This window comes from Epinephelus fuscoguttatus, linkage group LG16, assembly GCF_011397635.1.
Source record: "Epinephelus fuscoguttatus linkage group LG16, E.fuscoguttatus.final_Chr_v1".
Classification (NCBI taxonomy): Eukaryota; Metazoa; Chordata; class Actinopteri; order Perciformes; family Serranidae; genus Epinephelus; species Epinephelus fuscoguttatus.
This window is the reverse complement of record NC_064767.1, coordinates 21,569,447-22,095,888: the sequence shown is the minus strand read 5'-3', so window position 1 is coordinate 22,095,888 and position 526,442 is coordinate 21,569,447. Positions and strand designations below refer to the sequence as shown.

At 41.6% G+C, this 526,442-nt stretch overlaps 12 protein-coding genes across 23 annotated transcripts; 8 read left to right on the top strand and 4 right to left on the bottom strand.

Annotated features, from left to right (window-relative positions):
* The first annotated feature begins 120,762 nt into the window (after window positions 1-120,762).
* Window positions 120,763-256,983, top strand: LOC125904078 (Kv channel-interacting protein 2). 5 transcript variants are annotated; one of them, XM_049601331.1, is made up of 9 exons: window positions 120,763-121,050; window positions 248,772-248,870; window positions 251,003-251,127; window positions 251,327-251,396; window positions 251,819-251,889; window positions 252,109-252,216; window positions 254,414-254,518; window positions 254,685-254,747; window positions 255,083-256,983. In XM_049601331.1, exons 1-9 carry the CDS (start codon window positions 120,978-120,980, stop codon window positions 255,128-255,130), a joined length of 762 nt encoding a protein of 253 aa, XP_049457288.1. In that variant the 5' UTR covers window positions 120,763-120,977; the 3' UTR covers window positions 255,131-256,983. The 5 variants fall into 5 exon arrangements, with proteins under 5 accessions (XP_049457288.1, XP_049457292.1, XP_049457291.1 ...); XM_049601335.1 differs by lacking the exon at window positions 248,772-248,870; XM_049601334.1 differs by lacking the exons at window positions 120,763-121,050; window positions 248,772-248,870 and adding an exon at window positions 184,045-184,386.
* Window positions 256,984-257,212: 229 nt separating this feature from the next.
* LOC125904077 (cytochrome c oxidase assembly protein COX15 homolog) lies at window positions 257,213-262,246 on the bottom strand. Its single transcript, XM_049601330.1, has 9 exons — window positions 262,046-262,246; window positions 260,597-260,784; window positions 260,376-260,498; window positions 260,048-260,234; window positions 259,709-259,876; window positions 259,501-259,582; window positions 258,428-258,582; window positions 258,163-258,276; window positions 257,213-258,079 (listed from the first exon to the last, which is right to left on the bottom strand). Exons 1-9 carry the CDS (start codon window positions 262,118-262,120, stop codon window positions 257,948-257,950), a joined length of 1,224 nt encoding a protein of 407 aa, XP_049457287.1. The 5' UTR covers window positions 262,121-262,246; the 3' UTR covers window positions 257,213-257,947.
* Window positions 262,247-262,465: 219 nt separating this feature from the next.
* cutc (cutC copper transporter homolog (E. coli)) lies at window positions 262,466-266,018 on the top strand. Its single transcript, XM_049599661.1, has 9 exons — window positions 262,466-262,644; window positions 262,750-262,828; window positions 263,037-263,096; window positions 263,204-263,413; window positions 264,222-264,257; window positions 264,826-264,959; window positions 265,063-265,090; window positions 265,174-265,279; window positions 265,402-266,018. The coding sequence occupies exons 2-9, from the start codon at window positions 262,759-262,761 to the stop codon at window positions 265,511-265,513; spliced, it is 756 nt and encodes a 251-aa protein (XP_049455618.1). The 5' UTR covers window positions 262,466-262,644; window positions 262,750-262,758; the 3' UTR covers window positions 265,514-266,018.
* Window positions 266,019-268,299: 2,281 nt separating this feature from the next.
* abcc2 (ATP-binding cassette, sub-family C (CFTR/MRP), member 2) lies at window positions 268,300-313,835 on the top strand. The gene is made up of 32 exons (XM_049599659.1): window positions 268,300-268,861; window positions 273,788-273,964; window positions 281,505-281,651; window positions 281,740-281,880; window positions 282,037-282,159; window positions 282,312-282,367; window positions 282,453-282,708; window positions 283,766-283,953; window positions 284,774-284,951; window positions 285,436-285,690; window positions 290,504-290,569; window positions 290,889-291,026; window positions 291,105-291,251; window positions 291,329-291,413; window positions 291,520-291,586; window positions 291,688-291,814; window positions 294,304-294,480; window positions 294,746-294,913; window positions 295,727-295,910; window positions 296,072-296,207; window positions 296,477-296,579; window positions 297,180-297,399; window positions 303,886-304,040; window positions 304,581-304,736; window positions 306,136-306,335; window positions 306,451-306,577; window positions 306,669-306,770; window positions 306,965-307,108; window positions 308,031-308,189; window positions 308,274-308,440; window positions 311,107-311,301; window positions 313,281-313,835. Exons 1-32 carry the CDS (start codon window positions 268,817-268,819, stop codon window positions 313,408-313,410), a joined length of 4,719 nt encoding a protein of 1,572 aa, XP_049455616.1. The 5' UTR covers window positions 268,300-268,816; the 3' UTR covers window positions 313,411-313,835.
* Window positions 313,836-315,744: 1,909 nt separating this feature from the next.
* Window positions 315,745-322,128, top strand: LOC125903052 (pyrokinin-1 receptor-like). The gene is made up of 7 exons (XM_049599660.1): window positions 315,745-315,923; window positions 317,014-317,185; window positions 317,483-317,579; window positions 318,292-318,497; window positions 318,942-319,163; window positions 319,239-319,416; window positions 320,505-322,128. Exons 1-7 carry the CDS (start codon window positions 315,763-315,765, stop codon window positions 320,918-320,920), a joined length of 1,452 nt encoding a protein of 483 aa, XP_049455617.1. The 5' UTR covers window positions 315,745-315,762; the 3' UTR covers window positions 320,921-322,128.
* Window positions 322,129-323,820: 1,692 nt separating this feature from the next.
* Window positions 323,821-333,178, top strand: LOC125903473 (rho GTPase-activating protein 19-like). The gene is made up of 11 exons (XM_049600426.1): window positions 323,821-323,901; window positions 324,253-324,506; window positions 325,358-325,438; window positions 326,005-326,214; window positions 326,330-326,556; window positions 326,696-326,782; window positions 328,406-328,471; window positions 328,888-329,109; window positions 329,199-329,294; window positions 329,792-329,896; window positions 331,777-333,178. The coding sequence occupies exons 1-10, from the start codon at window positions 323,855-323,857 to the stop codon at window positions 329,891-329,893; spliced, it is 1,392 nt and encodes a 463-aa protein (XP_049456383.1). The 5' UTR covers window positions 323,821-323,854; the 3' UTR covers window positions 329,894-329,896; window positions 331,777-333,178.
* Window positions 333,179-337,456: 4,278 nt separating this feature from the next.
* On the top strand, window positions 337,457-448,460 carry slit1a (slit homolog 1a (Drosophila)). 4 transcript variants are annotated; one of them, XM_049601405.1, is made up of 37 exons: window positions 337,457-338,115; window positions 350,815-350,886; window positions 353,230-353,301; window positions 354,832-354,903; window positions 397,270-397,341; window positions 398,885-398,956; window positions 400,143-400,214; window positions 401,029-401,192; window positions 406,654-406,801; window positions 412,370-412,441; window positions 416,902-416,973; window positions 417,075-417,146; window positions 417,387-417,530; window positions 418,955-419,118; window positions 420,131-420,154; window positions 424,607-424,751; window positions 424,845-424,919; window positions 425,015-425,158; window positions 425,684-425,827; window positions 425,921-426,087; window positions 426,834-426,969; window positions 429,577-429,645; window positions 429,725-429,796; window positions 429,909-429,980; window positions 434,222-434,293; window positions 435,456-435,619; window positions 436,129-436,253; window positions 436,368-436,465; window positions 436,555-436,694; window positions 437,138-437,231; window positions 438,361-438,498; window positions 438,589-438,817; window positions 439,124-439,254; window positions 439,369-439,562; window positions 440,475-440,763; window positions 440,958-441,169; window positions 445,085-448,460. In XM_049601405.1, exons 1-37 carry the CDS (start codon window positions 337,907-337,909, stop codon window positions 445,321-445,323), a joined length of 4,650 nt encoding a protein of 1,549 aa, XP_049457362.1. In that variant the 5' UTR covers window positions 337,457-337,906; the 3' UTR covers window positions 445,324-448,460. The 4 variants fall into 4 exon arrangements, with proteins under 4 accessions (XP_049457362.1, XP_049457363.1, XP_049457364.1 ...); XM_049601407.1 differs by having other exon boundaries at window positions 337,458-338,115; window positions 439,369-439,523; XM_049601406.1 differs by lacking the exon at window positions 420,131-420,154.
* Window positions 448,461-452,103: 3,643 nt separating this feature from the next.
* wu:fc17b08 (ligand-dependent corepressor) lies at window positions 452,104-483,870 on the bottom strand. Of its 2 annotated transcripts, none has more exons than XM_049601402.1 (7): window positions 483,749-483,870; window positions 471,244-471,309; window positions 469,682-469,761; window positions 469,288-469,420; window positions 468,656-468,976; window positions 468,432-468,528; window positions 452,104-459,248 (listed from the first exon to the last, which is right to left on the bottom strand). In XM_049601402.1, exons 1-7 carry the CDS (start codon window positions 483,843-483,845, stop codon window positions 454,049-454,051), a joined length of 5,994 nt encoding a protein of 1,997 aa, XP_049457359.1. In that variant the 5' UTR covers window positions 483,846-483,870; the 3' UTR covers window positions 452,104-454,048. The 2 variants fall into 2 exon arrangements, with proteins under 2 accessions (XP_049457359.1, XP_049457360.1); XM_049601403.1 differs by lacking the exon at window positions 452,104-459,248 and adding an exon at window positions 459,439-466,401.
* Window positions 483,871-483,953: 83 nt separating this feature from the next.
* morn4 (MORN repeat containing 4) lies at window positions 483,954-492,329 on the top strand. Of its 2 annotated transcripts, none has more exons than XM_049601106.1 (5): window positions 483,954-484,014; window positions 489,234-489,307; window positions 490,933-491,047; window positions 491,343-491,452; window positions 491,540-492,329. In XM_049601106.1, exons 2-5 carry the CDS (start codon window positions 489,241-489,243, stop codon window positions 491,686-491,688), a joined length of 441 nt encoding a protein of 146 aa, XP_049457063.1. In that variant the 5' UTR covers window positions 483,954-484,014; window positions 489,234-489,240; the 3' UTR covers window positions 491,689-492,329. The 2 variants fall into 2 exon arrangements, with proteins under 2 accessions (XP_049457063.1, XP_049457062.1); XM_049601105.1 differs by lacking the exon at window positions 483,954-484,014 and adding an exon at window positions 488,058-488,185.
* Window positions 492,330-498,273: 5,944 nt separating this feature from the next.
* On the bottom strand, window positions 498,274-502,725 carry ankrd2 (ankyrin repeat domain 2 (stretch responsive muscle)). The gene is made up of 8 exons (XM_049600541.1): window positions 502,635-502,725; window positions 500,910-501,056; window positions 500,700-500,807; window positions 500,520-500,618; window positions 500,282-500,380; window positions 500,048-500,146; window positions 499,858-499,956; window positions 498,274-498,393 (listed from the first exon to the last, which is right to left on the bottom strand). The coding sequence occupies exons 1-8, from the start codon at window positions 502,668-502,670 to the stop codon at window positions 498,277-498,279; spliced, it is 804 nt and encodes a 267-aa protein (XP_049456498.1). The 5' UTR covers window positions 502,671-502,725; the 3' UTR covers window positions 498,274-498,276.
* A 3,000-nt stretch (window positions 502,726-505,725) lies between these two features.
* Window positions 505,726-509,727, top strand: st3gal7 (ST3 beta-galactoside alpha-2,3-sialyltransferase 7). Its single transcript, XM_049600733.1, has 8 exons — window positions 505,726-505,874; window positions 506,098-506,263; window positions 506,348-506,474; window positions 506,558-506,895; window positions 507,593-507,779; window positions 507,938-508,078; window positions 508,399-508,548; window positions 509,396-509,727. Exons 2-8 carry the CDS (start codon window positions 506,115-506,117, stop codon window positions 509,480-509,482), a joined length of 1,179 nt encoding a protein of 392 aa, XP_049456690.1. The 5' UTR covers window positions 505,726-505,874; window positions 506,098-506,114; the 3' UTR covers window positions 509,483-509,727.
* A 148-nt stretch (window positions 509,728-509,875) lies between these two features.
* Window positions 509,876-524,688, bottom strand: hps1 (HPS1 biogenesis of lysosomal organelles complex 3 subunit 1). Of its 3 annotated transcripts, none has more exons than XM_049600730.1 (18): window positions 524,300-524,688; window positions 519,073-519,263; window positions 518,842-518,976; window positions 518,285-518,427; window positions 517,578-517,686; window positions 516,050-516,210; window positions 515,827-515,929; window positions 515,641-515,725; window positions 515,495-515,550; window positions 515,216-515,383; window positions 514,833-515,012; window positions 513,136-513,212; window positions 512,902-513,039; window positions 512,628-512,692; window positions 512,313-512,458; window positions 510,812-510,925; window positions 510,640-510,722; window positions 509,876-510,561 (listed from the first exon to the last, which is right to left on the bottom strand). In XM_049600730.1, the coding sequence occupies exons 2-18, from the start codon at window positions 519,187-519,189 to the stop codon at window positions 510,396-510,398; spliced, it is 2,046 nt and encodes a 681-aa protein (XP_049456687.1). In that variant the 5' UTR covers window positions 519,190-519,263; window positions 524,300-524,688; the 3' UTR covers window positions 509,876-510,395. The 3 variants fall into 3 exon arrangements, with proteins under 3 accessions (XP_049456687.1, XP_049456688.1, XP_049456689.1); XM_049600731.1 differs by having other exon boundaries at window positions 524,385-524,688; XM_049600732.1 differs by having other exon boundaries at window positions 509,876-510,558; window positions 524,300-524,687.
* Window positions 524,689-526,442: the final 1,754 nt, after the last annotated feature.

Genomic DNA, 526,442 nt, shown 5'->3' with positions numbered 1-526,442 from the left:
CCTGTACAAAAAAGCAGTGTGAAGGTGAGGAGTGTTCACTCTGCAGCAAAATCTGGGGACCAAAATGTCTTCAGCAATACACTTCACACTGACTGGCAAAAATGAAATAAAATAAAATAAAGTAAGAGACTGCTCGATTTGAAGCAACCTCAGCTGACGTAGGGGCCTCCGACTGCTGATTTGAATCTCTGACTTTCTGGGGACAGCCCTAGAGAATGGTTAGCGTACCATCTGGCACCTTACGGTCGTAAGTTAAGTATCACTGGGCTGTAGCCTTCTCATCTCTCCTAGCCCAACACCTTATCCTCCTCAAATGGAAAGCCGCAGCACCCCCATCTCACACACAGAGGGTTAGGGATGTCATGTCTCAACTCAAGCTGGAGACGTTAAACTATACTACATGGCTCTACTCAACGCGCTTCTCAACCTATAGGGTAGCTCTTCGTTATTCTATAGTCATAAATGTAACATCTTTATCACCTTTTCTTCAGATTCACGTGTTCTTTATCTGCGTTTCCATTATTGGCTGAAAGTAGGAGGTCATTGCTTGAAAGGCGAGGAAAAGTGTGAAATTTGGTTTTGCATGCTAGTTCTTTTAAACTTTATCCGACCTAACTAGCTGAACAATAACGTGGATGTATTTCCTTGAGGTTGCTGTTTCAAAGATGGTGCTTTTAGCTCTCATATATTTCTATCTGAGCTGTCTGTATTATTGCTGCAGAAAGCACTTTAAATGAGGCAGGTCAGACATTCATATTGGTGTGTGTGTTCATGTATTTATGTCCTATTATGTCCCAGTGCCATACCTGATAAAGTATATGGATGCAGCATGTTATTCAAACAGTATATTCAAGCCCAGCCGCCTCCAGACAGGCTTGCCTTGGACAGAAAACACCCTCTATTAGAGAGTGTGTTTAGTCTGCCGTGCCTGTAGACAGGAAGATAAAGCGTTTGTCTGGAGACTAGAGGGGGTTGGAGGCAGGGGAGATTTCCTTTTTGAGTTATATGGTGAAGAAAAGAAAACCAATGGCTGCAAAGTGTTGCTGCTCGGGGTAAAGAAGATGGGTAGGCTGTCAGCTTTGCATCCCCTCAGGATGGAATTATTTTAATTTGAGTGCAATTTAGAAGAAAGAAACGTCTGGGTGTGTGTGTGTATGCGCGAGAAAAGAAAGATAGTTCTCAGTCTGTTTGGGGTTTGAGTGAGATGCCACTTTGCTGTATGAAAGTTGCAGCTGCCTGTCAGCCTCCTGTCTCCTGCGAGAACAGGCAGATATTACTGTCAGTTTGCTCTCGCTGTTGTAAAAGCTGTCATGCGCGCAGCCGCTCTCTCCCCATATCTCACTTTGCCTCTGTAAGTCACTTCACTGGAGCATTTTGTCTTGAGCTTCAAGGGTGACTCTCCTCTGTGCTGACATACAGTAGGCTATAGCATCGTGGGAGCTGAAGTCATCCATTTTTTTGTGCCTCACACATATCTTTTGTACTCGTATCAGAGAAGAGCAAGAATGAAAGGATCATCCCTGAAGAGCAGGCATGTAGGAGAGATGGAGAGGAACAGAAACATTGCTCAATACTGCTGACATCTTTAGTTCATTTTAACAATTTCATCATATTCCATAAAAAAAATGGAGATATGCTTTTTATATTCTGTTTTAATCTTTTTTAGGGAATCAAATAAAGCAAACAACCTGAAAATGCAATAATCACACGTCTCTCCAGGAATCCTTTTCTCTCCAGAGCTTCATTTCCATTGACGATGGAGTCCTTTAAGCTGTAACTAATTTTCAGCGAGATGATATTGTAACATCCGAGCACATACATCATCAGCGTCTCCAGAATACTGACTGCCTAATGAATTTGTACGAGCACACAGAGTGGCAATTCATGATGGACTGTTGGTCCCGGAGTACAGGGAGGAGAGATGATGCGGAGAGAGGGAAGCTTTGCGGTTCATTAGGAAGACAAACAGACTTGTAGACAAATGAGCTATGACAGACTATATCTTCAGCTGGATGGGATGTTAACAGCCGTTTTGGAAGTGTTATGGGCCATGATTCTGGCATAATGACGAAAGTTGATAGGATGAGGAGGAAATAAAGTTGTAATGAGAACATCCAAGAATTAGTGAAATCTTTGAAATGAAACTTCTGATGTTTCTCAAAATGAGAGGTCACAGCAGTGCTGAAGTGTCTGCAGCACTGTCACTCATAACAGATACCCTGCCTCATGGGCTGATTAGATAACAGGCCATTTACAATTGGACGTCCCTCCGCATTTAGCAGTGGCTCTTATCTCAATGATCCATACCCCGACTCTGAGCATAAATAGCATTAGCGCTCACATCACACTATTAATCGGATTCATGGCCCTTGGCTCATTGCGGGATGTGCTGATGTTTTGGGAGCCCTTTGCCTCTCTTCTATCTCTGCATCTTTCAATCTGTCATGTCCTCAAAGACACACACACTTGGCTACTGAAGTGCAGTACTGTTTGCGACCACAGATTGGCAGCATCTGCATTGGCTTTGATGCTACAGGAGCCGAGGCTGATCATGTGAGGATAAAAGGTTGTGCCATCACTGTTCTTACACGGAGGTCGCTGACTGAGCTGTTTAACCGTATCCAGAGGGTTTCTGCCGTCAAATCCTCCCTCCTCCTGTGATTGGGTTACCAGCCAATAACACAATCCGTCTCCTTTGTGTTTTATAGCGATGGAAACAGGTGTGAGTCACTGTGCTCTCTGCAGTACAAAGTCTCGCTGGTGCAAAAGATCAAAGAGCAGGATTCAGCCATAGCTTCCTCCTTGATTTCCTGTTCATTTCACCTCGCTGCCTCTTCATTAATCAACCGATGCTTCCCACCACCTCTGGTATTTATGCTCTCTCTTCCTCTTTCAGCCTCAGCTTCTTCAGCCTGTCTCTCCTTCTGATTTCCATCCCTGTGTCCCAGGATCAGACATAATTGCTGTTGAGATAAACCCTCCGATGCAATTTCTCCCTTTTTTGTCTCTGAAAACATCCGCCTCGCTTCGGCAACATGGAACAGTCAAACCGGTATCAGCGTAGCCTTTGATCACACAGAGCATCCTCTCCCCAGCCTTGGCCTAATTTAACTGGTTCTGTAACCACAAAAAACCCCTTGATGCTGTCACTTAAAAGTCCTCCACCTTGGTTGCATTCTGAAGCGAAATTTGACAGCATCAGGGCATGATCAGACCCTTTAAACACAAGTGGTGTGTATCCATGTGTTAAGCATGTTGCTGGTAGTTTCCTCTCTCACTTGCATGACAAGAGAAGCAGTGAAACCCAAGATAAACCTGTGCGTGATGAGGACCTTACATGATCAGCTGGGAAATCATAATGCCTTGCATTAAAACGGTGGCATTTAAAACTGTCATTGTGTGCTTTCTGCAGTTGCCTTTATGTGCCTGTAATCTCTTATAGTTGGAAATGTTGGCTCAGACAGAGATGCATTAAGAACAACATCTGTTTCCTACACGCAGACATGCACTGTCTCCTTTCTCTGAAAGTGAAAGGTATATCATGCTGGAAGACGTCTGCTTATGGCACTGTTTTCTGTCTGTTCCAGCAAGCAAATATTATACAGGAGATGGCTTATTATAACAGTCAGCTTCCAACAGATCAGACTGAATATGTAAAACAAGCAGACTCTAAAACAGGTGGTTACCTGGTAAACCATCCAAACTCTCTGTAATTAGTGAAACCTCCTTAGAAGCGTTGTTTCATATATCTGGGATCTTATTTTCATAGTTTTCAGCCATCTTTCCTATCAGTAATAAACCTTATGCTCAGCAAGTTAATTGTTAAAGGAAAATTTCACTTGCAGTATGACCTTTTGTATCCGTTTCTCACCGTGTGCCATCTTGAATTTGCGAGGACAACTTTTTTTTCCCTGTAGGTCTCCATAAATAACAGAGAATCCAAAAAAAGGTGGACATTCTTCATGATTGGAAGGAAACAGGAACCACATTTACCAACAGTGAAACTATATCAAAACATCCTTTTACACACTCTCGCCCATTTCCTGTAGTATAATCTCAGGCTGGGCATGCGGGTGTGTTTCAATTGACCCTTCACTAAGTCCCGCCCCCTGACGCAGACTGTCCAATCATAACGTAGTATCGGGCTGACTCAGACCAGGGTAATGCAATCGTTTCAGATTTCCTTCATTTTCAGGCTGGTTTTGTGGATTTGGAGCTAAATGTTGATATTAATGATACTCGTTACCTGGAGAGCTTGGAAAAAGATATGCGTTTCTTCCCTGTTCCAAAACCAAAATCAAACCCTGAACAGTGTAGGGTTAGCTAGCTAGCTACTGAAGATATAGCCTACTGAATGTATACACATGCTGCTTTTGCTTTTTAATGATCATAAGACTAAAGGAACCAGTGAAGGGAAGCAGGGAAACTTTGCTGATATTCAACCAGCTGTGTGTCATCGCAGTGTGCACAGAATGGTGCTTGCCTTAACCTGGAGCTCCCCAACAGTCCGGCAGCAGAGGTTCGACCGCTGGCGGTGGCACAGGGGTGAAGCCAAACACTGTTCATCTGCACACTGCGATGCCACACAGCTGGTTCAGTATCAGCAAAGTTTCCCTTTATATTCATTGTGTTCTGTGGTGATCAGCAGTGATGTGGTGGTTCACTTTTACACTTTGATCTGTAGCCTATAGTTCGGCTTTAGCTTCTAACTATCTTTGACTTTTTAACCTGTTGTTGCTGCTGAGTCAGTTTGACATCCTGGATATATCCTTCGAACACAGACTGTAAACCCCTCTGTCTGCTTCTCTCTGGAATCACTGTTTCATTTTTACAAAAATATGATAATATTTCTTCAGCATGCTACTTGTCGGTGGAAGTGTTTCAAATCATTATGTTTTAGCGAAAATGCATTTGTATGGGAAGTACTGAGCACATGGATGGATAAATAAGACTTGGATTACACTGCATGACATGTCTGAGAGTTGTAAATGAATGTTCTGATATAATTTTGCTGTTGTTAACAAGGTCGCCATTTACTTCAGTTCATCAAGAATTTTTCTCTGCTTTTAGGTTCTTCATTCACTGTGGAGGAATGCAAGAAAGAGTTTTGTGTGTGAAGTCCTCGTTAAGATCTGTGAATGCAGCAACATTGCCAGGAAGAAGTATTACTAGGCCAGACACACTGTCAGATTTTGACAAAGCCCCAGTTTATCAAAACTTATTTGGAAGTGAAAACAAAGATGAGTGTTGTAAACATCCATCGCTCTACTTGACATGGTTCAAATCTGTCTTACTGTACTCTAACAAGAAGAAAGGGCCACAGTAAAACTCCTCATGTGACAGCAAAAAGCACGGCCCTGCTCAGGTGTCTTTGAGCATTTCCAGCTTAAAGTCTGCTGTCCTGTGGATTCGTGTGGAGGTTAGAAATCAGAATTTCTCCCCTGAGCCTTTATCACAGCATATACAACAACAACAACTATCCTCATTCACTCCTCTAACAATGCATGAAGGCATCCTACAAAAAAAAGGTAATCACAGTTCAGCCACAGTCGTGACTGTGAGTGACAACCCCCCAGTTTTCCCTTTGACCAGCAGGGGTGTGAAAATCTGGAGAAGAGGCAGGGGGGTGTTTCCGGTCCAGTTGCTTATCATCTCACTAGAGGGATTGCTGTTGTCATTCTGGCCACCTCATCTGACCGTTCCAACATCTGGTGTCTGCTTCGTTTTAGAATTTGGCTCAGAGAGTGGCATTCACTTGGCCAACGTGGGCTCAGGGAAACGTTGCAGTGGAGCTGGCCCTGTGAATTTTTTCGAGCTCATATTCATCCGTTAGACTTTATAGGAAGACAGGCAAGAGAGACAATTAGAGAGAAATGTAGTTTGCCAACAAGCTTTTGTCCTTTTTTTTATGGTGTTATTCAACATATTTCGTGACAGATTCAAAACGAAGCTGTAAAAATGAAGTCTTTTTGTGGAGTTGGCGTGACAGCATTTCTGCTTTCATACTTGAGGAAGGATTTCAAAATTAACAACAAGACTGGAATGCAGATTAAGTATATTTACTTGTTCTGCTGGCTGCATATTGGGTGCATGCCTGCTATACAACTGACCCTTTAATCATCCGTGTTTTTAATAGGATTCTCTGCTGTGAGCTGCCATTCAGAGTTTCCAGATTTTAAAATGAAAGTGAAAGCACCACTGCAGAGACTTCCCATTTATGATCGCCATTATAGACAAAATGTCTTTTCCGCTCAAAAATAGGAATGAAAATGAGAATCGGTGTCACACTGTAGCTCCGACGAAAAGCCATTTCGGGGCTCATTTGGACACACCAACATACACTCACCTTTAGCATCAGTACTGAGATTACTCCAATACAAACCCATAAAATATTCACACCATATTATGTGAAGATAAATCAGTATTTTCCAGTGATAGGAGACCTGCCATCCTGCATTATTCTCCCTGCAGGCCTGTACATGCCTGTCCCGTTTATTTGACCTTAGCTCTCCCACGCGTTGCTGCTGGGGGGAATAAGAATACCTATGGCTACACATTGCACATTACAGCCTCATTGAGTCATTCGCTGTGTGGCTGCATCTCACGAGGAAATGGCATTGACACTGTTGGCCTTTGCTTGATAAATTAGGTCCCTGGGTAGGCATCCAACATTACACTGCACATTCATTATGAGCTAACCACAGGCCATATGGCGGGGAAAGTTCTATATCACTACACATTGGGCATTATCAGAAATATTGTGAGCGAGAAATGTCCCTCCAGCGTTTGAGTAAAGCTTTATGCCTGTCAACAAAACGATACCAATATTAACATTCACGTCACATATTTGACGTATACGCTACTGGCTGTGCAGTCTTAATTGGCTTCTGTCATTAAACACCGCAAATCTAGAGGCCTTGAGAGTAAAGAGGAATGCTCAGACATGCAGTGGCTAGCAATCAGCTGGCACACCTCTAATTGGAGGAAGGTGGAGCTCAGGGGACAGAGGAGATTGGCGGAGAGTTTCACAATAGGTGTAATGATTTCCTGTGGGCAGCAGAGGAGCCAGAAGCAGGCCTGATCAGGTGTGGGTCGAAGGGGGAGGTAAAAAGGATCAGAGGATCAGGAAAGGAGCTATCTTGAGACTCATTTGTGTAGAAGCGCTGTTCCGAGAGAAAGCGACACCACGGACTCTTGGACCTGGATCAATGTCAGACTTCTTCCTCCCTCCCGCCTGTCTCAGTGTCTGTGTGTTTGTCTGTCTCTTTACTTAGTTTATGAACTTTTAGCTGGAGGAGCTTTAGGCGAGGAGAGACTCTCTGACCCTCTGTCTTACCAGGGGTCTTTTCTTGCATTCTAAATGTTCTGCTTTGTGATTTTATTCTGCCTCATTTCCATAGTGCGTAATTAAAACCGTATCTCCCTGGTAGGGCTGGGTATTGAACCTCACTACTGTTTTGGTACTGATTGAAACAAGGTTTCCTCAAGGTTGACCAAGTTAGATTTAAGACTTTTAAAGACCTTTTTAATACCACAGAGATGTGGGCGGATTATGAGACAGTGGGCCCCTGGCACAGATATGCAAAAGGCCCCACGACCTCTCCGACACAGGAGAAAACACATAGAGTTTGTGGTAGTTTTGCCTCTATTTCTGTCGTTCTTTTGAGTCTTTCTTTAGTTGTTTTGCACCTTTTTGTGGTTTTGTGTCTCTCTAATGTAATTTTGTGTCTCTTTGTGGTGGTTTTGCCCACATTTGTAGTTATTGTGTGTCTCTTTGCAGTTCCTTTGCATCTCCTTGTGGTCTTTTTGTCTCTCTTTGTGGTAATTTAGAGTCTCTTCTTGGTTAATAATTTGAGTGACAATAATTTGACTCTTTGGGCCCCTGAGCCTGTGCCTGGTTGGCCAGTTCAGTAATCCATCCATGCACATAGAGTCTAACAGACCCTCCACACAGCAGACAGTTTGACTTGTCATGGCAGAAAAAGCACAGATGTAATTGGTAACATTAGAAATGATTGAGCTGGGCCCAGAGTCGGGTTATTGTTGCCATGTTGGCTTCCTGGCATCATTACTGGGACACTTGATGGAGCTGAGCTGTTGTTAACAAAATTGGTTTCACCTCCACTTTTCCTGCACTGACGCGTCCAAATGTGTGTGAAGTTTTGTGGTTCACAAAATTTCAGACTGACAAAGTATGAAAAATGTGTGAAGGAAAACCAGCAGAATAACAACTACAATTAATTACTAACTAACTTTATTGAATCACATCACAATAGCAGTACTCATTTACTTTAACTGATTAAAACATGTTTAATTCATTAAAAGTTCATAGTATGAATTTCCACTAAATTTATATTTCAAATCATAACAGTAGAACATTTACAAAACTTAAAAAAATTAATTTAAGACTTTTCATGATATGGAGTGAGCAGGTAATGTGTTTTTCTTTTTTCCTCATGTGGAGCCTGAACCCAGTCTGTCAGAGATCATCTCATAAAATACTGAGCCCGAGTCTAACCCCAGTCCCCCCCAAAAACCACTGGCTGTGTGGTGGTGCAAGCCATGTGAAAAATGAAGCAGTTTGGTGGATCATCGACTCTTCACGCTGTTTTTCCCCACCAGAGAAGCTCCCTGCTCTGGCTGGGGGGAAGGACAGCGAGCCCCACACAGAGCCTGGCTTCATCCTCCCCTTCTCTTCCTGCCTTCAGGGCAAGAACGAGAGGGAGCTGCTTGCAGAGCACTTACTTTTTAATATTTATTTATTTAAAAAAAAAAAAAAAAAAAGGAGAGAGATTTTTTTCCCCCCACAGCCAGCACCCTACCAGACCCTACCAGATTTTTTGCCCAAACCCAGTCTGACCTGTCTGGCTTTTCTAGACCCATCGGGCTCTGGGTTAAGATTGAAAACTCTATTCTCATGTTGTGTCTGAGCAGCAACCTCTGGGGATGATATTTGAAGCCAACACAGAAGTGCCAAACACTGCAGTTCCTCAAATGGCCACTTGAGGCTGGCTCCAAAACAGAGTAAATCCCCATAGACGGCCATTAAAATGCCCAACTTCACAGAAATAGCAGAAATAAACATGTTGACATCCTGATACAACAAAAAAAACAGTTTTAGAGTCACCAGTAATTTAAACATTTATAAAAACTGTACGGGAGGTTGTATAATTCACTTGTTTACATTTTATTAAGGCTTACTGCATATGCATATTTAAGGGTGGGGTTGCTTGAGTGAGAGTCTGTCTGCAAGGCGTTGCTACAGGCTATGATTCAGATCCACGCCTCGCTTCTCCACAGCTCCAGTTTCTGGTCCAAATATGGTCACTTTTGGTCACTGGTTGGGTGACTGATATTATAATTTAATGCAGACGCAAGATGTTTTTTTAGTGAGTGATACTATAACTGATATTACTGCTTATGATAGGGAAGAGATCATATTCAACACCTTTGTAAATAAATCTTATGGATTTTAATACATTCTAAGGTCTTTTTTAAAAACACTGAATTTAGTGCTTTTCTAAGACTGTAAGACCTGCAGATTGCCTTGGCATCAAATACCTGGTCAGATTTGTATTATTGTTCACTGGACATGCATTTTCTTTCCAGTTTAGACTATTTTAATCTAGTTTGTCTTCTTCTGTTAAGAGAAAAGGGGGTTTGTAGAACATGTTCATGCCCCTCAAAGTAAGGCGCTGAATTATTACTTTACCTGTACCAAAGCTCGTATCATATCTTACTACAAAAAGCATTAAAAAGTTTCATATGAGAGGCATCCCTGTGGCCTTGGGGCATGTTGTACTATGTGGTCACAGCATCCCTTAGTTGGAGTTGTCACCACCCCCCTCACTGTCTGTCATAAAAAGATAATAAAAGTTATCAGCCTGATGTGGCGGAGTCGCTGCTCTTATATATCTGTCTTTCTCTAGGGGTAACTCCACTTTATCCTCTCTCCGTCTTATTTTCTCCTCCTCCTTCTCTTCCTTGTCTCCCCACGCTGCTTTTGTCATGCCCATTAGTCCTCGGCATACAATCGATACCTGGGGCCTACAGCTCTGCTGCCATAAAAGCCGTGAAGGAAATGAGGAAGGGCAGGAGAAAATGAAAGTGTGAGAAGACTTGTGGTGATTTCTCTAATGTAGCTGTTGTTTATGAGGCCCTCTTTTTCTCTTAACTGTCTATCACTGTCACTGCTGCTATTGATCAGATTTAAGCTGTGAGATAAGATAAGAGGGTCTGCTAAATGCTTAACTTTTAAACTGTCAGTTGTGGATTGCAGGTTCACTTCCTTTTTCCCCTTCGCCTCACCAGTCTCTCTGTCTTTCAATGGTGTGGTGCATCATATCAAAAGTTTTGCTTTTAAAAGCAGGAACATATTGACCAGTGGGTCTCAGCAACGGGGCAGGATGAGTAGATTTATAGTTGTGGTTCTTGTTTTATGTCAACAAGGGTTTTGAGAGGGAGGAGAGCCGGTGTCTGAGGTGTAAATTAGACTATAGATCAGGGAGAGCAGCAGACACTGATGCTGCCGGCCTGATGAATGGATAATGGTGCCTCTGTTCCAAAGAGCCCTTGGCATATGGCAAATAAACCAGCATGCACACATGGAGGGCCAGCAGACAGGCAGGTGCGCACACACGCACACACAAACATGCACACAATTTCGGTTCCGCGCCAAGAAGCTACAGACAGAAGTGACTCAAAGTGAATACAAAACATGGGGTTGGGATGAAAAAAATTACTTTGGGCACCTGGAATACTGCAGTTTCTCTTCAATAAACATGTAATGCCTTATTATACAGCTTTCATTTTACTCATGTGCACAGTGTCATTTCAAACTCAAGGAAACATTCAACAGTTAATCTACTCGCTGTGAGACAAATAATTTAAATATATCAGTATTCTCCAACATCTTAATCCTAATTATGTACATTGCATTGGCTACAGGACTGCAAGATAACCAATATGCAAGTGCAGGTTGTCAACATTTGTTAAAGGGACAGTTCACCCCAAAATCAAAAATGCATACCTGTACCACTTACCTGTAATGCTGTTTATCAGTCCAGATTGTTTTGGTGTGAGTTGCAGAGTGTTGGAGGTATCTGCTGTAGAGATGTGTGCCTTGTCCCTAATATAATGGAACTATATGGCACTCAGCTTGTGGTGCTCAATGTGTCAAAAAACTACATTTGAAAAACTCAACAGCAATGTCTCTTTCCAGAAATCATGACTCGGTCACACACGATAATCCATATACCTTCTTGTTAGCAGTTTTATGTAGGGACTATTTTCTTTCTACCAAACCACACTTGTCAAATGTATCATTGCACGGGAGGAAGCGTACTTGGAAGCAGGTTTCATTTATCCCTCAATTAAAGAAAAGGATGTGGCTGGCACATTCTGATTGGTCACTTCCTGTATTTTAGGCTCTGCTTTGAGATCTTTACACACTAGGGGTGTATGTGTTTATGTGTTTGTGATTAATTAACATGTCAATATGTTTCTTCAAACTGTTTTTGCATTGCTGCCGGTGAATCTGTTCATATTAAAACATGTTACTGAGCAAGTGTTACAATTGTCACAAATCTGCATCACTGCCAGTATAAATAGTTTTAATGTAGAATAATCATAGTTGAGTATTTTGCATTTTTGTGTTGTTAATTCGCCACATCCCCTGGTGTGTAAAAACCTTTAGGCGGCCATTTTTTTCCTCTGGCCTGCCAAAATGTCCCTCTAGTAACAGCACTGGTAACTCAAAGACATAGAAATTAGAATGACTTAAAGAAAAGGAATCAAAAGATGAACTAAAGTGACTGTATAGAGGTTAATTAAATGTGTGTGCTACAAATATAATGAACTGACAACGCTACTAGATAAATATGATGTACAAAACACAACCTATGTGTCATCATTTAGCCGTTTGCTGATGTATGTGTAATGTGCACAAGGTCAGTGTCAACACACTCAGGAGGGGGATGACATGTAAACCACTGTGTGGCAGCAGGTGTGCAATTTTGTGAATGCAGTATAAACTCCCCTTGTTTTGATGTCAAGATGCTAGATGGCTAAATAAAAAGCCATATTGTTAATAATAATAAAATTGTATTTGCTTTCAAATTGTAGGCTATGTTATGTGTGTTTATGAGGTCTGATTATTGGATGATCCATGTGACATTTGTGCGGAAGGTTTGACCATTGGAAAGAAGCACTGAGCATTAGCAGAGATAATTTAACACCGTCAACATTATTATTGACAAATCACTGAAATGATACAGTGATTTAAACAAGACAACATTGATTGCTGTTTATATATCTGCCAATATTCTCCCTGCGCAGGAAACATAACAGTCTTTGGCACCATATTGCTCTCTCCTCTCTGAAGAGGGTATGCAGGAAAGAATCCTCCTGTTTTTTACCTCCTCTACACTTAATATCCATCACTTTCTAAATCTCCATCGAGCTGCAACTATGACTCAGCTAGTGGGTTAGATAACTGAAAGATGGCTGGAGAGACAACACGCAGCAATGCGTGGCTTCTAAAAACAGCCCTGTTATTACATCAATCCCAGACTTTAATCTTTAATCTCACAAACACATTCATCATATTGTCGTGAATCATACACGTCTTCCAATAAAGGTCCTCACTTAATTGAACTAAGCTGGAATATTATTACTTTTTTTTTAAGCAATCATTGACCAGAGAGCCTCCTTTCATGGCACGCCGCACTTGATTTCACTGTACGATGATAAAGTCTTTTCAATAACGCAACAAATAGGGCCGTAATAAATAATGTCACTTCCTCTGGTGATTGATGATGTTTATATCCAAGAGCCATGACAGCAACAGATGCTGTGATTAAGAAGACATTGTCTCACACTCACACACACACACTGGTACAAACACAGAGCATACACACACAGATATGCTTGCACACAAAGATTAAAAACTTTAAACAATAACGTGAGATTTTTTTCCGAGTATGTGACAAATGTTCACATCTGTAACATGATGTATGATGTCATTATAATAAAGAGAAAAATGCAGTATTTTAATGCACATATCTGTTAAGATCTTCACGCAACAGTCAGGACTATTTGATAAAATCACTGGCTATGTGCAGGGGCGTTGTAGTGGGGAGAAAAAAGGGGCTGATAACTCACAGCCCCAGTGGGAGGGGGGACCACAGGAAGCCTGGAATGAAAAGTTTGGTTTTGTTTGCAAATTTTTAATCATTTATTTTTATTTTATTTAGTTTTATTTAGTAATTAGTGCCAAAACAAAATTAAAATAAATCAGTTCAAAGCATAAACTTTGTAGTGGGGAGCTCTCTGAGGCCTCTCTAAATCCCCCAAAAATTTAGTCCACCCTTAAGGCCTTTGTACACCGAGTCCGTCTTTTTTGTCCCAAATTGTCGCACATCTAAAAATAAATACGACTTCCCGTTTTGTCAGTTATGTTTGCCCACTGAGTCTGAAACTTTCATGCGCCATTAAAATTTTCATAACAGGTTCAATTTTCTGCATTTTTCACATCCGTCAGAAGCCTTCAGAGACGTTTGACCAGGAATCAGTGAAGAAAATGTGGCAGCGGGACACAGCCACGACAGGACGGGAACATGATGCACAGAATCATTTCAATCAATTCAGATACTTTTAACAGGTCAGATAGTAATATTCAGGTGGATGATGATGAAGAGAAGGAGGATGTGCACCAAATGTGGAGACAGAGAGGAGGGACAGCTCCGCCCCATCATGCAGCTGCAGTGCTAAATGCAATACAGGAAGGGAGCGATGACAGCCAGATGGGTAACTCCAGTGGAGAGAGGCAAAGGTGGAAATTTGTCTTTAAATTTTGTCACATATTACGAAGTTTTACAACTAATAGAACAATTAAATGCATCGGAATCAGTGTGCAAGGTTTCTTTGCGTAACAATATTTTTTCCAAAATAAAAAAAAAAAACAAACAACGACATGACTCAGTGTGCAAAGGCCTTTACGTTTGCATTTTTTCTCTGAATGTAGCTAAAGCCAATTGGGTGACTGCTTTTGCTGCTGGAGCACCAACATACATGTCTTTCCCCAAGACAGACATGTAAGAAAAAAAATAAAAGAAAAAAAGCAAAGTGACTTTGTAAAAAAAAAAAAGTTCCAAAACATGCGTGAGAGAGACATAAATCAAGAGAGGAAAGACAGGGGGCCCACAGAGACTGCTACCCAGATTTTAATGCTACACCCATGGCTGTATGTACTTAGTTATGTTCTAATGTTTAAATAATTATCTGTACTTTATTATTTAAGAGTCCTCCTTTACTGAGAAACAGTACAGGGATGTACATGGGAGGGTCAACGGTCCTTCACAGACACACACACACAGATGTAAGTCAAATGTTGGCTTGTTTAAAAGATTATGATTCAGACTCTTAGTTGCAATAATTAGTCAAAGCTCAGAATTGTTCGTGCTCGGTTCAAATCTGTTATTGTGTTACTCAGGCGTCTGTGTTAGAACTGGATATCGTGCTGGGAAATTGCTCTGGAGTGACAAAAATACTTTTTTCCTTGAACTAAATGATTAATGTGATAAGTAGCAACCCGTGGAACAACTGGAGTGTGTAAGATTGTGTGAGTACACAAAAGTGGAGCGCTAATCAAACTTTCAGACAAAGTAGAACTTGGTCCCTTTTTTCACGAAATTGTAACTGAACTAATGGAGCCATTCTCACAGTCACAGCACAGCCAATAATGTGATTATATTTTATACATGCACACTGAATATTCAAACACTCAGCTTATGAAGGCGAGAGGTTTCACAGTGATTGACAGCCTTCCTCAGTTCAACGTGTGGCTCATGTTACAGCGTGATATACTGATATGACTAAGAAGCAGACACCCTCTCACAGTGTCCTGCCCTGTAATTCTTTCAAAGCATTTCATGATTCAGCAATCTATAGCTGTGCTGTGCAGATAATGTGGTGGCTTTGAGGGGATTTACACAAGTAGGTGTTGCTGTTTCCCCTGACGTCGTGGCAGGGTTTTCACTGTTGTGTGCTGGGAGGCGTTTGACTGCGAGCTGCCAATGACGCCACTGGCAGAGTGGGGTAAACACGGGCTGCAGTCTAATACCTTGGCATTAGCTGTAGAGACTGGGACTGGAGGATTTGATAGCTCACTAAGCGAATATCTGGGGAGATAAGTCATCGGCCAGACTGATTTCAAATGCTGTGTGACTAATTTAAGAGGGGTTTTCCAAAACTCACTCGGTCCGTGTTTGGTCCCCTGTCATCGCCAGCCAACTCAATTTTATTTCTTCAGTTTAAAATGAGGAGAAAATGTTGATTTAGGTGAAAATTTATTTTGTCTCTTTGGCTGTGTTGTTAATTTGTTTAATGTATCTATGTAATCTGAGTGTAAAGGTGGTGATATGTTGAACAGACATGAAATCGCATCCCTCTACACCTACTGGATCCAAGTTATCAGGTGTCATTGCATGTTTCCATCAACATAATCTCTATAAACAGATATCTGTGTATATATGTGAAATCTGTGCAATATTTTGGTATCAGAAGCAGGTTTCTGTTCATAGTCCATGTAGTTGTGACCAATCGTGTTTGAGTGGCAGGTGAATGGTCTGTGTGGCAGCCTGGTCTCATTCCCAGGGTGTCAAAACATGTTGCTTGGTTAGTGTCAGATACGCCCACACAGTGCACCCTTTAGCATCTGTATGAGATGCACAACTTCAATTTAACAATTTTAATTTATCTGTGTCAATATTAGATCAAGGGACACCTAGGGTGGGGGTGGCGAGATGTGGATGGGTCCAACAAGCACAGGACTTTGACCCGTGAGACCAGTATTTGTGTCCCACTTTAAACTAACGCTGGGCTCACACAGGATGTTGAAGTGCCACGAAGCGTGCCGATTTTCCGTGGAGCGCTACCCGCTTACTCGCGGCTCCTATCATAAGCGTTCCCACTGCATGCGGCACCCAGGTTGGCTCGAGATCTGCAGAGATAGTTTCAGCATCTGGTTTATTTTCTCCATAAGCCACAAGCAAATCTGGCAAGAAAACACAATGAAAATGTATTGTACACGATGTAAAGTGTATATTGAATATGAGATAAATGATCCTACTGTGATAAATAAAATCATATGCATCTGGTGCTTCCACGTTCTTGTCAGTTGTGTCTAAACAGAGAGCTAAAGAGACGAGCAGAGCCACTCATACACACACTCACACACACAAGCACACAAAGACAGAGCTTTACATGTGATCTAAACAGAGCAGAGAGCAGAATCGCTTGTTGACCAGCATGGAGAAACGCACCTCTTAACAATTAAAATATCAGGGCACTTGGGTGTCCACTGTGAACCCGACGTAAGGGTCAACATTGCGTTATCAATCAGTCAGCACAATCTGCACACCCAAGTGGGATGCATACATTTTAGCACACATAAAACACAAATCACACAACAGAATACGACAACCAAAAATGATTGTGTCACTTGAGCTGACTCGTGACTTTCATCAACCACTAACGTCATAATGATGAAGGGGTTTCTGCCCGAGCATCAAAATATAACAAGTAGGAGTGAGGTGGAACGTGCTGGCTATCTCAGAACCCATCAGCTAACATCTGACAACCATTTAGTTTTTTATTATAGCTTTTCTAAAAACTGAATTTATATGCAGCTCTGTTTATAAAGATTAGCCAAAATGACTGGCGCATGGAAGAGTGACCCCACAAAATATTAGCCTCCAGAGGCTGAATCATCACCATGACACTGGTGATATAAGACTTAAAGATTTATTATTATCTGTAAATCTCCATGCTTCTAAATATAGCATCATATCTACAGATCGTTCCATGTTAATTGTATTTCACAGTTGAAGTGAGGCTGAGTTCATCAGTACGAGTCCTGATGCAACTGCAAATTAAAGCACTGGATATCTGTACAAGCATGTCCTCACTACGGAGCATTTATGGTGCCTTTCCATCATTCTGATGACACTTAATAACATCCACACATTAAATGGCGTAATTAAAAAAGGAGAAACAGTTGCTGTGAAAGGCAGAATTACTCAATGTTGGATATTTGTTTTAATTCCAAAGAGATCAGTTAAATGAGTGACAGCCCGTCAGAGAATTATGCAACGATTAGTCACCAGTCGACACTGATAATAACCGCTCAATCCTCCATATCATATCACACACCATACATCGCATACATGCATCGAAACATATGTTGACAAGCAGGTTTTGTGTTGGATTATATTTAGTGGTGAGAGTCTGAATCAGCCGTGCTCACTGTCTGAGAGCTTTATAATGCAAAAACAATCTGGTGGGACGTCATTAGGATGAGTTGGCGTGTGCGTGTGGGTGTTTTGAAGTGGTGGAAAATTTAGGAAGATGAGAGAATGAGTTAAATTAAGTCTCATTAATTTGTAAAGCAGTTTTAAATTTGCAGGTTCACCCAAAGTGCTTCACAGAGATCAAACACATCATGGTATAAGATATGAGGCAAGACAATCAAAGTGTGTGTGTGTGTGTGTGTGTGTGTGTGTGTGTGTGTGTGTGTGTGTGTGTGTGTGTGTGTACACTGTGTATGTGTGTTTTCATGTGCGCATCAGAGCAACACTGTCAGGCTAGACTTGAGTCAGTGTCTGATTCTCTGACATAGATTTGAAGACTTTTTTTAAACAGTGTGATAAAAACAGAGTGGGCAGAGCACAATTTCCTTTTACTGACAGACTAACTTTTTACTAAGTTACTGTATGTAGTTCTTCAGCAAGTTGTGATGCACTATGAAGCTTCTATTAAATTTGTTGAGGTGAAAGGTGATGCTGCGTTTATGGGTTACTGACAGAGAGCAGATAAAATCTAAATAACAAATATACAGAGGTATTTTTAGACGGCAAACACAACACGTTCTCATCAACTCGTCAAATATCGTGGCTTGGTCAGTGAACTTTCATGTCTACGTGATGCACTATATGTCCTCCTGGGTCTGTTGTTCACATTTCAGGACACCACGTCAATTTCCAATTGTTACATGCATCGTGTCTTTATAAAATACACTTCTCATTTTACAGGAAAAGTACCATTTCTGTTTGTTTGATGCATACACTCCTTTTCAAAGTTAACCTACAACATCAGTTAAACACTGGTAAAACAGTTGGTATTTCCTTGTGTTTAGGCAACAAAAGTGCACATTTAGGTTTAGGGAACAAAAATACGAGGTTAGGATTAGCAAAAAAACATCATGGTTTGGCTCATCACTCACACAGGAAGCAAACAGCAGTGTCCTGGGTGAAAGTCCAGGGTTTGTTTGACCCATCCACCTCCCCTCCCAGCTGCCACATTGGGACTTTCCATCTCCTTATACTATGCTGTTACCAACAGTGTTTCAAACTGATGCAGAGTTATAAATTGATGCAACCTTCGTGAAGGTATGCTATGCTGCTGGGTGGCTAGAAAGGTGCCCTTTTGCATTGGTTTCTGAGGCCGAAATCACGGACAAAGCAGTGGTATTTGACGAATTTTTAATGAGAACAGGCTGGCAAACATGACTTCAAATAGACCAAGGTTAGGCCCTTAAAATTATAATCTTTAAGATTTCTGTGCTGGTTAATGTAGAGACACCTACTGATGCTGGTGATTTATTGGAAGGATAGCCCTTTGAGATGTAGCATCTCATTTTCAGGGGGGTCCTCAAACTCAAATACACACAGACAAAACTATTACATAACAAACATAAACTACAAATACACAGACACAGACATCTCACTTACCATCTCTCACTCACATCCTGCCCTCAGCTGTTGTACAAGAAAATTAAAATTTGTTACTGTGACCTCGAATAGTTACAAAGCAGTTTACAGTACAACATTTTAATAAAAAGATTTCTGTGCTGGTTCGTGTAGTGACACCTGTTGTTACTGGTGACTGGGCAAGTGTGTTTTAATAAAGGTCTAAGTTAGGAGACAGGCAGGAATAGGGAATGACATGTATATGCTGCTAATATACACTTTTTAAAAACTAACTAAACCTAGAACTGTCCTGGACAGGATGTTCCACCACACCAGCTTAATCAGCATCTATTTTTCTTAGCTGTTTTTTAAAACTACTCAGAGAAAAGGCAGATTTAATTTCATTTGGGATTTTATTCCTCACCTCCCTGTTTGTTTAGAGGAGCTTCTCCCTACTTTACTTTTAAGTATAACAAAAAAGAGGCAGCTCCTGCATCCCTGTACAGCTCCACCAAACACACCATGGACTGACAATTACTCAAGAGAGACGCAGTCACAGAATAAAGACTTGCATACAAAGATTATAACTTTTAATATGAGGAGGCGGAATCCTTTGATCAAGTCTTACTGGGTAGATGAAACATGTCATGAGCTGCTTTAATCAAAGCCACACTTATATAAAGGATAATGAGAGTCGGTGTGGAGCTGTGTTTAATGGCTAATGAGCCACTGTGAGTGAAGCTCTGCCAGTAACTCAGTGACAAAGATGTATTTCACTGATTGAATAATAACAATGATAAAACAGGATTCATAGTATATCCACTTGGACAATACAGCTATGGATTAACTCTACTAAATATACAGCAGCATTAGCAAGTGTGGCTGACTAATATCACTGTATATATTCCAACTTGCCTCTCATGTAGGAGCTGTTATACTTCACCAAGGTTATTATTTCTAAGGACCAAGGGAATTAGCCAATTAGGAGGGTTTTATGCAATGTTTTTTGAGTGTTTGGGCCAATTAATTAATTTTGCTATATGATTATTCCATCATCATTGTTGTGCAGTTCTTTTTCAGGTAGCTGGAAACTGATTTCATAGAACAGAGATAGACCCCGGCCTCCTCTGTCTGTCTCACTCTGTCGCTTCCTGCCTGTATCTTCCTATCTCTGCCTGTCTGTCTCTCTCTTCAGGCTGTGAAAGGTTTCATGTGGAGGCCCTCGACATGCTCAACCAAGCATTAACACTTCACTTTACATGTCACATATACAACCGCCCACCCAACAGACACACACACGCGTGCACACACGCAAAATACTGACTTCCCATCCAACTGACAAGCTGTCTGCTGCACTTCATCCCTAAAAACACCTGTCAAGTCTACCCCAGCTCACTCTGTCTCTCTCTCCAACACACACACACACACACACACACACACACACACACACACACACATGCACCCACACCCACAGAGCATGCGTAGCAGTTCACTAAATGTAGCTGCACACTGACACAACTCCATGCCTTAATGGTGGCAGGATGCTGGGATTTGGTGAGCTAGGGGAACTCTCCCCCAATTATCCCCGAGGATACCAAGATAATGTGCGTGTGTGTATGTGCGTGTGAGACTGTGACCATGTGCATGCTTATGGATGACTTTCTGCTTCTCACTTGGAGATCATTAGAGAACCACTCAGTTGTAACAGATCCCCGTGGAGAGAGGCAGAGGCAGTAAAGAGAGGAAAGCCAGAGGTAAAAGAGGGAAGGAGCTTTTCTTCTGTAAAGAAAGACAACTGCTTTTTCTGACTTAGTTGGATTCACTGACAGACTGTAAACCAGTTGAGGAATTGTTGCTGGTTTGGGCACAGACATGCTTTCTGGTCGTGAGATCAATGACAGCTCTATGAAATTAATTGTGGTTTGGGTAAAAGAAGTCAAAATTCTCTGATTCCAGCATCTTAAATGTAAGAATTTACTGGTTTCTTTACTTGGCTCTGACAGTAAACTGATCTTAACTGATCTATCTTTGGGTCATGGACAAAACATGACATTTAAGGACATCATCTTTGGAAAACACTGACATTTTCTGACATTTTATGCACCAACAACTAATCAATTAAATCCAGAAAATAATGGCCAGATAACCAACAATGAAAACAATCGTTCGCTGCAGCCCTGCTGTCTTCTACCATCCTCTAAAGACAGTTTGTCCAGCTTCATAAGAAAAGGAAAAAACCGCAGGCGTTCTATAGTATCTCTCAATCTGCAGCCTTCCCCCACACAGCTGAAGAGTAATCCTGCCACTGAGTTGAGCAGTACATGTGTGTGTCTGCCTGTCACAGCGCTGCGATAAGAGGCTGATACAAGGGAAAAGCCTGGGGAGATGCTCCATTAATACTGGCTCTGATTAGCAGTGCAGTGAGGGAGGGCTCCTCTGTTGTGTTTGTTATGTGAGGTGCAGGCAGATGCTGTCAAAAGAAAATGGTTTATAGATGATATCTGGCATTTACTGTATAGAAAACTACATGTTGTCACCAGGCAGGCGGATGTCTGCATCCACATCCTCACTGCACCTGGGCAAACTTAAAGGTCCAGTGTGTATGAATCAAAACTATGTTGAGAATCACTGTTTTGTTACCTTACAGTGAGCCTTTATATCTACATATGAAGCAGGTCATCTTCCATGGAGTTCACCATGTTGTTCTAGTGTAGCCCAGAATGGACAAATCAAACACTGGCTCTAGATGGGGCCATTCACGTTTTTGCATTTTCACATCAGCCACTGTAGTTCTCCTGCACGCTTGGTACATGGCAGAAGTTTTAGTTCTGCAACCTCAGAGCTAGATGCCACTAAATCCTTCACAATAGACCTTTTAAGACACGGACACAAAAGGCAATCCAACTTTTAGGCCACTTTAAGAACAATGTCAGCTTATGAAGTACGCCTGCTATGCAACACATGTACAAACTTCATTGATTTGTAAAAATGCTGCTATGTACTATATCATTTTAAGGGTGCGGTCACACATGAGTGAAATTAACACTGGCAAAAATTTGCCCCCTGTTCACTTCCATTCAGTGTGAGAAGTGAATAAAACATTCGCTTCCAAATGGCAAAGCAAATTTGCATCTTTGCATCTTCATTCAACTTTGGTGAACTTTGACTGGCAAAGTCACAGCCTTAACCAAAAGCAAAGACGTATGGGTAACACTTCACTTGAAGGTATCTACATAAGCGTGACATGACACTGTCATAACTATGACATGACACGGTCATAAACCTGTCATGAATATTATGTACATGTCATAAAAGTTTATGACTGCTACAAGTGTCATTTGGTTTTTGTAATGACAAGTTGACATTGTTTGGGTTGTCTTGATTATGACAACTTGACATTAATTAAAGTGACATTACCAGAAGTTGTCTTTGTCGTGACAATTGACATTAAATTTGTTTGGGATGTCCTTATTATAACAACTTGACATTAACCAGGATGACATTACCAGAAAATGTCTTTGTCATAACAACTTGACATTAACAAGAAATACACCTCTTTTTGTGTTTATGACAAGTTTAGATAATGATTGATACAAAGACATCTTCTGGTAATGTCATCCTGGTTAATGTCAAGTTGTCATAAGGACATCCCAAACAAATTTAATGTCAACTTGTCATGACAAAGACATCTTCTGGTAATGTCACTTTTATTAATGTCAAGTTGTCATAATCAAGACAACCCAAACAATGTCAACTTGTCATTACAAAAACCAAATGACACTTAATGGCAGCAGTCATAAACTTTTATGACATGTACATAATATTCATGACAGGTTTATGACCGTGTCATGTCATAGTTATGACAGTGTCATGTCACCCTTATGCAAATACCCTCAAGTAAAGTGTTACCGAAGTATGTGTGTAGGGGGCGTTGATTATTGCCATTTTTAACCAGCCATAATTGTATGATATTGACCGTGGAAAATGCAAGCTGCCCCACATGACAGATGCTGACTGGCTGGCAGAAAGTCAGGAGACAGTCATGGAATGTAGGACAATAGAAAATGTACCAGTAACATCATATTATTATCTTACACATTAGTATTTATTAGCAAGCTAGCTTCCTGTGTGCAAAACAGAATAGCAAGAATATCGCCAGGTGATGGTCACTCGCCTGCGTTCGCTCATGTGTGACTGTGCCCTGAGGCAGTACAGCACAGGTGTTAATAATGATATTAACGGTGCCTTGATACATGTTGTGACAATAACCTCTGCTGAAACCAGTGTGCTCTCTTTCTCTCTCACCCTCTCTGGAATATATATATGAAAATCAGCCATTATGTTATTGATTACACCTGTGCTTATTATGTCAGGACATAACATGGCTGCCATTAATAGCACACACTGTAGTCCTTATACCCTTCCCCCAGTTCTAATACTGAACCTCCACTGTGTGTCACAGCTCATTCTCCCATACACTCTTACAGCCCACAACCACACAGGTATTTTTGATAAAATTAATGAATCATGGATTTATGTCCATTTATGTCTTCCAGTGCCTGTTTAATGTTCACATTTGTTCCACACCACAGGTGTTACTAACAGACATAATGTCTGTGACACTGGGCTATATGGATATGGATATCTTACAGTTGTGATACAGCTATGATACTACCACCACTCCTACTACCTTATACGTTACAGCCAACACAACCCTTGGCACTTGATGCTATTAGTAAGGGTTAACACTTGTCTAGGGCTCCAAGGGTTTGGCTGCCTGTGTGTATTACCAGAATGTGAGGGTTCAGCTGCCAGGCTAAAGGTAAGAGATGTGTACCTGTTGCCTTGCTGTCCTAGCCCTGATCTGATGGCTGTCACTCAGTCAGCTTGCTGTGCGTGGTCCGACACTGTGTGGCGTTGGTACTGCATTGACAGCTTATTTTTAGGCAATAAACATGTGGACAATACCTCAGGGAAAAGGAGGAAACTCCATTGTCTGTCTTCATCGTGGCACTCAGAAACATCTCTCATTAACTGCGGCTCCCCACCTGGTCTGAATCATCTCTCTTAATTACTTTGGCAGGCCATCTTTCAAACTAACGCAGGCTCTATGCTGAGGCAAGCCCAACCTACCTGGCCTGACAGTCATGCATGACAGCCAATAGGTCAGTCAGCTGTGACAATTGACACTCTCACACCACTGGCTGCAGTAGTATAACACCATTACTGCCACAAATACTATAAATGTAGTGTCACATGTGCTCCAGGATTGACTACTATCACACAGAGTGGTAACCTTGCAGTGCTCAATCACGTCCACTTGAAAAACACCCACAGTCACAAAACTGATGACTGGAAAGCAGCAGATTTCTTCAGAAATTAAACAGTTTATTTTCTGAGCTGGAGCATGGCGGCATGGCTAAGAAAGGTCAAACGGGACAAGGAACCCGAGCAGTGAGATGATCATACTGTTGTAAACAAACCCAGAGGTTAGCCAGATATATTTGGAATAGAAAACAAAAGCGAATGGTAACATCAGTACCAAAACTGTCCATAACATCACTTACAGTTTCCAGACTGACTTCCTGGTTCAGCTTTGAGCTGTAGTTATGCACACACAGTTAATCTTTCAATTGCAGTATAAAAGAAGTAAAAGATTAAAATCCGTCATGTCACAAAGAGGATTTACAATTAAATTATTCTTTGGTTACACCACTTCTAAAAGATATTAGTAAAATATTTTGCAGTTCTAAGTCTTAAAATTGAATGTTCAGGCATCTCTCTCTGATTTCCATCAGTAGCGGATAACTGACAGGTGTGTGTATGTGTGTGTGCCTGTAAGCCCAAGTGTGCAAATGTTCTTTTGTTTTAATGTTTCAACGTGGGCTTATGTAAAACATGCATTTATGTGCATGTGTAGGTGGAAAATGACTCTCTAAAAGCTGAAAATAAGTGGACTGATAGATTTGTAAGTCCTGCATGTCTTGTTCTGGGAACACCACGCATCTCCTCTGCTGAGAGGCAGAAGTAGTACTGCTTATCTCTGCCGTGAGAGCTGTCTCTGTACCTCCATGAAGCCTTGTTTGCTTTGCATTTAGGCTCATTCTCACCAGCCTCGGAGGAGCAGTTTGAGTCAAAGTGTGGGAGATTAAGTTATGATCATTACTGTTTCAGCGATAGTGCAGCCGTATGTCCTGCTGTATACAGATAATGTCCCCATGCATTGCATCGTGCAATGATACACAAGGGTAAGCGCTTGACCGTCGCCAATACACGAATGCCCTCTTTCTTTTTCTCATTATGTGACGTTCTTCCTCTCATGCAAGGTTCACTTAAGACTCTCCAAGGTTCAGTTAAGACTTATTAAGGGTTATTTTTCTTTTTTTTTAATCTTGACACCAGTGACTTGGGTCAGATCCAATACAGCAGGAAACCTGTCTCAGTATAATGAGAAACCAGGGCCTGGCTTATCATCACATCTGTTCCCACATGACATTAGCTACAGTGTGGCTCGGGCTCCTTTTATTACACTCAAGGGGCAAAAGTGTCTTTGATGCAAATGGAGAACATACTTAACCAGATGGGGACAGTCTTTGGCATGACAGGTACAGTGTTTCGTAATGTTCGGACATCATGAGGCTGTCTTTGTGCTTGGTAAAAATTATATTAGTGTCATCGTTTCACCTTGAAAGCTTGTTTACCATCCAAGTGTTTTTGCAGAAGGAGCTATTAGAGCAGCCATTAATTAGTGTCATTCTGAGTTAGTGTAGGAGGTTCTCAGGCAGTCCTTGGCTTGTCTCCCAAAACAAGAGCACAAACACATACACACACAAACTGTTGTGCACACAACTGTGCAAGCTTAATAGATTTTATAAGTGTTTTATTGCTGGCATACTTAACCGGAATAACAACCAAATCAAATGTCTCCCCACAGTCCAGCATTTTGTTTTATTTATATCTAACACGTTCATGTCAAAAATTTCCCTCACCTCTCTTCTATCTTTGAAAAATGTACTGCCAAACAGCATCCGTCTCTGTTTGGCCGTTAAAGAGGCCCATTTTCCTCCTATTTGGACGATGAATCCAGCAGGATACAAGGTACATGAGCAAACCTTTGTTGCAGGACACCGTTGAGCTTCTTCCTTATAGCTTGACAGATGAGTTGAGCTGACCTTGAGCTGACCTCTGTCCATGGTGCTGAAATCAGACAACCCAATGAATTTAACATAACACAATGTATATGGAAGTGGGTAGGCCTAGTCCTAAGTTTCCACCCAACAGTTTTGATATAGTACTCTCAGAGCCTGTACAAACATGTTCTTTAACTGTGGCTCTGTTTTGCATTTCCACTGCAGACAGTACTCTTAAATGTAGGCGGGGTCCTCACCAAGTGGAAATTGCCACATCACTGCTTCATCCAACTCTTGCTAAATTTCCTCTGATGCAGGGGAATGTCTCCATCTCATTGATCGTCCACAGAACGGGTTTGCACGACATTTTCAGAACAAAACAGTCTGGAGGATTTAGAGTCTCTCTTGCAACCGATGGGACTTTTAAAAATAGTGGGTTTGTGGTTAAATCCTTGTGACGCAAAAGTGTCAGCTGGGATAAGCTTCAGTGACACCGCGACACCCAACGGGATAGGCAGTTACGGAAAATGAATGTATGAATGTGTACTGAACTGAACTGAACTGAACTGAACAGGACTGCTTTGTGGAAATGAGGCTATGGAGGCCTGTACCAACTGCACCAAACTGTACCAACAGTTTTAATGTGTCTGTTTGAGGTGAACTATAGACTGGTTGGTATGCATGGCTTGCTATCAGTGTCAAAGTTCGCCAGAGTTGTACTGTACTTGACGAGAACAATTACCTTGGACTAACTTCACCTCTTAATTGCTGTGGAACAAACTGATTGTGCAGCAGAATTTTGTCTTTGCTGTTTATAAATCTGACACTAAAACATTTTATAGGTTGTTTGTCCTGGGCAGAGTTGGGTATAACACGTTACAAAGTAATGCGTTAGAGTACTTTGATTACTTTTTGCAGTAACGAGTAACCTAACGCGTTAGTTTGCTGTTTGAGTAATCAAATACTTAAGTACATTTTCAAACAAGGCATCAGTTACTTCCGTTACTTTTAGAACGCTGGTCCTTCAGCTCCGAAACAGCAACGGCTGTCGTTTGGTTCTAATAACGGAGATAACGTTAAACAGTTAACGTTAATCAGTCTGAAAAAAGCCACAGAGCTTGTGGCTCGCTACGTGGTCGGAGAAATGCTGCCCTCGTCTATGGTGGAGTCTAAATAGGTGGAGTAGGACTCGCTGACAGACATATTTCAGACTCAGGACTTGCATTATGCCTGGTACACACTACATGCTGGTACTCACCAATTATCCCCGGTCGTCTTTCACGGGGTGTGTGATGTCATCGGGTTATTCTTGTCCTATTTTTATTACTTTTACTGTTATTTGAGTCACTGTGTCTGTTCATGTGCCAGCCGACATGTTGTTGTAGTCACCTAAAAGCGTCAGCAGATGGCAGGAGCTACATTTGAAGCGCCATATGTAAACTGTCAAGCTACTGTATCTTCTACAGGAAGTTCTGACAAATGTTTCAGAATAAAAGCCTATTTAGAAAATGGAGGGATTCTCTAGCCGAGGTTATAAGGGGCTTTTAATTTGAAACAAGTGTTGAGTTTGAAATGACGGTGCGATATGTTAACTTTACAAAGACAACGGAGCGGATTAAAAAGTAAATATATAAACACACAGAGGGATTAATAAATAACAGACCGTCTATAATGTAGTCTGTTTCAAATGAAGCTGGGAGCCTCTGCAGTTGTGGTGAGTAAAAGCCCCACCGCTATTTGTTAATGTTATTACTTTATGTCCGACCGTGAGGATGTACCATTGTTTGCTAGCTTGATGCTAATGACAGTAATGTTAACTCGGGAACTGCCCATTGGTCCGACATCCCAATGTTCCGAAGTCCGTTCCGAAATCATCATGATGCCCTGTGGTTAAGGTCTGGTTAGGTTTAGGCACAAAAACCACTTGGTTAGGGTCAGGAAAAGATCATGGTGTGGGTTAAAATGAAAAAGAAAGTGACAAACACATAAGCCCTGAGCCTGCACCAGCCTCAAGCCTTTCCCAGCTGACCCAGAGCCGGTGGCGGCGCACCATACGCCCACAGGAAGTGGGCACCGCGGACAGTCCGACTAATGGGCTGTTGGACCAATGACATGGACCCCATTAACTCAGCGGGTTGACAAAGTGCCTGTGGTGTTTCACACCATCATTTCCCCTTTTACTCTGTGTGGTAACATCCCTAGAGGAAATATTAAAAATGCTAGGGTGTTGTTGTCATACAGTTGTCTACGGCAGCAGATCGTTGTGTGTTTCTACTGGTCAAAGTGACGGCTGTGATGGGAGAATTGGGTCTCAGTGAAGGTCAAGTGGTCCATAACTTTAATTTTGGAGACAAAAAAATGTAGGCTTAGCGCCCTGTAGTTCATTGCCCAATAGGAAATGTAGAATACTCAAAAGTACTTTAAAAGTGCTTGAGTTACTTTTCTTAGGGAGTAATGTTGGAAGTACTTTTAAAGTAATTGAGTTACTTTACTCAGGGAGTAACGCAGTAAAGTAACTGGTTACTTTTTTAAAAAGTAACACAATAACATAATTTGTTTACTTTTTAAGTAACCCTTACCAAACACTGCTCATGGGTCAGGGCTGCCTAGGACGTGAGATCAATGATCAGATTTTTAAAAATTTGTTTGGAATTCACAGAATCATGATTTTGATGTAAAATGATCTTTAAAAGTACTATTTAAAGTTATTACTTGTGAATATATTGAGCAAATGGAAAGCTATGCTCCAACATGACATCACTGGTGTTTTGAAACAGTGGAGCGCACAGCCCTGCAAGGCCACTGCCAAATTGGAGTTATCTGTATATCAGGTTTTATTGACATATTCTTGGTGTATTCTACAGAACTACACAGGCTATTAAAATGCCTGCATGCTGGATCAAAGAGGAGAAACACAATGTGCATATTAGATAAAACCAACTGTCACTGAAGCTTATGCAAAGTATGAATACTGCAGACAACTGTAAATCAAGATTTGCCTTTCATTAGAGGACTTTGAATTATTTAACTCCTGCCTCTCTCCTCCTGATATCTTATCTCAGTGCTGCTTTAGGTTTGTATTGCTACTCTGGAGCTGGGCTGCCTTCACTCTGGAGCTGTGATTAAAAAGAGAGTGAATGCCAGTAGTAACCTTGGAAAATAATTGGGTTATTTTTCAGTGTGTGCCAAAGAAAGTGAATTGTAATAATCTACTTCAAGTCACAATTTCCCTCCATTATTTCCACTCACTCTGCAGATTAATCAAAATACAACATACACTCATGCACAGACACCGATACACACACACATTCATACTGATGTGTATACACACTCAAAAGCACACAGGGGGAAAGGAGACTAAGTCTTCCACTAGAAATATTAGCAAAGAGAGAAATAATAGCCTTTCAAAAACTATCCTAAGGACTGAAAGAATTTATATCTTCATAAAGGCAGAATATTTTTCAAATGAATTCATCCACTCAGCTTCAGTGACGTGACAAAACGAAACTGATTCCTTTCGTTGGCTTCAGGCAGGTCCTGGAGGTTGTTTAGCATGCTGCCCCAAGCTTGTTTACTGCTCTGGAAACCATGCTGCGTTTGTGTCTTAGGCTACAGCCTGTGCCCTTCACTTGGCTGCGGTGGTCTGGGTGGGGTGAAGCTGCCACCGTGGAGTGCTGGGCGAGCTCCTGGCTGCTATTAGAGTTCAGTGTTCCAGCGAGCGGGCATGGAGAATGGACACAGAATAATGTATGAAGGGGCTCCTCAGCTGCAGGTTAAAGTGCTGCAGAATGTGGCAGAGAGAGAGCGTTTGGGAATGTGTGCGTAGGTTTGGGTGGGCATAATAAATGCACACAGAGTAGACTTGAAATGGCAAAGACTTTTTATTTTTAAAGGAGAGTGGGTGATCCAGCGTGGACTTGTACATTTTCTTTTTTCAATTTCAGAGAGCCTCATAGATAGCACTGCTCACAGTTTGGATAAATTGAAAGATACAGGGTCAAACTAATAGAAAATGTATGTCTGTGTCTATGAGTACATTCATGCTTATCATTTCATTAGTTTAAATTCTATTTCATTCATATTTTATTTCAATCTGATCAATTCATTTCCATGATTTGAATCCCTTTTGGGCCCTGACACACCAAACAGACAGTTGGCAATCACTCAATGTCAGGCCACCTGTGAGCGCCTGTCACCCTTGCTTTTGTGATTCGTCCGGCACTGTCGACCCTGGTTGGTCCTTGTTAGCTTTTTTCAGCTGGTTAAGCGTGTTGAATCGGTGTCAGACAGTGAAGCAGAATCATTTGTAATTGTTTGTGTCATTGTTTGCTGGCGCATGGTGAATATGCTCTGTTCTTTCAACATCAGGTTATGTTGTTGACATGCTAACTGGCTAGCTAGCATCTTAATCTGCTCTATCGGTCTACCGGTTTCCCTTTTTGAATAACGAATACAGACTACCATCGTCTGCTGCTATCCAGAGTTATTTCCTCCCATGCAGGCACAGAACATACGTGCTAGTTGGACGTTGGCTGCAGTCTTAGCAGTGTGTTCAAGTGCAACTTCTTGGCTTAGACATAGGGGACATAAGGTGACGCAACAGTTGGCCCTTGTCGCCACTAGCCTTGATGTCAGTTTGATGTGTCTGGGCCATTTGTCTAAAGAACAATTTTCTGAGTAAATTTCCCCTGTGAAAAGTTCAGTAGGTGAAAAATATGTGAGACATCTGCATAGTCATATCCATCCTCTGCATCCTGGTTCATATCATCCTCCTCTCAGTGTGTGATCAGCAACATTTCCCAGTGCTCTCTAATATCCGTTAATCAGTTCCATTATTAAAATGTTTGGGGTAATTATGTACGTAATCAAATCTCTGCGGATGTTTCATGTTCCACAATAAACACTATTGGGAGGCAACTGTGATATTGTACTTTCATTCACAGAGAATAAAACCACAGATTTAGAGAACTGGAAGAATGCACACACACACACACAAATGCACACACAGATATATTAAGAATAACAGGAGAACAGTTGGAGAACCGACAGAGAGGCACCGTGTGGCATCGTGTTAATGAGTTTGATGAAGCAATAAAAATCAATTACTAGAAAATGATATGCAAATAAACACTCTTAGAATTCAGTCCACGAGTCGCGGGGATTTCATGGGAAGAAATTATGGAAATTGCTGCTATCTTCAGCACTGATGGTCGCTGTTTGGCCAACCTTAAGAAAAGCTTTGAAAGTATGCATTTTCAGTGAAAAAGGAATCATTGTATTATGTAGATTTTTATCAATTGTAAAAGCATTTTGACAGCAATAATTAATCGTGTTCTTTATTCTTAACTTATATCTTTTATACATTTTCCCCAGTCTGCACCTGTATTTTTCATAATGTATACCAGAGATTTGACCAAGTCATTGTTTTGCAAGTCACAAGTAAGTCTCAAGTCTTTGCACTCAAGTCCCATGACCTTAACTTCAAGTTCGAAACAAGTTCTAATGTGCTCTTCACTAAAAATGTAATGCCATTTTAACAACAGAATCTGAAAGTAAATTGAGCATTAGCTTGCTAACTATGCTAATATTAGCCTCAACTTACTGTTCTATGTGCAGCTTAGAATACTGAATGAAGCTGAGACCTGTTGTGTCTCTCTCTGTAAATTTCGAACCACATTTTTTTTTGCATACAATTTGTAATGCTGCAATTTTTGCTGACCACCTTGTAGTTTTTGTACGTGAATGAAACTTCAAACTTGTGCTCAGTTTCGTAAGGTTAGTTCAGTAAGGAACACTTCAGTCAAAGAAAACTTTATTTTCATTTGCAGTATTATATTTGGCAGTATGGCTCTGTTCTAGGGCCTCTCTGCCTTTCCTTGGGCCTATGCAGAAAGTCTCTTCCACGCACCTACGTGGAAAGCACAAGACGGAGAGAGCACACCTCTCTGCCCTTCCATGTGCCTAAATGAAAAGCCTAAGGCAGGGAGAGCAGCAGCAAAGACCCCGGGAACAGAACAGAGCAGCATCAATGACAAACAGAAATGATAGTGATAAGTCAGACACAGCATGAAAAGGAGGAGCTGGGGTGGAGGCAGGTTGCAAAGCGGCTTGCAGAGGAAGCAGCAACAGTAGGCAGGCCAGAGCAGTTTAAATAGGGCGCCCTGAATGAGTTTCGCCAATTGGTTGCATAGAAAGGAATCATGTGATCTATCAGCTGACTCCCTTCATCAGTCAGCTGCTCCATTAGTTGATTAGGCTGTTTGAGATCAGCTGATGTACGTAGCTGGGATGTGAGCTGAGCTGAGCTTGACATCATGTCCTGCCTGAACTAATGCTATGCTCAATTTCTTCACAGTCCTCTTCTGCAACTAAATTGGATGCTGTTGGATTGGTTCAACTAAAGTGGATAATTTTGGGAATAAGTGTCGACTTGCTGGAAATGAATAGTGACAATGTTAGTTGACTGAGGAAGTGAAGGTAAATACATTGTTTGCTGCACACTTTTTAAATAGCATACTTCCTAATCTTTGGACTTGGGGAGGACATAAACTATTTTCAAGTCATAGGATTCAAGTTCAAGTGAAATCATGAGTCTTTCGTGTTAAAGTCCAAGAAGTTTTCATTTTGTCAAGTTGAGTCTGAAGTTATCAAATTTGTGAATCGAGTCTGACTCTAGTCCAAGTCATGTGACTTGGTCCACACTTCTGATATATGTATGTAAATTTTATAATATATTTTTTATTTTTTTTACATAGCAATGGCAAAAATATTTATTTGAAAAAACTGAAGAAAGAAAAGAAAAAGAGAGCACAAATACACAATCATATTATACATAAACACACATAATTCAAACACATTTAAAGTAAAAAAAAATAGTAAGAAACATACATATTAAACAGAATGGAAACTCACATGCAAATTGTTGGGAATAGAATGATTTTATGCATTTTACTATCAGTTGTGTTTCACTATATAAGTTTTAGATGTGTGAACAATGAGAATACTAAGATGATTTCAGCTGATCTGAATGTGTTTGCTTTGCAGAAGCGGAGAAGTACAGGAGAGGAAGAGACATGAAATCTGAGGAGCACATACCGCAATGCTTAGATAATTAGTTTCATATATGGTAAAAATAATAGAAAGTGATGTACAGATAGTAAGGTACAGCACGTGTAGGGAGTTGTGTTGTTCTCTTGTCTTTCAAAACAGGAACCACGCCCCCACTGTCAGCGGGAAGGAGTCAGATTAACACGAGGCAGGGGCGTGGTGTGGTGAAGGAGGAAGTGGAACTGCCAATGAGAAGAGGACAACGCCTTGCGTACAATGACACTCTGTTACGCTCAAATATACTGGGTCAGGGAAAGGACAGGAGGTCAGACTCGTGAACTGACACACCTTTGTTGTTCGTCAGGGACTTGAAGTTGAGACCCAGAGCTCTGTAATTTTATTCCTTTACTGCTTAATAAACTACATTAACTGAGACCGAATATCTTCTCCTATTGCTTCATTAAAGAACATGCAGGACTGAGCTCACACATAGCACATTGGAGAGTAGGATGAGCCCCCAGTCCATCAATTGGTGACCCCGACGTGATTTGAAGCCGGAGAAGTGACGGGATAAAAGACATTCAACAGCGGAGGACAGCAGTATTGTGACAACACCTGCCGCGCCTAAAAGAAGGTAAGCAGACGCCTGTTTTATCAAAGTTCTGCAATTGGAAACACTAAAACTTGTGTTGTCATTGTACTAAAGTCTCCTAGTCTGAAATGTAAAGGAATAAAGTTAGAACAAAACACAAAAGTGAAAGCCCGGTGCAGGGTGAAAGGCCCTGGAGCAAATCATAAATTTGACTCCTAAATACGAAACATAGTCAACACCTCGACAGGACAGGGTGAAAGGCCCTGGAGCAAATCATAAATTTGACTCCTAAACATGAAACATAGTCGGGTGAAAGGCCCTGGAGCAAATCATAAATTTGACTCCTAAATACGAAACATAGTCGGGTGAAAAACCCTGAGATTAGGTTTTCCATCTAATCTCTAAAAAAGAAAAAGACAAGTGTCCTGAGGTGGATAAGCTCGGGAGAACCCATAAGGTTGCCCCTTGGACAGCTGAGAATATAGTCTGAAGACACGGGTTGTCTGAGGTTGAAAGACCTTTGTGTAGATTGCTACAACACAAAAAGAGGTTACAGAGTTCTGCGGGCAGGGAGCGTTTTCCATGTGATCCCTAACACTGAATACTATCGCTCATGTTGAGACATCTATTCAGTGGTCCGCAGAACCACCCTGATATTGGGAGTGTAAATAAATAAGTCTTTTAAGGGGATATTGTTTTGTGGGTGGCTTACCGACAACCAGCTATCTTTACGGGGCGGAAGAGTTGTGTAGAGTCTATTAGAGGTGACTCGAATTCCAACTCTTTTCGTGCCTGAGCGGTGGTCGCGTTCTGTGGGGAAGAAAAAGAGGAAGCTGTGTAATTTTGCCTTAAGATAGAAGCCAATTGTCGCCGAGCCATAGGCATCCCGCACCCTCCTAGGAGAGTGGTGTAGAAGCTTGGATGTGTCGGCCTGCAATTGGTGGAACTTAAGCAGCGAAATCACAGCGATAGAAAGGGGAAAATAAGTCCGCGCAGACTGCGCTGCAGAGCGGTCACGTGGCGCTGAGTATTGTGTGTATTGTTGTAATTGTGTGAAGTTTTTTTTTTTTTTTTTAACATCGTGACGAGTAGTACCCTCTGAGTAAAATAAGTAAGGACAGAGGAGGGACAGAGAGACAGTACGGGGAGATTAGGAAACAGTTATTGTCAGGAGTAATAGATAAGCAGAGACAGGCTGTAGGAAAGGAGTTTGATGATTTATGGAAGGCATTACAGGCCCAAAATGAGCTTCCTCGGGATGAGGAGGCAGTAAATGTTACAAAGAAATTGCTGGCTGCAGAGTTAAAGGCGAGAGATGATTTGGAAGAACACGCTAAAAAGGAGAACGAACCTAAATTTATAAAGAGAAAATGGAAACATCAAAAAGAAATGAAGGAGCGCAAACGAGCTCTGCTCCATCAGATGGCAGTTACAGCCATGGCCTATTGGAAAAACACAGACAAAAGTCACAAAAAACAAAACAAAGATAAGCAACCTCTGTCTGCTCCTGCAAAGGATCCAGCCTCACCCCCACCAGAGCCCACCTCTAATAGGTTGTATCCTGAGATACCCCAAACACACACACCTCCAAGTCCCCCACCATATTCAGGAAAGAATATGCAAATGCCAATGTTGATGATTAAAGACGGTGTGCTTAATACAGATGTGATAGGGGAAGGAGAGTATGTGAAGGCCAAAGAGGAAGTGATGAAGGAAATAAGACAGGGAATAGTACAGGTGGAGGCAATGAAACAGGACGTGATGAATATTGTGGCGGGAGCGCAGAATGTGTATCAGGAGACTCTGAGATCTATAGACAGGAGTAGGGACATGCAGGATGATGTGTGCAGCATAGAGAGCAGAGACAGTAAGAGAAGCATGAAACAGGGCCCTCTTTCCTCCAGCACCTCTAACGTGGAAGCAACGGAGGAGGAGCCGAGGCCACTAGCAGAGGCAGTGTTTCAGTTGAGGGCACAAAGAGAGAGGTCAGATAGAAGCAACAGAGAAAGGAGAAATAAGGAAAGGAAAGAAGAACCAGAGGAGTGTTCTGAGATAGAGGAAATGGAGGATGAGGAAAGTCAAGGATGGTCAGGGTCAGACTCTGAGAGTGACCAAGGTACGAAGGCTGTAAGACTAACAGGAATAATAAAGTCAATCAAAAGGCCACACAGTGCTGCGGGCTCACGTTCAGGTTGTCCACATTCTCCTTATAATCTCCGACAAAATAAGAACAAGCCAAAAACATTTGCCATGCCACTCCTGGAAAAGACCCCAGGAGGAGGAGAGGTATCCCAACCCTTCTCCTTTACAGATATGCACTGCATCCTGGATAAGATGCCCCGCCATTAGAGGGAGGAGGCCCCTGGATGGAGCGTTTCTGTAAACAGACCATGGGTCACAAAGTAGCATTAGGGGACTGAGAGCGCTATTGGGACAACAGCTCTCCAGCTGGGATTTAACTGCACTTGAGACGCGTTGGCAAAAACAGTTAATTTAGCGGATAAAGAGCCATTCGCCCAACATGCCACTGCTATCGGTCGGGCCATGCGACAACAGTTTCCCATTCCATCTGGCGCCATGCACACGCTCACGTTTCACATCGAACCTGACGAAAAACGCCGCAACATTCCTTAGCAGATGTAAGAACACATGGGTAGATGTGGCTGGAGTACACCCAGGGTCTTGTGACCTACAAACCACCCTGTTCAGAAAGGCCGTGTTAGAGGGACTGCCTACGAAGGTAAAAGAATCATTAGAGAACAATCCTGACCTTCCTGGCTGTTCCACTGAACAGTGGGAGAAACACCTCACACACCACATGCAAAAACACAGAGCTAAACAGGCGGAAGAGAAGGAAAGCACAGACTCAGCACAGGTTCAGCTGCTCAAACTTCAATTGGAGGATGCACGTCGTAAAACGAACGATGTGAAAAAAGACAAAAAATCAAACAATCAAATGATTCAGCAGCCTCAGCCATCACCCACAGTTACCCCCGATCTTTTTCCAACCCCTGAGGGGGTAGACCCTCGCCCTCCCAATTGGAGCGGCTCCCGAGGTGGTACAGGAAGATTCAGAGGCAGGGGGGGAAGACGTGGCGGCCCAAGAGGGGGTCAGGTTGATGGGGGGTGCTTCCTTTGTGGAGACCCATTGCATTGGCGGGAACGCTGTCCACACCAGACCCACTCATGTAATGCTGACCCCGAGTGGTTGGAGGACAGGATGCGAGGCAGGCAGCTCGGACCTCCCAGGGGTGGCGGAAACAGAACCCCCAGGGGCGGGTATCAGGGACCGCACAGGGGAGGTTATCAAGATTATGTGCATCAAGACTCCAAGCAGATCAGACATTTCCACACACATTTGTTTCCTCAATGGCATGTCCTGTTAACCTTTTGGGCAGAGATGTGTTATTAAAGTGTGGAGCCTCCATCCTGTGCAGCCCGGACGGACTGATAGTGACGTTCCCAAATGGATACACTGTGAACTGCTCATTGTCAACTGTACATTCATCTTCACAAATGTTGTTATCTGCAGACACATCCCCCACAGCTGAAGGACAGTGGGCAGATATCTACTGGGGCCTCCTCGAGCCAAACACCACAGCAACTCCTGGGATTTGCGCTCTCTATCAGTCATGGCGCCCTTGGGTTCAGTCATTAAATCCTTACACACCTCCTCCTGATCCCTTCCATGTAACACTTTATTATGATAGAAAAGGGGATGAGATGTATCAGCAGGCATTTTATAACGAAATTGAAGGTCACAGGTGGGATATACAGTCGTCCTGTATACTGGTGGGTAATGAGGGAGTGGCTGCAGCTGTTGACCTCGCTTCAGAACAGCAACAGTGGTATAAGGGGAGGAAGAAGCCTCCTCACATATCTCTGGCAATCCATGCAAAACATCAGGCCAAAGACTTGGGCCCTATGTGTAAGAGGCTAATGCAACTCACTGATTGGATCCGCACTCAAATTCCTCAGGTGGATTTCTCACCCTCTGAGAAAGCATATCGCATCAGGCAGGAGCTACAGACAAGGCGATCCTGGAACACCGACAGATAGAGAGGTTTCATGGTAGGAAAAGACTGACCATCCAGACGCAGAACACATGTTACACACACTTCCTGACTCTCTCTGGTCTTCTGGGCCACCGATGTGGGCTACTGTGCACAGGTCACCCCATTACATTTGAGTTAAATGATTGGACACCGATTTGGCAGAATCAATATCGCCACAAGCCAGCGGCTGAGGCTGGTATTGCAGATACTATCGAGGGTCTGTTACAGGCTGGAGTGTTGGAGGCCTCAAACTCCAGCTGGAACACACCCATTCTTCCTGTAGAGAAACAGAATACAGGCAAATATCGCATGGCGCATGATCTCAGACGCATTAATGCAGTAATCTCCACACCCACAGTACCAGTGCCAAACCCATACACCGCCATGTCTAGCTTGTCGCCAGAACATAAGTGGTTTTCTTGTATAGACCTTGCGAACGCCTTTTTCTGCCTACCTCTCGCGCCCCTTCGCGACATTTTCTCATTCACTCATCGTGGCAGACAGCTACGTTACACCCGCGTCCCACAGGGTTTTATCCTGTCACCTGGTCTTTTCAATCAGGTTCTCAAACAGCAGCTGGCCGAATTGTCACTACCAGAAGGGGTTGTGGTAATCCAGTACGTTGATGATATCCTCTTGGCCGCACCCGATCCCTCCACCTGCCTGGAGGCCACACGCTCTGTCTTACTACGCCTACACCACACAGGGTTCAAAGTCTCTAAAACCAAGCTACAATGCTGTAGGCAGCAGGTCTCGTTCCTGGGTCGCATAGTGTCGGCTAAGGGCACGGCCGTGTCCGAGTCACACAGAGAATCGATTCTGCATCACCCAAAACCACACACCGTGAAAGACATGTTGTCATTTTTGGGCCTCACCGGGTACAGCAAGCACTATGTGGCCTCTTATGGCGAACTAACCCATCCTTTGCGTGCCATGGTTAACGCACAGGGCATGCGCAATCTTACTGCTCCCCTGGTATGGACCACTGACGCTGAAACCTCATTTATCTCCCTCAAACAGGCACTCTCTGCTGCTACGGATCTAGCCATCCCCGACTACAAGCTACCGTTTTTTCTTGATGTTTCCGAAAAGACACACACCACCTCTGGTGTGCTTTTCCAGAAAAAAGGGGGAGGCAGACAGGTGCTGATGTATGTAAGCATATCCTTAGACCCAACCGAGGATAGACACCCACCGTGCACTCGACATGCAGCAGGAGTGGCAAAAATTTTGCAGAAAATAGCACACATAGTGATGGGACACGCACTGACTGTACTAACAACGCACAGCATAGTGGCATATGTAAACTCAGCGGCATTTACTATGACATCACTCAGATCTTAAATGCACCACACATAACATTCACACATGAAGGTGTAAACATGGCAGATAACATGGGAGAGGGCGAGCCACACAGATGTGAGGAAAAGGTGCAGAAAGACACCAGGGTGAGAGAAGATTTGCAGGCGAAGCCCCTGACTAACGCAGAGGAAACACTGTTCACAGACGGATGCTGTTTCAGGCATCCAACTGAGGGACTGAAAGCAGCATATGCAGTGGTGAGACAGACAGAAACAGGGTTTGAGGAAGTCCTCACGGAAAGGGTGACAGGGAAAGAGTCCTCACAGTTGGCTGAGCTCCAGGCAATGATTGCAGCATTAGAATGGTCAGAAGGGAAGAGAGTGAACATCTACACAGACTCTGCATATGTTGTAGGAGCAATCCATGTGGAGATGACACAGTGGATCAGATCGGGTTTTCTAACGGCAGCAAAACCCCATTAAACACGAAAAAGATATGAAGAGGCTACAGGAGGCTCTGATGAAGCCAGCACAGGTAGCAGTCATTAAGTGTAAGGGCCATGATAAAACAGGGACAGCTATCGCTAGAAATGAGGCTGCAGACATGGCAGCCAAGAGAAAGGCAGGATATAGTCCACAGTATATCATGCTACAAACAGAGAAAACAGTACATGATCTCCTGCCACCGTGTAATGTAAATATGTTAATAGCAGAGCAGCAGAAAGCTTCTCCACAGGAGCTTACAATCTGGAAAGAGAGAGGAGCAGTGAGAACAGAGGGTGTGTGGAGGTCTCCGGACGGAAGACCAGTGTTACCCCCAGGGCTGATGAGATCAGTCCTCCAGGAGGCTCACGGGTGGCTCATTGTGGAAAGGTGCAAATGGTGCGAGGTCTCACTCATTGGTGGCACCCTTTTCTGCCAGCCATGATTGAGAATCACATCAGAGAATGTAAAATATGTACAGAATATAATGTCAGACCCACAGTGAAACCACACCAAGGAAATTTCCTCTCCCCAAACTCCCAGGTCAAGAGGTCATTATTGACTACACAGATATGATAGAGAGAGTGGGAGGGCACAGGTATCTTCTGGTGGCGGTGGATGCATACACCGGCTGGCCAGAAGCCATACCTGCCAAATCAGAGGATGCAAAAACAGTAATCAAATTTCTGATAAATCAATATATCCCCAGGCACGGGTTCCCCAAACGAATCAGATCTGATAACGGAACTCACTTTAAAAACAAAGACCTACAGCAGGTAGAGAAGGCATTGGGGCTAAAACACACATTTGGCACAGTCTATCATCCTCAGTCACAGGGCAAGGTGGAAAGGATGAACCAGTCTATTAAGGGAAAAATAGGCAAAATCTGTGCTCAGACTAAAATGAGCTGGGTAGATGCTCTACCCTAGCTCTAATGTCAATCAGAGCTCGGTGAACGCATTGACAGGGTTCACGCCATATGAACTAAAAACAGGACACCAGTTCCCGGGACCGGGAGCTGGGATCCAAACTACAGAAGAAATAGAAAGCCCTATGCAATACAAACCATATTATGACCAACTAACAGCATTGGTGTCAGCTTTCTCCAAACAGGTGACCACAGCTCGGGAGGGAGCAGAAGGAAAGACCCCCAACATCAGAGTGGGTCCTACTCAAGGTGATCAAACGAAAGTGGTCAGAGCCTAGGTGGACTGGTCCCTACAAAGTCGTGGAACGGACGTCCCACGCCTCAAACTACAGGGAAAAGGTGACACATGGTATCACTGGAGTCAGTGTGCAGTGGCAGAACCTGCCCGAACACTGGAGGACATAAGAGACACTAAAGCAAAAAAAAAAACACACGCACAGCTTACTCACACCGACATTTATTCATTTAGCTTAGCATAAGTGCGGAAGAGATATCCTGTGATCAATGTGAAGGTTTGAAGCTCCTCTGAAGCAACACTTTGCCCAGAGTACGTTTGAGTAATATAAAGCCAGGATACAAGAAAGACTCGCTTGCAGAACATTTACACTCCATATTTACTCTTATATTTTACACGTTTATATTTACCTTTTTCCAAAAAAAAAAAAAAAAAAAAAAAATGAAATTATTAGTAGAATTATTAGGATTAGAACCACGCCACCATAAGTGGTTTGTGTTGGGAGTTGTTGTGTTAACCTGTGTTATTGTTTTACCTCTGTTGTATTATGAGTCTTCCCTCAGAGACAAAGCCGTAGAACCACCACGAAACCGAACCAGGAGAGACACCCCAGGGAGTGGAACGTCAGACTCCTGCATAGCTAAGTATGGTGGAGTAGAATTGACATACATCATAGGGCAAAGTACAGGGTTCCAGTTTGACTTGTGCTCCGTAATAAACTGTAAAGGAAAGGATCCAAATTGGAGGGGGTATGACGTGTACTTATGCGGATTCTCATGGGGAGGGCCCACACAATCCGTGGTGTGGAAGATGGAGAGATGTGATGACGTATTCTGGGCTTTGGGACCCACCACCATATAGGGTAGGAGGACAGGACATTGGGAAAAAGATAAAGATACAGAGGCAGCAGCTTCAGCCTCTTCCAGGCTCCCATAAGCAGAATCCGATATTGCTAAGTGTGTATAATCTCACAACAAACCCATGGTCAAACTCAATTAGGCACCGCACCAAATGTGGAGATCGCACCAACACCACAATGTATTTGGTGTTGGGAGTAGACCACAGTGGCACCGATACCATGGGACTAATTAAACTAACCTTATTGAATCCTCCCCTACTAATACCACCGTATCCCCAAGTAATGGAACCAAGGCGCCTGAACCTCAACAGAACACAGGCGTGATAAACATTGACTACTCTAAATTGACCCGCAGTGACGTAGTCAGATTGGCCACAGGCTACGGAGACAAAAACCTATGGTTAGACTGGGTGACGGCGACAGCAGAATCCATGAACATGTCCAATTGTGTCGTATGTTCATCCGCCAGACCTACGCTGTTCACCACACCAGCCCCTTTGTATCCTGACACAGACCCTATTGGTTTCAACTGCATGATAAATATGACCATGTATCCTGATCCTGCTAATTGTACCACTCTGAGTTCTCTGTTTCCACACATAAAGAATCACACCATCCCACCAACGTTTAGTCCCAGAATCGCCAATTACACTTGTTTCCATAGGAACCTCTCCACCGGGGTAGTAACTGATATGGGACAGATGCAAGCTGACTGGTGCCAGAGAACATTGAATGTGAGTACGTGGCAGAACGCCAGCAGCATGGTTCAGGCTAGAGGGGACCTGTTCTGGTACTGTGGAGATAAAACCCTCCACTTGTCCCTGCCATCCTCCTGGGTTGGTACGTGTGCACTGGTCCGACTGGCTGTACCCCTGATCTTGTTGGGGATGAGGATACCCAGACCAACTCAGGTAGACAGAAAAGAAATGCATTTGATATGAGCCAGGAACAACCACGTATATGGATGCCATAGGTGTTCCTCGCGGGTCCCAGACCAGTACAAATTGGCTGACCAAGTGGCTGCTGGTTTTGAAAACATACCCATATTAGCTGCACTGTTTCCCATCACCCCTAACAAAAATGTGGACAGAATTAATTATGTGCATTACAATGTTCTTAGACTGGCCAACAGCACTAGGGACGCGGTTGGAGGACTCTCTGAACAACTGGCAGCTACCTCCCTGATGACAGTACAGAACCGAATTGCGTTAGACATGCTTTTGGCGGAGAAAGGGGGTGTCTGCTCTATGTTCCAGGGCCTCTGCTGCACCTTCATCCCAAACAACACAGCTCCAGACGGGTCAGTAACTAAGGCGCTAGAAGGGCTGCGCACGCTCTCTGAGGAAATGCATGAACACTCAGGCATTGATAAACCCCTGGGTGGTATCTTCGAGAAGTGGTTCGGTAAGTGGAAAGATTTAGTGGTATCGGTATTCTTGTCTCTGGTGGGAATGCTCGCGGTGTTAGCATTATGTGGTTGTTGTTGTATCCCATGTATCCGGTCCCTCTGTGAAAGAATCATAGTGACAGCTGTGGAGAGAAAACATCCACAGCCCCACCATATCAGATGACTCAAATGGAGACGGCCACCCTGTTAGGAGAGCCGCCTACTGATTCAGATTCGGACTCAGCCTCAGGAGAAGACAGTGTGAGTGGTCTCATGTGTATGAGACCAAAAGGGAGATTATAACTTTTGTTTCAAAAGAAACAAAAAGTGCAGTAATCACAAGACCTAAAAAGGGGGACCTGGATACGTTGGGACTGAAAAAGAAAAGTGGCCTCAGTCCTATGAGGCCAAAAGGGGACTGTTGGGAATAGAATGATTTTATGCATTTTACTATCAGTTGTGTTTCACTATATAAGTTTTAGATGTGTGAACAATGAGAATACTAAGATGATTTCAGCTGATCTGAATGTGTTTGCTTTGCAGAAGCGGAGAAGTACAGGAGAGGAAGAGACATGAAATCTGAGGAGCACATACCGCAATGCTTAGATAATTAGTTTCATATATGGTAAAAATAATAGAAAGTGATGTACAGATAGTAAGGTACAGCACGTGTAGGGAGTTGTGTTGTTCTCTTGTCTTTCAAAACAGGAACCACGCCCCCACTGTCAGCGGGAAGGAGTCAGATTAACACGAGGCAGGGGCGTGGTGTGGTGAAGGAGGAAGTGGAACTGCCAATGAGAAGAGGACAACGCCTTGCGTGCACAATGACACTCTGTTACGCTCAAATATACTGGGTCAGGGAAAGGACAGGAGGTCAGACTTCGTGAACTGACACACCTTTGTTGTTCGTCAGGGACTTGAAGTTGAGACCCAGAGCTCTGTAATTTTATTCCTTTACTGCTTAATAAACTACATTAACTGAGACCGAATATCTTCTCCTATTGCTTCATTAAAGAACATGCAGGACTGAGCTCACACATAGCACATTGGAGAGTAGGATGAGCCCCCAGTCCATCAAAATAAATATAAACATGAAAATAGATAAATATGCTAATGTGCATACAGATATACAGGACATTTACATACTGTATATAAACACACATGAGCTCTTTGCCTTTTTAAGGACTTTTCTACACAAACACCCAAAAAAGAAACCCCTCAAAACATCACACAACAGAAAATGTTCCAGTGACTTAACCACCGACTTAGTGTTTCCTTAACATGGATTTTGATCCCCATTCAGCTTGTAAAGCACCTCCCTGTGACATTAAGCCTGTTTGCAGGATCCCCAGCTAAACAACAACCTTCTAATGTGCTTGAGGTCCCTATTCGCACAGCATTTTATCTCACCGCTAAAAATACTTCCTCTCTGCTTTCTCAAAACAGCAGCAGAAAAGTTCCTAGGAGTCGGGAGGAGTCTCCTCTAAGAAACTATTCACAGGGAGGCTTTTACAGTGGAGTATTTTTAGGGAAAGCAGAGGCAGCTCCCAACCTCTTTAGAAATATCTGTTAGTAATCTCTGTTTTAACTGGCTGGTGAAGAGGCTATTATTGCAGTAATTATCACTGCCACTCAATCTTCAGACGAGATACAACATGCAGAGAACACTCAGGGAAGAATGGTCATTTTTGTCGCCGGCGTTTGCTGAATTGATGTAATGATTTTAAAAGTGATCTCATAATTGCTGAAGAGTTACTGGCATTGTGATGGACCCAGACATTTATTGCTCAGCAAGTGCGTGTGTAACGTTTGATACGTCGTAGTAAGGAATTGTTTTATCCTCGCCCAGCCTCACTCCGCCTCTTCTGGGAAATCTTTTTTGCCTGCTTCAATGCCCGGAGAATTGCTTTTAGAGGGGCTTTTAAAATCATAACTGAAAAGCACATTACTTTTAGAATGTGTTCTTAAATTGGCCAATTAGGACCACCTTTTAGCTTCAGATGGCTTTCGCGAATATGGCCCCTGTTCATGATTATTTCATGTGCTCTTATTTGGACTCATGAATTATGCAAGAGATGTCATAAGTATGAGAGTTTGGCACCGTGAGCGACCTTTGTGTGTATGTGTGTGTGTGTGTGTGTTTGTGTGTGAGAGAGAGAGTGTGGGTTCAAGTGAGTTTGTGTGACGACTGTCCCAACTCGCTGAAAGGAGTTAGAAAGATGAGTGAAGGGACAGATTTGAAGCCGTCCGCAGTGAAGAGAATATTCTTATAGATAGGAAGGAGGGAAGCCAGCATTTAAACTGCAAAGCTCTAAGCCTCATGGGTAAGTTTCTAAGTCACAAAAACAAACAAGTGCACAAAAGGCCATGCACGTGTTAGTGGAGGCAATAGACGTGTGTGTGTGTGAATGTGTGCCTGTGTGTGTGTGTGTGTGTGTTTAATAATGTAACAGCTCGCCCCTCTTTCCTCCTTTGTGTTTGAGAGATTAGGCCAAGTTCCAGAGTGCAGTCACGAACCCACACTGTATTCTGTGGTACACACGCATGAACAGAGACGGCGTGCGCGCGCACACACACACACACACACACACACACACACCTATCTCACTTCACAAATGCATATTTAATGTCTGCAGTGGGTTTAGTTGCTTGCAGAACTTTTAATCAGCCGTACCAGTGATGTAACAGTGGGGGACTTAGTTCAGCCAACACCCTTGATATAAAATGCATCTACTGTAGTTATAAATAACACAAAACTAACCACTTACATACATTTACACAACAATAAATGTTATTAGTCTAATAAGTTTTACAAGCATGGGTTGGGAATTGGGACAACAGCAAAAATCTATGCATATCTATTAGGGCCATAACGGTACATGTATTTGTGTCGAACCGTTCAGTACGCGACTTTCGGTTCGGCACGACCCTGTACCGAATCATTGGGCGCAGGATATTATTTTATTTTATTTTGTTTTATTTTAATTCTGTTATTGCAAGCTGAACCATTTAAAATATCTAGTTCCCCCCCGCAAACCTTAAGGCCTCCGTTTGGGAACACTTTGGTTTCAGGGTAAAATACGAAGATGGAAATAAACAAGTTGACAAGACAAAAGCAGTGTGCCGACACTGCAGAACAGCGGTCGGGTATGTACTTGGAAATACGTCTAACATGCTAACGCATCTAAAGCGACATCACCCGAGTTTGATCGTTAACCGGCACGACTAGAAAAAGCAATCTGGTGAAAACTACGATATCGTCGTCGTTTAAAAAGAAAGAGCGTTTCCCTGACCATCGCGCTAAAGAAATAATCAACATCATTGGAGTTGAGTAAAATTGTTTAAGCTGCACTTTAGATATAAGCATGTTTTGTTTACTGCACTTTAACAAAGTGGGAAAGCTAAGTAAGTTCCTAATAAAACTGAACCTGAGCAGGCTTTAAAGCTGACCAGCTGCACTATACTTTTTATTTTAATTGAGTAAAACTGTTAAAGCACAAATGTATATTTATATTTTTCATTCAAAAAATGTGTTAAAAAAACAGCAGGATTTTATTTTTCACTTTTATATTTCTATTTTCATTCAAACAATGTAAAAAAGCAGGATTTTATATATATATTTGTTTCATTCAAAAATTGTGTAAACAGAGTTAACTGCTGTGGTGGTATGTTTTAATAAGGTTACCAATAAGTAAAAGATATTTAATAGTTGTCTATTTTTTTCATTACTGTACCGAAAAAAACAGAACCGTGACTTGTGTACCGAGGTACGTAACGAACCGAGATTTTTGTGTACCGTTACACCCCTAATGTCTATGTATACTAGTGTTGGTGATCAGTAACTCCATGGCAAAGCTATAGTTGGATAATAGGGCTGCATGACGTGAGGATCATAAGTGACATGCATTGACAATGTTGAATATTGTGACAATGATATTCAAGTATAAAAGTGTCTTCTGTTCTGCCTCTCTGCTGCAGTATACTGCTAAAATACAACAAAGTGCTTGTTGAATTAATAAAAATGAAAGAGAATTATTTCCAGCATTCTTTTATTGAACAAAGTAAACAGTAAACTGAACCCCAGTGAAAGGCTCCAATAAAAGAGAATGATAGTTATATTTTAAAGTATAGTTTTCTACTGATGCTCTCTTTTTAATTATCTTAAAAATCCTTTAGTGCAATATCACAGTATTTCACAATGTGTTTATCGCTCAAGATGACACTGTGATGACAATAAAAATATGATATATTGAGTGGCCCTTTGCCACAGTTACTGTAATACAACCCCACTTACGAAAACGTTTGGACTCCTTTTAGTCCTATATTCAATTGAATACAGCACAAAGACAAGATATGTAATGTTCAAACTGATAAAAATTTATTGGTTTTTTTTTTGGTAATATATACTCATTCTGAATTTGGGATCGGGAAACCCTGTGATAATTGTGGAATGTTTAAAAACAGCTGTTTGAAACATTTCACTGGTAAACTGATTAGTTGGTTACAGATTTAAGTATCATGTCTGGGTATGAAAGGGGCATCCTTGAAAGGCTCAGTTGTTCACAAGCAAAGATGGTCACTTTGTGTCTTTTTTTTTGGAATTGGGGTTGTAAACAAAATGAACACGTTTACCAATATTCCTAAAACTATTCTTATATGAAGGTAACGGACGTGTCTTGAAGAGGGAAAAATATGAGTGTATTCTCATATATTGTTGTATGCCTCTTCATGGGCCTTTCTGTCAAGCTTATTAAAAGGATAGTGCACCCAAAAATGAAAATTCAGCCATTATCTACTCACCCATATGCTCAGGTGAAGTTTTAGAGTCCTCACATCCCTTGTGGAGATCCAAGGGGAGGGGGGGGTAGCAACTCAACTCCACCTAATGCAGGCTGGGCGCCCCAGATTAAAACGTCCAAAAAAACACAAAATTGAAACCACAGAATATCTCCATACTGCTCGTCCGTAGTGTTCCAAGTGTTCTGAAGCTCCGACATAAAAAGTTGTTGGAAAAATGTCATTGTGTTCATTTGAACATTTTTTAGCTCTAACTGCCTCTCTGTAGACCGCGCTCACATGTGTTGGACGTTATAATCTGGGGCGCCCAGCCTGTATTAGGTGGAGTTTTGTTGCCCTGGGATTTCCGCAAGGGATGTGAGGACTCTAAAACTTCACCAGAGCCTCCCTCGGCATATGGGTGAGTAGATAATGGCTGAATTTTCATTTTTGGGTGCACTATCCCTTTAATCTAATTATGCATTCACATGCTCCACATCGTTCTTCTAACTTTTGGTGAGTTGATGAGCTTTAAGTTGTAATTAAGAGCATTTGAACAACCTGTTGATACTAGTGTTTATTACCATCAACCAAGAATTTACTTTCGTCTCCCATGTTATTGCATATATGATGTTAACTCGGCAACTCATATGCTAACATTTCCCCCAACCTTCCTTCAGTTGAGATCATTTTTCCGATTACTCTGACATCACATGAACGCAAGGTAAATTCACACCAGTCATTGGTTTGTGGGAAAAGATGTTCCTTAAAAGTAGCTCAAATTATATGTTAAATTCACACTGATATTGAATGATACTGAGTGAACCACTTGGCATACTGTTGAGTTAAGTTCCAAAGCTGTATTTGTAGTTATTATCACAGCTGTCAATGCGAGTTTGAATTAGTTTCTCTTCACTCTGACTCTCTATCATACATTTCAAGTAATTCAGAAGGTGCTATAATGGTGTCAGGCACATATGACCACTAGAACCCGTATGGTTTTAGCTGTGTCTGGACCTCTATAGAGATACGCATCAATCCACTTTCTGTCTGTCTGTCTGTCTCCTGTCTGTTGATTAACATATGTCAGAGTTGTGGGAGGAAAGCCTGTAGGCTTACATTGACTCGTTCCTCCCCAGGAATATCTACATTCGCCTGCCTGTGTGTATGTGTGTGTGCACGTGCTTCAGAGACTGGGTCGAATCCTACGTGACATTTATGTTAATACCCAATGTTTCCTGAGGGTAGCAAAGCGTAGTATGGCATGCACATACATTAGGGGCCCTGCCGGGGCAGTTTATTTGCTTGTAATGTGTTGCATTCAGTCCTGGCAGACCCAAGGCTACAGAGGGACTGGCTCCATTCATTTGTCTGTCCAGGCTCAGTCATGTTCACATTATTACAGTGTAGAAACAACAACACTGGCAGTCACAAAACTCTATCTTCTTTATTACTGCTGTTGTATCAATTTTTGGTAAATGTAGTTTGGTGATTTCATAATTTCACTTGAGCCGAAGCTCTAAATGCTCCTTTATGGGTTCGGAAACTTTCAAGCCCATTTAAACTCTATTATATTACAGGAAAACTGCTCTGTCATCAATGCGAGACCCATTTGAGATTTGACGATGGCAACATCATGTAGATCATAAGCCGCAGTTGTGACGGGGAACGAGAGTGGAATAATATAAAAGTCTCTGTATTTTATCATTCTCTATTTAGCTCTGTTTCACTCCGGTAGTTGTGTCATTTATCTCCCAAGCATCACCTTCCTGACTGAGCGTACACAAGCAACTCAAACTCTAACCTTCATTGATGAGATCTCTGTGACTAGGTGCCATATGATGTGATCACACTGAGATCCCTCTCAGCAACACTGATCGGACTTCCATCCTTTGATGAAAGAACACGCAGGAGCAGCCTCTGTTGTCTCGTCTCCTTTAAGGACTGTGAGCAACACCGTGGAATTAACATGAATACAAAGATGTGGGGGTGAGGGGGGGGATGCAAGAGAGGAAGGGGTGTTTGGTGCTTTGGGATGCACCTCAGTAATTAAATGCTGCTAAAGGAAAATTAATCTGCCCAGTCCCCACATTACCCAACGAGGAGAGAAAACATGCTATCAGAACTGTTGCAGTAGTTTAAATTGCTCTTTGTTTATCAACTCCACCAACCCTGGTGTTGTTTTGGTTCTGTTTTTTATATAGTTTTTATATATAGAGGGAATTATAAGGTTTAAATCATCATTTTAAAAAACATCATCAGTGCAAGTTTCAGTATGTGTGTCACCATTAAATCACACGGCCAGCTTGAAAAGGTGTGTTTTCAGAAGGGATTTGAAAATGGAATACTGCGGATGTCGTCGGGGAGAGATGTCCAGAGGTGGGAGCAAAACGGCTGATGTTCAGTGTTTTAACCTTCATCCCCATTTTTTCAGTCTCTGCTGTTAAATCTAAAATGCTGTGCCACATTACTTCTCAGATGGTTTAGTGTCATGATTATCTATTAAGCACATCTAATTTTCTTCATTTTGCATTCGTGAAAAGAACAACAATAGCCTTATTTACCAGATGACAATTGACTTTTTCCAAATTTAGCTTCGGCCCCACTTGAAATTAAATCATGTTATCCTAAAATGGATGAGGTCAGAGGTTATATAAATGTAAGGTTCTGTTCAATTCAGGTAAAATACAGATTTTGTCTAAATTGGCTTGTAAAATCTTTTAATAGACACCAAAAGAAAAGTATAAGGCAGTGATACTTTACTTTCGAATTGCCTGCCAACCAGTTTCCAAACATTTTTTGAATGTTTATAAGGTGCTAGAGTGCATGAAAAATCATCAAAATAGAGCCTGTTCATCAAAAACAACACATTCTCCCTCCGACCTTGTTACATATTGACATTTGGCTATGGACCTTCCACGTCCAGATACAATGTGAAAGGTATCCTGGGTGCGCTGGTTGGTGACACTCTGGGGCGCCATATCAAGATATGTCTGTTACATGTATTGTCTTCTTTCAAAATACACTTATGTTTTCACAGGAAATTTATCATTTACATACTGTCTCTTAAAAAATAATGGGTAACACTTTACTTGAAGGTATCTACATAAGAGTGACATGACACTGTCATAACTATAACATGACACAGTCATGAACCTGTCATGGACATTATGTACATGTCATAAACGTTTATGACTGCTGTCATTAAGTATCATTTGGTTTTTTTAACGACAGCTTGACATTGTTTGGGTTGTCTTGATCATGACAACTTGACATTAAGCAGGATGACATTACCAGAAGATGTCTTTATGTTAATGTCAAGTTTTCATAATAAGGACAACCCAATGACATGTTATGACATGTACATAATGTTTATGACAAGTTCATGACAGTGTCATGTCACCCTTATGTAGATACCTTCAAGTAAAGTGCACTACGTCAGTGCAACAACGCGACTTGACTTTTTTTCCCCCCTCCAACAACTAAAGCACATGGTTAGGTTTAGGAAAAAAAAGAACAGGGTTTGGAGTTATAATCTTTTGGGACGCGAACAATGCTCTCACGGATGAAGACGATGTTTGGTGGATGGGTCCAACAAACATCGTCTCCGGGTGAAGACGATGTTTGTTGGACCCATCCACCGCCCGTCCCACCCACCTTACTGGGACTTTTGCTGCCTTACCTCTTGTCCCAGTCCTGCTGTGTTTCCCCCTGACGCTGCACGGGGACTGGCTGCGTATCGTGCCAATGTTAAAGGCTTTTTTTTGTCTGTGTCTGACGCCACAAGTCACTGCGTAAGTGCCGGATTTCAACAACTTGGGAGTGAGACCAGGTTGTCAAAAGCAGTGCTTGGAGAGGATTGTCCAGAGACCCCCTGTAGAGGTCCAGGCTATGCCCCGAATGTTCTCAAATCTGAGAAACGCCACTGTGTAAACCTGACCTGTGTGGAACTGATGTGACTAGATTTGCCGTATTTAATAATTTTATCTGATAAATATTGCCAATGTTTGTTTAGTAACTGGCCCCTGGGCCCCTGTCATTTTGCATAAGCAGCCTCCAGGCAAAGCAAGGTGTAAGCTTTAGGACTGACAGGATGAAGAGGTGGTTGTTATGTGAAAACATATCACATGTAAAGGAATCACTCGGGCAGCTTTCCTACTCAACACTATGTCAGTGCATGTAGCACAGCCTGTCTAATGATGGTAAGTGTTGGATGGTTTTATGGCACTTTTTAAAGATCGTCTTCATCTTCCTCCTCTTCTTCGGCCAGATGCTTATCGATTGTTCAGATCTCCCTTGGAATTAAAATCCTACCAGGAGCCCCTCCAGCAATCGATCATCTTACACAAGAGCCCAGGACTGCTGTGGGTGGACAGATGGGGATTTAGAGTTTATGTTATCGGGGAAGTTCACACTTAAATGCGCTCAAACACTCCGGGCACACACATACACACACACAAACACGTGATCAGTTTGATAAATGGGTTTGCATTGATCTGTCTGTGGATAAATGTGATGATATCTCACAGTAGGTGGTGGTCAATTATTCCTCCCAAGCAGTGCTTACTCTCTCCCGGAGATGCCGGGTTCTCATATTGGTCAGACTGTGTATGTGGCGACATTGACAGAGAGCTGAGACAGTAGGTTTTTTATTGCCTTGGATATTTAATTGGACTTGCTCACTACAGTCTTTCAGCGTTGTTTCCTGTGTTTTTATCTTGTCACCACCGTGTTTAATCATAGCAGGCAAAATGGAACAAAACTAAACTTAAAGCAAATTAAAAGTAAACTACTGTAAACACAATTTTCTATGCTGCAGAAGTATTCCCAGGGTTAAGTTTTATATCCAAGAGGCTAAATCCCACATCTCCGTCCCTAGCTATTAAACCCAGACTGTTGTGGACATGTAACCTGTAGCAGCCCGCCAAAAACAAGCCCAGTTTTGTGCTGAAGGAGGGGATTTGTGGAGGAGAGAAAAAGCAATCAGCGGTCAGACACCGGGAGGAGAGAAAAAAGACCTCAAGGAGTCTGGGAGAAAGGCAGGGGGAAGTGATACAGATAGAGAGAAGATGTTTAATTTGGCGTGGTTTTCCACTGAGACACTTAATCTCCTTCAATCCTTGTGGAAGGTGAAAGCAGGGTGGCAGAGGGTGTGAGGGGTTGGCTTGGTCCAGTGGAGAAACCACAAATCTCCCGCAAATGACCACTGAGACTGGTGTGTGTCAGCTGCTGACTGACTGACTGTGCGTCCTCTTATCTGCCCTTGTGTCCTGTAAATGCTACTCACACCTGTAATGTCATATATAAGGAGTTTTTCTTTTTGCTTTTACAAACATACAGAAATAAAAGTCAGTATACTGAGATCCTGCACGAAGATTGACTCACAACGGCAGAGCGAAAGGAGGATCTATTGAGTTGAAGTCATGGCCCGTCAGTCCATTTATTTTGGCAACGATTTTACTGACAATTAACAGTCAATTAACAGTTAATAGCCCAGTTAAATGTCCTTGGTCATTTGGAAGGCAACTTAACAGTGATAAATAAGGTGGTGTTTTTCCTGTTAATGGCTGGATTGTCATTGGTTATACCAAATCTGAGTGCAGATGTGTTATAGGACAGAGATACAGTACGAGGAGGAGGAAGGGGGCGGTTAGATATTAGATGAGTCATTACACTCCTGGAGATTTTATAATGTAGTGTGAGAAACAGAGGGTACATGCAGCTTCTTAGCCATGAAATAAAGGCAATACTTGTGAGTGAGGTTAGGTGACGAGTGTAATTACTTCAGGAGATGTGGTGAGAAGACATTGTTAGGTCGAAAGACAGCAAGATATCTAAAGAAATGTGAGGAGCACAGTAACTTGTGCAGTCTGGGTGAACGGCAGTCCAGTGTAAGAAACAAAGACTTGGTGACCAGAGCATCGGATGTACTGTATATGTGTCATTAGTATGTTTTCATATGATTTATAGGAGGTTTGCCTAAATTGTAAAACTTTTTCTTTACTTTAATTTAATTTCTTTTTACTGTTTTCATTCCTTTCCCACAATATTTATAAGTGACAGCAGAGACACTGGAAATTGTCCAGAACCCGATGCAGACAGGGTATTGACTTTACATCACTGCTATACATAATAACTTTTCTTTTTCTATAAGTAAATTGGAGCAGAAAACAGTTTGGCTTTGCCGTAACAGCAGCGTAGGAGTGAAACAAAACTAAGACCAAACATGGCGCCACTTAATTCACCATGATGTTGACACAGCTCGGCGAAGTTCAGGGAGGGTCACGGTTATCAAGTAATGTAATTAAATTGCAATGCAAATGAGCTCATAATGACAAAGTTCATTGTGGCTAAAGGAGACAGTGCAGACTGCTACAGACAAAACAATATACAAAATGGAAAAAAAGTATAATGGGAAAAATTGCAGGACATGATAGTGCCTGACCAGGATGGTTTAAGGGAAACAATGGCCTGTGGCTGTTTTTCATGCTGGATTATAGCAATAGGGTATGCTACAATGATTTAGAATGCACTCCTGCAACGTTAAGGGGCTCACAAGAGACAGGTTTGAATAAGAATCGAACAGAATCAACAAATGGATGCAGCAGGGGCAGGAATTTTCTGACTTCTGGTCCCTCATATAGGTCATGCTCCAAAAATACTAGATCTTACTGTACATTTGCCATGATGCAACTTGATGCTTTTCTTTTTGTGTACATTCTTCAGCCTTCAGTTTTACAAGTGACAATCCATGAGCAGATGCACGCTTCCTTCTGCATGGTGCAGTTGGTGGGTGACGATCAGTAGAAAGAAAATAGTTCCTACATGAAACTGCTCACAACAATGTCTGTGGATTATCTTGAGTAACTCGTCATAGTTCCTGGAAAGAGACATTGCTGCTGAGTCTTCAAATGTATTTTTTTGTGTGCTTTGAGCACCACAAGCCAAGTGCCATCTAGTTCCATTATATTTGAGAAAAGGCAGACACCCCTATGGCTGACACCCCCAACACTTTGCAACTCACACCAAAACAATCTAGACTGATAAACAGCGCTACGAGTAAGAAGAAAAAGTGTATTTTTGATTTTGATTTTGGGGTGAACTGTTCCTTTAAAATGTGACCAGTGGGTCAGATATGAAACTACTCTCTGCTGTTGCTTCAACAAGGCTTCAACACTAGCCTGTTGCCATTGAAAGAGGCTTTGGTATATATACCCTGTGTGTGTACGTGTGTGTGTGTGTGTGTGTGTGTGTGTGTGTGTGTGTGTGTTTTTTTTTAAGCCTAATTATGATCCAACATGTCCACACATATGCTCCAGGGATCCCCCTCTAATAAAGCAAGGGAGATGAACTCATTTATTCAGGGCTACTCTCCCACACACACACACACACACACACACAAACATGGAGAGTCACACTTTGATCTGAACAAGTGGGGAACAGTGACATCTGTCCCATATGGTTTTGCAGCCAGGTCTCAGTGGAGCACGTGTCCACTTAGCATGGTCCAATAGTACGTTTTTTTCTCCCTCTTTGATGTTATGTAACACTTCCATATTTTTGTTTTCACCCAAACTGTGAACTATTTTGCTGATTTCATTATTTTGCATTTGACATTTGAATATGTTTAGACTGCCATGTCCCTAAAGTCAGATAGAAGGACGCAAATTGTTGAACTTATAAGTTAATAATTATATCATTCTTCATTATCTGTTGGGAAAGTTGTTTTTTCGTTGCAGCATCTGTGGAGCCGGTGGGAAATTAATGGGTGCTTCAGCAGGGCAGAAGTGTGCTGACATGGGGCTTGATCCTGGCTGTCTCTCGCCCCTATAGGCCATCCCGCCGGCCCACACGGAGTGATCACCAGAGTTGGGCGTCATGCTGCACCTGCTGCCTGTCTCCTCTCTGCCAGGGGGTATCAGTGGGGTTTATCCAGCTTGATGGAGGTGCAGATGGCCAACAGAACAAAATGCTTCATGTGCTTCTGTTTGAGAAACCACTGAGTCACACAATGTGATTCACAAATGACTAAAATGGACTTCTGTGCCAAAGAAAGCAACTAGAAGGAAAAAAGCATGGATGTAGTATCTGTTCATTTCATGGTGTGACATGGATGGACTCCATGCAGTTCTGAAGAAAAATTGAAATATTTATTTTTTGAGACATGAACTATGTAGGCTATGGTATGTGCTAATTCAAGCCACATTTAAAGCTGCACTGGTCAATATTTTGATACTAACAATTGATCAAACTAATACATGTAATGTTACAGGTGTTGCTCACAGCTATATTCGGAGCATTTTAGCCTTTAGTTTCATTGTTTTGGTTTAACAGCCACAACTTGCTCTCAATAATCCCATTAATAAACTGTATGTTTACTGCCCAGCACCTATCTGACATAGGTTGTAAAAATAGGATTAAAATTTGTCAGGTGGCCATAAATATGACCCCAAATGAATGCTAATGCTGTGTCTGCTTAAAGCTGATGTCATCTGATGGCCATTTGCTGCAGGCACACCACTGCAAGTGTTTAAATGATGTAGCTTACACTGCTAAATGCAGTTACATGCTAATGTCAGGGAAACATGGAATCTTGGTTGCTTAAGCCTGAACAACCGCCCTAAAAAACGCCTACCTGCAAGAGTGGTCCCCTGAAAAATTAATGGTTGTTTAAAAGCTTCTGTCACCGCTATGGTGCACGACTGCGATGCCACGCAGGCTCTTCGTTGAACTCTAGCAGAAGTGCAAATTAGCTTGTAGCTGCATACTGTAGCAAGGAAACTTATTTGGGCAATTTACCAGTCATCTAAAGTTTGGTGGAAATGTTATCCCAGGCCCAGTTTTTCTTCTGGTTGTCCTTGTAAGCTGCTGGTGCTGTAACTCCAGGTATTCAGACAACATTATCGGCTGCTCCATTTTGTGTACTTTGTGCTTCCGTGATGGCCGCTAATTGATCGGCAGGCAGGCGGCAACTACCAGAAGTTTAACATGTTCAACTCAGGGCAGCAGAGCAAAATCTGTGCATGTGCGTGTGGGTGGCAACCTCTTTATACCCCTTCCACCTTGTTGGAAACCCCCTTCCCTCTGCCACCTTCCCCTCATTAAAATGACTGGAGGCAGCGAGTTACTGCGCGATGATGTGTAAACCTACAGTACATCATGAATTGATGCAGAAAAGGCACAAATTAGTGCATAAAAATTCACCAGAGTGCAGGAAATTGTTTGATGCTCAAATTTTCTTTCTATGTTTCCCCCCAAGTGTTGAAACAAAACCTTTTCTCTCCATGGCGACCCTGATCACTATGCTGATTTAGCAAGGTGGTTATAGGATTTGCCTCCCCTGTCTGCACACCAGTCTCCTGATTCTGTGTAAATGATTTAGAGGCTATATGCTTTTTGCGAGACGTCCCTCTCTTCTCTTTGAACAGAGTCTGGCTTTGAATATATTTTGCATGAATTATAAATGTGCAAAATGACAAAGCACTTAGATTCCTCTACTTTTTTGCATCCAGTACAGGATATGCACACACAATCAGAATGCCACCATGATCAGCACCATGGGTATGAATCTAGATCATTCATGTTGACTTTATGACCACATCCGTCAGTGGGTGATGACTTCCATTAACTGTGTAGCCGCAGAATAATCACGGACACTTTGGATTGAAGATGGGCTCTTATGACGCTTTATTGATTGCAATTAAAAGGCAAATTAAGTCTTTGGTGTCACGGGCAGATGGAGGGTTTGGTTCAATTAAAGCCTTCATCAATTTCTGTGTCAACATAGCTCCTCATTCCAGGTGGTATTAAAGGGGCTATCAATTTCAGCCACTCTTTTTATCGCTCTGAATGTGGCACTTAATAATGAACACACCTCCATACACCTACACTTTCACACATGCCGTTGCACTTGAAGACACCCTCATGAGGCTAAAGAACAACAGTTAGGTAATCAAACCTGTGAACAACAGCAGTAAATCTGTAACGTCACGAAGCAGGGTTTGACTGAGGTTATTTGCGATCGTTCATAAATCCTGTAAACGCAGAACATGTTGAGTTACAGTGGAGATTCAAAACAAAGGAGACAGATTGGATCTAAATATACCAATAAAAATTTTGAGTCATATGCAATAACACTTTCAGAACAAAATAGGGAGAGAAATGTTGGTGCCAGATAAACAAAAAGTATCCTCTCTCAGCAAAGTGTTACGTTGCTATGACTACACACCTACAGCTCTTATTTATGAAAGTAATTTCATTTGCAAATGAAACCAACGCCACCAAAGCTAATCTTGAGAGGGTAGACAACAGCTTCTCCTGTGCCTGTGGTTTATGTCATGTATATTTTAATGTTTTTTTTTTATTTATTTTTTTATTTTTTAAGTGAAGTAAGCTCTCCATCTTCCAACTCGCAGAGTCGCTGAAGTGGTTGTTGTAGCTGGAATCATGTCAGGGAGTGCATGGGTGGACCTGCATGTGGGTGGGAGCTTGCCAGGTAGAGAAAGAGATTGCTTTCTGTAGGTGGAGGTTAAATTCTGTGTTTAATGCATGAAGAGTCAGCAAGAGAGTGAGAGGGAAAGAAAGAGGGAATGAAAATGAAGGTGAAAGCTGTTCAGCCTTGCCAGAGGATCAGCATGTGGTCCATTAGCATTTGGACAAAGGTGATTGTGTTGTTTTTTTCCCTTTCCTGGCACTTTTTTTTTCTCCTGTGCAGACTGTGTTTTGATCAAGCATCAAAACACCTGGGCAGTCACATAAGAGCAAAAAAAATTAAGGAATGAAGCTTGTAAAGAGTTTCAATACAGAGGAGAAATGGGAGAACAGATTAAGAGGGCAGATGGGAGGAGTAAAGCATCAATGAGATGAGAAGGGGGAAAAATGGACAGCAGGATGCCCTGAGGACAGGGTGTGTAAGGAGGTGTAAATCTGATTTAATGGCCAGGAAGAGGTCCTCAGGTGTCCATAACGCCACACAGACACATACACCATCCGGAGATAGACTCGTGTGTCTATGCTCACAGCATGTGGCTGTAAAAGTGCATGGAGCTGGAGGGGGGGATCTGTTGGAGCTGTGTTTTATGCAAAAAAGACAAGGTGTATTTTATGGGGCGGCAGATTAATGAGTCTTAATGGGAGATGTGTGATCAAAGCGAGCTGGTTGGTGCTTTACTGCTGAGAATGAAAAGTAAATAAGAAATGTGTGTCTCCTTTTATTTCACTTTGCTTCCTGCTGCAATAAATTACAGTGTCTGTACCTTAAATATGTAAGGAGGAAGGAATTTTCCCACCACTCTTATACTATCTTGTACAATTGGTGGAAAATATTCATATAGATTTTGCGTTATATGTTAAGACAAGCCTCTATCTGGGGACATGATTCTATTGCAGGAAAGGAATGTAAGTCAGTGTAATGTCCCCAAAAGTACTTGTGTGTGTGTGTGTGTGTGTGTGTGTGTGTGTGTGTGTGTGTGTGTGTGTGTGTGTCGGTGTGCAGTACTGTTTATATATAATCCATTATGCTGATGTGGCCTTTGTTCAGTGTAATCTTTCTGAATCAAAATCCTTTACAGGATGGGGACAGAATTTCAATCAGAGCAGGCCGGCTAATTGAAAGAAGAATAATGAGAATATTAATGTTATTGTGTTTATTGATTGTGTGTTAGAAATGAATATGGGCTGAGTGCGGCTTTTATAGATAGAGCTCTTTGTGAATTTTACTTCACAGGGTGGTAAACTAAACACGAGGAAATCAAGGCACTGTAGGTGGTGGTGAAAAATATGGCTTCCAGTAACTGAGGATGCATTGATCTGGAGCTGTTTTTCAACGGACGTGTCAGATGGACTGACTGGACTGTATCCCACTGTGATGATAATGATAGGAGGTTAGTGAAATAGTGGAGGGGGGCGGTATGAAAGTGCAGCGCTACAAGCAAACAAGACAAGAAAATGTCAACTGACAAAAGTGAGTGACAGCACAGGATGTATACACAAGGGTTGGGATTAGAAAAGTGCACTCAGTAGATAGGAGATCTCAACCAGGGATCTGTCCGGGCTGGTCGCGGTCACCATAGACAATTCTTGTAATTCCAGCAGATGCAACACAGCGTATTTCAGAAACTCTCCAGGAGCTAATAAAAATACATGTCTATTTTTGACGGAGTCACAGCGTGTTGCACAAAGCAGATAGTGTTTTCCTGCCTACAGGCACTGTATGTGCAATATACAGTATAATTATGAGGATGAATGTTCTTCTAATAACTACACCACAGCTATAGCTGCACGATGGCGCAGTGGTCAGTTGCTACCTCACAGCAAGAGGGCCAATGGTTTGAACCTGCGGTGGGTGTTTGAACCCTGGGTTGGGGGGCCCTTCTGTGCGGTTCTCCCTGTGTCAGTGTGGGTTTTCTCTAGGTACTCCGGCTTCCTCCCAAAATCTAAAGACATGCATGTTAATTGGTGACTCTAAATTTCCCATAGGTGTGAATGTGAGTGTGAATGGTTGTCTGTCAGCCCTGTGATAGTCTGGTGTGCTGTCCAGGGTGTGCCCCGCCCCTCACCCAATGTCAGCTGGGATAGGCCCCAGCCCTCCTGGAGCCCCTAACAGGATTAGTGTTTACAGAAAATGAATGAATGAATACAGCACAGCTGGAAATCTTTAATCCGTGTTGTTCATAACTGGACTTTGAACGGTATAAATTTATCAGTAGGCTACAGCTCAACAAAGTAGGAAATAACAACAGTAAACACAGACCAAATAGGAAACTTTAACTATATTGCCAATTTACTGACTTATGGTAGAGGCACAAAACAAGGAAAAATGACCAATGGGCAGTGTTCTTCACAGTCCAACACTGAATCTACACAGTTCTCGTGGATGCTGATCCGAACTACAAACTAACTTGAGTAGTCTGTCTAGTTAGTCTGTTTTAAGGCTATATAATGTGCCATTTGTATAACATATAAACATGTCTAAAGTGCCCTCGAAAACACGCGGAACTTAGTGCCCTCTTCAGTGGCGAGAACGCTCTGTATGTGCCCTTTTTTTTCTTTTCGCCCCTGCCCTTCAAAATGTCTGTGCACGCCACTGGCCATGTTGTTAACCCCCAGGAACGCACTGGGTGTTACTCTTGTGCCTTTTCTGTGCCAGCTTTCAGGAGTGCAGCGGCAGGTTTCATCTGAGGTTGCTAAGCAGCCTCAACAAACACCACATTATAACCTGTTTACCTGTAGGCCTGTTGTCCGTGGGACAGATGTAAAGGTCTGGCGGCCCTGCACTACAATGACCAACTTCTGATGATCAACATATTTACCACAGGCTGATATTTATGGGAGAAGAGAAAGATGTCTGTTGGCTGTGATTGGTTGGTCCTCATCACATGACATGCAGTGCCTGCTGCATTCCAAAAGTTATTTATGGGTGTAGCTGTTGAGCCCTGAAAAATAGGTGCCCAGGAGGGCATTTACGATGTGATGGCAACACCCTGGCATTTGAGCACGCCTACCATATGTCTACATTGAAAACAATGAATTTGGGGGCACAAAAAAATGCAGCATTTGTGCAGCTCCTTGGTCAGGATTGTGGCAAAGATAACAAAAACAGGGACTGATTGATCTTGTAACGTCCCTAACTTTAGTGAATCATAATGTATCGAGTATGGAATGAATCTGCAGAAGCTCCAGTACTAGATGAGACCAAACTGGCCAAATGTGGCCTGTAAAATTTCTAGAAAACTTGTGGCCCCTACTGGCCCTGAGGAGTCGTTAGAAGTCAGAAGTTGATGACAGTATAAAACAGTCAATAAAACAGGTTTTTCAACAATAATAAATCACTGCAACCACAAGAAGTCCTTCAGCATACAGTCATACGTGGTCACACAAAAAGAACTGGCTTATTGGTGCAGTGGTTTGCAAGATTAGATGCAGACAGATGGATACACACACCAACACGCTCATTCACACACACACACACACACACACACACACACACACACACACACACACACACACACACACACACACACACACACACACACACACACATTACCAAACACATGATCCCCTCCAGGTTTATGCCTGGCAGTAATATAAACTGGAAATATGTCCTCTTGACTACAATTTTTGCTGATCTGGATTTCAACCATTTTATCTTCATCAGTTTTAAGGCAATGTTGGACAAATGGTGGTGTGGTGGGAGTCCAGAAAGCCAATTTGCTCTCATGGCCATCTGTGTTACAGCAACAACAACAAAAGAGCTAGTGTGGCCCAAACCTATTTTCCCCTTTTGACCACATGCATATTAAACATAAAAATGTTGAGTAGAAATTTGTATTTTGCTTTGATTCCGAAGGACTGAGCCTTGTTTAAAGCTGCTATTTAACATCACATCAGGTTTTTCACTGTGTAATTTTCCGTAGCACTCTCAGCCTGTCTTCACTTTCCAATTGAGGGATGGATGGTTATGTTAAATGTAGGGTTGAGAAGTTAAATGATACATCTTCGCAAAATGTCACCAATACTTTAGTGACACATCCTGTCGTGATGTGACTATTCTCCATTCTTCTTGTCCTTAATTACTGACCTTTTTTGCTCCCAGAAACATGAGCGCGTCTCTCTTTCTTTCTCTCCTCTTCTTCTCTTTGAGTTGAGTTCTGCCAAAAAAGAAAAAATGGCTGAGTCACAGTTGGCGTTCTGCTCTGAAAGTCTATTGTCATCTACACTCTCTTTTGTCTCTCCTGGCTCACTGATTCCTCATTCTCTCTATTTGCTTTTTCATCTTTTGTTTCAGCCTTCCTTTCATAACACTGAAGCACTGGTGTGTGTGTGTGTGTGTGTGTGTGTGTGTGTGTGTGTGTCTTTTATTTCCTGTGTGAAGCAGTGCGGTCAATGTCATAGGATCTCATATAATCATGTACATTGCACATGTGAGCAAACAGAAACAGAAAACACTGACACAAATGTGTATACTCTAATAAACGTGAAAAATATTTGAAACTAAAAAGTAAAACGTAATGTGCATTATGGTTTGTTCTTTTCCAGTCTGTCCCTCTTGCACACGGTCTCTGCCTCCGTCTCCTCCGCTCCCTCACTCTCGTACATACACACACAATCTGAAACATGCAACCAGCCCTTCCTGTTGTTTGAGAAATTGCTGTCATGTGCAATCAAAAAAGATGAAGAAAGAAAACATGACCTATTTCGAGTTTTGATTTGAAAGCATTTTTTGCAAGCCTTCATGGATATTTCATAACGAAATGGGAAAGGTGCTGCGTGTGTGTGTGTGTGTTGTGTTGTGGGAAGGATCAGGACTGGAGTGCATGCATGAGTTATGAACCAGTTTAGAGGATACTGAAGTAGATCTTTTGTTCAAAAGAAGATCCTGGAAATGTTTCAAAAATGGCCCAAATTGTCTGAAACCTATGAATATAAAATATGATGTGAACTTTTATAGGTGTTGTGTTTTGGTTTGTGCCTGTAGGGCAGCAGGACTTTCTCATTTACCCTGTTTTTAATTTGATTTAAAACGACACCATGAGAGGGAAAAATCTGCTCCCTCACACAGTGCTGTGACACTCATTATATGTCCTACATGAAATGTGCTGATATGGGTGTCTGTTGATATGGCTGAGAGGAACACACAGTGCAGACAGCCTTCTTTGGATCTGCTGCACCATAATGGAAAACAAGCAAATGTTGAGGAAGTATCGAGGAGTGAAATGACACAGCAGCATACACAAGAATCTCTGCATTCTGTGGTAATGAAAAATATATATGTTTGCAAATTCTATATAGTAATGTGTTTTATATTCAGGTAGAAATGTGTAATTTATGCAACAAAAAGAAATCTATTCTCTGGAAACAACAACAACAGATATCAGTGCAATCGTCCCACCATATTTTCTTCTTTACATATGTCTTGGTGACATTTTGCAGACAGGTAAACAAACAGCACAACATTATACTTTACTGTATGCTACATGAAGGAGATGGTACAGACATAGTTTTAAAAATTGAATGGTAACCTTGCGCTAAAAGCTCCACTGTAATGACATGATGACGAACAATTCACTTGTGTGTGAAATGACGGTAATTTCTGTGAGTAATGCTGTAAGAGCTTTTATTCTAGTCCTGCTATTTTTTCCTGCACCAACATAAGAGGCTGTCCTCAGTCACTGTTTGTATTTAAACCTAAGAAATGTAGAGCTCTATAATTCATATATAACCCATGTCTCTGTGAGCCAGGAGGCCGTGACCTACGCGCTGCAGTCTGTCAGAAGCAAAGGAGGAAGTCAGAGAATGTATGGCAGCATAAAGAGAGACAAGTCCACTTGGGCCCCAATCACACAGAAAGCGTTTTGCAGGTTGCAAAATGTGAGGTGCACTGCACTGCCTTTTTTTTTAAAAAATTGATTGCCACTAGTAAAAAAAAAAAAAAAAAAAGAAGAAAAAAATAATAAAATGTTTGCTGGACACAGGGAAACAGAAACCTGTGTGGGTATGTGAGACCCTTAAAAAAGGTTGTGGATCACAGGGAGTACCACCAACTGGTCCAGGACCTTTGCCTCCATGATGGCCATTTCCAGGCATATTTTAGGGTGACTCCGGGACAGTTTGACAAGCTGCTGTCTACCGTCGGGTCGTACAGCTCTGAGCATTCAAGCAACCGCTACCACCAGTTTCTCCTCCATTGTTTACCAACTGTAAACTTGTTGTGATCACCACAGAAGACCCACCTCTCAAATTATTGGACAGTGGGAAAAAGATGAGGTCAAAGAGATGACGTAGGGCGCTTTTCCGCTCTGAGTTGAATTTTTTTAAACTCATGGAGTTCAGAGTGCTCCAGCAAAAACACCAGGCGCTTAGAGTGCAGAAACACAAGGCACATCGCAACACAAAAAACTAGGGGTGTAACGGTACACAAAAATCACGGTTCGGTACGTACCTCGGTACACAAGTCACGGTTCGTTTTTTTTCGGTACAGTAATGAAAAAAATAGACAACTATTAAATATCTTTTACTTATTGGTAACCTTATTAAAACATACCACCACAGCAGTTAACTCTTTTTACACAATTTTTGAATGAAACAAATATATATAAAATCCTGCTTTTTCACATTGTTTGAATGAAAATAGAAATATAAAAGTGAAAAATAAAATCCTGCTGTTTTTTAACACATTTTTTGAATGAAAAATATAAATATAAATTTCTGCTTTAACAGTTTTACTCAATTAAAATAAAAAGTATAGTGCAGCTGGTCAGCTTTAAAGCCTGCTCAGATTCAGTTTTACTAGGAACTTACTTAGCTTTCCCACTTTGTTAAAGTGCAGTAAACAAAACATGCTTATATCTAAAGTGCAGCTTAAACAATTTTACTCAACTCCAATGGCATTGATTATTTCTTTAGCGCGATGGTCAGGGAAATGCTCTTTCTTTTTAAACGACGATGATATCGTAGTTTTCACCAGATTGCTTTTTCTAGTCGTGCCGGTTAACGTTGAAACTCAGGTGGTGTCGTTTTAGATGCGTTAGCATGTTAGACGTGTTTCCAAGTACATACCCGACCGCTGTTCTGCAGTGTCGGCACACTGCTTTTGTCTTGTCCGCTTGTTTATTTCCATCTTCGTATTTTACCCTGAAACCAAAGTGTTCCCAAACGGAAGACTTAAGGGTTGCGGGTGGGTCTTCAGGTTCGTCAGGCTCACTTGCCATGTTGTCAAAATGCGAGAATGCGCTGCACAAAGTGAAAGCGGAGATTTACGGTCGGACTCGGTCCGTCACTCAATTATGTCCGTCGGGGAACTAGATATTTTAAATGGTTCAGCTCGCAAAAACAGAATTAAAATAAAACAAAATAAAATAAAATAATATCCTGTGCCCAATAATTTGGTACAGGGTCATGCCGAACGGTTCGACACAAATACATGTACCGTTACGGCACTACAAAAAACATGAACAAAGAGTATCATATTTTTTTCATTACAATCAATTACATTAAAAACAATTACAAAAAGGTGCCTCCAGCTGCTAAAACGCTTTCGATGTGATCTGGGCCTTAGGCAGGTGATCGGAGTGGGTAGATGTGTCTAATGACACAGGACTTTAACCCAGGAGACTGGTGTTTGTGTCTCGTGCAAAACCAAAGGTCAACACTTATTTTGAGTTATTCCTAGAGTTAGATGAGTTATTTTGAGTTATATATGTTGTACACCCAACCACGATTATTTTCCTAACCCAACCAGAAATGCTTCCGAAAGGAGATGGCGCACTTAAGAGTCATTTCTGTCATGCCAGTTTAGCCTCTGCCCTGCCCCTTTAGGAGATTAGTGGCAGGTTCTTCGTCTGTTCACACCAATGTAAAAGTAAAAGTAAATATGAGCTATTCTTTACCCCTGTAGTCACTTAAGTAAATATTAGACCCAGTTCTCAAAAGCCACATATCTCTCAAACATTCTAACACTAAAAATGGCAATCTTAAGTGCTACTGTACATCATAAGCAACTGTTGAGTAGCAAGTCCAGTTACCTACGATATAGCACTTAAGATTACCATGACCTGGATGACTGAGAATCTTCACCAACACTAAAATGGCATTTTTCAGACGGCTTAATCAATTGTTTGAGATGTGTCTCTGTCACAGCAACACACTCTTGCGAGATCTCTTAACAACAGATATGATCTTGTACTCGGCTGACATCAAATATTAAGATAGCAGATAAAAACAAGTGGCAAAATTAGGAGCAAACATAGCGTTGTATCATCTTGAATCTGCATTCATCCATCCACACAACACTTGAGTGACAACCTCACCCAGGTAGGAGACAGGAACCATTTCATACCATTGGTAGCTTGCAATGCTACATTATAGAGCATCTTTGACACAACCTAATGAATCGGTGCACTAATTTAGGAAAGACTTATGGGACTGATTGATTGTCCATTCTCGGAAGATGGCATACAAAGCACTGAATGAGAATACATTGAACATAAAAGTCATATAATTTGATTCTAATTAGTTATATTAGGTTTTCATGGCACAAAACTGAATTAGCTCATGTGCTCACATACATTTTGTGTAAATGTTGACAGCATCTGACAGATGGAGTGCTTTACAATTGGGCCTCCAACTTGAAGTGAACCCACTGTATAAAGCTGAAACTATTAGTTAATCGATTAGTCAATCGATTTAACAAAATGCCAAAAAAAAAATTAACTTATAAAAGCTTCTCAGATGTGTATGATAGTAGTCGAATATCTTTTTTGATATGGATTTTGGCTCAGACAAAACAAGCAATTTGGATGTCACTTTGTGCTATGGTAATTGCGATATGCTCATAACATAATCTTCAGATTAATCAATAATCAACACAGTCTACATCTGCAGCCTTGTACTGTATGTGTAGGAATAAAACAGAAGCAGTAAGAAGCAGATAATATGGACTGAATTTAATTTCAACTGTATACACAGAAAGCTAATTAAGAGCCAAAACAGTCCACTGACAACTGAGCGCAATCACTGTAAATTACCCTGAAGCAGATACCACTACACACGCACACACACATGCAAAACAAACTGCCAAGCATATAAATATTGTTGACATTTCTCCACTTCATCCCCTCTAAGACACTTCAGGCAGATAAGCGCAGCAGCAGCTAAGATGCAAATCTTTGTGTTTATGGTTTCCATTCAAAGCAGCAGTCCTCGTCTCCACCCAGCCATATTTCCATGGCCCTCCGGAAAGCACCGCGCGTGGATGGACTGCGTATGAGTGACATTTCTAGGCCATTAACACCCATTGCCATCCCTGTTCAAAAAATCCAGTGATGAATTTTACTGAAGTCAATCTAGTAACCTGACATTTAAGCCCTCCGTTTAATGCGTGCCCCTGCAGCTCTGTCCTCAGTGAAATGGGCTCATGTAAGAAACAATGGAACATGAAGCACAGTCTGATAATGTTAAATTTAGGTTGAAGAGGGAGAGCTGCCCTTAGTCTTGTCAGGTCCATTCATTCTTAACATTGTAAAGACTTCCTGTCTAAGTCCTTTACATGTTGGAGTCTGCAGCCATGGCCTCATTACTGTAATGAGAAGAGCTACATGTGTTATGTAAGAGCATGTCAACGAGGAGCTCAATTAGATATGTCACATTTGATTTTTGTCTGGGAAGTGCTTTTTATTGGAGGATATCTTTCATTTCTTCTGTCAGACAAAAAAGTTATGCTGAAGAGTCTTATATAAAACTACAACAGCCAAGGTAGGAACAATATCTATCATTCTGATTTACTGCCATTCAACACACTTTCATTAAATTAGACATGTCTTGGAGCAAAAGTCATTCAGGTGAAATACTGATCAAGTGTGAATGTTCTTTTAGGTCTTATGTGTCCTGGAGGCAATAATTAAAGGCACCTGTTTCCAAACCATGTCCTTCAGAAGAATGATTCTGATGGTAATAAGGACGGAGGCAGAGACAGCAGCATGGAGCCAAATTTATTCATTTTCTAGGTAAGAACTTTGTTTTTTATTTCTGGAGTCCAATAAATTGAACAAGTGATAAAACTGTCTCAGAGCAAAAATCAAAGTCATGCAAACCCAAATGCTAACCCTGAAATTTATTGGCCGGCTGTGTCTCAGGAGATGGATCGGCGGTTTGATCCTCGAATCCTCTGGTCTGCATGTTTAAGTATCATTGGACAAGATACTGAACCCAGAATTGCTCCCTGTGGTGCTGAGTAGCAGGTGGCACCTTGTATGGCAGCCTTGACCACCAGTCAGTGAATTTGTGTGTGAATGGGTGAATGTGACAAGTAGTGTGCTTTGAGTCATCGGAACATTGGAAAGGCTCTATACCATTTGGCATGGAGCTCTACCACCTGAGACACAGCTGCCTGTATTTACTCATTTTCACATAGAGGAAATATTTTAACATACAGAACAATTGTTTTATGGTAAGAGATGTAACACAACCTGTCCTGGTCTTCTGTGTCGCACAATTCAACATGGTTTTATATTGATAATGGTGAAAAGAAAGAAGTCTACAGCGTGATGTTGCTGGTGTAAATCTAGACATTGAACTCAATGAGGACTAAGGTTACAGTTTCCTTCTGTTCCTGATGATCTGGCAACACTACCAACTGTCATGCCAATACAGCACACTACAAGAAAGAAATGAAAAAAGGCAAGGTAGAGAAAGTGTGTGTGTTGTTGTGTGGGAGCAGGTGTGGAAGGGAAGGGGAGTGATGGGGTTTCCCTCTCTGTAGTCTGGCTGCAGACCTTTCTGAATAGCCCTGAGTTCAGAGCCTCGTTTGTCATGTGGACAGCTACGCCTATGGCTCTGACGCTCTGTGTGTGCGTGTGTGTTTGAGTGCGTGCGTGTGGGTGTGTGTGTTTGCGTAGGGACGACTCTGAAGAGAGAGCATTTGCATATCCCTGCACCCAGTGGCATTCTGCGGCGCTCTCCCAATCAGAGGGTTTTTGGATTTTGTTTGAATAATGCAAGTTATGAAAGATGGGATTCATTCACGGCCAAAAATAGCAAAAACAGAATGAACCCCCTCAGGTGTGACTGTGTGTGCGTGTGTGTGTGTGTGTGTGTGTGTGTGTGTGCATGTGCTCGCTTGTGATGGTGTTTGTAGAAAAACCTATTACAGCTGATGGGCCAGAGTGATAGCCTGCTCATAGCTTTAGCGGCTGATGAGTGTGTGCGTGTTTGTGTGTTTGTGTGTGTGCATTATACATGGATCTCAATCTACAGTGATAGCCTTGGGTAATTAGAAAAATGTTATCGGACTATTTGCCGACAAGATGCAATTTGTCAATGTTGCTCCTGTGATCAAAGCGCAAATCTCTTTGCATATAAATGTACAGCATTAACATTAATAGACCTGAATATTTTTTTTCTGGTTCTGTATACAATACTTGTTTGTGTGTACTTGATTCTGTCTTGCTTCTATTATTATCTCCTACCCAGGGCCCCTTCTTTAATGTTTGGTTCCACTATCTCAGAGGGGCTAATCTGTGTGTGTATGTTTGGGCAGACGTGTGTGCATGTCTGTTGGAGTGTGTGATACTCATCAAGTATACCAACAATTTCCTCAGAGTGCAGTGTCAACAAAGACTTTCTGGGGACTAGTCAGCAACCCAATGATAGATGCACCTGGGTGTTTTTTTCCCAGTCACAGCAGGAAGGCTTGATGCATTTGTCTGGTATGACACAACTGTGTGAACAACACTATGTGTATGTGTGAGAGTGTGTACGTGTGTGTGTCTCACACTGTTATCCTCAAAAGAAATAGATTTCATATTCTCCATTGCTTACCTGCCTTTACACCCGCTCCCTCGAGATGGATTTCTCTTCATGCTCCCATGACTGCATGTATGTGGGGGGGTGTGCTCATGAGTGTGTGAGGATGAAGGACAGAGAACAAGATGAGATGGAAAAGCAGTCTGAAATCATTCAGGTACTTCGTAAGACGACAAGATAAGTGCTGAGAGGATATACAATTTTCACTTTCTCTCCCTCCCTATTTCTTCCTGCCTGTATCTCTCCAATCTGCCTGTTCTGTATTATTATAGTACTTAAGAACAACAGCATGAACACCTGTAAAAACCTGTCAACACACCAGCCTAGCATTAAATCCTGCCATTGCAAAACTTCAAATATGTAATGGTTACGGATTCAGTTCCAGGTTGGCATTATACCCAGCTTTCTAATCTCTAAAGGTAGGCTATAATTTATTAATCTTTAATGTCTCCCCCTTAGTTTTATTAACAAAGAGTAATGACCACTCATCTTTAGCCGGCACTGATCAACTGTTCCCCCAGCTGAACTCACAAATGTCGCTGACAGCAGATTATATTAATGGTTGCCAATTAATAGACCACTCCAGCAATATTACATTGCGCTTAAATAAAGCTGACAACATCAGTGGAGTTATTTCTCCAGAGCCACAGAGGACATGACCCGATAGTTTGCCAGGCCGATCTTCACTGCTTGTGATGACTAAACTGAATGTTTAAAATCAATAGAGTGACCCTTTAAGTCTTTAAGTAACTTGCCCAAAGGACAAAATGGAATTTCTGCTAGTCAATATGCTCTCTGCAACCCAGTTTCAGTCGGGGAGAGCAGAGTCAATTGGAATATTTTTGTATTGACATGAAACAACCCTCCATTACTCACAGACTACTTGAATAGTAATGAAAATAATTTGATCTCTGAACAGATGCAGGTGTCTACTAACAATTTATACAATTTAGTTTTTCAGAGTCAAACGTGAAAGGCATATCTTTGTATAATGTACAAGGAGTGCATTTTCCCAAAGTTCTGGCTCCCTGGGATGGTTGGGACAGTTGGTAGGGTCATCTGGGACACATTGCTTGCCTGCAAGGCTTTCGTTAATTACTGAGATACAGAATTTGGCTGTCTCTTGAGTCTTTATTTCAGTGGCACCTATCAGCTCAAGAAATGTGAGATTTTACAAGAGGTCAAAATAGCTGAAGTTGCACCTTCAAATTATGCTCAGTAGTTGAAATGTAGGCCTATGAGGTTCACTCAGTGAACATTCACTTAGTGACTTCACATCGGGTCTTTTTCAATCAGGAAATACCTCTCTTTTTATCTACTTTTCGTACCTTCACATTGGCAACAGCTGTGAAGATATTATGTTTTTTGGTTTTCCTACCGTTTGTTTCATTATCATCAATACAATATCTGAAACAAACCTTGACAGCATCTCTTTAAATATCTCTCTTTTAACATTCACCTGGACTCAACAATGAAGAAACTAAATTTTGGTGGTCATAGGTCAGAGGTCAAGGTCACTGTGACCTCATGTGTTTCCTTCTTGTGTGTGTGACATCTCAAAAACCCCAGGGAACATTTTCAGATTTAGCACATCCACATGGACTCAGGGATGAACTGATTAGATTTTGGTTGTTAAAGGTCAAGGTCACTGTGACCTTGTATCTGTCTTATTCTTGTAAACATGATATATCAAAAATACCTCTAGCGAATCTTCTTCAAAATTGGCACAAACGTCCACGTGGACTCAAGGATGAACTGATTAGATTTTGGTGGTCAGAGGTCACTGTCACCTTGCATTCATCTCATTCTTGTGAACGCAATGTCTCAAGAATACTTTAAGACTTAGCAGATCTTGTGTGCACTATGAAGATCTCTTCTAGTCCGCTGGATAGCCTGCCCACAACTTTGCTGAAAAATGTTTTCAGCACTATTGGTCCATCTCTGCTCTCCATAATCAATAGCTCACTGGTTTCTGGTCGTGTCCCATCCCATTTCAAGCAAGCGGTTGTTCAGCCGCTTCTCAAAAAGCCCAATCTGGACCCCGATGTTCTTAGTAACTACCGGCCCATTTCCAAGCTGCCCTTTGTATCTAAGATTCTAGAAAAAGCAGTTGCAAACCAGTTAGTGACAGCGTTGAACAGTTACAATATTTTAGATAAATTTCAGTCCGGTTATCGTCAGTTACATTCCACAGAAACTGCTCTTCTCAGGGTCTCCAGTGGCATCATGATGGCCTCCGATGCCGGTAAATCCACTATCCTGGTTCTGCTTGATCTCAGTGCAGCCTTTGACACTGTTGATCACTACATCCTTTTAGACAGGCTGAGGGACAGGGTAGGAATCTCAGGGACCGCTCTTCATTGGTTTAAATCCTATCTGTCTGATTGATCTTTTCTGTGGCTGTTGGCCCTCATAAATCAGAGTTTGCCCCCCTTTCTTGCGGGGTGCCCCAAGGTTCAGTGCTTGGGCCTATCCTCTTGACGCTATACATGCTCCCTCTCAGAGATGTCATCAACAATTTTGGAGGTATCTCATACCATATGTATGCAGATGACCTCCAGTTTCCTCCAGTCTCCACCTTTCTTTTAACCCTGATAGGACCGATGGAATTGACTCACTGTACGATTGTATGAATGTAATTAAGGACTGGATGTCTTCTAACTCCCTTCAGTTGAACGCAGCTAAAACTGAGATTTTAATTATTGCACCTGATGCCTCAGCATCTAAAGTGGCCAGCTGCTTAGGGTCCCTCGTGCAAATGTGCGCCCCAAGTTGAGAAGCCTTGGGGTCACATTTGATCAGGCCATGCTCTTCGATGACCACATCAAAACTGTCACTCGCTCCTGCTTTTTCCACCTCAAAAACATTTCCAAACTCAGATCCATGTTAACTTATTCCGAGGTACAAATGATCATCCATGCTTTTATTTCCTCACGTCTGGATTACTGTAATTCTCTTTTCACCTGTCTAAATAAAACTTCATTAGACTGCCTCCAGCTGGTCCAGAACGCTGCCGCCAGGCTTCTGTCCAGATCTCATAAGTTCACTCACATCACTCCAGTCCTGGCATCCCTGGCTGGCTCGTGTTAATTTCAGGATCCAGCACAAGATTCTAACCATCACTTACAGAGCCCTCCATGGTCAAGCACCTGCATACTTGACGGATCTGGTGTCCTTTCACTGTCCTGTCAGGTCACTGCGGTCCGCTGAAGGCCACCTACTTACTGTCCCTCACACAAGATTAAAGACGAAAGGTGATAGAGCCTTTAAGGCTGTTGCACCGAAATGGTGGAATGCACTACCTCATGAGCTGAGAGCGGCCTCTTCCGTGGACATTTTTAAAAAGCAGTTAAAAACACATCTGTTTAGGCATGCGTTCCATTAATTGTCCATTGTATCATCTCTGTATTTCGCTGCACTTTACTTTTTATTTGTTTTTGTGTATTTTGCATTGCTTCTGTTATTGTATTTTTTGTATTTTATCTTGTGAAGCACTTTGTGAGTCCTCTCTGTGAGAAGTGAGAAGTGAGAAGTGCTATATAAATAAATTTACTTACTTACTTACTACAAGGAAATGTATTCAAATTTGGCACAAACATCCACTTTGAGTCAATGACAAACTGATTAGAATTTGGTTGTCAAATTTCAAGGTCACTGTGACCTTGCATTTGTCTTATTCTCTGTACCATAAACATATCTTGAAAACATCTTGAGCGATTTTTTTTTGAACTGGCACAAACATGGTCAAGGTCACTGTGAATTTGCATCTGTATTGTTTTTTGGATCCTGAACATATCTCAAAAACACACAGTGATTTATTTTTTCAAAATTGGCACAAACATCCACACAGACTCAAGGATGAACTGATTAGAATTTGGTGGTCAAAAGTCAAGGTCACTGTGACCTCACATCTGTCTCATTCTTGTGAATGCTTTAAATAGGCCATGAGGGAATTTCCTCAACTTTGGCACAAATGAATACTTGCAATCAACAATTCCCTGTTTCGAATGTTGTGGTTAAAGTTCAAGGTCACTGTGACCTCATAAGAAATGTTTTTGGCCATAACTGAAGAATTGATACGCTAGTTATGACAGGATTTCGCACAAACATCTAATAGAATAAAATGATGAGGTAATTACATTATATATTATATGTCCAGGTCAAAGGTAAACTTAGCTGTGACATTGAAATGTTCTGCAAAGATGCTTTTCTGGACATTATTCAGTGTCATATCTCAGGAACAGAAGGGAGACATTTGGTCAGATACTGAATTGGTGACACTAATCTTGGGTGCCTACCTTGAAACTGTGCTGATTGTATTGATCTTCTGTGCTGACGGGGGAAGATGCGTGTGAGGCTCAGGCAACCATGTTTTCACAGACATGGACACAAACTGTAGCTGCAACTTGACTGGTTTGGAAAGGCATACAACCATAAGGCTGTAATTCTAGGGAGTGAGGACACAGTTTGGACTCCTGTGCTAGTTACCACCAAAAATTCAGACAGCTAAGTTAACACTGGCACAATCAGATAGGCCAGAAACAACATTTGGTTACACACTGTAGATTTCAAAACTGTGAATAAAATGTAGGATTAGTCAGAAAGTCTCTGCTTAGAGGTTGAAAGTGAAGAAGCTGTGGCGGAGTTAGAGCATAGTGAATGGCATATTTGATTTTTAACTTGCCAAAAAGGCACTGTCCCAGCTGTCCCTGTCCTAACCGACCCTGCTCTCCCCCGATGGCCAAAGATTGTACAGCTCTAAGTGATAAGTCATGTCAAGTCAAACAAATTAACTGATCACGTCAAGTAAATTTCAGTTGAAGAATACAGTTAAAATTTCATGTAGGCATATCATATCAATAATTTAGGTTACAGACACATTTGGAGTAAGCAGCTTTGGAAAAATTAAGTGCTCAAATTTTGTAGGCTACACTTACTTCAATGTATCAGATATATATTTAATAATTTCATAAGAAGTCAGAATTGTTTATTCCATATTGGAATGTATTTTATTTAGTGAAATTCTTCAAATGTTTTATTCATACTGAAGTGGAAACATGTTTTGTGGCTAGCCAAATTTAAATCAGGACAGATGGACCCTCTGGATATTTACTGCTTGTAATTAAGGAGGTCTACTGTCTCTAGCACAACATCGTGCAGCTGCTGCATTTGTCCAAGTAACACAATTGTATGATTGTCAGTATGATTTTTTAATTGATTGATGCTTCAAAAACCAACTTATGGACCCTCTCAGGTTCAGATTACTCCAGGCTGTTTCTGGAATATCAGATGATCCTTCACTCCGTCAATGATCTGCCGACGTGACAAGTTACATGCAGTCTAAAGAACACGCTATGATCTCTGTCATTGTTTGTCATGCACTTGTTTTCCTCCTCTCATTATATTCTGTAGTTTCCCTCTTTTCCTGTTGATGCTTCCACACGCCTCCTCCTCTTCCTGCTCGATGTCGTCTTGGGTCTGTGGTTCGGTATTTTGACGTTTGGCTCCTGCTGAGAGATTAATTAGCTATCTACCTCTGAGATTGGTGTAGGTGCCTCGTGGCATCCTTCAGTTTGCCTTGTCATCTCTCTCTTTCTCTTTCCCTCTTACACTCTCATTTTTTTATTTTCTCCTTTCTCTTTGTCTCATGTTTTTTCCTGTCCAATCTGAAGTTCGTTGCTCTCTCCGGTATTCTCATAGCAATGACGACAGACTCTAAACTCCCCATTTCAGCCTTAATCTGATTGATTCTGCCTTTACATGTGCTGAGAAAACACAATCTGATAGACGTCTACTTGATGCACTTTAGGCAAGCTCTGCTATTGAACAGTTTATCTGTATTCAAGCCATGAACTAGCCTGCAAGGCTTACATGCTGTATGTACAAAGGACGTAAAGCAGATGGGTCACCAGAGACAAAAAGCTTAAGCCTTTCACGATAAAAGGATCAATTACTTTGTTAGAGGACACGATCAAGAAGATTCAGGGAGACTTGTAGTTTTATTTGCTGTATCAGAGAAGCAGTTGAGCTCAAATTTGGGTCACGTGAGAAAATCTAAAGGATTTTGTGTTTTAAATGAGAAGGTTTTTTCACCCCTTTCCCTAAATGGAAAGTAGATGTCAGACCCTTAGGTTGAAAGCACTTAGCATGCAAAAATACAGCTTTACATAATTTTATGCTCTTGGAAAAACTAAGCTGCAGCAGTTCCTAGCTCTTTCTCCATTACTAACTGCACTCTATTTTAAACTTTCATGTGCTCCAGAGTGAGTCCAACACAGAGTAAATGCTGTGGGAGGAGGTCTTGTCAGGCTACGTTAACTAAGAGCTGCGGTGAGAGAGACGAGAGCAACACAGTCCGTCAGTTCAGCTGATGAGTTGCATATTTTACTCTTTATTCAGTTTACATCTCTTGTAGATGTTTTCAGAATGTGTTCCAGCCTTACAGGATAACCATTTAAAGTCAGCACAAATTCCTATGAGATGATTCGGTATTTAGACACAACCACAACCTTCTAAGTAGGAGCAGGGAGTGGATGGAGAGAAAAAGCTGCAAGAGGTTTTTCTCCTACAGTCTATTTATACAACAGGCCTTGTTGTGTTGCCTCCTTCTCGTACTTTGGTTACAGCTAAGCTAGAAATCTGCAGTATGGGGGAAAACATCCGAATCATTCACTTTGTATGAAGAAGTCTGAAATATTGATGTCCCCCTACATTTACTGTTTTTTCACACATTACAGTCTGCAGGTGCAACACCTTGCCAGTCAAGCTCTCTTATGATATAAAGCCCACACAGGACAGGGACATAAAATCATGCAGTAAATACTGCAGTGAAAATCAATCCAAATCTCAATAGAGTCACCTTCAGTGGGATGCACAGCTGTTCTGAAGTAGAAACACGTCACATTTTCTCCTGTATTGCACCTGTAAATGAAAAAGCTTTGGTTTGAATTTGACTTTAATGGGATTTACTGCCAATATACTCGCAGTGCATGACAGGGAATGTAAACTCCCAGGGTAAATGAAAAAATTTTGTAAACTCTCAAATTGCATTTTTGTCTACCTCCGTGGCAGAGGAAGAGAGACAGGCTTTTATTTCTAAGTTCTGCTCTGTTCCACAGTTAATGCAAACCACAAACTGGATATATGGATATATGTTGCCTGTTAACTTGATATATTCAGTATAATCCATTTCCACAGCAATATTTCCATCAGTACAGAGAGAGTCCAACCTGGTTTCACTCTGAAGTCATCAAAGTGTGGGGCTTGGGCAGTGACTTGCAGAGTTAGACATCGACCATAAAAGCCATTCTTTAACGTCGGTGTGATATGCAGCCAGTTGCCGTTATAGTTTATAGTTAGTTTTGTAGTTTAATGGCGCCCAGCAGCGTCAGAGGGAAACACAGTGAACAATAACAAAAGTTGTAGTGTGGTGGGCGGGAGGGATGGTAGATGGGTCCAACAAACACCAACCTTCACCTGGGAGTGTGCGTGGTGTTCGCATCCCGTACGATTATAAAGCCAAACCCTGTTCTTTTTTCCTAAACCTAACCATGTGCTTTTACTGTTGAAGGAAAACAACAACAATAATTTGATGTAGAGACTGCCACTGTAATGACATGACATTTCCTGTGATAATGGAAGTGTATTTTGAAGACAATGCATGTAACAGGCAGAACTTGACACAGTGTCCCAGAAGGGTCAACAACCAATGCACCTCAGGCACCTTTCACGTTGTATCTGTATGCGGAAAGTCCATGACCAAACGTCGATAGGTGACGAGGTCGGAGTGAGAATGTGTTGGAGAGTCATTTCAGGTGTTCCTGAGTCTCTGCATTTTTGCCCATTTTTTAAAAAAAAATCTTTCACTTGTCTGTTTGTTACTGTGTCTAAGTGTCGCTCTGAAGTATCCCAAATTGAGTTATTGCAGGAACAATAATACCTCTTTTCCACCAAAATTAGCACATGTACGCGACTTTTTAAACACAGGAAAGCCCACTAAAATAGGCTATGGACCATTTTCTTATTGCCTGCCTTTTGTTCCCATTAGTCATTTCATTGAAGCCGGCCGTTTTTCAACCACACTCATGCCATAGAAACACAGCAAAACACACCTCAAAGATTTTCAGATGGGTTTAACAGTGAAAATGAGCTATATTGCTTATGGAAATAAGGAACTCCGGACGGCACTCTGTCAGAAATACTCACATGGGACTGAGCTCGAAATGCTTGGCGCTGTCAGTCACAAAGGGTTCAGCCTTTTTAGACAATTCCTCCAATCATCATACATACACAGAGCATCCTCTCCCACCTACTGCTCCATTAGGTCCCAGGGAAGCTGAGCCTCCCTGGAAGTGACAATTTTTTTGCATTTATCCACTGACCGCCTTGCTTTGCTGTATGAAAAAACCCTGCTCAGCGCTGTCTCATAGGAATGCTTGGAGGCTCCACGTCCACCATGCTGACACGAGAATGTATGACAGGGAGGTCGCGTTTGAAAACTGGTGAAAAACAGCTGACGTTTGAACATCATAGTCATGATGTGAAATGCATCCTAGTGCACTTTTAATACAATGTAAATTCTTATTTTAATGTAAATTCAATAGTGCATATTTGACCATTTCTTCTGTGAAATTTTAGGGGAAGTTCAGCCTCCCTTGTTGTCTCAGAGCAATCGCCCCTGGTGTACATGACTGTGCAGCAGAGTATACCTTTCTGTTTTTTTAATGGTGTGTCACGTTCGATGTCATGGACAGGCCAGAAAACAGGTTAGTAAACAATAGGAAACAGCATGGAGGACAGTGAAAATGTTATAGTAATTACTTCTTTATTAATCTCTTACTTATTCAGTCAGTTTCAAAAATTAGCACGTTCACCTGGGTGTTGTACAGTGGTGGAAAAAAGTTTTCGGACACCCTTAAAATTTTACACAGTCTCAAATATTATCATGAAATATTTGTGGAAAAATCTTTTTTGTGTTTCAAAAGGTGTGGCTGCATTAGACAGATACAAACAAATACAAATTATATTTTTTTGTTGATTGTTTACAAGAAAAACTAACAAAACTAAATTCTTGACAGTTTCAATATGTCAGTTCTCAACATTGTCGGTATCAAAGTCAACAAATAACAGAGAATGTGTTCAAAACTGAACAAAAAATAAATAAACCATCACATCATCAAATTAATATTTAGTAGTCCTGCCACTAGCACGTAGTAGAGCTCTAATCCTGGCTGGCATGTTCCCCACGAGCCTTTCACACTGTTGAGGGGTAATCTTGTCCCATTCTTCTTGAATTACTGCTTTTAATTCTTCTAAATTCTTTGGTTTATGCTTTGAAACAGACCTTTTGATAATCCACCACAGATTTTCAATGGGGCTCATGTCCGGGGATTGAGCTGGCCACTCTAAGACCTGGATACTGTGCTCCTGCAGCAAAGTTCTACTGGCCTTGGATGTGTGGCAAGGGGCATTATCTTGTTGAAACATCCAGTTTTTACCTCGACGGAACAGTGCACGCACAGAAGGGAGCACGTGAGTTTCGAGAATGGTACAATACTTGGTAGAGTTCAATGTGCCATCACAGACAGTGAGATGACCAACACCAGCAGCACTCATGCATCCCCAAACCATGATACTGCCTCCACCATGCTTGACAGTAGGTACTGTACATGCTGGAGATAATGCTTCGCCTGGCCTTCTGCGTACCCTCACATTAGTAGGAGGAAGATAAAGCTGGAAACTGTCATCTGACCACAAAATCTTCTTCCAGTTCCTGGCTGTCCAGTTCTTGTGTGCCTGGGCCCAACGACGCTGGGCTAACCTCTGTCTCTCATTGATCAGGGGCTTCTTGATAGCCTTGTAGGACCTTAAGCCATGATCTAAAAGTCGGCCACGTACAGTGCGGGTGGAACACTGGACACCAGTTTGGTTTGACCACTGCTGCTGAAGCTCCTGTGATGTCATTCGGCGGTTTTGCCTGCACATGCGGATCAGGATGCGGTCATTTCTTGCTGAAGAAACCCTTGGACGCCTTGGTTTGTCTTCCAAGCTGTTGGTTCGTCTGTATTTCTGCAGAGTGTATCCAACTGCTGAAGGACTGCATCGGCACTTCCTGGCTATCTGGCGGCAGCTGTACCCTTCCTGGCTGAGAATCTTTATCTTCAGGCGTGTTTCCTGCGTTAGGTTCCTTGTTTTAGCCATTTTTGTCTCTGAAGAACTTTCAAATGTGCTGGCTTTATGTAGACACAAAGCTTGGCAACAAAAATTGTGTCTTTTAATAAAAAGAACGACCTTCATCACTGGTACCAAAATGACCCAATACTCAAAATTTCTTTTTTATGGAACCAATCAATTTTAAGTTTTTAATGGCTTTTTTAGGATTTATTTAGTATTTTGGCTGTGGCTGTACTAAAAGAAATTGCACTTGAAGAACTAAGAGTGATTCTTAATGCAATATTTCACAAATGCATGGGGTGTCCGAAAACTTTTTTCCACCACTGCATTTCCATTAATGCTGATTGAACCGATAAATACCAGTGACCACTGCAGAGTCATTTGACCTAGATGCTAATGCCGATTGTAACCTTACCTAATACATACAGAAGCCAGATGTTAGCGTGTGTGTTTTTTTGTTTGCTCATTTGGAAAAGGTCTTAACAGACCAGATCAAGGAAACAGTATATAAACGTTTCATTTCTCATTGGGTCCTTTGCATAACAATTTGAGCCTGTCAACAGCAAAAAGGAGACTTTTAGTGGATGTATATTGATAGTACAAAATTGTCTCGAGGTACACAGCAGCCTGTTTCCCATCTGTTGGCTGCAGCATTTTCACTCAATACTGGACCAGTTTCAAAAACTGTTGTTCCCATTAGTCACCTAGACACAAAAACATGAGGGAAAAAAGGGTCTAGGCTGAAAATACTGAAATTTCCCTCAACATTAATGAGAACATCAATCAGGAGTACAGCAAAGAAGAAACAACTTGAATGTTTGAATGAGTATGAAAACATTATTTCTGTAAAGAAAGAAACAAACAAAAAAACAACTCAGATCAGCAGAGTGGTTAGCAGTGCTGGGTAAGGGTTACTTTAAAAGTAATCAAAGTACGTTGCTGCGTTACTTTTTTAAAAAGTAACCAGTTACTTTACTGCGTTACTCCCTGACTAAAGTAACTCAATTACTTTAAAAGTACTTCCAATGTTACTCCCTAAGAAAAGCACTTTTAAAGTACTTTTGAGTATTGCATTTCCTATTGGGCAATGGACCACAGGGCGCTAAGCCTACATTTTTTTGTCTCCAAAATTAAAGTTATGGACCACTTGCCCTTTACTGAGATCCAATTCTCCCATCACAGCCGTCACTTTGACCAGTAGAAACACAGAACGATCTACTGCTGTAGACAACTGTATGACAACAACACCCCAGCATTTTTAATATTTCCTCTAGGGATGTTACCACACAGAGTAAGAGGGGGAAATGATGGTGTGAAACAGCAGAGGCACTTTGTCAACCCGCTGAGTTAACCTTACTGTCATTAGCATCAAGCTAGCAAACAATGGTACATCCTCACGGTCGGACATAAAGTAATAACATTAACAAATAGCGGTGGGGCTTTTACTCACCACAACTGCAGAGGTTCACAGCTTCATTTGAAACAAACTACATTATAGACGGTCTGTTATTTATTAATCCCTCTGTGTGTTTATTTATTTACTTTTTATCCACTCCGTTGTCTTTGTAAAGTTAACATATCGCACCGTCATTTCAAACTCAACACTTGTTTCAAATTAAAAGCCCCTTATAACCTCGGCTGAAAGAATCCCTCCATTTTCTAAATAGGCTTTTATTCTGAAACATTTGTCAGAACTTCCTGTGGAAGATAGAGTAGCTTGACAGTTTACGTATGGCGCTTCAAATGTAGCTCCTGCCATCTGCTGACGCTTTTAGGTGACTACAACAACATGTCGGCTGGCACATGAACAGACACAGTGACTCAAATAGTATTAAAATAAAAACAGGACAAAAATAACCCGATGACATCACACACGCTGTGAAAGACAACTGGGGATAATTGGTGAGTACCAGCATGTAGTGTGTACCAGGCATAATGCAAGTCCTGAGTCTGAAATATGTCTGTCAGCGAGTCCTACTCCACCTATTTAGACTCCACCGTAGACAAGGGTAGCATTTCTCCGACCACGTAGCGAGCCACAAGCTCTGTGGCTTTTTTCAGACTGATTAACGTTAACTGTTTAACATTATCTCCGTTATTAGAACCAAACGACAGCCGTTGCTGTTTCGGAGCTGAAGGACCAGCGTTCTAAAAGTAACGGAAGTAACTGATGTCTTGTTTGAAAATGTACTTAAGTATTTGATTACTCAAACAGCAAACTAACGCGTTAGGTTACTCGTTACTGCAAAAAGTAATCAAAGTACTCTAACGTGTTACTTTGTAACGCGTTATACCCAACTCTGGTGGTTAGTAATGTTGTGTTGATGGCGTTAACACTGTGGGAATGTACATTATAAAAACATTTATCCAGTGAGCTGTTGTAGACTACAGGTAATTCCAACCTGACCTTTAGCAACTGGCCTTTATTTGTTTGTGATGGCTGTTGATTTGAATACCAGCTTTCATATGAGAATTTATGCTTTCAAAAGAAATGCAGAAGAAAATCAAAAGTTGTTTAGTTTGTTGATGTGTTTCCTTGGCCATCGAAGGACAGCTTGGTAATTACTTAAGGCAGCAGGCTAGCTTGAAGGACATGCTAATGATTGAGGCTTGCATTAGACAGACAAACACACTGTTCAACACATTCTTATACTTCTGCTCTTGTGTTTTTGGTTTTGAAAAAAACTAAAAAAAAGGCATCACCCTCCAAACTCATGCTTTTAATAAAGCTGCATGCACAACGCAAAACTCAACAGGCCTGCCATCAGGGCCGTACGTAGGATTTTTGAAATACTGAGGTCATTTAGTCGTGGTGCACGTGGGGGGGTCCGAAATTTTTGTCAATTATATATCAAAAGCCTTCAATCTGGTGTACTTTGACAGCCAAATTAAGAGGCTACATCTATAAAGAACTACACACATCATATTATATTAATCCCATCTTATCATGTTTCTCTTCCCACTTCATACTATAGCGAAATTGCCTTTCACCAAACTTTGTTTGTGGGTATTTATAATTATGTTTGAACCACTTATTCTTTAGCAGGAAGTACTTCTCTTTATCTGTCAGTTGTCAGTTATATTAATTTTTATATCAATGAAAAAAACAATCCGTGTTACTAAATTCTTACATTTTTACATGTATCTCACCATAGCAAGTTGGAAGTTGACATATTCTGCCATATATGAAGAGGAGAGACTCTCTGGAATCTGGCAATATAAGAACCATGATGCTGGGACATTCTGTCACTTCACAGCTGTCCAAAACATGTGGTTTGTGCCAGGTGGACATGATTGCCAGTATTTTTTCAATATTGCAAGAAATTCCATTGACTCATTCACAAGTCAAAAATGTGTTTCATTTGAAATAAACATGCAATATTTACATCTAAGATATTAGAAAAATAGTCAACCAAGTGCAATGATGTCCTCCAAGATAATATTTGCCACTTTGCAGTAAAAAAAAATTCTGGACATTTTCTTGTCGACATGATCTTGACTTACTTCTCTGTGCTCTGTGCTGCTCTTTGGCCTGACCTGAATGTTTTTTGTTGTTGTTTTTCAGTTTCAGTTATATATTGGGGGAACATTTTGGGCATTGGAGGGGGTGTGTGTCCCCCTCAATGTATATGGGGATTACGGCCCTGTCAGCATGCATAATTAGGCTACAGTTGTCTGGGTGCGTAAAGGTGAAGTACGCTGGTCTTGTCATACAAAGTTTGATGGAGTGTCAACTGGACAATATGGAGATATTTGCATCTTGAAAGCCGGACTACAAATGTGGATAGACAGGGAGAAACACACGCAAGCCTAAGACGTGGTAAGATACGATATTCCTCACTATATGAAGTGACTGATAACAAGATCTGTATAATGGATTGTAAAGAAATTCGTCAGGTTTTTATTTTGTAGACAATTAATCTGTATTTATAGCATGATGGGATGACAGCACAATGATGTGTGTGGTATCCTCGGAAAGCTCTGGTCCTGCACTTTCATATGAGAAGTGTGGCATTTCTGTGTGACCCTGCATTCCTGAGAAATCCATCTAAGAATAATGTGTGTGCAAAGCTGTATGAAAGCTGCGTCGATCAAACAAGAGTACCAGAATTTTCTTTTTTAAATAATTGTTATTATAGAGAAGAGAGAGTCACTCAATCACCTTCCATCGGTCCTCCTACGTACTTTCACCCCACAAATGAATTGGTTTATTTTTATTTTCATTTTATTCATTCATTTAGGTCAGGAAAAAATACCGAGGTCATGACCTCGGTGTCCTCAATGGTAGTTATGGCCTTGCCTGCCATGCCTAGTTACAGTTGCACCATATGATTGGACAATCACTGTTTGGGGGAGGGGGTTACCAAACGGTCAATTAAATGCTACCACTGCTGACATGTTGTGACATAGCCCTGAGGACAACGATCTGTGTTAACAACCCACATGACTGAGACTCACTGACCTCCATGTTAACAACAGACTTTCAGCTTCAATTTCAGTGTGACTCAGAAAAGCTTTACCGCTGTAACACAAAGGCTTTCCCATGGAGACAACATGTGGAGTCACTTCACCAGTTGTGTAATCTAATGATTGCTCCTGTGGTGCAAGCAATCTACATCAGAGTGTGTCTGTGTTAGGGTGTGTGCTAGAATGCTGGCACAGTAAACGCTGCTGTATACCATCCATATTGTCTGTACAGTACAAAATCACACAAATTATGAGCAATATATTCCTTGTTTCCTTGTGTCCTATATATAACATTAGTGGTGTGTTTGTTGAAGTAAAGGTGCACAGAAGTTTGCAAACTCCTGTGTATGTGTGTGTGTGTCTATATATGGACGTTCACCCTTGCGTGATAAATCCAAATGATAACCCTCCATTTTCAATCAAGCTGGTCCCATTAGTGCAGAGTGCGATAAGTGTAGCTAAGCCCCAGTGTGATTGCAGGGATTTGAGCTTTGGCAAAAAATAATTAGAGATGATTACTGTTTAGTCGCACAGGCAACATCCTCTCATCCTTTACTTTGAGTCAGGAGACCACGGCTTGCTTCCTTTGTTGAATCCTCTCTCTAACACAATAAGATAAAGCTTCACTGAGATTACTTTCATGTCCAATTTTCCTCCCCCTAAGATCATTGGTTGAAAACGTGTTTGTTGTTGCTCTCTTTGTTTTTGCGCTTTATTTGCACTGAGACATGATGGGACAAAGCATCTTTTATTCCATCCTCCTCATGTGCCCCCTTTTGCTGTTCTTTCTACAACTTTTCTTGGCCACTGTCCTATTATTTCTTTCATTTTCACTTTCTAATCTCATCAGAATTCCCTTTTCTTTATTCTTTAGCTCATTTTCTGTAGTGTGCACATGAAGGAGGAATGCCTGTCATATCTTTTCTTTCAGTTCACACATCAAATTTCAAAGGAATATCCTATACGTCCATACATAATAAACCTACTTCTCTCAGCCCCTTCTATGTTTTCTTCTTTTGCCAAAGGCAAAGAAAACAGACGCCACAAAGGTCGTAAATCAGTAACCGAGAGCTACTATGAACGGTATATTGGAGGGTATATACATGGCTTATACATGGCTTAGAGGGAGAAGATTGAAATTGATTGTTAATGGTTAAGATCTTGATCCTGTGGCTGTGTAGTGGTTATTGATCAGGCTCTGTGTTTGCGCCCTGGGGTTCTAGCTTTGCGTAGGGATGTCCTTTCATGTGAAGTCGTATTTTTATTTACTATTTCTACTCTTCACTCTATCGACATACACTCATACCACTCACATGGTGTGTGAACATACACACATGGACAGGGCGCACCGAGAAAATCCAACATCATCTCTAAACCTGTGAGAGATCCTTGTGAGAGCAATCAATACTAACATGTAGTTGAGTCTTTACACACTTTCTCAGGGCACAGCAGGGGCAGATAGAAAGCACTGAAAAAATGAGTGGGAATGAGAGCAGAAATGAAGTCATCTGAGTGGCCTTTTCACCACTATATCCCGACAAACATCTAAATACTCCACCACTGTTGTGTTCCAAAGAATGCTGATAAATTAGTCCCTTTTCGCCAGGAAAAAAAGGCCAGAGAAAGTCAGTGAGTGTGCCTTATCCAAAGGCCAGTGAGCACATTTAGTGAGTAAATGCCATGTGTAAATGGCTCTACCATGCACCTCTGTACCTCTGCCATGCCATTTTAGCTCTAAGGGGGGGGTAGAGGAAATGAGCCCTTATTTCCCTTCAGGCCATCGGGAGCTGGCAGATCAGTCAGGTGGTTGCATGATTGACAACTTAGCAGGCTTGCCCTGCAGACTGCCAGACAGCCTGGAGGAATGTTGGTTGTAATAGCTCAAGTGGATGCACAGTTGTTGACTGAGTGTTTGCTGCCGGCATTTGCTTGTATTTGGATGCATGTGTGCAAACACTGTCCGAGATAATTTAGATTTCTTTCCAGGTTTTTAAAAATATTGTGTTTTGAGGCAGACTTAAAAAAATATCTTTAATGTAGCATATAGATATACTAATACTGACTGCTGAGGTAGCCAGTTTCATGCGAGATAATCTTATCAGGGAAATTGCTGTTGCTACTTTGCCGGATGTAGCCTACACACCAGGCTTCAACAAGGAGGAAGAATGCATGGAATAATACAGATGATAACTGGCTCTGCTGTATCGATTTTTATTTCTTTTAAGCTCTTGGCTGTAATTCAAGGACCCAAACTTGTAAAAAACAACTCAGCCACAGCAGTCAGCAGGACATGAGGAATATGGCACTTATAATTCCCCTTTGATACTTGCCTCAGGATCACTTTTCTGCTCACACAATTCACCGCTTTACAAGGAAAGTTCGGGTAACAGAAAACCCCTTAAACTAAAGCCAGTAGGAGACAAGAGGATTCTCTTCTTTCTCTCTCTGCCTCTCTCTGGCGGAGCTGCAGCCTCAACAAATGACAGCCATTCCTCTCTTTGTATTTCACAGGCCAGTGACCAGCCACCACTTTCATCTGTGAAAGCAGCTGCTATCTGTTCCCTCATTCCACTCTCCTTCATCCACGACCCCATTCTCTCCGTGTATAATAGTCGCCTCTCCTCCGCGCGACGTGTAGCTTCCCTCTCCTACAGCTCGTTTATCAAGAGGAGAGGGAAGCCTCCACTCTACAGGATTCCCAGGGGAGGAGGAGAGGGGGGAGAAGGAGGGAGAGGAGAACTGTTGATGGCTAAAGGACAGTGGACTTCCACTTCAGGGTGGCTGCGGTTTAGCAGGATAAGGAAGGCAGAGTCTCTGTGGCTCATGCAGAAAAGGATGTTAAGGGAAACTGTAGGCTGCAGAGGAGCTTAAACGCACACATTGAAAAATCTCCACAACCCTGAGTGTCAAGCAAGCTCACTGGTTAAACCAGCTCCCGCCTGATTTGAGGCAAAAACAAACATGTTATACTAAGAAGACTGAAAAAAAGGCATCCAAAAGTGTCACAGGGTAGATATTAAATAGGGAAGCACAGTTAATCGAAATTGCAATATAGCAGTGCAGTATCCACATTGCAAGATGTATCATTTTTTGATAAAGGTAAAATGTGTCACTACTGTACATACCAATAAAAATTAAGCATTGTAATGCTGCAGTAAGCCTGCAAATCATACTTCAGATGCAAGAGAACATGTTTGTTTGACACAGACCCCCACAAAAATCACATCATTATTATTTTTGATTTTTTCCCAGTAAAATATTAACACAAAAATGACCCTTCCCACTAAAACTGACTTCTATCACAATCGTAATAACTTCCAAAGTAATCACAATTTGATTTTCAATTTAACTTAATTTAATTTGATTTAGCTTATATATTAGTTATTGGGTTTAATTTATATTTGTGTATTGATCAGTTATCTTTTGTCTGTTTTGCGTTGCATGTATTTTTGCTTTGTGTCCATTTCCCCTCAATTGTATTTAGGCTGCTGTATTGATTCCTGTGTCCATAGCTCACCCTCAGTTAGCACTAATATTGGTTACACCTGTGCCCCCCCTGATGGATTTGACAGGCGTATTGCAAGAACCAATCCCTGCAAAGCCCACTGTGGCAACAGGCCTATGGGACAGCTGGAGAGGCGGGCCTATTGCCCTCAGGTGCTAGATAAGTAGCATGCCAGCAGCAGTATGGAGGATGCAGTAACTTAATGCTATCAGTTTAAACTGGTAAGCAATTTCAAGGCTGTAGTTGGTTAGCAAACAATTTACACACCCAGCAGACATGGATTTAGTTGTGTTGAGTTGTGTTACTGGCCTCCAGACAAATGTAAGTCCGATATCTACTTTTCTTTTAGCTCTGTTTAGCAAAAATGTGACCTCTGACATGTTGGGCTTTTTCTCTCCATCACGCTCTCTGTCTCAAAAAATGTTGCACAAGACATGGTGGCAACTTTTTGCCTCCTCTTTGTTTATTTATGGTCTTAAACAGAGTTCTCTAATCTTCTGTGTGTGGGAGCATTTTTCATGAAATTCAGACCAGCCCGAGTGCAAAAAAGAATATTTAGTGCAACTAATGCAAACTTTCATCTCCCTCCTCTATTCCATTTAAGCTTGTCTTGTGTGAAATATATCAGCGAGTCACCCCTGCCTCTTCCCTGTGCTCTCTTCTCCCTTGCTCTGTCATTCATTCATAACCCCGAGTTCTGCCACTTAATCCCTGATGCTCTCCTTCCCCTTCAGCTCTCGCTTTCCAATCTCCCTCTCCACCCTCTTAGTCCCCGCATTGTATCACTATTCTCTTTCATTGGCCCATTCCTATTCTTCTTTTCTACCCTGTCTCCTCCGCTGTCTATCAGCGCCAGACCCAGGGTCAGCGCCGAAGGGAACGCTGTCTGGCTTTAGATTAAACTAAATCAATTAGGAGGTCTTGTCTTTCAGTATTTGTAGCCCTGCATTATCTGTATCATTTGTTAATGTCTTTTTATTTTGTGTCTGTCTTGTTTAATCGGTTTAGTCTTACTCCAAATGCATTGTGGTGTGTACACTTAAAGAAATTAATTGTGGAAATGAAGGTTTAGCCCTGCAGGAATTTGGAGTGTTTCCAGAGAATAAATAAAGCTACTCCACTGCAGAAACTTAAATTAAACCTCCACAGAGTAAGTTTTAACTTCAAACTCGGGGTTTTAGCAGTGTAGGAGAAATCGCTGGTGCATTTTACAATCACTCAGCTTCATTTGAAAGCCCCACCTTATTCTCTAAACTGGCTGGCTACCCTAAGACATCCTAAAAATAGCTTTATTTTCCAATATTTTCCTGTCATTCAGTGAAAAATTCAGACGGCAGCCAGACTACTTAGGAGGCAGCTGATTCACTGCAGCCAGGGGACTAAATATAAATTGCGGAAAAGCACTTCTGCAGTATCATTAGCTGAGCTATGATTAAACACTACTCCTACCACTCATTGTTTACATTCTAATAGATTTATACCTCTTATTAGCACGAACAGCCTCCATTTGCTAAATGATAAGTGATACTTCTGCGTCTTAGATAAGTAATAGCCAGACAAGAGAAACTATGCCTGAAGGAGTCTTCCTCAAATGAAGTGCTTGGTGGATTGTCGAACAGCATCTAAAACTTTCTCATCCTGCACCTTCTCTGACGTCTGAACTGGGGGTTGCATCTGACAGCTTTTGTAGCTTTCCGAAACCAGCCGTCCATTAAACATCCCCACTTCACTCAGTGTGTAGCCAGGTGTGCAGAGGTTAGAAAGTATGCAGGATTTAAACTTCTCTCTCAAGCTCTCTTTTTTTATTCTTCACATAACTACTTCTGTCACTTTTACCATGTACAAACAAATGTAACTCCATGACCTTTGAGGACATAATGTGTGAAAGTGTGCAACGTTATCCCAATTTTAAAGATTACTGTCTCAGCCCTCTCTCTCTGACGGCAGGCTTCTCTCCGAACATTTGAACTTGGCCATTTAAAGCCTGTTTAACTTTAACTGCCTTTAGACATGGTTGGATGCTACAAAACTTTTATGGTTAAAAGGTGATGTTTTTCTTAACTTCAGGACTCCAGGCATCTGTACCACTCTGGGAAAGTGGATTCTGTGTTTGGGAACAAAAACCATTAGATATGATAAATCCTAAGTGAGATCTGATTGGAGATTATTAAAACGGTTACAGATATAGTAATAATACCGAACACTTAGTCCCCCCATCATCCTGCACAACAATCATTTTGAGGGGCTGTTGCCCTAACCTGAAAAAGGGGCAACAGTAATGCAGGATTTATAGTTCTGTGTCGAAATAGAGCCTACACTGTATCCTACGCCAAAGCCTAACGTGCACCTCCCCAGAAATGTTACTACATGTTGCGGTGACTCAGACCTCCTGTCTGTTTTTGTAAGCTGAAACCATTTTCCTCAGTGGAAACAAACGTTTATTTACTTTAATTTCACAGATAAGAAACAAGAAATTAGGATGACAGTAAAGACTCCACTAAAATAGTATTTTAAGTCTTGTTTCTGATTTATCCTTAGGGAATTTATCCTGGCTTCATTTGAGCAGAGGAAATCTACACGCGTTGCAAGGCTAATTTATACAATGTAAAGCGCTGTGGGCTTGTGCTAATGATGTTAGCATGTCATATTTGTTTGTAAAACACGTTTAGTATAAGATAGTTGTTTTGTTGTGAACCTTGTGAATTGTAATGGAGCCAAATTTTGCAACGTTACCTTTGTTAAATGTTGCTGTTGTCCCTGGCTTCATGTGAGTAGAAGAAAAGTCTGCTAGCCGCTAAAATGCCATAGGCTTGTGCTAATAACATTAGCATTATTTGTGGGGTAAATGTATCCAAATAAAGACAAGTGCTTTGTCTGTGAATGCTACGAGTTATAGCCAAGTCGATTTGTATTTGAAATTGTCTCTATTAAACCATGTTTAAAGTGTGTTTTGAATCAACTGAACTTTACAGCACTTCACAGAAACCCTGCTGCCGACTAGTGTTTTGGATGTGTAACTGCAGAGTAACACAGACACACCACCACACAAGTGTACCTGCTCACAGCAGCATAGGCCCTATCCATAGGCTACGGCATAGGCTCTGCATAGAGGTGATGCTAAAGTATAAATCTGGCTTAAATGTTCACACCTAAATAAATTGTTCAGAGAACAACCAAGTTGCGCAAATATTGCTCTTGCCTTATTTTATAGCAACTCAGTAATTGCTGATGAAGCCCAGGCATTAGACTGGAGTAGGATATATCTAGTTTTGTATGATAAAAATATGTTCAAGAATTCAAAACAATCACAAAATGTCAAAGGATTTCATGAACACATTTTCTGGCCTTATCGACTCACTCTTCACCATAGCTATTACAAGTATTTCACTTGGTCAACAGGCTCTCCAGTGCTCTTTGAACTGGAGCTTTTGGGATTATCCCTCTACAGAAAAGCACTTTCTTTATTAAAATTATGTTCAAGATGAAACTCATTTACAATACTATGGACAGCTATTATGTACTGTGTATTTATCATTGATTGAAATGTTTGTATTGAGTTAGTTATTAGCCCTCTTCTGACGTTTTAAAAAATGCTTCTGGGAAAACAGGCCTATTTCCCAGTAAATTAACTACGCAAGAAATGGTGGCTTTGACATTTCTGTAATAATGCTTCACCTGTTGGTGCTCTCAGTTCACCCCTGCAAAGTTATTCTCTCCTTAGCTGCCTCCTGCATCACTTTCTCTGACGTCTCTCTCTTGCATGTAGCCTGCTCCCTATATGCAGGGCCCTAGAATTTTGGGGGCCCGTAGCAGATATGATCTGGGTAGACTCACAAGTCAGTCTTTAGACGCTTTGCTTAACTAAAGACTGATGACTTTCTCCCTGATTTTGTGTTTAGATGGGCGGATACAATTTCAGAGTTTAAAAAAACTCCCTACGTTGCAGAACCAATAGTAAATCTGCAGGGCCGTCCTTCGGTGGCTCGCTGAACTCTGTACAAAATGGCTCAGCCGTGCTCACAGAAAACGCCGTCGAAGTTAGTGGATGTTTGTCGCATTTGCGGCGACACATTCTCGCCAACTAAAAGAAACAAACATAATCTTTTACAAGGCCATGACTCATCTGTCTGGCCAGACTATAGAGGGAATCGCCTTGTTGTTTAGAAATACTTTCGGGTAGAAAACCAGCAGAAAAACGGAGTTTAATCTCTCGGCATCCATTTTCAAGCTCTCTGTGTGTTTGTTTCCTTGCGGACGAGAAAAGGGGGAGCGCACATTTCCGAGAAGGCGTGTCCTTTTCAAAAATGCAAGAGGCGTTGCTTTGTTGCCGGCCGTTTTCGCCGGTGTGTTAAACACACTTTAGAAAGGAATGTCCCCAGACTATCAGAAGGCGGAGATCTCTGATTGTCTGGTGGCGAGACTATGGTCTTGAGGGCTTCCTCACCGTAACTTTTTGCCACTTCACATGGTGCTGCACCAATTTATTGTATATATTAGTTTAAGCACTTATAATGTACAAATAAACATGTGAAGACATAAGTGGGACCTAATAGCAGCAACACTATCTTTAAACAGACTACAGTAAATACCATTTTTGTCTGTTCGGTACATACCCTTGTATCATGTTGTAATTAGTCAGGGCTTAATCTCACCTGTCTGGTAAAGAATATAATATGGCCAAAAACAATGCAACCATATGGTAAAGGCCACAGGTTTAAAATATCTAATAATAGTATGTACGGTCTGGTACAGTGATCAAATGAGAGAGAGAGACAAAAGTAGCACTGTTTAAATAAAATGTTAACATAAAATTACCCCAGAGAGGGCAAAATTTCTAGAATAAAAAACATAAACATTTTAATCATGTTAGTGTTTGTTGAGACCACCTGTACTGTGTCTGTGTTAGCACTGGCTGAGGCTGGATGTGGATCTACTAAATCTCTGCTTGTACTGGCTGATGAACCAGCATCTCCTCTGACAAACTGAGCACCTGTAAACTATAGGCAACTATGCAAAGTATAAAACTATTTATACTGTTGCTTGGCTGAATACTGGATGGTTATTATGAACAGAGAGATACCTGACCATACTGCCCAGTATGCCCAGCTTATTGACAGTTTAAATTCAATATTTAATCAGTAGTCAGTGTCACTCCATTGCTTTACACACTGCATTAGTCCAGAGTTGTGACCAAACCTTGACTGAGTAACTAGATAATCACTGTCTTGCTTTTAAATTATGTGTGCCTGTGAGGAGTGCCATCACCTTTATATTTAGTCACAGAGGCTGCTACTGGAAAGCAGGAGTTTCATTTTGCGCATGCACATATGAATTTGAACACATGTTCACACATGATGCTGTTATCTTTTCTGAGCTGCATAATAAACAGTTGTATTTTACTCTCACTTTTGTCAGTCACAGATTCACAGAGCACAGCCTGGAAGTGACTGGCAAACAAGCAAGATACAGACAGACCGAGGGATTCATTGCCCAGCGAGGTTGGCAAGACAGACAGACAGACTATAGAGGGATGCACTGCAGGCTAACACATTAACTTGGAGATGAGAGAACACAGTTTACCTGACTGCTGTTCCTGCAGTTCACTCTCATAGTATGTTTTTTTTTTTTTTTTTACTTTTCATGGCAAGAGGTATAGTTATATTTCATCCTCTCATGGAAGTTGTTGACATCGGCTTTGATAGGAGTGGGAGGCGGGTGCCTATGCAGATCTGTTTGTGGGACATTTCAAGTGCTCTTGGGAGCTTTGTGCTCAGCACAAGGCCCTAAGCAGCCGCTTTGTTCACTTATGCGTCGGGCCAGCTTTGCCTTTATGTTAGCCAGCTGGCTAGCTAGCCAAGATTGGCTCTTGTGATTGCATAATAAGATGCATAAGATATTATTGTAGGACATGATTCAAGTGTATCAAGCTGTGCATTGTTTGAAAGTGTATGTGGAGATTTTTATTCACAGGGCATCTCATTGATGGTCAGCAACAACAGTGTCGCATGTCACTTTTTCTTTAAGATTTGGTTGAACTTGTATAATTATGGGCTCCTCTGATTTCTCCTTTACAAGACAAACAACACCACAAAAATTCCCCTAGAGAAACAGCTAAGCCAAAGAGGGCAGATGGGATGTTATTCTGGCAACTTTAGCAAGTATTTGTGCACATCCCTGATCCCACACATATTACATACTACTGCATAAAAACCCATATGTAGAATCCAGCCTACAATTATTAAAACAAAATCTATCAAATTCCAGTATTTTTTTTAAATTATAAAGGAATTTGTTTTGTATTTAATGAGGTTTGAATTTTAATCTTCTAAACAACAGCAAATTAGAAGCACGTTGTTAAGTGTGATACTCCAGGTTCAGCTCTGTCCCTGACTCCATCTTGTAGCTCATACAGTTAGATGCATATCTTTCCGCTCTGGTCATGGCTCTGTTCCACTGCTGCATGCTGTTTGAATTTGACCTTCAGCTTCACTGCAAGCGGGGGAGTAGCTCCACCCTGTCCTCAGACACAGAGGCAGGATTAATCTACACACCTTCATGACTGATTTCATGTTAGATTAGAGAATTTAATCCACTGCATCCTCTCCTCCCCTCACCCCTTGTTTCTCCGCCGCTGTGCTGGAGGGCGAGGAACTCCAAACACCTTGGGATTAGGAGGGCAGTCTTTATTATGTAATGCCTGCACCTGCGTGTGAGCGCATGTACGCGAATGCTCATGATTGTGTGTGTCTCTCTCACACGGGTGTTTGGACATTAAGTGTGTGTGTTAGTTAACTACTGTACAGTATGTGTCTGCATGTGTAAGTGCGCAGGTGTGCCCTAGCAAATCTAATCCTCTGGAGGAAACTCTATGAAGGTCTGATTTATTTGTGGAGTAGATTCATCTTCTGGATGGCACATCTGCCTCTGTACTGAGGGCACTGTGCACACTCTGGGTTTGTTGGCCCTGTGCTATGCAAACGCAGTGAATGTGCACGTTCAGCCTGTGTGTAAGTGGTGAAAGCCCTGCCTAACTGTAATTGCGCGTATATCGATACACAGCAGCTCAGCCTGGCTTGCCTCAGACCTTTCAGTGTGGTAGAGATTGAACCTGACTCATCAATATTTACTAAATATAGAACCAGCATGCCATAATCCAGCAAATAAACCGGGGCTATAAACCCCTGAGGATCTTCTGAGTATTAACAAATCATTTCTGAGGGGAGAGTTGCTGTTTCCTTTTGCCTGATATTTCACTTTCACCAGAACCATGTCAGTAATTTACAAACACTAATGATTGTCTTGTGTGGGAATGCCTGTGTGTATGTGTCACTTTGAGTGCTGTTGCTTGTTTGCGTGGGGGATCTTTTCTGACACGTTTCTTGTGCTGTCAAAGCATATTGTGTGTGAGTGATTACCTGTCATCGCCAAGCCTTGAGCTCTGCTTACTCTCCAATCACGCCACTGCTTTTCTATCGCTCTCCCACTCTTTGTCTTTCTCTCTAACCCCTGCGAGCCTTTTTTCTCTCCCTTTTTGTCTTTCCTCTTTCTTCTATTTTCATTTTAGCCTTCTCATCGAGTCTGTGCATCCTGCCAGAAATCTGATATCAGGTTCTTGAGGTTGGTGGTGTCTTTGATCTGTTTATTTTATTTTATTTATTTTTTTATCTTTCCCGAAGCCGTTCAACCATGAAACAACCAACGTAGGTCTTCATGAAATTCCTGCCAGGCTTGGCTGCAACCTCGGTTTGTAAGACATGTAACAACCAGGTCCAGAGGTTGTGCTGATGATGACAGGTCCACTGGCAGTCTCCCTCAGCGTGGGCTGTGCATATTACTGCCTGGAAAACAGCCTGGTTGCTTTAATGTTTGTTTGGGGCATCAGGGGCATGCTGTGCACAGTGTGGGATGATCACTTTGTCCTGTTGCTTTTTGAACTTTTATTTCCAATATATTTTCCTAGGACTTGAATATTTTTCTAGTCTCCTCGTAGGATGATGTGGGGTAGATGTATACAGTAGAATGTGCACTGAGTTGGATTCATGTTTCCAGATTGCTTTTAATTAACCTCCTTCAACTTCTCTGTGGCTGGGTCTTTGACTTGGGCAGTGCTCTGCAAGGGTGTTATTGCATCTGCATTATGAGAACAAATGGCCTCAGGTTTGCTTCTCCAATCACAAATATGTGCTGCTAATGGGAGGCAGTGCCGCAGCATCGGTGTATTGATTGTGAGGACCGCCCCTCGCCACAACACTGCTCCCACAAATCCCTGCCTAATGGCTGCTTTAACTAATAATAAGTCTGAATCTCATTACTCTGTGTGTGAGTGTGTGTGTGCCTCCCTGCCTCTCTGAAGTACAGTATCCTTTAGTCTGAAATTAGTTAAAATGGGAGCATTAATTTACCTCAGGCAAGAGCAAAACAGCATAAGTAAAATTGTGTGTTTGTGTGCATGTGTTTGCAGGTGTTGTGAGTGCTTTTGAGGGTTGACCATGCCATCTATGTCAGCTTGTGTGCAAGGGCAACCTCTTGCCAGGTGGTAAGAGAGCTGTCTTTAACCATTGGCTGTGTGTCTGATTTCGTGACTGACACAGCCTCTGATGCTTTGTGACATCTTCTTTTTGTCTGCTGGGTAACAACTGTCACCATCTGTGTTAAAAAAAAAAGGCTCAGATCACTGATTTGTTTAATGCAAAGCTAAGGCAGGGTTGGGAAACGTGCTGATGATGGGAGGGAGCGCCCGTGCCTCATTAAGGATCCAGCCCTGGCCAATTTCATGCAGCTAGAAAAGACGTGCAGTTCAGGGCCAGCAGTTCTGCTTCACCTATAGAGGCAAAAATATCGTCCTTTTTTCACAGACGATTAAAAAAAGCACAGGTGTGAATAATGAACTTAATTATGTCTGAATTCCATTTAGCTGCTTTTGTTTTAGGGTTGCACCAGTTTATAGGTGACAGCATAAGCCCCATTCCCACATGCACTGCCTACCTGAAATTATCTAGACATTATGCAGAGGAGCTGTGAGAACGCAAATGTCCAAATCAGTTGGATCGGCCATTAAACGGACTTTACCCTGCCAGCTCCCCAGTACAAAGACCGTGTAATATCTGCTTGAGCCATGTGTGGATAGAGTGGCTAATTGTCTGGAGACTTCACGGCATGCGAGTTAGGGTTTAGATAACGTCTCTATTATCAGGCTCTTTTTAAAATCGGAAGAAAACAAACACCACAAGAGTGAAAGAGAGAGGTCAATTACACAAAGACAGCAATTAAAATGTATAATTGAGAAGATGACAAGACATGGGCAAAAGTTAATTCTTTTTCAGACAAGTTCAAGTAAGGTAAAGAGACTCTGTTGTTAGTGACCAAATTACAAACTAGCTTTGTGACCACGGTGTAGTCCAAGTCATGTCCTGCCTCACATGCTCTATCTAAGTGTCACCCCTCACCCAAACCAAATGGAGGATTTACAGTAGATGACAACATGTCTGACACAGACTATCTCCTGTTGTGTGCTCCATGTGTAAAAGAGAAGACTGCTATAGACCGTTTGCATTCACTAGAAACAAACAACAAAAGTATTGTTACTTTATATTGTATTGACTCAAGTAAAAGTCATAGTACTCAGAAAATAAATACTTAGAGTAAAAGTAAGTAAAAAAGTATCTCCTATACAACTACTTAATAGTGAATAACCTTATTAGATGTAACTTGTAACATCAAATTATTTCATACAAACAGGTCCTCAACAGGTAGCTAATAACTTATGTGGAGTGCATGTTATAACGTCCAAAACATAAACCTCAGTTCCATCTGCATTGCTATGATTGGCTCTTATCTCTCTGTCATGGAGAATCTCTATCGTGTCAGCTGAATGTTAAAATGATTTATAGAGAAATGTATTAGTAAAAGTAACAAAATGAGTAGCCCAGTTAAATGGTGTAGAAGTGCATTATTTTGTGGCAAATATTCTTGAGGAAGAATAAAAAGTATTCTGCAATACAACTACTCTTTCCAACTGACATTAGACGTCAATATGACAGAGAGATGTTGGACTCATTTTTGGTTGGAATTAAAATTGGATTGATGCTAATTTAAATGTCTTATGATGTTAGAATTTCACATGGTTTGGACGTTAACATTATGACGTTTTGCAGACGTTGGGTACTGGTCTCCATATCTCAAGACTAACTGTCATTAGAGGACGTAGGCATGAGACATTTGGAAGATGTTGGATTTCAGTTACTTAACAACACAATTACAACCAAAAAATATCAGCGTCATCTGTCGTCAGTGTCCTATGTCCAATATAGGTTGGCATTAGACGTTGTCCTGACACTTAATGTTGGTCACCTAAGTGCAAGTTAAATTTTGTTACAACCTGGCTCTTAGGCTGCAACAAACATGGGAGACGAGACAAGTTTACAATAAAGCGTAATCATTTACAAAATAATGGTAAATAACTAAATAAATGTGAAAGTCAGTAATCAGTCATGTCTGCGTGCATGGCTGTGTGGTAATATCTGTAGAGAAAGCAAAAGAACAGCAGCAGTGGCGTGAGGGAAGAGGGAAGTCTGCTGGAAGGTGGTCAGCTTTAGAGTATATCATGAAGCTCACTGGCCTAGGTGAGGTAAAAGATGTCCCTCTGCCTTGACCTGCATCCTGAAACATAAAGAAAAGCCAGGAAAACAGGTGCACCTACAGTAGTGGAGCAGAGGGGTCGTCGCAATTTATAAAACCAAAAACTACTCAAGCACAGTGTAAATGCAACCCGTTACTACCCACTAATGCTTTTATAACTTGTCCTTATCCTGAAGGTGATATGCAGAACTGTATTGACAATAACAGCCTCCCTTTTGCAGGTTTGTGGGTTTAATTGAATTTACAGACAGTTAATTATTAGTTATTAGCCACAGACTTCAAGATGGCGGCCACCGTTATGGTGATGTGCTTCATCAGTGTCACTGCTCCTTAGTTGTATCTAAATATGCCTCCGAGTTCACTGTTATGTTTGTTAAACCTGCTGTTACTGGTAAGGTGAGGCACTAATTGACTCAGTTTTATTACCAACCAGCCACGCTGTCAGAATGGAAGTTATATCACTGTTGAGAGCATTGCCCAATTATGTGTGCCAGCAGGCCATTAAATATCTGTATATGGAAATATACTCACCTGCATGTCTTTCTTTTGCCTATGTTATGTGCGCACTGGCAGAATCAGCTACACCATCATTGCCGAGCTCTTTCTGGGGTTTATTTGCAGCATCATTAATGGGTATATTAATATTTGCCTCCTGTACAGAATTTACATTATTTAACCCACTGCTTCTTATGGCGCTGGCTTTGCTGTGCTCTGAGTGAATAACATCCATCTTGTCTTCCTGTGTTTTGATTGAATGCATGGCGAGCGCCACCGTATACATCTGAACCAAGCCCTGCTATCCTGCTCTTCAATCTGTGTAGCCATGTGGCACTAAGGTGGTGGTTAGGTGACAGAGATGGGGTGAGCTCGAGTGAAGCATCCCTGTTTGATGATAACTCTGCCCTGTGGGAGGAAACAGCAGGATGCCCGAGACAGCTTGGCTCTGCCACTGCTCCCCTCTCAACAGGTACAGGGGAGTGTGGAGTCGAATGCTGATTATCTGGTGGGTGAGTGAGAGGCGAGAAATGAGAAAAGCAAATACCGGGCGTTAATGAAATCCTCAGGGGGATTTACTCACACAAAGGTCAGATTATTAAAATATTGATCTGGATTTAATATCTGTTTTAAAAAATCCATTGATTTTAGTTCTTTAGAGTATGATAACAACTCTGAGTGGAAGATTTGTGAGTGCCAGTGGGATGTGAAAAATGCCTTCCCTACTTTGCCAATTGTATCCCACACATCCCATGTGCATCCTTTATTGCTTGGTCATTATAAACCAGACCACACACACACACACACACACACACACCCCCACACACACACACTGCCAGTCGACATTTAGGGACAGATGGAAGCCTTGGGGCTGAAGTTTGCTTGCTTTTAGACAATAGTTAGGGGATCTATCTTCATTCCCTTGTGTTGATCAGGGACACGACTCGCATAAATTAAAGACATGACACTTCACTAGTTTATAATAGTATCGACCAGTCAGAGTAAATGCCAGTCTTAAGTGGGATGACACACACAAACACACACAGACACACACACACAGAGATGGAGGCTTTATGGATGGCAAAGCACATTGATCACACTGCACACTACTTTGGATCAATAGACCACACAAGTTTGGAGCTGTGTGGTTTACAGAGAATAATGGATAAATATGACGCATGCTCAAATTGAAAGGCACATGAGTGTCCAGCGTGAGAGAAAAGGACAAGCAAACAGACTGTGTCGGGAAAGACGTGGTTTAATCTCAGTCCTTGAATAAGAGCGTCGTGGTTGCTGCGTTCATTAAGCCCAGGTTTGTGGTTTAGCCTCGGGCAATGTCAACAGCAGTGCATTCTTTTCATTTCCGCTAAAATAATCTCAAACCTCAGGCTTGCATCATGTGTCTTATCCGTCATAGTAAATATGTTACGGAACTGTCTGGCCACACCTGATGATTTAATACCCTGAAGGGCTCTCTGTGTCAATGTACATGACCGTGCTTGCATTTAATGTATACGTGCAGGAGGTTATCACAGTGCTACATATGTACCACATTAGGAGAGCATGGTCAGTGGTGTGCTTCACTGACTGACATAATGAATAACTATGGTTGGTAGTTTATCCTTGTCTCAGGTGCCGCTTCATGCGCCGCTGCTTCTGTGGGTTGAGGTAAAGCTTAGATAACCTCATATTGTAGGCTGTGAAAAATGAAACCTGCAGTGCATCCTCTCACAGGCGATACAACAAAAGCTGCAGTCTTCTTCTTTTTTGCTTTATAACTGCATGACCGAAGCCATTGTAGGGTTGTTGTTGGGAAAATAAATCAAGTTCCTGTTGAAAGTCCAACCAAGGCAAGTCAAGTAGAACAGCATCTATTCATGAGTCCAACAATCAAGGATACAGTAGGTATGTTTATCTCTAACCTGCTGTACTTAAAGGACAACTTCGGTATTTTTCAACCTGGGCTCTATTTCCTCATGTATATGTGTGCGTATGATTCATGGGTACCACTCGTTCTAAAACTGGTTCAGTATTGAGGCGCAAAACGAGCTAAAACGGTAATGTGGGCAAATGCGTCCCGTATAAAAGCGCTTTTTTTGTGGCGGTCAGATCGCCAGTGCTATCTCTGTAGATAGCATATTGTAGCGGCCCTGGGACAGTGGTGACTGTGAATGAGTGGAGTCAGCTGTCAGTCAGTGTTGGAGCAGAGAGGGGGAGGGCGTCCCTGCTTGGTACTGTAAGTGAGTATGTGTGTATGAAGTGTGTTTTTTTTTTTTTTCTTTTTTTTTTTTTTTCGCCACTGACCGGTTCAGATCGCCAGTGCTATCTCTGTAAATAGCATGCTAACTTAGCTTTTCCCTTACCTCTGGGCTGTGTGATGTCACGAGCTTTGCTCCACTGTGTCTGTAGCTCTCTCTACTCGTGGGACAGCCGTTTTCTTGAGGAAGAGGTGTTTCAGGATTGGATGTCTTCTCTTCTTCAGCTGGCAGTAGTCATCTTGGGAGAAGTGAGCACTGCAGACCCGATGGTCTGCAAGGCGCAGTGTCTGGACACAAGTGTTAGCATCCATTTGTAGCACAACTAGCCACAACTTCAGCATCTCGCTGTCCGACAAAGGCAACCTATGAAAGCTGTAACTTACAGGGTGTTGCGCGACATCCTGTTCTTGCGTTCGGGAAAAAGGCCCGTTTATTTGAGCACTCCAAAAACTCCAGTAACACTCCAGGGGGTAGCATGTAAAAGACTCCGTCCTCTGACTCTTGTAGCGTAACACACACTTCACACGCACATACTCACTTACAGTACCCAGCAGGGACCTCTCTGCTCCAACACTGACTGACAGCTGACTCCACTCATTCACACTCACCACTGCCCCAGGGCCGCTACCATATGCTATCTACAGAGATCAGAATCAGAATCAGAAATACTTTATTGATCCCCGAGGGGAAATTGTTTATGTTACAGGTACTCCTTGCAAGAGAGGAAAGATACGTGAAAATATAAGAAATTTAAACAATAGTATTAACAAATATAGAGTTAAATAAACAGATAGCACTGGCGATCTGAACCGGTCAGTGGCGAAAAAAAGCACTTTTATATATGACGCATTTGCCCACATTACTGTTTTAGCTCGTATCGCGCCTCAATACTGAACCAATTTTAGAACGAGTGGTACCCATGAATCATACGCACACATACACATAGGGAAATAGAGCCCAGGTTGAAAAATACCGAAGTTGTCCTTTAAAGAACCACTCAAACCTATCTCTTTCCATTGTATTGTTAAACCTTCAGCAGAAACATGAAGTTTGATATTCACTACCAATAAATCAAAGGATATACTCTTTCTGTGTCTGGCATCCTGGCATCTTCAATAAAACACTCAACCTATTCCCACTGTGTACCCTTCCCATTTAGTCTGTCTAACACAATTAGTCTCAATACCTTGTTTGTCACCTCTCCTCATGCTTGTGTCAGGTCTCGATCAGACACTGTGTTTTAGCAGCCCGAGGCAGCTTTTTGTAATGCAATCTTTTGAATGCCTCAAGCTGAAACAGTTTTCTGAATTCAGAGTGAAACGTGCCTGATGTCATTTTGTCATCCCCCCCCCCCCCCACTCCATTGTCCAATCAGATAAATTGAGAGGTGCGCCGTCTGTAGTGGTGATAAGAAGTGGTGGCATACAACATTCTCGCCTTTACACATCAGGCACATGACGAATACTTGATAAGAAAATGTGAAATACTCCACTGTGAATATTTTGCATCACAACTATTATTACCAACAGTGTTGCAAAATTGTGACAGTTGCAACAGCTCCGCCACTGTTGTGATGTTGTGATGTCATGTCCGTTCTGCAATACGTGATTGAAAGTTTGCTATGTAATAATCACGCTCTGAGTGAAAGTAGTCAAGACAAAAACAACAATTTGAAAATATGTATTGACATGCAAATTAATCACACAAAGTTAAAGTGTTTCCTGTTGAATATTTTACTGTGATTCCTGCCTTGTATTGCTGCCGTGATTCAGGGTGCTTTCAGACCTAGAGTTGTCTTGCTTTGGTCTGAATCAGGCACTCATTTTTTTTTTTAACAAAGTTGCGTAATTGCCTAGAGTTGGTTAGTATTCTCACGGTAGCATTTACAAGCGGACCAGCTCAAATGTCTTGTGTGAGAAAGCCGCTCTTGATTGGTCAGAATTTCCATGCAGGAAAAATCCAGGAAGTAAACAAAATGTTGAAGACGAGTACACTTGCAAGATAAATGTGACACTTTATATGTCACAAACGAGGCGCAGCTCCAACTAGAAAACAATGTTTTGATGCATTGGATGTGCTGAATGTGCATATTAAGGCAGTACAGGAGGAGGTGCACATCAATAATCGTCCAGGACTGTAACATGCTCATGTTTAACCCAAACAATGTGTAAGGTGACTGCAGCTGATTCAGATCGAGGTCGGAACATGTTCTCACCACAAATGAACTGCACTAGAGTTTGTTTGTAACCAGACTGAGACCGCCTCTTCAAGAAGGCCTTGGTCCAGTTGTTTTGGTGCGCACCCGAGTGTGATTGCTGTGTTCACATCTGCCCAAATGAACGGCACTTAGGGGGCAAATAACCTTCAGGTCGATTCAACCGAACCAAACAGGACAGGTGTGAAAGCACCCTTAGTCAACTTCTTACAGTCTTGACCCACGTGTACTTTTTATCCAGGCGCTCTAAATATGTTTTGAGCAATCGTTAAATTACAAAATGTCAAACAAATTGTGAGAAGTGCCCACTCAAAACTCACAGAGCCCAAGATGACGTCTTCAAAATGTCGACCAACAGTCCAAAACCCAAAGATGCTTAATTTAGATATAGTAAAACCCACAAAAGCAGCAAATTTTCAAATTTGAGGGGGTAAAAACAGCAAAGAATTTTGCATTTTGCTAGATTTAAACAATTTTAATGATATTAAACTAGTTGCATATGAATTTGTAAATATAGGCAACTCACTCTGACCCACAAACATGCATACACACACAGACAGACAAGCTCAGCTGATGTCTGGTATTCTCAGCTGTCTCGCTTTCCACGTGGTGTTGTGTTTAAAAGATTCCATTTGACTTCCGACCGCTTCATCTGCAATTCTTTTCCCTGCTTGGAGCACTGTGTGTGTGTGTGTTTATCTTTGACTTAATATTTATCTGCCAGCACCTCTCAGCTCGAACCAAGTAGACTTATGTGTGTTTGCATATGTGTGTGTGTGTGTGTGTGTGTGTGAGTGTTCCTTTAACTCAACCTCCATTCAAAGACTCATTCACTTAGCTGTGTGTGCATTGTTTTGGTTCAAGTTTCAGCGGCACCTCTGTACAGTTAACTGTATCAACACTCATTACTTCAAATATTCAGACTGATTCCGCGGCGGCTCAGCCCCGCTGAGGAGGAGAGCTGTTGCCAAGATTAGTGGTAAGAGCTCTTCCTGACAACGATGTGTGGTGAATAAAGCAGAGGCTAATCCTCCCTCCATAGCTGTTGGCTAGATGGCCATTTATGGGTGGTTTGGCTGTTGTGTTCTGTTTCCATCTCCTCTGTTAATCCGCAGGCAGCTGAAGTGGTTGATGAGACGCTTCAGCACTTCTCAGTATATACACAAACAAACCGGCACATTCACTGGCACCGGAGCTCAGCGACAGCATAATACACTCTGCATTGAAATGCTTTTGTATTTTTTGTTTGTGTGTGTGTGAGTCTGTGTTTGTATATGTGTGCACTATATGTACATGTGAATGTGTGTGTGTGTGTGTGTGTGTGTGTGTGTATACTTTGTCTACAAAGAAGTAATATCCTCCAATATGAGTCACAGGGTGGAAATTAAAGCCTGGGATGATCCCTTCCTCAATGAGCAAACACTTCATTTTGACAGATCATTAACTAGACATTATCTTTCATTAGGCGCCTCTGCATTACTTATTCAACACCCCTAGGACACACATGCACGTTCACGAATGCAGGCAGAGATAACCAACTCCACACACACACAGAGCACACACAAACCATGGGCTGATTTGATACAATGCATTTGAAACAGTGCACTCAGAGCATTATCTGTGTCGCCGGATTTGACACTTAGAGGAAAAATATGCTTGTTAAAAGTCTTCTTGCAGCTTGCTGTGGTCAGACTTATCTAATATATTATACACTCAAATCTAATTTCTCCAGCGCCCATTCATCTCATTCATTCTCCTCTGGTATTGTAGCACACTGATCACACAACCACTTTACAGATGGTCCGAGTAATTAGATTGACAATGAGTTTTACGAGATAAGAGCAGGCGGTGTTGTAAAGAGCATCCTGATAAAAAGAGGAACGCTCTTAAGAGCATCATGAGAGAGGAAATCATCATGCAGTGGTGATTCAGATGTCTGCTGCTCCTGTCTCTCACAGTGGAGACAAGTGGAGAGGGACTGAGCTAAAAAGCAAGCAATGCGAGCCCTCCCCCGTCCATCACAACAGTATCAGTGATACAACTTTTGTTGCAGCATGAAAACAACCCCCCGGCGACATTAATGGGACAACACATTTCAGGGTGGAGGCTGGGGCAGTTTCCGGCCCGCCAGACTCCATCCATCTGTCTGCTCGGCACATCGGCACTTTTCTTGTTTGCTCTCTCCATCATATCCTACATCTACCCACCAGTCTCTGTTTTCCATCCATCTCCTAAGCGACTTTTTCCCCCTCCCACTCGCGCCTTTAAAATCCTGTGCGTTTGCCTCGGCCAAGCACACCCCAGCGATCTATCACAGGGTGATTTTATGGGCTTTTCCCCACACTGATGGCTATTTAGCTGTCCTCACCCAACCCGGGATGATTTGTTATTGTAAGTGTTTGTCCAACACATTTCGGCTGTTTACTCTGACGGCACACTGATGAAAAACGACAACGGTTTATGGAAAGTTATGACAATTCATTGTGCCGGCAGATCAATGACACATCACGGAAATAGGAAGTGATAATGAGATTGTTGTGAAAGGATATTTAATAGGTAACAGATCAAGATGAAGGATGTGATGAAATGTTGAGAAAAATAGGACTCACCAACATGTCTTTAGAGTCACCTTCTAATCAATGAGGTTGTAAAAAAAAAAAAAAAAAAGTGTCCAGACTTGAATCCCATCTCTTCCTCTTTCTTTTTCCTCTCTCCATTGTCAACCATATTTGCTTTCATTGGCACGAGGAGGACTTTAACTGCATTCTGCGCGCTTGGTTGCTGTCACTGCTTCATTACCCAAGCTCAGGTTGCATTGCTGATGGAAGGGCACATACACACACCAACACAAGAAGAACATGAGAGGTTGTATTGCCTCTCAGCCGATGCCCATTACACGTCAATGAAAATTCATTTTGAAAATTGACTCTTCCCCTGAGAAACATTAGTGGGTGATTATATAGCGAGGTTTATGTGTTTCCAATCGTGTATATTAGCTTTGAATTTCAGTGGCACTCTCATCTGGGATGACTGAATTGAGAACAATACAATCAGCTATCCAATAAGCAAATCAATTTGAGGTTTGTGGTTTATAGCGTAAACAACAGCCTCTTGGACCACTAAACACAACTTTTCATTACTCTGGGGTAGCACAGGAAGTGCATGTGTGTGTGTTAGTGAGAATGCATACGTGTATACATGTGTTTTCATGCTGAGCAACTCTTGAAAAAGAGAAATCGAGTGAGGAAGAACAAGGTACCAGGAGTTCTCTCTCTGCGCAGACACATAGTTTAATACGTCCTTTCTCCTTTGTTCACTCTTTCAGCTGGCGTCATTCTTTCTGAAAGTGTTTTTGCAAATCGTTTGCGTTGTATTAAAGAAACAAAGTACAGAAATGACAGGAAACAAGGACAGAAAGCGATGGGGAGTGACATGCATTAAAGTTCCCGAGGCTAACACAAACTGGGGATGCTGTGATTCATAGCACCCTAACCTCTAGGCCTTCAGGGCACCCCATCAGCAAATACCATTTGAAAGAAATATAATGCCTCTTAAACTATTTATCAGCATCATGAAGAATCTTTTTTTAATGCTGGTCTTACACTAAACAACCTTTAAACGATTTCACTGTCACAGTTTTCCAGTGTTGGAATAAATTCGTGAGAGTTTTAACTCAGCTGCTGTGATCTCCATCGATTGGTTTAAGGTGGACATAAAACTCAGTCCAAGCTGTCTTTTGTCAGTCTTTTTCCTGTCTTGACGTTCCAACAAAGTCCAACATGTTTAATAGTATCGTAAGGTTTTAGTCTCGACTGATGCAAATAGTGAAGTTCAATGACGTAAACATTGTCAAGAATCAATAGGTGCTCTCTCTCTAGCAGCAAACCAGGTAGAGAGTAAACATGGAGGAGACTCCTGGGTGGCACTAGTATGACAACAAGTCTTGGTTCTCTTGTAATGTGGAAAAGGAGGAGTAGCTGATGAAGTTGTGGAGTGAGCAAGAGTCGTTTTTAATTTGGCATGTATCTCATCCACCAACCAGCACATATTTAGTGAGAAATCTCGATTTTTGAAATGGTTCACCTCTCATTCCCACAGTCTCCTCCCACTGAAATAGTGCGGTGAAATTTGTACGCAAATACAGTTCTTCTTTCCTGGTTATATTGATGCAGAATTAACAAGAATGCTGTTGACATATGACGCCTTTTATCTTGTGTCTCTAGAGTTATGTGTTTATGTGGACACATAAAGAATTATTAATATGGCCTATTTCTTATAGCCACAGTGTGTAGGAATTTCTCCCATCTAGTGTTGATCATACCAAAAGCTATGACAACATTGATGAAACCATGTCATCCAATACTTCATGGAGTATTCATTCAGGCTCCTACACAGACACACGTGATGCGAGCTGACAAACCCCCTCCTCACCATACTGGCTGTGTTTACAACGTAGGACTGTTGGGGCGGGTGTAAATCGAAACAAACCAATCACGCCTTGTCTTTTGACAACTGACAAGTGGCTCAACCTCACACACCTCATCCCTGTGATTGCATTGCCTTTCTCCTTCAGCAGCTCTTTCCACCTGGAAAAGGCTTCCTCGATGTTGACCCTCGTTTTTTGAATTCACCGGTCACGCTGCCTTTTTGATTCCCTTTTGCGCTTTCTTGGCGACGAGGATTCCGTCTCCCGTGATGCTGCATATGCATGATCCTGCATTATGCTCAAAGAGTGGGACTTTTATCTTTCAAATTTGCCCCAGTAGTAGCGAAGTGCCTCTTGCTCCTCTCCTTTGGCTTCTCAGTGATGCAGCGCTGGCCTGGCTCTCAATGAAAACGCCAAAGGTGGGGCTGTATGTCCCTTGCTGGCGGATGTATTTTCAAGATGGCGAAACATTATGGAACCCCTCCAACGACTTACCCGCCGAATGTACAAACAAATCTGGAATTCTCCTTTTACGAGAATAAGTCAGATTATTGATGTGGTGGAGGTAATAATACACCAATGATGACATATTTATGAATGCAGACATCAATTTTTGCCAATAATCTCAAATAGAATCTAGTTGTAGTCTTGCAAATAGTGACCCTGCAAGATCCCCAGTCTTTGCTAAATGTTATAGTGTGTGACTAAAAACTCACGTTGTCTTTAGATGTGAGAGGGTTTCAGACTAAAGTTTTTTCAAAGTCTTTTAATGTGTGGTAGGACCTAAATCTGCAATGCTGCAAAATGTTCATACAGAGCCAATCTAAATTTTCCTACAAAATCTTCTCCTGGCAACTTAAGCACTGTTAAAAATTTTAAGGTTGTGTTCAGGCAAGTAAAAACACCTTAGTCAAGGTTAAGGAAAGATCATTCCACTTGGTTAAATATTTATGGAAGTCAACAGATGGGACACATTGTGTGACACAACCCATCCCTTCCCCAACCTTAAAGTGTTTTAAGACTACACAGTAGCTCTGCAAAGCCTGGTCTCCAATGTCAAAGTCCTCAGCTTTGTAAACGAATGTAACACTTCCTGGACTGAAAACACTTCTAGTGAGCATAATCCAGGCAGCAATTAGGTTTCCTCGAAAACGCACTGTATTTGGCAAAAACATTCAACAGTTTTATAAACTGAATTTTTCAGAGAGAGATGGTTTATCATATGATGAAGAGGCAATAACACGACAACAGTCAGTTTTATGTTTCTGTGAAAGCCTTCTATAAACTTACTGCCAGGACACAAAGAGGCTTTTAAAATGACGTCCCAGTAAACCGACTCTGAGACTCTCACTTTCAGACAGTATTTAAATGAGGAACGTGCGCAGCAGATGGATGAATTATGTAAACATCAATTGTCTGTTGATTAACCATCATAGAGGGCACCTCCCGGTAATATGCTCCAATTCTGAATGTGTGTGTGTGTGTGGGTGTGAGAGTCTGTTTGTCTACCTTTCCACAGAAATGAGTCCACTGTCTGGACGGAGAGGACACGTCTGGGACAGACTCCGCAAGGACACATGGCAGGAATAAAGGAGATGGCAAAAGGGAGGAAAAAAGAGGAGGAGGAGGAGATGAAAATGAAGAGTGAAGCGAGTGAGGTGGAGAGGGAGAGAAAGCATGCACTTCACACTCATGAGTAATTCATACAGGTTTCTATTCTGCCTCCTTTTCTTTCCTCCAGGCCAGTAAACATGAAGAGATGCAACATTATGTGGCTGCTTTCTATAGTTTACCGGAGCTGTATACTTTAAAGTGAGGCAAGAGAAAAGGGAGGTTATAATTCTTGGACAGCCACTCTGTCACAAATTCACCACCCAGATGACAACTTCTGGCATGACTGCGTGTGTGTGCCACTCTGTCTCAGAGGGTGTCATCCCTCAGGCAAAAGGTGACGTCGGTAGCAGCAGCCCAGCTGACATCTGTCAAAAGCTATCACAGGTTTTAAATGCTCGCTGAGACAGCAAACATACCTGGGGGGGGGGGGGGGGGGGGTCAGGGTCAGGGGTTATCCTTCTTTTCCTGAGACAGCACCACCAAACAAAATAAAGACAATTACAGTCAAGGGTGATTACAGTGGAGGGAAAAAAAATCCGATGTAAAGAGGGAATCTGTTCATGCTTTCTGAAGGTCACTCACTTGTCCTGTCCCGAATGGCGTCATCACATATCTCTGGCTAAGAGGAGGGGATGGAGGTTTCCGAGAGATGGAGATACAGAGAGAAAAGAGAATGAGAGTATGGCGGGGACGGGCGCAGAGCGAGAGCGGACAGTCAGTTTGGATTAAGGTTACAGCGAGCTTGATGAAAACAGACTGAGCTGATAGTAGTAGGTTTAAATGGGAATAAACGGCCAAAAGGAAGGGAGCGTGGGGAGATGGAGAGAAACCATAATGCTTTTAAAATTCAGATGGTTTGCAGCCAAGCGATATTAGAACTATATATAAGAAAGTGAAGTTTATGAGACTGAAGACATTTGATACAGAAAACTCCCTGCAGATATACAGCGGTTTAGAGGTTTTATAGTCAATTAATGTCACATACCCTTTCATCACTTTTCTTAGAGCCAATACTTACAACATATGGTTTAATCAAATGAGAGCTTGATATGGGGAAAAAAAATGTATCTGTCCAGGAGGAGATGGTCTCAGTGGGCCCATCTGAGAGAAAGTAAGTTACCATTACATCTGGACATCGGACTTTATGTAGGTGTTGTTAAACAGAATAGAAAATTAAAAACACTTTGTTTCATAATGTGCTTTTAAATCATGGTTTTAGTTTTTTTTTCATTGCTCAAAGACACATTTTTTACTTTTCCTTTGCAGATACAATCTTCATGAATACCATTGTATATATATATGAAACTGATCTATGTATGTTTCAAGTCTTTGAGCTTTAGGATTGTAGTCTCATGCTGATGAGGTGTTTACTCAATCTCTTCTTGAAGGCATGACCACTTCCTGATGTGATATCAAGTGGAAGTCGTAATTGGAATAAAACATGTTGAGCCTGAGTTGTATTTCTGGATATGAAATTAGTGATTTGTACTAAAATTAGAATTTTTTTTTAAGTATGTGCCTCAATTTCTTGCATGTAAGACAATGTAACCATAATTAGTGCACATGTTATATTTTTTGGTCATTTTTATTTCTTATGTTACTGTGTTATTTATTAAAGGGCCAGTGTGTAATATTTGGCATGGTTTATTGTCAAATCTGAATCTGAATATTCTACCCATTAATATGTTTATATAAGTGTATAATTGCTATGAAATAAAATTCATTTGGTTTTCGTAGCCTTATAATTATGCTTTTTTTTTTAATATATATATATATATATATATATATATATATATATATATATATATATATATATATATAAGCAAGGGTCTTGCTTTAGAGAGGTCACCATCTTGTGCTGTCATGTATGTACGGCAGACCGAACGGACAATCCAGCCAGCCAGAGAACGCGTTTCGCGTGTATAAATAAACCAACGAAGACAGCGGAAGGAAGGAAGGAGGAGGAGGAAACAGCAGAGTGTGTTAGTAGTTCGTCGATACAGAGTAGTGAAAAGTTTTTTTAGTTATAAAGTTTGAGAATGGACCACACTTACCACGCAACAGGAGAGAATGAATCTGAACCGTCATCTGCGAGGAAAAGAAGACACAACTTCACTCCTTGTGATGCACTCTCTGCGGCGCTTTTCCTCCTGATGATATATCTCCCCAACGATGGTAGCACTGAATCCCATTCTGTGCAGCAAAATGGGAGCGGAGGATTCAGCCTCTCTTCTCGACCGCTCAGCATCCAACACGTGGAGTTCCTCATCTGTATGCTCCGGCTCAAACAGGTATAGCTCTGGATCTGTGTCCGCTACAAGAAACTCTTCAAAATCGCGTTCAAAGTCGTCCATTGCAGCTACTATAGTCCTGAGATATTGCTAGGCTAAATAAACAGCTGAGTTTTGTTTACAGGCTACACTGTCAGTCAGTGTGTGGGCTGGAGATTGGTGGAGCAGAGAGGGGATGGCTGCCCCGCTGGGTACTGTAAGTGACTATGTGTGTATGAAGTGTGTGTGTGTTACGCTAGAAGAGTCAGAGTTTGGGACAGAGTCTTTTGCCCCCTGGAGTGTTACCGGAGTTTTTGGAGTGCTCAAATAAACGGGCCTTTTTCTCGAACGCTACTCTGGTCTCCTGCGCGTGAGGGATTCATTACAATATCGTAACATGGTTTAGATTTCTAAATAAACATTCACCTTGTCGCTAGATAGACCTACTCCTGAAAAACTTGTGTCTGCACAAGGCTTTTTGTCCCTACGAGGCCACCGTCATTTACCCGACGGAAGGGGTGAGCGAGTGAGCCCTGCAATCTAGAATTTGACCACTGATGTCACTGTTTTCAACGGTTTTCAACCCATTTTACACACTGGCCCTTTAATGTGTACATTAGGTAACACTTTACTTGAAGGTATCTACACAAGAGTGACATGACACTGTCATAACTATGACATGACATTGTCATGAACTTGTCATAAACATTATGTACATGTCATAAACGTTTATGACTGCTGTCATTAAGTGCCATTCAGTTTTTGTAATGACAAGTTGACATTGTTTGGGTTGTCTTGATTATGACAACTTGACATTAATCAAAGTGATGTTACCAGAAGTTGTCTTTGTCATGACAAGTTGACATTAATCAAAGTGACATTACCACCTTCACTCTTCAATTACCAGATTACCAGAAGATGTCTTTGTCATAACAATAATAATCATTATGTCAACTTGTCATAAACACAAAAAGAGAGACCAGCGATGTTGTTTGGTTTAGAGACAGTGGCACTGAGGAAAAGACAGGAGGCAGAGCTGGAGGTAGCAGAGATGAAGATGTTGAGGTTCTCTTGGGGAGTGATGAAGATGGATAGGATCAGGAATGAGTACATCAGAGGGACAGCTCATGTTAGATATTTTGGAGATAACTTCAGAGAGGCCAGACTGAGATGGTTTGGAAATGTTCAGAGGAGGGATAGTGAATATATCGGTAGAAGGATGCTGAGGTTGGAACTCGAGGAAGACCGAAAGAGGAGATTTATGGATGTAGTGAAAGAGGACATGAAGTCAGTTGGTGTGAGAGAAGAGGATGCAGGAGGATAGAGTTTGATGGAGGCAGATGATTTGCTGTGGCGACCCCTAAAGGGAACAGCCGAAAGAATAAGAAGAAGACATTATTTATATTTAAGTAGTAATATATTCAGTATTATTGAGTTACTGGTACTGGTTCATTGTCATTTATAGCACTTTGTATGTTGTTTCATTTGTATTTTCATGTGCAGTGTTTAAGTGGAGTCATTGTGTTCTCCTGGTTCCTACCTGCCCTTGTTTTGTGGGAACGGGTATGAGTGATACACAGAGGGAGTGAGTCCCTTGTGCTCAACAGTGAAGAGATGTTGCTGTACCCCAAACTTAGGATGTGTTAGTACTGTCTTGCTGTGCTGGTGAAAGTTAACCGAAGAAGAACAAATGTTGTAGCCCGCTTATTACCCTGGGGAACACCAAAAATCAAGAAGAGAGGGTTACATAAACCTGATGGGCCACAGCAGCAAAAGGAGCTACAACAACAGATACATGGTTTCTTATTTACTTTTTTATGAATTTATTTAAAAAAAAAACACATGTAAAAGATACTTAAGACCACATGCACCATAAAATATTGGGAACAACTCGAAGCTACTGTACAAACAGTCAAATTTATTAAAATTCTCAAGGCCTGAATCATTAATTGTTTTTTATATTCATTCATGTCTTGTTAACGTGCAGTGATGTGTGTGCCTGGATTCTTCTGTGTGTGAGAGTCTCACCGGACATCATCAATCAGTCACTCAGCCAATATTGGCTGTGTGACTGAGGCCGAGCTGACAGCTCTGTGCTGGAGGTCGCAGGCTGTGGTGAATAATGAAAGGAAGTGTCATTTAGACGTTTGAAGTGCTTTTTAATACTGCTTAACAAGGAGGGTTTTCTCTCTACTTTGGGAAGCTCGAAGCCTCGAAATACCACCAGTGACAGGTTTGTCCAAGTTAATCCTTCTTATTCCATCTTTTCTGCTGAGGAGCAGAATTGTTCTGGCAAAGAATCGTTACGCTGCTCTCCCATGATCCTTTACAGAAACCGCAAATATTGAACAGTGTGTTTGAGGTGAAGCTTAACATTGAAAAATGCTGCATTGTTCTGCTGATACAATGCAGTATGTGACGTGCTGATTAGATTGTGTTTGCCGTCATTGCGGCTATTATTTGAGTATACACACACACACACCTTGGTTTGGGAATCCCGGCTTTTGTGCTATTAATATTCACAGTGCAGTTTGGCTCATAAGAGAGTTGCCAAGGACAGAGGACTAACCTTGGGGTTGCAGTGAGAGCCAGAGGGTGCATCTCAATAGTTCAATGAGTGTTACTCCCCCTCCTTTCCTCGCCATTCCTCTCCTCTCCTGCTTTCCCAACACTGAGTTTTATCAATTACTAACAGACACCAATGATATAACCTGTATGTCCGAGCGCCTGTTTGAGCTTTTGAGTGGGTGTGAATAATCCGGTTACAAGGTGCTGAAGGTTCGTGTGTAGACTGGGATTAAACAGCTAATTTAGGCTTGATTTGAATTCCTAAAATGCAATGTGCAGCTGCACTCATATGCACACTGGGAAGTAGTGTTTTACATTGAGTTACGAAATGAGAGGAGCTTACTAAAAATTGCAAATATCTGCATGGGTAGACATGTTTCACAGAGGATTTGTGATGACTCACTGCTGAATAGGATCATAGGCTAAAACAGTCAAATCAATAAGAATACAAAGGTGTTATGTGAGTTCAAATAAACCTGTCTCAAAATCTAACAATTAACCAACAATAGCCTCTCACTGTTAGAGTGGGTCAGCTGTTGGAAATGACCTTCACAAGCATAAAAAGACCCTTCCTTTGCCCTTAATGTTTTCTGTTGTTGAAAATATGGATGCAAATAACACCCCGCTAACAAAACAACAGCAGACCTTCCTACCCAGCTGGCATCATGCCCAGTATCTGCTATTCTGTTCTGGGCTACAACAAGGTTGTCTCTGGGTCACTGCACAGCTGTGGACGTGTGCACGTCCAAATCTAGGTTTGTCTAGAAGTCCTGACCCCACGACTAACCCCGCAGTCCCAGACAGCCTCCTCAACTGTGACTCGCAGATTGTCTTTATTTTGGCTCTGACTCACTAAATCCCCTCTAACTCACCATGAATCGATCTCCCCACTTCCCCTATCCTTCATTCTTGCACACTCCTCCTCGCCTTCATTTGGAATCCACCTCTCCTTGTCTCCTTTCATTTACCACACACAGAAATCCAATCACTATCCAATCGTCCGTATCTGTGAAATATTTTGTTGGTATTAGATGACAGAAAAAGGCAGGCCTTGTGGTTACTGTGGGCCTCCCTCTGTTTACTGGCAGCACGCAGGGTTCAAATGAGACTTAAAAGGGGGAACATCCAACTGCTCATGGCCTTAACTCACCTCTTTTACAGGCTCTTTTAGTGCAATGAAAGATATTTTTAATGTCAATGAGACTTTTAGCTACTTGAATGACAGGGTAAAATATTAAAACAAACAAAGAAAAAAAATCTCACTTCATTGATTTCCAGGGTGTTTTGGTACCTTTCAGTCAAACTTAACATTTAAAAAGTAAATGATCACAGATAAACTGACCATGTAGACATCTGTATTAGGGACGTTCCTAACGACTCATAGTTTAAACTTAAGGTGAGTTCACATTACACGACTGGCCGACCAGTCTTGAGTCGCTGACACTATCGTAATCTTTTGAGTGTTCATACCTGGCGACGTGTGTTCCTATCATTGGGAGTCTCGCCAACTGCGTTACGACCTGTGTGTGCACACCACAAGATTTCTCCACCAAGCTCTCGCCAACAGAGCCCCAGATAAAACGGTGATGTCACCAAACTACGTTTTGTCACGCGTGAACAAAACAGGATATTATGAAGTTCCCTGGTGTATCCCGCCTCTCATTGGCTGATGCTCTTTGTCAGTTGGGTCAGCCTTCTCCAGTTTTCTAGCATGCCAGATATCCCGTCCCAGTCTCAGACGAGGGGGCGACTAGCTCGTAGGCTTGTTCACACATGAGGACTCGTCGTGGCAGACTATCTGCCGACTCACCTTTGACCCAAGGTGGCTCTCAAGATCCTCTGTGACGTCAAAATCGAGGTGAAAATTGTGTTAGGTGAACTAGCCTTTAGTCGACTAGTCTAAAAGTAAAAAGAAACCTCCCAAGAAACAGTCAGAATTGACCACAGATTGATCTATAGGGTTGAATATTGTCAGAAAAAAATATCACATAGCCATTTTAAATTGTTAATCGCATTTTTCAGTAACCAAATCGTATTCATATGCTGCTGAAATGTGTGGCAGTTTGCATTGAGTATTATGAATACTGAACATTGTCCTAAAAAAACATGACAACAACTCACTAAATGAAAATTAGCAAATAATATTTATGGAAAACGATATTCTTTGGAAAACATGCCTGATTATTGCAAGGGCATTTTTATTAGGTGAATCACAATATATAATTTAAATGTGTACATGACCAACTAAAATCTCTGGTGCCGACTAGCGAGGGTGGCAATCTTTAATCTAGTCCACTATGGTGATGAGACTGGTGGCCAGGACACTATGAGGGTGTACCCACCAGCTGCTCCTAAAGTTTCATCAAACAAGCGAAGCCAAGACAGCCAACTTTAAGTCCTCTTGTTGTTGTGTGTTGAGTTAAAAGAACAAAAGGCAATAATCAGACATCTGACCAAACAGAGTTGGCCTAATGTACCGCGGCCAAAGTCATTTGTGTATGCTTCCAGTGTGTCATTAACGCTTGCAAACACAGCAGTTTTCACCCAGGAGGAATGTTAGCAAGTCAAACCCACATTTCTTTTCGGTCTGCCAAACACAAGAACAAGCAAATTCTAAATTATGCTGTGTAATTACACAATGGACGGTCAGTCAGAGGAGCGAGGGCAGTTTTGTGTCTCATTGAGAACTGCAGCTTCAGTTTATTTCGGTAACGGTAGAGTCCAAAGGTACCAACACATCTGTTACAAGTGGCAAACACTTACTGTAATAATCACACTTAAAAATTGTTGTCTGGAACATTTTGCACATAATGGATAAAGAGGAAGCCGATTACGCTGCAGAAGTTGTTTGAAAAGTCATATGGACAATCTGATTTTTATCTTTTATTCCAATTTGAAAGTGTGCATGTGGTCTTCAGTACACCTGAACCAAACTATTTCATGTGATGTGGACCAACCATGTCTGGAAAGGGTGATTAAGTAGCCTCCGTGCAATGAATTGTACTAACAGGGATAAGAGCACACACTTTTGGGACCATTGCTTGTTCACATAAAAAGTTATTGTAGGACTTTTCGGAAGAATGACAAGAGAGAGCTTAGCACCTGTGCACACCGGCTCAGTCTCTGCAGGAAGTAGACAGATTGTCAGATTAATGGTTTTGTAAAGTTCCAAAAATTGTCAGGTGCAGCCCCCCCTATTTCGACTTTGGGAAAGTGTGTCGGGAGGGGGGCCACTGACGCTGTTGGACGATCCCACAAGCACTTAATTGGAGACATACTGGGGCCCTTTGAGTCTACTGTAATCAACATGACTTTCACAGCTGACCTCCTTTCTCTGTGAAAGACAAAACCAACTTTCAGCTGCAGTCTTTCTAGACATGCTTGATAGTTAAACCAAATTTGGGTGCCACTCTGAGACCGCATATAGAACAAGTCAGTCAAGATCATTGCAAAATAAGAACTTCACACTATAATACATGCTCACATGATGACAGCCAGGTCAAGGGCTACGTGCTATGTGTGTTTGCATGCAGGCATAACAGGACTGCTACATGTGACACTTGAATGGTTATTGCAGTGACGGATACAACCCGTAAGGCAGCCCCATCTGAAGACAAGGTCTTATGGCCAACCTTTTGGTGACACATGTCTGACTCAGATGTCAATAGATTCCTCAGAGATCAGGATGGATGACTGAGCACAGTGGTGAACGAGGAGGGAATCTAACACTCAGCGCACTGCAGTTTACACCCTTCATTCAGCGGGGGGTAAAGGACACGAACATCTTAATGAAAGAATAACTTCACCGCACAGTAACAGACGGACTAACATTTCAACAGTTCACGCTTGAGATAAATGAATAATCGGACGGATAGAGGGATGGAAGGAGCATTATTGATGCAAACCCTGGTATAATGTAGGAAAATATGGCGTCAAAGACAGATTGCTTGACAGATTGTGACCAAATGTCATACCGTAGTAAGCGAGCAGAAGCGAGGCAAAGGGAGGAAAAGACACTGAGAGGAAGAGAGGAGAGGAGGAAAAGGGATAGACACAAGGCTTCCCAGAGCCAGTGAGTATTTATAGATCAGATATAGTCAGAACCTCTGCCTGGCAGCAGCAATGTGCTCCTTGTTGCTCCTGCTGATGTCTCTGTACACATCCGACACGGCTCTGACTCAGTGAAGAACATTAGGGGAGGATGTGATGGTGATATTAATGGCATGCGTGAATGGAGTCAGATAGATGTCGCTGGTTATACTTTACAATACGGCACACAAACATGTGGGTAGACGAATCAGGAGCGACTCTGATGGTTAATATACAGTGGCACCCCCAGAAATTTTTCATAGGGGTCGCCAGAGGGGGACAATGAAAATGTTGGATTGGCACAACAAAACCAAAAGCCATAACTGAATTTGAGGAATTTAATTATGCTGTTGAAGTGTCTAGGCTAGTAGAAAGCTATGTCAAAACAGGAAGAGTTAACATGTTGAGTTCCACAACGTACCTGTTTTAATGTGTTTTTCTAAAGGTGTTAGGTGAGTCATTGTTCTGCAAATACGCTGCTTGTCATTTTCCTTGAAAAGACAAATTTGAAGGAGTGCATTGATTGTAGGGAACAAAGCATCTCTCTGTCTCTATTTATCTCTCTGTCTCTCTTTATGTCTCATTGTATCATACAGATTACTGCAAATTTATTATGTGGATTTGTTTTGTGCGACATCTATTGCACGTCTGTCCGTCCTGGAAGAGGGATTCCTCTGCAGTTGCTCTTCCTGAGGTTTCTACCATATTTTTCCCGCGTTAAAGGTTTTTTTGGGGGGAGTTTTCCTTATCCGCTGTAAGGGTCCAAGGACAGAGGGATGTTGTACACTGTAAAGCCCTCTGAGGCAAATTGTGATTTGTGATATTGGGCTTTATAAATCAAATTGAACTGAATAAAGTGGGAACAAGCCTTCTGAAGTTTAGGGTACCAATAGAAGCTATTTTCATTAAGATATCTTGAGGTGAATGTTAAAGGGAGCCCTTTGAAAATGGACATGCCCACTGTTTCCTCACTAAAACTACCAATGGATGCACAGATGGATTACTGAGCAGGCTTACTGGGCAAAGTCCAGAGGTCCAAAGGAAGTCACTCAAATTCACAAGTACCGGGGCGTTGGTAGTGTGGTGGATGGTGCCGGCGCCCCATGTGTGGAGGCGATGCCTTGCTGCGGCGGTCGCGGGTTTGACTCCAGCTTGCGACCACTTATGCAACCCCCCCCCCATTTTACTCTGTCCTGTCCAACCAGAAAGAAACTCAAAATGACCACAAAAAGAACCAAAAGAACTGCAAACAGACACATAACTACAACAATTGGAAAAAAAAACAACCACAAAGAGACACAAAACCACCACAAAGTCTGTGTGTCTTGTTCCTCTGTTGAAGAGATGGAGGGGCCCTTTGCACATCTGTGCCCAAGAACCCACTATCTTATGATCCGCCCATGAATAGATGCCTTAGGTTGTCTCTTTGATGAGATACCACTGCTATCTTAAAAAAAACAAGTATGCCACCTCCTCTTAAAAGGGAGCCAGCAATTGTGTCAGGGGACATGACCCCCGTAACCCACGCCTTAAGGCAGCCTCTGGGACTATGTAGTGCATAGTAATGAGTTACTAGAACAGACAGGAATACTATATCATTGAATCATTAGGTTGCCTATTGATTAGCTCACAGGTATCTGTAAATAGGAATAACAACCTCTTTCTTCATGAGTTGTTCCTGATCACCTTTGAATCAGCATTTACCAGTCAGACCTCATTAATCACTCATTACCTGATCATCATATAGGCCTATACTTTATGTGTCACCCTAAAGTAAAGTGGCACATGAGTAGTTAGTTGTATCTCATTACTTCATGATTATCTAACCCTTTCTTTCCTTTTTGTGCTCTCCATCATTACCCACAATATAATCATGTGTTTGGTACTCATTAACGATTCATTCATTATCAGGTCGTTTCTAATTTGTTCTTCACTCGTTCATTATGAGCTGCTCATGTTTTTGTGCACCGTATTGCTTAATGCCACTGTGGGAAAATATTGGAAATTATGTGTACATTTATGATCTCCAAAACAGCTGTCTAAACCAAAGCAATCTTTCTTTCTGTATCTGGTTTTCGCTCCCCCTCTCCCTGTGTGTGTGTGCGTACTTAATTGCGTGCGTGCGCGCGTGCCAGCCCGTGTGAGAGTGCCGACCAGAAGCGCTTGGTTCACTCAGCTCCTGGATGCCGAGAGCGCACGCAGAGAGAGAGAGAGAGAGAGGGACACACGGGGAAATAACAACTTACATGGCTCTCTTGTCTTATCTATGGCAAATCAATGATGACTTGTTAACGCTAGTGTACTTGTAGCCATCCTCCGTGAAGGCGAACAACACAAAACCACTGTTGTTTTTTCCTCAAACAGAATCGCCAACATATCAGCTGTTTCCCACAGTTCCACATTCCGGCGCACACGGGGAAAATGAAGGCGAAAAACCGTGACCAAAGCTTGTCGGACTCCAGAGAGCTGGACGGATCCTATGACCAGCTAACGGGTGAGTAAACTGGGGTCTTGAACACCGGTGGATGTTGTGTGGTCGCCTGCAGAGAAAATAAAAGATTCAATATGTAAAGCTGATAATCCGAAAGCAGCCTTGTCCTGTTAACTTCAGGTGGCTTTGCAAATGTCACAACCTGTCCGCCGTCCACCTCATCACCAAAGGAAAAAGCGCAAAATGTGTTGTTTTTTTTTTTGTTTTGTTTTTTTACGCATATTGGCAGTTTATTTGCAGCGCAAGTTTTTATATAAGTTTCACTGCCTTTTTTGTACTTTAATTCCCAGCTTCCATGGTAACACATTTTCTGTTCTATCCGTCTAGTTGCTGTGATACCCCACAGAAGTAGAGGGACACTTATAGTTTGATAAATTGGAAGAAAAATACACATATTGAATCTTTTAATATCAGTGTTGCATGCCAGTGTGGTTGCATAATGTGGTGCGTAATGTTTGGTTTCTGTCAACAATTTATTTTGTACCGGCTTGGCTCAGCTATGGGAGACCACCTTATTGTCGTTGGCTGTTATGAAAGGCGCTGCGGGGTTGGTGACACCTGTCTGACCGTGATCTGATGTCCAAATAGTGGAGCAGATTCCACGATCTGTTTGGTGTGTTATCACTTTCTGACCGAGATCTCTCCTATCGCCGTGAGCTTTATCTGCCCAAGTCTGGCTCTGTAGTTGAAAAAGAGCTGATAGGATACTCTCTGCAAGCACAGCACACATCTGAGCGACTCTTAATGCCATGTGGGTTTTCAAATAGGGCAAATGTGTGCGTAATTTTGTTTGTGGGTGTCTGCTTGGATACAAAAAAAAAAAAAAAAAAACCTCGCTCCTGTATTGCGCTCTCTTTCTCCTTGAGATGACAGCACTTCCACTCTATCAGTTTGATCGCGATGTAATGAAGCAGTTCATTGACTGGAAACGAGCATGCCTGCACATACCTGCGCTTTGTATGTGCTCCTCTGCGAGCTGAGCTCTCTCTTGAGGTGTTTCACCCTCTCCACAGCCTCCTATTGTCACATTATAGCTCACAGCTCTCCCCCGCTTGTGTGAGCACCGTTTGCCTGTTAAGTGCCAGCTGCCTAAATAAAATGCTTGCTTTTATGCCTGAACACATCTCAGGCCTGCAGAGGGAAACAGTGGCTGTCCAGACAGCTGTGTGCCTCGGGCTCGACAGGGACACTATAATCTCATTTGTCACAAATTTAATGCATCCTAAATTAAGAAAAGATTGCAAGGTGTCTCAGTGAAACCATGTTTGCCTGCGTGCAACAGACATGTGTGGGTATCTTTATCTGTGAATATTCTTGTGTGTATCAAAGCGTGTGTGTGGGTATGTGTGTGTGGGTGAGTTAAGAAGCAGCACTTTTTCTACACTCCATTGTTGGAAGTTTAAAAAAAAAAAAGGAGGAAGAAAAAGAAGACGAATTTGTTCAGCTGCATTCATAAACATCCATCAGGCGTTAGGCTACACCTCAACATGGGGATTGTAAGTCATGTCAGCCAACCCACAGTGTGCTGACCGTCATGCTTGGACAAACACTGGGCTTTACAGAGCTACTCAGAGACTACAAAACACACTTCAGCAGCTTGACTGTCTTTTCCCCTGCTGCTCTGGAACTTTACCTTTGGCTCTGTAATCACTTGCAGATTAGTGTGCAATATCCACCTGATAATGAGATGCATTATGGAGGATTAGTAAATGTGACAGTGGAGGAGATGAAAGTTTCTGTAAACCTCTCGGAAGAATCAGCATTTCCTCTTTCATCTCCTCGCCTCTATTCAGTCCAGCTTGTTGAAGTGGTCCCCTGAGTCCGACTGTCCACAAGAAGTCATATTGCTTTTTTAATAGTTGAGCGAGGGGAGAGGGAGAGGGACCAAGTCATTCAGTGTGGCGGAGCAATTTACTCCTGGCATAGTTTTTAATGACTTTTTCAAAGCTTTGAATTGCGTGGTTAATTCATCTTTGTACGACGCTGTCAACTCTAAAACATACTTAGCCCTGATGGTTTGCATGGTTATTAGAGCAGGCTGTCGCCAGTACGAGTCAGTGTAATGAAGATATGATGCAGCTTAAGCTGTGGAGAAATACCGCTGGTCTTGTGTTTATGATAGTTTTCATATTACAGACACAGCTGACCGCAAAGTGGCTCGGTGTATACTGTGTGTGCATGTGTGTGTGAGACACAGAAAGAACAGGTGACAGGTGATTTTCTGCATAATCCCCACTAAAATGGAAAAGTATATAGTGTGATGTGAGTGCATGACTTGTGAGAATGGATTCTTAAGTGGGTTTTTGTGTGGGTAGGACAGCTACAGGTGAGTCACTCTTCTTACTTACACACACACACACACACACACACACACACACACACACACATACACACCAACAGAAAGAGAGCGAGTGTGTGCATATGTGCTTAAAGCAAAGCTGACCTATGTTGCCTAAAGGTAGTGTGGGTGGTCTCCAATCACCATTTGAGTGAAATGTAACCCTCTAGAAATAACTCCCTCTCAGCCTGCTACATTGTACTGAAGTGCGCCCCACTGTGTGTGTGCATGTGTCGGAGTGTGTGTGGTAGCCTGGCATTCCCCGTTGTGTTTAAGAGCACCGGCTGAGAGATGAGAGGTAATTATAGAAGCGTGGTGCAGTAATCTCCTCTTCCACCTCACAAGCCACACTCCAGAGGAATCATATCACCTACACACACACACACACACACACACATACAATGGCTTCTTTTTACATATGCATATGCAGCTATTATCTCAACCTTGTCATGCTTCTTTTTCTTCGCTTCACATTTTATCTCAGGGCTCAATTAGTTAGTCTGGTAAGACCGTCCTGATGACGTGAGCTCAACATTCTGTTTCACTCTCTTCATCAGTCTGGACTGCTGCCACCTCAAACACTTTCAGTGGGTGGGACTACTCGTCTTGACAAACTCCTTCAGCCAATCAGTGTAATAAAACACCACGCAGCATCATCTTAATCACTGACAGAGCCAGTGGATAAATCAAGCTTTTGCCAAATCCAGTTAGAAGAAAGGCAAAAAACATCTTTTCTTCCAAGAATCTCTGCAAGTGCATTCTCTTGTTCTCATTTAATCATTGTTATTGACTCTATTTCTGCAATAATTCCGCCTATTGCTGTGTTTACCAATGTTAGAGTCAGCACTTCAGTCTCTTTGGGAGCTGCCTTTACTGTTCTGTGAGCTGCGGCCTGCATTTTACGTCATCAACTACGATGCAGTCCCTAACTGGCTGCTTATATTATCAACTATGGTGTGGATGCCAGATAGGCCTTGATTGGACTTTAATTTCTGGAAAGTGTTTGGGGCAGCAGCGAGTCCAGACTGCGAAACAGAATGTTGAACTCACTGACAAAGCAGCAATATGTGACGACTTGGGATGAGAACGTGTTGATCTGTCAGTAGCAGTTGGCAGCCTGTCTGCCAATCATCCCTTTGTTCTGTCTGGTAATAACAGCCTGCATCATCACACAGTATGTGTTGTTGTTTTACATATTGTACCAAAACTTTTGAGATGTCTACGGCATGTTTGCATTGTGCTCTACCTTGATTCTCTCCTTCTGTGATGTGTCATGCCACTCCAGCCTGATGTGCAGATGGTTTGTTCTTTTTCCCTTCTCATGTTCAGATTAAGTGTCAAATCCAATTTGCCGACCGCTTGTGTTCTCTCATTTTTAATCAGTGATCAGTAGTTTAACCTTGCCATACATGTAAGAGTGGCTGAGTGTAGAAGGATAATCACCACCACTTATGTGAGAGATTTGTTCTCTGTGTTTAGAGGTCAAATGATTAGTTAATTAACAGGAAATTAATCTGCAACGCTTGATTAACCAGGTAAGTCATTTTCTAAAGCAGAAATGCCCTAAATGTAATAGTTGGAAAAACTCTCTAATACCCACTATCATCTTGATTTTTGATTTAATGAGAAAGGTCACAATCAGCATTCACTTCAGGGACAGATGACTTTGCAGTAGTCATGGTTATTTATTGACACCAGCTTCGATCGGCTTTGATCGGCAGTGATGGAAAACATGACACTCCGGTGGACATGATAACTGTAGCCGCTTTGCCAACATGATTCAATCATGGGCCACCAATAAATACCGTCAATTTTCATCCAAGCAGTGCTCAAATATCGACTGAAAGTTAGTCAGCATAGAGTTTGAGAGAGAGAGAGAGAGACTGGATGAGTCAGAGTTATAAAATAAAATGAACCATCATAACATTTTCACTGGCCTCCATGCTGCTTTACTGTTTACTACTGTACACAGCTCTAGCCTATTGGCAACAGCAAAGCAGTTTATCACCTACTTTTAACGGGATTTCCTGCATTTAAAATCTGCATACACATGCTGGTTACAATTCTGGTGGAGAAAGGGTAAAGGATGCAAACCCCCTAGGGTGCTCCAGGTGTATGCCCCACTGGGAAGAACATTTTTTCAACATATCAGATTTATAATGTGGATCTACAGGGGATTTTAGCATGAGGACGTGGGAAAAACTAGGCTTAGAATCAGTGTTACCTTACTGATTCAAAAGTAATATAGTGGAAACATCTAGCCTGGAAATCCAGACCCAAATCTAGAAAGATTTAGGGTCTGGCCATGAGTAATGAAAATGGCCCAACTCGAGGGGCGGCAGCAAGCATGCATTTGAAAATATCACTGCACGCAATTGGATAACACTACGACCAATCAGAACAATACACAGGGTGACGTATCCAGAGCTTAGCTACCAGCGGAGCTAACTGGTAGATTAGATTCTTGACATATCCGGTTGGCAAAACAGCAAAAACGTCCTTCTTGCAAAGGAAAGATTCGAGCGCCGTCTTCTGTTCCTCTTTTGGAGAAAAAGCCAAGTCTAGCTCGTTAATTGTAGCGGCCAAAGCCGTTTCAAACAACTGGTGTTCATCCGTAGCCATCTTGCAATGTTTACTGACTGATTCCTGACTTCGTCATCACAGCGCTGTTGTTATCTGTTTAGCTCGCCTCTGGCCCGCTTATATCAGATACACTGATGTGATTGGTGCAGGTCGGCTCAAACGGCATGGGTAATGAGCATCATTACTGATTGCCAGAGTGACTCGCTGAGCAAATTAAAATTGTGCTCTCACGAGAACTCTGGATTTCCAGGGTAGGAAACATCAGTTCAGGGCACTTAAAAAAAGAAAGTCTCACCTGCTTCATTCTGCTTTAAAGGCAGCCACTTACTCTTACCTTATTCTCTCATACTCAAATAAAACCAGATAAAAAAACATTCAGTTCACATACTGTGGTTAAGAATAAGTAATTTATCACAAACGTTGCCACCCATCTTGCATTTACTCACAGCTTTGTCATTAGGACATTGCTATATAAACAGAACATATTGTGTGTGTGTGTGTTTCGAATTTTGCAGAAAGGTATAAAGTTTGTAAGCCTATTTCCATACAAACTTGTATGAACTCTGTGATAGAACATTGAATACATTTGGGTTTTGGACTCTGTAGTGGATAAAACAAGACATTAACAGAGGTCAGCTTGGGCTCTGAGAAACTGGTGTGGCCATTCAACTAATTGCTTTATTGATAGAATAATGAAATCATTTTTGATTGTTGAAATAATTATGCCATATTTGTGTTTGTCTTTTCCTCTCTCCAAGTGTCTCATTATTCTGAGGGAAAATCTCGCACTCTTGGTTTTGGGTGAGAGCATTTAGAGGTCAGATGAACGCAGCTCAAAAATACGTTTGAAGGACTCAAGAAAACAGGGAATTCAAGTTTATTTGTAAATGTGTGAACACAGTAAAGACACCCTTGGATAGAAACTAATATTGTGTGCAAACACTGTCTTGTGTGTGTTTGTGTTTAGAGGATGTACAGCATGTGGGGGATAGGTTAGGCAATGAAGTCCATCTCCTAGATTGACTGCGTACGTTCTTGGCAAAGTGAGCCGATCGCCCACTTCGTAACAGTCAGCACAATTGGATGCAACGCTTACACACACACACACACACACACACACACACACACACACACACAAACAAGACAGTCATCACTGACAGACGCAAATATTCACTCATTAGGTTTCTTGAGCCGAAGTTTCTCTCTTTAAAATATGTAGAACATCCGCTACAGTTGACTTGTCTCACGCAGCAGCTCGGCTCTCAGCTGTAGCAGAGACGTTCAGCCTCTGATAGATCTGGACAGTTAATTTCTTACACACACGCAGCCCTTAATGAGCAGCGTTAAGCACTGGCATTCAGAGGCACGCCAGGCTGTAAGTCGGCCAAAACACAGATAGCTGTGAGAGAGGGTAGGGGTGTTGAGGTGAAGGGCATTAGTGGGTCTAGAAGCCACATGACACTCCCCCCAACCCAGCGCCCATGGTGCAAACAATAATTTACATTTGCTAGTCCAAACCGATTCCAGCACTCTGATTGGCTTCATAATTGAGCCTGTCAGAGGGAGTTTAGCATAAAGTCACCTTCTCGGCATGACAGTTTTTGCTGCAGCTAGAATCGAAATGGCCACTGGCACTAATTAAAAGCCTTGATTTAATGTGTCATCTGATGTGGCGGGACATGTGTGACACATGCCGCCTCATCAGGGATCCTCTCTGGGTTCCTGGGCTCTGGTTCCTCCTGGAAGTGCCAGAATTGCTGATGTGAAATGACTGGATTCCTACATGGAGGAATGCTTGGAGTGGTTCACTTAGGCTTATCTGTCACTTTGGTTACATAAGGAAGGGATAAAGAAAGATGGGAAGGAGGGAAAAGGGGCAAAGGAAGGACGGAAGGAAAGTGCGAAAGTGCAAATCCCAGAGATGCTCTTTGGTAGATTGTAGGTGTTGTTTGCCCTATTATAAAAGCTACTCCTGCCAATCATACCCTGCTAATGCACAACCCATCAGTATGGTCCTGTAATTATGAGGTAGCTGCTACCTGAAACCTGACTTCTTTCTGACATTCAAATTTGTGCCTCTTAAAGTGGTTTGGATGTTTGCATGTAGAAAAGAGGGAGTTTACAGTATGTAATTGCCCATCCATTCTTCCCTGTCTTCTTAATGTCCTCACTATATTTCTAAATAATCTGACTGACAGTCCCCACTTAAACCGCACTCTCTCTTTTCCTCTAACTCTATCACACTCCTCCCCCTCACTGTCTCCAGTCTCACAAATCAGATTACATAATAATATCATATATATTTCTCCGTCTCTAACAGAATGTCTTCAGTGTCTCACTTTCCGTGTCCTGATTCATCCTGCCTCTCCTTCCAAGCTCTCCCCTCTTCGTCTGCCCCTATACTATTACCTTCGCTTTTTAGCTCTCCCATCGTCCATCCTCGACCCAGTCTGCCTCCCTGACCTGTCTCCTGCCTCCCTCTTCTCCAGTTCTTTCAGTCCACAGTGGGACCGGTATCTTAATGGGCCCGGACGCTGGAGTCAATCCTAACGAGTTTTAATCTTTGACTGAATCTACGGAGAGGACGGGCGATCGTTAATTAAAATAAGCCCTGCTCACCCCTCTCTTGATCCCTGCACCCTTACTCCTCTCCTGCTCTGTAAACACATTCATTTATAAGTGCCTGCTGAGAGGAGAGGAGAGGGAGATGGAAAGATGAGAAGGAGGAGCAGGGAAAAGTCAATATACATCCCAGATTGAGGATGAATGACTTAATGGGCAGCGGGGAATGGAAAATTGACAAATATATTTGATTTATTGTATATTATTATTATTGTATTACAAATGTACCAGAAGTTTTTTTCCTCCTCAACATCCGTGTGATGCTGTTTCCTTGTCAGAGATATTTATCAACAAGCAACTGATTGATTGACTGACGGAAAGTGCCTCTGAGTGTGACGGAGCTCCGTGTCATTCGGCGTGTGTCTCTCTCTCTCGCTTCGTCGTGCTGTCACTCACAACATCTGATCTGCATTAGTGGATGATTTTCTGTCCATTAGCTCAGCCATTCTCCATTACACTGGTAGTATCTCATCAGCATGGGGAAGAGAAGACACCAGCTGTCATGCAAACAATGTTACTGTGTGTTACGATGTGGGTGGCGACCGTGTTCCCCTTTCTTTGTGCACTTTGACTCAGTTTTTGTGTGTGTGTGTGTGTGTGTGTGTGTGTGTGTGTGTGTGTGTGTATAAGATAGAGTCCTTTGTCATCAGAGGTTATCAGACAGCGCGTCTTAGATTGAAGATAGGGGATCACTGTGGGTGCGCTCATGTTGCGTGTGTGTGAGCCTGTAAACATTTGTGTAGAGGATGTCTGAAGGGCACGCGTGACTGAGATTGAAAGGATGTCTGGAGAAGTGTGTGGGTGTGTGCACGCTGCCATCTTTCCCATTTTTTCTTTTACTTATTTAAGCGGTGCATGTGTGAAAAATTGAGTTTGAGCAGATGATGCAGCGTGTAAGATTTTAAGAATTTGTGGCTGTCCCCTTCCTTGTGTGTGTGTGTGTGTGTGTGTGTGTGTGTGAGAAAAGTAGAGATGGCACAAACAAGCAGACAGTAAGAGACTGTAATTTAGTTGTAAACAGGCCTGCTGAGGACATTTACTCTGTTCACTGAAGGTTCTTCAGCCACAACTTCAATGTGATTGACAGCACAGCAGAGAGTGGAGGTGATTAGAGGAAGCCTGGGGTTTGCTCTTGTCAAAAGCAAAATCTCTCATGCACTCACGTAACACACATACAGGCATAAACACACACACACACACACACACACACACACCGGGTTTTGGCCTGAGGGATGACAGCGCAGGAGAACACTGCAGCTGGTCTTACAATCAATCAGTTAGCTCTGACAAAACTTTGGACAAGGTCTAGTCAATAACTCACAGTCGTGCACATTCACACAGACACACTTACACACATATACAAACACACAAATGCGCGTGCATGGCTGCGAAACAGTTGGCAAAGAAAGCACAGCGGGCAGAGCCTTGTCAATATCTGTCAGTTAGCTGACCAGTCAGAATAAACACAATGTCTCCCAGTGCACACAGCGCCTTACTGATAGCCCCATCAAGCCAAGTTTAATGTAGAATGGCTGTTTCTGGTCTGTAGCGATGCCGTAAGGGTCCTAACAGTCAGGAGAGTTTAACCTGGACTGTAGACACTGCACACCCACTTCCGCATGACGAAAGCGGGCTGCCAGACGTCAAGGCTACAAGATTGGCTGCCACCCTACTGCTGTGGCATGCAGCAGGTCGGGTGCTGGCTCGAAGAGGCATCTTTCAACTGAGCGCCTTGTGAAACGGCACAGCTTGAGTTCATTGGTGGCTTTAAGCACTGTCTTTGCTCGAAAACATTTAGGAACTCTGCCCCCTCTCATCCCTCTTAGAGGCACTGCGTTGGGTTTCAGTGCCTCTGTACTTCCTTTATGTATCGTTGGGTCTTGTTTACACATGTGTTTACACAACAGTTGCTGGCTAAATTAGAGTTACTACAGCTGTGAAAAGGAAACTTTGCAGATTTACAACCAGCTCTGTCATTGCAGTGTGGGCAGTGTGTGCAGATGAATGGTGTTTGGCTTTCCCTGTGTTGCCTCTAATTTTGTTTTGTTTTTTTGCCTCGAATGGTAAAGGCATGACCTACTTTACTCCTCCTTTGATTGGCTAGTACTCGTTGCCTTCTTTGGTTGGGTTGATTATGTTTAGGGATATGGAGTGAGAATGGCTGAGGTTCGGATGAGGAACAAGGATAAGATAATCAGAGGCAGAGGAAGGTGGAATAGGGCAGGTCACGCTATTGGACTTTGGGACAAATGAGCAGGAAGCTCTGGGTGTTCGGCTTTCCCCTGTGTCGAGATGGTAGTGCCTGGAGCTCCCTGCTCATCCACCGGCACTGTTCATCTGCCCACTGCCCACACTGCAGTGACACAAGGCTTGTTAAAAATCAGTGAAGTGTCCCTTTAACTACCCATATTGCTATTTTTCAAGCTACTGTAGCTGTCATATTTCCAGGAAGCAGACCTTCAGTGGCCGTAGTAACTCTAATTCAGCCAGAGGAAACGACCCTCCGACTCTCCGCTGGATCAGCAGACTTTCCAGTTTTGTTGTCTCTGGGCTGTGAGAGAGGCGGAGGGACCACAGGGTACATCATTGGGTGTGTTCATAAGCTAGCAGCAGTCTCTTTCAATGAAGCTGGCCCAGCAGTAGGCTGCCAATCCCACTTTCGGCATGCGGAAGTGGGTGTGATTTCATCCAACAATAGACGCTAAAAGGTTATACATTATTCTGTTGTGATTCAAAGGAAAGATTGAGGTTTAATAGTAAAGCAACTTGTATCATCCCAAACATGACTTCTCATGTGCACCTTTATCAAATCAGAAATGGATATCCATCAGACAGTTTGCAGTGCTGACTCTGCTGCAGTTTGTGTGGAAAAGTCAAACAACTTCAGTTTAAATGATACAAGTGCTGTAAATGACATGCTAGATGAAGAGACTCCAATTTGAACTTTTCAGTCAATATTAAAAATCTTTATCAATGCTTGTTACACTGTATGATGTTGTCGGACAACATTGTGTTAGCAATTGTGTAGCATTATTAACTTGCTGACGGGCAGAGCTGCCCTTGCTCCAGCCCCAAAATGGCTGCCTTTATCATTGCTCCCCCGTCAGCCTGGGGCCAGGTTGTCAGGGGGGACACTTCCTGACAGCTTGGTCTTTATCTCTCCCAGGAGAGATGCTGAAGTCAGCCAAATTCGCAACCAGCTAAATATGCACAGTGTGACAAGGTAGAAGGAAACAGGACCAATTGCATTTTGGAGGCTGCGATATGGTTCAAGGCATTACAATTGTGGGGGAGAAGGTTATTGAGGAATGTTGAAATGCTGAGCCGGGAAATTTTGCGTTCGGCTTCACAGCGCTGTGTCGCTGTGTCCCGACTCCGCTGTTGAACCAGCCTGTACTTCCTCTCAGGCAGCCAAGCCAAACTACACACTTGTAAAGACACAGACTTTAGAAGTCCAACAACATATTTGTGTACTTGGAAATCCATTTGCTTTAATCATCTCTATTGCACACTGCTCGCTCTGGATGTTTGCTTGTTGGCCATGGGGTTTGAAAATCCTACCCCCCCCCTCCCACCCCCCCGCTATCTCCCTCTGGCGCTGGTAAACCGATTACTCACACAGCAACCTGACGTTCCATAAGTGCTTCTCCCCAGGCACCGTGGCCTGGCGCCAGAATTTCATAAGAGTTAATGGAGTCTACTAATCAACAACACACACACACGGACAGAGACGCACACAAACTCGCACACTGGCAGGTTTGACTGATTGGTGGGGTGACAGTCATGACAGCAATGGGATCGTTACCGACCTGGAGCAGCGCAGCAGCCACTGACATTACCATCAAAGGTGGACCCCAGCTTAATGCTGTATATAGAGCGGGGAGAGGGGAGGCATTGACAAAGAGAGAGGGAGCTGCTGAGGCCAAATAGTAAAGAACGAAACAGGTGGAGGGAGTCTATCGTCAAATTCTACCCCAATAGCATACAATACTCACAGTGGCTCAAATCTCAGCTGAGACGTGATGAGATCAATAAGGATTCAGGGCCAGTTTTGCATAACACATTATTGACATAGCTGAGGTGTGATTAATGGTCAGGCAGCTTCCAAATCAGCATATTAACAAACAGACAAACCAAATTATGACATCATTATTCTCCATTTTATTTGATCATTTGTTTCTGGGAGTTATTAATCTTACATCTACAGAGGGCTACACATGCTGGAGTTAACATGTATTTAAACATCTGCTCACACACACCAGCAGCTTGTGTCTTGCTGCAACATGACATTTTGTTAGCAGTGCTGCTGTTTTGGCTTAAATAGCTGTGTTTTGTACTACTGAAAGTGTCTAACATGAATTTGAAGTTATGTTTTGTGCTTTTCATTTCACCACTGATAACTGTGCGTCATGCTGGGCCTCAGCTCAGTCATGTCACTTAAAGGGAGATTTTAGTATTATTCAGCCTAGACCCCATTTTCCCATGTTTTTGTCTTTGAATGACTAATGGGAACAACATTTTTTTTTAAAAACAAATTGGTCCACTAAGGAGAAAGTACTGCAATTGGCAGTGGTGAAACCACTCAGGGCAATTATGCATGGTCAGTTTAAGTCCACTAGAAATGCTTGATTTTGCTGCCGACAGACTCAAATTATTATTGTGTTTGACAGCTTCATAAAAAAAACCCTACAGGGTAATACATTTTTTTTCTTTACCTTTCACTTGATACAGTCTGTCAAAATCAGCTTAATATTCAGCCATGACATTAAAAATCTTTTGGATCACACTTCAATCAGGAGACACAGAGAAATTAAGTTAAGATAATATTTAATACAGATATGAGTGTACAGATTAACAGATGACTTGTGTTGATTAAGATTTCACTTGGACACCAGAGGGAAATATTTTGTGATCGAGGGACATCTGAGTGGCAACAGGACAAATCCCCCCATGTAGTCCAGACACTGGTGGTGGTGGTGGTGGCTGCTGACTCTGAGTCTGCCGACTGCTGAGGCAGATGAGGCTGATGAATCTGTAAAGACTAGGTGGTGATGGGGAGGTGGAGGGTGTGCACGACTGCAGCAAGAAAGAACTGGGGTCGAGAAAGAACCGTAAATGAGGAGCAGTAAGATGATAGGCTGACAGAGAAAGTGTGTGGCTATGCTATTGGTTGATTGTGAATCAGCTGATGACTCAATTTACAGCCCCTGACAATGATACCTAATGATAGTGAGTGAGCATGCGTGGAAGGAGTGAATGAAAGAAATCTTACAGCCTGAGCATGAAAATCTTGTGTCTACATTGCAGTCTGTCTCACATTGCCGGTTGCAGTGCTCTGTCTCTTGATACTGGATCAATTTCAAAAACCGTTGTTTGTGTTTGTCCCCTAGACACAAAAACATGATAAAATAGTGTCCAGGTTTAAAAATACAGAAGTTTTCCTTTAACAAAGAAGCAGTCTGATCCAGTCACAGACAAATTTGACATTGGGCTTGTTGGGTAACATTAGCTAACAGCTTGTTAGTGGTCTAAACAACTACTTGCTTGTAGGCAACAAGTCATGTAGGCTGATTTTGTTTGACTGCTTGTAACACAGAGACTCCAAGGCCTTAGGCAGTGTTCTCATTTGGGACCCCTGTAGCCTGAGGGTAGAAGCTCTTCCTGACCCTCTCAGTTCCGGCCTGGTGTATACGATACCTTCTTCTCTACCTCAGGTAGTTATCCAGGCTGTTGGGATCTTTAAGATTCTCCTAGCCATAGTCTTGCAGTGCCTGGTGTAAACATCCAGGGTAGAGCAGCACCTAATAATAGCATGTTCATCGGAGCGAGCCACTGTTTGCAGGGCCTTGTGGTCCTGTTCGGTGCTGTTTCTGTACCAGGCAGTGATGTTCCCCATCAGGAGGCTGTTGATGATGCAGGAGTAGAAATTTCTTTTTAGGGGATACCCTGAATTTCCTCAAGGGTCTGAGGTGAAGCAGTCTCTGCCTTGCTTTTCGTAACACTGAGTCAGTATGTAGCGCCCATGTCAGGCCCTGGTGATGTGGAAACCAAAGTACGTTAGCTGTCCACCCTCCCCATGGAGGACTCATTATTTTTAAGGGCGGCATAGTTCTTCCCTGCTTCTTTCCAAAGTCCACTAGCAGCTCCTTTGTTTTGCTGACATTCAGGAGTAGGCTGTTTTCCTGTCACCAGCAGGTCAGATCCTCTACTTCCTTTACACCATAGTCATTTGGATTATAATAATATAATAATAATCCCGACAAGTCTATAAAGCAAACCAACAAGGAAACCCTATGTCAGGCAATGTCTTTCATTCAAGCTGACACTAATGTGCTGCTTCGGTTTTGACATGCACCTCTTATTCCACGACCATTTGCTATCATACAACTGTAATGCTAGAGGGAGAGTTCCACTAAAACCCACATACAATTATGAAAATTTGTCAGTTTGTTAGTGTTCCTACTTTTTAAATAAAGTATTATATGGATGTGTGGGAGCTTAGGACGTTTCTCTTGTAGTTTATTTATTATTTATTTTGCAACATAGCAATAAGTCAGTCTGGCTCCCAGGTCGTCACCTCATCTACAATTTCAGCTGTGGCCACCAAACCCGTCGCAGAGTGCAGGGCTGTTCTCAGCGGCCTGCTGGGGCCGAGGTGTCAGACTTCCTGACAGCTTGGTCTTTATCTCCCCTGGAGTAAAGCTAAAGTCAGCTCAATTCTCAACCAGCTTTGGGTAATTATATTTTTTCCCAGTATTTCAGAACATTTTGAGGAGCTTAAGGTGAACAGGCAGAAACTGAAAACACACAATAGGATAAACTCAGAGAGAATGAGTTTCTTTTGTATTTATGAAGCACATTAAAGATAAAAGCTGGCTGAAAATGCTTTCTCTTTATTTGATTTGCTTGTAAATTCAAGTTTGCTGTGCATGACCAAGCATGGTATTGAACAGTGACGCAATATAAATAATATTACAATTATTAAATTATTAAAATATTATAATTATTAAAGCCATAATGAAAAGCGTACTTGAAGAAAGTCACAGAGTAGCATCTGTCTGAAGGTTGCTTTTTCGCTTGCCATCTCTTTTTTTTCCCCAACCACAAGATGTTTGCTTCTAATGAGGGCGAATTAAGGAGACGTGGTGCGCTCGTTGTAATGCACACTCAGAGAAAGTCATTAAGAGGGGTAACGATTATTAATGAGGCCAGTATAAGATTCATGCACTGAAATATGGGCCTGTTGTTTCATTCCTCCGTGTTCATGACTGAGAGGGGCTCCGCTGGATTTTGGCATCAAAGGAGACGTTACTGTCGGTGTATAATGACACTCCTGGCTCACTGCGCAGGTTCAGCACAGTTTGGAGATTGAATAAGTTAATTAAAGTTTCAATTTTATGTGCCTTAATATGCCTGGAGGATTCTCACATGCCAATCATATTCTTATTTACGGTACTGTGTGTCAGTGTGCATATGTTATACGTCTGTGTCAAGGCTGTGATGGTAAAATCCTTGACCTTCCTTTTAGAAGTGATGGCATAATAGCTAATACAGTATCCTGTTACCATGGCGGCATAGTGTTGCAGTGGTTAGCACTGTCGCCTCACCCACCCACAGTGGGGGAACCCTTCTGTGTAGAGTTTGCATGTTCCCCCTGTGTCAGCATGGGTTTTCTCCAGGTACTTTGGCTTCTTCCCACAGTCCAAAGACATGCATGTCCAGGGTGTACCCTGCCTCTCACCCAATCAGCTGCGAGAGGCTCCAGCATCCCCGTGACCCCTAACAGGATGAGCGGTTATGGAAAATGAATGAATGGTTTCCAGTGTTCCAGAATGTGCCACAGCTGCACCCAGTGGAATCCAGGCGTTAGTGTACAGGGCTCACGCTCTACCAGGTGAGCTATCGGGCGCCCTGAGAAACTTGAGTATTTCCATATATGCAGCTTTTACTCCACTACATTTATTTGATGACTTTAACTACTTTGCATTGTTAGATACTGTAATCAATACGAAACATAATTATCTAATAGTAATGATATCTTATTATAGGTTAAGCTACCCAGCAATGTATAAAGTAATTACAATTATACAACAAGCAGTTACGACCAAGCACTATGAATGGTCAACAAGACATTTAGAATGTGCTCAAGTCAGCATAACAGCGCACCTGGCTCATGACTACAAATATTACTCTGCTATTTCTATGGCAACGTTGCAACTGCCATTGCAAAAACCAGACGGCTGCAAAACTGCTACAAAATTATTGTTTTGTTGTTAATTTTGATCCATACGGCAGACTTAGTTTGATGAACGGTTGGAAGAACTCTTCACAATCCTAAAAATATTATATAGCCTAATATTTAAATATAAGCAGTCAACATTATTAAACTAATGTATCTGAAACATTTTTTGTCCTTTATTTCAAATGACCTGAAAAGCTGATTAGCAAAAAGCCACCTAAAAAAGGGTCGTTAGGATATCTTATAAACAAATGATCTGACAAATGCTCATGATAGGCTGCTACTTGCAACTGTCATAGTAACATTTAAAAATATTGAACTTGAAACAATTTCAGAACTTGAACTTAACGAGTGCATTGGTAGAAATTCTCAAACATACTTATAAATCAGATTAAAGGAGTTAGTCTTTTTTCTTTAATTCATATAATTCATAGTGCTAGTCAATGCAGGTACATGCCTACCTGGAGTGCAGGAAGTCGAAAAAGTTGTTTTTGAGTGGCTGAAGGCAAGTGCCTCGGTCATGACCACATCACTGTCATGCTACAAATGGCATTCAAGCACACCCTCTCCTGTAATATTGTTCAATCAGTTCGTTTGGGCAGGGAATGCTGAAAAATTTCACACCTTCATTTGGTTCGGTTCACTTTCACACTGAACTTTTTAAAGGGGACCAAATCGTCTGGACAATGTCACGCAGTTACAACAGCTGCTCGTTTGGGGGCAGTATTGCCCGAAACGACACTGACCAGGAAGAAAAAGCATGACGAAGAAGAAAATCCATCCCCTTCATCCAATATATAGTCCTCTGACCATATATCGAAGTGCCTGCACCTCTTCACTACTCCACATCTGCCCACGAGACATTTTCCAACTTTTTCTTTTTTTACCTCTGCCTCTCCCAGTTTGTGATGCCGGCTTTGTTTGTTTTTTCTACCCAAAATGCACTGCGCTCTATATCACTTCCTCTCTTTGGTTCACTGGATAGTCCATTTGCATTTCCCACTGGGAGACCCCCAGTTTGCTCGTTTGGTCCACACCCAGAGTTTGATTGAGCGTTTACACCACTCCAAACGAACCGTACTATCCGTGGAAGTGGACCAGTGGACAATAGCGCCAATGTGAATGCGTTAGGACTTAGGACTGTACTTTAAAGCTGATACTTTTGTACTTTCACTTAAGTCAGAGTTTGAATGCAGGATTTTTGCTTGTAACAGAGTATTTTAAAACTGTGGTACTTAGGTAAAAGATCTGAACACTTCTTCCACCACTGGCTACAAGCTGTGAACATTAAACAGGCTTCCTCTCAGAACTCTGTGGTGTTTCTGCCTTGTCAGCCCACAAAAGGTCATTACAGATCTGAAATCTGGCAAAGGTTAAAAAGCGGACTTTATTGGATGCATGCTTGAATCAATTTGGATTGGATCAATGGATTAAGATTTGATAATCAATCACTGACCCACCAGCACACAGCATTTTATTCTACCTTACTGTATTTAAGTTGCGTGGCATGTTGGAAGTAGTTTCATTTGGAGGTCAGGCAATCTGTAAGCAGTACAAGGAAATGTCTCGGTTGTGTGTGCTTCTGTGAATGCTTTGGAGGAGTGTTTGTGTGTGTTTGTGGGAGTGTCTGTGTAGTACAGTACTATCTCATTGATATTCCTGAGTAGATCTTGACATTAGGGAGTCATTAGAGTTTGACAAGCGAGAGGCAGAGGTCTATTGCAGATTCTTCTCACCTCTTCTCTCACCTTCACTTTTCACCCTCCTCCTTAGTTTTCCCGTCCACATGCCGTGCTTTTATGAATGAGAGGCGGTATCAGTAATGATGCTTTCCTACTTAACCCTCTCCTCTTTTCTCTTCTCTTCCATAGAGGTGGGAAAGGTGATTAAAGTGGATGTAAAATTAATAGTTGCAGCCCCAGCTCTCATGCCTGGGTGGGCAGGAGTCATGAGCACACTGGGCACATTGATGGAGAGTAATATGTGTGTGTGTGTGTGTGTGTGTGTGTGTGTGTGTGTGTGTGTGTGTTTATGTGTAGGGATTGTTTGTCACTGAGGGAGATTTATTCATATTAGCCCTTCAGCTCGATGAGGGCGGCAGGGTGAACTCAGATTAAGGTCGTACATTTAAAGAAACAAAACACAGACATCTCGCTGCCTGTCAGATGAGTCAGTCTCAGAGAACATAAGAGAAAATGTTACCCATCATGCATTGTGCTATGAGCTGACATATACAATTAGACAGGCCATCTGGGATATTTCCACAGTGAATAATTTCTAATGCAACAAGCAGCACTTTATTATCATTCCAAAGTTATGAATTTTTAAAATTTCAGTCTGTTATTAGTGAAGTGTGCCAGACATGAGAAATCTGCAAAGACAGTCACAGACTGAATTCATTAAGATCACATGTTAATATGATGAAACAAGTACATATGTTACCTCCCACTCAGGTTTGTGTGTTGTTCGGTCTGTGACAGTGACTGTCATGTTTGCTGAATGACCTCATGTCAGTCGCAGGAACGTTACTGTGAGTGTGCAGCATGTTAACATGCAGACAGGGTATTAAGAAGAACTTTTAACAATTAATAACAATTCAGCTATAATTTAAACAACCTCGTCGCTAGCAGACAGTTAACGTCACCCACAGAAAGGTCATCTATGATGTGCCCTTCATTGCCATACAGGACACCATAGACAGAAACTCAGTGGCAACATTTAGATGGTGAGTAGCATTTGTGCTCTTGATTGTCCAGTTACATGTAAAATTTTAGCTTTACATAGCGTCACCTTCAAATCGTGCATCAGTTCTACAACCTAAGTTTAACAGTGGTCCTGACCAATGGCGTAGGGTAGTTACAATGGGCCCCAGTGCACGCTATTATGACAGGCCCTAAGGCACGCTAGTTACTTGTTATGCACCTAGACTGGCTACCATATAATCTTATCGTTACATGATCAAATAGAGATTTGAACCTGGATAACACCAACATACATATCACCCAGAAATCATGATTGCATTTATGTGTAGGGGGCAGCACGTGGTGCAGTGGTTAGCATTGTCACCTCACAGCAAGAGAGTTCCTGGTTTGAACCCAAGGTGGGGCTACTCAGGCTTCCTCCCACAGTCCAAAGACATGCAGGTTAATTGGTTACTTTAAATTGCCCGTAGGTGTGAATTTGAGCGTGAATGGTTGTCTGTCTCTATGTGTTAGCCTTGCGATAGCCTGGCGACCTGTCCAGGGTGTACTCCACCCCTCGCCCAACGTCAGCTTGGATAGGCTTCAGCTCCCTGCGACCCCCAACAGGATAAATGGTTACAATGAATGAATGAATGAATATATGTGTAGGAAAAAAAATACAAAAAAATACCTTTATTTATAGTTTATGTAGTCTAAGAATATATTTTATATTCCATAACGTATTTTGTTAAAGGCTGCTACTGGGGTTTTTCTTTGAACAGGTATATTTCTAAGGTGGCAATCTAAATTACTCACAGGGGCACGTTTTCTGCCTAACATATAGTTGGAGGGCACGCTCTCTATGGGCCTCCTAACAACGTGGGCCCCAGTGCAACTGCCCTGCCTCCACTGTCTATATCCACTGGCTGGTGGTTCTTACTACGGTCAAGTAAGCTGTTGTTTGTGAATACCTGTCAGCAGCCACTTGGATTCTGATTATTGTCTGTTATGGTACAGGGGCTTGGAGTGGCCAAAAAGCAAAGGATGTGTGTTTCAGCAATAATTTCTCACATTTGATAAACCGAGTAAAACGACGGAAATAAAAAGGGAACTCTGAAGTTTAAATATCATGACATAGCTGTATCATCTTTGATCTATGATAAAAAACCTTTCCTTCATGGTTTAGCTGAAAAGATGACCCTGACTATGACCATACAAAGGTTCAGATATTTTACTGTACAGTTTTTGTGAAATACAAGGTTAAGTCACCTCAAGTTACACTATAAGACATGCATCATTTCCTCACATTAGATATTTCATTTGAAAAAAAAAAGCTTAAATAGGTTATATGAAATTTTTAAAAGATCCCTGTTTGGGCTGACCTTGACTATGTCCATGTCAAATTTCATGTGATGAGTTTTTGAGAAATTTAAAGGCAAAGTCCACTCAAAAGACATTATAACATTCATAACTTGACATACAATGACAATAGTATGATTTGGCTTGCTTCAAGGTTTCATGTTAAATTCTGATTGAATATGGGTTGCTATAATTCATGAGGTAATGCTGTAAATTCTGTTGGTGTATGGTGCTTTAAAATAATGTTTCATGTGCCCCTTTTTAACTTTGAGCAGCTGCACCTCCAAAAGTCTCGGCACAACCCTGTTAAAGTGAATAATTGAATTATTACAGTACATTGAGAGTCTTGGCTTATTCAATTTTCCCCCTTTGAATGTGTGTTTAATATGTAATTCCTGGGCATACGGTAAAAAATCTTTGAGCTTAGTGTGAAGCAGATCAAAGATTTGTGGTTTATGAGGGAGAGATAGAGGACGATAGAAGTCATCTCTAGAGACCCGCTCAGTCGTCCCTCTCTGTGATAGTGATTGTGGTACGAGAACTAAAAACACAGACGAGTCGCCTGCTCTCAGATCCTTTATTTCTCTGAACCTCTCCCATCTCTATCAAAGACTTTCAGAAGGAAAAAAACATCTAAAATGCAGTTAAATGTGATCAGGGCAAGCAGCCAGACAAAAACACACACCTCCACACCTCCACACACACAGACTACAGGCAACAGCAATTTAATAAGCTCAGATGCGACCCTGTGGGTCAGTTGTTTGACGAAAGTGGAATAACTTCAAACTTGGCAGGCACCAATATCATCTGGTCTTGTATCTCCTGCTTTTTCATTTTTTTTATTATTTAACAGGCTTTCCAGGCAGTGAAACCAAATCAAAGTTTTATAGACTAATGCAGCATCCATTTAGTGAGTAGTGGGGGTTCGCGCTGTCAGTCAGTGAAACACAGCAGACGCACACACAAACACAAGCGCGCGCACACGCTGGAGGTGAGACTGATGCCCGTTGATCTGTTGATTCAGAACTATAATACCACAGCTGTTCTCTGTCAGCACCTCCAAGCAGCTAGAAAAGAACCTCTGTCACCACCCGCCTGCCTCTCAGTCTGGCTTTATGTCAGCATAATGCTTATGGGAAATATTTTTAGCACCTCTTTCATTTTGTCCTTGGATGAAATGCAGTATTACCGCGACTGGAAGGATCGGATGCGGTTGGTTATTATATGACATTGTGCAGATGTTTGTTACAAACTAGTCATCCTGTGCAAATTTGTCTTTTTTAATGATACACAAAGTACAAAAAAATTGGCCGATAGTCTGATGCCATCATGTGCAACACACCAGTAGCATCTACACATCACAGACACTTGTTGACTTTGACCAGTTTTCTGTCAACAAACAGATGATGTAATCCTGTCTCATCTGCTTGCAGCTCAATGACTAAGTGGAAGAAGATTCACTTCCCATACCACATCTGAAAGCTAATGATAATGTCATGTTGTTGGAATATTTCAGCATGTCAACCTCTGCTGATATGCTCGAGGTATTATTGTTGGTATAGGACATTTTGGGAATATTATGTTTTATTAGCAATAAGCTGGGCATATACTGCACAATTTGAGCCAGTTTTAGACTCCCACTAAACGAGTAAATTGTCTGCAACGTACAGCCAGAGTTCACAATTTATCTGCACACACTCTACGGTCTAATTGCCAATCCATGACCTGAGTGCTCACATTGTACGTGTAAATTGGACAATAAAACAGTCCATCGGCCACTGTGCACTAATGTGGTTATTGACACTTGTCAAAAAAGATTTGTTTGAAAGCTCTGGGCTGCAGGCAGGTAGACGTTTGTTTGCTAGCGGAGTTAGGCTATAGCTCACGATTATGTAGAGACAGACGTCCCAAAGAGAGCTTAGAAGTCCATTTCTGCAAAAACAGGTCAGTCGAAGTGTTGATTCCTTCTCGCTGACTTAGACTTAGAAGTTAGCAGCACCAAAAAACACTGCAACTAACTAACTGAGTGAAAAAAAACTCTCAGCTCTACTTCAACTGTGCATGTCAGAACTTCATCTGAACATGAGACAACTGATAGGGAGCAGCGTATCGGGCCGTGATCAGTAAAGGCGAAATTCGTTGGGCAAACATTGCCCTGCAAAGCTGAAATTTGGTCTGGCTCTAAAATGAGTCTTGTGGCTCAAAAATGGGGTCAGACATGGGCTAAATCATACAGCAGCGCCCAGCTACAAGTGTGCTTCCTTATCCCACACAACAGCGAGACATGACAAGTATGTCTGATGTTCTTTGGGTTGGAATGAGGGATTGGAAGACATCTAGATGACGTCAACATGTCTTTATGAATCTTGTTAAAGTGGGTCGAAATGTTCTTGGGCAGCTGCTCATATACAGCACAGAGTACTGTCAGTGTTGGATGTGTCCTACTCCCAACCTTACACCCTCTATTTTGGTCCATGGAAGAATCTTTTCCATGAAATCTTTATGGCGAGCTTGCATTAGACATGAATAACACTGATGTGTGCAGCCAGTCTCAGCCAGGACTGCATGCGTGTGCGAGAGAGTTTGTGCCTTGGAGTTGCAAACACACACTGTGCTAGACCTGTAACGGAGGGAAACTGTGCTCCCTCCTGCGCCTCAGTCCTTCATCTCCTGCTTTCCTTTGTGTTTTAAAGAAAACAGTGACAGGGGGAAACGCACACTGAGGAAAGCCTGTGACAGATTATGTGTGCACATGTGTGTGTGTTTGGCATGCCTTCAACAGAGGAGGAGAGAGAAAAACAGACAGGTGTGTGTTCCTCTTTCGTTGCCATGTCTTTACAGCGGCAGAGATGAATTGGTCGCTCCATGTCTCGGTTTCTCACTAGCTCCTTAAACAATCCTCCGCGCTGCTCTTCACTTAGCTTTGAGTTAGACAGGCGGTCTAAAGATAGAACGGAACAATGAGGACTGCGCTGCTGCTCCGCTCTAATAAGCAATGATTGGTACTTTGTGGTTCTTTAAAGGCTCAAACTTTGAAATAAGAAGAGCTGAACCAAGCCTGTTGATAGACGCTGCTTCCACTGCTGATCATGCATTATGCATGATGCTGTTCTTTTTCTACAGGGCGTATTGTTACCAGTAACCATGTATGAATACGTGCACCATTACTATTGTATTGTTGTACAACTTGAGAATCGGTATTATTTTATTTACCTCAGCAAATTCTGGCGTTTCATATGGATAAAACATTCATTTTCTTGGGATCTCTCCTTGTGTGTCACTAAGGAGCCGATGCGTTTAATGTGACTTGCAGCATCAACAGTTTTTTCTGTAATAAATGCAAGAGACAATTAGTTACCATGAGCAGTGAAAGGTGGTCGACCAGACAAAAAAAAAGGTGTATTTTGGTGAAGCAGTCTTCAGTAAGTGCACAAACACCTCAGCAATGAAAGGCAGGATCTCATAAATTGGCACTTAAGGTGTGTGGGTGTGTGCGCATACAGTAGGAAAGCTATGAAAGGTTTTGGCAGCTGCTCTTACTGTCCTGATGGTGTGTGTGTGTAAGAGATTGTGGAGGACAGAGAGGAATAAAAAGATGCTGGTCAGTGCTCTTTCTTGGCACAAAAAAGAAATGATGTGTCTTTGTGTCCTGAGGATGTGAGGATCCTCAGTAATGCTGATGACACCTTTTGTCTCTCATTTGTTAGTCAAAGTGCAGGCCGTCTTGGCCCAGTAGGAACCCCCCTCCTCCTCTTGTGTCCCTCTCTTCCTCTCCTCTCTGCTGAATTTGTGACCCGCATTGTGGCAGCGATGACAGGAAAGCTATGACAATAATCCCCTCGCCTCTGTTCTCCTCACCTCCTTTATCAGCCCCTCGCCCTCAGCCAGCGCGACAAAGACTGTTTTCTGTCACAAGAAGACAGCCGCTGTGTCGGAGTGTCAAAGTATGGGTTTCCACTCAGCTCACTCAAGTGGGAGCACTTTCAAATTGTATTATGAATGGAAGTGATACACTCTAGTGCAGTCAGAAATACTAAATTGTACACACACATAAACACAATATAAACACATACACAAATACTCAAACAGAGCACATTTTTAGGTTAATTTTTAGGGATCCTTTAAAGGAATACTTCATCCCCCAAATGACCACTTGTATATCAAAAACTAAACCCCCGTGTTGTGTTGAATTCATGAGGAAAACATTGTTTTTCCTGCTTGCCCCTGCTGAAGGAAGAATCCAAAAAACTGAGGGAGTACAGCTGACCTGAATGCTTCAAAGCTTCAATTGTTGTCATAGTAATCGATGTCCAAATCGGTATGCTTCGTTTTATGTTTTGTTTTTTTCAACAGAAAACTGGTGGAGGAAATTGAAACAAGGTCCAAGTGTCAGACTAAAATGAAGCCGGTGTCCTCTGTACTGTCATTGACCCTTGCTTCAAGCAATTAAATTGCCTGTCTGATGACAAAAAGGAACGGATGAAATGCAGCCTGACCTGCAGTGTTCCAAGCTGGTAATAAGTTACAGCAACATTGCGTGCAATAGTCCACATTCCGCCTTCTCTTCCCTTTCTCTATCTTTTGCTTTCTCACACACACATGCAGCAGTGCCAAGACCTACTGAAGTTATGTTGAGTTCAAGGTCACGATGAAGCTTCAAATATTGAGTAATTATCGCTAAAGCTTCAAAGCCCCCAAAAATGGTATTTGAGACAGCCCTGAGTTGAAGTCATAGGTGTTCGCATTTAAAAACATTCATTGACAAACTCTCGCACAACTCATGCAATATAATACTTCGCAAGCAGACGGCGCTTTCTGACTGGGAACTGAACTGAACATGAACCTTACACTCTCTTAAAGCCAGATTCCATTGACAAAAACAGTAATTTTACCTCACTGAATACAAAAGATGCTCGTCTACCACTGTCTCAATTGATAGTTTGTTTGTGTTACTCTGTGATCTTGGTTAATCTGAACTAACCCTTTTAAACACCTAAGTCACAAAATAACACACTAACCAATGGATCGAGGCAGTGATGGACCAGCAGCTCCCATGTTCAGTGAAGTAAAATTAGTCTTTTTGTCAATGGAGTCTGGCTTTGGAGAGAGCATAAATAAGTAGTTATAAGGCAAAAGTGTACGACTGATAAATGAGACATGAATTCTACTGCATGAGTTGTATGGGAGTTTGTAAACAGATGTGTTGATATAGTTTTGCTGTCATTAAACACAAAGACAAGAAAGAATTTTCTCAGTTTTTGGATTCTTCGTTCAACAGAAACATGCGAGAAATAAGTGAACTCCACAAATTCCACCTAACACAGGGGAAATAATTGATGTACAAATGGTCATTTAAGGGGTGAAGTATTCTTTAATACAATGCATCTCCAGCGTCCTCGCTTCCCCTTTACTCAGTCAGAGAGTTCACCTTAATCATCTTGAAAACACTATCAGCTTTTAAGATGGTTGCTCGACAACGATAATGTAAGCACGTCCATCATAGCTTTAATAACCACATGCATGAGGAAACTGTGTGAAACGAATGAAGCGAGTGGAGTTTTCACTTTGGTGGGAATTTCTGTCAGCTTGCCAAGCTGAACTTCAAATGAACTTTATGCATTGTAGTCTCTCCCTACCTTTTGCAGCCAAGGCTGTTTTTCTTAGGATGCACTGTTCGCTACATAATAGGCCGGTTCTCGTTATCGACTCTTTCTAGGTGTGAGTCATGCTTGAATTGTTAGACTTACAAATGGGGGGTATTTTTCTCGCCAGACTTTGTTTTTTTTCTCTGTCATTGTGCCTGTGTCTTTCTGACCTTGCTGAAGTTTGGCATTTTGAGTATAGCACTTTGAAAAAGTTATAGACAGATGGGAAATAAGGCTGGGTAATGGCACCGGTTAATGGCCCAATATGAAATTTCAAACTCACGCCCACATGCACACATACACACAGGCATGTGCGCGGACACACACACACACACATCGACGCCATCCCCTGTGTTGGTCTTATAAAACTGTGACATTTCTCTGCCGTTCACCTCCCCCGTGTCTCCTCCCCATCCTCCGCTTACTCATCTTCTCCTCCTCTGCTCCTATTCAGCTGCGCCCTGATGGGGGAGCCTGTTTGTCTTATCGCCCCTCGCCAGCTGTGGTTCGGATCGGGGATCTAGGGGTCTCTCCTTCCCTCAGCTCTCTACACACTAAAAAAGAAAGAGGAGGACTATGATTTGGCACGCTTCACACACACTCATAAACAATTACAGCACACACGTGTGCACGCAATGACACACAAACACTGACACCTGCACACACTCGTGGAGATCACCCAAATTTCATGGCTGCAAGTTGTTTGAACCTCAGAGGCAATATAATAATATTGAAGAGGAGATATTGTCCGACTCCTTTCAGCTGGCTCTTTCCCCTTTACGCTGTCATTAGATGCTCTCTTTTCGAGACTCTGTAATGCCACCTGCCTGTGGCTGTTAATGACTACAGCCACTCTCTATTCCCCCATTCTCCTCACTCACTTAAGCACCTTAATGAACCACCTGTACAGCCTGTGTGTATCTTTGGCTGTGTGTGTGTGCAGTACCAAAACTGCCTGAGGGTTGCCCCCTGTGTATATGAGCCAATTATCTTTACTTACTTCTCTCCTAACGACTTCTTTGAAATGAGCGCAGAGAAGGTGGAATAGAGACAACTCTGGCAGCCAGCAGCAGCACATGTGCTGGTGTGTTTGTGCGAGAGGCCAGAGGATCAAGCCAATCACGGAGATGATTCTGGCAACGAAATGTGGATAGTTTAATTATTTGGATCACAACTGCTGCAGCGGAAGTTTTGCCTTCTTATTAGTTTATGAGCTCATCATTCAAATCATGATTATTGCGCACTCCCTTTTATATGCAGTCACTCAGGGATTATTGAAAATGACGGTGATCCTGGTCGCTGTCTGACCTTTCAGATCAGTCCCACTCTTTTCCATTTATTTCCACGCTGGGATCTCTGAAAGGATGCTTCAGATTGAAATCATGCATTGTCACAATTTGTAACAACAGTTGGCTTGACTTTCAAAATATGCTATAGGTGGCCCTTCAAACAATACTGGTTAATCAAGCAAGACCACTTTGCATTTTTTCCATTAATCATAAAGCAGGACTATCATATAGTTTGCAGACATGCATCTGGTAGAAACTACTCAGGCAGAACTAATGTGTTGGAACAGATGGTAAAGAAGCAAACAAACGGTTACCTAGCAGCAGACATTTCCTGCTAGGTGTAGACATTGCCATAGCAAAGAAGTGTTAAGTTGACATTGAGGATTGTCACTTTCAGGAGTCGTGGAAAGTTGAATTCATTTTCACTTAAAGATTTAAAAACAGTTAGGGTTAGGGTTAAGGTTATCTAATCTGGCCCCCATCCCAAAAAAAGTTTGTGCACACCTGGATTAAACAATTTTCAGGTTGCCAAGCAGCCATCTGTGATCCTGAAAACTTGATATGAACACTGTACCTCAAAGACAAAGTATGCAGTAGCACCAAGATGTGCATTGCCAACATAAAACACACCTGTCCTCCCTTCCTCGAGCTTCAGTGTGGTCAGACGGGCTCTGGTGGACCTCCTCTCTTTGTATTATCAGTGACAGAGAGCATGTCAGATTACAATTACCAGCTCAAAGGCTCCACAGCAGTGGAGTAATGTAACAAACACTTTGTTAGAATACCTAAGTATCTTTTGGAGGTATCTGTACATGAGTTTCAGATTTCTGTCAACTTTCACTTTTACATCATTACATTTTATAAGTATTTACTCCAGTTTTACTCCAGTATCTATGTCTACTTGTTTGCACTTGCCCTTATTTGATTAACCTACAATTAAACTTTCCTAAGCATTTTCTCTTTGTTACCACAGAATAAAATGTTTGGCAAATCAGTGGTCCTGGCTTGCAAGTTGGATCGTAGGTTAATCAAATAAGGGCGAGTGCAAACAAGTGCTTTCAAAGCCAAGTTACATTTCGATTGGATTTCCAGCGACTACATTCCACTCGACGATGAGACCAACTCCATGATAGAAGCAGAAAATGGCATCCCACAGCAGAGAGGGCGAGTAATGATTCACAGAGATAAAGATTTGTGACAGGTAACTTTGCAGTGACTGCTCCACTGCATTGCTTAAGCTTTGGATAGTCGAAGGTTTTCTCTAAATCCTTTACGTTGTGGAGAAGACCTCTTTTTTTCTTCTTGTGTAATGTACGCTTCATTTTTAAGGTGGTGTACATGTCAAGTAGAAAACGACCTCATAATCCTCAGAATTCTGATCACTTTTATTACCAGCATTTACTTGTACTTTTGCTTTCAATACTTAATTACATTTAATATAATAAAGTACTTTGATACTTAAGGGCGATAAATCCCTGGTGAGATATCTGTACTTCTAGCATAGCTTTCTACTTCATCCACCTCTGCTCTGCTGTGACTCATTTGACTGTTTGCAAATCTCAAACTCAGCTAATGTTGATCAGATGATGATGTGCACGATTAGTTTATTCTCTGCCAGAACCAACAGCATGGTGCATTCATCAAAATGTTCACATTAATTGACTCATGTGACAGCAGTCATGTGGCTGCATGTAAATTAAAAGATGTTGTTTATAATGACAGAACCATAAAGACATTCTTACCAAACTCTGCAGCTCTATGGAGCTTTTTCCAGCTGCAGCAGACAGATGTGTTTAGCAGGAAATGCTGATTACCATTGTACACTACCCTCTTAGCTACATCTAGTCATCTACAGACCCAGATATTTAAACCTGCAGTTTTTGTCACAAGGGGTCAGCACCACAAACTACAAACACAACACTGACATATTATCCCTAAAGTTCATATGGCAAGTATCATTCATTTTGAGTTGTGTCAGTGAATGTATATTCAGTCTCCCTCAAGCTCTGTTTTGGTATCCAGTGACTCCTGAGAGAAATAGCTGATTCTTTAGCTGCTCAATTCTCCACCACAACCATGTCCACCTACTAGTTGCTAACTTTGTCTCTCTGCCATTTGGTGCCAAGCAGTTAGCGGGATTTCAGAGCATTTTCCGCTGAAAGCAGCTGCCTGCTGAGTCTGGAAATGATGAGGGCGGTGGGAGTGAACCATCATAATAAAGTTGTGGGCTGGAAAATCAAAACATTGAGGAAAATGCTCCATGGAGCTTCAAACCCAGCCAAAAGACCAGTGAATATTGGACTTATATGTGTGTGAGACTGTTGCTCCACAGCTGCTGGATGTGTTTTGTCAGATCTTTGTGTCCATCTTTGGGCTTTACTGCCCCCTAGAAGCAAAAAAAATGGCTGAATGCAACTTTAATGTTCAGCTTCACTGCGTTGGCAGGATGGAGCAGACTGCCTTTAAAGAAAAAAGCCCAACTTTTTGCCTCAACTGAATTTAGTAATTGGACTGTCTCTCAAGATTTTTTTCAGACACGCTTGCCCAGACCCGCCTAATTAAGCCCACACAAACCTCTGACAGTTTCTCATCACTTGCGCTGTACTCTGGCCTTTTCTAATAAACTCGAGGTCTTAACAGGTGGTGGTAGTGTAGCTGACAATAGTGCCTTTGTTTATGCTGCTCTCCACGTCACTTTCAAATTACCCGAACACTAAAGGCGACGGTTGCAATCTACTGGAACCTCTGTTTACTAAACAGAATTCATTCCCTCTGTCTCTCAGCGTTGCCACAGATGTGGACTATGTTGTGCTGTGTTTCTGAACACACAGTCAAATGGTTGAAGTGTCCCAGCTTGTTATAACCCTCCTAAAACCAGTTTGGAGGGTTTTTTTTTTTTTTTTTTTTTTTTTTTTGGGTGCATGCATGTTTTTTTCTTTCTATATTTGGATATCAAGTGGTCGTCTTTTGTTGTATTATTTCTTTGACATGCAAATATGTTCACACGGACACACAGCGTTAGTGCTTTCTTCAATTGTTGCTTTATTCAGCCTTACATTAAAAGAACCATCTAAACAACAACACACAGAAGCCCAACAGCTGGCAAAAATCCAGCTGTGTTTAATACTTTGACTGGCCGACACATCACACAATCTAATTCCATCTATTGGACCGTTTCATGGCTCCACAGCAAACTCTGAGATTAGGACGGTGTCGACTCTCTAAACAAACACACACATACTCTTTGTGTGTGTGTATTTACGTCCTCTCCATACTGATGGTGTTGCCAGGCTTGTAATGTCTCTGAGGTGTTTGCTTGGATAAAGGTCATCTCAACAATTAACCTTGTGTGACGAGTGAGGGAGCAATACAAACAACAGGACAGCAGCCCCTCGGTAACAGGCAGACAGTCTGCGCCTAAACAAACACAGACATATATAGGTACACACTTGGCAAACAGTCACCGGGGCTTTGATTTGAGCTGGCTGATGGCTCTGAGGGTTGAGGTGTGTGACCCAGTTCATCATATCCTTAATGCTCACCTGAACAACAGATTCAATCCGACAGACAAGCAGCCCCAACAGAGGAGCTGTACCCACTTCGAGCCCTGGAGAAAGGACAATGCAGCTGCAGCCAACAGCTTGGAGCCAAGTTAGCTTTGTTATTGAACACCTGCTGGGCTGCTGCAGAGCTCTGGCTTCCATTTCTCTGGGGTATCTGAGAGCTGAAATCTGTCTGGGGTTAGTTAAGGGATAAATGGGATTTGAAAATGAAAACACCTGCAGGCGATTTCATTGGAATTAATAAAAAAATTTGATAGATCAAGATTGAGCCAGCTACAGGTTTATCAGTCGCTTTAGTCGTAATAAGATTAAAAAACATGGTCACGCTTTTTATTATCAGGATACACACCTGTGTAATTGAGTGCCCAAACTTTTATTTCCTTATATCTCTAAAAAAGTAATATACATTACTGTTATTGGAAGTTTGTTGCAGTTGAATAGAGACATTGAGCTCAGGCAACCAACGTGTTCCTTCACTATTTGTGCTGCACGTCTGTGAGGCACCCAACACAACCAGCCTATGACTTTAAGGGGACCGAGTATGCTCATTTTCAGCTTCATACTTGTATTTTGGGTTTCTACAAGAACATGTTTACAGGTTTTAATTTTCAAAAAACATTTTATTTACTTCATACTGTCTGTGCTGGACCTCCTGCATTCACCCTCTGTCTGAGACCCTCCATTTTAGCGCTTGTCTCTTTAAGCCCCTCCCCCAAAGAAGCCCAGTCTGCTCTGATTGGTCCCTACCTGCGGTCGCAGTGTCTCATCATTGCAGCCCAAGCCCCAAGGAAGTGCACAGGGCTTTGAAGCCAACTTTTATAGTGGTCAAACAGTGTAACTGCATCCGACACATGATACCCTGTGGCCCAAAAAAAAGATGTATTCCCATAGATTTAAATTGTGAAAAAAAAGTCTGTAAATCAGTGCATACATTTTTTTGAGCCTCACAAAGCCCTCTGAAATGACTCTTTACACTATCGGGATTTGATCCATTTGGTCTAGTAACAGTTAGAAAGTCTAGAAGAGCTGTACGATTGAATCATTTTATCCCCATTCAGGTTAGCGTAGGGCTAAACAGGAAGTAGCCAGCTTGCCTGGCAGAAGTCTGTAGTATACTTGCTCTGTGGGCCACACACTGCAATCATTTGGGTAATTTTATATGCAGCAGTTGAACTTTTTGGCTTCATGCGCAGCTGACCAACTTTCATAGAAATGAACGAGTCCCTGCCTCCAATGCTGTATCGAGTTTTCTTGATGCATCCATCTTGCAGCCAGGCAATGTCTGTAACAGAGAACAGCGGCACTTTATACTGTAAAGAAATCACAAAAAAATCCTTTAAACCAAAATATTCACAACAGGACATGTTTCAGCAGGAATATGGTTCAAGTGGGGGAAAAATGAACAACAATGGCAACCCAGATTACATGTTTCCATGGCATTAGCAGATACAGTAGCTACATGTAACACTTGCAGTAGTGTGCCTGGAGCAGATGACCACATAATGAAATCTGCCATGAGCTGATATGAGCTTGTCTCGAAAGTAGAAAAAAATGTTGTCAGAATATTCAGAACGATCTGGAGCCTGAGGTTTTTGCACAAGTTTTACATATGTTACCTCATTATTTAAAACTTTGTCCACTTTAATATAACATCTGATTTTGTAACATTTATATGTGACAGAAAACACAGAATACCATAAAAGGTCCTCTTTTAAGACTCCCCTCTGGGGCTGAAGCTCAGATTCCCTCCTGCAGAGCGCTCTGCTATATAGGAGCTGCAGCCTGTGGAGTTTGCGTGAAAATTTGACATGATAATAAATATTTTAAATCTCATTCATGATTACTGTAGTCTCCCAGTTAATTTTAATGGAAAGTATACCATAATGTAACGTCTGCTACAGAAAAGCTAAAACATGTTTACAGGCTGCTGTAATTCTAATAATAAATGAGTTAAAAGTACAGTATGATGTTGTCAAGCTCACTGCACCAGAGAAGGCATTCCACATATTGCCTGGATCTATAAGTAGCTTCGAGAACACTTACTGTACATGCATGCACACACATAGACACAGCTGGTGTGTTTAGTCACAATGTAGAGGCTCTATTCCGCTCCATGTCCTCCTACACTACACTACAGTATGCTTTGCTATACAGTGAGTGTGCAGGAAGCTACTCCACGGGGAGCTGATCTCCAAAGTAACGAGATGGCGAAGCCTGAGAAACTGTGTCCCCCACACAAAGTACAGTGGGTGGCAGAATGGCCTTTGTGCTCAAATGTCACACTTCTGCTCTTTCTCTCCTGCCTTTTAAATTATAATCTTTGTGACACCCAAATAGAGAACCACACACCTACACGCTGCGCGCAAAGAGCTTTTGTGATATTTGTGCTCTGTACTCTGTATCACATTATCATAATGTGACTCTAGTTTATGTATTCAACATGGGGTTTGCATTGTCAGTACAGCCTCTGAAGACTTTTATGACATATTTACTTTTTATTCTCCAGCTCAATGCAGTGGTGAGTGTGTATATGTGTGTGTATCATATAGAAGAGAGTCATTCCCTATAAGAAAACATTACTTTTTACAGTCAGTAATACTAGCTGTCAGAAATACAACACTTATTCCCTCAGCACTGGATCCACTCTTCACTCCCCGAGCGTCTCTCTGTTGTCACTTCTCCTCGTTGGCCCACTCACTTTTACTTTTGTGGATAGTGTTGTGTGTGTGCATGCATGCACGTGTTTGAGGAAGATCTGAATGTGTTGGCTGCAGTCCATGCCTGTTTGGTTAGAGCATATCTCTCCCGAGAGATACAGGAAATAATAAAAACTCCATTCAGGATTTATGAGCGATGCACAAACACAAGTTCACACACAGACACACACACATACAAACACACACAAATGGTCCGATCCTGTTAGCTGGTGAGTGTCTGAGTTGCTTGCCATTACTGTGGATTGAAAAAGCTGCTCTATTTCTGTCTTTAGAAATGGTTGTTGTGCTAAAAATACACATAGAAATGTACACATAGTAGGCATGGGGATATGTAGTGAGCGAAGCTACCACTTACTCTATATTAGAATAAAGTTTCACTACATTGAAACGATCCCCAGAGCAATGTAGCAAGAAAATGGCAAAAGTAACTTCCTTGTTGCAAAGCTACTTTATTTTTATTTTTTTTACTTTATATCAAATCAGCTGTCAGCCAAACAAATAGGCAAGCAAAAAAGGTTCAGTTGAACTGTTTACAATTTAAAAAAAACACACGTGAGCGTGGTGCACAGAGAGGCAGTTAGAGCCACAGGCTACAATGAGGTTAAAAACTTCAATACTTCAAATGACATTTTTCCAAACAACTTTTTACGTCGGGGCTTCAGGACACTTGGATCACTACGGACGAGCAGTATGGAGATATTCTGTGGTTTCAATTATGTGTTTGTATGACGTTTGAATCTGGGGTGCCGTAAGCCTCCATTAGGTGGGGTTGTGTTGCTACCTCCTCTCCCCTTGGATCTCCGCAAGTGTTGTGAGGACTCGAAAACTTCACCTGAGCCTCCATCGGCATATGGGTGAGTAGATAATAGCTGAATTTTCATTTTTGGGTGCACTATCCCTTTAATACTGTTCTCTGTCTCTCAGCTCTTTTCTTGGCCCTTGTTGTGACTATTTCTCTTGTGTCCACTGCAAATCCACTTAATATTTACATTCTATGGGCAAGATACGTGAGTGACGTGTCAAGAAGTGCAATGTAGCCAGTCAGAGGCAGAGTAGGACGGGTCTTGCCAAGAAAAGCCAACAGCGAAGCAGCAAGCAGAATAAACTTTACGATTAGTAAGTGATGTCTTTCGGAAGTGCTTCCTCCATCTAAATGCCTCAGTGTGGTGCTGGTGTCAGTCTCATCACTTATGATCAGTTTTATTTCCTTACATTTATACAGACCTCAAGAAAAAAAAAACTCTGCTGGACTTTAGAGCCTTTCCTTGGAAAAAGAGCTTGTAACTTTTGAGGATGCTACCACACTGCACATTTCACTTTTGCTGAAGAAAGATAAGCCATCTCCTGACTGTTCCTCTCACAGGCCCTTACGTCTCCTGAACTGTGAAGTCAAACTCTATGCTAGGGTTTTGGCAACATGATTGGATATGATAATGTTCATTGCTTACTTCATGTTATAAATTCATCTTCAAGTTCAGACAATCACAATGCCATCCTTTCTTTAGATGCAGAGAAGGCAGTTGACCGACTAGAATGGCGCTATATATGGTCCGTGCTTCGATACATGGGCTTCAGTGAAGGTTTTATCTCTATGATCAAGGTATTGTATGCTAATCCTTCAGCGGTGGTGATAACCGTAAACATTTGTTCGGCAAGGTTCCAAGTTTCCAGTTCCCTCACGTCAGGGTTGCCCCTTATCACCACTTTTGTTTTCCCTTTCCCTGGAGCCCATTGCTCAAGCTGTCCTAGAGCTTGAAGCATTTGTGGCGCTACTGCACTACTTGGACAATTAATCAGCTTCAGTACTGAAAAGCTGTCTGACTCAGAAAGTCAAGAAAGAGATGTTACCACCACGCTACTGAGAGATGTGGTTCAATTAGTAATGTCCAACACTGATATCATGGTAATGATAACCATACCTCATCACATGTGATGATTTTCTTTTTTTTGGGCACTTTGCCTTTAATTGATAGGACAGCCAAGTGTGAGAGGGGGAGAGATGACATGCAGCACAGGGCCACAGGCTGGACTCGAACCCGGGCTGCTGCGGCAACAGCCTTGTACATGGGGCGCCTGCTCTGTCCACTCAGCCACCAACGCCCCATTATTTTCTTTTTTTTATTTGGAACTTCCATCCAAACAAAAAACTGCCTCACATGACACAGTACTCTGAGTTATACACAAAAGAAAAAAGTGGAATTTAGGCTACCTAAAAACCGTTTCTAGTTTCAAGTTTCTATATTTATATTTTCTTTATATCCCCATCTAAAAAGAGCCTCTTCATGTTTTTGAAATGTTGTCCTGAAATTTGCTATGTCACTATTCGAGGTCACCCTATCCACTTCTATTTTTCTTGTACAACAACTGAAGGCAGGGGATGTGGGTGGGAGATGATGAGCGAGATGTCTGTATCTGTGTATTTGTCGTGTATGTTTGTCATGTAATGCAGTTTTGTCTGTATGTTCTTGTTCTGTGTTTGTGTTTGAGGAGCCCCTTGAAAATGAGATGCTATATCTGAAGGGGGCAATTCTTTTAATAAATTCAAATTCAAATAAATTCAAATCATGCTAATTTGCGAGGCAGCTGATTTCACGGTAATCGTGAGGTCACACGATCACACAAGAACAATCTGAGAATCACCTGACAATCACAAGATCACACATGACTCCAACCCCTATTTGCTACATAGCCTGCCCCAAATGGCTCCCACTGTAGAAACAGTAATTGCCAAATCTCTACCAGCGGACACATTTCTACTGTCACACTCATATACCGTCATGTTGCCCAACACCAATATACCCTCTCTCTCAGACACACACCACCTGGATGTCTACTGCGATAGTAAACTGAATACTTTTGGGTTGTATGTTATTGGCTCAAAGATAGACACCAACTTGGGCTCTAGAAAAACATGATATGCAGATGAAATGTCACTAGTTATGCAGTCATTTTGTCATAAACCAGTGTATTGGACAAATTAATATGTTGGCTTGATGATGGCGCTTGATTCAAAGGTAGGGGAAGTTATTACAATTCAGCCTGGGGAGGACATCTACACACTAATATATGTGTAGTAATTTCATGACAATCCATACAACAGTTGTTTGGCCGACATTTCACTCAATGCTAGAAATGTCAACCTCATGAAGGCGCTGGAAGAAAAGTCAGAGGTCACCAAAGAGAAACACATAATCTGAGAACCTTGACTGTCTCCACCAAAGTTCATGGCGATCCATCCAGTATATAATAATATGTACTGTAGTCCAACATTATGAAGTGACTTGGTGCCTTGGTCATCTGTCCTTGGCCGTCCCTCACAGTAAACATGTCACCTCAGCACTATTGAAATAGCAGTTGTCCCTGCAGCGACAGCTCTCCTTATCCATCCTTGTTTGGAGACTGTCAGAATATTTTGTTTCTCCATGAGGCGATGTGCCAGCGCACAGAGAGGAAATCTTACCGTCCTCTATCTATGCTAATACAGAAGATGGTTAAATCAACCGTGATATAAACACTCAGACATCCTCTGTGGACGTTTGTGTGTGTGTGACAGCATGAATCAGAAGGACGATTTCTCCCGCTCTGGTTGATATACAGTAAGTGTGTGTCTCACTCAGACTACCTAGAAACAGACAGAGTGTTTGTATATGCTGATGATTTTACGAACCAAAGAGGCAACAGGAGAGCAACAGACTGCTCAAATTGTGTGTGTAATTCACTGCAGCATTCATCTTTTCAACTCTTTGTGAGTGCTCCTCTTTTCTATTTTCTTTTCTTTTTCTTTTTTTTACTGTTGCATTTTTGTCTTCCCTTGTCCTTGTCCGTCCCTCCAAACAGAGTGTCGAGACTTAAGAAGCAGAAAGAAAAGGATGGGAGAGAAAAGATTGAGTCAGAGATAGTGGGTGTATTAGACAAAATTGGTTGGCTGAGATGGGTCGATAAGAGGGGGGAGACGGATAAATGAACATAAGAGAGGAAAAAACCCCATAGTATCTTTTTTAGAGCTGCAGGGTTAAAGCCGGGCCTTTTTCCACAAAGAAAAGTACTTTTTGAAGAGTTTTGGAATGGAAAAGGCTCTGCAGAGAAGTGCTTCACAATGAAGCCAGGAGACTTAGTGCATCGGAAACAAGGGGCAGTATGGCTGCATTTAATATCAGCCACTCTATATATTATAGATAAAGGAAAGTTGTGAAGCCTTGAGAGTTTCTCTTTCTTCACCGCTGCCCTGCATGGCTCACCTCGTGCTGCTTCCTCTCTTCTGTCACCCCTGCAGAATAACAGAGCAGGGCTAGCAGCGGGAGAGAGGAGCACACGGATTCATATTTCAGAAGAAAACAGTGGAGGAGTAATGCAGAAAGGAGGGATAAGGCAGTGCTGACAAAAGGAGGATGAGAGATTATAGCAGAAAAGCCACTACAGCACATATGCCTGCAGGAGCCAGTAATTAAATTCATAAATTAATTCCATCAAACTCAACTCGATGTTTAACTTTTGTTGACCTTGTCAAAGGTAGTAGTTTGTTGGATTGTCGAGCAGCTAACGTAGTTTTAGTCAATGATAGCTGTCCGCTGTTCTGTTCCGCCTTGCAGTGCATACTCATTATATTATCGCCCTCAGCATTACATTATTTGCAGTGATTGAGACTGTAAATCACATTTAGCCACGTGTGTGTCAATTTGGAGACCAATTAGCAGTATGTGTCAGCTCTAATACAGCGCTGACAATCACCATTTTTATGACTGACGTTTCAAGGAAACATAAAAGAACTCTAAAGCAGTGGCTCCCAACTGGTCCAGCCACGGGGTCCAGATTGCTCCTTTGTCATTTGCTCAAGGTCCACACAGTTTAATATATTCAATGTCATAAGCCCTGTTTCCACCAAACGCTTTCAGTATGGTACCTTTTGAACCAAAAGTAACCCTTCAGACATGGTACCTAGACCCTTGGTCCGTGTACCGTACTCTTAAATGTGGACGGGGTTGTTGTCACTCACTGCTCCGTCCAGCACTCATAATATTTCCTCATTACCGGTGACACAGATGGAAGTCTGCGCCTCATTTATCGTCCACAGAATGAGGTTGCATGCCAACATTTTCAGAACAAAATAAAATAGGCTGCAGTGAGAGTCTCTCTCCTTGGGATATTTAAAAATAGTGGGTTTGTGCATTCCGTCCTTCTTTTTTTTTTTTTAAAGATTATTTCTTGGGCTTTTGCCTTTAATTGATAGGATGGATGTTGGATGGATGTGGATGTAATCCTCACTTGCCCCGAGTGAGGATTAGAATATATGCAGTTCACATAATCTAGTCGAAATTAATATATACGCTTGATGATCCACTCATTACTAGAAGTGTAGGTCATATAAAAACTAAAGTGATGGTCAAAGCTGTCACATGGAATATTTAAGTTGTGTTGATTGATTCATGTTGTCAGCTCATGCATTGAGTAACATTACAAGTTAATGTTCCACCTTAAAAGTTGCTGGTAGTCGGCCCAGTGAATTAAGTTTTTTTTTTCCCTCCAACTTCAGAGGCAGCAAAACATCATTTAAATTTATATTTACAGTCTACTAATAAAACTCTCCAAACCAGCCACAGCTCAGCCCTTAGCAGAGTGACTGTCCACTTCTGACCAATCAACAGACTGCAGTGTTCACAGTTCCACCTTTTAGTGCCAGATCTGTGTGCTAGGTACCCCAACAGAGGGGGGACCAAAATGGGGACGATACAGAACGGTTCCACTAGTACCATCTGCAACTTTTCACAGTGGAAATGGAAAAAAGCATACCAAACTGAACTGAACTGTATCGTACTGCTCAGTGGAAACAGGGCTATACTTGTGTTTGGCCATGACATCAAGCTAGTTTGTTGTCTCTGTCATGTAGCTGTCTGTTAGTCACTCACTCTACAGCAGGAAATGGCACATCAAAATAAAAATTCTGTGCTGGAAATTCACTTTACTTCAAAATAAAGTGTGGTTTTTACAGAGTTGACACATTCGCCAGTCAATTGTGGTTCATATAGAGTGGAACCGGGACCCACTTTTGGACCACGACCCTCCAGTTGGGAACCACTGCTATAAAGTACAAAGTGGTCAAAATGCAACTGACTGACACTGAGGGCGTCCCCACTATATAACAGAGGAGGACAGAGGGGAAAAAGAAGAGATGAGAGCGATAGTAGAGTCACTGATGTGCTTGAATAAAACATACAGATGCACACATATGCACATATAAGCACACATTTATCACCTCCTGCACGAGACCTTTATAGACTTGTTTTATGTTTGTTTGTTTCTTTGTCCCTGCAAAGCATGAAATGCACAGGCCTGTCACAGTGACTGATGAAAGGAGAAGGAGCTCTGCTTCTTTTCTTTGTATTTTTTGGTATTGAGTTGCTCTTATTATGTTTTCTTACAGCTCAGGGTATCAGCAGTGAGATGATGCAGTTAAAAAGGTGGCTGCCTGCTTTATGTGTTGCTCGGCAGGTGTGCTGGATAATCATTTGGTCTGTGTCCCTGACATTAGTCGGGAAATAAACCCTGTTTATTTTGTATCGTTGGAGTTTGAGTAATGAGGCATGGAAAACACGTTGAATCGATGTTTATTTCTGTCTTTTTATTTTGGTCTAACACATGAGCACCAGGAAAACTGAATTAAATCAATTGTGCAAACATTGCATTGTCACAGTTTTGCCATGCTTAACCATAGACTGAGTTCGGCATTTTGGCTGTTGCCATTTTTGGTTTTCGAGCCAGAAGTGACCATATTTGGTTGAGAGTCTAGCACTGTGGAGGAGCGAAGGGTGGCTCTCTGACTGAGAAGCTGAGGACATTAATGACAGACAGCCTGTCACTCACAGTGACATGCACCTAATTATCTGTAATTGTAGGCCTTAATAAAAAGTAAAAGGGTGAGTTATGAAAAAATTCAACCCCTGCTCAGGTGTCATAAACTGTGAAATTAGCTGTAGAGACCAGAACTGTTTTTGTACCACGCCACAGACATGTTTAGTTCTTCTGTATAGTTGGACATTTTAGCATGGGGGTCTACAGGGATTTATTGGCTTCTGGAGTCATCCTCAAGTGGCCATTTGAAGAACTGCAGTTTTTAGCACTTTGCGTTGGCTTCATTTGTCACCCCCGGAGGTTGCCACTTGTGCTCAACAGATGGACGATGCATCTCTCCTTCCTCCCCCAATCCAAAAAGAACCCAAAATATCCCAGACACAGCTGCTGCCATCTTGTGTTAGTGATGTCATCTTGAGCCACAGGGTACATCCCAAACCCTTTGTCATTTCCTCGCTCCTCAATTCTCGCTTGAACCTGAAGTTGTTCTGGTACGCCATCTGTAACGCCGTCCCAAAGGTTTTGTTTGTGCTCTGAGGAGCAAGGAGCATGGAGCAGGGAGGGATCTCTGGGGAGTGATGAGCAAGAATATACGAGAGCAGCCTTCGCAGAAGTCTTTTATTGGCCGACACACCTCTGCATTGTATTGATTGGACACTGCAGCTGATCAGACTAATCTGATACAGAGCATCTCTCCAGATTTTCATACTGGAGTGAAGACAGAAAAGAGATTGAGGTTTAGTTGGGTTTTAGGTCTGAGCAACATAAAACAGACACTTTCTTCATTTAATGGAAAGATTTTCTTTTCACAATCTGTTATCACATTAACATTTGTTACAGAGCCAATTAAAGTCAGAGAGAGTGTGTCTGTCAGCAAGAAACTCTTTTTACATCATTTATCGTTATTTCCATTCAGTCACATGTGAGGCTGGTAAGTCCAGAGTTACAGAATCCAATTTTTCCTGAAACATTTAGCCTAATATATAATGTCAGTGTGCACCATAATCGTATTCTGGGTTATTAAATAATTTATTTACAATTAGAATATCAATAAATGCCTCTAAACAGGACACAGCACATATATATTATAAATACAAAATGCAGGTTATTCATGTGTAGGTGTTTGTTAAACAGAGAGAAGATCGCCTCCAGTTGCTCTGGCAGTGAGAACTTTGTGTCTTAATTAGTACGAGCACAGTGCACTTGTGTGCAGACAAACTCCACCAAAGTCTCTACAGCTGTTAAAGCTGACTGACAGCTGATCCAGCTGTGATCAGCTGCTGCCGGCATCAGAAATGGGTGTCATTTCAGTGGAAACAACATCTCATTTCTCCAAAAACATATTTCCTCATGTCCTCTTGCCTCGCATGGTTTCCTTGCATCTCTCCATGCATCTCTGGTAGGAGGGACTAAGATGCAAGGAAAAGACGCAAGTGAGGGAAACGTGGATGCAATTTAAGGAACTTGGGATGCACCCAGAGTCTGCGCAGGAGCAGTCTTTACAGTATCAAGTTCCTGCCATCTGACCAATCGCGCGTAGCGCTGGTGTTAGTGAGTACACAGATTGGCAGACGTAGCGGTCAATGATGACATCAAACCGTTTTTTATAGCATCACAAACTTATCAGAAAAACAAACACTTGAACAGCAGCATCATGAGAACTACCCAAAATGACATTTGTTTTGTACCTACCACCCTTTTTTTTTAAATACAAAAAAATCCAGAGGCATTGTATTTGTATGATGTGATGATGATCAAGGGAGTAGAATTATCACTTTTCTGGGAAATGTTACAAATCATTAATACAGTAAATGTACACAACATTTTATGGTTTAGGTTCAAACATAAAAACTTACATTGAGAATTTGAGAAAATCCTCTGTATTAGTTCTTCCTCAACATTCTGTTAAAAACTTTGTGATCCCTGTTTTGTCAATAGAGGGAAATTAGCATGGCTGCTCATTCCCCAGAGCCCTATTTAACCCCCAGTATGGCTGCATAATGATCAGTTCAGGTGTTCAGAGAGATGTGCATCAGTTGAACGTGCACCTCTTAACTACCCAGAGCAAGTTCAGTTATTTCGAAGAAAAGAAGAAGAAAGAATCCCTGAGAGAGACACCGAGAGAACGGGAGCGTTAAAGTGTGTTAGAGAGTGAACCCAATCCAACCTAACCGCCCTCCTCCTCCTCCTCCTGTCACTGATCCATACCTGTCCGCCCACTGATTTCCCAGGAGCCTTTGGGTGATTGTGTGAATTCAACCAAGTGGGGCTCCTTTCATTTACACAAACACACATGCAAGCACACACTCATGCAAGAACACATACTGTACACAAATGCTCACATTAGCATTCACTCCCACACGCACGCACACACTCGTTGTCCTCTGTGGTTACATAACAGTTGTGTTTACAATGATGGAGGATAGATGAGCTGCTTGTTAGGGGAAAACTTACCGGCAACGAGTTGGGCGTCCTCTAGGAATCAATACAACTCCAGCGTCATTTTTTTTTTGTTCCCTGGAAGATGTTTGTCTTTGTAGTGTGCATTTGTGTTTACGTTGTCAGGTCTGTCTAAATGCTGCAGTGTCTGCTGAGTGTCTAGTCTTTCATCATTGTGTTGTTACAGTGGGATGCAGTTCACTCTGGCTCACCCCTGGCTCCCTGCCCACATGTTGAGAGAAACAGAAAGAGAGAAACACAGAAAAACTATTTTCCATTGCTTCACTCCCCAGGATCTCTGTTTCAGTAACTATGACCACCCCCCAACACCATCATACCAGTGTCATCAGACAGAGGTGTCTCCTGCGTTCGCACAGTACACCCCCCACTCAGCAGAAATAGCCAAGAGTGGAAGCACTTAAGGAGCCCAGCAAGAGTGGGCAAGTGAGCTCTGAAAATTGAGTTGTGAGCGAGGTGGAAAGTTCAGCGGCTGCCCTGCTGGAGAGACAGACAGAGAGAGCTCTTTAAGGAAGCTAGATGTTGTCAAGAGAAGTGAGGGATTACATTAGGAGAGTTAGTGATTATAGTAGTGAAGTCTAAGTACAGCGCTTCCCATGATCAAAGCTGCTATTAGTACTCTTAGTGAGGATCACATCAGGCTCATGAAACATGTAACATGAGCGTACATGGAGAAGCTGTCAAGAAAAGAAATATATTTGAAATGCTCTCTTTTTTGTCAGTGAGTTGGAGGCTGTATGTTTCATAGTATGGCCTGCTCAGCATGCTCTTATACCTCTATAACCTTTGCACTGACACTTTATGATGAATTATCCCCTCAGGGTGAGAGGCGCAAACACCTTCCCATCAATAATTACCGTTTCCTGTGGCAGTCTCCAAATTTCTGCACTGTAACACGGAACTTGAGCAAAAAGTTGCTGTAAGCTTGAAAGACAAACGGCACCCCTGACACTTTATGCATAGCTGACACCACAAACGCGCAGTGTCCCATACACAAATAGGCACTTCCACAGCTTCAGGCGCGTCTCTGTGGATTTCCAATCAGGTGGATGGCGCCTAAATCACAGTGAAGGTGACCTCTTGTCCTCTGATGGTTGACAGCAATGGGACTGATATGTCCCCTGTTCTATTAGGACTGATTATATCATTTAGATACAGATGGGTCGTTTAACCCAGCAGCTGTCCTCATCAGACACACCAGACTGAGCCCCTGGTTAATGGCTCACAAGAAGCCATGAGGGTAACAGAGGCTGGCAATGAAGAGGAAACACACAAATTAAATACATGGGCGCAGAGGATGGAGAATCGCCAACGTGCTACCAAAAGGACTCAAGCCTATTTCCTGCCAAAACCACTGATCCATGGTTCGTGTCATCTTAGGCAGTATCCTTTGTGTCCACTCCAGCAGGCAATAACTCTTACGACAAAGGTAAACTTGTCCCCACCAGCAGGTGGCACAACAGCTCTGATTTTAAACCTGAGGTGGTCGTCTCCAGCTATTTTTAGAGATGGGCCAGATTTTGGCCAGATTGTGTTTGAAAGAGGGTAACTGTGCCTAATTAATTGCCTGCTGATCAATGATCTGATTGTCGGACAGTCAAATAGATTTCTGGCATGTCAGGCATGTTTCGTCAGCTGTTTTGTAGTTTGAGTAGTCCCACCCTCTCATTTACCATGTGGTTGCTGTCAAAAGATTAGACATAAGCTTTTAATTTGTAATTTTAATATTGGGGTAGTATTTTACATGTTTCCACTACTGCAGAACAGACGGACCATATTGTCTGCATCTTCCAGCCATCTGCAGCTTCATAGTTTTTCCTTCTTGTTTTCCGTCCATAGTAGAATTGCTGGAAGTAATGCTTCTGTCTTTTTTGGCCAACATTGAGGATGGCCTCATCTTGTTTGAAACTTTATTGGAATTATCAAAGAACGAAACGAATCAGGGGTTTTACTTTCAGTGTGAGGGCCCATGTTATGGCCATGTGGATCGATTCATACAATTTAGAGCGATAGTTCAGGTTTTTTGAGGTGGCACTGTATTGTCTGTAGTGAGTGTATTATAAACAGTAGAGCACAGCAATGTACCGCTGTGGATAGAGGTTACCATATAAGTGTAAGTGGATGCTATATTAAAGGGATAGTGCACCCAAAAATGAAAATTCAGCCATTATCTGCTCACCCATATGCCGATGGAGGCCCTGGTGAAGTTTTAGAGTCCTCACATCCCTTGCGGAGATCGGTGGGTGGAGCGGCTAGCACACCTAATGGCAGACGGCGCCCCAGACTAACGTCCAAGAACACCAAATTGAATCCACAAAGTATCTCCATACTGCTCATCCGTGGTGATCCAAGTGTGCTGCAGCCCCGACATAAAAAGTTGTTTTGAAAAACGTCATATGAACTCTGTTTTTAGCCTCACTGTAGCCTGTAGCTCTGACTGCTTTTCTGTGCTCCCTCTGGGTCCATGAGCATGCGTTTACAGTTGACACAGTTAGCTTGTGCTCTTTCTTGGCCTCTAGTTTCCATAGATGATTCCCCTCGTTGTGGCATGTTCAGTCTCCTTCAGCAAAAGTTCTTCCTTTGTATACTCAAAAAAGTCTCCACAGTAAATGGCATTTTGTTGTTGCTGTCTTAACCACTCGTTTTTTTTTTTTTTATCTTTTTGTTTCTTGTAACCGTTGTCTCTTGCATAAACCAGTGAAAGTCTGACCCAAACAGCTGACCTGTGGCATAATACATTACGCGGCACAGCTGCGCTTTTGTGTGGGAAGCAGTAGCAGTTGAGAAAAAATAGCGCCAAAGGAAAGGGAAGTCTGATGGCAAAGCGAAGCGATAGAAATTCTGAATATAGCGTCTACTTAGACTGACAATGATTTTTTTAGCAAGGCTATTTTTGGAGTTAAAATATATTTTGCTGAAAATCCCTTTCCAGAGCAATGCATTGCTGATTTTCTGGGGTGCTACTCCCACATGCTTCTCCAGACAGGCACTGTGCCAACCACCATACTATATGTAAGACACTGACTGTGAAAAAGTACCTCATACAACCCCATTTCAAAAAGTCCTCTGTCCCTCTAACCATAGAAGTTGTGTGTTTCTTGATAAATTTAACAATTATTTCTACAACTGAGCATTTAGTACTTTATCTAAAACAATGAAAAAGTAGCCACCATGTACATCATGGTGGCTACTACCCAAAGGGACTTCTTCAAATTTATCGTTTCATGTGTCCAATGGTCCAAAGGTGCTGGAGTTACGTGATAATAGAACACAGTAATGCAACCCCATGCATTAAAGAGGCAGGAACCAACACATGTTTTGTATTTTGACATGAAAATGTCTTTAAAACTGGTCATCAATAAAGTTTCTTTCTGCCGATTCAGTATTTCTCTTTTCCTTTGTCTTCTTACAAACCATATGGCGCATATGGTTTGTAACAACCACGAGCTGTGTGTTGCACAAACTCCTAAAACAACAAACAGAGCAAACACAGAAGCAAGTCAGAGGAGGCAAGATGTTTGCAGAGGGAGAATTATGTCATACACAAATAAATGTTGCACTCCATATTTTTAGTCATCCGCCCACAAGTTGGAAGCTTTGCTGTTTCCATGACTGTTTTATATTTAGAATACATCATCACAGCGGGTTAGACAGAGGATGCTCTTTCATTTGGCCATTCGCAGGCTGGCCTTAAAGAAAAGGTGAGCAGGTGAGCGAGAAAGAGGGACAGTGAATAAGAAGTGGTTCCTGCATTAAGAATGTTCCTGTCATTAACACAGGCATCATCGCTGCAGCTACATGGAGACTAATGAGGTATAATTAACAAAACTACTCTCACAGTGAAAGAGAGACACAGAGAGAGCGGAGAGCAGTGATGGAGTGTGTTTGAGTCAGCATCACTGAAACTAGTTTTAGGTCAGAGACTGGAGTGCTGTGAAATTGGGTTACCTCAAAAAGGTTTCATTTAATCAGTGCAAAGTCATAGTGTATTTTAGAGTCACATCTGCATATTTCATGCACAGAATGGACTGTTGAAAAACTGTTTTTATTTCCCTTGCTCTCTGCACCCTCCTTCCCTCTTCTCCTCATTTGCCGTATCAGTCCATGCATGTGTGCACCCACAACGCCTCTCTCCCTATAGTGACACCTCAACTCAGCAGCAGGTAGATCACATCCTTCTTAATAAAAAGGCTCATCACTCAGCCTATAGGAGACATACATGAGCATATAACATGAATAAGATACATGCGCCGGTGCGATTGTGGTCCGGGGGTGGGATAAGCGCTCTCTCCTGTTGCAGAGAGGAAGACAGACTCTGAAAATGGAAGCGTAGCTTTTCTCTCCTCCTCCTACACAGGCAGCCTAGCTCAGAGGGGCCCCGTCTCTCAGAGGCTCTCTGATCTCCGAGTCACAAAACACCTGCTGCCTGCCTTCAGACATGCAGGGAGAGAGCGGGAGGAGGGGGGTAGAACAGCAGTCAAGCAGCCAAGAGGTTGGGTGTGACAGCAAGAGGAAGAGAGACGCAGGCTTCAGAGGAAACACAGAGCGTCTGTGTTAGATGATAACATGTAAAACAGGAGCAGAGCAAGATGTAGCAAAGGCGATGCGATGGCAAGAGTTCACGGCGACACAGGCACTTAAGGAATATCAGAGACCTTTTTGTCACTCGCAGAGTGTTTGATGCCTTCAAGGAGGTGGCAGGTAGCAGTGTGTGATTTGGTGTACCTCTTCTCCGACATCAGGCCTCGGCTGACTTTGCTGCTGGTTGGTGCCTGTTATAAAAACAATGAAAGCCACAGAACCTCCCCTGTGGGTTATTTGTCGACCTCATGGCCCAGTGATCCATTCCTGTTGCTTATCTCTTACTGTTTATTTGTCAGTCTTGTCTCCCTTGGGTCTATCCCCCCTTTTCTTCTTCATCCTCTATACAGTAGCAGCCTCATTCCTGGCTTTATCCAAAGGAATACATAAGGAGCTCCCACAGGGTATAAAAGCTGTGAACAGTAGAAGAGAGAGTGTGTTTGTGTAGCTGCAGAGTGAAAGAGAGTCATGGCTTGAGTCTAAAATTTGTTGTTTTGTTTTTATTTTACCACAGCAAAGCCAAAGATTAATTTAAGTGTGACACGTTTTTATTCCCAGTAATTTATTTTCTGTATCCCTCTGCCTCTTTATACATGCAAATCCTCACCATTCCGTGTCCTCTCATGACCTTTCAGCTCTTTATACCATCACAATACTGACCTGATACAGACTGACAGATAACTCTGATGCCCAGAGCGAGAAGCGAAGCAAAAGTTTGATCCTTAAATTTAAAGCAACGACACAGACCAGTAAATATCTCTGCGTTTTCCCTCCAGTGCCGCCTTCTAATGGTTCAATTACAGTGTTGCCATATTTTCTGGAGATGAGATAATTAAGTGTATATAAAAGCAGACAGGCGTAAACTGGTGCCAGAGACTAATCTAAGGAAAGCCAGGCCAAATAATTGCTTTGCTAAGATAAGATTTATCTGAAGTCATTACCAAGATATAATATGGTTTGATCTACTTAAATATTAATTTGAAATGGGTGCCAACCTTTCCACAGCCTAACTTATTCAGGTAGAGGTCCTCAGGTAACACATTGGTGAAATATATAGTATATAGTATTGAGATGTATAATTTTATGTGCATTTCTGCATTTTTTTATGAATGGGTTTGTTCATGAGTTTGTCTGCAGGGCACTTTAAGTCCAAGGAAATTAACTGTTGGAGGAAAACAATCATGAGTTTATGTGCAATAATATTTTAGACCTACAGCAGCTGTGGTTATACAGGTCTGTTTCTGCCCTCTACTGGTCTACATTGTTTAGTACAGCCATTTATTGGGAAGCCACCACACTTTGTATTTCAAAGTGGAGTGCTGGCTGACTTTTCCAGACTTTTTTCTCCTCTCTATCATCCAAAGTATGTGTATAAATATTAAATATGTCAGAAATGTGCTGCTGTATTCAGTTATTGTGGTGGAGCTTTAGCTCTGAGACCAAACCAGTCGATATCAATATAGTTTCAGATTTGTGTTTCTCTGTTGAGTGCAAGATATTTACATATTTATTCATGAGCTATTAAGTCAGGTGTGAGCAGATCGATAATTTTGCTTGCTGAAAACATTACTGTTTTGATTGTTACACCCTTAATATTTGTCATTAAACTTACTTGAGCATTAGTTATGTGCACCTTTATGTTTATAAAGACATCTATCCTCAAAATGGTGTAGTGCCTTTCCATAAGTTGCCTTGTCTTTATTCAAACTCTGAAGGCCCCTCCAATCTGCCTTAAAGATTGTCCATTAACAAGGATTAGTTGGATATCAAAACCCAGTAAAAAAATAAATAAAAGGGTCCTATGGCTAAATTATTGAAGACTGTTTTATTGATAAGCTCCGATATTACCAGTTCCTTTAGGTTATTGATTCATTTTAACATTTTGGTGTAATTTATTATCATGTTGCAGCCTCTCCTCTGCTCTCTGGCCTGACCTACACACACACACATAAATTCTTGTACTTCTATCTTTGTGAGGACCCTCATTGAAATGATGCATTCCCTAGCCCCTTACCCTACCCTGAACCATCACAGCTACATGCCTAACCCTAACCTAAACCTAACTCTAACCTGAACCCTAAAACCAAGTCTTAACCCTAAAACAGGCCTTTGCAAAGTGAGGACCAGCCAAAATGTCCTCACTTTGCAAAACTGTCCTCACTTTGTTGCTAAAATATGTCTTTTGGTCCTCACTGTGTATCATGTACAAGTACAGACTACGCAGAGTGAAGTCAGGGAGCACAAAGCAGAGAGGGTGAAGAGCGGTAGAGACTAGTGAAGATAACCCAAAGACTATTTTTATTACCTTAGCAATACACTTTATTGATACACCTGTTCAACAATAGTGGTCAGACCAGGGATGGAGGAGCTACATAAGGTTTGTATTTGGTGGCAACTCTTACACACACACACACACACACATGCACATATTTGCGTACACACACACACACACACACACACACACACACACACACACAAATAATTATTTTGCAATCCATATTTTCTTATCTTTAGAACAGCTTTTAATGAATATTCATTAGTATTCAAATTGAAGTGTGCTATAGTCATGCTTCTCCCCCAGCTGGAAGAGCCATGCATCATTAGTTACTTTGCGTTTCAGCTTCATTAATATCTCCTCTTCCTCTATGGTCTTCATTAAAGTTAGAAGTTGGTTTGTGTGTGCAAGTGTGTTTCTGTGTGTATTTGTGAAGTTTATTTTCCCCTGTGTCCTCTCTCAGTCCATCTGTTTGCCCTCGGGGCAGATGCCTGCTCCTGGAGTTGTGGCTTTGCAGGTTTTTGCCTGCAGATGGCAGCAGTGTCATGGAGCTTATGTTCTGGTATTTGGTGTCAGCACCAGTGGACAGCCAGTGGCTACAGTACTGTGCTTAAAAAGACAATATTCACCAACTATTTTGAAACAGTATTTAGTGTGTTGTTGCTAAATAACAACAAGGCACACACACAGACAGGTGCTCTCTTGTTCTCTGCAATAGCTGCAATAGGAATAGTGAGTCTTCTGTATTTAGGAACTGTCCTTTACTTTTTACTTTGCTAGATATAACTCTAGAAAGGATGTCATGTATAGTGAGCTTTGACTGAGAGTCTCAACATAGTATTCAGTGAATTGTGGTTCTATAGTATGTTAATGGCCTGATAGGAAACATCTACTGCAAAGCTTCTGATTCTATGATTTACACAGTATCAAACAGTGTCGCACTGAAATCAGGCCACACCCTTTATCCACACCCACTCCAGCACCACCACCACCCATCCACCCTAAGCTCTAATGCCAACACAGGCAATTTCAAATAAGCTCTTGGCCATTAGCCTTGTGTTTATTTAGCCTGTACCAACAAGATAGCCAACCCATTCCCAGGTCATAAACTGACCCTTTGTCATGCCCCTTGGCATCTCACAGTGCTGCACTGGGCAACCTATGGCGTATTCATGTGACACACAGCTGAAGCACATTTTAACACATGGTTAATGTTGTTAAATGATTGCAGCAACGTTTAGGAAACAAAGTGCTTGGTTAGATAAAAAGAAGATGTTTTGTCTTAAAATAAATACATTTGTTGCATGACGTGATGTAAAGGGTCAGTGCACGACGATAGTACATAAACTGGGTAACATTACGTGAAGAGCAATGTTTACTTTTGGTTTCACACCTGACACGAATGGTGATCTTCTGGATGAAAGTCCAGTTTTGTTTGACCCATCCACCTCCCCTCTGTCCCCCCCTCCCAGAACCTTGTCAGTCTCTCAGCATCAAATATGGCCAAGTAGGGGTTTACATTGGAGTTGGTTGAAAGTATGATGTGTCTCATAAAAACGCCAAAGGGGGCCTTTGGCATCAATACCATATGCTGAGGGACATGACAAAGCCTTGGTATTTGAAGCCCTTGGAATGAGAAGCTTGACATGGTTGGTACCAGTGGATGCCTTCAGATGTATAGTTTCATATAATACCAGTAGCTTCACTGTAGTGATACTTAAAACAAGACTGTGTGATGTTTGAGGGTTTGCAGGAGTTATTTTGTGAGGAGATGCTGCAATTTGTGGTAAACTTTCAATTATAGTTTAAAGCTTTTACTTTTCCAAATGATCCCTTAAATATCAGCAAGGCATAGACATGGATAGATGCTCTTCAGCTTTCCTCTTGAACTGTAGTTGCTCAAACCTTACTGATGCATCCCTTGGTTGTGTTTATCAAATATTTATAGATGGCAACTTTTCTAACCTTGGAGTAGTGAGTCTTTTATATCTAGAAAGTGTTCGTTACTGTTTACTTTATCAAAAGTTAATGTGTGGAATGCTCAGAAGGCTGTCATGTCCATTGTGAAAGTTATCTCATTGAAAAATGTCAGATGAGCTTTGACTGAGATTCTCGGCATACTATTCAGTTAATAAAGGTCATCTCCATCTCTTGCAAAGCTTTTGATTTTATAAATCTCACAGTTTAGAACAGTGTTACACTGAAACCAGGCCAGCCATCAAGAATTATGGGCTACATTTTCCAAATTTGGTCCCTCATCCGCTCCAGCACCACCATCACATACAACCCATACAACCTTAGCCCTAACACCAACACAGGAGATTTCAAATAAGCTCTAGCCCTTATGGTGACTGAGATGGAGTAGAGACTCCATCTCAGTCACCATAAGGGTAAGCATTTCCAAATCCAGTCCACATCCTGGCTATGCCCTGTTTTGCATACATATACTCAGTGTTATTACAAAGCACAAAAGGTCAAGTCATTTATTTTAAAACACAGAGACAAGACTGTGACAGTTATCTCTGTTTTTACCTAAAAACCAAGCACTGACTGAAGAAAATACTGCAAGACATTAATTAAAATACACCATTTAAAAAAAAAAAGTTTTAAAAAAAAGTAACTAACATATGGTGTGTTTAAGGTTACACGATTTTAGCATGTTAGCATGAGATTAAAAAAAAGGTTAAAAATAAAAAAAAAGCATTGAAGAAATTACTGCAAGACATCAAATCAAGATCAAATCATGAGTGAACAAAAAAGTTTAGTCTTTATCACTAAACCATTTCCAAATCCAGTGTTTGTAATGTGCTAATTTATGTAAATCTCTTAGATCATTTATGTAAATCTAAGACTGTTTAGGGACCCCAGTATGCAGAAATATTCACACCGCTTTTAGAAGAATGCCAATGCTACTTTTCCTCACCAAAATTTAGCCTGACTTTGGAGTGTTATTTAGCCCCCAAAAAGATATGGTGAGGCGGCACGGTGGTATAGTGGTTAGCACTGTCACCTCACAGCAAGAGGGTATAGGGGAGCCCCTCTGTGCGGATTTTGTATGTTCTCATCCAGTTACTCCAGCTTCCTCCCACAGTCCAAAGACATGCAGGTTAATTGGTGACTCTAAATTTTCCATAGGTGTGAATGTGAGCGTCAATGGTTGTCTGTCTCTATGTGTCAGCCCTGTGATAGTCTGGTGACCTGTCCAGGGTGTACCCTGCCTCTCGCCTAATATCAGCTGTCACCCCCCCCAAACCCTCAAGAGGATAAGTGGTTATGGAAAATGAATGAATGAAGGTAGGGTGACATGTTTGGTACCAATGCAGCACATCCAAATGCAGTGGTTTGTATCTAACAAATTAGCGCCCCACAAATGGCGTTGTCACCTTATTTTACATGTTAGGTTTAGGAAAAGAAACACGGTGATGACATATTTTAGAATAACTTAAAGGTCTCTTGGTCTCACATAGGACATGAACAGTGGTTTCCTGTGGGACAGTCCTATGTTTGTTTGGCCCATCCACCACCCCAACATGCCTCCTTATGCTGAGCTTTGCTGTTTAGACAACTTCTTTCTTTAGTTCTGTCAGTGTATTGGTCAAGTGAATGCAGCCTTCCCGGTTACATGGTTGGTATTACTGGCTCATGATTACGTTGGTTATTTATGAATTCTGGTGCATTACTTTTCGTAGATATACCCACAAACAGTGCATGGGAACAGCCTGACCAATGAATACTTAATATCATCTAGTTTCTTATGATACCAGTATCTTCACTACACACTAGTCATACTTTCAACAAGAGTGTGTGATGTTTGAGGGTTTGCAGGGGTTGTTTTGTGAGGAGATGCTGCAATTTGTGGTAAACTTTCAATTACAGATTAAAGCTCCTACTTTTCCAAATCATCCCTCCCAGCTTGTACTTCACTATGGAGTGTCATTCCACTGTAAGTCATACTTGCAGCTGTGGAGAGCCCTCACAGCATGTTAAAGGGGAGGGTATAAATAAACAGGTGAATTGTGGGATGCACTCGCCACACTCCATACGCAGATAATGTCCATCACCATGGATTTGGATGATTGCCTCGCTCATTCACCTACTCAGTTACCCTTCGTTATGTTCTGTTTAACTGTAAATGAGCAACGTACCAGAAACAATCTGCATGTCAGTTTCATTTTAATTGAATGACGCATTCATATCAAGACAAATCAGATATATTAAGTAGGGGACTAATTGATATCACGTGATTTCTGCCTGAAGGCGGTAAATGGAGCAGGAGTGGATTGGGGGAGGTTGTAGGACTCAGAATGTTTTTCTCATCTCCCTGATAACTTTGTATTTAAGGCATAACTGCATATCCCTGAAGCCGAGTGCTTCCACCTGTGCCTCTTCCTCGCTCCTCCCTCTCTTTCTCCTTTCTCCTCCCTTTCTCCTCTCCTTCCCTCCACGGTCACGTGTTCCCAGTGAATAGAGTGTTGAGTGGGTCTCACCAGCTGGTGCTTTTGCCTGCCACATAAATAGTGTTAAAAACAAACGTGTGTGTGTATGTGCGTGTCTCTTTGCCAGATACTTGAGTTGGAGTGTCGGTGTCACATCTGCCCTCCAACATTCCTGTGTGCCTTTGTGCTCACATGGCAGCCTGCACAGACTCCTGCGCCGGTTCCAAATCTGTGGAAAATCGTTATGTTGTCCCTCGCAACACACAGACACACAAACTTGATCTTTCACAGTGTTTTTTTTTTCTCTGACTGTGATTCAATACAAATCTTATTTTAGAAACTGGGAGAGGAAAGAGAGAAGCAGGTGAGGTCAGTAACACAGTCGGGGCAGATTTATCCTCTTGTTGACCTGCCAAAAACAGCCCCAGATTCCCAGTCTGCTTGAAGATGTTTTTGACAGCCACTTCATGGTCAGGGCAGGTCTTAGGCCTCCAGGGTCTTCATCTTAATGATGGATCCAATCACTCAGACAGTCCTGCAGATCTAGAGCATCACCGTCAGGTCAATGGTGCAGCAAGTCTGTCTGCGACTTAACTCATCTCTCTTCTTGTCTATTTGACCTCTCTGTCTGTCCCTCCTTCCTTCCTGCCTCACTGTCGGTCCATTTCTATGTTTTTTTCATCACTGACATTTTAAGACTGAAACTATTTTTAGTCCTTGCATGAATACAATTATAAGAGCTGCTGGCATTTGATTGAAGTCTCAATTAAAAAATCAACACCCAATACAAAAGGTTTTGTCAGCTGATAATTGGTGCTAAAAGGGCCTGCCATGTGAGGTGCTGTGTTCTTTGTTTGTGTTGTGTTTCTTGGTAATAGTCGCTAATAGACTGCAGCCTGGATTTGGCTCTGCTTTGTTCACACCCTGGACATCTTGGTGGTGGTGACTCAGACTCCTGGATGGAAACATTAGAAAAACGCACACAAAAGCGTGCACACACACACACATATGTACTCTGAGAACAGGTGGGTGAGTGTTGGCACAAATCCTGGACATGTGTCACAGTGTCTAAAACAACAACAGATCTCTCGTTCTGAAGCAGCCACACCCCTCCTTCCACTTCTTTCCAACCACTTCCATCATACCCCCTGTAGAAAATCTTCATCTTCCTGCTGGGGAACAGTCAGCCAGTCCTGACACTGTTTAAATTTACTGCTGCTTCTTACTATTTCTGTTTGTCTGTCTGGTTTGGCTCAACGAATGGCGTCTCAACGTTGAAGACAAGCTTCTCTACATCCTCCGTAAACCTGCCAGATATCTGCAGAGGGCCTGACATACACCGCACCCACAGTGTCAGAGCTGGAGGTAAAATAGTTTGGTGTTGAATATGTAAAGCTTTTCCAGAAGGAAGACAGGCTCCTGAGTGACAGCTAATATTCTGAGAAATGGTAAAATTACTTCTGACTTCAAATCTGAGTCACATTTATGGTCCAAAGCTTGAGAAAAATTTATATGGACTTTTCGCACCAAGTTTGCTGCTTATTTTTAGATTATTTTTTGCTGCAGAAAAAGACTTTAAACCTGTCCAGCCTTTAGAAATTAAAGACAGTGGGACACTTTTTTTTAATTGGGCCTGACATCCACATCCAAACCCACTCCAGCACCACCACCACTCAGCCATCCACAGTTTGCTCCATTACCAAAAGGCTAATTTAAATAAGCTCTTGGCCATTAGCCTTGTAGTGACAGAGATGAAGCCTCTAAAAATATTTCCAAACCCAGTGTTTTAGACCCGTCCAGGCCATGCCCTGTTTTGCATACATATACTCAGTATTATTACAAAACACAAAAGGTCACTCAGTTATTTCAAAACAGAGACATTCTTTCTTTCAAATGAGACTGTGACAGTTTTATTACTTTCAAACAAATCAAGGAGAGAAAAAAGACCTCCAATGAAGGATTGGAGAAAAGTAAAATCAATCATTGATTGAGGAAATTATTGCAATCATAAGATCAAATCATGTATGAACAACTAGATTTATAACACATCACCATTTCTAAATACAGTGTTTATAATGTGATAAATAATGTAATTTTAAGACTGTACATACATTATTTTGAAAAATGCCAGTGTTACTTTACCTTTGGCGACCTAGGAGACAGGCTACTGTTGGTGCCAATGGATGACATAGTTTATATGATACTAGATTCTTCACTGTAGCTTTAAAACTAACCCTTTCACAGCAGTTTTATTTGGTAGTCTGCCTAGCTCCTCACCTTTGCATGTTCAGCCTGCTTGCTGTGGTTTCAGCCAGGGGATGGATAGGTAGATGACAAGTTGAAATGTGTTTTAATGATAACAATACATTTATCTATCATGTCAATACATATAACTAGGTGGTTAGTCAGTCATAAATTGTTGCACTTGATCCCATTTAAGGGTCAACCATGGACCTTTACATAGGCACCCTCTGGGCCTTGGGCTGGGGTCCTCTGTACCTTTTGAACCCCCTGATGGCGGGACTGCTTTAAACCTCCAAAAGTAACTATGGTGTAACATATGGTGTGTTTAAGTAGAAACCATTTTTAGCATTCATTCATTCATTCATTTTCCATATCTGCTTATCCTGTTGAAGGTCGCAGGGGGGCTGGAACCTATCCCAACTGACATTGGGTGACAGGCAGGGTACACCCTGGACAAGGTGACACACAGAGACAGACAACGCTCACATTCACACCTATAAGGACTTTAGGGTGCTTTCACATGTAGTTCTTTTTGAACAAACCAAACTCAGTCCTCTTAAAGTGCACCAAAAAGTGGACCAACAGAAAAGAGACTCAGTTCTTTTTGGTCTTACATTGGAGACATTGAAGGTGTGCAGTATCTTCCATTGACCAAGCTACTCCTCATCCCCCAGGGTGGTCTGAGTTTGGTTCGATTCAGAGGGGTCTAAGTTCTCTTGGAGTGTTCACATATGCCAAAAAATTTTGTCACCGCTCAAAGTCCTTTTAGAGGGTTGAAAAGGACCAACTGTGAAAACACCCCTAGAGTCACTAATTAACCTAACCTGCATGTCTCTGGACTGTGGGAGGAAGCTGGAGTACCTGGAGAAAACCCACGCTGACACGCTGAGAACATGGAGACTACCGACAGGAGGGCTCCCCCACTCAATGTTCGTACCCCCTACCCTGAGTTCAAACCAGGAACCTTTTTGCTATGAGGCGACAATACTAACCACCGAACCACCATCCTGCCCCATTTAGCAATGTCCTTGCTGCAGCAGCCGTGGGTTCAATTCCAGCCTCTGGCCCCTTGCTGCATATCATCCCCCCTCTCTCAACGCCCCAACTGTCCTATCTAATTAAGGCAAAAAGCCATTTTTAGCATGTTTATAAGCAAAGTCCGTTTGAACAACCCACTTAAAAGGCATTCAAATAAGACAAGAAAAGTTGGAACTTTTTTTATCGTGAGGGAAATTGTTGTGTAGCAGTTGCAATACAAAGTTGAAAGAGTGCAGCTACAAAGAGTTCAAGACACAAAAGATGAAACTTTTCAGAATTTTTTACAGTAAGTGACATAGAAGTCTTTGTCCGGGTTTTTTTGTCCATTTTTTCTTTCTTTAATAAGCTCAAAAATATTTATTAATGTCAATTTTTGAAAAGGAAACAAGGCAACATCCATTTTTCTTTTCAGTCCCCTAACAACAGTAATCTGACAAATAATTACTTGAACTGCGAGCGTGTCATGCACTTGACTTCCCGTGTCAAACCTCTGCAGTGTAGTTTGAAGGCATCTATGATCACTGTGTTGGTAAACACCCACCATCAGTTCTTCCCAGCTTGTGTCTCCTTTTACCAGCTGCCCAGCATTTTTCACAACTCTGCTTTGATGCCAAAATTATCAGCTGATCAGACACAATGTTTGATTTTAAGAATTACATGTGAACAGTAACTACATAAACTGTGAATTTTGAAGATTTTCAACACAGAGAAATCAAAAACATTACCACAGCATAAAACACATGCTTCAGTTTTATTCTAAAAAAAAAGTTTGTTTTTTTTCCTCGAAAAATATCTGCCATGATGTGAAATGTGCTAACAGCAGGAAAGGATCCAGCATCATCAAGACTGACTGACTCTGTCACACTGATTTACAGTCAACTGAACTGAGAGTCCTTTCTGGTATTATACGGTTTCTGTCAATATGTTTGTCATGCTGGTGTGATAAAAAACAACTCACATGGATATTGATCCAAATGCATAATAAATTTACAATAACTCTGCCAGAGCTTGCGACCCCAGAGGATTACTCCAGACATATAAATTCCTCCATTCCTTCATCTCCTCAGCACAAAGCTGTCTGTATTCACCTTTAACCTATCACCATCAGATCATACATGTTAATCTCCTGTGTGTACACATACGTGTGTGGCGGGAGATGATGTGTGTTGTAGCAGCCACCACTGCAGGTCTTTAATCCTTCATGCTACACTGATCACTCAATCTATGGCTTCAGTTCTTCTCTAGCTTAATACTTGTATGAACTCATGTGTGAGTGTGAGTGTGCATGTGCATGCTTTCTTTCTTAAACTACTAAATAATTTGTAGGCTTAAGGAGATGAACAGTGTGCATGAAAGAGTGTGGATGTTTTTTGTTTCTGCACAGTGTGTATGAAAAGGAAAAAGTGTTGAAATTAGTTTGTTTGCTACATAAACCAGTCTGCTGAGTTAAAGCTGAAACACAGAGATGATTATTCATTGATTGCTTGTAATCCTGCGATAAACTTTCTGAAGATTATGCTGTTCATTTTTATGACAACATTTTGCCATTTTACAACTTAATTTATGTGTATTAGTCTGACTATAAATGTTCTCAGCACTTGTTGTTATTATAAATCTGCTGTTTCGGGGGTCATTTTTAATACCTTAACTCTGTTATTGGAGTTGAGCACTGCAGTATGGATCACCTCATATTTTCTAACATGCTGTCAGAGTCAGACATGCAGTATACTGACAGGGTGATGAAGACAGGGCCTGCAGGCATCAGTCTTCAGCTGACTGCTGTCTGCTCTGCTTGCCCACCAATGTCAACATAAATATACCTGTAGCTTCTGTGCTGCACTGAGTTTCACTGTGGGCTGTTTTAGTTGGTTCTTACTGTGGGGCAGCTGGGGAGCTTTCCTCAAACTTTCCTCAAAGATAAAGTATAGAAACAACCAGTACCAACACTAAACTTTAATGTTGCTGTGACCTGATGTAGGGCTGGCAATTCGCCAAGGAGGTCATGTTTTCGGTGCTGTTTGTGTGTTTGTCTGTGTTTGCTTGTTTGTTAGCAGAATTACAGAAAAACTAGTGGTTGAATTTTCACTAAACTTGGTGGAAATATTTTGCCTGGATCAAGTAAGACCCATTAAATCTGGTAGCAGATTGGAATCATAGGGCAGATACACAAATTACATTTTACTGTAATTAAACTCTCAGTGCACGCACATCACAGGCAAACATGGAGGTAGCTGAGCCCGAATGGCAGCTGCAGCAGTGCTGACAGAGCTAACAGTGTTAGCTCTGGGATGGCAAAGGCACAACCAACCCTGCTCTCCCTCTGATTGACGGGTACTCGTTGCCTTAGGTGGTTGGGTTGGTTAGATTTAGGCATTAGGAGTGAGATTGGCTAGGGTTAGTGTGAGAATATCAGAGTGAGCCAATCAGAGGCAGAGTAATGCAAAACAACAGCAACATAACAACACTGTCCTGCCACTGTTGGTTGGTACAGCTTTATCAGCAATGCTAACAGTGCTAACTGTGCTAACAACAGAGCTGACAGTGACAGAGCTAACACTGTTAGTGTGGGTTAACTCACACTCACTGGGGCAACCTGAGGTGACTTGCCACCAGAGTTGGGTATAACAAGTACCCAACGTTACAAAGTAGCGCGTTATTGTACTTTGATTACTTTTTGCAGTAATGAGTAACCTAACGCGTTAGTTTGCTGTTTGAGTAATCAAATACTTAAGTACGTTTTCAAACAAGGCATCAGTTACTTCCGTTACTTTTAGAATGTTGGTCCTTCAGCTCCGAAACAGCAACGGGTGCCGTTTGGTTCTAATAACGGAGATAACGTTAAACCTATCAGCCTGAAAGAAGCCACAGAGCTTGTGGCTCGCTACGTGGTCGGAGAAATGCTGCCGTTGTCTATGGTGGAGTCTAAATAGGTGGAGTAGGACTCGCTGACAGACATATTTCAGACTCAGGACTTGCATTATGCCAGGTACACACTACATGCTGGTACTCACCAATTATCCCCGGTCGTCTTTCACGGCGTGTGTGATGTCATCGGGTTATTCTTGTCCTATTTTTATCACTTTTACTGTTATTTGAGTCACTGTGTCTGTTCATGTGCCAGCCGACATGTTGTTGTAGTCACCTAAAAGCGTCAGCAGATGGCAGGAGCTACATTTGAAGCCCCATACGTAAACTGTCAAGCTACTCTATCTTCCACAGGAAGTTCTGACAAATGTTTCAGAATAAAAGCCTATTTAGAAAATGGAGGGATTCTCTAGCCGAGGTTATAAGGGGCTTTTAATTTGAAACAAGTGTTGAGTTTGAAATGACGGTGCGATATGTTAACTTTACAAAGACAACAGAGCGATAAAAGTAAATATATAAACACACAGAGGGATTAATAAATAACAGACCGTCTATAATGTAGTCTGTTTCAAATGAAGCTGGGAGCCTCTGCAGTTGTGGTGAGTAAAAGCCCCGCCGCTATTTGTTAATGTTATTACTTTATGTCCGACTGTGAGGATGTACCATTGTTTGCTAGCTTGATGCTAATGACAGTAACGTTAACTCAGCGGGTTGACAAAGTGCCTCTGCTGTTTCACACCATCATTTCCCCCTTTTACTCTGTTTGGTAACATCCCTAGAGGAAATATTAAAAATACTGGGGTGTTGTTGTCATACAGTTGTCTACGGCAGCAGATCGTTCTGTGTTTCTACTGGTCAAAGTGACGGCTGAATTGGATCTCAGTGAAGGGCAAGTGGTCCATAACTTCAAATTTTGGAGACAAAAAATGTAGGCTTAGCGCCCTGTGGTTCATTGCCCAATAGGAAATGTAGAATACTCAAAAGTACTTCAAAAGTGCTTTTCTCAGTGAGTAACATTGGAAGTACTTTTAAAATAATTGAGTTACTTTACTCAGGGAGTAACGCAGTAAAGTAACAGGTTACTTTTTAAAAAAGTAACGCAGTAATGTACTTTGGTGGGTGGGTGGGAGTCTGGCCATGGCGAACAATTGCGCTCTCCAAGTGCCCTTCTAGTGTCAGTGTATCTTGATCCTGTGATTATATTTATTGATGATATGGTGAACTTACTAGTAAACAGTTGCCTATTAATGCATCCAGCACACATAGAATAACATTAGCATTCATTTAGTGTTGTGTTTGTGTCCATATGACAACTGTAATTTCAATATTCACTCTGTTATAGCTCTGTTTTTTGGTCTCTACCAACTCCCGAGGTGAATATTTGGCTCTTTTGCTGCCAAATTCTCCACTGTGTTCATCAGCTAGTTGCTTTGTCCATCTTCTGTTTGATTACCGTAAGGTAGCGTACATTTGAGTTTTTATCAGCCGTGACAATGCTGTGATGGCTGGAACTGCAGAGTTGGCTGATAATTCTCTGTGAATTTGCCACTACAGGAAAGCCCTTTCACATTCAAGTAGTCACGTGATCCGTTGTTGATATAGAAACATTGATTACAGCCACTTTGAGCTGACGACTAACCTTTGAAAACCTCACACATATTGCATATTGATACAAGGTTTAGGCACATTAGGCATGTATGAAACCCTGCATTCACACTCCAAAGTCGGGGAGTTAATCCCGACCTGAATCATTAGAGATCCCTGAACCAAGACGCCAGGAGTCAACTATAATAATTAGTGAGTAATCCTCATACGATCTTTAAAAAAACCTTTCCCATCTGCTCTCCCACATGCTCAGAAACCTGCTGTGTTACTTGGTTATGTCAGGGCTCCTTATTCTGTCTGACAGTGTTGCATCGACTCTTTGGGGTCCAGAATAGCTTGCTGTCAAACACTCACCTGCACTTTGACCCTTCTTTGTGACTTCTAAATGAGAATGAGGGCACAGAGTCTGTAGGAAGAGAACAGGAACGTTTAGAAGAAGCATCTGCCTGACATTTGATTGATTTTCTCCCTGACCTAAGGAACAGACAGGTGTGTGTGTGTGTGTGTGTGTGTGTGTGTGTGTGTGTGTGTGTGTGTGTGTGTGTAAGGGCGCGTGTGTCTGCCACTCAGACTACCAGAAAAATCCATGGAGTCTGGGGTTGCTGTGGTAACGGTAATCACTTTTAATTCAGCATCAGGGAGAAGGGACAGAGGATAAAGGAGGAGTGGCAGCAGTTTAGTAGCGTAATGTGGGAATTGTGGAGGGGAAAACAATAAAATGTGTCAGCAGGGAAAACAAGGTGAGTGCGTTTCCTCGTTTAGTGACTCTGTGAGTGTTCACGTTGAGCGAGAGGAGGCAGAATGATGAGGATGCAGACAGAGAGGCTTTACATAAATACCTTTCCTTCTCAATGCCACAGGATTTAAAAGCTCCTCCTCTCTCCTTCTTTCTTCTCTCTTCTCCTCCCTCTCTGCTGGCTGATAATAATCCGTTCATCAGCTGCTGGTGAGGGCTGGTATATTTGTCCAACAACCCCCTCTCTTTCTCTCCTGTCAAGCTTTTTCCTCTCTTTTTAAATTTTAGCACACTGGAGAAAGGAGGGAAAGATATGAATTATGCATCCCCTTTTTTGCCCCATCTCCACCTCCCTATCTGTCTCCTCATGTTCCTTCACTTTTCCCTTTTTGCTCCACCTCCTCTTGATCCTTTTCCCGGCTGTTATGAGTACCATTAATGAGCGAGTGAGAGACAGACAGACAGATAGACAGACAGAGAGGGATGGTGTGTGATGCTAATTAATGGGTTTGCTTTGTTTCTTCTGTCACTTTACTCAACCTCCTGCTGTTTCAAACACACACACACACACACACACACACACACACTCAGAGGCTGTCTTCTTTATGAGCCATGAGTGGAGAAAAAAATATAAAAACATCAAGATGTGTGGAGCTAGAGAAAAACCACCACCTGCCACTCAAGCCAGCCTCCTCGTAGTATACAGCTCACACACATACACAAACACACACGCACTTTCGCATGTGCGCCGGTCCGTAATTTTCCGCCACACTCCCCTCCCAGCCAATGAAAGACCAGGACGGGGCTTCTCAGAATGTGAGGGGGAGGAGGCAGAGCGCTGCTGGCTGATTGACAGCCAGCGCCCTACAGGTGGAGAGAAGAGCGGAGAGAAACAGAGAGAGGGGGGAGAGGAGGACAGAGAGAGGAAAGAGAGGGGGTGAGTGAGGAGAAGAAGAGAGGCAGCGGCAATCAGACTTCCTTACACACACACACACACACACACACATACAGACACACACCTACACTCACAGTGCTCTGTTCCTCCCCTCCTACCTTAAGAGCTTGCTTCCCCTGGCAGACTAGCCGACACCATCACTATCATCACCTCCACTTCCACCACAGCTGCACCAAGATGAGCCAGTGCAGGAAAAGGTGCAAGAGGCAGCTCACCAAGGTGGCTCGCTATTTCTACCACTTCCTCATGGGAACACTCACCCAAGGTAGGCACCCAAAACTTCCACTTCCCACACCCAGAGCTTTTGCTGGTGGGTCCGCTTAGCACAGAAGTGGAGAGGGGTCTTCACTGGAGTTTGTTGTGGATTTATCAGAGGTGGTTTCAGATCTTAACCGATGGATGTGTTGCTGGTCCCATCAGTTTATTGTCTTGTGTCAGTGACTAAGTTTGTTTTCTACCTGAAAGAGAGCACTCCTTATTTGCATAGATCCAAAACAAGCATTTTTCAAAGAGCGTGAGTGGAGTTGTAGGGCTTGCGTGTGTGCGTGTATGTGTGTGTGTGTACAGTACGTCTAAGTGCCTTGTTTTCTCTCCAGATGATACAAAGCACAGACATCAAACAGCTTAAAGATTAGTCTCTGAATAATGTATGTTCGTACTGTATACATATGTATGTGTGCTTCTGGGCATATATGTTTTTCCACTTTGCTCACTTCCTATGCATAAGAATTGAATCAATGATCAGCATGCACAATTAGAAAGCTGTTGGGGTTGAATGAACTCACTCTTCCCCTCTTTCTATCTGCCTTTTGCCTCCCTCCTCATCCTCCTCCTCCCTCCCACAGCTCTGTCCTTCTCTCTCCTCCTGCTCTCCCTCTAGCAGTCAAACAGATTGCCCTCTGGAAGCAAGTGGCATTCCACCTCCATTGAGAAACTCTCAGTGGGAGAAAGACACACACACACAGCCTTTTATCCAGCCCTTCAGTCAGCTCTCAGTGCGACGTCAACTCACCCATCCTCCTCTCTAGCTCTCCCTGCACACTTACACATAACTTTATAATGCTAATGTGTGCGCTGAGATTAGAATAAAGTTGCGTAGTCGCCATGAAAATCTTTTCTGGGTACTTAAAACATCTTATATCCTTTATGTCCTCACAGTCTTTGTCCTACTGAGCTTAGTTTAGGCTGAATGAAGTGTCCTTTGCCAGAAACACCCTCTATAACATTGCCTATTGACAGCCTGCTGCTAAGCTTTACACCCATTTTCCTCCTTTTTTTCTCCTCTCTCTCTTGTGAGTGATATTGAGCAGCAGCTCGCATAGCCTTGGGGAAGACACAACAGAGTAGGGAGGATCTATTGAATCCCAGCAGTTGATCCTAGAAGGTGGAGACAAAGCAGTGTTTAGATGACCTTGTCAATAGAGCGGCGTGTGAATGCTAATTTGACATCCGTGCCGTTCATCCCTGCCTCGGCTCTTCTCTTCGTTATCTTCTCAGACTTTGACATCTGCAGAGCTTTGTGTTCATGCTTGGAAAACAGCAATAGGAGAGGCACACACACACACACACACACACACACACACACACACACACACACACCGTATAATCTACATGTAAACAATTTTTTTTTTCTTGAACAGTAACAGTGGATATGATATCCAACCTAACATTTTGTTTTAGGGAGCAAACGTCTCACCAAGTACCACATTCAAACAGTCACACCTCAATATTAAAGCATTTAAAACTCAAACAATCCAACTTTGGATTCAACAGAGAAACACTGATGTGCATTTTTGAAAAAAATATGACAATAATATCAAATTAAATAAATTCAGTGACTACTGGCTTTAGTGTCACCAAATCCCATTAAAAGGTGCAGCCAAAACCAGATACAGTTCATTTCTCTGTGCCTTAGACTGTTGTTGTTTAACATCTTCTAAAAACACATGAATGAACACTGTTGTACTACTGGATGACATGTTTCTTAATTTCAATGAACGTGGGCACTGTAGTTTATTTTGAGTCAATCCCACATACTCTATCCTGCTGTTGGAAATACTCCACCAAATGCATATTAATCCACCACTGAAAATAGTTCCCCACAAATACACTGTTTACTCCTCTGTTATTAGCCTTTGCTAAAACCTGCAGTGCCCAGCTTTTAGAATAAATTGCTAAGCCTTTGAAATAGATTAAACTATGTATTTCTGAATCATCTTTCAAAGGTTTTGTTAAAGATTATTTTGTGGGGGATTTTTGCCTTTATATGATAGCAAAGCAATCATTAGCTTGTAATCCTAGGGGAACCTGTTTTGGTGCTTTATGGCACCCATCAAATAGTGCTATTTTGAACCACTAGAGGTGACATATAGCACTACATTGTTTTTCAGTTTTTGAGCATGGGGTCCCTTAAATCATGCCAGATAACACCTTGAAGGAGTCAGTATAGGCCTACCTCTAAATGACACGTACTTACTTAACTTACTTATTTAATATGAGTGATTGTTAATCATGTCTTGGTTTAAAATATTCTGAATCCTAAATGCTCAAACATTACATTACTGTGGCACCTCTAGTTCTAACCCAGTGGGGTAGAAGAGACACTGATATCTATCTAGGACCTATAGGAGTAATGTAACTTAAATAACTAACTGAGTACTGAATATGTAACAAAGGGAGTCGCATTGTGTTTAACAGTTAACAATTGTATTGCCTTTCAGCAAAAGAGAAACACTCACAGCACTGTAGTTTGTATGAAAATAACAAAGTAAATAGGAGTTTTGAGAGTTTCAGGAGTTCAGTTCTTGGAGTCCTGAAGTGTGTTCAGTTTTGATTACTGCTCTTGTTTGTTGTGTACTTTAGGTTAAGTTGAGAGTGAGGTTCATTTCTTGTTTTACTGTCCTGTATATGAAGACATACAGTTACGGATGTACTTTTCAGTGAAATGGTCTCAATCTATGTTGATTTCTTTTGGTTAGATGATCGTGAAAAATTTGAGTTTTGTTTCAGAAAGGGTTTTTGTGGCTGATATTTTTTTTTTTTTTTTTTTTTTTTTTTTGCCCTGGATAGAAGGCAGAGTGTTTTGCTTCAGGACTGAGCAGTAAAATAAAATGTATTTTGGATTGTTAACTGCAATGTCATTGTAATGGTGTCACATGGGGGTTAGGCGCATGTAAGTGTGCATAACACAAAACAGATTTGTTTTTAAAAATCAATCAATCAAAAGCTACTACTCCGGTAGAGCTAACAGTGTCAGTGTGTTCTTATCTGGAATCAGAGTGAATGAGTCAAGCAAATCTGACATCCTCTGTAAGCAGGTCCTACGGTAGGCCACATCATATCCACTACGGTCTTAGAGTACAGTTTTCAAGGCTTTAAGCCCTGGACAGAGGTTATCTCCTTCACGTTCACAGCTCATGGTGATAGAAGAGCAGCTTATTAGCTCAAGTATGATTGAATAATTAAGGTCTTAAGATTATGTTATGCCTTTTATACCAGGAATTGCTCTGTCTGCCTGTAGCGTGTATACAGGATGTTTTTGGGCTGTTTTTCAGGAAGTGATGTCATGCGTAGGTGGATACCATACATAATGCTCTCTACTACTTTAGATATACAGTGTCCTGTGCTCTTGACTGGAAGCAATGTGCAGCTGTATCTCTAAACAACATGCAAGGGATTAGTAGCCTTATATTTTATAAGGGGAAACATCACCTTCTCAAACCTGGAATTTTTCTGTACACATGGAGGCAAAAAGGTGGAGCGCCACTTCTTTAATGTAGTTAACACTAAACTAAACTAAAGAATCAGCAGAGAACCTCTAAAGAACAACTCAGGAGCTTAAAGGCTTTCTGGTTCTTGAGCTTAGTTTTGCTTACTGGGTAAAGAATCACAAGAGAAACTCTAAAGATCCTGCGGCTTAAAAAGTTCTTTGTGTAGCAGAGGTGCTTTATAGCAATGGTTCCCAACTGGTGGATAGATCACGGGTCCATTTCGAATGGACTGCAAGTGACTCGCATGTGTCAAGTTTGTAAAAAACACACTTTATGTTTTAAGTACAGTGAATTTCCAGCACAGAGCTTTTTTCTTTAGGTGTTGTCCCCTGCTGCAGAGTGAGACAGAGACAGCAAATGAGCTTGATGACATGGCCAAACGCAAGTATGGCACTAAATGTGTGGGCCTTGATATAATGACTAAGAAAAATCTGGACCCCATGACTGGACCAATTGGAAACCACTGCTTTATAGCATCTCAACCCATGTGAAAGAACCGCTGAGGAACCAATATTTTTTTGTGTCTATGACATACAACAAACATCCAAAAGCCGCAATCAAACCCAAGATGCTACAGTTATGGGGCATGCACTGTAACAACGGGGCTATCAAGTTGTTAAAAAGGTTTCTGTAAGGGTCTTCACAAGGCAATGGTTTTGACAGGATTGGGAAGGGTTGACAAGTGACGGTGGTTTTGATATTTTCATGGGATTTGTTGACATTAAGAAAAATACAGAATAACCCCAGCCTTATCTTTTATGAAAAAAGAAAAGCATTTAAAACAGCCACGTAATTAAGCTTTGGGTTATACTGTTTAATTCCATGATGAAACAAAGACATAAACAGTTTTAAAATATATTAATAATTGATTAACAAATAGACCCCTCACACCCTGAACACAACCTGCTCAAACTTCTTCTAGGGTCTCCAGAGCGCTGTACCCCAAAACAACCAGACACAAAAACAGTTTCTTCCTGCCAACTGAACAGTTAAATTATTCATACACTGTCAATAACCCCATAACACCAAAACATCATCTACTGCCTTTACAGATTAGAAATGTACAGTTTTTTAATGCACCATTTTGAATATGTACATATCATTTGTCACTGTCAATATAATCCTGTCTGCTGTATATACAGCATAGACATGCACAGACTGCACACAATTATCCAGTCAATGTTTATGCATTCAGTATTTATTTCTTTGCATTATTTACAGAAAACTTGACTTGATAGAGACAGATTGCAATCGGTGTCATAATATGCAACCAAGGGCTGAAACGCTAACAGAGCGCCTGCGGCTACAGCACAGAAAAAAAAAGACATCAGTATGTCAAAGATTATTTTAGCAAACTATGTCTACCAGAGAGGAAAAGTAATGTAGACAAACTCAGTATTGGCAGTGTAGCTCAGTGTCTCTTCTCCTTACCAAACTTAACTCGAAGAAATGATCCCAATGAAGAAAAGCAAGATAAGTACTTTGATATTTACAACTATTTGATCAATTAAGATCATCATTTAAGCTGAGAAATATCAAAACCATTCTTTTAATAGCTTCATTAGTGTCAGCCTTTACAGTTTGTCTGGCTAGCATAATGCTGGCTGTACAAGGCACACTGAGTGTCAGAATCCTCACATATTTATCTGCTTTTGTCTTTTTAAAAGCTCAGGTTTATTTTTTTTCTGGGTTCATTACCCTGTTGGTAGTGCATACCATCACATAGCACCTTTTCTGCTTGTTTCTGTAATTTGCTAGCAGACAGAAATGACAAGGAGCCAACTTCATGCAAGTCAAAGTCAATGGAGAACGGTGAATTGTTTTTCCCTCCAGTGGGGGCGGGACTTAATTGCGCTCTGTCTCTATATAGACATATTTATTTTATTTTAATTGTATGACATTGGTGATTTATATACATGAATATGAACAGCTATTTGTTCACATACTTGTGTAAAAAATAGTCCTGTCTACTCGTTACTTGGTTCGTAGCTGTTCTATCTCACGCAGGCTCCACCATGGACTCTTTGGGTAATTGCCTACCCGAATATGTGTGGACCCAGTAACATATAGGGTGTAGGATTCCCGTGTTGGACACCCTTTTTCTTTTCAGTGATGGCAAGTAGCACACTGAGCAGCTGGAACAATACAGGACAGGTGGAAAGGGTTGGGTGTATATTAGCTATGTTGCACCTGACTCCCTTGTGGCCATGATACACCAACATGTTTTCCATGTTCCTTGATGACCTGGGAAATGTGGTGTGCAGGTATCTGTGTTTGTCTTTCGACCTCTGCAAGGTTAGGCTACAGCTCCATCCAGTTTGGTTGCTCACCATCTGGGATGGCTGGGGCCCCCTACTTCTCTGTCACGGTGGCGGTGGCTATAAGGAAGTAGGTGGGCTACGGCAACTAACCTTTAGCTAGTCAGGTTCAGTGTGAGTCAATTTTATGTCGCAGCACAGAGTTCATTCATTGGACTGTACCCAAAGAGTCTAGTAGAGGGTAGAGCCTGTGTGAGATAGAATTAAGGTTACAATGTTATAACCTTAGTTCTATTATCACAGATGGAGCCCGTTACCTAATGGCGCTGTCACTCCTGCGCCACTTGCTAAAAAAGGGGTGTAGGATGTCAGACACAGGTAGGAACGTCCTAAATGGTCGCCTATGTTTATGCTTTTCTCGGTGTGCCAATGTGTGATCATGATTAGAGAAGTATTACCCAAAGAAAGTAGTAGAGTGCTCCGGCTGTATTAGTAGAACTAGGGTTACAATATTGTAACCTTCCTCTATGAGTCAAAGTCAAATTCTTTGTATGTGTACACAACCTTGGCCAGCAAATGTTTTTCTGATTCTGAAAGTTTGCAGCCATTAAAATGCACGTCAGGGATGAAATGATTATAATGATTGATGTTCCGGACATCTGTTGGGCGCCTCATGCATAAGTACACACCAACAGATAGACACACATCAATAAAGTCAAATCAGGAAATAGAATCCTTGGTAAATTATAGAGTTTGACATCGTGCTTTGCAAAATAAACTCCTCTCTGTTCCAACATCTACCACAGCCCCTTCGACGGCTCCCCTCCATGAAGTATTTATTAAAAACGTGTGTGTGTGTGTGTGTGTGTGTGTGTATGCACATACACATCCTTAAGTTTACCCAGAATGGAGTTACCATGACTACTGGCTCCTGTGTGTCTGTTCCAATGGGAGAGAGAAAGAGAAGGAGAGAAATGTCTGCTTCAGTACGATGGGAGCCAGTGAGGGCTGAACTGTGTAATGGCTGTGCTACAGAGGGATTTCATCAAGGCCATTCAGAGTTTGGTATTTGAGTATTGTGGCATTTTTGGCTGTGCCAAGGTGCTGAGGGACGTGCCATTTAAGTCAGGCATGGAGAGGCAGAATTTACTCTGCCATCAAACTGCGTGAACCAAGCAGTCGTTTAAGCTATGCAGAAAAGGACACATGACATTAAGAAATCCCCGAGTTAATTGGTGTTTTTATTCCACCTCATTGGATAAAGTCAGTTGATCATGTTTAAAAAAAAACTCTGCCAGTTACTTCTTGATTTGACTCCCCTACTGAGCCTTAAAACCACACAGTGTGTGTCTGTATCGGCTCTTGCGTCTATAATTAGTCCTGTCAATTAAAACTGTGATCAGCACCCCCTGCCTATCCCACCATAGACCTACACCATGCTTAGGAGACTGATTGTGTCTGGTTATGGCTCGTTGGTGTTTGTGTGTGCACATTACTGATGACAGTCATTTGTAGTCACCCTCCTTCTTGTCCCTACTTTGCCCACTAATTAGTTTGTTTCATTAGCCTCTGTAGGGGAAACAAGGCCATGCTGGTGCACGTGTGTGTGTGTCCCCTCTTCTCCTTCTTTGCCCTAGAGCTTTGTTTGTGTCGATTTACCTAATAGTGGGACTGGCTTTGTTTAGTGCAATTAAGATGTATTAAATACTGTTCAACTTGTTTGCCAGCTCACGTATGCACACAAACACATTTTAGTATACCAGTTTAGATAACTGTACACACACTGTCTCTTCTCTTTCCACTTCACTCTGTGGTATGACATTATCTTAGTCTGTAGATGTTGAGGCTTTGGCTGTATAGAATCTCTGTGAGCCCTATTGATCTGTCTTTTAGCCGTGCTCTCATTTAACATAAACAGTCCAAGCTGACTTCACAGGTCTCCTTCTTTCTGTCCGCTCCTCTCTCCTCCTACAGTACCTCCTGTTCCCATCAGTGTCACATGCCTCTGCTTTATGCTTCATGCAGTGTGTTAAGGAGATTAGAAAGCAGTGATTGCTGCTTGGTTTTCTACAATTTTATGAAATTAGCACACATTTTTAAAAGATGAGAGAAAAGTGTTTCATTAAAGGAATACTACAACTACAGAACGATCATTTGTATATCAGTTACTCACCCTGTGTTATGTGGAAGTTGTGTGGAAAACTTTGTATTTCTCCCATCCCTCCATGGTGAACGAAGAATCCAAAAAACTGAGAAAATTCTTCATAAATTGTAGTGAATGGGGGCCATCTTGAACAACAGCTAAACTATATCAAAACATTCTCTTACAAACTCTCAAACAACTCATGCAGAATAATCCCAGCCTCATTTATCCAGTCATACGCTAAGCACTTTTGATACACATACATCTTTGCTAAAACCTTACTATGTAAAACATGAGTAGCATGTCTGGACATGTGTGTGAGTTTGAACACACGTGCTGCCCCAGGTGTGCTACTTGCATTAATGTGTTTTTAATAGTAAGGTTTGTGTAGCAGTGCTGCACCTCATCAGGATGTTATCTGCCCATTAAATTCCCATTATCTAAGCACTGGGTGGTTCAGAAAGCTGTTATTGGCCCATGTAAAAGCCAATACCAGTTTGTTGGGTTTTACTTACCTTAGGTTTAGGCGCCAAAACAGTGTGGTTAGGTTTAGCCAAAGAACACAGTTGGGCCTGAAAACTGGTTTCAAATTGGTTTTGTCTCTTGGATAAAATTCCTGTTTGACCCACTGACCACCCTTCACCTTCACACTACATGTGGACTTTCTCACACATAGGACAAGGTGCCATGAAAGGCCTTTATAGCAGAAAGTTTCATTTCATGGCCTGATAATGACCTTCTCAACCTTACAGTGGGTGTGGCAGGCCCCTATTGACCCATACCTCTCAAGGTCATCATCACTGATAATGGCTATTTAATGGCCTGATAACAACCAAATTGGCTGCAAGTACTGAGCATAGAATTGGATAAATGAGACTTGAATTACACTGCACAAGTTGTGTACTCCGATTCATTGGGAATTTTCTCTGTTTTTTTTAAATTCTTTCTTCATGAATTCAACTTAACACAGGATGAGTAATTGATATTCAAATAATCATTCTGTGGATGGAGTACTCTGTGAAGTGAAGAAATAATAGTTTTCACAGCTGTGGTTTGACATGAAACTAAAGAGGCTGAATTTGTCATCTTAGTTTGCACCTTTACAAGTGTTCTTTTTCAGTTTTGGGAGCTGATTAGACCTCTAATGAGGTTGAATTTGTCATAGATATATTGATGCACCAATATCTAACAATGAGAATGATAGAGATGTAAGCTGTTCCAAGACAGATGGCAATCTAAAACTACTTTTATCTTTGTCCAATACTGTCACGTGTCCCTGTTGTGCTCTTGTCCCATGATAATACCGTGTAGTTCCCTACTGGTGGAGAAACAAAATTTGTGTCCAAGACACTGACACTGAATGAACCAGTAGGTGTGTAACTGGCACACCTAAATGTAGTTACATCTGTGTTGACAGGTCAAAAGCTGTCCACAGCATTTGTGGTTGTTTGTCCCTTTTCTGTTGCCTTCAGTCACAATGGTATCAGACAAACCAGTGTATGTATTTTAAACATGTTTACAGCCCATGAAGTATTGACCTCTGACTGCACACTGGTTCTGTTTTTGCTAAGTAACAAATGACAGTTTCACAGTAACTTCAAAGTGAGGTTAAGTTTTTCTAATCAAATTAACAAGCAACACCAACAACTTTACTCCACAGTAACTGTACACAGACACATTGCTTTGGCCAGTAAATTGCTTTAGCTTGTAATGAATAGTCTTGAATCAATATTTCATGTCTAATGATTAATGTCTTTGGTAGCTGTGTAATGAGCAGCAGTACATGCCGGTCATTAGAGTATATTTATTCTCTTTAGGTGATCATGTGTTGCAGAGACTAGCTTCCTGTGACTTATCCATTTTTAAAAATGCACCCAACACTACATATTTTACTGCAGGGAACTTTCACCTGCACTTCACAGTATACATATGAGCACCAAGAAATGGTCACATTAATTTCCCTCTTCAGAGTAGGAGTCATTTGTTAGGGGCTTTGACATTTTTCTAAATGAAACTGGGCGTTAGTCTTCCTCCAGAGGCCGATAGAACTTTGCACTTTCTAATTAATAACCTCCGATTACCTCCCTCATGTGCTGCTGTACCTTTCTGTTGCATTGGCCTGTATGCGCCCACACCAGTGAGGGTATATGAACACACACATTGGCTCGGATTGATAGACACACTCTCTCACACACACACCGTTTTCCAGTTGTAGTACCCTGAAGCTGATTCTCTTTGTAGCTTGCTCATGGCTATGACCAAAGAGATTTTGTTATCAACCTTTCAACTATGAATAAAATATGTTCGGTCCGAGCCTGAGCCCCGGCGCAGGGATGCCAAGCTTTATTTGTGTGTGAGAAATAGTGCTGCTATTACTTCTTGTATTTTATTATGAAAACTTTCTGATGCTGTTAGGAGTACAGTGTGTTTATTCCCTCTGAACTTATCACCTTTAAGCACCTGCAGAGTTGATTAAGTTTAACGGTGTCACCTCTGCACCCTCCCTCTTGTCTCTGACAAACATCATTACACACCCGTCCATCACTTCCCTCTCCTTTTGACGAAAATTGACATTAAACGTCAATTGTAGGCTTTATGAATAAAACATTGGCTGCCTGTGATGGTAAACTCTGACAAGCACTCGCAGGGGTTAGTGGGCGTGCGTGTGTGTTGCTGTATTTGCGTGCGTGGAGTGTTCTAAGCCGTATCGCAGTGTGTGGTAATGGCGCTCACAGTGGGAAGGGAATTGTTCATTACCATAAGGATAACTTAGGGTACTCCAAGCTAAGGTCCTCTGCTTGTGTGCTTTACCGTGGGGTGAAGAGGAGACACTCTGCAAGGCTGAGCTGGATGTTGTTTCATATCAGTGCATAATAGGCAATATGAAAACCCAGCGGGAGGCAGCGCCGAAGCCTCGGGTTTTGGTAGAGACGCCTCGCAGGGCAGGAGCAGAAAGATATATTCGGATTCATTTACAAGATTCTGTTCCACTTCATTTGAGACTATTATTTTACTGGGTGCAGTGCCAAGTTGTGACAACTGTTTTGTCATCTGATAATCTTTTGTGTGACATTATAAAAAACAAAAAAGATCTTAAAGAGAGAGGGAACGGAAAGATAGAAAGCGACAAAGTGAGAAGACAGACACGGATAGACGGAGACAGAAAAACGTCACATTCTATCACGTCTGAGCGCTCACATCCATTTTAAGGACACTCGTTTTGTCGCCAGACATGTGAAGATTCTCACTTATCTCACTTGCCCTGATTATTCACTTCTGTTTCTGTCTGTTGTTGACACCTCCTGACTCGTGCGTTCACAGTCAAGATAAGAAAGGTGGCCTAAAAATAAACTCCTTGTGGAGGTTCAAGGTCAAAGCCTGTGCGGAAAAAAGTTCCTCTTTGATGATCTATATTTAAAAATTACATCCCAGTTTTCGCACGTGCTGCCAATTTTGTGCACATGCAGAGGCATTCCAGATCAAGTTATTAAAAGGAAAAGCGACAGTTGGTTTGTAGTTATTTGTGCACTCCCTGTATGCTGAATAATCCCTCTGTGTATCTGTTGCTTGCTTCCTTATCCTTTGTTTTCCCTGGCATCTATCCCACTGTTTTAGCCCTAATCTGCTCCGTGCTGTTCACATTTCACTCTGTCCCAAACTGATTGAGTCAGTGCTTAGGCTCACTCCGCCCGTCAGGTACTCTTGTGTCTATATCAGTGTGGTGTCTGCGCTTTCTTTTTCTTATATCCACTTCCAACATGATTTAAAGCAGGTTACAGACTTCTCACCTCTGACCAGCTCTCTGACTTCCTCTCAAGAGATACTGAAGGAAAGACAAGAAGGTAGAAATGATATGTGATTAAATTTCTGTTCTGGCCCAAAGCTAAGACTGGTGTGAGCTGTATTCTAATTGGATGGTACATCAGGCCGTTTCTGTCTTCCCTCATGTCTCTAAAAAGAGCACTATCATCTGGTGCAGAGGCAGCCTGTTGATCTTCAGCCGCTCGTAGGTCAGTTTGCTTTGCCAGCGGGGCTTTCAGGTGGAAGTCTTGTCCCTGTCACAGCCCGACACCATTCTAATCCACACTTCCTGTATAGTAACAGCTCTCAAGCCTGCTTCTTGCCCTGCTTCAACCTCTGCTCCTTTCACCTCCATCCCTCCCTCCCTCCCTCCCTCACTTATCTCCTCCCTCCCCCCGTACGAGAGAGATGTGAAACATCACCTTCATCCATCATGTGTATACACTCACACCTCTCGTGCTAAAAATAAACTCCTATTAGCAGCAGTCTGAGTGTGGGGGGGTGACGGGGGCAAAGCTAGGTGTGGAGAGGAGGTGGTGGAGAGAGGGGGGGTGTGCAGAGAGAAAAAAAGAAACTGAAGAAAAACGCTCTATATAGCTGATTCCCTTTCTCTCACTGAGATGTTGTCCATCACAAGACAGTATTGAAAAATCACTCATAATTGGACTTTTCTAAAGTGTGAATGTGTACAAGGCTTTGTTTGTTGATTGACTTGGTGCCCCACAGAGTATAGACATGACCTCACCCATAAGTTTTTGAGGCATGTGTTTATTATTAGCAGCCATCAGGACAGGTACTGTGGTCAGAAAACACCAATCACAGCAAAGAAGGAAGTATGGAGAGGCGAGCAGTTGGCTACTACAACAGCTGAGTGTGACAGTATCATAATTCTGTCTTCTGAGCAAACACAACCAACCACAGCTTTTTTAAATCTTATTTCTTTTTTTTTTGGCAATCTGTATTTTACACCAGTAACATTAATTTATTCCAAAGGGACTGTGTTAAAACAGGGCCGAGACAGAGATGAAGCAGGGACCCCCACTACACATACTGTATAAAACTGAGTTGCACCAAAGGTAATTCTCTGAATATTTTCGGGTCTTCCCTCGATTCAGTTCAGTTCAATTGAATTTTATTTATAAAGCCCAATATCACAAATCACAATTTGCCTCAGAGGGCTTTACAGTATACGACATCCCTCTGTCACTGGACCTTCACAGTGGATAAGCAACCGGACGAACAGACATGCAATAGATGTTGTGTGCACAGAACATACATAAATGCACAGTTATCCATATGATAAAATGATACAGAAAGAGATGATGAGACAGAGAGAGAAAGTGAGAGAAAGACCGAGAGATGCAGGGCAAACAGTAATGATAACAGCTATAATAACATTAAATTTGGTATTAATATAATAATAATAATAATAATAATAATAGTATTCAGGTAGTATATATGTTATAAGTATAAATTAAAATATGACAGTGTATATATGTGACAATAATAATCATGTGTATATTAATAGTAGAAGTATGACTAATGATAACAGCAGTAGTAGGTATCAGGCAGGACCACAGCAGCAGCACAACCACGACCCAGGATCCAGGTGTAGCTGTGATTCAAGGGAACCTGCGAGACAGTGGAGCACAAAGGCTCCAGAGAAGAAGCCGAGTTAGTGACATGCAATAATAGGACATAAATGTTAACAAATGGAGAAGAACCAACTTTTCAGAATCTAAGAACAAGAGAGAGAGAGACTCAGTGTATCATAGGAGGCCTATATCAGCCTAACTAGGGGCTGGTCCAAGCCAAGCCTGAGCCGGCCCTAACTATAAGCTTCATTGAAAAGGAAAGACTTAAGTCTACTCTTAAGTGTAGAGACAGTGTCTGCCACCCGGACCGAAACAGGAAGATGGTTCCACAGGAGAGGAGGTTGATATCTGAAGCTACCAAGTCAGCAGTGGTTGTAGCATGGCTAGGTGCGTTTTCACCAGCGGTTTGGAGGTGGACGAGTCTCTCGCTTGAAAAGTAACAAAACTAACCACTGTAGCTCACAAGAATGTCTGAACACTTGGAATGATAATATAGCTAACTGGCCAATCTATGCAAAAAAAGAAGAAGAAGAAGAAGAAGAAGAAGAATGACAAATAGCCTAGGTATTCAAAGAAGAAAATAAAATTGACCACTAAAAGTTGCTGTGATCAGAGGAACTGCTTTTTAAAAACTTTTTTAACGGGGCGTCGGTAGCGTAGTGCATAGTGCCGGCGCCCCATGTACAGAGGCATTGCCTCGCTGCAGCAGCCCCGGGTTCGAATCCGGCTCGCGGCCCTTTGCTGCATGTCAGTCCCCACTCTCTCTCTGTCTCCCCATTTCACCCTCTGTCCTGTCAATAAAGGCAAAAAGCCAATAAAAATAATCTTTAAAAACTTTTTTAACACTCACTAGTGGTAGTTATTATTTGATAACAGCCATGCAAGCAAATACACTTTGTTGGCTCAGCCAGTGTTACGTCTGACATGGTGTATCTGGTGTGACTGCTTTCATCTCTGTCAATTTTATAGTAAGTCAGTACGCCCTCTAAAACCACCTAATAAATGTGTTATAAAGTTAAGGTCTGTTTCTGTATGGGTGTCTGGGTTTTCTCTCTTTGTTCTGGCACAGTTAGAAAAATTAATTTAATTTAATTTTTTTATGTGTTTGAAAGCAGACAATGCATTTAAGCAGGAGACAAAGAGTTTGGCCACAGTTTCAGAGTGTTTAAGGATTTGTGAGAACTTAAAGTTCTTTGTTTGTTACAAAGCTGTAAAAAGTCATTTTGAGGGCATTAAACATCTTAATGTGTTTTTCAAGGAGAGTTGTTGGCATTTATCTGTATTTTGTTCTTGTGTGAGTGAACAACAAATACAAAGAAACGAGACGTGAGGACAAAAGACTGATCGATCTCTGTCTTTCTCTGGGTCTCTGTCCGTGGTGCTGAAATACAGCTTCTCTCACAAAGCACTCGTTGTCTGGTCCTTTAACCTTCAACTCATCAAGTAGTTTCTTTCTTAATGGAAAGTTTCCATATTAACACCCCACCACCACCTCCATACTCAAAACTTGCTGATCATCCAGTTTTTGTAGCTAATAGTCTGAGACGTCCATTACTTTATCAAATTATCCTTATAACGCAAGCGCACAGGGACACTACAGAAACAAGAATACATTAACATATAGGTTGTGTTAAGTAAGTGTGCATGATAAAAGTAAAATATATGATTACTTTAAACTTTATATGCTGTACACTATATAAATTTAGCTAGAAATATAACAGTGCTTTAACTGCACGTGTTCTGCTGCCACTTCCTGCAGGTCATTATCCTTAGCCTCTGACTGGTCAAGTGGAACACCCTCACCTTTTCCACTTCTCTCTGCACCGACATTCATGCTTCTACTATTTTTTCTGAACAAACTGCAAGCTACATCAACAGATCGATCAACCTTCGTGTCGTTTATTTCCTTGGTTTTCTTCAGCTTGGTGAACCAATCCAGGCAGTCCCAACATCCACGTGGGAATGTATCGTATGCTCTTCTTTATTGCATACGTCTCTGTGATTTTTCAACAACCCGAGTCAGGAACACTAGGAAACTCCAAGGAAGCTTTGTTAATGAACCTGAATCCCCAGCAACCACAGAAAATGTCCTATTGTGAAGACGTGGTTACTTGTGAATCAGCCTATTCAGAACTGACCTTGATATGTCTATTCACCACTGAAATTATCAGCAGGATTGAAAGCAGAGCTGAGATTTAAAAAGCTAAATGAATCCATGTCTAGATAGATAGATAGATAGATAGACAGATAGACAGATAGACGACATTGTCCCCATGGGGAAATTTAACTCGGACTCCACAAAGCTAGACCCACCAACCAATATGGGCACACATCACCTGCTACAGGAGACATCAAGACATCAAAGAGCACATAAAAATACAAAAACACCCACCCGAGGCATCAGTCAGTTTTGGTTTTGTACTGCGGTACAGCCTCAGTAAACTCTGCTTGTTTTAGGCTTCTGTTTAAAACACCATCTGATGCAGAGACAAAAGAGTTCTTAAATCAGTTTGCACTGCTGAGCTCTGTCTGCCCAACAGTGACAGGAACTGATTAGCTGTCAACTATTAAATGAATGACCAACTGATTTGATCATCCATAAATTGGTAGGCGTAATTTTTAAGGTGAGGTGAGATGAGGTGAGCTGAGGTGAGGTAAGGTAAAACTTTAATGTCCCTGAGGGGCGATTTCAGATACAGACAGTAGTTATGAGTAATATGTACCTTGATTACCTGCTTAGTTATTCATAGTCTGTTCACCAATCAAAAAAATCAAAAGGGGTTTTCATAAAAAAATTAATCCAAGTGAGTTTTGTTTTAACAGGATAAAGTGGTGTAACCCTTGGGTGCTGTGAAATGATTGTCGTAACTCTCTTTCTCTTTCTCCGACACACTGTCTGTCGAAGCTCGATCAAATGAAAGATTCATAATTAATGTTATTTGAATCCTACTTTTTATATACACTACATAATATTCATACTGGTTTATATAAATTAATTGATTGTATTTCCCATCTTTGCTGAGCAACAGTTTTGTGTAAAAGGAATTAAAGGCCTGTCCCAAATATAGGCCTCTTGAGTTCAGTGATTTAAGCAAATAATGGCCCGGGCTATTATTTGGAGTTTTATGGTATTTGAAAACTAAACTGATGATCAGCTACATTATTTTTCAACAGCCACCCTGAGGAAATGTAGTGGATGTGTAGCTCGTTAAGACTGTTGGATAAAGGGAGATTTCTAAACTGAATGGGAGCAGCATTATCTAGTAGTGTAACTACGACCCTGGCTCAAGGAAAATGCACATACCAGCTGAAGTGGAGGAATGGACAGAGAGCGGAGCATGGCTGAAGTGAGTGTAAAATATGGAGAGAAAGAGGAGATGAGCAGCAGCATTGTGGGTACTCATCAAACTGTCTGTGCTTAATGACTGACGGACCAGCTGTGTGTTAAGGTATTGCTTGTTCCTTAAGGTTCATTAAAGTTCTTCAGACTCCATCGGACACAGATACGCATGTGCCCCCGACACACACATTTATTATTAACTCAGCCATACTGTACATACATACATGTAGTGAGATGCTTTCCCAACACACACACACACACACACACACACGTGCACTCATACATAAAGACTTATAGCCCTGATTTGAAATTCAGAACATTCAATTTACACCTTAATGACTTGTTCTCAATTTTTCAGTTTTCAGGGGAAATTTTTAGTAGTATTTTGATAAATAATTAATTTTCTAATCAGCTCTTTCCAGCCAGCCCCTCAGTCATTAAAGCCTAACTAACTCAATGGAAGTGTATTTTCCATCCCTCGTTGACAAGTTCCCTTGGCAGGTGGATAAATTTACTGCTAACTATAGCTATCAGAGCGGTGAATAAATCTAAGCTAACTATAGCTATTAAAGGCCTCAGGGATCTCTCAGTCACACTCCTGCTGCTGTGTGGATCTGAGCACAATGTGGACACCTGACTCTTTACTTTCAATGCAGAGGTGATTCTTGAGGGTTTGTTTTTGCAGCCTTGCACAAGAACTCTGACCACTGACCACTGACTGTATAAAAAAAAGTAGATGTTGCCAACATGACATCACCCATTGGTTTGTGAACTACCATTTTCAAGCCTTGACTTTGGCATTTTGGCAGCTGACATCTTGTCTTTTTAGAGCCAGAAGTGACCATATTTAGACAGGACGGTGGAACTGTGAAGAACTGTGACTGTGACTTGTCATTCACAAAATAGCCATACCCTAAATCATGACCTGCTTTATCATCTACTTTACTATATTTGGGACCATAATTAACAAAAGGAACATCAAGCTGTATTGGATAAGACTTTCTAGAAACTAGAAATTGAGACCATGAACTCATGAGGAAAACCATGTGAGAAGTAGGTTCAGTTTTTCATAGTCTTCCATACAATCAGTAAATTGCCCCCTGCTGGCCATTAGAGAAAATGCAGGCCTCTCTGTATTGGGTTCACTTTCCAGATGTGGAGATAACCCCTTGACTTTGACCTGTGAATCCTTTGCAGGCAGCTGGAGATTACAGCCAAGTAGCGAGTCCATCTTTTGGGCTTCAATAAAATAAAATGGGAAACAGAGCAAAGATACATTATGCTGGAAATGTAAAGTGACACTATCTGTACTTGTAAAAAGCCCATGTTGGGGTAAATGCAGCACCTGGAGGATTTGAGTGAGCATGCAGGGCCAACTGGATTGGGATGATTTTTTTAAAATTGGGCCTGTCAAAATAATGTGTTCATTTTGATTAATTACAGAAAAAGTAAACCGTAAAAAACAAAGAATGCTGATTAATTACGTTCCGTTGTACTCTTTGACCCGATGTGTCATTGAAGGCCAGTAGCTTTGTTACACGATGGAGGCAGACAAGATGATGCTGCTTGGCCCTGTGAATGGAACATTTACTTTTAAAAAATGCCCAGAGGAAAGTGTTGATAGGAGCACCGTACTCTGTAACCTTTGCAGGAAGGAAGTCTTGTACCATCTGAGAACTTCAAGCCTGAAATATCACCTTAACGCAAAGCATTTAGCAGCGAACCACAATACTTTCACAGCAAATGTTGATGTATGCGACTTATTGAGATGAATTAATTAATCATTTGACAGCCCCAATAAAATACTAATCGCCAAAAACTTTGTCTTCTACTGAATAATTTTTTGGTCTATATAAAATGCAAAAAATATTGTGAAGAATATTCCTCACATGTAGACCCCCAGCCAGACCCCCGTGTGCCTTCAGAACTGCCTTAATTCTTCATGGCATAGATCCAACAAGGTGCTGGAAACATTCCTCAGAGATTTTGGTCCATATTGACATGATAGCATCACACAGTTGCTGCAGATTTGTCAGCTGCACATCCATGATGTGAATCTCCTGTTCCACCACATCCCAAAGGTGCTCTATTGGATTGAGATCTGGTGACTGGTTTTTCCAACCTTCTATTGTCCAGTTTTGGTGAGCCTGTGTGAACTGTAGCCTCAGTTTCCTGTTGTTAGCTGACAGAGTGCCACCTGGTGTTGTCTGCTGCTGCTGTAGCCCATCTGCTTCAAGGTTCCACGTGTTGTTGCATCAGAGATGGTCTTCTGCATACCTTGGTTGTAACCAGTGGTTATTTGAGTTACTATTGCCTTTCTATCATCTTGAACCAGTCTGGCCATTCTCCTCTGACCTCTGGCATCAGCAAGGCATTTTCACCCAGGGAACTGTGGCTCACTGGATTTTTTTGTCTTTTACGGACCATCCTCTGTAAACCCTAGAGATGGTTGTACGAGAAAGTTTCTGAAATACTCGGACCAGCCTGTCTGGCACCAACAACCATGCCACATTCAAAGTCACTTATATCACCTTTCGCCCCCAGTCTGATGCTTAGTTTGAACTTCAGCAGGTCGTCTTGATCATGTCTACATGCCTAAATGCACTGAGTTGCTATCATGTGACTGGCTGATTAGCCAATTGCCTTAATGAGCATGATTATGAAAGTAGTTGCTAGTGTTTCAGCTCTAACAAATACTGTAGAGTATTAGTACTCCATGATGTTAAGTCTTTTATTTGTGAACCTCCTGACATGTGAGTTTAATGGTGAGTCCCCATACAGTAAAAGTTACGTTGGTTTTTAGACAAAGATAACTAAACTATATATGTAGAGCAAGTAAGAGCTGGGACAACAGGGCACTGCAGTATTTTAACATGGCTCTCTGCTCACAAAGACACATGAATATGAACACAAGACCGTAATCTCACCTCATCCATCAAAGAGGTGCCACTACAAAAAAGACAAAACAGGCAGAGCATCTGACACCTCAGCAAAATGGAAAATGGTTGCCATGTTCGGAATAATAATCAGCTGTTTTGTCATGGTTGGCGCATGTTGTTTTCTCACCATGAACACAAAACACTTCAGTCCACCTGGAAGATGACAGAGACTCACATCTCAAGGCAACCTCAAAATGACATCTTCCTCAACTGCTCAAAGAAACCAAAATAAAGTAACACAGTACACCTAATGCTATATTTGCTAATGTAAAGACACAGTATGTTTTACTATTACAGTAAAAAAAAAACCTCTATTAGCATTTGGACTCATTTAAAGAAACGTTGAATTAGATTTATACCCCCACTCTTCCTTTATTTTCTTCCTCCTGTCTTTCTGTCTGTGTCACACTCCTTGTAATGGACAGCAGTGGATGGGAACAAAGAAAGGATGCTCATCAGGCCTATCCACCAGGGAGGCCGGTGGTCAGAGGCACTAAAAGTCTGATGGTCCCCAACTGGGACAGAGCTGTCTGTTCCACTCAGCCATCCAGGCATGAGGACACCAGACTTCGGACAGGGACGACCTTGAAAGGGTGTGCCGCTGACCTCTAGTTAACATGACACAGAGGGAGCACAAGAGTGAGAGGGAGGGAATGAAGGGGAAGTAGATGGAAGTGAGGCGGGAGAAAAAGGACTGTGGTGATAACTGATTGTGTTTCTGCAAATCATGGATACATTACATTTATACAGTATTATGTAGAAGAAACTTTAAGTTTTCCTTACGTTTCAACAGTGCTGTGGTTAACATATGGTCAAGTTGGCACAAAAAACACTTGGTTATGGTTAGGAAAAGATCATGTTTTGGCTTAAAATATCTGTTTTTGGTGGCACATTCCCGGCAGGAAACACAGCAATGCCTCTGTAAAAAAACAACCATTATTCATGGCACTACTCAGAGTGAGAAAACAGCAATGGGTCACTAACAAACACCCACACTTGGTGGCTAAAAAGCAGCCTGTGAAACAGTGACAGGTTTGTTGGTCCTGAACAGTGGTCTGCAGCTTGGCAGGTGTCTCGCCAAGTTGTCATTCTGTCCACTATCCCCTACACCCCCAGATGAAGTAGTCAGCTCATACAGGCCTCCATGTAATCAGAACTATGACACTTTAGAAACCCTGGAATTATATGTATGAAACATGCAAATGTAATCTCTCTGTGGTTTGCAGAAACAAACAATGCCAATATTTTCTTCTAGTGACAGGGCTACACTAAGTGTGTGTTTTGGTGATGTGACACAAAAAGGGAGAAAGGGAAGTGAAGTTAAGCAGGAGGAAGCTGAAGGAGTTGCCAAAGCTAAAAAGAGAAAGTATTGAAGTTGGGGTCTCTAAATAATCATTTCTTTTCTGTTTTTTTTTCCTACTCAAACACTTCCAGTTTAAACACCAGCATGTTTATCTTCCCTACTGCTGTTCTTTTATTTCCTTATTCTGGCCCCTAATTCTGTCTCTGTCCTCAGACTTTACCGTCAGCTTGTAATAATCATTCTTATGGCACGTTAGTACACATTTACATTTCGTGCAAAGCATCTTCCATAAAGCATGACTGTTGCCATGTGTTTTACAGACAAACAATTTAGATAATTGAGATAAAAGAAGCCAAAGAACAGTCCTAATGAGCAAAGGGCTTAATTTGGAGAATTATGTCAGTGATGATGACAAAGATGGTTGTGAGGCAACCAAAATGCTGGAAAAAATATTGGTATTGTAGGCTTCTGCAAACTACAGGTACGTTGTATTTACACATTATTATGTAGCCAATATACTGAAACACTTATACAATACTGTGACTAATGTGTGGTCCCAATTAGGCACAAGACAACTTGGTTATGGTTAAGACACGATCATGATTTGGCTTACAATACCTGGTTTTGGGAGCACAGTCCCCCCTGAAAGAACAGCAACAGGTCACCACAAAACACCCAGTGTGGGTTGGTGCCTAAAATGCTGCTGAAAACTCAGAAATGACTTGCAAAGTCACAACCGGTTTTGTTATTCATTGGTCTTGAACAGTGATCTGCAGTTTGGCAAGGATATCGCCTAGGTGACCAAAGTCTGCTCATTTTTCTGTGACTTACATATGTAAATGCAGTGGTTCCCAACTGGTTCAGCCATGGGATCCAGATTTCTCCTTAGTCATTAGTTCAAGGTCCACACAGTTTATTACATTTGGCATCACATCACACATTTGGCCACTTGTGTTTGGCCATGACGTCAAGCTAGTTTGCTGTCTCTGTTAAGTAGCTGTCCGTTAGTCACTCACTCTACAGCAGAAAACAGCACTTTAAAATTAAAGCTCTGTGTCGGAAATTCACTGTACTTAAGAATAAAGTGTGATTTTTACAAACTTGATACTTTTACAAGTCACTTGCAGCCCATTCAGAGTGGACCCGGGACCAACCAGTTGGGAACCACTGCATTAATATGATATGTATTAAACATGCAAATGTTATATTTGTGGTACAAATACAAAACCATTTTTCTTCTGGTGACTGGGCTGTAAGGGGTTACAAAACTAATAACTCACCCATGACTTTTCTTGGATAAATAAAGCTACTAAATAAAATTACACTACAAAAAACAAATGTACTAAATAAATAACTACACAGATGAACAAATATGTCATGCCCCGCTGAGAGACTTCATTACCACCGCTCTTGATTGACAACAATGCTCAATGTCTCTCTTCCCTCTGTAACTGTAAATGTGTCACTTGCTAGTCAATTTCTCAAGTGGCACTTGTCTGTCATCTTTTCGCGCTGCATCAGCTTGACGTCTGTCAGTCAGCTGTGTGAAATATGTTTGTGTGTGTGTGTGTGTGTGTGTGTGTGTGTGTGTGTGTGTGTGTGTGTGTAAGTAACCGTGCCTCTGGGTGGCTGTCACAGTTGTGAGGTAATATGTCATTCAAAGACTCTGTTTCACTTTTTTCTAAATACACACAGTACATACACATATACACACACACACACACACAAACACACACACACAAAACAGTCATTTAAACCTTATTTGATGTGTTGTTTTTACGCAAAGGAAAATAGAACAAGACCTTTTTCACACCTAAAAAACATAACAAGATCTTATTCCAAAAATTTCTTTGAGATGATTTTCCTTAACAAAAATATATAAATAAATTCATGTTCGGTGTTAAATAATTATCTAGAAATGTCAAACGTTTCGCTCACAGTGCTGTGTTTCATGTAGAAACCACTTCAGTGCATTGGATTAAAGTTAAGTATTTGCTTTGCAAACAGAGGGCAAAATGGAGCAGTGATTCACTTCTTTACATGAAGGATAAGCAACATGTTTTAGCTCAACACCTTCATTCCAACTATTAGTCTGTATGAATAGCTGCTACATTTTTATGTCTCCATGCTGGTGGTAGCCATGGCCGGAGGCATTATGTATTCGGTTTGTCCATACATCTGTCTGTACCATTCTTGTAAACGTGATATCTCAAGAACACCTCAAAGGAATTTCTATGAATTTGGCGCAAACATCCATTCTGACTCAATGATGAACGAATAAGATTTTGGTGGTCAAAGATCAAGGTCACTGTGACCTTGCATCCGTTTAATTCTCGTGAGGGAATTTCTTTAAATTTGGCACAAACGTCCACTCAGACTCAACCATGTACTGACTAAGATTTAGTGGTTGAAGGTCAAAGGTCAAAGTCACTGTGACCTCACAAATCATTTTTGGCCATAACTCAAGAATCCTTACGCTAATTATGACAAAAATTCCCACAAATGTCTAATAGGATAAATTGATGGTGTTATATATCCAAAAAAGTTGAAGGTCAACTTCACTGTGACATCATAATGTTCTGCAAGGTGGTAATTCTACTTTCATACATGAAGGATAAGCAACATATTCTAGCCTGGTACAGTTGTTCCAACTATTAGTTTGTATGAATAGCTGATGCATTTTAATGCCTCTGCGCTGATGATAGCTGTGACAGGAAGCATTATGTTTTCGGGTACCATCTGTATCTTTCTACTAAATGTGATATCTCTAGAATGCCTTGAGGGTATTTCTTTAAATTTGTTTCAAACATCCACTTTGATTTAATGATGAGCTAATTAGATTTGGGTGGTCAAAGGTCAAGTTTACTGTGACCTTGCATCCGTCTCATTCTTGTGAATGTGATATTTCAAGAGCACCCTGAGGGAATTTATTTAAATTTGGCACAAACGTCCACTTGGACTCAACAATGCACTGATTAAGTTTTGGTGGTCAAAGGTCAAGGTTACTGTGACCTTACATCCATCTTATTCTCATGAATGTGATATAACATGAAGGCCTTGAGGGAGTTTCCTCGAATGTGGTACTCAAAAGGTGAAGGTCAAAGGTCAAGGTCATTGTGACCTCGTAAACATGTTTTTGGCCATAGCTCAAGAATTTCATCCTATTAGACAAAAATGTTTAATAGGATAAAATGATGAAGTGATGACATTTTATATCCAAAAAGTCAGAGGTCAACTTCACTGTGACATCATATTGTTCTGCAAAAACACTTTAGCAGCCAGTACTTACCATCATAACTTAGAAACAGAGGGAGAGATAGATACTGAATCGATGACAATCTTGGGTGTCTGTCTTGAAACTGTGCAACATTTTCAACTGTCATGGTTGAACAGACATGGATGTGAACTGTAACTGCAACTTGACTGGTTCCCTAAGGCATACTACGAGGCAGTAATTGTAGTTTAAGTACAGGAAGGATAAGCAACATGTTTTAGCTCAGCACCGTCACACCAGTGATTAGTTTGTATATAAATAGCTGATCCCTTTTCTTTTATTTTGTAATGAAATACAAACACACTGCATCTTTTCCACACTGAGTGTCTTTCAGTTATATGAATGTCCCTCATGAAGAATCTTTATGTCCTTGGTGCCAGTCAGACATATTCAAATCATATTCATATGGAAAACAGAACATACAGTACATTTGGGATCTATCACACACAAGTGTTCATGTGTTATTAATGCTGTGATGTCCTTGAGAGGTTGCATGTTCAGAACACACATAAATATTAGATACACCTCAACACTTCTCATGCCTGCTGCAGTGTCATGTGCTATACATGTAGGAACGTGTTACATCTTGGGTTTATTTTTGTTCTCTCGTCTCCATTGTCCACAACGCAACTAATAATTGCACCAGTTTCACCATCTTGTCGTCATCCTCATCATCATCACCGCAGTTTGCTCCTCCCCAGCTTTTTCCTGCAGGTAGCTGTCTCGATGTCACCTCACACCCTCCTCTCAGTCATGGTGTGTTCAGTCTGTTCCCGCTCTCTGTTCTGCTGCCTTCCCGCTGATCCCCTCTGCTTGTCCGTCTCTGAGTCTATATGATGTCAGTCTGACTCCATTTCCTCAGATCCAAGCCTTTTGCGTGTGTGCATGTGCTCGCACACATACACACACATATGGGTATGTGTGATCTCATCAGTTCCCACCTCCGGTTCTCCAAATCTGATTCCTCTCAGGGTTATTTATAGCTGTGGAGGCCCACTCCACATTGTGCAACACGTCATAACCTGTGTTCCTGCCAGCTTATGTGAATAAGGAGTACATGACAAAAGTGACTTTAGCAGGTGTGTGTTTCTGTCTGTCTGTCTGTCTGTGTTCTCTCTACAGCAGTTTTCCAGGAATCTCCTGCTTGCTCACCATGTGTTACGAGGGTTTTATCCAAGCTTCACTCATTCTGTGTTAAATCAGTGTTCTTACATGTTTGGTACACGTGTGTACTGTGTTTTTCAGCAGTACATGAACACCCCTCACAAACACACACACAAGCATAACCACGTGTGCATGGCTAAGGGCCCTTAACTGATAAGCGAGATGGCTGAATAGACAAAGGGTCAGTCAGATTATAAAAAACATAAATTCTCACTTACCTCGAGTGGTGCAGATTCTTTTGTGCTCAATAGGCAAACAGAGTCACAGCTATGCAGTGAGCTAAACACACTCTAAATAAAGACTGAAGACGGGGGTTGACCTTTGATGTTTTTACTGAAAGCAAAAGTAATAGATAAAACACAGAAACATCAGTGATAGTGATTACAGTTAGAGAGAGAGCAAAGGAGTTGTAAAATTGAATGAATGAACTTGATTCACACAAGTAGAAACTGAGACGTCCTTTACACCTTGCATTAAAATGCATTTTGGATGATCAGATTGCGATCGACCAGTGCTTGACCATATGAAAGTACAGATGTAAATGCATCCAAGGTGCATTGAGGGCAGATTGTGATCGGTTCGGCCAAACCACCTCCCGAGGTGTGTGTTTTCAATCCATATATAACAACTACATGGGTGGAAATACGCAATTGTGCACGACTGTTCCAAACCAGCAAGACAGCAGTCAATAGGTGGTTATCGAGCTAAGCTGCTAGCAAGAAAACAGCAAAAAAGCTTATGGGTATTGATTGTATAGGTTGACACCCAGTCTTATCCAGTAAAGGTCTTCATCACTGTCCTCTTCCACCAGACTTTACTGTGTTCCTGCATCCAGATCATCCTCTGGACAGTTGTGGCACTGACCAAAGCTGAAGTTATTTTTTATTTTATTTAACCTTTATTTCACCAAAAAAACATCTTGTTTTTAAAAATCTCTCTCAATAAAAAGGGCAACTACACATGATTACGATGACCATCTAAGATACACCATGACATTGGCATATAGGAGACTGTGTACAAAAATCCTGCTGCAGCCGAGAGGAACTAATGAGTGTAATGTTAAAGGGATAGTGCACCCAAAAATGAAAATTCAGCCATTATCTACTCACCCTCATGCTGAGGAACGCCCTGGTGAAGTCCTCACAACACTTGCGGAGATTGAGGGGGAAGTGGGTAGCAGCACAACTGCACACCTAATGGGTGATTATACAGTACTGACGTGTGTGCGCTTGCTCAAGACCGTGAGACATGGGCACCACCTTCATGTGTGTTCACGTGCTTTCGCTGGTCTGGCGTGGAAATGCGCACACATGAGCACAGTCCACAGAGAGGCAGTTGGAGCTACAGGCTACAATGAGGCTAAAACAGAGTTCGAATGACGTTTTTCCAAACAACTTTTTATGTCGGGGCTTCAGGACACTTGGATCACTACGGACGAGCAGTATGGAGATATTCTGTGGTTTCAGTTATGTGTTCTTGGACGTTTTAATCTGGGGCGCCGTCAGTCATTAGGTGTGCAGTTGTGTTGCTACCCACTTCCCCCTTGGATCTCCCTGAGTGTTGTGAGGACTCTAAAACTTTACCAGAGCCTCCCTCGGCATATGGGTGAGTAGATAATGGCTGAATTCTCATTTTTGGGTGCACTATCCCTTTAAGTCCTTCTGCAGAAGATTCCAGCTGCATACATAAATGCTTGCTTGCCAAATTGTGAACGTTCCCCCAGTAAAGACAATAAAAACATGTTCTGAGAATGGAGGGTATAGCCATTTTCAATTTTTTGCCTAATCTAAACACATAAGTATGCAGGAAGTAGTAAAAGAAAGAAGCTGCATAATAAAACAGAATTCTCCTCTGCTTTCCTCTTTGGCATTCCAGGTGTCTAAGACAGTGTCTTTCCCTGCTTCCAAAAGCAAGCAAAAGTCCATACAGCCTCATGGATAGCTACCATCCGTGAATGTAATCAGGTTAAATCATATCAAGATACAATATGGATGTGAGACACATATTAATGCAAGGTGTGAAGGTGGTCTAACTGACCCTCGTGCCTGGCAGAAAGTGTCACCACTGGATGAACAGCATTTAATTCCCACTGGAAGTCCGACACAGTAATTGTTCCTATATACAAATGCAGAAAGATTGAAATGCAACAGTTAGTCCAACTGTAAATTTTCCCAAAAGCTAATTAGTCTGCGTATGAAATCACTCCTTTACTACACAGTGCACGATATTCATTGTCTAGCATCTTATTTCATGTACATTATGTACACACTTCTGAGTGTGTACATTTATCTTCTATATCTCAAAAATACCACAATAGACGTAAATAGGCATGTACACTACTTTCTGCCAGCAATCCCACAATGCAATTTTCTGCATTTTGTAAATGCCAAAGTAGCTGTTGTTGTGGCAAACCCACACCTGTCAGTGATGACGCACAAGCTTGGTGATTCACATGTGTCCAGGATGTACTGCTTACTGTAGTGTAAACTACCCAGTGTCTATTATTGTACAGGGAGGAGTGAATGAGTGGACGGGGGAGTGATATTGGAACCGCTTAGGTTTTACTTGTCCAGGTTTACAGACATCCTCTTTTACACATCCACAAAGAATGAATGTGTATGTAATTTTGTTTGTTGAGCATTCAACACCATCTTGCAGAATCAGTGTCCTTGTTGGTGTGGATAATCCACAGAGCTCGCTGTCAACAGATTTAACAGTCGCTACAGTGTTTCAGCAGAAAGTAGCTCCAGTGAAAACAGTTTAGCTCTGTGGTTTTTCAACAGTAATGGAGACATTGTTTGTAGAAAGAGATGCTGCTGTTGGAAATGCTTAAATGTTATTTTTCAATGCTTTGAGCACCACACCTGCAGTGTGTTGGGATGGAGGCAGAAATATTCATGCATGGCTACAGTAAAATATGTTTAATGTAATTTGAATTTAAGCCTAGAGACACTAGCATAAGCCTTCCTAATTTTATTGGCTGGACAGATAGATAGATAGGCACTGTAAAAGACAGCTCATGGACAAACACAGTAAGGTCAATAGGCAGCATGCACAATGACAAAACAATCACTGATCATAATTATGACCAATCGCATTCCAGCTGGCAGGGATTGATTGATCCAGCCTAGAAATAGAATTCTCCTCAGACGAATGTCGCACCGTATATCACTTCAAATATGGAAGAGCAGCAGGAAAAGAATTAGAAACAATTATCCTCTGAGAGCCATATGCAACTCTTCTATGCAATAACCCCACTCCGCGTGTGTGCATGTATTTGTAAGTGTGTGTTTGTGTGTCTGCTCTGCGGAATACTAATGGGCGCCATTGCCTGCACAGCCATGATAATGAGGTTTGTCATGTCCACAAGGTCTGGTAATATTGGAGAGACAGCAGCGCAGAAACTTAACTGTGTGCACTGAAGCACATGCCGCACTGTGTGTGTTTGATTGTGTGTTACCATGTATGCTATATATAAATATATATGCTGGATCAATACATTCACCGGCACGATATAATAGATGAAATGGGAACGCCTGTCTGTGTCGCTTTTACCGATACATGGAGCTGAGTTGAAATAGATAGGGAAGGTGTGTGTGTGCGGCTTTGTGTGCACCCAAACCTGGGGAATTGATGCTATGTGTCGTGTCCATGACGACAGCCTCTCTCTCTCTGTCTCTGTCTCTGTCTCCATCTCCCTCCGTCAGTCTATCCCTCTCTCGCTCGCTCTCTGTGGTGACAGTTGACAGGTTTAACACAATAGAGCGCTGGACTGGGCCTGGCTGTCAGAGACAATCACAGCTTCCACTCCTTTCCTGTCTCCTCTCCTCTTCTCTCCTCTCCTCTCCTCTCCCATTAAACCTCCTTATAATTAAAAAGCCAATTTGCCATTTCTTTGTCTTTCTCTTCCTCCACATTATATCTCTTTGTGTGATGTAAACAACTGGTCGCACATATTGACTCATAAACACATTGTCCCTGTGTGGAGGTATTGTATAGATTCCTGATATGCATCTTGTTTGCGTGCGATTGTGTCCTTTTTTTATGCTTGCTCATCAATAGTGCGCCCACTGCCATCCGCCCTCAGTGACTTTGCAGTGTTTTTGTGCGTTCGGCACAGGCACATTTGTCCTTTGGTATAGGTTGGATCATTTTGTGCTTTTTGATTAGCTGCTGAATCAGCGTAGTGGCTGCTCCACGTGCTTGTTGTCCCGTTGTCCACAGAGACATTCATTTAGATACAAACGGATGGGCTGTGGGCCTAGCAACAGTATTTGTCCTTAAGCAGAGTGAGTCAGTCAATATGATGAATGATGAATTCAGCTGGCAGTTGGTTTCTTTAACAGAGGAGGCGACACAGATGTTACACATGCTGTAATTAGGAGTTTGTTTTATATTCAGAGTACATTCATGTCAAAGTCGGGCATTCTGCTGCACATCCGGTCAGGTCAGGTCAACGTCCAGCTCAAGGTCTTTTTAAAAGTCTTTCACCTTTGATGTAAATTACACCTGTGTCTCTTCAGTTATTACCCCATCTTGCCAACCGCCAGAGCACCCGGCTCTGTGCCAGGCTATATGCCGTCCTCTTAAAGGTTAGGCGAAGGACTTACTGCTGATGAGATGGTGTTACAGACTTGGCACCAGCTCAAAAGTGCTGTATGCTTTTATCAGTTTAACGGATATGTAAAGAACATTTGAAAGTCACATGTAGGTCCATCTACCAGAACATTCTTTGCACACTTAAGCCTCTGCATTTGTGTGTTTGAAATACTTTGAAATGTCAATACTTTAATCTACACTGACCTCTAGTGGAGGTTGATTGAAGTTGCACTTATTTTACTGAACGTCCACTGACGCTGACGCCTCCTCATGAGGAAGGTGACTCCTTCAGTGCGCTTCTGTGTTGTGATTCCTCCTCTCCTAATGCGCCCTCCCTATTATTTATAAAATCCAGACTATTTTGTGATTCTCTTTCCTCTCTTACAGTCTGGTGGTCTGTCTTTCTTCCCTCACAACCTTCTTTCCCATTCTCTTTCTTCTCTCCCAGTAGGTTTCTAGCCATCCGGCACCTGCTCACCGGCACTGTGAAATTCAAAGTTCACCCACTCTGCATTAAATTCCTGGTATAAATAATACATTGTTTATTTCGAACCTTGCATGCAACACTGTTTTTGTACTTTCATGTGAGCCATAAATTGGAAATTTCCTACATTGTTATCCTGATATCTCTAAACAGCTGCGTTGCCATTTACTGTAGCTGCACACCTTGTTTGTATGCTGTGCCACCCATGTTGCTGTTTCACGTCTATTGTGTCTTGTCGCGGGGCATAACAGCAGCTAATACAACAGCGCTTGTTTACAAGACACACTGTCATAGCACAAACTATACATAAATGGATGGCATAAAGGGCCTCATTCAGACTGGGTGAATGGTTAATTGGGAGTAGGTGGTATCTTTTTGTAAACCTCTACAATAGCAGCTGGATCATGAGGGCGAAACAATACACACGCCTTATCAAAACAGGTGGTGCATGACAACATGTTTGTTGGGTGTAGCCTACAACAATGGTGGAAGAAGTACTCAGATCTATTATTAAAACAAAAGCAGCAAAACCACACCGTAGAAATACTCTGATGCAAGAAAACTTTACTTCAGGAAAAATACAAAATATTGGCATCAAAACGAACTTAAAGTACCAAATGTTAAAGAACGCATTATGAAAAATGGCCCATGTTTCAGAATAATGTATATTATGTTATTTATTTATAGTTTTTGATGCACTTATGTGTACATTTATATGTTATTAGCATACAGTTGGTAAATATGGCACTTGTGTTTATAGTAAATACAGCTGGGTAGCTTATAAATTTAACCAAGGGATCAGTGACGTCTTGTACTCATCCAAATTAATATTTTAGAATTGATTTGCTTATTATGTTTTAGATTATTAATCTGAATCAGCAAAGTAACGTAAGGTGTCAAATAAATGCAGTTGAGTGAAATGGAAATACTCAAGTAAATATACCTACCTCAAAATTGTACATACATACAGGTACAAATCATATATGTCTACGCCCACAGAAGGAGGGGAAACACAGCCGTGCCGCTGATTATCTCTGTGTGTATCATTCTCACAAAACACACGTGCTGAGTGGTGATTGTGATCACTCACCTGTGTTGGGTATGGGGATTTTTAATTCATCCATCCTGGGCAGCTCTGATGAGGGCATCGGAGGCTTTTACACGCTCATCCTCATGTCACTGCTCCCACTGTCTTACTGGCTGTGTAGGAAGAGAGGTGAGTGGCACATTGTCAAAGCTGGATTTAAGTATTTGAATGCATCTTTTGACTTGTCAGCGGAGTAAATGTTCATATGGATTTTAGGCATTTTTAGTGTAAGGCAATGGCATAATATTAATGCGGCAAACAAACAGAAGACAAGTGAGTAATAAGAATACAGAGGTTTATATATTTAAGTTGATAAGTTATAGGAGGCAAAAAAGCATTAGTACTGGGATGATGTTAGATACTCTCTTTTGATATATGAGTCTGTGTGAGCATTTAAAAAGTCAGGAGTAAAAGAATATCTACAGTGAATGAATGCTGAGTGAATGTGGCATTGTTCCCCTCGTTCAAACAACTTAAATTATTGCTTGCATGCTTCAGTGTCTGATCTTTGCCCTCTGTGCCCACTAGATGTCCCAGTCTAGCTGACCCAGGATTTACAAACACCACCTCCTTTAGTTTTCCAGTCAGCCTGTCTCCCCTGTCATGTTATTATATATCGATTGTGTGGCTCAGCCAAAATTGTGACATGAAAACTGAAGATGGCAGGTCTGGCAAAACATGTATCTTGTTACTGATTTCAAATCTGTATTTTCTTTCAAGCCCTTACGTGATGCTATAGCATCAGGCGAAATCCATACATGTGACAGCTGGAGTGTGATTGTGATGTCAGTAATCTTAACAGTTCCTTGAGCTCCTTTCTGTTCTTATAGAGCAAAAAAGACAGTGTTCTTCTCTATTAAGCATGGTTGGTCAGGCCTTATTGAAGAAGAGATCAATGATCATGTTCTCCAATTAGCACCTTCTGTGGATTAGAGAATGTAACATGCAAGGATCAATAGAGCAAGACACAGCCAAAGCAGCTCAACTGTCATGTAGTTTCGACCTTCGTCGCTGTGGAAAATGTATTTTTATGTGCGACAAGATAAGACCGCTGCAGGCCTGAAATCTGTCACAAATCCTTCTCCATTGCTTCAAGTCACAATCTGTCTACCTGGTGGATCTGATAAAGCTCAAATGTCAGATCAGTGTTTCATAACATTCCCCCGAGGCCCAAAGTTTGACATATACAACCGGGACATAAAGACTGAGCTATGAGTCAATAAAGCCATTCACTTCAGTTTGTCGTAAAACCCATGAACCCATCAGCGCAAATGTGAACAACACTCTCCACAGTTTAGCACCTATCAATTGACTGGCTTCCCTTCAGTGCCCACGTCCGACAGCATCTCTTACAGTATATTTAGCAGCAGAAGAAATTTGGAAAAATCAATAGGAGGAGGAGAAAGAGAGGAAGTCAGGTAATTTGTGTTTTGTTTTCAGAGCTGAGTGACTCCGACTGTCTTATACGATAGGTCATACCGGAGACAAAAGACAGAGCAGGAGATTGAGTGTGGAAAGATTTTTTTATTTTTAAGGACCTCATTAGTCTGAAATGCCTCAGCAGGGCACAGGCATGCGAGTCAAGAGAGCAACATCAGGCACTGTGGATTTAAGGAACGGTATGACAGTTATTTGGGCTGGGAGAGGGACTAAACTTTATCGAAAAAAGCAAGGTCCCCCTCTTTGTTATTAATCATTTATTTGGACCTCTACCCTCGCAACACCCTCCGCTAAATATTTCAAAATAATAAAACCTTATACTAGTACAGTTATGATGCCAATCTTGGATTATAGGTTCACCTCACTGTAGTCCCACTTTCTGTTATGATGCAGAGGAAAGAGAACTCCTAACTTACTGCTGATGTGCTTTTTGCTAGAGATAACATTGGATAATTAATTACATTAAATACATTGTGCATGTTTCCTGTTTTTCAAACCTGAAATGTTAGTCCTGCAAAATACGTCAGTGTTAGTAATGCATTACAGTAATATTATTACTTTTTCCAGTAAGGAGTAGTGTAACTAATTACTAATACAATTTTTGTAATAATATAACAGTTACTCCAAAACCAAACAACTTGTTACAACGTTACTTTTGTTATCACAGCAGCACAGACTTGAAATACAACAATCACATCAGTTGAGTCATTTTCATAAACATTGCGCTGCACAGGCACGTCACAAAGCAGCAAGCTAGATTTTAAGATGGAAACGCTTACCTTTAGTAGCTGGAAATATTTCCATTACGTTGATTTTGTCAGGAGAAAAGATAACAAGAACACTATTGCTGCAGGTAGTCACATTAAAACTCTTTCCCCTGCAAAAAAAAAAAACATGTCCTCAAACCTCCAGTCTGAAACACCTACTATGATTGATAGCACAACATTGTTAAGCTCTAGGAAATACACCGCACCAAAGGTGAGCCCTCCTCGGCCACAGAGGATGGCTGTAGCCCTACACTGTTTAAATATTCAAAACTGAATTTTAATCATGGACAGCTGCAGGCTACAAAGAACTAATGAAACCTGTGGCTGGATATGTGGTGGATGAAATCAGACAGAGCCTTGAGAAAATGTGACGGGCAGCAGAAAACCCCAGGTTAAAAAAAAAGCTATCTAGCCTTACTTAGCCTACTGGGTGATTACTCTGACATTTACACGGAGGCACACATCTGAATTTCTGGGAGATACGCAATTACCAATTTTATGTTGTTTAACGAAAAAGTAATATAACGAGTAGTGTAATGAATTACTGTTGGCAGGGAGTAATAAGTAAAGTGAAAGATATCTTAAAATAATTTGAACTAATTATAGGTAAAATAGTGAGTGGTAAGTTGGTGACCTTGTGGAACATCAAGACTTTTAGTCGAGGACAGAATGCGTCAAAGTTTGTCCAATATGAAGAATGAAGTTTCCATTAATGACGGAATAATTGATAAACATTTACTGAGGTCTAAATGGAGTAATTTCAGTTACAGAACTTTTTCTTCTTCTTCCTGGAAAACTTTCAAGAAGTTCAGAAATCATTACGGCGACCTGTTAAGGGTGTACCCCGCCTCTCGCCCAGTGTCAGCTACAATAGGCTCCAGCCCCCCTGAGACCCCTAACAGGATAAGCGGTTACAGAAAATAAATGAATGAATGAATGATATTACTTTTGAAAAGAGTAATGAGTAATACATTACATTTTTAGAGTAACAAGCCCAACATTGCAAGTATGAACCATAGCACATAGGTAAGTCCTATTTTTGATCTATCACTGTGTCCTAACAACAAGCGAGCATCTGACTATCGCGCCACATCACCTTACATGCGACGCTCTCTGTCAACACTGGGCCCAATAAATATGGAACTCTGTCACTTTATGTTAACAAACCACCTACCTAGCTGAATCACGCTGTGTGTTGCTCGTAGTTAGAACCAGTGTTGTGCTAGTTACTGAAAAATAGTAACTAGTTACCGTTACTAATTACTTCATTAAAAAGTAACTCAGTTGGTAACTCAGTTTCTTAAACCAAAAAGTAATGCGTTACTGAAAAAAGTAACTTTTTAGTTAATCCCCCCCCCCCCCCCCCCCCCTTGACCTTGACGCACGCGCAGTGTCATCTATACTCTGAGTACGTCCTGGCTGTAGATGACTGAGTAGGGACACTAGAGGGCGCTAGGTGCTTTTCTTTTTTTGCAGTGTAGTTTTTCTAAGCCACAAAAAAGACAGCGTTTATTGATGTTTTGGGAAACTCAGCCCTGCAGCCCAAAACATTTCCTAACTGTATTGGCTCGTAGCTTCATCGCCTAAGCGACAGCGGATGGAGTTTAACCAGGGAACTGTTAGACTAACGTTACAACTTGACAAAATAATTGAACGGTATAGGAAACATGCAACCGTCTTCTGCGTTTTAAAAGTTTTACAACTATGGTAGGCTACTTGGATGCAAATATGGAAAATGAGCTAAAGAGAACATCTGAAGAGCTATATGATGGTGTCGAGTCTGTCACCCACTGCAGACACTGTCCACAACAAAAGCTTCCTCAGGATAACCATGGATGTCACGTCACTGGATATAACGTTACTGGGACTAAAAATCTACAGTAGCGCTACCACTTAATGTAACATTACAGCACTGTGGTGAGGCCAGCAGGTCGACAGTGACTTCAGAGATGGTGAGAGTCGTGTTTCATTAAGATGCTCTGGTAAGAATTGTTCATATACCTCTCTCTGACTTGACTATCTTTTATTGTTTAGGGCTAGAATGTTTTACTGAAAGGGAACTTCAGTTTGTGAAGGAATACTGCATGCTGCGCACCGTTTTAAAACCGGCCAAAAATAACAGTAACGCACCGTTTGGTAACGGTAACTGAGTTACTGAATTTAATAACTAACGCGTTAGAGTATTAGGGCCGTTTCATAGTCGACGCAAAGGCACGCAGACGCGAATACATTGGGACGCAGCGAGATGCATTGGCCGCCATGGTGCGTGCTTGCGTCTCAGAATGTGTGTGTTTTTTTTTATACGTGACGCAGCGACGCGTGTAATACCATGTTTTGCCAGCGGGGCTGATAATGCAAGTGACATACTTGAAATTGACCACTTTTTGTTATTCACAGAAGAAGTAGGTATAAAATATGGCGAGCGAGGAGGAAAAACTTTGTGAACTCGTATGGGCACATCCCCATTTATATGACAGTTCTGGTGCCCTGCACTCTAATAAAATAGCAGGACTAGCTAGCTACAGCAGTACTAGCTAGCCAGAATGTACCGGTGACTCTACTATCCCCTATTGCAAACGGAAACGGCCCTTAGTTACAGCCAAAACTAACGGCATTACTGTAACATATTACTAATAATGTCACACCCAGTTAGGACACTGTGTAACTATTTTATCTCTTTTTTTAAAAGAGATAAAAGCTGAAATAACATAAATTCAGGGTAAGAAAAAGACCATCTACCCTCCCTTTAGCCAAAGAAAAAACACAACATCCTCCACCTCCATTTTAGCCCCCCAAATATTTTTAACACTCCCTAAGAGCTACAGCAAGTACTGAAGCAGTGTTTTCAGCACATTCATTTTCATTTTCTTTTCTTTTCCTTTCTTCTTCTCATTAGCAGCCTCATTGGGATTATTTTACCCAACAGACCTGGCTAAGAAAGCTGCAGGAAATTATTTTTGTGACAATAAACACAGCACAAACGGGCTAAAAAAACTGCCACACATTACACAAAGGAGCACAGACAATTTCCAAATTAAATTCACACGAAGCTATTTAAGTTTTCAAAGACCATTCAAATAAATTACAAGTAAAAATTTGACCAAACGTGCCATGAGCTGCATCTTGCTACACACTCTCTCACAACTGAAATGCAGTGTTGTTTGGAAGGCATCGACGAATGTCCTGTGGCACTGTAGAGGGGAAAGGCTGAAGTGATAACTGTGTCTGCTCATTAGTTGGACCTACAGCGGAAAGTTTTCAGAAGGCTATTTGCTCTCAATTGGTGGTGCAGAGTTCTGAGTTAGACTTCAGACAGACCTGTTGCACTGAATTCTTGAGCTCGACTGTACTTTGCCATTCAGACAATTGTCCTTTCTCGTGAAATTAAAGTCATATTGAGTCAGTCTTCGACCCTGACGGTGTAAATGTATGCTTCTTGTTGCCGTAAATTTGACGAAGAATAGAGGAGAAAGTAGGGGGAGAGGAATAGCGAAGGAGTAAAGGACACATCTGCAGGTCCAATTTTCTATCGTGACAGCCAGAATGAGGTGAAAAATCCTCCAGGAGGGAAGAGATGCTGGAGGGTAATAAAGAATAGATGTCTCTTCCCTCCTTGCAGATCACCACACAGAGGGATCTGACCTTAGATGCTCAGGCTCTTCAGTTTGTCCTTCCTTTGTTCCTTCATGTTCTGTTTCTGTCTGTCTTATCTTACTTCTCATTACTCTCCCCTGCCACCATGTCTCATGCAACAGCCTGCCCTGCTTCTTCTTCCCTTCCAGCGCTCTGTCTCTCCACTCAAATGACAACCCTTCAATAAATAAGTGGGCAGAGAAATCATTTCTAACCAACAAGTCAGGCTCAGATTTCTCCCTCTCTCCTGCTCTCTTTCATGAGTGTGTGGTTCAATATTTCTCTGTTTACATTTACCATGTCTGCAATCGGAGCTCAGCTTCAATGCAGCGGGTATATATTACTGCCGTAGAGTGAGGTGAAATGGGTCTGCTGTGGCGTCAGCTTTGTTTGCCTACAGCACATATCATATATGACAAAACTGACATCACATTAGATTAGGTTTCCTGACTGTCACCTTGTCTGACTCGTGTACGTTTGTGTGTACTCATGTGTTTGTATGTGAGGAAACATATTGTGACCCACGTGGTCCTCAGTGATGCTGTTTATGTGACAGACATCTCCGTAATGAGGCATGCTCTTGTACAACCCGGTTGAAAATGTACGAAGAGGAATGTCAACAAAAAGAAAACAACAGCAGAAGTTGATGCAGACGCAGCACATTTTGTCAGAGTCCTGCTGTCTTGCCTCTCACAACCTTTTCCTCTCTCCAAAAGGAGAGGCAGAAAAAGGGAAACACAGAGGGAGAATGAGACAGAGAGGGAACATCACACCTTTTTCCAATTCTGTTATTTTTGTAGCGCGAGGCAAAGCGATACCCTCACTGGGAGTCGTGCTGGGAGGGGCAGAAACTCGAATGGTGGCTAACAGCCTGCACTGATTCTTGTCGATTCCCAAACTCACCTTATGACTGACAGAAGGTATCAGGATGTTTGATATAGGAAATGACCAAATCACTCAGTGCCTCCTTGGATGTGAAGATGATGCAGGTATTATCAGTTACTGTTTGTACAAAAAACAAACACCTGAGACCTGATATATATAAGCTGAGAGCCTCAGGTACACTGACTCACAATAACTGATTAGCTATTGTGAGCTGTAAAGAGAAAATGTATTTTTCAAGGATAAAAATAACCAATGAGTAGGTATACTATACTTAACAAATTACATTCGTCATCTTCTTGTACTTTGTGTTTACCACTAGCAATTTTACCTTCAGTTAGGGACTGTACAAAACTATCTATAAACTAACACTATGTGTTATAAAGGAGCATTTTGCTACATGTAATGGACATAGGCTGTAAAAATAATGGCCGTAGGTACTGTGATGTCACCCACTGGTTTGTAGACTGCTGTTTTGAAGCCTCGAGTTGAGCATTTCAGACGCTGCCATCTTGTGGCCATATTTGTATGAGAGGGTGGAGCTATGGAGGAGCAAAGGGTGGATCTGATTGAGAAGCTGAGGGCGCTATTAGCAGGCATTCTGTCACTCAAAGTGACCCGCCCTTAATTATACATTAATTTAAGCCTTAATAAAATGTAAACTGGTGAGTTACAAAAAAAATCCAGTTTTTGGCACTCCAGTGTTGGCTTCATTTTTCAGCCCTGAAGGTTGTTGCTTTGTAATACACAACAATACACTCTCTGTATTAGGCTCTATATTCTTAATCTTATTAAAACTAGCTGCTAACATGACAAATATTTCAGTTTTGAGAAACACAATACATGTGGAACTTATTAGTGATTAAATGTTACCTCCATCAAAGAGTGTTTTTTTTTTTCACTAGTCAACAAGACCTTAATCATTCACTTTCTGCTACATCATAACAGAAGGCAGAACTACAGTGAAGTGAATGTATCATAAAATAAGATAATAATATGATGCAAGTTCAGCATTGTACCAGTTATATATTGTATACTATTATATTAAATATGAATAAAACTTAACTAACTCTCCCTGATTTGAGCAGATTTTCAAACTGCATAAAATAATTTAAGGGCTGGTGTCATTTGTGAAAGGCTAAGCATGGCTTGAACTTTTCTTATGCAAGGTGTTTATTTTGTTAACTTTAAATTGTTTTCCTTTGTAAAGCTTTACTATGTGCAAAAAAATATTATTTTAAACCTTATTCGTGTATTTATTCTCATCTTGCAGTTGTCTAAAATTACCATTTTTTTGTGTCTTCATATTGCATGTTAGTGGTTGTAAGCACTTGGTTAGTGACCAACAATTGTGCACAACTTCTAACATTGCATTGTGGGATACTTTGTGTCTACTATGTGGTATGAAAAGTCTCACTGGACATATGGATAACACCACAGAGAAGCAAACAAGACTTCTGGTGAATAAATTAAGACACTGCTCAATTGTTTTATTTCAACAAAAAGACGAGTGTTGATGACAGCATCAGCAAATTCAAGATGGATTGGTTTATACTGAATTATTGTCGTGAGATTCAGAACACCATGATGGTGATCAAATGCAACTTCTGCATGAAATCGCTTCCAATGAGCTACTTTTTTTGGCGTGGTGCTCAATATGCTGATGCACCATTTACTTTTCTATTCAAATTAAGCTCAAGTTGTATACTCTTGAAGTTTTTCCTCACCTGCGTCTGCTCTTTGTATTAAGTCCCATTTTGTTACTTGCAGGACAGATTTTTCCTGAAGGCACAATCTGCACCACCAGTTTCTGAAATTATTGCATCTAGGTCCTATTTTTTTTCTCATCTTTGATGTTTGTCTCCCAAATTTTGTGTTTGCTGTACCGAAGCCAAAAATCCTTTGCCCATCAAGCGCTGATAGCAACACATTTAAAAAGTTAATGAGACATCGCATCGACCGGCAGGCGCACAGGCTGCAGAACAGATCTCCATACAGTGAAAACACACATCTGAGATGGGACTTGAATTCAGATGAACATAAATATATTTTCTTTCCATTAGTTAAATCTGGCTTTAAACACTCTCTTCCAGTTACCAAGGAAACCGCATTAGGCAAATCAATGAAGGTAATGTCACTGGAAAGGGAGGGCATACCTCAACTCTCTCACCCCCCCGAAACAATCTGTCTCACTACACTGTGTGTTTGTGTGTGTGTCTCTGGCCCACTCTCTCTCTCTCAGTTAGCCTTTCTCCCTCTCTCTCTCTCATTTTCTATGCCATCTCCTACTCATCCTCTCCCCCTCATCCTCTCCCCCTCTCTTTATCTGCCGCCTCTCCCTCACTCACTCCCTCTTTCCCCCTCACAACACTTGCTTCCTGACAAGCACTGCCAAAGGACTAGAAGGCGCAGCACATCTCAAGTTTTCATTACTCGACGGGGGCCTGGAAGAAGAAAGAGACAGGAGAGGAAAAGGAAAAAAAACCCTAAACTTTAGCCCAGGTGTTGTGACAATCTGGAGCTTTGTATTGCAGCCTGTAGCTCCTGCAGTATGGCCTCCACCAGGGAATAAGAGGGGTTGCCTGGGGCCAGGCTTTGGGTGACAGAAGAGAAACGCCCATCGAGCCAAGCTGCTTTGTCTTTTCTTCTCGTTATAGTTGACAGGATTTTTTAATCATCAGTCTAAAGTTAGAATACTACATCGGATCGAAGTGGATGAAAGTTAGAAAGCAGGCGGAAGTTGGGGCTCAAGTTGGACAAAGAGTTCAGTGAGGGTGCAGTCGGACAGGTGTTGTGTCGCTGGCCGGACTTGTCCCGGCCCGACCCGGCCTGGCTCGTTGGCGCAGTGCTGGGCAATGACAGACAGTGGTCTCCCAAGATGTTGACTCTGGATGGCTTGGAGATGATCGCCGTGCTGGTGGTCATGGGTCTCTTCATCAAAGTCCTGGAGCAGTTTGGGATGTTCGAGCCTGTTGGAGGGGAAGGTAATGGATTTTCTCTGAGATTTGTTGGTTTAATAACAGGACAATGATAGCACAATAAAAAACAGGGCTCACAGATTTAAAGGTGGTGTGAGTGTATGAGTGTGTGCATGTGCTCATACTTTCATCTGCAGTGCCCCTTCCCTCTGGTCCCGAGTGGGCTGCAGTCCTGTCTGAGGGTTTAGGTTACCAGTGCAACTGTGGGCCGTGCAACACACTCTCTCCCTCTCCCTCTCTCTCACACACACACACAGAGTAACTTTAGCTGTGTGTGAGGCCTCCCTCTGCCCCAGGGGTGTGTGCTTTTACCCTTTAATCGATAACACTATGGACAGAGTGGGTCTGAGTGCTGCGAAGAGGAACTTGTCTCACTGAGGGAATGTCAGCTTTACTCTCAGTGCTCCCATTAGCCTATAGCCTTTTGTATGGAGCTTTATCAAGAGGGGGAAATATGGCTCATTATTTTTGCCGCAGATCATAAGTCAACTTGTTTTGCGGTTGAGTTGGCCTAATGTGATCCCACCAACATATTCAGCCAAAAAGAGTTCCACTAAATGATTTCTTTTTCCCACATTAGGGCTATTTAAAAGAGACAGAAGCCTTCATTGATTGTGGTTAATCAGCAGTCGACCATGCACTCAATTAAAAGGTCAGTCCACAGATGTTTAATTTCAGTTTAACAACATGAAACATTTACTGAATGCTATTTTTTACAAATAGCGCCTGCCTACCTGTAACTGAAGGGTTGACTGAGAAGGTCCTTGTCCTGCTCTGGCTCACCCCCAGGAGCTGTCACCACATAACAAGGCCTTGTTTGGCCTGTCTTATCTGGATGACCCGTGCTTTGTCTCCCCTAAGTCCAATCTACTTTACCTTGTTCGCACTCGCTTATCTCTCCTCTGTTAGTGACAACAGGGAAGATGGGATTCTTATCTCCATTATGTTCTTTTTTACTCTGCTCATTTCCCACTGTGCCCCTGTAAACTTGGGGCATCTGGTAACGGTGGCACTCTGACAGGGTCTTCTTCTCATGACAATAATCTGCTCTTCTATACTCATTTTGAGTGCAAAGGGCAGACGTGCAGTTTTGTTAGTTAACCTTAAAAAAAAAAAAAAAAAACACTGCATATTATGAACTTGCTCTGGTAGAGTCTTCCAGATGCTACAATATAAGAAACAATCTCCATCCCTGATGCACCTGCTGGACTGCACCCAGGAGTCAAGGTGTGCCAACAGCCCTGTCATCTCAAAAAACTTCCCCTTGGAAAACTATGGTGTAGCGCTTGCACACACACACACACACAAACAAACAAACAAACACACACACACACACACTGAAGGCTCCATCTAAACTCCCATTTTACTCTGAGCATCAGTCTTCACTATATTTTGACCATTCTTTATGAAAAATGGCAGACGTAATAAGTGTGTGTGTGTGTGTGTGTGTGTGTGTGTGTGTGTGTGTGTGTGCACGCCAACTCCCTTGTGAGTACTTAGGCTAATGAATTTTCTCTTTAATGGAGGAACTTAGTCTGAGTAATACAGTGGTTCTGCCATCTGGACTATCTGCAGAATCATGTGCTCACTGAAGGGCTTGTAACCAACGCACACTCCATTTACGGGCATGTGTTATACACTTGACACACACATGTCTCTTTGAGTATGTGTGCTATGTTCATGTTCGCTTATATGCTTCAATAAACTGGTAATACTTAATTGTTTTTAGTCAATGGATCTATTTTGGCCATGTGTTCCTGTCTGAAACTGACACAGCTTCATTTATACCCATTTGTAATCTGCCCCCTTTCATATTAATCCTTCGCTCCTCCATTGGACATTGATTCTTCCACCCTCCTTCACCGTCTTGGAGTCTGAGTTGTGTATCTTTCATTTACCTCTCTCTCAGAATATCGATCTGTTGACGTGAGTTGACTTGACAGCAGTTAGTAGTTAGTTACTGGTTACGTGTACTTTGCCAAAACAACAATGACAAAAACAACACTAAAATGAAAAAGTTTGCAATGCTGGTTGAAATATGTGTCTCTGGTGTTGTGAAGCTGACCTTCTGCCAATGGAAGGTCAGTTTTGGAGGAAAGATAAAATATTAATTGTGGTTGAAATGCCCTCTCGTCTCCCTCTTGCCAGACTCCTACTGAGTCATTTTCTAGTGAGACAGAGCGAGACAAGTAAAATAAAGAGACTGTGAGACTCCCATTACTTTAATGAGCTGTGTTGCTGACCTTACTCTGATTAAACACACACATACACACCCGCGGCATGCACATACATTTTTGCTCTCTGGAGAAAGTGAAGGGGGGAGGAAAAAGAGAAAGAGCCGTGTGAAGATGATGCATACAGTATGCGTGAGGCGCACTCCGGTCTGGAAGTTTACAAGGCTCTGATAGATTTAAAGCTAATGGCTAATGGCCGGAGTGTGTTCTTTAGAAGTTTATGAGCTGGAAATTGAAGAGTTGGTACAATGGGGATGTTCTGGCCTGAGCTTGATGGCAGCGTGCCTGAAAAAAAGAGTTTCTAACAACACAGCGGTTTCCTCCACAGCTCTCAAAACACTTTCTCTGGACACAATTTGTTGACTTTATTACTCAAGATGCAAAAGAGTGTTTGCCAGCAATAGATGCATAATTCTAGTTCTCCCACCTGTTCCTGTCACTGAGGTTCAGTTCGTGCTGTCTCTCAGTGGATATATATGACTAATTAGGTACTACCTAGAAGCTTAACTGTATGTACTGCAGGGTCACTCACAAGCATGAAAGGTATGGCATATTGCCACGTGCACCACAGCCGCTTTCAGCCTTTGATTTTAGAATAAATTGCTGGCACAGGGATTAATGAGGTCCTGGATGTCAGGGACATGTTCCAATGCTGCTTCATCACTTCTGAAAGGCCTTTGATACTTTAATGTCCATCCTTACCTTCATATCAACTCTTACCCAATTTAGCAGCGGGATGTGAGCCATGTGCCCGACCTGCCTGTGGGATCTGATCCTTTACTTTCCACAGAAATGTCTTTCTTTGTTAATTTTGTTTGATTCGCATCAGTTCACTGGAGTCCCGTGGATGACCCAGGGAGAAATCCAGGGATCAGGAATTGACTTATTTTCTTGACTTTAACTTCTTTTCCATTTAGGGGCATAGGGCGCCCACCAGAGATAGCCATCACATTCTTTTCTGGGCTTGGTTTTTGCTTCCTGCCAGCTTACTTCAATTTTCTTTCTCCAAGTCTAGCTTTCTCCAATGTCTCCAGGCCTACCCTGTGTCCTCTCTCCCTGTGGGTTGTAGTCCAGGGTTTGTCTTGTGATGTTATTTGTGTCCTTCCTAAGGGTATGACCCATACATTTCCTCTTTCTTATTTTCAAGAAGTTGAAATGGATAGGGATCTGAATAGATCGGGGTCTGACTCCAGGATATTGCAAGAAAGCATTGATTTATACAGACTGTAAAAGATGAGGATTCAGTAGTTGATCTATGCTACCTTTTTATGTTTGAAGCTCATCTGCAGCTTCTTAATTGCTAAATAATGGCAAAAACCCATTATAATAAAACTAATGCACCTTGACATATCACATCTGTTTGACATTACAAGACATTGCAGTCATTTACTCCGCCTGTAAGATGTGTACAGCATTGACTGTTTTAATAAAGCCAGTGTTTGTCATATACAGAAATTATTTGAGGGGGAACTTAAATTGATTTGCTAACGACCAGTAAGACTTTTAGCCACGCTAGTGGCATGATCCTATAGACGGCCATGTCTGTCTGTCGTACATTCAACACTTTGGTCCACTAACATATCTCAACAGCTTTGCTTCAGATATTCAAGGTCCCCAGAGGATGAATTCAAATGACTTTGGTGGTTCTTCACATTCCTCTAGCTTTGCCAGCAGGTCACTTTTTTCCCTATTAAGTGTAATATTTCAAAATCTACTGAATGGAGCTGCACAAAACTTTGTACAGACATCCATATTTTCCAGATGATCAATCCCAATGACTTTGGTGATTCTCTGACTGTTCCCAAAATGCCAGCATGAGTGGGCATTTTTGTCTTTTTATTAAAATGTCTAAACGACTATTGGATGGATTGCCGTGAAATTTGGTGCACCCAATCAGGATGAACTCTAATAACTTTCCTGATCATCTGTCATGTCCCCTGTCATTAACAATCAAGATTTTTATTTGTCCAATCCTTTGGTTTATATCAAATACCTTCAAAAAGACATTTCTTATCAGCCTCAACATACTTGCGTTTAGTGATGCTTAGCAAATGTTAGCATGCTAACACACTAAACTAAGAAGGTGAACATGGTAAACATTAAACATGCTAAGAGTCAGCATGTCAGCATTATGATTGTGTGTTAGCATTCTGATGTTAACACTTTGCTCAAAGCACTAATGCCTATAACGTCACAGAGCCATCAGCATGGCTTAGTCTTGTTCATACTCATCTTTCTTCCTTTCAAAAGTTTGCTTGTAAACAAAATAGTAGTTGGTAAATATTTGTTTGTGAATGCTATGCTTTTAAACATCATACCATAATCACATGTCATGTAGACTCAGAGCAGTTTTGAGAGCAGCACAAGTGATGATGGATGAGCACCAGACAAGGATGTGTGCGTGTGTATGTTTGTATTTGTGTGTATATATATATATATATATATATATCTTTGATGGGCACTAACCTATAGCTCCATCTTAAAACAATGTCCATCCTTTTGCTGTATACAACAAAGGCTCAGCAAATCATTTTTCCTACTTAAGAGGTTATTTGGCCATGATCAGCAGTGTGTATGTGTGTGTAGGTGGTTGCGCGTGTATGTGTGTGTGTGAGGGAATGAGAAAGTATGAGGGAGAGGCATAAGTGAGGGTAAATTGCTTAGCGGTCAGCAGAGGACCCATTTGTGTCCAAGCTCACGCACACACAAACACACAGGGCCATCTACCCTCATTGTAATTGCCCTTCAATAGATAGGTAGGCTAATGGAGAATCCAGTGTGTGTGTGTGTGTGTGTGTGTGTGTGTGTGTGTGTGTTGTAGCCCATTTAGAGTCTGTAGGGGTCTGAGGACATTACAGCTGTCAAACCTGATGGTACTCTGAGTCAGTCCCCTCAAAACAAATAAAAAATGTCATCTGAAGCTTGTGATTTGCATAAGAATGAATTGTGCTCAAGTACCAGCCAAGGAGCCATGATTGTACGCTGCCGGGAAAAGCTGATCAAAGACAGGCACATAGACGCTGTAGCTTCTATCACTGGTTTGGACAACAAGTATCCTGGTTGTGGCAAACTTTATAAACAGTAATAAAACTGCAGTGAGTGTGGAGGAGACTGTCCTTGTTGTCCTTGTCGGAGGCTCTTTCTCTTTCTGCCCCTCTGATAGCTAGCCAGCTAGAAGATGAGAGCCCGGGACACAGGAGGATCAGAGAGGGGATATTTAATACACAACTCACTCTATCCTCCATCCACCATCCCTCTTTTTCTCTATTTGTCGCTCTTCCCCCTCTTCTGTCGCTGTCTTCTTTTTCCCTCTCTACTTCCCTGGATTTGATTATAGCAGTAGCGTGTGTGTGTGTGTGTGTGTCTGTGTTAGTGTGTGTGTGTGTTAGTGTGTGAATGAGAGACTGTATATGTATGGCAGGTGCTCAGTGGATAAAAGAACAGAGGTTGTTGACGTGCAGCTGCTCTTCTTCTGACACATGTCTGCAGCAAGATGATAACATTGAGAATAAACTAATGAATTCACACACACACACACACACACACACACACACACACACACACACACACACACGCAGACCTGTCCTTGAGAATATCCCATGCTAACTTATTAGAGTTGGTCGATTTGCGTCAACACAGCTTAGCCTTGTGACTGAAGACCTTTTCCCGTATGCAGCTTAACGCATAAACATCCAGCAGTTTGTAGTGTCACACTTGTATGAGACGCTCCAGCAATGTGCAGGCACAAGGCTAAGTAAGCAATATTACATGAAATATTTCGCCATAGCTTTAGTGGGATCAAAGCAGCAATATCCCCAAGACAAGCACACAGTAGGTTACTATATTTGTAGGTATGATGGTTTTAAAGCCATTTACAAGACAAGAAAAATCAGTCCTAGGGGCCACATGGTTGGCAATGTGAAATGGTTTCTTGCATCAAAAAGCCTTTCCAATCATACAGTTACATATGCATGCAGCAGATCAGCATCTTTTTTTAAATAAAGAGGCTCTGTTTGATATTCAGAACACAATTATGATTCAGAGGTTGTCTGCACATGGCTCTCAACATGGAGGTGTGGCTAGCAGCTAAAGTTGCTAACAGTCCTAACAGTGGCAACAGTGCTGACAGAACTAGCAGTGTTAACCAGGGGAAACAGGAGGCCGGGTGCTATGCATCAGCAAAGAAGTTGTCCCGATATCAACAGTAACCACCTCATGAGTGCACTGCAGAGCAGCAGCGATTAGCGAGCCAGTGGGTTAGACACAGAGGAACTCAAATGCACTAACATGCAATGCTCTGAATATTGTCAAGAGTTCCCTTAACTAATTAGAGATTACTAATAATGCATATATTGGACTCCAGGAAGAGTAGTTGATACCTTTGTAGTGACTAATGGGGATCCAAATAAATGAGTAAATAGACAAGATAATGTTTTTTGCATTTTACAAACACTATGTAATTGTAAACCAGAGGTACTTGTACAGAAGTACTGGCACAACAGTTACTAAGACTATACAAGTGGGCGTAAAGAAGAACCTAACAATCAAATTTTGCTTAGTAGCACACTATACAAAATGGGAATTATTAGGAATCACACTATAGGAGTTATGTCTATGGCATACCATAATAGTCAAGATATGTTTGGCATTTCTTTGCATACAGGTTTATGTATCAGCTTGAAGAGAAATATCCAGTAAGAAAGTGTTTATTGGCATTTATAATAGAACTTTGTCCAAAACAAACCTGAATTTTGCTGTTAAGAACAAGCATTACCAACTGAACAATTAACTTGTTTGTACAACAACAGCAACAACAACAACAAAATTAGCTGATTCAATACTATTCTTACTTTAATTCCTCCCATATGTCGCAGTCACTGATCATGCAGTCTATTTACGTATCTATCTTTTCCATGTCTTCTTTGTTCCTTGTTATTTTAAATGCAATGTTTGTTTGCTGTGTCAAGGCTAGGAGGTAAGTTTGTCCTTGTTTATTGATTGCTTACAGAGAACATGGTCTCTATACTGTTGATCCTCTGTTCCTACATCCAGCTCTGCTGTTTACACAAAGGCATTTGACCTATTGATGAAAAAAAGGATACTTTAAAGTTTATAAGCGCCAGCGGTCAAAATGTGACATGCACACACTGTGTTTCCATGGAGACCAGAGGGGTATTCCAGATAAGAGGTTCAACAAACTCTGAGCCTAACCCTGAACTCTGAGTTGATTTACCCTGAGATGGGAAACTCTGAGTTACTGGTTCCAGAACAGCTGATTTGAGTTAGTTCAGTCAACTCTGAGTATGTTCACTCTGAGTTAAGCTGACAATAAAAAGCCATCATCAATGGAGCTCTGACTCCACGATTCACCATGGCAACAGGTAAATAAAACACAGCGCCTCCATTTTAATCCAGTGGATGTAGAGATATGAATGCATGTGTAGCAGACGGTGCACGTTTATCTTTAAAAGAAGAGCCTGAGTCAGAGCGAGGAAAGTGTAAATAAGTTAACCATAAAGTTAATAAAAAAGTTTTTTCAGTGTTGTCCATTTATTCATCATTTATCAGACTTACATTTCCTTAATGAAGATAAAGTGGTGGAATCTGGCTGTGTATCAGGGTGTAGATACATTACATTATATTAGTTATATACAATAATATATTTGTTCAGATTTAATCTGATGAGGAAAAACACAGGAGGCAGCAACTGAAAAATAGGAACATTTAAAACATATAGGCTAGGCTATAGATCAAAGACATGACTGCAAACTCACAGTCTGACCCAGTAGTAATATGTTTGGTGATTTACACTTGAAAAGATGTTGAGGTTAAAATACAGTAGATTTTAAAATGTTGCACATCTATTTGTATCTTGACTCAACAGCATTCAGTGACTTTATTTCAGCTACAAATGTAGTAAATTTAAAGACAAGGGTGAATTCTCGCTGTGTAATATTTGAATGTAAAGACAAAAACCGATGTCCAAAGAAATGATTGATGTGCATAACTTAAGACAGTCCTGAGTAACAAACTAATATCCAGCAGGATTTAGACTGTGACAGACGGTAAATCTCTGCTAATGAATGCGCTTCGATACAAGATTTGACACGGACTGAATGAATGAGGAAATGAAACAGCGTGTAAGAGGGAGGAGACAGAGAAAAACTCAGGGTTTATTGAAGAAAACCTGTCAGCGAGCAGGTTATGTTCACAGAGTCTGTTACCATGGTGATTGACTCAGAGTTTCAGTTACCTCTCTTTCTGGAACGGATAACTCAGAGTTTCCCTCATCTCAGGGTCAACTTACTCTGAGTTTTCACATAACACGCCTTCTGGAATACCCCCCAGGGGTCAGCAACCTTTACTGTCAAAGGAGCCATTTTTGGCCAAAACGTTTAATAAAAAAAATCTGGAGCTGCAATACATATTAGTGTCTTACAGTGCCATCAACAGCCTGTTTAATCTAAATTAGCCTATAAACATTCCTAATACACTAATACAACAAATTAGCTAATCTGCAGTAGGCTATTTATGATTATTTGGTCCTTAGACTTTGCAGTGTCAGTGTTGAAAGCAAACAAAGCTGTCCGCTCACTATAACATTCTTGATTTTCCTCCGAGATGTTTTTCTTTTTTGGATTTGGAATCAGTAGCTAGCCTCACTAAGGAGACTCAAGACTAGCCATTGCTATTGAGATTCAGCAAATTTTAGGAAAAGGCGCCAGGCTGTAGACATTTGACGGCCATGGTGAGCCCAGTCTCACTCTGAAGTCATCGAAATCCGGTGTTGGGCAGTGACTTGTGGCATCAGAAACCAATGCATCCTTTAACATCGGCATGATATGCAGCCGGTTCTTGTTATAGTTTAACAGTGCCCAGCAGCGTCGAGGGGAAACATGGTGGGACAAGGACGAAAGTTAAGGTGGTGAAAGTCCGATTGGGGCGGATGGGAGGGGTGGTGGATGGGTCCAACAGACACTGACTTTCACTTGAGTGAGCGGTGTTTGTGTCCCGTAAGACTCTACAGCCATACATTGTTCTTTTTTCATAAACCTAACTACGTGTTTTTGTTGCCTAAACCGAACCATGTGTGTTTGTTGTTGTTTGCAATGTAGTACTGACATAGTGTGTTTATTTTGAAAGAGACTGTATGTGAACGTTAAATTTCCTGTGAAAACGGAAGTTTATTTTGAAAGAAGACAATGCATATAACAGGCACAACTTGACGGGTGTCCCAGAACGTCAACAATCAATACACCCAGGATACCTTTCACTTTGTATGTGGATGTGAAAAGTCCATGACCAAACGTCAATATGTGACGAGGTCAGAGTGAGAATGTGTTGACATTCACAAGATGTTAAAACATTTATTCAGTGTAAAGGCTACACATTTATACAACTGGAAAATGTAAGAGTCACTTTCGGACTACAACAATGATAAATGAAAATTAAAATGTTAAAAAATAACTCACTCATTTACATATCATTTTTTGTCAAAGCCACAGGGAGTCACTGGAGAAGTGTTAAAGAGCTGCATGTGTGTCCTGAGCCGCAGGTTGCCTACCCTGAGTGTAGACCCATAAAGATGTAAGAAGGCACAAGTAAACCAATGTGGATTTGTTATGTGTGTAAGTTGAGAGGGTTTTCTGAAAATAACTGAATAATAACTAAACTTCCCCCATTTTTACGTTCACACTAAAGTTCCCAGTTTCTCACTCAAGGAGATGATGAAAGTATGAGAGAAGGACAGTCTGATTCCTGACTAACTCTCACTCGCACACACATACAGTATTAACAAGGACGCATAAGCCTTGCAGCAGGATTCGCCAGGATAAAACATTCATGTTGGGCAGACAGTGGCTATTATTCATCCTGTTTTACAGCAACATGGTAAGGCTACAGGCTGCTGTCAGTCTGCCATTGATTGAACTGCCAATTTCATCTTCACTCATGGCTGGACCCCAGTTACCGTTTGGAATAACTTTTCTGTAGTCTGCTGCCAGCTGGTTGAGTTTTACTCTAAGTTCAGGGTTTCAGTGTCTTTTGTTGTCTTGTTTGGCTGGAAATTGTGTTAGTTTGTTTGCTCTGTTGCCGTGACAGTATAATTTCCCTTGAAGTTTTGCTGTAGTGGTCTTTTTAGAAACAAGTCTCTCAACAGCTGTAAACCAAACCTTCAGAGAGCTGAGATCTAAACCCTTTTAGCTGCTACAAAGTTTTTTTTTTCTGTAGTATCGACCCGTTCAGGATGTTTACCTGATTTGGCTCCTGGCAGGAAACAGCAGAGCAGAGTGTTTATGATTTGATGGAAATAAGTTTAGAGCATTGTTGTGAGCAATGCAAACCCAATTTAGATGGACCGCTTTACACAACTCAAAAACACAGCACGCGTTTAAAAAAGCATGAATGCAGCTGAGTGCCTGAAACGAAGCTTCAAAGTGTAACAGCCTTAATGCTGTTTGGCCCGCTTTCATTGTGATCTGACACATTGTCATAATAGCAAAGACAAGTTTTACTATCCCTTTAAATATTGTGGGGATGTGTGCATCAATGTGTTGTGTTAATGGTAATTGTTAATGGCTTGTGATCTTTCATTACCCTCCCACTGTTTATCTGGTCTCTGGAACAGAATGTAAATGAAGGACAATAACAAAGAGAAAGGGAGAGAATAGCTGGAGGGGAGCAGCACTGTTGAATCCAGGGTGGCTAACCAAATGTCTTACCTTGCACTGCCCTCTTCGGGTGTAAAAATTAATTGCTGCAATGTGTTTGGGAAGGTCAGAGGTTTTCAGCCGAGTGTTTGGTAAAAAGATGTATCTAGGAGAACGTTAACAACCACTTGCAGGGGAAATTTTTTTTATAAATTCATACAATAAATCGCTCAGAAACAGAAGAGAACATGTTTTTAAAAAATTCTAATTAAAAAATGATGAATGTAAAATTTTTACTGACAGAAAAAATTAATCATTATAATCATTATGCTTGGCTTATTTGCTGTAAGAAAAATCTATAAAAATGTTTAATTATGGTAATAAATGTTTGTCCCTTGACAAATGCTTCACACATTCCCCCTCTTAAAATCTTCACATTTGCCATGTCTTTTAACTGTCACAGGACACATGCCCATATATGACTACAGTATATTCCTAAAACCAAGTGTCTAAAATTAACTATTCCTCTAATTCTCAGTGTAGTTGCTGCTCAGAAAATAATCCATTATGTCTTGTTTCCTCAAACGAGAAAGCCTCTCTGATCCCTCTGTCTCACCTGATTGCGTGCACTTTCTAAAGAAAACTCTTCATTAGTGACTCTCTGTAGTTTATGCTGAAAAGACCTGGTCTCAGTAGAATGAATCTGTTTTTGTCCCACATCGCGGTATTAAAATATCCTTAAAAGCTAATGATCTATGCAAATGGATCTCTTTTTTCACTTATCTAATTGGAAACACACTAGCCAATTTTGAGCACCATTTGTCAATGACCTCCTCTGTGTCTCCTTTGCTGCACACACGTTCTCACACACACACACACACTCCCTCCTCTCTCTCTGTTAGACATTTTAATCAGTTTTGAGAGGAATAATTGCCCAGGTAGACGTCTAAATATGGAGGTATTTCAATTACTCTGTGTGTCTGGCTTCAGGCAAAATATGCCTCATAGAGACTAATCAACTACGACAGATTAATCTAACATTATATTACTATCTCAGTGTGTGTGTGCGGGTGTGCAAAGTTGTCAACATCTACTGTAGATTAGCATGCAGGCAAGTGCACTCCCATCATTATGTGGAGCTCAGGACATCTCTTGAGATGGATTACAGGTGTTGCTTCCTCATGTACACTGGCAGTAAACAGTTCGGTCTAAAATAAACTCCTGTGGTTTATCTGTGATTTCTCACCCTGGAGGAACCTCACTGCCCTTAAAATCTGATGAGTCGAGGTCAAGGGGGAAGAAAAAAAGATCTGAGGAACTTGTCTGGAAGTTGGACAAGCGCACAGGCTCGCCACTGGCCTGCTAATTATATCACACACACTCTCACTTTCAAAGCAAATGGAGCAACACTTTCTTTTGCTCAGTTGAACGCAGCTACTCCACAGAGCTCATATCATGGTTAGCACTGAAGTGACAGCTGTAGTGTGAAGCGCTTGATGTGTGTGCATGATTGCAGCTATGGATGTGTTTAACTTTCTTTATTAAGAGAGGCGTCCTGGTGTGACACATTTTATATAGTGATTAGTGGGCTAATTCAAAAGGTGTGTATGTGCTTCATTTGGTTGATCTTTATTCATACTTACGGCATGGCTCTAGGTGACGTGATCTAACTTTCAGGGCTTCAAAATATGCCACATGGGCAGTGGGACGCTGGGGGCATTGTTAAGCATCTGTGTGAGATGCAACGGGCTTTCCACCAATTCCAATTTAAACCCATCCATGTCACTGTTAGACGCTCAGAGCAAAGTAAGTTTAGAATATTTTCACCACTGTACCTTACCGTCAGACAGCCTTTTCCAACAAGAACTGAAGCCATTATTTCAAAGCCACCAGGCTCCATTGACAGAAACAGTCATTTTACTTTACAGAATGCCGGTGTTGTCGGTCCATCACTGCCTCTATCTGCTATTGTGTGAGGTAAAGCAGTGAAAATAGTTCATTTATAGTATACATTTAAACTGCTATTGATATTTTTAGATGGCTTAAATATCTTTTTCTGCGGCCCCATCCACAACAGTACATTGTTTAGCTTCTGTACTGCTAGATTTGGTTTCAGAAAGACACTAGCAAAGCCACATAGTACATATAATAAGCTTAACAGGAACTTCAAATAGGATGGAGCACCATGTTTAACTATATGTATTTTAATGTTACAGCTGGGACTGAAAATGACAACAGAAATAAACAAGTTTGTCGAATTCACATATCTCCACAATTCAAACAGTTTACAGTTTTCTACCAGGAAGTGCCTGTAGCTGTTAGCATGAAGTCACAGTGATTCGGTCTATAGCCAATGTGTTCTGAGACTACATTCCAGCCAATATGTTCCACCTCTACACACGAAGCGTTTACCTGACGTTCAAATGTGGCTGTCACTGTCATTGTTTAAGTAATGCCTTGGTCTTCTGCTAAAGAGACAAAGTATAACGAGTAGAGATGAGATCACATTGCAGGGATGGCAATGTTCATTTCTCGGTTTGTGTTGTCAGTCTTTGGCTACTGGACAGATTGCCATGAAATTTTGTAGATATTCATGATCCCCAGAGGATGTACTCTGATGAACCTTTTCCAGTAGTGCCACTATAAGGTTCACATGTGTGGTTGTGAGTGGAATGTCTCCGCAATTATTTCATGAATTGCCATGTAATTTCATGCTCTCTGTATGATGAACTGTAAGTACTTTGATAACCCTTTGGCTTGTCGTGCAGTGCCATCATTAGGTCAAAACTTGTGACCAAATACATTCAAAACTAATGACATTTCCATCAAGCTCTGCTGGACTTTGTGTTTAGCACTAACTAGCAAAAGTTAACATGCTAACAGGCTAAACTATGATGGGAAACATGGTAAACATAACACCTAATTACCATCAGCATGTTTGCATCTCCATTGTGAGCACATTGTAGAGCATGTAGCTCAAAGCACAGCTGTTCTGTATGGTCTCACAGAGCCACTAGCGTTGCTGGAGACTCTTGTTTAGATGTCTAGATTATGTAATTGTTTTATCATAAAGGATGACCATGTTTTAAGCAGCTCCTAAACATGTGTTGACATAGACTCATTAAGATGTTGTTGAAACAATGGTTACATTTATGTAATCTAGACGTTTATAAAAAACTCTCTTCTCAAACAAATTTAGCCCACTGTGGTTTTACAGTAACCTAGACGTCTAGACATCTTTTGACCTGCAAGCCACCCGATCAATGCATATAGGGTTACAACGTTGTAGCAGTGAAGTCAGCTAAAATTTATGTTACCATTCTTAGAAGCAACCGCCACGACAGAAACAAGTTCAAAGGTCAGTGCCTTACAATATTCCTGGAATCACAGAGCCTTCACATCTGAGTTAAAGTTAAAGGGGAGATTTTTTTTTTTGTTTATTTGCAATATATTGATCTTACATTTCTGTCTCTGTATATGACAGATGTCCTAATGCTTTGTGTAAGGGATAATGACAGATAGGCGCGGCCAGCCTTAATCTCTCACACTTTCATCCTTGATTTGACTCTCCCACTGCAGAATGTGTTTGAGAATTTACTGGCCTAAATATGTCATTGTATCTGGGAATTTATGAAGCCTGTTTAATTAACTGTGTCCTTCAATGCATGCAAAATATAGGGTAATATAATACTTTATGTAGATTATAACTCTACGTTGATGACCAGTTGTGAAGTAGTTCTCATTTAACGATCATTTTTCATTATGTTCTTTTTAGTCATCTCAGTTTATGTGATCATAAAGAGCCTTTTGTAACGTCTGATCCTTCAGTGCCATTAGAAGCCCCGAGGTCTCCCTTATTGCACTTGAAGCACTCGACTGCATCAGCTGACTCACTCACATTAAATGACAGTGATTGATGGTTGCACACTTTAAGCATCAATGAGCCCAGTTCTTGACTTTGAACATGAACCCGAGATCGTTGCTTGTTGTCATTTTGTTTACCAAAGAGCATGAGTCTGCCTCTGATTAAGTGTAGGTTGTTCAGTCCCACAAGGCTGCTCTAAGATGTGTGCTCCCCAAGGCTCAGCAGCTATACTGTGGCTCTAGGTCTCATTTTGACTCTGGGAATCATTAATCACACAGCAGACAGATCAAGCCCTTCATAAACCTCTCTATCCCACAGCCTCCCCTTTACTCTCCATCTCCTGCTTTCTTTCTGTCTGGGGCTGACCAGACCTGCTCACAGGCACAGACAGAAAGATGCATGGATGTATATATATGGCCTATGTACAGTATAAAGACAAGGCTTTTAAAGCACTAGGGATTAAAAATCCCTCTGTCTCCCGTCTCAGTAGAGCATTCACTTCCAGTTTTGATAACGGCGGGGGGGTTATTGAACATGGAGCAGAGGATGAAAGTAATGGAGCACTTTGAAGCCAAGGGGTGTCACTTTCCACTTTTGTTGAAGCCTAGCCATTTCTTATTTAGGGATGCAGTGATCTTACTTATTCTCTTCCAACACCAATTTCAGAGACTGTCCTCTCAAGAAGAACAAAAGCATCAGTCATTTCAGCAAATCCTGGGCTGGGGTAAAAAAATTTAGACAAGGCCGGTGACTGAACTTTACCACTAGGTGTCACACTTGACTCAGCAGCTGCTCCTGAGTGGAATATAATTAGACTCAGCGCTGTTCTGCTCTACCTTTGCTGGTGGCTTAACCGCTGAAAAACAATGCCACCCTCCATTCGATGTTCATACATTTCAATACAGACTGATGATGCAAAGTAACGGTGCAACATTCCTGCCTTGAACAGGCTTTATAAAAGGGGCTTGACAGAGACCTCTCGTCCCATCTCGTCACCCCAAAAAATGCCCGAACTTTCTAGTAAACAAACACAACATCTCTCATGTCTTCTGAGATTCAGTCTCCTTCATGTTGCCAACCTCGGCTCAGCAGTAACATGCACATGGCCTGTCAGATACTGGTGGCTCCATTGGTCCATGAAAAAGATAACATTATGTTCATCACATTGTCATATTGCTTGTTAGTAATGCAGCATGAGTTGGATTTGGTTGGTGACAAAGTCCTCAAGCACCTGTGGTAATTTTGAGTCTTGGCTGTTGGGAACCAAGTTGTTTTTGTGCCTAAACCTAACCAATCCTCAACCATAGTGGTGTCAGATCGGAAAACAGTTTAATTTTTTTGATTCGTAGTCTAATTGTTGGGTAGACAAAAACAAAAATGACATCATCTTAAAAAGAAGACACTTACATGGATCATTCTGGAAAGGAGGTAGAAACAAAGTGAAAATTCTGTGTACCTCTCTGCAAGGAACTTATTAGAATTACTTTTATGTAAGGAAATCATAGACTGTATTAATAGAAATCGGCATAGCCAGCATGATGTCACCCACTGGTTTGTGAACAACCCTTCTGGAATTTTGGCCATCGCCATCTTGGTTTTTTGGAGCCAGAAGTAACCATATTTGCATCAGAGGACAGAGCTGTGGAGGAGAACCCAAGGAACTGATTGACAGGTCGCCGTGGTAGCAGCTTGTCTATCACAAGGTAGCCACACCCTAAAGCATACCCTGTTTTATCGTCCATTCTACTCTAAATGGGACCATAACTTACAAAATTAACATCATGCTGTAGCGACTGAGACCATAAATATATTAGGAGAATGTTTACAGAGGTGATAAATTAAGTGGGACTTGTACTAGTCTGACTTCTTTTTTCAATCAGTGGAGTCGCCCTCTGCTGGCCATTAGAACAAATGCAGGTTCAAGCGACTTCCACATTGGCTTCACTTCTCAGACCCAGACATAACCCCTTGCAAGTGTTATAAGGTCAGGGTTGCCGTGGGATGAAAAGCGTAGTCTGCTGCCCACTGTGACATAATGACTCTTGATTAAACTGACAATGGAAACATTGATTATTTTTTTAATAATGAAACTGACAAAGACAGTGTATTCAACGTGCGTCATTCGCATGTGGCCCATACCAGTCACAGTAATAAGGTTGTGATCCGGGTCGATACGATCTAGTGTATTACCTCAGCGCATCCCGACTCCTATTAAGAGTGACAATTTCCTTTGTCACATCCCAGCTCATCATTATGTTTCAGATGGTTCATGAGCCTATCATCTCTGTTTGCTGCTGCACTTAAAATTAGTCATGCATATGTTCCCATCAGGTATCCATATGGCAAGTCTGGAAAACTCTACATGCCAACCAAAATACATCATCATGATTCATTCTTTTAATTGTTGTTTTTTTTTTTTTTTTTTTTTTTTTTTAGTTTTTCTGTTCCAGTTCTTCAGAGATTGTGTTTGTCAGTTAGGATGTCAGTGTGCCAGATGTGACATCAATATCATCTCATCCCAACTGAAATATTCCCCACTGCGCTGGATTGCATATGCAATACATGTACAACTCCAGGCTGTGTGTTTGTGTGTGCACGTGTGTGGACTTCACACTCAGGGGAGATTGCCACATCTGTGAGTTTGTCCACAGTAGCCGCTGGGTCAGATGCTTTGCCTCTCAGTCATCACAGTCTCCCTCCTCCCTCCTGTTAGTCTTTCTCTGCGTCTTATTTTCCTAATTTTGTCCTTCATTTCGCCCCTGCTACCTCTTTTTGATTCATTTGTAATTTGGATTCTGTCCTTGTCGTATCACAGTTACTGTTATTTTCTCCTTTTATCCACTCCACCTTGCCCCTCCTTTTTCTGTCTATCTCATCGCCCAATTTATTCATCTCATCTGTCTTTTTTGTGTCCCCTCTTTCTGTTTCCCCTCTTAACCTACAAGTAGTACTCGTCCATCCTTTTCCTTCCCTCCTTTTCTCCTCTCCCTTCCCTACCCTCCCCTTCACTCGGTCCCATCACTGACCCAATTAAACATGGGGAGGGACACGACAGGAGGAGAGTGACGGAGGTAAGGCGAGAAAGAGAGGGAGGACAGGCAGAGAGTACGGAGAGTTTGAGAGTCAGTAGCTGGAAAAGCAGAGAGAGTCCGAAAACAATTGGCATCAACCTGCCAGGACACACACAGTGAATCGTCCGAACTTCACCTGGAACTTAAACAACCTTTGACAGCTTCGGAGGCGGCGGGGGTGGAGCAGCAAGCCGACAATCCTGCTGCCACGCACTTACTGTTCTCGATGAAGAAACGAGGAGAATAACAATCTACCTTCAGTGAAGAAAGCGGGCGGGGAGCCGTGCAGAGTTAGGATGGAGGAATACCGGCATATAGAGGGAGACTGAGCGGAGAGATTGAAGAGAAACAGACGTTGCATTCCTGGTTGGAGCTGAGAGGGGGAAAGTGGTTGCCCCTGGGCAAGAGAAAGATTTTTGTTGACAGAAACAGAGAAAGAGAGAGGCAGGGGGAAAGGATGCATCTGTTCTTCCAAGACAAGTGGGAGGTGGAGGGGCTGCAGACTGTGGGCATCCTCCTGGTGGTCTGTAGCTCCCTCAAACTGATGCACTTTCTGGGGCTTATCGACCTTTCCACGGCAGGTAAGAGAAATGGTAAGCGATCAAGAGAGAGGCGCCGAGTGAGAAGTCAAAATGATGAATTTGGTGAGGGGACGTTAGGAGGAAAACACTCAGCTGGAAAGCAGGGTGTCTGCATAATGTGTTTGTGTGTTCCTGATGTGTCCGTTAGGACGAAATATAACAAAGTACTTTGACCTAATTTCTTCACTAAATAGCTGTCATGTTTGTCACACCCTCTAGTGTACGTGTGTGTGTGTGTGTGTGTGTGTGTGTGTGTGTGTGTGTGTGTAATTATGCTTGTGTGTGTGCTTGATTTTGTCTGAGACTGACAGTACAGTGTATCAATACCCTTTACACTCACATGTATGCAGAATGTTAAAAACAGATTATTTTTTGCTGCATTTATGACACAAAAGAGATTCAAAATTTCTTGAAAAAAGAAATTTGAATGAAAAATTCCTTTCCAAAACATATCTTAATGTAAGCCCATACATCCTGGGAAAAAGACTGTCCTTTAATACTTTCCTTCTTACAACTAAAGGATTCTGTCTGCAGATTATGTTATCAACCAATCAATCAATCAATCAATCAATCAGCCTTTACTTATCCCTTCTACTGTGATGAGGATGTGTTCTTCAGAATATTTTTCATTGTTTCCACTTATATATAACTCCACCAATTTTTATACATCAAGACGTCATGACGTGTTCATCACGAAGAGCTTTGTAGTTTTCCAAAATCTAAAAAGACGACCCTGCTGATGTCATCAGGGTCCAACTGGGCATGGTGTTGGGAAGATGTGAGCTTATACCAAACAGCTGGCTGTTCTCATGCACTGTTCACACGTATACCTGCGAAAAGTAATGCACCATAACTCGTATATAATCCTCATAATAATGAGCCAATAATTCCTGTATAACCAACATAATCAGGAAGGCTGCGATCACATGACCAATGTGCTGACAGAAGTAAAGAAGAAAGTAATAGGGTAGTAGGGTCACAAAACAAAGGACTTTCCCCCACAAGACCAGCGTTTGGAACCATGTGAACTTTGAGTTATTTTAAGGTACACTGTCACCATATTTATTTTCCTAAATCTAAACTATGTAACTTTACCTTAAGTATTTAATGTCATTGTTTGACATAAACTGTTGTATGTGCATTTTTGCAAGGTAACAGACAAACCACTGTATGAGGATACAACACAAACATTGAGGCACTTCCAAAAAAAAAAATGCATTATGGGATCTAACGTTTTGGAGTTTGAGCCATATGCTGGAGCCATTAGGGACTTAAATCAGGATCTCTGTGCCCCTGCTGCATCGATTTTGAGGTTTCATTTCTTTCTTGCCTCTTGTGAGTCCCCAAGATTTAAGGTAGTGCAATAAATAGATGCAGTGCAGTTAAGAGTAAAGGCAGAAGACGTGGGAGGAGATGAATGACATTAGGTAAAGGTCCCAGGCCTCATTTGAAACCACAGACAACACGAAGAACCAACCAAACCACCAGGATGTGTCTAAGTTCTAATTTTATCCTGGTAGTTGTGAAAACTTGAATTGCACATTCTGCTTTTCTCATCAGTGTCAGGAGGGTCTAGAAATCACAGCTGAAAGGTTCAATGTTGGATCTGCAGTATACTGTATCACTGTAATATGTGTGCTGCCTTCACTTCGGCTGATAGCGTCTCTGTGCCTTGAGAAAATCCTCAGATCTCTTGAGTTTATGAAACACACAGCCTCTTCAGAAGTTACTGGATATTGCCAAAAATGTGTTGCCATCAAGCTAAAAATAGAGCTGTTTTATTATTTCCTGAAGAGTTGTGATGGTTTGTCAGTGTACCCTGGGGAAAACTATTGAACTCTAATTCCACAGTCACTACAGGGCGCGTCGGGTAAGAATGACTTAATGCCGCACATCAGCTGAAGAACACACAAAGTTGCATTTCCCCCGTGTCTGATAAGGAATAGACAGTTTTTATTTTTCCGCCTACTCAAGCCAAAATGAAAGAATTTCTGGCCTCATTGTCAGTGCCACTCAAAAAACAATTTTAACTTCAAAGGCTGGAGAATAAATTGATCACGTTACTTCAATAGGGTAATGAGTGTAGTGCTTGTTTTCAACAAAGGGCCATTTTCAACCATGACATAGCTACAACTCCCATGTTAAGTCCTGTATCAGCTCTGGAATAATAAAACAACAACAGCAGCTTAGTTTCTAAGATAGATTGATACAGTTGATGATGTGTTATAAGATGTTATCAGGGCATATTTAAGAATATATAGGGGACCTTAAAGAGACATACTTGTGCACATTAAAATTAGGTTAATCCCTCTGAGATCAAACATCTCTATTCCAAGACAAACTTGGCCATGTTTACTCAAAGACATCACAATAAGCGAGACATTTCATCACCAGCAAAGGACAAAACTACAGAGAAAGAAACACAGCAGATGGAAAGAGAGCTGTGAGACAGGAGGAGAGGAAAAGGTGTCTCAATCCTAAAAGAAGCATATCTAAGCATTGACAGTTTCCAGTAGATTCAGCTTTCATGGTCCTTACAAGTATTTCAAGCTCAGTGTGCCATGCAGAGCAGAGGAAGTAGAAATTATGAAGGTTTTCTTTTTTACCTATCTCCGTCCAGGCCCTCTGAACAATCCGCAGGAATTAAATTTAGTCTGCTCACACCCAGAGACAAGCTGCATCTGCAACACAATAACAACTAAAGGCTACTTTAAAAATGTATTTCACTGCAATTACTAGCATTAAAGATTTAATCAACAATGAAATCTTTAAAGCTCTGCAAGAGCAAACTTAATACCCTATAGGGCTGTATGCAACATACAGAATATGTATGTACGATTCAGAATCTGAGCTGGGATTACTTGAATACGGTTCTCACCAGAGAGGTAGCGGAGCCGGTGGCTAGCAGGTAACGGTGCAAACAACAACAGTGTTGGATACATTGATCTGTATGGCATTTTCAGCAGTAACAGCAGTAAAAGCACAGTGCAGAGTGGCAGCAACTAGCAGTGGGATACACACACAGGGACTCATAGGCACCAACATGTAAGTGCGGCAAGACCAGACCAAAACAAAGTACAGAGAAGCTCAGACCACAACTCACACAGAAGGAGCATGACTTCATTCTCTGCTCATGACGTCATTACTCCACTTTATCTTTACATAACAAAGAATTATTTGCTGCTATATTTTTGCTCTGAATATTGTATACAGAACCTTCAAGCACTACTTGGAAGTAGGTTTGTTTGTAGGTACAGTTTTGATATATTTTGACTTTACTTGTGATTTTTGTTTGCTACTGTATACTTCTTCATTGTATCTAGCAAATTAAGATATTACAAATTTAATTCCACTACCATTTTGTGACAGCTGTTGTTACAGTTGCACGATTAACGTGAATATGATGCACTGTTGCAATAAATTAAAGTGACATCTAACAAGTAAACAAACAGCAGTGTAAGTTAAAATTAGCTGACAAAAAAAATCTCACCCCAAGCTCCATTTAGTAGCTGTTCTGGGGCTTTCAGTTGTATAACATGATCTTCTTCTGCATGGAGTTACCCAGCCGTAATGAAATTGTGAATTTTTTTGTGACCACTTTCAAATTCATTGGGTATTTTTCTTGATGCTGGGAACAGCAAGTGACAAACAATCTCACCTGTAGTAGATTAGGCCATTTAGTAACAATAAGCTTCACCTCAACCAGATCCAACATTACAGCAATACAGTGCGATTACTTTGCTACCATCAGGCATCTTTGAAAACTTACTTGGGTTTATTTTTGTCCCTTTGACAGATGTCAAAGTATTCCATATTTATTTCTGTGTCATGGGCAGCTGTTGGGTCTACATAAAAAAACATATTTACTTATACATATGCTTATGTGTATATGTATTACACATATGCTGTGTGCACAAGCAGACCCTACCCTGAGGCGGAGGGCTGGGCCTGTGCTAGGCGGCTGGTGTATTAATTTGGTATCCTGTTCTGGCTCCAAATGACGCCAGAGCCACAGGTCAGGGGGGGCAGAGTCCCTGAGGACAACAGGGTGGCACATCACAGAGGCTAGATAGTCTGTGGAAGTACTGTGGTTTTACTGGTTTTCACCCCAACATGGCCTTCATCCTTCAGACTGCTGGGGTCCTGCTAAAAGGGGTGAGGGGACTGTTACCATGGAAACTAAGAGGCAGGAGTAAGTATAGGTTCATGTGTGCGTATGTGTTTTACTTCCCCCATCTGATTTTTATTATCATTCCCTGAAACATGGCAAAATAGGCACAATGACATTTGCTTGCTCTGACGTGAACTGGTGCTACAGTGGTAGACGTGATGGGCTCTGGTAGAGGTGGTTTTGCAGGACATTTGTCTGGCAAGTGAAATTAAGTCCTTAAGCCGATTGTGAATTAAAACCGTTGATGTTTGACTTGTGCTTTGAATTGATACTCTCCACTGTATTTTTATACAGTATGCTGAATGTGGCATTGTGCTATGAGAGACAGTCTGATTCACGAAACTGTGTGTTTCTAGGAGTCACACTGTGCTGCTTTTGTCTGGTATCATCTACTGTTTGAAGTGGTACTCGTGATCTCCCGTCGCTGAGCCAGGTCAGCAGGCAATTAGCAATTTGACTAAATGGCATGAATCAGTCTGTTGTTGCATCTGTCCCTTGCATGGAGTGCGTTTTTGGTCCTCACAGGGCATGTGTGCATGTGTGTGTGTGTGTGTGTGTGTGTATGAAAACACAATTTGCAGACTTGTGTCTAACCTGTGTGCTATGGTTGGTGATTATTACAGGTAATCCTTCCACCAGCCAAAGCAAAAAAACCATAAAGCAGCGATTCCTCAAGCTGCTGCCATGCTGCCAGCCCTCGGCTGCCCCCTCTATCAGTCAAAGCAAGTGCTCCTTCACTCTCTATACATCTCTACTTTCCTCCATGTGCCCTGACTCTTAAGTGAATTACAAAAACTCATGCAGATTCTTGTGTGGATGCAGTTGTGTACACACACACACACACACACACACACACACACACACACACACACACACACACACACACAGCCACCGAAACATTCAGTGTACACATAAAACAACATACAGACACACAGTCAACCCACAAACTCAACAACACTCTACTATTGCTGTTAATAGGTCAGACCTGTTTTCACATTTTGTGATTTGAAGCGTTATGTTCCCTTGGGCAATAGAACGTGTGTGTGTGTCTGTCTGTCTGTGTACAGTTATTGACAGTTATTTTTTGGAGAAACAGATGGGATGATGAATTTCTGTTCATGGATGTGTCTCCTCACCTTTTAAATTGTCTCGTCGTTACCACTCTGATTAATGTTAACCACCTTTTCTCACTCACTCAGTAAAGGTCTCTCCTTAGCATACTTAAACTTGAGTTTTTCAGACAAGTAACTCAGTCATTTTATATATGCTCTAAAGACATTGTTTTGCTTTGTGATCTGAAGTACTGTAGCCAGTGCTTGAACAAAGATGATTGGAAAATACTTAACCATGTCTCTTCAAAATTAGGAGAAAACAGAGCTTCTATTTGCAACCAGGTGGAAAAAGTCACACTGCAGCTATTCAGCTATCACTGCAACAAGCTATTATGGATCCCTCTGCATGCTGTGATTGGCTAGTACTTGTCATGGTGGCATGTTGAGTTTGTCAGCGGTAAATATTAGGGCAAAGAGGTCATGTTTAGGGCTAGTGTTAGCCAATCTTGGCTATTTTTAGTGTCCGGGCAGCTAAGCTGTCAGGACACTATTGTAATCCTAGGTATTCTTCTTTCTTCTTTCTTCTTCCGAGGAAATCATACTTCCCATGGGTGAGAACTCACCAAACTTTGCACAAAGGTCCAGTCTCATGCCAGATATCCTCAGCTGTAAACTCAAGCCAATAGTCCCGATGGTGGCGCTAGAGCAAACGTCTAAAGTTCAAAACTTTGAAAATTCATAACAAATCAACCATACGTGCTACAACTTCACAACTTTCATTAAACTGTAGCCCCAATACTGAAGAAACTTTTGTACACTATTATAAATTATGAAGTTCATCATAATCATGTAAATTGACACCAAACTTGCTACAGAGCATCTTCAGACTGTCCTACAAAAACTGTTTCTCAGATTTTTGATTTATCAAAAATTGAGCCTACAGTGCATCAAAATGTTTGACTGTAAACGGTACTGTAAACATATACATGCAAATTCTTGCTAAATAAATCTTCAATGTTCATGAAAAATAAGACAAAATTCTGGAGTCATGGTAGATGATGTGTGACAAATTTCAGAATTTTATCTCAAAAACTGAATTTTTGACAGCATTTTGAATTTTGCTCTAATGTGAACAATTGGAGTCAATGTAAAAATGTCAATTTTAAACATCAGTTTTTCACTTATGGAGCAAATCAATCATTACAAACAAATTACCAACATCTCCATGCTGTCTAGATGCAATATGTGTATTTTCAGATTTTTGTCTTAATAACTGAATTTTTTACAGTGGTTTGAAATCTGCCTTTCCATGCACAGATGGCTGCTTTCCTACACAACAGTGAATGGCTTACTCATATTGTGAAGCCACTGTTGAGTTGCTACTTGCCAATTAGCTCAGAGCGGTAGATGACCGTCTTAGGTTCCAGAGGTTGCTCAGAATTGCCTAAAAATGCCCGGACCCGACCCATCGCTGCGCAGCAGCTACGTATAATCTGACATTAAAATGGTAAATTTACAAGAAAAGGCTCAAAAACATACTGCTCGAAAGTGAGGTGGCATAGCAGAAAGAGCAATAGGGTCCACAATGGTAGTAAGATGTGGTGGGCAAGAGGGTTAACACAGGACTTTAACAGAGGTGACTGAGATTTGAGTACTGAATGAGTCAATGTATAAGGCTGCACACTGTTAACATAAACTTTAGCAGAATGGCTGAATAGACTTGGCCAGGCAATGGCTCTCCTGGAGGTTGGTGAGGGCGCAGTGATGATAAATGCAGACTAACACTGGTGTCTCCCTCACAGACAGCGTGGAAGATGACTTTGAGTTATCCACTGTGTGTCATCGCCCTGAGAGCATGGACAAGCTGCAGGAGCAGACTAAGTTCACCAAGAAGGAGCTCCAAGTCCTCTACAGGGGCTTCAAAAATGTAGGTCTGGCTGAAGAAGAGAGTGATCAGGCAGACTGCAAATTAAAAAATAAGTCTAAGAAATCTGGTTCTAGTAGCATCATCATGGGAGTTAAGAGCTGTATGAGTCTGGCAAGATGTGAAGTTACCGTGTAGTGCTTTATATATTCTGTGCTGGGGGGGAACTAATGAGTTTTCTCGATTCACATCTGTATTCCAGGAGTGTCCGAGTGGTGTGGTGAATGAGGAGAACTTTAAGACCATTTACTCCCAGTTCTTTCCGCAGGGAGGTGAGTTGTCAACTCCCACCGTTTAACCTGAAGAGCTCCAACTGTGTCTGTAATACTTTAATTTACACCAGTCTTCCTACCTTCATTCATTTCACAGACTTCAGATATAAGCGTAAATAAAGGCATTCATTTGATTCTGTAGCAGTACACAGGGAGCTTTTCATCATCACAATGAAATGAACATAATTAACTCATTATAAATTTGCTCTGCTGAACCACAGTCCATGCACTGCAAAGAGGAGAGGCGATTTTTCATTTTTATGATGTTTAGCTTGATGAAATGTTAACCACTCGCCTCCAGTTGTATTTGAAATTATTCTTATATCTCGGCTATATTTAGCTGGCTGCTAATCCAAGCTGTTCAAAGACTTTGCTTCATGTTTCGAGGGCACACGGGTTACTGTAAGTCTCTACCTTTGCAGATTCAAGTATGTATGCACATTTCCTGTTTGAAGCCTTCGACACTAACAAGAACGGCTCAGTTAGTTTCGAGGTAAGCTCTATTCTTATATCGGCTTCCTTTTTTTAGAGATGAAAGCTAATATGTGCTCAGGTGAAATTTGCTACTATGGCTGAATCTACACAAATATGTATTCTCTCTGAAAACCTGCCCACAGAGATTTGTACTGTGATGAAAATTTGACTTGATTTACTGTGTTAAGATTCAAGTGATGTTGAAACAGTACAGTAAATCGTTTCCCATCTATCTCAGGACTTTGTATTTGGCCTGTCTATCATCCTGAGAGGGACCATTAATGACCGGTTAAACTGGGCGTTCAACCTGTATGACCTGAACAAAGATGGCTGTATCACCAAAGAGGTAAAGCACACACACACACTCACACACACATCACTTGCTGTAATGGCTTCTAAGCAAGGCTGTATCTACTAATGAGTATGAGGTCATGTCCACAGTATTTGAGAGGATGTGGAAGCACCCCATTAATCTTTGTACATTTCAATTTTGGTGGAAATCAGATGTGGAAATTGTCTGCCAGGATATTTGTCACTGAATACACCAGTATGTAAAAAAATATCCTGTAAAAGCATGCACCAAACACCTGCTGGATAAACTCCAGGAAAATATCGAATGGGCACGAATGGAGATTAAACCCAGCAATCTTGCAATATTACCCATCGCCAAGGTCTGGCTCATCAGCTAAAGGTTCCGCATCAACGATGAGACGATATCGACTGTCCTGGAGAAGTCTATCAAAAGCCTTGAAATATGATTATTGCAAACCTAGAAGACACTGAGCAGGTGAAACAGCTCAAACAGGATACAGTCAGCGTCCTCAAGCAAATCAACAACACTGCTCTTGCAAGAAGGCTGAAGCTTTCAAGCTTTCAGTTCAGCCTGCTGCCCTGGCTAAAGTGGCCAGTCACCATCTATGAGGTCACTGTATCTTATGTCATCTGGCTGGAGAGACTGGTGAACTCACAAGTGAGGAAGTGGCTTGGGTTACCGAGAAGCAGCAGCATCAGCAGCATAGGGTTCTATGGGAATACAGCCCTCTGACTGCCAATCTCTAGCTTGGTAGAGAAATACAAATGTGTCAAAGCAAGGCCAAACATGACACTCACAGAATCTCTGATCAGTTGTAAGGGCCGTCTTTCCAACCCTAGCAACAGGGAAGAAGTGGAGCCAGAGCAGTACTAGACACCAAATCCGCCCTACAACACCGGGATACAATGTACCATGTCCAACAAGGCAGAGGGGGCTTTGGCCTGGAAGGAATGAAATCTACCTACCCATAGACTACTCCAACTGAATGCTAGCACTTGGTGGTGCACCACCAAGAAGAGGCAGCCAGGTATGCCAAAGGCATATTCCAAGCCATGCAAGGCCTCTGGATGAGGGATGGTTTTAAGAGGAGGAAAATTTCATGGAGTTCAAATATGTTTTCTCTGCCACAAACCCAAGTCTTTGGCTGGGAGAGGATCCAGCCTGGCTCCAGCATGCAGTTCTGGCAACCCTTAAACTAATCTTGAATGGTTGTAGGCCAACTTAACACAAGGCAGGTACAGCTGGTGACACAATCGATTGCTGAGGTGTTTGGCAGCTGAACTTGATTGCAAAAGAGTAATGATAACAGATGATGCCTATCAGTGCCTGAACAACATTCCCACAACTACCATAACACATGCAGCCAGAGACGAGGAAATGACTATCAACCCAGACCGCAGACTCTCCTCCTCATTTGAAATCACAACAACCAACCTGCGACTAGACTTTGTCCTCTAGTCTAACTCCTGCCGGTGTGTCTCCATCATTGAGCTGTTGATCCCCTGGGAGGATGCTGTGGATGAGGCATACAAATGCAAAAGGCCAAGATTCTCCAACCTTGCAGCAGAAGCAGGGGAGTAAGAACAGAATGCAAAAGTGTGTCCAGTTGAGGTGGGTTGCAGGGGCTTCACAGCCAGTTCCACTCCAAGGCTCCTAAGGGAAGTGGGAGTCAGAGGACAGGCCCAAAGGAAGGCAATTAAAGAACTCGCCAATGCCGCAGAAAGGAGCAGTCACTGGCTGTGGCTGAAAAGATGAGATGCTGTCTGGAAAACCATAAGACACACACCCGGGTCTAATTACCCTGTGTGTGCCTGCCTCGACTGCGAGTGTGTTGTAACAAAGGGCCAAAACACCCAGTGACGTCGAGGTACACAACTTGAGATGTGCCTAAATGGTAGTAATGTAGTGCAGAAACTTCAGGGATTGTAACACTCAGTCCTACTCATCAATCTGTGGTACATGTGGCTATATGCTCTTATATAACCAAGTTCCTTTTGGGCATGCACAAAAATAATCCCAGATGTCATATTTTACCAACAAATGGAATAAAATTAACAGTCTATAATATACTAAATATCACTTGGTATTTTTTTAATCAAATAAAGCAAAACAAAAAACAAGTTCTTGAATTTATGACCTCTGTACTTGTATAAACCTTTCTGTCTTTATGTTGTCCAACAACTTTTACATCCTCAATAATGTGTTCTCACTTTTATCCTTCACTTTCTAGGAGATGTTGGACATCATGAGGTCCATCTATGACATGATGGGGAAGTACACATACCCCACTATGCAGGACGATGCTCCAAGAGAACATGTGGAGAGCTTCTTCCAGGTCAAACTCAGCCTTCTTTATTTTCAATTACCCTTTCATTTTATCTTTGTTTAAAAACTCAAAAATATTACTGATAGAGATATTGTTATAAGATAATGAACACAAATATTGAACATACAATAGTTTTTTAGTGAGTAAATCCTTGCCTGCGATATTTTTCTTTCAGAAAATGGACCGGAATAAAGACGGCGTGGTCACCATAGAAGAGTTCATTGAGTCATGCAAAAAGGTGTGGCGAAAAAGGGGATTATCAAGGCCTAAAGAAGTAGTTCGAAATTTAAATATGCTTATTTGCATTCTTGCCCAGACTGAGATGAGAAGATTGACACCACTTTCCTGTGCATTAAGTATGCAGCTAGAGCCAGGAGCCGGTAAGCTTAGCTTAGCATGAGGACCTCCTGAGAGGAGTGGTACACTGTCAGTCTTCTCATCTAACTCAGCCAGAAAGCAAAACACTGTAAAATGTCAAACTATACTTTTAATCCTCACTTTCCCCAGTGTGAATAATTTGGGTAACACATAAGGAGAAACGCCTCCTAAACCAAACCCTTTGTCTCTGTCCAGGATGAGAACATCATGCAGTCCATGCAGCTGTTTGACAACGTCATCTAAGAATCTGGACCAGAGAGTATGCTGGCACCAGGGAGGGGAGTGTGTGTGTAAGACGAACCGGGATTGAAAAGAGAGAAAGAGTATGTGATTGTGTGTGTGTGTGTGTGGCCGTCTTCTGACTTGCAAGCTTGTGCTTGTGTGTCTGTTGAAAGCTGTGAGTCCTGAGGGCACCGAGAGGCCCTCTCCCTCTTCCTGGACCCCCAGTGACATTTCTCCAAGCGACAATGGAGTTTCCCCCGACTCCCTTCCTCATCATGCAGAACCTTAGTTTTACCCCAGAGGCACAGAGAAAGAAGGCAAGCAGCGGGCTCACAGGCACCGGCACACGCAAGACCCCCCACCTGTTTTATTTATTACTATTACTGATGGAGGAACTATCGCAGCCTGTAATGCCTGAACTCAGAGGGAGGAAGTTTCCCTGAAACCTTGATCTAAGATCACTTTTACCCCTTTCTCCTGTGATGGCTGAGATTTGGATTTGTGATTCTGATCCTGCCTCTGTGCATGTGGGTAGCACCTCCCCTGGAGCCTAGACTGCTCACGCACCGGCCATAAAAATAGAAATGAATCTACCACCATCTTGTGGACGAGAGAGAGAAGGACACTCCCGGAGGAAACAACTGACAAATCGGAGATCCAAGCGAACCCGCTTTTCAGATGGAGGTTCAAACGTGTTGTTTTCCATGAGGAACTGATTACAATATCGCATGATGTCACTAATATCCAATTATGTATTTACAGAGATACTCCAAAGTCTGCTTGTCTGTCTGCTGTTCCTAGTCATTCACAGGTGCCTCACCCTTTGTGTATGTGTGTGCGCATGTGTATCAGAGAGAGATGTCATCCATCTTACCTGTGTAAGACTCTAATGGGACAACACCCACCTCCATTCATGGGATTTTGGTAGAATAATTCAGAGCCTTCCAAACTATTACAGTCTTAGCTGTAGGTGTCTATTGACTGTTGTACATTTTCTAGCACTCCCAGTGGTGTGATATTAGGCAGTACATCATGGGGACTGCGCTGTACTTGACGAGTTGTTTTGACCATCCCAACTTCTCTCAACACAGGACTCGCATACCAACGTTGTACTAGTCTACCAATACACATCCAAAGGGGAATTTATTAGATTGCAGATTGTACTTGTGAACTTCTTGTAATCGGAAATGTCATGTGGTTGTAGCAGGTTCTACCACACAAATTTCAAAACCCTTGTTGCATTGAATTAGGCTCATCCAATTTCAAAGAGGCATAGTATGTGTGTGTGTGTACTGTTAGTGAGAGCGACATGGTTTATTCGTTGTTTTTTTTAATGTGCCCCCTTATTCTGTATTCTCCCTCTTTCTGTAACACCAAAGAGAAGATATAAATTAAAGAGGTACATAAAGCCACTCTAGGTTAAGACATGAAGCCCACCTGTGGGTGAAGAGAGAGGGAGATGCTGTCTAGTAAGCGGGGCAAGGGGCAATCAGAGATAAAGGGATGTAATTTGGTGGATTGGTAATGTGGTTTATCTGCACATTGTCCAAACTGAAGTGTTCATATTGTAAACCCACATCATTTGAAAGACATTCAAATTATTTGCAGCCACTGGTTAATTAGCTTCTTTTCAAACTGGACTCTCAAATCCAAGATGGCGTAAGAAACAGAGACACTCGAGCCGTAATTACATAGAATATAGTGTCTTTAAAATGCAGAGAGACTGCATGGAATAGCAATAATGTTCTCCACCATGTATCGGCACATTCCCACTCATCCAACCTGTCAGAGCACAGTACAAGGGTGCACTATGGCCCTGATGAATATATGCACTTCCAACCCTGCAGTTATTTTCTATTGCTTTTTTTTTTTTTTTTTTTTTGGGTTGGTTTGGCTCTGATTGTTCCTTGCCAGTAGTTTTTAAACTTCCATTCCTGACCACAAGTAAAACCTGTCAATACCCGCATGTACTGTGTCTAGAACAATGAAAACCTACTAACCCGTTGTACTGACTGTCTAGTTAGCTAGCCTCAACTGGTTGCATTACGTATTCAAAATGTGTATATTTTGTACAGAGACAAATAAAAATCACAGTTACTATGCAAAATGGACTGAGGAGTTTGAATTTTAACGACTGTACAGAATCATCTTTATTAATAAAATAAGACATTTGTAAAGACACAGTGCAAAGCAACAATCAAGATTCTGCATATTATATTATACCTTATTTTCCATCATCACAATGTCACCAAGAAATAGTTCATAACTTAAATGTACATAATTATACACACAATCCCAACAGCCACATCTGATTCAACTAATAGGCAGTGTATGAACCGACACTAGGTAACGAGTGACTTAGTAACTCAATTTTCAGTCAAAACATCCTGGTAAAACTGTGCACATGAACAAAAAACTTAACTTAAAATATTCCTGCAAAATTCTGGCTGCAACCCAAATGCATATCCTTCACTGGAAATCCTGTTGCTGTGTCATTAAAGCTGGAGAGAAACTGAAAATTTACTTCTGCGTTGCTTTTTTACTCCTCACAAAACACTTCACATCAAGTTGTCATCTTCATGGTTCAGGCTATGTATTCTTGACATTTTTTATCAACACTCCAGCTTTAATATCAACGTGATGAAACACTGCAACACCACAGGAGAGACACTTCAGCATGTCCGTGTTGTCCACTGTTAAATCAAACATTCCTCTGTTTTTCACCCTTCCATTTTTTCACTTTTTTCTCCAAAAGCCTCATTCACAATGACACTGCTGGCTCTTAGAGGCTTGAGGTGTGGCTAATAGGGATTGGATTTGTCCATAAGGCACAGGAATTTACTTGGGCATCTTGCGGAGCTCTGCCAGAACCCAAATGGCCAGTGAGAGAAGAGCCACAGAGCCGGACTGGTGAGTTGCTGCCAGTGGAGTGGGGACGTACAGTAACAGGGTGCTGATACCAAGCGCAACCTGACGATACAAACACAGAGTTTAGTTACACTGAGAAATATCAAGACTGAGTTAACATGTCTCAGGGCAGACTGACAACCCACCTGTCCATAGGCCATTGCTGTGAGAAGGCTGATGGCGATCTTAGCCCTCCTGGGCAGCATCATCCGCCTTGAGAACATATAGAGGCCTGTAATTGCGGTCAAAGAAGAGATGGCCTAGAAGAAAAACAAGTAAGTACAGACAACCGTCAACAACTTAAAGCTGCCTCTCAAATTACTGAGTAGGTAAGAGACGGTTACAAATAATGTCTCATTTATGTAGAAATGTTGCCCAGAAGATTTTATCTGTTTAGAAATAGTAACACACCAATATTCTGTGGTCGAATTGCACAGTCGTGGGATTTTCAAAGAAGTTCTTGACGGCCGGTGAGAAAGACAGAAGATCATCTGGGATCCATCGTTCACCCATCTTAGGGAAGGAGTTATACACCAGCCCAGCATCCAGACCAGCAACAAAAGCACCTGTAAAAGCATTTGGTGAATGTTTACAAACAGATGCATATCTATGAACTACATTGTATCTATATTTAATCTTTATTTAACAGTGTACAACATTAGACTTCATACAGAAACTGTAAGCATCAAACTATTTGTTTATAATATCACCCTTGACTCTCTACAAGTTCTACAGTTAATTGTTCTGAACTACTTTAGCTTCAAATATGAAGACTATATTCTGCCTCCTCTTTGTGCTTCTAATGGCATTTGCAAGATTCCTCCTATTTAGCACAGCTGTCAATCATGTCAATCACTGCTTGTGAACTGCAGTTAAACTGTAAAACTAGACAGTGATCCTCATTTCTCTCCTCAAATGTTTTTAGAAACATATTTTAGTGCAGTGTTTAGCTGTAAAATGAGAGAGTTTGTGACTGTGAAAACAGTCAAGCCAAAAGTGCGCACCGCCAACTAGCAAGATCATACCTTCTCATTTTACAGCTAAACAGTACACTAAAATATGCCTCTGAAAACATCTGAGGAGAGAAACAGGCAGTGCAGTAACAGAACCTTGCTTTATTTTTGCTCAGTGCTACCTAGTTTCACAGTTTAAATGCAGCTCTCAAACAGTGATTAACATGATTGACAGCTGCGTTAGAGATTCCTCTGCTCTGATTGGCTGTTTTCCTTCAGCTGTGGTGGATTCTAGAAAATACCATCAGAGGAACTACGAGGAAGATGAGGAACATGATTCCTTTTTTTTCCCAGGTACAGACAGACAGGTCTATTTCATTGACTTTTGTCTGGAAGCAGTGAGTTCCAGCAAATACGACAAAAAAGAGATTGTTACGAAACTTACTAACTGTATCTTTAAAGAAGCTTGAAACTGAAAGTACTTGTTCTATTATGTTTTTGATGTTCCATTCACACAGGAACAAACCGTACCTGAAAGAGCAGTAAGGAAGACGAGTCCACCAGTACCCTTGGCAAACCTCCTGAGCTGCATGAGACGTTTGGTGTCTGCCAACTGTCAAACAGATGCCATCATAAATGAAATAGAAAAACAAAAACTGACATTGACATTTGAATCCACCGACTAAGGTTAAACTGTATTACTTGCAGACTGATATTATCTCAGAGACTGCCTCTGTACCTTGTGTGCAGGCAGCAGCAGAGTGAGCCCTGTCCAGAGACTGGCGCAGTACAGCAGCAAGGCAGAACCAAGGTGAGCACTCAGACGATACTGGCTCACCCGGGGGATGTCATAAGACTCAGGCTTCTCCTCAAGACCACTTTTTACCATGTACCATCCCAGAAGGCCCTGAGAAGACACACAATGATGCGGTCATTCATACAACATGACTACAAACTTAAGGACAAGTAAAACACTGTGCCCAACATGCTCTGACAAAAACTAACACGAAGAGTGCGGTACAGTAAGAACAAACTTCCTAAGATCTTGCCTCATCACTGCAGATGAATTGGGTCTTACCTGGAAGAACACAAATCCGCAAAGCCCGAGGACTTTTCCCTTCATGGAGCGATTGAAGTATCCTTTCCTCCAGAAATAAATGGTGGGAAGGATGTACCCAAGTCCAACCAGCCTTCCCCACATGCGATGACCCCACTCCATGTAGAAGATAAATTTAAACTCTGGCAGAGTCATGTCATGATTCATTCTGGGAAAACATAATGACAACAGATCATTTTTTAAAGACAATTTAACTAATTTCAAAATGAAGGCAGGTTACAAAGTTGTGTTTTGATTATTAGTGAAGGGCTGCATCTGAATAAGGTAAACAGAAAAGATGCGGCCTTACATTTTAAATTCAGGAAACTGCTGGTACTTGGAAAACTCAGCCTCCCACTCTGCTTGTGTCTGAGGTGGCTTCATCTCTCTCACCAGATGCCAGTCAACCATCGAGAGCCCAGATTCTGTTAGCCTGATTAAACAAATGCACATCAGTACAAACCAAGACACCACTTCAACACAAGGAGGAGTATTGTATACACAGACACAGCACTTTTAAGTCACTTTTACCTTGTGACGCCACCCAAGACAATAGCCCCAACAACCAGCCCGCTGCAGCCCAGTAACCAGCGTCCTACGATGCGATTTGTGGCCGCGTTGGGGACAGTAGCTGCTGCCGGAGTGGAGGAGGCTCCTGCCTCTGCTGTGATGGTGCTCTGACTTCTCTTTACAAGCCATTGTCGTAGCTGTGGACTCCGCTGAAGTTGTAAATAAGGCAGAGAGGAGACTTGAAATAAATCTGTAGTGCAACTTTGAAATGTGTATCCCTAAAAAACAGCCACATTTACTTTAACAAAAATGTATACACACTGAAGAATAGGGTGAAATGAATGATTTTCATTGTTGGTTACTCTATCAGGTATTTTCTACATTTATCAATTAGTTATTTGGTCCATACAATGTCTGAAAATGGTGAAAAATATCAGTGTTTCCCAAAGCTCAAATGTCTTGTTCAGATACATTATTGTTATAGAGAAGTAAAGACACCAAAAAAATTTTCACATTTTTAGAAGCTGGAATCAGAGAATTTAGGATTTTTTTGTTTGTTTGGTTTTTTTAACCTTTACCCAAACTGATTATTCTGTTATCAAAGTAGTTGGGAATTTATTTAACAGCTGGCAACTAATCCAAACATCGATTAATTGTTGCAGTTTTACAGAAATCATACATACAGTGATAGTTTAAACACAAATGTGTGTCAAACCATGTGACAGCAGTTTGTTGAACACATTTTTCTGTTTCATGACACAAGACAATGTCCCCATATACCAGTCCAGGTCCATAAAGAAATGGTCTTGCCTGTTTAGTTGGGGGAACCTGACTGACCTGCAGAGCCCTGACCTCAAGCCCTGCCAGCATCTCTCAGATGAGCTATTGATGTCCATTGTATTAAAATAAAACATCAACATGTGGGTGTAATATTTAGTGTGTGTGTGTACTTTTGACCAAGTAGCACTTAATAAACTTACATAATACCTCCTTTCTCCTGTTAGATCTCTTCTGATACATTCACTTTGTTTTAATGACCAGTAATGGGTTCAGTACCGGACAATAGGACTGCAGGTGCGTTGGTTTGATGTCTCTGTTCCTTTGGGGAAATTTAGATATTGGAAATTGCAAATGTAACTTTTCATTTCGGTTATAACGAAAGTCTCGGGGTCGGTTAATTCATAAACTGGGTGTTATTTTCTAGCTCTGATTTGACTGATGACTGATACATGCGGACGTGACTGCTGCAGCGTAACAACAGCCACGTAACCTTTTATGTTCTACCTAGCTTAAACAAACGATGGAAACAACACCTGAGTGAGACGACAGTTAGTTAACAGATGGGTTAGTTCTGGGGAAATACCTGATTATCGTGTCATAATTATATTACCTGCAGTATCATGCCTGACCTTCTCATGCTTCTCTTCCTGGCTAGCTAATATTAGCAGCTAACGCTAGCTACATACTCACATTGCTGTGTTGAAATCCTTTGCCAGCACTTCTACACCCGCAAAAGATGGTAGTCCGGACTGAGGAGAGTAACATGTTGGTCGGTGAGCGCTGAGCTTGTCCTGCAGTGCTGCTACAAAAGATGGAGCTTTGGTAAGAGCTGTTACGGTACGCTAGCCGTCTGTTACCTTACACAACCATGTTTCCTAAGAGTTCAACTTTGACCCGCTGACGTCACAAAATTAACGAGCAATTTTATATATTTTTTAATTGTTAGACAGAAAACACGACACCCAACAGACTTGAGAAAAATATGTGTCATTTATAATTTTCTAAATTTTATTTTCGAGAGCTGGTACGTCTTGGTGGTTGGTGCATGTTTTGAGTTTTAGTGTATCCCGCATGGGTGATCACTCTGTTTCCTCGAGCTCAGTCGTGCTGCACCGCCCACCCGCCAGACTCTGTGTTTGAAATTCAGCTATCCGGGAAACGTTGACCTACTGTAGTGGCTGAGCGTAGGAGCTGAAGTTAATCAGTCACCAAACAACATGTACTGACTTCAAATCGCTTTCCAAACGACTGATACAGCCCCATGAAGCGATAGGAAGTGGGCTGGACAGGTAGTTGTTGTGGTCGTTACAGTAGCTAAATGTTTGTGGACGCTTTAGCCAACACATTCACAGTAATCTCTTTCTCTTCCTGTCTGTCTCTGTCTCACTGTCCAGACTGTGTGGATGGCAGGGAGACTGTTAATGGAGGTGTGTGTGGACTCTGTGGAGTCTGCCATCAATGCTGAACGAGGAGGTTGGTATTGTGTAGTGAACACGGTTGTGCTTATTTATTTAACCCTCCATGACCTGCTTTGTACAGTAAAGAGGTGATACAGGCAGGTGTCTTGCATGAAGTCAGTGCTGAGTATTAAATGGGCATGCACTGTCATTTCTTAAAGGTCACAGATCATAAAGGTGTTTATAAAGTTAGGTGCAGTCTGAGCATTTGTATTTCCTGACAGGTGCAAGTCGACTTGAATTGTGTTCAAGTCTCCTGGAGGGAGGGCTCACTCCCAGTCAAGGTGAGCTCACATCTCCACAGACACACAACCCCAAACTCTTGACTATCTACTGAGACCAGACGCGCACATAAAATCGCATTATCCTACCATTATTTGCCTTGCCACAGGTCTGCTGCATGTAGTGAAGCAGTGTGTCAAAATTCCAGTCTACGTGATGATACGGCCTCGAGGGGGGGACTTCCTGTACTCAGATCAGGAAGTGGAGGTGATGAGGAAAGACATAGAGCTGATGAAGAGCCACGGGGCCGATGGACTGGTGCTGGGAGCCCTGACTGAGGATGGACGGGTGGACGAGGAGCTCTGTATGGAGTTACTGGGTAACGTCTGCCTGTTAATAAGGCACTAACCAAGAACGACCAAGATGCTCACTTAAAGGTCCGGTGTGTAGGATTTTGTGGTTAGGTTGCAGATTGTGTGTAGAACTACGGTATTCAACATGGAAGTGCAAATGGCTCTATCTAGAGCTAGTGTTCTGTATGTCCATTCTTGGCCACTGTAGGACAACATGGCTGACTCCGTGGAGGAGGCCCCACCAGGCCCGTAGGAAGTGGCCAAACAGTGGAACTGCAATTTTCAGGGTTCCTCATGTGATGCCATTGGGCTGAGACAGACTTTTCCCATAGACTTACACTGGAAAAGATTAAAAAAAAAATAAAAAATTTAATGTCACAACCCCTGCAAAATCATTCCATTATCAAGATTTAATCCATTGGGTCCAGTAACTTGTGGAAAGTCTGAAAGAGCTGCTTTAACCCCATTCAAGCTAGCAGAGCACAAAACCGGAGTTGGCCGCTTGGCCGTGCTTGGCATCCGTAAGTCTCTAGTGCTTGCTCTGTGAACCTGATGATGTGAAAGCAGCTCCAGTCATCTGGGGAATTTTATACCACGGAAATAGAGCTAATATATATATAAAGCAAATATTGTACCAACAATACTTAACAAAGATAATTTTTTCGGCTTTATGTTGGCAGTGACTCCCAACACACAGTATAAAGTAAACGTCTGTGGCACTGAATTAGCCATAGAGAGCGTGTAGGCTCACAACAAGATATTGCAATTGACATTCTGTTTTAGGTTTGGTGTTGTTCCATTAATTTTTTCTGATTGTCACTTTCTGCTCACCAGCTGCTGCTCGACCTTTGCCTGTCACCTTCCACAGAGGTAACGTTCTTCAACTGTAAAGGAATACTTACCTGCGTAAATAATCATTTGCAAATCAGTTACTCATCCTGTGTTGCAGTGAATTTGGAAAGAAGACTTTGTTTTTCTCGCATGCTTCCAGTGATCAAAGAATCCAAAAACGGAGAGAATTCCTTATGCCTTTAACGTCAGCAAAATAATATCACAACATCCATTTACAGACTTTTACACAACTCATAGTCCAAATTTCTTCTACCTAGTCGTATGCGAAGCCCCTCACCACTTACTACTAAAACACTTCAGCTTAAACAGCCCAGGCACGCTACTCGTCCACTTCTGAGACTGTTTATGTGGACCTTTTTTAAATAGAAAGGTTTTAGGGAAATGCATGTGTTCAGGAAGCACTGAGGTGAGTAACTGATATATAACTGGTCATGTGGGGGCAATGTATTTCTACAAATCAAATGACTTTTGAAATTCTAGCTGCCAGACTTGAAAAACATATCACAAAGCCCTTTCAATTGATTTCATCATTGACTCCACAAACTTCTGGACTCATGTTATTAAACTGATATTGATTCTACGGCAGCCTTTGACATGGTTCATGACCCCACGATTGCTCTGGAGACTCTGGTGTCTGTAGGGTTCGAGCGTCTGTTAACAAGCGGCTGTGACAACTCTGCTTTGGAGGGACTCCCCCTCATTAAGCGGCTCATTGAACAGGTATGTATGAATTATATGTGCGCATACATGTTTGCATGCAAGCATATGAAAATGGCATGGCTACTGATCTGTGCTGCTCCCCACCTTTGCTTCCACCTGACAGGCTAAAGGGAGAATTGTTGTCATGCCAGGTTAGTGCTTTTACTGTTCTCTTGTGTGCAGTTTATATGTGTGTTTTTGTTGTTGTCAGTTATTTATGGTTATTTTAACACAGGAGGGGGTATCACAGAGAGGAATCTGCAGAGAATTTTAGAGGGGTCGGGGGCTCAAGAGTTTCACTGCTCAGCCCGCTCCAGTCGGGACTCTGCCATGAAGTTCAGGTATGTTTCTATCCAGCCTAAATTAATTAAACAGCTGGAAGGTGTTGTTTTTCCCATGCGTACATACACTACACAATGTCCTTTTGTTGTTGCTCCATGACTCATAATGTTTCAATGTGCAGGAACAACTGTGTAACAATGGGAGCAGCTTTCTCAGCACCTGAGTACGGCCTGAAGGTGGCAGACGTGAGCAAGGTCCGCACTCTTAATGCCATCGCCAGAAACACCATGTGAATGTGGACTGCACAATCATGACAGACGACAAAACAGATACCTCAGAGGAGATCATGAGTAATCACACAGATATGTCAACATTTGTTTTCACCAAAGCCCACAAAGTGCTTATTTTCTCACTGATCAAACAGTCCTTGTTAAGTAAGAGCTCAGGGAGTGCCCCACAACCTTCTGGGATATGCAGTCTACGAGTCTCACAGTGGAGAGAATAATTTTCAGTTATAGTACACCTTGTGTGTGGCCTCAGAGAAAGTGTAATAAAATACATGAAAGACTGCTTAATTTTAAATTCTTTTCATTTTGAAATTAAGGTAAAGCACTGCTGAGTGCTGCTGTTGTCAGAACAGTTTTCCAGTTTATGTACTGTATATTTGACCTATATTTATTTACACTCCCTATTCACAGTGGAAACAAAAGTTGTGAGCTCCTGTACTTTTTTTTGTTGTTTTTTTGCAAGGACAGAAACATTGTGACAGATTTCAATTAAAGTCCAAAATTTTAAGAAGTCAGTGTTTTTAATGTTAATGTCAAATGTCTCCTCCAGTAAAAACCAGTCTGTTACTAATTTCCTTTAAGACCTAGGACATACTGTTGCATGATCATGCGTCAGCTACACTAGTTGTAATTGTTGTTAAAGAAGTTTAAGAGGAGGGTTATCTTTATGTTCACTGATATTTAACCGGGCTGAACTGAAGTACCAAATCTGAGAGTCATTGCAGCTATGATGTCATTCAACAAAGAGGCACTAACATTATAAACACATAAGATGATGTCATGTCACTCTAAACAGTGTCATACTGTGATTTAAACCTTATTTGAATAGAAAAACTCACTCAAGAAATGATTTTACACCACAAAGGTCAATTAGCCTTGTTAATCTCTAGTTAAAGTGGGGCACTTAAACTATGTGCTATAAACCTTGCAGCCCAATAACATGTTACTATACAGCTCAACAGAAGACACACTCACGCAGACACACGCGCACCATATCCCGTGGTGTCAAGAAGCAGGTGTACTGAGTTACCTGATGACTAAGAAACACAATAAAAGTTAAAGTGTATTAGAATAAAAGTCAGGCGTGTATCCACTGCATCTGGTCATAGAGCAGAAACAAACGTATGTTGCTGAGGTTGATGTTTAGTTTTTGAAAGTTAATGTATCCATAGAGTTTACCCATTTACGGACTGTGTTAAAGCAGCGCAGAAGAAAGAACATAGCAGGCCCACAGTGTACTGCATATTGTATGAGAGTAAGCTAATTTTATCACCCATTCCCTCTATTATCCCTGGCCACAGCTATGGGCTGCAACTCGTGTTTTTTAGAGTAATCGCTTAGTCTGTAAGATATTCAGTTTCTAGAAAAATGAGAAAACGAGCACATTTTCACATTTGAGAGACTAAAACCAGAGGATTTTTGTCAATTTGCTTTAAAAGTTACCAAAAATAAAATGCTCAAAATTGTTGCTGATTAATTTTCTGTTGATCAACTAATCATTTAGTCAACAATCCCGACACTTTTCTGTATTTTCCATAAGAAGATCTCTTCATCTTGAATAGCCAATGTTGGTAAAATGTCTCAAGCAAAGTCTCTCAGGCTTGGTAAAGTTTTCAGACAAATGTTTATACACATCTCCAGTTTGAAATCACCCTCAGTTGTGGCCTATTATCGGCAGCAAATATTTATTTTTTGCCATTTTCTTAACTACAAAATTGCACCACTTTTCTACCCTAACCGTCCCACCCCCCTGTTTGAGCCGTGCTCTGTGTTTGCCTTCCCCCGTCAACATAGAAGCTTCTGTCAGCTTTAGCTGAAGTCCCTGTTAACAAAGTAACTACACTTTTCACTATAATGCACCAAGCATTCCGACTGAGTCGAAGGAAAAGGGCTTCATGTGATAGAAGGTCATGCATTGAGCCAGAGCTGTAAATCAGATTCAGTCACAGTGCTGTTCGATTACATATGGGTTGTCTTCACGTGTCACAAGGTTGTCCTTGGGGCTGGACACACAGTGAGTCAGATTATGGCCATGTGGTGTTATCAAACATGTAATTATTAACCCTCACTCAGGCTGTCTGTTTGGGGATCATCACAGTCAGGGAGCACTTCTTCATACTCATAAAGAAATGTAATTGATTTACTTCATTACACAAGTCTGCAGGGTCATGCTCAGTATTCACTTCACTCTAATGCAATGTAAGCACATTTTAGCATAATGTTTGCATACCGACACCACCAAGGATCATCTTGTTAACCTGGATATTTATGAGCTCTTTTCTTGTTGAAATTAATGGTGTAAAGTTGAAAAGATTCTGCTGTGTTAACATCTCCATCTATGAGGCTGCATTAGAGGCATGTGTAGATCATAACAATGCAATACTGTTGATTCATTCTTGTGTCATGTGCTCATCTTCCTCTTTCCAGATTCATACATAAACACCAACAGCAATCCTCTTCTTTCTCTGGTTTGTGTTGAGCAAGAGTCTGGCAGCGATTTACGTCATAAGTGGTCTCTTAAAAAAAAATAGCCCAGCATCAACAAGGCACATAAAGAAACAGAGATTTTGCACAGCAGCACCAAAGTTGTGATTCTGCTCATGTTCTGGAGCTGTTTCAGATGCATGCTTCGCTGAAACTAATGTGATGTGACATGAAATTTGGTCTCCGTCCAGAGAAAGTGAAGGCCTGCAGAGTAGAAGTGGAAACACAACAGGAAAAGGGGTCTAATGAGCCCACTCCCTCCCCTCCCTAAACACATTCCCATTTTTGGTGGGCCGTCCCCCCAGCATGAGGAAAAACAGCATAGGAACGCTGCCTGAAACGCTGAACTTTAGACACATCTGAGCGTCAAGGAGTGTCTGTGGGCTGGTGCAGGACAGGATTATCTGAACTACTTAGACTGCAGTTGTTGACTTCTCTCATTCACCCATCAGGAGGACTGCATGTGTGTGTGTGCTTCTTCCAGGCATCAAACGAGCCACAGAGGACTGCAAGAGGACAACCCTTAAAGATCTGCCCTAAAAAGACCTCAGCAGTCAAGTGAAGCATTAACCCGTCTGCTCTTGACATTTATCTGGTATACTTATGTGTTTTCTCTGCGCAAGAAAGCTGCATGGTTTGATTTCTGCTTAAAAGCCTCATGGCTCAAAGTCCCTCAGAGTCACATCCTGTAATTGTCTCTGGAGTGTGGGTGGGCAGGGGAGAGAGAAGAGGCGTTTGAGTCCGGCTCGGCAGCAGTGGAGCAAAAGGCGAGAGGCATCTGGTTGTCTAGTCATCCGAGCGCGACTGAAGCCATCAGTGTGGACCATGTGTGCTGCAGCTCTGGACGAGTACTGTGGGTCTGTCTTCTGGGTGAGTTCAGCAGTAAGGGTTAATGTAGCTGAAGGGAGGCGTTGTGGCCCCCAGTTCACCTTTTAAAGTTTCAAGATGAATAACATTGAATCATTTGTAAAACATTTGATGCACATACAAATGATCACTAACTTACACTTTAGATTAACTTAGATGTAACTAGAGAATTAGTGGGTGGACACAATAACACCTTTACACTTTAATACAGTACAATATGTCTGTGATACAAACTTTCAGAGACATGTTGATGAATGTTTGTCATGTTTAAAGAAAGTGTTTTTTTTTTTAACGTTTTAACAAAATAACAATAATATAAACCTCAATGAGACTTTTTCCTGAATGTTTTAATATTGCCAGCTTCCATAGGCTATTTAATTGTGTTATTTTGTACCACTCATATTGTGTTGATCCCGTCATTATGTGTTACACAAATGAAGGACACATTATGTAATGCTCACACACTGTTTTATATTGAACTTTAATCTAAAAGCATTTCATGTTTTCACCCCTGCACACAGTGCGGTGAGCTCAATGAACATGTGACTGACCGATAATGAAGTGAGACATGACTCGGCATATCCATCAACTGAGGCACATGTTTCTGAGCTATTACTCTGCATTTTTATGGCTGTGAAACCAAAACGTAACATTTTCTATGACAACTATATCTAAAATGCATTATAAACAGACTTACATACAGTCTGTTATACAATTCTATGTATTGTTTTGTCAAACATTTATTGAAAGCCTTTCAATTGTCTTATTTATTTGCTGGTTTAATGGCTTATCTGAGAAAGACAAGAATAGCCCATGTTATTGTGAAAGTATGGGCCAAGAAAATTTGAGCCCAGCAAAGAGAATTGTGCACCAGCTGAGCGGAGAAACAGCTGACTCAAAAAGCAAAAGGAATAATCAGTATATCAGACCGTGTTCTGTCCAGTAAATTAACTGTAATGCCATCAGGCTGGTGTTATAATTTGCACATCCGGAGGGGAAACCGCTGGCTTACTGTGAAGTTCTTCATTCCTTCTGCTCTCAGGCAACTAAATACTGAGGTGTCATTTGAAGTGAATTGTTGAGGTTCACTTATTTTATACATTTATGTTTATTTATACTTACATTTAAAATGACTATTACATTTATTGAACTCAGTTATTTACATGAACTGTAACAAATGTTTTATTTTATTCATTCATTGATCCCTGGTATTCCCTGGTATCTATGTAACCTGTGTCTCGGACATATTACTGCCTCACCTGTGAGTCTTTTTAGTTTTTGAATGTTTCAGGTATTGTATGGACTGGGTGAAGCTGCACATGAATTGCGTTCTTCGGACCAGTAAAGTTTTCTGAACTGAACTGAACTTATAGTTCTTTATTACCTGCTTATAATACTGAATAATTGCTCAACACTATTTTGCCAAGTAAGACATGTTCCTGGGATCAACATCCTGTCGCGTTCCTGGACCAACATTGCAATCACCCAATCAAAGCCCTCTGACATCATCAGTATGCCGTTCCTGTGCTTCTTTCAAAATTTCTTTGTGCTTCTTCAGAACTAAGTTTGGGTACTTTCAGAGCTAGAGTTGTCTTGCTTTGGTCCAATCAGAGACTTATTTTGTTTCAAAGTTGCATAATTGCCTAGAGTTGGTTCTTGTTCTCACGGCAGCATTTACAAGCAGACCAGAAAAAAAGCTTTGCACTAGAAAGCTGCTCTTGATTGGTCAGAATTTCAATGTGGGAAAATACAGGAAGTAAACAAAACTTTGAAGAAAAGTACACTTGCAAGATAAATGTGACACTTTCTAATGTCACAATGGAGGGACAACTACGCAGGTTGATTTTAGCGCTGCTCATCGTGGACTATATTGCTGTCATTGTTCATTTTAGTCAAACCATACAGTTTGAAAATGAGGTGTGGCTCCAACTAGAAAACAATGTTTTGATGCATTGGATGTGCTGAATGTGCATATTAAGGCAGCACAGGAAGAGGTGCACATTAATAATCCTCCAGGACTGTAACATGCTCAGGTTTAACCCAAACAATGTGTCATGTGACTGCAGTTGGTTCGAGGTCGGAACACGTTCTCCCCACAAACGAACCGCACCAGAGTTCGTTTGTAACAGGACCAAGACCATCTCTTTAAGAAGGTCTCAGTCCAGTTGTTTTGGTGCACACCTGAGTGCAATTGCTGTGTTCACACCTGCCCAAATGAACCACATTGTGGGGGCAAACAAACTTGAGTTCGTTTGATCCGAAACAGGACAGGTGTGAAAGCACCCTAAGTTTTCCCACATTGAAGTTAGCACAACTGAGTGAAAAAAAACCAAACATAAAAGCTACTCCAGGGTTAGCCATAGCTTGCTAACTAGGTTTACTATGCTAATGAATAAACTTGCCAATAGAGAAGAATATTAGTGAGCTAGCTTGCTAAGTAGGTATGCTAAGCTAACAAGTAAGCTTGCCAATAGGCTAGAATATTAGTGAGCTAGCTTGCTAACTAGGTAGGCTAAGCTAACAAGTAAGCTTGCAAAAAGGCTAGAATGTTAGCAAGTTAGCTTGCTAACTAGGTAGGCTATGCTAACAAATACACTGTTCATTAACAACGAGTAAGGATAATAGCATTTTTCAGTTGCAAATTCCTGCAAATAACACATTTTCCCTGCTTTTTTCCATGTTGATCCTGGATACATTTGGTTAGGTTTATCCAGGACCATCATCACGCTGATTCTGGATAATTTGTTTTGTTGACATTAACATAGCAGTTCTTGTCCTGGATCAGCATAAACAACTTATCTGGGATCATGACGGCAGTGATGTTCCTGAATCAAACAAATTATGCAAGATAAAGATGATCATGTTGGTTCTGGATCAACAAACATTATCCAGGGTAAACATGGCAGAGACGGTCCCAGATCAAGACGAGCGCTGCAATCTTGCAAAAAAATAGTGTTGTATAGGCGATTAAAAAGAGGGGGAAATGTGTCCTTTGCAGGTCTTTGCAACTGCAAAATGACATTATCCTTATTCATAATGTCAATGAACAATATCTTAGCATACTGTCAAGCTTACTTGTTAGCATAGCCAATGTAGTTAGCAAGCTAGCTCCATAACTCTGCAGTAGCTTATAAGGGGTTTGATCAATATTACAGAGGATTTTGTTTAATTGTACTAACTTTGATGTGGAAAACTATCTTAGCTCTGAAGAAGCACAAATGAATTTTGAAACAAGCACAGGAGCAGCACACTGATGATGTCAGAGGGCTGTGATTGGTTCATTTCAGTGTTGGTCCTGGAATGTGACGTGGGATGTTGATCCAGGAGCATGTCCTGCTCGACAAAATCACATCATGCCTGTATAATTAAAGTTATAAGCACTCATAAATATTCATAACGCTTAATAACATTAATGACAACAGATTTTAAAGCACTGACCTGTGACTTATACGAAATGACTTATTAGGTCAGGTATCATAATACTTCGTAATTGCTGGTTATTCACTTACATTTACTTTTCGAGGATCATGTTGTATTATAATTGTCATAGTTGTAATAAATTATTTTAAATTATTTTATTTTAATCATTTTAATGCATTATAATCACTGTTATAAACTAGAGCACTCGGAGAGAGCAGACCTCCGCCAAGCAGCTTTCCCACCATTTTATTATTTTATCCATTTTGCTTCAACTGATCACCACCAACATTTTATCATCTGTTCCTTGTCCCATTATCCACCTTTCCTGAAAATTTCATCACTATCCGTAACTTTTTGAGTTATTTTGCAGACAAATAGACAAACAGACCAACGCTGGCAAAAACATAACCTCCTTGGCGGAGGTAAAAATCCATTTACAAACTCTTACAACTAATACAGTGTAATCCACGTCTCATTTATCCAGTCATGTGCTCAGTACTTCCTAAACACATGCATCTTCACTAAAAACCTGTAGTATTGGAGTTTGACTTTGAAGACAGTATAGATATGTTTCACTTTCAGTTCAGTTTTAAGCAGTGTTTGTTAAAATGCAAAAAATCTTCAAATTTTACATTTTCAAGCAGAAATTGTGCAAAATATTTCACATTCTCCAATTTCAGCTCCTCAGATGGAATGATCTGAGGAGATGATTCTTTGTCATACATTATGTTTAATATCGTTCTAATTTACAGTTTTTGTCAGACAAAAGATATTTAAAGACATCACCTTGGGCTCCAGGTAGTTGTGATAGGCATGTTTTAAATTCTTCTGTTGTTTTTAGAGCTGAACAAAGTGTAATAATAATGATAGGTATATTAATCTGTAATTAAAATATTTGTTAGTTGCAGCCTGAGAAATTTGACTTCCCTAATGAGAAAATGTACAAAAGAAACCATTTTATTGATAAAGCAGCCACACACACACACACACACACACACACACACACACACAAGTGTAGAGTCTGAAATGATTCAAGACTTTTTCTAATAACAGGTTGCCCACACAGCAGATGCCAATAACATTTAAGTGCTTGATATACTAATGAATACCTTTAAGGCATTTGAAAAGCTTTGGCACACCATTCTCTCTGTAATTTTGTCAGGGTCTTTTGTTCTGTAACATGTCTCACTTCAGGTCCTTTCACTCCATGCTCCTGTAAATCCATTAGCACTGATCTCCATGACTCTCCTCTCCAGACATGCAGAATACACATGCTGTAGCTGTGCAAACAGCCATAAGCAGGGACTTAGGGTTTAATCAAATACGAGTCACTGTTAATTACACTTCTGATTAGGGAGTTGTGGGGTGTCCATGCGGTGTAATATAGAGTGAGCAGGAGGGTACTCAGATGGGAGTATAGCCTACTGGTGTTTGTGCCTTTCTCTGAGATTAGGAGGTCATTCTGTAATGAGTTATTCTTGTATGTGTGTGTTTGTCTGTGCACCTCAGAATGCTTCATATCTGAATAGAGAAGATCCAGACCTCCCGGTATGTTTAGAGCAGACAGTGCTGGTCTGGATCCCACTGGGGTTCCTGTGGCTCTGCGCCCCGCGACACCTGGCATGTCTCTGCAGGAGAACGCACGTGAACACAAAACATCTGTCCAAGCTCTACCTCTGCAAACAGGTAATACAAACAGCAAGACGCACTGTTTCAGTCATGACATTGAGAGGTATCTGTAATTTTGCAAGTCAACTTTGGTAAATGAGGAATAGAGAAAATCTCTTACAGTATTGTCACACTTAATTAATGCTGACAGGTATAAAAAACAAAGGTTAATTTGAAAAGTGCACAGCAAAGAGAAGTTGCTCACCTCCTCTTTACTCTGGAGCAGTCCCATCTCTTGTTTCCTATGGATAGACTCTCAGATCGCTAAGGGTAAATCAGAAATGGACTGCATTCATACATGTCAGTCCTTTTATCTTAGCAGACAAAGCGCTGTACAATTTTCATATATTATTTTATTGATTTATATGATTATTATGACACATGTACAACTTGTTACTGAATGCAAATTAGCTTTTTTTCCCTTGTTGCTAGGTTGTTTATTTGCATTTTGCTAATAAACGTGCAGTACTTTGACTGTTCTCGGGCCACCACTGCTACTGAATTACTTTTCCATGAGAAATAAAAATCTCTTACTTCCACGAAAGTTCATAAAACACAAATCATAACTCATACATAATTTCCCGCGCTAACACACAGTCAAAAACAATACATACATTCACACTGTTCACACAAACAAGGCTACCAGTGACTACAAATAATTCCCCAGAGCTACATAGCTAGCTCAAGCAAAGTGCAGTTTTCCCAATAATAAGTCACATATTCTATGAAAGTAAATTTCTGCCACACCAGGAAAAGAAGGATCAGTATCACACTATAACATGACAAGTTTATTGTTATGACAAGATGTTTTTGAAGTCATAACAAGGTATTTGAACTTTTTATGACATAGACCAGTGGTTCCCAACTGCTGGGTCACGTTCCAAAAGTGGGTCGCGGATCCATTCTGAATGGACACCCAAATGTTTGTAAAAAACGCTTTATTTTGAAGTGCAGTGGATTTCCAGCAGAGAGCTTTTATTCTGAAGTACCATTTCCTGCTGTAGAGTGAGTGACTAAGGGACAGCTACTTGACAGTGACAGCTAACTAGCTTGACAGTATGGCCAATTGCAAGTATGTATTAAACTGTGTGGACCTTGAACTGTTGACTAAGGAGAAATCTGGACCAGTTGGGAACCACTGACATAGATTACGTCATAACAAGGAAGATGTTGAAGCAATATATTATTTCATTGTGTTATAACGTGATAACTTTTTGTTATAACATAAATCATTTCACATTATAACCTGATAACCTACCACATTGTTATAACATGAAACCTATGTTTTAGTGGGAAGACAGTGTGCTGAGAATGAATGAATTTAAGAATATGGCTCATTCACACATTTTCATAAAGTTCAACTGATCTTGGTTTGAGATATACTTAGATTCTTCTTTCATGGAGCCTGTTGTGATAAGTGTACAAAAGAAAGAAAAATCTTAAAATGGTTGGAGCTGTACAAAAGGAAAAATGACTTTGACCTTCTGAAGGCGTCATTTCTCATTGATCAGCTGGAGTGGCGAGGAAGGCTCCATGGATACAAGCAACACCAGTAAATTGCAAAAGGCCACATGCTAGTTCGCAATCAAAGATATCACAAGGAGTCCACCACAACCCGCAGCCAACTTGTCTTGTTGTAACTCGAAACATTTCATGGTATAAGAGTATAAGTTATCACATTATATCATGCAACAAGGAATGTATCTTGTTACAGTGTGACAAGTTTGTTGTAATAACATGAAAATATCTTGTTATAAGAAACTTTTCATGTTAAAACATGATACCGATCCATTTTTCTTTTTCGTTACATGGCAGCAATATGCTGCTGCAATATTCCACAATTGATACAAACAATAGTATGTAGGTTAATTTGCATAGGTACACTTGAGTAACTTAGCAACCATAATTTTAACGTATATTCACAGAAGACAAACATCAACCTCATGTGACCACACCAATCCAGAATCTAATACAGTGTACTCGTGTTGGACCCTTAAAGCTTCCCAAAGTGTCTGTGTCCTTTGTTCTCATCCGTGCCTCATGCATACCTCATGCGTACAGTCATAGTGTTATTGGATAAACATATTGTGCCAGATAATGAATGAGCAAAATAATACATGAATGCAATAAAGCAAAATAACAAAAGAGAGAGAAAAGGGGAAGGAGGCAGTGTATTTACTTACTACAGGTAGATAATACACTTAACGCACATGACAACATGATAACATGACAATATGATATTACAAACAAAGGAGAGGAAGAAACCCACAATAAAACCAACTGGACAAATACCAAAGTGAAATGAAAAAGACAAATAAAATCAGTAGGATTTCTTCAGTAACTGAAGTGTCAAAGATTCGGTGCCTGGAAGTGGGCCTGTAGGCTCCCGACCTTGAACTTCTTGTCTCTTGTTAGTCGTCTTCAAATGTCGATTTGATCTCTTAGGTTCAGCTGGCAAATACTTAAAGAAACACTGGAAACAGGCAAGGTCCGATGCAATCAAGTTTAATGTGTCAACAGGCTTTAACACATACAACTTAGTGAGTCAGACTCCGGAGTGTGACTAAAGAACTGCGTTCAGAACCCTAGCTTATATGCTGGTGGAGATCCAGACGAGTCTCCACCTTTTTTGCTAATACTTCCTACTCGAACCCAATTCTATTGGTGGAGAACTTCTTTGTGTCCAATTCTGATTGGGCCCGTTTTTAATGGTGTGATGTAGCCTGGAATTTCCCAAAATACCTTCCCTTAGGTTCGGTTCCATTCTCGGTCTATTTTTTAAAAATATGTGCATTCTGGGGACTCTCTATACAGTCCACAATGCGTCTAGTTTCATGCAAGATGTGAATTCCAGGGACTTCTACACGGCCCACAGTGTTTCTAGTTTCATGCAAAATAAAACCTTGGAGTACAATATGTGAGCAAGTGTGTGCTAGTTACAGCACCTGAGTATGTGTTTCATCATTAAACAGGACATGGTGTGTTCTTTCAGTAAATGACCTTGACAACCGATTCAAAGGAGTGAATGATCAAAGGAGTAAATGACCTCGACAGTATCTAATACAGACTCAAAGCTTTTATAATGCCTTGTCCATGATTATATGGCTCTTTTTTTGTTTCCCAATCACTTAGATATCTTAACTTTGTTACTTGATTTACTGAGCACAAACTTTTACACTACATAACGCAAATAATTAGGTTGATATTAGTAGTATACAAGAAATATATATGGCAGGTAGAAAGCAATGAGAGGTCTGTATAGTCCCACTCTTCACCAGAGCAAATTTCTCCTATTTAATATTGTGTTGTGCTACTTTGTGATGATTTGTAGCAATAGGTTTTTCCACAAGAATTGACTTGTACTGTATTATTAAGGATGCTTAGATTCTAATCTGTTCTTTATTGAGTGTTAAATATAAATATTTTATCCAACAGAATAATTATATTCATTATTTGGGGGCTGTTTTAATTCAAAACCCTAATGGCATGTTGGATATTAGTGTCAGGGCTGCTCCTGACCAAATTGGGGCCCTAAGCGAAATTTTATTTGGAGGCCCCCATCCCAAATGTATCATAGGTACAAAATGACCGTACAACAACTTGCCATTTTACTTGACAACCTTTATTGGCAATAACAAATGTACTGTAGATACAGTAGTTTGGCTGTATGAGTCAAATAAAATAAAAAATTAAAATAAATAAATAAATATTAAATAAAAATAACTTCAAACTGAAATAAATAAATAAACAAATCTGAGTCACAAATAGCCATCAATTACTCATCAAAAGAAAGTAACTTCCACCACCTCAATCCCCCACCCTTGATTAAACACTGAAAATAAAATAAAAGAGGGAGACAGGTTTTTCCTATTTAATCTTATTTTGTTATATTTCTCCCTCTCCCCTCTCTGGAGGAATCCAATCTCCCTCAGCCCTCCGCCTCTCCCACCTTAATTAAACACTGAAAACAGAAATAAAATACAGAGACATTCTTTTCTATTTTCATCTTATTTAGCTATATTTCTCCCTCTCCTCTCTCTGGGAGCATCCGACCTCCAGGCCCCGCACATACCCCCGAGGCTCCGGTCTCCCCCTCCGTGGAGCCTGCCCTCCCTCCCGTCCCCGCACGTACTCCTGAGGCTCTTTTGGACGACATGTTGACAACTCTTCACCTGCTGCAGCTCTGCAAGTGCCTGCCGGCGCACCCCTCTTATTGTTCAGATGTGGAGTGCTGTCAATCATTGCAGCGACGCATGGGCGGTCAGATCTCTTCTCTCCTTCCTCGAGCTGACTCCACGCGCGCCTCACAGTAGCACATGTGCGCATCCATTGTGCATATGCGCAAATGTGTCCCCTCGCGCAAAATGTGGCCCCCCATGGAAGATGAGGCCCTACGCACAGCGCATGTTCTGCGTTTATGGAGGGGCGGCCCTGATTAGTGTAATCAATCTAATCCTTGGATATCAGTCCACAAACCTGCAACTTACAAGCAACAGAAAGACAAATGCAACTGGTCGTCCTCTTCCTCATTGCAGAATCTACATCTACCATATAATGACAAAAACTCTGTCTGTGTCTCTGTTCCACGTTTTTCTCCTCACTGACTTGGTCAATCCATGTGAAATTTGGCACAGTGGTAGAGGGTCATGGGAGGATGCGAATGAAGCAATATTACATCAATTGGCCAAAGGGGGGCGCTATAGCAACCGATTGAAATTGCAAACTTTGAATGGGCATATCTCATGCCACGTATGTCGTAGAGACACTTTGCAGAGAGATGCCTCTCCTCATGAGGAACTAATTTACCTCAAGAACCCATAACTTCCAGTTATTTTTCCATCATTTTGAATTTTTTGAAAAACACTTAAAATCAATCTCTTCCTAGGAAGTTTGACCGATCTGCATGAAACTGGGTGAACATAATCTAGGGACCGATATCTAAAGTTCCCTCTTGGCAAAAGTTGGAAAACTTACTAAAACTGAGCTTCTATAAGGCAATGAATATTGCAGAGGGCGTGGCTCATCACATAAAGGTGTATAACATCTCAAGGGTTTCACCGTACAACTTTGTAGGCATATGACCACACATAATCTGAGGGGACCCCTCCATTATTGACCCCATCAAACAAAATGGGGGCGCTAGAGAGCTAATTTCTTATCTAGGCCTAACCGCCATATCGATTTTTACTAAACTTGGTAGATATGTAGAACAGGACGCCTCAAGGTGACTGGAGAAATTTAACTCTAAGTGGCAACTGGGTGGCGCTATAACGACAGAAAAATGCTTAAAAATGGCTAAAATGCGAATTATCACTGTGGCTCCCCCTGTGGCCCAATGTTTCGGGGGTTTTTCTAATTTTTGGTATGACTAAGTCATGGTATGGTATGCTGTACATAATCACGGAAACTGTCAGTGTGTCATTCTGTCAGTCAGTCATTCTGTCTGTCCCATGTTTTTCTACTCACTGACGTGGTCAATCTATGTGAAACTGCACATAGGCATTGAGGATTGGCATAGGTAGAAGGTGACAAAGGCAAAGCTACCAATGGGTATGGACTAGTAATGATGATTTTAAACATATTACATTTTTTTCTTAGTGGCAGTTATTTTATAGTCCCGCAGGTTTCTTTCTCAAGGACATTTTAAAATACAGACAGGAGGAGCCATCCAATCACCAAACTTGTGATTAAAGGTTCCAGGTCCTCCTCTGTTCTGTATTTACATGATTTTTCCTGATTTCCTTACTTAATCATAAAGTAAATCATTGTTATGCCAATTACACTGAACTTTATGTGTCTGTAAAACCAGGACTGACTGACGTCATTAAATAACTCTCTGAAGGAATTCAAGCGCTGAATGTCTGATAACTTCCTCCGACTCAATGAAGAAAAATCACAAATAATATTATTTATATCATCATTTACAGTCATCAGTAAAATGTTTCCTGACCTAGCGCCTTCTGTTAAGCCAAACAATAGAAATCTGGGCGTTATCTTCCACTCCCATCTGACTCTCAATCGTCATGTCAGTAAAGAAGTTCAGTATTGCTTTTATCAGCTTCGAATGGTTTCAGAAAATAAAGATTTCTGTCATTCTCTGACTTGGAGAAAGTTATTTATGTGTTTACTTTGTCAAGAATTATACTATAGTACTATAGTAATTTGCTCTTTACCTGCCTGAACAATACGCACGCCAAAACTCTTGTCATTCTCCCAGATGAGATTCATCATGCAACCTCACATATTTCTTTTACCTATATAAATAAAGTTGTCATTAAAGGACAACCCATTCTACCTCCTGCGCCACACCTGCTCAAGATTATTAATTAAACCAAAGTCTTGCTGGCACTCCCAGGGGTCAAGTTTGATCCATGCATCACTTTTCAGGAGATGAGTCTGCTTCCCTCGAGGCATCTGTCTAGTCTCAATTTAGGGTTACTGCATGACAGCATGAAGGATTATAATCCTTCTGTTTAATTTGTGACACTCTGGGGAGCAATCAGACAAAAGCTCACTCAGGCAAAGGTTATATGGTACAGATTCAGGATCATCAAACGCAGTGCAAATGCTACATGATAATGCATGCAGTAAAGGTGTTTAGGATATGCGTCATTAGGACATTGGAACATTACGTATAATTGTAGATGAATGATACATCGCACAAATGCGCTGGGACACATCATCAGTGATTTGACCTGCAGTCATTGGGTGTTTCAGGTCTTTCACCAAATCAGAGACCCTCGCCTGGGCAACCCGACCGGAGTTGATCAGATCAGCCTGTGTCCCAGCAGCATTTGGCCACATATCTGCCCTCTTGATACAAAGCCACCTTGTGGCTTTTTCTGCAGCTTCAGTTGCAGCTTAGATCGCCTTCCTCTTTGCTTCCCCAGTGATGCCTAGCAGAGTAAATGTCTTCCAGAGTTATCACCCCACAAATCTTCTGCAGCCTACCTCCAGAGACTCACAGCAAGTTTGCCAGTCTTGCCCCCTGCACAGTTCCACCACCTCCTGGTACTTGGCATGCTTCCTCTCATTGGCCTCTTCCATACGCTCTTCCCAGGGTACTGTGAGCTCCAGCATAATCAGTTGTTTGGTGGAGTCTGAGACAATGATTATGTCTGGACGAAGCCATGTTGGTGTTATCCTGGCTGGGAACTTAGGCTGTTTTCCAAGATCCACTTCCAGTTTCCAGTCAGTGGAGGTGGTGAGGCGTCCAGACTCTGCTCTGGGTTGTATGTGGGGCTTCTCTCCAGCTTTGAGGAACATGGTGGTCTTAGGCTTGTGCAGGCCTTTGATGGTGTTTTAAGGAGGCTGGTCTTACAGTAACATCAGCAATACGTATCTTATGACCAAGAAGTCTTGGTTCAAGGGGTCAAAGATAAAATTATTTAGGAGGCTAATTTGGATTTTTTTTTCTCAATATAAAGATTTCCTCCAGCCCCGTTTTTGTGGCTGGTATGGTTTTTCTACAAAAATGTTCAATTACATTGTTAAAAGTTGTTAATGTGGACTTAAATGTGATTTACCTGCCAGTCTTCTTGGTCTTTCCTCTCCTTAGCTTGCGGTGTCTCTACTGTTCCTGACGGCCATTGCAGCCCTGGCAGTCACATTAGGAGAGGATTACGGTCAAAGCAAAGACCCGCCTTCAACAGTGAAAAATCCTGGTGTATACTATGCAAACCCCGTCCTGTATGCAGTCACATGGGTAAATATTTCAGGTTCTGTATTGATTTATTTGCCCTGTTGCTCAAGATGGAAAGATTACATGTTTTTTTTTGTGTCCTCTTTGTTAGATCCTCCTGCTGTTGTGCCAGGAAGGAGTGAGGCGGAGGGAAGGAGCAGTAGACTCGGCCACTCTCTCTCTCTTTTGGTTGCTCCTTGTTGTGTGTGACATCTTCCCATTCCAGACCCTCCTGCGCGAGGCGCTTAGGCTGGTATGAGCAGAGACATCCTGACCTTTACTTAGGCAGAATGCAGTCACTCGATGTTATTCTTTCCAGCTCTCCATCTCAATCACTAATTTAACACCATTCACTGTTGCACCCCCCTCACAAATAGACATATTTGTTACACTGCTTTCTGACCAACAGGGAGAAGTCAGTGATGTCCCTCGTTTTTGCCTTTTCTACATTTCCTTTGGCTTGGAATTGATTGCACTTATTCTTTCCATCATGGCTGATATCCCTCCAGAAGCCGAGGAGCTTGTAAAAAAGGTACCAAAGCATTCAGATGGAGGCATTCTTGTTTTGTATTGTTTGTATTTGATACTGCAAAATTCATCATAATGTAACAAATCACCTAAACCACCATCACCTCTGCCTGCTGTGAACATAATCCATCTGTGTGCTTTTGTTTTTATCCACAGAATCCAGAGCAAGGTGCAGCATTTTGGAGCCGAATCACTTTCAACTGGTTTAATAGGTAAATCAGAAGTTACTACAGTAAAAATGAAAGCAAACACCCACCCACGTAAGCCTTAACACCCAACTTCCTCATCTTTCTCCAGTATGGTGGTGAATGGGTATAAGCGGCCCCTGGTTCAGGAGGACATGTGGGAGCTGAACGAGGCCGACAGCTGTGTTTACATCAACCAGCGCTTTCGGTACATTATGGAGTCAGAGTTGGGTGCAGCAAGGGTCCGGTTCCAAAACAAGTTAAAGAAAAAACAGAGTAAGAACAGAGACAAAGCCCAGGAAGATGCCTTTCCAAACGGCATATCCAACGGGCTGGCAAAAGGTGTCAGTCAGGATGTGCTGATGATGGTAAGAGAGTGCAGAGGAAACACTAACACACATGTCCAGAACATTCTCTTGAACTTTAAATGGATTTTGATTTTTGTCGTGCCGTAGATTGTGCTGCAGGGCATGACATGATTCAGCCAAGTGGGACGTGAATCCAGAAACCTCATTGCTGTCATGGACCAACATTGCAATCAAGCAGTTGCAGCCTTCTGTCATCATCAGTATGCTGATCTTAGCCAGGATCAACAAATAATCCAGGGTCAACATGATGGTCCTGGAGTTACAAAAACAAATAGTCCAGGGACAACTTGACAGTAGTCATGAATCAACACAAGGACTTCAGTCTTGCCAAGAAAATGTTTTGAAGAGGCTATAAAAAGGAGGGAAATGGGTTCATTGCAGTTCTTTGCAACTACAAAATTATATTACTTTTTAATGTTATTGAACAGTTTTCTCACCTTTTGGTTAGATTACTTACCTTCCTAGTTAGCAAGCTAACTCGCCAACCCTGCAGTTGCTCATAAGGATTTTGTTCAGCGTTACCATCTTCAATTGGGAAAACCTAACTTACCTCTGAAGAAGCACAAAGTAGTTTTGAAAGAAACATACAAAGGGGCAGGGGTCTCATTTATAAACATTGCACAAAACGAGGCCTGAAAGAGATGTATGCCACTTCCCACGTAAAAGTTGTGATCTATAAAAACAGACATGATGGGAGAAACTTTGAGCCATGCTTACGAACATTTTGGAGACGGGAAATTGGTGGCACAGATGCTGAGGTGGAAGCCTGATCGTAGAAATTGTCTAATATTTTTTTGGCGCACGCCATTTCATCCATACTTACATTTTCAGTATGGATCCTACACATTGTTTTATAAATGAGACCCAAGAACGCTGACAATGTTAAAGGGCTGTGACTGGTTGATCGCAATGTTGGTCCAGGAACACAATGTGGGGTGTTGATCAAGAAACTTGTCTGAGGTCTACTTGGCTAATCACATCATGCCTCTGTCAGGTTCCTCAGATTTACAGTAGGCTATTGAGAGCCTATCAATGTTCAAACATTATTTTTCTTTAGGAGGAAAAGGGAAAAAAAGAAGAAGAAAAGAAGAAGAAGAAAAAGGACAAAAAGAAGGAGGGAGATAATTATCCCAATTCATGGCTGGTTTCTACCATTTACAAGACCTTTAAGTGGATTCTGCTTGAATCTGCCTTCTTCAAACTTCTACAGGACCTGCTGTCTTTTGTCAGTCCTCAGCTACTAAAGTGAGTCAAGCTTTCAGTAACGCCCTCTTTCAAGCACTAAGGTATTTCCAGTCGTTTTCTTGTGAGCTAAGCAGCTATTTATTGATCTTGATTTGAAATGATTTGATTGCTCACTGTAAACAACAGAGAACAAAACACAAACCCTGACCCTGCTGAGTCACAAACTAGTACAGATACTTTTTACTGCTCTCTCAGAAATCATTAACTTGGGGTCAGGAAACTCTTTTTCTAAAGAGAACTATGTTGAACTGATTACAAAGTGGAGAAGACCACCGGAAACTATGGATAATAGTCAATCATTATTTATCACCTTAACAGCATTGAATTTGTGTGAGATTGTAAGAGTGCTTTTTTGTTGATTGTTTTTTCAAAGGATCAAACTTGATGAAGTAGGATCAAAGATATAGAGATGATTTAATATGATTTAAATTCCTTGTCAAAACCTGGCGCCTACATTCCTTAAAATGCAACTTTGACAGTTTTCCCAGATATTTCTTGTGATCTATGCTTGTAGCAGCTAATGTAGGTAGCTTCAACCAGAGATGAGATTGTAGTTAAACCTGTAAACAGACCTTGATGTGCAAAATCAGCTGAGCTCCCCTTTAAAGCTCTTAAAAAATTCTCAGTCCTTGTGAATGCTCTAACCCTTTCAGCTGACATTGGTTAGCCAACACTTGGTCTACAAGCAGACAGGGATTTAAAATGAAGAAAGGGTTGTAAAACATTACATGATGGAAAAACAGATAACCTCTAGATGCTTAAATTATCATAGCAGCAGGTGTTGAGCCGTCCCTTTAACCACCTTTTGTCATTCTCTTAGATCCATGATCTCTTTCACTCAAGACACTTCCAGGTTCACATGGGAAGGGTATATGTACGCAGTGCTGCTGCTTTTGGTGGCACTTCTGCAGTCTCTGTTCCTGCAGCAGTACTTCCAGCGCTGCTTTGTGCTGGGGATGAAGGTTCGCACTGCCATCATGGCTGCGGTATACAAAAAGGTAATGTCAGGAGTGACAACGTTGACATTTTCTAACTTTACCTCACGCGGTGCTGTAAAAAGGAAATCAATTACCATGCCAGTTCACAATATAAGAAATAAAATACCACATGTAGTTCTCAACACCTGCCCAGAAGACTTGACAGCTTCAAGTGAAAAATCCCTTTAATTAACTCATATAATGACCATTTAATGTTCAATCAAAAAAGGAACGTTCTCTGCATCGGCTCAGCACCTTGTATACTACAATAGCAATTTCCTGAACTATTCAACATCTTGTATGCATTTATATGCAGTAATTATTATTGTGCCTTTGATGTTTTCAAACATTTTGTGATAGTTGTTCCTTTAAGAGCCCCCTGCTGCTGTGTTCATGTACAACAGCATGAAGTTTAGGAAAAAACTATTCACACCATATCATCCTCCTCTAACTTCCTCTCCATCTCCCCTTCTCTCTTCAATCCTCTCTTGATCCCTTTATCAAGGCATTGGTGGTGTCTAATGATGTTCGTAAAGAGTCTACGGTTGGGGAGACGGTGAACCTGATGTCAGCAGACGCCCAGCGCTTCAACGATGTGATCAACTTCATCCACCTGCTGTGGTCCTGCCCTCTGCAGATCATCCTGTCCATTGTCTTCCTGTGGATGGAGTTAGGACCCTCTGTGTTGGCAGGACTGGCGGTCATGGTGCTGATGGTGCCAATCAATGGACTGCTAGCCACCAAGGCCAGAAAAATCCAGGTCAGCAGAAATGCACACACATGCAGGATTATTACTGCCCATACAAAGTATAGTCTACTGTATGTACCATCAATAACAGACCCATAGTGTTAGTTTATGAATTAAAATTGTAACCTAAAATACTGTGTTCTTTTATTAATTTATTTTTATTTGGAATAGGAATAGCAGCAACACACAATCAAGAACAAGTAAAATTTACATAAAAGCACATAGATTTAAGTAACATAATATGATCAGATAAAGCAGTTGCACACAGACAGCCTGAACTCAATAGATTTCACTGTAGTTTTAAACTCATTCAAGGTCCCCGTGTCTTGAAGCCTAAAATCAGTCTGCAGGTTTGTTTTGCACGCTGTATGTGCAGAGAGCCTAAAAGCTTTTCCCCCCAATTCAGTTCTGACATTGGGCACAGCAGGGCACAAAATGTCCCGAGAACAGTGGCTGTAATATCCATATTTGATATGCAAAAGAGAAGATAAGTAGGTAGGAATTTTACAGACAATAGCTGTGGGAATAGAAACACCAGTGACTGAGGCAGCATGTACACAAAGTGGACCATTTCGCTTTTGATTATAAAACACAATGGAGATTAAGAGATCGTGTGTAATGAATCCTAGAGCCCCATGATAGACACTATCTAGCATGTAAAGACAATAAGCAAGGGCATTCATATACAACACATGACAGGTTACTTCCATAACTGCTTATCCTGTTAGCTGACACTGGGCAAGAGGCAGGGTACACCCTGGACAGATCACCAGACTATCACAGGGCTGACACATAGAGACAGACAATCATTCACACTCACATTCACACCTACAGGAAGTTTAGTGTCACCAATTAATCTAGCGTGCATGTCTTTGGACTGTGGGAAGAAGCCAGAGAACCCAAACTGATGCAGGGAGAACATGCTGCATATGCACCTTAACCCTGTAAAACCCACTGTTGCAAATTTACAACATCACTTTTAACAATTCTAAAAAAAGGCCTGCAAATGGTTTTTTTTTCTCAAGACCACATTTACATAGTTAATGGGTCCTGTTGTTTGTCCTCACAATGCTATTGGATAGAAGAAGTGTTTATAGGTCTGGTCATCTGGCCATGAACTCACTCTACCTGCAAACTTCCCGTTGAGCTCATCTCCTTTTTTTGCATGACTGGATTTGTCAGGATTAAAGTAAGTAAAATTCCTTAAATATTTTTTTGTGTTTATTACAATGTCTAGAACATGTACATACTTAGTTATTTTGGAAAACATTCATCAAATTTGATTTATAGCTTGTTATGTCTATGTTGTAATTCTACAACGTTGGGTCAGTGTGGTAGTCAAAATAGCCTGTGCTCCTCCTTAAACATTACATAAGGTCACTGCACTTCTCACATGGTCACAAATTGAAAAAAAATGTAGTAGAAATTTAAAGTATTAGATGATTCATTGTAACAAAGCTCTAAATGTGCTTTTCTGTTAAATTTTTACTTAGTTTAGCTTAAACTATAATTAAATACATGAATAAATTGTATGGGGTATTTGAAACTCCAACATCTATAGCAGTATTTGAAACTCCCTGTATCTTTGTAGTTTTTTGTTTGTTTTTTAACTTCTAAATGATCCTGAGCTACTTTTCTCAGTGTTGCCAAAGCAGCAGTTTGTAGCATTAGGAGATAGAAAAACGGGTTCTGAATGTTCTGGATATGTTGGGGAGATGCCTGTTGCGTTGTTCAGGGACAGGTGCGAATGGTCTTGAATGTGAACCTGTAAGTGCTCTGGGAGGATGCATGTGTTCCTTTAGTGATTCAGTAACATCTAAAGAACTGCTTTGCCCATCGCTACACCAAAGTGTAACAACATCAGCTGGTTCAAACTAACTGATGAACAGAGGCTAATACAAAAGTGGTAAAGTGAGCTCAGCAGTGTGACATCATGTGGTATATAATATATATTTAAACAAGAGTTTAAACTAGAGAAGGATCTGTGGCATGAACACAAAAAAGGCTGTTTGTAACTTTAGAGTAAATAACACCAGAAGCCCTGAAGTCAGTGAAGATGTGACGGGCTGGACAGAAACCAGAGGATCTGTAACCTCTGTGATGATGATGATGACGATGATGATGATGGTGTGGGACATGAGTTTCATATTCAGTTTGAATGTCAGAATGAAACTTAATGACTTCCAGAGAAAGGTATTAGCCAAAGTATTATTTGAACCGTCCATCTAAAGTCATCTGTTAACTGGGTGTTTTGTCTAAAGAACTTTCTTCCTCTGTTTGAGTAACACTGGTTGTACTTTGGCCACGCTGCAGCCATCCTTCTGTTATTGTATGTAATGTGATATGGTCTTGAAAATGAAAATAAGAAACTGAATGTATTTGCCATCATTCAAAGGTTTTTATCACCTTAATTGGGATCAGTGGACCAACAGTATCTCTTTAGCCCATGAATTTAACGATCCAATGCCTGTTGCATTGTTCAGGGACAGGTGTGAATGGTCTTGAATGTGAACCTGTAAGTGCTCTGGGGGGATGCATGTGTTCCTTTTAGTATGATAAGCAGAGAGCATAATAGGCCAGCCAGACAGTATTGTTTGAATGTAGTAAACCACATTGAAAGTGACGGAGGAAAAAGTTTTGTAAATATATGTTTTTCTAATATTTTTATTTATAAATGCTTATTGATAAAACTATGATTGTTGTGTGATTATTACTCATGATATATACTGTTATGGGGCTAAGTAAGCAATCAACCCTGCAAATGAATACTTAAATGTTCTGTGTATCTGTTCAGACAAAATGAGTACAAACACAGAAGTTCTGCTCCCAACTGTGCCCAACGTTGCAAATTTACAACATTTCCCTAAAAACTTACTAAAATGTAAAAAATTTGAAAACTCTTTGATTTCTACATCAGAGGCCTCCTAAAACAATATCTGAGAGGTCAAAAAAAATTTGCTCATTTTTTTCTATATCTGGGTCTTACAGGGTTAACCTTCCCCACATGCAATTGTTAAAGGAATGAAATGTTAGTAAACTCCTGGTACAGTCTCCTTCCTTTTAAAACTTAAAAAAATAAAAACACAAAAAGAAGTGAATACTTGAATGCTTTGCTTACACCTGACACATCAGTTCTTTATTGCATGTTTCCAGTCAGTTGTTGTCAACATTTATTCCCAGTAACTATTGTTTCTTGGCCTTGTAATAAGAGCTCTTAACCACTTTTCATGATTCCAGTGTACTTGCTGTGCTGAAATGCTGTTTTATATCTGTCACTTAAGAAACAGCAGGGAGAGTGAAGCTTTTTCCACTCACATCTTTTAAATGTACTGATTATTTAAACAACAGAAAATTACAGAAACCACAGAAACAAAAGCAAAATACTGTCGTCTTTATCCCCTGTGTGTGCACAAGCAAGACCAACATTAATTTGATGTTTTCAGAGTTTGCAACTTTCATCTCTATTTTCAGCCAAACAACCATGCCATTTAAAAAAACATACTCACAGTAGCTATTGATCAAGTTACTTTAGCCTTTTAAGCCAGCGTACAGGCAGTTTAGTTTAGTTTAGTTTAGTTTAGTTTAGTTGAGTAGGATCCCCGTTAGCTACTGCATTGCCACAGCTACTCTTCCTGAGGTCCATGACATCTTTACATTTGTGACAGTGCACAAAATAGCTTACATATAACACTTAACAAAATAACAGGACTAGACTAGACACTGACACAGACAAAGAAGACAACTCCTGGTAATACATTATTAAAATATATATTTTGTCATGATTTCATTTGGTGAGCAACTGCCAGTTTGGGGCTAAATTTTGCTCCGGGTACATGAAGATGCTCCATTATTGTAATATTAGACCAAGTGGAAATAGATAGAAATAAAAATAGAAAGAATGGAAATTCAGCTGTCCAGCAGCTCATAAAAGACAAAAAACAACAACCACATAACCCCTCATCAATAACAACACAGTACTGAAATAGACATAAAAATACGTTAAAAATAAGTGCATAAATAGGAATTGAATTAAAATGAAATTGCCCTTCTCACAGACCAGTCCAGTTGTGGCTAGAGTAACGTGTGTAAGTGTGTGTGTGACTGGATTCAGGTGTTAAACAGTCTTATTGCCGTGGGGACAAAGGATCTCCTGAAACGCTCCGTTCTGCAACGCAGTGAGATGAGCCGACTCCTGTAGCTGCTCCTCTGTCCCTCCAAAAGGCTGTGGAGAGGGTGTCTGCTATTGTCCATTATAGCTTTCAGTTTGGTCAATGTGCCCCTCTCCACCACAGCTCTAGTGCAGGGACATTTAGTTAGTGATTCACTAACTAAATGTCCCTGCAGCATCACAAACAAAGACAGACCCTTCACATCCTGAGACACATGACAGCTTTGACAGCTGTACTTTTGTGTGCTTTACAGATAATCATAGTCTTTGTCAAAAGGTGCTGCTTCAATAGAATATTAAATCTAGCTTCACAGTTCTCCTGTGTGATGTGTCGAGGGAGGGAATTGCATTCATGTATATTCGTGCTCTGTGCATTACTGCACGTCTGACTGAGGTTGTTCTTACTGTTAGCAATATAAAGTGTCCTCTTGTAGCACATATTGAAGGGTCGTCGTGTCTATCTGAACTAAAAGATATAATTTTAACTGTGATATTTCTGATGAGTACTAATGACGCAGCTTTGAGAGGATGTTATGCTACAAATGACCTGTCCTCCTGGCTGCATCATTATCACAGTTATTATTATTATTATTATTATTACATAACATTAACACTGAGTGTTTTTACCTGCTGGTTCACATTTCCTTTTCTTTTCAGATAGAGAACATGAAATTCAAAGACAAGCGGCTTAAAATCATGAATGAAATACTCAATGGGATCAAGGTGAGTTAACAGGCCATCATTAACATTAATTGGTGTAACAAGCAGAGCCCCACCTCTGCTCCCTTTCTGTGTAAACATTTTTAATGTGGACTGGTGATGGTGGTGGACTCTGGGCGTGGCGTTCCTCACATAAAAGGATTTTATGCCTCAGGAAGAAGTCGAATGTTAGTTAGCAGTTCCTCCTATTGTACTGCACCCACCACCTGTGGTTTATTGGATTGACTACAAAAAGTGTGGATCTCTCCCTATGGTCTTCCACCCTTCCTTTTCCGTGTCCTCCACTTCCTCATGCCCCTCTTTGTCTTTCCTCTCCTTCCAGATTTTGAAGCTGTATGCGTGGGAGCCATCGTTCCAGGCTCAAGTGGAAGACATTAGGGGGCAAGAACTGAAAGTCATGAGGAAGTTTGCCTACCTGACATCCGTCTCCACCTTCATCTTCAGCTGTGCTCCGGCTGTGGTGAGTCCCGATAAGTAGCCTCGCAGAAAGTGGTCTTTGCATATCTTTTTTTTCTCCTTACACTGTCTTTTTTTGCAGGTTTCTCTGGTCACATTTGCAGTGTTTGTTGGGGTGAGCCCAAGCAACGTGTTGACTGCTGAGAAAGCTTTCACTTCCATCTCTCTTTTCAACATCCTCCGATTTCCCCTGGCCATGCTGCCCATGCTCATAGCTACCATTGTGCAAGTAAGGGAACAACAACACACGCTGCATGCACAGATAACAAACTGAAAAGCCCACTAACTTATTCTCTGCCACTTCAGACATCGGTGTCTAGGAAACGACTGGAGAAGTTTCTGGGAGGTGAAGACCTTGAAAGTGACATTGTGCGCCATGACTCAAGTTTCAGTACGTACTCCATTAGCAAAAACACGTTCCTAATCTGAATGGTACCACTTTGTTGGTACACAATGTCCTCTCTGTCTGTTTTAATTGATCTGTGTTCATCTGTTAGACACTGCTGTTAGCGTACGTGATGGTTCCTTTGCTTGGGAAAAAGAAGGCGAGCCTCTGCTGAGAAAGTATGTTTGTTATGAAAAAAATAAAGTAATACTGCAAAGCAATATATTTGTCCCTACTGTATCTGCTAGTGTTGAACACATTTACTCTGTGTGTTTGCCAGTGTGTCCTTGGATATAAAGCCAGGTCGGTTGGTGGCAGTAGTCGGAGCTGTGGGCTCAGGAAAGTCCTCTCTCATGTCAGCCCTCCTGGGAGAGATGCACTGCACCAAAGGCTTCATCAACATTCAGGTGACATCTTATATCCACCTTCCAATCTGTCAAACAATGATGCATTAATAATAATTAATAATTTTCTATGTAAAGTCATAGTGGAGTAATGGCATCCCGATCAGAGAATGAAGTCACGCTACCTCTAAGTGCTGTAATCTGAGCCTCTCTGTTGTTTGTTGTGGTGAACTGGGTCAGCCACACATGCATGTTAATAGCTAACTTGCTGATAGGGGGGTTACTGATATCGGCAACGGCATCATCGCTGAAGTGCCCACTCTGCAGTTCCCCACAGGTTAGCACTGTTGGCTCTGTCAGCACTGTTGCCATTGTTAATTACTGTTTATGGAGTTAGCAGTTAGCAGCTAGCTACTGGCTCAGCCACCCACATGCTGAACCGTGTCCAGACAATTCATACACATTTTGAATTTTGCATAGAGCCCCATCCTATACTAAAATAAGATTAGAGTGTATGAAGATGTTTTTCCACTGCAGTAATAATTATACATTTACCTGAGACCACAAAAAGTCTGATCAGAAGGTGAAACACATCCACTTTTTAATATTATGAAAGACTTGGATTTTGGGATATGCACAAATATTGACCTTTTTAGGAAGGTGGTTGAGGGACTGAAAGAGGGAGGCTACAGTCACACAGTTGAACAAGTCTGCCATCACTGGAAACCCAAAACAAAGAATTCGACTTTGATGCAAAGAAGCGCAAGGCACAAGGGGCTCCTGGAGTCAGTGAAACAAGACTAGAAAATAGTTGTATTGCCATAAAGCTTCATTTAGTAGCCCAGGCTATTACTTGTGTAATTAATTGAAATCAACAGGCCTGTATTTGGGACAGGCCTTTAATTCCTTTCACACAAAACTGTTGCTTATCAAAGATGGGAAATACAATCAAATTGTTTATTTAAACCAGTATGAATATTACTTGTTTAATGTTGTTGTTAATTTTTATGAAAACCCTTTTGTTCTTTTGATCTGAGGACCCTTACAGACTAAAGGAATATGAATAACTTACAGGGTAATCGAAGAATGGACTCATAATCTGAGGTAGCCAGCAACCCGGTTTTATACATCCGAAGAACTTCTATAAAAGAAAAAACTGCTTGGCAACCAGACCAGGCATCTGATTGACACAGGCTTTTATTTGTCAAAATGTGTAGCCACACCAGGCTAGTTAAAAGGACTAGGCATTTAACTGGGACTAGGCTTTTTACGGTATTCACTTTGTAGCCTAATATGTCACTATTTCAGTCCTTTCATCTTTAAGTTAGGTTTAGGAAAGAAATAATAGCCAATGCCTGGATTCAAGTTGAGCCACATTTGGCATATGACATATTAAAGTTAATTTGCAGTCTAGCCTCACTTTCTCCTCCTTCTTTCTCCAGTTCTTCATTACACTACCATTAAAGCTCTCTTCTCCTCCATCATCCTCCACACTGCTTCCTGCCTCTTATTCAGCCTCTATCTCTGGTGTGGGAACAGACCCATTTAGGAGAATGAGGTATGAGACAGGCTTAATATTAGTATAGAGCAGTGGTTCTCAAGTGGTGTGCCATGAGGCCAATCCAGGTGTGCCGTGGGATTTTGGGATAACAATGACTTATTATTTCAATATCTAACTGGGCCTATACAAAAAGTTATGAATGAGTGTTTAATTGATTGTATCAGAATGTTGTGTGCACCCATTTCCTTATAAACAGGCAAACTTTAGCTAAAAAACGTAATTTAATTTAATTTTAAAAACTTTCACAGGGAACCTATTTGTTGCCACCACGCATGGAAATTTTAAGTGTGTGACACATCAAAAGCCCTGATTGGCAGCCAGTGTGAGGGATGATAACATTTGAAAGGAGAAAGCCATGAGTGGGACAATGGATCGCTTTATTGTATGGGGTAAATAACAATAAAGCACCAGCAAAGAGAGAAAAGAACTGTCTGTAGACAGTATCACAAAAGCTACCTGTCTTCTTTTTTCTTATTTTTATTGTTTTACGTTGTGACATGGGTGATAACACACATTATAGAAGCTTTTGTGCACAGACATAAATACAAGTGTGCCTTGAGCATGCCTGGCGTGCCCTTTGGTGTGCCTTAGACACAAAAAGTGGTATAGAGTATAGTTACATTTGGCATATCAAGGTGAAGTCTAGCCAGTATGATTTCAACGATTTTTCCTTCCCAAAGTGGCAATTGTTGCGTGACCCTCAGTCCTGTCTGTTCACTACTAATTTGTAATTGACTAACAAAGACAAACTTTGCTGTCGGATCAGATGTTCAGCATTGTGATACACAAGGTGGTAATTCTAGTTTATGTCCTACATGAGTCACTGTGATAATGTTTATTATGAGCAATTTTCTGTGCTCCTCCACATGCAATGTGGAAGTAGTACAAAGGTGTAATTCAGCCAAAGAACAGGTTGAACTAACAAACAAGGAATAGCTAACTAGCAAGGTGAGAAGGAACTGTACCTCACTTTTGATGTCCTTCTCTTCAGGGTTCACTTGCCTTCGTGCCACAGCAAGCCTGGATTCAAAATGCCACTCTAAGGGATAACATCCTGTTTGGCTCTCCCGATGAGAACAGGAGGTTCCAGGAGGTGGTAAAGGCCTGCGCCCTGGGTCCGGACCTGGAGCTGCTGCCTGGGGGTGACCTCACTGAGATTGGAGAGAAAGTAAGATGCAAGGATTTGAGGATTTGTCATGGGAGTTTTGTTGCCGTGTACGGCTTTTGCTGTGTAAACACATTCTGAATGTTCAGTGAGAACGAGAACACGATCATAATTGAACATTTGTCTCAGTTGATCTCCAAGCACACAAAACCTGTGCTGAGTAATTCCCCATATTTTCAAAGAAAATACCATCAGAGGTACTGTCAGTGTATTCTTATCGATGAATATATGTTGTAAAATCCTCTCCTCTCCTCTCCTCTGTCCTCAGGGCATCAACCTCTCAGGGGGTCAGAAGCAGCGTGTGAGCTTGGCTCGAGCAGCTTACAGTCAGGCTGATATTTATCTCTTAGATGACCCCTTGTCTGCTGTGGACTCTCATGTTGGAAAGCATCTCTTTGATGAAGTGATTGGACCCAATGGACTACTGAAAGACAAGGTCTGTGCTGAGCCTTCAGCAATGCACTGAGCAATTTCAGTACTTCAGGTTAAAAGAACTACATGCAAACTTACTGATGTAAAATAACCCCATTTTAGGGTCATCTCATTTTCGAGGGGATCATACATACAATACAAACAAAGTAACAACACTGAGATGAAACAAATAAACACAACTATTTTATGGCTACAAAGTTTCCAAGGACATAAGGATTTCAAACATGTACAATTAGTCTCAAAATATGAGCTCAGGGCATTCTGAAACAAAGCAAATGATGTCACAGATCGAACGTTAGAAGGCAATAAAAGGTCAGTTATTTTAACCAGATGGGGCCTTTAACGTAAAAAGCTCATTTTCCAAAAGCTTTTGGAACTGTAGAGTACAGAAAAAAAGCTGAGTAGAGTGCCTCCATTAATGATTTTAAGTATAAGGTACAAAAAACAGCCGTAGATGCTGAGGATAGGTGAAGTGGATACGTTTAAAAAATTAGCTGCAAACAAAGATTGTGCCTGTTTGTACTGGGAGAAGGCCAGTTGACATTAGGACATACAAGGACATAGGCTTTTGTGTGCTGCAATAAGAGAGGAAAGATATGTTTAAGAAGCATTTTGATAAACAAATTTGGTCATCTATTGGTAGCAGACAGTTCAGGATACAAATATCTTTTTTAACCAAAGGTATGAAAACAAATAATAAAAATGTGATTTTTGTGACTTTTCAGTCATTTCACAGCCCCTATGTACTTTCATTTTTCACTGCCTGAGATAAATTATGATTTCGCAACTGAGGTCAAATGTGTCTTTGTCTGTACAGACTCGTATCCTGGTGACTCATGGAGTGAGTTTCCTGCCATACGTGGATGAAATAGTGGTCTTGGTGGATGGAGTGGTTTCTGAGGTTGGATCCTACAGCAGCCTCCGTGCCAGCAAAGGAGCTTTTTCTGAATTTCTAGACACATATGCCAAAGAGCAAAGCAATCGAAGCCACTCAGAGTCAGGTGATTGCACCATTTTCACTCTCTCTTGGTTGTTACCTACACAAAATACTTCTGTGGCACAACCTAAAACTGTATCTGAAGTCTTACTGTGTGATTATGAGCTACATAAAGCGCTAAAGATTAGTAAGACACCACGATGCTATGTGATCATATTTATTCAGATCGTTGCCAGGACACTGCAGACGTGGAGCTCATACCTGAAAGAGAGGACACTCAACCTGACTCTCCTTTGGAGGACACAGTTTCTGTTACACTGAAGAGAGAGAGCAGTATCCGACGCAGCCAGCGCAATGGCAGGTTAGAGTACAATGAAGTTGTAGGCGACAAAATAGAGAGACAGCTTGTGTTTGTGCATGTTTGTGAATGAGTGAGGATTAATGTGGGTGCCCTCCTCACAGGGCGTGTAAGAAAGTCACCACTATCACAAGATCTCGTGTCCAAAATATTGTCTCATCTGGTATTTCTTGTTTCTGTGCACTTCATACAAGATCAATATTTTAGTCTCCCACCAAGTATCTTTTCATCCTGTTTTCTTATGTGATCTTTTTTTTTTGTCTTTTTTCTAGTGTTAGACTAAGAAAAAATAACTCCATAAGAAAATCAGAGGATGCTGATGAATCAAAGAAAGGCCAGAGGTTGATCGAGAAGGAAACTATGGAAACAGGACGGGTAAGAAGTTCTTGACCTACCTTGACTCTTTTTTTCAGCGAGGCAAGTTTAATTATAAAGCACCTTTTAGCAACAAGGTAATTTAAAGTGCTCTACATGAAACATTGATACGAAGTACATAAGAAAAAAGAAAATACAAAAAGCCATTAAAATACAATTGAAACAGTCATTAAAGAACACTAAAATAGAAAAATAAAAAATGAGGTCAAATATACTGAGACAGGTAAAAGATACAAGAATAAATGCAACAGTGCAGCGTTAGAGATAGATAATTATTTGATTAGATAAAAGGCAGCAGCAAACAGAAAAGTCTTCAGTTTTGATTTAAAAGAACTGAGAGTTGAAGCAGACCTTTTTTCTACATATATGGTGCATAAAAACTGACTGCTGCTTCTACCTGTTTAGTTTTGACTCTGAGGACACAACGCAGGCCTTTCCCAGATGACCTGAGAGGTCTGGATGTTTCATAATGTTGCAGAAGATCAGAAATTGACTTTTTGACAGTCAGGAAGCAGGTGTAAAGTCATCGGAACTGGTGCACAAATCACACAAAACTCTGAACCTTTTTTTTCCTGAGCCTTTTGTCTCTCTTATATCCAGGTGAAGTTCTCGGTGTACCTCCAGTACCTGCGTGCCATGGGCTGGGGATATACAGTCATGGTCTTCGTGGTTTACTTCACCCAGAACATTGCTTTCATCGGTCAGAACCTGTGGCTGAGTGACTGGACCAATGATGCAGTGGACTACTACAACAAGACATATCCAAACTGGAAGAGGGACACCAGGGTGGGAGTGTTCGGCGCTCTGGGAGTGGCTCAGGGTAACTGAACAATTCAACTCATTACAGTCTTCTTTTTTATGTGGCTAATATTTTCAGATTCACGGCAGTTAGATTTAAAGCTAAAATTAATTGTATTTCAAGAAGCCCTTGAGGTAATTTTTCAAATTTGGCACAAACGTCCCAATGGACTAACAATGAACTGATCAGAATTTGGTGGTCAAAGGTCAAGGTCACCATGACTTTGCATCTGTCTAATTCTTGTTAACATGATATCTCAAGAGCACTGTGAGGGAATTTTTCCAAATTTAGCACAACTATCCACTTGAGTCAAGGATGAACCAATTAGAATTTGGTGGTTAAAGGTGAAAGGTCAAAGTCACTGTGACCTCATTCGCCACATTCTTTTGAAAGCAGTTTCTTAAGAACACCTCGACAGAATTTCTTCAAACTTGGCACAAGCGTCCTCTCAGACTCAAGGATGAACTTATTAGAATTTTGTAGTCAAAGGTCGAGGTCACTGTGACCTTGCGTCCATCTCATTCTTGTGAACAGAATATCTCAAGAAGGCCTTGAGGGAATTTCCTCAAATTTGGCACAAACATCCACTTGCCTGTCTTGGCCAGGACACTCTTGTAAAAGAGATTTTTAATCTCAATGAGTCTTTTCCTGGTTAAATAAAGGTTAAATAAATAAAAAAACTTGGGCTATAAGGAATGAACTGACTAGAATTTGATGGTCAAATGTCAAAGTTCAAGGTCACTGTGACCTCATAAAACATGATTTTGTTCATAACTCAAGAGTTCATACGTTAATTATGACAATATTTCACACAAATGTGTAATATGGTATAATAATGACGTGATGACATTTTAGGTCCAAAAGGTCAAAGGTTATCTTTACTGTGACATCATAATGTTCTGTAGAAACGCTTTTCTGGCCATTATTCAACATCATATCTCAGGAATAGAGGGGGAAACATTTGGGCAGATATTGAATTGGTGACACTAATCTTGGGTGTCCACCTTTAACTGTGGTGACTGTATAGATCTTTTTGGGGGAAGATGTGTGTAAAGCATCCACAGTATTCACAGTCGTGGATGCAAACTGTAACTGCAACTTGACGGGCTGGCAGAGGCATACAACCTCGAGGGAGGGATTCTAGTTTGTCTTAATTGTGGAGCTAGAGCCAGGAGTTAATACGCTTAGCTTTTGCTGTGTTTATGTCATATGAGCTGGATGGTAGAGATGGGGAAAAAAACCTGTGAGCATCATCTAGCATCATCTGACAACTGACATAACAGTTGTATAAGGGATGTAACACTATATCCATTAAATCTGGATTTAATTGCCATACGCCGCAGACATGAGGCATCCATGTGTTTGATTTTTAGGCAATTCTGTTCTGATAAAACACCATATTAGATATAGTGGAGCTGTCCAAGAAAAAAAAAAAAAAAAGAAAACAATGACAGCAACAATTAACCCTTAGATGCATCAGTGGGTCAAAAATGACCTGGTGAGGTTGTTTTCTGATAATATCTTTGTAATGATATTATGATAACTTATCATTTATACATTTTAAAAAATTGTAGTTTTTGTATTACTCCCTTTTTATTACTCAGTTTTCATTAGTGGGTCAGAAACTGCCCATATCAGAATCAATGTGTTTATGTTATATTTGTCATTTTGTTTAAGAATAATCCTTTGTATTATGTTTTGTATTATAGTTTGGTTCACACAAGAATGATTTCATGTTTGAAATATTTTTCAGTTTTCCCTTTTTAACATTTTGAACATCTTTTTGAAATAACTGAACAACAGCAAAATTACAACAATATAGAAATGTCAGCATTCTTTTTTTTTTGTATGTGTGTAGGCATGTGTGTGCATGTGTGTGTGTGTGAAACTGCCTGTTTCATTACACACAGGTACATTGCATTTCCCACACCTATTGTTGTCTTGGTGATCTTTGTTACCTCGGCGGATCTGAAACCTCTTTCTCTTTGGCTGATCTCACCATTGTGAGGATTCTATGACAAAACAAATCAGACATTCCTCCTCTGTTGAAGGCTTCCGAGCTCAGCACAGAATTTGGATTCAAAGGGAACCTTACCATGGTCAGCTATGGGAGAAAGAAAGGAATGGCTGTTGTTCTTCTGAGCACAATGCACCATGACAAAGTGGTGGATGAAAATAGCAGAAAGAAAAAAAACAGACGCAATCACATTCTACAACAAGACCAAAGGAGGTGTAGACACTATCGACCAGATGGTTGACACCTGCATCTGCAAGCGTCAAACACAGAGGTGGCCCATGGTGCTGTGGTACAAAATGCTTGATGTCGTCACCCTGAATGCCTATACGTTTTTCACACCTCAGCACCCTGATTTCAAGAATGTCTTCACCAATGCATGATGGTTCTTCCTCGATGAGCTCTCAAAGGAGCTTGTCACACCACACATGAGGAGTCAATGGGAAAGTGAGGAGACACGAAGACTGAGCAGGGACTATCATATTAAGAGCTTCAGTAAACATGATCAGTATAGAAACACATTGATTCTGATACAGGTCATATTTGACGCACTTATGGAATAGTGTAGGGTCTAATCTTATGTTCATAATAATATGCTAAGCTAAGCTAATTGACTCCTGCCTCCAGCACTATATTTAAGGGCCCTGACAAACCAAGTCAACGATATGCTTTCGGTCATGGTCAGGCCATCGGTGAGTGTCTGTCGCCCTAGTTTTTGCAGTGTGTCCTGCACCGTTGGCAATAGTCAGCCCATGTCTGCGTTTTTCTGGCTGATTTAGCATGTTGAATCAATTCTAGTTTCCCTTTGAATGAGGAATACAGGCTACCGCCTCCTGCTGGTATAGAGATCTAGAATTTCTTCTCAGGCAAGTGCAGAATGTTTGTGGTAGTTGGCCGTTGGCTCAAGTGCAACTTTTTGGCCGAGACACAGGCAACATGAGGCAACTCAACAGTCAACCTTCGTCACCAGTAGTTCTTTGATGTTGGTTTGGTGTTTCTGGGCCTTATCACACTGACATAGAGAGTGGTATCAGTTTCCTCAACTCTCGGCAAAAAGGCAAATAAGTGCATTTCCCCATTTGTTGAACTTTTCCACTGATCTCAATGCTTTGAAATGCTAATGCACAAATGACCTCTTTTGTAACCACAACACTTACAGCAGTTTACAGTAATTTTCATACCATTTAAATCTAATTTTCCTCAGAGACCGGATGAACAGACCTGGCTGTCTTATTCAAGTGCAGATGATTTTTATACTAATTTATACAGTGAACAGGACAAAAGAAGGATAGATGATAGCACTGACACCAGGGGACATCAGAATAGAGGAGCTTGAACTGAAGAAGTGATGACAGGCATAATAATAATGAAATAGGCTGTGCCAAAGTGTCAGGTTTCCTTTCCAATAGACTTGTGCAGATACACACTTTTGGAGACCATGTCTACAGCAGACTAAATCAGTTTTTCTTCTCTGTCACAGGAGATGTTGAAGGGAGCTGATTTCTGTCTGAACAATGTCTGCTCTCTCTTCATCTTATAAGTACAGTACATCCCCACAGATGTACTGTACATGTTGGTGAATCCAAAACAAGACTGGCTGATGCTGGAGCCAAGCCTTTTTGATTAATTTTTGAATCAGCATCTTACTGTGATGTTTCACAAAACTTGTTACTGAGGTAAACTCAGTACAGACAAAAAAAGAGGGGATTTGGGTGGCACAGAAGAATGGTATTTCTGATCTCTTGTTGGAGAACAACGTCTTATTAAATCTCAGATGCAACACGTGACAAAACAAACAGATCACAGAAATACTAACATTTAATAACTTGTAACATCTGACACATATTTGGTACAAGACGACATATACTGCTACTGCTACCACTACGACTACTAATACCGTAAAACTTCAATTAATAGCCTGGGCTTTTATTTGCTTAGATCACTGAAATCAATAGGCCTATATTTGGGACAGGCCTTTAATTCTTTTCACACAAAACTATTGCTCAGCAAAGATTGGGAAGTATACTCAAATTGTTTATTTAGACCAGTATGAATATTACTTGTTTAAAAATTAGGCTTTAGAAAATATATATCAATTATAAATTGAGAGAGCAATTCAGAGTGAAAGTTACAGTGGTGGACCCAAACGCACGAATCCAGGACAGGTGTGGATATAACAAAAAGGTGTTTATTCCAACAAAAAGGTTCAATAATACAAAGTTGTTCTCAAGGAGGAAAATCAAAGTAACAACACAAAGCACTCACAGGGAGGATCAAACTTTATCTCAAACTAAACTGAAACTTGACAGCTAGAAAACTGGGACGCTTGACAATACTCACAGACTTGGACAAACGAACTGGCAACAGGACAAAGGGAGGCAAGGACTATTGAAACATGAGATAGGGGAAAACAGGTGAAACCAATCAGGGGCGGGGTTGACAATCTCAATGGAGGGAAAATCACACAAAGGGAGGAAGGCAGGGTCTGAAACGAGAGGGAAAAGGTGAGTGCCAAAATAAAACAGGAAGTGCATGATAAGACTAGATATGAGTGACTAAACATAAAAGTACTCAAGACAACAAAGGACTAAACATGAAACTAACTAAGGCATGACATAAAACATGAAACACTAAACATGAACATGACAAAAATTAACACATTTGACTAGACACAACAGACAGTAATGGCACTTGAGGATTACGGCACCTGGCATACGGACACCACACCACTTTACCCTGTTAAAACAATACTCACAACTTGGATTCATTTTTGAAAACCCGTTTTGATTCTTTTGATCTGAGGACCCTGATGGACGAAAGGAATATGAATAATTTGCAGGGTAATCGAGAAATGGACACATAATTTGAGGTAGCCCACAACTCCAAAGAACTTCTTTAAAATAAAGAACTACTTGGCATCCAGACCAATGCTGTGTCTCAAATCACGTACTTCTGTACTTATACTTACTATTTTCAGTGCATAAGTGCGTTCACACTGAGAAGTGTGGAAAAATGTAGTGCACTATGAGTACCCGGATGGTGCACTCAAAACGGTCAGAAAGTTGAGTGTGGAACTATGGACACTTCTCGCACTCAATGGTCGCCATCATGGCTACATAGTAGAAGGGGAGGGACCACTTTTCAAACTGGAAATAGCGGCCGAGGGCTGTGCGACCGTGAATGTCGCTGCATTGTACAAATTCACGTGTTTTTTGCACTAAGCACCACTATACTGTTGTCGGGTATAAGCTAGCAGTATGTTTGTTGGGTGAATTTAGCAGTCTGTAATGATTTGGTACCGCAAATGCTAATGCTAGTTTGCTAACTAGCTAATTTGCAGATGTCATTTCCAGTGAGTGCACAACGTCCGTGTTTGGTTTGAGACAACACTACCCTGTCGAAATTTGCGCACTACACCAATGAGTACATAGTGCGCACAGTATACTACATAGCAGTACACTAACGGAAGTATGTGATTTGAGACACACCTCAGGCCTCTAATTGAGACAGGCCTTTATTTGTCAAAATGTGAAGCCAAACCGGGCCAGTAAAAGGGACGGGGCATTTAACTGAAGTTTAGGGGGAACAATATATAACAATATTGCAAAAAGAATTAGCAGCTGTATGTAAGTTTCAGCATGTTTAGTTCCTGAAAAGAATAGCTTAATAGCTTAAACCATAACTGGCTAAATAACAATCCTTTTTAGGCTGATAACATGTTAATGAATGAGTGAAAAGCACCCGTACTGTGATACTCAAAGACCTTTATGAGCAGCAGAAGGTTAGCCTCTCAACATTGCGATGATGAAAACAGATCTTTACCACGAGGAAGCTTGCTCAAAGGATGTCTCAAGTGTATCATTTCTTTGTACAGCTGCTTTCTGCTGGAGAGTTAATAGAGTTATCAACCTCTCTTGAAACAAGACACATCTGCTGATATGTCTCAAGTTCAGATTCATCATTGTCATTATATGTGCAACAATTACATCGAAGCAGTCATTGGCAATGAACATTTAAGGCTTCAGGCACCCTCCAACAATGCTCATTAAATATCTGTAATAAATATAAACATAAATAAAACTTGTGTAGACAGTAGTCCAAATGACTAAGCCAAATGTTAACTGAATGCAGAAATATATTAAGTGTATATGCTAGAAGTAACAAGTAAAGTATAAGGTGAAATGAGGATAATGTGACACTATAATGTTTCTTGTTATCTTGTCTCCCTACGCTGAGAATTGTTGTTGAAGTGCTCTCCAAAGAGCTGCTCAAGTTTATTCAGAAGATTGTTCGTACTTCAGTGTTAATTACCTCTTTTGAAGTTTGGTGATGGAACCTCTATTGCTTATCAGCTGTAGAGGCACAATTGAAACATGAGAAGAGATGAGTTCTGCCTGAACTAATGCGGTGCTTCAGTTTAGCAACTGTGGACAAATGGATTTCACTGTGTGAAGGTGCAGCTATGTATTTGAGAAACGTGTGTTTCATTGCAGGCATCTTTGTGTTCCTTGGCACCCTGCTCATGGCCAACGCTTCGGTCGCTGCGTCACATATCCTGCATTCAAGGCTGCTCAACAACATACTGCGAGTTCCCATGGTATTCTTTGACACCACACCTATTGGTAGGGTGGTCAACCGCTTTGCAAAGGTAGGATTGTTTTGTCATTTACCTTTTTCATATTCACTCTCCCTCATCTTATTCTGTCCTCTTTTGCTTTCTTTTGTTCTGAAGTTTTGATGCATACATATTCGTACCCAGTAATTTATGGGTTACTTGAAACAGTCTGCTTAAAATCATCTCAGTTTGATAGCGGCATATATTAGAGCAACTGCTGGACTTTGGAGTTGAAGCACTTTCACTCTTCAAACACAGTGCCAATTCAGCTTGTAGCAATTATTGCCATAGAGACTCCTGATGAACAAGGACTTAACTAAGAACATCTGCTCGTAAGATGTGATTTTGAAGCCCTCTTAATTTAATGTCTCTTCTTTGTATGAATCCCTAATTCTCTCAGGTGTACTTGAATATGTCCTCATCAGGAGGCATGGCAATCCCACAGATGTTAATGAGAAAAAGGGGAAAACACTGAGATTAGATGGTTTTTAATCTGTTCTGGGTCAACTGAAAACACTGTATTAAGGTGCTTTTAAATAAAAAAGACTAACTTTCCTATCACTGGTTCTAAAGGACATTTTCACAGTGGACGAAGCCATTCCACAGTCCTTCCGTTCTTGGCTCCTGTGTCTGCTGGCCGTGCTGGGGACACTGTTTGTCATCTGTCTGGCGACTCCTTTATTTACCATCATCATCCTCCCTCTGGCCTTGGTCTATTACTTTGTACAGGTGAGTTGACCAAGGTAGCACAAGAAGAAAGTTAAAAACAAGTTCCAAGTGCCAAAAACAAGTTACCGGTATGGATAATAACTATGTTAGGGATGCTTACAGATATGTTTGTATAGGGCTGTACCTACTCAGAATTATGTTGGATTTGGCTGTTCAGTGCAAATATTCGACTATTCATTTAGTTTTTTCCATAAGGAGTTTGAGAGATTGAAGAGGGTTCAGTAGGACGTTCACGGTGACAGTATATGTAATATAGTAAACAACCTTAGTTAGCCCTCTGAGCTAATGCATGCTAACTATGTTTACAACAAACACTAGATATCAAACAAAACCCAGAGGCTACATCGTATAAAGTTGCTGTGAGCTGTCAGTCCACCACTTCTAAGCATACGGCAGAATATAGTGTCATCTTGGAGCATGACCGAGCAAAGCGTCTCCTCCTCCAGGCATCTCACTCAGACTCACCCTGGGTCTGGGCCCCCAGCTACCTGTAATGGAAAGCCGCGTGAAAGTGAGGAGTGCTCACTCTGCAGCTACATCTGGGGACCCAAACATCCCCAGAAGTACACAGCAAACTTACTGACAAGAAACAAAAACTAAAATGAATGCTGGACTTAAAGAATCTCAGTCTCTGACTAATGATTCAAATTTTTCAACTTGTGGGGTGCAGCCCTGTGTTTGTATATGTCAAATCTGAGGTATTTGTGTAAGATATCAAGAGTACATGGTTAATGGAGAATGTTCACAATTATGTTCACGATATTTTCTTCAAGGGAATTCTTCACCCACAAAATTAATATGTGTATATCAGTTACTCCACCCATGTTACATTGAATTAGTGAAGAAAAACACTAATTCAAAAATGTCTCACGCATGGATGAGTGACACACCTGGGCAACTGTGTCCGTTTTAACTCAAAACTCAACTCAACTTAATCGAATGCCTGTGCCTGTTGCTCACATGCAAGTATTTTAAATACTAATGTTTTAGCGTGACTGCATGTGTCTGGAAAGTACTCAGTACACAACTTGATAAATGAGACTTGGATTATACTGCATGAGTTGTGTGAGAGTTTATAAACAGCTGATTTGATATAAATTTGCTGTTGTCAAGCGTGGACCCCTATGACTTCAATTACTCAAGAATTTTCTCTGTTTTTGGATTCTTTGTTAAACGGGGGCATGTGAGAAAAACAAAGTCTTCTTCCATAATTCAATGTAACACGGTGTGAGTTAATGATATGCAAATCATCATTTCTGTGGGTGAAGTACTCCTTTAATATTTCATTATTGCACATTATGTCCCATGAGTCAGGTGTGAGCATCTAAGTTGTGACAACAGAAGAGCTTGTAAACCACCATCGTTTTCTGTTGATTTCTCTTGCCCTCTCTACACCCAGCGCTTCTATGTGGCGACTTCGAGGCAGCTACGTCGCCTGGACTCTGTGTCCCGCTCTCCTATATACTCACACTTTAGTGAGACAGTGTCCGGTCTGTCTGTGATAAGAGCGTACGGCCATCAAGACAGGTTTCTCAAACACAACGAAACAACCATTGATGAAAACCTCAAGAGTGTCTACCCATGGATAGTCTCAAACAGGTCAGACAATCAAAATATCAACAAATCCAAGCTTGTTATCTTTCTATAGCTTTTTAGTGCGTTGGTTGATGGTGATATCCTTACATTTGCGTGTATGTGTTTGTTCCCTCTGCAGGTGGCTGGCCATCCGTCTGGAGTTTCTTGGTAACCTTGTGGTGTTTTTTGCTGCCTTGTTTGCCGTCATTTCTAGGGAGTCTCTGGACAGTGGCATAGTTGGCATGTCTATATCTTATGCACTTAATGTAAGTGACTCACACTCTCATCACACACACTGCAGTATAATGATGATGTGAATGTATATGCCAATAATAATCTCCTACCGGGACTTTACAGGTGACCCAGACCCTCAATTGGCTGGTGAGGATGACATCAGAGCTGGAGACAAATATCGTTGCTGTTGAGAGAGTGAGCGAATACAGCGAGCTTGAGAACGAGGTTTGTTGAATCGAGAGCTTTTATTTTCCTTCCAGTGGTGTCACTATCATTTTGTTGTTAAGTGTGTTTTCCTTGACTTATAACGTGTCTACATCTCATATAAGTTGGAGCTTTCATAATTTAGGTCAGGAATAGACAGATGAGAGAACTGCATCTCAATTTCCCAGCTACACTGCGTGTCTTTGTTTCTGCAGGCTAAGTGGATAACTGACAAGCGGCCTCCAGAGAAATGGCCCGAGGCAGGAAGGCTACAGTTTGACCAGTACAAGGTCCGATACAGACCTGAATTAGACCTGGTGCTGCATGGAATCTCCTGTGACATCGAGAGCACTGAGAAGGTCTGTGTGTGTGTGTGTGTGTGTGTGTGTGTGTGTGTGTGTGTGTGTGTGTATAACAAGCCTGTAGGATTTATCAAAGTGTGAATCCTAATTGGACTGCTGAACAGATAGATCAGTAGAAGTTGGCTAGTATGCCTCTATTTATATCAAATATGTCTTTGAAAACAATATAAATATAATGATATAAACTGACATCAGATTAAAACGGGCATGTTATGCTGCGGCTTCTTCACGCTGACGAGACCAACATCTGAGTTTCTTCTAGTCCCCTTTGAGTTTGTGCCTTTCATCTTTGCAAGGCAGTATCAGTGATTTGTTTGCTCCAGTCTGGTCTCAGTTGCTTTTTTGCAGCATTAATGACCTGTTCATTTATTCCTGGATGTTCTGTTTATGAATCTCGAATCTCTGATCAGTCAGCCTTTTACTATTATGCAGCATGCACATGGGCTGCAGCACAAGCCATGTACAGACAACAACACAGACAGGTAGAAAACATAGCTTCTGATGTTATGGAACTCTAATGCCTTTACAGTACTAATCCTTCAGACACAGTTTAGGTTGTATCTTCTTTTCTTTCACTCTCTAGCATGTCTCAGACTGATGGATTTGCTTTATGATGGAATTACAGCTACAGCCAGACACACTAAAGAAATGCTGCTGCTGTTTCTGTGAATATGAATTTAATCTCAGTTTTAACCACAATTCAGCATTCTGACAGCTGGTTTAAAAGCTTTCATTATGATGGTGTGCATTTATCTGTGTGAAAAAGCTTCAAATGACAATATCACTTTGAGTTTTTGTTTTTATACAGACAGTCTGTTTACCTGCAGAAACACATCAGTGACTAAGACTATAAAACCTTTTTTAGAAGATAAATCAGCTGAAATGTTTTACCCTTTGTGCTGTCTCTTCTTGCAATCAGATTGGTATCGTGGGTCGCACAGGAGCTGGGAAATCAAGTCTGACCAACTGCCTGTTTAGAATTATTGAAGCCGCCGAAGGTCGCATCCTCATTGATGGTGTTGATATTTCCGCAATCGGCCTGCACGACCTCAGAAACAGGCTCACAATCATACCACAGGTACACACAACAACAACAACTCAAAGCCAAGAATAGCATTCAGTTTTTATTGGTGCACTGACGTATCCGACCACGTGGGTGTAGGACCCAGTGTTGTTCTCCGGGACCCTGAGGATGAACCTGGACCCATTTGACAAATTCAGCGACGAGGAGATCTGGCGGGTTTTGGAGCTCTCCCATCTGAAGGACTACGTAGCAGGGCTGCAGGAAGGACTACAACATGAAGTCGCAGAGGGGGGAGAGAACCTCAGGTGGGCCATGAAATTAGATTTTACTCTTCCACATTAGAAACGATGATTCATTAATTTATTCATTATCCATAACTGCTCATCTTAGTCATGGTAGCGGGTAAAAAATCATTAGGGATACACCAAATGAGGGCTTCTGACAATTATTTTTTCCTCTGAGTACAAACCAAGTTACTCTCAGTTGGCTCATAAAAATACACACAGACAGACAACACACAGGTAAATGGCACAGAATGGACTTGATGCAAAGTTTGCTGTAGATGTTGATTTGTACTCCTCTATCTTATAAGTGGATATAACGTGACAGAGAGAGCTAACAAACCTCAGATTTCAGTTTCTCCAAATAAAACTGTCCGAACCTGCTTCATGCGTCAGTGAATAGGCCCAGCAACATGTTTTGCGTGTTTGAAAAAAACTGCTCACCCTAGTTCTATTTTGGCAAAGCTTTGCGCACCTCCAACTTGTTTCCAGAGCAACAGCAAGCCGGTGCCTACGCTGGCTCAGGGTTTTAAAAGCTTCCTACATGTTGTTGCTGCTAGTAGAGTATCGGGACACTTCATGCACAACCTGTCAGAGTTTGCTCACTCGCTGTATGAAAAGAAAAGATATAATAATATACGTATAAGTCTGCCACAATTCGTCCTGAGTGCAATGCAGTTGTCCTCTACAACACTTCATCCTCACAAAGAGCAATTGATGGCAGATGGAGCAGAAACATTTTCAGACATACTACAAATTACAGCACCACTCAGGAAGCCTGTTGAGTCCTGAGCGACCCTAAGAAATTACTTGCTGTTGCTCTGAAAATAGGTTGGAGTTGTGCGAAGCTTCATCACAGGAGCATGGAGCAGGTCAAGACATCTTCATTGGCAACACGTTCTCACTCCGACCTCGGCACATATTGACTTTGGGTTCCCACATTCACATATGACATGCAAGGTACCCTGGGTGCATTGGTTGTTGACATTCTGGGCCACCGTGTTAAAGGGAAATTTCGGTTTATTTCAACCCATCTCCTGTCGTCCTAAATTTGGTTCAAGTGACTAGTGACATACAGATAGTAGTTAGCATGTTAGCCATTAGCCTAGATACAGCCGAAGCGTCAGACCTGTTAAAACGTAGGAGAATGGGCATCCCTTCAAGTGCAAAGTTAGTCCACTAAACAAGCTTTTTTTCCACAAAGACCGCCTCATATCGTTAGGATAAATGTCAGAGAACATATAGAAAACGACATGTAAACGTGTTGTCTTACCTTACCGGTGTGGTGCCATGTTTGTTTATCCCTCTAGCTCTGCTTTCCAAAGCGCGGCCGAAATATATCTCGCCAGCTCTAAATTAAGCCCAGCTGGATACTAACGTTACTCCAGGTGGAGGTGTCTCGTCCTCGGTCACATCCAGACCTTGAAAATAAGGCTGCAACCGGTCCCATTCCTTGCAACAGAGGCATTCCTCTTCTGTGGGCACTGGGGCACAGCATTCACAGGTACACCACCAATCTCCAGAGTTAAAGCCTTGTGGCAGCCATTCCTCCTCTCTCATCCCCTAACGTTACCTGTTGCGCCTCGCTCTCTCCTCCTCCTCTGTTCAGGCGACCGCCCGTTTTTGCCTTCCAGCTGTTGCTGCTTGTTCAGGCACGCTATGAGATCGCTGCTTGTTCTTGCGATATTTCGGCCGCGCTTTGGAAAGCAGAGCTACATTGTAAACAAACATGGCAGCACACCGGTAAGGTAAGATAACACGTTTACATGTCGTTTTCTATATGTTCTCTGACATTTATGAGGCGATCTTTGTGGAAAAAAAGCTTGTTTATAGTGGACTAACTTTGCACTTGAAGGGATGCCCGTTCTCTTACGTTTAAACAGGTCTGACGCTTCGGCTGTATCTAGGCTAACGGCTAACATGCTAACTATTATCTGTATGTCACTAGTCACTTTAAACAAATTTAGGACGATAGGAGACAGGTTGAAATAAACCGAAATTTCCCTTTAAGTTCTGCCTGTTACATGCATTGTCTTCTTTCAAGGAACACTTATGTTTTCACAGGAAATTTAACATTTACACACAGTCTCTCTCAAAATAAACTTAAGTTGACGTTTTTCTTTCCTTCAACAACAAACACACATGGCTGGCTATAGGCAACGAAAACATGTAGGTAGTTTTAGGAAAAAACGAACAGGGTTTGGCTTTAGAATCTTACAGGACACAAACACCGCTCTGTTGGTTGAAAGTCGTGGTTTGTTGGACCCATCCACCTTTCCTCCCTCCCGCCCCACTTGGACCTTTGACACCTTAACGTTCGTCCTTGTACCACCGCGTTTCACCTTGACGCCGGCAGACGCCTTTGAACTATACTGGCAACCAGCAGCGTATCATGCCGACATTTAAGTACACCTTTTTCGTTGGAGACTGGGTTCGTTGGTTGCTTTTTTCGTTGGAGACCGGGCTCGAAAAGCAAATAAATCTCATTCACATCGCATCCATGTAGACTCTATTACTTCAATTGTTTTCTACTGTATTTAGCATTCATTGCTTCCGTAATTACCCTTTGCCCCTTGGATACAGGAATCATTTCAGTCAATTCAAATCAAAAATGAGTGTCCATTTGTGCTCTAAATTCTTCTCTGTGTGCTCCACATACACTTTTTACTTGCGTGTCTCTATCTTCTCAGTGTTGGGCAGAGGCAACTGCTGTGTCTGGCCCGAGCACTGATGAGGAAGTCACGCATCTTAATCCTGGATGAGGCCACAGCAGCTGTTGACCTGGAGACAGACGACCTGATTCAGAATACCATCCGCAAAGAGTTTTCACACTGCACAGTCCTCACCATCGCCCATCGCCTGCACAGCATCATGGACAGCTCCAGGTAAGTTAGTGTCCCTCAATATGTCTTGATAAGGTGTCTCAGCACTCATTTCACTCCTGTCAATGGAAAATTTCCACGGCTGAAAATGCAATTATCTCTACTGTGCATCACCCTGACTTTTTATGACAGTGTAATAATGACACAGTTCTGCTCAATAAAAACTTTTTTAAAAAATGCAGTAAACAAGCAAATAAGATTCATCTGACAATACAATCTAAACTCAAGGCCTACTTGCTCACTTTCTCTAGAGCTTTAAATTCATCAATGTGAGGATTTTCAGCATACAAGGACTTTTTTGCCTGAAACATTGAGCTTCACAGTTCACTCTTGATCTTGGAAACAGCAGCTTACAGGTCCACATATCTGTATCTATTTACTCTTTCCATCATTATGAGCACTTGTAGGACTAGATATTGTTGGACAAACCCTTGTAATTGGTTGAATTATTTGTGTATGGTTTATTTTCAGACCATTGTCTTTTAGTGCAGTCCCAAACAATGGGCTAGTGTGATTCCGTATTTCATGGGCCAGGTGTTCCAGCAGTGAGGATGCATCTTCTGTTGTGAGAAAAGCCTCATGGCCACAGCTGTGAGATCCAAGTCAGCCTTAATGCACATCTACAAGCCGATGATCAGACATGAAAGTTCTGCGAGACTTCAAAGTCTCCATTGTCTTCACATAGATGTGCTACCAGCACCTGAGACTATGGATAGGCGACAGAGATGGTTTCAGAGTAGGATGTGTGAATTTATTCATTGTATTCTGTAGTTATGGTGAATAGGGTTTTCACATTTGAGAATCAGCTATCCACATGAAATACACTGAAGAGTGCTTCCATATTTCACAGGCTGCTGATAGGATGGTAGCTTTGGAGCTTTGTGCTCTCCCTCATGCCACCAGCAGTTTAACATAATATTTTCCTTTTTCTGCAAGCAAGGCCCTTACATTCATTTATATATTATGTAATATTTGAGAATAAAATAAATGTTAAATCTTAAAAGAGCAGTGTGTAGGATTTAGTGGCATCTAGCAGTGAGGGTTGCAGATTGCAACCAGCTGAAACCCAGTGCCAAGCGTGAATTCCTGCATAAGATTCCTCCAGTGTTCATTGTTGGAGAAGGTTTTTGCTGGGAGCCAAATTTTCCACAGAGGTCTTTTCCTCTCCAAAACAATCTGACCAGGGGATTAAAACCAGTAAAAACACTGAATAAATCATATTACAAATCAATGTAATATGAAACTGATTTATTCAATGTTTTTACTGGTTTTAATAAATTAGTTTCATATTACAAATCAATGTTCCTCTAACTCTGTTTGGTCACCTCTTCTCTCTGATAAGTTAAGATCCAGATGTTCCGGAGGTTTTTACTACGAGCCAGTTATCCAAAGTGGCCTCTTCCTCCCCAGCACAAACCAATAAATTGATTTGAACCACTAAAAGCATTAAATAAAGCATTGTTGTTCTGGTGCTGTTCGGATTGTCATGGAGGGGCTGTTGTACGGTAGCAGAACGCAAATGGCCCTATCTAGAGCAAGTGTTTGGTTTGTCCATTCTAGGCTACTGTAGAAACATGGCGGACTCCGTGGACGAGGACCCGCTCTCAGTGTAGACATAAATAGTTTATTCTAAGGTAACAAAAACACGATTCCTTTTTTAAGGTCACCTGTGTATAGTTTTTTTTTTGTTGTTGTTTTAAATTGCTCATCCATACATTTTTTCCATCAGTGGATCCATTGAGCCATCCATTCGTTCAGGGGGGGCTGGAGCTTATGTCAGCATGCAATTGTTAAAACACAGTGCAGTTTGACAGTCTCCTGCAGCACACTTATGGAAGAACATTCACACCTTAATATAAAAACTAAAAAATCCCCACTCGAAATAAAAAGCATTTCTGTTCTGTCGAGTCTTCCTTTGCCAGACACTAATGGCACACACTACTCAGGGGGTTACCACTTCTTCCTGTGCTCTTCCTCCACAGGGTGATGGTCCTTGATGCTGGTAAAATTGTGGAATTTGATTCTCCAAACAACCTGCTTGAAAAACAAGGCCACTTCTATGCCATGGCAAAGGATGCTGGAATAACTCGAGAAGAAATCACAGCTCTTTGATTTTGCACTTGTACTTTTGATTTAATTCCAAAAATTGCTTTTGTTGTTTGATTTTGAAAGCTGGATTGTACTTTTATATAGAGAAATGTTTTAACATTTGTACTCATAGGAAACAATAGAAAGAAATCATATTCTGTGTGTAAATAATTTTTATATGGATACAATAAATATTCTTTCTCTAACACTGCTCAGTTGTACAACTACCTGAGTTGTATAAGGCATCTCAAATATCTCTAACTCAGACGTGTCTGTAATTGTATTGCTCACATTGTGGGGACATAATGTGGGATTTATACTTCTGCGTCGAATCGACGCTGTAACTACAGCACAGGCTCTACATCAACATAGAGCTTACGCTGTACCATAAGCCGTAGCCTGATGTGCACCCCCCCAGAAATTTAACTACACATCATGGCAATGCAGACCTCCTGTCTTTTTTTTTTTTTGTAAGCTGAAATCACTTCCTTTAGTGGACAGGAAGCTTTTATTCACTTTAATTTCACAGAATATAAACAATAAATTGTCAAGACAATAAAGCCTCCACAAAATAGCATTTTAAGTCTTAAATGTGTGACTGAAGGGGCGTCAGTGGCTTAGTGGCAGAGCAGGCGCCCCATGTACAATGCTGTTGCCGCAGCGGCCCGGGTTCAAGTCCAGCCTGTGGCCCTTTGCTGCATGTCATCCCCTCTCTCTCTCTCTCCCTTTCACACTTAACTGTCCTGTCCATTAAAGGCAAAAAATGCCCAAAAAATATCTAAAAAAAACTATGTGTGACTTATCTTTCTGGGATTTGTACTAAGGGATTTATTCCAGCTTCATATGAGCGGAGGAAATCTCAGCTCGTTGCTAGGCTAATAGAGTGTGCCAGGGCTGACGTCAAAAGTTTAGCATTGTGCTGGTTCCCGGAAGAGAAAGTGCATGTGATTTTTGCATTGCGTTTTGGATTATGTCAGAAAATAAGCTCTGCGGCTAACACAAGTTTATGATACTTACAGGTTTTGTTCAGCGAGATAATCTTCACATATGAACACTTTTCATACCGCATTTGAAGCTTAAATGCGATCACCAGAAGTAAAAAGCTAACGTTAGGCTTTAACGGACTACATGACTACTCCACGGTCGCATGACTCTTGACGTCACCGCCACTAAGCTTTCAACTGATTTCGGCCGCTTTATTTTAAAAACATTGTATAATGGGGAAATCGGACTGTTTAAGCTAAATAAGAAGCTGTAATGGCGGACTGCCAGCACTCTCGCCTGTTCGGGGGTGATGACGTTTAATGTCCCCGGCAGGGTTTGTAGTCTTTTTGAGCAACTTGTTAGCAACCGCCTTTTTTACGACACGTAAAAAATTCAAAATTCAAAAATTCAAAATTCACAAGTAGGGTATTTACTGACGTGTTTTATGTCGTAGAACAAAACCCGAAACTCGCTTAAGCTTTTGTTAACCACAGACCTGAAGCTGAATTTTGTAACGTTACCTGTGTTAAATGTTGCTGTTGTCCCTGGCTTCATTTGAGTGGAGGAAAAGTCTGCTAGCCGCTAGGCTAGTTTACACAACATAAAATGCCATAGGCTTGTGCTAATAACATTAGCATGTTGTATTTGTGGGGAAAATGTGCTCAGCAAAAGACAAGTGCTTTGAATGCTGTGAGTTATAGTGAAGCCGATTTGTGTAATTCTGTTTGAAATTGTCACTATCAAGCCATGTTTAATGTGCGTTTAAAGTTTGATGTGGGTGCGTTTTGAATCACTGACGTTGTACAACACTTGAAACTCTGTCGCCATCTGGTGTTCTGGAGGTGTAACTGCAGAGTGACACAGACACCACCACACAAGTATAAATGCTCTCAACAGCATAGGTCATGTGTGTAGGCTAGGATGTGGGCTCTGCATAGAGCTGATGCACAAGTATAAATCCTGCTTAAGTCTTCTGTATGGGGACCAAAATCTTGGTACCCAGAAGGTGACTATTAATTTTGTTATGATTAAGACTTGGTTTAATGGTTAAGATTAGGGTTAGTCTCAAGGGAATACATTTAAGTCAATACACTGTCCTCGTAAGTGACAACAACAAGATTGTGTGTGTTTTGTATTATAGCTGTGTGTTTGGTGCACTTCCAGTTCCCTGACTTATCTATAGAAGAGCAGGTGCAGGCGTACACTGGTACACAAAATACCAGTGTATGCAAACATTGTTTCAGCAGAGACAATGCTAGAACAGGTCGTTGCATTTCCCTCAGTCGTGTCATTGCTCATTAACACTTCATTCTACAACACACTATGAGACTGTCTTGCATGTTATCAGCCACTGTTTTCACCGTCTGTATCTGAGTGTAAAGAGCGAGGCAGATGGAGGAAGCGAGGGAGAGACCGAGAGTGGGTGAGTTACAGAGAGAGGGAGAGAGGGTCAGTGAGAGTCACAGAGGGAAGGAGGGAGACAACCACAGCTGTGTTTTTTTTGCCTGTGAGGATTGCTGCTGGGCTTCATCCCGCATTCTCCCCTCTAAAAGGTAAGCCCACATCAATACACTTAATACATTGAATACACCTCCAAAACAGGTCATCTGTAACTGTACAGTAATGGCTCTAAAATCTTGACTTTGCATTTGGCTGTATTGGGAGTGATACAGGTTGTACAGTGTGTGCTTGCCAGATTTTAGGTAGACCTGTCAGATTCCTGTTTAATTGGAATGTTTGGCAGATGCCTGTAATTACAGTTACATGCACACTGCATGCTGTGCCTGCTTAGTAGTCTGTTTTCCCTGGTGTTTACTTTACCTCTACATTTAACTGTATTTATTTTGATGATGTGGTCACAAAAGCTGGCATAACTTAGTCTGAAAATTCAATAGATGTCTAACTTACTGTGTCAGTCTGGTCTGGATGGCTGCTTTACATTGATATGTGTGTGCACACTGTTATAAAATTAAACTTGTTTGAATATGTATTTGTCTGTTATTCACTGCTTAAACTGAATGATTTCCTTTGTGTCAGTTGCTGTGCAGCAGTTGCAGTGCAAATAGGGAAGCAGTGGAAATAAAAAGAGTGCAAATATAGAGCTCAGTCTAGGTGAGCTGTATGTTCAGTATCACTCCATTTGTTATGTATAGCAATATACTGCTCACCTGCAACAAAAAACACTGCACACCAAAAAGGATGAACGTGTAATTGATAACACTATCCATTTAATAGCAGCTGCAGATTTATCCCCTGAGAGACTTCTTTCTCTTTTTTCATTTCTTCTCTCACAGCTAATAATCAAGTGGCCACCCTCATATGAACACCTCAGTATAGTACGAGAGAGCAAGTAAACAGCAGAAGACCCTCTCCTGGCTAGTTATGCTGCTGTATTGTGCATGCCAAGGACATAAAATACCATGAATACAACACTCATTTTAAAGCAGAGTAATCTAGTGAAGTGATTTAAAACAGTGACGTCTGACCTGATGAATGGTCGTTAATGGCAACATGATTGTCAATTACTTCTATCTAACTGTTTCACATGTATTAATTGTAGAGGAGGAACTAGGGATCTTTAATACAAATAATTCAACTCAGTCATGGAATTTATTGACTTTTTTTTCTATCACATCCTTGTAGTTTTCAGCCAGCCAACCTCATCATGAACCTCTCGGAGCAGATTTCACTCCTCTTCAGCTGTAATGTCAGCCCGAGCGAAAAGCCACAGCTCGATATTAGTGTCACCAAAAGGGAGCCGCTGACAATTGCCGTCCCAATGACCATCTTCTACAGCATCATCTTCTTGTTTGGAGTATGAAAAAGCAAATTTACTAGACACACTTCACACACCAGTCAATTTAACCTCCTGAATTACAACACAAAGTGGTGTATTGAACTGAATTGAATTTTATTTATTTATGTGTCATACACCAGTGAAGGTGCCCAGCCTATAAGGGCTTACAAGACACAGATTTCATAATCTATGTGTATGTATGTGATGCAACACATAGCTTCAATACATGTCATTCTGTGTTAATGTTGTGCTGACAGCAAAAAGGTTTTTTGTAGATTGTAGACCACTTAATGCCGCCCCCTATATGCTCCACAGGTCTTATTCAATGGTGTGAGCATACTGACCCTCCTCATGGATGCTCATATGAGAGTCAGCGCCATTCGTTTCTACCTCATCAGCCTGGTCATATCAGGTATGCTACTGCCATGCACCTTATGGAGGACAAGTCATGACAGTATTAATCTGATAAATTGACATTTTATTTAGTATGCATAAAACTTGCCAAAATTCTAATTCAGTGTGTTTGAAAACACGTAATTAATTTTTAAGTGTACTCTAAGGTACAAAGCCTCCATATTTAAAATGAAATTAAGTGTGAAATAGATAATTCATTGTTTCCATTATTATTTTTAAATGGCATTTAAAAATTCAATTATATGCATATTAAATTGAAAAGCACTTTAAATGACACTCTCCATTTTCATTTGAATTATGCCCAAGATGTTTTTTCAGGCTTCATTGTCAGTTAGTGTTAGTGGATGTTATACGTCACACTGATTGAATTTGTATCAATAGGACCCAGTCAGGACAAGTGCTTGTGTTGTTTCTCATTCCATTTCTTTATGAATATGCCCAGGTTATACTTTGGAGTACATTAATTTGGGCATGCAGTAATGTATTTCAGAGTTTCAGACTCAAAATTTATTTTCTCGTCAAATTAATGTCATGCATAACGTGTACCTGTTATTTTACTTTGAACAAATAAGTCATGTTTATATTGTCAGTGCTGGACCTTGGCAGTTCCTTTTAAACACCACAGCTACAGTGTATGAACTATTTCAAGGAGCCACCCTCAGTGGGACTTTGCTAAATGGCCCTCATCTCCTTTTCTTTTTAAATTTTAGACATCCTGCAGCTGGTGACCATCCCGGTAACTTTGTATCGGTACTACTGGGAAAGCTACCCATGGCGCCTGGGTCAAACAGTATGCAAAGTCTACTTCATGGTCCGCCAAGTGTACTGTGCCACCACAAGCTGGGTGATCATGACCTTCACCACTGAGCGCTATGCGGCCATTTGCCACACCATGTGGTCTGTCTCCAGCCTAAAGGTTGAGTATTGCACAGAAATTATTCCATTAAAAAAAAGCTTAGGGTTGTCTTTTAATGCTGTTTAGTATATTTGTCCACAATTGTCATCATGTTGGTTTTTCATCCCCAAACTTCATATAAAATATGTACCTTGTCCATACTCAAAGTATTGTATCAAGATAAACTACACTGGATATACAAATGAAAAGTACTGTATTGTATTTGTATTTCACGGCCAGATAAGAAGAACATAATAATAGCTTACCTTTACTTGTGCTTTATCTGTATACCAGAATGAAATGTAAAAGCAATAATTATGCAGATTGGCCACTTACAGAAGCCACAACCTTCACAAAATGCAAAAGATACTAAACTAGAACATACAAGGCATAATGCAGCCCATATTTAGACTTTGTGAACAAATTGTAACACAGGAAATTTCCTTGCCTCTTCCTTTACAACAGAAATCTCGCCTGCCATGCCTTCTTTCAGTATGGATCATTTCTCTGGTCTCAGCAGTACCTTTTGCTCTGGTCTATGACCAGGCTAGTGCCTGTATCTTAGACTACACAGCCACTACACGAGAAGAAGCTTTCCACGTCTCCACCATGTGTGAGATGACAGAGCCGGATCCCGCACACATCTACAAGGGAGCTTTACTCCTGAGAGCAGGGATCTTCTTTCTGGTAAGATAAGTACCATTCAAGAGATTGCATTTCATCATCTTCACACAGGCAGTCAACATGTCTCTCCAACTACAGGTTCCTCTGATCTCCATCTGTACTCTCTATCTGCTAATCCTGCTCTACCTGAGGCGGAACGGACGTCAAAGGAGGAACATGGGTCTCATGAGGCCGAATCCAGAAGGAAGAAGAGACATCCAGTGCCATCGAAATGGAAAGCTACTTTTGAATGAAAAGAGAGCTCTAAAACTCATGGGTGAGCCTTGGAAAATTATAAAACCTTGTTGATGTCTTGGGGTTATGGCACGGGGTATCTCATGAGTCATTTGATTTATCTCATCCTAATGAAAACCTTATGATGGGCTGAGTATTCGGTCACTCCAGAAAGTGAGACAGTAGATGATGCTGAACCCTTGGTGACTACTTCACTTTTGGTTGCTTACCAGACCACTAATGCATTTCACCGAGCTCTGTGCTGGTTTCCGTTTGTTAAGGCTGACACATACAGTATATGCAGACATTTTTTGCCTGCATTATCACTCAGTGTCAGTCACAGTCTCAGCTGCCCTCTGACGAGATAAGATAGGACCTACCCTCTTGTAGTTTGGCAACCCATCAAACAACGATTTGTGTCACCTTGAACATTTAGCTTTTGTCAACTTTTTCTGGCAAACCAGATAGCAACAGAGAGGTGGGGCTCACAGTGACCAGCTCCCGTAGTAGGTCTTTTTCTCTGTTCTTATGGCAGCTTGACCCCTCTCCTCACCAGAACTCTGTAGCCATTGCTGTGTCTTGTGTGCGATGGAGAACGGATGAGGAAAGACTTGTTGTTTTAGTCGAGAAATATCCTAAACTAAACGACCCACAACCCCGTCATCATAAAGACAATGGCCAAAAAGATATTTCCTGGGGAGTCATAGCTCCCAAGATAGGCAGGTGAGATATGAAGTTTACTTAGGGGCTGTCCACACAAGAATTTCAGCTAATGCAGAGGTGGAGGAAGTACAGATCTTTCAGTAAAAGTAGTAACAACTTTGCGTGGTCGTCTGGTAATGAGCTGCAGCATGACCCATGCAGTGTGTGCTAGAGGTGGCACGTGATGCACCAGCGCCGCAGTGTTTTCAGTTTTAGAATGAGTGCCCACAATGGACAAATCAAATGTTGGCTCTAGTTAGGGCCATTCATGTTTTCACATCAGCTACCACAGTACTTCTGCAACCTCACCACTAGATGCCACTAAATCCTACACACTGGACCTTTAATGCTTATTTATCGCATTATCATTTTGAGTTTCTTTGAGCTACACTATTGAGCCATTAACATCTTCTATGTTTTGTCTTCCAGGCGCCGTCTTGGTGGCCTTCTTTGTTTGCAACTTTCCAGACATTGCCTCGTCACTGATGCAGGTCTATGTGGTTGTGTGGTCCGACACTGTCCTCTCTGTCTACACAATCCTAAAATCCTACTTGTCACTTCCCCTGTGGTATATCAACGGCGCTCTGGACCCGCTGCTCTTCTGCATTTCCTCCAAAACATTTCGCAGGGCGTGCTGGAGAACTCTGGGTAGGCTCAAGCCTCACTGCTACTGGAAGTACAGGACCATGTCTTGGCTGAGGCAGAGAAGTTCTACTGAGGAAGCAAGCATGACTGCCAGAGAGAGGATTGATGGCAAATGCTGTAGAGAGAAAGGGGACAAAAAGAGACATACAGTCTCTAAGAAATCAGATCAAAGGAGTGGAGATAGCAGTGAAAAGCCGTGAGCTGTGAAAGCCCCGGTCAACAATGATGTATACAAAGCTGTATACATAGATGTCTGTATTTTTTCCCGATAGCTCCTGTTTGTTTCTGTGCCTTTATTGTTGTAAGAGTTCTCAGAGTGTCATCTCACTGATGCCATATGTTAGCAGTTGTTTTTGTATATCCAGACAATACGTTGAATATACTTGTATTGCAACATTTCTGTTCTTTCAGAAGCTTTTTTGTCTAGCGAGAAAAATATATGTAGTGCTCTAAAGCTTTAATTATTGTGACTGATGTAAAGACATTGAATGTAAAAATGAATTTTTTTTATATCAAGTGTGACGTGGCACTGTGTATTATGATGCTGAGTTTGAAATATATGCTAAGACTATTATTCAGGGATATCGCTCACTGCACATGTGACATACCAATTCATTTTTGAATCTACACAGAACACAGAGGCAGGACACAATCAGTTACAGAACATTTTATACACGTCTGCTCTTTGCATTACCCTGCAACACTGTTTTACAACTGATGGGTTAGTCACAAACATGTTGCCTGATAAAAGTGTTCATCATAAATGTGTCTTCAAAAAGCTGTTTGGAGCTGACATAAGTGAACCCACAATTTTTTAATGTTGTGTTTTGCACGTGATGTGTAATTTTGCCAAACATCTGGATTTGCAGTGGAGTAGAAAAGTCTTTGTATTGTCATGATATTCATCAGCAGGAGACCAAGCCTATAAGTGCTCAACAAAAACATGCGACTAGCTACCTGTAGATGCTCAGTCTTTCTGTTTTTCTATTGTTATGTCCACATAAAGGAAAAATGGGAATTGGTAACAAACAAACATTGTATGGATGTTTTCCATCTTGAATTACAAATAATCACGACCTAGCATCAAGAGTGTAAAGATACGTATGTGTGTGCCTCTTAAAAATTATGGCTTTCCTCGAATGTTTGTTTGAATTTTTTGGATCCAGATCAGACATATGTAGGCTGGGTTAACTTTATTTTCCATTGCTCCTTAAAACCTTCATAGGCTCCCTCTCTTCCTGTTGAATCTTTGTTATCTCTGAGTCACTCACAGACAAAAGAAATTAAATTAAAAAAAAAATAGTGATGTGTATCATTCTGTGCGGAGTTTGCATGTTCTCCCCGTGTCAGCGTGGGTTCTCTCCGGGCACTCCGGCTTCCTCCCACAGTCCAAAGACATGCAGATTGGGGACTAGGTTAACTGGTAACTCTAAATTGTCCATAGGTGTGAATGTGAGCGTGAATGGTTGTTTGTCTCTATGTGTCAGCCCTACGATAGTCTGGCGACCTGTCCAGGGTGTACCCTGCCTCTCGCCCGATGTAAGCTGGGATAGGCTCCAGCTCCCCGCGACCCTCAAGAAGATGAAGTGATGTGTATACTCTAATACTGCCTTTGTTCATAGCTAAAACATCAGTAAATGTAATTAAAAACATGAGGCATAAGGTTCTGTATCTAATTACAACTTCCTCTCGAATTTTCAGAGCAATCCATTGAACTTCAAATACATTCTCTGGAAAGTGTCGGCTGGTTGTGAAGGATGTACAATCCAGTGCCAAGACATTCAATGAATATGTAAGATGTGTCGATTGACCAGATGTACTGGATTTAGGCTAAGTGGTTGCTAGGTGACCAGAGATCAACCTACAGGGCAGGCACTCAGATGCACACAGAGGCGGATAAGAGGGACACAAAGTGTTGCTTGAATCAATATTTTTTGTCAATAAAAACATTAAATGACTACTTGTAATTTGACAGGGGTCACTGTAATGGACCTCCAAACAATTATTACCTAACTCTGCAGTCTTCTACAAGTCAGTGGACCAAGTTGCCATTTTGTTTCACGTCATTCATCATTCATTCATCAGTATATATATCTCCGAACAAATAGATGATGTGGGAGCTGTTGAGGTCTGGAACCAGGCTGGAATATAAAATGGCATTCCTCTGCTCTGTGGCGTACCCCATCGACCATGTTTCACCAAGAATGTTAAAATTGCTCTGAACATGTAAATAAGTCACTGTTTTCTACCACACCAGTTTTATGATATATCAATATGCAGTGGTGGAATGCAACTAAGTACGATTACTAAAGCAGTACTCATTAAATCATCTAGTTGTATTTGAGAACAATTCAGAGGCAATTGTGCCATACTTGAATATTTCCACAACATTCTAGGCAAATATAAATTATGATATATTAGGCTATTATTACAGGTTAAGCTACCCAGCTCTATAGTAAATAATTAAAGCTCCAACTTTCCTTCTGCAACATCATAATAATGCTTCAATAATTATAATCCAGTAATACAGTATGATTCTGACATGGGGCTATCTGCATATAATTTATTTTACTTTGGGTATTTTAAGTATATTTGTATGCTAATGTTTTTGTATTCTCTGTAGGTTAGATTTAGGCCTTTAACCTACTTGTCACAGTGTATTTTAACATTGCAGTATTGCTATTTTACTTAAGTAAAAGATCTAAATACTTCTTCTACCACTGTTAATGAATGTCAATATTGTGCTAGTGGGTTGTATCGTTTCACAGCTTGTTAAACAAACAAAAAAAATAGATTTTAAAAAATCAGACAATGCAGGTTTGAGCTTTTTTTTTTTCCTCAATTAAACCAGCCATAAAATAAAAATAAAAATGACATGTTAAATTATGTTGCTGCTTTTTCATGAGAATTGGCCCGGTTTTAAAAGTAGATTATTTATTTATTTATTTATTTTTATCTACAACCTTTTTCCTTATCGGAACAAGAAAAATACAACTTTTATATTGTTAATTATTTCATGGTTTTAGTTTCCTGGTATCTGCATCAGCTGACCAGTCCTGATGTCCATATATTTCAGCCAATCACAACACAGTGGGCGGGACTAAAGATGAAACAGCGGAAGATTCAAAACGAAGATGGCGGCTGAAGACGCTCCCCACAACATTCACAAACTGGGCAGAAGGTACAAACTTTTCCATTAGTGTGACGTCTGAGTAACAGTTAACGTACAAATAAATACTACCATATGAAGTTTAGGTTTCTGGAATGTTTCGTGCAAATAAAGTTTTTCTGTTGTGAACCACTCAGTATAACGTTAGTGAAATAGTATCAGAGTTGTTAGCGTTAGCCATCTTAGCTAATCCACAGTAACGGTTTGTTATGCTAGCATGAGCTAACGTTAATTCGCTAGTTTATGCTACATATTGACCCTAGCCTTTTAAACGGCTACATTTTAGGTACCAGTCCGAAGCTTTGCTACTTCACTGAGCCTCAAAATGAACCTCAACCCAGTCTGTGTGTTTCTCTTCAACAGGGGGACAAAATGCAGTGTGTTTACCAGCCTGGAAAAGCCGAACTCCAGCCAGCCTGTGATCTTTAACCCAGACTTCTTTGTCGAGAGGCTGAGACATGAGCATCCACAGGCCTTCGCTGATTTGGTACTCAGCAACATCACTCGACTCATAGACCTTCCAGGGGATGAGTTTGCCCAGCTCACCGGAGAGACTGAGGCTAAGGTGCCCTCCGCCACTGGCTTTCTACGCTCCCTCAACTTCCTGAAACGGAAAGGTTTGGCAAACAGAGCCGTAGTGTGCTCACAGTCTTTGAAACGCTGTTTTAAACTGATGTGGTATGTGTCAAGTTATTGCAATAGGACGCTCAAATAACCTGTTCATTTATCCACAGACCTCATTGTGCCTCATTAAAGCTATTGCAGACTTGCAAAACATTCATTTGCACAAGTGCTGAAATGATTAGTCCATTAATCAGTGAAGCAATCAACATGACATTAATCAGGTTTATGAATAGTTACACGTTTAAATAAGTATTATTTTGTTTACCTGATTCATTGTATAAGTAGCTGATAGTAGAACTGCAATTAATAATCATTTTCACTGTCTGTCACTGTCACAAATCTACTGCTCTGATCATTTTATCACAGGTATTGTTCAGTGTGAAAAACGACAGAGCATAGAAATGGCAATCACAATATTCTTAAGCCAAATTTGACAATTTCAATTTGCTTTTCATGCCCACCCAAGAGTCCCAGATACGTAGATATATCTATAGATGTTAACATATTCAACTTATTTTCACAAAAAAGCAAAGAGAAGCAGCAATAAGGGGATATTAAGGATTTTATTTTATTGATTGACAGATCAATTGATAAGCAAATATTTTCAGCTCTAACTAACAGATGGCCAGCTTCTGTCTCCATATAATCCCTCTAAAGTTTTCTTGTTCTTCGGTAATGTGGCTCTCTGCTGCTGTATATTGTGTAACAGGTAGCAGCAATGCCAGGGGATGGCTGGAAAGGATAACATGGATCTAATAAATGAAATAAAGCTTTCAATGGAATAAATAGAGTTGTACACACAAAGGGTACCATTAGTATTACTGTGCTTTTTGATGCCTTTCAGAAAAAGGAGTGGTTTTTGGTGCACCGTTGACTGAAGAAGGAATAGCACAGATCTATCAGCTGATTGAATACCTGAGTAAAAGTGAGTACCTCTTCATATGCATGCCCTTTATCCTGAGCAGTTCGTGATATCATGACTGCATACATGTTGCATGTGTGACTCCAGAAGGAGACAAGTCTGTAACCATGACATATTTGTGTCAGACAGGCACCATTAATAATTACTTGATTTATTAGTGCGTTGATATGCTTTTGCATATCAGCCTGTATCATTAACTCTCATAAAAAATGGATTTGTTAAGCATTAAGACTGTACCCTTAATTTTGCTACTTAGTTGACTGACTTTGTTGGAGAGCAGTGAATTAGCATGAGGTCATGGTTTATTTCTAGAAAGAGATGATGTCATTCTCTGAAAGTCGACACTGGGAGCAAATGCTTGGGTCAATAATTTATCTGAAAGCACTTTGCTCTGGCTGTCTCCCTCCTTCCATTTCATTCACTCCGTCTCTCTCCTCACTTCTGTGTCTTTGTATCCCGTTGTCTCCTTCACTCTGTGTCTACCCGCCTACACACCACATATCTTTCTTTCTTTCTTTTTTTACCTTCCCTTTGGCTGTCTCTCACCGTGTTTCTCTCACACCCCTCAGACCTTCATGTGGAGGGATTGTTCCGTGTGCCAGGGCACAGCCTAAGGCAGGCAGCCCTGAGGGAGATGCTGAATGCTGGGGCAGATATAGATCTGGAGACAGGCGATTTCCACCCAAATGATGCGGCCTCATTGCTTAAAGCCTACCTGGGAGAGTTGCCAGAGCCTCTGCTCACGCACAGACACTATCATGCTCACCTAAAGATTGGAGGTGTGTGATGACACAAACATCCTTATCATGCCTTGAGATAATCAATGTTGAGTTGAGAAAAGAAAAACAGTGGTGACCCCCTGGCTCGTTTGTGTCTCTTATGTGCTGTGTCCAGAGCTGACTCGCTTCGATGATAAGGGGGACAAGACAAATGTTCCTGATAAAGAACGCCAGATTGAGGCATATCAGCTGCTTTTCATGCTGCTTCCACCAGCCAACCGCAGCCTGTTAAAGCTGCTGCTGGACCTGCTGTACCACACTGCTCGAAATCAGCACATCAACAAGATGTCTGCTATCAATCTAGCCACAATGTTTGCTCCACACATCATCTGGCCCAAAAATGTAAGGAACTCAGGTTCATTTTGTTCTACTTACCAAGTACGTTACAACTATTTCTACTATGTTTGCAGTTAAGTAAACCATGACTGTTTTCTGGGATTTATTTGGCATAGTTTTAGGCATTGATTTATTTATGTTACAGGTGATGGCAAGTGATCTGCAGGAGCACATCGAACAACTGAATAATGGCATAGCATTCCTCATCAGGCACTCACAAAAGCTGTTTAAGGTAAGTAGCTTTAATGATGGTTTCTGTAAAGACAGCATGTTATTCTGTAACTGTAGTGTGGCTCACTTATACATATTTAAAACACTACATGCAACACAGGTTTCCCTGGTTTTTTCTATCCAATGGGAACAGCCACATGAGGTGTGATTTTTATCTGTTTAAGTACTCTGTATTCTTTACATCAGGTTAAAACAAAACACAGGCAGGTCTTCCCGTGTAGAAATTACATGTAAGGGAAAAGATTGTGCATCACAACCATGGTGCAGTGATGTGTTGCTTCAGATTAACCTCTCATGTCAAGTGGTTTTGTTGCTGCCAGGGTTACAAGAAATGCACACAGGCTTGAGAGACAGAATGTGAAATTTGCACATGAATAAAATGTCACTAAAGGCTATTTGTTTTTTGGTGTCCCTTAATCAGCAGCCTTTTAGATCCTAATTACAGACTTATATTGCTCCATTCAAACGATCTTTTCTAACTTGGCAACATAGACATTCTAAATAGGTATTTCTTGTCGCAGTGTTTGTTAACGCAGAGGCTGATTAGAACAGGGAGCAAAGCTTTTCCCCACGTAACAGAATTGCAATTAAAATATCTATATCACGCACATAATTGTCTGAAATTTCATACTTGCATGCTGTTTAGTATGCTAAAACAACACGTGAGACTTTTATTATTTCCAAAGCCGCAGTATGAAACCAGTAGTACAGGGATCACTACTATTTCAGATGAATTATTACAGAATACAACACAGTGCAATGCAGTAGAGCACAGCGTTCACAAGTGGAACATTGGCAGCCTTAAAGGAGTTCCTCAGCCCCCAAATGACCATTTGCATATCAGTTACTCACCCCGTGTTATGCTGAATTCATGATTTTTCTCGCGTGCCTCTGGTTAACGAGGAATCCACAAACTGAGAAAATTCTTGGTGAATTGAAGGCGTTGAAGGCAACGAGGTTTAACTACAGCAAAACTAAATCAAAACATCCATTTACACACAACTCTCACAGTATAATCCAAGTCTCGTTTATCCAGTTGTATGTTCAGTACTTCCTGAACAGATATCTCTTTTTGACAGGGAACTGAGCCGACATTGAAACATCATCTATGTTTTCTTTAAAGCCAGACTCCATTGACAAAAACAGGAATTGTATCTTGCTGAACATAGAAACTGCTGGTCTGCCGCTTCCTTGGTTAGTTGTTTGTTTGTGTTACTGTGTGACGGTGGTGAATCCAAACTAACCCAAACTCACACAATAACTCAAACAAACTAACTTATGAAGCTAGCAGTACACCAGCAGTGTCCATGTTCAGTGAGGTAAAATTGGTGTCTGGCTCCACTGACAAGTTTCACTTTCAGTTCACTTCCCCATCAGAAAGGGCTGTCTGTTTAGGAGGCATGTGAGAAAAAGTTTTCCTCACAAATTCAATGTAACACTGGATGAGGAAATATTATATACATAGTCATTGTTAGGGGCTGATGTATCCCTTTAATACACCATTGTTTGTGGTGAGGTCATAAATTTCTAAATACCAATCACATGAATCTATGGTAAACTAGATTCAGTCTTCACAATGATCTTTCATCAGAGGATTTAATTTACATATTTATTTCCATTGAAGGCACCAACATACATCAAAGAATATACCCGCTTATACTACACGGGATCAAAAACTCTTCAGTCAAAGGTGAGTGTTTTCATCTTTTCTTACATTTCTAATTAAGTTCGTCCTAATAAAAAGAGAGCATTAGCACTGCATTGCATTTACCTATAAACCTGTTTTCAAAGCTCTGAGCGTATTTTCTTTTCCTGTGCTAGCTTGTGAATCCAGTAATCTTAGTGTCTGGGTAATTTTAGGTACTTCATGTCTAAATACAGAACCTCAAGAGACTTATCCGCTGCCGGGCATTTAATTGAATGATTTTCAAAGAACGTTCAAACAAAACACCGTGTCAGTACTCAGCTTTTAAAGTTATTTGTTGTCTGCATGTTTGTGCAATGTGTGACTCAGCTGTACACATTTTGTTGTTGTCGTGTCTCTTGAAAAGAGTTTGTGGTCGCAGTGAGATAGAAGAACGATCACGTTATGTGCGACCTTTTTAGGATGATCTGATGCTCAGTTCTGGGACTAAAGAAGGACCCGTGTCTGCAGTGACACCTGCCTCCCCTTCTCCCTCCATGAGAACAGTCAGAGATGATGTCAGCAGCACCCCCACCACAAGGTCACTCGAGACTCAGAGTTACACTGAATCTGCCCTCAGAGAGCTGTACCAGCATGTCACCAACATGCCCGAGTCTGCCAAAAAGAAGAAGCTCATCAGACAGGTACAGTTGGTCAGCATACACACCTTGAGGGGAAAGAACATATAGGCATGTAAACCCAGCATGTAAATGTGTTGTATTTCTATGTGTAGTTTGAGAAGCAGCCTTTACTGACACCTTCCGCTGACTCTCGGACACCATTCACAAGGAAACATTGGCGTTCACGCTCTTTGGGTGGAATTATCAAGGTTTGTTGTTCCTGCATTTAACAGTAGCCTTCAGCCTTTTGTAACATTGTGTTTACTTTCCTGAGAAACTGTTTTTCATGCTCGGCTTACAAGTCCTGTATAGATTAAGTTAGATTCAACTTTATTGTCACTGCACAGAGTAGAGGTACAGAGACAATGAAATGCAGCTTAGCATCTAACCAGAAGCATAAAATGCAGTAAGTGTATAAATACGTAAAGACAGTATGGACAGTATTGAGTTTTTTTATTACTAGTGATGCTGTTGAATAATGTTTTGCTTTAAACATGAAGGCCGCAAGCTCATGTAGTTTAAAAGACTTCAGAGTTTTATAATAAAGGTAAAGCATTCGACATGTTGTTAAGGTTTTATATACATGAAGTGCATTTTGATGAAAAACCTTTAAATAAGAAACATGTTTGTTTGCAATGATAAATCTACAGGGTGTCTTTAATACAGCCCTGCCCTCACAGTAATGACTTTGTTGTTTATCAAACAGAGGAAGGTTTTGGGAAGCCAAATATTAACGGAGAAAGAAAACAGCAGACTGCAGGCCCAGCGGTCAGTTGATGGCCAAAAAGGAGAAAACAGCAGCTGTTGAGAAGTGAGTGATTATATTGTTACACCGCAAAGCAAACACATTTTATTGTACCTACAGCCATAGCCAGACACACTATGTTTTCAGGTTGTCCGTCCAGTTCTTGTGAATGTGATATCTCAGCCACATTGGAGGGATTTCATTACATTTGGCGCAGATGTTCACATGGACTCAAGGATGAAGTGATTAGAATTTGGTGGACAAAGGTCACTGTGACCTCATTAAACGTGGTTTTTTTTTTGGCCATAACTCAAAACTTCCTACACTAATTATGACAACATTTTACACAATGTCTAATAGGCTAAACTAATGAATTGATGACATTTTATATCCAAACAGTCAAAGGTCATCTTCATTAAGATACAATAACACTCTGCTATAACACTTTACGGCCATTATTCAACACCATGCCTCAGGAACCGAAGTGGTAACATTAGGTCAGATACTGAGATGTGTAAAGCATCCAGGTTTTCAGCTCAGCTCAGACCAAAGATTTGTGATGAGATGAGTTGAAACAGGCGACTACTTGCAATGCACCTTTCTGCCATGTTCTGAAGACCTGCCGGTTCACACCAATGCAACTAGATGAGACGATGTATCATCTCTATGCAACAACTCTCTGTAATTTCATTATGATTTCCAGATTTTTAGGCTGATTTTGTGGCTGAATATAATTTGTAGCTTCTTAAAATATGAATGAGGATAGTGATAGTGAGATACTGGCTGCAGTTGCATTTGTAGTATTGATGAATGGGGAAAACCAGAAGTAAAACAAGCATCAGATGGACTGTATTGACAATAAATACGCCACAATAATAAAAGTAAGCAGCACCAATCAATCAGTCAATAAGAACGCGTGTGTGTGTGAGAGGGCATAAGCACAATCGGCTAGCAGCAGCAGTGATCCACTGTCTGACACCCACACACTGTGAGGGTGGAAATGGGGGTCAGCAGGGACAGAGCACCTGCAGCAGCAAGCGAACACACTGTCTATGGTCATTTTGACTTGAAAAGCAGACTTCATGACAAGCTGATTGGCTGTAGAAAAAGGAGACGTGCTTTGTGCTCTAAACCCAGCTTCAGCAATTTGACCAGCTGTGTTGCAGGTGACACCATCAGCCAGCATAAGTCGAGCTCAGACTGCTGCAACTTTTCTCTGCAACGCTCTAAAACAGTTTCATCTTGTCGCAAATCAATTTGCAGCTTCTTTGCAGCAGCATCCATATTTGAAGTATTTTACTGTCATGGCGACAACTTTGCATTCTGTCTTGGTCCTCTGGTGGTCCAACACAAGCTCATTGGATTTGCTGTCATGATGCCTCTGGTTATTGTCGTTGGACCATGTGACAAAGCTCTTTGTCAGCCCTCTGTACTCCTGTAAAAATAGTCACTAAGTGAAAACAACATGTTTCTAATTAGAATCACACTTGTCAATATAGTAATAACTTCCATCCTCAAATCTCTCATGAAGCAATCATATTGTCACTATCAAGCTACCACAGGTACATCATGACACTGCAATGTTAAGATGACTGACTTGCCAATTTAAAATGTTTGAAATTGTCTATAAAATTCCCCCATGACGATGATGGACACTTATGGAGAAATACTCAAGTAGTTATTCTCTTTTATTCAACCAAACTAATCAAGATGTTGCATATAAATTGTGGGACAGCACGATTCACTCCTAAAAGTGTCATCAACCAGTGATTTTCCTCGGGACAGCTGAAGGATTTCCAGCCATCTGTCTGTGGTTCACCACAGGCAAGCCTGGCCTTACTTTGACTTAACAGTGCTTACATTGCTAATGACGCCTGATGCACTCTGCTGAAAGGATTAAAAATCACCTAATCTTTTTTCTCCCTTTCTCTTGTCATTTTGTCCAGGATTGTTCGTCTTTAAGAGAACTTGCTCTTCACGACTAAGGAAACATCGGGCTGGCTGTTATGTTAGGGGTATTAAAGGATCTTTCTGAGGCGTCGACACAAACTAAACAGTGCAAGGCACTGTATGGCTTTGTTTTGACACCATGTTTAGATCTGTACTCAGCTTTTTTTTTCTCAAGAAGTAAAGTTTGTTCTAAGGGTTAGCCTGATAGCAAGAAACCACTGCAATTTCTTTGTGGCCTGCAAAGTTTTAGTGAAGCTAGGGGACACATAAAAGGGGTTCTTGTACAACTGTGAGGATGTTATGTGCTTTAGTTGAAGGCAATGCAAAGTTATTTGTCCTTACCCATTCTATAGGAATTCCTTCATTGTCTTATTTCTTGTTCATTCATTGCAGGACTCAAGTTTGCATGCATTTTTTTTTTAGTTTTATCATTGACTGAAACATGTTTATTTTATTTACCAAACTATTGTATTTATTTTTTACTGGTTATCTGGATGTTTCAAGTCCTGGAATCCTGTGCATCAGATGCATTGTTAGAATGTGATGAGCAGGCTTTTCTACTTAAATATTAAATTTGTTTGTAAGTTATGCTAGGTTAGTTAGACCCACACAGTCCGTGCAGACTGTTAAAGACTTATTAGAGAAGTGGTGAATTCACAATGTGCCTTAAAGTGAATATATCTTAAATTACTGTATTTCTTTTTTATTATTTAATATTTTATCTTTCAATCGCGATAGCTTTAAGAGTGTGCTCAAACGTCTATAAAGTACGTAGTAAGTGTCAGAAAAATAAGTGTGCGAAGACTGATAGAGAGTGAAGAATAGAGGATAGGAGAAACAGACTGAGAGGCCAAAGGTCCAGCTTGTGTAGATTATATAAATAGTTTTGTCTTTCTTTCCACTTCAGCTCAAATTTTGGGTGTCAATACTGTGATGCTTTATACTACTGCCATTTTATTTTTGCATTTTATATTTTAGTTTTTCTCAGGCCATTTTTGATTCTTATGCAACATTGTATACAGCTTTATACGCTTTTGTGTCTTTACAGTTATTCAGCTATTTAGTGTGAGTTTTTTATTATTTTAAATTTTTTTATAATGTCTTTTTTTTTATGTCGAAAGGTTAGACGAATGCAAATGAAAATGATTTGGTTTTTGCCCTCTATTGTGGTTGTTATCCGAGGTGCTTCCTAGGAGACTTTGAGTCACCTCCACTTTCTAATTCTGCTTGCTGTCTTATTTTTTTAGTAGCAGTTTTCCAGCTCAATGGTCGCTCTGCCAAGCTGTTACAATTTGACTATAATGTGATAATTGCCAACACAGTCGACTTAATTGACCATGTAAACTGATGAGACCGATGCAACTGTGAAGCTATGCAACTCACTGTAATTAAAAGACATCAAGCTGAGTTCTGGAGGTGTCTTTTCTTTTGAATTGTGTGCTTTAGTAGGATCAAGACATGATTACGAACCTTTTTTTTTTTTTTTTTTTTTTTTTTTTGCCACTTTTCTGTTTTTTAAATTTCCTTGGCCTCCCTGGAATTTGAATGATGTTGCTTTCTGCAACTGAATGATGCTGTTTCACGTGCAGCCACAAGGTGATGCTGTTAAGTTGCAAATAATTATTCAGCTAGAGCATGTTAGGTACAACATCTCCTTTGATCAGGTTGAAATTGAGACAACTAAAGACAGGTCAATATGAGGGAAACTGTGCTGTTAAATACCCAAAATAAGTTCACATTTAAACACTCCAGTAATGCAACAAAATTGAAACATATAAGACAATATTTCCCTTAAAGACAGTAAATGTTACTTTATTCTTTGTCCTCTCCCAACTTTAACAGTCATGTCCCAGTGTCTTACAGCCAGAAGCCAAGAATTTCACTGCTCATAGCTTCCAATGCCGCAAATAAGAAATGGCAAGAAAATTAAAATTCAAACAAAACATATGTGACAACATGTGTGCTGAAATGTACAGCGCTGTCAAGTGAAATTTAAATGTAAATCACTTTTAGACCAACAATAATAAATACCCACAAGACCTCCAAAGGGAAACTGTTACCAAAATTGTCGCCGTTTGCAGTGAATGATTTGCCCAAATTGAACACATTTCACAGAGTTGCAGGGTGAGTGGGTGGATAGTAAGAGTGAAGGGAGCTCTCTCCACAATAGGAGGAATGTCTCAGTGTGTCATTATGGTGTCCATGTCAATGCATGTTTGGTATTGTAAGTATATGTTGTAAACATCTGTGAGAATGGGTCTGCTTTTTCTCATGTTCTGTAAATATACATCAGACAGCTTCCATGATAGGAATAGTATTGTTTTACAGCCAAAACTCCGGAGGGGTTTATTTAGCATTCCTGCTCCAGAATGAGCATGATGACTGTAAAATGAGTCAGACATACTGTAATCAACTTTACATTATCTGGTGTGCACACAAACCCACAAACATATATGGTGAGTGGATGTGATTCTGTGAAATGCCTTTCAGAGGGAGCTAATTCTGTCTATGACTACAGATAGTGAAATAGTGAAATACCACACTAAAGGAACACAATTCAAGGTTAAAATATGTAGACGCCAGCATACTTTTGTATTTTGTTCCGTTTCGACAATGGACAGCGCAGGAATTTTTCTCGTCTTTTCTTCGAGGCACAGTTTCTTCTGAGGGTGAAATACAAATAACTCAGGTTTGAAGCCTGCTGTGGAATTTTCAGGATGCTAAATTTGGTCTCATACTCTCTATCAAGCACATTTCACTTCTGTGAGTCAAGCGTGTACTAACAAATTCATTCAGCCATGAGCAGCTGCCAGCTTCATCTTGATGAACGTTTGGCTCTTTGATTTCTAACTTCGGGAACAAGCTGTCGGAAAACATTTATTGAACTCCACAGGCTTCAGCACTACTGTCAACTCAAAAAAAAAAAAGGGTGCTATTCCAATTGCAGTTAGTTCCTCGTCAGAGTCAATTGTTGGTGAACGCTCATGTTTTGCAAACTCTCCTCTCCCCAGACTAATTATAAATTGCTGCCATGTCCTCCCACGGCTTTGAGAGCAGCAGAATAATTCCTGTTGTGTATTTGTGTGCATTCCTATCACGACTCTGTGAGAGCAGAGGGACGTTGCCACCACCCCCCATTACCACTAAACACCACTGTCTCCTCTTTAATTAACCATTCATAGAAGGAAGATCTACGCTGCACTGACACTTTTTACCAGGACAGATGGAGGTTTTCTTTTCCTGCTTTCTGTATGTGTGTATGTTTGTGCACACCTGTATGTGCGCACACACACACACACACACACACACACACACACAACTCAGCATATGTTTCTAGTTGGTCAAGCAACAAAGCAGACAGACGCACAAACTCAAATGTTTCTGCTTGCGTCGTCCCCATTTCTTTTTTTCTCTTTGTGCCTTTGTTAGTTAAAGTGAATGGGGTTCTTGGGTCTGAGGGATTGTGCTGATGTTTATGTTGGGAAGGATCCACCCTGCAGCAAAGCCCTCTGTAGAATTAGACCAGAGACCAAGTGGCTTGAGCTGAACCAAGCACAGCCGTGGCTGAGGAGAGCTCAGGCGTTTGTTTGTTACTTTTAGTTTAGTTTTAGTTGAGCACCAAACTTATGTGTACTCTTGGTTTTTAAAAGTGGGTACTTACAAAGCAGTAAGTAAGAATCAACAACAGCTGATTATTTAATGGTCGCAGTAGTTCCTTACTGACTTTGAGGCAAGCATTAAATCAGGAATTGTACAAAAACAGGCAGCACGAAAAATAACAGATGCTATGCGAGTCAATATTTTAATAATTAGTTCCTGGATATCTGCAAGGAAGCTGAACGGTTTTAGTTTCCTGTGATATCTGTGAATCTCTACATGACAATGAATCACTACCTCCTTGATTCCCAGTGCACTACTTTACATAAGGGGGAGTAAAATAAGTCACTCATAGGGAAGCAAAGTATCAGTCACTGGTTTTGTGCCATTTAGTCAGCTGAGTCGGGCTGTTACGATAACTTAATTTTGTTCTATAATAATGTTCTATAATAATTGTCCCAGAAGTCATTGCGATAAATGACATTATTACCATTTTAGCACCATTTTATTGCACTGATATAATGATAATATAATTGTATAATAATGCAGTACACTCTTTCAAAGTGCAATGATCTTTAAATTCAACCAGAAACAACAGCAAGATGCATCCTTGTGGGATTTTTCTCTTAATGTTCATTCAGCTCAGGGGCTGTGAGGAACACTAAGGCATTGCAGCCATGTCCCATGTTTGGTGACATTCTCAGGTAAACAAACACGTGTAAACACAAGGGTAATATTGTATGATAATGGATACGACCTCGATCATCTTTGCTGACCTCGCTAAGCCAATAACATCATTACTGTGGCAGGCCTATCCTCATTAAGCAGGTGATCAGTATGCAGATTCACAGACATCTGGGATCTAATCATTACACACTGGCTCAATAAAAGTTATGCAAGAAGTGCTTGTTGTTGCCCTCTCAGTTTTTTGTACCGTATTTTAAAGTTTCAGCATTTGTTTTACTTTGCATATGATGTACAACGTGCTCTGGTTTGGACCCATAAAAAAACGAGAGTCTGCTTCCTACCCACATCCAGAATACTGATTTGCAATTCCACGTACTGCAAATCAATATGCATTCGGAAAAGTTTCCTGAATGCTACAATTACTCTGTCAACAGCGGCTGGACTCTAATATATCCACTGTTTTCACTACATGTCAACCTTTGCAAAATAATATTTATTAGGAACTCCTTTAAAGTAAATAACGGCCTGCATATGCTGCCTATCATTCAATTTTCCCTTCTCAACACAGTCCGGTTTATGTCTTTATGCTCTGAGTCCACTTCAGGGAATGTATGGTCCTGGCATTGAGAGACGGACTGTGTGCCAGCTGCTGCCATAAATCGAAATAACAGAGCAGGTATGGTTGTGAGTGTAACTGTTTGTCTTTTCATTTGTATATATTAGGATATAATCTCTGTTCTTGTGCTTAAAATATAGTGTTGACTTACTTTTTATGGCTGCGGTCCGCCCTCCCAACAGATCATGAATATTTGTATGTCTGTGTGTTTCCATGCCAGTTCCCTGCTGCAGCTTCTGCGTGTGTGTGGCCACACTTGATCTACATGTTAAGACCTACATTTACAGATTATTTATTCCAGCTTTTTGCCTCTGAGGACCGAGGTGTTGATTCCTCTCTTCCCCAGTGGATTCTCCTTCGTTACATGTATACACTCACACAGCCCGGTCTCCCCACAGCCTCTCCTTCGGGCAAGGGTTATGCAGTGTCATGCAGGTTAGGTCTCTCTATGGGGGGTTCGCCTGGAGGCAAACCTGAGAGAGAAGGAGTGGAGGGAGTAGAAGAGAAAAAACAGAAAAAGAAAGATACTTGGAGTAGATTTATATTGTGAATAGAATCACGGGAATGAAAGAGGGATCTTGAGAATGAGAGTGAGTTCAGGCAGGGTTCTGGGGGGGGTGTTGTGTGAGGAGGGAGAGGGGTGGGGGAGGAGAGGAGGGGTAGGGGTGGAGTCGGGGGCTCGGCTATTTGTAGATCCTTGTGATGGATGACTGGTGTGTGTGAGTGTGTGTGTGTGTGTGTGTGTAAGAGAGAGAGAGAAAGAGACTGGCTTTTTTTTCTCTTTCTGCTCTTTCCCTATTCCCTCTCTCTTCAGGCGAGCAGAGCAGAGCGGGACTGAGTGAGAGGAGGACAGAGACGCAGACGTGTGCAGACCAGAGCACAGCAACTCCACAAAGACAAGAGAGGAGTTTTGCAAGGAGAGAATAAGAGAAAGAAAACAGCAGCTTCTTCTTTTTTTGTTTTTTTTTTACATCAGCAAACTGTGGTGGATTTCATACCTACATCAAAAGAAATCTAGAAGAACAAAAAGGATTTGCTCCAGGAGGAAAATAATAGCATTTGATACAGTTTTGTTTCTATTTATATTCACCACAAATATAGAATTATTCTAGAGGACTTGCAAGGTGTAGCAGGACTCTTGCTATTTTTTTTCTTGCAGAGAAAGGTGGACAGAGAGAAGTAAGGGGGTTTTTGTTGAAGAAGATCTGGCTGCAGTTGTGGTGAATATGCCCGTCAGAGGTAGCTGTTTTGGGGCAGGTATGGGCAGGCTGGCCGGACAGCCACTCTGGATGTGGGTGGTGATGCTCTCTGCTCTGCTCATGGGCAACGCCAGTGCCTGCCCAGCCTTGTGTACCTGCAGTGGCACCACAGTGGACTGCCATGGACTGGGTCTCAAAACCATGCCAAGGAATATCCCCCGCAACACTGAAAGACTGTGAGTACCATCTGTACAGTACTCCCTGTGTGTGTGTGTGTGTGTGTGTGTGTGTGTGTGTGTGTGTGACAGAGAAACTCCCTGACTGTGTCCCTCTGTCTTCTTTATTCACTGTTTCCCTTCTGTCTTTACGCTTTATTGTAGTGGTGCACATGACTTTGCTTAGACTGAAAGAGAACAATAGCTCTGCCTGTAAAGCTGTGTGTGTGTCTGTGTGTGTGTGTGTGTGTGTGTGTGTGTGTGAGTGTGTCTGTGTGTGTGTGCATGTAAGTGTGTCAGTCAGTCACTCACTGGCATTCCAGTCAGGTATAAATAGGCATGAGGGACTGGAAAGAGCAGGAGCAGATGTGTGCCTTTCACATGTGTCCATAATTTACTTACCTGCTTGTTTATGCTCGCTGCATGTATTTTAGATTTCTTTTTAAATCCTGAAATGAATGGCGTCTCATTTTTGCCCCATTTTTTTTTAATGTGACACACATTTAGAGATGAAAAAAGTAAAGTTTGACTTAAAGTTTAAATTACTGTGGGGCAAAACTGTCTGGTCCGAGCTTCTGTTATGTTTGGGACCACGTTTCTCCCACTCATATCATGCCTCCTGTCTGTGCAGCACTGTGCCTCTCTTTATCTCTTTTTCCCCCCTCTTCCCCCTTTTCACTCTCCTCCACTCCTGGGCCAAAGACTCCCCTCTCACCCCCTTCTCATGCCCCCGAACACTCACTCCGTAAATTGTTAAATCATGTAGAAAATTAAGCAAATCTGCTACTTAAGTGAGTCTTGCACGAGGATCACGTAGCTGTCTTGTAAGACGGAGGGAGGATGGGAGGATTGGAGGGAGAGGTGAGGCAGACGCCGGCTTGCAGAGTGGAGTTTCTCTGTCTTTTCTGACATTCCTCTGAAATATTCATCACTAAATCAGAAGTGAGGAGTGCAAGGGGAAATAGATTGTTCTATTTCAGCTTTTAGAATATCAGTCCTGAATAAAACATGCGGTGGGAACGGAGGAGAGAAAGCCTGTGTCAGAGGCAGCGTTGGCATAGTGGGAGCTAGCTGCATATTTTATGCTTTTCATATTTAATTTCTAAGAACACCTTTTTTTTTTTGTTGTTGTTGCCTGCCGGTCTGCATGTTTCCGGGTTGCTTATGTGCACATGCTGGTTCAACATTGAAGCAGAGAGGAAACATGGTCATTTTGTGGTTTCCTTTTACATGAATGGCCATTCACACTGGAAATATACTGCCCCTCCACTCAAGAGCATTTTTGTGTTAAAAGTTGTTTGTGCATTCATAGGTCATGTACAGCAAGGGATTTTTATCGTTGTAACATCTCTGGGTGTTTTCGAGCACGTCTAGCGCGCTCAGGATGCTGCATTTTAAACATGATGTTTATAAAGGTCATGTGTAATTTATTCCTGGGTCGTTGCCTTTTTTTTTGGCTGTGTGTGTGTGTGTGTGTGTGTGTGTGTGTGTGTGTGTGTGTGTGTGTGTGTGTTGGTGCATGTGTTAGCTTTGTGTGTAGGTCATGTAGAAGATAGCCAGCCTCCATGGAGAGGCACTACTTAACAATAGAGACTATGCTCTTGTGCAGGCCGCTACATAGGGTGATTCATCAAGGTGATTGTGCAAGTCAACGCGGCCCACCCTGCCTCACATGATAGGGTCCCATGTGCATAGGTAGATTTATGTGTATGCATTTGGAAAATGTGTATTTATGTGAGTGAAATTGTGCAAACGCTACTGGGGTCGAAGATGAGTAATGAGTAAAGTCAAGTTTTTATAGAAATGTACCAGAAGTTGGAGGCCCCGTCCTTCAAATAAAAATGTTAACAGAAGCTTTTTTTTTCTTCTGGAAATGTATTCGAATTACAAAGATTTAAAATCTGTAATGTTGTAAAATGTACTTGCCTCACTTCAATGGAAGGAGGCGGCGTAGCGTCAGTGTTAGGATGGAAAGCAGACGCAGACTATAAAAGGTAACAAAGTAGAAAGGGTTGCACTTCTCTTCACCAGCCTGCTTTGCTGTGTGTTTATAGACATCTCTGTGAATGCATATGTGTGTGTTTGCGCTAATGTACACAGGGTGATGCTTTTGGGAGATAGAGTGTGTGTGTTAGGGGAAGGAGGGGGTTGGTTTTGAGAGAAAGTGTCCATGTGTGTTTGTGGGGTGGGGTGTGTGTATGGAGGGTGTTGAGACAGACAGCAGAATCCCATTTGCACTTGTCAGTGTGGGTTTGGATCAGGTCTGACCCCTGCGCTCCTCAGACCGAAGCCTGTAATGAGACTGTGAGCTCCACGTATTAAAATTACACCCTGCCTCATACGGGCCACCGGCCGCTCCCTCCCCCTCTGCTCCATCTCTGCATCCATCCTCTCTCTTCATCTCTTTCCTTGTCTCTCCTTTTCCTTGTCTTTATTCATCTGCTGTGGCAAAATAGCACAAAGTATCCACACTGATATCAGGGTATGCTGAGAGGAATGCTGAGAGGAATCAAATCTGTAAGCTGATTAAAGTGACTTTAAACAGACAGTAAATGATCTTAGTTAAGCTTTTAGATGGACAGGTATTGACCAAACCTGCAGTCCTTCTCTCTACGTGCTTTAACTCTGTAACAGCCCTGCTGTTTGGCTTAAGTGTGTGTCTCATCTGTGAATGAGCTGATTTGCAGAGGAGGACAAGCTGTGTGTGAGTGTGTACCCTCATCTAATTACAAAAAGGCAGTGTATTGATGATTTCTGTGCCAGAAAATACCCTGTACTGAGATTTGGGGGCACGTCGGCACTCCTCCAGAACAGGGGAGGAGGCTGCACACCATATGTGTGTGTGTTTGTGCATGCCGATATAAATCTGATGTTCACTTGTGTTTGTTCATAAACTTGTGCATGTGCCTCCATATGTGAGCATGCGTGCAGTGAATAAGTAATGTTAGATGAAAACACATGAGGTTTGGTGGTGGTTGAAGATTAGGGGCTCCCTTTGCTTTGATAACCATGTTTATGTATTTGGGGGGTGGGAGGTGTGTGTTTGTGTGTGCCAGGGAATGCCTGTGGTGTTTTTGGCACAGGCACATTGCTGGTACAACTGACAGCTCACCGGCCACCTGATCCATAATTTACCCTGACAAGACTGAACACAGCCTGCCCCAATACCTGCCAAATCTGGCTATGTGACTAAAGTGGAAAGAGCGAGATGGGAAAAGACAAAAGAAGCAGGGTGAGGGGTGGAGCTGTGGGGGTCGAGAGTAGGATGAGAAGATCCTCCAAGGCGAGGCTGGCACAGTAACTGAGGTGGTAATGAAGGGATTACAGCACTGAGAGGGAAGAGACGTGTAACTCCAGCACAAAGCTAATGAATGAATAAACAGGATTATGTTATTTATTATAAAGGGCAACACAGGCCTTAGCTCCGAGGCAGGCTGAATTTTACTCAGGTCCTTTTTTTTTTTTTTTTTACAGTCTAATATCTCCATCCTCGTAGCTGGTAAACCCGTGAGGAGTGATAATGCCTGGAATGAAGATCATTCGGAGAATGTTTATGCTCAGTGGAGGATTGTGAAATTACAGGCCTGGGACTCAGTCATTTCAATTTACTGCCTGTACTATACAGCTGTGGTCTTTTCTCCTGTGCCGAATACTGAGGTGGTCGCCATCTCTATAGCTTCCTTTTGGGCTCTGTATTTTATGAGCTCTGCCAGACAAAGTATGTGGTAATATAGGTATTACAGGTAGAGGGATTCAGATACTGATACCAGATTGTCTCCAATACTGCCTAAAATGCTGGATCGAGTATCGACAAGTATGCAAGCCTATGCACTGATCCGAAACCACTTAATTTATCTAAAACTACATAAAATGACAAGTGTTTTTTGGAAATCAATTCATCTTTGCTGCTCTAAAATGAAGAAACTAAGGAAGAATTTATATCCGGTAAATAGTGTTGCATTTACTATCAGCAATTTGGCAACATTTTACACTGGATAAAGCAAATTCTGTGGCATTCATTGAAGTTCAGATATCAGAATCTCTATCGGGAAGAAAAAATGGCATTGAAACATCTCCAATTGTCGGCCAGAGTAGTTCCTCTTGTGGCGCTCTGTGCTGTTTTTATTTTTCAGTTGGTCTAAGCATTTAGTTACCTTTTTACATTCTCCATACATGTACTGTAAGCATGTTGCTTGTCTAAGCAGAGTGATGACAGCCTGCTGAGCATCAAAGCCGGCTGCTGTGTGTCTAAACTCACCCCACACCCGCCGGTTTGCTCTCCTGATTAGCGCAGCTACTTTATGGAAGTGTGTGATTGCACTCACGAGAGCTAAGAAATGACCCCATCAATGGGATTTCTTACTTGTGCATGTCTGACATGCTTATACGTGGTGTGTGTGAGCATGTGCATGTGTGAGTGTACATGCGTGATTGCTTTGCACGCCTATCTAAGAGTGGCTGTACCTCAACAGACCGTGAAAATCGAATTTGGAGAACCCACCTAGATCACCTTTCATCTCTCAGAAGTCCATCTTTGCTTTTAACCCTCCTGGCTAGACAGGGAGAAGCTGGCGATGAAGAGTGAAGTGTGTGTGTACGTGTGTTAAAATGCACATCAGTGAACACTCTCCCGACGTTGTAGATACGCCGTCATAATCCACATTTCATGCTAGTCAAGATGCTTTTGATGTGATACAAGTTTGAGAGGAAATTATGGGCAGCATTCCAGATTCAAGGGCCGCCTGAGATCTGCATCAGTCTGCGCACTTATCTTATCAGTGCTGTGTTAAGTGCAATATTGGAGTGTTTTAATGTGCTGTGCTGAAGTCTTTCTTCACTCTCAAAATGTAGATTAATTGATTAACTGACCAGAAAGAGTCCACGGTCTTCAAATGTCTTGTTTATTTGGCCAACAGTCTGAACTCCACTCTATGTGACAGAGACAAGTGCATTGTAGCAGCTGCAACCAGTAAGCATTTGCCATTTTTGCTTGAAATATGACCACAACAATTACTTGATCGTCAAAAGCTGCAGATACATTTTCTTTTGATTGGTACATCACTTAATTGACTTATCATCCCGGCTTTTGCGGTGGGGTTATCCGCTGGCAGAAGAGCTAATCTTCGTAAAGAGATGGAGGAATGCAGATATCAGCACGCTCGGGGGGGGAGAGGCCCGTGCGTACAACAACTCTTTATTCTCAGGGATCAACAGACAGATTCGAGCGCACATGCAGCATCCATCAAATTACCAGTCGTCAGCGCACATCTGTCAGGCAAACATCTTCTGCGTGGAATAACTGAAACATAATAGATATGGTGGAGCAGATGTTTGGTCCACATGATACACTTTACAGTCAAAGTACACATTCATACAGCCTAAATGCCTTCATGCGGGACTCAAAACCACAACAGAACCTCAGCGTCTGTCGCTAAACAAACTACAGATACACTGTAAACCATGAAAGACCCCTCAGTCTCTGCTTCGACTACAACCCCGCGTGTGTTCTTCTTCCAGCCCACGGCAGCGACACACATTGGAACAGATGTTTAATTGATTCACTTCGGCCTGAGAGAGTGTCATAACTTATCTGTGTTTGATCAGGAAGTGGCTGTATGCTCATTTTCTATTTCATCTCATAGTCTCTCCTGCTATCGGTCGAGTTTTTGCTTACAGCAGCATCTGCTACATGAAAAAAGCTCAGAGTCTCCTTGTCAAGGTTGTTGTTGTAGAGTGAAGGCCAGGTAAAAACAGCAGAAGACAGATGCCTGGGTTTTGGTCTCTCACTTTTACCTGTAGCTGTTTTAAGGATGAGAGAGGCTCTGCAAGATGCAGGAGACCCAGCGTGGGTCAAGGCTCTGAGAAGGGTGTGTGTGTGTGTGTGTGTGTGTGTGTGTGTGTGTGTGTGTGTGTGTGCAATACATGTGTAGGATCTACTTGATGTTTACCTTTCCTATCTGTAATCTTGCTCCCGAGGCCTGACTGAGCAGAATGAAAACTGTAAATAGCCCTTGAGGAGCCCAGAAGCCGGGAAAACACTCTCAGACGTCTTTGCACTCACACACACACACACACACACACACACACACACACACTGGGACGCTTGCTGACGCACACACACTAAAAATGTACAGTGGAGGGCTTTAACTGCTCGTCTGAAAGCCACATTTCAATGGAGAGGGAATGTTTTGTTCAAGCTGAGCAGAAATCTGACCTCTTAGTGTGGACAGAAGTGTTCCAGTTGCGTTTAAGAGTGTGTTATTTTGGTCACGGTGGTCTGCTTTCTCTCTCTCTCTTTCTTTCACTCTCTCAGTCTCTCTATCTTCACGTAGGAGGTTGTTGTGAGCCCAGATGGTACTGCCTGGTTCCGTAGCCCGTTGGACCAACTAGTATGTAGGTCACTTTCTCCTCGTAGTCTACCGGGCCTCATTTCTACACTGACGTTTCCCAGACAGCCCGTCAGCTCCTCACAGCTCCGCGGCTACTCGCAACACTCCACCACCCTGCTCCACACCGTTGCTTTCAGGCAGCTAACAACGCTGTCAGAGCAGCTCTGTCTTCTTTCTGTCTCTCAGTGACTCTGTCTTTTTTTTCCTCTCTCCTCCTGCGTGTTTCACGGCTGTCACGTCCATATGTCGTAGAGTCTGGAGGAGGAGGAATGCTTCACTCTTCCGCAGCTTCTCAACCTGTTCAGTTCGTTTATTAGGGAGAGCACTTACTGGTCTGGTCAAATAGCATTATCAGTGTGTGATGGTGGTTAATGAGCATCCACGCACAGGTCTGTACAGGACCTCGGGCTCCTGATCATCAGATTGTCTCCACAGTGAGGAGTTTGGACGGCACTGTGCCACCAATCCTCAATCAGCTGGCTTCTGTCTTCCCTGCCAGGCTAAAGCTGTTCGGGACAAATGGTCCTGTGGCGCTCGCAGCCGCGATACAGAATGACTACACTGCAAAAAATAAGCACCTTGATAAGTTATTAAGTGTAATTTTAAAGAGGATAGGCGAGACGTGCATTTACGTCCAGCAAATCCTGACTTGTTGGCCTTGTGTGGAGTTCAGTCTGAAGTCTTTATCTCTAGATGAAGGATTATCATGTTGCTGTTTCAGTTTGTCCTTGCTGGTATGAATATGTGCGAGTGTTGAGACAGGGAATTACGTCTTCGATAAAAGGTGTACTATTTTCAACTTGTGAAATGCTCCTGTTAGCCTGCTAGCTATGTTTGCAACCCTGGCTACACTGTGTCTCGTGATGCCTACTTTTTCTGCCACAGCTTGCGAGTTAAGTTTTGGATTGCTGTTTTGTGGCTGCAAGCATAAGCATATTAAACTGAAGCTTGATACGAACAGTGACTCAGCCTTGTGGGTCACATCTAACCCCAGAAGTGACTGTAAGGCTCCCCCATGAGTCCAAAGTGTGGCAACAGTTTAACTCATCAATTAAAGGCCCAGTGTGTCGGATTTAGGGGAATATATTAGCATATAATCACATGAAAATAAGGATCATTGTGTTTTTGTTACCTTTAAATGAGCTGTTTATATTTACACAGGGGAGCAGGTCCTCTCCCATGGAGTCCCCCACATTGCTCTGCCATGTTTCTACAGTAGCCCAGAACAGACAAACCAAACTCTAGCTCTGGATAGGTCCGTTCATGTTTTTGCTTTGGTCACCGTAGTTAGCAGCCCCTCATCAATGAGCTGAAAAGCATCGGCAAAACACTGATTTTTAATGTGAAATTGCTTTATTCAGTGCGTCTACTGATTTAAATCACCCGATCCATTTGTTTTGGAGAGGAAGAGACCTCTGCGGATAATTCGGCTCACTTTAAAAACTTCCTGAACTTCCAGATCTTAAGTTATCAAAGATAAAAGGTGAGCACACATTAGCAGGTGCTGGTCTAGCTGTCTGTCTGCGACTAGCCAAACAGCGTCAGAGAAACACTACTTTGTAATGTGAAACTGCTTTATTCAGTGTTTTTACTGGTTTTAATCACCTGGCTCGTTTGTTTTGGAGAGGAAGAGACCTCTGTGGATAGTTCCAGCCCCAGTTAAAACCTCCCGAACAATGAACACTGAAGGAATCTTAACTGCCAGTTCACGCTTGGCACATTTAACTGGTAGCAATCTGCAATCCCTACAGCAAGATGCTACTAAATCCTACACACTGCTCCGTTAAAACATGGACTGATCATTTTTGACTTCTTTGCTAGTCCATAATGTCCCGCTGCGTCTATATTCATTTCAGCTCTGCAGTGTTTCAGCAAAATTGATAACACTGTTGAAAAGCCATACAGCCCACAGTAGTTTCTCTTGTGATCATTATGTTCTTTTGCTCCGGCCAGCTCCGAACAGAACACAATTGCCTTTCCCACAGGCACTGTTTGTGTACATGCCAGTAGGTGTGCTTGTGCTCATTCCCCGAATCAGTATATTTATATGGTCTTTGTGTATGTGTGTAAGGAACAGAGCACATGTGGATATTTGTATCTGCGTGAGCGTGTCTGTACGCAGGCCTTAGTGAGCCACTCTGTTTGCTTATCCTCCCTCTAGTCTTGGGGTTTCATTTCATGTAATGTTGCTCAATTCGAACCAGGTCCCCCTCAGCGGAGGGACCCCAGCAGCTGGCAGAAATAAACATAATGAGTTTTTCAGCATTGTAGCAGCAGTGCTCTGAGCCCCTTTGAATTATAGAGATGTGGAGCTGTGGAGCATAGCTGCCGCGTGTCCACCCGAGGGAAGGTGCACCAGGAAGTACTCCCAGGCATCAATCAGCTTGAGACGGAAGATGAAGGGGGATTAGATAGTGATGTCATAAATCCACTTGCTCTCCAGGAAGTGTGTCAGCACTGGGAGTCCTTGCAGAGTTTCCAGAGGATGGAATGGATTTGACTGAAGCAGTTGGAGGTGGAAATGCTTCACTGTAGGAACTGGGAATGATACCTAATAATTTCGGCCTCTAAAGTAATACTGCAGTAGTGTAATGTGAAAACCCACAGAAAGTCAGCACGACAAAACATCTGTCTATGAAAGGAGTGAACGTGCCTTTGCTGCTGTGCCAAAAGCCATTGCTTGGCCTCCTTTGATTGTAAAACAAAGAAAGTGGCTGATATAGCTAATAAACAGCAGATTTTCCTTTGAGGCATTGACACCAGATATTACTTTGGCATACAGTGAACTTATTTAGAAGTGAAATCAACACAGAGACAAGCGAGTCCAGACTTAATGCATGTCTAGAGTCACTGTTCTCATACTTTTCTGTATTTAAGTTGTGGGTTCACCAAGATGTGTTGATCCATACAGAACTGAGCACCAAAGTTCAGTGACCATGTATACACTGCTACTGTGTGTGTACGTGCCCAAGCAAAAATTACTTCCCGGTCTAAAGCTGATGTGAATCCCAGCTTCTTTCCATCAGCCGGAGCAGCAGTGCATCCTCACAGACAGGGGAGTAACTTGGCAAGATTCCCCAGAGACAGAATACTCCCATGGGTCAGCAGACATCATCAAATGGGTCAAACACCAGGAGCTTTAACACTATATATGGGCCATGTGCTCTTATCATGAAGCTCAGTGTCCACCTCAATAGGAATGTTTCCCTTTTATGCAAAATGCTCGGGACAGTGGATTTCATAAATGTGCTCTTACAGGGCAATATAACAGTTGACTGCAGAAGGTCATGTCAACACACACAAGTCATCAGTCGCTGTTGCAGATGAGCTACTGTGGGAACGTTATTACCAGGGCAGTTTTCAAGGAACTGATTATGAGCGGGGCAATTTCAAGGACTTGGAGACATCGCATGGTTTCTGTTGCCAGTTGAAAAGGTCAGAATATGCCATAAACAGTGTGGATCCCGACTCGCTAAAACATCATAGGCTGCTGGTGGCATTTGAGCGTCGCCTAAATGTCACAGCATTGCTGAACAGGTGCACAGCCAATATGGTTTTAAGATGGATTCTTTCAGCAGGATAATCCATCATCGTAAATTTAGTTCAGTTACCAGACCTCAGCTAACAAAACACTTTGAGATGTTGCATAACGGATTTGATTAGTCAACTCCGCAGTACGTGCAGAAACTATGGCGTGTCTCTTGTTACAGGATAAAGCAAGACCTCAGTGCTGGAGGAGAAAAGTGTGGTTTCACTTGTTTAGTGTGAGTCATTTTTCCGCATATTCCCCCCTGCCATCCCTCACTTCAACCATCTTTCCCCCCTTTCTCCTCCTCTATCTCTCTCCTTTTTAATATCCTCCGGGTGTCATCAGCAATGACCACCCTGAAGATAAGACATTGGGAATCCAGAAGTGTGTGTGTGGGTGTATGTGTGTGTCCGTCTGCGTAAGCACCTGTAATGAGCACCACATGTGTGTGTATCGGAGCCCAGGCTAATGAAGCCCAGTCCATTATTTATTTCCCGTGGCCCTGTCGCTTGGCCTGTCGATGCACCTGTGTACACACGCACGCACACACACACACACGCACCATCTGTCTATAATGACCGTTCTCTTTGGTACTGCATAGCGCTACAATCCCTGGAGTGGTCATTAGACGAGAGAAGGAGAGAGTGACTGAAGGAGAGAGACCAGTGCTTTCGGCGTAGATTTGGAAACAGTTTTTTGGTTGTGCTTTGGGGTGGGGTCGGGGGGGGGGGGTTGGAGAGTCAGTGTAGGGTGGACCCACAATGCTTAGAAAGTGCAGTAGCACAGAGAAAGGTTTGTGTGCTTTGCCTGCCTTCTTTTTCCCTCTGTCATGAGAATACAACCTGCTACTGAGCTTAAATATGAATCTTCCAGAGTCTTTCGCAACAACAAAGGACAACATACAATCCTTTCTTACATGAGCAGAGGTGACTGAACCAGTGAGGCTGCCACAGTCAAGTTCAGCATGCTCCAACATCACATTTTGGAAAGACTTACTACCCAGTACCAAGTAGTACCGAAACATCTCCAGTCAAGCGATACCTGCTTTTGATCCTTTTGCACCGGGGGTCTGATCCAGGATCATCCCATCTATCAGATCAGTATACTTCCTGTTGCAGCCGTCTCTGGAGCGGTTCTCTTCGGCAAACGGTCAGTTCAGTGTCTGCAGGGGCTAGCACAAACTAACAAAGCAGCAGCTAACATCCAACAACAAGCAAACAAACAGTCCCAACAAACTCACGCACACCGAAACAGCTTAATTTGTTGTTGAACCCGTTTAAAACCATATGATGCTAACAGATAGCACTGTTAGGGACCATACACATGCTGTGTCCTTAACCTCCTGGAAAAAGCAAGGTCTGGCTCTGGGCACCACTGCTGTGTTTGGTTTTTTTTTTGAGTCAACTTTCAAGAGTACGGCTATAGGTTGCGTCTTAGGTTGCTAAGCAACCTAAACAAGTACCTTATCACAGCCTATTTACATGAAGTCCTGAGTGCTGAGCTGATCTTCTTCCTGGTGCCGTTTGTGTGTAGGCCTATTGCATGTGGGCATATCGTCCATGGGACAGATGAAAAGCTCTGACAGCTCTGCACCAAAATGATCAACTTTTCCATATTTACCACAGACTGATACTTATGGAAGAAGGGAAAGATGTTCCTTGTCACATGACATGCGTTGCGCACTCCTGCGTTCCAAAAGCTGAACTTGGTTAATCTGAAAAATAGGCGCTCAAGAATGCGTGCACACTGCGATGGTGTTGCTTTTGTGTTTGAGCGCACCTGCCATGCATCCTCATTGAAAGCAATTTATTTAAGCACACAAAAAAAACGCAGCATGTGTACAGCCCCTTAATGTCTGTGGGCGGCCGAGTGGACAAACAACTGTCCCCGGCGCAGGGCTCACACTCCTGCAGTAATAGCTACAATCCATACAGTCTGTGGTGTGGTGAAGTCAAGTGCAGCGTATTGACAGACTTAGCAGTTCAGCGTGCCGAGATGTCACCAAAGCATCGCCACCCTATCCACATTATGGTATTAAATTAAAGTACTCTATTGGTGTCTGTGTCATTTTAAGTGTACTAGCATTGGTGCTGGTATCGTAGCCATTAAATGATGGTAAACTCGTAAGAACCCAACAATGAATTCAAAACCTCTCCTTTTCAACTATTTCGTCTCTTCCTTCCTTTGCAGCGATGGCCAGCTCTCAGCAGGGAGGCTGCTCCCATTATATCCACAGCACTTAGCTTTCTGGCCTTGTGGCCCTACCCAAATCCCCTCCGCTGGCTCTTACTAATCCTCACCAATAGTAGAAGGACAGGGCAGACAGAGCGAGAGGGGGGTTGTGGGTGTCGGTGGGAGAGGGCTTGAATAGAAAGACAAACAGGCAGCTCAAATGTGGCTTCCATTTTAATAGGACCTCTTAATATCTCTCGGAGGAATTGGAACTGAGCGTGAACTTGCCTCTAACACAACCTTTCTGATTCCACCTGTCAATATATGTTACATTTAACATCTAAAGTCATTTGCAATTCATAAAAACAGAAGCAATTAAGGACACTCTCAGCATATATTACACCAGTGGCATGCTTTAGCAAACAGCTTGAGGCACTGTGTGCGTGTGTGTGTGTGTGTGTGTGTGTACCATGCGTGTGTGTGTTGCAAAACTTCAGATAAGATTTTTACTCAGGTATCAGTAGACAAAGATGCCTCCGTGCCACAGTCTGCTCCTTTAGTCATCAGGCTGAACAGGTTCAGAGGGAGAATAAAGATAAATTATTCATATATGTTTGCGTGTCTTTGCAGGGAGCTGAATGGGAATAACCTCACACGCATCACCAAGAGTGACTTCGCTGGACTCAAGTACATCCGAGTTCTGTAAGTACTTCCCTTCATGTTCATGTGTGATGACGACATGTTTGTATGTGTATCTGCGGTGCGTGTCCGTGTCTGAGTTTATCTATTCATGCATACCTGAGCTGGATCTAACCTTGGAGCTCACAAGTTTTACAGACTTGCTGCTCAAATTAGCATAAACCCAGTGAAGTGGAGATGCTTCTGTCAAGAGTCCTACTCCAGAGTACATTAAGCCACTGTGTGACTGCAGCTAGCTAAGTAATGGACTTCTCTCTCACTGTATCCTGTACGTTGTAGTAGCACTTACTGTCCCTTAGACACGCGCACACTCACTTGCCCTCTGTTCCCACACATCAACATGTAATGTGTACACAAGCGCCAATCCTAAATAGGCTCTCAACACTGTTAACACATTCAGGTGAAGTCATTGACTCCCTCTGTGTTGAAATTAAACAGCACTTGTGACTTCAGCTATTAAAGTAGTTGTAAAAGTGTCTATGTGTGTGCATGTGAGCGCACACACTTGCGAGCAGTGCCTTAGGTGTTAAAAACACTGCCTGAGGGGAAGCTGTGTAGACCTGAACATGTTTTTAAATGTAACACGAGCTGCACATAATTCCTCACTACCCAGCGAGGCTTGACTATTTTCAAGCCTCATCGTGAACCGCCCATCCCCCTGTCTTCCCCTCCTCTTCCCACCGCTCCCTGTCCCCTCTCATCTTCCTGTGCATGCCCCCTTTTCTGCGCCACCTTCTACACTGACATTGAGGTTAAATGCCTTCATGTCGTCAGCTTGTCATCAGCAAGTAAGAAGGAAACAACTCCTTGCAGGGGTACTACAGACAGCCGTTGCCTTGCTGTAAAGCTTCTGATACCCTCGCAGCCACCACTGTGCTACACACATGTGCTGCTTGCTTTCTGAAATGTCAGCCAACTCTATACATGATGCATGATAAACATGGTGTAGGTGTGAGCCATGTCTGTGTGGGCAACCAGAAAGAAGTCTGTCTCTGTGTGCTGGGAGGGGTGACCTCTGTGTGGCAACAGTGTAAAGACTAACAGCGGGTTGACCTCTGACCCTTGGGCAACCCTCAGAAGGAGCCAAACAGGAACAGAGGTTTATCTTTACAGTCAGCTGCCATCCATCCTGTCGGTCTAAAATCAACACAGCTGATTTACCGCCATTGGTCTGGCTCTGGCTGGCCTACATCAGCAGTGTGTGTGTCTGTTTGTGTGTGTGTGTGTGTGTGTGTGTGTTTGTGTGTGTGAGGAGTCGCAGAACAATAGAGGAACAACTGGGAAAAAGTAGAAAGAAAGATATCAGAGAAACTGAAGGCAACACGCCCTTAGACTGTCTGTAAAAAAAAAAGTTTTCTCAATTCAAAAGTACTCATCACGATTTTTTTTCACTTCCATCTAAATTCATGAGAAAGAGATCGGAGGTGAATTGCACTTTTCTCTCTCTGTTTATGGAGTGCGAACAGTGATTAGCATTTATATTCGATGGGGAGGAAGCCCAGACTGCTGAGTTGCAGCGCGGCGTGGCCTCACAGGAGACATGAGAGGTCGCCTTCAACACAGAACAGTTGTATACGTAATGAAGGAAAGCTCTTGTTGCTTCTAAGGCTGCTGGACGCTTTTCTCTCCTTCCTGGCCTTGTGTTATTGTAACACTTCCAAAACCATCCGAGCCTCTTTTTTGGTGCATTAGCTTTGGCAGTGTAGGTGAGGAAAGGATGTGTTCCTGCTTGTGTGCTTGTACTGTATGTTTGTGTGCATCCGTGTTTGTTTGTGTATGACTAATAGCCTTGATGCACTGCCTGCAACTGTGATACTCCAACTATGCTATCCAACAAGCACACACACACATACACAGCCTACTTTCCCTTGATTGTGCCAGTTGTAAAAACCTTGGAGCCCACCTCAGTTTCCCCTCTCACACTTTCTGACCCCCTGCCTACCTTTCGTCTCGTCTCCACCCAGCCGCTACACCCAGTGGACCACACCAGAGCCCGGACCCACACTTTCTGAGCCACCTTAGAAACTTTCCTGGCTGCTATACCTGCTTCTTTTGCCAAGATTCCACACTGTGCCCTCAGTCCACACCACTGCCCTTTGTGTGTGTGTGTGTGTGTGTGTGTGTGTGTGTGTGTGTGTGTGTGTGTGTGTGTGTGTGTGTGTGTGAGTGTGTTGAATATATTGCACCCAGCTTGAATATACATACTGCAAGAAGGCCCGCCACCCAAACCCCAAAGCCCCCTTTACTTTGTTAAAGCCTGAGTGACCTTTCACAGACTCGTAAAAAAGTCAAAGACACACTGTATCATGTCGTCTCTGAGGCTCTCTTTCTGTCCTCTCTCTGCAGGCAGCTGATGGAGAATCAGATTACTGTGATCGAGCGTGGGGCTTTCGATGACATGAAGGAGCTGGAGAGACTGTGAGTACCACCCAGGGTTGTCTGAAGATAGCCTGACCAGAAATAACACATTTTTATTTCTTTTCTGAACTTGAACTTTAAATGACAACGGTATTACTGATCTGTACTCAGTTCTTGTATTAGCTGAGTGTAATGAGACTAACAGGAGGAGCCGACCGTAAATGGTGTATCAAGTGTGAGACACTTCCCTGCCATTGCATTGTGGTCGGATGGTGCTGAGAGGGTACAGCGTGGGCTGGGAGTATTTTTTTATTAGCTCTGCCTGACAGGAATGCCCTCAGTGGGATATGTGGGCTTAAGAGGCCTCCCCCACCGCAGACCCTGGCTCATCTGGACAGCACCAGGACTCCTCGACAGCTTGTAAAGCTGCTGGGAAAACACACAGACAAACACAGCCGACCACACCTCAACCAGCTCATTAGCAAATCAATAGTGCTACCCACATGGAAACCTGCGCAGCAGATGACTTTATGGACACATGCCGTCATGCACACACAGCGGTTAACTTATGAAAGACTTTCCCCCAATCTGAAACCCACATTAACAATTTACATTACCAAACTCAGGGGCCATGTACAGCTCGCCGCCTCCCCTCCTCCTCCACATTCAACTGATCCCAAACATTGGGTAGACATATTCATGTGCCAGACCAATGTGGAAATTAAGCGGCTCGTTTCTCTAATGTTTAAAAGCCACTAACCCACCAGCAGGTACAGTTCACTGTGAACGGAGCGGCAGCAGACCATTAATGCCCATTACGCACTAAATCTCCACCTCAGCTGGCCAAGCACTCTTCTCAGTGTATACAGTGAGTGGCACGGGTCCCAACATCTGTCTGAATGTGTCTGAAGGAATGGCAGCGGCCCGCCTTTTAGATTTGCAGCCTCTCTGTGCCACAGCCACTGCATTCACTCCCATGTGCCTCCAATGGGCCATTCAGGGAGAAGAGAGTTGTGGTTTCCAACAGATTAGCAACAGTCTGTTCCTCATTGACTTAATTGTTGTATTTGCATAAAGCCTGCCAGTCCTGGACGTTACTTGTTTGACATGGAGTCTCTTGCCAACCACCATTCCTGTCAGTGCTTCCTTGGGCTTGAATGGTCTCATCCATTTCTCTTAATGTTATTTAGAAACATCTTGTTTTGATAGTTCACCCCAGATAAAATCTGTTCATGCTCAGATAACTGGTGGATGTAATTCACTTGTTTAAAAGGGAAGGTTGCTGTTCCGTTTCTCTGGGAAAGTCAGCAGAGCACTGAGTTCTACAAGGCGCAGCATCGTAATTTAACTGTGCAGAGATAATTTACGGCGCTGTCTCTGACTAGAAGTTTAATTCCCCTGAACTTTCAGTTGGATATTTATGTGACATTCAGAGCACACTGAAACACAATAGCCTGTGGCTAAGCCAATTCTATGGCAGCTAGCAGAAATTATTCACAGCCTACAGAAGGGCACGCATGCATAGACACACACACACACACACACACACACACAAATTCACCGGTTGATCATATGTTTTCCCTGCCACAGGCGGCTGAACCGTAATCAACTGCAGCAGCTTCCTGAGTTGCTGTTTCAGAAGAACCCTGCCCTGTCTCGACTGTAAGTACATTCACTTTTCATATTTCAATTGAGCACACACTTTCTCTTCTCTGTCAGTGCACACGCCATCTCTCTTTGTCTTTCCTTTATTATGCAAGCCACCAGTGTTGCTCAGAGATCGTTCAACAATATACTGCTCAGCATGGTTGGAATAAATCAAATGAATGTTGGCTTCGGTGTGGTTTAAACACAATTAAAGAACAATTAAGCTTCAGTTGCTCTTCGCTGGAATGCCGTCAGGTCTCATTAACATTCTGACTTATTAGGTGAAGTGTGTAAAGTGTACAGTGTGATTTCCACTGTACTTACCGTCTGTAAGGCAAGATGAACTGGATGAGTGGAAATCTGAGTTCTTTGCACATCGTTAAGCCTTCATGCCAAGTCATCTGCAGTTTATATGTGCTAGTCTGTCTTCAAGAGAATCCACTGGTGACAGGGAGTTGGTGTGACATTGGGACCAGAACTAAGACTTTGAACTCAGTTCAAGGTGAAAGGACGTCTGCGTTACCTAATGAGGTCGTTTATGTCACAGGAGAAGTCCCCAAAGCTCCCCGTGCCAGTGTACTCCGTCGTATGAATGAGATGTGTCATCGCAGTTTTCATTCGATTTCCACTTGTTAAGGCCAATCCTGTACTGTCTCACACCCACACATCCTTACGCTTGTTCACCCCATGCAGTGAGACGATCCCACAGTAGAGCTAAATTTTTATTCCCATCTGCAACAAGGCTCAGTGTTTTTTTTTTCTTCTTCTCTTTTTTTGAGATAATCAGTGTCCCTGTTGCTAGCCGATCATTCCAGCTCCCATTATTTCAGTTCAGATTACCTGGAGCATCTGGGAATAATGAAACAGTGGGACATGGAAAAATCATTTCCCTCCCTTCAATCCACATTGTGGTACTACTAACCCATGATCCCGGCCTCAGCCCTCCATCTGTTTATCTTGCGTTTGATGTTTAACACCATCTTGAATCTATCTGTCACTTCCTCGCAACTATCTCCTCGCGTCACCTATCATTATGACAAAAGCAACCTGTAGGGCTTCAGGGCAAAGCCTCATCCTTAGGGGGCAAGGCTGGCCTACTTGTGGCTCGCTTACACTGAGCAGCAGTGGGTTGTCTGTCGAGCTGGAACAGACACAGAGCAGACCGAGGCCTTCCAGACCAGCGGATGGCCTTGAACAAGCGTGATTAGTCCATCTGGAGCAGCGGGCTCTGCCAACAGCCAGAGGATTGTGCTAACACAGCTCCCCTGTTTCATCCAATCTAACTTCACGCTCATTATTCTAAACCTAGCGCTGGCTTTTCTGCCACATTCTGGAGAATGAGACTTTGTTTAACATTGCTTAATCAATTCGCTATGTGTCTGTGTATACACTCATTTGTTCTTTATCCTTGGCTGGATAAAAGAGAACTGTAATGGACCTTGAAGCTTTTCAGGTGTGGAAGTACCGTACATTCTTTTGCAGTTAAAACAAATGTACAATCCAGGGCCGTGGAATCGAAAATAATGCAATCTTCATGGTGCCTGTGTTTGACTGACAGTTGCTGCTTTATGAGGGACTTCTACTGCTTGTTAAAAATTAGGTCTGGTAGCGTGGGATCAGGCACAGCAGTAGAAGACAAAGGTTTTTCCTAATGTGTTTCTTAACTCCTGAGCGGTGTGTCTGGGCCACACCGTGGGTTCTGGTTCCAGTCTGATGCGGTTAGGTTACAGCCTTGTCTCGCTCCCGCCAGCAGCTTTTAATGGACTTAAAAGGTTCTCAACTCCCAGAGGAAGACTTTTGCACTATTTCATGTGCGTATTTGTGTGTGTGTGTGTGTGTGTGTGTGTGTGTCTGAGGATGACCGAGAGAGAGAGACAGAGAGAAAGAGAGTCTATGGTTGTGCGTGTGTGTGTGTGTGTCTTTGCACTTGCTCAAAGTGCTCACCGGGGCTTGTTAGGGTCTGCCTTTATGATCCTTACAAGAGAGGTTAATGTGAAAGCCCGCTGCCCTCAGGTGGAGCACTAACCCAGATGGTTTCTCTTCTCTTGGACGCAGGATTAATTGCACCCCTTCCCTTTTTCTATACTTTTTACACTCTTCCTCTGCGTCTCTTTTGACTCCCCTCTTTTCCTCTCTTTCTGCTCAGTCTGGAGAGAGGGTTTGAGGAAAAGCTTTGTGTAACAAAGTGGCTGTTTGTCTTAGACGTCCCGCTGAGAGGACAAACAGAAAGAAGGACGTAGGGGATGGAGGAGGGAGGGATAGCAGATGAGATCGTTGCTCTCATTAAACTTTTGAGAAAAAGCTAGCCGGGTTAATAAAAGGCTGTTAGTTAAATGAGCAGAGGACCGCTGATTTGTGGGGAGTTTTTACACACTCGACTCCCATGTAGTCATTAAGCTAACGGGGTAATGAGGTTAAACTACAAAGGGAAGATGGAGAAAGAATTCATGTGTTCATGCTGGAACACAGATATTGAAAAATGGCTGGTAAAACCTACCAATGGAAAAAGAATCGTGTTTGGAAATAATAACATTTTTATCTTTGCAATAATTCTGCAAAAGCTCAAACATTAGTTGGCTGAAAACAAACAGTGTTCTTGTTTCAGAGATTTGAGATAGTGCTCATATTTTACAGCGCCACATACTCTGAGAGCCTACCTCTTTATCTACGCCCCCGCTCCTCTGTCCCTTCCGCTGCCTGAGAGATACCAGAGACACTGATGCATGAGGGGCAGAGGAGAGATAATTGGAATTGATTAGAGATGATTAGAGATAGTTAGAGTTAGTTAATGCTGCCTGTGATGGATGGCGTAGACGAGAAAGGCACAGGAACAGCGGTGCGGTGGTGAGAGGCGCTGCGCAGAACATCAGTGAACAATAACAGTGAAAATAGAGTTGCATTCATCACTGTTAACGACCTGTTGCCCCCAGCCCACCACCCCTGACTTCTCCTCATCCCACTTCCACTGCACTTCAGATCTGTAATCTACTCATCCATGTCTGTAATTAGTGTCTTTTCGCAGTGGGAGAGCGGGAGGAAGGAAGGACCGCGGGATGGAGGGGGGGAAAAAAGAGAGGGATAGGTGAGCGGAGTTGGAGGAGTGCAGAGCAGTTAGCCTGATAGCTGGCCCCGGGGAATAGCATCTGGTTTGGGCTCAGGATGGGGGGGCTGGGGGAGGAGGAGGCGAAGGGGTACTTTGCGGTTTTTGATTACTGTGTTGCTTGTTGCTGCCACAAACAAATGCGGGTAACAACACAGGCTTGTTTGAAGGGGTGTTGCTTTCATTAATGGTGCGGTATCACGTGGTGGGGTGAGGGGACGGTTAAGAGAGGTTTCCCCTTGTGTATCTCCCCGGGAGGTATGAAGGAGGCGGAGGGTGGAGGGAAGGGTGTGGTGGTACCTGCTCTACAGGGGAGCTGAGGAAACCCTGGCAGAGGATTGGAGAGGGGAACTCGTAGATCTTTCATTTTCGTGTTAATGCTTGACGACGGGTATGCTGATACGTACACAAACCCTAAACACATGCTGAAATACTGGCGGGGTGACACACATGCATACACGCGCACTCACAAGAGAGAGAAAGAGAGGGAAAATGTAAATAACACTAATTAGACACAAACACACACAGAATAACACTATAATTACATCTCTGTGTGCTAATGTGTGGATGGCAAGCACACACGAGGGATTACGTTCTTTATATGGCTTTGACTGTAGATAAAAGAGCGGCTTCAACTATGTGTTGATGCGGAGCTGCCTGCTCTGTGTTTGTGTTGGAGGGATGCTGTGTTTTCTGTTTGTTGATCGCTTGATGCTTAGGGAACGGTAGCTCACTGTGAGAAGAAAGAATTGTTTGGGGGAAGGAGATGTAGAATAAATAATGTGCACTATCATTAAACCTATAAATCAACTTGCAGTCTCAGTATTCCCACTTGTTTTGGACTGTTACCATTCAACATACAGTATTTTCCCCTTTTCATATGCTGCAGATTGATTGGCTTGTAAACTCACTGTGGTGTTCCAGGACTTTTTGTGCCACAAAGCCAGGAAATTAACTCTTTCAACTTTTGACTTTTTGTGTATGACTGGCTGAAAGACTGATGTGAATGTGTGTTTTTTTTCCCCTTGTGACTGTTTTTAAGTGCACTGTGTGTGTGTCTCATGCATGTGTGTCTGGCAGGCTGTTAATGGTCCAAGCTGGTCTTGTCGTTTCCTTCTCTTTGTCTCTGCTTATGAATGACCTGCCTCGACGTGCTAGGTCTCTCTCTCCCTCTCCCTCAGAGGACCGCTTGGGCCCCCGCTTGGCAGCAGTCCCCATGGCAACCCCTCTTCATCAGGAGGTTTCTGTGCCATCCATGGCAGACATCCTGATTTCTTGACTGTGGTTTGTCTGACACTAAGTAAACACTGCCAGCAGAGACTTTAGTGAGTAAAGTTCACTTTAGACACAATGAAAGCAAAATACCTGATTGCATCAGAGAAAGTGTCTTTTTAAAGGGTCAGTTCACCCAAAGTTATGATTTTTTTTTCATTCATGTGGGCCAAAACATGTAAAATGATGCTCCAGTGGAGTAGTCTCCAAATTTCTTCTCTCCCACTCTCACAAAAAAAAATTTCTATAGGTTTTTTCAAGTACAAATTTCCTTTTTTCAGATTTACGTTTCCTTTTTTTTTTTTTGCACAGTAGCTAGCTACCGGAATTAGCCAATACTTAACACTTAGCTTATTGTAGCAGCCGTGAAGAACTATTCAGCTAATGGTGCAAATGTCCTGAGTCTAAGACAAATTTGCCTACAGGGACAATAAAGTATATCGTATTGCATCAAATTGCATCACATTGTATCGTATTGTAACGTAATGTATTTGAAGTGAGGGGTGCGACAGCAGCAAGACGCAGCCGAGATGCAGATGGAGAGCTCTGTTCTGCTGATACAGCCATAGGCCTCACTGCCTCAGCTGTCCGGACTGGATCCACGGTGGAACTATGGTTGCGTGGGTGGCCCAACTTGCTGTTGTACTCCACTCACCTGGGACGAGATCCCAGTATGGCCGACAGACTGCTGCACAGGCTGCAGTGACACATTACGCACACACAAGGTTCATTCCCATCCAGAAAATGCAGCGGTTTTCTTTATAGAAGTTTTGTAAGCCGTGTTTTACCACTTAAGTTTCAACAAAAGGGAGTAGAGATAAGTAGCCAAGTAGTATAAAATAACATGACGCTGTAAGGTGGTTTTCCTCTTGTCACGAGGCACCACAGGTGCACACAACACTAAATAATGTGACAGCAACATGTCTTTTCTTTGGAAGAAGTGGAAATTGTTTATATTGTTGTCTGCGAATTATGCAGAGTAACTAGGACACTGAATTTTGGAAAGAGATGCAGTTGCTGAATTCTTAAAATGGAATTTTGCAATGCATGAAACACCATTAAAAACCAGTGTACTGGGCAAGAACTCAGAGACAGATATATCAAAACCTGAGTAAATAAAACCAAAACCATTCGTATGGCTATATACAGCGTTTCCTAATTTGGGTGAACTGACTAACTTTCTGGAAGTCAGGGGAGTTTTTGCAGGAGTATGAAATACCTGACCTGACCAACCGAAAAATACCAGGCAGGTCTTAACTCCTTGCCCCTGCCCCTCTTCCTGCCCCTGTCCTTGTCAGCTGGTAAAAGTGGCTTTTATGGCTTGTCGCTGTTTTCTTTACGAGTCGGACCGTGTGTGAGAGAGAAATGCAGACCAAACCATGTGAGGAGAGCGGAAGCCAAAAGGGGGTAATTTAAAAACCACTCCGCCATCTGAAATATTCACAACCGCAGCACAAGGGGAGCGAGAGAGAAAGAAAAAAAAAAGAAACAGACAGAAGAAGAAGAAAGTCAAAGAAGAGAGAACGAGACGGTCAGAGGTGCAAAAGACGGGAGCAAAGATGTGGCGAAAGCAGGAGAGAAGCAGCGGTGTTTATATTTACTAACGATTCTGTGTCCTTCCTCATGAATAATTGAACAGATGGATTGAGGCTTGTTAAATATTCACACTAAAGCGCTGGGACATCAGTGCAGTTTTTGTGTGTGTGTGTGTGTGTGTGTGTGTGTGTGTGCGCGTGTGTGCGTGTGTGTGTGTGTGTGTGTGTGTGTGTGTGTCCAGCGTCTGGTACACACTGCTCTACATACTCACCCATACCAGCTCTGATGCTCTAAATATTCGTGCAAGCAAACATGCATGCACGCACACAAGTTCTTTTGCGATGACCGTCCCAATCATGCACGTGTGTGTGTGTGTGTGTGTGTGTGTGTGTGTGTGTGTGTGTATGTGCGTCTTCACATTGGGGACTGGCCTGATCATTATGAATTGATACGGCATGAATAAGACATCACAGTGTGGTCTAGATCCGTCATGAATATACACACACAGGGATTTCACTCGCGGAGCTGTTGAAGGAGGCCGCCTCCTCCTCCTCCTCCTCCTCCTCCTCTCTGTGCCGCTGCCGACAGTTTGCCTCTGTGACGGCTGGCTTTGCCTGGTCCAGATTGGAACTGACACACACGGGAGCAAAAGGCTGCCCTCATGTCCTCACACACGCGCGCGAACACACACACACACACACACACACACACACACACACACACACACACATACACTCACCCTTTGGAATCTGCAGGCAGGGGCTTGTGGAATGCTGCAATTTCAGCCAGGAATAACAACCCATATAGTGCTAGTTGGGTTGTCCTGCTTATGTGTGTATGAACACATGCTCGGTGGACGTGTGTGTGCATAATGGCTCCGTACAGTTGAGCAGCATGGAGTATGAATGCGGCCATCAGGATGAAAAACCCAGCACATTCATCACAGGCTTAATAGAGTGCAATCTCCCTGCAATAGGTGTTTCCCTCGCTCATTGCATCTGTCCATCTCGTTACGGTTCGGTTCGAGATCTGGGGTTTCGATCAACAATATCTGCTCTGGATCATCACGTGGAAGTGTTGTGTGTGAGGAGCTTAGCAGGAAGACTACACTGTCTGTGTGTAATCTCTAGTTATGAGCTGTTAGGGTCTGGACTTGAGACTCTGGAGCTCAGCGTTGGAAGTGACCCAAGCAGACCCAAACACAGCCTCTCCACCCTTGAGCAGGAAAGGGGAGAGGGGGATCGAAACCCTTCCCAGCGTTTTCATAAGCAGGAAGAAGCAAACTACCCACACATGCACACGTGTTGCCCGACACACATGCCCAGCAAACCCACACGCGTACAGTAAATGGTTGTTCCAGCCCTATCCTCTGGCCTCGGGCTCTGTCTCCGATTCTGAGATTTAAAAAGAACAAACAAACAAACTGCAGGGCAAATTATGCCTTCACACACACACATGCAATCACACAAATGCCACTGCACACATACTTTGCCCACCTCCTGCTGATTCGCTGCTGTAACAACCAATGCTCTGTGGGGCTTGGACTCGGGCTGTTTACCTTAACTGAGTGAGAAGAAGACAGACACAGAAACACAAAGAGTCGCGAGGTGAAATGGTTCAAGAAGAGCCTCATATTTTCTGAACGAGATGTGATCCAGTTGCTTGGGAAAAGTGTGGTGTAATGGATGGAAAGAGATTTTTGGATTTTTAGTTGTGTGTGTGCATATGTAATTATAGGCTTTAGACGCATCCCTTTATCCTCTGGAAGGAGTCTTTGGTTGAACTCCTTCCTCTTCCCCGTGGCTACATTTCTGCGTGTTTGCGTACGTGTGTGTGAACTCTGGGCTCTGTCTCCTCTCTGTCTGTGGTGAGCAGGTCCATTCTTAGGGCTTTATACTTAGCACACCTCCAGGCCTTTTGTTCACGAGACTCCACAGGCTGCAGAGCTGCTGCCACATCAGCTCAGTCGCCAGAGGAAGATGTTGGCATTGTACATTTTCTGCAAACCACAGATATGTTACATTTGTACATTTCATATGTATTATATCAACATTTCTAAACTGCTGCAGCTTTCATTTTAGTGAGCTGGCTTTGTCATCAGGAGGTGGAGGGGATGGTGAATGACGTGACACTTAGGCACGCCAGCTGCCAAACTGCAATTTCAGACCAACAAACAACAAACTGGTTGGCCATTGCTGCTTTTTCAGCAGTGATTGTGGATATTTTAAGCCAAAAATGATCTTTTCTTAACCATAACCACGTGGTTTTTGTGACTAAACATAACCTCACCTTAACCACAGCTTTGTTGAAACGTAAAGAAACATAAAGTTTCCACATATTGACTCATTCATTCATTATCCATAACCACTTATCCCATTCAGGGTTGCCAGGGGGCTGGAGCCTATCCCAGCTGACACTGGGCGAGAGGCAGGGTACACCCTGGACAGGTCGCCAGACTATCACAGGGCTGACACATAGAGACAGACAAGTCACATTTACATTCATGCCTACAGGCAATTTGGACTTCCCTGTTAACCTAAGTACACAGAGAAAACCTACCCTGACACATGGAGAACATGCAAAACTCCACCACCTAATAACGTAGAAATGTAACATATTCCTGGTTTGCAGAAACATACAATACCAACATTTATCCTGGCAACTGGGTTGACCACATAGCAGCTGAACTCGAAAACTTGGTGACTGAGCGTTTCATTGTATAAAGTTAATGAGGTTAAGATTGTGCAGGCTAATGGTGAAAGAAGCAGGTTTGCTAGTTTGACTCTCAGGTAGGAAAATCTTGGTTGGCTGAGTGAGTGGGTCAACTTTTGTCTGTGTTAACCGGCCGTCGAGGTGGGCTCGAACACGCCACGTCCCTCCTACCCCTCTGATAGAGCTGCTCTTTCGCAGTTGTGGACTGTGGTTGTCGTGTCGGTGAAGTGCTATATCGTAGGCAACTGGACTAGCTTGATTAGAACTGAAGCTTCAGACGTGAAGAAGGTTCTTGGATGAGAGGCGAAACGTCTTCAAGGAAAGCAAGGAAGTCCAGTTGCCTACGATATAGCCCACATGACTGTGGTTGTCCTGTGGAAACTTCCATGTGCTATATATCACTGAGTGTGTTATGGCAAAATCAAGGTGACATTTAGATATGTAAAAACCTTAACTGGGCAATCCCTCTGATTTTAAAGATGGAAATATTTTACCATTGGCACTGTGAAATATGAATCGGCATTTATACAGATTGGATATGTTTGCCATTTGATTTTATTTTATTATAAGTACATCAAGTGCTGTAAAACCCTGATATATTTATAGTTACCAAACTCCCCATCTCATCAGTATACTGGTCCTACATTGTGATATTAGCTACCGTGATTGCAGACAATGTTTTGTACCCAATTTCTTCTCAGCTTTAATGAGTCTGTCTTTTCTAAATGGATTTTCTGCAGAAAGAGGATGTCAGCTCCCTTCGGCCTCAAATACATAAGACATTTTTTTTGTTTTAGGTGTTAAATTCACTCCTTTAATATCCTGTGATAGTACTTTAAGTGCATGTACCATAATCTGTTATTTCTATTATTGCAAAAAAGCAACTTCTTGGCACTTCTCTGCCAAAACAAAACTTTATTAAATCAAACTGGACCAAATATTAAATTACTTGTGTCCAGATTTTTATAGTTTTGTAAGTAATTCACTGCTGCTGATATGAAATATAGACAAAACTGTGATCAGCCTCGAGTGCATCAACTTTAAAGTAGAACATGCAGTTAATAATTCAAAAAGAAACAATAAACACCAACAACATGGTCTGTTTTATTTCTTAAAATGTTTTACTTTGTGGCACTTTTCTTTGACCACTAGACATCCTGTCAGACATTATACTGACTTTCAAACCAACAACTGATACTCTGAGTCATGTAAACACTTAAATCAACCTGTTTACCCACATCTGATTATTCGCAGTAATGAGTTATGTGTGGGTATAAACATACTCGGTGTGACTAGTGGAAAAAGACAGTCAGGTGCAGCACCTGGTGAATAAAGTTTAAACATGCATCTATTTTCAACTGTTTCAAATGTTGAATCCAACCAGGACCTTCTGCCCTGTGCCTCTGCGCTCTGCGCTCTCTCGTCAGCCATCCTACTTTCTCCGTAAACAAAAGACACTTGTCTGCTTCGGTAAGTGGACTGCCTACATTCCAGTAAAAATACATATTGAGCCGTGCAGCGCTGGTGAGCATAGCAAAGAGGAAAAACTGAATTCCAGTACAAATGCCTATCTGTTTCCAATATTTGTTCACTCTCACAATACTCTCCTGCTGGCATCGCAGCATGAAGCGGTGATCTCATTAGCCCCAGAGCGTATGTGTATGCCGACTGTGGAGATAGTTTTTGGTGAGAAGCAGTATGTTTTTTCAGTGCGGGGGGTGTCTTTCCTTTTTAGCTTTGTACAGTCTAACAGGAAATCGCTGGGGGATGGAATCGATTCCCGTTCCCCACTGTTTCTACTACACACGCACACACACCTGCCCTACCCAAGCGAAGCTTCCAGAGATGTGTGTTACATCTGAGATGCAGCCAGATCTGTGTGAGTGTGTTTACCTGTTGTGCAGTGTAACTGAAGCAGGGCCTGCAGTCACACCAATCTGACACCTCAGAGGGAGCGATGAGGTGGAGGGAGGCATCGAGTATTGATTGAGAAGGAGGGAGTCACAGAGAGATAGAAGGCACAGTTGGAAAGCTGGAAGGATGAAAGAGAGGAAGGCTGTAGAGGAGAAGCTAAGGTGTGGCAGGAGAGGAATATAAAGCATCTTTTTGTAATCATTTCATACAATAGATATCCTATTTTACATTTTATTTCTTATTTATACAGCTCGGAAAGTTGATTTTTTTTTTCCCCCTCGTAAACTTTAAATTGTTTTTTCAGGTACTTTAAAAACCCTTCCTCCCAAGTTCAGTGTAGCGCTGCAATTCAATCAAGTAAATAGACGGAGAATGAGAGGAGTGGAAAGTGCGTAAAATGAGTTAGAGGGCAATAGAAGGACCTGAAAGTGACAGACAGTGCCTGGGAAGCAATAAATAGTGTGGGGATAGAGTAAGTGGGGTTGGCAGATAAAGCGAAAGAAAGAAAAAGAGGCAGAGAGAGAAGAAAGATTGGCCTCATCTGTAGACTTTGAAAGGATTCTCATCTCTTCTCATCTGAGGCTGTGCTGGGAGACAGAGAGGGAGAGGGGAGCCAGGGGCACCTGCAGTGGAGCATTAGCCAAAAGCCCCATTATCACTTCAAAGCTGGACTCTGCTGGAGGAGGCCTGAGTGACACTGGGGCCCTACGGAGGATGAAACACGGTACAGAGATAGGAGTAGAAAGCCTCCTCCCTCTTTCAGCTTTCCCCATTTTCCCTCTATCATCCCCCCGGCCCCTTTTACTGTACCTCACTTCCTCTCTGTCATCTACCTTGTCCTACCTTCCTTATCGCTTCCCATTCCTCCCCCTCTATTACTTCCTCCCTGGGTCTTATCTGTATCTTTAACACCTGGCTGCCAGGATGGCAAGCCCTATATGAGCTCTCTTGCTCTATTCGTCTTTCCTCCTGGCTGGATTTCTCCATCCTCTCTGGCTTATAAAAGGCCTGGGGACTGGAGGCCCCGATGAGCCCCAGGCTGTGGTAATGAGCTCGCAGGCCCTTTCATGTGGAGATCAAGCTGATGGCCGGAGGGGGTGTTGTTGGTGCTGGTGTTAGTGGAGTGGATATTACCAGCATTGGATTGTGGCTTGTAGAATAGAGGAGTAATAGGTCAACACCGGCCCAGACCTGGACATGGAGATGCAGACAGTTCCCATGAAGTCAAGAGTGTCCCAGCCAGACACAGAGACACACAATACTGTCAAAGAACGGGCAAATCATTATAGCCCGCGTAAGTTATAGCATTCCTCTGTCCAATACATTATCCCAGAGACCTTTCCCAATATTTACAGGCCACAGAAGGTCAGATACTTTAAGCAGGACAACGGCATCGGCCAGAAATCAATGGCAGACACACAAACTCATACAACATTTTCAATTACTACTCTCTGCTTGCTCTTTGGGTGTGTCAACACTTCATAAAGTTGCCATCTGAATAAGTCCAGGGACACAGGGGGATATTTGAAAAGTGCCTGATGCTCTTTGATTTGACTTCGCCGAAAGGAGCGTCGCCACTCCTTAAATCCTCCTTGTCTGCCCCTCTTAAATCCTCCAAAACCAATCTGTGTGTGTGTGTGTGTGTGTGTGTGTGTGTGTGTCTATTAATCCGTAACGCATAGCCACACACCATTATTGTTCCCTCCCCCTGACACCTTCATTAGCCCACAGACAGGGATTGCTTCTGACTTGTAGATGAAGCCACTTTTCCGGCTGCTATGGTCCATGCATGTCAAGGTTGAAGCTAATGATTTTATTATTGATCAGTTTAGTTTGTTGCATGTCAGAAAATATTGAGAAATGCGCATCATCATTTCTTCAAACTGCTTGTTTTGTCTGACCAACAGTCTGATGGCCAAAGATATTCAGTTACAATGGTATAAAGTAGGGGTGTAACGATACATCGATCCACATCGATTCATTGATTAACGATCCGATTACATCGATGCAAATTGAAAACATCGATCCATATCGTCATCTTAAAGATACACCTTTATTTTGAAATTCACTTAAACATGAGAAATGTGAGACTTTAGTGAACAGGTCTATTTTTATTATTTTTTGTTACAGAAGAATACTGTTTTTCATTTAAATGCCTGATACCTGGAAGAGCTCAGAAATAAAATGGTCAAATCATATTCTAGTTGTTTTTGTGAGTTGATGTAAATGATTGTGTTAGATGGGCATATGATATCACGTCATATCGATCACAGGCTCCTGAATTGAATCGAATCGAAATCATATCGTGACAGACTTTGTGATATCGGCAAACATTGTATCGTCATCCAAACAAATCGATATAATATCGTATTGTGATGAAGCTGGTGATTTACACCCCTAGTATAAAGTAGGGATGGGCATTTTGAATAATTTCCATATTCAAGTACTCGCATTAACATATAGTACTGGATTACTCGCAAAAAAAGGTCTCACATAAGAACAGTAAAGTGGGCAACAACAGATAACATGCTATTTGAAATTAATATATTGAACAACTAGGCTTTAATTAGCATATTATACAATGAATTCAAAGTTAACATAAGTAAAATAATCAACCTTTGTGAGCTTGGACACAGCGCTTAAGGACCATCCCCGAGCCGCTCTCCTCCCTATCAGTTCGATGTCTGCTCGGTTAGTACGAGCTAACACAGCAGCAGTGGCTAACATCTGACACCGAGCCGCTAAACGATCCCAACAAACTAAAACTGACACAGCAACGGCTCAGCTCTGTTCTTAAACCCATTAATAGCCATAAGGTTAGCCGTGTGATGCTAACAGTTAGCCCTGTCACTGTGTGTATGTTTGTGTGTGGGTGGACTCTCCGCAACTGTCCCCGGCACAGAGCTCACACTCCTGCAGCAGTTGTCTCATGATAATCAGAGAGAGCACTGTCATGTGGGAAGTTGGGAGGCAATTACTCTATTGCACCCAAATCGAGTACTCGAGTACTCATGCCCATGCCTAGTATAAAGCTAAAAACAGGTCTATCAAAGTCTATCATTATTGTGCTGTATTAGTGTACGTTTGCGTGAAAGAAAAAAAGCTACCGTCTGTTTGTGTGTGTGAGCCGAGCGGATATGCCCAGGTTCCACTTCATAAAGCTGTTGTAAAAGAGAGGAGGCCATTCATGACTAACAAAGAGTTTTCACATGAACAAGCTAACAGAGCTGTGCCCCAACAGCCCTCCGCACTTCCTCAACACTCATTTCTACCCATTTTATTTCCTCTCTTTCCTCTCCTCCCCCTCACTCAACTCTGTCTCATCCAGTAATTGGTAAAACGTTTGATTTTGGTTTGCAGCGTGCACTGTAAGAAGACGACCTCGTACAGGAGGTATTTTTACTGCCAAACACTTTGGCAGGAGATGATGGCAGAAGCCTAATCAAAGATGGATATGCGATAAATACATCAGTGAAATCATTAGAGTGCGAGCCAAATACCTGGGCTGGCTTGACTTCTCACTCATTCTCTTGTCTTTTAATAGTACGGCTGCTAATAGTTTCTATGGAGACTGTATTGGCAGAGTGGTGTTGTGCTGCGTTTGGCCCCTCGGCAATCTCACCCTCATTCACCTTCCTACCTGTGTTACTGGATATAGAAAGCTGGAAGATGGTGATACATCTGTGTTAACACCCGCACTCTTTCACAATATGAGTTAAAGTTAAAGTTTTGGGAAGTTGGTGTCAACAATAAAATCAGTTGAAAGTTTTAAAAGCAGGGACTGGGGAGGCTGTCGTAATGCTGTCAGTGCTGAGTTAGTCTGTGTAGCGTAACAAAGATATGTTCAATGTTTGACAGATGTCGCAGAGAACGGAACAGCGGATTACATAATGTTTTATTTTTCCCTGCTTGTTGCTGTTCTGGCGTTACTCCCAGCCTCCCCTCATACTTTGTGAGGATGTGGAGAGGATAGAAAAAAAAAGGTAGAAGTCAGATTTTTTTTTTCAAGTTGTGAGAGTGAGCTGAGCGGAGCAGAGTTGAGCGGAGACGTCCAGCGGGGGTTAGAGAAGCACAGCCTTGTTTCCCAGGCAGGCACCCTCTTTGTGACATGGTTAAAGATGTGTCCTAACACCATTCCCATCACCCCTCGTCGTCCTCTCCTCTCCCCACCTCGGCTACCATCCCTCCATCCCTCCCTCCGTCTCCAGAGAATAGCCTGCCCTTTGCTCAAGCCATTCCGTCTCCTTGGAGCCCATTGTTCCCTGGTTGCTAGGCGATAGCTGGGGCCTCATTTGGTCACCTTGGATACAGGGGGGAGCCTGGGTATTTGGTATGGGGTCAGGGCCGACAGAGGTGATGTGAAGGTGTGTGTGTATGTGTGGCTACGTACGAGGATGTGTGCACACATTGTTAGCCATCAAAGTGTGTGTGTATGTGTGAGTGTGTGTGGGTACATGTGTGTGCGTGTTTGGTTAAGGGTCAGGCGTGACAGCGCTGGTACAATAGGGTGGGGTGTGACCAACCCCTCCTTCACCATTTATTAGCCTATTCAGTCACCCACTCCCCTGCTCCGAGCCAGGCTGGGCCAGGAGGCAGCCGAGCTGTCAGTCAACAGGGAGGGGGAGGGGCAGAGAGGGGATCCCAGAAAACATAATTAATGTGTAACACAAGAGCTGCCGTATCGCTCTAAAGAGGAAATTAAAGAAACAAGCAGCCACTGTAGCGGCAATTACGCAGCGCTGAATGGACCACTGTCTTTGAGCTGTCAGTGCTGTTTCAGGCACTCACACCTGCTCTCTCTTTCATCTCTCACCCTCTCTCCCTCTTTCCCTCCGTCTCACTCGTTCTTTCCCTCCGTCTCACTCATTCTTTCTCTCCGTCTGCACTATGTGTTGCTCTCATTCTGTAAAACACACACCGGGGGAGAGCCTCTTTGTCAACCGCCCTCCTGAATTCCGATCCTCAATCGTCAAGCTGGCCGTGGCTGGCCAGCCTTGGAGAGCCCTGGAGTGGCTTTCATAAACTTCCACCAACCACACACACACACACACACACACACACACACACACACAAACACACAAACGTATACTATTGTTGCCAAAGCTGAAGCACTCATCAAGAGAGTACGAGTGGTGAAATGAGCAAATCGGAGAGGAACATTTTTAGAAAATGAACTCTTATTCAAATGAGGGCCATTCTCTCCTCCCCCCTCTACCTCACTCTCACTCTTTGTACTTCTACAGTATAGTCTATATAGTCTATGCGACTGCATGATTAGCCACAAAAGCCTGTTCTCTGATATCATTAGGTTACACGGTGCATCCCTGAGCCCTTAGAGCAAAACCAGCAATGAGCGTTTTACCCCCAAATTAAGCTTCATTAAGGATGACTCACTGTCAGTGCTATGAGTCTGTGAGTCATCACTGTGTGCCCTTTATCCAACTTTTCAACACAGGAGACATACAAACTTTTCATCTTCCCTTTTGCCCCTCATCTATCTGTCCCACTTCCCTCATCTCTTCCTCCTTTTTTTTTCTCTGGGCCTGCTGACATTACAAGACAGCTTTCTGTTTTGTCCCCGGCGAGGATGTGAGTAGCAACAAACTGGCACCCAGAATGGATTTTGCAGCGCGCTGCAGAAAAGCTCTGTGGTTGCTGTGTAGAAAAAGTATTCCCTTGGGAATCAGTTTTCCCCCTGCAGTGTCTGCATGTGTGTGTTCCAAAACCAACCGTGGAGCTAAAATTGTTGCAGATTACCAGCTAAATGGCTGCCTTGTGTTCTCCGCACTCATAATGAGTCAGAAGGAATGTGTTGTCCTCACCTGAGCTGTAACTGATAGCAGATATAACGATGATCTAACATGCCCCCGCAGAAGGAAAAAAGAAGAACGCCTGGCACTGCGGAGGGCATACCTGCGCTGAGAGGAAGGGTGTGTCTTGGCCTTGCAGGGTTCACCGCTCTGACAAAACCGCAGTAGTAATGCAGCAGAACATGACTCCAGGAACTGGCACATAAACTTGGACTCAGAATGACAGCGGGAGAGTCGGCCTTGGTTTTTTCCGAGCTTTCACGCAGTTTCCGGAAGAGTCATTAAGGAATCATTGAGTGAGGAAGCAAAGAGATTCATATTCATGGAATTCATCAAAACAAGTTATTGAAAGCGGCCAACGGATTCATTTAGTGGGTCAGCCGGATTCATCCATTGGGCGTCATTGATGTGGTGTTGACCCCGGACCACAGCGTGCATTGCTGTCAGTGTGGCTTTGTTGGTGGAGCGCTAACCTTTCTTTGTGCCCATGTTTGGGCCAGTAACCTTGTTTTGTGTCGCTGTGTGTATCAGGGTGTAGTGTGACTCCCCTTCTCCATAAATCACTGTCAGATTCCAATGGTACGAGACAAAGCCCTCGCCCGAAGCTTGGATAATGGGGTTGTTGGTGTGTGTGTATGTGTGTGTGTGTGTGTGCCTGTACGTGCATGTGTGTCAAGCCCTTCATTTACCAATCAGCGCCGAACAGAGTTTATGAAAATTCATTGACTGTGAGATGAGCTTTTTCTTCTTCAGATGAATATTGCACGAAACGCAGCATTGGGTGACAAAACACTCCATCGATTTCAAGGAAGGAAGGAGGGAGGGGTTGAGGGAGGGGGCGGAAAGAGAAGGGTGAGGGAATGAGGTTGATCGCTGGTGCGTGATGGAATAAACTGCAGAATTTCTGTCACTGCGTGCGCGCGTGCGGCTGTGTGACTGTGTGTGCGTATATGTCCCACACAGGGGGCTAATAAATAAATGATGTTTGAAATGAGAGCAGCTCTCCGTAGACCATCTCCACTTCATGAGAAGTGCCTGTTTACAACTCCGCACACACACATACTGTATATATACACACGCTCACGTGCACACGCTGCATATGGCTACTGGAGCTGAGGAATATACTGTTGCTCTCCTCTCCAGGAACATGTCTGTCCTGTGAGCCTCTAAGTGTGTGTTCCCACTCTAAAGCCCTCCACATATTACTCTCTGCATTCCATCGACGCTGATGGCGAAGGGATGGGAAGCATTACTTTGCAGGCCAAAGCAAACACACACACACACACACACATGCTTATAAACACCTAGCTTGTGAGAGAGGCTGGAGAGCATTAGTGAGCTCAGCAGAGCAAACACAGTGATAAAGACAGGATTTGGGCAAATTCTAATGGGAGGAAGCGGCGAGGCAGGGAGAGGATTTACCCCCGGTATCCCCGCAGGCCCGGGCACGACAGAAGCCCATGAGTTTTGTAACCAAACAGTGCGTGGCGCTGACTCACGGTTCCTGTGTTTGCTCTGCGGGCTGTCCTAACATATCATTACTTCTCTCAGGAAAGGCAACCTTCTCCTCAGGAGAGACGGCTGCCTACCTTTCAGACAAAACCTGACCTTTTACTTTTTCCCAACGGTAAATGAACCGATGCCATTCTAGATGAGCTGTGAGTGAAAATGAGAGGTGGTGGTGGTGTGTGGCGGCGGCGGCGGTGGTGGTGGGGTACTCATGAGAGAGACAGAGAGGGATTCATGGGTGTCAAGGAGAGGGCAGTTGTTGCACAGAGGATTCCCACAGTTTCATTGTTTTTGGAAGATTTTCAAACATCCAATTTCTAGGCAACTGAAGCAAAGGTCAGAATGGAGGAAGGAAGAGGGGAACAACAGAGTAGAGGGAGATGGAAACAGAGGGAGAATTGGGTTGATGGTAGGGGATACAGCTTTGGAATGCTGCAGTGGTTTTAATTACAGACAGAGGAATAGTCTTTTTAAATATTTAGAGTACAGATGATCTCTCTGGCTGTGTGTGTTTGTGCGCGCCAGGCTTTGTGTGTACACTGCGCACATGTGTACGTGCATTGTCATGTGAGAACTTGTTTGTGTGTGTGCACATATTTTGTTTATGCAGTCTTATGAGCTACTCAGAGCATGTTTATGTGTGCGCGTGTGCGGGGGGTATTACAATGTTTTGGGTATGTGATGAACATGTGGAATTCTACATTGATGCAGCAGAAAATGTGAGGAGATTTTTGCAATCAGTGCATCTCATTAAAGATAAACTACGCAGGATTTTTCCCACAAGAACAATGTATAAACTCGTACAGAAGAAATACCTCTCAATCATCACTTAGGACCCACTAGAAATATGCGGCAGTGTATTTTTCCTGCAGAGACTCTGACCTCTGCCTGTATTTTCTAATTTTCTTGTTGTACACTGTACTCAGGACATTTATGGGCGTGCACCCCTGCAGTGCTAAGGTGAGGTTGGGGCTTCATTAATAGGTAGCGACCAGATGCCAGACTGTAAGCAGCAGGCATCCAAGAGACACAGTGCCAAATAAACGCAAATATAGCGAGGCAAAACACCACACGAGAGTTGAGGTTTGGCTTTTACTTAAACTTTAGCTGGCTTGCATGTTTACAAACAGTGACTGGCAATCCTGCATAGCATAGTTCAACTGATTTTTGTTAAAACTTATATCCTCCTGGGACCCTGTGTCCTCATATAAGGACATTACATTTTGGGTTTCCTGCACCTTATACTTTGTTCTGCTTAACTTAGACCTGTTGTCCTCGTTTGTGGACACTTGTTATGCTCAGTCTGCAGCTGATCCTGACACAAAAGTGGAAGAGGTACAAAACCTGAGCAAATTTAATGTCTGTATTTTGATATGGCAACAAATTTGATCAGTTTTAGTTAGAGTAACAAGCTAAAATGCTGCTTAATTAGGAAGTACTCGTTCAAGGACACTGGGACTTTATTGTTGTACCATCCCAGCATTTCACACAGTCCAATTAGGTGTGACAGACTGATAAAAATGGCATTCATAGACTGGAATACGATGCAGGGAACATTTAATACAGAGTTACAAAATGAAGAAATCACATGGCCTTTAGATATGTTGCATTATTTGCAATTTTGTTTTTGCACAGCCATGTTCAACCATTGAAATGAACAGTTTTGAGCAGTTTTAGACCTGAATAGTGACCTCTAACCCATAAAAGTTACAACACATTAAACAGTTTGTCATTTTGTTTTTGCACAACAATATTCAGGCATTTAAATAAACAGTTTTATCATTTATTACATGCTTGCAACTATTAAAAATAAACCCATTGTTCCCATATGAGGACGTCTTTTTTCCAAAATGTACTTCCTGTTCAAAGACAATGCTTGTTTTTTTAAAATAATTAGGTCCTACGTTCACAAATAGTTTTGAGAAATTAAAAATGCATACCAAACAAAAGCTGGGGTGTCAGGAGGATATTAATTCATGGGATTTTCATGCTTTCAGCTCAGTTTCGATATTACGTTGGTTATGAGTTGAGAACATTTCCCAATGTCTTAGTCTCGTAAAACACTTTCGAAACTATAGTAAAAGAAATGTAAAAGAAAAGAAACAGTTCAGCATACACAGTATTCACGTTACTTATGCTAAACTCCTGAACAAAGTTTCACTTCAGTATCAAAAAGCAGAGGCAGTGACAAAGAAACACAAATCAGACTGTTTGTTCTCTCTAAACAGCATAAACCTCCTCCCAGACAGATTGCAATAGAGATACTCTTTCCCCCTACTTGACTCAAAGTAGCAGCCATCAAAAAGCAGGGAAAAGCAGTAAAAATCAGCTGTAAAAGAAATGGAGTGGTAAATAAAAGCCAAAGGAGTTAGAGGTAAGATTCAAGAGGGTGCTAAGTGCTGGATCTTGACAATGTGGGTCATGTTGTGAGAGACAATCCTGAACTGCTCTCATGGTTTTAGCTCTCCGGTCGGCTGCGTCTGTCTGACTGACATTAGGGTGCAAAAAGATAGAAGAGCCATAATCTCGTAATCATTAAACAGGGAGCTGCAGGATGTAGAGAGATGTTGTCTGTGAGCGCGGAGCCGGAGGAAGTCAGGATGCCAGAGTTAAGTGGAGCAATATCCTCCTTGCATGTGTGAGGGGACGACTCTTGTTAAATGGGTGCTATCATGAGTAAACAGTCTCCCCATCTCTTGCTGTATTGTTTGTTCAGAGCGATGCCAAGGCCGCTTCAGACTCAGACCCAGAATGGTAAATAGGCTGTAATTTTGAGGCAGCGCAGCGTTCTGCAGGCTCACATTGATCTGTCATTGACAAAGTTAATGAGCGTGGACATGAGGCACGGAGTCTCGCCACAAAGACATCAAAGTGCCGCTGCTATGACTGGCCCGCTGTGAGACTGGCCTTCAGGCAGACACCCAGGCTGCCGCAACCCCTGACTCCCCAGGAGGGGAGAGGAGCGAGGGGAGGGGATGGAGGTGGACGGGATCTTGGCACCATGTGTAAGGAGTCTGTATGTCTTCATCCTTTTCTCCATGTCCTTTCTTGTCTCCCTGTCGCACGCATTTCTGGTGCATGTTTGGCATCTGTTTGTGCTTCTTAGCTGGGTTAATGGGGAGAGTAGCAGCAACTTTTGAGCAGCAAACAAGATTCCTCATGTTGATACTCTGCCTCTGCTCACCACCTGCTGCTTGGGAACCTGCTGGCAACACACACATGCATACACACACACACGCACACATGCACAAAAGTCTTGCTACTAGGTAACCCGTTGGCTATCTGCCTTTTCATTCCTCTCTGTCAACAGCAAATAAGAGAAGGGGAAAAAGCAAAATCCGAGAACAAATATTAGCCTATGCAGACAAAGGCATTCCAGACAGGGTTGTCACTCTCACTCGCTCATCCTTAAAGTCCCATCCTCCTCCTCCTCCTCCCCAGCCCCTCCGCTCACACAGCCACTCCTGTTCCTTCCTTTATTTCCTCTCAAGGTCTCTCTTTTCAGTTTGGAGCGAGGCATCTCTGCCAACTGTGACACTTTGTTGGAATCCTATCTGACTTGTTACGGCAGGATACATCTCTACAGTTGTGTATAAGTGTGCATATTGGAGTCAATTGTGCAGCTCTGCTTGCAGAATCAGAAAAAATTGTCTCCTGCAGTAACCATTTGCTTCAAAGATTTACTTAACTTAGGGAATGAGGCATTTTCTTGAAAGTGATAACACAAATCGTAGGAGGCACCGTCCCCTCTCCCCCACAGCCCACGTTCCCCCAGCTTTTTAGTAGTCCGCCTCCTGTTCGTCGTCTTCCTCCCTCCCATGCCTCTGGGGGTTCAGATGTCATCCTCATCCTTGTCAGAGGAGTCTAATGGATCGGTCACGCTCAGGGCCCTCCCAGCCTGACTCACAGAGCTGAGGTGAAAGGTCACAGCTAGGGTGAGATAGAAACCTCGGAGAGAGGACATCCGCTTGGCTGTTCCCAGCCACGTATGTGTCTGCACTTCAGTGTGTGAGTGTGTGTGTTATTTTCTCAATAAACACTTTCTCTGCACCGGTACACTGGGTAGCTGGTGGGACGATTTGCACAGAGCAGTAAAATACATCAAAGAAAATAAATAGCAAAGTTCAGCTACAGGATGTAGCATTGTCAGGTAAGCATACAAATGTGTACTTACACTCACACACACACACACACACACACACACACACTCCCTGTGTCTGGCATATCCATCATAGCCTCTTGGGGCCTCCTGTTCTTTCTGGAGGTCAGAGTTGAAAATGGTAGAGAGGACGCCTACATAGGCAGACAGTGTGGAGTATGTGTGTGCGGTGTGTGTGGGTGCCAGATCTGTGCAGAGTCTCAGTGTTGATTAGGTCTAGACCAGTGGGGTGATCTATTGCCATCTCAAGAAACACAAACCAAATGTATGTCTGGCAACAAGACAAGTCAACACATATGATGATATATGACTTGAAGTTCTGAGGGTCAGCAGCACTTTTTCTCCCAACAGTTGATGGACTTTCTTGTGGCTTTTTTGATAGTTGCAGGATTATTTTTTTGTCAGATGCTTTTTTTTCTTTTCCTCCCTCAAGGCAGATATGGTATGGAAGAATCTCGGCAGGCATCATTAATGCAGAGCACATTTCCACTCTGCCGTCGAAGATTTCTTTTGTTTCCTATTTGACTTGGGTGATTTTATATTGCCAGCCTATTATGTCCTGTCCTCCCCTGCATCTTTATTATCCTTTGTTTGTCTTCCACCACCCCTCTCTCCTCCTCCTCCTCCTCCATCTGACTTTTCCTCTCCCTTTTTTTTCCTGGGTGGTGAGTTTTAATTTCATGCCCCCTGCTCTGGCAGTTGGTCCTCTAGTGAGTGCCAGGTTGGCTTTGTGACACACAGCTTCCTCGGGGGCTACCAGTCCCTCTCACACACACACACACACACACACACACACACACACACACACAGCCGCAAATATGCATGCTCTCAGCCCCAGGCTATGCATTGTCATCCATGCAAAACGCATGGCAATAAAATGATCCAGAAGTTGCTTTCAAGAGCACACAAAGACGCATGCTGTCAGAGACGTGATTACACAAGCAAGCACGGTGACACGTTAGTTCAGCTCTGACGAATGGACTGGATTCAGTGTTCACACATATGGAACAAAAAAGCCACTGTATTCCCACTTATCCGTCATCGCTGTCATTGTTTCAGTCATCTATCTAAAGGTATTGGCCTCATCTGGCTAGCGACAGCATGCTAACTGTACCGGCATGCATTCATTACTCCGCACAGACGACTCGCAGCCCTGGGGACCAATCAGTCTTTATGCTAATGCTTGTGGATGATGATGGATGTGCTTCAGCCTCCATTGTGTTGGACTCCATCTTATTTGAAAAAGGAAACACTGTTTCCCTCATTCAGTGATATATTTATCTTTAGATGCTGCTGTCAAGATGACTTATAATGATTATGTTGGAATGCACCTTTGAAGTGCTGAAGATATTTTATTGATTTAACTTGGAGTACAGTTAGGTAGACAAAGAGACGCTTCAGCATAAGTCTGTCAGTGTGTGTGTGTGTGTGTGTGTGTGTGTGTGAGTGCGCTTGGCCCTTGTGGTAATAATCCATGCCTACGGCTGCACCTCTGCAAGGGTTCATTAACCCTGAAAGCTCAGTCTTCTCAGGCCTCATCTTTATCTCCTGATCGTTGCAGATCACATCTGCAGCTCTGGGCTGGTTACTCATTAATGAAAACACCTCGAGGCCACATGTGATGCTTCAAAAATATTTTAAGAAATGCAAGAGCGTAACATCCCATGCCAAATTAATAAAAGAGGCAGGTAGACCCTCTGCCAACCGCTTGATGAAAGGTTTTGTCTTAAAGGGACGGTTGAATGGAATCACAGATGAATATATTTCACACTTAACCCTTCATGGCGTCACTCTATGTTTGTAGTTTTGGTTTTATTTTAGGCTTTTGAATATCTGCACTTAAATTTGTGTTGCCAACCAAATTCAAAGAAGGTGAATGGAATTGTATTTGTAAGTCAAAGCATTGAAATATTACATAAGAACAACGTGACTTTCCAGAAACACTGTCGCGGTTGTGCTGGATGATCCACAGACCTCTCTGTGAACAATTTTCATTGGAACTACTTTCACCAATGAAATAGTTCCAACGAAAACTGTTCGCATTGAGGTCTGCCATAATACTATGAGGAATAATTGTAAACGTCTTGTCGGCCGTAGAAGCAGATCATCTACATCCACTCGCTGAAATTGTTGTCTTTTGTCTGTCATTATGTGGTGGATGTAAGGTTTGCTTCACTCACTCCCCTGCCTACATTGTATGCTGGCTGTCAGTGTGGGAGGATGAGGGTATTCCAGAGCAGTGTGGAGGACAGAGTAAACATCCAGAGCAGTCACTGATGTCCATTGTTCAGCTCTTTTTCTCAGGATGACTCCCACCCACTGCAGCACAGCTGGGGCCAACTCTATTGTCCTCTCTTTCCTCTGCCAGCTTCAGTCATGCTCTCACAAACAGAACACACACATACAAATATGCAAACACACACACACACACACTACCCTCAAGGCTTAGTCACAATTCCAGCTGGGTACCTTTTGTCTCCTAGCAACCAGCACCTCTGCAATTTCTGGCCTTGCACCTCTAGTTTGGGCTGAGAACCCATCCCGACATTAGGATTGCACACACACAAACACACACACACGCTCGCTGACTGGTGTTGGGTTTTGACTTGCTGCCTGAGTGAAATTGAATCTGAAAAGTATTGGGCTGTTAGCTTTGGTGGAATTACTTTCTTTATGCAGTGAAGTTAATTAAGAGCACTGATAGAAAGAGAAAGAGTGGCAGAAAATGAAAGCCTTGAGGCTTTGATTCACTTTCACTGCATTTTTTTTTCAATTTAAGTCCCAGTTTTTTCTATGAAATTGCCACAGCCTGCACAAGCAGCATCAGTACAAATAATTGTGTCAATTAAACAAAAGAACCTCAAAGAAAGCCATTCCTTATATAGAGAGAGGTATAAGTTGTGCAGCCAAAAATTAATCATGAAAAGAGACAGCTTTATTAGAGGAGTAAAATACAGGAATAAAAAACATAGTTTTAAAGTTTGTGTGTGTTGTTGTTGGTTTGTAAGCGTAGCTGTTTGCCTTCCTGACAGCCTCATGTAATATTCATGAGAAGATTTCCATAGTCTCAGGGACCCTGCAGTTATTTATTCATGGCTTCATGAATGCCTTTACTGACCCCTGACATGTACACACACCTGTCACAGGAAGGAAACGTTGCCTCCTCAAACCCATTCACACACACACACACACACACACACACACAAGCAGACAATGCCAGCTGACCAGTGGTTAACCTTTACCTCTTTACTTATGTAACAGACTGTCTGAGATGAGTCTGGGTGAGCAGATGGAGGTGTAAAGTCCCAGAGCACACAGGATGAAAGACAAAATCTAAGGCCAGCGCTTTGAGGGTATCCACTGTACATATTCTGGACATCAGTGGTGTTTTCCCTCATTCTTTGTCAGTCTTATTCTTTGCTCACAACCTCAGCTGCTTCAAAAGTCTAAAACATGTAGCAATGGAGACTACACAAGTATCGGCTGTAGCTACACCCTAGCTTGTTCATCTGTTCAAAGGTGTAACTACAGGGTGCGGTTAGAGAGATGCTGCACTCGGACCGTAAAAACTGTGATTAGTCAGCTTGTTTTGTCTCATACAACTTTCTGATGCTGCTGGAGGCTTATTGTGAGGAGGCACATTGAAGAAAGTCTCAGTTACCTTTTTTTCTTTTCATACCTAGTTAAGTCATTTCCACTGCAGAACTTCTCACTTCTTTTGCCTTATACAGTATCACATAAGGCTGGGGAATATGGAAGAAATAGAATATTACGATACATTGATATTGTTATTTTGACAGTAATGTAGGGTTGACTACTGGTGCTTTAAAACATATTTACACAATGAGATTTTGATGAATAATCATCAGCAACATGAATATAATTAAGTGGGTAAAGGAAAATAATAAAATTGTTAGAGCAGTTTGGTAAATTCAGAAAATTAAATCACTTTGCTGTAATGCAGCTTTAAAACCGGGAAAAGACAACATTAAGGATATTATGATATCCAATGTCTAAGATGAATTCTTGTGGTATATCGTCCCACCCTACTTCCACAAATAAATTGAAGTTGAAATGATTAGTCAGTTGACAAAAACATGTCAGCAACTATTTTGATAATAATTGAATTTAAACAAAAAAGCCCAAAATGTACTGGTTTGCAGGTTCCTTTGTCTTCTATGACAGTATACTGAATATCTTTGGATTTTGGACTGTTGCTCAAACAAAACAAGCTGTTTGAAAATGTTAACTTGAGCTGTGAAAAGTTCTCTTTTTTAACATTTTTTAAAATCTTAATCAGTTAATTAGTAAAAAAAAAAAACTCAGCACATTAATCCAAAAATGAAAACAGTTGTTAGTTTGGGCCCTGTAAAGTGAGAGAAAAAATGGAAACATGATTATGTCGCTACTGATGATCGCAAGGCAGTAGTCTCTAGATAAACGTTTCTATCGTCCTTCTATATCACTAGTAAATGAGAGAATGTGAAAAGTGACTTTGGGCGTTACATTAAAGTATGATATGTAAAGCAGTGGTTCTCAACTGGTTCAGCCTGAGGGCTGTTAGTCAGTCACTCAAAAGCAGGAAATGGCACTTCATGATAAAAGCTCTATGCTGGAAATTTACTGTACTTAAAAATAAAGTGTGTTTTTCTTGCGAACTTGACATGTTTGCGGGTCACTTGCGGGACCCAGACCCAGATGTGAAGCTTATCACATGGCTACTTGCTAAAGTAATCAATAATGTGACAGAAAATATTGATTTAAAAAAGATTTTATTACTTCCACTTAGTGTCTATAATCAGTATTGCACCCATAGTAACGGCCTTTAATTCATAGCAGTGGGTTGCTCTTCAGAAATAGCAGACTGTAGAATGCCGTAATTAACCATCAGCATTGAGTATCTAACAAAGCTGTTTAATAAAGCCTGATGTATGACATATTCAGTCAGTGTTGCAGTGCTGCTATCAACAGGTGAAATCTGATGCTTGGCTATAAATCAATTCCCCACTGGAGGACCCTATAGTGCTGTATAGTGTGACACACAGGTCTAATTTAACCTTCTGTTTGTCACAAAGTAAAGTGCGCAGCAGCTGCTCTTGTCTCCAGCTAACCACTACTCACCTATATTGTGTAATTTGTGAAGCACTGAGTGCAGAGATACGGGGACGAGAGGCCTGACTTACTGCTGATTACATTGCTGTCTTGCTGCATTAAGATAACGTGTGTGTGTGTGTGGGTGTGGGAGTGAAAGTGCCGTATGTATGTGAGAGCATGCCTCGGAGCGTGTGTTTGTGTGCATGTGAGCATGTGAGTGTGGCCTGTTAGAGATAAGGTGATACATGCCCGGAGTGAATTGTTGACTTGACGTCAGCCACAGTGCACCTGTCTCATACATCATGGCGAGCAGGAGGCAGTATGGGTAACCGAGAGAAGAGCCTGCAGCCTTTATTGCTCCATCACTTCACCTCTCTTCTGTGCCATGGGACAACTAAATCTCCCACTCAGTGCAGTATGGCCTTATTTTCCCCACGGCGTAATGATGCATGTGTACTACATATGTATGTCAGTGCACACCCGCAGAATTCAATGAGAAAACAAAAGAGAAACTGGTTAAAAGTTTAGAGAAATAATTGCATATCCAGCAATAACAAGATGAGTTGAAGGGAAATCAAACATTTTTTCCTTCTAATGAGTTCCTCTATTTAGAGAAGGTGTCCTTGACTGTGTGTATCTAGGCAGGTACCTTTGGGCTGTTTTTGAGTTTCAGAGGGATTTGGACAGAGAGCAGGCACGATATAAAGGTAGCTCCTCTGCTCACCTTCCCTCTGGCTTTAGTCCTCTCCTCTCCTCTCGCCTGATACTTTCCATGTGTGACGGCGACTGTGAGAGCTTAAAGTAATGACTGGGAGGTTTCACTCTCGATTACAGTGAGTCTGGAGAATAGAGGAGGCTGTGTACGCGTTCCTCAGAGAGCGGACGGCAGAGTTAACGAGAGGATGATCTGTGCAGGGGTTCATTTTGGTTGGCGGTCATCAAATCTCCCCCTCCCTGTGTTTCATGTTTTCTTTTTTTACTCTCCATCTCCCCAGAGCTTTGCCTCCCTCTGTATCTTTGGTGCAACTCTGCCCCACTACGAAGTGCATGGAGTCGATTAAGTGTCTTGAAGTGTGTTCAGTTTACGTGTTGATTGAAATAGCTCCTGACTGTGTGTGTCTTAGTGACAGTCCTGTGATCTGGTATCAGCCGCCTGTGGTTAGGTGTGGTGGATCTGTCATCCCAGCGGCTCAATAACGCTGACCTCAGACCAGCTCTTCCAGGAAAAGCTGTCATTCGATCTTAAGGATCAGTTTACCACTTTCTAGGTAGCCAGCCGTTCACAAAGAGGCATCTTTAACTACTTTAGTAAGACCACACAGTGTGTATGTGTATGTGTGTGTGAGCAGCCACCCAGATTGGCTTTGTTGTCTTTCTAAATGGCTGTCTCCTTTCCTTTTACCCCTGTCCCGACTGTGTGTAAAACATTTGTCCAATCTGGCAAAATGATTTCCAGGCTATTCTCAGAGATGGAGATCATTATTTCTGGCTTGGTGTGAGCCCGCTGGCTAATGTAGGGATAGGTAATGGCAGTGATAATGGACCTGTTGAGAGGTATGTTTTCCCTCATCCTCCCTCCTTTCCTCTCAGTTTTTCTCACACTTTTCTTCTATTGTCCAGCAGGTAGACAACGTGATGGATGGACGGGGGCTTGGCCACGTCCCTGTGCAAAGCAGAGCTATCGTACACCCCCGCCGTCAGTTGATAGCGCCTGTGAGCGCTCGTCATGATCGATGCCGCTCAGCCCTGCTCCATCATTCAGCTTGACTGCCAATGAAAGGCTTGGACACACTCAGAAACGCAAGCAGACATAATGGCAGGGGGAAATTAGGGTGAATCGAGATCTGGGAGAAAGGATAGATTTTCTCTTTCTTTTGCCATGTTAACTCTTTCATTTGCTTCACGGGTGGCAGCAAAGCACGCCGCCAAATGTATGCGCTCATATGGGATTTTTAAGCCTACAAACACACATAGACATCATGAATCACTTACAGTGAAAGAAGAGATGTGGGCAACAGTTAAACTAGCTCTGTCTTGATTTGTGTGTGTGTGTGTGTCTGTCAGCCCTCATGTGGGCTTGATAAGTTCCACTGACATTGTGTTTTCTCTTGGTGGTTGTTGAGTGTTCCAGTCTGGGAGCGCTGTGTGTTTCTCATTGGTCGGCGAGCTGTAGATGATTAGAGTGGAGTCCATCCATGAAATCCCCTTTAGGTCCCATCGCAAAGAGACAGTTTGTGAATGTGTGTATATTGTGAGAGCGAGAGAAGAGAGAGAGACAGAGGGTGTTATGCTAGCTGTGTTTTTCAACATCAGAATAAATCACAAACCCTCTCCAGATGCGTCCGCATGGCCTCCCTTTTTCCGTCTTTCATCACATGTAAAAGCGTAAGACATTAGAGGGTTAAATATATAAATGAAGGCTGTGCTATGACAGTCTGTGGGGTCTGCTGGAAATGAGATAATGCTGCTTGACGACTTATTTCCTGAAGTCCATATGAATAAATAGAGGGAGCGACACTGCGGAGGAAGGAGACAGTGGAGTGTCATGCAGCTCCACTCAGTCATATTCCCTGGCTGTTTGTACTAGTTTTAGTGGACTTGTGTTGACATTAGCTTTTGGAAGAAAAGAAAATCTACAAAGAAAAAGACGCTATTGAATTATGCTGCATCTCGTATTAGCGCAGTGTTTGTTTTTCATTAGGATTCTTTGTAGAGTCTATATTTAGGCCTAGAAGGGAGACAGAGACGGTCTCTCTTGGGTTTCTTGTGCGAGAGTATTCCTAAAGCAGCCTGTTTATTCCTCTCTTTATAAAAGCAGCAGTTTCTCCTTCCCCGCTTATCAAGTCCTCCTCCCACTGAGCTCCATCCAGCTCTCATCTCCACCACAAAGGGACCAGAGAAACACCTTACACACTGCGTGCCTGCACGTCCCATATCTGTGCAACTGTGTGCATGATAATTTGTGTGAACATGAATGAGGGATTTTATTTTTGAGACTGTGTTTTGACCTCCGGATGATAATGGTAATCATGATGATGATAGTGGTGCTGGTGTCTGGCTCCCTTGTCCAGATTGCTGCGTGGAGGTACAAATCATCGAGGAGAGACAGGAGAGTGAGAGAAAGTGAAGGGAGACGCAGCTAGGAGGCATGTTTATCATTTATTTTAGCGAGAGAGAAGGCATAATGTGAAGGTGTGGAGAGAGAAGGATAAGAGGGGGGCTGCGGGAGGGTGAGAAGCAAGGCGCAGATACTCTTGACCGCACACAGAAACACTCAGTCACTCTCTCCGGGCCACACAAATACACACACATACATGCCTGTGTTTTGGCAGGCACCCAAAGGCCCTGCAGCCTCGATCCATACTCCTTCTCACCTCATTCTCTATATATTATCCCCCACTCTTAACACCTTCCCTCTTTTTTCATCTGCCTGACACTGTGGGTTCATTGTCTTCTACAGTTCTCTGCACCTCCACCAGTGATATGTCTACACATTAATGGGACGTGTTAACACAGCCAGTTCTTTTTTTACTTTCCGATGCACTCAAGACCTTTTGAAAGCTCAGAAATGGCCTCAATCAATAACACAATGTCTACCTCTTCACTCTTTTTTCCTGTCACTGCTTTCTCGTGGTTTGTTGCTGCCTTCCCTCGGTTGGCTGCATCAGCTGTAGCTTCTCCAGAGACAGGACTAATGGCTCCATTTTCACACCAGGTCCGATCATTACCTCTTTATTTCCACTACCTGCTCCTACCTGCTGGTATCACATCACTCAACTGTTCTGGGGCCAGTCTGGAGTCAAGTCTTGAGTCATTTGAGATTAGTCCAAGTCAAGTTGGGTATGTTTTAGTCAAGTCACGTGTTAATAGGAAAATTGCAAGTTAATTGCAGTCCTTTGGGTCTCTGAGTTCTGACATTCAAACATTTTGATGTTAAATATATGTTTTAATGTTTTTGTTTGTTTGTTAGTTTTTTCTTGACATAGATGAGGCCTAATTAGGTCAATTAGTCTAAATATTCAAACTTCATGATTATGCAAGGCCTGCCTGGGTTTTTTTTTCTCCGTTGTGGGATTTTACAAGGTCAAAGTCTCAAGTCAACTTTGATGATCCCCTTCAGTAGAATTAGAAAAACATTCATTTATTTTGCTTAAGCTTATCATATGAAGTAGATGTTGATTGCACAGTGGTAAATGGACTGCACTTGTATGTACTGCACTTCTTCCAACCACTCAAAGCTCACACACCGATGGAACAGCCATCGGGAGCAATTTGGGGTTCAGTATCTTGCTCAAGGATACTTAGACAACACCAAAACGAAATTACAATACCCATGACTGATGTGGCCATGTACCAAAAAACATTTCTTTACATACAAAGTCCATCTTATTGCCGTCATCAGATTGTGTCATCAGTAGCCTTCTTCCACTCTAGCATAGCAAATATTGTTGTTACGCCATGTCTCTGAGAGAATCAGGATTTAACAGTTGTTTGTGCCTTGCTGCTATGTTATCCTCAGTCTTAGCTCTTCCATCGTGTTGGGAAGGAGTTGAACATTTGTGGGAAGGATGATCCAGAGCGGTAGTTTGTGTGTCGTAGCCTTTAGCTTAGCTTGTAGCCTGCTTACCTTCCCCATTTCTGCTTCTGCTCTCCTCAATGCTGATGGTGTCTTCCTCCCAAGATAGTAGCCAAAACTGATTCTCAACATGATTGTATGTAGTGCTGATTGTTAGGAATCATTGTGGTTGTAGGCTGAGTAAGACTAAACTTTCTAATCCAAAACAAGCAATTGTAAAAATGACACATTGTAATGAAGAGGAGCAGCTGCATCTATGTCCACTACCATACTGTCCGCCAGTTGTCTTTGCCAAAGCAGCGCCACCAATAATACCAGGTGGAAAGGCTGGAGGGTAAAAGTTCAAAAGTTGTCTGTATTCACTTTAAACTTGCTCATTTTTGTGACAAGTCTGACTCGACTCCAAGTCTCAAGTCTGAACTCTGTAGACACCTGCATTTTCTTTCTCCTCAGCACAGTTTGGTTTCAGGAGAGCAGCTGCTTCTGTACCATAAATGAGCGCTAATGTAAACAGTTTAGGACTCATTGCTCTGTCGCAGATTAAGTCAAAATGTGGATGCGGACATACACAAACAGTTTGTGTATGTCTGGTTTGGTTTGTTTGTTTGAATGTATTGCTCCTTTATTTGCAGTATCTTGAGTCATTTGTTGGTACATGTCCAGGCTCAGCCACTTTGCTCTGAAAGCCCACAGTTTGTGTGTAGTTGTTTATGTGTGTGTCTGCTTGTGGGTTTTTGCCATGCGGGGAGGAAGAAAGTAGTTAGCAGTTAGTGGCAGCACACTGCCATTCTTTTAACAGCCCTCACACACCTCATTAACTCTCTTAATGAGTAAGTAATCAGACACATTCCCCCTCTGTCTTTCTGTCGGTTTCTCCCTCTTTTAATGGAGGAGTGAAATTAAGAGCATTTGGCAAGGATAAACATTTTCTTATCATGCAATCGAGTCAAGAAATCAAGAAAACAAACACTCTGTTTCAGATACACACACACTAAAATAAATGCACTTAGGCTGGCACATATACAAGCACAATACAGGCGCCTCATTTTAGAATCAGCAGTTATTTATCAGTATGAAATCTAATCAGTCAAATACAGAGGAGAGATTAATTTTTTCACTGGATATGGGTTTATGCTTTTTTTAAGATGGGGTAAAATGTTTTCTTAGCTTGACTTTATATAGATCTCCAAATATATAAAAGTATGATGCAATAAGAGGTGGTCTGAAGAGAAAAAAGGATGAAATAAGGGTGAGAGGCTGTGAAAGCAGCAATGGGAAAACTTGGGCCATGTCACACTTTTGAGGATAAAGTATCATTTACATATTTAAATATTTTATCCAGCACTTTCAGGTCACTTCCTTTGCTTCTGAAATGCACAAATGCTATAAAAACATCTACAAAAATCTTTTCTCTTGAGCATGAGTATTCCACATTCAGATTAGGGCTGTACGTGCCTCAGAATTATGTCAATCAAATCAGATGTGGCTGTTTAATCAACCCTGTCTCACTCAGAAGTTGTCGATATCTGGCGCTTGGGCAGTGACTTACGGCGTCAGACACTGGTGAAAATAAGCCGTCTTTTAACGTCGGCGCGATAATTTAACCGCGCTCAGCGGCGTCAAGGGGAAATGTGGCGGGGTAAGAATGAAAGTTAAGGTGGCAAAAGTCCAACTAGGGCAGGCAGTGCAGCAAACACAGACTTTCACCTGGGGAGAGCAGTGCTCGCATCCTGTAAGATTATAAAATCAACCCCTGTTCTTTTTTCTTAAACCTAACCATGTGTTTTTATTGCCTAAACCCAACCACGTGTAAGTTGTTGGTGGGAAAAAAACGTCATTTTGCGTTGTTGTACCGATGTAGCGCACTTATTTTGAAAAGGACTGTATGTAAACGTTCAATTTCCTGTGAAAATGGAAGTGTATTTTGAAAGAAGACAACGCATGTAACAGGCAGAACTTGACACGGCATCCCAGAATGTCAACAATCAACGCGCCTAGGATACCTTTCACATTGTACCTGGACATGGAAAGTCCATGACCAAACGTCGATATGTGATGAGGTCGGAGTGAAAATTCCTCTTTTTCATTTAGAGTTTGAGAGTTTGAACAAGGTTCAGTGGGACGTTCAGGGTCACAGCGACATTCGCATAATATAGGAAACAAGCCAAGTTAGCCCTCTGAGCTAATGGGACGGATCGTAAATGTGCAGCATTATATTTGCTGACACTAGATATCAAAGACAAACCAGAGACCTGCTCGTAATAAGTTGCTGTGAGCTGTTAATTCATCACATCTAAGCAGAAGGCAAAAGATAATGTTCTCTCCGGGCCTGACCGGGCAAAGCAACTCCATGCAACTGCCTCCATCTCATTCAGACCTACCCTGGGTCCGCAGCTGCCTTTACCCACGAGCGCTCACTCTGCAGCATCTAGGGGCTGAAACATCCCCTGATGCCCTGGCTGCTCGACAGTATTTTGGAAAAACTCTACTTTCCCAATCCATACTGCAGTGTAAGACCTTAAATGTATTCACTTAAGTCAGTATTTTCAGGAAAAAAATCAGCCTTGGTTTCCTTTAAAAGCAGCACGAAAAAAGTCGAATAATAGCAGAGTTAGTTCACCAGAAAAGGGCAAACAGAAACAGACGGAGAAATAAAAACAGAAAACATTAAGTGTGAAGGGGGTCACTGAAGGAGAGACTTCCACATGAATCCTAAAATGACAGTGTGTATTCTCCCTCAGAGAAACCTCTAAAACCGAGACGTCAGAAAATCAGTTCATTCTGTCTGATTTATGATCCCCTCTGTCAACCGCTGTTGTCAACCCACTGTGGAGGCAGAGGTTATGAAATCTCTGGGACATGAAAGAGGCAATTGTTTGTCTTTGCATGTAGGCATGTGTGTGCAAGTGTTCGTGTGCTTGTTTTCATTTATTCATTAGGAGTTGTATATTACTTAGCCGCAGAGTACTACACTGTGGAGCCCTAAAGCCGTCAGGGTTTTAACCCTGAGGTGGCTGATCCATCGCAGCATTGCAGAAACTCCTTCAGCTGTCAGAAGTAAGGATTAAAGAATTAAAAGTGTGATTATCATAGGCATAAAAAACATGCTAATCTCTTTACACTGCTTGTTTTGATTGGTGGGATTAACATCTCATCGGTTATGCAGCCGCAGTAGGTATTTATGCCATGCAGAGGAGAGCTGAAGTTGTGTACAGTATTAGTGCAGTGATAGAGATCAGAGGTTAATGATGTGAATCAGACAGGAACCAGACATTACCTTCAACGTGCGGCTAATCTCCAGACCAGGCGCCTTGAGCTATGTCTGATAACGTTGCTAATTATTCCAGATATACACTCTGCAGGGATTCTTGTAAATAGGCATATCAGTAGCTGAGTTTATTGTCAGAGCACTTTACGGCGACTAAACGATACCATTGTTTGTATAAGTGAAACCTTAAAAACCCTGACCGCAGTGTGTTAGCGGGCTGTAGTTCCTATAGCGAGGACACACCTGAAAACATGTGTGTTACCTCATCATTAGAGCCACAATGGGAATGAACTGTGAGCAACGTCACTTAAAGGGAGCCAGGCTACATTAATGAACTAGCTGCCCACTTCAACGTATGTAGTGCATTAAGGTAAATCTGTACCAAGTCATGGCCGTTTGAACACTGACATAGCCGCACTCGCTTTCGCTCACTCAGGCATTTGTTCACACACCCGTAATGAAAACGGACTGGCGGGCATGCTGTGTGCAGGAAATAATGACACAAATAAAGCTGCAGGTCTGACATCATTACAGCACTCTGTGAGATGCCTGGGGGCCTGGACTGGGACTGGAGGCTGCAGCCATACCTCGGGATAGTCTTCATAGCATTGTAATGAGTGTATGGAAGGAGTCTGGCTAGCGGAGAGTGCGGCGTGGCTCTGAGGGTTTCCATGAATCCTTTTACCCTAAACAGAGCTGTGCAAGTGGAGTGTAGCCTGGGGGTTATGACCTGTGGTCCTGCCTCTGATTCTTAGCTGTGTCTGCGCCTGCAATACTTCACAATCTGATGACCCTGAGGTTAGCTACGCCTGAAGCAACACACAGGCTCACATTTTAGAAAGTGTGTGCTAGCCAGACACTTAAAGCTGTTGCTGGTAACTTTTTTGAAAAATAACTTCTTTCATATTTGCTGAACCGTGACTATATTCACATAGCACTAAATGAGACAGATAATTGCTAAGTCAGTTGTCTTACTTTGCTTCTTACAGCCTTAATGCACGTGAACAAAAATAACCAATCAGAGCCAAGGAGTCTTTAATGCAGCTGTCAATGATGTCAGTCAAGGCTCATGACCTGCAGTGAAACTGTCAAACTAGACAGTGCTGATCAAATACAAGATTCTGTTACTGCATTTTCTCTCCTCACATATTTTCAGAAACGTGTTTTAGTGCACTGTTTAGCTATAAAATGAGAAAGTTACTACAGCCGGTGGGTGGTGCTTGGTACTTCAGACAACAGGGTCAAAAACGTTCTCATTTTACACTAAACAGTACACTAAAATATGTTTCTGAAACAATTTGAGAAGAGAAATAGACAGTGATCACTGCTCCCTAGTTTGACCAGTGTTCATGAGCTGTGATTGGCATGATTGACAGCTGCATTAGAGACTCCTCGGCTCTGTTTTTGGTGTGTTATTAGAAGTAATTGGAAGAGGGGGACTGACATGATTTTTTTCACAGACCCTCGTGTATTTTAGTGAAAATATAGTGACAATTTTAGCAAATATGACACAGTTTACTTCCTTAAAAGTTACCAACTGTAGCTTTAAAGGCAGAAAAAGCAGAGGAAAAAAGGAAGCCAATGTAGAAATGCCAAAACTGCAGTTCCTCAAATGACCACTTGAGGCTGGCTCCAACAGCAAGTCAGTGCTGTAGACTGTATAAAATAATGGACGTAGCTACTATGAAATCACCCATTGGTTTGTGTGCTCCCGTTTTGAAGCCTTGATTTTGGCATTTGGCCATCTTAATAAGATATAAATAAGTGAGTTTAAAAGAAATTCACCACCTGTACAGTTGTCATGAAGTTGGAAATTAGCAACAGAGACCAACAACTTTTTTAAAGAAGCTGTAAACGTGTTTATTTCTGTTGGAAAGTTAGGCATTTTAACATGGGTGTCAATGGAGTTTGGCTTGCTTTTGGAGCCAGCCTCAAGGGGCCATCCAAGGAACTGCAGTTTTTGACACTTCCTTATAGGCTTCATTTTTCTGCCTTGTAGACTGCCGCTTGCCACCCATTTAAAATGTCCAACATTACAGCAGGAATAAACACAAAAATATTTTGGTCTCTATAATTATTTTTTTCCATTCATGACATGACGGGGGTTGAGTTTTCCTATAACTCATCCATTTAGATTTTATTAGGGTTTACAGTTACGCATATTTAAGGGCATGGCTGCTTGAGTGACAGGCTGTCTGCAGGGCGCCACTACAGTCTGTGAACCAGATCGACCCGTCACTTCTCCACGGTTCCTCTCTCTCGTCCAAATACGGCCACTTATCACTCCAAAATTCCAAAATGGGGACAGCCAAACTGCCAAACTCGAGGCTCCAGAAACCAGTGGGTGACATCACGATGACTATGTCCATTAATGTCATCCAGTCTACGAGGCAGAATGATTTGATGGAGATAGACGGTACAAAGAGGAAGGAAACTGTCATTTCTCGCCATGCCAGTTTGGTTCTTAACTATGTTTGGGCTGCTTCTCAAGTGATGCACTGTGGTGGTATTTGCTGAAGGGCTGTAACGTTAGATTTACCGTCATGACTCAGTGATGGAGGCCACGGTGGCCAATATCCCTCTTTGTGGTGTCTGTTCTCACATAATCATGTCTGTTTTCGATGGGTTCAGTGCTTCCCTGGAAATCTGCTTCCAAACTAATCAGAAATGTCAAATATCTCGGAGCCAACGCAGTCAGGGCTGAGCTTAAAAAATACCAGTGAGGGGCAACCACAGACTATGTAAAATACAGCATGGTCTCCCACAGAAATGTCCTGTTTGCCGTTTTAAGAATGTGTAAATGCAGAAATGTAGCGTTGCTAAATTTAATATTGCCCTGGCTCCTGTAGGAGTCGAACGCGTCGATAAATCCTTAGAGGACGCAGAAGACTGCAGACTCCAAACCATGACCACTGTGATTATTCTGTTATATGTGACAGAGGAGAGAAAGGAACCAGGCAGAGGGAGAAAAGCAATATAAGTAAATGAGAGAAAGGCAGACTTTCTGGCACGACAGATAGCATCATTTAGGGTTGTCATGGGGCTTTTTGGGGGGGCACACACTGTCCCAGAACAGACCTACAGTTAGAGAGCGACCTCCCACGACCTCAGCATCTAATCCAATCAAACAGCACCATAAGTGGGAGCATATAGATCACTCCAGCCAATCGTGTTATAGCGTGCTAATAGGATTATGAGGGTTTTAGTGTGAGGATTCCACCCTAGAGCTTTCATTTTACAACTTACACACATAGCATTGTATTCATATCGTCAGAGCCTTCCTGCCTCGTCTTGTATTCCAGCTTCTCATGCCTGTCACCATCTCTCTGTCTTTCTTCCTCTCCTTGCACTTACTGTAGCCTCTGGCATTTCAACAGCACTGTCCTCGCACAGCAATCTGTTATCATTACATACAGACACACACTGAAAAGTCATACCACACTCAGATGTCCGCGGGGAGAAGTCATTAACAGTTTGTCTGCAGTACGCCACTACGGCATCTCCATGTGTGTTGGTGTGTTTGTTGCAGGAAGGTGAGGAGAAGGTGAGAGGACTAATTAGTCATCAGATAAAGTGCAGGGCCAGGTAGACCAAAAGCATTCCTCTCGCATGGAGCCGCCTTGATAAGAGGCACCAATATAGCCCGGGTGCCAGACTGACTCAGCTTTCAACTCTGCACTCGGGCTGTTTTGCCAAGAGAACAACAAAGGAACTGGAGGGAGCACAACCGTTCTGGCTCCCATAGTGAGGAGACATGAAGGTGGTTTGATGTTTGGGATATGATCCTGCAAAATGTGGCATACTGACAGAATAGATAGATTATTGTTGTGTAATTGCGTAAATTGCCTGCTAACTGCTTCGCCTGAATATCTCTGTGAAAGCAGATGTTACGCAGATCTGCAGAGGAAATAAAAGTCTAAAACCTCAGATGATAAAATTAGAATGTGCCATTAGATGGAATATTTATGCTCTCTTTGAACACGAGCCAGTGACGTGTGTGTTTCATTTGCACATCTGTACATGCACGACGCATTTTTGTGAGTTGAGAATAACAGCCAGATAAAGCTGTTGTCTGCACTGTTGAAATGTGATGCAGTTAAGATAATTGGACAGCTTATGTGTTAGTTTATCCAAGGCATAAAGGTGCTCATTTTATGGCCATTCCCACATAGTGTCATGTCATGTTAAATACACAGTCATCGTCTAATGCGGTGAGACTGTAAATGGGGCAAGACCCAACAAGTTACAGTCGACTGCCAACATGCAGCGGGATCTCTATAGGACCATTCACTGTGCACATGCAATAATGTCCAAGGAAACATTAAACTGTATAAAAAATTACAGTATTAATAACTATAACATGTTTTGCAAAGAAATGCATACCTCCACTTTGGAAAAATGCATCTCCTCCAAGTTTTAAGCTGTTCCTGGACCAAATATGACATTTTTTACCTTTAGAGAGATGAACTCTAACTAGACGACTGTGGTTATATTTTTCAAGACCTTTGGTTTCAGTTATTTTTTCTTTTTTGCTTGAAAAATTGAAAGCATTGATCAATAATGCACTTGGACAAAATCTGGCTGTGAGCCTTTATGGATATAGATACACCATAAATTAAGAACTTATGATATAATAACTTGTAACTTTTTCATTTTATATACTTTATTAATCCCCGAGGGGAAATTCAATTTTTTCACTCTTGCTGTCAATTACACACATCTGAACACACACATGCACAAACAGGATCTAATGTATAGCCTTGGTCGCTGCTTTTGTCTGTTTTTCTTTTTGTTTGTTGTTTTTGTTTGTTCGGTTTTGCTTTTTAGTTTTGTTTTCATTATTTTCACTTGTTTGTCTGCTTCTTTGGTAATATTAGGGCGGAGGGAAGGGTTGGGGAGTGTGCTGCTACTCAGTGACTTTGTTTACATGCACAAAATATTATTCTGGTTTATAAGAAAATATTTATACTAAGCTATTTACATGAGTTTACATTGCAGGAGGCACGGTAATGTTGTGGTTAGCATTGTCACCTCACAGCAAGAGGGTTCCTGGTTCGAACCCCTGAGTGGGGGAGCCCATCTATCTCTGGGTACTCCAGCTTCCTCCCACAATCCAAAGATATGCAGGTTAACTGGTGACTCTAAATTGCCCGTAGGTGTGAATGTGAGCGTGAATGGTTGTGATAGTCTGGTGACCTGTCCAGGGGGGTACCCCGCCTCTCGCCCAGTGTCAGCTGGGATAGGCTCCAGCCCTCCGTAACCCTTAACAGAATAAGTGGTTACAGAAATGGATGTTTACTTGGCTGATGAATATGAATATTCCACTGATACTCCGGTTAACATGCAGCCATGCTTAACATGCACTAACATGTTATTTATCACGTCAATATAAAAGTAGAACAACTGGAGCCACTTGTGTCATTTTGCTTTTCTGCATCAATATAGGATGTGTTCAAAGGTTTCCACCGATGGCACAGCCTGCTTCTTTCATTGCTTCAACCACCTTCTTGAAACATTCAGTGTTAAGCTTTTTGGGCATATCCAAAAACCTGTTGATATCCAGTTCTTTCATATGTTTAAAAGTAGGTGTGATTCTCCTTCCAACCAGAAGTGTTGGCTTTTCTTTGGGGCATGCATCTCTACCCACAGCCTCTCAAAGTGTTAGCAAGTTGGTTTGCATACAACATATCCATGACAATGCACAGAGCTAGCCGTAAACAGGGGTAAGGTGTCGCAACCTGCGGTAAAAACCCCAGTTGAGATGCATATTCTGAATGTATACATGTCCAAATAAAGCTATTAAAATGCAAATAAGACCAGCATGTCCCCAAATATCTAAAAAGTTGTAATTCAGAATATCCAGATGAAATATGCTGTTTACATGACCTTTATCAAATTCAGAATATTGTCATATTTGGAATAATAGTGGAATATTAGTGTGCATGTTAATGTAGTCAGTGTACTGTTATGTTTGTATGTAAAAGATGAGAAAAAATACATATTATATGAATAAAACTGTGCGTGTTAAAGCAAAGTGCCTCATTTTATTTCGGTGAAAGTTCAACAGTTGCCTTGGATTTAATATATTCCAACAACAAACAAAAACAGCAAACACACAAATTCCATTTTTAATTGTGGTGTACTTGGCATGCAGAGCCCTGTTTTAATTTCTGCTGCACCATAAAGGCACAACCACCCATTCATTAGATAGATTGCACAACATAAAGGCTGTGGTGTGTTTTGCTCCCCTCTTTTGTGTCCCATTTAAATAACGTATGCACGATAGTCATTCCGAGAAAAATTGACGATGACCCAATGGGGACACACTGTGAGACTGATGAGTCTTGGGAATTCATTTTAGCATTACCCCATGGGGTTTTATAAGTGTGGATACTGGTTGTGTGAGTCATGGGAATGCGTGCTGTGGTGTATATTAACATTTAAAAAGTACAAGTCATCAGAGTCTCATGCACATCAGTTGTGTAGTTTTATAGATTGTGGTGTTGTGCTTCAACCTCTCTATGGGCAACCGTAAGTACTCTGTTTACATCTGTCCGAGCTGTGGGAGCCCTCCGGTTGTGCGTGTGTTTCAAGACAGGAGCCTCTCTGGCAGCGCCCTTCAGTTTCCTTGTGTAGTGTGTGTGTGCAAAAGAGGGGCAGAGCCTTTCTGAATGAGGTTAGCTCACCATTTAAACGACAGACAAAAGACTGCTAATTAAAACTATGGCTACTTGTGTTTCACTCACTCTCCTTCACTCCTCTCCTCTCTGACCCTCCCCTCTCTCACTCTTCTTACTTTCCACACACATGCACTTTTCAAATACCTAATTTGTACCCACCGTTAAGCACTGGACACACACACAGCCTAATAGTGAAAGATAATGTTCTTTGTGCCGCAGCGTCCTAATGAATCTACCCCACAGGATCAGCAAAGACCCTTCATTGGTCGCTGCCCTGCTGCCTGTTTGTTCGGTCTGTGTGCAGGCAGTGAGTTGGGCACCTCACACCAGAGCATGGTCAAAGCACAGAGAACAAATTATAGCATGAATGAACACTGAATAATACAGCCACTATAAAATAACCACTCCATTGTGAGTAGAGCTCTCCATGCAGTACCACACCTCAGGGTTTTGGCACTCATTGGAGAGGGAAAAAAAAATTGCCCTTAGCTTTCTGTTCTGCACCGATGAGTGTGGTAAAAGAGGGAGTGACACTGAATAGAGCGTGAATTCTGCTGGTTGAAAAGCATGCTTTAAACACTGGAAGTCAAACATTTACATAGGAAATGGTGTTAATATTGCCTCCAAAAAAAAAAGGCTCGCATTTCACTTTTTTTTAAAGACCACACACCCTGCTGAACCAAACAAACCACACCGAGCCGTCCTCGAGGGGAAGTTATGTGTAACTAATGCCTACTTATTGTCTCCACAGAGACCTGAGCGAGAACTTCATCCAGTCCATCCCCAGGAAAGCTTTCAGAGGAGCTACAGACATCAAAAACCTGTGAGTACCTTTCCTTTTTCCAGCTGGGATAGACGTACTCAGCGTTGCAACTAATGGTTATTGTCATTGATAGGTTGATGGATGGTTTATAGAATTTCAGCAAATAGCAAAAACGGCCATCATAAGTTTGCAGAACCCATGAAAACGTATTAAGGCCCAAGCACACCAGACAGACATCGAAGCACTAATGGTGACAAAGGCTGCCTATTGCGTCGCCCTACTTGCTTATATCTTGGCCAAAAAGTTGCACTTCAACACAGCAGAGACAACAGCCAACTGACACGTACGTTCTGTGCCTGCGTGAGAGGAAATAACTCTCCATAGCAGCCGGTGGTGCTAGTCTGTATTCTTCAAGAAAAAGGGAGAACTGGAGGACCAACAGGACGGATTCAAGATGCTAGTTAGCCAGTTAGCACACTGACAACACAACCTGATGCTGAAAGAACTAGTAGTATACTAGTATACTAGTATGCTAGTTTGCACTAGCAAGTAATCCCGAACTGTTTTACTAAAGAGCTCAGTAGCTTAAAAAAATAATTTTACCTCATGTAACAAGTTTGATTCGATGTCACACCCTCTTGATTTTAGTCAGTTGTTTGCTTTTCTTTCTTACATTTCTCCTCTCGTGCGCTGAGCTGATCTGCCAATCAGAGTGATTCCCTTCATCGATGGGCTCCGCCTTCTCCAATGCTGATTCAACATGCCAAATCGTCCGAAAAAAAGCAGAGCAGAACCAAGTTGTGCTAACGCTGCGAGACACACCACAATGACCAACTGTTAGCTTGGTGTGTCGGGGCCCTTTAAATGTATTGTTTTGTCCAACAGTCCAAAAGCCAAATATATTCAGTTCATAGAAAGAAAATCATAAAATATTCACATTGGAGAAGCGAAGTGAATGTTTGCTTTAAAAAAAATAACTTAAAACAATAAATCAGTTTTTAGTTCTTGATGTACTGCCAGTTGGTAACTCCAATAAATCAGCAATAAGTCAGTGAAGAGTGAATCAAGATTATCCAGAGCAAAGTGAAAGCTGCAGTCAGTGAACAGCAGACGAGTGCGCTCCGGCTCCGTTCAGTATGATTCCAGCATGTTAACATATTTCTATTCCTTCATGTGGCTGAGTTAATGGCCCTCGGTATGAGTAAAACATTATGTGCATATTGGTGTGTGTGTGTGTGTGTGTGTGTGTGTTCAGTGGATTGACTCTGATTGAGTCGACTAACTACCTCACACACACAAGCAGCTCCCCAAAGATGGCTTGTAGCAACTGTGATTTACATCTTCGCCAGATTACACACACGCACGGTTGTGCACAGACGCACAGATTTATGAGCTTGCAGATAAACAATCAGCAAAGCCCCCCTTTGCGTCTCTTCTTTGGAGGTTACATGAGCTGAGATGACTAAACCAGTATCGATTTACCATAGTCCATCAGTGTACTGCTTACTGTATCGATGATTACAACTACCCCACGGGGAGACAGAAAGATTGTGTATGTGTCCTGTGTAACAAAGCCTCGCTGTCTCTCCTGTGTGCTCTGCAGCCAGCTGGATAAAAACCACATCGGCTGCGTCGAGGATGGAGCCTTCAGAGCACTGAGAGGCTTGGAAGTGCTGTAAGTATCTGAAGTGATGCTATTCATTGAGCCCCACCTTATATCATTCCATCAAAGCACTTAGTTAAATGAAGACATTGTTTTGCTGTGCTCATAATCATAACTAAAATATACACATAGCGCAGACCTTTAATTAGTACGGCCTCAGTTATTATGCCAAAATACCCCCAGTGGGCCTCAGGAGGGGGCCTATATCATACAGACCAAGCTCCATTAACTCATTGTTCCACACAGTTGACAGCAACCCTCCCCTCCATCACATTAACACCCCACCCACTCCTCCACCTCCATTTACACCCCATCCAGCCCTGGGCGGGCCATCTGACAAGGGACTTCCAGCCATCTCGATCAAAAATCCCATTCAAAGTGAGCATTCCTCCCTGGGCGCAGCAGTGACCATGTTGTGCAGTTTTTTAAACATTCAATTAATCATCCCTTGTCAAAAATCATAATCACATGCCTCCGTTAGAGCTCTCCACCTGAAACAATGTAGACTAACAGTGCCGGTCGGGGGGACAAAGGCACTTTGACAGCCTTGTTATTTTTGTGGTGAAAGACTGTGTTGTGCAAGTGTGTTTGTGGGTTTTTTAGGGGGTGGGGAGACAAAAAAAAAGCCATTAACTGCTTTCATGGCACGGATGGATTGCAGATGTAGTGATAGGTTTGTCATAATGGTGTAAGAGGGGATGGGGAGGCTGTTTTGGTGAGGTCTGTGTGTATAGGTTTTATGGGGGAGGAGGACAGGTTGTGTTAAAAGGGGGAGCAGCTTGAAATATGGTAGAGGGTTATTAGGCTGATTGAAATGACCTGATTGTCTCACTGCAGCTGATGCCCAGGGTTCGACAGTGTGTGTGTGCGTATGTGTGCGTGCGTGTGTGTGTGTATTCTGTGTATCTCAAACTTCAAGTTGGGGTGCTCGTGATCATGCTTTGCGCATGCATGTGTGTATATTTGCATGCACGACTGTATGTGTGCGTGGGAGGTGCGAGGGCTTCCCATCTGCGTGGAATAAGGTGTTATATTCCCAGTGGGTCGCCACAAAGAGAGAGAAGAGAGGGGAGGGTTTGATTTAAAAACATGGAACGGAAGAGGACGGCCACAACAAAACTCTTATTGAAGTATAAATATAAAAATTTCTCCCCCCTGCACTGCAGATGTGACTTTGTTCGCTCTTTTATTTCCACAGAACGCTGAACAACAACAACATCAGCAGCATTCCCGTCTCCAGCTTCAACCACATGCCCAAGCTACGAACCTTGTAAGTCACACCTTTCCCACTACAATGCTCTCTACCTCCCTGTAGGTGAAATAAAACTATATTTAACACGCATGCAGGCACAGCAGAGAAAGTGTTCAGCACTCTCTGTCCCGTACGATCTCAATGGGTGTAGATGGGCTCTGTCATTCCAGGCAGTGTTGGGGGGCAGCCATAACCACAGAGCACCACAGAGGGGTCTGTAGCAATGCCAGGGGCCATTATCCCCTCCATCTAAACACACACACACACAACAACAACTAGCCCAAATAAACGAAAATAGCCCCAGAAGCCCATTGTGTATTGTGCATTGTATGTGATTACTAAATCTGAAATTATGTACAAATTAAAACAATTATGCCTGCTGAAATGCTCGGAGCCGTGACTCCACTGCTCTTGTGGTGGCTTTTTGGGCTTCACTCCCAGTGGGGTTATATTAAATAGCTTTTTCTGTTTGTGTGTGCACTATGTGTCTGTGTGCGCATGGGTTTGCAAGTTAGCGTACGTGCTCCAGAGGTCCACCGCACCACAGCGAGAGTTATTCTGGACAGGCACCGCATTCCAGGAATGCCGTGTTTGGAGCATTGGGTTTAGAAAAGTCCTCTTTAGTGTTCCTCCTTTTTTGAATGTGCCATTTACAATCATCCATGTAGCGTATCATTTAGTGTGTTTCGCCGCAGGGACTGGATGTGATGAGTTCTCGGAAAGAATAGACACTTTTTATGCTATTTGTGTCCTTAGCTGGTGGTATTTTAGATAGCAGAGAGAGGCAGAGAGGATCTGTTTAATGCATTCAATTGTGTCTCTCTTTTAACAGCCGTCTCCACTCCAACAATCTGAACTGTGACTGTCACCTGGCGTGGCTGGCACAGTGGCTCAGACAGAGGCCTACGATCGGGCTGTTTACCCAGTGTACTGGCCCCGCTGAGCTCAGAGGGCTCAATGTGGCAGAGGTACAGAAACACGAATTCAGCTGCTCAGGTAAGACTCTTTAGAAACTTGAAGGCCCAGACACACCAAACTGACACAAAGAACTAGTGGCGACGAAGGCAGACTGCTGTGTCTCTGCCAGAAAATTACACCTGAACATAGGGCTGGGTGATACAGACAGTAATTCATATCTTGGTATGTACAGGCTGACTGGCCATACACGATATTTATCTCGGTATTTTCTACGAAATGGGCCACATGTTTTCAGCTGCAAGTCAAAGCCACATTTGAGATGCCACAAGCATTTTTATAAAAACAGACTGTGATTAAAATAAAATGCAAAGACAGGGATTTTTCTCCCTGTTTGAAAATATGCAGCTGCACAACATGTACATAAAAAAAGTATATAAAATAAATAGCAGGGCTGTAAGGTTTGCATCACAGGAAACAAAACTATAACATGAGTCTAAAAGTATCAAGGAGGCCTAAAGTCACTGTAGTTTGGAACATTAAAAATCTTTGTGGGGGGAGTTAAAAAGTTGTTTTCCATATGTTGGCCTTTCAAATGAATCTAGTACTGGAAAATGATTTAAATGGTTTTATTTATGCACATAGCATCACCAGGGAGGCAGAGGGAGGGATGGAGCGAGACACTTTGTCCGCTTTATGTACGTGTTGTATATGACACGTCCGTTGTCGCTGCATTTTTTAAACAGATATGTCGCCTGCATCCAGGTGCTTTCTCAGTGTCACACAATAGACTACAACTACAACGAAGAACAGCGACGTGCTATGATCCACCTCACACACAAACTAGCAGCACAGCGCTGTACTGCATGTGTGCTGCTATGGCAAGTCATTCTTCTTATAGACTGATTTAGCGTAGCACGTGCAACGTATAGACCGATATCGCACTGTAGACTAATTAACAGACAGATTAAACAGAGTAGCAGCTCTGTGTCTCTCTGAGTGTTAATGGAGAACTTGTGCGTGAGTGTGTGTGTGGGGCGGAGCTGTGCGGAGAGTGTGAGAGAGGAGAGACGCGCACTGATACACGTTATGTAACCCAACTTGACCCTGTATCGATACAAACAGTGTTGTCTAAATTAATATCTTGCTTGAAAATATATTGATCATATCGTACATAGTCATTATATCGCCCAGTCCTACCTGAACACACTGCAAAGACTACAGCCAACTAGCACATATGTTCTGTGCCTGTGTGAGAGGAAATAACTCTCCATACCAGCAGGCTGTAGTCTGTAATCGTCATTCAGTAATGCTGGTTAACACATCAACAACACAATTCAATGTTGAAAGAATAAATTATATTACCATACGCTGGTGAACAATAAGGACAAGACACAAAAACTAGGGCGACGGTCAGACATTGACCAACAGTCGATGGTCAGCTTGGTGTGTCGGAGCCCTTTGAAGAGAGATACCACATGAAAATTCATTCATATTGTGTATTGTTTATTTAGTCATTTGCATGTTCAGTGAAAAGAGAGCGCTAGTTTTACAGCATCTCAAAAAGGGATGAAAGGGCCAGTCTGTTCATGGGTACTTTGATCATATTATTCATGCCAAAACATCCCTGTCCTACCTGGTAGATTTTCTCCTCCCTCCACTCCGGCTGTGTTTTTGTGTCAGTGTGTTCACCTGGCAGCCACCTGACAGCTCCTCTGCCCCCGGGCAACCTCACGGCTCTCCTCTGGCCCTTTCATGTGTCTCCAGCTTTCAGGAGCTGGCGAGGAAATGCCATGACATATATATATATAAAACACACAGCTGGAGCAAAGGCTGCACCCACTGACTGTAGTAGCCCTCGCTCCTCAGTTGTCATTATTCGTTGCCTCTCCCCTCCTGGCACAGGGATTATTTGGCTTTTAACTCTTCTGCTGTGTGTGTGGGAGAGTGAGAGCATGTGCGATGTGTGATGGGGGTTATCATATCAGGACAATGGAAAAACAGCATGAGAACCTCCACTCCCTACAAGGCCATCTCACTCTCAACACCAGCTGCGAGGGGTGTTTGTGTCTACGTTTGTCCCCCTCTCTCTCCCTCTCTCCATGGGTTGTGATTTTTACGCAGCCATACGGCGTGACAGCACAGATCATTAACTATTCATCGCCCAGGGAAAGAGACTCAAAGCGTGGGAGTGTAACGATTCCAGATAGGAAAGGGGAGCAGTGGGTGTCAGGGAAACTTTGGGGTCTGGTAGGATGCAGATTCAGAAAGTTGAGGTTTTGCATGATGGGAAGTTGCAGCTCGTGCAGCATGCTGATGTTAGCGTCCATCATGTGAGAGTGTGTTGTTTTCATTGGACAAAGCTTCAGCAGATTGATTGGTTCTCCGTGAGTCTTAATGGTCACAGAGTTTTGGGCAAGATAAACAGGATGAAAACAAAATCTACTGTGTGTTTCTAAATACACACAAACATGTGTGCTCACACAAACACACACACGCGCGCACACGCGCGCGCACACACACACACACACACACAGTTTCTTCTTGAGTGGATGAGTGACCAGGAGTTGAACTCCCAGTGAAGGACTCATTAGGGGCTGGCTTGCTGGCACACACATACACACACACATATATGTATTTCCGATGTTCCCTGCGTGTTTGTGCGTGTTTGTGCTGTGACCAGGCCAGGCCACCTGCGGGGGATTTGGGGCGGGGTGGCGCTGTGTTGGAAGAGAGGAAGAGGGAAAAGAGGAGTTGTTGTGAGAGGCAGAGGAGAAGGAAAATGGGGTACAGCGTGTTAGTAGCTGTTGCAAATTATGATGAAACTCTGCAGCGCTCTCGGCATCATGACTCACCGACTATCAGTCCCAGTATTCGTCTGGAAAGCGACACGATATTGTAAATTTTTTTGTCAGTAATGAGCAGCGAAACACATTTACTGCTTCACTTCGAGGAATAATATCATATTTTTCCAGGCAGTTGTTTCTCATCAATTTGAATAACATATTTAAGTAGAACAATCCAAAACCTATATTGAGGGCTCGTTATTTCCAACTCTTTAAAGCAGTGAATTTTTATCTATGCTTAATGATTTTAAAAAAACAGCCAAAAGCAGGTTTAAAAAAATACTAAATCTGTATGAAAATTGGATTTTAAAAATAACATTTGCAGAGCAAACACTTTTACTTCTATTTTTCAGTTACTTAGAGAGGCTCTGATGCATGATCAGCACCTCATTTGTGTTTTCCCTCCATTTTTCCTTCACTTTCTAAAAGCTGAGGCAGTTTTCTCACTTTTCTCACCACAAAGTGATGGTGAACAGCAAAAAAAACATTTTTTCTTACAGTGAGAACACTTAAAACCTGGGTGAGAATCACTGTTTGAGAAAATCAGTAAAAAACGGTGGGCCAAATATCACTGCCAGTCCATTTTCCTCCTAATTACTCATAATCCTCTGACTCTCTTTAGTTTGTGTGAGCAGCCTCTGCTGTGAGTTTATCGAGCAAAACATTTACATGTGAACCTCCTTGATCATTTACAGGAGAGGTAAGTAAAAGTTAGCAGCTGCCTGTGCCAATTTAAGGTTATATGACATAAAATTAATGACTATTGCGCTAAATTACTGCACCCGGGGAATAATAAATGAAGCAAAAATATTGTGTTTGAAAGGAGCAATGAGTAATGAATTGCTGGAGGGGTGGAATAAAATACAACTCCTGTAGTGGGAAACAGGGAAGAAATGAGTGTATAAAGAGGGAGAATGGGGAGAGAAGTGGTGAACCCGACAGTTGCGCTGAAAGGGAATTTGAAGAAGGAGACAAATGGGAAGAAGCCAGTGGTAACATTTTTGAAATGATGAGAGAAATGAGGTGGAGTGAGGTTAAATGTAAAGACTCGCGAGCAAATGGACAGGAGGTAATGGGTTGTAGTGACAGTCATTGGCAGAGATATGGGAGTGGAGAGGCTGAAAATGAGGATGCTAAGAGGAGTGAGTGAGAGCAGCTGGAGGAGGGGAGAGTTATAGAAAGGTGGGAGCAAATAAAACGGGGGAAATGGGATGGGAATGGAGTGGTAGGGGCGGTGGATGGGAAAGAGATAATGGGGAAAACAGCTCTAGGAGGAACAGGGGACGAGTGTACGTACATCAAACAGCTTCACCTCAAGTATACCTGTCAGAGAGCTGTCATTGTTAAGGCCGCTCCAGCTGTGCTCTGCACTCTCCCTGATCCCAGGCCTGTCAAATATGCCATGTTAGATCAGAAGGGAGTTCTTCTCTGCCCTACACCTGATCCCAGATCTGTCAAAGCTCTGCCATCCCGTATCACTGGGCCTTAGATCACGTGGGGTTGAGCAACCGAGCGAGTGTTGATTCATGGTCTTGATGCTATGTGTTTTGTTTACCTGATTCCCACATCTGTCAAAGCATCTCGTCCCTTCAGGTAATTTATTATGATTGGCCGGATACATGAAGTCTGACCTTAAACATTTTTTATTGGCTAATGGTCCAAGAGCTAGAGCCTTCGCAGAGAGGCATGTTTGGCAACGATCTTTCTTTCTGTTTTAGGGAGTGGAGTTTTGAGCTCTGTGCTTTCTCTGTCACAGACTCTCACCATCACTCACTCTGTCTTCCTCTCCCTGACTCTATCCCCACTTCACTCTCGCTCGCCAACATTTTCCACACAAGCTGAGCGATAGATAGGAAGGTAATCAAATATTCATGGTTTGAAACTCGGATTAGTAATGCTGTGTAAATGAGGCCATTTAAAAGTCTGTTTTATTCATTTTATCTGGGTTAGGCTTACATACACACACCACACATGCCAAACGCGCCGGTGCAAGCGCCCGCTCTTCACCATATCGTTGACAGTGCCGCAGCTATTTGAACAGGTATCTAGAGACAGCGTGATGGGTTGTGTGCTCTGTATGCAAATTGAAAAGTTGAAGTGTTTTAGAACAAATGGAAGTGAAGAGGTGGGGGGTTGTAAAGCTGAATGTGCAGAATGGCATCAATTCCACCCAGAGAACGCAGACTCAGGAGGAAAATTTGCGGAGAGATCAATGGATGTTATTGGGAGGCCTTCAATCGCTGCTCCGACTCTATTATTCATGCCTTTCTTCTCCTCTCAATATACCGTGGCACTCCTTTGATAGATAACCTAGTTTCTTGCCCATTGATTCTCAAGGATGTTCGGCTTTACAATAAAGTCAAGAGTAGGATGTTTCATTTCTTTTTCTCAATGTCAAAACATCCCTGGGAATGTGTGTTCATTTGCAATTCACTTTATAAAACACAAAGGGTTGATGACATGAACAGCAGTGGAAGAGTTAGAGCTCCACAAGAGTGCGGGAGCAGCTCCATGTCAGCGCACAAATCCTCCGGCAAACAATCTCACCCTGTAATCCCGCTGAGAGTCGTGCTGCGCTCAGTGAAACCAACCAAATCCACCTGTGCTCACACACCTGTAGGAGCTGCATGTTCCTCTCCTATCATTATATTTTTCTCACATGCAGTTTATTTTCTCTCCTCTACTTCTCTCTTCAGGTCACCAGGAGTCTTCCAGCCTTCAGCCGTGCAGTATCGGTGGAGGCTCTTGCCCCGCTATGTGTACCTGCAGTAACAACATCGTGGACTGTAGAGGGAAAGGTCTCACCGCCATCCCAGCCAACCTGCCCGACACCATGGCCGAGATGTAAGCACAATGAACAGTTTCACCCCCACACTCTTAGAAATATAGGTGCTAACTAGAACCATATAGGGTTCTTCAGGTTTCCCCACAGGAGATCCATTTTTGGCTTCTGGGGTAAGGGGGAGTACCAACAGTTGGTCCTGAGCTTTGCCTCCATGATGGCCGTTCCCAGGCATATTTGGGATGTCTCTGGGGCAGTTTGACATCCTGCTGTCTATCGTCGGGCCGTGTAGCTCTGGGTATCCAGCAAGTGCTACCAGCAGATTCTCCTCCATTGTTTACCAACTGTAAACATGTTGTCATTACTATCACAGAAGACCTGCCGCTTCTCAAATCATCCGATTGAACAATGGGGAAAAAAGATAATGAAAAAGACATGATGTGGGGCATTTTTCTGCTTTGAGTTGAAAGCAAAAAAAGAGTTTTTTCAAGGAGGAGTTGAAAAAGCAACATTCGCAGTGTAAAAACCACGAGCAAAAAGCTTCATGCTCTTTCAGAACAATTACAAAAAGGCACCTCCAGCTGCTAAAACACTTTCTGTGTGATTGGGGCCTTGATGTGCAACAAATGGTTAAGTTTCACCTTCACTGCACCTGGTGTTCTGCTGCTCCGTTTGTGCCCAGAGTACACTTTGCGACACAAGACTGTGGTGCAATGAGTAAGAACGGTATATTTTTTACAATGGTGCTCCTAATAATGGTCCAGCTCCAAAAATAAAAAAATCAATATGTGGCGCCAGATGTTGATATCATGGCGGGCCGCCACAAACAAATTAATGTGTGGGAAACCCTGGTAGGGTTGGGAATCTTAACTCAGTCCCAAATCAGAACAGATTAGAAAATGCCAAGTACTGGGTACCTGTAAAAAATAGAATTTCATCAGACCATGTCATAAAATGAAAATATCAACTATACCAAAATGAATGATTATGTGGATACATAAATCTCCATTTAAAAATACCATTTGTAATGTGTAAACATTTTAATATTTTAGGGTGAGGATTTTTTTAGCACCTGTACTGTCAAAAATCTTGGAAGGACTTTCTTGGACTTTCTTCCAAAAGGGTTCTTTGGATTAAAAGGGTTCGTAATGGAGGGGCGGCACGGTGGTGTGGTGCTTAGCACTGTCGCCTCACAGCAAGAGGGTTCCCGGTTTGATCCCGGGTGTGGGAGCCCTTCTGTGTGGAGTTTGCATGTTCTCCCCATGTCAGCGTGGGTTCTCTCCGGGCGCTCCGGCTTCCTCCCACAGATTGGGGATTAGGTTAATTGATAACTCTAAATTGTCCATAGGTGTGAATGTGAGTGTGAATGGTTGTCTGTCTCTATGTGTCAGCCCTGCGATAGTCTGGTGACCTGTCCAGGGTGTACCCTGCCTCTCGCCCAATGTCAGCTGGGATAGGCTCCAGCCCCCCCGCAACCCTCAAGAGGATAAGCAGTTAGAAAATGGATGGATGGGTTCGTAATGGATCCTTAGTTATACAAAGAGTTCTTGAAAGATGCTTTCTCCAAAACAGGATTCTTCAGCAGCAGTTCTGGGTTCTTCTCAGCCCCTCAGGAGGAACCCTTATTTCTAAGAGAACAGTTAAAGAAGTCAACGAAGGCCAATTTAGGTTAAAAAAAAAAGGGGGGGTCCAGATTTGCAGACAAAATCAGATGCAACAGTCTTTCAGCTCAGTGTAGATCAGATTTTGGTCAGATTTCATACAGCAGATGACCGTCAGATCTGTTGTATTTAGGAAGTTTAGATTGTTCAGTACAGTGAAACCTGAGCAGCAGACCTACAGCAAAGAGATGCAGGAACATCCACAGCTGCATTGTTCTTTGAAGCATGGCACAGCAGGGCACTTGTTTGAGTGTATGCATTAAAGATGTGTTTCCATATGTATCTGTGTATGTTCATGCAGGGGTTTAACAAGGCTGAGAGGATTTAAGCATGCATGTTTTATGTACATATGCTGCTCTGGCTTGCTTTTCTCACCATGCATCACCTGGCAGGGAGACATTCATCCATTTGCTGTACATTGAGACACATGCAGATTTAGAGCAGACTTAAGACTGAAGCTGCATGCTCTTATCGGCTCAGATGGCTGTGAAGCATGCGAGCGCTTTGCTAACATCCCTCCCTCGGTTTATCAGTGCTCTAACATCTGTCTGAGCATTAACTGTTTACGGCCCACATGCTATCAGCCTACCGTAATTCCCGGGAATGCTCGGCTAGACTTTTCAAGGTAGTGCTTTTACTCACTTTATCAGGGGTTTAATGCCCTCGGCAGAAGTCTGCATGAAATGGTACTGCGACGGCGTGATTTATGCACGGTGAAGGAGGATGAAGAGAGAAATCCAGCGGTCGCGTTGCATGTTCTTCCAAGGAGCATGTGTGTAGTTAGGAGGACACAGCAAGTTTCTAGGTCTCCTGCTCCCCATGGGGTCTGTTTATAAATACCCAGTTATATGGAAGTCACAGATCCCATGTTCCCCAACAACCCTGACCCATTTCTAGTGCAGTCGGTGGTGTGCTCAATTCCCTATTTTGGACACACAGTCCACACTTCTGTGTGTGTTCTTGTCTATATGAATGACCACCCAAGAAATTAAGAGATCCTCACACATCCTGCGTATTGACTTTTGAAATGTAAATAATTAAGCTTCACCCTTGCCTCTCAGTTTTTGCCATGTTTTGTGGTTTATAGACCTCTTCGGCATGCCCTGTAGCTGTAATGTTCCACAACTGGAGTTTCTCATAGAGCCTGGTGTGATCTATGAGCCCAATAACCAGCGAGCAGCAGTAACGGGAGAGCGGGGAAAGATAGCTCTACCATGCACAGGTTTTATAGACGGTAGATTCTCTCTGCACAGCAGATGAGTAAAGACATTTTTAAAGTCTCCCTGCCCTTCACATCTAATTGGTGCTTAACCACGTCCCACTAATAAAGTCTACTATGTTCTGATTCATCGTTTACAAGACCAGGGTGAAGAACTGGCTTATATCATGTGCATTCCTCCTGTCCTGCCCATCAGAGCCTTACCTTTCAGGTTATATTCCCACAACGCTCTTTCCTTCACTTTTTCTCCTCCTCTCTTGATTTTTTTTTTTTCCTCCTCCGCATTTCTCTCTGTCTTTCCCGGCTTGCCAGAGCACCACAGGCGGGTTCGAGGAGGCAGATCCGCGCTGAAGGAATAAAAGAAGGATGGGGGGCAGGGGACTCCGCTCAGTAATTTGGTGCAGCAGGTTTGATCTGTGCTTGAAGTTCATTATAAAATCAGTTTCAATTACAGCAAGGCGGGCTGCTGGGTATCAAGGCCAGCCTAATGCCTTGTTAATGAGGCACTCGGAAACTCACATACACACACAAACACACACATGCTGCTCTCATTATGTACAAATCGGAGAACTGCAACCTCCCTGCCCTGCTCTCCCCTAATGAATGCCAGTGTTGTGTTTATGGCTGTGGGGATGTGAGCTGGTTTCTGTACTCCTCTCTTGTGAGACCAGGCCCAGTTAGCCTAAACACTACCACAACAGATTATTATGCACCATAGTCTCTGTCTGCAGTGACTGAACTCTGCCATAAAAATTCTCCCCCCACCGCCTTTCATCCGCTGCTGCAGTCCTGCCATCCATTTCTGACTCACGCACGCACTGGGTGAATACCCAAAGGCGTAATGTGTTTCCCCTTAATGAAAACCATGCTCAGACCCTAATGAAAAGGATGAGGACCATTGATTGGGCTGACACAAACACCAGCTCACACACAGACAGACACACATACAAATGTTCTGCCTGACAAATTGGATGGGAACCATTGATTGTCCGCCCGAAGGCGACTCCGAGAGATTGTTTCTTTCTTCTCTGCCGATTGGACAAAGCAGCTTCTTTGTTGATTGGAGGGATTAAGTCGCTTGCACATATCGATCTGCAAGTGGCGACAGCGTGGAGGCTAAAAAGTTGTCAGACAGCATTGTGTGCCCTTGTCTGGCTCGGAGGGTTTTGTTACATGCTGACACACACCGGAGTGCCACAGCATGTAGGCGCTGAGACACATGCAAACAGCATGTAGAGTGCCAGACTGGTTTGGACCAGTCAGACAGACTGGTTGATGAGAGAAGGCGCTAAAGCCACTTGGCCCAGCACTCTGCCGCATGGTGAGGGCAGAGGAACCACAGCGCTGTCACTCCGCTGTAAATCCACGGACACATTGGGACAGGCAGACAAAAACAGACAGAGAGAGCATGCTCACCGCAGGAATCTGTGGTCTGGAATCACTGCTATCCTAAGAATGTCAATTACGCTCTTATATCGCTCCATAAATGTAGGCCACTCTTTTGAAGGGTAAAGATCCCTGATTGAAAGATTTGGAAACTCAAAACTGTTAAGTGGCTGTGGTGAAAGTCTAACAAAACATTTACCCCCTGTGAATAGACATAAACATAGCGACGCAGGAGGCCTAAGAGGGGTGTAATAAATCTGACATGTCTCTGAAAGAATAATTAAATCATGTGGAATTGATCCCGAGCCAAGAAATCACACACTTAAGAGAGTCATGGTTAAATCTATCAACAACATTCTGTTTGCCAAGCAGTTTTGCAGATTTTGACATATTTCTCATTTCTCCTGCGGTGACAAATCGCATTATAATAATCTTTAGATTCCATCGTAGCCACTGGACTACCACACCTCGCGCAGGCCCATGCCTCCTGTTCTGCAGCCAGTTCCTCCGCATGGTAGGACAAACAGACAGGCCCACAGCTGGCTCCCTCTGGGCCCTGCTAAGCCTTGTTAAGGACAGTTTTAAAAGCTGTGAAGTGACCTGCAGATAAACAACCCTCTGCCAGATACACCAGGGAATTGGTCTGGGACTGAGCTGGGTCCTAAGTAGCAGCCGGCACAGAAACACACAGACATGCATGCCCACACTAATGGGGTTTTGTGATGTCTGGTTCCCCGGGACCATCTGAGACTGATTAGAGTTTGTAACTGTTCCTTTCGAAATGACCAAGTTTGTGTTTGTGTTTATTTCATTCTTTGTCAGTTGTTTTATAAAGATCAGATTTTGTCAGACTGTGCCTCGGCAGCTCTTAGGCTCACAGGGAAAAGTAAACTAAAAGAAGTCATATTTCACCACGCTGCGGAGGTTTCAGCTGACACTTTGCAGACACCCAGAGGATGAAGACAAATTTCACAAGAACAAGTGAGATCATTATTGATTTCAGGATCTCATATGAGAACACAAGTGCTGGAGACTGTAAATGTTGTACCAAGAAGAAATATTACTTTTAGTCGAAGGCCTTAACACCCTCACACAAACCGAGACGGAGCCTTTTCCCCTCCAGTCCTTTTCCACAGCACTTTAGCATTCAGACTGTTTATTGGTTCTGAGGATGTTATGACTCCAACATGCCTGGACCTATTACAGCTGGGAAATAGATCTCCGCTAATATAATCAGGCCAATCACCAAGGGTCAGAGGTAATGGGAGGATTACTCAACAATGTAACCATGGAGAAATCTATTGTTTGCTTAACTGATGATATCTCCTCTTTTCTCCTCTCCTCTTTTCACCTCTTTTCTCTAGACGTCTGGAGCAGAATGGGATTAAGTCTGTTCCTCCCGGAGCCTTCTCTCCCTACAAGAAGCTGCGTAGGATGTAAGTACAGCAGAACACTCACCTCAAGGCTAAATAATACAGATGAGAACAAGAAGTTGAGGGCTGGAAAAAGAAGCGACAAATGCCAGTCTTCTCATTCCACTGCTAAGGAGCATGAAGTATTTATTTTGTCTGCGCCTAAAGAACATATTCGTGTTCTCAGACTTGGGGTGGCATGGAAAGCAAGCACTCAGATGCTACATGAGCATAATAACAGCTCTCATCTTTCATTGCTGTGTGCTGGTATTCCCCTGGCTAGTGTTGTGTCCAGTCTGAGTGTGTGTGTGTGTGTGTGTGTGTGTGTGTGTGTGTGTGTGTGTGTGTGTGTGTGTGTGTGTGTGTGTTGTGCCTGCGTGGGCAAACTGTAAACTGCGGCTGGGATGATGATGAGGGGACGGAGAGTGAGCTGGAATGAGGGCTGAGGCTTCGCTCTCTCTGGGAGCGAACAGTGACAGGATGGCAGCTGAGACTGTCCGGTCACGCAGCCAGCACACACCAGTCGGCCAAACCCATAACTCCAACACCACCAGGCCTGACCGACATAGCAGCAGGGAGACGGAGGAAGTGGAAGGTCAGGGAGTTTCTCTGCCCTTCTTAAAGGATTCCTCGCCGTTTTATCATCCAACTCCAGGGACTGTTTAAAGTTCGAATGAGGTTAATACAGAGCAGCTGAGCCGAAGCATCTGTTGTGTCATTGCAGCCCCAAATCTCAAGCTAATTAATAATTACTTGCATGAAAATATACATATTTCATCACAATAAGTTGATAATAATTGTGAACAGTGAGGACTTTCCTCGGTCAGGTTTCTCTGTTAGAAGGAAACCCTCAAACTAAATTAAGTGTTAGAGTAAGTTTTATTGTTACAAAAAAAGGGTCATTACTTTTTATTGAGTTTGGTACAAACTTTTGTGGTTTTTCATTGCATATATAGAAACCAGATTCGATGGCAGTTTGACAGATTCAACAAATCCAAATATTAACAAGCTGTCCTTGGAGCTAAGTGGAGCAACTGATGTCTTATTGTAGCTTCCCGGACGCTGCACAAAACTAAATACAAAAATTCTTTTCTTTTTGTCACTATGTGAACAAAACACTTGTACTGTGGCATGCAAAAGTTGGGCAAAATTTTGTTTACTGTGCCTAGTTAAGTAATTACAAGATGAACTGATCTTCAAAAGGCACAAAATTAAAGATGGCACATTTCTTCAATATTATAAGCAAGGAGGAAAGGAGGAAAGGAAAAGGGCTTGAAGCAAAAGTTTGGGCACCCTGTATGGTCAGTGCTTAGTAGCGCCCCCCTTGGCAAGTACCACAACATCTAAACCCTTTTTATAACCAGCTAAGAGTCTTTCTGTTCGTGTTCATGTTTGGGAGATTTTCACCCTGTCTTCCTGCAAAAGGCTTCTAGCTCTGTGAGATTCTTCAGCCAGGTTTAGGTCGAGGGAGTGTGAAGGCCATGGCAGAACCTTCAGCTTGCACCTCTTGAGGTAGCCCATTGTGAATTTCGAGGTGTGTTTGGGATCATGGTCCTGTTGTAGAAGCCATCCTCTCCTCACCCTCAGCTTTCTTACAGATGGTTTTGATGTTTGCTTCAGGAATTTGCTGGAATTTAACTGAATCTATTAATCCATCTCTCTACCTGTGAAATGTTCCCTGTGCCACTGGCTGCAACACAAGCCCAACGCATGATTGATCCATCCCCATCTTTGACAGCTGGGCAGGTGTTATATTTATGAAATTCTGCACCCTTTTTTTTCTCCAAACATACCTCTGCTCATTGCATCCAAAAGTTCTATTTTAACTTTTTGATTTGTTTCCAAAAAGCATCATCTTGTTTAGATGTTCCTTTGCAAACTTCTGACTCTGAGGAAAGGTTTTCTTCTGATGACTCTTCCATAAAGGTCACAGTAGAACAGTGCACCACCACTAGAGATTCTGATAAATCTTCCTGCAGATTTTACAGTCAAACAGCGGTTTTGATTTAGCCAGCCTACTAGCAGCTCTCTCAGAAAGTTTTCTTGGTCTTCCAGACCTAAACTTGACCCCCACAGTTCCTGTTAGCTGCCATTTCTTAATTACATTACGAACTGAGGAAACAGCTACCTGAAAACACTTTGCTATCTTCTAACAGTCTTCTCCTGCTTTGTGGGCATCAGTTATTTTAGTTTTGAGTGCTAGGCAGCTGTTTAGAGGAGCCCATGGCTGCTGATTGTTGGGACAAGGTTTCAGGAGTGAGAGTATTTATAAAGCTTTGAAATTTGCATCGCCTGGCCTTTCAGCACGATGATTGTGAGCAAGCCATGGTCCTAACAAGCTAATTCAGGTCTGACATCATGGTAACAGTTGTCTTAGAGCTCAGATGTCTTTGGGTGCCCGAACTTTTGCACGCCACTGTGTCATATTGACTCAACCAGGTTTGGTTTCACATCAAAGTAAATAAAACTCTAATTAAAATATAAATCTAATCTTAACCCATGAGCCAAAGTTTATCTGTCTTTTGGCAATGTAGTTGTTCTTCGATAAAAGCAGAGTTTTGTAAGTGCTATTGTTACAAACATCAGATCATCATTTATCCTTGTGCATATTGAACAATACACAATGATACAAGTAAGACACAATGTGCTCAGCTCAAGATCAGACTGGATATTGCATCTTAGAAAAAAGTAAACACTACGACAGCACATTGCCACACAGATGTTTCAACCCAGACACCCATTGTGTCGGTCGTGGTCACCTATAATTAACCCCACCTGTGTATATTGTTTGTGAAATCACCAGAATACAGGCAGAAGAAGGGTGGCTTGCCCAAAACGTCTGTGTGGCAGCATTAAAAAGTCAAATTGGAGTGCTTTTCCATTCACTTTTTGAATTTGACGCAGAAGTTATATTCTTCATGGATACTTTGATTTCCAAACTAGATTAAACTTAAATAAACTGTATGGGAAAATTTTAATAAGCTGTCTTTTTGTAGTGATAATCAATCAAGCAATATAAAACACACAAGTAAGGTGTTTTGGGAAGGTTTGCAACATCATTATGAATAAAAAATGTAACCCTTTTTGTGGCTGTCGTACATCATATACTGTACAAACCTGATTTAATGGCAGTGAGGATGTGTCACTCTCTTCCATCTGGTCCTCTACACAGACATGACCGGCTACTGTTGCTACTGCTGCTGATCCTGCATTTAGTAACAACAATGCATGGCCGCATGTCTGTGTTGACCCTCAGTGTCACTGTTGATTCAGCTGGCTGTGTGCCCTGCCTGGCCCAGCCTGTCCAGCACCCTCAGTGCACACTGTGCGTCGACAGCATCGATACATCATGATGAATATGTTCGCTCTCCTGGGTCTGGCTCTGCAGATGTTCACGTGTAGGTTTTATATATATATAGTGGCAGGTTATGTACGGGAAATGGTGAAATATTTGATTGTAAGGCAACATTAGGTGAGATAAGGTTATATATAGGCTTTTGGGTATGTGTGTGTGTGTATTTGTTTATTTGTGGAGGTATGTGTGCAATGCCTCTCCTGTCCCTGCACGTCCTTCTCTCCCAGTAACTGCTCACCACACACATTCTCTTTCACCTTGTCCCAGTTTGGATGACCTACACATGAACCGCTCCTTAAGACGGGGATGCAGTAACAGCACTCAAACACCGACACATACACAAACACACCAGTGTCTGAGTTTACAGACACACACCAGTGCAGATGTTGGCTACTTCGCCGCGTTTTCATTTCCAGGAAACCTCAGTCCTTTGCAAGAAGACAAATGGGTACTTATTTAACTGTTACCCCCAAATGAGAAAATATCCCTCTTCTTCACCACATGATGATTTTCCTTCAAAGGTATCCAGTCGACTGGAGTTCAGTCCACATACTCCATTAACTCTCTCTCTCCATCTGTCTTTCTCTCTTTCTGTCCCACTGTTCCTCATTTATCGTTGCATTTACACACACACACACACACAGACACATAAACACATAGACACACAGGCTTAGTGGTTATCCTGTGGGGAGAGGCCTGTGGATCCTATTAACAACAGCTATGTTCAGAGGCAGTCTACTGTATTTCGCTTTGGATTTCAGCCCCGCACCCCATTTTTACTCACACACACTCACCATGATACAACACAGGGCTGCTTGATAGGCCACAAATAACACAAGTAAATGTTTTGATTGGCTACGAGACTCCAGCCCGCTCCATTTCAACAAATCCCTTGAAGGGACGCACCATCAAATGTGGGAGAGAGAGCTGGAACTCGTCTTCATCCAGCTCACACTACATTTGCTTCCTCCTCGCTTGCCAGCGACGAGGAGGGCCCCTTACATCCACCCCACCTTCCTGTGAGAGTGACACCCAGGTGCCAGTGGGGTCAAACCTCCCACAGGAAAAGGACTTTGCCCCAAAACTTTAATTTCCGTGACTAATTCTCTGTCCTTCTTCTTCAACGCAGAGACCTGAGCAACAACCAGATCTCAGAGATAGCTCCTGATGCCTTCCAGGGCCTGCGCTCCCTTAACTCCCTGTAAGTGGCCCCGAGCCGAGTTTGTGCGTGCGTATATGCATAAATATCCACCCTGTTGTCATTTCCCGTGTCTTAAGCAAGTGTGTGTTGTGATTTCCCAGCGTGCTGTATGGAAATAAGATCACCGACCTGCCCAAGGGAGTGTTTGACGGCCTCTACGCCCTGCAACTGCTGTAAGCAGAACACACACGCACTCTGCTGATACACTGCAGACGTACACTGAATACCAGGCATCCTTTACTCCCACTCAGTAAAAGAGTCATAACCTTCAAATAAACTTTGTACCTGTGCATAGTTTTCTAGATGGAATGCATAATGAATGAATACATAAAGAAACTCTGACAGGCTGCTTCCCTCCCTCTTTTCCTCCTTCTCTACTTCTTTGTTTCCCTTTTCTTCCCCCTTCTCCTCAGGTTGCTGAATGCCAATAAGATTCACTGCGTTCGTGCCAACGCCTTCCAGGACCTGCAGAATCTCTCGCTGCTATCGCTCTACGACAACAAGATCCAAACCCTCGCCAAGGGCACCTTCACTTCGCTACGAGCTATACAGACCCTGTGAGTCAAACGCGCACGAATAAACACGCTGCCGCACACGCTCTGACACATACTGAGTCGTCACCATAAAACATGAGCCAACACAGGAGTTGTTTACTCGCAGGTCTGTGTAATAACACAGGAATGGAATCATGAGGTGGAGAGGGGAGTAAATCTATCATCTCCACAAACACGCGGACACACACAGCTTCTGCGGCCAGATTCGAGATCAAAAGCAGAACACACCACACCCACTCCTTCCACCACCGTTACCCAGACAGCACCAATTCGCTCTAAATGAATGTCTCCCTTTTTTTTCCTGTTCCGATAAACAAGGCAACCACATGCTGTTATCGATACGGACCCCACACCGTGGCGTCTGCCATGTCTGAAACACACGGCGTGACATTGTTATCCATATATGCAAATACGAGGCATTCAAGACACCTGTTGAAGATGATGGATAGCTCACTACACACACACACACACACACACACACACACACACACACACACACACACACACACAGAGGGCACTGGGTTGAAGGGTCTCAGTCTAAAACAAGCTTCTTGTTTTGCCTGCATTCTGAAGAAGAGGTAAAAATACATGTGCATAATGTGGATGGCACCACACACTCTTTAAACTGAAGTGATGTTTTTGAGATGTTGATTCAATTTCATGGTCATTTTGGATGCCGCTTTCTACTGAATTGTGTTGCATCATACTGAGAGATGTTTCTAATCTATTGTCAACTCAATTTATAGACCAAATATTGGAAACATCTCTCTGTATAACACGATATAAATCACCAGCAGCACAAACTGCTGACTCCAAAATGATCATTAAGTTAACTCAGTGCAGCACAGTATATCAAATGCCTGCAGAAATCACATAAAGTAATCAAACTGATGTTATTACTTATCATTTTATTATATTATGTGATGCATTATATGTGACCAAACTCTTAAAGGAGCAGTGTGTAGGATTTAGTGGCATCTGATGATGAGGACTGCAGATTGCAACCAGCTGAACCTTCCCCCATGTGCTGAGCGTGAATCCCTGGTTGCAGACCCTTCAGTTACCTCATATTTAATTTATTAGTAGTATTGACCTTTTCATTTAACTCTTGGCAACAAAGCAAAGAAGTGCATTCATTAAAATGTCAGTCTCTTTTTTTTTTAACTTGATAAGATTATATAATTTCGATATAACTTAATGTTAGCAAACAATGATTTAAAGGCATTTTCTCATGTTTCAGTGGTTGCAGGTGGACGTCTGCAGTAAATCGTCGCGCTGATGTCTAAATATATAGCCTTTAATGTTTCCTTCTTTGCCTTTATCCCATCAGTTTTAATGTTTCCCCCTCTCATTCTTTCTTCCCTTTCTTCTTACGTCTGCCTCTCTTACCTTCTCCTGTTTTCCAACCCTCCCACTCTGTTCTCCAGTCACCTGGCCCAGAACCCCTTTATTTGTGACTGTAACCTGAAGTGGCTGGCAGACTACCTGCGCTCCAACCCCATCGAGACCAGCGGTGCCCGCTGTGCCAGCCCTCGCCGACTCGCAAACAAACGTATTGGACAAATCAAGAGCAAGAAATTCCGCTGCTCCGGTAGGCCGCTGGCTCTGTGTCGCTGTCTCCAAATCTCTCTGGGGCTCTCTCTATCCCTCAGACAGGCTTTGTTGTTTTTATTCCACTTGTCTCTCACTGCTCTGCTCTTACCGTCTCTCTTTCTCTCCGCTGGGAGTGGCTATTATCTCTGCATTGTTCCCTCTACCTCATACCACATTTAATGAGCGATCATTCCTGGCAAAAGGTTTTATTCGGCCTATCATTTGCTGTGCCAGTGCTACTCAATCAATATCTCCCCAGATGAACTTGGGGCCAAGGAGAGAGGGATCGTTCGCTGTTTCTCCATTTCCCCTCCATAATACCACATTGTGAGTCTGGTTTCACATTCAAACCGCAGCAGACTGAGATCACCAGTCCAGGCTGGTATAAGGGCTAGAGTTTCTGTACGTGCCCACCATTCCTCTGCCCTCTGCCAATCTCAGCCTCCATCTCCCCTTGCCCACTCATCGCTCTCCCTGCCTGCCAGGCTCAGGTTTCCTTCACATCCCCTCACTCCTCTGTACTGCACTAGCTGGGCCTCACCATCCCCACTCCCTCCACTCTCTGCCCACTATTGTGTTTATGCACTGTGCTACGCTGTCTGGCACTCTGCACTGCTGAGGTTTCACACTTCTTTATAGCCTCATTTGTTTGGCTAGACCTGCTGAAGAAGGGAGTCCATGTGTTTTTCCTCTTTCTTTTCTCTTTCTTTTTTCCTTTTTTTTGTCTTTTTCCTTCTCTCTTTCTTTCACACTGTCTCCCTCTTTCCCTCATGTCACTCTTCCTTAGCAACAGCCAAATATTTACCACCTTTTAACATCGTTACTAGTTCACATTGTCATGCACAGAGACAGTCCTCGGCTTCTCTGTTTAAATGTCATATACCTTTTTTATTCACGTGTTGTCATATATAAACTCTATATATGACTGTTCTGAAGCATAGCGACACCACAGCTATGCAGGCCAGACTGCTCTCACTGACATCAATCCCTCTTTCTTTTCCCCATCACAGCCAAAGAGCAGTACTTCATCCCAGGTGAGTGCTTGTAAACGTTCACACCTATCATTGTCTCCCTCTTTTCTTTAATTATCCACCCGCAGCCATGTAGCGGCATCATTTTTTCCATTACTTACTGTTCATTTAAGCACCTCTCCCCCACAGGTTAAAGGATCTTTTCGGTTTATTACAACTTGGGTCTAATTTTTGTAGTTTTGCCATCATTCCTCTTGGTAATAACAGCATTTTATACAGCAAGTTAATCGCTGAGAGCAGGGAACATGGCGTGTTACTAAAAATAAGTCAGACGGGGAAAGAAAGGTCACAGGTTAGCCAAACTTATGTGGAAAAAAACAGAATTATTCCCCAAACTGCCTCTTGTTTAATTTTTATTCACAGTTTACAAACCAACCACCTAGTTTAAATTCGATCTTTATGTGCAAACAATTTTCCTGCGCAATGAGGGATTAACATTGTGAACATTTGTGCTCACGTTTAGTTTAACCTCCTTAAAGTCCAGATTAAATGCTTTTTTAACCCTTTAAGATCACATTGCTGGACATTTTATGCACCTAATTGATAATATGCAAAAACATCAATTATTTTATATTCTTATGTCAAAATCCAATCATGTTCTCGTCCTGTAAAACAGTATGACGTGTGCTAGTACGAACCAATTTCAACAAATATCTTGACATCAACCCATCAATCAGTCTGCAATTTTTAGCCACACAGAGCTAGCCAGCAAGCTAACAACAGCATGCTACACCAGTGTGCCTTTGTTTCCCCACATTGCTGTGGTTACGGGCTGCGGGCTGAAATTTATTCACTTGAGGAAAGTGGTTTCTGTGACAGCTCCGTATTATGCTCAAGGCATTTTACACTGGACTGCCTCAACAACTTACATGGAGCATATGATGGGCTTTGTCCATCTCTCCCTGATGGATAATGCTATTCAATTGGTGTAACAATGTTGGAGCCTCACTGTTATGACACGCCCACTTTTCAATGATCAAACCTAAGTTTTAATTTCCAAAATAGTGTAGTGGTCCATCCATCCATCCATTTTCATCCACTTATCTGGACTGTCGCGGGGGCAGCAGGCCAAGCAAAGAACCCCAGACATCCCTCTCCCCAGCAACACTTTCCAGCTCCTCCTGGGGGACCCCAAGGCGTTCCCAGGCCAGATGAGATTTGTAATCCCTCCAGTGTGTTCTGGGTCTACCCTAGGGCCTCCTACCAGTGGGACATGCCCGGAACACCTGTAAGTGGAGGCGCCCAGGAGGCCCGAATCATCTCAACTTGCCCCTTTCAATGCGAAGGAGCAGCGGCTCTACTCCAAGCTCCTTCCGGATATCCGAGCTCATTACCTTATCTCTAAGGCTCCAGCCACCCCACGGAGGAAACTCATTTCAGCCGCCTGTATCCACAATCTCATTCTTTCGGTCACTACCCAGAGCTCATGTCTATAGGTGAGGGTTGGGATGTAGATGAACCAGTAAATCAAAAGCTTCGCCTTCAGGCTCAGCTCCCTCTTCACCACGATGGTCTGGCACAGCATCTGCATCACTGCAGAAGCTGCAGTGGTGGTCTGAGGTCTAATTCATTCATTAATTTGTGGTACGTGGACCTGGTCTTGTATAGTGCCTTTCTAGTCTTCAGACTCCTCAAAGTGCTTTAACACAACACGTAACTTTCACACACTGGCGGCCGAAGCTACCATACAAGCTGCTACTCAGCTTAAACATTCACACACACTCACACACCGATTTAGGGTTCAATATCTTGCCTAAGGATACTTCAGCATGTGGTCTGGAGGAGCCGGGAATCAAAACACCCATTCTTCCAATTAGTGGACTACCCACTGTCCTCTGAGCCACAGTCGCCCCATCATCTAACTCATTCATCTCTCCCTCGTTCTCCTCCTGATCTATCAGTGAGGTAGGTGTGTGCCGAGCTGCTGGGTGGCTCCAATCCAACAGTCTGCTGTAACTCCACTAAACTCTAAACCCGCCCAATTTTTAGCGGTCCAATCAATGGTGAATAATTGGGTTTAAATCCCTTGTAACTGTATGCTGCTCAAATGTTCTGGTTCACTGGGAAATACGTCACAGTACAGATGCTAAAGACACTCAAACTTCCGTTTCACTTGGATTGAATGGGCAAAACTACAAAACACCTGAGTTGTAAATGAACTAGAATCATCCTTTAATGTGGATGATGGTGGGATGAACAGAGGAAATGATCTGCACTGATTTTTTTTAAGCATTTAAGGGTAAAATTAGTTGAGATTTGCTTACTGGTGGTAGTGGCACTTCAGGTATGTATACATATGACAGCAGCTAATTGGACCTGTGAGTGACTGGACCTATGTGCGCATTTTAATGGGATAGACGTGTGAAAGCGTCTGTTTCTCCTCAGCTCTGTTTTCCTAACGGTCTCAGCAGATAGAGTCAAAAGGAAGTGGCTCTTTGCTTTGGCATGAGCACAGACAGTCACTCACCAAGAGGGGCAGAAAAGGAGGGAGGGGGAGAAGGACAGAGGGGAAGGAAAGTGTGTCCTTTCTATCAGTAAAAGCTAAAGAAAATAAAGCCCACCAGAGGACCCAGATTCCTATCAGCGGATGTTTCCGGACCTCTTAACAAGAGCACTTCCAAGAAAATAACTAGGAGGAGCAGTGATGTGTGTCGAACTCTGTCCATGTGTGCGTGTGTTTGTGGTGCGGATGCATGTGTGATTCAGTGTCTACGGCTGTGTGCGTGCGTGTGTGTAAATTAATGTGTCTTTGTGTGCTAAGCTGAGATAAAGCCCTGCACTGGCTTAGAGAACAAATGGGAGTACTATGTAAGCAGAAGGAAGATCAAAGCCAAATGTGATTAATGAGAATTTCACCCTCCCTGAATGATAACAATAAAAGCCTCCACGATAACACACGCACGCACGCACTCAACACACACAATCACAGACAGCACGGGAATCCCATAATACATTGATAATGAGGAACCAAGCTGCGGGGAATTATGAGAACTTCTACAACTCCAGCGATGAGTCACTTTGCGCCTCAGCGAGGGAAAAACCTCATCCCTCTTCTCTTGCGTTTTCTCCAGTTTCGTTTAAATCTGCTGACAGTAAAAGTGTCGCCACCACGCATTCGCAATGATGACGATGACTCAGGCTCACCAATCTCCCCCGGCTCCTCTACATCCTTAAGATCAAAGCGCCGAGCTGTACTTTCATTGCTTCCTCTGTAGCAGGAAATGCCTTTTCCTGTTGTCTGGCCAAGAGAGGGAAAGTTCCTTAATGACCTGCATTACTGCGTCTATCTGCGCCCTCCACTGAGCCACACTGAGAAGTGACACACCATCAGAAAAAGCCTTAGGAAGTCGATTCTGTGTATGCAACTCACTCTTTTGCCGTCCAACCATAGTCTAATAAAGTCAACGATGAGGGTTTGGGGTTAGGTTATGGTTTCAAATACGGCTCCATTTATTTGGACAGATTTTTGATACTCAGCTCTAAGATTTTGTCCTGGTTGTTTGAGGTTTTCCTTCTCATGATTGTGGTCTGGGTGCTCCACGCTGTCCCACTGACGTCACCTCCATACTTCAGGCGAAGAGGTGCACCGATGTGAGAGAAGGGAACGGGACACAAAACGATATCCTAACAGAAAACGCTGGGCTGTTCCCTCTAAATGGAACATATGCACACACATAAGCTCTACACGCACATATACACAGACACAGAGACACACACACACACACACACTGTTCTAAGTGGCTCCCAGTGCTGCTCCATTATTGAGCAGCCATGATGTAACTGGCAGCACGCTTTTTGGCACGTAACGTCTATTCATAGACAGAGGAGGTGCAGGGAAAAACGTCCCACACTCCCCTCGCTGCCTCATTTTTGCTCTTCCTCTATGAGGACAGACATCTCCCTGCACCTCCACCACTCACCTTTCATTTCTCTCTCGTCTGTCTGCTTCCCTCTCTTCCCTTTCTCTCCTGCATGCATTTATGTCCCTTGTGCCCTCCTTTTTTTCTTTTTTTTTTTTTGTTACCTCCCTCTCCTCCCCTTTGACTCCACCTGTCTGTGCACGCTTCCTGTGCTCTCTCTTGGGTGCTCTGCTTCACTAAAGCTGGCAGTCCAAATCCTCTTTGGCATCCCTATCTCAATCTCCCCCGCTACTGTTCTTTTCACCCCACTGCTCCCGTTCTATCACCTCTTTAAAATAACTCACCGCCACCCTTCCATTGCCTCGCGCTCACCCATTCACCTCTGTCCTATGAATGGTAGGTGTGCTGCAGGATGTTCTTGAGCGTGCCTAAGGTTACAGATTTGTCAGGGAAGCCGCCTTTTACATCACAACAAGACAAAATACTGACACACAGCCGTGGGAGCCTATGCGTGATTCAGAGCATCATGGGAAAGTGTGCTGGTATAGAAAGGAGGCTGACGTGATTTTGTGTGTATGCATTTTATCCCACTCAGGTACAGAGGACACCCGTCTGAACAATGCCTGTAACAGTGATCCAGTGTGTCCACCTAAATGCCGCTGTGAGTCTAACGTGGTGGACTGCTCCAACCTGAAGCTCACCAAGATCCCTGAGCACATCCCTGCATCCACCACTGAACTGTAAGCAAGCAGGGAAATTGCACACTGCTAAAAAGAATACGAGATGGAGTTAGCAGAGAATACTTAAATTTGTCTTTCAATTTTTCTCCACAGCCGCCTTAACAACAATGAGATCACCGCTCTGGAGGCAACGGGAGTTTTTAAGAGCCTTTCCCAGCTGAAGAAAATGTGAGTCAAAAGTGAAAATGAGTCAAACTTTTATTTCACTTTTTATCTTCACCATTAACAGTCATTCCCTAAATAGCAGTGTTTTTTCCCCACAGTAACCTTAGCAACAACAAGATCACAGAGATCGAAGATGGGACATTTGAAGGCGCATCGTCCGTCAATGAGCTTCACCTCACGGCCAATCAGATTGACTCGGTGCGAAGTGGGATGTTCCGTGGCCTTGAGGGGCTGCGAATGCTGTGAGTGAAGCACAAACCAGGGCGTCTGCAGATCCTTAAGAAGCTTTAGAAATGTCTTAAATTTAGTTTCATAAATATGAGGTCTTTAAAGTCTTAAATTTGAATTTGTGAGGTCTTAATCGCCACAAACATTTGATCTCATTTAATGCATTCATCCTGATTTCTTTTTGTCAAAATGAGTCAGACTTTTCTGCGTTAAAGTCCAAATTTTGGATGTTATATATTTGCTTCAAACCTGCACTTATCTGTCGGCAAAATGTAGAAAACCTTCTTCACTCTAGTAACCATATTCCCACAGGATTACATCTACACTTACCTTTATACTTACCTGCAGTGCTTTAATAAGAAACACATGATTTGTCCAAAAGTCTGTCTTAAATTTGGTTTAAAATTATCTCGACATTGTCTTAAAAGCATCAAATTTAACTGTCTGATACCGGTAGACACCCTGCAAACATACGCACACTTTAAATTTGTGTTGATATGTCTACAATTTTTAAGGTGATTTATTTATTTCTTCCTTAGGATGCTGAGGAACAACAAGATCAGCTGCGTCCACAACGACAGTTTCACAGGGTTGCACAACGTCCGTCTGCTGTCGCTCTACGACAACCAGCTGACCACAATCACTCCCGGAGCCTTCGACACTCTGCAGACTCTCTCCACCCTGTGAGGCCCTGGCATACACATGAGCCTGCCTTCAATCGTCTTTTTAAAAGATTCAGCGCTCTTATAACCTCTCTTATGCTCATTTTCTCCCAGTAACCTGCTGGCTAACTCCTTCAACTGTGACTGCCGGCTGGCCTGGCTCGGCGACTGGCTGAGGAGTAGGAAGATCGTGACGGGTAACCCTCGCTGCCAGCGCCCTGCCTTCCTCAAGGAGATCCCTCTGCAGGATGTGGCTCTGCCTGACTTCCGCTGTGAGGAGGGTATGTGTCTAACCGGCTATCATGATTTGTGTCTCTTTCTGTGTGTCCTTATTTAGACCGTATCTGAACGTTTGTTGCAGCTTCTCCACTTTAAATGAAGTAATCTGTCTCTTTGAAAGGAGATAAGCATCTTCAGTATAGCGGCTGACCTCCACTATGTGTGAAACTAACCTGTCTGGGTCTGACTGATGAAGATTTTCGCATTGTACTCCGCTCCACAATACGTTATGAACAAGAGCTGCTTAAAGTGTCTGAGATCATCTTAAATAATGACCGCTATTGTGCCACTCTTTTGTTTACTGAATAGATTGCTGCTCAGCAGTTCCTAAGCTGCTGGTCGATGCCGGGCTGAGTGGAGCTATTGAGCTGTTTGCCTTATTGACCAGTCAGCCTATTTGCACCTGAATGAATGTTAGACTTGTCTTCGGGCCTCGGGCAGCTTCCATTCTTTGCTCTCGCTGGTCGATATTACATTAGTGAGGCTCCTCTCTCTCTGTCCTATTTTACACTTCACATTTGTCACTTCCTTTTTTTTTTTTCCATTGTCTCAATGCCTTACCATCAGCTTGAAGGATTGTGCTGTTTTGGCACTGTCTTGCCTTTAGGTTCGCTTTGTCTTTTACTTTTTATGCTCTGCTTTTGGCTGTCCTCCATGTCTTCCCTCTCCTCCTGGTCATTCCTCCTTTCTCTTCCTCTCTGGTGTCTGACTTGCCTCTATCTCCTCTGTTTGTTTTTTTTTACCACAGGCCAAGAGGAGCTGTCGAGCTGTGTGCCCAGACCCCAGTGTCCCAGTGAATGTACTTGCCTGGAGACTGTGGTGCGCTGCAGTAACAAGCACCTCCACACACTGCCCAAAGGCATCCCCAGAAATGTGACTGAACTGTGAGTTCCTTGGCATTAATTATGCCAATTGCATGTCTATCTTATCAGCTTGAGCTCCAGGCGTTATTGTTCCTTTGTCTAGCTGTGATGGAGGCAGACCTGGAAATAAAGCCAAAGGAGATGATATAAAAAAAAAAAGGTAGAGCGGAGCTTAGGAGGTATGAAGGAGATAAGAGTTAGTGAGAATAGTGGAGGCAAAGAAAACAGATCCCATCATTTGGAGAAGGGGAAAGGAGTCAATAAACCCTGCAGTTATTCTCTCAGACATTCTTCTCCTGTGTTCCCTGCAGCCCTCAAGGCTAGCACTGATGTCACTCTCACACTCGGAGCCAAGGATCAGAGTGTGTGTGTGTGTGTGTGTGTGTGTGTTTGTGTGCATATTTGTGCGAGGGCCAAAAGCCTGTCCACAGGAGCATAGGGGAGCAAGAGGACAATTTAATGAGCAGTTTTCAATGGAAAGGGGAGGGAATGGAATAGGTCTGGAACTTTCCAATACTTCTTCAAGTGGTTCAGACGAACTCACAGACACACACACACACACACACACACACACACACACACACACACACACATACAAACACACAGATGCACGCACATGCTGTGAAAGCCTTTAGGCCTGTCATTGTCCCAGCAGGTGTGACCAGGTGTGCCCCCCTCTTCAAGGCTTTCATCTAGTCATCTGGAGAGTTTGCTACTCCATCATTATCCCAAGTGTCCTCTGCACCGTCATTACCTATCATTACCTCTGAACCCAAGGGCCCCCTAACTAACCAGCAGCACCCCCCCTCACCCCTCCTGCCCTTCCCATCTCGAGCACAGTCAACAACAATAGCAGGAGAAAGCCTATGCAGCTCTGCTCAGAGGGACCAGGACCCTAAATCAGCTATTTATCAAGGTGACAGCCCTCTGGTAGCACTTTGTGTTGGCAGTCAGCAGGGTGGTTACATCCCTGCAGGCATGATGTCAACCAGGGCAGCTTATACCTACATCAGGATGTTAACACATACACATGCATGAATGCACACACAAGCGTTTGTACCTTAAAATGCAGTGCGCTGGGTCACATGCAGGAGTTGCTGCTAAACGGAAAATCACAAAAGTGTCACAGAATGTAATAAATGTGCCGCCTTCGCCCAGTGGAAGGAATATATAACCCAGTGAGTGTCTGCACTAGGAATGCTTATACAGGAGGTTTACTGGGCCTGACTCCAATGGCATGAGACACAGCATTGAGTCAAAACATCTGAGGGAAAGGACTAATCGAAAGACAAAACAATCCGCTGTTTGGTGGAACGTGAGATTAAACTGGCTGCAGCAGCATGGGAAAAAGTGCTCTGTGTTAAAAAATGTGATGTCCTGCAATTACCTGCCTCGAGCTCTCACAGAGTCACACTAATCTGCTGACAAAGAGCAGAATAAAATGTTGAAATGTGGAATTAAATCAACTCTTAGCACCAGGTAAAACCTAATATATAATATAAGATATGGCACCCTTTGTTGCTATAACTCTATACTCCCTTAATAAGATTCAGCAGCCCCTCATTAAGTACGGCACAGTTTGAAATTGACTGACAGAGAATGTGAGTGAATCAAGATATAATGGGAACTTAGTGACTTTTACATAGTGATTGAACTGAATTAGATGCCTGTATAATATGCTTTTGGTGTTATAAATGTTTAACTGAGCAACAACTAGTTCATTGTGATATGCATATGAACAAAACTGCTTAATAAAAAGATGTTTGATCACATAATTAAATACTTCATGCAGCACCTTCACAGTGAAAGCCTCAGGTCTTAGTCAGGCTTTTGCTGTGAAGCAGTTGCAGCTTTATTCATACAGCACCTTTCATTCGAACAGGCAGCCCAAAGTGCTTCACATGGCAAAATTGGAATGACACAGACACGAGACAATAAAATATTAAAAAAGCAAACAGAGCAAACCAACAAAAAAGATGATTAAAACTCCAGAGAATAAAAAGAGAATAAATAAATAAATAAATAAAATAGAATAAAAATAAGCAAGAGAGATTTAAAAAAAAAAAAAAAAGTTAAAAACCAATGGCTAAAACTTAAAAATCAAGACTGCAATGTTACTCCACATTATAAAAAGATAGATCTTTAATTTACGTTTAAAAATACAGAGTGAGCTCGCCATGCTAATATCCAGAGGTAGTGAGTTTCACAGTTTGGGAGCATTAAAACAGAGAACTTTCTTACATTTCACACACCAGCTTTCTGACAACTACAGTTGCAATAAATTGATATAAAACACATTATAATATTTAATTTTCTCAGAGAAAAACATGACATTGCTTAAGTACTGTGAATATGGTGCAACAACAAAAACATGCTCACATTGAATATTCTTTTGAATGAATGGACACCACAGTGGTTGGGTTTGATATTTGATGGTAAATACATTAAAAAAGGTCCGCTTTGTAGGAGCTTTCAGTCATTTCACACAGTCTTCCTCAGCAGCGAGCTCAGATTTATTATTAAAATATTGTATTATCAGAAAACATATTGTATTTTGGTCTGAGTGGATTATTTTGTCTACTGGCTGTATGAACTCTTTGAACTGAACTGTTTGTGTCCTGTGTTCAGGTACCTGGATGGAAACCAGTTCAGTGTCGTGCCAAAGGAGCTGTCTACCTTCAAGTACCTACAGCTGGTGTAAGTGTTTGTCTGCCTCCTCTGTCTCACTCTGCAAATCAATATGGTGAACTTATACCTTTATAATTTTTCCTTTCAGAGACCTGAGCAACAACAAAATCAACTCTCTGACCAACTCGTCCTTCGCTAACATGAGCCAACTCACCACTCTGTAAGTCCTGACCGGCCTCAGCCAGGAGCTAGTGTTTCATTCTGGTGCTGAAAGTAGGATGGAAACAGATGAATTTTATATGCATGCATATGTAATTATTCCTACATTGCAGAATCCTGAGCTACAACTCCCTGCGCTGTATCCCCAAAATGGCCTTCAGTGGACTGCACTCTCTGCGACTGCTGTGAGTTTAGTTTTGTATTTTAAGTGCATGCAGACACGTGTGTGTTCATCTTAGTGTGTGCAAAATTGTCCAAAGAAAAAAGTTTAACGGCAGATTAGGTTAAAATCCTATTTTAATACATAATGTATCTTGTATGTTTGAGCAGGTACTTTGTTGTCACATGGTTTTTAAGACAATGCTCAAAACGGCATCATCGTTTCAGACAGTTGAGGTTATTTTGTGAGAAGTGTTCTAAAACAAGATGAGACTCACTTTCAGACTAAATGAGTTATTAAGGAGGATATTTTTGCAGCTTGCACTGACTACAGAGGCGGTGCAGCAGATGCTGAGAATCTTTGATTGACTCCAGAGGACTGAAACACAGTCTAAACAGTTATGACAGCTTATGAATACACACACACACACACAGACACACACACTCACACAACCTCCGACCTATTTTCTCAGTTTAACTGGCAGCCATGGGCACAGCAGCAGTGTTCTCCTACTCCTGCCCACACCTCATCTTCAGACATCTTCCCAGTCTGCGTGTTCACCTCTAAACGCCCCGAGCTCATCACCGCCTCACCGTCAGGGCCAAACGCGCGCCCCCACAATCCTACTGTACAAAATCACTCTGACACTGATTACTGGCGAATGTTTGCCCCGCTAACCGTAATGGTTTTGACTGTGCCTCTGGGCTTTTATGAAGTTATGAAGTCTTTGATTGTGTACTCTCAGTGACCATGGGCTCCCCGTGGCTGAATCGGTCTGCTAAATAACTGAGATGTAGAATGTAAATACGTTGGACAGATAAATGATGAAACCAAAACCAATCTTTGGACCTGCATCCAAAGATACAGCAGCTGGATGCCTCGCACTTTTACTCAAATGTACAGTTTAGTTCTGTGAGGGAGAAACAGAGACCAGGCCCAGCAGCGCTCCTTATGAGATTATATATGCATCTGTGTGTGTGTGTGTGTGTGTGTGTGTGTGCCGCTATGCATAGCTTATATGTTTGTCATCTACTGGCTTGGTGCCCGTTAGTATGTGTGTGGGAGTAGACTTATCGGCCCTTCCATGTGTGCTCATAGCAGGCACACTTTTTACTACTGACAACAAAGCTTCAACAAAGCCTCTTTTTACGGCGGGATTCGACTAAGGCCCCGATCATTACGAGGCACAAAGCGTAAGAGCCCTTTTAGCGTGGAATGAGAGTGAAGCTCGGTCATCATTAGCTGATGCCGCCTTGCTAGCCCGGGCACGTCGCTTTGATCCCTAATGAAGCTGCGTCCGTTATTTCTGCTCTTACTCACTCACGCCACCTTCACTTTTAAAATATTGAAAGCGCGCTAGACGCCATGTGAGGCCCTCTTTCTAACACCACCCGCCCCACACACACACATACACACACACACACACACACACCGCACAGGCTCAGAACTATATACAAGCTCAGACACACACACATTTACGCACAGACTGTCTGGACTACCTTATTGTCTTAGACGAGAGTCCAAATGAAGCAGAAAACTTTGATGTCTATACGGCTGGTGTGATCAATCATACACCTCCCATTAAATGTCAATTGGTGCCATGGCGTGTTTTTTTTTTTAACTAAGCGAGGCTGTGTGGGTGCAACAAAACTGAAGCGACAATGAGCGCCATTAATAGTTTCAACCGGGGCCAAAGTTCAAAGTTGGAAGCTTCATAGAAACCGCAGTGAGATGCCAAAGCCGGCTCATGCGCACTCGCACACACTGAGGTGCCAAAGCCTTTATAAAGCTGCACCTTTGGCTTTACAGAGCAGTAAAGAGGAGAAGAATCATTAACGCTCGGGGCTTCAAACAGACCAGGGGTCTGAGCCTGGCATGGATGTGGTGTGGTTTGGTGCTAGTGTACATACGTGTGTGTGTGTGTGTGTGTCTATAATGGTTGTGGTTTAAACTGCAGATTAATAAGCTGCTAATTGGCCTGCTGGGTATTAGGTGTGAGGTGAGTGAGCTGAGACAGCGCTAGGGTGTGGCTCGCCAGGGTTTGGGTGGGAAGCTGTGAGAAAAGAACGCGATATAAAAGAGTGATAAAGGAAAAGAAGAGAAAGAAAGTAAAAGCCTGCAACAAATGAAATCAAAACTGACATATTCTCATACTGCGGTTGGATGTAGCTCAGAGGACTCAGAGAATCACAAAAACATTATTAACTGGTTGCAGGTGAACAAGCCTGTGTGAACATTCTGAACATGTCGAGGCGGACTGCCCGTGCGCACTTTAAAGAACTTTTTTTTTGTCATCAACCATTATTTTGCCTGTCCAGAAACATCAGATGCAATTGCACTGTGATGACTGTGCCAGGCAAGAGATAAGTTGACAGGTAAGATGGAGTGATGTAATGATACACAGCTGTAGAAAAGAAAAGTAAAAAGACACAGAGACAGACAGGGAGAATGTTAGCAGGAGAGCAGATCGGGTTTCTTCCTGGAGACTCCCTGGCTCCTTTCTCCCATGAGATCTCTGCCTAGCTGGCACACTGCTGCTGGCTCCGTGCCCTCAGCATCCTAACTCCGACTACCACAACTCGACTACTCACTCCACACTAATAAGCATTCTCCCCGGCACACAGGCCAATTAACTTGTTGTCTCAGACGGTTACATTGTATATTTTCTCTTTCGTACTCACTTGCAGCTCTGCATCCTTACATTGAGCAGCTTCGCTCTCTGTATCCTTTCCCCTGACTCATCCAGGGCTTAGTGGTAATTCACAGATCAAACAGAGAGGGAAGTAAGGTTTCAAAGTCTGTTTATGTATCAGCTCTCATCGTGCAGGCACAGAGCAGATGTGTCATGTTCTGGTGCTGCGGACTGAGCTGTGGTAACATTAGCATGCGGTCAGCTGAGGGGTGGAGGTGGTAATGACCCTGCGGATTACAGCAGCCATCAGTCATCTCACCATTAAGCCATGCTGGCTTGTCACCCTAGATAGTAGTCAGAGAGCAGCGACAAAACAGTGCATACAAACATTAATATACATGCACATGCTCAAACATGCAAACACATAAATATACCTGTTAATCTGCACATGCACAGTTACACTAATGTTTGTCACTGTCCTGCATGTGGTGCAGCTCTGTTACCCCCCTCCCTCTGTGCCCTCGTCGGCCCTGCCAGCCAGACGCACACAGAAACTTGACACCAGTCTTTTACAGACTTACAGAGCCTCACATCTCTGCCAGCTGCACAAAGCTCAACCCGAAATACAAACCCAATACAACCACCCAACACAGCACTGAAATGTTCCTCAACATTTTCCCACTAATCTCTGGTTTTAGTTGCTGGAAAACAAAGTATAGCATGCAGGACCGCAACTGATGTTTATTTTTATTATCGATTAATATGCCAATTATTTTCTTGGTTAATCATTTTGTATATGAAATGTCAGAAACTTGACAAGCTGTAATCGCTTTAAAGGGACAGTTCACCCCAAAAATCTAAAATACATATTTTTACTTTTACCTGTAAATCTATTTATCAGTCTAGATTGTTTTGGTGTGAGTTGCAGAATGTTGGAGATATCAGCTGTAGAGATGTCTGCCTTCTCTTCAAAATAATGGAAGTAGATGGCACTCAAAGTTTCATCAAGGAACTATTTTCTTTCTACCAAATTACACCCGCCAACCGTATTACTTCACAGGAGGAAGAGTGCATCTGCTCATGTGCAAGAGACTCCAGACAGGACAAGATGTAAACATTAATGGGCGGTGTAGTTTGACTGCAGGTGTAGTTTGGTAGAAAGAAAATAGTTCCTACATGAAACTACTCACAAGGTCTGTGGATTATCTTGTGTAACCGAGTCATGTTTTCTCTAAAGAGACATTGCTGTTGAGCTTTTTAAATGTATTTTTTGAGTACTTTGAGCACCACAAGCTGAGTGCCATCTAGTTCCATTATATTAGAGAGAAGGCAGAAATCTCTACGGCTCATATCTCCAACACTGGGCAACTCACACCAAAACAATCTAGACTGATAAGTAGTTCTACAGGTAAGAGGAAAAATATATATTTTTGATTTTGGGGTGAACTGTCCCTTTAAATGTGAGTCACATGATTGATTATCTAAGTAGTTTTCTGCCAGTGAATCATCTAATGATTGCAGCTCTAACAGTCTGACAGAAAATCTGCCCATAAAAGCATTTGTCCCATGATGACACATGTTCATGGTCATACATTTTCTCTTTTTTACTGTCTTTTTCCTCCATCGTCCCTCAGGTCTCTCCATGGCAACGAAATCTCGGAGCTTCCTGATGGCATCTTCAACGATGTGGCTTCACTTTCCCACTTGTAAGTAGTAACACACACACACACACACACACACACACACACACACACACAACTGTAAGCCCCAGTGGCAGCCTATGTGATACTGTCTGCACTTACCACTGAGTTTGTGAAGTCTACTCACATGCACACACACACACACACACACACACACACATATACACACTCTCAGACACCGAGGGGGTCTGGTCAGACAGCCGGAGAGTGTGGCTCACAGTGGCCTGTCTGTAGTCCTCTTTGGTGGGCTCCACAAGAGCCAAGCCCTCCCTTAATCAGCTGCAGTCCTGTGGTTAGAGCAACACACAGACCCCTGTGCTGTCTCATCTCCCTGTGACATCTCCGAGACACACACCCACCCGTTCACTGACACACACAGATTCTCCATGGTCTGTGGACTTTACTGTTTGTTTTGGTTTGTTTATTTATGTCTGTAATTTTGTGTGTGTGGTGTGTAGCTGTTGTGTGGTCGCGCACGGACTCGTGGACACATGTAAAACTCCACAGAAGTATCTTTGCAGTGCGCTCTGTGCCACCCAGCCTAGATATTCACATCATGCCCTGACAGTCGCTGATCAATAGACCTATCAGTGTCAGATTGGAGAGGAGGAAGGGAGGATGGAGACGACTAACAAAAACATGTTTTGGAGGGCGTCACAGGAGTCAAGGCTGCATAAAAAATGGAGTGAAGGGAGGGATGGAGGCCGGCCATTGATCCACAGTCACAGTCAAGTGGCTTTCATGTTAGCAGATGTCAGGTGTCAGCTATTGGCCCGGCCTGAAAGATGAGCCTGTGTTCCACCGTAATGGAACAGCATTGATTCAGGAGTGTTTGTGCATCCAGCAGGGAGGACAGAGCGGCATTGATTCACGACCACCATGACAGAAGTGGTTAAGAGTGCCTTCTGTTCGCACCTTTGCCTATAATTGAGGAGCCCTCCTCCAGATGATGTATGGCACAAAGTGGCATTGAGCATTAAACTTTAAATCTCTTTTACTCTTAGAGAAGCTGTTTTAGTTGTTTAGTGCACCAAGTTGAGTTGGTTTGTTTTACATAAGGTTGTAGAGACACCTGCTGGTGATAGAGTGTATTACAGTGACAGACAACTTGGGAGATTGGAAAGTAAAAGTCAGACCATTGATAAGTTTATTGTCACTGCTCTATCAGGGCGATTGGTGCCAACCCGTTGCACTGTGACTGTCGCCTGCGCTGGCTGTCAGACTGGGTGAAGACCAGCTACAAAGAGCCTGGCATCGCCCGCTGTGCTGGCCCACAGGGCATGGAGGGCAAACTGCTGCTCACCACACCTGCAAAGAAGTTTGAGTGCACAGGTGAGTACTTGTGTTGTACACAAAAATAAAATAAGCACTACTAGTATCAAGGGGTGGGGGGAAAAAAAACAACCTTTTTCATAGCAATACATGAATGCCAAGTATCGATTTTTTTATTATATAAATCAATAATATTGCAAATACAAATTAAAGATTTGATAGCCTACTTGGAAAAAAATCAATTGCATTTCAGTCCACTAGACACATTATGCTGCAGTAAAAATGATTGAAGGGACATAAACAGAGTGACAGCTTTATCTCATTAGATTAAACAGATGTTGACAAAAGTTTTTCTTTGGAGACATACAAGTAAGTTGCAGTGGAAGAATGGTAATAAATTGCAATATATGTCACTGTAATACTCAGCATATCACAAAATGCTCAAAATCACAGTCATATTTTATTGTGACTTAAGTATTGTGACAACATTGAATCTGAGGCCTTAGATGATTCTCATCCCCACTAGTATCTACATGCAAGTCATTCTTATCTGCCTGGTGTTTCCTCAGGTGATGTGGACTCCACAGTGCTGGCCAAGTGTAACCCCTGTCTGTCCAGTCCCTGTCTGAACCAAGGCATCTGTCACAGCGACGCAGTGGAGATCTACAGGTGCAGCTGTCCTCCAGGATTCAAGGTGAGAGCTCCACAATGCTGCCACCTATTTGTGAATATCCTCGATGTGTTACATGTCTTAAGGCATGCATAAATTATTGTAATAAATTAATATCACGTCTGTTCTCTGTCTCAGGGCAAGAACTGTGAGAAAGCTCTGGATGCCTGTCTGTGTAACCCGTGTCTTAACGGCGGAACTTGTCAAGCGAATGAAGATGAGGAGGGAGATTACAGGTGAGGAAGACAAGCTTTGTGCAACAAAGAAATTAAGTCTTATTTATCACAGAAAGGACATGACATGATGAGTGTATTCATTTTCACAGCTGCACATGTCCACTGGGCTTTGAGGGCCCCACTTGCCAAACCAACATTGACGACTGCGAAGACAACGACTGTGAGAACGGGGCGACCTGCATCGATGGAGTCAACAACTACACTTGTTTTTGTCCCCCCTACTACACAGGTTAGTGCATGCGGCACTTTGACTCAGGAAGTAGCTGCCAAAAATCCTGCTGTGTTATAATCCAGAGAAGTTTGGTATGAACCAAAACAATCTGCCAGTATTTAAAGATTTCTTAAAATAGGCCATAAAACACTTGACATAAGCAAATAAATTGAATATCTTAAAGCTAAAACACCTTTACCTCCACACAGGTAGTTAATAAGACATGCACTATTCTGCTTCTTTACAGATGCATAAAATATATTTGCAGTGTTGCTTTAAAACTGCTCTGATTCTTTAAATAAGCAAAGCTATCTAGTTTCCTCTCACTACAGCTGCAATGCACTTTTCAGACTTTTTTTCTTGTCTGACTGTAATAATGGATAACTGTATTACTTTTTTGTTTAGCAGGTTTTTTTGCAGGATTTGCTCTGTGTTCATACTTTTTTTTAAATTCTGTACAGGGGAGATGTGTGAAGAAATGGAGGATGTGTGTGCCCCTGGACGGAGCCCCTGCCAACATCAGTCTACCTGCCTCATCACCTCCACTGGACCCAAGTAAGTGTTTGCTGCCAGTAACATCAGATACAGCAAAAAAAGAGATTACACTACATTTTAATAATAGACAGAGCAGGAGGAAGCTTTGTTCTTTTTTATTTTCTTCTATTATACACAAAATATAGCAACAAACAGCACGGTACGTGTACATACATACGGTCAAAACGGGCACTGCATGGGCCCAATCAGCCTGTTCCACAACCCATTTTTTTTTTCTATCCCATCCTTCTCAAAGGCTTAGTTGTTCCCTTCCCCTCAGGAATTTCAGTGTTTGTACTTTTTTAAATGTTGATCTTTCTATCATACAGTGTGTTTTAAGATAAGCTTTAGATTCTAAAATAATACGCTGTGTGGTTATTTTCCGTTTTATTATAAAAGCATTGCCAAACAATATCACAGTGTTACTGATCTCTGATTTGCTGCTACTTAAGTCCCCTAAAATTACTGTTTGTAAGTGGATTTCTATATTTATTATTGTAAAACATTATCCACCTTTGGACCTTATCCCAAAACAAGATTGATTCCTCTTCATCACTGCAAAACCCACACAAACAAGACTGTTCTAGGCCCCAAATAGACAGCATCTTTTTAGTGGGTAAAAATGTATATAATATCTGTAGCTGTATTGTATGTTTAGATACATTGTGAGTAGTGTTATAGATAATATTAAATACATCTTTCCATGCAATTATTATAATAAAAGTCTTCCCTATTATTTAAGGCATCAGTTGGATTTATAATAATGTAGTCTTTAACAACGTTGTATTTCTATATTTCTTATTCATTTTATTTCCATTTATCCATTACTGGTCTCTAGGATATGGGCAGCATACTAGCTGCATTTCATTCATTCATTAGATATTGATACAATACTTTTATTATATTCTAGTAGTGTACATACTGGACCATATATATATGAGACTTTTTTTGGAAGTTCATAATCTTATCTATTAAGACATATATAAATATTTTTATTTAATAATTGTTTATTTATATAGGGGCAATCCTCTGTCAGCAGATTACTGTTAAACGATAAAATTTGTTGCAACATGTTATCTAGTTTATCTGGTGGATGATATTAGCTCGTAGCTTCGTGTTTTGGTTTCAGTATTGTGTTTGTGTGTTACAGGTGTGTGTGCTCTCCTGGTTATGTTGGTGATGACTGCAGTGTAGACTACAACGACTGTGAGGAGCACCGTTGTCAAAATGGAGCTCAGTGTGTGGATGAGCTGAACGGATACTCCTGTGTCTGTCCTGAAGGATACAGGTGAGAAATGAGCGCTAATTCAGCAAATTCACAGACTTCATTTGTGTAGCTTTACTAACATCATCATCCTCGCTTTATTTCTCTCCACAGTGGTCAGTTGTGTGAGGTTCCCCAGTCTCCACTGTCCCTGTGTGAGCTGGCCGACTGCCAGAACAACGCCCCATGTGTGGAGCGAGGCGGACGGGCCCTCTGCCAGTGCCCTCCAGAGTTCGGGGGCCCACGCTGTGAGAAGCTGGTCAGCGTCAACTTCATTGACAGAGACTCCTACCTGCTGCTCTCTGACCTTAAGAACTGGCCACAAGCTAACATCACCTTACAGGTATCCACAGATTAGTGTGTCAGAAACAGTGATTCATATCAATTCCTAATGTTTGAAGTTGTTTTAATAATCATTTTCCACAGTGTTGATACACTGATACCAGCTGTCGTTTTATTACTCTCACAGTGGTGTTGAATATCGATGTTTTTTTCACAGTATTGTATCAGAGTTAGATATTTCCGTATCATGACAGCACTAACACAGAGTTTGTTAATGTGTGAATATTACAACATGATATTTGGGTGCTGATGCGTCCTCTCTGAAACGTGACTAATTCAAACACCTGATGCAATCGTCTCTCTGTAGGTGTCAACAGCTGAGGATAATGGCATCCTGCTGTACAATGGTGACAATGATCATATTGCAGTGGAGCTCTACCAAGGTCACGTCAAGGTCAGCTATGACCCTGGCAGCCAGCCTGGACACGCCATCTACAGGTAAGTTTCCTTCGAATTGCTGAGGATTACTTTCACTGCTGACTCCTGATGAAAAGTTGTTATTTGTATTTCTTAATTATTCTTAAATGACCGATCTCTGTTTTCCTTCGCCAGCACTGAGACCATCAACGATGGCCAGTTCCACACAGTGGAGCTGGTGACCTTTGACCAGATGGTGAACCTGTCCATTGACGGGGGTCTCCCTACCACAATGGACAGCTTTGGGGCGGTGCGGCCCCTCAACGGGGAGGCTCCACTATACGTGGGGGGTAGGGGCCCTCTCCAGAACACACCTCCCTCCTCTGCAGGCACTCTTAACTACTACACTACTGTCAATCACCACCCTTCCCCCCTCGCTTTGTCACCACCGCAACCAACCCCTCCCTTTAACCATGCAACCCTTCAACCCCGTCCTACCTCCACGCAAACCTTATCCTCCACCCACACCATCCCCACCTTTAGTCATGACTGTGTTTGCTAGGAGCCACATATTAATTTATAATACAGAAATACGCATAGACCTCCACATTCACCATATGCACATATTTGTTATAAAAAAAATAATTTCACCTTGGCAGTTAAAACACAACTCTCAAAAATGACAGATCAGTGTACACCACTTTATAATCTAATCGTCAAATGTCCCTACAGCATATTTCTTACAGTGTGTGAAGTACTACCTCTAGTGGCTAACATAAGAACTACCAGACACAGTCTTTACTTCAGATTTGTTTTGTATTTGCATGGATGTGATTTCACAAAATGTATTTATTTGTAATGTGTGATTAAGCCACTCTTGACATTCATGAAATACGAAAATTTAGCCCAAACAAACTTTATCAAAAGAAAGATTTCCTGCATTAGTTGCCAGGGTTAACAGTTTGCTCAGGAGTGGCTCAGAATCTGTCCATTTTGTTTTAGTGCTATGATGTTTTGTGTTCATTCATACAACACCACAGGAGACATTTTCTCATATCCTACGCTGTCCTGTGTTTCAAGGATGATGTGTCTCGTTGTGCAATTAAAAAAATATAAGACTATTTTAAAAAGAGTTCAGTTTATGAATTGACAAATTTGTTATTGCACTGCTCGGACACGCATGTTTGAAAGTACCTTCCTCCATTACACTCATACCAGCCCTGTGTTAGCTGTCTGTTTGTGCTCCAGTCTGCACATCTTCACATCTTTTACCATCATCTCTTTTCTCTCTCCCCCTCCAGGCATGCCAGTGGATGTACACTCAGGTACTTTCCGTCTATGGCAGCTCCAGAATGGTTCCAGTTTCCACGGCTGTATCCAGAACCTGTACATCAACAATGAGCTCCAGGACTTCACCAAGACCCAGATGAAGCCTGGCGTGGTACCGGGCTGCGAGCCCTGCAAGAAGATCTACTGTTTACATGGCATCTGCCAACCTGATGGGGTCCAGGGACCAGTGTGCCACTGCCAGCCAGGCTGGAGCGGGCCGCACTGTGACCAACCTGCTACCAACCCCTGCCAGGGCAGCAAGTATGTTAGCAAATGAGATAGAATTAATATTTCACAGCAAAACTCTTATTGCAAGTACCCTAAAATAGTACTCAAGTGCAGTACTTGAGTTAATGTACTTAGTTAGAAACATTTTTCAGCTGCTGTTGAAACATCTACTCCATTCATTTATTTGCTGAGCAGGAAATCTGATCAAGGTTAATGTGTCTTACCAGGTGCGTCCATGGAAAGTGCATCCCACTGGACGCTCAGTCATACCGCTGCGAGTGTGCAGAGGGTTACCGTGGTGCCCTGTGTAACCAACAGGGGGAGCTTTTCAACCCCTGCCGCCGCCTGTCCTGCAAACACGGTCGCTGCCAGATCTCAGACACAGGAGATGCCTACTGTCACTGTGAAAGTGGCTATACTGGGGAACTCTGTGACACAGGTTGGTTTGCTCAGTGTAATTCTGAGGGGAAAAGAATAAATGAGATATGATTAAAAGGGTGTCTGCAGGGTCTTAAAGCACACTGAGAGTTGATCAATCAATTTAAAATCTTGAATGGCAATTTCTGAGGTATTTGTAGCTTGTACGACTTTTTTATAATTACTTTTTTTATGACATATTAAAATTTGACTTTTTTAATAGTGTTCTGTACTATGATTTGTTTGGCTATTTTTTGTGACATACTATACTATGACTTTTTTGTGACATACTATACTATGACTATTTTTTTGTAACATACTATACTATGACTATTTTTTTGTGACGTACTATACTATGACTATTTTTTGTGACATACTATACTATGACTTTTTTTGTGACATACTATACTATGACTATTTTTTGTGACATACTATACTATGACTATTTTTTGTGACATACTATACTATGACTTTTTTGTGACATACTATACTATGACTATTTTAGTGACATACTATACTATGACTTTTTTGTGACATACTATGGCTATTTTTTGTGACATACTATACTATGACTATTTTTTGTGACATACTATACTATGACTATTTTTTTGTGACATACTATACTATGACTATTTTTTTGTGACATACTATACTATGACTATTTTTTGTGACGTACTATACTATGACTATTTTGTGACATACTATACTATGACTATTTTAGTGACATACTATACTATGACTATTTTAGTGACATACTATACTATGACTTTTTTGTGACATACTATACTATGACTATTTTAGTGACATACTATACTATGACTATTTTAGTGACATACTATACTATGACTTTTTTGTGACATACTATACTATGACTATTTTAGTGACATACTATACTATGACTTTTTTGTGACATACTATACTATGACTATTTTAGTGACATACTATACTATGACTTTTTTGTGACATACTATGGCTATTTTTTGTGACATACTATACTATGACTATTTTTTTGTGACATACTATACTATGACTATTTTTTTGTGACATACTATACTATGACTTTTTTGTGACATACTATACTATGACTATTTTAGTGACATACTATACTATTACTTTTTTGTGACATACTATACTATGACTATTTTTTTGTGACATACTATACTATGACTATTTTTTTGTGACATACTATACTATGACTATTTTTTGTGACATACTATACTATGACTATTTTTTTGTGACATACTATACTATGACTATTTTTTGTGACATACTATACTATGACTATTTTAGTGACATACTATACGATGACTTTTTTGTGACATACTATGGCTATTTTTTGTGATATACTATACTATGACTATTTTTTGTGACATACTATACTATGACTATTTTTTTGTGACATACTATACTATGACTATTTTTTTGTGACATACTATACTATGACTTTTTTTGTGACATACTATACTATGACTATTTTTTGTGACATACTATACTATGACTATTTTTGTGACATACTATACTATGACTATTTTTTTGTGACATACTATACTATGACTATTTTTGTGACATACTATACTATGACTATTTTTTTGTGACATACTATACTATGACTATTTTTTTGTGACATACTATACTATGACTTTTTTTGTGACATACTATACTATGACTATTTTTTTGTGACATACTATACTATGACTATTTTTTTGTGACATACTATACTATGACTATTTTTTTGTGACATACTATACTATGACTTTTTTTGTGACATACTATACTATGACTATTTTTTGTGACATACTATACTATGACTTTTTTTGTGACATACTATACTATGACTATTTTTTGTGACGTACTATACTATGACTATTTTTTGTGACATACTATACTATGACTTTTTTGTGACATACTATACTATGACTATTTTAGTGACATACTATACTATGACTTTTTTGTGACATACTATGGCTATTTTTTGTGACATACTATACTATGACTATTTTTGTGACATACTATACTATGACTATTTTTTTGTGACATACTATACTATGACTATTTTTTGTAACATACTATACTATGACTATTTTTGTGACATACTATACTATGACTATTTTTGTGACATACTATACTATGACTATTTTTTTGTGACATACTATACTATGACTATTTTTTGTAACATACTATACTATGACTATTTTTGTGACATACTATACTATGACTATTTTTGTGACATACTATACTATGACTATTTTTTGTAACATACTATACTATGACTATTTTTTGTGACATACTATACTATGACTATTTTTGTGACATACTATACTATGACTATTTTTTGTGACATACTATGCTATGACTATTTTTTTGTAACATACTATACTATGACTATTTTTTGTGACATACTATACTATGACTATTTTTTTGTGACATACTATGCTATGACTATTTTTTTGTGACATACTATACTATGACTATTTTTTGTGACGTACTATACTATGACTATTTTTTGTGACATACTATGCTATGACTATTTTTTTGTGACATACTATACTATGACTATTTTTTGTGACGTACTATACTATGACTATTTTTTGTGACATACTATACTATGACTATTTTTGTGACATACTATACTATGACTATTTTTTGTAACATACTATACTATGACTATTTTTTGTGACATACTATACTATGACTATTTTTTGTGACATACTATACTATGACTATTTTTTGTGACATACTATACTATGACTATTTTTTTGTGACATACTATGCTATGACTATTTTTTTGTAACATACTATACTATGACTATTTTTTGTGACGTACTATACTATGACTATTTTTTGTGACATACTATACTATGACTATTTTTTGTGACATACTATGCTATGACTATTTTTTTGTGACATACTATACTATGACTATTTTTTGTGACGTACTATACTATGACTATTTTTTGTGACATACTATACTATGACTATTTTTTTGTGACATACTATACTATGACTATTTTTTGTGACGTACTATACTATGACTATTTTTTGTGACATACTATACTATGACTATTTTTTGTAACATACTATACTATGACTATTTTTTTGTGACGTACTATACTATGACTATTTTTTGTAACATACTATACTATGACTATTTTTTTGTAACATACTATACTATGACTATTTTTTTGTGACGTACTATACTATGACTATTTTTTGTAGCATACTATACTATGACTATTTTTTTGTGACATACTATACTATGACTATTTTTTGTGACATACTATACTATGACTATTTTTTTGTGACATACTATACTATGACTATTTTTTGTAACATACTATACTATGACTATTTTATGTGACATACTATACTATGACTATTTTTGTGACATACTATACTATGACTATTTTATGTGACATACTATACTATGACTATTTTTGTAACATACTATACTATGACTATTTTATGTGACATACTATACTATGACTATTTTTGTGACATACTATACTATGACTATTTTATGTGACATACTATACTATGACCATACTATACTATGACTATTTTTGTGACATACTATACTATGACTATTTTATGTGACATACTATACTATGACTATTTTTGTGACATACTATACTATGACTATTTTATGTGACATACTATACTATGACTATTTTTGTGACATACTATACTATGACTATTTTATGTGACATACTATACTATGACCATACTATACTATGACTATTTTTTGTGACATACTGTACTATGACTGTTTGTTTTTTTGCAACATACTAAAATTAGTACTGTACTATGACTGTATGGAAATACATAAAAAGGGTCTTAAATTTACTGCCTTTTAAAACCTCTTTAACTTCAGGATACCTGCATATACCCTGATTAATTAATTATAACAATGTCTGTGGATGTTTTTCCTGTTTTCCAGAGTCTGAATGCCGAGGGGAACCTGTGCGAGACTTCTACCAGGTACAGCGAGGCTATGCTATCTGCCAGACGACACGCATGGTCTCTTGGGTGGAGTGCAGTGGAGCTTGTGACACGGGGGCCTGCTGCGCCAGCCAGCGAATGAAACGCCGGAAATACACCTTTGAATGCAGCGATGGAACCTCCTTCAGCGAGGAAGTGGAAAAGACCATCAAGTGTGGCTGCGTGGGCTGCATGTAGCATCATTCGCTCACATTTCTTGCCGCTGCTGCCAAGCAGAAGATAGAAAGAAAGGAAAGAAGGAAGGAAGAGAGAGGACTGGAGGAAAGCGAGCAAGGGAGGGAAAGAAAGAAAGAGAGAGAGTATAAAGAATATATATAAAACCTCTATCTATATATTATGGACAACAATGTTTGTAAAATAGGACATTTCCTCCCCTTCCAAGGGTGTGTGACCTACAATAACACAGAGAAACCAACATCATGAGCAACAATGTAGAAGTGACAACAACAGCAACAGAACCATTGTATCTGCAACATTGTTCCAAGGGGTCCAGAGATTTCAAAGGTGTTGCATTCAGAGTGAGGCATCCCTCCAACCCAAATTACCCAGTGTGAATTCCCCATCCATCCGTGAGGCCTCTGACAGCCTAGCCACCATCTACCATCTTTACTTTGTGGAGGCAGGGAGGACAGTGGGGTCCAGCCTGGCTAAGAATGGCAGAAGAGAGGCAGAGAAACAAAAAGAGAGAAACAGAGGGATGAGAAGAGAGCTGGACTGCTTGACTTGGCAAAGCTATTTTGAGTTGAGCTTGGCTGGGTTACCTGGACTGGGCTGGATATGGTTTGGGTTGAGGTGAAAGTTGTTGTTGGTTCGGTATAGCAATTTCTCTGCCAGGATACCGTCATCCATCCACACATGCACATGTAGAAGTGAACAAAGAAAAGGTAGAGTTAGAGTGGCACATAATTCAATGCGGATGTCATGGCTTCGAGACCAGGTGGTCTGGCGTCACAGTTGTTTGCTGTGAGGTACCGTAACATAGAAACTCCATAAAAATAGAGACTGCACTGACTAGCAGCACTGAAAACGACAGTCATACATCTCTCTTAAGTACATGATCACACACGCATGGTATACGTACAGTTACACGGTCTAAGTGCTTGTAAAAGTGAGGAGGCTTGTGTGGTGCATCTATTCTGTTCATACAGCAAACCAATCTGGTGCTGGCAGTGCCCAGTGCTTATCAGTCCCCCAGCATGCATTGCCTCAGGGTTAGGACGATTTGCATAATCCCACCCCCTTTGAGCAGGAGGCTGTTCAGCCCTGCTCCTCTTGATGCCTGCAGTATTAAACTTGTGCAAACTGTTGCATGTGTGGAGAAGAGTTTGCCAACAAATATGTAGAGCTTCTTAATATCATTATAAATGTTATTACAAAACAAAAGGTTGCAGAATCATCTTCTGGTTTTTGTTTTGTTCTGTCTAATTTCTCATATTGATTTGTTTTTATTTTTGTTATATTTTGTCTCATGATGTAACCTAACTCCTTTAGCCGCCCCCCCGAAACCCTCCCCAACAACTCTTTATATAGAAATGCCTAACAGATTCTAATATATATATATTTGTATTTCATTTTGGTATAGTATTTTTCTATGTTAAGGAGTAAGTCTGTTTTTGGAAGCTTTGGGACTGGTGGAAAGGCATTCAGTTGGTTCCCTAGGTGTTTTTATTTGTTGATCTCACTTGTTTCAACAAGGTAATTAATTACGTTAATTGGCCAAAAATACAGCAGCTGGTTGGCCTTGTTGTATAGGAGGCAGTATTGGTCTAGAAATATGTTTAATATTGTATATGTTGTCTTCCATGTGAATATTACATCTAATTCATGAGAGTCTGTGCTTGTTTTTTATTTATTTTATCTAAAGGCGTTTTCCTGTAGAAAGTGAAAGGCATAAATGTTGCTGACTTTCAAATATTTTCAAAAATTTCAAAAAGATGAAAAAAGGTAAAATAATGAATAAAAATAGCATAAAAAATCTGTAAGGTATTTGTAACATCACTTAATAGCGAGTTACGACAGTGTTTTCCTCCTCTCTGGCTCAGACATTCCTCGTTCGCTGCAGAGGCTGGAGAGGTCCGGGCTGGGATTAAGAGATGTCCCCCTCAAATTTACCTTGTAATTACCATACCACACTTAAAGGCTTCTGATTGTTTTCATGTTCATTTTGTTGAAGTGTTGGGTTGTATTTCTATCATTTTAATTTGAGAGATGTTTGCCATAGAGGTGTTTTTAGTTCAACAGAGTTTAAGTAGTCAAGCTCAACTGATCATAAGCTGCTGTCAAGCCAGAAGAAATAGGATGAAGTTGCTTCTGTGGACAATGATCATGTTATATCATCCTAGATCTGTCTGAATAGGCAACCGTGTGAAGCATTACATGCCTACTACTGACAGATCCTAAATGAGAAAGGTCTGGACATTTCAATGTCTGTCAGTTCTGACTGGCTATCCACACAAAAAAAAGAAGAAATGGTGCCAATTACAATGAACACAACAGTCATACCTGAATGTATAAATGTGTATAGATAAATATGACCTATGCTTATTCATGAAGTGGTAACTTTTAGCTGTTATTTAGTTTCCAATGTAAGATATAGAAATCACATACTGTTCAATAAGTGACAGTCCATCGGGATGGCTTAAGGCATTGTTCTCCCTGCAGATTGGGATTGTGTTTATCCATTTTGCTGATCTAAATGTTAAAAATCTCTTTATAGTGTGAAAGGCTGCAGAGCCAGATCTCAGCTTGGTACAATGCACACAGAGCTCCTCTTCATATTGCTACCCATGTTAACTTTGTTTTACATGCTGTTGATGTGATCCCAGTGGTGTACAATAACATTAAAAGAAGATCTCATAAAGGATACTGATGAACAGTCACTGTAACTCTTAGGCTGTGTGCCTCATAAAGGTGCATATTTAGTCGAATGTGGCTTTCTTTTCATGTCTCCTTTCCTTCCTCTGCACTGATCTGTACTGGACTGGTGCATTCAACTTCCTGGTAGACATCTTAGTGGTGCTTGTGCTATATTGAGATGTAATTCAGTTATCTGGTCACATGACCAGAAACACAGATTTTCCATCCTATGAACTATATACATAAATATGTTATTGTAAACGACACAATGTCTCTGTTGTATTGAACTGGTGCAAAAACTTAAATATCCCTCATTGGGTTCTGTCTGTTTGCTTTTTGTTACAGGATTGATGGTGGGATTAAACTGAAAAACTCCCAATAATGCTGAATGTATGTAGTGCCACCGACAAAATGTTTACCAAACCTCCACTCTTTTTCATTAATTAAACTTAAATGTGTGTGCTTTTAAGAATGTGTTGTCTTTTTTGTTTTTGTTGATGTCATCTTTATTTGCCATAAAAATGTCACGGTATGCCATAAACAAACCATAAAAAATGTATAGCACAGCAGGAATAAGTTAAAGAATAACAATATCATAAACACTGTCATAGTATAGTATAGAATAAAAAACTGGTCATACTATAATATGTCACAAAAAACAGTCATAGCATGGCATAAAACATATCAAAATGTCATAGAAACGTCATACTAGTATGGCATAAATAATGTCATGAAAACGTCACAGAGTAGTATTGCCAAAAAAGATGTCATAAAACTTTCATAGTAGTATAGCTTAAAAAACGTCATAGTATAGTATGTAACAAAAAAAGAAGTCATAGTATAGTATGGCATAAAAAATGTCATAAAAACATCATAGTACAGTATGGAATTCAAACTATCGTAAAAACAGCATAGTATATTATGGCATGCTAACTATCATAAAAACGGCATAGTATAGTATGGCATAAAAAATGTCATATAAAGGCATTTATAGTATAGTATTTATAGTATGGCATTAAAACATAAAAACGTCATAGTATAGTATGGCACAAAAAACAGTCATAAAAATGTCATAGTATAGTATGGCATAAAAAATGTCATAAAAATATCATAGTATAGTATGGCATTCAAAATGTCATAAAAAGGTCATAGTATAGTATGGCATTCAAAATGTCATAAAAAGGTCATAGTATCTAGTGTGGCATAAAAAGATGTCATTAAAACGGTCATAGTATAGTATGGCATGAAAAATAATGTCATAAAAATGTGATAGTATGGTATGCCATAAAATTTCATAAAACATTTCAGTACAGTCGGGTATGCAAAAAAAAAAGTTTCTGAAAAAATGTCATACACACACCATTAAAATTGTTAAAAAGGAAAAAAGAAAGAAAAAAATCTTAATATAGTATATCATAAAAAAATGTCAAATTACATATGTTAATATGGTATGTCATAAAATTTGTCATAGTACAAATTCACGCCAACTTTAATGTAGACCTTCTCTTGACAAATATACATGTTGAAAATAACCAACAAAATGTAATACCTGGAAAATAACATTTAAGACTTTTACAAAAATATTTCTAAGGGCCTTAATTGTTGCTCAAATAATATATCCACTTTTAATATTTTTAAACATCCTGCAGAAAAACTGTATCAGAATTTATCAGAGACAAGCCCCCGTCAAAACTGAGTAATTTGCTTGACTGGGAATTTATTGTGTGTCCCTGATTCCTGGCTGATATTTGTCAAGAGAGAAAGAGTTCAGGGCGGCTGAGAAACAATTTCCTTGACCTTGACTGTGATAGTAAAGGCAAAAGGTTTGGATTCGTGCTAATTCAGAGAGAATCTTGGCTGTTCTGCTCAGACAAATGCTTGACACAGAGTAACCTCCATGTAATTATCCGCAACCGCAAATACTTGCCATTCAAGAACCAGTGGTTTCCTGTGTGTTTTAAGTAGGGGTGACATTACATAGTTCCACTGGGCCCCACATTCCATCTACTGCATCATCCCATCTGGAACAGACGTGTCCCATAGATGTTCCCTCAGCTGTGGGACAAACAGATTTTCCCCTTAAGTAGGACAAGCAGAAAAGGAAAATGTCTGAATCAATTTGACTTTAGGACTAGTGCTGAAGATGCCAACAAATTAGTTAGCAACAACTCCAAAGACAAATTGTTCCCGGTCATGTCATGTGTAACATCAGGGATGGAAAAGAAAAGCTGCAGCATACTGTATTCAAGAGGAGAAAGAGGGTTTTAAAATTACTGCCACCTCTCAAGACATTACTTCAAGCAGTAACTGATTATGTTGATCACCTCGAGGCAACAAACAAGCTGTAAACACAACAATGATATATCTGATCTCCTTATAAGTTGTTGCGGTTATCTTTGTAGCTCTGCTTTTGTGTCCATCAACCCCTGAGAAAAAATACCTGTCTCTTTAACTCGCATGATAAATGTTTAACTACCTTCACCAGCGAGACACTAACTTTGTCTATTTGCAGGTTGGTACTGGGCTTGAGTAATGTAGTCAAATCTGAACACTGACATGATATATTCATGTGTTGATTTAATGTTCAAACAATTTCAGGTAATATCATCACTTTCAATGTCTTTAACTGCTGAAAGTCATACTACAGTGTGCCATAAAAACGGTCAATTATAAAAAATGTCATAATAGTATATCATAAAAAAATATAAAACATCAAAAATTAATTAAAAGAATGTCGTTGTATATATTGTATGCCACTCATTTTTATTTAAAAAAGTTATACTTAAGTATGTAATAAAAAAAGATTAAAAATTCATAAAAAAAAAATGTCATAGTATAGTATGCCATGTAACTTTTTATTTAAAGTCAATAAAAAAGTTATGACAATTTTAATAAAAAAAGGTTAAAAAATATCATAGTATGACATAAAAATAGTCAAACTGATTAAAAAAAAGTCATATTATGCCCTAAAATCTTAAGTAATTAAAAAAGGTAGTCCAGCATGTTATATTAAAAAAAATCACTTAAAAGTATTTTTTTAAATGTCATTGTATAGTTTGTCACAAAAAAAATTGTTTTAAAAAATCAATTCAAAATATTCAAAATCATTCAAAATATTGTTCAACTCTGAACCTTGTCTGATAATCATCACCTTTCTCAGTTTTCCTCAGCAGCAAATATCTGTGCTTGCCATATGGGCACACTGTAGAGACACTTTGGAGGGTCACTGAACAGTCAGTGTCTCAGGTGGAAACACCCCTCACCTCAGCTGGGTCTGATCTTATTCTTACAGCTCAGTGGCCACAGATAACATGTCTATCTACTGTACAAGGGCTCTGCCTGCTGATGTTACCGGTGAACAACTCTTGTGTCCAAGATGGTAACACTGACAGGTTTGCTCAGTTCAGATGCTCTCATGGGTTGGTCCATTGTCTATGTGAAATACGTGAATAGGGTTTTAAAAGTGGTTAAAGAAAAGGAGATTTACTGTATTTCTGTTCTCTTTCAGGTTTAACTTGGATACAGAACATTTGCATTTCACCACTGAGGTGAATAAATCACCGTTTTTATTAATGTCATATTGGTTTAGGTGATAAGTCATTCATTCACACTGTTTTCTGCAGGGCCTGAGGTGATGGAGGCAAACTGTTCACCAATCTGTCCCACAGTGGGAGCTTCCTGTGGTGCTCAGGACTCTTGCCCATGAGCCGTATGGCAGGTTATGGCAAGTTCCTGCTTTGTGAAATGCCTTCATTGGCTACAGCAAGGCATTTCACAAAGCTGGAAACAGTCCTACGGCGCACTGGTGCATCAACTGCATAGTTTTATTTAATATTTGCGTGGCAGGTTATTAAGATGTCAGTGTGCTTCAAATTAGGTGTTTATAGGATCTTCAAATGATGCCTGAAACAGACAGCAGTGCCACATTCACGCAGCGTTTGGCCAGGTGTGTGGAGGTGAGACAGTTGGCAGGGTTTGAACTTCAAAGCTGTCCACTGCAGCCATTCAGAAACACTTTTGCATTCAAATGTACAACCTAGTCGATTTCAAGCATACAGAGCCAGAGTAACACAGCGGTATAAATGAGCCAACAAACAAAGATAAAATTCAAACATCTTTATATCAACTCCAGCAAAAATACAAAGTTCTCAACATAAAGATGTATCATTCTTGAGATTACCACAAATAAAGCAGTTATTTCTTTCTAATATACAAAATCAAAATCTTTTAAATAGCAACTGTAAAGAATAAACATGTTCAAGTCTGGTATTTGGTGGGCTGTTTCAGATCCGCTAAATTCATTAGCCTACATGGAGTTCTTAAATAACAATAAAAACGTGACAGACATGTTTTGCATTTACAGATGATTTACCCTCTAAAGAGAAATGACCATAATAATAATAATAATAAAAAAAATAACACTGTCCTAAAAATGACAATTGACAAAACACTAATGTAAGTTACTACGGTGGAAGTTAAGAAACTTCACATTAGGAGAACATCTGCCTCACAATAATAAAAAATAATAACATAAAACTGCAACATACTTGGATACACAACTCAGAAGTGTGACTATCTACCCCGTCATATCCAACTTGTGTATAATCAGGGAAGGAATTTATCGCCCTGTAATGTGCTACCAATGCTTACCTCATACATATTAACCGACCAGATATACATACTTTCAGTCTTTTGTTATCAGGGAAAATTGTTGCCAAAGTTATACACAAGCTAGTATCCGAACTCAGATAGTTTTTTGACGAGCACTAAATGTGCATACAAAGTCTCCAATGAGGTTAATATTTTCAAAGCTCAGGGGCATAAATATTTATTTCTGGGTTTCACTTCTAGGTAGACAACAGCTCTAGGTTGCTAAAACTGTCTCCACATTAACAAGACTTAACACATGCAGAAGCAGGTAAAATACTCAGAGTGAAGTCACTATTATGAGCAGATAACAATGGGTGCAATGGTCAGAAGTGACTGCAAAGATACACAGTGATGGAAACTGACCCCAAAACGACATAAAAAATACGAACGTTTGTCATGACACATACAGAGCACGGCTGTCTGTTTTAACAATTCAGACTTGTATTTGCTTTTACATCTAATACAACTATAGGAAGAACAATATTAAGTTAATGCTCTGGGAGAAAACGGAATATAAAAATAAACCTGTCAGGTAAGAGAAAATCAGAAGATCTGAATGCCTCAGTCAACATGAGAATATACAGATGACACATGAGGCACATACTGTGTGGAACGGAAACTATTTGCACACATTCTGTGAAGCAAATGAATATTGACTGCCTCTCCAGGAGCTGGAAGTTGTTATAACTAAAGGGCAGGAGTTTTCACATTTAGCGACACATTCTATTACTTTACACTTCATAAATAAGGCACCGGGTCACAACAGTCACATATTCACAATGTTGTGATTGGAAGACAGGCTGGAGATACAAACTGCCTACTTACTGTACGTAAAAACATTTTCAAAAGCAGGTGTCCCTTCTCACAGCAAGCTCTCAACAGTAAATGCAGTGCATGCTATCATCTAGAAAAACTATTATATACAAAATGGCAAATAAAAAAACAAAACAGGATGGTGAGTGAATGTAATGTCACCTCGATAACTGCATCAAAGCTTGATGTTTGTTATCCCGACTTCTAAAATGAGGTTTTAATAGGCCGTTGTTATCTCCAGCTGTGTCGTAGAGTGCTGAAACAGAAAGACAAACAGCAACTACATCTGATAGACACAATGTAGGACTTGTCTGTACGGTCGTCCCTGAACACAGAGCAAATGCTCAGCAAATAATCCATCACATTTGTATTTTCACACAAAAGCTTTACAAAAGCAGAAAATCACTTTCAAAATCTGTTCCTTCTTCACATGTTTGCCTACTGAAAAAGGTGTCCTCTCAAGAGTTTGGTGAAGAGTAGAAAATAGATACTTCTGGTCCTTCTGAATATATTCCAGATAAAAAGAAAATCACAAAAGTCCTCTTAATAAAGACGATCTCTCTCTGATCTCTCTCGGCGCCTTTCATTTTGAGAGAGATGTCCTGGTGCGCTTAGCTGGGGTCTCTGAAAGCTCCCGAGCTCTCTTGGTTGCTGATTTTGTCATGCTGCGTGGCAAAGAGGCTGCCTGCTTTCTCTTTGCGGGAGACTTTAAAGCCCCTCTCCTCGTCTGCGTGGGTCCCTCAGCTTTCCTGACAGGTTTAGGAGATGCAGTTTGGGGTTTTATGGACTTTGCAGCCCTCTTTGAAGCATGACTGGGGCTACTACTTGCAGGGACTACTGCCTCCATTTTCCTCTGGGATCTTGTTAGTACCTGGTCAGGTGAGGTTGGAGCCTTGACATCCGTGTTCTGCTGTGGGGTTTCAACAGCATTCTCTGTACCTTTGATTTCGGCAACAGTACTTTGTGACGAATCCTTTGTTTGGGTTTTTGCAGCATTCACTTTATTCACAGCAGGTTTTTCCACCTCCACTTTCTCAGCTTCAGTCTGCTTTTTATTGTCAACCTTGCTTTTAGATGTGTCTACGGGGTTATGTTCAGATATTTTAGGAGACCCTAGTCGTTGAGAACATCTCTTTGGCAATTCTTCTTTTTTAGTTGCATCTCTTGAAGCTCTACTACTGCTCTGAGGCTTGACTGTCTTCTGTTGAACAGGATGCTTTGTAGTTTTCTTGCCAGCCAATGCTTTCTTTCTTTCCATTTTTGCAGCTGATGCTTTCATTTGTTTACTGACAGGTAGGGGTGACTTCTGTGCCTTCAGAGATCGTTTCAGATTTGACTTTGTGGTAGACTTTTTGGTGGCCAGTGTTTTCATATTGTTGGTTTTTAAGGATTTTGAGGCCTCTTTGAGTCTCACATTGGTTTGCTGAACCTGCATCTTCTCTCGAATATTAGAGTACTTCCTCAAGATCCTTGCACTAGCTGGATTCTTTGATTTACCAGAGGATTTCTGGGATTCACCTATTTGTGCACGGGCTTTGGCAGAGGACTGGGACTTAGTCAAAGTCTGAGTAGTACTGGGAAGTTCTCTTTTCTCCTTCCCTTTGACTGCATTTGCTTCTTGCTCCAGCGCTTTAGCAATTAGTTTCTGACTCTTAGGGTTGCTCTTTACAGGAGAGGCGATGGCAAACTTTTTCAAATGTTTCTTTAAGCGCTCTGCCTGTAGGCTTGGAAATACCCCCTGAGAGGTCCCTGAAGCACTAGATGAGCTGTGGAAGCACAGCTGAGTTTCTGACGGAAGACGTGTATTCACCTTCTTGACAATGACAAGGGACTTTGTTTCTGTTGTTTCAAGGAACCAGCGACAAATACTAGTGAGATTAAAACCTTTCATGAAAAGCATTTGGACCGGTGAATATTTCTGGTGCTCTGAGGACTTTGACTTTCTTGCCCTGCGTTTACTTTTCCATATAGCTGCCTGTCTGTCTGCTTTGTTTTTGTATTTTGTTACTGGCTGACCCTCTTTGTCTATTTGCACCCAACCTTTTTGCATTTTATCATACTTAATGTTCAAATTTGTAATTAGTTGTTGGTTTTCTTCTCCATTCAGAGTCTCAAAGAATTTGTTAGTTTGCTTTGGGGGCTCAGGTCTTGGTGTGATGACCGGGAAGGCTGAGCTGTGGGATTCAACAGACATGAAAGACACTGGAGGCGGCTTCACCTGAGCTTTGGTTACTCTTTCTGTCATTATTCTGGCATGGGAAGCTACGTCACTGTGTCTTCCAGCTGCAGTAACAGCACTGGTAGAGGGTACAGCCAACCTTTGTGACCTCAAAGCTAATTTCTTGTTGTCCACTGGTGATGACTGAGTAACAGACTGGTGGGATGTTTCAGCCTTACTGCTCTCACTTCTTAATGGCATTCTTGTGGATTTGTTTGGTATGGAAGAACTGATATCATCCCCACTTCCAAACCTGTCTTGTAAAGATGCTACATTTGGCTTTTGGGGCAAAGAGACATCACTTGCTTCTGTCTCCTTTCGGAGAACTCGCTTACTTCTTAATGGCATAATCTGTGTTTGCACTTCAGTCTTTATAGGATTTTGTTTTTCTAATGGACTTGACACATCACTGCTAAGTTGCTCCTTCTCATTCTTACAGTCGTCTACGAAAGCCTTTGTAGATCTTAGTTTATGTTTGGGCTGTGATCTATTTTCTACTTGGTTTGTTTGAATTTCTTCAAAGGTTGTCTCTACTGGTTTTTGTATTTCCTCAGAGGCTGTCTCCACTGGTTTATGTATACCTTCAGAGGCTGCCTCTACTGGTTTTTGTATTTCTTCAGAGGTTGTCTCTACTGATTTTTGTGTTTCCTCAGAGGTTGTCTCTACTAATTTTTGTGTTTCCTCAGAGGCTGTCTCCACTGGTTTATGTATACCTTCAGAGGTTGTCTCTACTGATTTTTGTGTTTCCTCAGAGGTTGTCTCTACTGGTTTTTGTGTTTCCTCAGAGGTTGTCTCTACTGGTTTCTGTATTTCTTCAGAGGTTGTCTCTACTGGTTTTTGTGTTTCCTCAGAGGTTGTCTCTACTGGTATTTTTATTTCCTCAGAGGTTGTCTCTACTGGTATTTTTATTTCCTCACAGGTTGTCTCTACTGGTTTTTGTATTTCCTCACAGGTTGTCTCTACCGGTTTTTTTATTTCTTCAGAGGTTGTCTCTACTGTCTGAGTGTTTTCAATGTTTATTTCCACAGTTGTCTCTGGGACTGTGGGCTGTTCAGAGGTTGCAGGGGAAGACGACCTGACTGGAGAAGGAGAAGTAACAGAGAACGAGGAAGGAAGGGGGAGGGAGGGAAGTTGCTCTGTAGATGGAAGAGCATGGTTAGCAGTAGGTTTTGCAGAAGAACTAGACGTGACAGCGTTTGATTTGGGCAGCGATACTGGAGTTCCAGCTGGTTTCTGGCTGGCTGATCGAAGTTGCCGCTGATCAGAGAGGACAGGCAAACTATCCCGATCTCTCTTAACTCTCTTTTGTTTCTGGGTTTGTTTGGTCGTTGAGGGAACTTTTGATGTTGGGCTTGGTGGTGTGGCAGAAGATGAATCATTCACCTGCTGAGTTACAGGAGTAGTCTCAATCGATTTTACAGCTACCTCTGTTTCAGGTGGATCGTTCTCCACATTTTTGTTTGCAATAGTTGAATCAACAGTTGATTTAACAGGAGATTTGCTGGGGACATTCTGACTTGATTTCACTGGGGTTTTAATAGGTGATGGGGTGCTGTTACCTGATCTACGACGCAGACTTCTGTCAGAGGCTGATATGGGTCTACCATTGACAAAACCCACTACCACATTTTTTGTTTTTCTTAACCGCTTTGGCAACTGCACTTCAGTCCCTTTTTTTCTGCGCCAAGGGGGTAATTCATTTGAGAGCACATCAATTGACTTGTTATACACGTCATCTTCATCATCCTCATCAGCATCATCTTCGTCAGTCTCTACAGGCAAAACACTATCAGCTGTTTTGGATGCTTTACTTTCTGGCTCTTCCACTATCAGCTGCTTTGCTGAACCTGTGGTGTTGGACTTTTCTGTCTCTTCAAAGTTGTCATGGTGCACCTGTGACTCTGGTTGAACTTCCTGAGGTTGATCATCTTCTATTTCCTCCCTTTTATTTTCCTCCCTTTCACCAATTTCTTCCTGAATTTGATGCACCGGTGATGGGGTGCTAGTCCGCTGGGGAACAGGCTCACTGTTGTGCAGTTCATCTGATGAAAGCTGAGGCTCATCTTTTTCTATGGTAATATCCTCTAATGGTTCCACTACTGTTTCTATGACTATTTGAGCTGTACTTTCACATATATCCATCTCTTCAGGCTCAGGCTCGTTGTCTTTTTCTGCTTCAATTGGAGTCTGAGCAACACTTTCCTCACTTCCTGGTGTTGTCCCTGAATCTGCAGCTATATGCTGTTCTACATCTGTTTCTTTGTTTTCCGTTGGGGACCTTTTCGGGGATGAAGGAGCAGACTGCACGTTGCTCTGACACTGATCTGTCTGACTAGTTTCAACTATAATATCTACTTCACTGGCTGCTACCTCCACCATATCTCCTGTTCCTGGTATCACACTCTCATCAGACTCCTCTGTGGACATCTGTTGATTCATTGTCTCCCTGCATGCTCCAGCAAAAGGCATATCCACAGGTGGTACACCTTCAGGCTTCGAAAGTATTTGTTTTGGGGTGACCAATGTGATCAGCTCAGGCATTGGATTAGGACAGTTGCCCCTCCCAGCCAATGTACGGACAGTTTTTAACTCCCAGATTTCATCTGAATACATATGTCCTCTAGTGCTTTTTCTGGCATTGCGACGGGGGAGCATGCTGCGCCGACGTTCCTTGAAACACTCTGTAATTGGTTTGTCAATAAAAACAATGTCACAGTGGCCAAGATCAGGGTCAGGCATTACCCTACAAGCCGAGTCCCTGATCCGATGATCAGAGGATGGCCTGATGGTCTTCCTGGCAGTCCGTGGAGAGTCTGAAGGAATGGTCATGTGGACTGAAAACAGTCTTGCTGAATTATCTTTGGCATGTCCGAGAGTCTCTTTCTGCCTAGCTTGATGTGCTTGACTAGCCTGACTGTGTCTCTTCACAGAGGAGCTGAGTCTAGCACTATGAGTCTCTGTTCTGCTGGATGAATTTGAGTTACCCTGTCTGTCCTCCAAAGTGTCTGAATGAGATGAAAGAGAAGTGTTGAGGACACATGACAACTTCTTGCCAGCTGCAACATTGCTGGTCATGATTTTCATCTTAAGAGGAGCATGATCACCATGACGGTTGTTGTCTGCATCTACTGGATTAGCAGCAGGAGTGACTAGAGCTTGGTTACTCCCTGACACAGGGCTGCGTAGATCCAAGACAGGGCCAGAAGATGTTTTCAGCGACACTGCATTCTCTGGGGCTTGTTTCATTGCAGTGCTTGGGATAGAATAGGACATAACCTGGACTTCTGACTTGGGAGTGGATTCAAACCTTAGCTCAGGGCATGACTTCTCAGGGGTGACTGCGCTGGATTTCACAGTGGAACAAGGAGTTCCCTGGATCCCAGAGGTAGAGTTAGAGGCTTGTTGTGTATTGGAAGATGCCAGTGCTTTGACCTCCGTCTGTAGAAAACCTATGGCATTTACTATCTGTCTCTGGTGGTGTGGACAGAGTTTGGCCATGAACTGTTCCAGCGTGGAGGTGGACTGCAGGTCTTTTGCCTTTGCAATGGGCAAGTCTGGATACTCACTGAGGGGGGAAAAGAACAAAATAGATGTAAATGCACATTAGGAAGAAGCAACACTGGTTTGTACTAATGATTGGTATGTGACTGTTAGACCTAGGTGTCTTTATCCATACAAGTCCATTATAAAGTTGTCAAACAGTGGTGGGGCTAAATGTTTGTGTGAAATAATTCACAAATGTATAACAATGCTTATCATTGCATATTTATTAGAAGAATAGGTGATTTTAAAAGTGAATCTTTCATCCAGTGAACTTGACCAATTACATTGTTACAGTTATTACATTTTCTTCTTTGCACAGTGGTGCCTTTTGTTATAGTATACATCAAGAAATTCTTACACATGCACAAGACATTTAGTAATGGTGGCCCACTTTGATTAAAACAAGTCAAACACATGTTTATCACTTGAAAGAGCAAATACATTGGAGGGAAATACAGAGTACATCATTTTTTGTCAAGTTTTCATGTATTGAATAGCTAGTGCAAAGGGTGACATTTAGATACAAGTGCTCAACAACGTAAGACAAATTAACAAGTAAAAGAAAAATCAAGCGCGATTAAAAATATGCAGAGTTAGTTATTCTGTTACCTGTGAGGTTTTGTTTGTGCCAATACAAATCTAATGTAGTCAGTCAACTGAGGGGGGGCATGTTTCTGTATTTCTGGCTAGAGTTTTCTTCCAGTGAGGTAGGTCTATTACAAAATCTTCCAAGACCTTTGGAGCATTTATACCATCACATTATGCCAAAAATATATGTATCTTATAACTGTGAAAAGTTTATTTTCTTTGTAAAAAAAAAAAAAAAAAAAGTCCTTCCAAAGCTACACTGTGGTCTTGTAAGAAGAAAATAAACAAATGAAACAACATCTGGATTCCTGAGGTGACACGTCACAAGGCTATGCTGAGTAATGAATAAGAGAAATAATATATAATATAAAATATATTCTAATGAACATTGTCTAAAATTTGCTTAAAACAGATACTTAAAAACTAATTGTATATTTGTATACAACATTTACTGCTGCATTGCCAAATATGCTACTGATAGTTTTATTTTGAAAATGTGAAGCTGAAATCTATAACCTTCCACATGTTGTCACCTTTAAAGCTACCGCAAGAATCATGAATATCTAGTGTTAAGCTTTCTGGGTAGCCTCTACTCAGTGCTAGTTTCCAGCTATATAAAAAAGTGGCAAAGTTAAATTTGGATTTTTATAATTACTTTTTTGAACTGTCAAACACACAAGCAAATGTAGCTGTGTGTTTTAGTTTAAGTATACTCCAGGAGATGTATGGGCAAACAGTGATTAAAAGCATTATAGATTTCAGCTTTTAAACCGCAAAGTTAACAATACAACCTTTGAAGTGGGCGGTGTGAATGCCCTAATACAGTACATGAGAAGAGACTTAGGACTTTTTGTTGGTATGTTCAAAAATGCAGTTTCATGGTGTTACATTTACACATTTTTTTAATAAATATGTGCTGTTTGAGGCTCTGAAAGAAACTGGAAACTTGTTAATTAAATATCCACTGGTCAACATCTTACCTACACTGAGGTTGTATTGACATTCATTGTGTGATAAAATATAAAAATAATAAAAAGAAAAAAAAGAAAAAGTGAAAAGGTGTACTATGGGTTTTTTGGCTCCAAACACAAAATGATGATTTGTACAGCATGCCAAAATATCTCAGTTGTATTTTTTTAGAGATTAAAAAATAAATTTTAGAGATTAAAAAATATAACATTTGCTGGAACTGGAACCTGACCAATTTTTTTGCTAAGTTCATTAACTTCACATCCCTGCATACAAGGCATAAGGAGTAAAGTGGAGTACCTGAATAACAAGTGGTAAGTGTTTTGTCCCTGAGGGTTTTACTCTCTGTTTCACTTAGCGTTGCAGTAAGGAACTGACACAAAGCACATGCCTTTTTCTTCCAGAGGAATAAAATAACCAATCTAATAAGCAGAAGCAAACCAAACTCATTTCCACAATATTTCACAAGCACACAAACATGGATGTGTTAACTTATCCACAATGTTCATATACTGCACATTAGGGATATAAATAATCTGGCAACTACAAACTACTATATGTTATCAAACATCTTCAGTGAACCACTAACCAGATTTTGAACTGGTTACAGAATATTTCACGTTCACAGTTAATCTAGCCTATCAATACATTGCTGACTTGACGGTAAACACACCAACACTCGAGTATTTTCAATAAAACATCCTCAAAGATAAACTTCACCATTTACAACTAACTTCCCACTGACACATATAATTTAATCCAATCATGCAAAATATACCCAGTGTCATTCCTTTATACATTGTTAATGTTAAATCAAATATACACAATCTGTACATATCTTTATGGACAGGGGTACTCTTAAGTCATTTAGACTTGTATCCTCATACATTATATTAAATGAGCAAAAGATACACAACTTATGTCAGAATAAAGTGGGACAATCTTAAATGTTATCCCTATACATCTATTATGTAAGACAGTTAAATATACCTTTTAATCGTTATCTACGTCTATAAACACTTATGTGAATAGATTTTTGTTTGATTAAAGCAGTCTACATTCATGGTTACTTAAGTGGTGATAAAACCATTAATTAATAAATACTGATTAATAAATACTGCATTAACAAAATAACTCCAAACATATCATAAGTTTGAGAAGGAACTTAAGGGGACATAAACTCTTTCCCCACTTTGGGAACATTAAGGTTTCTCCGTAGCAGGAGATCATCAAAAATGCTTTTGTCGCAACTGTCTGAACAACATCCCCACCCCAAAAAAGAAAAAAAAGTATTGAGACAAAGAAAACATTAAATAGATCAGGCTGCAATTAACTACAAGGATACACTGAAATATTTACATACAGTTGAACTTGACAGATTTTCTACTGTTCTTTATAACTTTTTGACAGCTTTTTTTTGTAAACTATTTGCCTTTGCTCGAAGAATTTTACAATAAACTGTGTTGTGTGCATGAGAAATTGCTACATTAAACAGCTATGAGAAAAGTAGACTGTGATATGGGTTTTCCAGATGAGGTAGTCGACCATTAGATTTGCTACAATAGACAATAAGCACAAAAAATGTTTAACCTGTCAAACCCAAAGCGCTTGTTTATCTTTAATATATTAATTAAAATGCATTTCTCTGAACGAGAGAGCTAAGAGTGACTTTTAATGCTGGATGATTGTCAATGCAAGAATAACTGAATTAATGAAAGTGAATCAGTGACTAGATTTTACTTAATTGTACTTAAAGTAACTGCTTTGTTTTACTTTTTCAACCGAGGCAAAGTTATTCAGACATTATGTGAATACATATAAAAATCATGAAATGTAGAGTGCTTGATTAGTTAAATATAATGAAGATTTTTACCTTGAAGTGAGAGGAAATGCAAATTGTAACAATAAATCAATGAAACAACAACAAATCAATGAAATCAAAGAATTTGGAGATAGTATACAAATACAACTAAGAATAAGAGAAGCCCAAAAAGTTAGGAAGTTTACCATCTAACATAAAGTTATTCTATTATTACAGTGCTTTTAACATACAAGTGTGCAAGTCCCTGAACTATACGTTATTGTTGAACCAACTCTCATTTAAGAATGTTTACAATCCAGACGATTTTATGTCATATATGCCAGCAAATATAATAGCTGAGTTAAATGCTTGTAGTGAAGCTCCGATCATCAAAACATCGACTTTCTTCTACGCAACATTGTGTACATCAAAAATCCTGAAGAATTCGCAACAAATAATAACCGAGATTTGCTAGAGCTGTGTATCGACCTGATAAAAGAATAATGGGTCGTGATCCCATATTCTGGAATGTCCTGAGGTATTAGTGATAATGCACGATGAGGTGTCCTGATAGAGCAAGATAACGGACAAGACAGAGTCAAAAACATGGAGTTCTCTCTGCCGAGTCCACCAGGCAAAAATTCAATGAAAACGACATATAATGGCAACACCGGACAGGCCTTATTTTAACATTTTTAATACTAACCTTTGTGTATGTAACAGCACCATGACCCAACCAAATCTATAATACTAATTTTAAGGAAACAGCATCAACCTCAGGTGTATTATAGCCAGGTAAAACAGAATTATCTCAAGGAAATGGCAGAGGAAAAGTGTTAACCCACACTCTTACATGGTGCTTCAAGATGCAGTTTTCCCCCTAATTAAAAAATTGCTATAAATCCATAAAGCATAGTTGTGGGAGCAGTAATGACCTGTTAATAATTCTGGGCTTGTTTATGACTAGTAATGAGAACCAATAAAAGGTTAATCAAATCTAAGTAAGTGTTTTGCAGTATGAGATAATTAAGATTATCACTTTTCCTCTCCACTGTGATGAGACATTTTCATTGAATTTTTGCGTTGGTAACGTCAGAAATAGGTGGGTGTGGTTTGAGGCATGATTGTAACAGTAGCTAACTTGGCTAGCCAGCAAATGTAAGTAAGCTAGCACCGTCAGCCGGTACATTAGGCTCGAGCTGTTAATATTGCTTGATTAAAGTTTTGTTTTTTAATGACTTTGAGCTAAGAGCTGCTAAAAATAACAAAACTGCTCCTAGATTTTATTTAGACTCACACGAACACAGGACTGATGTTGTTTTCTACTTTACCTGAAGTTAACATTTTAAGATGTACCTGAATGTATTTCAGAGAGTTAGGAGTTGTCTGATACCAAGAGTTTGTTGTGACTGTAAATAAGTCGGGCACGTTAACACAGTTCCATTCACACAAACCAGGCGAGTGTTATTAAATGACCTGAAGAGACAATTCTTTATCATGTGCCATGGGCAAGCAAGATGTGTGTGTATGGTATGTACAGTATTTGTATAACATGTTCATACATCATAAATATGTACGAAATACTAATTATATATTTGCATTATTTTGATGGTAAAAGAAAAAAATCTGCCATTCTCATGACTTGGAGAAAGACATTCCCAGAGAAAATACCTGAAATCTGACAGACAAGCCCTGAATCACAAAAAACTGAAATGCCCCGAAGGTTCACACTGGCACTGAAATGCTACTGATAACTATTTAAGGTAGGTTGTGAAGACATCTGAGCGTAGAACACATACTTGTCAGTAAGACATCCTGAAATGTTACCTCAAAAGGGGGATTTGAGCGTGTTCCTTCCCTGCTAGAGGTGACTCACATGAGGCAATGGTTTAATTAAGCATATCTTTAGCTGAGGTATATTTATGATCTGTTATCTGATAGAGATATTATCTTTGACTGACAAGTACTGCATCCCAATCTGAAGTGATCCTGAGTGCAGTGAAGGCAATGAAAATAATAATAATACCATTCACATAGGACAGCAAGACACAGAGAAAAAAATATAGGTGAAAAACGTGTCATGCTCGTGAAGATAAACTTAATTCAGATTTAAAAGGAGAGTGGAAACTGGATGACACATCATGCTATTCCAACAAACTAGAATAATAAATAAATATTTTGGATATAGAGTTTGGAATTAATATATACTCTGAATATATTAGTGTTTTATTTTCTTACATCTCCAGTGTCCATTTCAGTCACAGATGTGCATTTGCAAAACAATGACAGAAGCCTTCGCTGTCATCCATCTGGGCATACATATTAACTATACATATATTCAGTTTGAACATATAGCCTAGGGCTCTGGACAGTACTGAGAAAAGACACTGAGGGGCACCATATCCTCAGACATGATTCAATCTGGCTGTGTGTGTGTAGAGAATACATTTTAAGAGCCAGGAATGATTATTTTCTAAACATAACCTAAATAAATAAAGTGAAATTAATTAAAAATTAATTAACATGTTAGAATTCATAAATAGCAAGCATGCCTTTCAGGCACAATATGTAGGGCAGGGAGACACTTAAGTGTTTAGCTTCGATGGCCAAACATATTTATGTATTACTGACCAAAAGTGAGGGGGCAGATTAAAATAAGTGAAGAATATTTCATTTTAAATGTTACACACAGATATTAATGTTCTATGGAAAAACAAATCAGCTACTACCACTGTCTGGCAAATGCAACATCTGTCATGTTAAAAGGTACATCATCATTAGTACTCTGCGGATATATCACTCATTTGATGAGAGGCTTCCCTCATGGAAATCATTTCCGTTTTCGTCAGATGCACTCTCTCTTTTCTCAGAAACAATGAGCACAGAGTGTTTGAGGTCCTTTCTCTCAGGGGACCGTGAAACACCCTGCTCCTCCAACTTTATCAGCTTCAGTTTCTTTTTCGGGGGATGTTTCAAGGTCCCCAGCCGCTCTTTAACTTTGTATTCCAGGGTGCTGTGTGGAATGCCATAGATCGTTTGGGCTTTAGACACACTCATTTTCCCACCCATGACCACTTCGATAGCCTCTTCAAGCAGGTCGGTGTTGTACTGCCGATATCGCCCGCGCTTCTTCCTTGGCTGCTTGTTACCTAGGTCTGACTCTGAATCCAGGGGGTAGCTTCCCCCCACGGTTTTGCGGTCAGTGTCATAAGGCCAGTATTCCTTCTCTGAACCTGAGCTACTAATACCTCCGCTGCTCTTTTTCTGGATCTGCCTGGGTAAAATAGACCGAAGTGCCTTTCCCAGACCGTTCTCACAAGCTGATCCCGAATACACTGGGGACAAAGAATCCCAAGACGAGTCGGTTCCTGTTGCCAAAACTCGCACCTGGGGAATCTTGAGGTCAAAAGATGATGAATGAGAAAGGGAGAGGCTGTGGTCCCTGCAGGCCTCCTGGAGGTTTCCTTTCTCATAGGCAAGTGACTTTGTCCAAAGTCCAGCAGCTTCCAACAACCTGGGTATGTCTTTAAGGTGCTCACTAGCCTCACTGTTGGTTTTGAGTTTGAGGAGGGCCCCAAAATGACTTTTAGAATTCCAGGAAGCAGATCCATTTTTGAAAAGGTCAGTAGGTCTGGAGCTGTGGCTGAGAGGTGACTCTGGGTCGCTCTCCAGATCGGGCTCCTCTTTGATGTGCAGCGAGTATGCAAGAGATGAGGAAGGCTTATAGCGGGTGGAGTGGCCGATATTCTCCCTCCTCCTCCCATCCTGTAGGCTCCTCATAAACAGCCCGACCTGCCCGTCCGCTCTCAAGGATCGCCTGATTGGATGGAAGGAAATTGGGTGTAAGCAGAGCTTGCACAGTGCCTTTTTTCTCTTTTCTAAAGGAGGATGGGTTGGGGAGGGGAGGATGTTGGCCACTCCTTTATTATATGACCTTGCTTTGGTAACATCACTATCTTTTAAAATAACTGACTGCGTGGTTGTGTGTGTGACTTTTAAGAACAAAAAAGGCTCAAGTTTGACAATTTTTTATTTGCTTGCTGTGATGATTGTTTACAAAATTTGCATCAACAAAAGAAATAAGAAACAAAAGAAAAAGAAAGGGCAAAGCAACAATAAAAATAAAAGCAAACATAAGGGCATTTCTTGGAGTACAAAAAAGGTCTCGGCTCAAAAAAGCATAGCCAGAGGGAGGCATTTTTTGTCATTGCAGTAAGGCAGCTTTGCACGTAGCTGTTAAGCAGGGCACACTATGTCATACAAAATGGCTAATGCAAATAAAGCTCGACATTTTGTGTGTGACGTTACCACTGAACAAGCGCAGAAATAAAAGAGTAAGCCAGCAGAGGGTTGTGTGTGTCAGAGTCAAAACCTAACTGACTGACAGAAGTGTGATCACATTAGAGGAAAACAACTGCACTATTCATTAGGAAGAAAAACTTCTCTGGTAGTTAGATCGAAATTATTATTATTATTATTTTCCTTTTAAATGCAAAATTGAATTAATCTCCAGAGCTGTCATTGTATGGACATTATTTAGGGGTCAAATTACACAACAATCCTAACCATTTCAAACACCGACATAGCTTAAGTCAGGTTCTCTAAAAGTATTACTCGATAGGCCTTTAGTGTATGTAGCTTTAACATATATTGTAGCTATTTTCATTGAACTGAGAACAGCGTGCATGTTATCCGTCTTATTAAAAATCAGAGGCAGCTCTATTCTGCTAGGAATGAGCATCACTTTTAGATCCTATCAGCTCTCAAAGCAGCAGAAGAGGAGCATGCAAAGCCACTGGTGCTTAATTAATCCAAATAAAAGTTTAAACATAGACACATTCAAGCCCAGATGGGTATAACAGTATCAAGAGGCTTTGCTCTCAAGAAAAACAGAACAAAACAAAACAGAACAAAACTAAACAATAACATAAATAATATAAAAATAAAGATATCGTCTCAAATGTTTGAAAACTACTCGTGTTACCAGCATGGTAATAGGCATACAAGCAATGCTTACGTTTTTGAGATTAAAACAACTGCATGCAATCTTTTCTTGGACAAGTAACATGGTGTGCAAGTGTGGATTAATTTAAACACCTCTACTAGAGCACTACCTTATCACTGGGAATCGTTTAAGTCTCTGAGGACTGTGTTTAAATGACAGCATATATCTACTGTCTACTGCATTTGTGCAGGGTTTTAGTCCTCAAGGAGCAGTTTCTCCTGGCTTTATTTATCCTGGAATCTGTTACTGATCTCTTTTTTTGGACAAAAGGTATGGCAAAATGCAAGAAAATAATATCATCAAGGCTGCAAGTCCTGTAGTAAATCATCATTATCAAACCAGCCGGTGCCTTGCCAGACAATAATGAACAGAAACCAAAAACAAGGCCAAGCTAACAGAGTCCTTTTAAGCCACAGTAGTTCACAAACTAACAAGATGTTACCCTTCAGTCCCTGGCTGGCTATACCAGTGACAGGTCAGACAAAACATGAGGACCGGGCAGCTGCAATAATTTTAAGTCTGAGAGGTCATATATTTTTAATGGCAGCATGATACACACTGCACCCACAAGGAGGTACTAGAATGTTTCTTTGTGGCTTAAATCCCTTCTGTTAGCACAGCCCAGTTTGTTGCTGTTCATTTTCATCAAGCCACCAACCGGCTGAGTGATCTCCAATTTCAGAATTCAAATTTCAGGCCCAAGCCAACGCCAATGCATTGATGCCACTACATGTAACCGTTCGTTACAAATTCATATTGTGAGTCATCCTAAAATACAGTGTAACATAACCTCAAAAACATTACTGCTTACGGACTGAAAACTAAAAAGAAATATAGCTTACCCTTTGAGCGTTGATGTAACTGGAGAAAGGCAGGGACTGCGGACAGGCAGGCTGCTGCTATTACGATTCTTTTTGATAGATAAGTCAAGAACTCCATCTGTTACAAAAAGACAGGAAAAAACTCCATTTAGATTCAATGTTAAGATCAGACTGGCCCGTCACCAGTGCACTAGCTCAGTCACGAACAAGCTGGCCTGTTACTGATGTATTCAAGTTCACACTACCTTGTTCGGTAGGCACAGCCGGGGGCCTCTTGATGGTGAGGTCAAGAGGAGCATCCTGGTCAGCCATGAGGAGCTTGCTGAGGACGGGGTTCTGGTTGTGCGCAGGCCCAGTCAGGGTGGCAGCAGGGCTGGTAGAAGGACGAGCCCCTGAGAGCAAGGGCGGGGTCGGCAGGCTTTGGTCAGAGCGAGGCTGCAAGTCAGAGCCACTGTCCTGAGTGGAGCTGGTTTTTGAGGTATATTCGGCAGCAAACTGTCGGATCATTCTCTGGAGGATCTCTCGAGCCACTACTGGAATGTGTGGGTCCGAGAAATTTGGCACATCTGACAGGGGAAAAAATGAATTGTATGAATATTTTAAGAATAACGGCAGGTTTCATATGCAGCCTTCCTAACAACCCCAAAAACATACACGCTAAAGTAATTTCCCAAAATCCTTAAGAGCTGTAGTTGAAGCGTTTTTTAATTCATGCATAGAACATTAACATGTATAATTTAAAATAAAAGTGTATTAAGCTATGGCATACACCATCCTGTCTGCAGGCCGGTTCTCTGTACTAAGCACATTAGTGTCATAACAATGTAAAAATACTATTGCACTAAGCTCACTGCATCACTGAGACATAAAGACTTACCTTTTCTGCAGAGGACTGCATTGAGAAATTCCTCGGCTTGCTTCTCTAGTCTGCTGATGGTGGTCTGATCTTTAACCAGGAGAGGTTTGGGTGTGTCTTCAAGCCCCTCGTTGCTTAAGCTAATTAAGTGTTCCTGTCAAATGACAAAACTGGTAAGTCAGTGGTCTTCAGACTTTTAACAGGATACATATACTATATATTGAACAACAGATGAGGAGGTAGACCCTGGTGGTATAGCCAGGGTTTCCTGACAGTATAAGAGTATAGCCACTTTTAATACACTCCTAACTTTGATCCATCCATCAACTTCTTTTTGTTTTTCCTCCAAAACAAAATGAAATTCTGAGAGACACACCATCACAATGTAAAGAAAGAAATAGAAAAAAAATCTTACCTTTACTTTGTCTCGTCTCAAACAGCAGAATAGACAATTTTCATCAAATGACCAGTCAGACACTGCTATTGGCTCCAAGTCTACAGACACAAAACAGATGACAGGCACTGTGAGATAAAATCTTTGTTTTCGTTTTGTTTTCGTTTTTCTGAGCAATGTGTATTTTTCGGTGAAGGAACTTAAGGCTCAAATCAGTGCCTCAACCGATAGGACAACCAAGGGAGGAGTTGGCACACAGTTACAGTAAGAGCCTTTCATAAGGTGCACCACCAAATGTTATGACATAAAACATGTCTTCAGTGTAAGAAGAGGCAGTGGGGGTGCAGATGTTTAATAACTGTCCATTTCTCACAGGGTGACCAGACTGCAGTCATTTCTTACATATAGCCAATGCCATACTGTCAAAGCAAATAAAAATATATATTATAAAAATGTCAGAGAAACTATCAAACTTTTTAGGAAACATCAAAGATCAATCACACAGAACATTAACTAAAAAACAGACAAATTAATTCCCTGCTTTAATTTATATGGTTCAATAGTATTCTGTGTACAAATACAGCATCTTCCTCTGTGCAACACTTCGTTTAAGTCCCCTCCCCTGGGGGATGAGGAAATCTTTTCAGTTCCAAAGAATTTCAGGGTAGAGGCCGATCCATGGTTTGCAACTATGCTGTGAAAATATGGAATTGGCTAACGCCCAGAATTTGTAAACTACGAGCTGGGTGCAGGAATTTTTCACATCAGTGCCCCCACTGCCTCTTCTAACTCATCCTTCAAGATTGTGTATTTCTACTTAGCAAGTGAGTTCAACAACTAATTGACAGTTATTGGTTAATTTCAGAAAAAACAAAATCAAAAAAATATATAAAAGTTCCTCCGATGCTTGACTGACCAGCATATAATACATTTTGTGTTGAGGTTCCTTCTCTTCCTTCATCACCAACACAACAACAGTACTGTCTAGCCACATGTAGGATGAGTCATAAAAATGGTTCTGTTTGAAACCTACAGTGTCCTATATTCAGTATGTAATATTCTTCAGATGAACTCAATGACAAGACTCAATAACATAAACGTATGAATGAAATGAATGAGTAGGCTGAAATGAAAGCGTTTACATTTGTTTTAGTGAGACTGAGTGAGTCTAGAGTAGACTGATTCAGCAGGCTTCGTGCCCAACTGCTGTTGCAGAAAGTCTACTTAGACTTTGACAGTCCTCTCACTGTACATGTAATGAAAACCTAAATAATGCCCACTATTGTCTCACTTGCATCATGCATTGTAAAAATGTCTGTAGGACACTGTAGACTTTTACACTGGCCCCACGCCATCCAAAACACCAACTTTGTAGGAAAAACAAGGCATCTTCTCTTCTGCAGCCAGAGGGGCTGTCTTGTCGAGTGAATGTAGAGGGGTACCAGATGGTACAATGCAGCAGCATTGTCGTAATGAGCAGATAACAGATTATGTCTGGACCACAAAATTCTCAGTCATGTCATTCATACACTTGTATGATCATGGCCACTATTATGATAATGAAAATGGTCTGACATTCTTACCCTTAAATAATTTTAGGTCTTCTACCAGCTCTGGATCGAACAGACCTTCGAGAATGCTCTCAAAACCTGAGGAAAGAAAAGAAATTCAATAAATATACAGCTGCAAACTGAGCATATACATTTGACGCAACATTTGTTTAGATTTAGTCCTAATTAAGGCTTCGTGCTGAAACCAACAGCAGCAGTGCAGAGACTCAAAATGAATCACTGTTTAAGATAAATGCCCAAGGGCCCAAATTAATTTGTTGAACTCAAGGGAAAAAAACTAGTTGGAGCCTGGGCTGCTGTACATCACTGACACTTCACGTGATGATGCTTTATCCATTCACTCAGGCTCGTCTTTGCCTTTCCATTTCATCTTGACAACCCCTGTAAGCAACCCCCTGCCTCTGTTAAAACACACATTATCAGCTTTCACCCCAGGTTTTTACTTCAGCAGTAAATACATGCACTCCATCCCCCTGTTGCCAAGCAACGAAAGCACCTACAGAGTTGGGAGTGACTGCATGCTGTAACATTAAAAAGAAACAGCCAGAAACAAGACTGCTATGTGATGATTTCAGTATCACTGATACGACAACTTACAAAACACTAGCAAAACATCCTAACTTACATATACAGGCTAAGAAAAAAATCTTACATGCATCACTGATGAGATGGTGGTATCCTATAGTCCCAGCTGTTTGAAATATATAGTACGTTACACTGCACAGGACTTCGCTTAACAGTGCATTAACCCAATATGCAATGTCTGCTTACTGCCGCAGGGTCAGTGTAACCAATCCAAAACCACTGCATGCATTAAATCAAGCCCTAAAGAGGTCAGAGGTAACATCTGTCTACTGAACTGGATCTTAAATGAGACAGAATGTTATTCCAAATGTGCAAGGCATTACCAAGCCAAAAAGTCACGAATCAAACCATTCTGACACAAAATAACATAAAACATGTTTGTTGTAAAGCAAAGTAAAACACATATGCATTTGCTACACTGAAATTAACAGCATTTAGACATATCTTTAAATGAAAATGACAGGTTAAATTAACATGTGTTGGACATCTAACACATAATAATAAAGGCCTACTTACAGTATGTCCTCACAGATAACAAGTGAGAAAATTATCAGCCCTTCCCATCCACTCTCGTCCTAAACTCACAGTGAATTCAATAAAAGCTGTCATCTGTTAAAATGCCCTCGCTCTGCTTCCTTACAAATTCCCACCCACTTTTCAACAGCCAAACATAAAGAGGGGAGGGGAGGGGGGGCGAGGTGGTGAAACACAGCCTTGCCTATAGCTGCAGCGTGAGTCTGTTTCTGGGTTAGTGCACAGGACTTCAGCTGAAGCTATCCAATCCTATTTCTGAAATATTTCAGAGGCAGGGGGAGAAAAGTAGGTCATCCACTTTCGTTTGACAGAGCAGCGCCATGACATCAAACTACTCTTCAGGAATTCGGTTTAGGGCATTTTAAAATGTGTCATACTGTAAACCATGACTTTGAGGCAATATTAACACATTCCTACTGGCAGAGCACAGTGTGTCGTAGGGACTGATGAAAAGAGCCTCTCTGCACAAACCTTTATAAAACAAATCCTGCAACTTAAATTTAGAAGAGCAGGCTCCCTACATGTGCAAGAGATAAAATATTGATAGTGTCTATAGCTGTCATGGAAGCTTTACAAAATAAATGAGTTATAAAAACAGTGGATAATGGCCACAGTTATGCACAATAAACGATATAAAAACACCAACATGTAAAGGGTGCCCTACACTTGACTACAGTTGCCATCAGTTAGGCACTTTTGGTTGTAGAACTTACAACGTCAAGCTTTTAAGGTGTATTTCCTGTTAGAGGAAACAGTCACCAATTAATTTACAGAACAGGGAATTAGGCCACCATTTGGCTGCTACTACACATCTGGTTTGGTGTACAGCGATCAGCCCCCAGATACAATAATAAGCACAGGGTATAGAGGTAAAAAGTGATAATGAGAAAAAGATAAAGGAGCCCAGTATTATTTGCCACTGGGCATAACACCTAATTATATTAAAATTTATTGAAGCCTAATGAAAATGACAGCCAGGACAACGATATCGGGTTAATGAGGTTAGAAATATGAAACATACGTCTGTAGGCCTAATTGCATTGGCAACATGTCATTCAACCTTATTAGAAGATAAAGTCTTTCATCCAGAATTGTTAGGTTGTTTTTTTACTGAGGTTGTTACTCATTTATGTCAGTCATTTTGCTCTATAAAAGGAGAATGATGATTCAAGACCATTTTTCTATTTCCAACCGTTGTCAGCTTGTTTTGTTTTTTTATTTACTCCAAATACATACAGTACTGTGGCTTGCCTCCAGACAATTTATGGCTGAGTGGAGCCACAGCTTATTTTTCACAGAGGTATGCTGAAATGGAAAATTAAATCAACTTTGTTCTGGAGATGAGAGCAGCAACTTTTTAGCAACAAAATACACATTATTTCTAAAAATAAATCTCCCCTTTTAACCATGAAATAGGGAATAAATAATAAGAAGCTGACATTGCAGACCCTTACATCAAACCCACTGTGATTTAACTATTGGTCCACTGAGAATAGGAAATAAAAACAGCATGCTTACTAGTATTATATTATTGCAATGTTATTAGGCAACTACTTTTTATTTATTTTAAGGAAATGTTTCAAACCAAACAATATCTCATGATGAGTGTATAAATAAATATGTACAGATGAATGCAGCTTCTTTTTTCATTCATACAACAATGCTGTTTATTTTACTCATTACGCTTCTACAACTAGGGACCATAAGTAAAACATTTAACTGTACTGAAGCAAATTTTGAATGAAGAGAAAATACTCTTCCGACAGAATTTTTACATACCTAGTCTGTAATTCATCTGCAGAGGGCTTGGCTACAGATAGACTATGGGATTATGCTTATATGCACTTAAGAAACCTGCAATATGTGTGGACATCTTTGCAAAAGATTAGCTTTCAACCAAGCTTCTACATGCAGGAAACATGTCGACAGTAAAGGAATTCCTCTTGGCAATGTTACATTTTTAGACTTACTAATACAGCTTAAATTCTGACAAAACAGCAGCTTGGTTGCAATGTATAAACATCTCATCAATACATGTATGAGTGATCATTTTGTCAATAACAAAGAGGAGCCTCAAAACTACTAAGTATGACCAACAGCAAAACCAATGACATAAAGAGGAAAAAGCAAGGAAATAACTTGTGAAACTGTGAGCAGCTATGTTTGAAATTGAGATTTGATAGATGACTCATGCATCAGCAACAAACCATAAAGGTTCTGGATATGAGAATTTAAAAATTAATATAGCATAAAACAACCATTTTTGAAGATATAGTGGAGTAATTGTGTCCTATGCAGAGAACGAAGTCACGCTAACTCTGTGATTGTTGTAATCCGAGTGTCTCTGTTCTTTGTTTTGATAGCCATGCCATCCGCACACTGGTTAGATAAATGCTCCTGCTCTGCACTGTACTCATATGGCAGTTATGACTGGTTACTGTCCACCACCGTGGTTCGGGACAGCGTCTTCGCAGAAGCATAATGCCCACCTAGTTCCAACTCCCTAAGATTAAACACTGTTAGCTCTGTCGGCACTACTGCCATTGACAGCACTGTTAGTAGCATCATTAGCTTGGCTAGCACTGTTAGCTACCGCCATTTTGGCTCAGCCACCTCCATGTTTGGTTGTGAGGTCAGAGATGACAGCCATGTGCAGGCAATCGGCGCCCAGACTCTGAATGTTGTATACAGCACTTTTAACAATGAAACTTTCTAGGAGGGCTTTTCATGGGGTGTTTGTATGCTTAGTGAGCAACAACTCTGCCCGATCTGCCTAAACCTTGATCGTAATACAGGACTGATACAGACAGCAAGCGCATGTATGCTTCTACAGATACGACTTGGGTATGCACACACAGACGTGGTCCCCAAATGCAGAGGGCCTACAACAAAACATGATAGCATTTGTCTGAACAACCTCATTAAGTCAAAAGACAGAAAATAACATGTGCGCCCACTTCACAAGCATAGGAACATCGATGGAGAATACTATACATTAAGTGTACGAAATAAGCCTCCATTTTACTTTTCTAGCACATGCTCAGTGGACACACTTTGATTGTCTACACGGGCAAAAAGTTTGGGCTGCATGGAGACATCCGCACAGGGGTCCACGTGGGTTCTCGTGGACTTGGGCTGATGACGAAATGTATATCACACGGACGCAGAAACCATGAATTGGCCTTAAGCCATTTCCTGACCTACATCTGTTGCCAATCGGAGAGGAAGAGAGGGACGACTAGAAGTGTGCAACAACCTTCCCACCAGCACTTAGAAAGCAAAATCCCACAGATCTACGATCAGCTTAACCTCCCTAAATCCTGACCTTAACCTATGCTGTACATCAGTGTGAATTGAACATAATGTGAGATAAGACCCATCTTTACTAATGTTAGCACTATGTGTATTAGTAATGTAGCCAAAAGGTCAATTTTCAGCCGATATACAAAATCACTAAGCAACCTCTAGTCAACTATGTAGTCCAGTGCAACCTGCATAACTCAGTGCATGTTCGTTACAATGTGATAAATTCAATACTGTAAAACAATTGAAATCGACAAATATGTGATTCAAAACATACTCCAAAAAAATCTAGTTTCACAGGTCACCTAATTTTCCATACATATGACTGAATACTGTCTACACCCATTGTGTTGCTGGGGAATTTAATACCATACCTGAAGTGATAGCAGGATACTACACTGAGAAGGAGGTAAAGCAGGCAGAGCTGGTGTTTCCATAACTACTTTAAACACCACAATCACTCTTAGCTCACGTTGCTTCATGGTTTCAGAAGTATTTTCTTCACACTGTACATCTGCAGTGGAAGATTATTTTTGATGATAACCTCAACCTTGCTGCTCCTAACTTTTACACAGAGGATTCCTTCAGATAATTTAGCAATGCTATAGGGTTGCTGTGTGGACTTTGCTTGTATGTCGCAATTATTCAACTAATTTCTGAGAAATCTTGTATAAGTGACACAACACTGCAATATGCTGCATCACCCTCATCGGCACTTGCTATAGGGAAAGGAGTCCCAAAATCTCCATAGTTTAATAATATTCAGAGGGCTTTGTCAGGAACAACACACCACATCATAGTTGAAGATTTTATCCAAATAAATACAAAACAAAAGTGATTCAACTAAGGAAATGTCATGTCCTGCTAAGTGTTAAAACAAATCTCAAACAACAAGCTATGTACCAATGTGTACGGACAACATTTATGTTGTTTTTCTTCCACAACCTGGCCAACAGAGGTAATGGTGTCGATTATCCATGATGTACCTGTCCACTTACAAGTAACATTTATAAATTAGGTAAACATTTTCACCTAATAAACCAAAAATGTTTTTCCAGCTTGCCACAAATATTTTACCTCATCCAACAATAGAAAGCCGGTAGCATCCCTGGTGGGCAGCAGGAAGACTGTGTGTACATTTCAAAACACTCGTATGAGGGATTTGAACACGACTTTCTTTTATGTCTCTCATACCTACAACCGGCCAAATTTAAAATCTGTACTTGCTCATTTCATGATTTACTTATCACCAAAAAAAACTGCTGCTAAAATGCTAACCTTTATTCTCATACTGGGACTGCAGTGCTCTTTCCAGTGTATGACCCACCCTTTGCTCAGCCGCTCTACTGCTGAGGGTGTACAGTGCTGCATCCCCCACTCAGCCCATCCCCCAACTGTAACTACTGTACACATGCTATCTCAGGAGTGACCACGAGCTTGAAGAACAGGAGCTTCCCTAAGCTCAGTCAGTGCACAGCCAAAATAAACCTCGCTAAATCTGGCGTCTTGGCCACAGCCTTTGTAAATACTAGAGAAGGTGATCATGAATAAATTATTTTATCTTTTAACTCTGCATTATGTTTTAAAAATAATACCAATGCTCAGTTTGTGATTCTCATCACTGTAATTTTGTATGAAGAGGGCACTGATATCCTTGAGCAATCCTCTGTGAAGATGTAAGATGGGGCTGGGGGCTGAGGATGAGTGTAGAGATGACAAACTTGCACAAATTAGTCGAGCTACAGTACATGACTATTTTCATCCCAAGTCAGCCCATCACACTGAGACCCAAGCCTAATCATGCCTAACCATCTAAAAAGCATTTACTGATGCCTGCTGTGCTATCCACAAAAAAGCAACTCACTGTGGGTCAACAGACAAGCTCAGACATTACATGGGCATTAGCAAAGAAGTGCTTGAAATGTCACTTGGCTACACATTGTGTTCATTACAAGCAATATACAGTAGTTGGATCAGGCTATACAGCAGGCAATGAGGTGGCAGCTCTGAGCAGCATCTACAGCGAAAAACACTCCGTGAATACTTAACATGATATGATGCAAACTGACAGTCAAATGGTGTAATGCTGCACAAAGCCTAACTTTGAATAACAAATATGAGACCAGCATGATTTTAGGCAAAAGGGTACATGCACACACATGAACGTCTAAGCACACACACACACACACAGTAGAAACACACAGTTTAAGTTAGTGCATTTCATATGAAACCATTAAAGCTGGTGGTCATGTTTCGCAAAATGTCAACAAACGTCAGCCAGCTCTTTTAGCAATTTAGTAAAATGTAGGCCAAAAGCCCATCAGAGGGTGCATGCTGGAGCAGAAAATGGGCCATGCTAAAGTTTAAATAATAAACAAGGCAATCTGCCTGATGTCAATATTTGCTTGTTATTTGTTTGAGCACATCCTTAATCCCACTCACCCACATGTCCAATGCAAGCATGAATAACTGTCATTCCTTGCATTTTCAAGTGTTGCTGTTCTAATCTAAATGTTCCAAAATCCAGACAGAACACATAGTTTCAGCCACACAGTTTTCTGGGGGCAGATTGACCATGAACACATGTATAGGCAACATACGGACAATTGTAGCTGCTGTTCTATGGGACAATTGCCCTTGTCTCTGCCCTGCAGTTTTACTGCTCACATTAAATACACAAAGACAAAATGTCCATTTCAGCGTCAGCAGGGTGGTGGTGGCGTGCAGCCCTCTCCACCAAAAAGCCAAACAAAAGTATGGCCTTGTTGTCATGGACAGAATATGCCATTCTGCAGCAAGCAGACTGATGCTGTTGTCATGTACTCTGCAGCTTTACAATTATGCCCAAACACAAGGCACATTTGTCAATCATAAAGGCGGAACTGACTAACTGAGCAGTCCTGAGTCTGGAGCTAGTGACTAGTTAGAAAGCTTTTATTCTCACTCTGTTTTCTTTTCAGTGATGAGCACACAGTCCACCTAATATTGTAGCCTCAGCTGGAAGAAGCTTGTTTGGGATAAGTCCAAAAACACTAATCTAGTTATAATTAAAACTGATAATACACACTAAAAACACAATTTCAAATACATAGTGTAACAACAATAAGTTATAGCCCTACTATTACTACAAATTATGTGCATTCAAATATGATGCTTAAAAACATCATACAAAGTTCTAGACCTAAGGTTTGGTTAATCTGCTCTATGACTAACAATCAAGAGCAAGAGGCTGACAGCTATGTAAAATGTTTTGCTGCACTTGCTCTTTCTTATCATGAAATAAGCATCTAACCTACCATACAGTATATAAGCCAAGAGCTGAAAATGTTTAGCATGCAACACCAGAGAACTCTTAATTGACGGGAAAACAAAGGGACAGTTCATCCCAAAATCAAAAAAAACATATTTTTCCTCTCTTACCTGTAGTGCTATTTGTCAGTCTAGATTATTTTGATGTGAGTTGATATTGGCTGCAGAGATGTCTGCATTCTCTTGAATATAATGGAACTAGATGGCACATAGCTTATAGTGCTAAAAGCCCCCAAAAATACATCTGAAAAACCATGAAATCATGACCAGGATACTCAAGTTAATTAAGACCTTGTTGTGATCACTTTCATGTAGGAACCATTTTCTTTCTACCAAACTACACCCACCAACAGCATCACTGTACAAAAGGAAGTGTACACGTACTTCTAGCTTACCTAGAACCATTGAGCTAGCTAACGTTACAGCAAAAAAACTATATTGCCTTTAGTTTGACTGGGAATGGTGGTTTTTGCACTTCATTTTTGCCAAAAAAAATATCTGATGATGGTGTGATTCTTTCTGGGGTCTTTACTGTCACAGCACACTGTCCTATGGGCTGTCCTGCATGGCTCTTCAGGCTAGTTGCGTTGGGCTTACCTAGGTGTAGAGCCCATGTTCAGTTGAAAGGGGGCATGTCGAAGTATTTAAAGCTGTTTTGCACAAAGATCGCACAATAGGGCTGCTATAAAGTCCCATTTTTATGCCGCCCCTGCATTTTTAGACAGAACCAAACAACGGCAGCATCGTGCAGCTCCAATGTGTGATTTAGGATAGCAACAACAGCATCAGCCTCTAGTGTGATATGTAACAGATGTGTCAGCAGCACTTTATTTACTATAACAATGGAATTAACAGGGCAATAACAATAATTTACAATCCTTGTTATATGGCGGCTGATCTTGTCCTCTTCCCAGAGGGTAAGAAGCTCCTGGACCGCATTGTTTTCCCAATTTGCAGACATTTTCGGCTGCTGTCCTTCTTCTATGAGTTATCTGCTAACTGCTATCAGCTGTGTTTTTAATCTCCTGCAGTGTGTTGCTGAATAACACATTGTCAAATCGTCACACTCATGCCTCCCATGATTCTGTCCGGCCAACTGTCCCTTTAATACAGACATCATTACGGTATTGTTACTACCTCTGATGCTGGCTTTAAGGTGAGACATCTCTGTCCCCCCATTCCACGATTGTACCTTTTATACAAAATTGTGAGCCAGTGTAACAGCAGGAAATTCCCGCTTTCGGGGTGCCCAAGAGCCTACCTGGTAGAGCAGGTGCCCCATGTATAAACACTATGTCCTTGCCTCAACAGTCATAGGTTTGATTCCAACCTACGGCCCTTTGCGGCATGTCTTCCCCCTATCTCCCCCCTTTACTCTAAGGCTGTCCTGTCAGATAAAGCCAAAGCCCAAAAACTTGTTAATGCAACAGTACTGACACTAAGCAGTGTCGAACCATGGAGAGCAAGCTAACCAAGTGACGGCCATCGGATCAGTGCCAGGACAGCCAGGCTACAGGTAGACCCACATCTCTTACCTTTAGCCTGGCAGCTAAACCCTCACTCTCTGGTAATAGATGTACAGCCAAGCCCTGGGAGCCCTTGACGGGTGTTTCACATCAGTAATAATATTGAGTACCCAGGGTTATGTTTGTCGTAACGATATGATTTGTAGAGCAGGGTATCTTTGTAGCACCACAACGCTTTATCTTTAAAGGTTTGTTGTAGGGGCGTCGGTAGCTTAGTGGATAGTGCCGGCGCCCCATGTATAGAAGTGATGCCTCGCTGCAGCGGTCGCGAGTTCGACTCCGGCTTGCAACCCTTTGCTGCATGTCTTCCCCCCACTCTCTCTGTCTCTCCATTTCACACTGTCCTGTGTAATAAAGGTAAAAAGCCCCAAAAAATAATCTTTAAAAAAAAAAAAAAAAGGTTTGTTGTGACACATCTACCTTTATCAAAATATTGTAGCTCCTGCAATTTGGATGTTGCCTTCAGCCATATTGTTATTTCGCTAGTATTTCAATTAACTGTGCAGAGTTTAGAGGTTGCCATTAATGTTTACATATCATGCTGTAATAAGTCTCTCATCAGCAGGTAGTAATACACTTCGTTAAGTGCGGCGATGCAGTTAGCAGGTGTAGTAGAAAGTAAATTGTTCCTACATAAAACTGCTCATAACAAGGTCTGCGAAATATCTTGAGTAACCTGTGGTCACTTGAAGGAGGCATTGCTTTTGGCATTTTTCACTTTTTTTTCTTTTTGGTGCTTTATGAACTACATGCAGAGTGCCATTTGGTTCCATTATATTTGAGAGAAGGCAGACATCTCTACGGCCGATACCTCAAACATTCGGCAACTCATACCAAAACAATCTAGATTGATAAACAGGTAAAAGGGAAAATATGTATTTTTGAGTTTGGGGTAGATTGTCCCTTTAATATGACATTACTGTCAGATTTACTGATATTCTTTCCCGAAATGTCACATAACTACTATTTTGACTCATGTCAAGAATTTTGTGCATGCACACAGGACATGCCTTGTACATATATTACACATTTCAATAAGACCTATACATAGAGGCCACTTTAAGTAAGATTGATTCAATGTGACATTTTGAGATCAGCAGCGTCAGAAGTAGTGTTCTGGGTTTTGAATTAGTTTTTGCCTCCTGTGGTTTAAATGCCATTTCATATTCTGCCAAAATACTGCATATGCATGTTTAGGCATTAAATGTGTACAATATATTGCATGATATATCACAGATAACCTCACTAAAGACCTGGACAGATAATTTTATCTATGGGCGGATATGTTTTTATCCTCATGATCAAAGTTTGCAAGTTCTGTTATATCAATCTAACAGCAGGCAGTCCTATGTAATATGGAAATTGTCCGTTAATGAAGCATGCTGCATTAATGACTCAATGTAGGAAATAATTTGTTTCATATTTCCCATTGAGACTGATAGAACTGAATAAGAACTATGATCAAGCCAGTAAAAAAACACAGAAGCTGATTTAATTTGAACATTAGGGTCACCAAGCAACTCTCTGCTCCTCATTTGCTTTATCAATCCGTGTATGATGGTGCCGAACGTCCACATAGGCTGTTGCTATGTTACCGAGTCAAAAGAAGGAGGTTGGCAAAGCACGGATTTAAAAATGGCCTCTCTCTCTCTTCTTCAAGCCCTCCTGTCAAACTGTGTCAAACTACTAATGTAAATTTGAGCCATCTGTCAATATGAGTGGAACAGAATTATGAGAAGATGGATTAAAGAACTTCATAATAATCATGGAGGAATATGTTTATTAATCAAGGTTTTCAATTTAAAAAAGGCAGAAAATCTGAAATGTCTCATACTGAAGCAGCAATGTCAAATTATTTTTAAATTTCTTTTGCTTCAAGATTCAAGATTATTTGTCACTAGGGAAATTTGTCTTGGACACAAAGGCTGCCACATAAAAATACATTAAGAGTGCAGAAACAGACATAAAGGGCATAGCACATACAAGTGCAGATATAAAGGGCATTCAGTCATTCATTGACACAAGGATGAAAGAGTTATTATACCTATTTAAGTATCCTCCTGTGTTTAATGGGAACCCTACAGTGTCCACCTGATGAAAGCCGTTCGTATTATGAATACAGGTCATGTGTGATAATTTTCCTAGCCTTTTCAACTAAGGTCTTTTAAACTTAGACCAGAGCAAAAGCATGTTAATCCAAGTACTTTAACACACAATCAACACATTAAATACAAATGTAAACCCATCATTTGTAAACACATGAAAGAAGAGAATGATTAGTTTGAAAGGTCAGGGGACCACCCGCAGAATATGTGACCTGGGAACAATGAATGTTTGTGCCATAGCAATCCTTCTGTGGCAAGAAACCTACATTTCACTATAAGACCAATTATGTAAAGCTGCTGGTGGTGGGCTAGGGGAAGATATCTCAGTCTGGACCCACCTACAGACAGATTATAAAGCCATACCACTAGCACAGCTAAAGGTCTCCTGGCCCTCATTACTGCAGGTTATGTCCTATTCTGCTAGCTCATGCTAATGATATTGCTTTAGCTATATTACAAAATAACAGCTTAGCTTCAACTACACCCTAACACGGATATACACAATGCAAAGTGCTTTCAACCCCTTACGTCAACAATGCATTTTAATGATTAGCTTAAAAGGGGCCAGGGGAAGTAACTAGCTAACGTTAGAGAAGTTTATCAGTGGAACGTCGTCGAAAATGGCAACTCCCCCAAAGGGGTCACTTCCTCAATGCAGCAGTGCGCGCTCGCAGGGGGTGATTTGAGAAAAGCAAGTAAGCTAAATGTTAACTGAGAAAACATCCACCATGGGGATGTGTCGCCCTCCCCCATCCAAAATACAGTATGATCACACGAGGACGCGCATTAGCAAAAGGGGTTTTATAGTCGACGCAACGCATAGAGACACTCCCTCTAAAACAAGCACGGTGCCCTTTAAACAAACTAACGTTACGCCTGATACGTTAGATAGCTAAACTCTCCAGTTTGTCTTTAAATACAGTAAAAATAACAGCAAGGAAACCCCATAAGTAGCGCGACACTGCTACAAACTGCCACATCTAGGTAACTGCTCAGGCAGGCTGCCGTGAGAAGGAAACAGTTGAAGAACAAAAAGTAGCTCCGAGATGCCCCGACTCAGTCCGGTAATAGAGGGTTATTTACATCGATAACGGTCGCACAGAGGCGGAATTCAATCGGTAAAATAGTACACCGTGTAACTGGCATCTTCCTTACCTACACAGTGAATGAGTTTGTGTCGCCACGAGTCAAGTTCCTGACGAAAGCCGCGCCTGTCGATAGTGCATTGCTGCAGTTTACATGGGCTCGCCATTTTCTACCGTTCGTCTCCGGCGGGCACGAGCACGGAAAGTGGAAGCGCTCTGCTATGTGAGCGCGCGCTGCTGTGTGTCAGGAGGAAATCACTCCAGGGGGGAGATGTAGGCCATGTTTCAGTCAAACACAGCAACCAAACTGAGTCATTAAATCAGTAGGATAAATAAGTAAGTACATAAATAGATGACTAGGCTAAAATACTGCATTGTGTCCACCAATGTAAACAACAACTGTAGGATTTCCCTTAAAGGTCCAGTGTGTAGGATTTAAGGGCATCCATCCAACTCCCCCGTGATCCCTTGCGCGAAATATGTGCGCGACTTCCGGCGTTGAACCGAAACGGGCGGTTTCCAATGGTAACAGTTTGTGTACAGTACTCTATTCTTCTTTCCAAGATCAACTGGGATACGTGGAACACACCTGTTATAGCTCAAGCAGGATTATGTGACCATACCTCTGCCATCTCTGACTGCTATCTCAAAGCACTGTTGTCTTTTTTTCCATTAAACCAGGCACTGTAGCAATTAGCTTGCCTTACTCCGTTAAAATATTGTTAACTTTGACATGTCCCGAGCTAGCTTATCTGCTCCTAAGATTTTTGATGACTTATTAAGAGATACTAACACATTCGGCAAACATTTAACATAATTCAGTATTAACTGTAGCTCCATGTAAAGTAAATAAATGTGATGTTTCCCAGCTAATCCTCCGCTCATCTGCGTTAACAATGCAGTTTACACATTTTTTTAACTGCTGATTTATTAAAAACTGTTCTGAGCAAAACATGATGCTGAATTTAGCAGCAGACTTCAGTAATAGTAATATAAAGTAGTAATAATAAAAATAACTTTTCACATTCATTTTTTTATATGATATAAAGGAAGTATGGTAAATCAGTGACACATTGTCAGCCCTAATGACTAAATTCATATTTCAAGGTATGTTGCTGAGTTTATTTTATAATGATCAATTTTCTAATGTAGGTTGAGAATGAAGTCAGACGGGGAAAGGTAGGGATATCACGTACTGACGTTCTCTTCTGCTAATTCTGATTTAATACATTTTCACTAAGTCTCGTGAAACTGTTGTGGTTTTATTTCTCATATCAATGGTACCTTTGGCAACAGGAACAATCCCTTTTTGTTCTGGTTACATGTTCAACACATAGTTGCTGAAGACAAAAAACTTAGCTCAGACTGGTTGTTAGTCATTACAGACATGGACAGGGCAACAGGTACCAGCTCCGCAAAGACATTTTAGAAAATGCTAAGTTAACATTCGTTCAATATTTGTTAAAAAATAAATTAGTATTTGCTAAACTGAAGGTAAAGTACTTTCGAAGAGAACCAGCGTTGGCGGTTATCCACAAAGAGTAGCCACCAGGACTAACCACAGACACTATGGGACTAACTAGCATACTGCTACTTCCGCTATCTCACAGGAGGTAGCGCACATAATCATTTCTACAGTAGTGCCCTCAGGAATAAGGTGGATAGGTAGAAATAGTACATATCCCAATAATTACATGTTAGCAAACTGGGGTGTCTTGCTAATAAGAAAGAAGCAAATAAATTAACTTTGAATTTGAAGCTGCTCTTTAGATAATAGTAGGAAACCTTTTTATTTCACTTTCTACTAACGACAAAAGTAGGATGTCACTAACCACATGCACAACTTAACTCACGGTGCAATATGTCACAACATTGACCAAAACCCATTACAACTATTATGAGATGCATTAATTACTTAGTACTTATTACTTATATCACTGCGTACTAGCTATGTTGTAATTTCACTGTTTGGCCACTACAAAAATTGGCTCACTTCCAGTCTCCCACTTCCTGGGGGGACAGGAAGTGAGTCATTTTCCACTAAGTCAGTCATGTTTTTCCACAGTAGCCCAGAACGAACAAACTAAACACTGGCTCTAAATTGGGCCAATCCTGATTTCACATTTCTGCATCGAACAGTGTCGTTCTAAATGCTTGGGACATGGGAGAGATGTCCCTTTTGCAGCTTCACTGCTAGATGCCACTAAATCCCACACACTGGACCTTTAAAAATATTAATGTGGGGTTTAGGTTAATACCTTGAGCTGTCTATATCAAATCAAATGTGAGGTATTTTCCCCTTGAAAGATCAGTAACTGTTTAGTATAGGCTAGACTTTACCCAAGGCTGGATTGCCAACCAGGATTGCCAACCAGGCAAAAACTAAAATAAAATGGTTTGGTCTCAAGGCATATCCTGCATTTTTAACCAAAGCTTTTGGCGTGGCTCTAGAGATGGTCGGTCCACCACTTTGGCTCAGAGTGAAATATCTCAAGCATTACTCAATAGATCTGCATTAAATTTTGCATGGTCTCCAGTGAATCAAACCTACTAACTTTGGTGATTCTCTTACCTTCTCTCTGTGCCACAACATAATTTACATTTTTGACTATTAGTGAAATATTTTCACAACTACTTGAGGGATTAGTATTAATTTTTGTACAGATATTCATGGTTCCCAGAGGATCAGTCTAAGAACTTTGGTGATTCATTTACTTTACCTAATGTTCCACCAGCAAGTCAAAGTTTTCACTCATCCTGTGAAATACCGGTATCTCAGCATCTTCAGGACTGGCTGGCATGGAACGTATACAGACATTGATGGTTTACAGACAATATACGATACTGAATTTAGGGATCCCCTGACCTTTCCTCTGTGGCCACCATTAGTTTGACTTTTCTTTTAAGATTGCTTGGATGAATTGAATGGATTGCTGTGAAATGGTACAAACATTCATGTTCCCCATAGGTTCAGTTGTTCTCATTTTTGATCCCCTGACCCCTGATTTTCATTTTGTTTAAAACTGTGGTTTATGACCAAACATCTGCATACATAACATTCCCATCATCTTAAGCTGTACTTCATGTTTAATGCGGATTAGCAAGGTTTAGTGTGCTAACACACTAAACTAAGATGGTGAACATAAACACTATACAGCTCTAGACTCTTGTTACCTAATGCCCTGGGTAGTACAGAGGCTGTGTTTAATTTTTTAATACCATTAATGCCATAGTTGTGTTTGGCTACTTAAAAGCAAAATCTGTTTGGAAACAAAGTGGGTTGACAAGAGCACACAGCTCATTTTTTACAGCTGGTTACTAAATATTGCAGTATTGTTTTGATTTTGTTTTTATAGCCTGTCATATTCATTGAAATTGTTTGATTATAACTTTCTGTGATTTACTTGAAGTATGCCTGATTCTAGATTTAGATCGTGTCTTAATTGGATTTTCAGGAACAGGAAGAATCTATAGTTGCTTTTTGGAGTACCTATTTACACAGTTGAATAAATGCTATCCTGGCTAGTAACTAAAATGCAGTTGTGTTTGAGGGGAACAAAAACGTAATGTCTATGCAGTTAGCCTGTGAGAAACATTATCTGAATCCCTACACTATAGACCGCATAAGTCTGTTTTCTGTAGAATACATTAGTAATAGTAATAATAATAATATATAGTCATGACTGTTGTTAATTAGTAATAAGTAGTAGTAGATGTGGTGGATATTGAAGTAGTGGTGTTAATAATATAATGCTCACATCTTTATTCACAGTTCACTAGAGTCTGTACACTATATGTAGTCTATGGCCTTCATGTTAAACATTATGTCAACTACACTACAGCCGCTTAAACTGTAGTGTTGTGTGCTTCAACTATCTTCAGCAAAATGCCCAGGAGCCTTTTATAAAAATATATGCCACAGTCTCTAAACTGTAGCGCACACCAGGCCAATCAGAGAAAGTTTTAATGAGAGCCAACAGCAGTCATGCAATGAAACAGCGCGGCGGTCAGGCTGCGATGATGCTGTTGGAGTGCTACCTTCAGGTGCTGTCGGAGTTATTGCAATTCTGAGCTGAACGTCGACACGAACACGAAAACAAAAGTAAACACGGCTTGTAGAGAGGACATAGGTTCATATAGAAGTTACTCAGTTGAATCCTTATGAGTAGAGCATATTATGCATGTCAAAGTACGAGACGTTTTTATTAAGCCTGTATAAGAAGACATTTCACTATTTTCATGCAGCTGCTGTAACACAACCGTTCATCTCAATTTCTAAAATAAACAACAAATAATACAACACCTTTACTGTAGATTTGCTCACTTTGTGCAATCGTATGTGACGCAAATGTAAACGTCATTTAAGACGCTTCATGTGTGATGTAGGAGTTTACGAGGATCACCTGAATGCGGCATACGTTTCTCAGCCGGTGTTTTCATATTTTTACGCCCCTCGGCTCTTGTACGGTGGTTTCCATGCTTCAGAGACGACAAACGTAGCGGACAGGTAAACGATAGCGTTTTTAGGTGTTGTCGTTTTTCGCATGTAGTTGTGTTGCCATAGGTTACAACCGATTTACGTACGCTTGACACTATAAGCGATAGCCTATGGAGCATATGTATGCAAAGGCTTCACTGACTGAAACACACTGGCAGCCTGATTCAGATATTTACAGTAACGTTAGTGTGTTTCAGTCACGGTGTGGACTGAATTATTCAATGGCGACAGCATGTGTAAAACTACACCTGACTGCCATTGTGGACCACACTGACATTTGTTTTAAACAATAGGCTGTTTGAAATGGTCACCACGGGAGAAGCTTTTGTTTATATCTGCAGTCATACAGTCACGTTTTCCAGCCTGGTTCATTACAGAGGGCGTTTCACCACCAAGTGTGTTTTTCAACTGGGGTCAGACCAGCATCACCACCACCAACATGCACCGGGCATTAAACAGACTTCTTAGGTTGACAGTTATAGGATCTGGTGTGACCTGTCTTTATCCTTTGATCCGACCCACACTTAAAGTTCAACTGCAGGAACATGCACTGACACTGAGGCTTTGTCCCACAGCAATCCTCACTATAATTTCCACCCTATTTAGAAAACACAAAAACTGCTTCAGGTATTTAATTGTAATTTATTCGTGGTGTTTAGTACTCTAACTAAAGACTAGTCACACTTCATGAGGCTGTATGTTAAAGTCTATTGAATGCTTTTCTGTCTTTATTTATTTAATTGATTAAAGGTAATGCCAAATTGCAGTATGTTTGGGAAGCTTGTGACACTGGCACCCAGCTGGACTTGAGAATTACATGAGCAAAAGTAATCCCATTAGGGAACATTTCTTTTTCGCTTCCCTCTATAGAAGTCAGAGGTTATGGACAGTTAAAGAAACAGCCTCTTAGAGCTGTTAGAGACTCACAGATGCCCCTCTGACTCTGGAAACCATTCAAAGTGCAGTGCTTTTCTATTAAATGTATAGCTGCTGGTCAGCAAATTATATGTGTACTTTATCTGTGCTGCTAATGAATGTGTTTGTGTGTTGAAACCAGGGGTGACATGACTCTGACCAGAGGATCTTTCACCTACGCCAGTGGGGAAGAGTACCACGGCGAGTGGAAAGAAGGCAAGACAGCCCTGCTTCTCGGTTTTAAATAAAGTTTGTGTGCGAGTGTCACCGACTTAGCTACGGAGATGAGACAAGCTTTCACTTGCACCTTCTGTACGGTACATCTGGTCCTTGTAATGTCTCTCTGAGGCATCGCTGTGTTAGTTATCAGCCGAGTGAAAGGGAACGGTGAGACACTGACAGACTGGGGAAATGCATTCAGTGTTTGTTATGTAAAGTTTGAAATTAGCACAAGTATTCTGGTATGCAGGTGCCCACTTTGCAAAAACTGAACATGTTACCTATATTCCCCCAAAATATTAATATCAGTAATTGTTATTTTGGCACATTTTTACTGTTTTAAATGATCTAATCTTTTCCACACATACCCATTCAGCTATGTTCAGCTCAACTCACACGGTATATTTATAGTATTTTTAAAAAAAGCAGAATGGCATGCAAATGGAATGAAGAGCGCTGTCGATTAGCCTCGAGTACAGCTTGTGACATTAGTCAGATTTATTTCTCATTACATTAGCTAAGGTAGCAGCACTCTGCCTCAGTAAAGGCTTGATGCTCATTAAATCATCAGTGTATGTAATGTCATGATATTACACAGAAGGATTCAGGAACAAACGCAAGTACCAGTGGTGGCAAATATTTTAGGGTTTCCATTCATTAATCTACACGCATGTTTGCATACGAGAATGTTAAATTTTTGTCAAATTCTCACCTGTGGCAAAGATTACGAGGATGCTTTAACTCTCTTGCACACACATGCAGTGATGTTAGTGACATGCAAGCTCAAGCCGTTTAATCAAATCCCAATTAGCTAGCATTGGCAACCCATGACGAACGAGACAGATTTACCAGCTCTGGCTCTGTCAAATCTACTGGATTAGACTTTAGACCTGTTTGGGAAATCTTGGAGAGTCCTCTGTCAGCTGCTGCCGAGAAACCAAATCAATCGGAACACCAGGAACAGGACCATCCAGGGGTTTTTGTTTTGTCTCAGCATCCAGTCATGGTTTCAGGTCAATGCAAACACTGTCCATGTTATTTTAATTGGTGTATTCCTTCAACCTCCATCAGCAACTTGGCCCACCTTTCCAGTTTGTCCAGAAACTCATAGGTGTGTGCCCTCTGACATGATTATAGGCATCAATAGTGGATCATGTGCTACTAGGAGGGGGATGCAACTACATTCCTGGATCCTAAAGTCAAAATCCCTGCTAAAAAATCTGCTGGATTAGAGTTGTGTAATTCCCACCACACAGGAGGCAGATGGGACTCCTAATTCAGTAGTAAACCTTTAGCTGATGGGGGGGGAGTACTTAAATCCAAGCACGTACTGACTCGTGACATATGTAGTGGCTCTCCAATACCAAGTGAATATAAAACCCTGAGCCGCATTGCAAGTTCAAATGTCATGCTTAGTTGGTCGTCTCTTACAGTATGTTACGCACTATTACTAAAGAGTAATCCATTAGAGGCTAAGTGGTCAGATGAGGCAGGATGACACCCATGTAGATAAAATGAATCGACAAATGGTCCCAAGGTCGTTTGCCTTGACAGGATTTCTTGTGTTTCCATCATCCGTTTGAAGCTTGAGCCATTGCTCACTCTGATGTGTGATTTTCCAGGTCGGAGGCATGGTGTGGGCCAGCTCAAGTTTCAGGATGGAACCTGCTTCTCCGGCCAGTTCGAGAATGGACTCTTTCACGGCTCTGGTGTGCTGCTCTTTACAGATGGATCCAGGTGTGTGTGCCAAAGAGTGAGACAGAAAGAAAGCAAGTTTTGTCCTTGATGAAAAGTTACAAATGGGGTGTCGGTGGCTTAGTGGTAGAGCAGGCGCCCCATATACAAGGCTGTTGCCGCAGCGGCCCAGGTTCGAGTCCAGCCTGTGGCCCTTTCCTGCATGTCTCTCCCTCTCTCTCTCTCCCCCCTTCACACTTCACTGTCCTGTCGATTAAAGGCAAAAAATGCCCTAAAAAATATCTTTAAAAAAAAAAAAAGTTACAAATGATGCCTTGCTCTCTTTTCACTGTGTCAGGTACGAAGGAGAATTTGCACATGGGAAGTTTCAAGGCACAGGAGTCTTCAGTAGATTCGACGGCATGAAGTTTGAAGGAGAATTCACAGATGGACGTGTTGAGGGATATGGTAAGTTTGATACGCTGCTGGAACAGTCTGTCCATCAGTAGTATTTCTCTGTGGTTTGGTCACAGTGTCCTGGGTCTCTGCCTCCAGGGCTATTGACTTTCCCAGATGGAGCTCATGGTGTCCCGCGAAACGAGGGCCTGTTTCAAAACCACAAGCTGCAGAAGAGAGAGAAGTGTCCAGGAGTGGTGCAACGTGCGCAGGCTTCAGCCTCCAGCGCCCGCACTCTGGCGCTTTGACTGTCATGGACCTCAGAGGAGACACGGTCAGGGTTCCAGCAACTTCCAGGAGGGCCTCAGGGATGTGTACTCGTATACTCCCCTCCAGCTCTTCTCTCTGTGTCTTTCTCTCTTTTTTTCACCATCACTTTCTTTTTCTGCATCTTCCTCGCTTAGCCGTCACAGTGGCTTGGAATGCACATGCAATTTGACCAAACAATGGCTTTCTGTATGACTGACTTGAAATGCACAACACCATGAAGCACACCTTTAACTTCACAAGTCATGTTAACACCAAATGCTGCTGTTTTGTTCCTTGTACTCATAAACAGTGTCTTAGTGGTTTCTCTAGAATAGTTAGCTTCATATATCAGACAGCGGAAAATAGGAGACCTCTTCTTACCATGCAATTGCACATCTGGTACTTTAAAGGTCCAGTGTGTAGGATTTAGGGGGATATATTGGCAGAAATGGAATATAATATAATAATTATGTTCCGTTAAGTGCTTGTCACGTTTTATTACCTTAGAATGAGCCATTAATATCTTCATAGGGAGCAGATCCTTGTCCATAGAGATCGCCATGTTGCACCACCATGTTTCTACAGAAGCCCAGAAAGAACAAACCAAATACTGACTCTTGATAGGGCCATTTGTGTTTTTAAAATGTGAAACTGCTTTATTTAGTGTTTTTACCAGTTTAAAATAATCAATCTGTTTGTTCTGGAGAGGAAGAGACAACTGCAGATAGTTTAGCCCCCGATAAAAAACGCCTGAACATCTGGATCTTAAGTAATCTGAGAAAAAAGGTGAGCACACATTAGCAGGCGCTAGGCTAGTGGCTAAGCCAAACAGCATCGGAGAAACACTAATTTGTAATGTGACATTGCTTTATTCAGTGTTTTTTACCAGTTTAAATTACTGGGAACGTTTGTTTTGGAGAGGAGGAGACCTCTGCAGATAATTCGGCTACCTATAAAAACCTCCTGAACGTCTGGAATTTAAGTAATCTGAGAAGAAAGGTGAGCACTGATAAGCAGATGCTAGGTTAGTGGCCTGTTTTTGATGAGCCAACCAGCATTGGAGAAACACAAATTTGTAAGGTGACATTGCTTTATTCAGTGTTTTAACTGGTTTAGATCCCAGGTGCGTTTGACCTCTGCGGATAATTCGGCTACCTGTAAAAAAAAAAACTTTAATGTCTGGATCAGAAAAAAGGTGAGCACATGTAATGTTATCAGTGAAGAAAGGCGAGCATACATTAGCAGGTGCTGGGCTAGCAGCCTGTTTCTGACGAGCCAAACAGCATAGGAGAAACACTGATTTGTAACGTGAAACTGCTTTAATACAGTGTCTTTACCAGTTTGAGTCAACAACTCTGTTTGTTTGGGAGAGGTGGAGACCTCTGCGGATGATTCAGCTACCGATAAAAACGTCCTGAACGATGAACATTAAAGAAATCAAACTGGGAGAAGTGTCAGCTAATTGCAATCTGCAATCCTCACCAATAGATTCCACTAAATTCCCCTAAATCTTACACACTGGACACTCAAGGAGGTTTTTTTTCTCCTGCATTAGGAAAAGGTGTAAAATTAAGTCTGTATGTCAAAGACTTCAGACACTAATTAGATCAGTTCACTTTAAAATTGCTGCAATCCATTAAAACAGAGTGTTACTTAAAGGTCCCCTGTGGAGACCTCTAGTACTGCAAGATAGCAAACGTGGATCTAAATAATGCACAGTTTAAAATATTGGAAAAAAAGGCTTTACAGATGCTTTATGAGGAAGGAAATGCATTCAACACGTTTGTCAGACAAGACTTGAAAACAGTGAATGTAGACATAACTTTAGTTTATTCAAAAAAACACTCCACGGGGCACCTTTAAAATCTCATCCCAATTAACAGTGCTGCTGCCATCTTTATCTTTCAAGGAATGCATTTCGTCACCGGTGTTTCTCCTTCTAGAGGATCAGTATTCACATTGCCTTAAAGACATTTTGGTACAAGAGTGTAGTTCCAGGGTGTCCATCTGAAAATGAGATGACGCACACTTCCCTCTCCTTCCCGTCTCCTCTGCATCATTTCCCCTAAGGTGTCTGTCATCCGAATGAATTTGAGGCCTGTTTGAAGATTGCCTTCACTTTGAGGGACATGTTGCTAAGCTGGTGCTGAGTCTCAGCCCCCATCACTCACAAGTCCAGCAGCTCTCCTCACTTCAATAAACCTCCGTCTCCCAGTGGAAATCATGGGAGAGGAGATTTAACTCCGCTGGATAATTCTCTCACGTTTTCCCTTTTATAACCTGAAAGACTTGGACGACTGGACATCATCAGAGTTGTTAGATAATCATAATTATATGCATTGAATTAAGGACACAGATCATAATTGAGGCAGCTGAATGAAAGTATTTATATATATTTAAGAAAATGTAATTTTGTGTTTTTCTGTGAAGTGTTCACACATTCATTGTCACTGATTGTGTTTGTTCTGACCTTTCAAATGAATGAAGAGAAAATTCTTTGATTGGTCAGGTAGAAAACGATGTTACTAAATTATTTAAGACAGTGTGGTTGAGTATTTTGAGGAATATATTAACCTTTATAGCCAGTCGCAGCTATTCTGTGATTACGGATGAGTTCAGTGTACTTGAACAGTTAATAGGCCTTACAAAGCATTTGTAGACGGGGCTTGTTGTCTAGGGTTGCCTACACAGAAATTCAACCAAAGACAATCAAATGATATTATAGGTGAGGAGGCCGGGAGCAGTCGACAGGATTTACATGTGTTATTTCTCACAGCTGGATTGTAAAGACAAATCAATAAGGACAAATCCACCTGGGGCTGCAGTGCACAGGAAAAACAAAAGGACCGAAGATTAAACAGGGAATTGATATGAGATTTTGTTGTAAATATTCTCAGAGTCTCTCGCCTGGATTATTGCAGTTTCTGGTTTTTATTGTTGTTATATTCTTTGAGGGGAAAAACAATCAATACTCAATATCATGAACCCATACTGCTGCTTCATTGAGACCCCCTTTGGTATGGCAGTGTGCTGCAGAGTACAATCAGAAAGATTGAAGGTAACATTAGACACAGAGAAGCAGTCCAGAGCATGCGTCAGTACCACTATCTCCAAGCACACAATGATACTTTGTTGTTTTGCTGTATGTGTAATGTCCCGCATTTCAGATCATGTAACAGCATTTTTCCTTCCTGCTATTTCGGAGATGGCGCCTGCTCTCAAGCCTTCTTTGCCTCCACACGCCTGCCTGAGTGGAATTGAATTCACAAAAATTCCACATCTATTTCCAACTGGAAAACAAATGGTGCTTTAAAAGCGTGCCTGTCCAGACTCTCACCTGCCTGGAAAATATCATTGCCATGGTTACCTTTTTTTTCCAGTAACAATATAATGTTGCTTTGAGTGCTCTTAGATAAAAACTACCGCACAGTATCCCCTCATTCTCCTGGAATAGGTTTGTGTATCACATAGGCAGTAATGTGTTCAATAAAGCCTTGTGTTGAGAAAAGATGTGCGTTTTTCCCTGTGTTTGGACACATGACAAAGTCGTTCCTTATCAGGTGATTATGGAGCCATTTCCGATGTTTTTACCACAAAGAATGTCAGAAATCTGCAGCTATGGGGAGGAACTTTAACCGTTTCATGGATAAACAGGTTCCTCTGGTCTTTGGCTGCTGCACAGCTCCAAGCAGAAGCCAGTTTTCCCATCCCCCTCCTCATTCTACACCACTCCAGCCCTCAGCAACAGCACCGCATACAGTTTGTAGCTCACATGAACAGAATTAAAGCTGTAAAACATATATGAGTCCAACAGATTTAATCTTATGCATAAACTATAACACAGGCATAGATTTCAGGGGAATGCAGGGGGATCCTCTCCTTAACATTTAGAGCATGTGTATTTGTCCCTGATTATAGAAAGACACAAGTAGCACAGGACTTTTATTTTGACAGCATTTAAATCACACTGGTAACAATAGTGACTACAAAAAAAGGTTTTCAGTTATAAGGCTCTAAAAATGTTACCGAATGATGTATAAATGCATATCCATCAAATTTAGTTTAGTTTATTGTAAATTGCCACATGACCAGAGGTGTTTACTTCCTGGTTGCACCATGAGACAAGGATGGCTGCATCAAAGCTCCCAAACAAATGGTTAGTCAAGTGTGTTAACATAAAGATAGGACAGAGAGTTTTGGTATACATTATCTTTAAGGTGTCTCGTATTGATATTTGCATTTCTAATTGCTCAACTTTGTTCAGAAGGGTCACAGAATTAGTGAACATGTTGACAGCAACAATAGTGACCAGTGGGATAACACATCTAAAAGTACATAGTTCTTGATCTGCCTAACTTTCTACTCTTCTTTTGAGTGAAGTTTTGGATATGTGGGGTCTAGGTGACAGTCCAGACAATGCATACAACCTTACAGTTCATTCATTCATTCATCTTCTAACCGCTTCAAGTTGTCCCTCAAAATCAAAAAGATTGCTGTCTTCAGTGATTGTGATAGCGATGTGTCAGATATATACTGTGAGGTTTGAACTCATATGCTGAACTGATGCAAACAGATCATGATAGGAACATCTTAAACAGTGATTATCGCCTACCCCTCCTGCCCGTTCTCATTCTGAAGTCGTTGAATACCGCTGCTTTGAAAAAGATTTTGGCTTCAGACACCTGAAGCCAAAAGCCACCTTTCGTGGTAGTAGGTAACAGGGTCGGACGTAACCTTTGGTGTTGTTATGATATGGCTGGATGGCACCTACGGGGGCGGTACGACACCCTGCTGGAAATGACATAATGTAAGGAGCAGGAAAGTCCGTACAGATTGGGTAGGTTGGGTGGTCCACAAACCCTGGACTTTCACCCAGGAGCCGAGTGTTTGCTTCCCGAATGCCAAATGTTGTTTTCTAAACCTAACCATGTGCTTTTGTTGACATCCCAGTATTGGTAGGGTGTACTGGAACGTCACAGCAGATGCAGAGGGATACCTTGCACATCATATGTGAATGTAAAAGGCACTGACAAAGAGGCAATATGTATGTGTAAGAATTTTTGATATGTAGAGTAGTCACTCTAGAATGTGATGGAGCTTTCTAGTGGAAATGCTGGGGACTGCCAGTGACAGAGTTTTAAATGTGTTAATAGGTGAGCTGGGATATACAAGGATTTTGATGACTGCATAAGAGAATATGTTGATTTGGTCAATGAATGGTGGATACAACACATTATCCCACTGGTCAGAATTGTGACTGACCATAAAAAACACTTTTTCACCTATTTTTCCATGAAAATTAAAAAAAAGATTGATTACTTTAAAGGGTTATCAGACAGATGATTTGAATAGTTTTACATTTATGAAAAAATTGGGATAAAGGTTAAAGGCATTTACACCTTAAACTGATGCGGAAAAGGTACAAATTAGTGCAGAAGATTTCACCAGGATGCAGAAATTAAGTGTTTGATGCTCAAAATTTGCTAGCAGAGGACATCCAAAACCTCAAAAATCCTCTTTCTGATGTTGAAACAAAATTCACGCCCTTGAACAATGATGTACTGTAATATCTCTGTTAGTGTCACGCTGACCAAATAAATGACAACACTGTCTCATAGTTTGCGTAACCTTGTATGGTGTATCTCCACAGAAGTCCCTGACAGTTAAACAGCCTTGCTTGGAACAGGAAATACTGTGTGTGGCTGATAATGTATCTGACGAGTTGTCTACAATGAACACATTGAATTTTTTAACAGAAGACTGTAGCTACGCTTTTCAAAACAGCGTTTTACATTCACATTATGAAAAATGCAGCAGTGGCACAATATTTGTGGAACAAAATGTGCTCACGAAATGAATGGCTGTGTGTGTACTGACTAACTGCACAAACAACTACATTACAAGCAGTGAAGCAAGCTGTTGGTTTCCCCAGTGTGAATAACCAACCTCCCTCAGGAACATTTGAGCCACTGATGGTAGAAGGAAAATATGCCCACTGAGCTCCCCTCGAATCCCTGACTTTAGTGGGGGCATACCAGCCATCTCTGCTATCGTCAGCTGACGTCTCAAACACAGTGCTACTGTGTGCTCCGGCCTTGTCTGCCGCCTCAATAAAACAAGGACTTCTTGATGTATATTCAAACAGCTTCTGCACAGCACTATATCTATTAATATTATTCAGCTTCCAAAGGCATCACAAATCAGATATGAAACATCCATGAGAGGGCTCCTCAGATCATGAAGCGCTTTAGATGTGAACATCAAAAGCCAAAACTTGGCAGTAAGGTTTTGATAAAAATTCAGCTTTGCTTCCTCATTCAGATGTTTTTGTCTCCATATTCAAGATAAGCAAATCATTTTGAATCCTTCACACCCAAGTTGACATTTACCAGTGTCAGAGTTCAGACTAATCTCAGAGGTTTTAACGCCATGCCCTGGAAAAGCTGATTTTGTCACGTACATACACTCAGTCTCAGACATGATGTACACAGACCTACAGCAGAATTACAGAATGTGTTTTGAACCTGAGACAGAAAGTGATAAAAAGAGAAGTCATAGAGAATATACTGAGTAGATATGCATGCTGTTCACTCCTCTCTCAAGGTGTTTTCAGGTCCCACCTCCCTCGGCTTCTCCAGGCTCTGCAGGGTCTCCATGATGTCAGACTGCCATTGTTTTACCTGCTGTACTGCAGTTACTCCCTCCTGTAACACAGGTCATACTGTCAGTTTGTTAGTGAGGGGTTGTATTGCATTTACAGCGCTGAGATATGAGCCACGGTATGTTAGGTTCTTGCATGTAATCAATATGTGTCCTTTAAGGGAACAGTTTGGGAATAATGTTTATTCACTTTCTTGGACGGGAAGATTCATACCACTCTCATGACTATAGCCCCATTTCCACCAAACACTTTCAGTATGGTACCTATGGAACCAGAAGTACCCCTCAGACATAGTACCTAGACCATAGTGCCCTAGTGCCAGTGACCAATTACAACCTTAAAACTTGTTTATTAAATCTGTACATAAGCCTCAAGTTTAAAGGTGCCAGAAATCCCAAAAATAAAAGCTACTTTTGTTTATTTAACTTAGTTCCCAGAATGAAAAGTCTTTCTTTAAAGGTCATTAAAAATCCTGATTTACGATATGATTTATACATTCTCTGATAAATTGAGCAATATGTTAATGAAATCTGAGAAGTAGGCAGGCAGGCAGTCGCTGAACTCCAACTCTAGAGTGTGTATTTTTGGAGCAGTGTTTTCGGGCTAATTTGCGGCTTTAACAGGCTGACAAACTGTGGGCTTTTGGTCCAATAGGACATGAACTATTGGACCTTCCAACCAATGGGCACTCTCTGGTTTAACAACACCAGTTTGCCATTCTGCAGTGAGCTCTGTGCTGGACTATTTCTCATTAAAGGCTAGTCACCACCAACTACTAGAGATTTGAGGAAGTTACTGTGCCTGGCCAAGAAAAAGTCCAGCACATACTCCCTCATAAATCAGCTGCTGCTTTATGTTTTGATTTTGGTTTGGATTTAAAAAAAAAAGAGAGAAATTACATGACATGCGCTCTGCTGACCTCGTAACTGAAGTGGCAACTAGAGGCTAGAAAGCTGAGGTGCGACTGAGCGAGGTGGGTTGCAGAGGCTTCTTTGCTAGATCCACCACTAGGCTCCTCGGGGAAATTGGGATTTATAGGCACGCCCAGAGGAAAGTGGTCAAAGATCTGGCCAGTACAGCTGAGAGGTGCAGTCACTGGTTATGTCTGAAGAGAGAGGATCAGCGTCTGGCCCCCAGGTGACCACAGAGGAGCCAACCTTCTGACACACTCCCAGGCCTGATCAGCCTGTGGTCGGCCTGCCTCAATGGAGGGGGTCTTGTGATAAAGGCCGAAACACCCAATAATGTTGAGGTACACAACTGATGATTTGTTGAGGGGTAACACCAAGTCCTAACTGATAAATCTGATGAATCTGAGTTTTTCTGATTATACCTGATTGCAGTCTTTATGCTAATCTAATCATACTGTCCGTAGCATCATATTTTACATAGAGATAGGACGGTGGTATCGTTATGTATAATAAGTGTATTCCCCAAAATGTCAAACTATTCCTGTTAAATTATGTTCAAGTAAAACCGGACATGCACAACAGGTGTAAAAACTCACATGATTTTTTATTTTCGTGTCAGCCCCTGCAGCTATGAGCAGCTTCACTATCTTGTATCTGTTGAGACGCACGGCATCATGCAGGGCTGTGTCCCCTTCCTGAGGGAAGAGAAAAATGAATCAATGGCAGAAGGGAATTATAGTGATGATGAAACACTGAAGTGAAACACTGTGTTGAGCTGCTGCCTACCCTGTCCCTGGAGTTGATTTTGGCACCACAGGACAGGAGGTACTCCACGATGGCTGTGTGGCCCGTTCTAGTGGCCACATGCAGAGGAGTGCTGTACAGCTGTAATGTGGACATTGACATGCACTGTGACTGTGACCAACACATAAAGCACCAACTGTACATCAGCATTAGACCTCAAGTATGTTCAATATGAGTCCAGGTAAAAATTCATGCACAAATAAAATGCACATTTACCTTATCTCTAACATTCAGGTCAGCCCCGTGGCTCTGCAGGGCTTTGACAACTCCCAGGCTTCCCCCTCTGCAGGCCCAATGTATGGCCCTGGAGCCCAGCTGAAACACAGTAGCATGGCTCTGTTCTATTAATAGCACTCACTTGAGGCCACTGGAGGCTGGAGCTTTAGTGAGGGAAGATAATCTGAACCAATCTCATCATCATCTTTACAAACAGCCATGTGCCCGCACGTCTTACTTGATCTTTAAAGTTGATATCGGCTCCTTTTTCTAAAAGCGTTTGGACAACTGCCGTGTGTCCGTCCAGAGAGGCCCGGTGCAGCGCTGTCCTCTTCAACTGGAGGGTTTAAATATATCATATTTATGTTGCTGTATGTTGTACATGTGTCTGTGTTCCTACCACACAGTGAGAGCATACCTCATCATGGACATTTGGGTTCCCACCATCAACCAGATACTTGTCTATTACAGTCAGTTTGCCTTGACTTGCTGCGTTCATGAATTCTGCAGTATCCATGGGCCCCGTCTTTCCACACACAAACACAAAGGGACAGAAGGGACACAGAGATTCAATTTTCATATCTCTGTTGTGCACATGAAGATAAGGTTTCTGAAATTTGTAGCTCACCACAGGGATTTCCACAGACACCCTGGGCGAGTATGTTTTCTTGATCTTCTTTTTCCTTTTGCACAGCTCTGTGATATTCTCTCCTCCACTCAGGTCCAAAATCTCACAGTGCAGCTCTGAGGAGATCCTCCTCACTCGCTCCTCTGCCTGGAAACCAACAGAAACGCAGATAGAAATGTAGAAAACGCTACTAGAAAATCTAGATGAGAGAGATACGATTGGCTTGTAAAGCAGATGTGCCAAGCAGGCTAAGGGTGTTGAGAGCTGGGAATGGTGGTGTTAATGTCAAAATAAATTCACAGCATAGTGCAAGCTGGGCTTGGCCATAACAAAAGTAGTATTCACAATAAATTGCCTCTCGTATGCTGTTCAGTTGTTTTTACATTATTTATCACTGATACAGAATTCAAAGGAACATGTCTTTGTGTGCATGTGAGCCTTTATGTGCCCTGCATGCTTGTTTTGTTCCAATTATTTTTAAAAAGTAAAATAATATTTCATTCATTAATTGATGAGAGGTTCGTGTTTGTTGGTTCTTTTGTCTAGTCTGAATAAAAGCCCTTTGATTGCCAAAAACATATATATTTTTTAACACATTTTCACTGAATTAACCTGGGAAGATAATTGGAATTAGAGTAATTAGAATATACATGAAGTTAATGTCACCAAATATTGATCATAATGACCTCTTTTTTTTAACAAGGTCTCTTAATAAGTTTTTTTTTAATGAATATTAAAAAACGGACAACTTGAACACAGAATAATGAAATCAAATCCCTGTATACCCCCATCCCCCAAGTACTGCACCATTCAGTAAGCGTACATTCATAGAAATAAATACATGAATTAATAATTAAATTTAAATAAACATATACATTCAGTTTCACATATACATACATTAAGAAAAATAAAATACATTTTTTAAAAAAAAGCCAGATAGAGAAAAGTGAAATGCAGATAGCAATATTTTAAAAATAATATAACATTTTTTAAAAACTAATGAAATAAATGGCTGCCAGGTGGTATCAAAATTGTCTGGTGGACCCCCTAAAAGTATATCTAATTTTTTCTCGGTGGATGTGACACATAACCTCTCTAATCCATTGGCCATTAATGACCTCTTGTGCTGACAGTTCATTATGTTGTTTAGTGCACATAAAAGGAATTAAAATAACTCTTAATACGTTGCAAGAAATACAGTGGTTTTCAGAAATAAAGGATGGAAGTCAATTTATATTGTGTCAGGAAATTAAACATTCAGTTTTGATTACTTTTCTAAAATGCATTTGGATGGTAAAGGTATGATCAGTTAATTAAACATTAAGAATAAAACCCCCTGACTAAAACAGGCTTTACTAAAACTCTGGAAAAGAAAATGATCCAGCTGCAAGCAATTTCATCTAGTAACACAGTTATCTATAATTTATAAGTATGTATGTGTTTTCCAATGTGTCTGCAAATGATCATTGAAGCAGGCTGACAGACATTTTATACTCTTGTTCGGGGCTTAACGTCAGCGCTGACATATTTTCTAGGATATCGCAGCTCATTAATACATCAGTCTTTACATATAATAGCTGTTCATATGTCCACAAATCAGGGCTTTGAAAATTGTGATACAGCAGTATTAGTAACATGAATTATTTTTAAGAAACAGAATCCCCCAAGTGGTGAGTTACTAATGATCATTTCAAGGAGCAACATTAGTATTTCTCTCACACCTACCTGAGCTTTCTTTTCTAGTCCTGTTGTACGGTCCATCACACTGGCTGCCCACTACACCCCCTCCTCCATCTCTGTTTGATACAGCAAAAGATAAAACAGCCAATAAAGTAATTTTGAACAGCTGAAGCTTTCTAACTCATAATCTGGAGTAAAATCTGACGAGCTGTGTGTCACTTTATACAGAAGCGCTGCAAGCCCAGTGGCTCGCTCGCTGGAATGCCGGGTTCATGGTGGGACATTGTGTCACCCCATCAAACAGGTGTGTGTGCACTTTGGAGTGTGTGTATGCATGTATGTTTGTGTGTATTCCCCAGCATTACAATCTCCCTCCCTCTTTTCCTCTGTGCCACACACACACACACACACACACACACACACACACACACACACACACACACACACACACACACACATTCATATACAAGTACATCCAACCCTTCAGGCATGTCATGCCCTGGGTCATGAGCTGAGGGGACATTCATTCCACAAGCTCCTGGTTTTACTCACTCCCGTTGCTGCAACTGTCCGTGCTCCTCTTTTACAGGAGTGCAACCCCCATAAACACACCGTTTTGGGGGATTATGTTATTTATAAAGTTTTCATTACTGCCAAGTGATACCTCGTAAATATCTGATTGCACACCAAACAATCAATCACGGTCCAGACCTTTACTTTGGTATTTTTTCCATCCATTTTATAGGTGTATCAAACTGAACACACATACATGCAGTGTTTTTGTTTTGGTGCATCTAAGCTTTGAGGCAAGGGTGTCAAGCATACAGTGCATGTGCCAGAACCGGCGCACCACAGGGTCCAATCTGACCCACTGGATGACTTGTATTTGACTTTGCACACCTAATAGTGACAAACTTGTGAAGGTTAAGAGGTGCCAGATTTCAGTAGTATGTTTAACAGTGAGTAGCATTCTCATCCCCAGGGCGTCAAATACTGACGCTTTGTCACACCCCTTGGCGTATGATATCGACACCAAAGGCATCCTTAACATGTTTAAGAGATGCAGCAGGCTTTTAACGAACTCCAATGTAAACCCACTGAGAGCAACTGATGTGTAAAGACCAAGAAAGTCTGCACAGGTTGAGAGGGAGGGGAGGTGGAGGATGAATCAAACAAAACATAATGTTACATAATTGTCATGTGCTGACATCATTACCTCACTTTACATTATTATTGCACAACAAACACACTTCTTTTAACCCAAAAACACGATCATTTTTTCTAGACCTCAAGTAGTTTTGCTGCCAAAACCTCACCACAACTGTTTCACCACCACACTAACCATATATTACAATGTGTGTCAGCTGTGCGTCACATAGAGATGATAATGGGCGCCCTGTGTGTTGCTGTGAGACAACAAGGGCTGTGACAAAGCACTGGTATTTGATGACGTGGGAAATGAGAGCAGACTGAAAATGCTGCTTTAGAGGTTCTTCAGAATTCTGGAAAAAAAACAATGAATATTTATTGTGGTCATATTTAAAGATATTAAACATTCTGCAAAGTTTTGTCAATCAGAAGCTTCAGTACAAGAGAATCTGTATCAAATTTCTATATCGCACTATCTTACTATATAATGACGAAAACTCTGTCTGTGGGTGTGTCTGTGTCTCTGTTCCACGTTTTTCTCCTCACTGACTTGGTCAATTCATGTGAAATTTGGCACAGTGGTAGAGGGTCATGGGAGGAGGCGAATGAAGCAATATTACATCAATTGGCCAAAGGGGGGCGCTATAGCAACCAATTGAAATTGCAAACTTTGAATGGGCATATCTCATGCCCCGTATGTAGAGACATGAAACTTTGCACAGAGATGCCTCTCCTCATGAGGAACAAATTTGCCTCAAGAACCCATAACTTCCAGTTATGTAGATTTCCCGCCATTTTTAACTTTTTGAAAAACAAGAAAAAATCTCTTCCTAGGAAGTTTGACCGATCTGCATGAAACTCAGTGAACATAATCTAGGGACCAATATCTAAAGTTCTCTCTTGGCAAAAGTTGGAAAACTTACTAAAACTGAGCTTCTACAAGGCAATGAATATTGCAGAGGGCGTGGCTCATCACATACATCACAACTTTGTAGGCATATGACCACACATAATCTGAGGGGAGCCCTCCATTATTGACCCCATCAAACAAAATGGGGGCGCTAGAGAGCTAATTTCTTATCTAGGCCTAACCGCAATATCAATTTTTACTAAACTTGGTAGATATGTAGAACAGGACGCCTCAAGGTGACTGGAGAAATTTAACTCTAAGTGGCAACTGGGTGGCGCTATAACGACAGAAAAATGCTTAAAAATGGCTAAAATGTGACCGATCACTGTGGCTCCCCCTGTGGCCGAATGTTTTGTTTTTTTCTCTAATTTTTGGTATGACTAAGTCATGGTATGGTTTGCTGTACATAATCACGGAAACTGTCAGTCAGTCATTCTGTCTGTCCCACGTTTTTCTACTCAGTGACGTGGTCAATCTATGTGAAACTGCACATAGGCATTGAGGATTGGCATAGGTAGAAGGTGACAAAGCTACCAATGGGTATGGACTAGTTAAAACAATATTGGTGGAATCCTGTTGCTAAGGCACTGCCATAACTCTTGTGTTTTAATTGGTTTGTAGGGCAGTGGATAATTTAACCTGCTTCCTCAATAGCTTCCACTTTAGTTTGATGTGGTGCACATGTGAAAACAGTGAGTAGCAGAGTGACTTAAGATATTTCACACTGTTCATAATCTGTTTTGTAAATGGATGAAGGAGTGTACATCTTTACACTAAAAGAAAGCACCTGGTCTGACCCACCTTAAATCAAACCAGGCTGTACGTGACCCATAAACTAAACTGACACCCCTGCTTTAAGGTTTCACCCAGTGTTTCTTTATCGTGTTTTTTTCTCACACTGCATGTGTTTCCTGGACACTTCCCCTTCTGCTTGCTGACATTTACATAGAGATTTTTACTGGATGGGACAACTTGTCTCACACACACACACACACACACACACACACACACACACACACACACACACACACACACAAACCCTTATTTACATTCTCGCCAGGGTGTGACTGAGTGTTAATGGTTAACAGATGTTGAGGGAAGGGGCAGAGTTCAGTTGAGTAGGAAGAGGCATCAGCCATTTTACCTGCACACAACATCGCTTTGCCCTCAAGCATGGAGCACAAGTGAAGTGTCAGTTAAACATCAGCTTACGTCTCTACCAGGCTGTGAGTTAGCTTGTTCATATTATTCAAACTGATGGTACATTTAATGCTTAAGTGTGTAGACACAGTTTAAAAATAGTTTCTGTTGACGTGTGGCAACATGATACTCTTAAGCTCTGTGAATGCTTTCATGCTGTTGTCAAGAAAGTGGTTCATTACATTTTTGTTGCATAATGAATTTGATTATAATCACTACTGTGAGTTTCATAATGTGTGTGTGTTTCAGGTGGAAGTACAGGTGCCATGGTGACACTGAATCACTTGAGCGTGGAGGACCCAGACGATGGCTCCCCACTGCTGCCTGAGGCTGCGGAGGCTGCTACGCCAACGCCTGTCTTTCACAGACAGCGAGTGATCACCAAGACTGACTCCAGGGAATTTTTCCTCAGCAGGTGCATTTCTGCAGGCGCTGTATTTATTTTGTGGACCTGTTATTTAATGCTATAAAGCTCTTGGATTCTTTCTTTGCTGTGCAGGAGTGAGAACCTTGCCTTCAGTCTGGTGCTGCTGATCGGATGCTACTCAGCTATTCTGATTCCTGCGTATCTCCCTTCGAATAGAGCGGCAACTCTCAGTGATGACAACCTACATCCTAAAGATCTGGTACAAATACACAGCTTAGCAATCATTTTGGAGCATGTCTTCACTCATACCAAACTTATTTCTATGTTTGTCCCTCTCTTTAGGTCTCACTGAATCGCTCAGCTTTCCTGCTGTCAGGCCCCTGTCAGCCTCGCTGGTGTCTGAACCACCTTAAGCCCTTGTCTTGTTCTGCAGGCCTTCTAGACATCCCTGTGTTTGTGCAGGGGGTCAGGCCTGTGCCCTGGGATCTGTCGCCTCCTCTCGGGCTCCAGGGCAGCGAAGAGCATCTGGCCCATGCTCTCGCATCTCTGCCTCAGCCTGGCCTGCCTTCATCACTGAGGAGCGAGGGCAGCTGCAGGCGATGCGTGGTGGTGGGCAATGGAGGGGTTCTTCACGGGAGCCATCTTGGATCCCATATAGATCAGTATGACATCATTATCAGGTATGTGCACCAGTGTTAGACAGACACAAGTGGATGGATATCTTACTACTGTGGTAGATTACAGAGGCTATTTTTAACCTATTGTGATGGACTTTTTCCTCAGCAGCCAAAAACTGAATGAGGTTAAAGGGACAGTTCACTCCAAATTAAATTACCTCTTACCTGTTGTGCTTATCAGTCTAGATTGTTTTGGTGTGAGCTGCCGGATGTTGGAGGTATCAGCCAAAGAGATGTCTTCTCTTAAATACAGTGGAACTAGATGGCACTCAACATGTGGTGCTCAACACCACTATACTGGCCATGACCTGGTTACTCAAGATAATCCACTGATTTTGTTGTGGGAGGTTTGATGTAGGAACTATTTTCTTTCCACTGAGCTACACCAGTTAAATGTATCGCCACACAGAGGGAAGAATGTGCTCATGGACAGGAGACTCATGGTCGTGACAATGTAAGATGCACACATTAATGGCATCCTCTTCGGCTGAGCTGAAATGTTAGCAAGCTCAGTGGTGCGAGGTGAGCTAGCAGTAGTTGTACACTTCCTCCAGCGCCATGACATGATTGATAAATAGCACTACAGGTAAGAGGAGAATATGTATTCCTGATTTTGGTGTGAACTGTCCCTTTAAAAGGCTTGAAGAAAGCACAGAAAGCACAATTAATTTCATAGATACATTTTCATCTCTGTTACCAGGCTGAATAATGCTCCAGTGCCCGGCTTCGAGAAAGACGCTGGTTCTCGCACCACCATCCGCCTGATTTACCCAGAGGGAGCACCTCGCTCTGCAAACGAGTACCAAAAGACCGCCATGGTTGCTCTGGTGGTCTTTAAGAGCCTGGACCTGGACTGGCTGACTTCTGTCATCACCAAGCAGCCTCTGGTAAGCCTACATCACAGGAACGGTTACACACAGAAATGGTGTCTTACATAAGCCATGAGTGTCACAGCAACTCATGCAGCAACACCACTATCGCATCATCACGCTCGCTGCCTCACACTACACGCTCTACATCTCCTGTGTTGTGTTTTTTTTAATAGAGCTTCTGGTCCAAAATATGGTTCTGGAGGGAGGTGGTGGATGATATTCCCCTGAGACCAGAGAACTTCCGGATCCTGCACCCAGAGATTATTCACAAGACGGGACAGGTCCTGCAGAAATATGCTCTGAAACAGGGAAACGTGAGTTCTGACATGCTTTGCTCATGCTTCATTGTAAGCTTTCATACAATACTGCAAACAGACAAAAGAGGACTCCTAAAATAATTGTCCCTCTGTTTGGCCTAACCTGTCCTGAACAATATATGGACATGCCTGGCTCAGACATATATTGACTTTGCTATGGGCCTAGGGATTAAGGGAGTGAAAGATGAGCACACTCAGCCTTGAGTTCATGACATGCTCATTCAGTCTATACACACTGCCCTTTATAATGGGCGTTTCTTACAGAAAATATTGTGTCATATTTAATGCTTATACTGGCATTTTCTCTCCTCATACAGATGGTGCCGACACTAGGTGCCAGTGCAGTGGTGATGGCTTTGCAGCTGTGTGACCAGGTGAGCCTGGCAGGGTTTGGGTACAACATGCAGCACCCAGAGGCCAGGCTGCACTACTACGAGAGCATACGCATGGGTGCAATGAAGGCTCAAGTAAGTTTGGATTACCAGACAGTGATGTATATATTTTTAAAGGGACAGGTCACCACAAAATCAAAAATATATATCATTCCTCTTACCTGTAGTTCTGTTTATCAGTTAGATTGTTTTGGTGTGAGCTGTCGAGAGTTGGAGATGTCTGTTTTCTTTCAAATATAATATATGGCACTTGGCTTGTGGTGCTCAGTGTCAAAAAAACATATTTGAAAAACTCAATCTCAGATAATTCAGACCTTGTTTTGAGCAGATTCATGTAGGAACTATTTTCTTTCTACCAAACTACACCTGCCAAATGTATCACCGCAAGAAGGAAGCGTGCATCTACTGCTAGCTCACTTAGCACCACTGAGCTAGCTAACGTTACAGCTCACCGAGGAGGACGCCATTAATATTTCCATATCGCACTGTCAGGAGCATGAGCCTCTCGTCCATGAGTAGATGTACACTTCCTTCTGCACAGTGATACGTGTGGCAGGTGTAGTTCAGTAGAAGGAAAACAGTTCCTACCTGAAACTGCTCACAACAAGGTCTGTGGATTATCTTGAGTAACCAGGTCATGATTTCCGGAAAGAGACGCTGATGTTGAGTTTATCAAATGTATTTTTGGGCGTTTTAAGCACCACAAGCTGAGTGACATCTTGTTTCATTATACTGGAGAGAAGGCAGACATCACTACGGCTGATATCTCCAACATTCAGCAACTCACACCAAAACAATCTAGACTGACAAAAAGCACTACAGGTAATTCATAATTTTTGATTTAGGGGTGAACTGTCCCTTTAAGACACACAACCCTTATGCTTTGATATATTCGTGGCTCATCTTTACCCTCATTATCCAGGTGGTGCATGACGTCAGCGCTGAGAAACTCTTCTTGAGGGACCTGGTGGCTGCAGGAGCTGTGACCGACCTCACAGGGGCTCTGTGAGTCAGCGGTGCAGAGGATAATGATAACGTACTGAACTCTACATGCACTCCTCCTCCTCACTGTGAGCCAGTGTGGAGCCCTCCATAGCTGTGCCCTGCTGGAGAAATCCCACACAGTGTGGACTGACCTTTAAAATGCTCACAGTCGCTGGGGCTGACTGACGAGCGAGCAAATTAAAGGTTAGACACGCTCAGGATTGCTGAGACTAACCTAAGAACACATCTTGTTTAAATTCAATGAACTTCTGTTACGAGTGTAGTAATCGTGTGTCGTATGGATGGATAATTGTGTAATCACACATGGGAGCACGCTCAGAGGTCGGGTGGGTTTTGTAAATTGCAGTGGTCAGTGGTTCAAGTAGTTCCTTTTACAATGACTCAATAAACAAGTGAATGTACATCTATGGATATTTATTTTCTCCCAAAAAATAATCTATATAAAGGGAGACACACAGTATTTCATGTTTCAAGGTATGACACTAACAGTAGTAAAGGCAACAGTGGACAGTATCTGCATTTTTAAAAATTGATCAGCTGCAAATTTTAAAAAACATATACAGTATTACTATAAATAGGGAACAGGTCATAAATGAGTATTCAAAAATATATTACAAAAATTAAGGCGTAATAATCCCATTACAATTCATACAAGACACATATGTGTCTCTTGTGCATAAGTGTGCATAAGTGCACAGTGGCGTTATAATGTGCTAATCATAAGTGCCTCTAATAACTTGTTCATGGCAGAATAAATAACCTTAAACACGATGAAAATGACAGAAGCATGAACACACAGGCAGTGGACGCAGAACATATCTACAGAGAGCAAGGGATTGTTTTCCTCAGTTCTTGGCAAAACAACAAACAAATACCTTGGCAACTGTGACTCATTTACAGTAAGTGGGTGGGTGTGTCTACAGCAGAGGGTTGCGTGAAGGCTCCCACAGTTTGCTCGCCAGCTGTCTGCAGTGCTGGAGGATGATCTCGGTGGGGATGACCCCCAAGTGTACCGTCAGCAGCTCGTAGCACTTCACCACCTCACCCTGGTGGTTCTTGCTGTAGTACCGCAGCAGCTTCCTGCTAGACAGAGAACTTCCTATAGCCAGCAGCACTCATGTGGAATAGTCACATCTGGTTTTGTCATGCACTGTTGTTTACCTGTAGTAGTCCCAGGCGAGCATCCCAATGGGGGCAGAGTCGTCAGGTAGGATGGGTATGTCCCCTGCTTCTAACTTATAGCCCTGATTGATCAAACATACACATTATATGATGTAATGAATGTTCAGTAGTTTATTACTGCATACTAAAACATAACATGCCGGTGACTTACTGTTTCATTTTCAAACCAGAGGAAGTAGCAGAAGTAGAAATCTCCGTCACGCAACGTGACAGTGGAGTAACCCTTCTGGAGATAGCGTCGTGTGATGCTGACGTGGCTCCACACCTTCAGGACGGATTAGTAATAACAATAACATTAAAAAAAAAAAAAAAAAAAAAAAAAGTAATAACAATAACATTTTTAAGTTGTATGCCCTCACTGTCAGTCTACCCTTGGAATAAAAAATGGTAAAGAGTATCGATATTTTTCAAGGTACTGTATGAAGTTAGACATTCCTGTATCATGACAACACTAAAGTTCACTAATAAACATGTTATATGTCATTTGTTTAATTTGTACAAAACCTGAAGAGAGAGTTTTACGGGGGTCATGTGGCGGACTATTTCTTGGTCATGAACAGTAACTTGGAGTTTCCATTGACTGCATTTCCATAGCAATATTTAAGTGATCTATAGCACACGGTCTAAAGCAGCAGTTCCCAACTGGTCCAGATTTCTCCTTAGTCAACAGCTCAAGGTCCACACAGTGTAATACATTCGGCATCATACTTGTGTTTGGCCATGTCATTGAGCAAGTCTGCTGTCTCTGTCAAGTGCCTGTCCGTTAGTCACTCACTCTACATCAGGAAACCCAATTTCAAAATAAAACGTCTGTGCTGGAAACTCACTGTACTGTAAATAAAAAGCGTTTTTTTTTTAATATATATGTACGTGACACATTTGCAAGTTGCAGTCCATTCAGAAAGGACCTATGACCCACTTTTAGACCACGACCCGGTCTAAAGTGTATGGGACAAGTCCATTTAAGGTGTGTCCAACTCCACTTTTGCTTGTTAAATGGGGCTGAATCTGGGTGCCAAGTAGGGTGCAAGGGGGAGAGGGGTTGTATTTAGTCCAATAATTAATGATTGGGTGTATCATGAATTCAACCAATCAGTGTCATCTCCCATTCCCTTTAAAAGCCAGGGGCACCCTCACCTTACACACTGCTATTCATTGACACTGGAGCAGGTTTTTGTTGGTCAATGGTGCAATCGCTTTCTGCTGCCTTTAAATAGCAGTCAGCCAACAATGAGCCTGACCACACCTCATTTTAGGACCTACACACCCACGGGCGCACAGCTGGGCTTTAGTGCATTACTTAAAAAACACCAGTGTCTATGAAAATGACAACTGGCAATAACAGTTGCTATGTGCAGTGTGCCACTTTGCACTGTGTGTAAGATAGGGCCATGGTCTTTATGCTAAGCTAAGCTAACCAAAAGCTGGCTCCTACTACATGTAAGAGAGAGATAACCATTCTCATCAGGAGTATTAAATTTGCAATTTAATTTAATAATCAAATAGTTAAATATTGCTGCTTTTTGCAAGGAAATCAAGAACAAATTAAAGTTCGTCTTAAAGTACTTGTTAAGATGAACAGTTTCCGTTGTGCTCAGCAGTGTACTGCGATATTAACTGGTTTTCTGTTGTGCACTTGTCGTATGCTGTACCTTGTTTTTGATGAACTGAGCCACCGGCCCCTTCCCCAGCTCAGACGTGTTGCGCTCTGTGACGTTGAGCGATGGCGCAATCATCTGGCCCGTGGATCGGTCCACACAGATAAAATGAATGAGGCCCGGGAAATCCTCCAGGTAAGTGAAATGAACTGGGTCAAGATCAATACTCAGGATAACAGTGTGTTATATTTCAGAAAGTTTTCTTGGCATATGAATGGTGTTAAAATATGCAGGCACTTCCAGAAGTATAACAATCTAACACACAACACAGCGTCACAGGAAGTAGGATTATTTTGTAGACAGGATATGACACCATGGTGATATTCCTCTTGCTTTTCACCAACAGGAAGTCTTTCCAGTCCATTAGTTTCTCTCTGGGAGACGGAGAAGGTGAGAGGAAAAGAGTAGATTAGAGAGACAGTGACAAAAATAAGACAGGAAGTGAAATAAGATACAGACATGAACAATGAAGGATGGACTGTCTGGGAGGTTTGTGTGTACTAAAAACTAGTTTTAAAAAATGAAACTGATTCAGATTTAAAAAGTTAACGACAAAAACATGTCCTGGCTGACTGATACTCACTGCACCATGGTCTGGGCTCGTTCCTGCAGACCGGGGGAGAGACGGCGAGGAATGTCGGCTGGTCCAGATTCAACAAGAAAACACTGTCGGTAGATGCCACACAGCTGGGTCTTCATATTCTTACACCACAGAATCAGACTAAAACAAAAACATGAAGTTAATAATCATTCAAAGGATCGTACAGCAGCTTTGCTATGATGCATTTTGTCCAGCAGAGGGCTGCAGTAGACTTACTCTCTGTTGAACCCGGGTCCTCCTCTGGCGAAGGCTCGGTTCTTAAACTCCGTCCAGACGTTTTGTAACTGCGCAGACTGGATAGAAAACAAAGGACGGATAAGTAGATTTTACTTGGGAGTGTCTACGAGTATCAGAAACTTAAATTTAATACTTTTAAAACCGTCCTGAGATCATTTTTAAACCAAATTTAAGACTGATTTTTGGACAAATCATTTTTTTCTATTAAAGCAATAAAGGTTAGTATCTCTGTATGGTTATTAGAGTGAGTTAGCTTAATCTACATTTTGCCAACAGTTAAGTGTAAGTATAAAGTAAAAGGACAGTATCAGATTCAGGGGCAGGTTTAAAGATTTGTAAGATCAGAAATCTGGACTTTCATGCAAAAAAGCTTGACTCATTTTGACAAAAAGAAATAAAAATATGTATCGAAGAAATTAGATGTTAATTAATGTTAATGTTTGTAGAAATTAAGACCTCACAAATACACATTTGAGACTATTTAATGACTTTTAAGACCAAATTCAGTTCATTTCTATTCAATTCACTGGAACTTTATTTATCCCAAAAGAAGTTATTGTGCCAGAGAATGCTTCAAATTACAGAAACAACAATTCAACATTCATAACCAGTAACAATCAGAACACACACTGGGCCCAGTTTAAGAAACAATACAGTATTATATTATTATATGTAGTAAGAAAATTAAATTTAAGACATTATAAGATTTTTTTTAGGATCTGCAGACACCCTGTGCTTGTCTAGGTCCAAAACCTTTTCATACAATTACTCAAACTTATTTTTATAATATGCAAGGAACTGACCACTTTGGCTTTGGTAACTTTTTCTGTAAGGTGTTTTTACTGGATCTTTAGCTGAATCATTTAAGTTTAGAACAGTAAAACAAATCTTCCACAGTCAGAGTCCAGAAATTTTTAGGAGTAGTTTTTCACAGCATGTACAGACACTAAATATATATGTATTATACTGTGAACTGTTTCATTGTTGGTGAATGATACTGTAAAAACAAAGGCTGAGAGTTCAGTTTGTATTACAGCTGATAGAAAACTAGTTGCTATATTCTGAAGGGACAGTTCACTCCAAAATCAAAAGTACATATTCCATAATAATATTCCTTCTGCTCAGTGATACTGTTGGCGGGTGTAGTTCAGTAGAAAGAAATTAGTTCCCACATAAAACTCAGCTATATAGTAAGACATAGGGCTTCTGAGTTTATTGATGTTTGGGAAATGTTTTTGGAATTTGTAAAAAATGGTGACACTGAAGATTCTTTGAAAATGTCAGGCTTCGATTAAGGATGCAAACAAATCTGAGGATAATGTGCTGCACCCCGTCCTAACTGTGTGCTTTGATTATTTTTTGTTTGTTTGTCTGTTTGTTTTACTTCCTTAATATTACTACTATTGTTATTCATTTATTTTCATATATGTATTTTTTACGATTATCATTATGATTACTTTTTTAATAACTATTATTTCTTTTTATATAGTGCCATATGTTCTAACTTGGGAGGGGTCATATATGTTATGTGTAACGTGTTGAATGTTTAAAGTCAAACAATTTAGCAAGCACATCTTGATGAGCTGAGAAAGCTTAATTTCAAAGCAGACAGTTGTTGGACATGTTGTGTAATGGTGCACAAACTGTTGGTTTACAACACACACAAAACCTCATACCTGTATCTCACTCTGCCCCAGAGCTCTGATGAATCTATCCAGTTTGCTGCGGATGTCGTGTATGGTCGGCTGGCCTCTTGTGGCTGCAGAACCCTCTAGACCTTCACTTAAACGTTTCTCCAGCTTGTCGAAGGCTTCCAAAAACGTATACACTGATATGGCCACTGCACTGGTGGGAATCTAACAGAGATAAAAAAAAAATGCTTTAAGAGGGAAGCAACACGTGTGTAGATACAGTGAACACTGCATTAAACTGTAGTTAAATAAATGTGTCATAACTGTGCCCCCTACTGGCCACACAGCCACAGCACGTGACGACCAAGAGGGAGGAAATATGAAAGCTAAATGATTACATACATGGATGTGTGTTGGTGTCCACAAACCTTAGTAAGCAGCACAAGTGTGATGCCAGGCCACAGTGGCAGACAGTACATAGAGTGAGGCATCATGGGATACAGCCCATCTTTCTGCGAGACCTCTAAGAAGACTCTGCGAGGGCTCGAAGGGTCAGGGGGAGGAACTTCGAGAGTCTGCAGGCTGTCCTCTGCCATCTGCAGACAATATCATTTCATCCAGTCAGCAAACCAAACAATGTGACTTCTGTTGAATGTTATGAGACAGGACAGACGATGAGGGTCACACACAGAGGTATACACTCTCACCTGGACATCTGGGTCCACAAACTCAAACACAGGGGTACTTCCTCTCACTGGCTTGTCTGCTGACACAAAAAAATTAACAGCTGTTGTTATAACATCACGAGAGAATGAAAAAAATACAAATACACAGCCTCTACTGCATCAGCAACCTGAGCTGCTGGAGTCCCGGTCTGTAGGGGACGGCTCTGGCGTGTAAAAACTTTCAGGACCAGACCCAGACGTACTCTCAACATCCTTCACAGACAAACACACAGAGACAGATGATAAACAATCAGAAACAAGGTGAACAACATGTCACAGTGTTGCTGTGTGAGCAGCTGTCAGCACTTCTCTACCTCAGGATTCGGCTCATCCACGTCTACGTTGCTAGGATACATATTCTGTGCCATGATGATGAGGGCCAGCAGGTCTGAGGTGGAGAGCGTGCTCGCGCTGCGGCTATAATGAGCACAGGAGCATAGAGACGGCATACTTTATAAATAAATGTGAAAAAAGTTATGAATAAAAAATAGTGGAAGTTATGTGATGAATATGGAGGTTTTACAGACATGTGTGTACCTGGAGTAGAAGGCCAGCAGTTTAGTGTGGACCAGGATGAAGGCGTGCAGCACCTCCTCTCCTGCTCGCTCCACGCTGCTGTTGAGCTGCTGCACTAAGCGGCGCTCCAGGAACTCGATGCACTGCTCGCACAGCGTGGGGTGGATCAGCCTCTCCACCGCCTGAGAGAGGGAGGAGACGACACGAGGACGTGGGTGATAATGACAACACGCTGGCTTTTCAAATGTGAGAGTGTATGTGATGACCTGTGTATCTAATGAGACAGAGAACTGAAGGGTAGCTGGCATGTCGAGTTTCTTTTTTATTTTTGATTCATTCACCTAAAAATTACTTTGACAAGACAGAGCACTCGTATAAAGTATAAATAAAAAATAATTAAAATTAAAAAAATAAATCAATTCAAATAGATGTACAAGAAAATATCTTTAAAGAGGAACAGGGATGAGGAAGGTAATTTGTCGAATTGTTAAAGCTATAACCTGATTGACCGAAGGCAGATTTCTGCACTGTGCATAAATACCTATCCAACTAATAACAATAACAATAATAATAATTACTATACAAAAAATTGTTACATTTTGAGAAAGCTGTTATAGAGAATGGGTAGGACAACAGAAGTGTATACTGCTGACTCTTTTTTGGGTATTTAAATATTTAATAATACTTAATTGTGTTGTTTATGAGACTTTGTATATCAAGAGTTTGCTTTAGGATTACTGTTCATTTTATTAATTATTCTTGTTTTTTTCTCTTTGTTTTTTTTTTTTTTTTTTTTTTTACATATTCTAAATAGATAAAACTAAAAACCAAAACTGAACTAAATTAAAAGTGGGTTTTTCTAATTAAAATAATCAAAAAAAATAAATAAATAAAACCATGTATACATTTTTAGGTTAACAACTTAACTTATTTTTAAAAAAAAAAAAAGAAAATCAATTAAAAACAAACATTTTGAAAAGTGTAGGGAGCCGACAGATAATAATAAAATAAAACAATAGCTTGAAGCTGTTTCTGCCATCTAGTGGTGTAAATTTTTACATCGTAAACCTGATGGAGCAAAGCACCAACGATAGTCAGGGCTGCACTAATAAATTACGTGACTCAAAAATATAATAATTTAAATGGCTGTTTACAAATGCACCAAACTGTGGGGCTGACGGAAACAAAGACACAAATATCTTGTAAAGCAAGAACAAAAAAAAAGCTAACACTACAAATATGAATAATTAAATATATCACAGATACATCTTCACACAACACCTACACAATAATATCAGTGCATTATCATAACACTGTGAGCTCTATAAGGTGTCTGGTGTTGCTTTATTGCACACAGGACTCATGGGGGAACAAGGATATCAGCTTGGATCTGTACTCTGTAGTGCACTCTGCTATAAAGCTGTGTCTTTCAGTTTTGTCTTGTCTCCGTATATCAGTAATCTGGTGAGGGAAACATTTGCAGAATAAAATCTATACCAAACCTACAGTAATAAGAAGGCCAGCTGTATGAGGTAGTAATGCACTGCACCTCCACTAAGAAGCTCTGGTCGTTCTCTCGGAGGTGACTGTAGGTCTCCAGCAGACTCTGGAGATGCTTCCACAGCCTCGTTCTCTGCTCCGTGTCCTGAGGACGCAGTCTGGTGACAAACAGCACATAGAGTCACATATGTCAACCAGATGTTGAGTTAAAAATACAGGGGAATTATTTGTGTGTGGTTTTATTTGTGTGTCGCTTTGTTTATTGATCATTTATCTTGTAATATACAAAATAAATGCAGAAAAAAAAATCTGTATTTTAAGATCAAAATCTGAGTATTTCTCTGTCTGCAAATCCAGTTACAGCAGTCTGAAATGTTTGATGACTCATCCTGCTCTCAGGGGCGGTTATTCATCCAATCGAAGGAGACCATAGGTGACTAACTAGCCACACCGGTCATATAAAACTGCACTTCACTGTTTATAGGTTGTAGCAGGTAACTGGTTGCTAACAGATCTGTGTTTGGATCTCTGAGCACAAAGGTTTGCCCACAGTTGGAGACAGCAGTCACTGTAGCTCCATGTTGCGCTAAGCTCTTAGCCTGCCCACTTTTTAACAGTCCAATAAAATGTGCCATGTTGTAACTGTACACCGCTCAAATATCCTGTTTCACTGGGAAATGTGTCTCAGTACAGACGCCATTTCACGAGACTTTAAATCTGCCTAGTGTCAAGAAGAAACATGACAAACTGTCTTACTCTTTCCTGAGGAGGTTACCGCTGAGGGTGACCATGCCGAACATGACCTCGATCAACTTCTTCATCACGTAGATCTTCCTCCTCAGGTCATCCTCTCCCTCCTCCCCGTCTCCATTCACAGCAATGTAGAGACACTCGTCAAACTGAGGAGGAAACAAAATGACCCAGTTAGCATGCACTGCCCCGTGAATGAAAACTAAGTGAAGATGGTTGTATTAAACTCTTCCCTTAGGGATAAAAAAAAATTTGCATGTCAAAGACGTAAAAAGGTGCTGACGATGAATGGACCCGAAAGATGTTGAGCACATCACGCGCTGCACAAGGACAAAGCCCGGTTTGATTCCTTAACAAGACTCACATGACGCTTTGCTGTAAGAGAGGCCGGCATTCAAGGCAAAGTTCAAGAATGCAGGAATCTGCTTTACACATGATGGGATTTCAAAACCAGGTCAAAAGAAGTATTAAAATCACATTCAGTTTTTTTTGTATTGCATATAGGTGGGAAACTAATCCGGGGATTTGTGCCAGGGTGACACCAGCTTATATATTTGAACTACCTGGTGCAGGACGTAGATGTGGTTGTTTTCTGTAGTGAAGCACGTGTAGCTGTCACCCAGCCTGTCCACCATGGTGCTGCAAGAGATGATGATGGGGGCGAACAGAGTGCTGATGCTGTCCTCGAAGGCCGGGAGCTGAGCATTAATACAAATAATGGAAAGAATAAGTTATTCTAACAGCTACAGGAGGACAGTTAAAAAGCACACACACTGTATCTGTTCTCTCCTCACCCCCTGGCCCTCCTCCTGAGATGCCCCATACTGCTCCTGGACGTTCTGCTGGAATTCTGGGTCGGTCCAGTGGAAGAGGACCTCAGCGCTCTCATTGCCTATCAGCAGACACTTCATCTGGACCGCAGACGCACTCCTGTCCCGCTTCGCTTGGGTGTCCTATTTACTCCGACCACTCCACATGCATTATGCTAGAGAGAAACACAGGCCTAGTTATGGGAAACTCTTTCTCACACTCTATAGCTCTTTTGACCTAAAATAAACAGAACCTAAGAGCTGATATTTTATCACTGACAACCTCTGCTGACAGCGCAGATTAAAAAGTTATGTCAGTTAGGTTCAACACTGTCAGGACTGCGTGACACTATCATTCAGAGCAGATATAAGAGTCCACCTCAGGAGATATACTCTTATTCTCCTCACGAAAAGATTTTTAAAACGACTTATAAGCGTTCTGGGTCATCTTTGGAGATTAGTGAGATCAGACTGAATTTGAAGATAACTGGGTGACTGAGCTCTGTGAACTTATTGCCCTCTGAAATCGGCTTACTCAAAAAAGAAAAAAAACTCAAAGGCTTAATGCCTTTATATGAAATCTACAATCCTTTAAATTCAGCACAGAGTGCATTATAGTTCCTTTTAAGAGCTCTTTGTATTGACTTCATTTGTATCACAGAAAGCTCCATTTACAAATATGTTTAATCCTACTTTTCTTTTTATGGCACTTTCTACTGTACTTTTTAATCCACAACATTTATCCGACAGCTTTAGTTACTAGTTACCTATCAAATAAAGATTTTTTGCATGCAAAACATATGAATAGTTTTTAAATATCATGTTTTCTTGCAGATTAAAGCGCCAAACATTAAATACAAATGCTGCTGAAACAATTAGTCAACTAACAGAGAATTAAAGGGCAACTATTTTCAGAATTTAAGTCATTTTCCTGTAAAAACATATAAAGGCAGAGTCACACATGTCACTATATGCAGTGTTGGAATGTAACTAAGTACATTTATTCAAGTACTGTACTTGGAGCAATTTTTAAGTACTTGTATTTTTCTTTGCATGGCACCTTCTGCTCCTGCACCTCAACATTTCAGAGGGACATACTGTACTTTTTAATCCACAGCATTTACCTGACAGCTTAGTTACTAGTTACCTAATGAATTAAGATTTTTTTGCATGCAAATCAAATTTTTGTTTTTGTAAACTCTTTATTTAAAGTATTTTTAAATTTAAATTTTTAGACAAAACATTTAGTGCAAAGTATTAAGTTAAGTATTCACAAGCCCACGTGTTAAATGTTCTTTTATAGTCCAGACATTCACGGTGAAGCTGCGTCCATTTCCTCTGAAATAAAGACAATCCATTTTTTACATTGTCTAAAGGAATACTGCTCCTCCAGACCTCAGGGGGAAAGTCATCTTTCCATGATAAAGATCTCCTTGATCATGTCCATCCATTGTTCGAGGCTTGGAGGCTCAGTTCTTTGTCATCGCCTTCTTGTTGACAATGAACTGATTTTACACAGATGCCAAACCTTTTCATCTTCTCCATATCATGTCCTCCCTTATTGTTCCTTTGCCTTTAATGTGGGGTGTGACAAAGAATTTAAGTCATTTTCTCATGCAAAAATATTTCATGGCCCTCTCTTCACAAATGTGAGGATTTGCTGCTTGTCCTTTAAATACGTTTATATATATATTTAATAACTGGGAATTTTGTACTATTGGTTGGGCAAAGCAAACATTGTGACAGTGTCACTTTGGGCTCTGGATTATTGTGACAGCATTTCTCACGATTGTAAGATTTTTTACAAACCAAACTATTGTGGAGAAAATAAACAGCAGATTAATTCATAATGACAATAATCATTAGTTGCCATCTGATACAAAATAGATGGCTCTACTAATCAACTCAGCCTACAACAGTAAAATCCTGCCTTTACATTAATGTGAGAGTAATAATAATCCAATATCAGTGTAAAACTCACATTTTTGGCATTGAGTACTTTTACTTTAATACTTTAAGTACATTTTCCTGATCATACTTTCACAGCGTGCAGTCAGGTAATGTGGGACAAAACATGAAGCTAAAATGGGACATTTTTCTGAGGTGAATGTTTTCAGCTGACCAGGTGCCATAAAAATCATGACTTGTACTACAGTGTGGCACCCTGTCATATTACAGACACACAGTACAGGCCAAAAGTTTGGACACACCTTCTCATTCAATGCGTTTTCTTTATTTTCATGACTATTTACATTGTAGATTCTCACTGAAGGCATCAAAACTATGAATGAACACATGTGGAGTTATGTACTTAACAAAAAAGGTGAAATAACTGAAAACATGTTTTATATTCTAGTTTCTTCAAAATAGCCACCCTTTGCTCTGATTACTGCTTTGCACACTCTTGGCATTCTCTCCATGAGCTTCAAGAGGTAGTCACCTGAAATGGTTTCCACTTCACAGGTGTGCCTTATCAGGGTTAATTAGTGGAATTTCTTGCTTTATCAATGGGGTTGGGACCATCAGTTGTGTTGTGCAGAAGTCAGGTTAATACACAGCCGACAGCCCTATTGGACAACTGTTAAAATTCATATTATGGCAAGAACCAATCAGCTAACTAAAGAAAACGCAGTGGCCATCATTACTTTAAGAAATGAAGGTCAGTCAGTCCGGAAAATTGCAAAAACTTTAAATGTGTCCCCAAGTGAGTCGCAAAACCATCAAGCGCTACAACGAAACTGGCACACATGAGGACCGACCCAGGAAAGGAAGACCAAGAGTCACCTCTGCTTCTGAGGATAAGTTCATCCGAGTCACCAGCCTCAGAAATCACAAGTTAACAGCAGCTCAGATCAGAGACCAGATGAATGCCACACAGAGTTCTAGCAGCAGACCCATCTCTAGAACAACTGTTAAGAGGAGACTGCGCGAATCAGGCCTTCATGGTCAAATAGCTGCTAGGAAACCACTGCTAAGGAGAGGCAACAAGCAGAAGAGATTTGTTTGGGCCAAGAAACACAAGGAATGGACATTAGACCAGTGGAAATCTGTGCTTTGGTCTGATGAGTCCAAATTTGAGATCTTTGGTTCCAACCGCCGTGTCTTTGTGAGACGCAGAAAAGGTGAACGGATGGATTCCACATGCCTGGTTCCCACTGTGAAGCATGGAGGAGGAGGAGGTGTGGGGTGTTTTGCTGGTGACACTGTTGGGGATTTATTCAAAATTGAAGGCACACTGAACCAGCATGGCTACCACAGCATTCTGCAGCGACATGCCATCCCATCCGGTTTGCGTTTAGTTGGACGATCATTTATTTTTCAACAGGACAATGACCCCAAACACACCTCCAGGCTGTGTAAGGGCTATTTGACCAAGAAGGAGAGTGATGGAGTGCTGCGGCAGATGACCTGGCCTCCACAGTCACCGGACCTGAACCCAGTCGAGATGGTTTGGGGTGAGCTGGACCGCAGAGTGAAGGCAAAGAGGCCAACAAGTGCTACACACCTCTGGGAACTCCTTCAAGACTGTTGGAAAACCATTTCAGGTGACTACCTCTTGAAGCTCATGGAGAGAATGCCAAGAGTGTGCAAAGCAGTAATCAGAGCAAAGGGTGGCTATTTTGAAGAAACTAGAATATAAAACATGTTTTCAGTTATTTCACCTTGTTTTGTTAAGTACATAACTCCACATGTGTTCATTCATAGTTTTGATGCCTTCAGTGAGAATCTACAATGTAAATAGTCATGAAAATAAAGAAAACGCATTGAATGAGAAGGTGCGTCCAAACTTTTGGCCTGTACTGTATTTAATATTTTTGTCCATAAAATATTCATAAATTGATTCAGCTAGGGATGCACAGTAATAATATCAGAATCGGCCAACATGCTTTTTCTTATTTTGCACAATACATAAATATTACATACATTGAAAGTATTGTATTTCATGTCTCCATCTGGTGGTGGGCCATCATGATGAGAGCATGCAGGAATAATATCATGTTAATTCCACTACAGAAGAGAATTGATGATCACTGAAATTAGGTGGGGAAAAAAGTGGATATATATCGATATTGGTTATCGGCCAAATAAGCTGATATATATCAGATATTGGCAAAAAATCCAATATCGTGCATCCTTAGATTCAGCCATTTAACACTTTCCCACCATTTTTGTCAGAATGCTTCCTCGCCATTGACGAGATACAGCACTGCCATATCCAACTGCACTAAAATGCCGATGCCCACAGAAAAGTTTACGTTTGCGCGAGCCGTGGAGAAGCTGATGGACTCAGACTCCAACAATTCTTGTTGTGATCAACATTCCGTATCAGATTTGGACGAAGAAGCAATCGAGTTAGGTGAGACAAAACAGAATCTCCATTACGGTGACAATGACACATGGACAATATGACCACAGAACACTGAACGATGACTGAACGTGAAACGTGTTTCGCTATACCTCAAGGAGAATATTATCTTCATTATTATTACTATTGTTATTTTCATTTATACAATTCAAACTGACATAAGGAAATGAGAAAAACAAAAAAAGTAAATGTGAAATTGATTTTGTTCTTGGACAAAAATGCATTTTTTTTCTCAGCTTTTTGTCTAAAATGTTGTTTTTCATAAAAATGCACAAATTCAAGTGGTTTTTTTTGTGTTATAAAACAGAAGGTCATCTTTAGTTTCATACTGTTCACATAGTCATAGAAAAAAATATATCTGTGGGTCTTGAAAGATTAGTGAATATGATTTTAAAAATGCTGGAGGTGGCTGGCAACTTACAATAACACTCTGGTGGGGAAAATGTTAAAACAAGCACGACTGTCCCATTTTACCTGAACACATCATCAGACTGAGGCAGGGGTTCTTGATGTGTTTGAGGGTCCAAAGTTGCTAAATTATTTTACTTGGTAAAATATGTCCTTTATAGAAATATAGCAGAGATCCGTAATGAATTATAAAAATAACACTTTGGGTAGTCTGGAGAAAAAGTGTCCCAGTTTACCTGACGTCACCATACTTAAAGACAGAGTATTCTTACAGTGTGGTATTAAAGGATCTGAACACTTCCCATATGAGCCTGTATGCAGGTCACATCACACATCAGCTGATGTCAAAGCTCAACAATTGAATATATTTTTTTAATCATGTGAATCTGTTCCGGTCCGTAAACTACACCCCGTGTTTTACCAAAAGCTTCAACTTACTTCCTCTTATTAAACTTGTGACTTCCTTGATGCAGCTCACGGCTCATGTGGAGAACACACAGTTACAGTCCATGCCACAACTCACTGTGTGTGTCCTGTGACGGATGATCCTGCATCTCAGCCTGTGTTTGTCTCTGTTGTCCAAAACCTTCAGCCCTGCTCAGCTCGTGGATGTTTGCATCGCTGCTGCTGCTGCTGTCTCAACCCAACCTGCTTCCTCCTGCAGCTCCCACGAGTCATGTGACATCAGCAGCCGGAAGTGTGTGCTGATCTGGAAACAGAAAGAGATAACAAGCCACAGAGGAGGTGTCCTGTTAGACTGCTCCTAGCTATGTGTTGGTGGTAAATGTTCTCCTCAATGGGCTGTGTCTCTGCTGGAGCAGCCTGATGATCAGTAAAGCAGGAAAGAGATCACGTGCTGGTGTCAGTGGGGCACATGACTGAGAGGCTGTGTGCACACAGTAGTCTGGTATCTGAGGAATGCAGTTTAACATAGTTGAGATTTGGATCAGACATGTGGGGCAACTCTCTAAGAAAGTGGGCCTAATTCTTCCTAATCTTTTAAAGTTTACAGGGACACAAAGCAAAATCTGAAAACACAATATGTAGATCACAATAATACAAAGACTGATGCCTGTTGGCTGGAAATTTTTTAAAGGTCCTCTATTACAGTCATTTTTAGGTTCATACTTGTATTTTGGATGTCTGCTAGAACACGTTGACATGCTTTAATGGTCAAAAAACACGTTATTTTTCTCATACTGTGTCCTGATATACCTATATTCACCTTCTGTCTGAAACACAGAGTTTTAGCACCTGCCTCTTCCTCATCTGCACTCTCCTGTGTATACCAACACTTCTACAACCATAATTATAATAAACTTCATTCATGCAGCACCTTTCACCGAATAAAAGACAAAGCAAATAAAATAAGATAGAAGCAGTATAAACAGAATACACGAAACAGAGTAAAACACAAAATAATAAAGCAGTTAAAATCAACGAAAGCCAATTTTAAACAAGCAGGTTTTCAGAAGTGATTTAAAAGATGAGAGTTTGCAGTCCTGATCTCCTCAGGCAGGTTATTCCAAAGTCATGGAGCTCTGACTGCAAAGGCTTTATCACCTTTGTGAATTAATCTAGACCTCGAAACAACTAGGTAAGATGCATCTAAGGATCTCAGGGTGCGAGAGGGAACATAGGGCAATAAAAGATCTGTTATATAACTCAGAGCAAATCTTAAAATCAATTTTAAAGACAACAGGTAACCAGTGTAGGTATGACAGGATCCGTGTGATGTGGTCATGTTTTCTAGTCCGAGTCAAGATTCTGGCAGCAGAGTATGGAACCACTGTTATATAGCATGCCAGAAAAAGATTAAGAATGTCCCAGTGCATAGTATGTAAAATGCAGTATGGCAAAAATACCAGGATGGTCTGATTTTGCAGTTTGCAAGCCAGCATGCTTCTCTGGCTATTCTCACCCACAATCCTCTGCGCAGCGGACGATACATCACATTGACTGAGATGCAAACAGATGACAGCTTGACAACTGACAGCGCCAGCATGTTCAAGTAGCCTAACTGATGACCAGTCAAATATTAATAATAGGAATATTGATTGTTTAGGTGAACAAAATAATAAATATCACAAACAACCAAAGGACATAACTACAAAAATTACAATGAAAGAGAAATGCGGATGTAATTTAACTGATGCAAATCTAATCTGTTAGAATCAACAATCTGAGCAGTTATATCTTGTTGAATGTTGAACTACATACATTGCAGCAGAATTCTCCGGGTTAATCTCTGTCTCTGGCAAACTGGGTGAGTGGCGTTTGTTTTATCTCCAAGGTAATGGATATAAAAACAGGAAGGTCAAAGTTCAGTGTGCAATGTTATGAGAAAGTAGTTTATCCCAGTTGTGTCCATAATGCATACAACAGCACATAAAAGTATGCGATTCAGAATGCACCTCTCGACGCCTCTGAGCTGTCACTGCTGCCGGGGAATGATTGTAACGGCACTGTAGCAGCAGTTCCTACCATTATCTGTTACAGTTGTGACATCACAATTTTACAGAAGTTCTCACGTTTAAAGACAAAAGTTTCTGAATGAAGCACTGTGTGTGTTTCTCTGTGG

Coding starts and splice junctions, on each gene's coding strand:
- LOC125904078 (XM_049601331.1), top strand. CDS start 120,978: ATGAAGGCGAAAAACCGTGACCAAAGCTTGTCGGACTCCAGAGAGCTG. Junction 251,890..252,108: donor ACGGCTCAGTTAGTTTCGAG/GTAAGCTCTATT, acceptor CATCTATCTCAG/GACTTTGTATTTGGCCTGTC. Junction 254,519..254,684: donor ATGTGGAGAGCTTCTTCCAG/GTCAAACTCAGC, acceptor TTTTTCTTTCAG/AAAATGGACCGGAATAAAGA.
- LOC125904077 (XM_049601330.1), bottom strand. CDS start 262,120: ATGTTACTCTCCTCAGTCCGGACTACCATCTTTTGCGGGTGTAGAAGT. Junction 260,235..260,375: donor CAGTTTCCTGAATTTAAAAT/GTAAGGCCGCAT, acceptor ATGTTTTCCCAG/AATGAATCATGACATGACTC. Junction 258,080..258,162: donor CAGCAATGGCCTATGGACAG/GTGGGTTGTCAG, acceptor TTGTATCGTCAG/GTTGCGCTTGGTATCAGCAC.
- cutc (XM_049599661.1), top strand. CDS start 262,759: ATGGCAGGGAGACTGTTAATGGAGGTGTGTGTGGACTCTGTGGAGTCT. Junction 263,097..263,203: donor AGGGCTCACTCCCAGTCAAG/GTGAGCTCACAT, acceptor GCCTTGCCACAG/GTCTGCTGCATGTAGTGAAG. Junction 264,258..264,825: donor GCCTGTCACCTTCCACAGAG/GTAACGTTCTTC, acceptor ATTCTACGGCAG/CCTTTGACATGGTTCATGAC.
- abcc2 (XM_049599659.1), top strand. CDS start 268,817: ATGTGTGCTGCAGCTCTGGACGAGTACTGTGGGTCTGTCTTCTGG. Junction 282,368..282,452: donor ACTTTCAACTGGTTTAATAG/GTAAATCAGAAG, acceptor ATCTTTCTCCAG/TATGGTGGTGAATGGGTATA. Junction 304,041..304,580: donor TGGTCAACCGCTTTGCAAAG/GTAGGATTGTTT, acceptor CTGGTTCTAAAG/GACATTTTCACAGTGGACGA.
- LOC125903052 (XM_049599660.1), top strand. CDS start 315,763: ATGGAGGAAGCGAGGGAGAGACCGAGAGTGGGTGAGTTACAGAGAGAG. Junction 317,186..317,482: donor GCATCATCTTCTTGTTTGGA/GTATGAAAAAGC, acceptor TATGCTCCACAG/GTCTTATTCAATGGTGTGAG. Junction 318,498..318,941: donor GGTCTGTCTCCAGCCTAAAG/GTTGAGTATTGC, acceptor CCTTTACAACAG/AAATCTCGCCTGCCATGCCT.
- LOC125903473 (XM_049600426.1), top strand. CDS start 323,855: ATGGCGGCTGAAGACGCTCCCCACAACATTCACAAACTGGGCAGAAG. Junction 326,557..326,695: donor ACATCATCTGGCCCAAAAAT/GTAAGGAACTCA, acceptor TTTATGTTACAG/GTGATGGCAAGTGATCTGCA. Junction 329,295..329,791: donor CTTTGGGTGGAATTATCAAG/GTTTGTTGTTCC, acceptor TTTATCAAACAG/AGGAAGGTTTTGGGAAGCCA.
- slit1a (XM_049601405.1), top strand. CDS start 337,907: ATGCCCGTCAGAGGTAGCTGTTTTGGGGCAGGTATGGGCAGGCTGGCC. Junction 417,531..418,954: donor CTACGAGCTATACAGACCCT/GTGAGTCAAACG, acceptor TCTGTTCTCCAG/TCACCTGGCCCAGAACCCCT. Junction 420,155..424,606: donor AGAGCAGTACTTCATCCCAG/GTGAGTGCTTGT, acceptor TATCCCACTCAG/GTACAGAGGACACCCGTCTG.
- wu:fc17b08 (XM_049601402.1), bottom strand. CDS start 483,845: ATGGCGAGCCCATGTAAACTGCAGCAATGCACTATCGACAGGCGCGGC. Junction 469,762..471,243: donor AGACCTAAAATTATTTAAGG/GTAAGAATGTCA, acceptor TTGTGTCTGTAG/ACTTGGAGCCAATAGCAGTG. Junction 469,421..469,681: donor TGAGACGAGACAAAGTAAAG/GTAAGATTTTTT, acceptor GTCATTTGACAG/GAACACTTAATTAGCTTAAG.
- morn4 (XM_049601106.1), top strand. CDS start 489,241: ATGACTCTGACCAGAGGATCTTTCACCTACGCCAGTGGGGAAGAGTAC. Junction 491,048..491,342: donor CTCTTTACAGATGGATCCAG/GTGTGTGTGCCA, acceptor TCACTGTGTCAG/GTACGAAGGAGAATTTGCAC. Junction 491,453..491,539: donor TGGACGTGTTGAGGGATATG/GTAAGTTTGATA, acceptor CTCTGCCTCCAG/GGCTATTGACTTTCCCAGAT.
- ankrd2 (XM_049600541.1), bottom strand. CDS start 502,670: ATGGACCGTACAACAGGACTAGAAAAGAAAGCTCAG. Junction 501,057..502,634: donor GACTAGAAAAGAAAGCTCAG/GTAGGTGTGAGA, acceptor GTTGGTTTCCAG/GCAGAGGAGCGAGTGAGGAG. Junction 500,147..500,281: donor ACCTGAATGTTAGAGATAAG/GTAAATGTGCAT, acceptor TCCACATTACAG/CTGTACAGCACTCCTCTGCA.
- st3gal7 (XM_049600733.1), top strand. CDS start 506,115: ATGGTGACACTGAATCACTTGAGCGTGGAGGACCCAGACGATGGCTCC. Junction 506,475..506,557: donor ACCTACATCCTAAAGATCTG/GTACAAATACAC, acceptor CCCTCTCTTTAG/GTCTCACTGAATCGCTCAGC. Junction 506,896..507,592: donor CAGTATGACATCATTATCAG/GTATGTGCACCA, acceptor CTCTGTTACCAG/GCTGAATAATGCTCCAGTGC.
- hps1 (XM_049600730.1), bottom strand. CDS start 519,189: ATGAAGTGTCTGCTGATAGGCAATGAGAGCGCTGAGGTCCTCTTCCAC. Junction 515,013..515,215: donor CACTTGTGCTGCTTACTAAG/GTTTGTGGACAC, acceptor TATCTCTGTTAG/ATTCCCACCAGTGCAGTGGC. Junction 510,562..510,639: donor CTCGCCTGGGACTACTACAG/GTAAACAACAGT, acceptor TTCTCTGTCTAG/CAGGAAGCTGCTGCGGTACT.